The following is a 576,684-nucleotide window of genomic DNA, read 5'->3' as shown; positions in this document are numbered from 1 at the left end:
AGGTTTAACACAGCTTTCAAAAGAGGAGAATGGTTTAGAAAGAAATGAATGTGCTGTAGAAAATCCTGATAATACCTTAATGAAGTAAAAACATTTTTCCTTGCGGTGGAAGTAAACAATGAAACACTTCTTCAGATTTCTTCTCACTTTTGTGCACCAACGATGTTCTTTTCTGGCTGTAGAAGATCCAAATCAGACCCTTTAACTTCAGCATTTCTCCATTTTGTCGCTCCCATGGGAGCAGCCCTTTATAAAAAGGGACAGCTGCAGAACCCCAGGAATATGAGGGAGTGTTCCCTTGCTGAATTCCCTTGGAGCTGGAGCTTGCAGGGTGAATATTCTGCCTCAGGAGCAGAGCTAAGCAGTCTTAAGGAGAAAAAACTTTAAATCCAGCTCCTCCCACCCTCCCTAAATCACTGCAGAACTTGTGCAGGTTCATTTTCTCCTCTCCAGCTCCCCAGTCCTTTTGTTGGTGTTTCACCAGGACAAATTGAGCCTGAGCTGCCCAAAGCACTGAAAGTCCAGCTCTTTTTATGTGAAAGTGTTATTAAAGCAGCTGATGCTGAAATGGAAAGAGCTCACATGGCTGGCAGCTTTCATTAAAAAGAAAAGAGAAAGGGTCAAAAAGAATTTTTGATTCTTTTTGAATCAAAAGTTCAGAAGTTTGTCACTTAGAGTTGCAGGAAAAACTGGGAATAGGAACAGCACACATCCCCTAAAACCAGAAGTTGAAAAGAAAACAACAGGAAAACTCTGCAGTGCTCCTGATTTTTAACAGCCAAGAACCTGAATTAAAAACCCCATTTCAAGGTGCCCAGTAAAGAGAATTTTGGGCCCAGACTTAGCAGATTTCAGAGAAAATCACAGACCAGTCAAAGTTTTCAGACAGCTGGAAAAATAATACCTATTTTCTTTTGATAACCTAAGCAAAGTACCAAAACATGAAAGAGACTCACAGTCAGGGATTTTCATTTCGAATTTAACACATCAACAAAATATTTCTCCATGAAAAAAGCAATTTTGAGCCTCTCCAAATGTTTCCATTCTCTCGGAGCACAATGTTTCTTTGTGATTTACGAGCATTTAAACTTTATTTAACACCTTCTCCCTTCTTTATAGGGCGATTTTTGAATAGGAATGCCAAGAAACGAAATAAAATAGCCCATGTGTGTTATTGCACCAGCCCCTAAATCAGCATTATCCCAGAGTGCAGAAACTCCCTGTTTTCTGTGGGTCGTTGGAATGCAGCCCTTGACACCGAGCTCTAAATCACATCCATGAACAAAAGTGTTGTAAATGTGCAAAAAGGGTTTTATTAATATCAGCCTGTGCCTCAGTGGTGGAGACCTTCCTGCAGGGATTTGCAGGGCCCGTGTGGACGAGGGGATTCATCTGCTCACAGGGGCTTGGGGACTCTCTGGGGTGCTCTGGGGGTGCCAGGGGATCCCTCTGTGCTCCCCTCCATGGATTTTTGTCTACTCAGGGAGCACAAAAGATGTGAGAACTTGAATAAACCAATGGTTTTGGTTTCCCTGCCTGAAAGATGTCAGAGCTTGAGTAAACCAATGTGCTTTATTGTGAGGGTAGAGGTGGAAAACTACTCTTATCACAGCCTTGCATTCTTCTGTCCAGCTCTGCAAGCCTTTGTGGGCACAGCAAGTTACAGTTTGTGGTGTTGTGAGGTCCCGAGGTGAGAGATGAGAATTTGACTCCATGTTCTCAGAAGGCTGATTTATATTATATATTATATATTATATCATATCATATCACATTACATTATATTATTATACTAAAACTATACTAAAGAAATGGAAAGGATACCTCAGAAGGCTGAAAAAGAAATGAATAATAAAAACCTGTGACTGACCAGAGTCCCGACACAGCTGGACTGGGGTTGGTCTTTAAGTCAACACAATTCACATGGAACCAATCAAAGATGCACCTGGTGGTCAGCAGCCTCCAGTCCACATTCCAAAAAATGAGATAATTATTGTTTACATTTCCTTTCTGAGGCTTCTCAGCTTCCCAGGAGAAAAGTGCTGGGCAAAGAAGATTTTTCAGAAAATACCCTGGTGACAAGAGTTAAACAAGTTAAAACAGCACAGTTAATCTAAATCTAGAATTAATTTCCACTCTAAGTTGATTTCTCTCCTCCCATGTCTGATTTATTCCCCTCCAGCACTGATATTTCCAAGACACCATCCCCACAATTGCCCTGGATGTGCCCAAGGGTTGCTGCATCTCAGCGCTCCCAAAATGAGGTTTCAAGTGCCTCTCTTGGTGCAGCCACAATGTCATGGAAGCACAGAATCCCAGAATGGGCTGGGAGGGGACCTCAAATCCCACCCAGTGCCACCCCTGCCATGGCAGGGACACCTCCCACTGTCCCAGGGTGTCCCAAGCCCTGTCCAGCCTGGCCTTGGGCACTGCCAGGGGTGTGCTGGCTTTGGGAAGGGGTGGATTGAGGTCTGGGGGCAGTGACAGAGTCATTCCCACAGGGATGCTGAGCTCTCCCAGGTACACTACAGCACGACTTCCCCACCCCATCATTCCTGCCAAGGAGTGGCCCAGCCTCCCTCCACTGAGCTGAGTTATTTTCCGTAGGCTCCCTCCGCTCCTGACTGAATTTATGGAGGGGACAACACCTCCAGGATTGCCCCGAACTGAAAATATAAAATAATGGCTAATGATGCATTCAGAAATATCCACCTAAAAATTTAAATAAGGTTCCACAGACTTCAGACAGAATGCCCCTGGCCAAATCCAGAGTCTAGGCAAGGATGTGACATTTCTCTCACTCGGACCATTATCTAATCTAAAAACTGAGGGAGAGGGTGGGCAATCAGCACTATTAAAATAGCCTGTATGAAATCTTCCCTGGAAAAATTTACCATCAGGAAAAGGTCAGTTGGACATTTTGACAGCAGAGTACAATGAGAGCCTCTAAATAGCTTCAATCATTCAGGCTTTTTTATTAAGAACTTCTTTTGTCAGTTCCTAGCACTAAATACTTGAAAATAGGCCTGACGTAGCAATTAAAATGTCATATTAATCATACTGGTGTGCATTGTTTCTTTGCTTAACGTATTTTATAGGCACCAATATATTTCAGTACTGAAAAGCAGCTACAAATGTTTGTCATCTTTATGGAATGAACTGGAATAATTCTGAAATGCTAAGGGATCCCAGAAGAGCAGAAGTTTTTGTAAGGGGCTGTACTGGGTTGGCTATATGATGCTTGTATCCCAAATTATTTTATATATATATATGTATAAGATTGGAATCTTAATATTCCAATAAGATAAATGGAATTGTTGCATTTGAGTCATCATCTCCTAACAATTGTTTCCTTCCAGATTGCCTTCAGTGAAATGTCCAGCACAAACTTTCCTCATTCATGTACTTGTTTTTCCTTGTTTTGGTTTTCCAGCCACACTCCCCGCCACATCCCTCTGCTCCAACCACTTTGCTGCATCTCCTCAGGTAAAATCCAATTTTTCCCTTAGAAACCATCCATGGGCTCTGCCAGTAGCCTTGCATTGGGTCACTGTTATGGTGAGAAGTAGAATACGAACTGAGGTGCTTGAATGCAGGGTTTCATAAAGAGTGGAGGCGTCTGGAGAGGCCGAACAGCTCTTGGGGCTGCCAAATACCCAGGTGGAGGATCCCCTTCCCTTCTCTGTGCATCACTCGCTGTTCTTAGAATCTCAGAAGAAGGAAACATGGAAATCATGGAATGGTTGGGTGGAAAGGGACCTTAAATCCCATCCAGTGCCACCCCTGCCATGGCAGGGACACCTCCCACTGTCCCAGGGGCTCCAGCCCCAATGTCCAGCCTGGCCTTGGGCACTGCCAGGGATGCAGGGGCAGCCCCAGCTGCTCTGGGCACCTGTGCCAGGGCCTGCCCACCCTATTCCCCCTGAAATCCCCCTTTCCTGGCAAATTTGAGTGCAGGGTTCTTTTTCTGGAGCTCTCACTGCAGTGGGAGCACTGCTACCATGATATAATTACATTATTCTGCAGCCCTGCTGTCCCAGAGATTTTAAAGAGAAACAGCACAAATCTTCCCTGGGTCCCAGTGCCCTCGGCAGATTCAAAGCCTGTGCAGTTTGAGTGGGTTTGGAATTTATTTGAAAGCCTTCTTACACCGGTACAATTTATCCACAGAGATCAGCAGTTTACATCCTATTGATTAATGCAGTTATTGATTTATTCTGCAATTGTACTGGCCAGGTTTATACAGCACTGGAAAGTGCTATTTTCCAGGAGTGATTGACTTCTTTCTTTATTGACTAAAATGAGCTGATAAAAATCATCCACTGGCTGAGCCAGAAGTACTTTTTTTTGTATTCCTGCTTCCAGCAGAGAAAAGTAGGAGACAAACACTGCTGCAGAGCAGAGGGAAGAAGTTCCAAGCTTAACCCCTCTGTTATTACCCTGCCTGGGCTAAGCCCAGCACCAGCCTTAACCAGGTGAGAAGCTGGAAGGCTGGCATGGGAAAAAGGCAGGCAGGAATTTGGATTTGGGGGAGGAGGATTAACCTGCTCCTCCTCATCCTCACTTAATGCCTGAACGTGGCTTTTGGAGCTTCCTGCTGATCCTAAATGTCTCTGTCCTCTTGCCCAGGTGTGGGAACCTCAGGTGGGCTCCTGGGAAGGGCTCAAGGATGGAATGGGGCTCATCCTCCTGGTTTAGGGAAGGTGCTGTCTGCAGCTGGGGTGTTTTGTATCACCTCATGGCTTTTTTGTCTAATTACATAATGTAATAATTTATCTATTAATATAATATTAAATATATAATATATTATCTATTTCTATATATTATATTATCTAATTCTAATATTACATAATATATTAGATAATAGATATATAGTATACAATATTATATATTATATATTATATTGTATATTATAGAATATATTATATTACATATACATATAGAATACATTATATTACATGTATAAGTAATATATAATAGATATTGTGTATTATATATTAATTATACATTATGTATTATATATTGTATGTTATATGATATATGTTATATGTTATATGTTATATGTAATATATTATATATATCATATATTATACATTATAGATTATATAATATATAATATATATTATATATTATATGTTGTATATTATATATTATATAGAGTATATTGTATATTATATAATATTAAATATATAATAATTTATCTATTAATAATTGATCTAATTCAGCTCTGGCACCACATTCCTAAGCAGCAGCTCCCAGTCATTCCTCTGCATTAGGAGATGTGTGTTCCTTCCTCCAGCCACTGCAAGGTTTCCTCCATAAACACATCCTGCTGTAAATACAGCCCTGGCTCCCTCACTTGCTGGTTGTTGGAGGAAATAAAATAAGAACACACCTTGCACTTTAAAACCTTGTTTATAAAACATCTTCATAAACCGACTCAAAGAAACATCTGAAATAAAATCATGGCTGTTACTCCCCATCATGCCAGCCCTACAAATTGATTATTTTCTTTAAATTAAAGCCATCAACTACAACAGGGCTGCTTTGTGGCACTTGACAACTTTCACTAAAATAAGCCTGCCAGCATTTATTGATTCATGGGCACTCTGGGCTGTGCTGGTGCCTTCCTGGGCCTTTCAGAAAATGCAAGAGCCCAGCCCAAATGATGCTTTTGGGTTTTAATCCCTGTGGTATCCACTGGCTGCCAAGGCTTTCAGCACCACTCAAGGTGGCAGGATGCTGACTGTGTATCCATTGATAGTCTTTGGTTGGATACTAAAACATTAAGGGTTTTTTTCTCCAACAAAACCACATTTTCTTCTGGTTTTCCCCTGTAATACATCTGTTTTTGCAGACAACAGGGGCTGCCAGATCCTTCTAACCAGATTTCCCCAGAGCTGTGTTTTGCAGAGTTGTGTAAGCCAAAAGAGGCACCCAAATGCTCTTGGTTGTGCTTTGTCCCTCAGGAATTTTGGGCTCTGGAATTGTCCCCTCAGGAATTTTGGGCTCTGGACTTTTCCCCTCAGGATGGGAAGGATCCAGCCTTCTCCAAAACACCCCCTGTTCTGGGAGCCAAAACTTGGCTGATTGCCCTGAGCTGTTGTTTCCTCCTTCTACACGACAACTGTTTAGTGGAAAAAAATTTGAAATTAGAGAATGAAATGAGTTCACAAAATACCCACAAATATCTGCTACATAATTTTTTAATTCTTTAAAGATTAATGGATGAGAAGAAGTGATTAATTCAAGCTTTGCTTTGCAGATGATCTCTCAGGCCTCACAGCGTACGTGCACAGTCAATATTTTGCAAATGTTTTGATTAATAAATCTTTATATAGCCCACTGCAACTTTGTAGATTTAAATTGATGCTTGCACTCTGCATACTGATTTTCCCCACATGGTTTCCTGACTCAGGCTCGTTAGTCCAAAGGAAAGAAAACAAAATAAACGCTGCTGAGCCCAAAATATTTCACTTTCACCATATAAGGTACAGAACCCTTTGGAAGCCACTGTGTGTGACCGTGTTCACAGGGCTCTGAGGATGAGGGAAGAGATGAGGATCTGACTCCATGTTTCAGAAGGTTGATTTATTATTTAATGACATATATTATATTAAAACTATACTAAACGAATAGAAGAAAGGATTTCATCATAAGGCTGGCTAAGAATAGAAAAAGAAGGAATGAATAACAAAGGCTTGTGGCTCGGACTCTCTGACCGAGCCAGCTGACTGTGATTGGCCATTAATTAGAAACAACCACATGAGACCAATCCCAGATGCACCTGTTGCATTCCACAGCAGCAGATAACCATTGGTTACATTTTGTTCCTGAGGCCTCTCAGCTTCTCAGAAGGAAAAATCCTAAGGAAAGGATTTTTCTGAAAATGTGTCTGTAACAACTGTGTTCTAGGCAGAAGGTGCCACCACTGCACCAGGCTGTCCCCACCTTCAACCCAGTCTCCCCAGCACCATCCCTGGATTTTTTCTGGGATATCAGTTGCTCCCACAGCAAGAAAAAATGAAAGAAGATGGGAATCAAGAAACAGAACAAGAGGAAATGGCCCCAGGCTGCACCAGGAGAGGCTGAGGTTGGACACCAGGAGGAATTTCCCCATGGAAAGGGTGGTCAGGGAGGATTGGAGTGCCCATGCCTGGAGGTGTCCCAGGAATGACTCAAGGATTGGGCACAGGTTGGACTCGGTGATGCTGGAGGGCTTTTCCAGCCTCACTGATGCTGGGATTCTCTGCACTCTCAGGTTCAAGCAGCTCAACCTCAATGCTGCAGCAGAGCTTTGTTCCTGCTCTGCTCTCTGCTTTGAGTTTTGTTTAATGCCACAAGCACTGAGTTATTCACAGCCTGCCTGGAACAGCTTCCAAACAACCCTGGAGCACAAAGAGCCTGGAGAGGGGCTGAGCCCACCCTGGGGGGATGTGGGCTCCTGATCCCACCCCCTCCACCAGCTCTGCACAGGTCCAACCTTGAGGTCCAACCCTGTCACAATAGGACACAAAATAAAACAACACGGAACAGAAGAAGAAAAAGACGAAGAAGAAGAAGACAAAGAAGAAGAAGACAAAGAAGACAAAGAAGAAGAAGAAGACGAAGAAGAAGAAGAAGACAAAGAAGAAGACGAAGAGGACAAAGAAGAAGAAGACGAAGAAGAAGAAGACAAAGAAGAAGACGAAGAGGACAAAGAAGAAGAAGACGAAGAAGAAGAAGACGAAGAAGAAGAAGAAGAAAGAAGAAGATTATTTCTTGACTCCAATATTTACAGACTTTCAAAAGTCACAGTGGATTGGAGGATGAAATTGCCACCTCTACAATGACACTGGACAAACCAACAGTCCATCAAATTTCTCCTCCTCCAGAGAGGAATGTAAAAACAATAATTATTTACATAAAAGTGTATGAGAAACTCCATTACAAGAATGTAAACATCTGAAGAACTTAGAAGAAAAGGGTGACACAACCCTCCCAACCCCACCTGGACACTGTCAGAGCTACACTGAGATAAACCTCATGGCTGCAGTAAAACTCATTAATAAACATTATTTGAGTCAAGGGAAGTCTTGTCCCAGGTGCTCCTGCTGGGAGAGAAACCAAACACTGAATCTCTTTGGCAATGCCCTATCACTCATAAGAAATATAAAAGACAAAATGAATAAAATAAAACAGGAAATAAAAAGGTTTTTATTTGGTTTCTGATGCACAACAGGATCACAACAGGAAGCCACTTTTTCTTCCCATGTACTTCCCACAGCCTCTGATTCTCTTCACTTCCTTTCCTGATCACATCTTCATCCCCTCATGGCACTTCTGCAAACATTCCTGCAGCTCCATAATTAACCCTCAGTCCATAATTAAACCCTCAGTCCATAATCCAAGGAACTGGTGGGACAGGGAAGTGGGTGCTGTCACTGAGCTGCATGGGGGTTGGTTTCTCTGTGGATCCCTGTTCCTTCCAATTTTGCTGAGTAAAAGAAGTGTTTAGCAACTCCTTTCCACTCCAGACTGAACTTTGGAGCCACATCCAGTGACTTTTCTGAAGTTTTATCTTGTCCTGACATTGGATTATGGAAATGCAACAGGCACCTTAATTCTACATTTAAAACATCCCCAAAAAAGATTAAAGCACGCTCAGGCTATGCTCATCCTGCAAAAGGAACCATTTCTTATAAAGAAACCCCCATAAAAGCACTCAAGTGCCAGAGAGGATGCTCAATATCATTTTTTTAATAGTAATGGAGAAGATTAATGAGAAAAAATTTGGACCCCAGCATTATAACTCTTGCAGCAGATATTATCATTACATGCATTTCACATTATCACTAATTTTGTATTCAGCATGCCACGACCATTAATTCAGACCCAGTCTGCAGCTGAATGAGGCAGATTGCTTAAGAAAATAAACGTCTCTATTACTTTTTATAGTGTTGAAATTAATTTACAGTTCCAGTTTGCAAGAACTAAAATTGAGAATTAAAACTATATTTGGTACCTGAGATTTCTCAGAGATTAGCATTCACGAGGCAGTAAAAATATTAACTACTTTAAATAATGCTTGCAATATTTCCAGGGTTATGAAGCATCTTCTCTTAGCTCATTTTAATTTATTTAGCATCCATCTCTCTAAGCGTATTCACACCACTGGAAGATTAGAACGAGATCATTGCATTAAGAGAAATACTATTTACAATGATGTGTAGTATCTATTTCCAGGGGCTTTGGAAGGCATGAAAATAAAGATTTTGATGATGTCTTTAAGGGCCCTCCTGCTGCCTTTGTGCTGCAGGAAAAGTCAAAGCTGAGGAGAATTTCTGAGGCAAAGTGGCATCGGGTCGGGAGTGGAGTAAATAAAACCTTTATGGGAAAAGAGGAACTGATAAAACCCACAAAGAGATGTTAGTTCTGGGCTTGTCTCTGAAAACCCAAAGGGTAGAAGGGAGAAATGGGGGAACCAGAGTCTTCAAGCTAAGCCATGGCCACTGTAAAATTTTGGGATTGTGGCATTGTTTGGGTTGGAAGGGACCTTAAATCCCGTCCAATGCCACCCCTGCCATGGCAGGGACACCTCCCACTGTCCCAGGTGCTCCAGCCCCAGTGTCCAGCCTGGCCTTGGGCACTGCCAGGGATCCAGGGGCAGCCACAGCTGCTCTGGGCACCTGGGCCAGGGCCTCAGGGGAGGATTCTTTCCCAAAATCTCATCTAAGCCCACTCCCTCTCAGTTTGAAGCCGTTCCCCCTTGTCCCATCACTCCAATTGTCAATTGTCTGTCAATTGTCTCTCTCCATGTTTCTTGTGGCTCCTTCAGGCCCTGCAGGGCCACTCTGAGCTCAGCCCAAAGCTTCTCCTGTGCAGGTGAACAATCCCAGCCTTTCCTCCCAGCAGAGCTGCTCCATCATGGTTTCTGGTTGTTGTTTCAGTCTCCTCCAATCTCCTCCTCCATCTGTGCTGCTCCTCCTCAGCCCCATCCAGCACTGCACTGTCACTGAACACACCCCTTTATTTCTGGGTGAAAGCATTAAAAAATCACAATTATTACCCAAAACAAGCAATAATTTTGATGTTTGGACGTGTGGGGCTTTTTAAACCTTCAGTGTGAACCCCAGCCCTCAATGCTGCCTGTCAGAAATCTCCTTGAAATGGATGAAAGGCTGAGCTCCTTAAACAAGTGGTTGATACAAGCAGCTGAAGCTTAAAGAAAACCATCAAATTTCATAAGAAAATTGGATGAGTTGGCCACAGTGTCATTGTGGGATTAGGATCTCAGTCAATAGCATCTGTTCTAATACGTCCCTTGCAGAAGGAAGAAAATAGGATTTAAATTTAAATCCATAGATTGAACAAGAGGCAGAGTGGCAGATGCAGAGCTATCAAGGTGCAATACTTGCTGTGAGGCTTTGGTAAATTCTGGTTTGATTTGGATATTTAATGATAAAATGGAATCTCAGCTTGACTGTATCTGTCTGCAGAAAGCTCTGAGCAGCTGATCCAACCTTTTCCTGAATCCTCAAACTTTGAGTTTGATCTGAGAGGCACAGCTGGAATAACTGGAAGGATATTTTGGGGAGGGAGCTGCTACAAAAATCTCCAAGCACTGTTAGGACCACCTGTGATGGGAAATTGTCTTGCAGATCTCCTGCAGTCCTGCAATTTAAAAAAAATAAAATCATTGCTTGACCATTCTTCCATATAAAGACCATTTCCTTTGGGTACCATTGCAGAAGAGATGATGTTCCCAAAGACTTTTTCTGTTGCTTACAGAACATTACATTGATAGTAATTTTTATTATTTCAAATTGGAGAGGTTTTTTCAATTGGAGGGATTTTAGGATGAAAGCACCTCAAGCTGTGAGATTTTAACAGCTCAGTTCAGACTCTGAAGCACAGAAATGGCACTGCCTCAAGTTTGCATTAAAAAAAAAGAAAAAAGAAAAGAAAATATACTATTCTTAATTCTGAATGCTAACCCCCAAATGCCTGAGTATCATTTTATGAAAATCTTCCTTACATGAGCAGTGAGTCTCCAGTGTTCCATGGCAGTGCCTTTGCAATAATGGTTTCAAATGGAAACATTTATTTTTCCCTGGTTTTTAGTAGCTACGGGAGAAGCAGGGGGCTAATTACCAATGCTGAGCTGCAAGGGTCAGATGGAGAGGAAAAAATAAAACTAAATGTTTCTGAAAATAGGTGAAGGATCCTGCTGTGGCAAATTTGAATGATGCAGCCTGGTGCTGGGGGGTTTTTACCCTGTAGTCTGTAAGTTAGAGCAGACTTGGTGTTTTCTTGAGTTGGATCTGGCAACTGCTTGTAAAGAGACACAATCAGAGCTGGGAAAAACAAGTTATTAAAACACTGAAGGGTGATTTTCCCAATAAAGACAATGCATATTTAAGTTTAAATATACATAATATCAGCAGCTGAGAGTGCAGAGGTCTCTTCACCACAGAAATCAGCACTTCAGCAGCAATGAGACACCTCCAATGCTCTCCTTGCAGGTGGAGCATCCAAAATAGGTCATGGAGAGAAGAAAAGACCGAGTTTAAAACTATTTTCTTACTCAGTTCTGCTTCCATGTCATCCTAAGATGCTGGCAGGGGAAGCTTTGTGGGACTCCTCCCTGTCTTTTGAAGGTGGCCTTGTTGTCACATCACTGCCATGCAAAAAGGGCAAAATGAAAAGAGAAAAGCCATAATTTATGGGTGAGTCAGAGTGAGCCCTTGGCCCTGCAAACCAGAGGCAGAACATTGTTGGGAAGGGATGTGGGGTGCTGGGGATGATTTACAAACCCTGGTTTGCCTCCCCGAGAGCAGTGGCAGTGCTGCAGAGGGAGATCTGACAGAAAACCCCAAACCTGCCTGGTCAGCTGGGGTCTGGGAGAGCCCAGAGCAGCAGCAGGAGCCCAGCACAGTCCCTGCAGGACATCCCAAAGCCAGGTGATCCCTCCCTGATCCCTTCAGGAGAGCAGGAGCAGGAGCCTTGGGCTGCAGCCCATCCTGGGAGCCCTTCCCGTGCCAGGGAGAGCTGCCAACCCTGGCACTCAAACCTGCCAGCCATTTGTGCATATTTCACTTTATCATCTTGCAGAAAGCTTTAGGAGCCTTCCAGACTCCCAAATGAAAGAGTTTAGCCCCTGCAGGAGCACCCTGTGTGCTCCCAAGCAGAGATCTGCTCTTTTCCATGGGTGTCACAGCAAGATCCATCTCCTGAGACGCCAGAAAGCCACAGGCAATTACTGAGCAGAGCACTGGTGGCACAAATGAGATTAAACACCCACCACATGTACCAGGCTAAAGCAAATGGAAGAGTGGAGGAAATCAGCCCTCAGGGCACTCTGGAATACAGATTATTTTTTGTTCTTCCTTTCAGGAAAGCACTGAGTAAAAGGTCTCCTTCGTTCTGATCAGTTCAGATGGAGCATCTCGCTGCAGCCACAGAAAGGCAGGCACTAAGAAGTTCTCAGAAGAAATAAAGAAGTTGAGAAAATCATTTTATTGCCTGACAGAAGGAGAGGCTGCCTTAATTTTGTTGTCACTGGGAGTCTAAATGTATAAGGACAGCTGCTGTGCTCAAGCAACAATGCAATCAGTTAATGCTTTCAGCAGGGAGACATTAGCTGCTTCTGCCTCCTGCCAGGCAGGGAGAAACAAAGTTTACCAAAAAAAAGGAAAAAAGGAAACTTTTAGACATTTTTTCCTATTTTTTCCCCTGCTTTTTGGGAAAAGGGAAAGCAAGGCCCACAGCAGAGCAGGGAGTGCTTTGCAGGAGGTTCCCCTTGCCCCATTTTGGGGGTTGGAGTTCTGAATGTGCCTTGTCCATCAGATTTTCTGCAGCAAAGCCACATAATTACAAATATTAAACAGCACATGATGAGGAATAGAGAGAGGATCACCACAGCTACTCTTGTTACTGACCAGAAAAAGATCAAACAGCAGAATGTTGGCTGAGATTTCAAATGAAGCCACAAACCCAGGAAGAATTTGCCCTACATAGAACAGAAATTGGCATGAACAAAATGAAGACATTTGCTGTTTTTACATCCCCAAATGGAAGTGAAGGTAAAGGAGGAACTAAAACTCTCTGTAAACTCAACGCTGTGTTTCTGCCCCGGGGCTGGAATGAGGAAGGATCCTGCTGGAGCAACAATCCACACAACTCACCTGTAAAACCTTCTGAGGTGATAAAAAGGAGAATCAAAGGAGCTTTATCTTGGAATAATGGTGTGCTCAGGCAGTTCATGAGAAAGAGGAAAAAGGGAGGGAAGGGAAGGGGAGGGAAGGGAAGGGAAGGGAAGGGAAGGGAAGGGAAGGGAAGGGAAGGGAAGGGAAGGGAAGGGAAGGGAAGGGAAGGGAAGGGAAGGGAAGGGAAGGGAAGGGAAGGGAAGGGAAGGGAAGGGAAGGGAAGGGAAGGGAAGGGAAGGGAAGGGAAGGGAAGGGAAGGGAAGGGAAGGGAAGGGATGCACTGGAATTTTGGGGACCTCAGTTCCATTTTCTGGGGCAGAATTTTCTCAGTTCCATTTTCTGGGACAGAATTTTCTGTGCCCTTTCACAATCCAGTTAGAACCTGACTCAGAAACCCAAAGACCTCAGGTCAACCCTAAACTCAGAAAACTCAGAAAAAATAAATAAATTAAAGAATCAGGTTTTATAGGCAAATCAAGCAGAGGGAGATCTGACAGATCTGGAATTTGGCTTTTTCAGTCAGCAAGTCTGAGACATAATGAACATAATGAAACAACACTGAAATAAGAGAGGCAGAGAGAATATTGCCTTAAAGGAAACAGGAGAATGTGGATTTTGTGACTTGAATGCTCTCAGGCCATCACTAGCTGAAATTAAAGAATTTACCTTAGGTAGCTCTAAGATCCAATCTTGATCCTATTCATAATTATTATATGTTGAAAGTTTAAATATTTCATATGGAAGAGATTAAAAGATTGCAAGAGAAACTGAATAATCTCCAAAGAGTTCAGAAAGCATAAAGGCCAAACCTAACCTGAAAGGAAAAGAACAATAAAACTCCATTGTTAATTAAATCCCTTATTTATCACATTTGTCTTAATTTCAAATATTTATTGATAAAGGCTTTAAATAAGAAATGACAGATTAATCCTTTCTTTGGGACCAGTGATTATTTGAAGGTGTACTGAAAGCAGCAGAGAGAATGCCAGGCAGGCTGGACAGAAAGCACAGCTCAGTTTAGATATTAATCTGCAAAAGTGGATTAGCAAAGTCAGGGTTAGACATTTTCACCAGGGTTTTATTCAGTCTGGGGAACAGCATGGACAAAGGATCCACTGATGTTGAATAGCTGGGAAATCACCAGGGAAGGAGATGGAAAACAAACCTCAAATCATTTGAAAATATTAAACACTGCCATAAAGTAATTTAATTAGTTGTACTTTTTGTTGTTTTGGGGACATCTTCAAAGCTGTTTTGTCCTTCTCTTGCTTTGCTCCCTGGCCCCCATGGAAAGGGCTCAGAGATGTGGCTGTGGGAGCCCCAGGAAAGGCACCACCACATCAAATAAAGCCACATACAGACTCATCTCTAAACTCTCTTGTTAATTAAAAGACAAACATCAGAGCCTGGCCATGTTTCCAGTCAGGAAAAAAAAAAAAGAGAAAGTTTTGCTGTGGTTTCAATGACAACCAGATCAGGTTTCTCATAATATTGATCAAATCTCAAGTGCAAGAGGCTGAGATGGCCCAGGAAAGCAATGGGTGAGGGCTGAGGGCTCTAAGCAAAAACACTCATTGGGTATTGGTCTGCTGATAAAATTCAGTAAAATAACCTTTGAAAAATGGAATTCTTAGATAGCATTTATGATCATCATCATAAATTACACAAATTTTTTGTCAAAGGTGCTTCATGCCCTCAGTGTCTTTAATCCAAAGAGGGTCTGGCTTGATCCAGGCTGCTGGACAAGAGGAACTGAAGTGCAGGCTGGAGAAGATTGGCTTAGAGAGGTCTGAAATGAGCTGTCAAAGCCTTGCCTTGACTGTTCTGGAGAGGATTCTGAAGTCACTGAGCCCTAAATATGCTGGGGAAAAACGTGGAGCTAAATGAAGACAGAAATAAATGAAATTGAGAGACTTTGTTTTATAGGTAATAGAATAACAAAGATAATTCTATGGCAATCAAGAAAACACGGCCAAGACTGAAAACATTTAACTATGATCAAGCAGAAAATACAAATATGCTTACTGTGAGCAGCAGATATTAGATCTGACGGAAAAGTCATCTCTAGAATTCTTCTGTCTCAGGAATGAAGCTGACACACCATTGGGGCTGATTATGGTGCCTCTCCCACTGTGTTCTCAGTGAGATACCAGAATCACCTGCCCCTCTTTGAAATGGTTGTGTCCTGTTGTGAGCAGCTCAGGAGGTGCCACAGATGAGGGAACCGTAAACACACCCGTGGTAAATGAAAGGCAATCAATTAATTTTAATTAACTTAAGCTTTTTCTTATTTTTTGCGAGTATAATGTGATATACCAATTTAAGATGATGTTCTAAGCAGAGGTTATCAGCAAGGCTGTTTATAAAGTCTCTTGCTGTCGCTGCAGGTGAATTAAACAAACATTTTCCAGGAACTTTTGTGCAGTGTTTGTTTCTAAACAGAGTCCTGAAGAGAAGCAACCTCTCAGACAGGGTCTGCTCCAAAGGTCAAGTGATTCCTGGGGAAAGGGACTGCAGGATTGCAGGATGCTCTTTCCCACTTCTTCTGTTCCAGAAGTGTTATCTGTAGGTTAGAAAAGCAAATTACCAGCAGAAATTATCCTCCAGTTCTAGAAAATCTCCCTGATGTTATCAGGCATTCCCATCACCTTCAAAAAAAAAAAAGGGAAGGGGTGGGGAGAGGAAATAAGAAAAGTGTTTTGAACATAGATGAGGGTGTACAGTAAAAACTGCTGAGAAAATTAAAAATATATCAAATATATCACTTTCCCACTGTTTTCCATAAACATTTCAGCATTGTTTGATGCTTCCCCAGGAGATTTTATTCCAATGCCTCTCCTTGAATTGCATCTTTAATGCAGATTATGAGGCTGCAGAGGTTCAGCCATTGCATCCTTCCTTTAACCTCTGCTTACAATTCCATTTGGGTGGGATCTACATCCATGTGATAGGAAAAAAACAAAACAAAAAACTTCTTTTCTTCAGAGCTGATTTATTTTGTTGGCAATTTCAGTTCTTCTGTCTCTACAAAACAAGGAGACTTTTCCTTCCTTCAAATCAGAGCTAAGGAATACACAAATGAGAAGATGTGCCAGCTTCAGCTTCTCTCCTCTGAGCTCCTTTGAAATCATTTCCCTTGAACTTCCATCTTTAAAAACAGCAGATGACTTTAAACAACCCTCAGAACTCTCCTGAGGCATCTGTAAAATGTTTTCCCCCAGGAAATCAAAGGCAGGAGACCTTTGTTTCTCAAATCCTATGATAAATAAGGAACTCTGACTTAAAATATATATATATATAAACATAGGAATCATGTTAAAACCTTGTCATGCTGTAGAAAGTCGTACCTGACTTGCAGTTTGGAGAGGATTTCAGGGTGTACTTCAAAGCCTGTTCATTTTCCCAGACTTGCCAGAAAAAAGGCTCTGAGGGGAAGTTTTGTGTTGGGGAGAGCAGCATCTCCCAGGGTGGTTTGAGTGGGGATGTTGAGGTGTTGGTCTGACCCCCTGTCCCTGGTAACTGCTCTGGGTTAATCATCCCCAGCAAGGAAATGGATCTTCCGCTGGGAGTTAAGTGCCAGCGCTAAAGCAAAGCTAAATCTGGGTCTTGGGTTGAAAATATTTGGGGAATTCTCACCCTCAGTCAGAGCTCGCTGGTGGTGCTGAAGAGCTGACCTAAAAAAAAATTAAAATTAAAATGAAAATGAAAATTAAAATTAAAATTAAAATTAAAATTGGGTTTTTGCAAAGAATTTGGGGGGGGGGGGTGAATACCAGCACATTTGAGAAAAATGATAAAGAAAGAACAAGAAACTCAGGATTCCCAAAAGAGCATCAGCCAGACCATAAAGGGAACACTCAGCACTCTGCTCCACCTTCACAGATAAATTCAAATTACCCACAAAGTTTGTGCTGATTTGTTTCTGCCTCACCCTTGGTAAGAATCCTTGTCCTGCATGAAAAACTAAATGAATGCTGCTTAAAGTTTTGCCTTCTTGATTTGCATTTTCTATGAGACAGTAAATTAAATTTATGCTAATCTGATACATATATTCTTCCCTGAACCATTAAAGGGGAGGTGGGGCTACACAGTGCAATAGTTTAAATAATTATGGCTGTCACTCACAATTATTCAATCTGTTGTATATTAAAAACCAAGTTGCAACTAGAAATTATCCTCCAGTTCCAGAAAATCTCACAGATGTTGTTGTGCTGATCAAAGTTCTGAAAATGGTGGATATAAGATGCAAGTTCCCAAGGAATGGAATATTAGAAGAAGCTAAAAGTGGAATCTTTAAGTTTTAAATGGTTGGCTTTGTTTTCACACTTTCCCAATAAGTGCAGCATGGAACTGGAAATGACAGAATATTGTTTGGAATTATTTAATGCTCCTATAAATAAGGTCTCATAGAATCCTACGTTAACATCCAGGAAAACTTTGGGAACTAATGACACCCAGGTGACAAAGCTGCTCTGCCACTTCCAGGCTTGGCTGTACACCTTTTATAGAGATTTTTTATATATATTTTTATATATTAAATCAAGTGACCTCCAACTGACATATTCTGCAGCATATCACTGGACTGGAGAGCATCTTGTTCACCTCTATTTTCACTCCAATTCAGTTTAAAAAATCGATAACTTTTGGTGTGAATAGAATCCTGTCTCTGGTATAGGTGGCATTATCACTGAAAACATGTGGCTCTTTGAGTGCTGTGACAGATCCTTTGAAATGCAAAGGTAAGACCAAGTTATTACAGCTCATTTTTTTCTCCTCAAGTATATTTAGGCGGCGCTTGCCTTTGATTTCCAGCACTGAGGTAACAAAATGGGCATCACAATAGAGGTCATGGGCAAGAGCAGACAAAAATCAGGTCTGAAAGTGAACCCAGGGAGATCCTCTGGCTCCCAATCCATCAGTCCCAAACAGTGACCTCTGGAGAGTGCCAGGGAGATCCTCTGGTTCCCAAACAATCAATCCCAAACAGGACTGAGGTTCCCATCAATCCCAAATAGTGACCTCTGAGAGTGCCAGGCAGAGATCTCTGGTTCCCAATCCATCAATCCCAAAGCTCTGGAGGGTTCCAGGCAGAGATCTCTGGTTCCCAATCCACCAATCCCAAACCCAGAGCTCTGGAGAGTGCCAGGTAGAGATCTCTGCAGATCTTCTGGTTCCTAATCAATCAGTCCCAAACTGTGACCTCTGGAGAGTGCCAGGAAAACCCTCTGGTTCCCAATCCATCAATCCCAAACAGGACTGAGGTTCTCATCAATCCCAAATAGTGACCTCTGGAGAATGCCAGGGAGATCCTCTGGTTCCCAAACAATCAATCCCAAAGCTCTGGAGAGTGCCAGGCAGAGATCTCTGGTTCCCAATCCATCAATCCCAGTGACCTCTGAGAGTGCCAGGCAGAGATCTCTGCAGATCCTCTGGTTCTCAATCCATCAATCCCAAACCCAAAGCTCTGGAGAGTGCCAGGCAGAGATCTCTGGTTCTCAGTCCATCAAACCCCAAACTCTGGAGGGTTCCAGGCAGAGATCTCTGCACATCCTCTGGTTCCCAATCCATCAATCCCAGTGACCTCTGAAAGTGCCAAGAAGATCCTCTGATTCTCAATCCCTGCATCCCATTCTCTGCGGGGAGGATGGCTCGCTCTGGTGACAATTGTTTGTATAAATGAGGCTCAGCTCAGCTCTCAGCCTCACATTCTGGTGTGCTGAAGGCAAGTCAGAGGATGGAGTTTTGCAGTGCTTTGCAGCATTACGGTGATGCATGAATTTTAAAAAATAGCAGGGGATGGGGAATGGAGATGGGGCTGATGCCAGCACAGAATTCCCAGGTCTGAGGCACTTCCAGCCTCTGCTCAAGCTGCTCTAATGCTGGTCTGGGTAGCCAAAAGCAGCTTGGAGCCAAACTTTTATTCTGAATCCACTGGGAGGAATGGGCTAATGGGAAAGGAGACAATATCCTGAAATGGATGAGAGTGGATGCACTTCCAGCTGCTGGGGAAGGCTGAACGAGAGCTGCACAACTCCACTGAGCCCTGCCCTGGGTGATGCTGAGCTGCAAAGAGATCTCAGCCCTTCAAAGATGGATTGAGGCTTTGGAGGGGAATGAGGAAGCAATGAGGTATCTGGGTATAATATTGCAGATTTTAGGATTTAAACAAGCCCCTGCACTCCACAGTGGGCACGTTTTGCATGTCAGCTCTCAAAATTTGCTGCTAAATCTCTGTTCTGTGACATTTAGCATCACTCTGCTTCAGCAAAGGTTGTTGCTTTTTTTCCAGTGCCTTCCTGACCTGTCTTGAAAGTCAGCACTGCCATCAGTCTGGGCTGACACGCAGAAAATAGTGACATATCGACTTTTACAAGGGGTGCCACAACATGAATAGATGGGAACTCGGAGCTTGGATTTTCCATATGAAAGGAAGTGTCAACAAAACAGAGGAAAGTCCCCACACTTCACCCAGTTAATGAATCCCTCTTGTCCATGTGCATGCATAATTCAGTGCTCCGTGGAATACATCTCCTGAGAGAAGAGAGGTGAACTAAATTAAAACTTTTAACCCAACATTTCTTTTTTAATTTTTTTTTTTAACATGAAGGCTCATTTCTTAAAATTCTGAAAGAACGAAGTTAATTGGTTTGAGCTGTGTGCTGCTCTGGAAGGGGAGACTTGAGATGAATCACAACAATTTGCATTTTCTTGAAGAGTCAACACAACGTTTCTTCTCAGAGCTGCTTGGAGTTTTAAAAATCATGAATTGTCCTTCTTTTGCCACTTTATTGGGAGCACAGAATAAGTGAGGCTAGGTGAAGCTTCAGGAGGTCTCAAACCCAACCTTGAGCTCAAAAAAGCTCAACCAAGGCCTCTGACAAGTTTATCCTGCACTTGTCTGCACAGCATTTTTTTCTTACAAAAAGGAGGAATTTCTTGCCCTTATCACACATTATCCACAATTTTGGAGTCCCTTCATGATCCCCACTGAACACAAACAATCCCAGGTGCAGCTGCTGGCCACACAAAAATCCTGTTGAGGCAAAGGGGTGGCACTGGGGTGACCCCACCCTCACCTGCTGGGCAATCCCTCATCCAGGGGGCTCCTCTGAGGGAAAATCTCCAGCTGATCATTCCTAGGACAAACAATTTATTTAGAATTAGCCAATTTATTTAGAGTTCTAATTCTGGTCCTGTTGGCCAGAAGCTTTAGAATTCTGAACAAAATGGCTCATTGGGACTGGTTCAAACTTAAAACTTTTTAAAAAGTTCACAAACTTCAGCCAAAATTTGCACAGAAGTGTCCTGAGTTTGTCGTGCAGAACCAAGGAATTTCTAGAAAAATCTCCTTCCCCTTTCTCAGCTGTTTTTCAGTCCCACAGAGCCACTCAGGGCTGTCATACCCTGAACAAATCCAGAGTGAGAGCACTAATTGACTTTGGCTGATTAACAACTGACAAGTGCTCAGTGGTGCACTGAGCAGAGCTCAGAATTGCAAATGCTCCAATCCACCGGAGCTGTCACCAACTGGAATTTTTCTCTGGCAGTCCCAATGCAGAGGTCAATAAAGGGGAGCAGCACAGCAGCGTGAGGAGCAGCTCAGCTCTGCTGCACAGTTGATTGCACATTTCCTGCAGTGCCGCATTTTCCTACCAGCACATCCCATAGCTGATCCCAGCCACACCATGGGCAGGTTTGTTTCCTTTCAAGAGTTATCATGCATGGAATTATTTATTACTGTATGGAAGTGTTCTAATGGAATAATGGTTGTCTCAATGCCCTAAAGCTGTGGGGTCATTTAAATGCAACTGTCAGATGAAAAGAAAAGCCACAGGCTGCTTGTAAAACTGCAGGACTTGTTGGATTAACATTTCAGCCCTCTAAAGTAAGTAGATTTGAGAAATGAATCCAATATAGAAAATTGGATGTTGAGAACAGCATAGTGCAGTATTTATGAATGTCACTTCCCCCTCAGAAATACAGAAAAGTGGAGCTGAATATTTGCTTTCTTCTCCCATTTCTGAGGATGGGTTTGACACCAAGAGGAGCAGAACTGCTGCAGCTCAGTGGGAAAATAAATCTGGGGGGCATTCTGTGCTGTACCAGCACTGCAGCAACAAAACCTGTTGCAGTGTGATGCCATTTCCTGTTTCACTATCCCAACCCCCAGGTGTGCCAACCTCTGCTTTCCCCTCCCCTGTCCCTGGGCTTAAAAGGAGACGGGACCACACGGGCTGGATTCTGTTGGGAGCTGTTACAAGATTCAGAGTCTGTCATCCTGGAATAAACTCTGGATTAAAACTCTATAGCAGAATCCTCTCCTTTTCTCTTCACTGTCCCCTGAACCTTTTCCACCAGAGGTAAACTGAGTTCCTGCTATGCCTGGATTTGCTCTGAGTGCCCAGCTGCAGCACCCAGCCGGCCAAAGGTGTCTCTGAGGTGAAACACCACAGCTGCAGCCTTTGGCCCAGCACCAAGAGGCAGACAGGGCCGGGCACCTCACACCCGGAAACATCGGGATTAATATTTTATAACCTATCCCAACCTCCAGGTGTGCCAACCTCTCCTTTCCCCTCCCCTGTCCCTGGGCTTAAAAGGAGATGGGACCACGTGGTCTGCATTCTGTTGGGAGCTGTTACCACATTCAGAGGTCTGTCATCCTGGAATAAACTCTGGATTATACTCTACGATAGAATCCTCTCCTTTCTCTCTTCACTGTCCCCTGAACCTTTTCCACCAGAGGTAAACTGAGTTCCTGCTATGCCTGGATTTGCTCTGAGTGCCCAGCTGCAGCACCCAGCCGGCCAAAGGTGTCTCTGAGGTGAAACATCACAGCTGCAGCCTTTGGCCCAGCACCAAGAGGCAGACAGGGCCGGGCACCTCACACCCGGAAACATCGGGATTAATATTTTATAACCTATCCCAACCTCCAGGTGTGCCAACCTCTCCTTTCCCCTCCCCTGTCCCTGGGCTTAAAAGGAGACGGGACCATGCGGGCTGGGTTCTGTTGGGAGCTGTTACCACATTCAGAGGTCTGTCATCCTGGAATAAACTCTGGATTATACTCTACGATAGAATCCTCTCCTTTCTCTCTTCACTGTCCCCTGAACCTTTTCCACCAGAGGTAAACTGAGTTCCTGCTATGCCTGGATTTGCTCTGAGTGCCCAGCTGCAGCACCCAGCCAGCCAAAGGTGTCTCTGAGGTGAAACACCACAGCTGCAGCCTTTGGCCCAGCACCAAGAGGCAGACAGGGCCGGGCACCTCACACCCGGAAACATCGGGATTAATATTTTATAACCTATCCCAACCTCCAGGTGTGCCAACCTCTCCTTTCCCCTCCCCTGTCCCTGGGCTTAAAAGGAGATGGGACCACGTGGTCTGCATTCTGTTGGGAGCTGTTACCACATTCAGAGGTCTGTCATCCTAGAATAAACTCTGGATTATACTCTACGATAGAATCCTCTCCTTTCTCTCTTCACCGTCCCCTGAACCTTTTCCACCAGAGGTAAACTGAGTTCCTGCTATGCCTGGATTGCTCTGAGTGCCCAGCTGCAGCACCCAGCCAGCCAAAGGTGTCTCTGAGGTGAAACACCACAGCTGCCGCCTTTGGCCCAGCAGCAAGGGCCAGACAAGGCCAGGCACGTCCCACCCAGAAATATTGGGATCAATATTCCATAAAAATCACAGGATCATCAGGGTTGGATAAGAGCCCAAGATCATGACATCCAAGATTTGGCCAATACCCCAATGCCCACTCAGCCGTATTGTGAAGTGCCATGATTTTTGAACACCCCCAGGGATGGTGACCCTGGCATGACCTGAGGCCATTCATTCCCATCCCATCCTGGTTCCCTGGGAGCAGAGCCTGATCCTGCTGTCAGGAGTTGTGTAGAGCCAGAAGAGCCCCCCTGAGCCTCCTTCTCTCCCCTTTCCAGCTCCCTCAGCCACTCCTGGTGCTCCAGCCCCTTCCCCAGCTCCATTGCTCTTCTCTGGACATCCATTGGGATGGAGATCCACCAGTTTTAATTCAGGAAGAAAAAAAAAAATTGTTCCTAGGTGTAAGAAGTTGGAAAAATGCTGATAGAGGTCGAAAAAGGAGTGTCTAACAAGCAGCTCCTAAGTCAGGAGCAGTGCTGCAGGTGGCTAAAGGTGGAGGCACTAAACATAGTCCAAAACCTTGGAAATATTGCCATGTCCACAGTTTTCTTTTCTCTGCTAACCCCAAGCAGTGACTGCTAGGAACAAGCCATTAAAAAATTTAAAAAATATATAATATATATATATATATATAATATATTTTTTCCTTGTGGATTTCTCTTTTTTGTGTTTTTTTTTCTTTGTTGTTTTTTTTGTTGGGTTCTTTGGTGTTTTTTGTTTGTTGTTTTTTTTTTTTTTTTTTTTTGGATAGAGGGGTTTGTTTCTATTCCATGAGCACAAATCCACCTGACAATTCCTGGTGATCCCTCAGCATCCCAGTTCCAGGGGAACCTGGCTACTTGCAAGCTTCATTTCCATACAAAAGCAAACTGGGAGCAGCAGTCAGTGGTTTCCTGTTAATAAACAAACACATAAGACAAGATCAATTAGTCAAAATGATGTGACTCATTTGTCATTTACAGACGAGCTCAGCCACACGAGGATTGTGCTTGTCATCCAAGGATTTGGCCTTGTTCTGCTCACAGCCCTTGAAAAAAGACGTTTAAAATCAAAAACTCAATGATCTGTGCACCCACAGAGCCCTGATAGAAAGAATCAAGGGTTTGGCTGCTGGCTGTCTATGGGATGTATTTTCCTTCATCAGAAATAGCTGCATTACTCATCCCCACATTGTCCACATCCCTGAGAGAAATTCCAAATCATCCCTCAGGAATTCTCCTCTCTCTGATCTCTCTGGCACTCTAGAAAAGGAAAAGCAATAAAATGCAAACCTTGAAGTGGTGGGTGAAGCACCAAAGTGCATCCCCACCTTCAGGATCCATCACAGGTTGGTCTGATTAAACCTTGGCAATCAGCAAAATCTCCCTTTGGGTTGTTTTCCTGATACCTGCAAATCTGGGATTCCAGGTGCTTTAGCCAGTGGCAGCCAAGCAGGTTTTAGCAAAAAATGAGGTTTAAATGAGCAGGATCAGAAGCCTGGTCAGGTGAGTGAACAAACTGAAATGAAATAAATTCATTTGCTGGGATGTGGGGCAGCACAGGCACAGATTTGACCTTGGAATGCTGTCCTTGATGTCATCCTCACCCATGGAATAGAAACTACAGGGTCACACCCATAGCATTTATGTTGGTTTTAATATTATTAGCAGTATTATTATTATTCCTGAGAAATTAACCTTTTTTTTTCCAATCCTGCCAAGACATAGACCCCAAACACACCCTTCTCACTTTCTCCCCAGAAAAACAGAACAGCACAGAAATTTCATTTCCCAAAAGCCAGAATTTTACATGCTGAAAAACCTGACACATTTTCTCAGGAAATCTTGGTGAATGCTAAATCCTAAACCTTTAGAAAACATGAAATGCACAGAATCCTCCTGTCGGGGCTTTCTGCTGCCCGGGGCTGTGGCTGTGGGATGCCATTAAACCAGGGAATCCCAGGACAGCTTGCTCAGGAGCCTCAGAGTCTGGCACAGAATTCCCTCCAAGCTGAAAGCTCCCTGCTAATGGAGAGAGTGGAATTGCAAATGCAGAGAGGGTCAAGGGAGGGCTGGGAGCCTCCTTGGATTCCTCCTCGGGTTCCTCCAAAGTTCTCAGAGCAGCCAGAAGACAAATGCACAAATTGCAAGGTCAAGCTTTTTGCATCTTGTGTGTTCCTCAATAAATTGCAGCCAAGAAGGGGCTGGACAGGGCCGTAGGAAGGTGTTTGGAGAGGTGGCACCACCTGTGTTCCCCGTTCCTGAACCACCTGTAGGCATGGTCTGATATTCCTAAGGAATTCCAAGAGCCATGGACAGTCCCATCCTGAGCAGGAGTGTTTCATCTGCCCAGCTGATCCCCCTTGGAAATCAAATTAAAGTCCTGTTAATGTGGAGGAGTTTAGAGAAAATCTCCTGTTGGTGTTTACAGACTAAAGAGCAGAACTTAATTATAGACGACAGCCTGACTAAGGACATTATATAATGAGGGAAAGACATTTATAGAGCCCATCTCAGAACTCCAACAGTAAGAACTTGGTGATAGAGAAAATTTAAAAGGCCAGAAAATGCTTTAGGAAGATGGGAAAAACAAGTGAAAAATCAATACACTGAGATGTCCTCTGCTCCACTTCCTTCGTGCTCCCAAACAACAGGAACAAAGTTCTCTCACTGTCAGGGTGACAGCAAACAAGGCAGAAACTTCACTTCATGACCCACCTTGAACTATGCAACTATTAAAAAATATCATTTTATCTCCTTAGCAACGCTTGCCAACCACATTGAGCCATTAATGGCATAATTGTTCAACCACCACAACACACTTTGTTGGCTTTGAGATATCAAAGGAAGAACAGGAACCCCTGCTAACAGCAACGCCTAGCACCGGATTAATTAAACAGAAATGCACAGAGAAAAACCCAGCTGAAACCACAGAGAAAGCAGCTGGGATATGGTATTTATTGTGATTATTCCCATTCCCCTTTTTTTGGGGATTCCAGGTACAAGTACCTGTCAGAGAAATCCCTGACCTTATCCAACCACGTTTTCACCCCTTCCCTGATAACTCAGAGCTCTTTCCTATGGCCAAATTGTGAATTAAAGGAAAGTGATCAAACAGCAATTAGGGCAGGATTATTCATTCTGGCAGTGGGTGACATGAAAATGTAAAAGAAAACCCCACGCCAGCGGTGGTATGATGAAGACAATTAGGATATTATCCATGGTATTCATATCTTTGCATCCCATTAATACAATGAAATGGTTGGATTTAGGTTTGGGAGAGCTCTGCTGGGTGCAGGAAGTGTTGGCTTTGTGATTAAGTCAACAGATGTAGAAAGAAGTTCAATCCTTGGTCTTGTTCAAGGGTTCATTTGTGAGCCTGGGCTGATCTCTGCAGGGCAGGCCCTGGCAGCAGCTCCTGCCTCCCTGCTGCCTCCAGGAGAATTACCCAAAAGAGCCTAATTTATAACTATCTTTTGGGATAAGCCAGTGTGGAGATAAACCCCTTGAATTTGCCCAAAAGTCTGGGAGCTCCTGCTGTCATTGGGGTTTTCCTGCAGGAGCTGGACTCTGTTCTTTCTTGTGATGCTTTATTCCACTTCAGCTTCTCACCTCTCTTGGATATTTGGTCTTTCAGGGAGGTGAGTTTTTCCAGGCCAGGCTGTGTTTCCATCTCTCTGTTTCCACCTCTCCTCACTGGAGCTCCAGCCTCTTTATCCCATGATCCCAGCCCCTCCATGGATGTAGTAACAGTGCTGGGAATGCAAGGACCATCTGTCCAAGTGTAACTCATTCCCTGCCCACTCAGCTCCACAGTCTGTCAAAAACACCCAGCTTGGGAAAAAAAAATACCCCAGAAACCTCCACTATTAAAAGTGCTCAAATTAGCTGGATCTCCTTGACAGAATTGGGTTGAGGAATGACTGCGCTGGGAAGGTCTGGAGGGGCAGAAATTTCTGCTGTGGCAGCAGGGATGGACACTTGGGATGGTCTGGGGACAGGGAAGGCTCTTCCCTGCTGTTGGAGCCCCATCCCAGCATTCCTGGGATCTGGGATGAGAACATTCCCTTGGGGGAGAACTGGGATGGTGAAAACTCTCTTTGCCCAATCCTTCCATTTTCACGTTTCTCCATAGCATAAAAAAAAGAGAACATTTGGGCTTCTGGATGCAGATGGAAAATTGTCCAAGCATTCTTACTTTGAGGCTTCAAGTCAAAAAAGATAAAACATTAAAAAGTTCCCTCCCCACAATATTTGAAGGGATAATAACTGTTAAGAGGAAAACAAAGCAAAGAAACAGGCAGATCCATCAACAGGGAGCCCAGATCAGAACTTTGAGCCAGCTCATTTTTCTATTTTTGAGAACAAATATTCAGGACTTTCAATACTTTCTGTTATAATGGGTATTCTCTTCATGTTTTTTGGTTTTTTTGCCTTGCTAGGGACATACAGCTTTCTTTCAGCTTTCATTTCCAATTTTATTACAAAATAATTTATTTTTCCATTTTCTGTTCAACAATGTCAATCAGGTTTTGCAGTTCTGCTCCCTTGCTCTCATAATACACCCAGCAGCAGGAATTCCAGAAGTGCCCAAGCCCCACTGGCAGCTCCCAGTGGTAATGTTTGATCTGTTTCAGGTGAACTGAAAATTCATTTATAATCAAAAAACCAAGAGACACCTGGAATGGAAACTTATTCATTCGGAGCTCTTTGAAACAATCCTCCGGTGGGTTTGAATAGACTGGGAGCAGAGGATTCTGAGACATCCAAAGCTGTTTTCCATTTCCTGAGAGCCACATGACAGGATTACCCTGGAAAGTCCTTTTTTCCTAGGACAAATTCTGGTGCTCAGTGCCCGCAGCTCCTTCGCTGCTGCAGCGGTGGCAAAGCTTCCCCACCTCGCTCATCCCTTGCTCCCCCAAATTCCCAATGGCTCCTGCTTCCACAGAGGTGGAATTTTGACCCCAAAAATCATTGCCTGTGGCTGTGCTGGAAGGTTCGGCTGCAAACAAAAAGCTCACGTTGCATTTAGGAATTGCAGAAAGGTTTGGCTTGGAAAGGAACTTAAAATTCATTTATTTCCAACCCCTTACCATGGACAATCTCCACTATCCCAGATTGCTCAGATCTTGAAGAGACAGACTCAGTCTGGACATGGAGAAGTTTTGCTCTTTGATTTTATCTAAACCCACCCACAGGGAAAAAACCTCACACACCCTTAATATCTGTGTCCCACTGACTGAGTTTCAGATGAGGCTTGGGTGGAATCTCACTGGGCACACACACAGCTGTGGGTAGCAGGGCATTTTCTCGGGCTGAAGCATCAGAATTAATCCCTGCTCCTTCCTCCTCCCCCCTCTCTCGGTTCCTCACTCCCGCTGTGACTCCCGGGCTGCGCCGTAAATTGGATCAGAGAATGATCCCAGTTTAAAAAAACACAACCTGAAGGTTTGTTGTGCTCTGAGTTCCTTAATCGGGATAATTCCATCTCAGCAAAGCCCCAGACACGGGGATCTGCCCCTGGGGGCTGCAGCAGGAGGGGAGGCAGGCAGGAGCCCAGGGGAAGGCCTAGGGCAGCTCTGCTGATGGCAGAAATGTTTGTGCAGCCTCCCCCTGCATCTAGAAGAGTCATTAAAGCCCCCTGATCAATGCAATCCTTAATTATTTGCACTTCAGTGCTTTATGCAGATAAACTCATCGGCACTTGAGACACTCCTCTCATCTGCTCACTTGGAAATTGGGGATTTGTGACACTGGAGCTGCTTCTCACGCTGAACCCAGTGACTTGTGAACAAGGTTGAGTCTCCTCCTGAGGAAATCTTGCTGCTGATTGCTCTGGGTGCTCCTGCAAGTTGGTTTCTGGCTGCTTACAGGTGTCAGTTTGGGTACCCATGGGGAGCTTTGCTTTATTTCCATCCCTGGCAGTGCCCAAAGCCAGGCTGGATGGAGTCTGGAGCAGCCTGGGACAGTGGAAGGTGTCCCTGGCATGGCAGGGGTGGAACCAGGTGATCTTTAAGGTCCTTTTCAACCCAAGCCATCCTGAGATTCTCTGAATGCATACAGGAATGAAAAATAATATTCCTTAGCAGTCCATGCTGTTTCATCAGTAAAATAAACTCTGATTAAGGCTTCTGGAAAAGGCAAAAAGTCTCCCATGATGCTGCAGCCCTGTTTTCATCCACACATAAGGATATCAACAGAAGTCATCCTTCCCCACAGAAGTCTATCACACAAAACCAGAGGTAATGAAATTATTCCTGTCATCCTGCTCTACACTGTGGTATCTCAGGTCACAGATGGCCTTGCCCCTTTTTCCTCTTTAAATCAGCCCAAAATCATCTCTGAGCCTTTGGCCACTGCTGGGAATTCCCACGTGGCAGTGGAGGGATGGACCTGCTGAGGAAGCAGCTCGCAGGGTAAAAATAGCTCGAAACCACATGAAAATGGATTTTTAGGGCTCATGCTGATAGGAGGGCCTGAAATCTTGCAGGAATTCTGCCTCCCCTGGAGGTTAAATCTGAGACCATCAAGATCACTTTTTATGCCAATCCAGCCAAATAAAAGCTCTCCTATTATCACACAGGAAGAGCCTGTTCAGGAATCATCACTGGAATTTTCTTTTCTACCCAACTGTGTTTATCTTCAGGGTGATCCTCCACTATTGACCTGTTGTAAGAAACCCTTGCTTTGTGTCAGGACAATTATTTGCAATTACAAATGAAAGAAAAATATTTTAAAAAATAAAAAGGCAAGACCCATCCTGTACTGTGCTTGCCTCTCTCATTTAACTTGTAATTGCTTTTATTGACAATTTCTTCTGCCTTCCCTGGAGCAGTGAGGTCATTAAGCAAATCTGCCTTTTTTCTGTACAAAATGATAATTTAACTGATTAAACCACTTGCACTGTCAATACACTTCCATGAGAGATTCCCATCCCACACACCACCCTGGGATTTTGCTTTCATCTGAAGACATTTCAGAGTGTTTAATGACAAATAGGACACTATTGGCTTTCTCCCTGGCTCAGGTTTTGTATCCATCTCTTTAGGAAATTACACTTCTTGTCATTAAAAATGCAACACAGCTCTGTCAGTCACTTTTCTGAGGTTCAGGTTTTTATCTGTTTTTATCTGGTTTTTTCTGAGGTTCAGGTTTTTATCAGTTTTACACTGCCACTTGCACATTGCACAAACACTGGCATGTACCAGTGACAGGACTGGAGGCAGTTGTGCCAGGGAAGGTTTACATTGGATATTAGTGGAATTTCTCCATGGAAAAGCACTGAAACATTTCATTTCATTGTCTTAGAAATGTTTTCTGCCCTGAAATGGGACAGAGACAGCTGGGGGTGTTTGGGGCAGGTCCAAACCTCAGTTTCCTTCCCGTTTTCTGCTTTCCAGCAGGCAGTAAAGGAGCAGCAAGCCTCTGATGGTGTTTTAGCACGGGCTGGAAAAAGAGAGAGTTTCCAAGCAGTCCTGTTGTCACCTTGCCACAGGGAGCCCAGAACATGCTGGGGATGCCTAAAGAGGAGCTGCCTCACACAGTTTTATCCTGCAGCCACCTTTCACTCATCCTGTGCTGTGCTCACAACTGAGGAATGAGCCGAGATTGAAGGAATTTGGGGTGAATTGGGGAAAATCCCATGATATTCCATGATATCCCAGAGCAGCAGCCACCACAGAGCCACCCTTCACTCTGTCCCAGCACACCCTTTATTACCGTTTATTACCCTTTATTTTTATGTCCCATTCAATTTAACCTTCAGCACCTGGGGCCTGGAAGAGACATTTTGGAAATGTCTGCTCAGAAACCTCTTTTGTTCCTGCAGCTGGGAAGTTCTCCTCAACTCTGCTACTTTTTCTTAACCCCAAATCTTTATTTCTGTAGTTCCTAAAGAATAGGTTGTACGACTCAAGTTTCCTTTTTATTTTTTTTTTCACTTCTATTTATATTCTTTCTTTAAAAAAAAGAAATTACTCTTCCATTTTCACACCAAGTATTTAATGGAAGAGTGAAGTGAGCTCCTGTTCAGCGACTCCAGGAGTTCTGGCAAAGCTCTCAAACAAGAGGGAGGCTTATTAGATGCTAAATGGGTTTCATTTCAAATTGAAAACATTTTCTGTCTTGTTGTTTTAATTCAAGTCATTAGCTGTACCTGAGTCTGAATTAGCTACATTTTCATGAAGTTCTGAAGTATTTTTAAACTCTCTTTCAAATTCCTTGATCCGAGTGTATCTCGTGTCCCATTTGTAATGGTCTGCTCTATTCATTAGATACTGGGAACCATCTGCTAGAAATTTGCCCAGAATAAATCCAGTTTGTGCAAGATAAGGAGGCATAACTCTGACTTTCTCTGAGCTAATAGCTCAGATTTTGGTGAAAGGCTTGGAATCAGCTGCACTTGAGATTTTCACCCTGTTTTGAGAAGACAGCAATGGTGGTTAATTAAAATAAGAAGACATTTCTTTAGTCTCCAAAGAATATTTGTAAATCACAGATGAAATTGGAAGTAATTTATCACTGATGCTCTATGAAATTCAGCTGTAGATCCATCTGGCCATGGTGCTTTAGGAGGCAATATTGCTTGCAGGGCACTTTTTATTGCTTATCTCTCTTGGGGGTTATCTAAGTATTGCCTTGATAATGCTGGCAGCTCTATTTCAGCCACAAAATAATAAATGGATCCTATTTCTACTGCATGTAGTTCAGAATAAGGGAAAAAAAAAAACTTTATTAATTTGTCTCCTTTAACTTTTTGCATATAACCTCTTTCAAGCTGGGTTTGTTATCCTTTAGGAGGCCGTGGGGGATGTGGGCTCTGGGACATTCACCTGCCTTTTGTGCAGAGCCCAAATTAAATAACAGCAGAGTGGAGCTCATTTAAGGAATGAACCAGACAAATTTTTGCTCTGATACAACCTTGAGCTGCATTTCTTAAGTTTGTAGTTGAATGGAAGGATTGATTGTGGATATATTGATTTTAGCAGATTGAAATACATTCAAGAATAGGGGTCATGCTTAGTGCTGTCGATGAACAAAAGTAAATGACCCAGAAACATTAAGGTTTGTGTTTTTTGAACAGAGAGAAGCCTAATCAGCTGAGTTTGAAGTCCAATTAGGGGTTGCACAGAGGTGGTAGCTTGGAAAAATACAAGTTTTCAAATTAGACATTGCTTAGGTGCCAAACAAGTCTGGATCACAGAATCCCAGAATGGTTTGGGTTGGAAGGGACCTTAAATCCCCTCCAGTGCCACCCCTGCCATGGCAGGGACACCTCCCACTGTCCCAGGGGCTCCAGCCCCAGTGTCCAGCCTGGCCTTGGGCACTGCCAGGGATGCAGGGGCAGCCCCAGCTGCTCTGGACACCTGTGCCAGGGCCTCACTGCCCTCCCAAGGAACAATTCCATCCCAATATCCCATCTAAAGTGACATTTTTCCAGTTCAAAACCATTCCCCGCTGTCCTAATTCCCTTGCTGGATCCCTCTCCAGCTCTCCTGTGCCCAAACCAGTGAAGACCTGACCAGGAGGGCTCTGCCAGGAGCTGCCAGCGCCCAAATCTACCCAACATCCTCTCCCTGCCCTTTCCTCCTGTTCTGCCCTGACAAGCACTGCAGGAAATGTAAAAAAGGGAGCATTTCATAGTAAAAGGAGCATTTTGAGAGTGTTGATAGCAGAGGAACACTGCTGAGGCGAGTGCTCAGGTAGATTGAAGCTGAGCTTATCTCACAGCCCAGTGAGAGCCTCAGTGACCCCGTGCTGGCCCCTGGCTCCAGGTGCCCTCTGCTCTGGGCTCAGCTATTCCAGGATGTGGTCCTGGCGTTCACCTGGACCTGGTTTCCATAGAAAACCTGCTCTGCAAGGCAGCTCAGGTGAAGATTTCCCCCCTGCCTGCAGTCCAGGGGCAGGAATTGTTCCCAGAGGTCCTGAGTGCTGTTTACTGTTTTTCCTGCTTTTCCATTAGCTGGATCTGACAACTCCTGTTGCCAGGGTTTCATCCCACTCGGAGCCAGACACCAGGGTTACTCACTGGGGTATAAAACACATTTTCCAGGGCCAGCCTCTGACCCACTGCTGTCAATGAGATCTTCCAATAAAACCCTCAGAAAAATCCAAGCCCTCAATTTCAAGGGGAGTTATTTGATTTTTAATTTCTAGCCCTTTTCAGATATTACTAAAACAATCACTCATCTGCTTCCCTGGCCCTCCCCAACAAACCCCAGCCAAATCTGGTTTTTTCCAAGTATTAATGCAGTGTAACTGTGTTGAAATCCCAGAGCAAGCCCAGGAGGGAATATCAGGAGACCTGAGGTCAGATTTGCTCCTTCCCAGGCTGTTCACTTCAGATGAAAAATAGAGGTGTGCTTTGTGTGCTCAACTCCAAATAAATACAGGGATGAGCTGGAAAATGAAACCCCAGAGGCCAGGGCAGAGGCAGTGACAGGGATCCAGAGCAGAGCAGCTCAGGAGTGAGGTTTGGGGGCACTGGGGAAGCTCTGGGGGTGCTGGTGGGAGTTCCCCTGCCATCCTGCTGTGCTGCCTGCTGATAAAGTGCCATTCCTTAGGAAAAGTCACGGAACAGCAAATCAGAGAATGAGAGGAACTCACTTGGGACTCAGTCTCTCCTCTGGATGCACATGAGCTCACATATGCAGTAACTAATTTTACAAGGGGTGTTACACACTGGAGAAGCCTCAAGTAGCTCTTGGGTTGCTGCAAAGCAATTCTGAATATGCTCCCTTGAATTCCAGAGACCAATTTGGGTTTGGTTCTATTCCAGTCCTTTAATCTTTCAATATTCATTATTATTTTCATGAATAATTTTTTGTACATCACTGAGATATGGGTGCTCTTCCTTCATCTGTCTCGACTCCCGTGCAAGCAAAGATATTTCCTATTTTTTAGTTATTTTCTATATTGCCTGTCACGAAACAAAATCAACCCATGTCACTCAGATGACCAATTCCTCATTGCAAATATAAAATATTCAATATTTTCAGGAGACCGCCACAAACAGCTGTGTGCAGGAGAGGTCCTGCCTGGCAATTAACATCTTATTAACAACTATTAATAATAAATACACCTGCAGCAATCCTGAGCAGATCACAGAAATCAGAAGCAAAGAAAAATCACTCAGTTGCTTCAATAATTTATTTCCAAAGATTCAAGCCATGAGTTCAGCTCGCTGTTTATTATTTAGATAAGAGGAGGGGGGAAAAAGATATTTGGAGTTCAAATGGATCTTGCAAATGGGTTGAAACACCATTTTATTAAAAGATTTCTGTGAATGTGAAAATACTTTAATGCTACCATAGCTTTAATGATTTCAAGTGATTTTGCCTTTGCAGTTGGAACCACTGATTTTTAACATTAAGTCTCAGTTTTGAACTAAAGAAAAGCAACTGTTTTCCTATCCCCTCGATATAGAAAAGAAAAATTGCTGTGTAAAGCAGGAGAAATCGAATCTGGAAAAGCAGAAAGCAAATCAAAATAATCACAAATGTATTCTTTCTCAAAAATGAGATTTATTAGCCAATCTCTAGGTGTTATTAAGCCAGATGGAGAGCAGCAGCATTATTTTTTTTTTTTTGCACTACTGTTCAGGAGAGCTGGAAATCTACAGCTATGCAGAAATGGAAAAGCACAGGGGGGAATCAGCACCTGAAATAATTCAGTGGGGTGGGGAAGGGCTGGAGTGCACGGGGGTTTCATGTTAGCAGCAGCTGTGGGAAGAGCTGGTGCTCCTGCAGAGGGAGCAGGGAAAGGCTTGGGCTGGGTGTTTGTTGAGGTTTCCAGATGTCCCTGATTCCAGATGTCTGTCCAGATGTCTGTCCTGGGTGGTTTGGGTGGAAGCAGAGACACCAAAGTGTCCCTGGGCTCCAGGGTGAGGTGATGGATTCTCCTCCTCTGGTGGCACCTGTGGAATTCCACCTGTGGCAGCAGCAGTGTCAGATAAAAGGGCTGTAATGAAGATTCAACAAGAAATATTGGAGGGGGAAAGTTTCTCCTCCAAACAGTGGGCATGGAGAATGCTGAGATGTGTTATTGGGGCTCCTGAAAATCCCATTACGTTTATTAATGCAGCCTTGCTATGATGGGATAAAATAAAAAAAATCAACTTCTATTAAGTTCTTCTCTAAAAAATTACAATCCAGCTAGATAGGACTTGGCGTAGTTAGTACAGGCTTTTAAAAGGGAACAGGCACCAGGACAAGAGGAAACGGCCTCAAGCTGCACCAAGGGAAGATGAGGTTCGACATCAGGAAAAATTTCGTCACCAAAAGTGTTGGAAAAGGTTTTCCAAGGAAGCGCTGGAGCCACCAGCCCTGCGGGTGTTTAAATGATTAAAGGACTTAATGATCTTAAAGGTCTTTTCCAAGCTGAAGGATTCCTGCTAATGTCAGTGCTAATGACCCTGCCCCTCTCTAACTCCTGGGGCTTTTGTACTTCCCCCAAAACAATCTCGGCCTCCCCAGAGGCTTGGTTTGAATGGTTTAGGGACGGATTTCCCTGCCTGTAACGACGGTGAAGGTAAAATTGTCTGTCTCAGAGAGAGAGGTGGCAGATCTCCAGGAGACAGGTCCCATCCCATTGTCCACATGACAATCGATGCCATATCAATATGTTTGATCACCTGGAGGGGAGTTTGGCAGCTGGAAGGGGCCATCAAACCCAACTGCACTAGGGAGACCCCTGGGAGTGGCCAAAAAGCCACTGACTGGGATTTGTCGGGTGATGTGTAGGACTCCAAGACCTTGGGGCAGATTTCTGAGCGTGGAAACGTGGGATTGCTCCAACACAACCCCCAGAGGAATCAGCAGGGCTCTGGGCAGAAGCACAGATGGATTAAAACTGGAACATTTCCATGATTAAAGAACTCCAAAAGGCACCCAGGAGAGGAGTGCTGCCCAGCTGAACACGGGGGATGTGAAGGTGCCGATGGATGGATGGTGGGAGGTGTTGGCCAGAGGAGCAGAGCTGCTTTCCCTCAGCTCAGCCCTCGTTCCCCAGGGTGCAGCACAAAATGGATGGATGGAGGGGTTTCTTGACACAAACTCATCCAGAAATACCAGCTAGTGGAGCCTGGAATTAAAAAAAAAAAAAAATGAGGACAATAATTGTGCTTGGGGCTCCTCTCCAGGGCAGAGAACGGTGAGAATGTTCCAGCTCTCTGGAGAAGGGTGGGAATGGGGAGACAGAATCCATCTCCAATTCCAATTTTCTCCATGGACTAAATCATTCAGCCCTTGGAGCGAGGTAGAAATCCCAGAGGAGCTCCAAGCAGGATTTGGGGAAGCAGTTTTCTTCCAGCCCTTGCCACGTGTGGCCCTTTCCTGCCTTCAAGGCCCCAGAGGTGTGAGCAGTGTGATTTGCACACCTCTCACAGACATCCCTCATCTCATCCCAATGAGATGCAAAACCAGAGCCCTAAACTGCAAATGGGAGATTTAATTAAAACGTTCCCCTTTCTAAGATCAATAAATGAGGCAAAATAGTTTCACTTCCCATTGATATATCTGCTTTTTCCCTCATTTGAAACAAACTGTGAATTACACTTTCTAACATATTGCTTGCAAAAATGCTCCAAAAGCAAATTAAACCTTCTGGAAGGCTTTGATTCATTTTATATATTACATAGAATAACTCAACAGACATATTAGAATACAGCACAAAATAACATAATCAGGCAGAGTTTCATGCCTAGAGTTTGAAGTGTGGAAGAAACTTTTTAAGCATTTAACTCATTTAGTAAAACTCAAGTGCTACAGAGCAAATGGTGAGTATTTTGATCTATATACAGTTTGATTCCAAACTCTCAGCTCTCAGCAGAGCTCACTGTATAAAGTGACTTCTAATTTATATTCTGTGTTAATGTCAAGAAACTAAATCTGAAATCTAGAAGCAATTATGCATAAGGTGGAAACAATGGAATAAAGTCTGTCAGGTAATTTCAATCAAAATCCATAACACTGGTGCTATCTGAGCACTCTTCTCTCTGCACAGAGAACTTACAGCAGTCTTGATTTTATTTATTTAAATTTTAGTAATACCAGATCTCATGAGAGTTTTTTAAATCTCAGAATTAGTACAAGACCTTTAATTTAATTTTGTGGTTGTGAGTCTTAACTGGGAATGTTTTAATTTCTGTGGGATTGTGCAAGTCCAGAGGTGGACTGGAACCCCTCTGGCACTTCATTCCCGTAAATAAGATCCCGGCTTTAGGAAAGTTCATAATGAAAATTGGTCAATTTACCTATACACAAAGATTCAATCTACAAGAATTCTACTGAGAATTTTTCAATATTTGGGGCATTTAATTATGAAAAATAAGTATTGCATGCTTAATGCATGAGAGTATTTCTCATTCTGAGAGCAGAGAAAAGAGCTGGGAATAATGTTCTACCTTACAGGACTGTCTCAGTGTTCCCACAGTGATTCCTCTCTGTATTTGCCTTTGGGAAGTGTGAAGGGAGGGTTTGGGCATCTCCAGGGTCGGAGAAAGTGTTTATTCTCCTCTGAATTGTGAATGCACCACAATCAAGGAGTGTTTGGGCTTCACCCTGCTTGAATTGAGCCTGGGGTGACAGGACACAGGGAATGGCTGCCCACTGCCAGATCCTGGATCCCTGGCAGTGCCCAAGGCCGGGTTGGACACTGGGGCTGGGAGCACCTGGGACACTGGGAGGTGGCCCTGCCATGGGGATGGATGATTTTTAGGTTTCCTTCCAACCCAAACCTTTTTGAGTTCTATGATTCCATTCATTCGAACCTGCAGCTCAGTTTTGCCCTCTGCCACACCATTTCAGTTTAGTTTACACCTTGGGGCTCATCATTTTTCCTCTGCTTTGCAGACCTGTGCTCTTCTCCTGAGTCCTGCACCAACTAAATCACATTTTTCCAAAAGGCAGGAGCCATCCTGAGGTGCTGAAGGGATCCAAAAGTCTTTACAAAAATCTGTAATCACGTTTCCCTTCACTACAGAGTGGATGCAGTTTGCCTCATTTCTCTAAAACCCTGAAGCGTGGGGAAAAAAAAAAGCAAAAAAAAAAAAAGCAAAGCAAGGTGAAGAGCACAACAATCAACCATGGCAAGTCTCCACGTTGTTACTTCAATGATGCACAATCTGTTTGCTATCTGAGCACTGTAAACAGACTAATATTTCCCGAAGTATGGGATAAATCAGCCATTTAGAAGCAGCAAAGAGAAAATGATGAAGCTCCAAGTGAGTTGTGAAGCAGTGAATAAGGATGTATTACACCATGGGAAACCATCAATATTTGTTTACTGTGTCAGTGTGAGGAATAAATCTGTGGGCTAATTTGTATTCTCTTCAGTTAATTCCACTGTTCCTGATGCCTTTTTGGGCTACCTAAAACCAGAGGCCAGACAGAATTAAAGGAATAAAAAGCTGTTCTATTTATTGAAGGGCCTTCAGGTACATTTAGGGCAGACAAAGAACCCCCAGGGGCAGACACCCAAAAATGGATGATGGGTCAGGGTTTGCACACTTTTATAAGTTTGGTCCATTTGCACATTGGGGGTGAATCTGCCAATTCCAGCTTCAGGTAATGAAGTCATTGAGCCCAAGTTTGCTCCCCCAACTCCCTTTTGTTCCCATCTCTGGGCCCTGAGGCAGTGAGGTGTCCTTGATTGCCAGGCCTGCAGAGGAATTGTTGTGTCTGCCCCAAATGGGGAAGCAGCAGCAGCTCCCACTGAGTGTGGAGTTTGGAGTTACACACTAAAGAACGGCAGGGTTGCAAACAGATGGAAAATAGAAAAGCTGAAATCCTGAGGCATCAACTCCAACCCAGGCACCACCAAAGGGCCCTTCTGGAGGTGTCACTGGGCACCTCTTTGTCTCCCTGTGCAGGGATTTATCTGATAACACTGAGATTGTGGGCGTTATCACCCCCAGAACAGTCTGGGTTGGTCTAGGTTGGGTTGGGTTGGAAGGGACCTTGAGGATTATCTCCTTCCAACCCCTGCCATGGACCAGCTTCCTCCCAAAATTAGCGAAGTTACATTACCAAATTGGCTCACCAAGTGTCTAATTGCCCTCACTGAGCTGCTCCTTTCCCTGAGCTGCAGTTTTGACTCCTGATGGAAGTTTTTAAAGCTTGATCAGGTGATGAGCTGCTCTCCAGAAGGACCAAATCCCACCATCCTCCAAGGAGATCTTGGAGGTTCAGCACCACTAAAACCGAGCTTTGCAGGGCAATCACTCTGCCACTGAGTTCTTGTCGCTCTTTGGTCCTTTTATTTTTCCCTCTGTATTATTTTTTCCCCCCTTGGTGAGATTTCTCAGTTCCATTTTTGAGCAGCAGAGTTGATCTGAATAAATCTGTTGGCTCACGTTCCAATGGCTATTGGAAGTCAAAATTTGGATGGCTGAGGGCTTGTAAAGAGAAGAGGTTGAATGTTGGAATTGAGAAGATTTGCAGCTCTAATGGGCTGGAAAGGAAAAGATCTTACAGGTTTTCACGTAACCAACATGAGAACAGAATTAATTTTTCTTTGGTTATTTGAGTGAATTGACCATTTTGTGAAAACTGGGTGAGGAATCAGAGATAGCCCATTCAGCTTTCTGCTTCTCTCAAATTCTTCTGCCAACAGATATTATCTGAATTGTTTGTTCATGAAAGGTTTTTATCAAGGTCTTTTTAAAAAACTCATTTCAAAATCCCGTTGTAAAGGGCTGCAAAGGTTAGGGGGGTTTGCTTTGAATCCCACTATTATTTCTTCATTAGTCATCCAATTTTTGGCATTTAATAAATGTCTGTTTGAAGGAAAAAAAATAAAAAGTTGGACTGGTTCTAATCAAATTGGACTAAAGGTACTTCAGGAAAGCAAAGAAATCAAACACTGGTGTGGCCTGAAATAAACATGGAAGCAAAATTGTTCTATATCAAATATGTTATAGGAATCTTTGGAATAAATGGGGGGAAAAAGAAATAAAATGTTTTCACTCTATTAGTCATTTATTAAATTGCAAATTTCTTGGTTAGTGACATTCAGCTGTGGCTAAAGGCTTTCAATTCATATCCAAAATCCTTTGAGCTCCAAACTGCAACATATTCCTCTTTCAATGCACGTGCAGGTAATTAACTAGAGTGTGGAAAAGTGGAGAACGAGAACTATGAGTAAATTTAATTAATTAATGGATAGGTGGTTTTACACTTCAAGGAGATAATTCAGAATAAAGCCACTGCCTTCAAACAAATATTGATGGACACTGAACTTTGGTTTTTAACCATAAATGATGCTCATTTCTGAGAAGGCAGCAAACAAGAAATGCTTCAAGATGGAGCTGCCTCCAAGGAAACCTTTGAATATGAAAAGCTAACCCAAAAAGAACAATTAGCAATAAATAATGTGTTATTTAGTACTTCTTTTCTTTATGACCCACGTGTCAAAGAAGTGGGTTTTTCAATTGTTTCATTAATTGCAACCATTTAATTAATGGATCTTACAAAAAAATAACACCCACATGGTCTGTGCATTGTAAATGATTCAGTACAGATAATTTTTTACCTCACAATTTTTCACAATTCACTACTTGAACTTACTGATAATACTGTCTTAATTTCACAGTTTTTGTCTCCCTTGAAGAAGGATGTTTTAAAGCAATGAAATTTTGGTTCTCTTTGAAAAGGGCTGAGACATTTGTTTTTCATTACTACTCGCACATTGTAAAATCAAACCCATTAGGAGCTCAATACTGTAAAGTCTAAATTCACCTTCTAAAGAACTCCTGGTGTCATTGAAACATCTTCCAACAAGGTCTGCGTTCTACAATGATTTTGTTTTGGTGGCAAATGCCAAATTTAGCCCTTCACAGCTCCCACTGTTCCAGATGCTCCCAGCCCCAGTGTCCAACCAGGCACTGCCAGGGATGCAGGGGCAGCCCCAGCTGCTCTGGGCACCTGTGCCAGGGCCTGCCCACCCTCACAGGGAGGAATTTTTTCTCTAAATATCTCCTATTTCAGTTTAAAACACTTCCCCCTTCTCCTATCACCATCTGCCTGACTAATAAGTTGCTTTTCCTCTTTTTGAGGACCTGAAGTCAATTTTCAGAGCCTGTTTCGTTGAGTGTTTTCCAAAACCACAAACAATATTCCCAGCTTTTGCTTCCCTTGTTGCTGTTGCACAGAGGTTTGAAACAACCGAAAAATTCATTTCTGGAAATCCTTCATTTGAGAAAAGTTGAGTAAAATGCACTGCCTGGGAGCATCCATCTTTTTCCAGTGACCCCTGCACTGCCCAGCAAGGTGTGGAGCATCCACGCTTGGCACAGGAGCTGCCAACAGCTCCTCCCATCCTCTGCCAAGGATGCTTCCCTCAAAATTGCCTGGAGACCCCGAGGAGCAGAGCAAGAAGCGGCCCCAGGGTTCCTTGGGCAGCAGTTTTGGATTTCCAGCTCAGCAGGGAGGAGCAGCGCTGTCACAAGGATTGCTCACCCTTCACGGAGGTTTGGATGCGCTGAACTGAGCTCCTTCACACCCGGCATGGACAAAGAACAGGAGCAGGCTCCTGCACTCCTCTCATTTCCATATTGCACCGAGGCAATGCAGCACTTAAAATGACAAAGCCCTCTTTGTTTTAATTGAATTTCTTCATGAAAGTAAAAAAAAAAAAAAAACCAAAAAAAACCCTCCCACATTCAGCCCTTCTCAGAATATCCTTGACCTCCAGATACCTTTCCAAATAAAGTAATTTCAAATTTCCTTGCTTGTTTTCAGATAATCAGGTGCATTATGTGTTCATTGGTTCATTCAAACCCCTGCACATTGCACGGACTCATTTTAATGCCAGTTGATTTAGCAGCAGTTAAATGTCACATAAAGGGAGGGAGGCAAGGACAGCTCTGTTTGCTCTACCTGCACAATAAATGTACAGAACCTATGGAGGAGTTTAACAATAACTCAGAATTACATCTAAACAGACAAAAGAAAATTCTCAAGGTCTTATCCTCTACTTGAGGAAATCTCTAAAGGACTTGCTAAGAAATATAAACCAGAAGATAACAAGGAGTAAACAATGAAACACAAGGCAAATAATGAAGTGGGAAGAGGGAGCTGCCACCATAGCACAGCCTGGGAAGAGGGATTAGAGCATGGACAAGACAGTGGGAGATTTTTATCAAATATCTTTCAGTGCTAGACAGGTCTGTTGGGTACAAAACCTTGTGCACAGCACGAGACAATAAATCACTCCCAAATTCAACTGGTTTGAATAAAAAACATTCAATGCTGTCTCATCATGTATTAATCAGGTGCCACTGTTAACAAGGGGTGAGGAAAAGTGGCTACAAATACTCTTTACCCTCTCTTTCCTTTGGGACATATTAATGTAATCCTTTTAGGGTGGATGGAATACAAAGAACTAAAAAGTGCTCCCTCTTCCCCAGGTGCAGGGAAGTCCATGGTAATGGATCTGAGAGTTATTCTTTATGGACAGCAGATGGACCAGGATATTCTCAACTGAACTTGAAATGGAATTTAACAGAGATCTGCAGACCCCTCAAGTCCCTCAGAGAAGCATTTGGTACCAGAGGCATTGATTGGAGGCCTGTCTGTAAACCTCTATTTGGGAAAATGAAAACTCCATTAAAAGTAATCAGTTATCTTGGGCTTTTCTCAACACACAGCTTCAGGAAAACTTCCCCAGCAGTGTTTTGAAGGAAAATAAACATTGTTTGCAAAAGAAGCTCGTATGAAACTTTGGTGAAGCAGTATTTCCCCTTTATCTGATTGATGTCATCAAGACACAGACTCCATATTTTGAGACTTTTTGGGAAAATCAATGTGATTAGGTACCCACTGAAATCAAATACAGATTCTTTCATATTTGTGATGGACAAACAGTCCTGAGGAGTCTCATCCAGGCACTTATTCATGGGAATACAGGTCCAGGTTCACACCCAAGTTGGAAAGGGAGGTCATTGGGTTTGCAGCCTCTGGAGCAGAGCCCTGCAGAGCCAAAGCTGCTCTGGACCTGAGGAGCTGCTCCATGGATTCACTCCCTGAGCCTGATCTGACTCCTGCCTGCGAGTAAACCTTGAGTAAAGAGAGATCTGGGAGGAAGGGGAGCAAATATCAAAGAACTGTTTGCAGCAGTTCCAGAATCCTTCAACATTGGCCTTTGAGGGATACATGAGGCACAGGAGAAGGCTCCGAGGTAAAATTGACTCTTGAAAAGACCCTATTGATGAGGTAATTAGGCCATTCTCTTCTGCTAGAGAGGGTGTGTGCCTGCAGTCTTCCTCACCAGGCAGATAATGTTTCTATCCTCAGTCCACTTTAATTAACACCAGCAAATCCTTCCTTCCTTCTCTGAGTGGGCATGGAAGCTCATCCTGAGTGAGATAATCAAACAAACAGTGAGCAAAGCACTGGAGTCTGATGAGCAGAGAGGAGAGAGTTTACAAACATTAAGAGCAATATATTTCTAAGGGAATCAGCAGTGAGAGAACTGGGTTCATGGTTTCTCTTTAAGCAGGGACAATATTTATTAAAAAATTATTTGAAACCCAAACACTCTTTTTCACACACTGCAACACCATGTGTATCCAAAGCTTTATTGGTAGTGAGCAGCTTTTGTCTGATCCCACATGAAAATGACCCTTGAGGAGCAGTGAGCCACAGTATTTCATCAAGAATCCCTGCACCTAAAAATCTGCACAGCTCTTGTGTGCTCCTATCTATTTGTATGTATTTTATTAAATATGTCTGAGTGCTGCTCAGTAACCACTGGGCCCTCACATTGAGATGCCTTTTTAGCAGCAACAGCAGAGAAAAACTAATGTGGGCACGTCATATTTGCCTGAATAAATATAATTATGTTTCCTTGCAGTTGCTTGATGTGGTGACTTACAATTTACCACTTAGCTGGAGAGCTTGCTTTAAAACCCAAGAATAAAGGCTTGTCTGCCTCAAACTGATGCTCAGTTCTGTCTGAATGCATCCATTCTCTTCCCGTCTTTGTGCAACCGATGCTTTCCTCCTCTCCATAATAACAGCTACAATTATGTGGATTTTAGTCCCATGGTAAACTTGTGCAGAGGTGATAACAGCTGCACTGAGGGAGTGGAGCAGCTTTTTCTGGCACTGGAAGTGTTTTCTCCTGGGGAGGTTTCTCTCCTAGGGGTTGGTAGTTGGAGTTTGGTGGCAGCAGATCCCTTGGTGTTCACTTTCACACAATGAAGTATTTCTTGTTTATGCACAGTTAACCATTTTTCTAAACGTTAACTGCATCTCCAATCTCTCTGAAGGTCAAATTTTGATGCCATTGTGTTGGGGAAATTGAATTTTGTTTTGTTTTTTTTTTATACAATTCAGCCAGACGGGAAGATGAGAAAATGGACAGAATAATCTTTGGGGCTCCAACTGCAAACTCTTTCTTATTGATGTTTATATTGAAAGCAACTGAAAAATACATTTTGTTTTTAATCAATTTTCATCCATCTTATTTCAACCTCACTGAGTCCTGAAGCTCTCTCACTTTCTTTTACTTTCTGTCCTTTGTTCACAGCAGAAACATTGTGAAATCTCACTCGGGTAGGTCATGTTGCACAGAGACAAATATCTTGTCTTCCCTGTAGTGAAGCTGAGAATATCTTAAGCTTTTTATTTTTTATGAAGCAGAAGTTCAGAAGTTCATCTTGCATAGGCTTCAGCCCTGGTGAGGAAGAAAGGGAAAAGTCCTCAAGAGATAAGTGGTGTAACAATAAGAAACTCAAAGTCAGCCTTGTCTAGGGGATGGTTCCTTTTAATTGAGCCACAATTGGAGCTTTGCTTCTCTCTCTCTTTGGAGGTGTGGTTGTGCCAGCTTTTAGAGTAATCTTAAAAAAATGACAGTGGAGAGGACCTAACAACAGCCAATGACTAACTTCTATTTTTTTCCTCAAGAACATCAGAATTATCAGAATTCCTTTTTTCCCTGAAACCCCACAATTTTCACACAAGCAGATCAGTAATCAGAAGGGATTGTGAATCCAGTCTCAGTGCTGGGCCGCACAATTCCAGTTTTGGAGTCTTCTGTAATTATAGTAATTAGCTTCCCTCATTTTCCATTCAGCAGATATCATTGCTTGGCATTTCTTGTCCTTCATGTATCTCCTGTTGTTCATTACTTTTGTCCAAAGCAAGTTGTGCCAAATTTCATCCTCGGTCACATCCTTCTGGTTTTGTTCCATCATGGCTTAAATTGAGTGGTGCTTCTACAGAGGAAAAGAATCCAGTCCCAAATTATGGGTCTTTTCCTGGCCAAATATGACAGCATGTAAATATCTGAGGGCAATGGAGCAAGTGAGGAGAAAGAAAATTATAAAAACTAGTGGATTTAGGAGGGAAATGGAAATCTGTGCAGGAAATAGGGGGAGGAAAGAAAGATCTGTTTTGTAGGGAAAGAGGATTTGTTTTTCTTCTCTTGACCTAACTTAAAGGAATCTTTTGTAGACACTGTTTGTGCTGTAGATCTTTCTTATCTCCCTCTACTCAGTTTTGTTTGTCTAATATCTGCTCAGCAAGTGCCTGACTTTATTTGTCTTCATTCCCCTCTACAGTCTCTGCAATAATCCTCTGATATTATATATCTTTGTTTGACTTACATTTCCTTAGGAGTTTTCCTCTGACATTGTTCATCTTCATTCCCTGAATATCCCCTAAGCAGCAGCTGCCTGACATTGCTCAGCCTGGATCTCCTCTCTCAGAATCAGCAGCAGTTCCCTGCACTTGTCCTTCTTCATTTACCACCTCCAAAAGCCACCTGCACTTATGTCCATTAGAAACCATCACCCAACAGAGCTCAATTCCTTTTCACTTCCCAGGGCACCCAGCACCATTGGCTCCAGGTTTCAGGATTGTTTTTGTCCTGGACCATTCCACAGATGTTCATGCATGGCTGTCCCACCACGCTGGGGAAATTCCTGCTTGGGATGTGCCACCTTGGGTTTCATCATCACAGAACCCCTGAATGGTTTGGGTAGGAAGGGACCTTAAAGATTGTCTGATTCCACCCCTGCCATGGCAGGGACACCTCCCACTGTCCCAGGCTGCTCCAGCCTCAGTGTCCAGCCTGGCCTTGGGCACTGCCAGGGATCCAGGGGCAGCCCCAGCTGCTCTGGGCACCTGTGCCAGGGCCTGCCCACCCTCCCAGGGAAGGATTTCTTCCCAAAATCCCACCTAACCCTACCCTTATCCTGTCCCTCCATCCCTTGTCAATTGTCTCTCTCCATTTTTCCTGTCCTCTCCTTCAGGCACTGCAAGGCCACGGTGAGGTCACCCCAAAGCTTCTCCTCTCCAGGCTGGACAATCCCAGCTGTCCTGAATTTTCTGTTGTGAAACCTGCAGGCTTAAATCTGTGAGAGAGGTGTGTTGTTCCTGTTAAAAAACCCTACATGTGGAATAAGGAATCAGACTGCTACAAAATGAAATTAATTCAACTGGTAACCATCATTCTCCAACAGTTCTGTGGAATATCTGAGAAAAGTCTTGAGGAGACTTTGCATCTTTCTTGTGTTTCTCACATAGAACACAAGGGAAAGGAAAATCAGAGAAAACCTTCCCAAACTCAAAAGAGCAGTTGCAAATTCTTCTGTAATATTTTATGATGGGTTTTATGTCCACAGTTTTATTAAATAATATAGGAAAAGTAGCCTTTAAACCAGGTAGCTCATAATTATAAGCAGGAAAATGTTATACTTTCTTTCCCACATACCGTGAGAAATCTGAAATATTTAATGTGCAGAAAGGATTTTTTAAGATAAGAAACCAGACTGAAAATATTTCTGAATTCTCAGATTTAAACCCCAAGAATGAACAGTTATTTTCAAGTCAAACTTTTCATTTTACCAAAGTGTTTTGGAGAGGTATTATAAATAGATGTGTGGTTAACAAGATCCAGCATCATCAGTTTTAAATATTCAGTCTGTTGTTTTTTACAAATTTTCATTGTTCTCTTGAACTCAGACTAAGAAAACACATTAGATTAAAAATCTGAATTGCTCTTGAAGTGTAACTGAGCTCTGTAATTTTAGCAGTCATATGTTCATTAGGATAAAGAAACAGCATTTTGGAATCCATGGCACTAAAATTGAAATAATATTTTAATGGGGAAAAAGAGCCCTTCTGAAAAACAGCTGTTATCTTTTTGTTTTATCCAGCCAGGAGCAGTATCTCCTGTCCGAGTCTCTGGTGGCTCTGTTTGGATGAACATGACTAAAATGCATCTTTTTGAAAATTTTAAATGTTATATCCTATTGTAGCCAAGAGCCCAATTTCACACATTGAACTTGTCTAAGTCAAAACCTGCTTTCCTTTTTACTTCTTCTTCTGCTTTCAGCCCAACACATTGTTTCTAAATTAAACACAAGCTGGGGGAAAAGAGCTTTATTGAGAGCTCACAAAAGGTGACCCTGAGCTGGAGAATGTCTGAGAAATGTCTGAGAAATGTCTCAGAAATTCCTGATATTGTGGAGGTGACAAACTGCCCAGGGGTCACCCCGGGAGGAGGAGAGGAGCAGAGTTCATGGATCTGTGCCCAGGTTATTCCCAGCTCCAGGACATTCAGCTCCCCACGTTCAGTTCTGCATGGATCAGGGACAGGAAAGGAGAAATTCTCTTTATTAAATCATTGGAAATGTGCTGCAGTGAAAGGCTGCAAATGTCCACGTTCATGGCAGGAGGGATCAGGAGAAATTGGCTTTTTTTCCCTTTTAATACATTTTTTATTCTTCTCTTTTATTCATTTTTTTAATGAGAACTGTGATAACAATCAACACAATCTAAGCTACACTCACTCTTAAAGGCTGTTAAATCAGTGAGATGACAACCAGGCTTGAAATTATTTTGATATTTGGAGATGGAAATACCATAAACAAACAAACACACAAACAAATATTAACAGCTCCACCTAAAAATGGATCCTGAACTGAAAATTTCTAAGAAAATTGGGGTTTGGGGAGGAAGCTCAAATCAAACTTTGGATCCAGGGTTCATAAATATTCTGCTTTTCATATGGTAAAAGTGTATTGGGTTCTCTATGTTTAGCACCTACCAGACTGCATTTCCCCCACTTCCAAGGTCCTGAATTGTAGATAATTTTAGAATTAGGCATCACTGGGATTGCTCCTGAAGCAATGCCACTTCCATGGATGTTTTATTCTCCATTTTATTTTCTGTTACATTCTCTATTCTCATGGTCTTTATTTCCATTTGAAAAAATAACCTCATATGTGTTTATCATTATTTATCCTTAATAAGGGTCAGCCTTTAGCTGGCAGAAACCACAAGAAATATATTCGAGTTTTTTTCCCAATTAAGTTTATAAATAGGTAAATAAATAATAAATAAGTAAATAAACAATAATTTTGTGTGTGTTTGCAACATTTTTGTCACTGAAAGTCTGCTTAAATGAATGCACTCCCGCCAGCACAAATAAATCTTTCACTGGGTTACAATGGCAAAATAAAACTCAGCATTTCAACACTGGTTTGATAAATGCAGGATCTCTGTCCCACTGTGCTCTTATCAATTTGTGCTTGATATTTGTAAATATCAAAGTAGAAATACATATGTACATATTGGCTGAACTCTTTGCTTTAGGGTGCTCCAGCACAGTAGGGCTGCATTTATGGCAGCCAAAAATAAAAGAGACTTTTCTGCAGGAATCTCCCCTGGAGAAGATTTGGGGTTTTATTGTCTTCCACTACCCCAAAACCACCTGTATTTAAATATATTTTATAAAACTAGTGAGAATTCCTGTAAGTTTTATGTTCTGCATAAATCCAGCATGAGCAGCATCTCCAGTCCATCGCCTGTTTTTGTGTGAGTAGGAAAACAAGCAGGGAAGCTGTGGAAAGTGTCACATTCAGATTTTCTGAAAAATCCCTTTGCCCAGGATTCTTCTCCTGGGAAGCTGAGAGGCCTCAGAGAAAAATGAAAACAATAATTGTCTGGTTTGCTTCTCCTGTGTTTTGCTGCTTTGGAATGTGGTTTGGACATTGTTACCAGCTGGTCATTGTTTCATTGGTTTCTGCTGTGAATTGTTTTGACTTAATGACCAACTGGGGCCAAGCTGTGTTGGACTCTGAGGAGAGAGCCACGAGTTTTTCATTAGTATCTTTTAGCCTTCTGCCTGTATCCTTTCTCTATTCTTTAGTATAGTTTAGTTTAGTATTCTTTAATATATTCTAGTATCATAAAATAATGAATCAGCCTTCTGAGAACATGGAGTCAGATCCATCATCCCTCCCAATGACGGGGGTCCCAGAAAATCCAACAGGCAAGAACCAGGAGACTTCCAGCCCTGCCAAGGAGCTGAGGAGCTAAAAGTAGCAGGTGGCAGATGGAGAATGAGGGCGAGTCCGTGCCCTGCTCCATCTGCTTCCAGTCATCCCCGGGACAACGCGGCGCAGCCGCCGTCTGCTGGCGGCACGGGAGAGGAGGGGATGGGGAAAGGAACCTCGTGGAGCTGCTCTAGAGAGCAAAACTCAGGGTCTGCAGGAAGGATGGAGGCAGAACTGTGTGGCATTCATTGGGTTTGGCTGTGTCCAGCTGGGAATGAAGTCCCAGGTGGAGCCATACCTTGGTGGCGTCCTAGAAATGCCTGTGCCATCAAGAGACGGCAAACAGCTGCTCACAGCTGTCCTACCAAGGTCACAGCCCGCAGGGATGGGGTTGGAATCCTCCTGGGCAAGGAAGAATCCACAGGGGTCAGGGTTGTGTAGCTCACTGAGCCCCCCCAGCCCAGCCAGAGGAGATGTTTGGCTTCACTCCCAGCAGATTTTCAGCTTTCAGCCACAAAGGAAAGAGCTCCAAGGACCAGGGCCAGAACAAGAGGAAAACAAAAGGATCTGGATGGAGCCCTAAAGGCCTGGATGTGAAGAGATGCATTTCATGGGCCAATGTCTCCATGAAATCCTGCCCTGGCTGTGCTCTGGGATGAACCTGACAGTCTGGGATAAACTCACCATGAAATCCTGCCCTGGCTGTGCTCTGGGATGAGCTTGGATAAGTCTGGGATACACTCACCATGAAATCCTGCCCTGGCTGTGCTCTGGGATGAGCTTGGATCAGTCTGGGATACACTCACCATGAAATCCTGCCCTGGCTGTGCTCTGGGATGAGCTTGGGCAGTCTGGGATACACTGACCATGAAATCCTGCCCTGGCTGTGCTCTGGGATGAGCTTGGGCAGTCTGGGATACACTCACCATGAAATCCTGCCCTGGCTGTGCTCTGGGATGAGTTTGGAGCAGTCTGGGACACACTGACCATGAAATCCTGCCCTGGCTGTGCTCTGGGGTGAGCCTGGGATAAGCTGCCAGAGCTGTTTGGCCATGCAGGTTGTTCAGTAGCTCAGACCAAGGGCTGTGGGCTCATTCCTTCCCATTCCTGAGGTTGCCTCCCATGCTGGCCACGTGTCCATGCCATGGATGAAGCCCAGGAGCACACAGCATCCAGCAGAAAAATCTGCCTCTGTCCATCCAGTGATTCCCAGTTTCCCTGGAAGCACATGGGGCATGATCACTCATTCACATTCAAGGGCTTCAATTTAACTCCCAAAATAAATTCCCCTTTATTTTCTGGTGTTTGTGTATCCATCAAAGAGGGAAAGGAGTCTGGGCTGGGCAGAGCAGTCACAAATGAGCTCAGGTCAAGAAGGAGGCAGCAATCTTCTTGGAATGCTCCATTTCATTTATCCACATGCATTTCCTACCAGTTCCTGCTTCCCAAGGACTTTTCTGGTAAGTTTTATTTTGCAAGCTTGGCTTTATTTTATTTTTCTTAAGAAAAAGCCAGGCTAAGAGGTCACCCACTAGGATCTTTTGAACTGCTGCTTCCCCAACTGCGAGTGCCTTGAAAATGATTCTCCAAATATTTTCTGCAGTTCTTTATACCAAGAAAAAATATTAATGCTGGAGATATTTGAAACATAAATAAGAAATTTTTTTTAGATACAGACAAATTTCTGCTTTTTTCAGGGGTCTGCTGTATTATGATAAATATTCTTTAGTCCTTGTTCAAGGAGTACATCATCATCTGAAGTTTTCTCTGTTCCCATCTGTGAATTCCAGCATTTTAAGGCACTTTTTAGCATGCAGAAGGCACACTGCTAGTCCTTGCATTCTGTTGACCTCCTCTGGGTGGTGATTTAATGGCTGGAATTCCATTTCCCTCTGGATATCCTTCCCTTTCCCACCTGCCCTGTGGCCCAGCTGAGCCACATCCATGCTGGTCCATAAAATCCTTGAATCCCAGAAAGGTTTGGAAGGTTTAAGACCCATCTCACCCCCCGTTTTTGCCATGGGTGGGGATATCTTCCACCAAACCAAGCTGCTTCAATCCCTGGTCTTTAGGAGTCCTTATCCCACTGCTCTCCAGCAGTGCCATGGGAAATGATGGAAATCATTTTCTGAATTCCCCATTTCCACCCTGGGGCCCAGCATTCACCTCCCTGCTTCGTGCTGTGTTTATTCCTGAGAAAATCTCCTCCTCCCCACCAAATATTTCCCCCATATGTCTGGAAATCTCTGCTGAAGGCTGGGATCTAATAAAGGATCCCTGACTGCCAGCTACAGTGTGAGGCTTTCGGGAATTTTGGTATGGAACAGATTGAGAACTCGCCAACACCGTTTGTTGTTTTTTTTAAATAGAATTGCCAATTCATCAAAAAAAAATCTCTGTAGGACACAGAAAAACAACCATAGAAAATCTCTCTGATCCAGAAAAAAATGGGTTTGAATTTGTTACTTCATCCCACTTCACACTCTGAGTAAAATGTTTCATTTTTTAAAATTGAATTTGAATTTTAAATTGTCTTTTCTGTTGAAATTTGAGAAGACCAGATGAGTAAAGAAAATTTCAAATTAAAGACTGTCACATGCTTGACATGATCCAATTTTATTCCAGGTCATTATTTAATTAAAATCTGGTTTTGCCACAACACATTAAAACATAATTAAATCACTGTTTTTCAGTGCAGCTCTGAGGACGTGCAGGACAAATCCTGATCACTGTGCACATTCCATCAGAATCCAATACATCTGGAATTTGGTATCCAAAAAATTCCAATAAACTTGGAATTCGGTATTCCAAATTTATGGCAAATCCTACAGCCTGTCAAATGCAATTAAAGAGGAAATTCACTGATCTTTTTAGAAGCTTGTGGCTATATTTTGGTTTTTAGAGGATTCATCTCCCCCTCTCTACACCCCTGGTCCAAAGGCAGCCACTGCCTGTCCCCAGCTGAGCGGAGAGCTCTGGAAAATGGCAGCTGCCTCAAATGTTCCTGACTTTGCTTTCACACTTGCACAAGCTCCCAGGATAAGCCCTTCCTAATGTCTTTATGAAAACCTGAACATTTGGTCCTTGCAACCCCCAGGGCAATTCATGCTTTTGAAGAATTTGCAAAACCTACTGAAGCCTGACCTTTCTTTTCTGAAATCTTGTTGACTGTATTTAATTCTGTAGACTTTCCTTGCCTTTTTTTTTTTTTTTTCCCTTCCCTGTGTGATCTTCAAATAACTTTTGGTGACTTTCTCTCTAAAATGATGCAAAGTTTTTTGATCTTTTTTTAGCACACACCTAAGATGGATTTTTTTTTTTTTTTAATAATGGGGTCAGGCAGCTCCTTTCCAGTCTGCAGGGAGTTATTTATTTTGTGAATTTATACATTTGTCAACCTAAATTTTGTTATTATTTAGTGCTTTTTTTAGTGTTCCCTTTTAGGCTATTTGTTTTTACAGAGGTTTTTGGCCAGAACCTCAGCTTTGAGCATTTCCCCATCCCTGGAGGTGCCCAGGGAAGGGCTGAACATGGCACTCATTGCTCTGGGCTGTGTGACAAGGTGAGGATTGGCACAGCTTGGAATTGACGACCTTGGAAGGCTTTCCCAGCCTCAATAATTTTGGGATTCTGTGATTCCGTGGCTTTAGACACCCCTATGAGAAGTATCTTATTGTTCTCTGCTTGTGGTTTTGCATCATTTCATTAAAACAAAACAAAACAAAAGAAAACAAAAAAAAAAAGGGCTCCAAAAAAATCCCAACCAAACTAAAAAGCCAAACCACAACAGGAAACAATTTTTTTTTTAATTCTGATAAATGACTGCTAATAATGTGACTCTTCCAGGAATGGGGGGGAAAAGGTGCTTTAAGAGATATTCCATTAAATTCCATTTCAAATCACAGAAATCTCCCCATCCACCTGTTCTTTTGCTCCTCAACACTTCATGGCTGCTACAAGAATAATCCAGCCCTTCATTGAGATAGATGGTCTGGGAACTGAGCCTTGGTTCCTTTCAGCATTTTAAAACCCACCTGTTTCTGTCTTTTTAGACATTTTGAGCACTGAATTTTTTTCCCAGGAACAAACACCTTTTCTGAAATCATTCCATTATATTTTATAAGTGTCAAAATCATTGAAATCCTCCCCAGCATTTCAGATTTTTTTCCAATGCTGCATCTGCTTCCTCAGCTTGTCCCAAAGGTCTGTCAGAGCTCCCACTCCAAAACCAGGAGTTTGCACTGATTTGTTTCCCACCATTCCTTCTTTCCCCACCATATCCTGAATATAAAATTGCTTTGCTTCCTTTTAACTCTGTCTAGACTATTTTACTGGACTGGGGGACATTGATATGATGGGCTCTTCATTGCTTCTGAGAAGATATTTTTATTAAGTTCTCATCTCTTCTGCCTCTTGCACATCCTTCTAAATTTGCATTTTGTGTTTGACAAGAGCAGGAATACATCAGAAATTGTGCTGCTGGGCACAGGCATGCCAATAGCATATATTTTACTTTTTATTATTTTTCTGCCTCTATACTTCTACCTTTCCACAGAGTTTCTGGAATGGAGGAAACGAATGCTCAAAGGTGCTGATTAACTTCTGCCTAGGGAGGAAAGAGAAAGAGGAGGGAAATTGGAAAGAATAATTGAAAAATGAATGAAAAATCACAGTGTCTGGCTTCCACTCACTGAGTTTTCCCCCTGTCCTTCCTTTTGACTCTCCCTGTTTACACCTGAACCTGCCCAGGCAGGACCTGCTGCTGATTTAGGGTGGAGAAAACTGGATGAAAACTGGAGAAAACTGATTTAGATGAGACTCCACAGCACCTATGAAATCCAAGTTAACTCTAATAATGATGTATTTAATGTGATCAGACAACTTCCACCTGTCCAGAGGTGCTTGTCAGCCTCCCTCAAACATATTCACACCACAATTGGCCTCACCTGAAATGAGATCAAACATGGTAAGAGAGGATGGGCTGCTGAGGAAGAAGGTGACATTTGCACACCTGTATTTCATGGCTTTCCCTGCCAGGCTGCTCTGAGAGTGGCACATTCCCAGCTCCCCCAGGCACAGGAACAATAATGGAGGAGAGGAGCAGGACAGGAACAAATAATGGAGGAGAGGAGCAGGACAGAGGGCTCAGAGGATGCTCCATGGAAGGAGAGGAGCAGGACAGAGTGCTCAGAGGATGCTCCATGGAAGGAGAGGAGCAGGACAGAGAGCTCAGAGGATGCTCCATGGAGGGAGAGGAGCAGGACAGAGGGCTCAGAAGATGCTCCATGGAAGGAGAGGAGCAGGACAGAGGGCCCAGAGGATGCTCCATGGAAGGAGAGGAGCAGGACAGAGTGCTCAGAGGATGCTCCATGGAGGGAGAGGAGCAGGACAGAGGGCTCAGAGGATGCTCACTGGAAGGAGCAGGACAGAGGGCTCAGAGGATGCTCACTGGGAGGAGAGGAGCAGGACAGAGGGCTCAGAGGATGCTCCATGGAAGGAGCAGGACAGAGGGCTCAGAGGATGCTCACTGGAAGGAGAGGAGCAGGACAGAGTGCTCAGAGGATGCTCCATGGAAGGAGCAGGACAGAGGGCTCAGAGGATGCTCCATGGAAGGAGCAGGACAGAGGGCTCAGAGGATGCTCCATGGAAGGAGAGGAGCAGGACAGAGGGCTCAGAGGATGCTCCATGGAAGGAGAGGAGCAGGACAGAGAGCTCAGAGGATGCTCCATGGAAGGAGAGGAGCAGGAGTGTGTCCGTGGGAGGCTGACACAGCAGCAGAGCTGCAGGTGGGGAGGAGATGAGCCAGCCCAGCCCTGTAGGATGAGGCTGTCCCAGCAGCCTCAGCAGTGTGGGAGCACTGGGTGTTCAGGAATAAACTGGGATTCCAGCAGAGGAGGATGCTGTGATGCTGCAGCTCCCACGGCAGGATCAGCCCCACCCCACTGAGCAACTCCTCGTTAAGGGAGTGTGGGAAAGCCCTGGAAATGTTCTGCATTTGTGATTTGAATATTTTTTTTCCCTGAATCAGGGTATTTTTAGTTTGCTCCTTAAAGCACTGTGTATTGTCACGAGCAAAGCAGAGCTGGCACAGGGTATTGCTGGACAAAACAGGAGGGCAAGAGAGCTCTGCCAGTGGGGACTGTGCCCCTGGACACGTTCAATTCACCTGCCCCTGGAGCTTCAGCCCTCCCTCTTCCACAGGACTGGAATAATGGCACAGAACTGTGCTGTGAAACCAGATATTTTCATTTTACAGACATTTATATCCAGCCTTTCACAAGCAAAACCCACCTTAAAACTCAGAACAGCCCCACAATGTGCTGACCACACCAGACAGCTCCATCCCTCCCCATATGGATTTGGCAAACATGAAGATCATGCATCATTCTTTCAGAGGTATAAATAATTTTGCTGCCATGGGTGATGAGCATTTTCCTTTTTCCCTTTCCCACCTGCCTGCTGTTGGGTGGTGCTCTGGGGAGCTCTCCACCTGGACATGGTGGCCCTTCCTGGAATGGCAACTGGAATTTCAGAGGCACCCATGGCAGCCTTGGCCATCAGAGGTGGTGGACACGGTGGCCACCATGCAGGGGGTGGGAGCAGCCGCAGCTGCCACCCCAGGCTCTGGGGAACAGCTCCTGCTCTGCAGCTGCTCCACAGGAGGGAGCAGTTCCCATGAATTTCTCCACAATTCCCATGAATTTCAAAAGCGTTGAATCCTTTCAGCCCGGAGCAGCAGCTGTCTGGGTTTGAATGCAGGAGAGTCAGGAATTCAAAAGCGTTTCATGGAGATTGAATTTGGGGCTGATTTTTTTTGTCTGTGCTCACTAATATATTTGGGTAATTGATGAGAAGCCTAAAAGGTTCATAAACAGAAAAGATACAAACACTCCTTTTCTCAGTGCTCCAAAAACTTCTCTGTTTTTTCTGATCCCAGAGTTAAAGAAGGATGTCTTCCTCAGAAAATCAGAACCCACCAGTTTCCTTTTCTGCTTAACCTTCCCTTTCTTTCTGAGCATCCCTCCAGGCTCCCTGAATTTAAGGCAGGACAGTAATCACTGGTATCTTTGCGTAGCTATGGTGAAATTCAGCTCTCAGACCCCTGCAGAGGGCTCAGACAAAAGCAGCAATATCCACAATTCCCTTCCACTTTTGTTCTCCCCAAACTGAGTCTGTTCCCCACAAAACTTGAGTTATTCCCAGGCAGACACGTGGGTGCTGTCCCCAGCTGGACCCCAAAGCCAGCATGAGGTTGGACATGTAAATATTCATGTCATTGTAAGCCAGACTTCAAAAATCAATCTGGAATTCCTGTGCGATGCATGGCCTGATTTCCCAAATTGTCCTGTCATGCTGGAGCTCAAGTAGGATTTATTGGCTTGGTGAAAAAATTGCTGGTACAGTTCTGCAACTTGTGCTTCTCACAAAGCCCAACCAGATAAGCAAACCAGCCCAAAATCCATCGGAGGGGAATCCTGCAGAGTTTGAGATGTCCTGATCCCGAACTTCTCCAGATCATTTGTATTCCTCGCCCTCCTCCTTTTTGCTGGAAGGATGAACATTTCAACGCCAGCAGAGAAGCCAGAACATCCCTGGATTTCACCAGGGAGAGCTGTGGTTTATGTGGCACCCTCAGCAGTTCTGGCAGGTCCTGTGTCACCTGCAGGGTGTGGTCACAGCCCACACCTGACAAAACCAGGGCTCCTGCCTCAATTCTTATCATCACTGCACGTTTTCCTCGTTGATCATCATCTCCCACTCCGTGTGCCTTTTCCATCTGCTTGGGTGCCAGGTGTGGGACCCAGCAGCTCCAGAACCTTCTTTTCCAACTGGTGGCTGCCCGTGGCTGGTAGGGTCCTTGGTGAGTCTTTATTAGCTGTGTTAATTGTTTGACAGCTCGTTATTGACTGTCATCCCATGGCCAATAAAAGGCAAACTGTGGCTCACTGTCTTTTTTGTGGCATCTTGATGGCTCTTAGATTTTAAAGGGGGAAAAAAAAAGCATTTTCATTGTATTTGTGATCGGTCAGGAGCAAATGAGACAAATGATTGAATTCTAGTTTTGGTTTTAATTGAGTTTTCTAGTAGAAGGTAGCACTGCCCACGGCAGGGCGTTGGAACTAAATGATCTTTGAAGTCCCTTCCAATCCAAATCATTCTATGATTCTATGAATTATGCAGGAAGATGGGAGCTGTGGCTATAGGTCTGAATCCTTCAGACATCTGTAGATCTTTTTTCCAGTGAAAAAATTATCAACGGATATAAAAAAAAAAAGCAATGAAGACCAATCCATACTCTGAGGAATGTATCACAAATGTTCTTTGGTTTTGTTTTTTTGGTTTTTTTTTTGGCTGAACTGAACCTTTTTTTAATGTGAAATGTGGTTTCTGTGAGAATTTGATTTTCCATGGAGATGTTTGGGATGCCAGCACTCATCCTGCAGCTGCTGAAACCAAACCAGAACATTGCTTTGTGTGATCCCAAGCCAAGCCACCCCTGTCCCCAGGTGAGGTGGGTGAAGCTCTTCTCCTTCCTTTGGGAAGACCCACGATGAGACTGACCTTAAACCAACAGAGATTTTCCATTCCTGCCTCACCTGCACTCCAGAGGTGCCACCAGGGCTGGTTTTGTTCAATTTGCTGAAGCACCTGGAGAGCCACTTCACACCCCCACCTTCCCCCCCCCGGTTTTTGTCATGGTTTTGCTTCTCAGCAGTGAGATTATGACTAAGCCTGATAAATGTGTGGAAACTTCGTAATTCTCCACCCACTTCCTCCAACTCTCCTGCTCTGAGTCATTCTCTGCTGAGCTTTTGACATTTATTTTGAGTTTCTTCATTGTCGTGTGGCTCCCATAACACCACACAGTGCTGAGGCACCAGAATCACCCAGGTACCACACGGGGCGTGGAACTGGATGAGTTTTAAGGTTTCTTCCAACCCAAACCATTTTATCAAGTGGAGAAAGGGCATCCCTTGGGAGAGGGGAGGCAGGTTAAGATTTCAGCCTGAAAAATAACAATTTCTGTTCATTGCTGTGCCTGTACATTCCTCTTTAGGAGCAAATGGGCCTGAGAGGTGGTTTTGCTATGGGAACTTTGAAATCTTGTGGGAGTGAGATTGTCACTTAAAGAATGTCCACAGACGTGACCAGGAGCTGGCCAAAAACACAGATTTATTCTCCCAACTTACCTGGAAACATAATGGACAGAATGAATAAAATGAGGACCATGGAATCATGGAATATCCTGAGCTGGAAGGGATCCCCGAGGACGATCAAGTCCAAATCGTGGCCCTATGCAGACATCCCAACAGTCCCACCCTGTGCCACCTCAGTAGGATTTGCTGTGTGTGAACCAGGAGAAAACCCCTGCCATGACTCTGGTCAGGGAGATGAGGCCTTAGGTGTCCCCAAAATGGGACATTTCTCTCTGCCCTCTTGCTGAGCACAGTGCCAAAAAAAGGATTTGTGGCTGTGAGGATCCATCACTGGGTAAGCAGTGGGAAATAGGTACATCCCCAATGTAGCTTGGCTTCAAGAGATTATGGAATATTTTGGGAAGAGACCTGTGCACATGGAGACCAAGGGCAGCAGCCACTTGATCCATGAAATGGCTCCCAGGCATTACCAAGCAGCCAAGATAACCCGTGCTGCAGGGATATCATCACCTGGAGAGGATGGAATGGAGAGAATGCCAAAGCATTCCCAAAAATGGCTCCTCAGCAGGCTCGGGACAATGGCTGAAAGCAGAGATGCTGCTGCTCCGTGGCTCTGCTCGCTGTCCATCAGGCTCAGGACACCCCTGAGGTTGTGTTTGCTCCTCTCAGCACACAGCAGCTCCTGAGTTCCGTGCTCTGTGTCAGTGGCACCTTCCATTCTGGGTGTTCCTGTGGCAATTGCCTTAGCTGTGGCCTGCATTTTCCTTCATTCAGTGCATTTCCCATCATGAATCCAGTTATTTGACAGTGTTTTGCCATGGACCTGGTGCCCCGTATCACAGGATTATGTGCTCTGACTCAGGTCTTTTGCTATTGCTATTTTGATTTCTTTTCACCTTCAAAAATGCAAGTACTTAACTCTGCTGTACAAAGACCACTGAAGAGTGAGGGCAATTGTTGAGAATGCAAAAGAAGACAATTTAAAATAGCAGCAGTACTGTGGGGAACTTACCCACCTTTTCTTTTTTTCCCCCCCTGAGATTTAAAATTCAAAGAAAGATGACGGTATTAACATATACTGAACTACTGAGGAGGGAGGCTGCTGTAAGGAGGCTGCTGTAGCACAAATGCATCACATGGAACACTTTTATTCCTACATTTTACGGTGATTTTCATGACTGGCAAGGTATTGTTTAAAATGCAGTTTGATTAAATTCAGTCAGAGGAGAAGCACTATATTAAATCTTTCAGAAAGCACTTTGTATCACACTGAGTTGCATCAGTAACATTTCCCTATGACTGCAACAAAAGCCAAGACTAAAATTGTTTAATTTTAGATGGTATATGTTTACAGTCTATAATAAGATATCAAATGTTCTCTCTCCAAACAGTTGTCTTTATCACAAAAAAAAAAAAAAAATCCTTTCAGACAGTACATGAATCTCTGTGCTTTTCCTTTTCCACCTCAGATCTTGAAAACACAAGGAGTGCACTTAGTCATTAATCAGTGACAGGGACGATTCGACCAATGCAATTAACTGCACTTGTTCTATTAATAATCAAGCACACCACAAATGCTGCTGCACTCAGGTGTTAATCAGGACAGCGTGTAGCTGTGTGTTACCTCCCTCCAAGTGCGAGAGGAAATGCAGATTAATGGAAAATCAATGTGAGATATGGAAGTGTGACACGCACTTGTCAGTAAAATTCTGCTTTCTGGAAAAGACATGAAGATAATGCAGCTGTACAAAAGGCAACTCAATTTATCAGACACTGTTACAGACCTGACTGGTTAATGAACCCAGAAATCCTTTAATATCAGGAACTGGAGAAATAATCGTGGCTGCTGCCTTGTGTTTCACAGTTATGTGCAGAAATGCATCTGGGTGATGAAGTAGCATCCAACTCCCCCAACATCTCACTTCTAATTCTCTCGATGTTCAGTGCTGGCAAGGCTCAGAGGCAGGTTCAGGGTGTGCTGTGGTGTCCCTGGTGTCCAGGGCTGTCCCACCATCCATCCTCTTCCTCCCATGCCATGCCCAGCTGGGGAAGGATGGGAGCAGGGCACAGGGGGCTCTGCAGCAAATTAAGATCCCATGCACTAACGAGCCTGTGCCTGCTCCACTGAACAGGTTCTCCTGATTTGCCATCATGAAAGTGGCAGCATTTTAATATCTGCTGAGGAGCCAGGCCTTTGGATTCTCTCATGGCAGACTCATTGGAAGTGAATTTCCCCGTTGCACACCAACTTTTTTTTCTGTTTTCAGCAAAACAACCCATCCAAACTCTCCCAGAGCTCTGCTGAAGTGGCAGATGTGTAACAGCAGTGAGGAATCTGAGCCCTGGAGCTCTGTGCTCCTGCACAATTGACAGGGTCATTCCCACCATGGAGGGGACAGAAGGGGACAAGGACTTGGCCTGGTGTCTGCCAGCTTGATTTTGGCTTCTCTCAAAAGGAGGAGGGACCCTCAATCATTCAGGATCAGGCATGATTTACTGAGTCATTTCAGGGTTTCATGGAAGCAAGTGTCTAGCAAAGTATATACCTCAATGCTGCCAATCCATTAATTGGAACCCTCCTCTACACCCTCCCCAAATTAACCCACTCATTTCAGTGTTAATTAAACTATCAGTCAAAGCAGATAACAACTGTCTTCCACAGAGACAGTTCAACATCTACCTCCCTATTTATTTATTTATCTTGCAGCAGGAAACGTGCTGGGACACCTCTGGCAATTCTGGCTGCATCCCCCCGGGGTCATGGGGAGCCCCAGGGATCTGAGTCCTTATCAGGATCAAGGAGTTTAATTTCTGGAGGTGCTCATCCCCCTGTTCCTGTGTGCTGTCATATTGATGAGAATGATTCATGTTTGTAGGCTCATGACACACAAAAGTGTTTGCTCAGGTGGCAGAGGGCAGGGTTAGATTAAATACTGGGCAGGAATTGTTCCCTGTGAGGGTGGGCAGGCCCTGGCACAGGGTGCCCAGAGCAGCTGGGGCTGCCCCTGGATCCCTGGCAGTGCCCAAGGCCAGGTTGGACATTGGGGCTGGAGCAGCCTGGGACAGGGGAAGGTGACCCTGCCATGGCAGGGGTGGCACTGGGTGGGCTTTGAGGTCCCTTCCACCCCAAGCCACTCTGCCATTCTGGGATCCTATAAAAAACCCCAATTCCAAGGCATTGTTTGAATTCAATCACTCCCAGGACACAGGAAGCTCCTCTCCAGGCAGCTTCAGGACTGTGGCCCAGCAGCAGAGAGGAGCCACAGCACAGTGTGACATGGGAAAAGCTGCATTAAATTTAAAGCTGCAGAAGGGTCTTGGCCACTGCTGAATGACACAGATTTGGCAGTGGTGGCTCACCCAGCCCATGGCCCTGGAGGGCTTCTTCACACAACTGAACAGCTGAGCAAGAAGGTCACAAGGTAGGACCTGACCTTTACAAAACCACCTCATTCCACGTTGCACTTGTCCTGAGCTGAGATCATTAAGTGCCAATTTGTACCACAGCATCATTCATCCATTCCTGCCCCTGATGGACTTTGTTCCATTTACTACATTTTCTCCATTTTCCTCTCATACTTTTACTATCTTGGAACTATTTATCCAGAGAGAAAAAGATTAATTCGGCCTTTTAGATCAAATTTAACTAACTTTTATTTTGGTAATCTATTTTAGATGTTTGCATTAAAAAAAAAAAAAAGACAAGCCAAAAAAAACAAAGCACATTTCCTCCTTTATAGCCCATTATAGTCTAATGATTTCAGGGAAATATCAAATTAAAAAGCTGACAAAAACATATATAGAACCTGGCAATCCCCTCTGGAGTTTTAAAGCTTATGATCACATGGAGCTTGCCAGAGAAGTTTTTATCTCCCCCAAATCACTGAGCCATTACAAAGCATCCTGTGATTATGTAATTAGGTGATACATCATCTGTATTAAAGATGCTTCTGAAAATTTGTGTTACCTGTGAGCTGCATATGAGCAGGGGCCTGTTTTCAGCTGTGACATTGAGGCTGCTTTAGTGAGCGATGTAATTTCTTTTACTCATGTATACATATTTATTTCTCTCTTCATTCTCTCACTTTTGCTGTCCATGGTCGTAAACACAGAGGGAAAAAAATATGATCCATGTAATAAAATGTAAATTTGCTCTGAGGCCAAACAATGGAGAAATGTTTCACAGTCCTTGAGTCTTGAATCAAATAAAATAAAAGGATAGAAGGAAATTGATATTGGGTTTCTCGGTTTCCAGCACATTTCATTCCCCCTGGGAAATCTGTAGGGAAGCAAACCATGACCATGAACTTTGGCAGCTGGGTGGCCCAGACCGGCAACCAGGAAGCCTAAAACCAGTTCACAACATCCAGTTACCCCAAAACTGGGGGCAGGGGGGCTAAAGGAGAAAGGGGTGGCAGAGAGGGGGATTGAGGGATGTGGGGACCCTTTTACCCCTGATAACCATCCACCCTGTCAGTCCTGTTGGGTGTGATGGAAGAGTTCCACGCGTGGGACAGTGGGGTCTCCTCTCTGGCCACTCCTGCTCCACCTTCTCCCCCTGATCCAACAAACCACTTCCTACCTGCTGTTTGAGCCAAATCGGCTCAGATTGGCCAAAATTCATTTTGGAGAGCACATGGAAGTATTTTGTCCAGGACATGAAGAAACAAAGCCCTCCGGCCAAAATACTCCCATGCATGCTGGAGCTCAGCCTCCATCCTGGAGGAGTTTTGCCAAACAAGCAGCAATTTCAGGCAAAAAAGAAGCAAGACAGACGTAGCTATAAATGCTGTTTTGTTTCCTTGGAGGCAACCTTTGGACTGCATTGATTTTCCTCTCATTTAATACTCAGGCAGCTTCCTACTTTTCTGCACAGCAGTATTCCCTGGTTATTCCAGTGCCCCTTCCCCACAGAGGCACAGAACTGGAGATGTGGCACACACACACCTGCACTTCAGGCCTAACAGCAAGCCCACTAATTCTGCACATTTTGCTTCCTTCCATTTTTCACTTGCTCCATAGGAAAGTGGCAAGATTGCTGGATTTACAATATACTGTCATCCAGAATCAGAGAAAAAAAATCATGTAAAGAAAAAAAACACTCTGCTGGGCAATCTTGCCCTGAAATAAGAGTGGGGAGAAGGGAAGGAGACAATTAAAAGCAAGTGTCCTCCTTTTATCTGATCCCTGCTGTTCTTTTTAGAGCCAAGCAGCCAGCAAAGCTACCTCTGATGCTTTTAAAGAAGCCAGGAAAAGTAATGTTGGCTCTTAAGGAAATCCAGTTTTTCCTTTGAGTCCTCTTTGTTCCCTCCTCAAAACAAGGCAGGGAAGGGGGCAGAAGTTCCTGGTGGGGTCAGGGGAAGGTGATCCCACAGCAAGGTGTGTTGGTCCTTCAATTCTGTGGCATCAGGGTTTGTATCCTAAACACCAGGGATTTTTTGTCCTGTAGGATACCCTCGTGGAGGGGTAGCCATAGAAAATGGGGTGGTTTTTGCCCCAAAATAGCTTTGGGTTCACACTCAGAGTAGCATATTCTGAAGTGTACCAGCCCGAGAGCTGCTGCTGACCCCTCAGAGCCACAGCTCAAACTGGGGATGTTTGTCATGCCTGGCCTCAAGGAAAGAGTGGTCTGTGGCTTCTTGAAGCCTCCGTTTGACCCTGGTGTCAAATCAACCCCTTGCACTATTGAATGTGAATAATAAATGCTCAAAGGAATCCTCACAGTGGAGAGGAAAAAACAATACCCAAGCTGAAGCTGGCTTGAATGAAATATTCATTGAAGAACAACGAGTAGCAAGCAGATCATTAAAGCAAGACAAAAAGAATTTTAAAAATGTTTTATTTTTGTACACTTTTCAGGCAATTAAAAGGGAAAAATTTTATAAAGGAAAGTGGTTTTCTCAGGCTCTCCAGCCAAAGCAGGCAGGTACTGCAGTAATATTTTTATATTCCTTTTCAAGAAACTCTTCAACACTTGTGTGCTCCTACTGCTGCAGCTCACCAGCTACTCTCAAGGAGCAAAGAGTGAGATCTTCTCACTGCTATTGAGCAACGATTCCTCACAGCTGGTGGAAAACAGCTCCTGGCTGTGTATGGTGTAGCTTACACCCTTCTGCCATTAAAATCTACTTAGTGCGATAACTTTAATTAACAGGAAAACATCCAGGTTGGATAACTCAGCTTCACCTTTTTACCCCTGTGAGCAGGAGTTGGTAAAACAAAATCACAGCCTTTCTCTTCAGAGTTGCAGATGATTTTTTTGTTGGTTGGCACCTTCACAAATGAGTCAAAGAAAGTTTGTGGCTCACTTTGCATCTGGCAATTTCCTGCCTGGCACATGTGGGAGGTAAAACCATGTGAGCATCACATCACAGGGAAAGAGAAGGTGAATCTGGCTTTATAAAGGTGCTATTCCACACCTCCACATTCATCTGTCGTGCATTTTATTTAATTTTCTGTTATTTTTGCCTGCCCACCCAGATCCAAGACCCCAAACTTGTGGAAGTGTATTGATGGGAAACACAAGACCTCTATTTCACATCCAAAGCGAGTTTCCCGTGGGAAATAAAGATCTTGTCTGCTTTTCTTTCAGCTACATCAGCTGATCTAATAAAAAGTAGTGTCTTTGCTGAACTTGCTGTGCTTCTGTCCTCAGAGCATTCCAGCTGCTGATAGCACAGCGATTGCCCCAATAAAACATGACACTGATGATGAAGCAGCCAAGCTAACCCAGGCTGCAGCTGCACACTGTACAGGCCCTCCTCATCAGTGGGGTCAGGGCTGTGAGACCCAGGCACATGCCCTGACCATTCCTGACCACAGGATCACAGAATTACTGAGCTTGGAAAAGACCTGCAGGGTCAAGTCCAAGGTGGGCCCAGTGCCCACCTTGTCCCCAGCCCAGAGCTCTGAGTGCCACCTCCAGGAATTCCTTGGACAATCCAGGGATGGGCACTCCAGAGCTCCTGGGGCAGTTCCAAGGCCTGAGCACCCTTTCCATGGGGAAATTCCTGCTGGTGTGCACCCTGAGCCTGCCCAGCCCAGCCTGAGGCCGTTCCCTCTGCTCCTGTCCCTGTTCCTGGCTGTCCCCTCCTGTCAGGAGCTGTGCAGAGCCACAGCGTCCCCCCTGAGCCTCCTTTTCTCCAGGCTCAGACCCTTTCCAGTCTCTTCATTGCTCATCCCCAGCTGCAGGCATGGCTGTCCATGAGGAATGACCCCTCTGGGCAGTGCTGGACGGGACAATGCCACCAGGAGCTGGTGACAGCCACTCCGGCCACACAGGAGCTTTCAGCCCATGGGGCCAACCAGAGAAGGAACAACCCCAAACCTCCAAGGCTTGTGCAGGGCAGACATCAGGCTCTCCCCTTCACATTTCACCCTGCAGTGCCGCTGCAGGCTGGTGAGAGCTCTGGGGTTCCAGTCCAAACCAGTCCAGCAGCAGTGGCCTACGGTTTGTGCACTTAGAGCAAGGGCAAGGCCCACAGCCGCATTCATTAACTGACTTCATATCTCACTGTGACACCAAGTCAGGGCTGCAGCTGCTCCCTCATCACTTCCCTCCTTGTCTGGAGTGCCTCTGGAGAGCTCTCCAGGCCCAGGTGATCTCCAGTGCCACACCAGCAGCACCAGGCCATGGCGGGCTCCCATCCAGCGCAGGCGTTCCTGGGTCGCAGAGAAGTGGAGGCAAAGAAAAAGCACTCCCTGAGAAGGATGATGAGTGTCCTGTCCTTGAGGAGAATTGCTTTACTCGAGACTTTATGTTTCAGCAGGGCTCTTTTTGTTCTGATTTTAAAGTTATAGATTAATCTCTCTGATTTAGGCAGAAAATAAGCCATTAGTTTAGCCAGCTTTAACAAACGTCTCTAATGGAAGCATTTTCAAATATACTCTCATTTCCCACATTTTTCCACTTATCAGGGCTATAAAAGTTAGTTTCTGTATGGCATTGCTGAAGCACATTTAGACAAAAAACATAAAGACGGATTTTATTTTCAGCATAAAGGATTTAGCTATGGTTCAGTTGTCAAAATTGCTCGGCTGAAACAAATTTAAAAAGGGAAGCTGTATTTTTGATTAATCAGAGATTTCCACGAAGAACATCTGCTTTCTGTAGGAAATGTTGACATGGCAAAGAAAAAAATTCCAGGAGCACAGTCCAGCCCAAACATAAACATATTTTAAGCTCCTGAATTTCAGAATCTTTCAGTTTTGCATCTTTTAGTTGGAATGAATTTCTCAAAACAATTCTGCCTCTGTTCAAGTTCATTAAAGGGAATTAGGAATTACCTGAGCAGTGCTGAGTGTCCTGAAAGAAACTTGTGGAGTTCCTCTTGCAGGATCCTGTTGGTCCCTCCCCAGCTCCCAGCAGTGGGCAGAGAAGGAGAAAAGGAGAAGGAGAAGGGAAAGGAGAAGGAGAAGGAGAAGGAGAAGGAGAAGGAGAAGGAGAAGGAGAAGGAGAAGGAGAAGGAGAAGGAGAAGAGAAGGAGAAGGAGAAGGAGAAGGAGAAGGAGAAGGAGAAGGAGAAGGAGAAGGAGAAGGAGAAGGAGAAGGAGAAGGAGAAGGAGAAGGAGAAGGAGAAGGAGAAGGAGAAGGAGAAGGAGAAGGAGAAGGAGAAGGAGAAGGAGAAGGAGAAGGAGAAGGAGAAGGAGAAGGAGAAGGAGAAGGAGAAGAGAAGGAGAAGGAGGCTGCTCCAATCTGCAGTTTTCCAGACACTCATAAAAGAATGTGGAGATCCTTGTAGGAGCTGGATCAATAATCTGATTTATTTTTCCCTGCATCTGAGGAGTCCCCACAGAAGTAGTGAAATGTAAACCTCACCCTGGGGAAAAAAATCAGGTGTTCTTCTGCTTTTGTGTCTGAGACTCTGTTTGCAGTTAAAAAAAGAAAATATCACTAATAAGGGGTTTTTTGCCCACTTTTTCTGATACAAACTGTCCATAAAAGATGGTAGGAGTAACACCACATTCTTTTGTAAGCCACGTGTTAGAGATTCACCATCTGAGCACTCCTTCTGCTTCTATTCTCATTTATTTTGTTCCAAGCTTCCAGTGAACCATGTGGGCTGAGACATTATGGCTTTTCAATAGCTCACAAAATATATTTAGAATGCTTAATTGAAGCTTAACCTTTACTTTGTTCAATAAATGTATTCTCCATTTAACAGCTCCAAACAAGAAAATAACTTTGTTGAGGTTTCACATTTTGTCAGCATTGTTTCCCTCTAAAGATAGAGAAAATGAAGCCTCTGCAATAAATTGATGGAACAGGGAGCCAACAGAAGAAAAAATAATTTCGATGATTTCTTCTTTGCACTGCAATTATATCCAGTACACTTGACAATGAAATAAACAAATAGTACAAATGAAGCCATTAATTTCCTTTCTATCCACACAATTTTAATTAGAATCATTTAATTAGTCTTGGCTACAGTTTCTCAAGAAGATTGCACAACACACATTTAAGCTACTCTCCTGCACAAAGATGTATTTATCATTGTTTATTAAGTACAACAAACAGATACAACAGTTCTAGGTAGGCCATGATAAATGCTGTTGTCAAAAACAATTCTTTATCACCAAATTTATTTGAAAGCAAAGTTCTCTCAATGTTCATTAGTTATTAAGCTTTTGCTATTTTAATTGTTATAATAAATATAATGACATACTTAATATATTAACTAACTTTTTATGACGTGTCATTTTTTGTAGCTGGCAATAAATGTCCCTGAGCCTTGAAATAATTTTTCCTTTGGTTTGCCAAGGCTTTTGTTCTAAGAAAAACAACCTAAATATGAAATCACAGAAAATTGTCTGAAGGGACTTTGGGTTCATCTTCAGGGGTCCCCTGATTCATCCCTTCTCCTTTCTCCCTACTGCTGGTGGTGTTTGGTGTAGAATTGGTTCTAAGATCCTCCAGCTCCCAAGTCTTCAATGGGTTCCTCTATTGGTTCACTCATTTCACACTGAGAAAAACTTCCCTTGTCTTACCCAAATATTCCTTCTGGATGAAGTTATTGATTCCATGTGGCAGATCTGGAGGAGGCATCCATCCTTCCCTAACACCGACCCCGTTTCCGTGTCTCCTTTTGGTCCTCTCCAAACTCCGCTGAGTGTTTCATTTTTCAGCTCTTCCTCTCAAGGTGAGATGTGTCAGGTTTTGCAACTCCTTCAAAATGCAATAATTCTCAAGTGGAAATATCATTAGCACAGGAAATCATAACTCTGGCAGGAATAATAAACCACAAAATTATTTCAACATATCAGCAGTGTTGGGTTAATTCTTGATCATCTCAGAGCGCTTTTCCAACCTTAATGATTCTGTGATTCTATAACTGAGCCATTGTCACAACTTAGAAAATGTGGAAGGAATCAATTTTTTTTTCCCTGTTGTCAGTTAAAAGGAGAACTGGAAGAACAGTCACAACAAGGAGTTTGTCAGCTGAAATCTTGTCTTTCATTCTCCTCATGAACTGCCCAAAAACGTGACAGTTTTCACGGCTGGGTTTTCTACTTAATGTTATTGACTGAAAACTTTTAGTTAATATCTCCTGGCTTCTACCTCACTTCCAGGCACAGTTCCCAAGTCCTCATTAGTCAGGTTTCTAACACCCTCACTGGATATGTGAGCCAAAGGAAGCCAGATCCTACAAATAAGCTGGAGAAGGTGTGAGCATCACCGTAACCCACGGAGAGCCACACAGCCCTGAGAAGATGAGAGCAGAGCTGCACTCAGGGCTTGGAAGTTTACAAGAATACTTAACTGATTAATTACATTCAAAAATTTTGGTTCTTTAAGCAATACTTTACTGCAATCATCAAGTGGCTTGGGTTGGAAGGGACCTTCAAGATCATTCCTGCCATGGCAGGGACACCTCCCACTGTCCCAGGCTGCTCCAGCCCCAGTGTCCAGCCTGGCCTTGGACACTGCCAGGGATCCAGGGGCAGCCCCAGCTGCTCTGGGCACCCTGGGCCAGGGCCTCGTAGGGAGGAATTTCTTCCCAATATCTAAAGAAATAAAGAATTCTTATTTTTGAACACATTCTTCAATATTTTCTTTTTCTGCCCTATAGGTTTAATGCCATTATTGTCGGATAATCCTGATGGTGTGCAGTGCACAATGATCACATCAGATGGTCCAAATGGTTTTTTGAGTGAATCAACACTTGATGATCACAGGTCCCAGAGAGACACAAAAATTTGCACAGGGATGTGGGAAGAGAAAAATTTCAGATTGCCTAGTGAAAAATTGAAGTGAGAAGTAGCATTTTTGAAGAAGTTGCTAAGCTGATTTGTTAACCAGGGGCAAAACGTGCCTTCTGCGGAAGGTATGAAATGAAATCAGAGACTAAATGTGAAAAAAACCCAGTATATAAACATGAATAAGTGGAAGGACTTTAGAAGTACAGTAAGCTGAAAAGAAAGCTTAATTCTCAGGAAAAGTCCACTCATAACTGTTGAGAAAAAGCAGACACAATTATAAGGGGTTTTTGTACAAAAGCAATCCCAGCAGAGTTCTGGGTTTATCACTTCACAATGGTGGTGATAAGGTTGTTAATAACAATGCAGGGAAATGAGATCTGCTCCTTAAATATTCACATCTCCTACTTTCCAGAGAAATACAAGGATGGAGTATTTAGGAGTCAGCTATTAACTACTGAGGATGTTAAAAAATGCATATAAATACAAACATTTTAAAACTGACAGCCCTGATATCATCTACAGAGGGTGATCCTTGCAGCCAGGTGAGGTTATCCTAGGAGAATGTTGGTTCTTATTCCATGACTGATCCTAGAGAAATTCCAACAGAATTTCTTTGTTGGAGCATTAATGCTGTGGCAGTGCTCCAGATGCACAGCCAGAACAACCTTGGCACCTCTACATGACTTCCCCTGACCTCAGTCCTGGGCAAATAATGGGATTAAAGCTGATACAAGATTCAAGAGGAGGAAGTGAAGATGGGAACGTGATTGTCATTCCACATGATCCCACGAAAGGGTCCTGTCAAACAAACAACCCCAATTTTATTTCACTGATAACATCACCAGCATAGCTTCTGTGCCACTGTGACTTTTGTAGGGTATCTGACTCAGCCTTGGGAATATTCTGATTAGAAATGAGAATTACTCAATAGCAATAAAACAGAGGTTAAATCTATTAAAAATGGGCAAGGTAATGGATCTGAAACGGAGTCATCAGAGGGGAATCATAATTAAGTGCAGAGCTGGGATTCTGCTGGTATCTGCTTACTGCTATTAATCATTTTCAGTAATGATTGGCTGGTAAAAGTTTCAGATGACACAAAGATTGATGTGCAGGTAAATAATCACGAGAGCAGAGAAATAATAAAGAGCATTCTGGATCCCTCATTCACCTCTTCCTCAGAAGGAGAATGTTTAATATGCTCAGGTTCAAAGATGCATTTAGAAGCCAAAATGAGGCCATATCTGCTAAATTTAGGTTGGTACCTGGCAAGTTATCCCAAGGAAAATGATTTAGCTTTCCACAGAGCAAAGGAACAGTGCTGAGAGGATCCACGTTCCTGACAGCAGAGGGGATGTAAATCCATGCTGGTTTATCTGGAGATATTCCAGTGCTGGTGGAAAGAATCTGGAGGGAAAAAGCCCACAGATTACTCCAGGGAGGAGAATGATTCTCAGTGAGAAATCAAGGGTTTGGTTTGGTCCCTATTAAAAGAAGGCTCCATTAAAAGGGCATGGAACCCACCAGGAGCTGCTCCCTGTTTTCAGGGCAGGCTCCTGCACCAGGCCACCTCACAAGTGAGAATTCTGCTGGATACTGGGAAGATCCTGAATGCAAAAGGCATCAAAGTGGAAGCTGAACCAAGATATATTCAAACAAGAGACAGGACAAATTATTTTAAGAATTGAAGTTCTTTCCTTTTTAAGAAAAGCTGGGAGGGCTGTCCTTCACCATCTGCTGAGGTTTTCAGAGGTCTTTTGGAAATTATTCTTTGACCAGCCACAAGGACTATTTTAGGACAACTTTGGGTGTAATATTAATATTTAGAAAGATGCCAAAAACTTTCTGAGGTAAATCTTTATGAATCCACATTAATTACTCCAGTTAAACACAGCCAACAATTCCAATGATATTTAAAGGCTCATTGTGTTGACCCACGTGCAAACAGGTATGAAAAACTGGGACAATGATCCAAAAGCAATGGAATTTGTGTTTAAAAGTCTCAAAAGATGCAGCTCTACCAGTTGCTGTTCCACTCTGAGGAAGTTTTCTCATGGCTTTTTTCTAATTTTCTGTTTCTTATTATTCAATTTATGACTCTCAAATGATGTCTCCTTTCTGTTGCCCAGTCTGTAACTATCCACATGTTTGTCTGTATTTCTCTATCTGCAATTCCACTTTTTTTCCTGAATCAGTGCATTTTAATAAGTCTATATTATATATACATATATACATGTAAAAATATATAATATTTACATATATATTCTAAATGAAACCATGCCAGAAAGAAATTCTTCCTATCACTTCTGTGATGTTTGTCTATTTTCAGCCTTAAATTCTACAGCCATTTTTTACTACGAAAGCACATTTCTGCATTGCCATGTAATTGATTCTGGAGTTTTTTTAGGTTGAAAATATCAGGTAATAAAATCAGATTCAATGAGTTGCTGGTGAAACTCATAAAACTCTTTGCAACTTAATAATTTTTTTTCATCATGGCATGTAATCAATCACCTTTTAGTCCATGGTAGAGGAGATAATATTTCTATCCAAAACAAGTGGAGTGAATGCCCAAAATACGATTTTGCATGGAAAAAATCAAGTGTTTTTCTAATACCAAAATGTGTCTTTCACACACTTATCTTTTATCTGACGTGCAAGTAAATGTGAATACTAATAAAAAAATTCAAGCTCATCTGACAAGCATCTGTATTCATCTGTCTCCTTCTCATTGTTCAGGTATTGATAATTAATTAGTTACAGCCTCATCTCATGTTCATGCAGACTTTTAAGAGCACTTGACATGAACTTACAACAGCAGAGCAGCCTTGAATTCATTGGTGGCTTTAAGAACAATGATAACAGAGCACGAGATCCCCGTCTCCACTCTCATTAATATGAGGAGTAGCTTTTCCTCACCAAATCCAGCTGAAAAGCTTTGCTGGAACTCCTCACACGAGTGAAAATACACTCGAACAAGAGCCTGCAGCAGCTGCTTGAACTCCTTAAATAAAAACAGCTTTTGTGGAGAGCAGGAGCGATTCAGTGTGAATTATGAATGACAGTGGACTTCAGAATCTGTTCTCTGCCTGAAAATACAAATATCACTTGTAGGACACACATTTTTTTTTCCCCCTTAGCTACTGTAGCATCAAATAAGTGCTGCTATATGTCTTGATTTACCAACTAAAGTTAAGTGTCAGATTTTAGGCAAATAAAAATGATTAAAATATGACAGCTGGCAAATTATGCTAACACCTGGTAACAAATCATTCCTGACAGTTCAATACTGAACTTCTTAAAGCACAGCTATTAATATTATAAACAGTGCAATGCAAAAAATTGTAGGACTTGACTAACGTGCTCAGTTTATCTTAATGTGGAAAAATGTCACGCCTTGTTCCTTGGGATTGAAGAAAATTGGAGCTGAATAATTGCAAACATGCAAATTCTTCTAAGTAACATCAGTGTAGTTGTTCACAACCAGCTGAATACAAAATTTTCAGTGTAGGATGATGTTCAGACAATTCCTGGTGCCATTAATTCAATTAATATTCCATTTATTGGGGGGAGATTTCCAAGTGTGTAAATATTTACGTGGCCTTTGATATTGATGTCATCAAATTCTTTGTGATCTGGTATAAATCAGAATCATTTAGGTTGGGAAGAACTCTGAGATCATGGAGTCCAACCTGTAAATGATCATCACCTTGCCAGCACCAAGTCTGGACAACTTGGATTTTTTGGAATAAGAGTGACCCATCCCACCACACCAGGTTTTGGAAGATCACACTCCTCACTCACATCCCAAGGGAGTCTTTCCAGATGGGTCCGTAATTTTTAATATAATTAGTCATTTTAAACCCATTAATTGTCTCATTTGTTTGTCTGATAATGGCACAGCACTGGACTGTTTAAATGGACCTTCAAAGGATTTCATACCATGCGTTTAATGATTTTTGGATAATTACTTAATGAGGCAATCTAAAGACAATGAAATGTGTCTGCAGACATCCAGGTCCATCCTGCAGCTCACAAAGGACTGGAGGAGAGAGAGAAACCAACTCTGCTTTCTGCTCCTCCACCTTTCTCTCTAACCCATTTCCTGGACTCTTAAACTGAACTTCAGTTCAGCATAAAATTCAGCAGAATCAACTCTGTCCCCAGTGTTATGAAGGATAGATGAGGCACCATCCATGCATCCATCCCGTCCCTTGACATATGAGGAGAATCTTCAGCTGAGTATTAAAATGTGAAAATATGTGAGCTAGAACACATAATCTCTCTGCATGACGGAGGAGACTGATTAATGTAACATCAATGTGCTTTCAAAGACGTCATCGGGCACAAATCTCACAATTTCACAAATGAATTTTGTATTATTTTTTACTTTTCATGGTGCCTTTCTGGTTTTATTTCACCAAGTTGCAGTGGCATAATTATTGCTGTATTATACATGTGGCTGTGCACAGTTTGAGGAACTAAAAATAAACGATGGCTTTACTGATACATTCTTTGACTGATACATTTTTTGACTTTGTCATAGATAATTTATGGAATAATTTTACACTTCTGCAACACCCAGCTCACAATTCACATTCCAATCCATGAGGTGTCATTTGCAATTTGCGATGGATTCTTAATGAAATTCTTTGGATCTTACCTTCTAAATGTTTCATTTTATGCTTGGGCAGAAGAGAGAAAGTGTGTTCATATACATTTATACATTGTAAATGGAAATAAAGCTATGATCTGGCTCATCTTTCTAATCTATTTATCCTCCCAACTCCCCCAGTGCTACGAGGAATATGATCCCGTGCCTCGCACGGGGAGGGAAGGGAGAAACAAGGAACTGAGGGGACTCGTTCAAGGTCACAACTTGGGAAGCAGGGAGATGAATCCTCATGGAATCGTGGAATATCTTGAACTGGAAAAGGCCCACAAGGATCATCCCAACCCCTGGCCCTGCACAGACACCCCAACAATCCCACCCTGGGCATCCCTGAAGGGTTTTCCAAACACTCCTGGAGCTCTGGCAGCCTCCCATTCCCTGGGGAGCCTGGGCAGTGCCCAGCACCCTCTGGGGGAAGAACCTCTCCCGAAAATCCAGCCTAAACTCCCCTGCAGACAGTTAATTCCCATAACTCTGGAGGCTGCAAGGACAGATACAGCCCCATCATCCCCGTCACCCCATCCCTGCTCCAGGAATTTCCCAGGTTTGAGCCTCACACCCTCTCGGCTGTGCCGGTGCTTCATTTGCTCATCCTCCCTCTTCACTCGTTCATCCTCCTTTTCCCTCCAGTTTAAATGAACTCATTTGCTCACAGGACTTAAATTAATGCTGAAGCTCAGTTAAATTCAGTATAAGTCACCTGGAGGAGCAGTCACCCAAAAAAAAAATAAAAATCTGTTGTGATAAGAGCAGATAAGGGCTGAACACGTGGTCCCTCGGAGACACCACAGGCAGAGCAGATTCTGGGTTCCTCAGATAAAGCAAAAGGAGGAATTTTAATTACTGACAGGCTATTCTGCTATTTCAGTGCTCTGTCCCTCTGTGTTGGCTACTGCCCAAGGAAGATGCTGATAAATTGGAATGGGATCAGATATGTACCAGTGAACGATGAAAGGATTGGAAACATGCCCTCGAGGGCAGAGACAGGGAGCTAATTGAGCTGTTGTGTTTTTTTCTTGGTAAAGCAAAGATCAAGGGCTAAACTTAGTCTGGAGAAGGGAAATTCTAAATAACACACTGCCAGCCTAGCCCAGAGTGCAACCAGGCAAAATAGCTGGAAGTTCAAGCTAAATATTCAGGATTTACAATTAATTTTTATGACAATTTTAAAGGGACTGTAGTAGGTTCTCCATCCCTAGAAGTTCAGATATGTCAGATCTCAGTAATAACCTCTGACAAAGAGTTTTTCCCTCCAAAAGTCTTACTTCATTTTGGAATGTATTGTGTACAGAAGGAAACAAAGAAAATAAATTACAAAATTCCCCGTGTGTCAAAATTATGAATGCAAATTAATGGATTGGAATTTGTTCGATGTGATTACAGAACAATTTAATTCTTTTTTTTAACCCCACCTGGGGATGCAAAAACAACAATTAATATGGAAGTGAACATATTTTGCAGGTTTCCTGCCATCTGCATTACAGGTGTCTCCTCCAGTACACATCCAGCTCAAACAGCTGCTCCAGCAAATCCAGTGGGATGTTTTCCAGGTTTCTCTAGGGATTTACCTGTGCTCAGAGCACAGGGAGCTGTGGGGAGGGTTGGCAGGGAAGGGAACATTTTCACTTGTTATTGATTTGCAGCTCTCATTTCAGTCACGCAGACCCTCCCTCCTTCCAGAGTTCGGTTGGTTTGGAATGATTTGATGGCTTTAAACTCAAATAAAACAGGGTTAGGTGGGGTGTTGGGAAGGAATTCCCCTGTGAGGGTGGGCAGGCCCTGGCACAGGTGCCCAGAGCAGCTGGGGCTGCCCCTGGATCCCTGGCAGTGCCCAGGGCCAGGCTGGACACTGGGGCTGGAGCACCTGGGACAGTGGGAGGTGTCCCTGCCATGGCAGGGGTGGCACTGGGCGGGCTTTAATGTCAGATTTTGATGATTCTGTGATGATTCTGTGATGATTCTGTGATGATTCGGTTTGGGTTTGGGTGATTTAGGTCCCTCTCTCCCCACGTGCAATGCCTTTCTCCAGCACACAGAGCTGAGCAGCACATTATTGAATAAAGCAGCTTTTACCATGAAATCTGTCTCCATGTTGGGCTGATTAAACTTACATTTGTTGACCTGAGTGTTGACCTTGGTTCAAAGCTCAAGCAGATTCTAGCTCCCAGTTAGAGAGTCCTTCATTGTAAAGAGCTATTGAAACTCCAAGACTCCTCTGGGGGCTGATTTCTGTCAATTAGTTACCTGAAATATGATGATTTATGAATGCCTCATATTCTGTTGCTGGATGGGGATGTTTAGCAAACTGCAAGTGAAAACAGTGCAGCTTCAATGGGAGCAAATGGATGGAGAAAATAATGCTCCTCTCAAAACGATCAAAATGGCAGAGAAAATGATCCCTGCTTCTAGATCTGTGTTGTGCATCTACAGAAATATTTATCTATATCTCACAGTGCACATCCTGCCTCCCCAAAAGCCAGGGAGAAGATTAAATATGGATTTTTAATGGGTGCATATTTACAGTCAAAGCTATTTCTCCCCATCAAAAGCATCAATGTGCAAATATAATCAAAGCAAGTTGTAGAACTCTATATTTGAGAAGACTTCCATAATATTTTGCAGTCCTCAACTTCATGTGTTTTTACTGTAATTAATTTTCTCCCTCAGTTCTGAACATTCAAGCATTCTGCAGTGCTTTGGTTTTTAAGTTTATAGTGACAACTTCCAGTAAATTGTCTGAAGAAGACAATAAAATTGGGCCCTTTGGATTGCTGTGTGAGTGGATCAATGTTCTATTTTCCAGCATTATGATAATGAGTTAATTTTAAAGATGTATTGAGTGGTTTGGCGTTAATTCTGCCATTAAAATTTACCTCATGCCTGGACAACAATGCACTTTGCTACAGTGCTTGAGATAAAAAGTACAGGATTGTAAATGGGATTTCTGGAGTGGCGTTTAGCATAAAAACTGGGAATTCCGAGCTGCTGACTCAGCTCTAATCAGCAGAAAGCAGCTGGTGCTGCTGATGTCCCCTGAGACAGGGGGGACACAGGGACAGGGAGGGGGCTCACGGGGAGCATCACTCCAAAACCACCTCTGCTCTGTTCACCAGCTCCCCTGCTCGAGATCTGTGGAAGGAAAGAGAAATTACACCTCTAGATGATGTCAGGAAAGGAAATATGGGATGGGACAATGAGAAAATGCTGCTGGAGGACACCGAGGGGCAGCTGCACCTCCCTCGTGCTGTCCCAGCCAGGGTGGACAGGGTGGCACTGATCTCACCTGGGCTGTGGGTGCCAGCCCTGCTTCTCCTCGGGTTTGCACCCCACAGAGGCTCCTCAGGAAAGAGAAATCAAAGCATCTCACTTCAGAGCCCTTCCTGTGTGCATTTAAACAGGGCCTGTCTCCTCAAGCAAGAGCAAGGACGATTAAAGGCAATTGCAGGAATACAGAAGGTGAATTTCCCGGCGGTGGTTTCTGTATTTCAGATAATTTTTTCCAGGCACAGGAATTGAGGAAGGCACAGTGATTTTCAGCAGGTAGAAGGTGAGTGAGCTCTAATTGTTGGCACTGCTGTCACACCACAGTCAGGGAGAGGAACTGGGGGAACAGTTTGTCATGAGATTTCTCACCCCAGCTCCTGCTAATTCCTTTCACACCATTCTGATGTCCTTAAATTGTCTCTTTTCACAGCATTTCAAAGTGCCTTTTCCTTTTCCTTTTCCTCTCCTCTTTGCAAGAACACTTAGCAATACACCTCCATCCAGAGCTGCTGCAGACAAAGCAATTACCTGTGTTTTATATTCAGGGGTGGTACGTGAATATAGATACCAGGATATTGGGAAGGGCCATGGATACACATCCTGTGTAAACACTGGTGATGGCAAGGAGTCAAAAGGAGGCATCAGCCAGATTCATCCTACTTCTCCCAAATAAAAAAAAAATCGCTGCTCTTACACAGAAGAGGCCAACAGGAAAAAAAAAAATAAAAATTGAAAGTCATCCCTAAAAAGCTTTGAGTTGTGCACAGTCCCTTCCTACCACTGCACAGGCAACCCCAAAGATTTGGAGCTATAGGGTGGGAGGGGGTGACAGCAGGGTCTTGCCACCATTGTCATGGTGTTTTCCCCTCCCTGCCCTCCATACAAAGAGCTGCATGGAATTCCCAATCAATTCTGGGCACCTGTGGCACTGAGAAAACATTTAGGTGTGAGGGTATTTTAAAGCAAGCAGCCCAAGAGCTCGTCCAAGCACTGCCAGCTCCTTTCCCTGCATATGCTGGCATGAGAGGTCACACAATAAAAAGCTTTATGTTTCCAAACAAGCACAGCCAAAGCAGGAAATCAGGTAAACGACATCCTGACATATCTACCTGACCCCTCCACCACTCATTTTTCCCTTATTGCCCACGTTGAAAGCAAATGAAAGCAGGGATTGCAGTTTGCATGGAGTGTCTGTCCTGCCTCGAATGCCAGGCACAGATAATTCCCTCCTCCAGGAGAGGCAGGAGGACCAGGGATGGCAGAGACTGGTATGGAGAGCACAGACACTGATAAGCAGATGAGACAATGCACTCTAAACATTCCCAGAGCTCCTGTCCATGAACCAGAGCCCAGCACAGAGCCTGCACTGGTTCATTGCCCTGTAGGGTTCCCCATGGCCTGGGCTCCCAGTGCCTAAGGCAATATCTGCAGGAATATTTCCTTTCTTCCTCTCTTTCTCTATTTTTCCCCCTGTTTTTCTGAGATCCTTTTAGAATAGAGGATTATATTTGACAGTGTATTTAAATCCCCTTCCTCAGTAAGGGTCAACAGAGGCAACAATTATACCTGAGGATCTATCCTAAGTTTTGGACAAGCTGTTTTAATGATTATATTGCCACATTAATACCCAGCTCTCTCAAGGTGTGGAGAAAATGATCATTAGATTCTGTGAAATAGCAGACATCAGGAAAAGAGTGGTTTGATATAATTGGGTAATATTAATGTGGTTTATGATTTATGCTGACTTTTCCATGCCACTGTGGCACACTCTGGTGTGGGGATTATGGACACTGGAGAGATTTTAGTGCTCTGAGATTGGGCAGGATAATTTTACCTCCATTTCCATTGGAACTATTTAAAAGCCAAGATACTGGAATGCCTAATTGGATGCTGTGATTAGCTCAGGATGGAGTTTGATTTCCTGTTGATATAAATCTGAGGAAGCCCCCCTGATGCCCTCAGGAATAAACTTCAGAAGAACAAAGAAAGAGCAGAATGAGACCCTTTTTATCCTTATCTGGTGAAACCCAAGAAAACCAGGAGCACATTGGTTTTGCCCTGGCTCCAAGGGCACGCAGGATTCCAGCAGGAAAGGTATTTCAGGGAAAGGTATCTCTGTGATTCATTCCCTGCTCTTCTGCCCAAACTCCACATGGCAGCTCCGTGCCCCTGGCTCCTGCCAGCTTCTCCCACCTGAGTCACTCCTTGGGGATGGTTCCAGCTCACACAGGAGGATTTTGTCCTCAAATTTAGTTCTGCAACTGGTCTCCAATATTAATTGCAAAATGTATCCATTATTAACTAGGTATTAATTTTAAATAACTCTGTTGAACATCCCAGTGCATAAAACCTGTATTTTTTTTTTCCATTCCTGCAACCAGCTTGGCTGTTTATATCAATTTATTCAGCATTTTTGTGTGCTTTTCACCCACAAGAGAAGAGGATAAGATCACATCCCACTTTACATATTTAGATGTATATGCATGGATAATTAAAAAGTAAAAACCCACTTGGTGTATTACTTATTGAATTATTTATTATGATTATTGTGATAATATTTTACCGTAACTATTAAACACCAAAATGTTCTCTTTAGAAAACCATAGGGTCTGGACTTGCTGGAGTAGAAGGAAAACTTTTAATTCCATGTATAATTCAGACTTATCTCTGCCCTTCCTATCAGCATTGCTCTAGAGAGTATATGGGAATTTGGTGCCAGTTTTAGGGATTTGTTGCGGTTTAACCCCAGCAATTCCCCAGCTCCTCACTCACTCATTCCCCACCAATGGGATCAGGGAGAGAAAGGGAAGGGTAAAAGCTGGAAAACTCATGGATTGAGGTAAAGAGAGTTTAACAGGAAAAGCAAAAGCCGTGCACACGAGCAAAGGAATTCATTCCCTGCTTCCCGTGGGCAGGTGTTCAGCACCTCCAGGAGAGCAGGGCCTCATCCCATGGAATGGAGGCTTGGGAAGGCAAAAACCACCCCTCCAAATGTCCTCCTTCCTTCCTCCCACCAGTCTGCATCCTGAGCATGATGTCACAGGTATAAATATCCCTTGGGTCACCTGGGGTCACTGTCCTGGCCGTGTCTCCTCCCCAAACCCCAGGCATCCCCAGCTTCCTCCCCAGCACGAGGAGCAGGAAAAGCCCTGGCTCTGTGCAAGCCCAGCACTGACAGAACATCTCTGTGTTAGCCAGCCTGTGCCCAGCACAAATCCAAACACCCAGCACAAATCCCAGCACAAATCCAAGCACCCTTCCCAGTCCCTGGCAGGAGAATTCACTCCCCCCCAGTTAAACCCAGCCCGGAGCCCAACATTAGGGACCAAAGGTGTGTCCTGGCAGTTTGCAGACAGCTGCCAGCTCGTCCTGGGTGTGCCTGGAGCCTGCCCAAATCCACATTTTGGGGATGGGGAGCCCCTGTGGGCACAGCTCCACGGGCAGGTGGCTCTGGTGAGGCCCAGCACGGGCACAGCCAGCAGCCCTGGCAGGCTCCCTGTCCCCAGCAGCCCTTCCAGGGAGGTGGCACTGCTCAAGGGCCCTGCTCTGCTGGGTGACACCCCCTGCCAGCAGGGAGGGACAAATCTGGGCTGGAAACGAGGATGGGCAGTGCAGAAATGCCAGTTCTGCTCAGAGGTGGCACTGCCAGCAGTGCTGGAGCCCATGGAATCTGTGAGCTGAGCAAAACATTGCCTGGGATGGCTGTGGAAATGGGAATGCTTCCAGGCTTCAAGTATGACACCACACTGAGGCTTATTTTTTCTTTTTTAAATTATTATTATTATTATTATTATTATTATTATTATTATTATTATTATTATTATTATTATTATTATTATTATTATTATTATTATTATTTTATCATTATTATTATTTTATCATTATTATTTTAGTATTAGTATTATTATATTTATATTTACTACTATTGTTATATTTATATTTATATTTATATTTCTTTATTATTATTATATTTTTGTTGCTTTTGATTTTGTTTCGGTTTTTGTTTGTTGTGGGTTTTTTGTTTGTTTTTTCTTTTTTTTACTTTTCTCCCTCACCAAATAAGCGGGAAGCATTTAAACATATCTCAGTGTCTTTTGTGGAGAAGCTGTTTGCTAAAGGTCTCTGTGGGAAGTCCTTATTCAGATCACAGAATCCCAGAACGTCCTGAGTTGGAAGAGATCCACAAGGATCATCCAGCCCAGCTCTTGTCCCTGCACAGAGACCCCAAATCCCACCCTGGGCATCCCTGGGAGGGTTTTCCAAAGGCTCCTGGAGCTCTGGGGCTGTGCCCATTCCCTGGGGAGCCTGGGCAGTGCCAGCACCCTCTGGGGGAAGAACCTTTCCCAAAAATCCAGCCTAAACCCCTGGAACAGATGGACAAGCTGATGGAGTAAATTCCATGACCTTAAGCAGCAGCACAGCAAAACAGCCACAGGTGGAGGGCAGAAGCTGGAGCATCATTTTGATCAATGAGATTAAATGAGATTATGTAAAAAGATGGAAATGATCATCAGAGGAGCAGCAGAGCAGGAACAAGCAGCAGCCACTGTGCCCATCTTTACCCACAGACAGCCAGGCACCTCCAGCAGGAGTCTGCTGGCAGCTTTGCCTCTGGCCATGGCAAAAATGACAAAAATAGGATTATTATTGTGTTCTGAGCCCCAGCAGTGGATCCAAAGGGGAATCAGAGATCCCTGCAGGGAATCAGAGCTGCTCTCGTGCAGGGCAGATCTCTCCAGCCACAACTCAGTGCAGGATTTAAGAGTCAAGAGCTCCACGAGATGCAGTCCATGAGGAAATCTGGGTAAGCCATGATTAACATCCCTCAAAGTGCTGAAATGGCTTCTTTGGGTGTTTTTTATAACACTTTTTGGCAGAACTCACAGCAATTAATAATAGTAAAAGCCCACAGTCCACCTCACTCCCTCCCAGGCAGCAGATGCAGTGTGGCCAATCAGCTAATTAAGCAAATAACAGCAAAAAAAAAAAAAAAAAAAAAAAAAGGAAACCTCAACAAAACCCCAACATTCCTTAATAGCTTCAGATCCAGTATTAATCACTGTGTTGTCTTAAAATGAGAGGTCATGGAGAATTCCAGGGACTCATCCTCCATGGGCAGGTTTTTAAAGGCTGCACATGGAATTGTGGAACCATTTAGGCTGGAAAAACCCTCTGAGATCATCAAATCCAATAATTAACCCAGGTCCAACACTAATCCATGGCCCCAAATAATTTAGGCTGGAAAACCCTCTCAGATCATCAAGTCCAAGCATTAACCCAGCTCCAACATTAACCCATGGCCCCAAGCACCACATCTTAATTTTGAGTATTTCCAGGAATGGTGATTCCATCACTTCCCAAGAAGCCTGTTCCAATTCCTTCATGCTTTCAGTGAAGAAATTGGTCCTAATCTTCAACCAAAACTTCCCCTGCTGCAATTTGGGGCTGTTTGCTCTTGTCCCATTCCTTATTACCAGGGAGAAGGCTCCAACCTCACCTGGTCCCAAGCTCCTATCAGGGAGTTGAAGAAAAGTCTGGTGTTTCTCAGATATCCATCTGGCAATAAAGCCATTTTAAATGTAGCTTTTACAAAAGGTTTGGAGTGCAGCTTAATTTGGAATTGACATTTACTGAGTGCTTTCTTTTTATTTATCAGCAAAATGGGAATGAACTTCTGTGAGCCCAGAGTCCAGCTGAGTTCAGGTCCTATCTGCAGAGCTGCAGAAAGCAGAGCCTGGGCACAGACACTGAGCAATCACAAATGAGATCATTTCAAATAGATTTTCATATGGAGGCATTCTGCTTTGTTTTGCACTGTCAAAAGTCCTAAAGGTTTGTGATTGCAGGTGGTGTTTGCTATTAGAAACTTTCTGCTGCAGAGCCGCCCCACTTTGCTCTGTGTTAATTTAATTTTTGCAGTGGAATGGATGGAGCTGTAGAGCATGGAATCATCACAGAATCACACAATGGTTTGGCTGGGAAGACTAAAAATCATCCCATTCCACCCCTGCCACGGCAGGGACACCTTCCACTGTCCCAGGCTGCTCCCAGCCCTGTCCAGCCTGGCCTTGGGCACTGCCAGGGATCCAGGGGCAGCCCCAGCTGCTCTGGGAATCCCATCCCAGCCCCTTCCCACCCTGCCAGGGAGGAATTTCTCCCCAGGCTCCCCTCAAACCCTGCCCTCTGCCAGCTCAAAGCCATTCCCTGCTGTCCCATCTCCACAGTCCCTTGTCAAATGTCCCTCTCCAACACTGGGGAGCTTTGAAACCACAAAGTTCATTTTGCCCACGGATGTCCCTGCTCCAGGTGGGTCCCAGCAGTGCCAGGTTCCTGTGCTGGCTCCCACAAACCCAGGCAAAGCCCAGGGGATGGAAATAATGGAGCAAGGAGTGCTGCAGGACTGGATCAGGGCGCCTGGATTTCGCAGGGGTACCTGGTACCAGTCTCCTCCAGTAAAATGCCATTTATTTCTCAGTTTTGATCACCCTGCCTCACTCACCAGCAGCATTTCCTTTAGTGCCAGTCGTTCCTACATGTGTAGTACCTAATTAGTGCACGTAAATACCTGGAATTATTACCTCATCTCAGGATCTTTTTGTTTGATCTTTAATGTTTTATTTCTTTTCTCCCTGTGCACACTCTGACAAGTTCTTCTCGTTAGCCCAGGAGAGTTTCCCCAGCACGCTCATGCTTTTTTATGCTTTCATCTTTTCTGTTAATCTGGTTTATCTGTATTCCTCTTCCTTTAGCCTTGTTATTTATGTTTCACAGGCTGGATATTTACTTCAGGGATAAGTCATCCCTGTTTTGTTTTTTTTCCAGAAAACATACTTCTCTTTTATTAAAAAACCCATCCTGTCAAAGGTTGCAATACCATAACTCAGAGAAACCAAATTCCTTCCATTTCCTATAAAGCCTACATTTTAATTAGATGATGTTTTCTTTTTATATTGTCAGAGAATAAAGTTTAAGACAATATTCTTCAATACTTTATGCTTTCAATAAATAATTTATACCGAGGTATATCCTAAGCTACACTGGCTGCTTACTTTTCAAGGGCAAGGACTCTGCAAAAGGAGAACAGTATCCATAAATATTCTAAAAAAGAGATATTTAAAGGAAACAAATGCAAAGGAAGCTGCTACAAGCAGAACTTTGGAAACCAGATTGCAAAAACCGTATGATAATTTTGATCACTATCAGACTTGAAGTGGATATCTGGGTCATGTTTACAACAGCATTTTCTCTCTGTAGACTTGAGAGTTTTAGGAAAGAAATATGTTTAAAAAATGGATTAAAATACCAAAAAAAAAGCTGAGGAGTATAAATTTCCTTTGCAAGTTTTCCTTGGAGCTGCAAAGTGCATGGGGTGGCCTTGGTTGAAGAAATAGAGAACCCCAAACTCACCTGCACTGCTTTGAATATTCTAATTTCCAAGTGCTTTGAAAAGGCTTTTCCAAACATAATCAGATATCCTGAACTTCCTAACCTGAACTGAAAGAGCAAAACTCTTTAAACCCAAAGTTTAGGCATAGGACCAGTGGAAACAATGATAAAACAATTAGGAAACAATAATCAGCTGCAATGGAGTGATCTTCTGTGTCCATGGATTAACAATTCCCCTTCCTATTTAGAGATGCAATGTATTTAAACAAACATTTTGACCCAGTTTTTGCACTCTGCTTATGCAACCTCTGCTGTTGAATTAAAATCCTCTTGTTTGATGTTTATTGAATGAGGTAGCACATCCTCTCCTTTACTAAGTGCATTTAATTGGAGGAAAATTCCCTTTATTTTCCATTCTACTGTAAAAATCCAATAAGTAATTACATAGCAGAGCCATTCTTAATGCCACCTTGTATTTGCATTAATAAGTGATGTATTTTTATACATTAATGCCTGGTTCCAGTATCTATAACCCACAACCTTCCTAGAACACCTTCACCCTGCACTGGGCAACTCTTTGTGCATCCTTCTTCTATTTTTTTCTTTTTGTCTCTTTTTTTTTTGTCTTTTTTCTTTCTTTCTTTTTTAAAGACATTTCTTCAAAGATTGTGCAGATTTCCTGACTTTCCATGTGGGGTTTGGAGCATGCTGGTTCCTGGTTTCAATTTCAGATGCAGCAGTTTGTCATTACCAGCTGCAATTAGAATAAATCCTTCAGCCAGGGGAAGGTGACAGAGTCAAGGAGCTGATTGCAGAGGATGGGTGACATTTGCCTCTGGTTTGTACTACAAATTAAAGGGTGACGTTAATAATCAGTCATTCAAGAAACAGCATTAAAATGAGAGTTTATCCCAGTCTTTTGCCATCCTGCATCATTAGGAATCTGCATAGTAAAATGATTCGTTCAAGTTGCTCACTGATTTTCATCCAGTCAGGAATTCACAGATAAATATAACTCTGTGTAATTTTTTGCAAGGGAACGTCCCTTTTTATGGTAAAACATTGCTTTTATTGATGCATATTCGCTCCCTGACTTCTTTAGGCACAGGTTTGAGGCATCACCTTCTAATAATGACAAAAATTAGGTGCCTTGGGATACTGTATTAGCTTTGATTCCTCAAGTCAACTGGTGAGTGTGAACCTCACACCTCCAGGAAGGACCCAGAGGAAATTTGTCCTCCCAGGGAGCAGAATCATTCTGTCTGCACTTAGATATCACTTCCCTAGGCATGCATGAGGTGATGAATGGGAATTTTCTTAGCTAAAACCAAATCTTCTCCGGTGAGGGGATGGTTTGAATACTGAAACTGTGATATATACACACTTAGGCATCCCGTGAGTCTGCAATCCCATCTCCAGTTAAAATCACTCCCATCTAAAGCTCTGCAAGACCAATTCCAGCCTGAGCAAAATTTACACTACCCTGATTTTTTGACTCATTAAAAAGTAAGCCCAACACAACTTTACATACAGAAGAGTTAGCAGAAATAAATCACTGAACTTTTGCCCACTGCTAAAAACCATGGCTCCATTTTACCAGCTCAATCACACGTTGAAATAGGATTTCACTGCAGTTTGTAGCATGATGTACAAAGTGATGAAGGCCCATAAAGCAGATGCTTGAGACTCAGGACACAACTATTAGAGAGAAGATGTTCCATTTTTATTGAAGTGCAGCTATGTACGGCTAGCAGGGGGAAGGTACTGAGTGCAATGTAATGAATGATATGGCAAATGCACTGCAGTGCAAATAAACCATTAGGAGTTAAACTTCATTTTCATCAGGCACTCAGCTCATATTCCCCTGCACTTTGGAGAGACCCAACAAATAAAAGCATGGCAGAGTGCTTTGCATGCAGTTCAGGCAGTGCTCAGCACACAGCTCAGCCCCCGTGGATTTTTATGGGAAGTGAATAAGCAGCCTGAAAACCACAGGATATTTATATTGATTGTCACTTGGAAGGGAGAATTTTAAAGTTGTTGCTCACTAGGAAGAGCTGTGGCAATGGGGGTGATGGCTGAAGCAGGGACCTCCCACACTGGTGGGAGTCAGATATTTCAAAGTGTTTTTGGGGGATCAGGGATCATTTGTGCATCCTTGTGCAGCCCAGCCAAGGATCAGCGGATGGAGAAATAGCAGCTCCCCAATTTGCAGGGCAGAAACCTCCCAGCACCAATGATTTGGGACACCATTAGGACATGGAAAGTTTCCACAAGAAAGAGAAAAAACCCTCCAATAACTCATTGACATTGCAGACTGAAGCATTACAAGGCCCCATGGATCCCATGGGGATCTGTACCCTCACATACCAGGGGTTGTTGGGGGGATATCAGAGTAAATCACTTGAGACTTCATTTTCTTCGTGGTGAAAAGGCCCATTCTTTATTCTTTATTCACATAACTCCTTTTTATACAGTGTTACAGACCTCATGTGGGACCCCAATTGATAGCAGCTTTCTTGACAATTACTTCATTGGTTAGTAAAAGGTATTTTACTTGTCCATCAAATCTCTCTACTCTTCTATTGTTTACATATTTTCTTCACTGGTTCTTCTGAGATAGATTTAACATTTATACAGGTGCAAGCTGTTTTTCACCCAGGAATAGATTGTTATGTTAATGAACTCTTCATGCCAGGATTGTTTTCACAGGGGAACTTGCAAAGTTCCAGCTTTGACAAGGCCAGCCACTGATTTAGGAGAGCAGGCTCGATTTTATGAGGCCTTTTTTTATAATTTTTCTACCTTTCTGCCCTTTTGGATGCTGTCCTACTCCACAGCCCTCGAGGCCTTTCCTGTCCTTCCTGCTCCAAAGGGCTCTGTCACTGCAGACTCCTCTGAAAAGTGAATTTGTGCTGCTCTTCCAGACACCTTCTCCTTGGAAATGTCCCTGTCCATGGCAGGAGGCTGGAACTGGACAATCTTAATTTAATCCAGCCCAAACCATCCCATCACTCTGTGATTTTTGGTGGCACCACCACATCTCACACCCACTGAGATGGCTTTAAAAGCTTCATGTGCAGTCAAAACCAGCTTTTTGGGGGGACAAAAGAAAAATCCTTGGGGGCAATTACACAGGAGTTAAACAAAAGTTTTGTTTTGGGTACAAAACTTTATTTTGCACAAGAAAGCTCTGCTTTAAGCAACTGTGTCCCAGTAATTCCCCCCAGTCACAGCAGTCTGGGGCTGGGAGTACATCCTGAAGGAATCTCAGGCAGCAGCACTACAGATTCCATTTGTGGCTGTGGGACTCCTTCCACACACTTTATTAACTGTACCTTCAGCAGCCACAGCTTTTGGGCTGATCTGGGCTGGAATCAGAGACTGAGAGAGCAGGAAACGCAAAATAGGCCCCATGCACCATTAGCAGACAATGCATTCCCGGCCAGGGTCATGCAGCTGATCATAAATATATCATAAATAATATGATATTTACATTTAACACTCAGGGATCTTAAATATCTATTGTAAACACGTTGCTTGGGAGCCAAGAACCACGAGGAGCCTCAGAGTCAGTGCTGAGCCTAATGCTGGCCCTTGGTGCATGGGTGGGAGGTGTTTGTAAACCATGAGTTGGTCAAGAGATCACAGGGAACAACTGCTCGTTTTGCCTCCTTTGGAAGGCTGGGCTGTTGGAAAGAGAGCAGATAAATACATTTTCCTGTCATTGTTACATATCTGTGTGTACTGCAAACATATAATGCAATACACACCCACTGTGTGGATATATAGATAAATATATAGATAATTATATCTACATCTATTTATTTCCATCCCTTCAGGCAACGGCTGCCCCTGCCCCTCACTGTGGCTGGGATTATCTCAATTAGCACATGATGCCCTTTGCTCTGGTGGGGATCCAGAGTGAGCACAGGTGAATTGGAGCCCCCTCAATGCTGGCACACCTCACTGAACCTGTGGGCTGGAACCTCATGGATTTATTTAAGGCAAGGGCAGGGGCTTTGTTGGCCACCTAAGGAGGAGCAGCACTGGGCTGTGTCTGACCTGGGGAGCACTTGGATGCAAGGTAGGCACGAGTTTTATGATTTTTTTTTTGTGTGCTATCATAATTAGAGACTGGGAAGTGGAATCTGTCAGATCCAGCCTTGTTGGAGAGTGAAGATTTGGGAATATTGTTTAAAATCTGAATATGATGTGGATGAGGCAGGCAGTAGTGGAGGTGATGTTGTGTTTTTTGCTGGTTTTCTGCTGTGACTGTGGAAGGCTGAGGGAAGAGGCTGGACCAGAGAGCTCCACACATTTCCTCTCTTCTTTCTAAAGTCAAACCTACCAAGGGATAAACTCTGATTAATCAAGTATTTCACCTTTCACTGTGGCCCACAGTTTCAAGCTTAAGTTACATGAACAGGGAAGATGTGCAGGAATTAGATGTCCGAGGAGAAGTCAAGAATGATTTCTTCTCCCAGGGCAGTGAAAAGAACTAATCAGTTGATCAAAGCTAAGGGCCTCCAGCAAATCAAAGACCCAAGAACTGGAACCAGTGAATTTCAATCAACTCTCAATGGAAAAACAAAGCTGCTCCCTCCTTGGTCAATCAGGTGTCCAGAGTCAAACTACTTAACTCTCTTGATCTAAAATGCTTTCTGTCTTACTTCATTGTCCCCTTAAAGTCTTCTGCTTCCTCTCCTTGTGATCCCACCAGTTTTCCATCATTTACTTACAAAAAGTCTGATTTTTGCCACCCTGGGGGTCAGTAGCACCCTCCAGCAGTGAGGAAGTGCTGCTGTTTTAATCAGTGTTGATGGTTGCCTGCCAATATTGCTGCAGGGGTGGGAGTGGCTTCAGAGTCTTTAGCCTGTTAATAAAACTTGATAAGAAGTAAATCAGAGAAACAAATTTGGTCTTGTAACAGCTTTATGGACATTTGTGTTTTGTGCTGTTTAACGCTTGCAAAAAGCCCCTTTTGTAATTTAGTCCACGCTGTTGTTTTCAGCTGATAAAACCACAACACAGCCCTTTTATCACAGTAGGGGACTTCCCTTTCCCCTCAGATTTGGAGCAATAACAATTCTGGGGGTAATAATTATTCCAGATGCGCTGTACCATGTAAATGAATCCGTAGCTTTGCTGGTGCTGATGGAGTATGCTCAGAATGAGCAAATTAATTAGGCAAACTGCGAAATCAAATAAATCTCACAGCAGTGACCTCTGTGCCACCGAACAAAGGAAGACATTAGGTTGACATGTAGCTGCTTTTGTGGAACTAAAACCAGAACTTAGGAGCTAAATGTTCTCATTACTCTGCCTTCAAAGAGGCATCGAGGCTGGCAGGGAGGGAGGGGTATTTGGTGTCCATTTAACTTTTTGGCTGGGTTTGTGGAAACAGCAAATTTCCCATCCCAGGATGTTTCCCTGGGAAGCTGCACCAGGTATAAAAATCAAACCTTGCAGGTATCATCAGCCCTGGGCAATATCTGTGCCCTACACGAGCTCACAGCATCTCCTTTGGCTTTGGGAGCGCTTGGAATCTCAGCTGCTGACCCTGGGAATACCCTTCAGGCTTTATCTCACCCTCTGCAGGGTGTGAGGGTTTCCAGGAGCTCTGAGGAGCATTTGAACAGCAGCAGTACCCTCTTCTCCTCCCTCTTTCTATAACCTGAAAAACAAAAGCTGATATTTGCAGCTCCTTTCAGGGCACAGAAAGGAAATTGGAGTGGAGTATCAGGCTGGTACAGCAGCACAGGCTCTGCAGGGTTGCAGATGTTATCAGCCTCGGTGTTATCAATATATGCTGATGGGACAGGAATTTAGTGATGTTTTGCAAGGAAGTGATTGCAGATAACTCAATCCTGTGAGGGTTTATGCTGTCATCTCTCACGGAGGTACTGCAAGGTGAAGAAGTGTTTTTCACCCAAGGGAAAAGAGAATGCAGTTTTTACTGTGTTTATGTGGAAAAGGTCAGAGTGATGTGGAGGAAAGTTCACGAGGGTATTCAGGATGTGATGTTTAGCAGTCAGCAGGTGTGTGTGATTTACTGCTGGGGTGTATGGAAGGGGTTAAGGGGCTTCTGAGTGGGGCACTGGGAGGAGAGGAGCCACTCAGTGGGAAATTTGTCTTGGGGAAGGAGCTTTTATGGGATTCAGTGCCACTGATCACCCAGCCAGCAATGCCCATCGGAGCCTATTGCCTTGTCATGCTTCAGTCTGCAATGTCAATGAGTTCTTGGAGGTTTTTTCCCTTTCTTGTGGAAACTTTCCATGTCCTAATGGTGTCCCAAATCATTGGTGCTGGGAGGTTTCTGCCCTGCAAATTGGGGAGCTGCTATTTCTCCATCCACTGCTCCTTGGCTGGGCTGCAGCAATGATCCCTGATCCCCAAAACCACTTTAACATGTCTGACTCCCACCAGCCTCAATGGAGAATAGGATCACTGGTAGGAAATCATCCCCTAAAACTTGGGACGATCAAAGCTGTCTCAGGAACGTTTCATTCAGCTCTGGAGGCGCTGGTTCTGGGGGGTGACACCATCAGGAGTCACTGCAGGGTCACCAAGGCACAATACCCGTGTGTGGGTGATGCTGACAGGTACAGGATAGACCTGCCCTGGGTGGGAACTGCAGGAGCCCTGTCCAGAGCACTCAGGGATAATTCCTTTGATCAGGAATTATCACAAGCTCAGTTCCCCCTGGGCTGGTATCTGCAGTATTGACGGTGAATGGAGCTGTCAGTTAATTCTGTCTGCAAAATACACGGATTTTTCTGAGGTGAGAAGTGAAATCTCTACATCTGTGTATCCCTAAGCCAGCAGGAAAGTATTTCCTAAAGGTAGTCAGTAATATTAATATATTTTTCATATATTCATATGTTTTCATATAGGAATTCTTTTTTTTTTTGTCATTAGGAGGGAAAGTTTTTTTTGGATATTTTTTCATTTTACAGCAGGTGATTAACATTAGAAATGCCCAAGGCCAGGCTGGACACTGGGGCTGGAGCAGCCTGGGACAGTGGGAGGTGTCCCTGCCATGGCAGGGGTGGCACTGGAGGGGCTTTAAGGTCCCTCCAGCCCAAACCATTCTGGGATTAGGAGTAGGATTTTAAATGTTATGAAATTTTGGGGTCTTTCCACAGTGAAGCCCCAGGACCAGGCCTGTTGTGTCCCAAACTGGTGCCAGGGTGATCCAGGGCAGAATTTGGATGAATAGAGACCAAAAGTGAAGCCAGCAGGAGGTCAGTGCCTCATTCCATGTCCCATTAGGCTTGGAAGATGGAAACTTTCAGCTCTGTCTGTTCTGCCATTAAAGGAACAATATTCCTTTCTAAGGACACTGGTGGTGATGATTTTCCATCAGAGACTTCATTTGCACCATAGAAAACAACAAACCAAAGTTATTGTGGGGCTTTATTTAATCCTCCTGCAGAGGAACCTTTGCTGTGGCTGCAGGGTGGGTCAGTTATGCTGAGAATGGGACAAATATCCAATATTTGTTTGATAAAGCCAATTCACAGTTGTTTCCTACAGCCCTTCACTTTCATCCTTTAATTCCTGTTTCAAACCACTTCCCCAATTTTTGGTTTCAAATCTACCCACAAGACTCTTCATGAGAAAACAGCCTTGGGATTTTTCCTTCAGATAAATCTTGTGAGAGGACTTTATTGCAGCTAATAAATTATATTTCAGGGAGGTACATTTGATGCAACTCTTTTAATCATGCTGATGTAACTTCATGGAACAATTTCTGACGTATCAGCATCGCTGAAATGAAAGCCAGGCTGGAAGGGTTCATCTGAAATGTATCTGATGGGAGCAGAGTAGAATAAAGTGGTTGGAAACTTGCACAGAAAATTGATGCGGAAAATATGTGGGGAAATCCCTCAAAAAGAATTGAGCCAATTATTTTTATTTCAGTTATACTGAAACTGGAATTATTTTGAGTGTTATTTTGATGAATCTTAGTCTTTCTGGGTTTGATTTATGTAATATTTTACATACTAATACATTATCCAAATAAATATTTTAATAGAAATTAATTACAATAAATCACAACAAAAAAACTTATGCTAAGGATATATTTTGACAATGCTAAACCACATTAGAACATTGTGCAATTCTTGCTTGAAAACCTTCCTTAAAACAGCCACTGCTGCTGAGTTTCAACTAAAATTCCTCCAAAACCTGTGAACCAATTGCAATTTTACTATTTCCTATTCAGAATGAAAATATTTGAGTACCACTCTCAGATTAGATAAATATACTATTGTTTACAGTTATGATAACCTTAAGATCCTGAAAACGCCTTTATAAAAGCTAATTACATGCTTTTATTTGCTGCTAGTAAAAACAGGAGAATAACAGCCCAGCTCATTTAATCCCTACTGTGATTTCCTCTGGGCTAATTAAAGTGTACTCAACTGGTGTCTCAGTGCACAGCTCCAGGCAAGCAAGATGCTTAAAGGGACCAGGGCTGCCCTGCTCCACAGGGCTGGGGGTGAAATTATGGACTTGGAGGTGACAAATGTCCCAAGGAATTGTCCTGGAGAGGCTGTGCTGGCCCATCCTGTCCGTGCTCACATTGGAGATTCTCACTTTAGGATGGGATGGGCTGGGACACAGGAGCTGTGGCTGCCCCTGGATCCCTGGAAGTGTCCAGGGACAGGTTGGACACTGGGGCTTAGAGCAGCCTGGGACAGTGAAAGGTGTCCCTGCCATGGCAGGGGTGGCACTGGATCGATGCCTCAGGTTTGAGCTTTTATATTTTCACATTCTGTGCTGCTTTAGTGTGAGAGTCTGGGCTTCACATCAGGGCATGGTGAGCTCTGTGCACAGAGCAGGGACACAAAACAATTCCTGCTCCAGCTGGGCACCAAGGACAAATGATCCAAATCTCAGCCCAAGAGCACAAACCCCGTGGGCTGGAGAGAGAAAAACAAGCAGGGTGGGACTGCAGGGGCTACAGCTGGAATGGGACAATGAACTGCAAGGTGCAAATGGAGCAGAACTGATCCCAGGGACAGAGCCCGTGCCCGGCCGTGCATTTTGGGGCCATTTGGGTCCATCTTGGGTTCATTTTGGGGCCATTTTGGTTCATCTTGGGTTCATTTTGGGGCCATTTTGGTTCATCTTGGGTGGAGTCCTGGCTGGGCTCTTGTGCTGCCCAAGGTGGATCCATGGAGGAGATGCTTTGAATGAATCCCTGCTTTATTCTGGAGCTCTGCCCAGCCTCTGCTCTAGGGCAGCCTGCACAGGGCACCAGATGAGCTTTAAGGTCTCTTCCACCCCAAACCATTCTCTGACTCCTGGCTGCACAGCTTTCCCTGACAGAACAGTGCCGTCCCTAAAAGAGCCTTGAAAACACCTGTATTCCAAGGTCAAAGTAAGTTTTACACAAATACCTTTTGGAGGAAACGGAGATGAGGTCAAAAATCGCTCTTTTATTCAAAACTTCCCGGTGCGTGCCTGGGTGCAGGCAGATTTTCATGGCCAGATGAAGGCTGTGGAACGCGTGGCTGATGCTGTGTGCGCTGATGAAAGGATGAGCTCTTAAGAAAAGCTTTTTCTCTCCCAGCAGCTGCCTTGACTTTTCCGGCGCTGACATTTGCATTCCTAAGTGGCTCGAACGTCCCATTCTTCACCTTTAAATGCCCACTCCTGGCTGCTCCCGCTCGCTGATGAGTCTTTGATGCCACCATTCCGCCTGTATTAATTTTTACAGCTGTTAGAGAGATGCTAGAAAGGGAAATACCGAGCGTTCAGCCCTTCCCTATCAGATTAAACCATGGAGCTCCGAGGCAATAAATAACAGCGATTCATCCAGACGATCTGAACCTCTCCATTAAAACACTCAGTAGGGTAAGGGGACCATCACTGCTCTCCCGTGGTTTTTGTTTTCTTGAAATGTTAATATTTAGCTCAGCCTGTTTTCCATCCACCCCAAGCAGCTGTGTTCTCTCCTGAGGTGGAAATGGGGATGTCTCACTTTTTTTCGGGCATTCAGCCCGCAGGGGATGCCTGGAGCCATTAGCAGGAATGGGTTTGTTTGCTTTTATGGCAGGAATGCTAATTGTGGCCTCACTTCTGCTGTGGCTTTTTCTTTTTCTTTAGAATTGAGTCTTTCTCCTTCAGTGTGCATTTGTTTCTGCTATTTTTCCTCAAGATTTTCGTCCCTTCCACTAATGTTGTAATATAGAATAGAAAGCTTTTTTTGTTTTTAATCTCTTCCAGTTCCATGTAATCCTATGGATTAGCTATTTTTCCTTCTATATCTTTAAAATACATTCCATTATTCTTGTTAGGCCAAACAAGAATTGCAAAGACTTCTTAAAACTCTCCTTGTTTTGTTTCAGGCTATGACCTGAAACCGCTGGGGAAAGCGAATTGTCCCATTTTCTGAGTGAAGCTTTCTGTACTAATGAGATTTAAATAGTGTATACACAAGATGTGATCCAACGTTTAAGTGCTTAACCTGAAACAGTTCCATTTCATCATCACCCAAAGTGTGTACAACAGTTTTATTCATGCATTAAGTGAAAATAATTCCTCCTGTCTTCAGCAGAAACCCCACTCAGTGCTCAGAATGTCAGTCAAGTTCTGGCTGTGGTGTGACCAAGAGCAGGGTGAGGAGTCCCAGGGCTGTGGGGTGAAGCGAAATCCCTCCTGGAAGGGCACATTTCCCTTTAAAACCCTAATTGTGGGGGATTGTAGCTGTCATTTCTTACACTGAATATAAAAATCCATATCCTCTGAAGCTGACAGAACTTGATTAAACATCAGGGGTTGTATCAGAATTGGCCTCAGAGCTGACCTGGTTTGTGTTTTACGCGTTTGTACTTGAACAGCTCAGAATTTCTGCAGTTGTTTGCCCGGTCCCTGAACTCTCCATGTCCTTGAACTCTCCACGTTTAGGCAGAGAGGGAAAAATGCTGCTAAAAGGGGAAATTATCATCCCCAGGTCCCTTTCTGAGTGGTGACAGGAGTGTCCAAGGTAACCTGGCACTCCCAAGGGAATGCAGCAGGTGTTCAACAAGGAGAAAAACCATGAGATCCATAACAAAAGATGGCTGGGAGGGGAAAAAAACCTGAAAAACCTGTCCTTGGCACAGTGCTGTGTGTGCTGTGCTCTCTCCAGTTAGCTGAGTGCTGAGCTGGAGGGATGCCTTTTCAAGGACAAGTGCAATATTCTTAGAATAGCAGGCACAGGGCTGACCCAGAAAGAGAATTGAGGATTTAAAATCCTAGAACGTAAAATTTGCCGGGAGACTGGGCAAAATAAGTTGTGACAACGCTGATAAGGGATTATACAGGATGAAAAAATGATCATGTTTTGGCAGAGCAGAGGAATTTTGATAGAATGTCAGGGCAGCCAAGGTACAAGTGACTTTTGTTTTCTGGTGTTTCACTTTGGATAAAAATGTTTCACCCGAAATACTCCAGAAAACCTACAGAAACACCTTTATGATCAATCTCTATGATTAAATACATTTGGGCAAAGTAACTTTTTAAGGTTAACCAGGCATTCAGAGAGACACAAGGTGAAATCCTTGCCCTCCTTACTCTGGTGAAGGTTTCCTTGACACAGAATGGACAAATCTTCTCAGCATCCTCCTGAACCTGAGCTGAAATTGTGCTCAACATATTTATGAGCAATTCAGCTCCTCATTTATAAAACTAAAAGCATATTCATGCCTGCAACACTCAGTTTTCATGGCACAAGTTGTATTTTCAAAGCTGATGTTAAAACTCTGTTCATATTCTCCAGGCCGAGTGAAAACACAGAAATAAAAAAATAGGAGAACCATTCCCTTAGGTCCATATTGGCCAACTTGGTAAGAATATTTTAGCTATAAACAAGTCACAATAACAAAAATCTCTGCAGAAATGTTGTGGGGGAGTTTGTTTTATCCCAGAATTGTCATTTTTTAATCGCTGTGCAAGTGTTGGATGGGTCAATGGATGGGTGTGAGTTGAACTCCTGGGCTCTTTGAGAAGGCAAACAAAGAATGATGAAGCTGTCAGCAAACCCATGTTAAATTCTGGGAGTTAATGGAGCTGCACTGGTTTTTACTGGGCTGTAGAAGAGGTCACAAACCCCTGCAGCTCCTGGAGTGATCAAGGGCTGGGTTTGCATTTCAGCACCTGCTGCAAACCCAAGGCTGCAAGCACAGATTTCCATGTTTTAGTGACTCAGCCTCGCTGATAAAACACTGCTGGAGGAGGAAACCCAACCTGAGCCACCTCAGAGCCCAGGCCAGCAGCATCTCTTGGCTATTGGCATCAGTTTTTGTGTAGATGCTCTGAAAAATCACTGCAGCTCCCAGCAAACCCTGAAGGGTTGGGAATGTCCCGCTGAAGTTTGACAGAAATGGACTAAGGATTAGGAAATAAGTATAAATGTAGATTATTTACATTCTAACACAGGTTCTGAGTTGTTTAAGGCAGTAAAATACACAGCCCTTTATAAAACAGCAACTGCTGAAGTTTTTTTGTTGTCCCATAACTCTACTGGAGGGGAAAAAGCCCACGTTAATTTGTGTAGCCATCATCAGATCTTCTCTTTGGGCCTTTTTTCCCTGATAAAGAGCAAAACCAATGTTCCAGGAGCGTGGACCCAGCACCAAGCCCTGGCATGGCTCTGCCCTTGCTGGTGACGCCTCCAGGAGTTTCCCTCCTGTGGAATGGAATCGTTCCCACTTCCATTTTGCATTTTGGGTTTTAAGCAGATCCATCTTCTCTGAGAACGTGATAAACTAAGCCACTCTTAGAAGGTATTTGAAGGCATCAGGAATTATGCCTTTATTGAAACTAAATATGAGTGATTTGTCCCTGCTGAATCCAGGATACAACCTGCTACAGCATTTCTAGATGCTTATAATTATTATTATTTCCATTCCATATGGATCTTAATTGTAAATCTGCCAATGAATTTACTTTAGCACTGCACTCGCCTGCCTGGATGAGTTTGGAATTTATGATTTCAATTTTATTCCCTCCACTTTTTTTTTTTTTTTTGGTAGGAAATATTTGGTGTTCTTTAGTGAAAGAGCTCATGGTGAATTTACAGCCCTTCCTTCATCAGTAAATTCAGAAAAATCAAATTATTGTTAGGCATAAAACCCCCAAATACTATATTATTAAAGTACATTTTGAGACAAGGCATCGTCTTGGTTTATGAGGAGTTGTTCAATGCTAGACTGGTGCTAGAGCTTGTCTGAGACACTTGAAGTGATTATTTTTATTTAAAAGATCGAGAAGGGACAAGAGTAAATACTGGTGAATATTTTTACCAGAATAACTTGATGCTGGTGGTGTTATTTTCATGTTTAAATGTGGAGTTACTCTTAAATGACCAAAATTGAGGCGTTTTACGTAAAATCTTATAATCTCTGTATGATAAAATGAACAGCAGGGTGGGAATCCAGGGTAGGCTCAACAATCATCCTTTGCTTTGCTTTGGAACTTGTGGTCTGCCAGATCCATCCTAAAGCTCCCCAAGATAAACCTGTGGCTTAAAATGCAGCTGAATTTTAGGCACAGACCAAAATTAATGTAACGGAAAAGGTTTTCCAGAAAAAATAAATTTATTCATTTAATCATGATGAGGACCGCGTGGTGTGGAATCCGATTCCTAAACGACTCCACAAAAGCTCAGTGGACTCAGAATTGTCAATAATCAAGAAGAAAACCAAATCTGAGGTTAAAAAAAATAAAAAAAAAAAAATTTGGAAAACAAAGGAATGATTTGTTAATTTGAGCCCTTCTGAATTTCCATCTATACAGGAAATTCTGCAAAAGACTCGAGTCCAATATCAATCCTAAGGAGATTAAATACTTAAGCATTATACTGTCCTCTAAATTAAGGAAGTTGTATAAGCTTAATTTCCAGAGGATTCTAAATGTGATTAAACAGGATATGCCATGATTAAATATCTTGCTGCTATCCATTTCTGGGTGGATTAACTCTGTTAAAATGAACTCTTCCACAATATTTGTTTCAGAAAATTCCCTGGGTGATTTGTGTGTGTGTGTTTTAGAAGCTTGCCTATGTTTTGGGAAGAATATTTTTGATTTTGCATAGAAAATAAAGAGTCTAAAAGAACAGATATTGCAGGAATTTCCTGGAAGCTCAGGAGTTCTCCTCAGATTTGTGTTCCAGCCCTCTGGAAGCTGCATTGGGTTAAGGGGGAAGCTGAAGTTCCACCTTTTGATGTTCCTAGCACTGGATTTTGCAAGACTCACCCAATACCTGTTCAGAAAAAAACCTTCCAAAAATCTCCACCCATTGCTCCCAACTCTCACAGAACTGATTTCATTTCTCTGTGTCTGGCTCTGATAGCTCTCAATGGGCAAAACAGTATTTTTGTGAGAATTAAATGGTAATTTCACCTTGCACCCAGGGCCAAAAGATTTCTTGGTGATTTCTTTGTGTATTTCCCTACACTCAACAAAGGTATTGAACCTTAATTTACTCTGGGAACTGATAACTACTGGAAATGTTAATTTAATGTAATTTATTGTCAGGAAGTCGTGAGGGATTAACTGAGGTCTCCTGTTTCTGATATTCCTTAAATAAGTGCATTTCATGGAAGTTTTCACTGACCACAATGAGGACTTGAGGAGCACTGCATCCTTTCAGAACTGCAAGAGATGGCAGAGTGGAAAAATCCCCTTTAAATAAGACTTCACATATTACTTTTAGTTTTTAACTGTTACCCCAAAGAGGCACGAGGAGTGCAGGCCTTGTGGGATTGGTTCCTACTGGTTTTGGAACTTCCCACTCCAGTCTTGCAGGCTGATCTGAGCATTAAATTTCACATCTGTGGACTTTCTTCAGCTGCAGGTTTTTCCCCCCGGCAAACCTCCCTTTTTGTTCTTCTCACATCAGATCTGGGATTTTCTGGATGTAAAAGAGGGGTGAAAGTTCCTTCACCTGCAGCTGGCAGCAGCTAGGAGGAGCATTTGCAGGAGGATGGAGGCAAAACCTGGGATAAACCACACACAGACTTGAAAAGCCCCCCTCAAATCTGCATTTTGAGAGGGAGCAGCATCCTCCCCAAGGATGGAGGATCCAACTCACGTCTCATTTACCACAAAAATTCAGGAAGTCTCCTGCTGAGCATCAATAAGGGATGGTGCTGGCTTTTTTCCTACCTATCCTGTCCCACTGCTCTGAGTCTGAGACTTGCAGGAACCAAGGAACCATTTACCAGTTTCTTTAACCTGCAAATATATTAATGCCTGCCATTTTTATACCCTCATTATCCATTTATTGCGAGGTGAACCGCTCCGAGTTCATTAGGATAAGCTGTCTAAACTATTTCTGAGCTTCTGCTGATGCTTTAATGGCTTTTGTTGAGTTCATCCATTATCCTTTGTGCTTTATAAACATCAGTTCCCTCTGTGAAACTCTCTCCTGCTCTCTCTCCCCCTGCCCTGATGTCTCTGTGTGTGTATTTGGCTGATTTGCCAGCTCTGCTTTCAGCTGGCCTAATGGCTAAATCAGACACAGAACCAAGGGGTGGAAGCCACAGTTTTGTTCTTCCATTTAAAGCCAGTTCAAGTCAAATAAACATCAAATCTACCTGACTGCATCTGCTTGTCAACTAGGTGAATGTCTAAAATCTAGAATGAACTGCTGAGATTCAAAATCAGCAATTTGGGCAACAGCCTTTAAAAAACCCCCTTGACACGAGGTCTGTACAACAGAGCTGCGGAAAACACGGGGGGAAAAAAAACATTAACAGTTGCAGAGAATGAGATGCTCTCACTCTTTGTGATGTCCTTCAGTCCCCCAGTGCTCAGGCAGCAGCAGCAGATTGCTCACAGAAATGCCATCTCATCAGAGTGAAAGTAAAGCATGCTCTCCTCTCGGAGTTTCGTGCCCCAAATGCCAGGGATAGGTCGGCAGCAGCAGCCAAGCGCCCCCAGCACCTGCTGCCAGTGAGTGAAAGTTCTGTCAAGGGCTGAGTTAGCACCACTGCTGATCTGCTCTGGGGGGAGGCACCAGCCCTAGCCCCGAGCTGCAGGACCCAGTTTAATGTCACCACTCCAGCTCAGTCCAGTGCTGCAAGTTTCTCAGTGCAGTACAGAACAGGCCCTGCAGAAAGGCAGTGGCAGCAGCAATCTGTCAGCTATTTACTGAGCCTTTCCCTAATTCCCTCCCTCGCTGCTGTCCCTGGCATCTGTCTGTGGAATATGGATTTGGGCTCTGCCATACCCACTTACAGGGCTTCCCTCCTTTTCTGTCCTATAGAAAGAGATTTTTCTCAGCTCCCTGGCTTCCTTTGCATGCTGAGCACCCCCTGATCTCCAAAAGAAATATTGAGATCAAACTGGGAGGGGAAAAAAAATCACTAAACTGTGTTTATTTCTGTTTCTGTGTACAAAAAAGCTGCTTTTCTGAGCTGGCTTTGCAGACTTGGATGTGCAATCTGGCTCACCTGAGCACCTCGTTGCTTACATCTTCTGTGGCAGAATCAGGAAGCACGTCCTCAAAATGGACATTTCATGGTGATTCAATTGAAGTTAGGAGCTGAAAGTGTTGTTTTTATGTGGAATATGCAGAGTCCTAAATAACCAAAAGGGAGATGGGGCTGATCTGAGTAAACATGATTTTTCAGCCCTTACCTAAGACAGCTGTCAAATGGCAAAAGGATCTATTGGCAATATGGCCACTGTTGAGTTAGCTACAATATTCCTCTCTCCCTATAATTTTCCTTTTCACCTGCCAAACCTACCCATTTATATGCTTATATCCTGTTATTATAGAAAATCCAGATGACAAATTGTGTGTCTGCAGCCCTCTTTGTTCCCATTCTCCAGCCCAGTGAACATTCCTGGTGTACATCAGTTTTATGTGAATGCAGGATGTTTGGGGTTTGTGAAAAATGTTGCTCTGCATGATTCATTTTACTGCAGCTAATGCCAGGAAAAAAAAATAAATACAACACCTCTATTGAAAATAACGGCCTGCTTCTTGGACTTTGCACGTATATTTCTTTTGTCTGCTTGTTCTTTTGTTTAAGCCACTATCCAGGTGGAATAATCAGGTCTGTGCAAGCAGGAACCTATCAGCTCTGGCATTACAGATCATGGTTCCCAAACATCAGTCACTGGTGTCAGCCCAGGGGCTGCTTTATTTTCACATTTCCAAAGCTGTGCCCATCCAGGGGCTGCTTTGGAGTGCAGAAAGGGCAGAGGTGTTGGCAGCCTGCTTGATGAGAATTTGAGACTTTCTGTGCTGCCAGGCACTGACCCCCAAGGGAACACTGCATTGGCCTGAGGCCGTGGAGAAGCTTCCAGAATGGAATGATAGAACTGGGAATGTGGGTGTGGAGTTTGATCAGAAGTGTGTGATATCACAGGGTGGAAAAACTAGAGTTTAAGGGTTTAGAATACAGTAATATATATAAAGAAAGATGGAGGTTTTAGGGTGGAGGCTGGTCCTCCTTCACCTGCTTTTTCTCCTTCTTCTTCACCCACTTTTTCTCCTTCACCTTCTTCACTTTCTTCACCTTCTTCTCCTTCTTCACCTTCTTCTTCACCTCCTTCTCCATGGGTTTGGGTGGTTTTGTGTAATTGGATTTAAAAAAGTCCACATTGCAGGACACAGGTCGTTGTTATTGGGTTAAAAGTGAAAATAATTTAGGTGTCATTTCCTAATTGGACAGTTTATCCTTAAAAGACCTTGTGGTGGGTGAGATGGGGACCCATTTTTAGTTTGTTAGAGTGAAGTGCCGTAGAACTCACACTTTGTGAGACCGTAACAGAGATGAGAACTAATAAACATCTGAGTCCCAACAAAAGATTCCATCTCACACATTTAATCCCCGCCTTGGAAGAAAAAAGAAGCCAAGGATCAGCACACACAGGGAGGGCTCTGAGGAGACAGAGCGGGGTCCTTGCAGTTCACCCCCTCTCAGCGCCAGGGAGGTGCTGGTGCCCTCAGCCTGAGCTCAGGCACAGCAGAAGCTGTAAAAAAGCAGAGATGGAACCTTGGCTCCCCTCACATCAGGCGTAAAACTCTCATCGGCTCCAGCGCGGGGCCGGGATTTTATTCCTGATATGAATTTTCTCTGTCAGACAATTTAAAGATGCTTTTATGAGGAAAGGAATCTCGCCATCTAAAATAGCATGTTTGCAATTCTGGAAATGTCTGACATATGTTTTAGGAGTGTGTCATATTTCCTACCAGGAGACTTTACGATCCCATCGCGTTGTTGGGAGATACCTGCGCAGGGGCTGTGATAAAGCAGCTGAGATATTCTGTGATGCTGCTGGAGGTCATTTTAAAGTTACAGCTGTTTTTTTTTTTTTTTCTTAACCAACTTGCTAAACCTCACTGTGGTGGTAAAGTACCAAAAAAATAAAATTGGTGGTGTTTTTACTTTGGGCCTCTTTCCGTCAGATTTGGTGTTGAGAGAAGGCTTTTTCATTTTCGTAGAATTCCAGAATTGTTTGGGTTGGAAATGGAATGAAAGATCTTGTTTTAACCCTTTGCCATGGACAAGGCCACCGTGTCATGGCATGTCACCATGCCATGTTCCAGGCTGCTCCCAGCCTGGCCTTGGACACTTCCAGGGATCCAGAGGCAGCCACAGCTGCCAGAACCTCACCACCTTCCCAGGGAACAATTCCCTCCCAATATCCCATCTAAACCTACTTTAATTCAGTTTGAAGCCATTTTCTCTTGTCCTCTCACTACAATGCCTGCTGGTTTTTTGTGAACTTCTTTATTTTACTTTATGACTTCAATAACACACCAAAGACCTGATCCAAAATCCTTTCAAAGCAGTAGATAGATTTCCCTTTGCTTTCAGGGGAGCCTGAATCATTAACACGAAGAAAAAATGCCTTTTTTTAAATTTTTGTTTGCAAGTACCACAAATATCTACGTGCTCCTACATCTTTGTCTATAATTGAAAAGAACCCACTTTACATCAGGCTTTGTTTCTTTGCTGAAGTCACCCTGTCGTGCTCCAAGTGTGCAGTTATCAGCAGAATCCCATGCAGGATTTGGTGGGAACACAGTGCCTATCTCGTGTCACTGCTCTCAGTGAGTTTAGCACAAAATATAACCCCATTAAAATTACAATGCGTTTATCACCTCGCTCAGTTCAAAGAACTCACGAGCTGCAAAGAATTTAATTAAAACATGATGATTTAATAGGCAGGCTCCATCTATTGTTTACTCAGGAGGGTGAGATTCTGTTTAAAATTAGGTCCCAAATTTAATTTAGGCTTCCACCAACCTTGTCATAGAAATGAGACTCCTGGAGAAGTTGCAGACAGTTGAGAGGGTTTCACGGAATGGTTTGGAAACTTGAAGATGATGGGGTCTGTATTTCTTTCCTATGAGGATCATGAGGAAAAAAGAAGGCTCTGAGGAGCAAAGTGCTTTTTTTATAAGATCGTGGAATGGTTTGTGCAGGAAGGGAACTTAAATCTCCTTTCATTCCCCCCCGGCCACTTTCCACTATCCCAGGTTGCTCCAAGCCCCATCCACCCCATCCCTCTTGCACCCCAGGATCCACAAAGGTATTTTCTCACCTGCTCATCATCACCAGGTTGGTATAACCCTGTCCACAGTCCCATTTCCCTAATTTCTTTTCTCAGTCATGCAAAGCAGCCGGGCCTGGAGGATGGCACAGGATTTGGGGGCAGCACGTTTCCCACTCTCCTCTTCCCAAGGCAAATCTGTCTTGATCCAGATGGATCTTGGTGTGACTCAAGCAAGATCTTGTACAAGATTTCTATAAAGAGAGGAAAAAAAAGTGCAAATCCTGCCACAAAATGCATGATTTAATGTATATATAAGAAAAGGCATGGTGCCAGATTCTCAGTTTCTGTCACAGTTTTAATGAAAAGTGATTTCAGCATTTGAAAAACCTCAAAAGCTGTCCCAGCCAAATGCCATGTTTCTATATATTCTGAGCTATACATCTGAAATTGAGTAGGATAGTCCTTACATCAATTGATAAAAGCAGCATTTAATAACTCCTCACTACGAAATTAATTCTTATTTATTACAGCCACAGCTACGCAACAAAACATTTTAGGGAAATTTCCTCTCTGTAGCAAAATGATCCATGGGAAAAAGATCTTAATTCAGTTTCTCTGCACAAACCTATCGTGCACTCCCTGCTAATGCACTGCAGTCTTAATTCAGTGGATCCAGCAATCTGCTTGGGTAGTCAGGACATGTGTTTTCTCATCAGAGAGCCTGGCTTTACCAGCCATACCTTGACTCTGAGCAGAAAATTGCAGCTGCAATGCCTGCTGTGTTTTGCATATCAGTAACCCAGATTATTCAAATCCCCAGCTCTGCAGCCACCCGTGCCCATCTGGCTTTGGAAATTTGAGGGTTCTGGTCTGGCACACCCAGGCTGGGGGTGCTGCTGGGGGCTGTGCAGAGCCCCTGGATGCTGCTGTGGAGGTGCCCACATTTGGGGCTATCTTTGGGGTAAAATACTCTGGTTTTTTCCATGTTCAAAAAGCACCACTCCCATTTTTTTATCCATGAGCTTAGCTGGTGACCCCAGAGCCACCAAGCAGCTGCTCCTGAGCACCACCAGGTACTTTCCAGACCCCCAGATCTCAAATTTCCTGTCACCAGCGGGTTTTACCACAGGCTGTAGGGTTGAATTGTGATTTTAGCAGAGCTTGGCCAGGTCCTGCTGCCTCAGCCTTGCTGGGCCCTGCTCTGCTGAGAACTGCAGCCTGTTCCTGCTGAGCAGAGCTATAAATTATTGACATTGCCTTCATATAGCAACTTATTGACTACAGCATTGTAAAGTACCCTATTAATGTTTTAAGCATTTCACTTTATTTTAATACAAGTAAATTATTTAGGAAATGTTAAAATGCTTTATGCTTTGACTAATGAGAGTGAAAAGTGTACACAGCATCTTATTTTAATTGGATGTTTACCCTATCCTGTAGAAATCAGGCATTTATTATTTCATCCTTAATTAACTGTGCGTGCAATCCCTGATGGATACACGTTCAGTTTCTTCCACATGATCGAGTAATTAGGAGGCATAAATGTGCAGATTATTTTTATTGGGAAATATGAAATAATTCTGCTTTTCAGCTTCCTTGGTTGCCCTGTAAAGAAGCAGTTACTCCACACAGGGATGTGTTGGTTGCCTAAATTAATGCAAGCGCAGTACATGAAATTTGGGATAATGTAAATTGATTTGAGAGGTGCAGAACCCAGCCAGCCTGAGATGAGGGATGTCTTTGAGCCTCTCTTTTATCTTTGTTAGCACAGCAATAGTCTGCAAGATCATTTCTGTTGTGTCATAGTGCATTAGAGTCATTTTTAGGAACATGGCAGAGGTGTGTGTGGAAGGAACGTTCGTGGTGTTTCTAAATTCTCCTGATTGCCTTTTGGATGAGGATGTGGAACAGCCACTTTTGTTCTAAGCTATGTCCTTGCGTGACAAACAGGGCATTCAGAGGTGGGATACAGGGCCTAGCAGTACACTCAATTTTGTTTCATCCCCCACAGTCCCCCTGATTTTTTTAAGTTTTTCTAAGCCTTCTGATGTTTGCATTCTTGTAAGGAACTTTCTCCCACCCTTTACATAAATCACTTATTATCTTGCATTTTTTTATGAAGAAGAAATATTTAATCAACTGATGGTTTGTCCAGTGAGGTGGCACTGTCACCCTCCAATCCACTGTCACTTTTAGGAATCTATAAATGTTAAAGTCAGAAATTAAAAGTGCTCTTTTTTACCTTGGAAGAGCTGCGTGTGCCCATTGTGTTATTTCGTGTCGTATAGCGATACCCCACCTCACCTCTGGAGGTTTTCTTTAGAGAAATCAGACTTAAATCTGTGGAAAAACAGCAGAATCAGTAAAAAATCACTAAAACTACCCCCTGCCCTACTCTGAGGATGAGGCAGCCCGTGGCTTGAGGCAAAACTCGCTTTTAGCTCGATTTTGTTATCTCTCTTCCCCCCATTTCTACTTTGTGTCGTGGCTCTGAGAAGTCCTGATGAACAGAGATTTAAAGTGATGCCTGATCCTGAGCCAATTTGGAGTGCTGGGAGTGTTTGAGGCCAGGCCTTTGACAGACAAGCCCTGTAATGTGCTGTAATGTTGTACCACAGCAAAGGAGCCTTGGCTGATGACTCCAGGAAAAACAGAGCTAGAAAAGAGCAGGCAGCAGATCCCTCCTTATGTATATTTGATCAGCCAGCTGTTGTGGCTGAGCTTCCTTACAATGGCCATGGTTTCTTCCAAAATAAAACACTTCAGCTGCAGCAGAGGCAGATCAGCAAGAGTAGGTGGAAAGGAAAGGGAAAAGGAGAGGGTCAATGGGGCAGAACTGCTGAGGAAGCATCCATGGATTGTGAGGATGAGGATGGCAGAAAACTTCCACAGAAAACCAGTGATGGTCCACGCAATGAGGATGGGAATGCTGTGGATTTGGATTTGAATGGAATTGTAATAGATTTCCAGGCTGGTTTGGGCTGAAAGGGACCTTAAAGCTCATCCCACCCTTGCCAGGGCAGGGGCACCTTCCACTGTCCCAGGCTGCTCCAGCCCAGCCTTGGACACTTCCAGGCAGCCCCAGCTGCTCTGGGCACCCCGTTCCAGGGCTCCCCACCCTCACAGGGAACAATTCCTGCCCAATATCCCATCTAAACCTGTTCTTTCCCAGTGGGAGCCATTCCCTGGCTCCTGTCCCTCCATCCCTTGTCCCCAGTCCCTCTCCAGCTCTCCTGGAGCCCCTTCAGGCCCTGCCAGGGGCTCTGAGCTCTCCCTGGAGCTGCTCCTCTCCAGATGAGCACCCCCAGCTCTCCCAGCCTGGCCCCAGAGCAGAGGGGCTCCTGTCTGAATATCAAATCCAGCAGGGATAAAGCAAAGTGATTTTCTCTGGTTTTCCAGCCATCCCCATCAGATCAGTCCATGCCAGGCCCTGCTCAGATTAAGTGGAGGTCAAGGCAGTGCCAGGAATTCCACAATGTTGGGTGACAGAAATTAAAACAAATGAATTTTCCCTGGCCTGCAATACCACAGACATCCTGTTCACACCATCCTTTTAAGAAGTTATCACAAAGGCTCCATGAAACACTTACGAGAGTGCAAACAAACCCCATCACTGATGAGCCAATTCCCCTCCAAGCTCCTGATCTTTTGGGTTCCCTTTGTGGTGCAAAATTGAGGCTTGGGAGTGATTACTGATGCACCTTTTACTTGTGTGCAAACTGTGAATTCACCACTTGTCTGTCTGTAACCAATTCTGTCCCCATGGCAGCTGAGTTTTAGAAGTTTCCCAGATATTTCCAAATATTCTACTTTTTCTTTCCTGTGGAAAAACACATTTCTCCTTATGAGCAGTTATGAAATATGCTATTAGCCCAGATAGCATTGCTGGCAATAAGGCCTCCTGCTGAGCTTTCAGCACGAGTTTGATAGGAAGAAATGCATGCCTGTGATAAAGACTAAAATAAAAAGCTACACGGAGTGTTTAGCTCAGAAAGAGAGGACAGATATTTCAGTGCTAGCAACCTGTTTATTCCAGAGGTAAAGCCGGAAAAATCCTGCACTAAACGCTGCTGCTGTGGGATAAACCTGGCTGCTCATTTTGTGCCTTTCAGCAGGAGAAAAAGGGGGATTTTGAGATGCCTGTCTTAGGAGAGGTTGATGTAAGAATGTTTCCAATTAAATATTAGGCTGAAAGTGTCACTGTCCAGGGTCTCTGTACAAATCCCAAACAGGACAGGGCTGCTGGGAGCGTGCCTTGAGCTGTTTGATTTTCCAGCATCAGCCTCATTCCATGGTGATGACAATGGGAAGATGCCACCAGCTCACACCCCAGGCAGCAGACACAGAACTCAATGTCACAACTCACTTTATGAGTTTTGTGACCAATCACACAAAGCAAAAGCACATTGACAGCAGTTCCATCCAACCACTATAAGCACAGGTACCTTTGGTTAAACAATGCTTGATTATTTCAAATACAATACCTGCTTGTGAGCCTTCAAACACAATGCACAGAGCTCCATTATTAAGCTTCAAACTTCCTAATATCTTGCTAGATAAACTTTTCTGTAGCTTAGAGAGTTATTCTAGACAAGCGTTCGTGCACAGACCATTGTTCTATTTATCCTTGCTTTTCTACAGTTTAAATAATTTTTCTGCTGACCAATCTCATGGCTACTGCTTGGCTCTAATCACAGTTCTGCTCTCTCTGGGGCCTGCCTCTTGCAGCTTCCCCAAAACCCTCTGATTGTGTGGATTCCCACAGAAAGAGGGGAGATTCAGGTTGGATGTTAGGAAGGAATTGTTCCCTGGGAGGATGGAACTCCCAGAGCAGCTTTCCCTGGATCCCTGGCAGTGCCCAAGGGTGGACATTCGGGCTTGGAGCACCTGGGACAATGGGAAGTGTCCCTGCCATGGCAGGGGATGATCTTTAGGACCCACCCCACACCAGTCTGAGATTCTACAGCATTTCTGCTTATTTCGTTGGAATTTCAGGACTTTTGATCCCTCTTGTGCCCTTGATTCATGGCTTCCCTGCCCGTGCACATTCCCTGGGTAAATCAGCCTGAAAATGCATTAATTGTGCATGAACCCTTCCTGTGGCCTCTCCCATCCCCCTATTCTCCTGTTGTGCACGAGGCAGGGAGACATCCAGCTTTCAGTGGCATTCCTAACTCATTTTTACACCCTTGTAAAGCTGCTGCAGGATGAAGAATCTCAGCTCTGTTCTGCTGTATTGGCCCTTTGCAGGCAGCTCCTCCTGCAGCATTCCATGCTATAGATGCCATGGAAAAGGTGCCAAGAGAGGAAAACTGTTCCTCTTTACAGATGGAAATAAAAGCCATGCTCAGCTGGGATGAGCTCATCTCTCCTGTTCTCTTTTGTTGGGGTTTTTCCCCCCAAAATACAGGATCCAGACCTGAGCTCCTTTCCTCCCAATCCACAAAATAACATCCCAGGAGTTCTGTGTGGCCAAAACTTTTTCTGATCTCACCCAGGCAACTTCTCAAAGAGCTTTCCTGTTTGTTTCCAGAAACACTGAAAAATGGAGACATAAAGAAAATAACATATTAGCTATTTTTATCACTTGAGCCATTTCAGTCCAAACTGACTTTTTGGAGATGAAAACCCAACTATTGAGATACAGATGGATAAGAAAAAAAACCCTATCCCCCAGCAATTCTTTATGTACTGAGATGTCAACAGGTTTATCATCCCTGCTGGGGATGGAGTGCCCTGAAATAAGAAGGGAAAAGGGTTCCCCCAACGAGTCCCAGAATTATGGCTGAGATGCTTCATCAAGATCACTGCAACTGCAGGAAATGCAGGCAGAGGGGTCTCAAAAAGCCATTTATTAAAAAGCCATCTATTTCATATCCCAGAGACAGAATTAACCACATCATCCCTGCCCTTAGAAATTTCCACTGGTAGAGAGACCACAGTTTGAGAATTGAAATATTATATCGCTTAATGGGTTTCCCTGTTAAAATATCTTTTTTTTTCTTTTCCTTTTGTTCATCCTTCATCTTTCTCCCAGATATTTCTGTGGCAGAGTGATGAAGAATTTGTCTTTTAAGTCTGCCAGTGCCTTAAGTCTGTTCTGCCTTATTTTCACCCTAACAAGACCAGGTTTTTAGTTAGAAATGCCATTTTAGATTGATAAAATTGGTAAAATCCTCCATTGTGGATTGTGTTTTTTCCTGTTTTCTCATAGGTGCTTTTATATATAAACCAAAAAAAAAAAAAATGAAGGGGACATACACATATATTTATAGCAACATATATACACAAAGGTTTAATTATTTATAATGGCGAAGACACCCAATTCTGTTCATTATAATGTCATTTTCAGGAGCTATTTTTTACATCAGCCATATGGAGCTGTGAGGGATGGCTGAGCTGGCTGCCTTGTTCACAGTTTACCATGGAAGTGCTGCAGATTCTGGATTTTACAGGAAAAAAAAGATCCCTCAGGGTGGAGGCAGGGCAGAGCTGCTGGCTGGTGCCCTTCTGGATGCCCCTTTGGGCAGGACACAAGAGGGGAGGAGGGAATTGGATGGAGGAGACAGAGGGAAAACCCCTGGGAAGGGCTCAGGGTGAGCTGGCAGGAGGGAGGAGGTTGGTGCAGATGTGACACAGAAGCAGGATGGGGTTTGCAGGGCCTGGGATGGGTTCTGGGGCTGGCTGGAGCCAGAAGCTGTGAAACTGCTGGGTGGCAAGGCAGGGATGCAGGGAACCAGCAGGACTTCATTCAGCACTCTGGGTTTGCCTTGACGCCTCAGGTTTCAGCTTTTCTTTTTTTCAGGTTCTGTGCTGATGTCTCAGGTTTTAACTTTTCTATTTTTCACATTCTGTGCTGCTTTAGTGTGTGGGTCTGAGCTTCACATCAGGGCATGCTGAGCTCTGTGCACAGAGCAGGGACACAAAACAATTCCTGCTCCAGCTGGGCACCAAGGACAAATGATCCAAATCTCAGCCCAAGAGCACAAACCCCGTGGGCTGGAGAGAGAAAAACAAGCAGGGTGGGACTGCAGGGGCTAAAGCTGGAATGGGACAATGAACTGCAAGGTGCAAATGGAGCAGAACTGATCCCAGGGACAGAGCCCGTGCCCGGCCGTGCATCTTGGGGCCATTTTGGTTCATCTTGGGTTCATTTTGGGGCCATTTTGGGTCCATCTTGGGTTCATTTTGGGGCCATTTTGGTTCATCTTGGGTGCAGTCCTGGCTGGGCTCTTGTGCTGCCCCAGGTGGATCCATGGAGGAGATGCTTTGAATAAATCCCTGCTTTATTCTGGAGCTCTGCCCAGCCTTTTTTCCAGGTCAGCCTGCACAGGGAATCATCCTCAGCTCTAGAACTCCTCGCTGCTCTCTGGAAAATAACCCATTCAGAACTTCTGTGCCCCTCAGCCCCCTGAGCATTTATCAGGAGTCTCTCCGGAGCTGTTCCCCCCGAACACCTGATAAATGCCACCATTATCACCTCATGTCCCCTCCATGTGCCCCCCACAAGTCACGGTGACATGAGCCAGCCCTGGCCCTGCTCACCCCAGGGCTCAGCTGCTCAGGATGAGGGATTGGGCTGATCACATGCAAAGAAAACCCTAATCCAGCATCTCCCAAATTACTGGGGGGTGATGGATGGGAGCTGGGAGGGAAATGCTGCCTGGTGTGTCCTTGAGCTGTTTGCTCCTGTCTGAGATGGCCAGTAACAGGAGGAACATGAAAGGGACAATCCTTTGGCTTTGAAAAATGGAGCAGCAAGGATGGCTTTCAGGGATCATTTGGGGTGTGGGGTTGTGCAGCATCTCCTTTCCCTCTCAGCTGCCCCACCCAAATCAAGCACCCTCTGCAGATGAACCTTTCCCTAAAATCCAACCAAACCTGTCCTGGCACAGCTCCAGCTGTTCCCTCTGTCCTGTCCCTGGTCACTAGAGAGCAGAAATTGGTGTCTGTGCCTCCCCTTGCCCTCAGGAGAAGCTGGAACTGCAGTGAATCTCCCCTCCAGTCTCCTTTTCTCCAGCTGGACACACCAAGTGCCCTCAGACACACCACAGGCAGGGTTTTCCACTTCCCAAGCTTTTCCCAGGAAGAAACACCACTCCACAACCTGCTCACTTGGCCCAACACTTTGTGTTTTAGTGTGCAACAGGTGGTTCTGGCTGCCCAGGTGGGATGAGACCAACCCCAGCAGGATCCTCACAAACCACAGACCTTGGATCCAGGGTGAGGGTCCCTCCTTCCCTTCCTCCTTGCCCTTGGCTCCAGGGCTGGAGCTGATGCCCAGGGTGGGACACACCAGGGCCAGGCCCTGCCTGGGGCTGCCACCCCACACCTTCCCCCAGAGCAGCCTTTGGGGACCCTGAACTGGTTTCAGCACTGTCTGTGCATCCTCTTTGAAGGGGAAAACGCCTCAGAGCATGTTTTACACAGCGAGCAGAGCCGGGCACAGACACAGCTGCAGACGAAGGAAATGAGAGCTTTGTTTATGACAGATTTCTGTTTTTATTCCCAAGGTTCAGGAGTAAATTACTACAAAAATGCAGACAGAACCTGCAATGTTTGGCTCGGCATTATTCATCCAGCAATCTGGGAGCTGCAGATCAGTGTGTGAGAGACAGCAGCTAAAATATGGGGCTGCTCCAGCCTCTTCTGCACTGGTGTAAATCAAGAGTAACTCTCAGCAAAACCAATGGAGCATAAAATTGGTGTAAGTGAGAATCAGTACTATCTCCTGTACCTATACGTCAGGGAATCTATTTGTTTAAAGTGTTTATAGACCCTGCTAGCATAAATAGCTTATTTTCTTACACATTAAAAAGATCAAAGGTAGCCAGAGTAATTTTCTAGCACGAGTAAAACAAACATGTATATTTATTGCCACATAACTTGCAGGAGTCGCACTTCGCGTTGAGTCTGAAGCCAAAAATAGTGATTGATTTTTATTTTTTTTTTCCCTGGGTTTAATAAAAGGCATGGTGGTGCTCTATGAAAACATGCATTCATTTCATTTGATTGGCACCTTCAATTTTGGATGTATATCCTGACTAATGGGATGAATATTGCAGTGCACGAATCAATTGTATTTGTTCAGTTGTCAGGTTTGTAAAGTGAGAAGTGTTTAAATTATATATCATCCAGCTGTCTATACATTAGCTTGTCTTTACAGACAATACTATCATCAATACATTTGCTTTAATGAGGAGCTTATCAGCATCCCCAGCTCATCTCTCAGCCACTGCTATTTAGGGAAGCAATGGAGTTTTAGCCTCAAAATAAAACATTTCTCACTTCAACACCAGCAGAATACAGCTGATGAAGAAAGATTTGCTGCTGTAATTAACATCACTTATCATTACTGAAATCACTGGTTTACAGCCCTTACTATTTATAATATTTTCACGGAGTATTTTGCTGTGGATTTTAAGCAATAGTGTCAAAATACTCAAGTCTTAATGCTGGGAAATCTGTAAAATTATTTTAGTATGAACTTAAAGCACCCAAGCAATCATTATGGAACTGTAATTCAGCAAAGGAATGGCCCTTTGAGGAATCAGGACAAGGAATGATATTGCAGACTTTTATTTGCTACAATTTTCCCCTTTCCTCACCCTTCCTCTAATTTAGTAATTTGATATTTATTAAGTTTTTAGAAAGAATTATCTGGTCAAGCAAGAATTGGCTGCAAAACTCATTAGACAAACAAAGAATCCATGTGTCCTTATAAAAAGAGAAAGGATGCATCAAGTGGGATTTTGTAGGAGTAGTATTCAATATTTTTATTAATTATCTAAATGGTTGAATACAAAACTTCCAAATTTGTGAATTTGGAAGAACTGGGATTACTTTGAAGGATAAAAGTTGAATTTCAGATTACCTTGATTTCATACTCTCCAGTGCAGCCTTAATTTTCTGAAATTGTATTATGGCCTGCATGTACTTAATAAATTTCCATATTTCTTTTTGCAGATTACATTAATCATTTATGCTATGGAAATAATGAAAATGGCAAAAACATTACCAATCAGCCCAAGGAATGTTTTCAAGAAGCTGGGTAAGTTCTCGGTTCTGTAATTAGAGTTGCTTCAGATTCGCAGAGGATTTAAAGAACTGAATTTGGTGGAAAAAGGGTGAGTTTTTGTTTGGAAAGAGTTTGAAAAGTCTGCTGGAAGTTGTAATTCGATGGCCTTGAAGGTCCCTTCCACTTTTATCATGCAGCACTTATAATTTACAGATCACAGAGCACTGATTGCTCCTAAAAGATCAGGAAACAAGAAAGGAAATGAACCTTCTCTTAGTGCTCAGGCTGGAGCTATGTCCACTTTTTCAGAGGGATCTCTGTCACTAAACCCACCCTGAACATTCAGTCAAGGTTCTGACAGTGGGGCTGAAATGGGACAATTCCTGGAGTATAAACTTTCCTGCTTCTAATCCCAGCAGAAATGAGGGATGTTCCCTTGGGAGCGTGTTCTCCTGTCAGCTGGAGGCCCTGGCAGTGCATTTTGCCAGGTTTTGGTCAGGGCTCTGCCACAAAGAGGACAGGGTGTTGCCCTGTTCTTCTAAGCCTTCTGACGTTTACATTTCTGTGATGGAGTTTCTTATGCACTTTTCATGTAAATAATGATTGTTTTTCATTCCTCTCTGGAGGAAGAGAAACTTGATCAACTGTTGGTTTGACCAGTGTAGGTAAAAAAAGTAGAAATTTCATCCTCCAATCCATGGTCACTTCTGAAAGTCTATAAATATTAGAGTCAGAAAGAAACGATGCTCCTTTTTACCTTTCATTTCATGCCCTATTGCAACAAGGGGCAGATTGGCCACTTGGCAGATCCTGCGCTCTGATCCAGACCCAGAGCCCTTTCTCCAGCTGCACTGGGGTGCCAGGATCCCTGGCAGCACCCAGGTGTGGGAAAGGGGTTTGCAGAGAACTCTCAAAGCCTGGCAGAAGGCTCACACAGTGAGGATCTGCATGCAAACCTTGAGACAAGAAACGCTGGCTTAGAAATGCCATGGGATAGGATGGATGTTATTGAGAAAGAAATAGAACTGGGAATAAGTTTCAAAGGACGGCCTTACAAATAACTCTAGATACTTTGGGGAAATAGAACTATGAAAGATGCATTGTAGTGGGACCCATGAGGGGTGATTTTGGGTGATTGGCTTTAAGGCATCTACAGCATGGTGTGGCTAAAGCTGATAGGCCAAGAAACACTTACAGGGTATTGAAATTAGGGAATAGTTGGCTTCTGATTGTGATGGCATGAATTATAACACCTGTATTGCCTCACCCTTCCCATGAGACTGAAAATGGAATAAGAGTTTTTAAAATACCTCTCAGTTACCCCATCTCTGGGTCAGAAAAGAGCTTAACCCAACACCCAAAGGGGACACATGGGGACCCAGCCTTGCCTGCCTGGCCCTGGATTCATGCAGCGCCCTAAACACAGCATCAGATGGGACCTGTGCTCCCTGCTCCCCTTGGACCAGCTGTTTCCAGGGAGCTCAGGGCAGCGTGTCCGTGGTGCTGTGCCGCCAGGAGCTCGCTTTAACTCTGCTGGAAGTCTGAGGAAATGTTCTTTTCTGAGGCAGGGGCTGGTGCCTGAGCTCAGCCTGCTCCGTGGCTGGGAATGTTAATTCACACGTGAGGGACTTCTGTGACTGATTCAAAGCCTTTCCTAAACCTGCAGGTGCCCAAGAGAACTGAAGTGATGTTTGTGGAGGAGAAAACATGCAGGAATTATGCTGGAAATGCCTCTTTTTCTAACACTGACACTTTTTCACTTTGGGAGCTCACAAAAGGAAGAGGAATGTTCATCTGTCTTGAGGTTGAGGGGTTTTTTTCACTTGTGTGATGGTCCTGACAGTATTCTCAGGGTACTAATTTGTTATTTTTAATGATAATTCTCTGTCCACATGAGAACAGGCATAGATCACACCCAGCCACGCACATGCACTGCACTCGCCTGCATCAAATATTTATGCATCATTATTGGCATTAGAAATATCTGAAACCCAAATTTGTAGGAGGCAATTTTGTAGAAAATGAAATTATAGAATATTTATTCACCCAGTAAGCTGCCCTGAGCCTGTGTCTCCTGCAGAATTAGGGAGTTATTTATTTATGAGCTGCTCTCCTGCTCTCTCCCTCAAAGAGAGCCCAGGTTGAGCAGGATGTTTGTTTACAAATTGGCCAGAGAGAGAGCATTGTTCTCAGCCTGATTGGTAATGACTAATGAGCAGCATTATTTTTAATCACCGCTTTTCCAGCCTGCCACGCTGACAGGCACGTCCTGCCTGTGCTCCACTCTGTGCCACAGCACAGGCAGGCTGGGGATGCCAGCAAGGGAACAAAAAACACTGGGAGAAAGGTTATAGGAACGTGCCCTTGTTGATGGAGTGACAAAACTCTCCTTTGTCCCTTCAAAAAGGAAAGAAACCCAGAAGTTTCTCTCCTCAATTGGGTAAAAAGACACCTCATAGGACCTTGGGGGCTTCACCTCAAACTTAAGGATAGGCAACTGGACAGGAGCCAAAAAGTCCCACCTAAGCAATTCACAGAAAAAGAAATTAACAAAGAAACCAATGGCTTTTTGTGAGGTGTTTTACCAGGAGCAAGGACCTCCTGCACCTGGCTGGGTTTTTCTCTGTTTGTTATTTTGCCTTTTATGAAACCTTTTTGTTTCCAACACTGCAACAGAAGCCATCCTGCTGATTTTTGTGCCTCCAGAAGATCAGTGTGCCAGGAGAGAAAAAGACTTTTCCAGCGAGCATTTTTCATTGCAGGGTTTTCAAGGATGTGTTTTTAGCCTGTGTGTGTGCAGCAAATGCGGGTCCTCAGGTCGGGCTGTGGAAGGAAATCAGTTTGTCTGTGCTAATGAATCAAAGCCTGGCAGTCACCAGGGGTAAATAGAGCATGAGATCTGGGCATGGGGAGTTCTGCAGGACGGCTCTGGAGACGCCCCTGCCTCTCCAACAGGCAAGGCTGGAAGCAAATTGACGTTGACAAAGCTTTTAAGATTCCTCTCCCCCAGGGCTGGTAGCTCTACACCACAGATGCTCATTGGTTCTGCCACCTTCTGCACAGAGAGCCGGGCTGTGACCCCTTCCTCTGCATCCCAGGGGATCCCAGGGAGAGGCTCCTGGAACAGAGAATGGGCAGAGTTAAAGAATAAAGTAGGGATTTATTAAAAGGCCTTCAAAGGATTCACCTTGGGCAGTGCAAGAGCCCGGCCATGGCTACACCCAAGGTGAAGCTCAAGATGAGCCCCAAGTCACAAGTTCTCACACTTTGATAAGTTTTGGTCCATTTCCATTTTGGTTAATTGTCCAGTTCCAGCTCCAGGTGATGCAGTCCCACCCTCCCAGTTTGCTCCCCTCCATTCCCTGTTGTTGGCACTTTTTGGGGCTGAAGCTGCAGCGGTGTCCTTGGTTCTGGGCTGGAAAAGGATTGTTCTGTGGGACTGAGCTGTGAGAGAGCTGCTGGCACTGTGTGTGGAGTTCAGAGTCACACACCAGTGCAGTGCAGAGCCTGGGAAGTGTGAAAGCTGAAGCTGAAGGCATCACCAGGAACTCCCCTGCCCGAGGATGGCACTGATTGTCACAGCATTCCCAAGCCAGCTTTGCAACCTCCTGTTTCCCTCCCTGGAATTTGGAAAGAGCAAAAAGTCCAAAAACGGATTTTTGAAGGTGAAAAATGGGATAGGGATAGGGCAGAACAAGGGTGTCAAAACACATGCTCAGCAGGTCCAAGTGCCACGCTGGGCTTGTCCCCTGCCTGTGAGGGTGTCCCCGTGTCCCCTCCCTGGCTGTGCAGGCTCAGGGGTCCCCTCGTGTGACCCTCAAAGCATTATGATTCCCCTAATAACAATATCCAGATATAGACACACCATTACTCCTTGATAAACCCTGTCTGAGTGATCATTAAGGTGGTTTCTCTAACACCCAGATAACAAAGCCCTTCCAAATGAGCTGTTTTGGCTTGAAAGTGCTTTTTTATCCACTTTTTCCTGCTAACAAAGAGCCTCTTTTAAGTGGAGATGACTCTGATAGCACCGGAGATATTAGCACATGTTGTTGCCTCAACCCCTTTAACACTTCCAGGAATTTAATTTTAATTAATTACTTTGTAGTGAGAAGGGAGAAAGTGAGAAACAGATCACCTGCTTTTCTGGGGAAGAAAAGCAAAGTTCGAGGCTTCTCGAAAGACTTAGTAAAAGGGAAAACAAGACTGCTACATTTTCTGCTTCTGATTTAAGGCTGGAAGATCCTTTGCATCACATAATCAGCTCATTTTTGCATTTTAATCTCCCTAAATCCCAGCGGCATGTGCCAAGTGCTGCGAGGAACGTGCTCCTCTGCTGCCACTTCCCTGACCATGGATTACAGGAAAGACTCCCTGCCATGGCTGCGAACCAGGAATATGGAATAATGACACAGGATTTAGCCAGGAGCCCTCAGAAGGCAAAATTAAAGGTGTGCCAGCTAAAAACGTGGAGTTTAAAGGGGCTGGGTGTCCTCATTTTGGGCAGATTTAATGGAGGAGGAGTGTGATGGTTTTTGACACGTGTTAATGGTGTGTGTCACCTTCTTTATGTGCTCATGAGGACATGGCTAATTTCTGATGGCATGTGTCACATTGCATATGTTGGGGAAATATAGGTCACAAGCTAAAAATATGCGCAATATTAACAAAATCTATATGATAACAACTGCGTGGATGTCCCTTATCACAGCAGCCACAGCTGATCAGGAATCTGACTCTGGGGAAATGCTTTTTCAGCTCTGTCTTAGAAGATGTAGCTGGAAAGTGAGGCTTTGGTGGGGCTGCTGCTGAGGAGAAGGAGGAATTCTGCCTGTCTGGAGGCATTCCTGGAGATGGTGGAGGGAAGCTGAGAAATGCTGACCTGTGCATGTGGCAGCGGCTGATGGATGCGGGCTGGCAAAGGCCGGGAGGGAGCAGCTCCTGGGGGAAGAGAGGTGGCAGAGCCCCGTTTGCGGCTGTCCCTGGGGAAAGGACATTGTCCTGCCCTGCTGCCACCCCGAGGGCTCGCTGACACCTTGCTCTTCTCCAGGGAGGAGCAGCAGTGTAAGGAAGGACCCACCCTGCAGGTCCCACCGTGCTGTGACACAGCCAGAGCTGCTGCAAGGCTGCAGGTCACCGCCCCTGGGCTCGTTATCCCCTTAATTCATTCATTTTTGTGATTAATTAATTTTTGCTTTCCTGACCAATTAATTTTTGCTTTCCTGACAGTGGCCAAGTACTTTCAAGTGAGTCTTGCAGTCCAGATTCTTCCAACATTCCAGTTTCATGCATTGCCTCAACAGCCCAATCTGACAGCACGTCTTGATCTTGAGGCGTTTTCCTTTGAAAAGAAAAATTGACAGAAGCAATAAATGAATCTTAAATAGTCACCAGACAGAAGGAAATTAAATTATGGGCGGGATGATGGCCACATGTCTTTTAATAAGACATTATCTGATATTCTCATTAGAGAAAGCTCATGTTTGCTTTTCTTTGGCCAGCTCCAAAACAAGGTTGTGCTGCTTTTCCAGCATTGGAATGCTGCTCTGGTCTTCCACAACTGCTTTTATTGTAATCAAATCAAACTTCTCCAGGTCAGGCTGTGGGGCTGGTGTGAGCTGAGTGATGCTGTCAGTGTGTGTGGGATGGAAATGGGAGCACAGCTTGCTTTTCCTGGCTAAGGAGAATTAGATACCCTAATGGACTCAGGAGTGTTACCGAGAAATGAATATGAAAAATAGATAAAGTCAGCTCTAAAAGCCAGGTGATGGAGATCTAGAGACAGAATATGTGCATGGCCAGTGCAGCCAAGCTTTGAGTGAAGGAAATATGAGAAGGGATTGGAAGGAAAACCATTTCATCCCAGTCAGAGCCCATCTAATCCCACTTTAATTTGATGGTCAACAATTGGAAATGAAATGGAGTCCTTGCAAACAGCTGAGCTTTCCAAGGGCCTCTACAATTTCACCTTGATTCCATCAGAAATGAGGCATCGAGGAAGAAAAGAAAGTTCATCTCAGCCAAGACACTCCCTGAACTTGGTTATTTTACTCCAAAAGAATTTTTAAGTTATAAATCCCTCAAATTACAGCCCTTGTGTCTGAGGTGCTTCTGCCTGCGCCTGCACCACCTCAGCTCTGGCCAACACCTCCTGCTTTGCTCCTGCTGATAATTTTTCTGGGTATTATATTTATATTGCAAATTATAATATTATTATATGTATTATAAATTATTATTAATTTATATTATTAATTTATAAAATAATAATTTCTAATTTATAAGATTAATTTATAAAATAATTAAAAATAAATTATTTTATTATTATATTATTATTTGTATTTTAAATAGTAGTTATAATTATGATGAAATATCATTATAAAAATTATTATCGAATAATTTAATATAATTATTATATAATAAAAGTATTATATTATAATATACATTATTATAATATAAATTCTTATAATGTAATATTTTATACTATTATAAGTATTATTTATAAGTAATTATTATAAGTATTATTAAAAATATAATAATATAAATTATTATATTTTCCCAGAGGTTAAGCTTTGCTCTCCCACCCACCAGCTCCACCAGAGATGCTCCAGCCTTCCCTCCCTGCTCCCTCCCCCTTTGCCAGCTGTGGAAAAAGCCCATTTTTCATTTTTCCAGGAGTGTTTGCCAGCCTTTGAGAGGGGAATTGCTGGCTGAGGGCTGCTGCACCAAAGGCAATTAGAATCTGCAGCATTTGCATGAAGCAGACTCCATAATCCTCCCTAAAATGAAGATGTCACTAAGAACAGCCCGTGAGGATGCTGAGCCACAGGAAGCATGACAATAGATAATTCCAAATCCAGCCAAGCTTGAAGGAGGGCTGCTCTCCACCTCCCCTGAAGTTCAGGAAAAAAAGAGCTGCAAAATCTCCTCACCTGAGCAAACAACCCTCCCTTCACTCTGTGCTAGCCTCGGTTTTCTACACCATTTATGAGAGAACATTTTGCTCAGCCTGGGAGACAGCAATTATTAACCAGCTAATAATGAAGAGAGAGAAGATACCTGCTCTATGGCCGAACAAAAAGTGTCCTCTTCACTCCTATTTCCACAGGAATAATGTCCCAGTGCCACCACAGGAAGAAAAGCAATCAATCACTGCTGAGAAATCACAGTCACATCTGCCAAATTATTTCATTGATACCATGGAATTCTGTTTCAGCTGAAGGTACTGACAGATTTTCCCCTTAAAGGCCAGGTGATTTCAAGAGGAAAATGCTGAAGATGCTGGGTTTAAATATTTTCCTGGCTTTTGTAAAGTTTGGATGAGTGACATGAAGGATGTTTTGTTCCTGCTACATAAAGTTATCCATGATCAAGACAAAGAATTCAGGAGTTTGTTTCCTATTCCTCTGCAATATTTTGGACATGATTGATGCACATTTTGCATCAATCCCACAAATCATATTTTGTCTGTAAGGCAGAAAGAGGGAAAGGAGATTCCTGTGTGGATGTTTGTGGATATTTGTGGGGGTTTGTTTGTGCAAGGAGAAGCTGCTAAAACCTGGATGGGGTGGTTGGGAGGATAAAAGAGGAGCACAGACCACGGCAGGGAGGTGTCAAACCCAGGCAGGAAAAGCAGGGGCTGGGCTGTCCCTGCCTGGTGTCCCTTTGTGACACACCTGGGACGTCACTGCTGCTCCTGCCTTGCTCCTTCTTCAGCTGTGGATGAGGCTGAAGGACACCCCAGGACAGCCCTCCTCATGTTCTGGAACTCCTGTGCAGGTTTTAAGTCAGATAAACTCTGTCTTATGGCAATGATGTTGAAATAGAGAGCATTGCCTTCAGGGGGAAAAAAAAATCCAACCCCACAAGAGAAAATAAGAAAATAAATATGATGCAGACTCTAAAAAGCCTGGAAAACCTGAGGTTTTATTTTACTAGGGAGCCATCAACACAAACAAAAGAAACAAATTATGTCTAAAAGTTCAGGTGTTGAACTCAGGAAGAAAATCAAAACTGCTTTCCCTGCTGATCTCTTCAGTATTCACTTCATGTTTGATTTGGAAGTTAGAGTCATCTCCAGGGTGAGATGTGCCCCTCTTTTATCTGAAGTATTGCAGTTTCCAAAAGAACAAAGATGGTTTCTATCAGCATCTTCCTCCTGCACTTCCTGATGCATTTGGTTTCCAGCCATTAACCTGGAGCTCTGGACTCACAATCACTTTGTGGTTTGCCCTACAGGTTTAGGGGAGTGTGTGGATATTCTTATAAAGATTATGGCTTTGTTCTGTGCTCAGCAAATGAGCTTTGTTTGCCAATATCCCCTTGGCTCGTGGCTGGAGCCCACCAGGAGATCAGTGAGTCAAACCCCAGCATTTCCTGTTCTGCTTGCAGCTCTGGTTGTGCTCAGTGAACCCCTCAAAATTCAGAGTTTTGGTCATTCTAAGGCACAAATATCACTGTGTTGACCTCACATCAACAGAGATAGTCACAAGGAGTTGTTAGAACATTCTGGTGAATATAAAATCATTAAAGTTGGAAAAGAAATGTAGGAGTGCTGAGTCCAAGCCTTAACGCCTGTAATTGCAAATAGTTGCCAAGATTCTCTCAAATCCTTCTAGAAATGGATTTAGAACTAAAAGCTCTCTATGAAGATTCTGCTGTCATGTCTGGAAACTGCTGGAGTTAGGGGTGCCACGGTGAGGGTGTGGGTGGGAGTGGGGTCAGAGCCCAACCAAACACCTCAGGAAGGCAAATTGGGTTGTAGGGAGAGCTGGATTTGGGGACCATAAACCCTGGGGCCAGCACTGGGATTCCTCTGCTCTCCATAACATCCCCTGCAGTTAAGCCTAGAATATTTCAAGCAAAAGTTAATAAAGGCTGCTTTTCTGTCACAAGCTAATTCACATCTTGTTTCAAGCCACTTGCACCGTTTATGATGAACTTTCAGATCACATTGCAGTGCTTTCTTTGAACTGGTAAATCACCAGTTTAATGGAATGGTGGTCCTTTTCTTTTTTTCAACTCCTCAACTCAAATACCCGTGGACTAAAGAAAGTTTGTGTTATAAAAGTTCATTTATCTCTTAGCACACTCACAGACCAAACACATTTGTGCTTTGAGGGAGCCTCAATTCCTTGGTACATGGGTTTAGATTAAATTTCTGATTGTTTCCCCCAAAAATATCTTTACAATCCTTTAACAAACCTTGTAATCTTGGCAAATCATTCAGTAAACTTCAGAATACGAAAATTGGGCAGCAAGTACCCCCAGCCTCACTTGGGAGTGCATCCTTTGGAACTGGCACAATTCCAATCAGCTTATTAGTTTTATAGGTTTGAATTCTCCAGGTACAATATCAGAAATACCATAAAGTTTCACACCTAGCAGCATTTCTGCCTAGATATAGTCAATCAAATCATCATTTGCATTTAAAACTGGTATAAAATTCCATATTTTCTTCTTCCAAATCCCTGCCTCTGTGCATTAGTGCCTTTTATGCATAACTTGTGTGAACTCTCTGTGCACAATCATGGGAAGATTATGTTTAAATCAATGAGGAAAATACGTGAAACATCTGGAAGCATTCACATTCCCACAAAAATCCTTTATCTGCACAGCCCATTATGTTGAAACCACGGGAAAAGTAATTTACCTCTCCAGCCATAAAGTCTGTGCAGTTCTAAAATCTTATCAAAAGAAAAAGTCCATTTTCTTATCTACAGAAATTCTGGAAGCAGCCCATAATTATTTACCATAATTTGCTGTTATTTCCGTTCGCAATAGAAAAATAAAGAATATTCTGGGTTAATTATGTTATGTCTAATTTTCTGTTGCTAAATACAGGCTGGCCTGCAATGAATGCTGGGCTGTGGGAAGCTGAGATGAAGAAAGGAGAATTCTTTCAGCACATCTGATTTCTGCTGCTCTTGGCACCACGTGGAGGACCCTGGGTGCCTGCACACACCTTGTCCTTAAGTTTGTAGCCAGAAGTGGAAAAAGAAATCTTCCCTCTGCCCATCATTCCCCTGACACCTTCTGGGTTTCTCTGTGCTGGACTGTGGCTGTGGGATTTGGGGTTTTGCGACTATTGGGGAAAATTTCCTCATGGAAAAGAGGGTCAGGCACTGGCACAGGGGATTCCCATCCCTGGAAGTGTCCAAAGGGATTGGATTTGGCACTGGGATGTGGGTTAGGGATGAACATTAAAGGCTGGGCTCAATCTCAGAGTTTTTTCCCACCCTTGATAGTTCCAGGGCTCTGTAACCCTTCAGGAACAGCTCAGCAGGTCCAGCTCTGAAAAATCCTCTCACAGGCTTTCTCCCCCTTCTGCACTCACAGACTTGGGGAAAACCCCCTGTTTAATAATTTAATAATTAATTCCCTGATGGGAATTAATGGCCCATTAACCCCCCCACGTGGTTCAGTCCTTTACCAATTAATGCTTTTCTTTCCCAGGGGCAGTGGCAGATGAAGAATTTCCCATGCTGGGAGATGAGCAAGAAGCACCCAGCTACAGGAAAATGCATCTTTAACCAAAAATCTCCTTTCTAGACCCAGCCAACAGGCAGATCCTGACTGGAAGCACAGGATGAGGTACAGGTGAGTTGAGCAGCAGCACAGCACAGGGGATGCCTGGTCTGGAGCCTGTTTCCTCTGTTTTTCTGGAGTGCAGCCCACAACCCAACCTGGAGATCCTCAGCAGCACTAAATGAAGCACCCCAACACACAGCAAAGCACTCACTTCATCCTGCCCTGCCCAGGGGGTTCTGAGAGAGCGTTTTTCCCTCTGTTTAGTGCCTTTCTCTGATATTTTTATTCTATATGTTTGTTTTCCCAGGTGTGGGGTTCCTCACAGCAATTCCATTCACACACAGAATCCCTTTCCTGACAGCGTGGGAGCATCAGCAGGGGCGAACTGGGAACTCAAGTTTGTGCTCAACTCCTGTGAGGAGAAACCCTTGAAGCGAGGCCAAAATTTGTTCCCCTACATTTTCAGGTGGGAAGAAATCTTCTTTCACCTGTTGGAACAGAAAAATCCCCCCAAATCCTCCCGGCTGGCTCCTGTGCCTGGTAGGGAACGACTTCAGCAGCTGCACTGCTGAAAAGGCTCTCCCTGTGCTGCTGCAAGATTAGTGGCCACTTCACCCAGCCTGTGAACTCCAGATAAATCCCAGAGCAGCAGCAGGAAGAAAGCAACAGAAGCTGCAGCAGAAGGTCTCCGTTTATTGGCAATCCACGCTCTGCGCCCGCTCCAGCGGCTCCAGGGTGACAAACTGCTCCACCTGCCCCTGCAAACCTGCAGCATCCCCAAAGCAGCTGCTGCCCTCACCTCTCTGCCCTGCATTTGTGCTGCTCTGCTGCTCTGGAGTTAGTTGTGCCCCAATTATAGTGCTGCATTTGTTATTCCTCCTTCATCCCGCTGCTCGTGTGTGGTTTTGGATGGGTTGTGGCTGGACGTGGGGGTCCTGTCAGCTTTCAGTGTTCACATATTCCCATCAGAGGAAGCTGGGATTTATGGTTTGAGCAGCTCCACAGGTCCTATCACCCAGCTGGGACCTGCTGCTGGTGGCACTGGTGTCCACATCCAGCCCAAGGGCAACCCAGCCCTTCCCCACACCACCTGCGGAATTTTTGGCACAACCTGGGCATGGGGAATTTTGGTCTTCCGCACTGCAGTGGCTGCATTTGGGATTTTGGGGATAGATATGACTCCAACCTTGCTCTCTTTATGGCTCTGAACACAGGAAATTAAAATATCCTCTCTGAGACTTCCCTCTTTTGGGAATTCAATCCATTCCCACGTAAGTCAAAGAGCTGCTTTGCCTTTCTCCTTCTCCTTCTCCTTCTCCTTCTCCTTCTCCTTCTCCTTCTCCTTCTCCTTCTCCTTCTCCTTCTCCTTCTCCTTCTCCTTCTCCTTCTCCTTCTCCTTCCTCTCCTTCTTCCTTCTTCCTTCTTCCTTCTTCCTTTTTCTTTCTTCCTTCTTCTTTCTTCTTCTTTCTTCTTCTTTCTTCTTCACTATTAATTATTATTAATTTTATTCTTAATTTTTCAGCCAGGCTAGGAGGGAATGGAAGGACCAGGGAGTTGTGGGTTCAGGGAGCAGCCAGTTTTGATTTTCACAGTCAGGAGGGAATGCCCCCTCCTCCACAGCCTGGCCTGATCACTGTGGGGACATTTCTGGGCTGCAGAATTCAGCTGAATTTCCAGGAAATTTGGGCTGCAAAGGAGTGTTTAATCCATGCTTTATCACTTCCTTCTGATCCTGATACAGATACAGCCCTGTAAAGAGATAATGCCTTAACACTGCCCAATACCTGGAAAAAATTTCCACAAAATCTTTAGAGATCAGAACCTGAGCTCTGTCCCTGGGCAGATTTGATTTGATTTTAAGCCTTTTCCTGACACACAGCTCACCAAAGGCACCCACTCAGGACACACCTAAATTACTTCAGTTCAAAGCTGTATTTTCAGGAGACCTTTACAAGGTCCCTGATGTCCTGGCCAAAAATTCCCCACCCCTGCCCTGCTGTTCTGCATGAATGGCCATGAGGAGTGTGCTCTGCCCATCTGCTAAAGCTTGAAATTCATGGGCTCCTAAATGCTAAAATTGCCTGATTTAACACAACCCACTTCCACTATCAAGAAAACACATGTTCTTTACACAGAGAGAGGTTTTTTAAATATTAAGGTGCACCTCTGGAATTTTCTTCATTAGAAACACTAGATATTTTGAATATTTTTGTTTTTCTTATTTTATTCATATTTTGATTTTTTTTTTATTTTTCCTTGTGGCAATTCTACTCTGATTGTAAAGATTGTTTCTTAGGAAGATGAATGATATCTGTGAAAACAGATATCCTCAATTCATTAGGATTTCTTATTGTAAAGTCATCTTGAAAGCAAAATGCTTTAAGCAACCAGTGGCAGAAAACTGGATGTTTTTTACTGGGTTAGAGTAACTTCCTGTACTAAAAATTGCTGTTAAAAAGGGCTTCACTCTTTGTATAAATGATACAGCTGCTGACATGAGAGACCTGTGCACAGTCTCAAATGAAATGCTGTAAGATTGAAGTAATCAAAATAAGACATCAATCACATTAAGATGTTAATTAGCAGACCTTGATATTTTCAACCTTACATTTAGATGGCTTACAGAGGGTAAAAGGATCAGCTAACACATATTAAATAATGCAGTGCCTGAAATGTGGATTCCAGGTGATTTATAATTTTGTCACATTTAAGAAACTTCAGGAATGATCCATCCATTACAAGCACTGCGAGTGTGACTCAATTTAAAGGGAACAAGCGCAGAGAAACCTGAAAGTGGCTCCTTGTTCTCAGAAATCCTTGTTTGGGAAGGATTTGTAGCAATCCTTTCCAAAACCACACGTTAATGTGGCTCTGTCCTATTTGTCTGTGCTATCAGGGCATTTCTTTTTCCCTTTGGCTTATCAGCTTCCACAGGGTTGTTTTAGATTTCTGATTTTACAAGACAACTGATGTAAGAGATAAACATCTCCTGTGTCTTTACCTAACATATAATTAGACCAGCAAGGGTCTGAGTCTTACAACAAAGCCTTAAAAATGATAACTTGCTTCCCAGTATGTGACTGAGAGATTTAAATCTTCTCTTGAGGGAGAGTGGAAAGTACCAGTCCAGATATTTGAAGATGAACAGCATGAAAATACGTCAAATTCACTCAGGTGAGGTACAGGGATTGTGCTGTTATTAATTTTCAAACCTGCAATGGGACTTCTACAACGATAAATTCAGGACAAAGGAGGCCAGCTATCAAACTTCCACAGGTTAGCAAAGCTCTCTTTGGGAGGCAGTGGGAGGATTAGAAATGTGTCTGGAAAAAAAAATAAAAAGAGCTGAAGGCTCCAAAGGCTTGGAAACATCATTTTATTTTTATTATTTCCCCCTTGCTATTCTTTTTCCTGTTGCTTTTCCTTATTTATTGATAAGCTCAGATTCTTGTGCAAAAAAATTGAGGTGGTTTTTTTTTTTTCCTTTAGTCCTTCTAAAACTTTCTTGTCCAGATAGGAGGAAAGAGGGAAGGTAAATCCTACAGGGAATGTAGGAATTCACAATGAGAGCAGGGACAAAAGTGGGATGGATCCCGAGCTCACATTGCCTGAATCCGCTCCTGGGATTGCACTGGGAGGGAATTTATTTGTGCCATTGAAAAGCTGGATCCCACATCTGTGAACACATCTGGGATCAAATTCTGCAGCTGGGATCCTGCCCTGGCACTCCATGGCTGGCTCTGGCCCCGTTTCTTTGTGGGGTTACAAATCCCACTGGGACTGAGCCAGGAACTGCAGTCATTTCCAAACACCCCAGTAAATATCCCTGCTGCTAGCCCAGAACCAGGGAATTCTCTGAGTGCAGTAAACATGATTCCATAAATTGGCTGACGATGGATTTGCTGCTGTTGGACCAGGCCACTCCCCAGGAGCTGCAGGGTCAGTGATTTCCACACCATTTCTGTTCCAGCTGGGGTTTAGGTGCTGCTGCACGAGCTTGGTGATTCTGGGTCTCAATTAAAGAACAGGTCCAGCCCCATGCACCTTTCAGAGAGAGCTCAGAACCCAGAGCTGACCAGCAGCTGAGGCAGAGTCAGAAATCACAGGTGAAACGTCTGCTCTGCACTTTCCTCTTTGCTGGCACAGAGAGTTCATTAATTAATTGTGTGTCGTGCCAGGCTTCCCATCCTGCCCAGGACAGGGCGACTGTCTCCACCTGACTCAGTGTGTTTGTCCCAGTCAATTCATTATTCAGCCCCAAAAACCTGCACAAGGCACAGGTGTGCTTCAGGAGGAATTAATTTCATTGTGACAAAGTGCCTTTTCTGCATTACTGGGAAATGTCCCAAAGTAAATAATATAAATATAAATATAAATATAAATATAAATATAAATATAAATATAAATATAAATATAAATATAAATATAAATATATTGTTAGTATAAATAGAATTATAAAATGTAAATGTAAATATATTTGTGTGTCTGTGAAAATATAAATGTATAAATTATAAAATATAAAGATATATTAAGATTACAAGTATAAATAGAAATATGTACAAATATATGAATCTATAAGTATAGATGTAAATATAAATAGAATTTAAAATCTAAATGTAAACATATAGATATACATGTATATATGTATATATACATCTATATTTGCAATCTCTGAGCTTTAGCAATGCTTTCATCTTGCCAAAAACACACAAAACAATCAAAGCTTCTGTTGGTTATGATGGCACAAAGGAGGACATTCCCTCCCTTCATCTTCCCATGTAGGAATTCAGATAGACAATAAACAGCAGCAACATAAATTTTCCTTGGTATTTTAAATATTTCTATGTGTATATATATCAAAAAATCAACTTTTCCAGTTATCATCTTACTTTAAACACACTGAAAACAGGAGCTGGAGGCTGAGCTTTTATCTATTCTTCTGAGATCTCTGGCTCGACTCTTGAACTCCTGCTCCCTTCTGTTCAGAGAAGGGCCAAGATTGCTGCTGCCTGCCATGGGAACAGGACTGGGCAGTGGATGTGTGTTTGACACAGCAAAGCACACTAATTGAAGTCAAAATGGTTGGAGAGGTCTGCTTGGGTTGATTTTAATGAGGATTTTTAAAGCTGTCATCCTTCTCATGTGGGTTTTGGGTTTTTTGTTGGTTTTTTTTTTTTTTTTTCAGTCTGGGAGTTTTTTCCTTAGCAGCAATCTGAGTTATAAAGTGTTTAACCAGCCTTTTGTGTTTCCCCAATACCACAGAATCTGTGCAGCTCACCAATTCTAAAAATAAATACGAATGAAAGCCAAACCCTTTCTCTTTCCCTTCTTTTAATCACATCCCTCCATGAGCAGGGAGTGCACTTCCCTCCAAACCCCATGAAAAGCAAACAGTGGTGGAGATGCATCTCCATGGCACACAGAACTCACTTTGAAATTCAAGTGACTGCACACAGGATTTTTTTTTTTTTTCAGATCTCCTTTGCAGCAGCGAGGCAGCTTTTAAATGGCACCAGTGGCAACTGCTCAATAACTGAAATTACAACGGCCAAATTCCATTCTGATAATTGCAAAATTAACTTGTGTCACTGTTTCAAGAGGGTGTTTCCCCCTGGGAGGAGGGCTGAGCCAGGTATGGGCATCCAGACCACCTTTCATTTAGCAGAATATATCAGTTTGATTAAAGTTAATAAAGCAAGAAGAGATTTAGCAAATGGAACTAATGTTCAGAGATAATTTCAGTTGGAATAAATGAACAAGAGATGGGGAGAAGTAATTACAGGAATTTGCTGAAGACCTCTGGGGTGAAATGCACATGGCCACAGCACACTGTGTGAAGGAACAGAACAAAAACTAAACACAGAAATGGCATCCTTCAGTTGTCCAGCAGGAAATTGGGAATAGCCCATGGTGGTGCTGCCTCTGGGCTTGGAACAACACAGAGCATTTCAGAGAACCTGGGGTGAGATTTGGGGGAAAATCCAGGAGCTGAATTATTGCCATGGTCGCTCTGCTCCTCTCACACAGCTGGAGCAGCTAATGTGGTTTCCTGAGGGAGAGATCACCCAACACCAGCACTGACCCAGCCACAGAATGGATCCCAGAGTCCTTAAGGTGGGAAAAGTCCCCCAAAACCATCGAGTCCAACCTTTGGCCATCACCCCCTCCTCAGCCAGAGCAGAGCACTAGAACCATGTGCAGCTGTCGCTGTCGAGGCGGTCACAACATAAAGCAGAGACCACAAGCAGTCTCAGTTGGCAACACTTTATTATTGAACATGGCTGATTTTTATACACTTTTCAATTGTTTATGCTTCTTCTATCTTTACTATTGGCTACAATAAATCAGCATAATACTATTGGTGAGAAGTTATAGTGACTTAACTAACTTTCTAAAAATGTTTCATTTAGCTGCAAAGTTCTTCTATCTTTCTTTTCTCGGTCTCTTTGGTTACAGCCTTGGAGAGAGCTCCTTATCAGTTTCTTCTTACTTCTCAGCTTCTTCTCGCTCTTTTAGCAAACAGGCCCGCTGTTAGCCCCTTCTACATGCAGTCATGGAGAGCTCACTGCTCCTCTTATGGTCTCATTCCATTTCCTAGAATACCGAATTAATTGGCTTCTAGAGTCCTTTTTAGAAGGAAAAAAATAATGATGAATAGAAGAGGTTTACACCGTAAAGCAATTTTTAAACTTTTCCTCCTCTTTGGCTGCTGTGGGTTACAGCACAGTGGCACTTGTTTACTCTGATGAACTCTGACTTTGAAAGACTCTGACAGGACTTAGCTGCACTCTTTTAATCTAAGAGCATAACCTGTAATCAATAAGCAAGGCTTTTAAAACCATCAATAATTTATTCCAAATTATTCCGTTTTCCAGCCTTCCAGGAACACCGCTCGCGCCTCAACGTCATTTCAGCATAAATAACACGTTAATGTCACCCTTCCCCAACGCCAGCGTGGCTGCAGCAATATGAATTAATCCTGAAAAGCCACAATTCATTGTGCTGGATGAAATATTCAGAGCCTGCTGGATGCTGAGTGGTGCTCGGGGCACTTTGGGAGCTTCTGGGGCAGCTCTGGCCCAGCAGCTCTCAGCACATCCCCTGCAGGAAGGGGCTCCCTGCAGATTTTGCAGCTCCTGAGCTCTGGGAAATGCTGCTCTCGCCTGGAAAGGGGCTGTGGGAAGTCGTGGGCACTGAGGTTTGTGTGAGCCTGGACAGATGTGCTCAATTTGTAATTCAAGGTTGTTCCCTCCACAGCCACACTCAGCAAGTTCAGCCTCAAATCAGCGCTTCAGGCTCATTCCTTCCATCCTCATTTCAGTCCTGCATTTCATTGCTAAATTAACACACACTCAGATGTATTTTTATACCTTAAAACAATCTCTGTGTTTCCAACAAGGCTTTCTCTGTTTAATTTGCAAAGCAGGATCCAGCTGCAAGGAATCACTGCAAATTTCCTGTGTGCAGGGAATTTCTGTAGATCCAGCATTATTTTAGCAAGGTTCATTTGTCTGGCTGACATTTAAAAATAGATGTATAAGCAGATATCATGGGCTACCCTTGTAACAAGCATAAAAAAATCTATTTTGTACTTAGTAGGAACTTGATAAAAAATAGAAGGGAATAGAACCAGGTGACTGGAGAATTGCTGTGTGAACACACATGGAAGGTGATGTCCTCAACGGAGCTGGTGAGCACTAAAAGCACAAAATTCCTTAATTTTTCTGCTGTGGATGTTGGTGTGATAAACCTTGGGCACAGGAGCAGTACCTGAGTGAGAGGCACACGTGGCTGCCTCTATTTCCAGCCCTAGGACTGGCCTGGTTTGACACCATTTGACCTTGAGGTTGCGTTTTCACCCCATTCTTCAGCTAAGACAAAAACACACGGCTGGGTCAGAGCATTTTGGGGCAAACCCAAGCTCAGTGCTCTGCAGGATGTCACCCCTGCCTTGGTGACACCAAAGCTCAGCCACCCAACAGGTTCAGCAGGGACTGAAATCCATTTCCTCTGCTGGCAGCTGGGGCTGCTCTGCACACCCTGCTGGATATTAGGTTGGGAAGGATGAAAGTTTGACCAGAAAGTCTCACAGATATGTGTGTGCTTGGCAGAAAGATTTTTGAATGTAGAGTCTGATGAAGAATAGAGATGGAAGCAAGTTTTGATACAGAAGAGAAGAATTGCTGAGCCAGTCTCACTGGCTAACCAAGGAGGCAAAGGGGTTTTTGTGACTTAGAGCAAAGGATAAACCCACCCCAAACAAGAAGATGTTTTTACCAAGCAGGAAGAGAGCACAGGCAAACAAGGCAGCAAATGTGGCAAGTATGAAAAAAGGTCTCAGAATTTTCCACTGCAAGAAAACTGAAAAACAACTTCTAGATTAAACTGTAATGTAGTGACTTTGAGTCATTGGAGAACAGTGACATGAATATGGTAATTACAGGAGTTATGATAGGTTATAGATAAAAGTTAAGGTATAGATTGGTTCTGCTGTATGGAGATGCTCAGCAAAGAAAAGTCTATAATGCAATGGAACCAAAAGAAAAGTCTATAATGCATTGTAACTAAAAGAAAAGCATAGAATGCAATGGAACCAAAAGAAAAGGGTCTCCAGGCCTGGCTGCAGCTGGAGCTGACAGCTGTGGGCACAGCTCTGTCACCCATGACCCTGGACTGCTGGAACATCTTGGATGTAATAAACTGCATTTAGTATACAATAAACTGCATTTTGGATACAAAAAAATGCATTTTGGATACAAAAAACTGCATTTTGGAGAGCTGCCTGGAGCGCCACATCCCTCATTTAGGCTCTTACAATTATGGATTGAGTTTTGGGGCTGCTCTTGCTGTGCTGTCGATGGGGATTGACCCCTGTGAACCCCCTGATGCTGCTGCCAGGGCTGGAGCTCCCTGAGCACCTCAAACCCAGCTGGGAAAGCAGCTTAGCCAGGGATCCTCCCTGCACGGCCACATCTGCTCCTGTGCCACCAAATCCTGTCAAGGACAGGGGGCAGGAGCCTTTAGTCCCAAAATGACGGACAAAAGGGAGCTCACAGAAACAATCTCAGCAAGTTTTCCTTCCCCAGGGGCTGCAGTGGGAACAAGGATCCGTGTAAAAGGGAATTTTGGGGGGGGTTTAGCTCACTATTGTCTTCTTGTTTTGCTTTAACCTGCAAACCTTCTCTCCATTCTCCTTTCTCTTGTGTGGATTACACAATTAAGTGACAAAGGCATGTTTTTGACATCTGTCTGATTTCCATGACAACAGATTATGAAACCAGGTATAGTGAGCGTGTGAGACGAAACCTGAGGAAAATGATGAAGCTAAATGAAGATTTAATCAATGTGAACAACAGCAACATCGGGGAGGGGGGGAAGGAAAGACACAACAAAGGTATTTCTTTTATGGAAGACATGTAGTTTTCTATCTCCTTTACAAAATAAATGTATTTTTCTATCTCCTTTCTGCTATCCAAACATTATAAGATAAAGGAATATCCTGTACTCATTAGGGAAAGGCACCTGGAGCAGATTTTGGAAGGAAAGGATGAATTTGTGGCCTTTACTGAGCAGGTCTGGGTCCTTCCTGCAGGAAGGGGAGGATGGTGTCCATGTGCCAACCACCAAAAATTGTTCTTCCTCCTCTTCCTCTTCTGAAAAACAGGACAGATGGAAAGAACCAGGAGCTGTTTTGTCAGGAATGAGTTTCAAAATGCTAAAAGGTCATTTTTGGGAAGAGGTTAGGCTGCTTTCCTTGCCTGCTGTGGGCTGGACAAAGCAGCCATGAATCCAATTGCAATGAGAGACATTTATGTTTTTAAGGAAAAAAATATATCTCTATTTTGGAAAGGTGATTGTTGGGAAAAATAAAGGTGCAAAGGGAATCTGTGGGCTCTCCATAAGAGCAGAGAAGAACAGGTCAGAGAAGCATTTCAGACCCTGTCCAGCCTGGTCCAGGGAGAGCTGCTCCTCCCTGGGGATGGGGGGGATTCCATGGATTTCCCAAATTTTTCCAGGCCTGGTTTTCTGCTGTATTCAGCCCATGAGCTCTGAAACCCCTCAGTTGCTCAGCCCCTGATCTCAGCTCCAGCAGCTTGCTTGTAGCACTGGCTTAAGTTCATAAACCATGTCACAACAGGCTAAGCTGGACATCTTGAAGGACTGCCAAAAAAAGGGGCAAGCAAAGAAAATAACTGTAATCCACAGCCTTTTGAAAAGAAGAGGCATAAATAAGTTTTAAAGCCATGAGCACACAGAGGAAGAAATCATGGGAAGAGGCCTGAGTGCCTGAGCAAAGAATTGGTATTTAGGCTCTGTGTTGGTATTCCAGAGGCAGACAGTGAATAATAAAGGAGACACTGATGTTGCCTGATTTTCAAGGATAGCTCACATCCATTTCAGTGAACACACCTGGATTTCCTGCTGAAATTCTCTTTCTGCAGTGAGGGGGTGGCTTGGCAGGGCTGGAAGCAGCTCTGGAATGTGTAATTCACTGGCTTGACTTGCAGTGGGGATTGGGAGAGCGGTCAGGGAGAAATCCATGTGAATTTTGGAGCATTTGTCAACAGTGTTAGGAGTTCAATTTGGCACAGGCAGGGGCATAATAACACTGGAGTTACTTTGGGGCCCTCGCAGGTTGCAGCATAAATCTTCCAGGAGCTCGATTTGTGTTCATTTTATGTGTGAAACATTAATAGATTTTTAATATAGTGGCACAAGATAAAATGAACTTCAGCGACATCAGAAAGAAAAATCGACTTTGCACAATGCACAGGGAAATCCACTGGTGTGTTTTACACTGTGCTGGGAAGTTGTGTGAGGGTCAGGGTGAGTGAAACACAGCTTACACGGCCAAGAAGATTTGTTAGCTGTGGTAAAGGGCTGTTTAGAGGAGCAGACACCAAGAAGTGCAGGTTTATGTGCAGCTGAAACACTGCAGGGCTTCCAAAGCACCTTAAAACCTTAAAACATTCATTCTGTCTCCAGCATTTAATCCAAATTAATTCTAAATCTCCCATTTTCTAGGCTGGGGTATTGTTGTAGCTGACTGGGAAGTTAAAACCACCAGCTGAGTCACTCAGCTTGATTTTGAAGGGTCTGAAATCCCTCTCAATACTGGAGATGGGGAATGACCTCCAGGAACCTGATGTAAGCATTGTCCATCGATGGGGAATTGACAGAGGGGAAGATTTCCTCCATAGGGAGAGGTTTGCTTATGGGCTGTGAAAATCTACAGGACCTGTGGACAAAATTAAAGGTAAAAATTGGATATTGGAGCACTGGATTTGGGCATTTCCATCGGCTGGAAAGTCAGCTGAGTTCCAGATTTGTCTGGATAAATAAAAGAGGGATTTCTCCAGGTTCTTCCCCTGTCACTGCCACCACTTGGCTTATAAATATTTCCCTTTTTTTGTCTGCAAGCTCCACTCTCTTGGTTTCTGCGTTGCCCAACCAAGTCTCCATCCCAAGGGCTGGTGCTGAAAGAGGAAAATGCTGAAGTTCTCTGCTCTGCCCAGTGCCCAGGAGCTGCTCCCACCTCTGCCAGAGCAGGAGCAGCAGGGCCATGGCGCGGGGTTAACTCCCAGCCTCAGCATTATTGTGGTGCTTTGCATGCAAAAGGCATCACAAATGTTATATGGAGTTATAAAGTTAATATAAAAAGCAGATGGAGAGAAATTAAAAGAGATAGTCAGGGGAGAAGAGATGAGATATAAAAATAGATGGAACTGGTGAAGCATGGAAGTTGCAGAAAAGCTGTTCCAGATGCCAGGAGCTGCTCCAGAGAGGTCTCATCCCAGACACAGGGAGTGGCAGGGAAGTGCACTGGAAAAGGGAAGAATATGCAAAAGTCCTTTCACTTTTGCCTCAAAACACTGCCAAATACCGCTTTGAATTCTCATGTCTTGCAAATTATCTCAGGAACTTGAAAGAAGCAACAATGCTCGCCCTCAGTATCAGCAGTTAGACTAAATTTCATACCTTATTTATTAATATTTTATCTGGAAAATATAGAAAGATAATTGTCATTTAAAGCCAGCAAGCAAAAAGTGTACATACTTTATTCTGCAGCCACAGAAACTCTTTAAATTTGTTTAATTTGTTAAAGGTCTTAGCACACACCTGAATTTATCTCAGAATCCATTTATTTGGGCAACTCTGGGATTAAATAGTGTGATTCCTGTATTGCACCTGCTGAACTTCTGGATGGTAAAATAAGGCTCTGTGCCTTGATACAAATATTAATTACATTCTAGTTTTTATCCCAGTTTCCAGTCCTCTCTAACCAAAGTGGTTAATGAGGGTGGGAGAGCAGAATGTGTCATTCTGCTCTGAGCTGGCTGGTGACAGTGATGAGCACAGCTTTATTCGGGGAGCAGATGTTGTGGTGCACCCTGGAGCTGTCTCTGATAGGGAGTGCTGCCTTCCTGGATTTGCTGACAAATATTATCCAATATTCCAGCCTCAGCACCAGCCTGGAGCTCTGATCCCAGACCATGAGTCTTTGTGATCTCAGCTCTGTCCTTGGCACAGCAGAGCCACCTCAGCCTCACCAGCCCCACAAACCCTTCTGGGGTTTGTTCCTCCTTCAAGGCTTTGCAGCGCAAGGTGGAAACAGGGAATGGGTTGGGTTGGAGGGACCTTAAATCCCATCCCACCCCATCCATGGCAGGGCCACCTCCCACTGTCCCAGGGGCTCCAGCCCCAGTGTCCAGCCTGGCCTTGGGCACTGCCAGCGATGCAGGGGCAGCCACAGCTGCTCTGGGCACCCTGGGCCAGTTTATGTCTGTATTTATTTATATTGGCTCCCCCAAGGTTTTACACAGTGGCAGAGGTAGAGAAGGGATTCTTCCCAGGAATATTAATTTGGTTTTAATTCAACAATCTTCAGAATTTAATGGTAAAGTTAAAAAAGACAGGTTTGGTTGCTGGGTTTACCTGGGGGTTTCAGGTTGGGTATAAATGCCTGTGGGAAGAATCAGGGAATCACAGAATCAGAATGGTTTGGGTTGGAAGGGTCCCTAAAGATCATTTATTTCCAACCCCAGCCATGGCAGGGACACCTTTTGCTATCCCAGGTTGTTCCAGTTCTGTCCAGCCTGGCCTTGGGCACTGCCAGGGATGCAGGGGCAGCCACAGCTGCTCTGGGCACCCTCCACCTTCCCAGGGAACAATTTCTGCCCAATATCCCATCTAAATCTCCCCTTTTCCATCCTACAGCCATCTCCCCATGTTCTATCACTCCACACCCCTGTGCAAAGTCCCTCTCCATCCTCCCTGCAATCCCCTTTCCCAGCTGGAAGGCAGATCTCCTGCCTGCAATGCTCCATTTCCAGCCTCAATGTGGTGCATTCCTTGGGAGCCAAATGGCTTCCCAGAAGATTTTTTAGGCTGGAGAGGCTCTCTGAAGCAGTCTCCCCATCAATACCACGCTCAGACAAAGTCAGAATGTAGCAATTAGATGACATTTGTGGCCATTACCATCAAAGAACAGTATATTAATGATGTTCTACACAACCATTTCCCAGTATTTCCTTAGAAACTCTTGTTGGGTCTACCCATAAATGTCTCATAAAAGCTATAAATATTCAAGAAAGGAAGTCAGTTACATATAAAGACCTCTAATAGGCACTATGAATGAGTTTTGAACCGTATAATAGCCAGGCACCTGTGAAAAATGGCAAGAGGATGTGATCTATACATTATATATGAGGCACTTTGCTACAGCTGCGAAGATTTCGAGTTATTCAGCGGAGCTAGAAAATTAAAACTAGAGAATAGAACAAGAAAGGCATTTGAATTAAGTCTTGTGTGGTGCTGCTTCTTACTCAGCCATCATTATAATAATTTGTTTTGCACAAAATAGATTTATAAAAGCTCATAAATTCTGGTTAAATGCAAATCCACGTTGCTGGTATTTATTTAACTTTCTACAAGTTGCTCACAATGGGTTTGTGACCAGAGTGGATGAATCATTCCAATCAAATGCAACAGGCAGAGCTGGACACTGAGATGTCACCAAGCCATATTTTGGTTATGTCGTGTGCATTTTTAATGCACAACCAGTAAAATCACTGTAAAAAATGACTTTTAACATGATACTGAACTTTTAAAGTTTTTCTCTCTCTCCTCCTTTCATTCTTTTCCTTTTAATCAGCAGCAGCAGTCAGACTTGCTGCAGCTCCTGGGCTTCCATGGACACCAATAAAAATTTGTCATGAGCACTGAGGAGAGCAATTCCTGGCTGCAAAAGGCAGAGGAAAGGTCTGGGTTTGGGGGGAGCTGCCTGACATCACCTGCAGGTTTACAGGATATTGGGGCACAGGGCCTGAACCCCCAGAGCCTTTTGGGGCTGATGGACCCACAGAAAATGGCCCTGACTGAAAACAGAGCTCCTGAGCGAGAGCTTTGCTCAGGGGTGACACAAGAATGGCCCCTGAGGGACCTCCTGGAGCAGCTCCTGGCTGGAGCTCGTGGCTCAGGGCCTCCAGGAACGGTGCTGCACAAACAGGGCTGCTCTGGCCTGGCAGGATGCTCCAGTTTTGGGATGCTGTGGGGACACGCCAGGGACCAGCCACCCCTGAGCCAGCTGGGCCTGGACACGGAGCAGTCCCTGCTGGGCAGCTGGTGAAGCTCTGTGCTTCAGCCTGCAAAATGTTTAAAATGGGGACTGCATTTTCTTCTTTGCTCTCACAGATCTGCCTCGGGTAGGCTGAGGAAATTCCTGGTGGCTGGGAGAAAGTCTGTTCTCTGCTCCACAGCAGCATTCCGGGGCTGAGAGTGACATTTCACAATCGAACCAGAGAAGCAGCTGAAGATTCCACGTTTCTCTGATCATTTCTCTAAAGCCTGACCTGGCATCTCTCTAAGAGGCTCCAGTCCCTCTGTGACTGGGTGGGCTTGAAGCACTGAGGTGTCCCTGTGTTCAAACAGTGACCAGACAAGGGAGGCTCCTTGTCCTGCAGCAGTTCCCAGCCGTGTGGCACAAACCCCTCCTGCTCTCCTGGTGCCTCTCTTTCTGGGAGATCCCTGGGATTTCTGTCAGAGGAATCCTTGTGCAGCTCTTCCTACACTCAAACACTGATTGAGTGGGAGAAAAGCTCTGAGCACCCTCAGAATTCACTTCAGCATCAACGAGAATTCCAGCACTCGCTACAGAGCCTTCCACTTCCTCCGAAGAGCTGGGCTGGTTTCATTCACTGGTGCTTTCAGCCCTTCTCACCTGGCAGTGTGGGATTTCCCAGAGAGGAGTTGGATATCACATTGATATGCTCTGGAGGTACAAGGCAGCCGTGTAGCAGCGCTGGGAAACAAGTGCCACAAGCAGAGGTCACAGTCATCAGGGTGTGTTTGAATGCTGCCTAATGAGTGACTCTCCTTGCTAAATAAATAATTAATGCATGCATTTATTGAAGGCAAACGCTGTCATGATCTTCAGGCACCGAAGCTGAAAAAGCCACGCAAGGGATGAGAGCAGAGCATTGTTAGAAATGCTCTTTCAGATGTTTGCGCCACTGGAAGCAACAGCTGCATGCAAACACTCCTCGGCTTTTTGGTGGTTAAGAGACTTCTCAAAACTTCAGCTTCTTTTTCACCCTCTGGGAATGAAAGATTTTCTTTTATTAATGCAACAATCTGTGGGTCTGCATGGTCACAAGTTACCTACAGAAACTGCCTGTGACCAGGAAAAATGTTTTCACTTCCAGTGCACCTGAATAACTTCCACAGTTTGGCTTTTCTGGATGCCTCAGTGACTCAGAGTGGCCCCTTGGCTGTTCTTGTTCTCTTCTTTCTCAATAGATTATTCACCTGCCTTCCAATCTAAGCAGAAGCAGTCAAAGCTGCCCCACAGACCCTTCTCCACCCACAGACACACAGCATTCCCCAGGGACCATCCCCTCTGCAGAAAGGAGGAAAAACCTGTAGTGGGGTAGAATATAAGAAAATAAAGATAGTGTAGAAAACAATCTTACTCCTAAGGAGTTGCAGCTGGGTCAGTTATCAAAGATCAGGAACAGGCCTGACTTTACCAGGCCACAGCTGTAAGCAATGAGAAGAAGATGCTATAAAAGAGTGGGGTGGTGTTGAGAGGGGAACTGGAGTCAGTTGGGTGCTTTGTGAAGAAGAAAGAGTCAGTGCTCTGAGGAGATGCCCACCAGAAACACCAAGGTATGAAACCTTTGTAATAAGGAGACAACAGTGTGGAACCCCGGTAATAAGATGACAACAGAAACCCACCACAAAATATGAATGTTTATCATGTTTCCATCTCTCCTCCTAGTGCTGAAGTAAAAAGGGGCCAAAAATTCCCTTTTTGTGCCAGTGGGGAGAAAATGCCACCAGCACAGCACTTGTGGAAGTCCTGGGCTCACCCCAAGGAGCAGCACGGGGAGCTGCAGTGCTGGGGAAACCCTCTGTGGGTTTTTGGGGTGGCACCTGGGGTCACTCCTCACCTTGAGCTGAGTCCAAGGGCCAGGCTAAAGCCGTGGTTGGTGTAAATCAGCTCAAATACCCAGATTTGGGTCCCTGTGGCTCAGTGTGCCAGCCTGGCCTTGGGAAGGCTCCTCCAGGCTGTGGAGACGCTCTCTCCACGCTTTAGAGAGAAGTAATGAGCACTCAGGGAGGAATTGAAAGAGAGCTGAGTTCATTTTCAGATTTGTGGGAGTCCTTTATCATCCAAACTCCGATGGAAATGATCTCCTTGAAGAGTGTAACGCTCAGACAGAAGCCAGCCGTGGCCTGGCTCTTAATCGCTCTCCAAATTGATATAAAATACAGAGCAGGAGCTACAATATTAAAAATAAAAAGCTTCATAAGAAGCTCATTCTTAAGCATTTTCGGCTTTGATGTACGGAAGATATTTTATGTGTCAAAAAAGTCTCCAGTGCTGGCTCCTGGCAGCAGGCTCGAGGGAAGGGATTATTCCATGGCTGTGGTTGTACATCACCTGCTGAAGGGAAGACCAAAGCTATAATTAGGGCTCTCCCAGTGCCATCGTGTTGGGTATCTTTGGATAATTGTTGCAGCCCGCGTGCCTGTCCATGTGTTTTTCTGTAGAGGATGATTAATTCTCCTCTCCTTCAATACAACGTGTGGTTTATGCAGGGAATGTATCTTTACGAGCAGGAGAATTCCTGTGTAACAGGAAAATAAAGCTCCTAATCCTGCCATTCCCCCGGGGAAAATCCAGCCCGGCAAATGGGCATCGAGGTCTTAATTCTCAGGAGTTGTTCATAGGGAGCGAGAGGAGCACCCCAGATCAGGCAGGGCTGCTCAAAATCTGCCATCTGGCCAGGCAGCAGAGCCCGGGGCTTGGCAAGTTTTAAACCGGCATTGCTTTTAAAGCCTGGATTTTCCCTGGTGCATTAATACGTTCTGGAGAGGGAGAACGGGCCCTAAGTGCTGCGGGCACTGCTCAGAGCCTGGCAAAGAACTGGCACAGCTCTGCCAGCAGCACCTGAGAATTCGGGACTGGGGAGGCGGGGGAAGAATTCCTGGTTTTCCTAAAGCGGGTCAGCACAGGAGCAACCTCTGACTTCTTTTATTGAGCCCTCCAAAGCTGTGCTTGCTCCTGAGGGATGCACAAAACGCTTGTTTAAAACCTCAGCCTGCTCTTTCTGAGGTGGCAATTCTGTGCACTCCCTGACCAGCCCACACCTCCACCTGCCCCAGTGTTTCTCCAGCAGGGAAAACAGCTAAAAATTACAGTTATTAGTCACTATTCTCCCCTTCTTCTGAGTCATTAACATCAATTACTAACCACTGCATTGTCAATTAAGACTATCACTTGCTGCTATTCACTGCTAATGTGCTAATTGTCATCAATTTACTGCCTCAATTACGTGGTCATACGCTTGCCCCGAGGTATAGAGATGTGATATAAGGATCCGGAGGAGAAACAGGCTCTCCCTGGTTTTAATGCAGGGAAGGAAGCCTGGAGTGAGTCTGAACATGGATGGAGTTGCAGAATTCTCCCAGAGTAAAATTATTCTAACACGCAGATGATGGTAAGGGAAACAAAAACTACAATTAAAGCCGAGTGTTTTACAAGACCCTTTTTTATTCCTGACCCTTCCACTGAAAATGTGACGTTATTTCCCCTGCAATGGATTTGTGCATTGTGTTCACTCTGTAATCATGTATATATTTTTGCCTAATTATATCTGATTGCTTGCTGCATGTTGTACTTTCTAATGAGCATTGAATTATTAATCTGCTGCCGAGCCTTTCTCAGCATACAAAAGGGAAAGATGTCTGGTGTCATTGAACACAGCCTATTGTATTCCCTTCAAGCAGCAGCAAACTTCAGGATTCAGCAGTGTGCCAGATTCTCACTACAGACACAGCCAAGTTCTCTTTGACAGGTTTTAAATAATATGTTTTTGGTATGCTTTATCTGACACTAAGCTGCCCTGAAAATAGTAGAGGAAGTCTGCTAGAGAGAATAAAATCAGACAAACTCCTAAAAAAAAATAAAAATCCTTCCTGCCTCTATTTTTCAGTCCTTAGGCAAATAACCTTGTAGGCTGTATGGAAGAGTTTGATCTCTTTCATGCAGTTGCTCAGCAATCCAAGGAAATAAAGCAGAGATGCTTATCCAGAGCAAGGGTCCAGGGAAAAGGATGGATCTTTTTCCCAGCAAAGGAATTGGGATTTTCTGCCTAAAATTGTGATGGGAACTTGATTTTCACGTGCAATAGTTATCTGTAATGGGGTGAAATCCTATTTCAAGTCATCCTGGGCATTGGCACAGGTGCCCAGAGCAGCTGGGGCTGCCCTGGATCCCTGGCAGTGCCCAAGGCCAGGCTGGACACTGGGGCTGGGAGCACCTGGGGCAGTGGAAATGGGGGGGGAAGATGAACTTTAAGGTCCCTTCCCGCCCAACCCATTCCCTAATTCCAGGCTGAATCCATAATTTGGTCCCAATAAACCCTCTCTTTGCAGGTGCTGTGCTGTTGATGCCACAGAGGCCGCCCACCTGTGGGCAGGTAGGTGCCAAAGGAGGGGTCTTGGATGGAGGGGGGACGCATCCAGTGCAGACTTTGAGCTGAAACCCTTTAGCAATGGTTTTCCCTGGGGAGCAGAGTCCTCTGGCTGAGATTTGGGGGCTCTCCTGCTCCTCCCAGGGCACAGGGGGAGCACTGGCTGTTTGTCCTTAGCCAGGCTCTCCTGAGCTCTGTGAAACCTTTGAGCTTCTGTCCCTCATGGCATCAGCTCCTCTGGCACCTCCACAATCCCAGGTGGGTTTCTGCCCTGTGTGTGCACAAACCATGGAGCAGCTCCTTGGCTGTGTTGGGTGTGCAAGCCCAACCTCAGCTGGTGTTTCATTATGTGGGAGAGTGTGGGAATCCTGAAAATCAGAGGGTTTTGGGAAAGCTGCAAAGGGCAGGGCTCAGAGACAGCAGAACTGTGGTTAGAGCTAAGCAGCAGCCATGAGATTGGTCAGCAGAAATGTTACATGAGAATTAGAAAGTAAGGACAAACAGAGCAATGGTTTGTGTATTAATGCTTGGCTAGAATAACTCCCTAAGCTGCAGAAAAGTTTATCTAGGGAGATATTGGGAAGTTCTAAGCTTAATAATGGAGCTCTGTGCATTGTGTTTGAAGGCTCACAAGCAGGTATTGTATCTGAAATAATCAAGCATTGTTTAACCAGAGGTACCTGTGCTTATAGTGGTTGGATGGAACTGCTGTCAATGTGCTTTTGCTTTGTGTGATTGGTCAGAAAACTTTTAAACTGAGTTGTGACATTGAGTTCTGTGTCTGCTGCCTGGGGTGTGAGCTGGTGGCACCTTCCCCTTGTCAGAACCATGGAATGAGGCTGATGCTGGAAAATGAAATAATGAAATAATCTCAAGAGGTGTTGTTGTCCCCAGCAGTCCCGTCCCGTTTGTGACCTGAACACAGACCCCTGGCCAGCAATATGAGAGGAGGGGTTTGCTTTTCGAGGTTGAAGTCTCTTATGTGCTCCCTAAATCTCCAAGCCCCCTGCTTGTGCTGGACAATGGAAATGGCAGCTTTGGCAGCTGGCATTGCTGCTCTCTGTGATTGCTCCTATCTGATGCTAAAGTTGATTTTCATCTCTGAAGATGTTCCAGGCTCGGTGTGTTAACTTAGACTTTGACAAAAAGGAATGAAACCAATGTAAGAGATGAATATTTGTGTTGGTTTGTTAAGAAGCTTCTTGGATCACCTTCTTAGAGGAAAATTTGGGGAAGAGAGATGAGGTTCAAATGTTTTATCACTGTGGGGTGAAACATTTCTTTGGCTCCATCTGACTGAAATATCAGCTTCATTTGAACTTAGTAGCATGAATTTGGGGTATTTTTTTCCATATCTAGGTTTTTCTTTTGGATTTGCTTATTTGTTCTCTTATCTCTTCTCCCTGACAAAAATTTCTGGGGAAGAAACAACCCAACGGAGGCTGCAGCTTCCACACGTTTTAACTGCTGCTTGTTGAAATTAGTTTAATATAATAATTACTTCTTTTTCCAAATATGCCTTTTATGTGAAGTGATTCAGGAATGCAGCTGTCAAAGGGGAGGTGGGGAGGAGGAGGAGGAGGAGGGAATCACTGAATAATGAGGTGGGAATGAGTCAGTGTGTGAGGGCAGCACTCCCCAGTCCCCCCTGTGCCCCCCAGTGCTGCTCATCCCAGAGTGTCCCTGTCCCAGCTGGGGTGCTGGTGATGCAATGGGACTCCAGGGCAGGCTCTGACCTTGAAAATGCAGCTTGGAAACTCAAAGCTTGGCACAGCCCAAGGGAGCTTCCTGCTTCTTTAACAAGACTTTGTTGGTGTATAAACCTCTCCCAGGCTCCCTAAACTGACTGTGTAAAATCTCATTGCTGGGGTTTAAATTCTCAGTTTTTGGCACTGGGGAGAATCCCAGAATGGGTTGGGTTGGAAGAGACCTCAAAGCCTCCCCAGAGCCACCCCTACCATGGCAGGGACACCTCCCATTGTCCCAGGTGCTCCAGCCCCAGTGTCCAGCCTGGCCTTGGGCACTGCCAGGGATCCAGGGGCAGCCTCAGCTGCTCTGGGCACCTGTGCCAGGCCTGCCCACCCTGACAGGGAACAATTCCTGCCCAATACTTGCAAATCCTTCATGCCTGGATGCAGGGAATTGCATCCACCTGAGGTGGTTGGGTGTGTTTCAGTGTGACAAATCTCCAGACCATTGTTTTGCTCTCCCAGCTGTAAAGTCCTGCTCCAGGTGTAAGAGAGCTCCTCCTTTCCACCCCTCCCTGAATTCCAACGTTGGTTTATTTGAACTGTAGCAATAAAAGTGGTGGCCCTCCTTTATTAATGACAGGGAAGGGGAGAGATAAACAGCCCCCAGATTACATCAGCCTCAGATGCTCAGAGGGAACTTTGGGTAGATCTCCAAGGACAGAGACAGAGGGAAAAGCAGCTACTGTGGTTAGAAAGGAACTGGGAATTGTTGGTTAATTCAGACACATAAATAATGAAAAAGTTGCCAAAGTCCAAGTTAGTTTTTTGAGGGGTTTTTAGGAGAGAGAGAGCTTTTCTTCCTCAAACCACCTGCTGTAGACCTAGAAAAGCTTTCAAGAAGTTGAATACATCTTTTTTCTTCTTGAAAACTTGCATCCAGTTTTATTATTTGGGTAGGTAATACTACAAATACAGATGGCATTTACCCTTGCCTTGTCTCCTCCCAATCTGTTCTCTTTTCTGGGTTAATACCTTCTCCCACTCTGCTCTTCTATTTCAATGTAGTGTTTAAAAATAAAATGGCAGATTTCTCTTTGCTTTTCCTCTCTGTTTCTTCACATTTATATTTTGACTTTGTTACCTTTGGCTCACCTCATCTGCCTACAGAGAAAGCTTTTTTTGTTTGTTTGTCAGATTCTTCTACATAACTTTTCCTAGAACTCAGAGTAAGCCCTGCTTAAAGAACAACTTTCATGCCTTTCAACCCAATTCATTTTCTCTTAGTACATTTTATTCTTTATAATTTCAAGATTTGTGGCTTACAAACGGCACAGAAGCGAGGAGTTATGGGAGACAAAAACAGGAGGGTGGGGGAAAAATAAAATCCGTATTTTAGTTTGGGTTTCTGCCTAAAAGGATGACACTGGGTCCATTTTTCTCCAGTACAATGGAAGGTATTGAATTTGGAGATTCATGCATGAACTAAAAATTGGCAGGAAAAAAATCAGTTTAGTGAAATTCAAAGCAAGTTCCTACAATGAAACTGTGTGGGGAGTGGGGGTGTCAGATTGAACTTTAATAGAAATTTTTCCCTTAAGTTTTTTTTTTCTGACAGTATTTTATTAAAAACCCCACAAGCATTTGAAGAAGAAAATATTGCTCACAGTGTAAAAGTTTGAACGTAGCACTTTGAAAACAGGAGTGAAACTCTTCTGTCTCCTTCCACACATCATCCTTCATTTTGGAAGTGCTCCAAAAGAAATCATCTAAGCCTTTCAAACCAACTTGTTTCACTTTCTTGTTCTAAAGGCATTCTTTAAGCCAGACTCTATTTTGAACACCTTCACTCTCCCCAATAATCATCTCCTTGATGGTTTTACCACAACTAGAGGAAAAAATCCAATTCTCCAGCTGCAATTGTGATGCTTCTCTGTCCCAAGAACATAAAGGAAGGCTCCTGCCAGCCCGTGCTGTCATTTGCAAACTCTTTGTCACATTTTGTCACAGCAGGGATCAATATTTGCCACGGTGCCAAGGCAGCAGCTCCATATGCTGCCTCTTTTTGTGGAGGGCATGCCAAAAATAACACTGTGGTGCAGCTCCTGGGGGAGATGGGGCTGTGGCCATGGACAAATGGATCTGGGCTCCTCCTAAAGCATCCACGGTCACCCCTTGGTTGGTCCAAAAGGCAATCAGAGCTGTGCCGGGGGGGTTTGGACTGCGAGGACTCGCAGCGGCTCTCAGCGGGAGCTGGGTGGGTGTTTGGGTGTTTAACACCACTCCAGCGTTTCTGCAGGCTGATTAATCCACAGAAAGCCTGTAATTATCCCAGTGTTTCCCTCTGGACCCCTTAGCGTGTGTTGGTTGGTGTCTGGCTGTCTCTTTGTAGCATATGTTCTCCCTCTCCCGAGCCCATCCCGGAGCGCGTCCGCGGGGTCGGGGCCACGCGGCCACTGCGGCCCTGCAGGGTGACCCCTGCCCAGCCTGGTGCTCATTAAGGTTTGGGGTGACAGTGCCATGGCAACAGGAGGCTGTGCACGCACTGACCACCAAACAACATTTGCTAATTGGAGACAGCTCAAGGCTCAGCTCTGGCTGCGTTCACGGCGCGAAGGCGAGGGGCAGCGGTGGGGTTTGTCATGAGGTGTGGCAGGGAACTCTCTGTGCTCCTGCTGCCCCTTGCCACTGCTGTCAGAGCCACTCCCCGTGAACTCGCCCTTCTGAGAGCCCTAAATGAGGCCCAAGTGCTCCCCTTGACCTAAGGAACCTCATGCACCTCTATATCTCTAATGATGGCACCGTTATGACCAGAGAGGAATTTTATTCACTCACCAGTTGGCACAAGGTGTTTCCTGGTGGCTGTGGGTGCTGCTTTGATTTCTACCCATTAATTCAAATGAATATCGAATTTCCAGCTGCAGCTCTTTTCTGGTATTGAAAGAATCCGAGGTGTTTGTGTTCTGGTGAAGTTTTGGGTTCTTTTTTCCTGACAAGAGACAAAGGACAGACATTTGGTCGATTCTTCTTTTCTTTAGACCACTTTGATGACCTTGTGCTTTTCACTTTTGGAAATTACCCCAGGCACTGCAATATCTATAAAATGTCTTTTCTTCCTCTTCTTTCCACACCTTGTGATTCTCAGTAAGGTGTGGTCAGGCTTGGCTTCCCAGGCAACCACACAAATCCAGCCACAGCATCCTCCAGGGAAGGACTTTTCTCCTTGGCTCCCTCGTGGATCAGGGTTTTCCCAGGAGCAGAGGACATGATTCAGCAGGAATTCCACAGAAATGAGCTGAAAACTGTGGTTGGTAGGTTCTGAACACAACCCATCCCTTCTTACTGCTGCAGCACCTTTCCTCTGTCACTCACAACTTCCTTTTCCTCCTTAAAGAAGGTGCCAGACGTGCACAGACAGAGCCAAAAGCTGAATTCCTCAAAACTCCAGAACTCCTTTGTGGAGCAGGGTGTGCTGGGAGCTCTTCCTCCCCTAAGGAATGGGGTTTAGCTCTTCCCAGACAAAGCAAAGAGTTGATGGTGACTCTCAGACTGAGGGCAGATCTCACCAAGTCATCGTTTTTCCTCTGTATTTTTGTGGTTCCAATCTTTGCCTTTCTCAATCTTTTCCCTTATAGAGTGTTTTTCACCTTATATTGTTTTACACCCCAAATAGAGTTGGTTTTCACCATAATTGCTTACCAGCTTTCCACAAAGCAGTGCTCTGGAAATCCCTTCAGGGGGGATTATTCTGCAATAGGAAGCTGGGACCCAGAGCCAAACCTCTCTGTGCACACAGGGAACTGCATCATCTCTGATGTATTAATGTGATTTGATGCCATCATTTAAGCCACTGGAGATGCAGATGTGGAAGAATACGTGCAGACAGAAAATTAAATTGTATAGATCATGAGCATCTCAGGGTTGATTAAATGAAATGAGAGTGCATTTCCTCTTTCATACGGAAAGAGGCTTAACATTAAAAAAACCCCTAATCTTTTCTAAGATAAAGTTCATTAACACAATGATTATTCATTTGGCTTTTATAATGATACTGCTGCTTAATCACCAGAACATTGCTTCCTGTGCTCTAGGAGAACCAGCAGGAAGCATTTGAAGAGACAGAGCTGGTGCTAATGCAGCAGCAGCCAGGATGGAATCTCAGTGCCTTTCATTCTGAAAAGTGAATTCCTGCTCAGGTTCCTAAAACCCCACCCATCAAACAGCAGGAGCTTTAAACCCAACATTAAATTTATACAGCAATGAAGCCTCAGGTTTGCTGTTTCTACACAGTTAACATCTAAGTTTCCTCCTGGGTCCATTTCCATTATTTATTATATTATTTGCCTAGAGTAGCACCCCAGAGGAGCATTGTAATCAGGAACTGAGCTTGTGTTGGGAGAAATACAGTGCAGTCACTCCAGAGCTGGCCTGGCCTCTTGAGTTTATAATCCTAATAAACAAGGCAAACAGTAATAGAGATAGATAAACAAATGCTGGAGGAAGCTGGCTGCTTAATGACTTCCTCTCCTGCAGTTTCCATCCCCACCTCGTGCTCCTGCATGGCTCCAACCCCTTCTCCCACACGCAGTCTGAAAATCCAGGGTCCTTCCTCCCCTGCTGCAGGGCTTTATTTCCCCTTTCCCTGGAAGAGCCTAAATGAGAGATGTGGGCCTCCAGGCAGCTCTCCAAAATGCAGTTTATTGTATCCAAAATGCAGTTTATTACATCCAAGATGTTCCAGCAGTGCAGGGTCATGGGTGGCAGAGCTGTGCCCACAGCTGTCAGCTGCAGGCAGGCCTGGACACCCTTTGGTTTTGGTTACATTGCATTATAGACTTTTCTTTGCTGAGCATCTCCATACAGTAGAACCAATCCATACCATAACTATTATCTATAGCCTATCATAACTGCCATAATTACCATATTCATGTCACTGTTCTCCAGTCACTAACAGTCAGTACATTACAGTTTAAGCTGGAAGTTGTTTTTCAGTTTTCTTGCAGTGGAAAATTCTGAGACCTTTTTTCTACTTGCAACTTTGCTGCCTTGTTTGCCTGTGCTGTCTTTCTGCTTGGTACAAACATCTTCTTGTTTGGGGTGGGTTTATCCTTTGCTCTAAGCCATAAAAACCCCTTCTAACTCACACACCCTTTGCCTCCTTGGTTATCCAGTGAGGCTGGCTCAGCAATTCTTCTCTTCTATATCAAAACTTGCTTCCATCTCTATTCTTCATCAGACTCTACATTCAAAAATCTTTCTGCTCAGCACACACATATCTGTGAGACTTTCTTGTCAAACTTTCATCCTTCCCAACCTAATATCCTGCAGGGTGTGCAGAGCAGGCTGCCAGGCTCCCTTCTGCTTCTGCATCTTCTTTTTTTGGCCAGCAAGAGCTCTCCAAGCTCCCCACAGCCCTGGTTAGTGCTGAGTTTGCTCTGGGTTGTTCAGCCCTGCTCTGACAGAGGCTGGGACCCTGCTGCTGTCTGTTGGATGGGACATGCACCACAAGGGGGGTTAGGAAGGGTTTGTTTTGCCTAAAAATTTCTAAAGCAGCCCACATTCCGTTTCTGCCATCCACCCTTAACTCCCTGGGGATAATTTTGTTATCCCAGTAGGGGCAGTGAGTCCTGTTCTTTCTCCTGCCTGCTCAGTGCAGCAGAGGGAAAGCTGGATAAAAACAATCAGGGAAAAAATATAGCAACACTTCTGCTCTAGTAGGAGCTGTGATTTGTAATCCAAATTAGCTGATAAAAGCCTTCTTGAGAGTGGTTTGGGATTGAAGTCCACAAAAAAAAAATGGTTAAAAGGTTGCATCTGAAAACAGAACTTTTGAGAACAAATTGTTGCTGCAGAAATGCATCTGGGAAGATCAAGTTTAACACTCTGCCTTGTTCTTCCCATTTCCTTCTCAGATCCTTTAGTATCCATCCTTTAGGAGTGTCAGAGGAATGTGGCAGCATTTTTAAATTAAGCTCAGGTGTGCAAACAGCTCTGATCCTTCTGCCTCCACAGCCACATGCATAAGGAAATGAAAAAAAAATCATTTACTAAAGGTCATTGTTTCTGCATTTAATTTTGTATTTATTTGTTTGGTAAGACTCCCCAGTCAGATGCTCTGGGCACTCCTGGCTATTAATTGCACACTCAGCGTGCCATGCAATTAAGGGAAACAAAACAAGACTGAAAAGCTTCAGAAATAGATGGGAAAATGGGAAAATCACAACAGCAAATAAGGAAATCAGAGTGTTTGTCTACAAAAACTGCAGAAGTCACCAAATTCGTGTGTTGGCACAGGAGATGAGCTGTGAGGGCAGGATGGGGCAGGGAGGACACGCTTTGCTCAGGGCAGGAGTGCCCAGCCCTGCCAGGAGCACCAAAGCACAAATGTTCTTCCAATCCAAACAATCCCCTCTCAACTTCAATGAGAATTTTGCTCACAGGCAACATTTGCTCCCAAGACATCTCTTCCATAGTTCTTACAGCATAAATAGCCCCTCATTGTTCAGCTTTAAAGGAAATAAATGATGCTTTCAGCCCAGTCCTTTTCATTGCCTGTGAGTGATATCAGCAAAGCACTGGTGCTGGTTATGTCTATGGAGATACAGCCTTGCAGTGCAGATGTGTTATTTAAATTACAATGCTGGGAATACATTTGTGTCAGTAGCTTTCCATCTCCTGCTCCAAGCACTGAAGTTAGGAGGGGAAGAAAGCCCTGTTTTTTCCTGAGCACCACTGTATTTCCCTCTTTTCACGAGTCAGTTTGTTACATCTGAAGAGCTTACTCATGCATCCCCATCCAGTTCATTTTTATTACAGCTCTGTGTTTGTTACAGATAAGCTCCAAGGATGCAGCTGAAAGCTGGGCTCTTTCCAGTTCCCATGTATTTTTTTTTTTCTTTCCCAAGGTTTTAATGGTTATATAACATTGTGTTATGACACAGCCTCCCTCTCGCTGAGGGAAAATTGCTAAACTCGGTTTATCGAATGCTTCAAGGGTACAAAGTTCAGATAAGAAAAGTTGAGATAGCAATCAAAAATGTCAGTGAGAATTATAAGTTTCTGGAAGTATAAAAGGGTGCTTCTTATACTTCTTTCCTCTTTCCCCCCTTTTTCCTTACAGTATTCTGTTTTCCCAAACACCCAATATTTGGGCAAATCTCTTTTTTCATGGGCTGTTCCTCTTTTCCATCCCTTTGAAGGGAAAACCTGGCAGGTTCAGGCTCTGCAGAAGCAGCCAGCGGTGATTTTAGAGTGGCAATTTTTTGCACCTGCCCTTGGTGGCAGCTCCTGGGTGCCCCAATTTGAGTTTCTTGCAGAAGACAAGGGATGCTGGGCCCAGCAGCTGCTGCCTGGTGAGTGACACCAGAGGGCACAAGGGCAGGTTTCTTTCTTGGGGGCACAGACCCAAAGGGAAGCCAAAGAAGCCCCAGGGAAATGCTTGTTAAATATTGGGGGGAAAACAACCTTTGCAATGAGGGTGTTGTGCACCAGGACAGGCTGCCCTGAGGGGATGTGAACGTTCTGCAGCTGGAAATGATCAGAATTCAGCCCAAACTCAAGCTGGACCTTCTCTGGGGATGGGCCAGATGACCCCAAGGTCCCTGTCAACCAAAATTACCCCGTGGATTTAATACCTGGTGGGTTTCTCTCCAATTATTTAGCACCCACAGTACACAATATTAGTAATTTCAATCCCTTTTTTCCCCCCTTCTGCACCTTTTTTTTTCATCTACACAGTCATTCTCCCAGATCAATCATGTCTTGCTGTCACAGGAGACAATCATTGTAATCATTTACAGAAAGAATCAGCATAATTCTGAATGTTTCACACCCTAAAAAAGGGGAGGATGACAAAGTTGTTCTTCTGTCCTAGAATTGAACTGCCACTCTTGCCAAATCTCACCCACGGGCAATTAGGGATTCATCAAACATTAACACTCACATTCCTTTGGGGTTTGAAGGGAATTGGTGAAATGTGGATGTCATGGTGTCTGTCAAAGATGGGATGAGGGGTTGTGGTGAATGATGGCAATCAAGGACCAGTTCTTCATCATTTCCCTCCTGCTGATTAACTGGATTATCCCTGGTGCCACTTTTTGGGATTGAAATGGTCTCAGGAGTTGGAAGGAAAAGCTCAGGTGTTCAGAAGGGCTGAAGGGGAAGAGGGTTTGTGTGATATTGATCTCATCCACTGGGGGTTACAGGCAAAACACACACAAAAGGCCAGACAGCAAAAGTCCTGTGTGCTGGAAACCCTCATTTCTCTGCATGTGATGGGAGATTCCTGGCTGATTCTCCAGCATCAGATTCACTGATTGCATTTACTTGGCCTGCAGGGCTCAACCAGGTAACAGGAAAATAGGGATTAAAAAACCCTGCAGGTTGCTTTGGGCACCCTCAGGCCCCATCCCTTGCACTGATGCTGTGATTCCTTGGGCTGTTCTTTTTCTATCCCAAGTAGCCAAGGAATGGTTGCAATTATTCCTTGATTTCTGATTTTTTGCTGGCATCCCACTGTCCAAGCTCATCCAGCAGGGAGGAATGAATGGTGGTTAAAATTTGGTGACAGACTTTGAGGCAGAGCAGGAATTCTCTGAAATTCCCCCTGGATGTTTCAGCCCTCCCAGTCTGACTTCTGTAGTGTGACAGGGCTGAGTGAAAAGCCAAGAAACGGATACATCGATATTTTCTTATTGCCACATCATTTTAGCCAAGACAACTCTAAATTTTGCCTTTCTTCCTCTCATCCCAGCTTCTGTTGTGTTTCACTCCTTTTCCTCTTCTTTCTTTTCTTTATTGAGTCTAAGAGGAGGAATAAAAGATAGGTGAGAGGTAGGAAAAGGAGAATTATCCCAGAATATTCTGAGAGTCTGTGACTTTGATTCCTATTTACACCATTGGAATCTGCAATCCAGTGGTTGAAACCCAGCTGAAGAACAGAATTCAAGGAGAACCTGAGATTATTCCAGTTCTTCTTCTATTATTCATGAATTCTTCAGTGGTAAATTGACTGAAAAAATGGGTAAAACAAATTTGATAATTATAAGTTAATAAAACCTCCATGCTGCTTACCCAGAAGTCAGTAACCATAGATCTGCTCTGTTTCAGCAGTTTAAATACATAAAACTGTTAATTACTAACGCAAATTCATAGTGGAGGAATTGATGGTGCACTTACAATGGGAGAATAAATGTTACATTTTTCCTGCAAACAATTTTTAGTTCCCTAATTTTAAGAAAATCCAATATTGAGCTAAAGAAATCATTAACGGTGCCTTTTGTATGTAGAGTGGAAAACCAGTTATGTAAAGATTTTTTTGGACTGGCAAGGAGGATTAATTAGAGCCTTAATAAGGCACAGGGTGAGAATTTTGACAAATTACCAGAAAAATTGTATTGAGCCCTGGGGCAGAGGCTAAAGCAGGCTCAGACACATGTATTTTTTAAATATATATTTAAATTTTTCATATATACTTAGTATTTTCATATACAAATTATATATATATATATATATATTTATACATGATATATTTATATCTTTTATATATTTATATTTATATATATTATATAAATATAAAATTATATGAATAAATAAAAAAATACATATATATGTGGTTTTTCCAGGTGACTTGGGGATGGAGGCCTGGATTTGCAATATCTTGGTGGTTGAGCATCCCAGGCAAGCATTTACTCTGTCATAAAAAGTGGGGCTGGAATCTCTGCAGACAGGAGAACAAATTCCTGCAGCTCCTGAATTCTCCCCCAGGCTTGCTCAGACTTCAGGGTGATATCACAAATCTGCCTCACTGCATTTCACTGAGTTTACACACAGCCAAAATTAAAATGTTACAAGAGGATGCAAGAAACAAAGTGAACTTCAAGGCTTGAATATTTGATACCTCATATTCATTAAGAGGCAGTAATTATCTGATTGCATCTATTAATTCTGGCACATTACATTGCTTCAGTCTTTAAACTCTACATAAATTTTATGCCAATTAATTAAAAGAAAAGGAAATGGGTTTCATACACCTTCTTTATTCTTAATCCTTTTTTCCTCCTACCTGTGTCCCTTTCAGACAGGGGGCTGTGAATTATTGTGAATTATTGTGAATTATTGTGAATCAGGCACCTCCCAAGTGGGATGAACTCTTGGGAAATGAGACCAAAAAAAAAAAAACCCAGAAAAGGAAAATATTGCATATCTCACTTTCATCTTCAGAGTGTTGATATTAACAAGTGAGCTCCTAAAAAGAAACACCTGTATGCTGAAATTAAGGATTTGGGGCATCTCTGATAATCCAGTTCATCTGTGGAGGAAGTGGAAAGGAAAAAACATCTTGGAAATTATATTGGAGGGCCTTGAGGTCAAGGAGGGATTTCTTCAGTTCATGATTAGTTGTCTTTGAACCAGGAGAATCCAAAGAAAATCAAATAAAAAAGTCAGGGTTTCCCAGGGAAACCACTGCAAACTGGATCCAGCACTGTGCAAAACCAATGTGAAACGTTTAAACCAAAATATTTATAATAATTATATATATATGCACGTGGATGTCTATAAATCCCTGCACATAATGATCCATTCAGACTAATTAGTTCATATAGAAAGATCTGAGCTTTTTGGTCTGAGTTCCCACATGGATTAAACGGGGATAATAATTCTTTTGTGCTAATTGTAATGAGCATTGGAGGAGAGCCAAGGAATTGTGAGTTATTGTTTATTTTTTTCTGGCAATCTTGGCCATCCCTGAAGTGCAGCCACCAAAGGGGTGGAAATGTGGTGGAAAACCATTTTTTTTTGTCTTCATCCCTACCTGACACAACATTTCAGATAAGGGCAAGGCATCCAAAAATCACCCTCATTTTCCTGTTAAACCTCAGTGGAAAAATAGATAAGGAAATTGTCAGATCTGTGTTTATCAAGGGCTAAATGGGATCACTGTCCTTACATGTAATTTGTTCCTTTATGTCACAACCTGCTGGATAAATATATAATTTCAGTTCATATTATCATTGTCAGAAATAATAAATAGGGGTTGATAATTTAGCATTTTTGCAAGGTCTCTGTATATTTTATTTACATATGTATATTTATATTTTTATTTATATATTTCATTTATGTATTTTATTTATATATTACCAGATCAGAAATTACAGCAATGGCTCAGTGAAAAATCTCTGAAAGAGAGACATAATCTGTGCTCCAGTATTTATATTAAATCCAGGATTCAGCTTCCCTTTCAAAAAATACTTTGGATATCTTGTTGAGCACAGGTGAAGTGATAATCAGTGAATTTTCTATCCAAGATCTGTGAGCTTTAGTGAGCTGAATCCCAATCGTGTCCATGTGTACAGTCCCTGGGTTGGGCTCCAATTTGGATTTCTTGGCAGCAGCCCATTTTTAATTCATTTGCCCTTTGTTCTGACTGAGAATCCTCACCAATATTCCTATTTACAGTGGTATTTAGGGCTCTCAGTGAAGGAATAATACCAGCTCTGCTTGCCAGCCGATGGAACCCCGTGAAAGGAAATCCTGACACATCTGAGATTTTCTTTTTTTTATTTTTTTTTTTTGGCCTTGCTCTCTCAGCTCCAAACTGGCTGTGGAAAAGCAGGAAATAACCATTTTATGGAATGTTTTTAGGAGTTGCCCATCAAAAAGATGGAGCCAAGGGCACCTGGGTTATAGCAAACCTCCCCTGGCCCTTCAGTCCAAACAGAGCTGTGGTTAAGTCAGTCAATAACACTTGGGAAGAACGAGAGGGAACCTCCCTGGCAGCATCAACCCCCCTGAACTGACCCTCTTTTGCCATTTATTTTTCATTTTGGAGATTAAACATGAGAACACCCAAACAGGTGAAGTTGAGACAAAGATAACAGGGAGGAAAAGGGAGCAGGAAAGAGGAGCAGGGGTGTGAGGGGAGCATCACGTAGCTCATTCCCTCTTTGTTTGCGCTAGTCAATTCTTTCCCTTTCCAGCAGCACACAAAAGGAGTCTCAGGAGCCTTAAATTACATTCCCAGTCTTTACAGAGCACCTCTCCAAAAGCGAAATTAATGGGGTCTGCTGGGCAGCCAAAAGGAAAACCCATCTCAACGCGTTTTGTTCTGCTCAAGACAAAAAACCCCGATCCCAACTCAGCCCTGGGTGCTGCTCTGCTCTGGCCGGAGATTCAGAGCTGAGAGGGAGAGCTGGGCAGCCCCTGGGCAAGCCAGGCTGGGGTCTGGGAAGGAAGAGCTGTGTGGGCAATGGATTCTGGCCTCAGCTGCTGGGATCCTCACCCCAGTGCAGCCCAGGGTGTTCAGGTCGATGGATTTGCTCTCAGCTCGTGTTGGGCAGTCACAAAGGAAAAAACAATTGATCTAAACAGAGAGGAATGATGGGCTGGGTGAGCAACAGTGGAGTCCTGTAAGCTCTTCCTTTTTCTTTTTGGTTAGAAACCATCCTGTCTCAGCCTGGCAGCTCGGTTTAGAGCATTGCATAAACAGTCTGACTTGTATCAACGGTTTTCAGTCTTAAACTGAAAAAAAGAAATTAAAAACCAACAAAAAAACCCCACCCCAAAACCAAACAAAAATCCCCACTCCAAACAGCACATTTCTGAATGGATGGATCAGATTCCCAATAATTTTATAGGACTTTTTTCAACTTTCTTAAAAGGCCAACTAAACTCATCTGTAGCACCTGTGGGGTTCATGTATAGGAAACCATAACAAGAAGTCTAAATAATCACTGGTATAGCAACTCAGAAGTCACCCAAAACCAGGTTTCTGTGACCTCAAATACACCCACATCCAAAAAGTCCTCTGAGAGACAGTGACAAAGGTGCCACTTTAAAATTTAAAACCAGTCTATGATTTTCTGATTCTCAAATCAAAAGACAAGTGACCTCATTGCTGCTGACTTTTCCCCTAAGTGTGAAACCATCACTAAATGGTTTCTGGAGGTGTGGCTGGAAGCTCAGGGAGGGCAGCTGCCAGGTCAGGAAAGCACAATTTACCTTAGAAAATCAAAATATTGTTGAGTACTGCTGTGCAGTGAGAAGGACAAGTCCATACAACTGAAAGCAGTGCAGTGAGAGAGTGCAGGCAGAACTCAATGAAATAAAGATGAGCTGAGCTGCAGTTACTCATTTTTACTGGAGGCTTCAGAAATAGGACCTCATCTAGAGAACAAATCAACTTTCTGCACGAATTTTAGATTAAATTTTATCAATTAATGGCGTTTCTTTTTTTTTTTTCCTTATTTTTGCCAACGACCAACTGAGTGGAATTTTCCAGGAGTCCCCAAGCTACCTTTTTAATCCTGTAGAAATAGAGAAAACCAGGAGACACAGGCTTCTTTTAATTGTTAACTAACACTTTTAAAGGCACAGAAGTGGCTGCATGGGGGGTATTTCATCTCTCCAAAACCAGCGTGTAATTCCTTATCCTAAGGCTCAGCATCCTTGGACTGGTCAGCTCAGAGCAGCCAGGGGAGGCAGTGCAGTTCCAATAATTGCTTTTTGAGTGAAGCTGGTGGCTGGGAATCCTTCACTTGCCATTTAGAGCACAGATGAAACCATTCCTGCACAGCTCCCCCTCTCTAATCTGCTCCACTTTGGTGCTGGCTCCTGGTTTTAGAGGTGAGCCTTTGAACTGGGGTGTGAGGGGACAGAAAGCACCCCAAAACTGGGGTGTCAGAGGGACAGAAAGCACCCCAAAACTGGGGTGTCAGAGGGACAGAAAGCACCCCAAAACTGGGGTTTGAGAGGGACAGAAAGCACCCCACAAATGGATGTGAGAGGGACAGAAAGCAGCCCAAAACTGGGGTGTGAGAGGGACAGAAAGCAGCCCAAAACTGGGGTTTGAGAGGGACAGAAAGCACCCCAAAACTGGGCTGTGAGGAGACAGAAAGTGCTCTAGAACTGGGCTGTGAGGGGGACAGAAAGTGCTCCAGAACTGAGGTGTGAAAGGGATAGAAAGCACCCCAAAACTGGGGTGTGAGGGGGACAGAAAGTGCTCCAGAGCTGGGCTGTGAGGGGGACAGAAAGTGCTCCAGAGCTGGGGTGTGAGGGGACAGAAAGTGCTCCAGAGCTGGGCTGTGAGGGGACAGAAAGCACCCCACAAATGGGTGTGAGAGGGACAGAAAGTGCTCCAGAACTGGGCTGTGAGAGGGACAGAAAGTGCTCCAGAGCTGGGGTGTGAGGGGACAGAAAGTGCTCCAGAGCTGGGGTGTGAGGGGACAGAAAGTGCTCCAGAGCTGGGGTGTGAGGGGACAGAAAGTGCTCCAGAGCTGGGCTGTGAGGGGACAGAAAGTGCCCTGTGCCAGGCACAATGGCTGCTCAGGATGCAGGGATGCTCTGCTGGCAGCAAGGAGGGGCAGGGCTGGTCCTTTCCCCATCCTTTGGGTGTGAGGTGCCCCGTGCTGTCCTTGCTGCTCCTCCCTCTGTCTGTGGCTCCCATGGCAGGACATGATTCCCGTGGTATCCCTGGCTCCTCCTCTGCCCTGCCCGTCAAATGTGGAGCTTCCATGGGATGGGAGTGTGGTTTCCATGGAGGAAAGCGTTCCCTGGAGGGCAGGGAACAGCTGCTGGAGCTGAGCTGCAATCAGGGCAGGCTCAGGTTTGCTGGGGATGAGCTCCTGGAGCCTCTGTCCTGCTCTGGCACTGAAGGAGAGTTTGGGGACCCAAGGGTCTGATGTGATGACAAAGTGACCACTTCCCACATGGTTGTGATGCTTTCAGTTTTAGGTTTTGTGTTTCCCAGGCTCTGCACTGCACTGGTGTGTGACTCTGAACTCCACACACAGTGTCAGCAGCTCTCTCACAGCTCAGTCCCACAGAACAATCCTTTTCCAGCCCAGAACCAAGGACACCGCTGCAGCTTCAGCCCAAAAAGTGCCAACAACAGGGAATGGAGGGGAGCAAACTGGGAGGGTGGGACTGCATCACCTGGAGCTGGAATTGGACACTGAAGCCCAACATGGAAATGGACCAAAACTGATAAAATCATGAAGACTTGTGACCCAAGGTCCCTCTTGGGTAAAGCCATAGCCAGGCTCTTGCACTGCCCAAGGTGCATCCTGTGAAGGTCTTTTAATAAATCCCTACTTTATTCCTTTAACTCTGCCCAGCCTCTGTTCCAGGCAGCCTCTCAAGGCATCAGTTGTGACTGCCATTCCCACCTGCAAAACTTTCTATAAAGTTTCATGAGGGTTTTTCCTCCCTAAACATAACAATTCATGGTCTACTTGCCTAGCTCAGGTGTAACATTGCACCAAAATACCCCAGAATTTCAAGGGGAAAAAAAAAATCAGTAATATTTCAACCTGCTTTTCAAAGATCTCTCAATCTTCTTACTTCGCTTGGATTGGATAATTCTGATTTTCATACAGGACAAATTTGGCCCTCACCATGAGGATCAGGGAAAAGCTCTTCTACAGAGGGGTTTTAGTTTTGGAAGGAAAGGCAGGGAGTTGTGACAACTGTAAAAGGTCCATGCAGAGAGACAGATGCTTTCAATTCAGTTGCTCTGAATTTTTTATATTCTCCTTTCACTGCTTCAGGTGCCTGGATGGAAGGCACTTTTCCCACTGGAGTTTTGGTGCCAATGTGATAAGAACATTGGCACCAAAATGACTGATCATGTACACTTTCCTCATCATTTATTTATAACCACTTAATTAAGTTATTATGGACTCTTCTTTTCTCTTGCTGGCAGCGAGGTTGAAATTAATTTTCTTAGCCTTTCCTGTGTAGCCAGGATCTCTGACTTATCATTTCTCTGCTAAAACTGCTCTTTTTCAAAGGCCATTGTATTATCCACAAGAAATTCTGGGATGACCAATTCAAAACCCACCCCAGGTAAAGATGCACCAGTAACAAAGCTTCTTTTTTTTCATTTATATTCAATTCTTCTGGCAATATCCCTGCTGTATGTCCTTGCTGCTTCTCTTTTATGCATTGCAAGACAGGGAAGAAAAAACATTTTTTGTTTTTACTTTTTTTTCCTTGTGTGTCTCTTACCTGTGCTAGATCTCCCTTTAAGACTTTTTCTTCCAAAACCTTTTTTTCTTTAATTATTGCCACTTATGGATCAAAAGGTACAGGGTGAAGCCTCTGACAGAAGGTTGGCACCTCCTCTGCCAACAAAAACTGCCTTGGGAATGACAGAAACCCTTGGATTTGCTTCCTTGGACTCCCTACCCACATGGAAAACATCATCCAGCAGCTAAAGACGATAAAAAAGGAGAAACATCTGAGTTCTTAAGAAAACAAACAGGAGAGTTGCCATTCACTGCATACTTTAATGCCTCATTTATTCTGAATAAGACTCCTCAGTCGCTGCCAAGAAAGATTTCCAGGTTTTAGGGCTAATATTTACAGGTTCTCTCCTTCCTTTTCACGGTATTTATCTAAAAGCAAGGATTCCCTCTGGGTTTTCCAGGTTTCTCCATCCATTTTCTCTCTGTTTCATCATTTCCCCCACCCCAGTGTGGTTCTGCTTTCCTCCCTTGCCCCAGCTGGGCTCAGATTAAGCCATCCATCAGTTTATGTTCTGCTTGGCAAAACCACCACACTTCTTAAAATATTTGTTCAATACCACGGCGAGAGGAGGTTCATAATCCTCTAACCTGCCTTGTGAAATATTAATAAGAGAAATCACTTTGTAAGGGGTGAAAGCTTTTTTATTTTCCCCCTCAGTGAGGTCTCCCAAGAACAGCAGAAAACAGAAATTTCGTCTCTCCCAACCTGACAAAACCCAGCAACCAGCAGGGACCTTTTTTTCCTGCAAAACATTCAGTATTCATCCACCTACAGCAAATAAAGTAATAACAAGTGTCTTGCAAATAGAGTGTTTAAACCTTTCAAGTGCAGAGGGCACTAAGCCAATTCCCATTGCCTCATTTGGAAACTCTGCTTTGGTTGGAAAGCCAGGATAAAATACCCCAGATTATCAAATCCCTGGAGGGGTCAGGCTCCTTAACAGCCTTTAAAAAGCCATCATTTATCCCTGGGAAAGCCAGGCATTAATCCTAATTTTTTTTTTCTAGACAGAAGCTAATATATAGATAGATATATATATGTATATTTGTGTATATATTTATTTATATATGTCTAATATTTAAATATTTTTATAAATATATACAATATATACAAATATATAATTATATTAAAAACTATATAACTATAGTTAAAACTATAGTTATATCTAACTATATATAGTATATAGTTAGATATATAACTATATATTTCATATACCATGAAATATATTGTATTATATTGTATTATATTGTATTATATTGTATTGTATTGTATTATATTATGTATAATATATAGTATAATATATATAAAATAGATATACTATATCTATATAGTATATATAGATATATAACTATATATAGCATATAGTTAGATATATATCTATAGTATATATCTAGAGTATATATAGATATATAACTATATATTTCATATATTCTATTTATATTTATATTTATGTCACATTGGATAAGGTTTGAGAACATAAATATAGCAAAAAGCCCCAGTGAAGCTGAAACCCTCCAAATCTTTGCTCCCTTTCCCATCCCTCTGCAAGCCTGTCCTGGTTGTTCCTCTTGCCTTTTCCCCCAGCACACAAATGCTTTTAATTCCCTCCTGGATGAGGCCAAGATGCTTCCAGGGGAGCGACCTCTGCGCCTCCTCCTAGACACAGGCACACAGAACAAAGAGAAGGAAGAGCTCGATAATAATAAGTAATTATAATTATAATTAGCACATATTTAGTGCTTTTCATTTCCAAGGCACTGTGCAAATATTAGCTAATGAATATTTGGTAAGCAAACATGTTGAGCTTCTGGAAGGATTATTATAAACCATGAAGAAAATACTTTACAATATTTGGCTGACTTTTTCTCCCTGCTACATTTGCAAGGTTATTATTTGCTACACCTGTAACTTAATCATGGCAAGACATGTTGCATTTGGTTTTTATATAGCATTTAAACACTGCTGTCTTTTAGTAGACTTTCAGGATTTGGAGGGTGCAGAAATGAGCCCTTTTAGGCCTTTTTGCAAGAAATTAGTGTGAGCAATGTGGACAAATACTGATTTTGTGAGGGCAGATATTTTGCCCACACTTTTCCCATTTGTTTTAGTGGGAATATGACCAGCTTTGAGTCTGAACTGATCCTTCCATGTCGTGCTTGTGCTTCCCTGTGGAATAACCCAATATCACCAATATCCTGATGTTTTGCCTCAGGTTGACCCAGGGGTCTCCAATCAATCCCACATTTGGCAATTTTAGGGATGCTGAGCAGCCCTTTAGGACACCTGCTTTGGTTAGAGGGCCCATCCCATGGCTGGATTTCTGGGATTCCCACTGGGAGGCTGCAGAAGGTGGAATGGGCCCATTCAGAGCAGATATTTGTAGAGATATCCCAAATCTTGGGGATAAAATATCCAAAATTCTCTTTTCTCATCCATGATAAAATTCTCTTTTATCACGGACGGAATTGTTTGTGCTCCATGGTGATGAGGAAAAGGGGAGATGCACAGTGACTGCACCCAAACCTCTCAGAAGATCCCAGTAACTCTTTGAAGTTCAAACACCAACTGTTCTCTAAGCCAAAACCCTCAAATTTAAATATTCTGCTTCAAAATATTCAGTCAAGTTTTTCTCGATGGCTGTAATTGGTCCCATCCTTCCTTGTCCCTGTCCTTGACTTTGAAGTTTGGAGCCATCACCAAAATTCTCTTTTGCACCACAAAAGTTCCCACACCAGTGATTCCTGTTTGTACCCAGGTGCCTTTTTAAAGCTCCCACTCTCTTATCTCTCCATAATCAGTTTCCTTCTTCCCAAGGAGAATATGGGAATATTCCCAATATCCCCACTTTTGGCATTGCAAGCTTTCCTCACACGAAGTGATTTGAGTGCTCAGCTCTCTCTCTTTATTCCCTCGCCTTGTCTGCTCCACTTTGTGCTTTCAGCAGCAGCTGACCACTGGATGAATCTTGCTCCTTAAATTCTGCAGATTTTGTGTGATCTCTGTATTAGTTTCTCTTCCAATTGCTTCTGCCTTGCTCTCCTTGCACAATATGCACTCAGCAGCTGCTTCTGCCACTGCCTCTGAAGGCAGAAGTGATTTCTCCTGCCAATTTTCCACTTTACTCTCCTCCCAAGGCCTGATCTTGTTGTGTGCTTTAAAGTCAGTAATAATATAGTGTGTGTGACATGTTCCTGAGCTGGGCATGAAACAAGGAACACGGAGAGAGCAGCCAAAATGTTTAATAACAAACTGTAATATGCACTGGGCCTGGCAGCCCAGGGGAATCCACAGTGCTGGAAACAGCCCCCAGCTCTGCCAAAGGGCACTCAGGCCCCAGGATGTGGAATCAAGCACAGGGATCTGGTTTTGTGGCTTTTCCTAATTATTTCTGGGTGACCAAAAGTTTGGTTATTGGCAATTACCAATTTACCAATTACCAATTTACCAATTACCAAGCACAGGGATCTGGTTTTGTGGCTTTTCCTAATTATTTCTGGGTGACCAGAAGTTTGGTTATTGGCAATTACCAATTTACCAATTACTAATTTACCAATTTACCAATTACCAAGCACCGGGATCTGGTTCTGTGACTTTTCATAATCATTTCTGGTTGACCAGAAGTTTGGTTATTGGCAATTACCAATTTACCAATTACTAATTTACCAATTTACCAATTACCAAGCACAGGGATCTGGTTTTGTGACTTTTCATAATCATTTCTGGTTGACCAGAAGTTTGGTTATTGGCAATTTGCCACTGCACAGAAAAGTAATTTTCCACATATTTCTAATTAGAAACCTGTTATAAGTTGCAGGGATGTTTGATATTTTAGAAAATTCGATGGTTTGGATCTTTGTTTCCCATCTCACAGGGGTTTGGCACATTTGGAGGGTACAGTCTAAATATTTTCATCCCTGTTTCAAGTGGAAACTTCTCAGGCTGGGACAGCTTCTACTCCTCATGGGGAAAATCGAGAATACATTGGGATTTATGTCATTTGGTAGCAATATGTGGGTTTAGAGTAGATTTTAAAGAAATTCTTCCCTGTGAGGGTGCCCAGAGCAGCTGTGGCTGCCCCTGGATCCCTGGCAGTGCCCAAGGCCAGGCTGGAGCACCCTGGGACAGTGGCAGGGGTAGAATTGAATGAGTTTTAAGGTCCCTTCCAACCCAAACCATTCTGGAATTTTATATTGTGTAAAGACAAGGCACACATAGGATGGAAACTGATTTTCTCTCTGACTTGACTCTACATTTAAGGTTTACCTCATAGAAAAATTAGTTAATTCAGTGCCTGCCATAGCGAATCCCTAGTTTGAGGTAAAAGCTCTCAGGCTCTACATTGCTACAAACAATCTGTCTCAAACAACTGAACAATTTATTTGCTATAGGGATAGAACTGAATGCAAACAAAAAAATGTAGCTAACCAAAAAATCAAAGTGAAAAATCAAACCTATGTGGTGTGTGTGGCTTTTGTGGCTGTGTTAACACACAGATTAATATTTCTCAATATTGTCACTTCTCTGGATGTCACCATTGTCCAGATAATACAAAAAGGTCAACCAAAATTAAAGCAGGGATCATCCTTGCTGTATTTGCAGTTCATGGGGAATACGAAGCACTGTGAGTGTGAGAGCTCAATCAAAAGTGACTTTTCTGAGTGATTTTTGGAGGTCTTGACGAGCTTTGCAAGTTCCCAGCTCCTGAGAGCTCCGTGTGTGCATCTTCACTCCCCACCCACCAGCAGCAGCTCGGGGTGATGACAGTTTGCTGCAGGATCCTGAGACAAGGCAGCAAAGGGAATTGTGCTCCAAGGGTTGGGAATCCAGGGAGAGCCACACATGGCAAACAGATTTCATTCCTTCTGCCAGGAGCCGGGGTCAGGTTCAGCCTGGAGCCTTTCAGAACCTGACAAAAAAGGCAAACTTGATTCTTGAACCTGCTGAAAAAGTCCTAAACTGTTTAGATGGTGGGGATCATCAGGCTGCTGCTCAGCAGGGAGCTCTGATTCATCAGCATCAGGGTTTCCCCTCAGCTTTCTGCCTACATCTTCTACTTAGCTTGGCAGGGACATTGTCAGAGAATAAAAGGCTTCTTCCTCGTGTCAAAGGGCTGGCATTCATCAAAATGATAATACTTCTTACCTAGAGCACCTTTTAGATGAGGTTCATGAAGCCTGTAAAGATGATGATAAAGAGAAAAATGTTGCAGGATTTTTTATTATATTTTTGGCACTAAAACTGCTGCTACATGAAATGGGAGATTTTTCTTTTGTAAGTTTCCTTTGGCTTTAACTTTATAAATATTTCTTGGTTAAGTCAGTGGACTGCTTTTCACACAAAGCCTAATCCAAAGCTCGCTAAGGTCAACAGCAAGCTGCTTATTAATTTCAGCAGACTTTTGAATCAAGCTCCAAGTGCAAAACTTGCTCCCCGAATCAAACAAAAAGTTTTTGCAACACAAAAGAGAAATTCACGCCTTCTAGGATCAATCACTTCATTATGAGCATAGTTTAAATTCCAGTAAATCTTCTGGGAATTTTTCTGTTGATTTTGGAAAGGTGCTGCTGTGTCCAGTCTGAAATATTGAGGGTGTTCTCTGACCAGCGCTGGGCCCTTTCACCCTCAGGGAAAATGGGAAATGTGTGATACCCTAAAAATGGGAATTCCCACCCCTCCATGCTGGAGTGATTAATTGTAGGAAGAACAGAGAGTGAAGTTTAGGCACAGCTGAATTTGTTCCACTGCCTGGAAGCAGCCACCAGAGAGGGCAGAAGAAATTTTGGGTGGTGGTGGCGGTGGCAGCAAGACCCAGCAGTGCTTACACCACTGCCTGTTCTGGAGATGGTAATCCTCAATTCCCAGGCAGGGAGCAGGGAGGGGTTGGTGGAAAGTGCCAAGGGCAGGAGATGGAGGGTGGGAGGGGCTGGAGCTGCACCCCAGCTCAGGGATTTGGGGTCAGCTGTGTGAAAACAGGATGGGAGATTTTCCTGCAAAGTCCTGGCCAGGTACATTCCAGCTGATTTAGGAAAGGCTGGACAGCTTCTGGTTGGGCTCAGTTATTCCCATTTTTCATGGTAAGCATGTAAACATTGCTCCAGAAAAGCCCAGTCTAAATAGATATAAAAATATAAATCATAGATTTATAGGAAAGCTCTGACAAAGGGGGGAAAAAGCGACGTGCAGGAAAGATGAATTCTTCCACTGTTTTTCAGTGGTGTTAATACTTTTCCAAGGTGTTCATTTCTCAGGGAGAGAGCTCATGGAATATCTCTGCCCCTTGGTTAGCACCAGACTGGACAGGGCTGGTTGAGTGCTCTCCACTGGCCAAGAGCAGCAACAGAAAGAGAAACCAGGGGCTTTCAGTGATTCCTCCCCCACCTGTGCTCCCAGATCAGCCATTCCTGCTGCAATCCTACACATCCCCTCTTCCATCCACTCCTCCTCCTTGCATGGCCAAGATAATGAGAGTTTGGACTTTCTAAAGGAGCTGAGATTTCAGTGAGGGTTTAGAGGGCAGCAAAACCTTTCATGGGCAAATGTCTCATTTGCATTTTCTAAGCTCCCCTCAGAACCTTGGATATCTGCTCTCTGCAGGCCAAAGCCACACAGGAGAGCAGGGTGTCACTGGATGCCAAAAGGCACAGAATTGTCAATTATCCAGCTGTGACTCACAAGGTTGGTGTCCACACAAGCCCTTGAATCCCTCTCCCTGGGCCCACTGTAAATATAATTCCTCATGAAGCTGGTGGCTCCGTTTGGAAGCCCCAGGGAGGTTGGAATGAGATGGTTTTTAAGGTCCCTTCCAGCCCAAACCTTTCTCTGATTCCATGATCCCCACAGTCACAGGATTCAGTCCTGGCCCACTTTATTCTAAACAGCACAACCCTGCAGGGACAGCGTTGGGAAACCTGATTTAAGCACCCATCAGTTTGAACTTCCTTAAACACAGAGCTGTTTGCTTTTAATTAGCTCTCTGTGTGCCTGCCCACATTTGCAAAGACACAGAGGGCAGTGTCTGCTGAGGGTTTGAGAAATGGCATGAAAATAAAGAGTAAAAGACACAATTAGGCCCACTAAAGATGGACCTCTACCCCCAGCTCCTGCCTGAGAGCTCCCTGAGCTCTCCCAGGCTGTGTGGGGAAGGGATGTGCTCTGAAAGGGAGGATTTCCAGGGAATTTCCAGCAGAAGGAACAAGTTCATCCTTCCCAAAGACAGAGGAATTGCTTCTCAGCAGAAGGTGGAGGACACTAGAGGAACATTCATAAAGAACAGCAAAGGAGCCACAGCTGGAGCGTGCAGAGCTCTCTCCCTTGACAAACACCTGGGGAATCGAGGGGTGGGTGAGCATAAAGCTGGTCTGAAGCTTTTCCTGGAGTTTATCCCCCAAAACTTGTCCTCCAGAGGGGAAAACCTGAGATAGAATTACCTGGATGAGCTCCTTGATCTTTCTTGGCTTCCTTCAGCACAGCCTTGTGAACCTTGGCTAATGCTGCCAAGGGAACAGCATAAGAGAGGGCTCAGCTTCGCTAAGGGGATGGATATCTGCATTTCCCTCACTTCTAAACCACTCAGGAAAGCCAAATTATCCACTCTGTCACACATCTCCCAGTCTCCATGAGGAGATATTCACACAAAAGTATTTTAAAATAGAATTTTTCAGTCACCTTTCTTTAATACAGCTTAGAATGACAAATATTTATTGCTTCACTCCCTCCACTCCATGTCTGACATTTCTCCTGCAGTTTTGTTTTTGTGACTTTCCTGCTCCTCACAACCCAGCCTGTCACTGGGCAGCCAGTGAAAATCACGGGATAAAGTGAAATAAAATGAAATAAAGTGAGATGCAGTGCTGGTGCTCGGGGAAGGAAGCCTAAAAGCTTTCCAAACCCAGCAGCCCCGTGCCTCAGTGGATCAACACTGGCATTTGGCACTTTGTAATGGGTTAGGAGCCTCGAAATTTATTGTAAACTTAATGCTGCTTTACAGCCCATCTTCAAAACATTTACACAGACAGTAAAAGATGATGGATATTTTCAGAGCATCCCTCTTCCCCTGCAGTTCCTGTTGCTGTAAGCCTGCACGGGCAGCGGTGATCTGAAATTTGTTATTGATGTACCTTTGAAGATTTGCTATCTGATCCCTCGTGTTTATTGCTGTGATGCAGCTGGCTCCTAAGTGTCCTCTTCTGGAGGCAGGGGTGAGGAGATAGGATCAGGGTAATTGTTCTTTGTGTTCTTGGTGTTGTGGTGGGAGAGGCAGCAGCCCAGCAGGGCCCCATTGATTGAGATCCCAGACAAAGGCTGGGGATAACAGAGTAGCTGCTCTTTGCATTTCACTTTTTAAATGAAACAGGGAAACAAGAGCAGAAAGAAAGCGATACAGGAGATAAACAAGCAGCAGAGAATGAGGTTGGGGAGAGATAGATGTGTGTCTGCACCTGTACAGATAATGAGAGCCAGACTTTGCATTTAATGGCAGCCCCTCAATTGACTCCTGGGTGATGGAAGGTTGGAGAGAGAGGTGAATGCAGAGCCAAAATTGGACACCAGTGCAGAAACCCAGCTTGGGAAGGTGGGCAGAGTTACAGGAAGGTCGACTCTTTTATGACTATTGGATCCTGGATGTTTTGCTACTCAACACCTTCAATCTGGTTTCACCCAAAATGTGTTTTATGGATTACATGGCTCAGACATCTGCCTGCATGCTCTGGCCTTATTTATTCCTCTAAAGCCAAGGGCTGGATCAAAGCTCCAGTGCAAAGCACTGCCCACCCTGCCAGGGAAGAATTCCTTCCCAAAATCCCATCTGAACCCACTCTCTGTCAATCTGAACCCCTTCCCCCTTGTCCCATCACTCCAGGTTTGATGAACACTCTTCTCCAGTTCCCTTGTAGCTCCCTTTACAAATCTTGGACTGCTACCATTCCTTCCTTAATTATGTTTTGTCATTCCTTCTTTTATACATTCACGTCTTTAGAACCAATACCAAACATCTCCAACCTCTGGACATTTTTATTCTATTTATTCCCAAGAGATGACATTTGAATTTTGGTTTTAATTATGGCCCCTTCTCCTCTCAGAGCTGCCAGGGCTCATGGCTGAGCTGCACAGGCCACCATGCTCCTCCAACACCCCAGCGCTGTCAGGACACACTTGGATTTTGCAGAAAATCACTTTTCAGGCAGAGCAATCCCATCCTCAAGCTTTGGGATACTTGGAATTTAATTCAGGAAGGGCCACAACTACTTGCCTAATAAATATATTTCTGCTGGAGATTACTACCACAAGGTGATACATTAAAATAATCATCACACAAGAAATTAAAATTCAGTCTGGTTCTGTACATTTGCAGGGTGGAATCCATAAGCTTGTATGCAGATCTGTTTGTGCATAAATTCTGTCCCAAATTAGATCTGATTTTCAGCATGTCTTTACCATTCCTCTGCTATTTTTAGCTCTCTGGGTGTTGTAGTAATAGGGATGCATTTAAAATATGATGTTAAAAACTGCAATTATGCCTTAGCCGCCATCTAAGTTCATAATTTTTTTTCTAATTGCTTTGAATTTTAGAAAAATATTTAATGTTCAGTGGTGGAGCAGATGGAGCTGTGAACACTTTGCTTCACAATAATACACTTTGGTTCTGGCTGGTGCTGGTGCTTTGTTTCTTTGTTATCTCATTAAATAAACCTCAGGCTGCAAAAACAAGAACTTTACTATTTTCCAAGAATTTCAGGCTCTGAGGCAGACTAAGCACTATTCAGGGACAGGTGTAGAGGAATTATTGGCAATCTGGGATTATTCTGCAGTGCTGTTTTAAGGAGTAACACCTGACATGAGCAATGAGTTTGAAATTTAAAGTCACCTAAAAAAGTAGATTTTCCATTTGGTTGTTGGTGAGTATAGAGAATTGTGCTAATTTTCTATTAAATCTGGAAATTTTTATTAAGAAAAGACAGTTAAGTTCAATTAACTTGATTTTTATTTCAAATAACAATGGCTGTGGTTACCTTAATGTGATGACCTGGGCAACTTTTAGCCTCTTTTGCAAGTCTGGTAATTCCTATGGTACCTACTGGGTTTGAATATATGAAATTAAAATAAAAAATATTCATAGGATGCCATAAAATACACCAGAACATTGTTTCTCATAAGCCACTGATCTATGGCAGAGAGCTTTGTGTGTTTATTTCAAACTCCTCAACAGTTGGGAACTTCTGCCACAAATTCCTGCCAGGAGCTCTGTGGAGACACGAGTCAGAGCTTTTCATCCACCAACTGCAGTTTCTTCATCCCATTACAGGGATTACAGAAATAAGGGAAACATTTCCAAGTGTGAGGTTGGATTTTAGGGATAAAAGCATCGATTACCCACCAGATGGGCACTGGTTTGGTTTTACATTGGGAAGAAAACCTGAGGATAAATTTGCTTTTGTTTCTCCCAGTAGAAACTTTGGGCTGTTTAATTAAAGGCCTCATTGCCCCATCATTAAATTCAAAGAAGCAGATCTAATGCAAGCACTTAAATGTAATGTCACTTATTAGTCTTTAATGACAAGAAACATCCTTTTTCCAAAGAACAGCTGTAGGAATAGTGCCCATGTCACCCACAAAATTATAGATTATGGAGAGCATTAGTGTGCATTTAATGGCTGTGAAAATATTCCTGTCTGGAAAGGGCTGTGCTCTTCCTTGTTCAGCTTCACTCGTGAGGGAGGTTAATTAAAGCCAGAACATCACAAATTCTGTAGCACTGCAGGTCATTCATCTGTACCAAAGTGGAACAGAATTCTGCAAAATCTCCCTGACAGGGATGACATAAAACTGTCTGCTCCACTGCCTGGGAGAGATCCCTGGGCTGGGAACTCTGCTCAGGCTGGCAGGACCCAGCAGCCACCAAATCTCCCATTAAACACGGGATTTATCAAAGCTTTGTAAATGTATCTATATATGTAGATGGAGATATAAAAAGTGTTTCTGTGGTGCTGGGGGGGGGGGGGGAAAGAACTGTGAGATGGACGAGTAACCAGAATTTGGAGATTTTTTGGGGCCCCCCAGGTGGGTGGCAAAACTCCCCAAAGGTCAGAGAACCAAGGGGGAGAGCTGGGCTGGCCAAGGGATGGGGGAAACCAAGGGAAATGCAGCAACTTCCATTTCTGGGTTATTTTTTGGATCAAATATGGCCACAAATTCAAAGCAATTTGTCACTCACGGTGCCTTGTGAAGAGCTTTGAGGTTTATGAATGGAAAATATTAAATAAAGCTAAATAATACATATTTTAATATGGATATATACTTAGACAATATGGAAATGAGGTGGGAGAGTAGAAAATGTGACAGCTGAGTAGATAAACACAGAGTTGTGTTTTCATTTCCAAAGACCTCTGGTATATAAATGCTAATTTTTGCCTGCCTTATGAGGCTGTGAATTCCAAAGAGAGATTCCAGCAGTCTGATGGATTATCCAAGTGTCTGTTGCTGAACCCAGCCCTCAATGGGCTGTGTCAAGTGCTTCCACAGACAGCTGCACGTCCCAGAGCTGCCCAGCTCACCTGAGGCGCCAAGGGGCATCCATCAGGGCATTCTCTGCATGCCCTGGGCACACTCCCAGCACACCAGGACCTGACAAGCCAGGAGATTTTCATCACAGGTGAGCAAATCTGTTTCCTCCACGACATCTCCATCAAAATCCAGGATTGAAACCATTCTTATTTTATTTACCTCCATAAAAGCTTGCCTGAAGTGGACTTGCTGTAAAGGCTGGAGTGTTTCCTGAAGCAGCTGTACCCCACTAAAGAAGCACATCAAGGTGCTTCCAGCTCCCTGTAGCTCATTCCTTTCTTTTTTCTTACCTGCAGCTTTCCTTAAATCACTGCTGGGACAAAAGGTTTAGGGATGGAGGGAGGGATGGATGGATGGATGGATGGATGGATGGATGGATGGATGGATGGATGGATGGATGATGGATGGATGGATGGATGGAGGGATGTGGAGGGATGGATGGATGGAGGGATGTGGAGGGATGGATGGATGGATGGATGGATGGATGGATGGATGGATGGATGGATGGATGGATGGATGGATGGATGGATTGATGGAGGGATGTGGAGGGATGGATGGATGGAGGGATGTGGAGGGATGGATGGATGGATGGATGGATGGATGGATGGATGGATGGATGGATGGATGGATGGATGGATGGATGGATGGATGGATGATGGATGGATGGATTGATGGAGGGATGTGGAGGGATGGATGGATGGAGGGATGTGGAGGGATGGATGGATGGATGGATGGATGGATGGATGGATGGATGGATGGATGGATGGATGGATGGATGGATGGATGATGGATGGATGGATGGAGGGATGTGGAGGGATGGATGGATGGATGGATGGATGGATGGATGGATGGATGGATGGATGGATGATGGATGGTTGGATGGATGATGGATGGATGGATGGATGGCTGGATGGATGGATGATGGATGGATGATGGATCCATGGATGGATGGATGGATGATGGATCCATGGATGGATGAAGCAGGGGTGTAACATTTCCTCTCCCCCGGGCTGTGCTGGGATCCACTCTCCTCATCCTCCCCCTGCCCAGGCACAACCTCTCACACACAGGGACACAGTGCAGGACGCTCAGAGGGGACATTTATGCCTCACTCCAAATGTGACAGAAGCATTGTAGCTCTTTGTCAATGGAAAATCTTCTTTTCCCTTTTTTTCCTGTTACTAAATTTCTCCCTCTCTTTTATTTAAATTTTATTTACATCTTTGTGTGTCTTGTATCTTAAGTGAGGAATGAAAGCACAAAGTTGTCAGGCAGGGTCTGAGGTACTGAAATAAAGGGTTTCCTTAGGAAAAACCCCACAGAGCAAAGCCAGTGTCCCTGGGATTCCTCCTTCCTTAGGCAGCTGTGAGGGATGAAGAGGAATGGATGTCAGTCATTATTTGCCTTTTGAATATTTAAGTGGAGCAGGAAGAGCAGGGGTTTGCTCCTGAATGAAGGAAATCCCCACTTTTCTGGGTGTTTTCTCACAGTTTGTGCAGCTGCCCCAGCCCTGCAGGGCTGGTGCTTGGCTCTGCCCAAGGATCCCTGCCTGGAAATGCCAGGGGGTGATGGCATTGTGGATTGGAACAAATCCCGTTGTTCAAAGTGGATTTGGCTGCTCCCAAACCCCTCTCAGTGATGCTGATCAGACCCAAAACTCTCCCTCTGCCCTGCAGACTCAGCCCTCAGGCTCTGGGAGGAACCTCAGTGGCTGCAATAATGCCACTGATCACCTTTCCCTTTTCAGGGGTTTCAGTTCCGTGGGTTTCTTGTGATGTAAAATTAAAAGGAGCTTTTCAACATCTGCTCATAAAAAGCCCACTGGGTCTGTTCTGGCTTCTGAAGGAGTGTGACTGAAGGCTTATTTTCCCACTCTGTTATATCTCTCCCTCTCTAAAACCTCTTCCCCCCAATTTCTCATTTTTGTCTCATCCTTACTCTGCTTTACTCATCTTTAAAATTCATTTTGTATAAGCCTTCCTGCCAGTCCCCACTCTGGATTTTTGCCTTGTGCCTGATCCCTCAATAACTTCTTGGGTTATGAGAGTTTTCTTTGCTCATCTCTTGGCTTTTAATTGTGGATTCAGAGAGAGCAATAATGAGGTGCTGCCTCTGAACTACCCATGGTGAGTTCATCAGCTGCTTTCCTGATGTTCTGGAGGGTGTTTGCATTCAGCATTTTCCACGTTGTAAAACTCAGCCCTGGTTAATAGGAAAATTGTGTCTTGAGTTGTAGAGCTGCTAATGGAAATGGCATCGCTTGCCACGAGATATTCTAATTTATGACTCTCTTTAAAGAACATACTTGCCAATTAGTGTCTTTATTAGAATACTTACTTTTATCATTTGAAAATATGGCTCTTAATTGGGACCAGCTTTGCCTAAGGGAGAAACAATTGTTAATAAATAAATGAATAAACCAACCCTCTCCATCAGTACCCGTGGAGGGAACCAGCTCATCCCATACAGGCACACTTATAGATCACATTACTGATTATTCCTAAACCCCTTCAATTACTGAGAAAGACAATTCCATCTAACTTTATATTGTCTTCCTGGGAAAAATATAGGCAGGATATTGGAATCTGCTTGTTTATTAAAGCAAGTAGCTCATTACGCATAATTAAGACCGAAGAAACAAGAGCATTAAATTTTTATACCACACCATCAGCCCAATAGCTCTAGGAAAGGCAAAAGCACCAGAGCTGCTCCATGAGTAAATTGATCAGGTCAGTGTAATTAAGGTGCCAATTTTGTTAGAATCTGAACAGAAGATGAGGATTGTTAAGTTGGTTTTCACTTCAAAAATGTGATAAAGAAACTGTTTAAGAAATAGAGTTTAACAGGACTGAAAACCCCACTGTTGAGTGAAAGGACAGAGCTGAAACCTCAGAATGTGGCTGAGGATGGTAAAGTGGGGACATCAGCGTCCTGTGCTTGTCACATCTGTCACTGGGACTTCTTCTGCAGTGGATGGTGACAAGCCAGAGCAGGGGAGTTACAGCAAAATAAAGACAATAAAGGCAGCGGTTGTCCTGATCTGTGCTGGACTCACCTGGAGGCCTGGAGCAGCTCTGGGCACCCCAATAAAAGATCTAAAGCTGAGGGACAGTGTCCAGAGGAGGGACAGGGTGCTTAACCACAAACACTGCTTGCCTCACACCCAAAGCTTGGCTATTTTGAAATAAAGAAATAAATAAAAGCAGGCAAATTCAGTTAGCAGCCAGGGACCAAATCAGCAGTGCTGGTTTCCAGGGCATTGTGCCTCCCAAATGATCTCCCAGTCCCACCTGCTCTCAGATCTCTTCAGCCCCACCATCCTCTCTCCCTGATTGCTCCACAGAAAAGAAACAGCTGGGGCTGAGGAAAATCCAGAGGAATAAATGGGGTAGAAAGTGCCCTCAGCCTTTTTGAGCAGCATCAGGGCAGCGTTTCTCCTTTCAAGGATTTTCCTTTTCCCCCCATTTGAAAAATAAACCTGCAGGAACATGAGCTGTGAGCAGGTTTCATGCCCAGCTCCAGGAAAACACAAATGTTCTTCAGCTGCTTTTGGGCAGGGGCTCAGCTCCCTTCCATGGGCTTTGCTGCTGCCTTAATCTGCTAATTGCCTGATCAATATCGTTATTTGAAACTTATATGAAAATGTGGGGAACTTTCTCCACACTGGGAATGTCTGTGTCCCTTTGCTGTGCTGCAGGAGTCCAGCAGCAGTAATTTCAGTAATTAGGCTGCTTTTCAAATAAAGGCCAGTTCCATGGATACAGGACTAAGATAAATTATGCCCAGGATAAGCTTATATTTTGCTGCCTGCACTTGCCCTTTCTGTGCTCAGGGAAGGAAAGCCTGAATAAACATCTTTTCTCCTCCTCCTCCTCCCACCCCATGCCACATCTGTGTCCTCTCTAAAGCTCTTCCCTTTCCTTAGCACTCCCTCCCTTCCATCAGAGGTGACCTTACTTTTGTCCTTTGGAAATTATTCTTTTCTTGTCAATGCTTTTTTTCATTTGTGTATTACTTTACGAACTGAAATTAGGCAAAAAAGCAGAGGGAAAAAAATCATGATTTTTCCAGTGAATGTAATCCCCCAAAAAGCAAGATATGAATAAAAGCAAGCAATATCAAGAAAAAGAATGCCCTTGAATTTATCTTTTTTAGCCTTTTCAGTTATTTCAGACCATCTTATTAGAGCTTATTCTAATAATTTCTTGTCAATGTCAAGAAAGAGAATGCAGAAAAATGAAGGATTTATTTATGATATAATTACGTGGCTATCTCAAAAAAGCACCATCACTGTCAGAGACATGCAGCTCATCAGCAGCAATTTGAGCAGAGAAATTGAATATTTTGATATTTTTTGTGGACTTGGGTGCCAGCAGAGCCCACATCATTGACTTTAGGCTTGCCAGTACCATGGCTGAACTTGGGCCACAAAATCTGGGTCACCCCAAGCATGGAAAGTTGTCCCAGGGTGAGGATGTCAAGGAGGGGCAGGAAAGGAGCTGAGGTTTTGCCCCTCATCTGGCTGCTGCTGGGTCAGGGAGGAAATCCCAGAGATGCTGCGGAGGATGAGGCACAAAATCCTTGTGCTGGTGTTGGGAGAGCCCCTGAGAGCAAAGGGACAGGGCTGGGAGCAGCCGGGGAATTGTCTGGGACAGTGGGAGGTGGCACTGGGGGGGCCTGAGGGTCCTTCCCAAGCCAGCCCATCCTCTGAGTGTGTGGTTTTCACTGAGTGAGGTTTTTACAGGACCCTGGGGGTGGAAGCTGTGCTCACATGGAGAGGTTTGGCTCCATCTCCTCCCAGGCTGAGCCTGAAGCGACCTCAGCGTACAAAAACTCCCAAACTCCCCCTGCTCGTCCCCAAATTGTCATCGCAAACAGTCACCTGTGCTGGGCAAGTGGCGCTCAGAAATCAGAGGGATGCTCACCTGGAGGTTCAGCTGAATATTCAGCAGCAATCAGCGCTGCTGACAAAATCCCAGATGCAGATCTGCCCAGAGAGAAAGAAATAAATAAATCCCAATTTCCTGGGGATTGGGTGGGTCCCAGCCCTGTCTCTGTCCCTGCTGCTGCTTTGCATTTACTGTCACACATTCCACCCCTTCTGCTGACCCAAACATTCCAGAGCTAAGGCAGCTGAACTTTTCAGTGCCGTTTATTCCAACGTTCATGTGCTTTTTTTTTTCATAAATATAATTTAATACAAGCCACATATATACATATAATTTAATATATACAAACCACATTCACACATATAATTTAATACAAACCACATTCATAAATATAATTCAGCACAAACCACAAAAATCCTTGAGACACTCATGGACTTTGTTTTAAAATTCTGCTTCCTACACTTGCTCATATCCTTTATATTTTCCATAAAATATCAAATTTCAGTAAGAGAAAACAGTGGTTATGAGGGTGTCTGACCACTGTGTGTGACCAGAGATTCAGTACAGATGAATGCATAAGGGTCTCAGTCTTATGAGCCACAGTTCCCAAAATCCCATTAATTTCAAAATATGCTAAATATTTCCTTTTATTGGAGATCTTTATAGCTGAATTTTTTGTTGTTGTTGTTGTTTTCTATTTTAACCCCATGACTTTATGGAATGAGTTTGTTGGAAATAGACCCCAGGAAAATGAGTGAAAGCTAAAAGTGACAAATGATGTTGATCCCTTTCAACTTTCAAGCATTTGAATCAGAAGCTGCCACACAGCTCTGCTCAAGGTCCAGCTGTATTTTTGATAGGAAATGTGTTTTGATTTGGGAATTATTTGTAGGCTTCATTAAAATGTGAATTGCTCCATGAAGAAATCTGAAAGAGATTGAGTCCAAAGATATGTAAATATCCAAATGTAATTGGGGTTCAAGCCCTACATCTCTATTTCTGCCTGAACAGCTCAAACAGAGAAGAAGGTTTTCCATCCTTCTCCTTGGAATCCAGCAAATTTCTCACAGAATCCTTGAATGGTTTGGGTTGGAAGGGACCTTAAAGATCATCCAGTCCCAGCTGGGTTTGCCTCCAAAAGCAGTCCTGAGGCAGGAAATTCAATAAATAATCCTAAATTAGCAGCCTTGGAGGACTGGAAGAGGAGGGACAGGAGGAAGAGGTTCAGTGAAATCGAGCTGCAAACCAGGATGTGCTTTGGATGGCCCCATCCCCAGGGCTGCTGAGTTCGAGGGACATTTGTGAGGTTCCTTCTCTTTCTCTGTGCCCGTCCCACAGAGCAGGACTGGGCTGGCCCCAGCTCCCCCCCCGCCATCCCTGCAGCTCAGATCCCACCCCACAGCAGGGAATGGAGCCTCTGGGAGCCCCTCCTGCCTCCCTCCCTGCCCCATCTGCCAGCGGAATCCTTGCAAATCGTTTCAAATGCTCACATTCAATTCCCCATCTGCAGACTGGGCAGAAATACCCCTTGCAGGGAGGGATGAAAAGAAAAGTCTATTCATGATTGGGGTGTGTTTGGACACGTTCATGGCAGCAGAAATGGTCTGGTGGAAGAGGCATCCCCTTCTAAATTGCTTCTCTGATTCTGGATGTGAAACCCCAGCCCCAGCCTGCAGGAGCTCCCAGGGCCAGCCCAGCGTGGATGGACACAGAAAAACTCACTTTCATCCTTGGAAATCTGCTCCAGATTTCTGTAACAAAGTCTCACACCCTTTGTTTAGTAGCTTCTGAATTATTTTCAGCTGTTTCCAGTCCTGTGTATCAGTAATTTCCTGTAATTAATGTGTGATGAATCCAGTGCTGGAAGGTGAAATCCACACAATCCAAACATGAGCTTCAACCTGCACAGAGCTGTCACTTCTAGAATATAAAAATATCTGAGTAATTATAAAACATAAATTAGTATTTCTACTATTTAAAAATATTCAATACACAATATAAAAATATCTGTGTAATTATAAAACACAAATTAATATAATGACAGGTCTTGCTTACAGCCAGGGTACTGTTGAGGAACAGACTTTCAATAATCACTTTTTACGCAGTGCTTTCCCCAGAAATATTTTATGAGCTTAATCAGGGCAGGCAGTGAAAAGATCACCTTCAATCCATTGTAGAAATATGAAAGTTCAATAGAAGGGGCTGTTGTTTGAGCTCCCCCATCACCACCTGAGCCTTCCAGATGAGCAGCACTCCCTCCTGAGGTGCAGGAAATCAACACTTCAGGGGCAGCCTTGGAGAGAGCAGAGCTGTGCTGGGAGAACAGCCTGCCCTCTAAGAGCAGGGAGCTGCTGCTGAAATTAAAATAAAATAATATAAAATAAAATAAAATTTTAAAATAAATAAAAATAAAATAAAATAACATAAAATTTAAAAATAAAATAAAATAAAATAAAATATAAAATAAAAATAAACAAAAGAAGATAAAATAAAATAATAAAAAAATTTAAAATAAATAAAATTTTAAAAATTTTAAAAAATAAAATAAAATAAAACAAAATAGAAAATAAAATAAAAAATAAGATAAAATAATAAAAATTTTAAAAATAAATAAAATAAAAAAATAAAATAAAAATAAAAATAAACAAAATAAAACAAAATAAAATAAAAAATTAAAAATAAATAAAATAAAAAATAAAACAAAATATAACAAAATATAAAATAAAAATAAACAAAATAAGATAAAATAATAAAAAATTTTAAAATAAATAAAATAATAAAATGAAATAAAATAGAAAATAAAAATAAAATAAGATAAAATAAAATAATAAACAATTTTTAAAAATAAATAAAAAATAAAATAAAATAAAATAAAAATAAAGGCAGTGTTGGAGCACCTCTTGCAGTGCCTGGAGAGAGGGGGAATGAGTTGTCCAGGCTGCTGCCAGTGCCAGGCTGCTGCTCTGATGGAGCCCTTGCAGGCCTGTGTGATGCTCCAAACCCCCCCTGGGCAGCCAAGGTCACTCAGCCCTTTGGTTTTGTGCTGAGGAAGTGCTGGTCAAGCAAACAGAAGGAGTTTGGAGCAGGTTCACCAGATGCACCCCATTTATCTTGGAGCTCTGCCCCTTCCCTCCCTGAGCGCTGCATTTCTGGGGACACCTTGGGGCAGGAGGAATTCCCAGCGAGGCAGGTGCAAGGGAGGGATGCTTGGAGGGGGGAGGAAGGACCCTGGCAGAGGAAACTCAGAGAGAAAACTGTGCTTGGAGAACTAAAAAAACAGGCTGGACCCACAGCTGGGAGGGGTGGGGCTGCTTTCCCTAAAAACCCCAGAGCGAGGAGATTCCTGAGCCAGGGAATTCTCTGGGTCCGGATTTGTCAGCAAGGAAATCAGGCTGGAATTAGGAGGCACTCAAGCTTTGTAGGAATGAGGTTCTGGGGCAACCAGGGACGAGATCCAACTGGTTTCCAGGTGGGGGTGGGTGCCCTGAGGGAAACCATGGTGTGAGGTGGTTCCTGGGGCTGTCAGAGATGAGGAAGCCACAACAGGGGCAGCTTCCAAGGCTGGGGCAGCTTCCAAGGCTGGGGCAGCTTCCAAGGCTCCTTCCTGCCCCAGAGCTCAAGGGGAAGCCCAGAAAGGCAGAGCCACGTGGGGAGGTTAACCAGAAGCCAAGGCAGTGGCTTTCCCAAGTGTGAAATAGAATTTGAGGATTTGGTGGCCAAAGGGAACAGGATTTTGCTGGTCCTTCTGGGGAGGAAGGCAACGGCTGATGTGAAAATGGTAACAGGGAGATTCAATTGTCCACTTTCCTTCCTGGTAGCTGGAGCTGTTGCACAGGCTGCAAGGAGACCCTGTAGGGTGAAAAAAGGGCAAAATACCCTCTAAAAGTGGCTTCAGAGAGGCTTGGACCATCCAGGCCATTCTAAACTTGTCTGTCCATTTTTCAGAAAACTCTCCCTAATTCCATTACTAGGTATTCATAGGGGCATTAAAAATAGATATCACTCCCTGGGAAGGAGATTCTTCAGGTGAGGTCTGTCTGTCTCCAAAGCCCAGCCTACAGCAGGTTATTCTTTATCACCTCATTTTAAATTTAAAACATTTTAAATCATTTTAAAGCACCTGCACCACACCCAGCCTGCCCGGGACAGTGCAGGCAACAATTTCAGCCCTCGGGGCTGCCTGGGGAGAACACCCAAAGGAAAAAAGGGTAATGAGGTCTGAAACAAAGCGCTGGCAGTTCCCCGTGAATGGCAGCTAATTTTAGGGGCATTGTTTGGATGATGATCCCAGGCTGTAACTCTGCCGTGTTTAACTGATGTGTCAGCCCTCCAGAGCTGCATTATTTTATTAATCACCACCAATAAACCGAACTTGGGTGGGATTTAATTACTGGAGCCATTTGTTTTCTTTACTCGTGTTTGGGGGGCAAGGTTTTTGAGGAGGATGACTTATTTGTTACTCATAGCATATGTTTTTCTTTAAAATCTGAATTGGGCAAATTTCATTAGAGTATTGTCGCAGTATTCACGTCAATCAAGTTTCCACTCAGGCTGAATTAAATTGTCATTGTGTGGGTCTTTGGGTTTTATAAAGAAATCGGGTAAAATTCACTAATTTGATAGAATTTTTTAAGGAGACAGTGGGGAGAAGAGCAAGAAATTCTGCATAAAATGCAAGGGAGAATCAAAACAAAAGCTTGGCTATGTGTCTTTGATATGTTGACAATTCCCACAGCTCAAGGTAACCTTTCTCTGCAACACTCCAGGGTTTCCCTTTATTACTGTCTTTTTTAATACAAGACCAGTTTTATGCTTCAAGTGCCTTTTCTGGTGAGCAAAAACACAAAGAGCAAAAGAAATGAAGGAATGTAATGAGCTGGGGGAGGACAAGCAGCAAAAAGCAGATTCCCCCCACCACGATGGAGACCCAAGGAAGGTGACAGTGGCACTGGAGCCCTGCCTGGGTTACTCAGGCTGGCATTCTGGGGTGGGAGATGGACAGGGAGGGATCAGCTCTTTCATTGTATTCTCAAGGTTTCTGTGGGGACACTTGGGCTGCCATTTTGGTATTTTAGTCTCTGGATTCCCATTGCTTGGCCTGAAAGCCAAATCTGTATTTTACACCCAAAAATGTCCATGCTAATCCATTCTTGATGCACCAAACTAATCAATTGGAAGGCCTAGAGGATTTAATTTGATGGCTGCCCATTTCTCAAAACAAATACTGTTCAGCTTTAGTTAGGGAGTGTCCAAGGAGAAGTTGGCCAGGCTGGGAGCAGCCTGGGACAGTGGAAGGTGTCCCTGCCATAGCAGGGGTGGCACTGGATGGCTTTAAGGTCCTTCCCAACCCAAACCTTTCCATGATTTCTATAAAGAACAGCCAGAACCACCAAGAGGAGGTTGCAAGCCTTGGAACAATGCCGTGAGCCCTCTGTTTCCCAGCTTTCTGGACTCCTTGCACTCCACAGAGTGCTTGATTGTTCTGATTTTTAGTTGGTTTATTTTTACAGCCAGAGCCTCACACATATTTTTAGGAGGCATTTTGCAGGCAGACCAAGGAGCTTGTGCATGCTCTCGGCACAATGAACTGCTCCCAGGTACTCTGGACACAATCGGCTTCTGACAAAGACAGATTGGTTTCTTGGATTTTAGGAGGCAGGGGGATTTTTGTTCCAGTGCAGAGCAAAAGCAGGACTTGAAAGGTTTGCCAGGCAGAAGTGTTGCCAGCTGAACACCTGAAGAGGTTTTGTTTCAACTGCAGGGACTTTGCAAGGCTTGGCCAGACAAACACGGCTACAGGTGATGGGCAGGTGAGCATGGAAACAACGCCTGCCTGGCCTTTCAGTTTTGGTTTTGTGCTATCTCTGGCTTGTTGCCTTTTAATAAGGTAAAAAAAAAAACCAAAACCAATAGATGATACCAATAAAACCAGCAGAAGCTGAAAGGATAAATATCCTCGCCCAGGTTTTGAGCTCTGACTTTTCCACAATTCCCTTGTCCATGCCAATCCAGGGAAAGAATTTTGGAAGTGTTGTTCCCAGAGTGTTGTGGTTGTTTGGATTATCTGTGGTACAGATAATCCAAACCTCAACAGTCTCCCCTGCAGTAATGGCAGGGTTTGCTGTGCTCACTGACCCTCGCAATTTCTTGTTTCTGGCTGATGGTGTGACAGTGGGAAGTGGGTCCAGTGAGCTGAAGTGGAAGAGCTGTGAAGGTACTAATTCAAGACCCTAAAAGGTGTCCTAGAAAATGTAAAATCAACAGAAAATAATTCCCAAAGGAATGCAACCTTCCTGGTTCCCTTATATCTCTTCCCTTTACTGCTGTATGTTCTGCTCAAAGCAGAAAGAGGAGAAAACATATGTTGAGAGATGCTGCCTATTTATAAAGTAAACACTGACAACAAGCAGAAAACAAAAGATAAATGAAGAACATGTTTTGCACACTAATCAAGTTGTCTTGGTTGAGAAAGTGGTGAATATACAACAGCACAAAGTTTTTAAAGGTCCAGCTGAGGTGTAAGGAGGTGATTCTGTCCCTGTGCCCCTCCCAGGTGATTTCCCACCTGCAGAGCTGCCCCAGCCCTGGCCCAGCACAGGGAGGAGCTGGAGCTGCTCAGAGAGCCCAGAGGAGGCTCCAGGATGATGCCAGGGATGGAGCAGCTCTGCTGGGAGGAAAGGCTGGCACAGCTGGGATTGTTCACCTGCACAGGAGAAGCTTTGGGCCGAGCTCAGGGTGGCCCTGCAGGGCCTGAAGGAGCCCCAGGAAAGCTGGAGAGAGACAATTGACAGGGGATGGGACACAGGGAATGGGTTCAAATTGAAGAAGGTTTATGTGGGATATTAGGAAGGGATCTTGGCTGTGAGGGTGGGCAGCCCTGGCACAGGTGCCCAGAGCAGCTGGGGCTGCCCCTGGATCCCTGGCAGTGCCCAAGGCCAGGTTGGACACTGGGGCTGGAGCACCTGGGACAGTGGGAGGTGTCCCTGCCATGGCAGGGGTGGCACTGGGTGGGATTTGGGGTCCCTTCCAAACAATTCTGTGAGTCCATGATTCAATTGCTGCCCACATTTCAAATATCTCTGTATAATTGTTCCCCAAACACATCTTGGGAGGGGACCTGGCACGGTTTTCAGTGTTGGTGCCTGAACTGAAAAACAAGACATCACTGGAGAAAAGAAAAGGCATTAGCAGCTTTCCAGAAAATCTTGTTTAGACTTGAAATAAGTCTTTAATAAAACAAAGTGAGCAGTGTCCATGCATATTGCTGGGGACACTTTAAGCCAGCCTGGAGATTCAGAGCAGCTTGAGCAAAACTCTCATTGGTGGAGGTCACCCCAGGCTGAGCTGACGTGTCAGGAAGGTTAGAGATGAAAAGTTTCCTTCATCTGCTTTCTTCACTCCAATTACAAATATCAGCAGAGCTGGAGTTCACCTTTGGCTGCACACCTCCTGCTGCCTCACCAGTGTGGCAGGAGGGTTCACAGGCAGTGTCACCACCGTGCATGTGTGTCATCAGAAATGAAAGGCCCTGAAAGCAGCCCTGGCTGAGGTGCTTATTTCAGCAAGAGATCCTTCTTCAAATACGGCTCTCAATAAAAATATTACAGATAGTAGTTTAAATTCCACTGCTATTTGGAGTGTGTGCTGGGCAAAATGACAGGAGAGATCCAAGCTGTTCTGATCTGATTGTGAATATCAGGCTGTAAAAGTCGGGAGATATGAGAGAGTGACAGGGTTTTCTTATTTTATTTTGCCTTCACTGAGACAGCTTCACTTTCACTTGTGGGAGGTTATTGTTGAGGCACAACAGCACATTCCAAGTGGGGGAGATCAGACTTTCCTGAGGATTATTACTGCTTATGAATTCCTGGGGAACCCATGTGGGGAGGAAGAGGGGAGATGACCCAGAGCAGCTTTGTTGACCTCTCTCTGTGAGCAGTGAGCAGAGTTGGAGCTCTGCACACCCAGCTGTGAGCCCAGCCCAGCTGTGAGCCCAGCCCAGCCCAGCTGTGAGCCCAGCCCAGGCACCTCTGTGTGCTGCTGGTGCTGCTGGCAGAGCTGGAGCAGCAGCTGTGGGGACACAGTCTCCTCTCACACCCCTGTCCCCCTCATTCCCTGTCCCCCCTCATTCCCTGTCCCTTCTCACACCCCTGTCCCCTCTCACATCTCTGTGCCCCCTGATTCCCCATCCCCTCTCATTCCCTGTCCCCTTTCATCCCCTGTCCCCTCTCCTTCTCTGTCCCCTCTCCCATTTCTGTCCCCTCTCTTTCCCTGTCCCCCTCTCCCATCCCCGTCCCCCCTCATTCCCTGTCCCCACTGCTGGGACAGGCTGGTCCCTCCAGGCTGTGAGCAGTGTCCCTGCTGTCCCTGCTGTCCCTTCCAGGTGGCTCACAGCTCCCTCTGTGCCCATTTAACCCCTGCAGCTCTGTCCTGCCTGCAGGGCATGGGCTGTGCCATCCCACCTGGCCCAGCCTGGGACAGCCCTCCCTGCCCCACCCGGGCAGGAGAATCTCCCAGGGCAGGAAAGGATGATCTCCCAGGGCAGGAAAGGAGAATTTCCCAGCCCAGGAAAGGAGAATTTCCCAGCCCAGGAAAGGAGAATCTCCCAGCCCAGGAAAGGAAAATCCCCAGGGCAGGAAAGGAGAATCTCCAAGCCCAGGAAAGGAGAATCCCCAGGGCAGGAAAGGAGAATCTCCCAGCCCAGGAAAGGAGAATCTCCCAGGGCAGGAAAGGAGAATCTCCCAGCCCAGGAAAGGAGAATCTCCCAACCCAGGAAAGGATGATCTCCCAACCCAGGAAAGGAGAATCTCCCAGGGCAGGAAAGGAGAATCTCCCAGCCCAGGAAAGGATGATCTCCCAGCCCAGGAAAGGATGATCTCCCAGCCCAGGAAAGGATGATCTCCCAGCCCAGGAAAGGAGAATCTCCCAGGGCAGGAAAGGATGATCTCCCAACCCAGGAAAGGAGAATCTCCCAGGGCAGGAAAGGATGATCTCCCAGGGCAGGAAAGGAGAATCTCCCAGGGCAGGAAAGGAGAATCTCCCAGCCCAGGAAAGGATGATCTCCCAGCCCAGGAAAGGAGAATCTCCCAGGGCAGGAAAGGAGAATCTCCCAGGGCAGGAAAGGAGAATCTCCCAGCCCAGGAAAGGAGAATCTCCAAGCCCAGGAAAGGAGAATCCCCAGGGCAGGAAAGGAGAATCTCCAAGCCCAGGAAAGGAGAATCCCCAGGGCAGGAAAGGAGAATCTCCCAGCCCAGGAAAGGAGAATCTCCCAGGGCAGGAAAGGAGAATCTCCCAGGGCAGGAAAGGAGAATCTCCCAGCCCAGGAAAAATGATCTCCCAGGGCTGGGAAATCTCTGCAGCTCAGGATGAGGGGGTGGAAGTGAAGATGTACAATATGTTGTCAGGGAGTGGTGTTATTTTTTTCTCCCAGCCCCTCCTGTCCTGCTCTGGTTTATAAATCCACAGTGCTTAAAAATACCGGGATGGGTGTCTGTGTCTGCACACACAGAGCTGTCCTGGGTTAAGTGGAGCAGAGCTGAGCTGGGGCTGCACTGACTCACTTCAGTTCCATTTAAACATAGCTGGTTTGGGTTATTTTATTTCATTTAATATCATTTTTATCAACTGTTTACCACCCATAAGTGCTCAGTTGTTCATAAGTGTTGTATTTCTACAGAATCATAAATGACAAAATAGTTTGGGTTGGAAGAGACATTAAAGCTCACCCCTGCCATGGCAGGGACACCTCCCACTGTCCCAGGGGCTCCAGCCCCAGTGTCCAGCCTGGCCTTGGGCACTGCCAGGGATCCAGGGGCAGCCACAGCTGCTCTGGGCACCCTGGGCCAGTTTATATCTGTATTTATTTATATTGGCTCCCCCAAGGTTTTACACAGTGGCAGAGGTAGAGAAGCGATTCTTCCCAGGAATATTAATTTGGTTTTAATTTAACAATCTTCAGAATTTAATGGTAAAGTTAAAAAAGACAGATTTGGTCGCTGGGTTTATCTGGGAGTTTCAGGCTGGGTATAAATGGCTGTGGGAAGAATCAGGGAGTCACAGAATCAGAATGGTTTGGGTTGGAAGGGTCCCTAAAGATCATTTATTTCCAACCCCAGCCATGGCAGGGACACCTTTTGCTATCCCAGGTTGTTCCAGTTCTGTCCAGCCTGGCCTTGGGCACTGCCAGGGATGCAGGGGCAGCCCCAGCTGCTCTGGGCACCTGTGCCAGGGCCTGCCCACCCTCACAGGGAGGAATTCCTTCCCAAAATCCCACCTAAAGCTGCCCTCTAGCAATTTAAAGCCAGCTTGGAGACATTTCACTGATCCAGCTTCCCAGCCTAAAGCTCAAAGCAGGGCAAAAATAGGACGTGGTCCTTCCTTGGTTTTTTGACTGGGAATGAATGATTTCCATGGAATGCAGTGTGTGGTTTTTACTCATTTATGGTCTCTGCCTCTCTCCATGTGAAACAAAGCCTCTGTGATGTGCTTACAGCAAAGGTACATTATTAAAGCCCATGTAAGTGGTAGTTGGGGAAGAGTGTAAACAGGTTTTGACACTGATTTCCAACAGATTAACATGCAGGAATAAAAAGGGAAGGGAGAGAGGGAGGAAGGAGAGCCAGGCTGATGTGACAGCCGTAACTGAGCCATAATTGCCTGGAAAATCAGGAGGGAGTTGAGTTTCAAGACGAATGTCATGAATATTACCAAAGCATTAAAAATATATCCAGCTGCTGGCCTTGTCTGCAGCCTGGCCGTGCTCAGGTGCACCTGGGCCCCATGGGGTGGCTGGCTCTCAGGTGGATGTTCCATGGGAACATCCAGAACTTGGGAGACTTGAGGGAAGCTCAGGAGGATGGGATTGTTCAACATGAGAAAAAGGATCCCTGTGTCAAGGACTCTTATTCATGTATAATTCTTATCTCTGTTGTGACCGTGTTCACAGGGGTCTGAGGATGAGGGAAGAGACGAGGATCTGACTCCATGTTTCAGAAGGCTTGATTTGTTATTTTATGATATATATTATATTAAAACTATACTAAAAGAATAGAAAAGGTTTCATCAGAAGGCTGGCTAAGAATAGAAAGGAATGATAACAAAGGTTTGTGGCTCGGGCTCTGTGTCCATGCCAGCTGGGCTGTGATTGGCCATTAATTAAAAATAACCACATGAGACCAATCCCAGATGCACCTGTTGCATTCCACAGCAGCAGATAATAATTGTTTATATTTGTTCTTGAGACCTCTCAGCTTCTCAGGACGAAAAATCCTAAGGAAATTATTTTTCATGAAAGATCTCTATGGGATTATTTTACTTAGTGCCTGCCCCTGGACCCCTGGCAGTGCCCAAGGCCAGGCTGGACAGGGCTTGGAGCAGCCTGGCACAGTGGGAGGTGTCCCTGCCATGGCAGGGGTGGCACTGGGTGGGTTTTGCCCTTCCAACCCAAACCAGTCTGTGATTCTGTGGCAGCAAATGAATTATCTGAATTTATCCACATGGATACCACAAAGCAGCAAATAATAAAGAGACCCCTGACTGCAGGCAGCACAGTGCCTGTGTGTAAAAATAAAAATGAAGCCTGCTCAGGTTAGCCAAACAAAGGGTACCAGATCAGGGCTGGGTCTGTGGCACAAGCCAAGCCCTGCTGGAGCTCAGCCTCCAGCAAGACAGAAAGACAACCTGAGAATGCCTGGTAAAGAACAACCCCAGTTAGGCACAGCTAATTGCTGAGCATTCCTCAGATCTAAAAATAATGCAGAGAGGAAGATGCCAGAGAGACAAACCACACTGAGCTGCACAGAAGGCACAGCAAAGGAACCTGCAGCAGGCATCAAACATTCCTACAAGGCTGGATCAGCTGGGTGGCTCTGCAGGAGAGGAAAGGCTGGGATCCTTTGTTCTTGCAGCCTTCTTTCCCTCTTCTCTCTCTTTATCATCTGTAATTCTAAACCAAGACAAGGAGGAAAGGATTCTTCACCCTTTTTGCCTTCTGGCCACAGCACAGGGATCAGTTCTCTGTCACACTGAGGCACATGTCAGGACAGGGATGTTTCAGAAGGGAAAGCTCCTCTCTGATAAGGATGCCTTGGATCAGCTCTTTTGTGCCATCTTTTGTCTCCCTGCAGGGGCTCTGCTGAAGGTGCAGAGAACAGGAAACCCTGCTTTGTTCAGGCAGGATTTAACTGGTGTAAAACCCAGCCAGGACCTTTCTCCTGGCACTGTTTGAGCTCTGAGTCCCACAAGCACCGAATTTCAGAATCAGGAAGTTCCTGATCAGCCCCTTTGCAATGTCCTTTTTGTCCCCTGGGCTGAGCTGAGCTGGGGTGGCACAGCCTGAGCCCTGGCACATTCCCATCCCTCCCAGGGCATTTGGAATGTTTCCTGTGCCCTTCCCAAGGGATTGTGAGCAGGCAGAGCAGAACCCTTGTGACCGTGTCCACAGGGGTTTTCGGACTGGGGAAGAGACGAGGATCTGACTCCATGGTTCAGAAGGCTTGATTTATTATTTCATGATATATATTACATTAAAGCTATACTAAAAGAAGAGAAGAAAAGATTTCATCAGAAGGCTGGCTAAGAATAGAATAGCAAAGAATGATAACAAAGGTTTGTGGCTCAGCTCTCTGTCCGAGCCAGCTGAGTGTGATTGGCCATTAATTAGAAACAACCCCATGAGCCCAATCCCAGATGCACCTGTTGCATTCCACAGCAGCAGATAACCATTGTTTGCATTTTGGTCCTGAGGCCTCTCAGCTTCTCAGGAGGAAAAGTCCTAAGGAAAGGATTTTCCATAAAAGTTGGCTGTGACACACCCCGAGGAGAGTTTTGGCAGATAATGGCTCTGAGGGAGGAGCCCTGGGGGTGGCACTCAGTGACTCCTTTTCCTCGGGGAAGAACAAGTGCAAATCAACCCCAGCCCCCATTCCACAATTAAACAGCCAGCCTTGGAGGAGATGCTTCCCCAGAGAGCCCAGGACCATCACATCCCTGCACAGCTCCTCTCTGAGAGGATCAGTGGTGCCAGCCCCTGACAGGAAGGGATGGGAGAGGAGTTTCCTTCAGTGCCTCAACACAGAGGTTTGATGATCCTGCACTTCCCTCTCTTGGGATGTCTGAGCTTCCGCAATGCTGTTTGATCATCAGGTCCAAGCTTCTTCCCACACCTCAGCAGGAGTTGGTGTGTTGGGATGACAGATTTCCCAATTGCTTCAGCAAAACTGGGGTTGTGCACAGTAACCATCAATGGAACCATTCCCCTTTGGAGTTTCCACCCCTGTGTCCAATCCAGCAGGATGCTGCCATATCTCTGATATCAGAGTCATGGAATTATTGAATGGTTTGGGCCAGAAAGGGCCTCAAAGTTTGTCACCCTGGTTTTTTAAGTTTTTCTAAGCCTTCTGATGTTTACATTCTTGTAAGGAACTTTCTCACAGACTTTCTGCAAATAACTCATTGTTTGGCATTCCTTCCATGGAGGAAGAGAAATTTGATGGACTGCTGGTTGGTCCAGTGTCATTGGAGAGGTGGCACTGTCACCCTCCAATCCATTGTCACTCTTGGAAATCTATAAATGTTGGAGTCAGAAAATAAACTTCCCTTTTCTTCACCTTGAGAACAGCGGTGTTCTTTCGTGTCCTATAGTGACAAAAGTTCATCTTCCAACCCCATATCATCCACATTTCCACTGTCCCAGGCTGCTCCAAGCCCTTTCCCCTGGCCTTGGGCACTCACAGGGATCCAGGGCAGCCCCAGCTGCTCTGGGCAGTGTGTGTCAGCTGTTCTGTGCCCTGCAGATCAGATAAAATCCTCTTCTCCTCTGCCAGGAGCATCCTCAGAGCCCAGCCCCACCAGGTTCAAGGAGCAGGGCAGGAATTTACAGGGGCTCCTCATCCTCATCCTCTCAGGAAGCTTCCCTTGGCACTGACTCCCTGCCCTGGGCTACCACTGCAGTTCCTCTGCCTCCTGATGAGCAGCTGCTCTAAATCTGTTTCCAGATGCAGCACAAAAGGGCTTTACTAATGGTGCAACCCCTCTGTTTGTCCTGAGCAGCGCTGTCCATCCTCCCTCACCCCTGGCAATCATTCCCAGGGCTGGAGCTCCCACCTGGGGCCTTAGAGCCTCTCCCTTGGTGCTGCTGCCTCCTCCTCGTTGAGTTTGGTGCTCCATGTATCACATTTCTATGGCTGCACTGGGGCTCACTCTCCTGGTTCAGCACCGAGGTGCTTTTCTGTGTTCCACACTCATATTGGTGTGCTTGAATTATTCACTCCTGTTTCTCAGAAGCAGGCATTAAGAATGTAATCTTCTCTTCATAAATCCATTGGAAGACTCTTAATAATGTAAGCCTTAGAGGAACCTCCCAGCCCTGCAAAGGGAGGAGAGAGCTTTTCCTCAGGGCTTCCAATGGTTCCCTCACCTCCCCTGTGGCAGAGAAAAATCCCTTCCCTAGAGAGAAAACAACTCTGAGCTTTTGAAAGATTTCAAATATTTTCCTCTTCTTCCTTGTAATGAATGATCAGCCCCTCTGTCACTGCAGGAAGGTCCATGAAACTTGCAGAATACACAAAAACCAAATTCAGGACCACTTATGCTCATCAGTTAACACTAATGCATGGCCTGGTCCCCATGCAAAGAGGTTTTTCTTCACCAGAGACATTCAGGAACTCTTTGGACAGAACAGGGGTTAATTTTGAAGAGATAAGTGTTTACAAAACTACTTATTTTTGCAACAGCAACTACAAAAATTTTATAAACTACCAGAATTCCAGCAAATTAGAATAAATATTATAAAAATTAAAATAAATGGCAACATTTCAGGTGGTATCTCTCCACCATCAGGCAGCAGAAGACATTAATGCTGTGCTCTAATTTGGGCTGATACAGCAGCTCCACAACTCCACCTTTACATGCAGTCCCACAAGTGATGGTGATTTCCCACAAGTGAAGGAATTGCAGTGTCCTTTGCAAGTTTTGGGAGGTGTGGAGATGTAGATCAGTAAAATAAACCTTAGGAACCCTGGAATGTCTCATGGACCCTGTGGTCCAGCACTTTGAACCCTCTACAAGGTGTTTACACTGATCTGAATTCTTATGGCCTCATCAGATTTCTAAAAGCTCTCCTGTGTTTATATAAATATCATAAATACATTTGGGCCTGGGCTGTTTGGGTTTGTTTTCTCCCCCAGGACAGATCCAATTCAGGATATTATTCTCAGATAATGACTCAAACGGAAATATTCTTGTTCCTCCACTGTAACATGACTTCCATAATAACTTGATCCCTTTTAGAAATTATGTATGCACAATCTGTGCCTTGGTGACTGCTGTGTAAAGCTAAAGCTCCAGAAGTGACAGTTAATAACTTATCTGTCCAATGTACCCAACTGTCCTCAGGAAAAAAATAATTGTTTCAATTAAAAAAAAAAAAAGAAAAAAAAGAGTCAGCTTTGTTTTATTCTTCTAACAGCCATGAAAGTATTTGTCTTTATCTTTATTATTGGCAGGCTACTATTCTTCAAATACAAACGTACCCTATCATTACTGGAATAAACTTTATCTGTTATTCATAAGCTGCAGAGAGATGTTTTCCCTCACTCTGGTTTTTTTTTTTTTTTTTGCCACTCTCTGCTGTTTTTAATGGATTTCTATAGAAATCTTTCAAATAGAAATTTGTATGACTTTCTCCTTCGTTGGCACAAATATATTTTCTGTGCTGAAATTAATCCAGTTCTATTTTTGGCCTTCCTTATCTGTACATTAACAATAGGCTGTGTCTTGCTCAGAATTGTCTCCGTGGCTCCCATTCTGGTGGAACTCTTAAAGCCTCTCCTGTTCTCATTACTGGGAGGAGCAGTTCCTGTTTGGAAGGGGTTTTCATGAGCTCCCAGTGGCTTTCACACAGCCCCAGCCCCACGGGCGCTGTGTGCAGAGATCACACCAAGCCCACGCCAATGGGAGCCTCTGCTGTGGCAGGGGCAGCTCTGCGTGTGCTTGTGGCAGATGAGAGCACTAAAGTTCCTGAATTTGGCCACTGCAGTTCCTGAATTTGGGAGCATTAATTGAACAGACGTTGCACAAAGTTTCCTCTGGGCAGCTGTTCCCAAAAGTTCTCCCGTTCCTCGGTGCCATCGCGGTGCTGCTGGCAGCTGGGCTGACACCAAAGGATCAAAGCTCACACTCTTGGGTTTCCACCTTCCACGTGTCCCAGAGGAAGGAGACATTTCTCACTCCTTTCCCTGGAATAAGTCCTGACAACCATGATTTCAGGCAAGATGTTGGATAAGACAGGCCAGGGTTTGATTTGATAACTCTTGTCTCGTGACATTAACTCCTGAGTGCCTCAAGTTGATTTTCTCTGGATACTCAGAATTTTATCTGGCTTGGAGAGCCTGTCTCCCTCCACAGGCTCCCCTGGCAGGGAGAGCTGTCACTTTTTCCCAGATCACCTCTCATGGAGGATCATGCAGAGGTTCCTTGGAATCTGTGGGGGGCTGATTGAAGCTAGAGAGGCTTTATTATAAAATCACAGAATCCTGGGATGGTTTGGGTGGGAAGAGACCCTAAAGGTTGTCCCATTCCACCCCTGCCATGGCAAGGACACCTCCCACTATTGCAGGGTGCTCCAGCCTGGCCTTGGGCACTGCCAGGGGTCCAGGGGCAGCCCCAGCTGCTCTGAGCACCCTGCCAGGGACCAATTCCTGCCCAACATTCCATCCAAACCTACTCCCACTCTTGAAGCTTCAAGTGCAGATTCCTTCCCCCAAAACCAACGTTTTCAGCGGAATATTTACAACAGAGAACACCTGGGAGTGCTTGGGAATCCTGGGTACCTTTGGAAGAGGATTCAGCCCCACAGCTGATTTGAGCTGGTTGAGGAGCCTCCATCCAAAATCCATCATGGTCTTTAGGAAGATCCTGCCTGAACACAACCAAAATTATTGTTATAAAGTCCTACCTAAGGGATCTGAGGGAATGCTGGAGTTATCAGCACCAAGTGCCATCTTTTGAAGGACTCCAAAAGGGAACAGAGAGGGCATTTTATTCCATGTTTATCAGGTGATGGATGATTAATAGGTCTGAGCACACAATGAATGTGTATCTCCCTTCACATGCTAATCACATGGCATTTATAAATGTCACCACCTTATCGTGGAGACACACTCAGAATTCTGGGGGCTTTCAAACTATTTATTCTTACCATTTTTAATGTGGGCATTATTAAGGTTGTGTCATTGGAAACGTCCCTTTGGCCATGCTTGAGGAATATGGGGAGATTTTATTTGATTTCGGAGGTAATTGAATTATTACATTTTAAAGCTACTCTCAAAAAAAAAATTCACTGCAGATAATGAAGCTTATCTTGTGTTTCTTTAACTACTAAAATGTAGCAGTGCCTGTCACCTTGGAATTTTAATAACCAAAAAAATAATTTACAATTATTAGACTGAGAAGCTTCAGGGTTCTCCCATTCTGCTTTTTCTTTGCTTTGCAACCTAAGGCCTTAATTTAGAGTTATAAATTACTGTTTTACCATTGGAGAATTGCATGATTTTCATTTAAAAAATCCAAATTCCACAATTTGGTCATAAAAAATGTGCATTATTATCAACTTTTATTAGGAAGTTTGAGCCTTAAGGAAATTTTATAAAGGTTCAGGGAGAGTTTAGGTACAGAAAATCCAGCGAAAAACATGGAAAGATTCTGGACTCAGTCTCTACTTAAGCTGAGGTTTTTAAACTTTGAAAGACTCTCCCAGCTATGATGTTTAGGTCCTTTGCTGTGCTCCTTGATTCAGACAGAGCTGCTGCTGTCTTCCAGAGATTTATAGACCAGAAGAATTTGGAATTAAACCAAAGAAATTCAGACTCCATTAGGAATCTGTGCCTTGAAAGCTGTTTTTTTGTGCTTGGACAGTGAAGTTGTTGAAGCTACTCCTGAAGGCACAGAGTTTGTAGGTTTAGATCTTTGGTTCTCAACCATTTGTCAGTGCTAAATATCCATATTTTCAAAATATCCCGTTGAAATGGGCAATAGCTGGAATCTGTGGCCAAAGACTGAGGAGCAAACATGGAATGTGGGTCTCTGAAAGAGCCACTGAGTTATGCTGGCACAACACAGAGGGTTTGCTTCAGTTTCTTCCCTGCTCCCAACCAGGACATCAGCCTCCAGGGCCATTTATCCACCACCTTTCCACTCCAGCCGTGTGGAAAGGATTTATTTCCCTACAAATCCGCACCTGTGGTGTCACAGAGCTGTGGACTCAGGAATATTTACAGATCCCACCCACGAATAATTCTCAACCACTTGCTGATTACACTTTTCTTACTGCATCACATTAAAAATTATCAATTTGACGCATTGTTCTGTAATGAAACTCATACAATGCAAGCCTGGTGATGATAAAAAAGGGCAGATTTATCCAAAATTCCTTGTGAGCTGCATTGCTCCCTGAGATATCAGCGAGACACAAGCAGGACTTGGACAAAACCTCAGAGGACTTTACAAATAGCCATCACCATGTAAAGGGAGCCTTGGTATTTTAATTAAAGGTCAGACAAAACCCCAGGGTAAAGCTTGGGGATGTTTTGCAGCACTCATTTGAAGCAGAATCGCTTACCAGACTCTCACTGTATCAGTAAAACCGTGCCCAAACCTTTCCTGAGATTTACACAAACTGCAGCCTAAACACAGGAGCCTCTGCCAAGTTCAGGCTGCGAGTTCAGCACCCATAAATCACAGCCTGTGCCTGCTCCACCTCTACTCCTGGTTGTAGCAGTGCTGCAGGGCTGTGCAGGGCTGTGTTTACTCCTCTGTGCAGGCACACACAGGGGTCAGCCTTTTTGGGATTGCCTAAAAACAGAGGCCAGACAGAATTAAGGGAATAAGAAGCTGTTCTATTTATTGAAGGCCTTCAGGTTCATTTAGGGCACACAAAGCCTCCCCAAAAATGGATGATGGGTCAGGGTTTTCACACTTTTATACGTTTGGTCCATTTGCACATTGGGGGTGAATCTGGCAATTCCAGCTTCAGGTAATGAAGTCATTGAGCCCAAGTTTGCTCCCCCAACTCCCTTTTGTTCCCATCTCTGGGCCCTGAGGCAGTGAGGTGTCCTTGATTGCCAGGCCTGCAGAGGAATTGTTGTGTCTGCCCCAAATGGGGAAGCAGCAGCAGCTCCCACTGAGTGTGGAGTTTGGAGTTACACACTAAAGAACGGCAGGGTTACAGATGTATGGAAAATAGAAAAGCTGAAATCCTGAAGCCTCATGGGGACCCTCCTTGACGCTGTCCCAGGGCAGGACTTGGGGCCTGCTCTGCCTCCTGCGTGGCTCTGTGCGCGCACACACACACACAGCCTCCACGGCAATTCAGAGTGGTTTGTTTGTGGTTTGTTCGTGGTTTGTTCGTGGTTTGTTTGTAGCTCATTAACAGCGGCGTGCTCCCTGTCCTGGCGCTGCTCTGGCGGGGCTCTCCCGCTGTCAGTCACAGCGCAGGAGTTTCTCAAGGTCGTGCTGTAAGGCTTGATTCAAAGTGTCAGCTCTGCTGCTGCAACCCGGCTCAAAACCCCGCCAGGCGCTTTTCCTTGCCACGTTTATGAAGTATTTGAGACTATTTGTGCAAGAGAATATGTCTGAATTTTCAACGGGAGGCGTTGATTGCTGACTCTTCCACCTTTGGCCTTATTTGTGGATTTGTTGGGGATTAAAAAAAATCAAAAAGGCAGTGACCTGGTTTGCTTGTTCATTCAAGGGTGAGGTAAAGGTGTGCAGGGAAGGTGGCACAACCAAAAGGCTTTCCAGGGAAGCCATCTGTCTGCTCCCCCCACCTCCCTGCCTTCACCTTTCAGCTCTCATTTGCTGTGGTTGCCACCCAGGCGAGGGTGGGAGATGTTTCTCCGAGGATGCTGCACGCTCAGCTGGGTTATGATGATGATGATGATGATGATGATGCATTCAATGCATGTTCCCTCTGAAAAATTCAGCAGCGTTTCCAGCGCTGATTTCCCTCCAGAGTCATTACACCCCTCACAGATTGGCAGAGCCCTGCCACGGTGCCAGGATTTATGAGGTGACCTTGGAGACACAGGCGCTCCTAAATTGAAAACACTTGGTGCTCAACTTGATTTTGGATTGCTGAGCAGGCTCCCCTCCTGTATAAATCAGGATGAGATTACACAAATAATACACAACATTTATATAACTTTTCAAAACACAGGGGGATTCTTGCAAGCATGGCTGGAGTGCGGCACTCCTGCCTCCTCTAGACTCTGATTCACTCTTGGGCCCAGCCTTAAACTCTCTGTAGGACCCAGCAAAGGCAGCACCGGCCCCTGCTGCTCTCTCCAGGAGCACTGAGCTCTGTGTAGGGCCATCCTCTATCAGCAAGGTTGGACCTGATGATCTTGGAGGTCCTTTCCATCCATGATTCCATGATAAAGGAGCTGAGCATCCCCAGGACACCAGAGGTACTTAAGGACAGGTCAGCACTGGGCCAACCACAGCTGGTCCATCAGCCTGGAGATGCTCCAGGGTGCTGTCACCTCTCCATGAAGAGCTCACAACACCTTGGACCTGCAGAGCTAACCCCTGTGTGAGGTTCAGCCACGCTCCTGAGCTGCCCAAAGAGGCTCTGGTAGGTGGGGATGAAGCACCTGAGAGCAGGCACATGGAGGAGGAACCTGTGAGCAGCAGTAAACGCCAGCCCAGCCTGCACTACTGTTAATTGTCATTCCCTTTCTATCGACGTGCAGTTTATTAAACCATAAAGCAAGGCAGCAAGCACAGAGAGCAACTCCAGAGATAATTAAACATAATAAGGGTTTCACTTAATCCCTCAAAACCCAGGGGAGGCACAGTTAAGACTGAATACCCTCTTTGCACTGCAAGGCTTTTATTTTTTTTGCACAAGCATTGAAGAGCACTTCCCAGGACAGGATTTTGGGACAGGGGGAAAGGTAGGTCCCACATTCACTTCTGAATACTTTTTTCCCCCCTTTTCTTTGTGCCTTTACATTATGCTGCTTATTAAGCCTGAACTCCTGACTTTCAAAGCAGTTTGTGGCTCATCACTTGCATTGCAGCAGCAAGCAGAGAGCCTGATGAGGGATCCTGGGGAAGGTTTGGGAGCATCCCTGGGCACAGGGACGGCCAGCAGGGCTTGGGAGCAGCAGGGCTGGCACCAGGTGCGCTGTGCTCTCGGGCTCCTCATCTCCCTGCACGACACACGCAGTTCTTGGACGAGGAGGAACGGGAAGGGGATGAAAGGAGACAGTGGATGCAAAGGGCTGAGCGAGAGGCTGGCGGGTGACGAGAGGCTCGCTTCAAAGAGCGAGGTAATTACGACAAATCTGGCACTAAAACCGGAGGGCAACGCCGAGGGGGAAATAAAAAATAAAATAAAATAGATTTTAAAAAAGAAAAAAAAAAAAAAAGAAAAAAAGCCGCGAGCGGTAATTTGGGCTTCTGTGGTCTCCCCTAGTGGGACCGGGGCTGGTCGGGGATGGGGAAAAGCGGGGAGCGCGACGGGAACGGGCTCGGGGCTGGTCGGGGATGGGGAAAAGCGGGGAACGCGACGGGAACGGGCTCGGAGCCGCCCGGGGTGCGGGTGGAGCCGCGGGAAGAGCCGCACCTGGGCTGCAGCAGGGCAAGGGCAGGGCAGGGGGTGCTGCCCGCGGGGCCGGCACCGAGCGCTGCGGGGCGGGCAGCGGCGGGGCAGGAAGGGTTAACGCGGCCCGCCCGCCCCCCGCGCACGGCGGTTCGGGGGTGGGTGGGCTCAGCGCGGAGCCCGCCCGGCCCCGCCGCTGCCGCTCAATGCTGCGGCCGCGGGACCGCGCGGGAGCGCCCGCACCGCGGAGCCGCGCCGGGAATGAACCCCCCGCCCCGGGCAGGTAAGCGCGGATCGGCTCGGCTCGGCTCGGCACGGCTCGGCACGGCTCGGAGGGAGGGAGGCGGATTTAAAACGGGATTTAAGGAAAAAAAAGAAATAGGGGGTAAATAAGGAATTTTCAAGCAAGGCTGCGGCGCGGGGGAAGAGAGCGCGGGCGCGCTGCGGAGCCGGCGGAGCGGAGGCGCGGCCGGAGGGGCGAGGGGCCCGCAGGGACCCCCGGTGCCCCCGGAGCGCGGAGCTGCCGCGGGGTCATGCGGAGCCACCGGGCGGGGGTGGCCGCGGTCCCTGGACAGGAGCGGGAGCATCCCCGGGTGAGAGCAGGAGCATCCCCGGACAGGAGCGGGCGCATCCTTGAGTGGGAGCGGGGATGATCCCCGGGTGAGTGCAAGCGCATCCCCGGGTGAGAGCAGAAGCATCCCTGAATGAGAGAAGGAGCATCCCCGAGTGAGAGCAGGAGCATCCCGGGATGCGGACGCGGGGACGATCCCCGAGTGAGAGCAGGAGCATCCCGGGATGCGGACGCGGGGATGCTCCCCTCAGGCTGCTCCAGGCGCACGCAGAACTTTTTGCCGGCTCCAGCCGCGTTCCCGGCTGGAGTTGAAGCTCCTTTTGCTTTGCCCAGGCTGCTGCTGCTCCCGTGTCGTGAGCAACATACCGCAGCGTGTTGTTTTATTTATCCCAGACAGGAGCGGCTTGCTCTCGAAACTACAAATTAAAGGATGCTGCTTGCATAACAAGTGGCAATAGTTTGTATCTTACATACTAATTACCCGTCACCTTAATTTAGACTAAGGCAAAGAAGGTTTTTCCCCCCCGAGGAGGGCTCGGGAGGGTTCGATAGAGCAGTCTGATGTGTTGCAGCCACGTACTCCTCTCCCCTGGCTGGATTAATGTGGGCAGAGGATTAAGAGCCGGCACGTTGATGAGGCACCCGCAGGTGCGGGGAAGCGGGGCACCTTTGGCTGGAGGCAGAAATCAGTTTTTGTGGCTGTGCTCGCCCATCCTCCGGTTTCCATGGCTCGGTTCAGGACCCGCATCCCAGTGGATAAATCACCGAGGTGGGAGCAGGGACTGGTGGCGGCTCCTCTTGCGATGGTCGCGATAGTCCGGAGCTCCTTTCCCGCATGCAGCGCTCCCTGCCCCGCAGTGGGTGGCTGGGTGGCTGTGCCCCGTGCTGGCAGGGTGCCCGGGGGATGCCCTGACCCGTCCCCGTGGCTGTGGGAGCCCCGTCCCTGCTCCCTGTGCCTCCTGCAGCGGCTCCAGCCCAGGTGCGCAGGTGATGCTGCAGCCGGCCTCCACAGCCAGCGCCGAGCCTGGGAGCAGCGTGCTGGGGGCCTGCACTTCTCCCAGAAGCTTCTTCCTGCTGCTTTTCTGGCCGGGAAACTGAATTTTTCTTCTTTTCTGGACCTGAGGGAGCTGCATTTTTACCCCGCGTTTGTAAGTCCCTGAAAACTGCTTAAATGGCTCTTGAATAATCCTTCAAAGTCACCTCCCCTCTTTCATCTAATACCGAAAGGACTTACTTTACATGGCTAATCCCTCTTTTCCGTGCTGTACAGCCTCATTTAGAGGTGTGCACACTGCTAATTTCCCCTTGGCAGCCTGCTGGAGACAATGGCTTCCACTGGCGAGCAGCAACCTCTCCCTCCCGTGCTGAACTCTGGGCACAGCTGAACCCCTCTGATGAGAATTTGGGGCATTTCAGGAAATGTCCCTTTGCACCCCCAAACTCTGGCTGTGTTTCTGAACACCTTTTGGGAGGCTCTGAGGGTCTCCTGCCTCAAACCCCCGCAGCTGTTGGGTGGTGGGAGTGCAGGGAAGCAGGGTGTGCCTGCAGGTAGTTGGAGTTGAATGATCCTGGCTAAACTCTGCAGTTGGAAGGATTTTCCCATCCTTCTGCAGAGGAGCTGAGCTCTCTCCCAGCCTGTCTGGCGCTCCTGGAATTTTAAGCTGGTTCTGCTCTCCATAGTGACAAAACGTGTGTTGGGAATGTGAATGACAGCAGAGGAGCAGCTCACCTGTGCAGGCAGCCCCCCTGAGCACGGGCTGAGGTGCTGCAGCTCCAAAGCCCGGCTCTCCAAGGGTTAACAGGGGTGTGTGGGGCTGCCAGCCCCTCCCTGGGCTCACCAGGGATGCTGAGGAGGGCAGGGTGAGGTGTCCCCTGCCCTGGGCCACAAGGACACCTCTGCCCGTGGGGTGGGGGTCCCCGAGACCTCGGCCATCCTCCTCCAGAGGGTCCTGCCGTGATTCTCCAGGTAATCCCTCCAGTGCTGGATTCCTGAGTGCTGATTGCCAGCTGTGGCTGAGGAGCTTTTATTCCAGAGGGAAGGACAGTGACAGCTGCTGGGAGCCCACCTTGGTTCCCAAGCTTGGACATGCATGAACGTCTTTCTTGTTGCTAGCCAGGTCTTTATTTACTGGAATTAACATTTTCTTGCTTTCAAATTCACTCGTGTGTTACCCCATCAGGGACAGCTGGAAATCAGGGGTGAGCTCACATAAAATTTCTCCCAGAGATGCAAAACTTCGGAGTAATTTTGTAAATATTCTGGTGCCACGTGATTTATTTACCTTGCCTTCGGGAGTTTTCTTTGTCTGACAGTTCTGTGGAGTTGACTTGATTTAAAAAAAGAATATTTGAAATTCAGGGGTAAAGACAAGGCAGAGGGAAGGAAGGGTAATACCCACGAGACAGATAGATCACTGCCTTTTTATTTGCTCTTGTGGTCTTGTTTAATTCTGCTTGGTGAGCATTCTGGAGGGGCTGGTTCCCATCAGGGCAGGGTGGACAGAGCCCTGGCGCCGAGGGATGCAGACGGAGCAGAAGCTGCTGCTGCTGCTGCTGCTTAAAAATACTCTGCTGCCTTTGAAAGTTCATAAATCATCACAGGTCTATTTTTAGCCCTGTTAGAATAGAGCAGGTCTGGGGTTTCTCCCCACACCTGCCCTGTGTGGCCTGGGCTGCCCTGGTGCAGTGTCTGCAGGAGCAGCTCTCCCTCTCTGCTTGGATGGGGGCTGCCCCAGCCCCGCTGTCGCACGGGGGACCCAGCTCCCTTTGAAGAGCCTTTGGTGCAACAGTTGGGAATTCTCCTTCCCACAGGGAGCCTGTGCTGCTTGCTGGGTGAGTGATGTGCAGCCCCTGGCAGGGAGGTAATCACAAACACGGCCAAGTGTTTGTGATTTCCTCCCAAATCACCCCAAACCCACAGATGCCAGCTGGGGCTGAGCCCTGCTCAGCACCGTGGTTACTCCAGGGCAGACACGGGTATCATGACAGGAGTGATTCATTCTTTTTATTATTAGCAAAGCAAATCCATAATGATGACACCCTGCTGATTTACTGTTTCATGCCAGTGCACAGCTCTTCCCTGCCTCCCCCTCCTCCCAGCAGCCATCAAATCTGGGGGTACTCGGAGGAAATGTGTCAAATCTGTGTCAAATCTGTGTCAAATCTGTGTCAAATCTGCTTCTCATCCTCACACACATGAGCTTCTCACTCCTTATGAGCCAAGGGAGCAGTGTTTGGTGCACTAAACAGGGTTCTGAAGGTGGGGATGTTGGGAATAACTCCCTGCTTTGCTGTTCCCTGGGTGCAGTCATTTTATCTCAATCTGCAGGGTAAAAATCTATCCCAACCCGACACCGAGAAAAAGAACGAGTTCTTGGGGTGTTTTTAATCACTGGGTTAAATCAGTGAAGGTCAAGGCTCAGAACCATCAGGGTCAGAGCATTTTGAAAACAGTCTGGTGGCTGGCAGGTGCAGAGTTCAGCTTTAGGAAGGTGCAGCAGAAGGGGGAAGTTTTGCCTCTGCGACATAAATTGGGATTTTTGCTTAGGGTCACGATCACAGCACAGATGTATCAGCATGTGGCCTCCAGTGAGGTAAGTGATGCACTTATTGCACTTCAGAAGGACTCAAAAAAATCATCTGCAGTCATATTTTCAAAATGGCAGGGATTTATTTTAAAAATTGTGTTTAAGGTTTCAAAAGCGAGGTTCTGCCACATTTGTTTTTCCTGTTAGTTCTTCCTCAAGCTCCCAGTTATTCAGCTGCTGATGCTGTATTCCTTGAGGACTTGCTGGAGATGTCTCAGATCTGGCCAGACACCCTTATTCGTGTTCTGATCTAGCCAGTACCCAGTTCTGCTAAGTTATAATAAAAATAAAGAAAAGCACCAGGATGGTTCCTCCCCACCTTGTCTTCTCTTTGGATTTTGGATTCAGTGAGGCTCAACCTCCCATGTGGACTTTCCCCAATCCTTGTTGAGAGCAAGATGTTTTCGAAAGACCCACCAGTAAATCTTGGTTTCCTCCAGATTTCCAGGAGAGCTGAGCTGAGCAGCCCCTGGCTCCAGACTGATTTGCTTTGCCAGGAGTTCTGACAGTGCTGTATCTTTGCTGGCCTGGGGCGAAATCTGTGTTTATCATTTATTGATATAAATGTTTAGCCGAGGAAGAGATGTGGTGTTTAAGGCCAATTTGCATAAGGCTCAGCGGGTCATTGCATCTGATTAGAGCTGGAGAAGGGAACAAAGGACAGCCCGGGTGACTGTGGTGGACAAACCTCTCTTGTGAGGGTGATTTAATGCCAGTGGTGCTGCACAGCAGAGACCTACCTGTGTGATTTGAACCCCTCTGTGAGTGCTTTGTTTATTAACCCCCTTTTATTCAGATCACAGGGCGTTATTCGGGAACACTTCCACACAACAAAACACATTTGCATCTCTGTGCTCCCAGTGATGAGAGTGTGGAGACCCAAAAAAGCCATCGGGGAGAGCCCCAGGGCTGCTGGGGCTGCTCAGGGCACAGCTTTCCCTTTTAACAGCTCCTGTTAATGATCCCCATTTTTTGCTCTTTTTTGCTCATTTTTACACCTTTCTATGGCTGGAGCAGAGAGATCTTTGTCCGGTTTGATCCATGGCTGTGGTTTGGGTGATCTCTGCAGAGCACAAGGGGGTTCTTCACCTCACACAAACAGCACTGAGGAGCTTTCATCAAATAAGATGTTTTACCTTGCTCAGTGATCAAAACTCTCTCCTCTTGTCATGAATGAATGGATGAATCTTTTTGGGCTTTGTCTCCCAGTCTTTAAAAAAAAAAAAAAAAATAAAAAATCCCCCTCTGAACAGCACTCAACTCCCAGCTTTTTTTTTAAAAAGAGTTACTTAGCATAAGAGCAGAACATTTGCCTGAGAGGGTTTCAGTCCAAGAACGACTTTTCATATTTAATTGATCTGTATTGTTCAATTAGGGAGATGTATCATGCCCTCTGTTGTGCATGTATAGCTGGAAGCAGAAATGAATGAAATATGAAGCACAGCACAGGAGTGATTCCAGGCTGAATTTCTGTGCTGTTGGTGATGCACAGAGCAGGATTTCCACCCAGGCCTGGATCTGTGTGAGTAAACAGGGATTGTGTAAATTCATCAGTTACCTCTGCCTTACAAATGAGCCTGGATTGTAACATCTGTTCTTATTCTGCTCAGAACTCAGTAACCTCTTTGTTCTAAATCCTATTTATAAACATCCCCAGCTCCTGAATCAGCTGTCAGGATTATCCCAGAGTGCTGTGCTTGTCTGGGAACAGCTGGATTGCTCTTCTGAGCCCTGCCAGCATCCCAAACTCAGGTGTGTGCTGAGCATCCCGGCAGTGCCAGGCTCACACAGGAGCGACACGGGTCCCACAGGGTGGCAGCACTCAGCCCTCAGAGCTGGAACCAGGAGCATCCCGGGGCTCTGGGAGCTGCTCCACAGCCTGGGGTTAGGCAGGAGCCAGGGAATGCCCTGCTCCATGATCAGGGGTAAGGCAGTGCCCAGGGAATGCCCTGCTCCATGGGCTGGGGTTAGGCAGTGCCCAGGGAATGCCCTGCTCCATGATCAGGGGTAAGGCAGTGCCCAGGGAATGCCCTGCTCCATAAACTGGGGTAAGGCAGTGCCCAGGGAATGCCCTGCTCCATGATCAGGGATAAGGCAGTGCCCAGGGAATGCCCTGCTCCATCCCCTGGGATAAGGCAGTGCCCAGGGAATGCCCTGCTCCATGGGCTGGGGTAAGGCAGTGCCCAGGGAATGCCCTGCTCCATGATCAGGGATAAGGCAGTGCCCAGGGAATGCCCTGCTCCATGGGCTGGGGTAAGGCAGTGCCCAGGGAATGCCCTGCTCCATGGGCTGGGGTAAGGCAGTGCCCAGGGAATGCCCTGCTCCATGGGCTGGGGTAAGGCAGTGCCCAGGGAATGCCCTGCTCCATGGGCTGGGGTAAGGCAGTGCCCAGGGAATGCCCTGCTCCATGGGCTGGGGTAAGGCAGTGCCCAGGGAATGCCCTGCTCCATGATCAGGGATAAGGCAGTGCCCAGGGAATGCCCTGCTCCATGGGCTGGGGTAAGGCAGTGCCCAGGGAATGCCCAGCTCCATGGGCTGGGGTTAGGCAGGATAAGCCTTTATCTTTAGCTGGGATGGGGATTTAACTCCTCTAACCTCAATTACCACACTGTAATTTTCTCAGCATCCCTAAATCTGAGGAACTGGCACAGAAAGGGATGAAGTTTCTCCTTGGACTGTCCTGTCATGGCCAGGGCTCTGTGCTCAGTGTCCCCCTTGCTTTCCCCCTCTCCCTGCCCGGCAGCTCCTCCCAGGGTTTGGCTGCCAGGTACAGGGTTTGGCTGGCTCAGCACCACCCTCTGCCTGCTCCTCCCCAGCTCCTCTGGTTTCCTCACAAAATGATCAGGAGCACCAGAGGATTCCTGTGCTGCACCCAGCACATTCCAGGTCGCCGGCAGAAAGTGCTGAGGAATGACTTTAACCCTTGCAGGGCCGGGTGTCCATGAGCAGGCTGTGCACAGCCCATCCAGGGAAGCTGCCCTGGCAGTTCTTGGCACAAGGGATCACAGCTCTGTGCCACTCCCCTGCCTGGGGACATGCAAAGGCCTCCTAGAGATGTACATGTGTCTCACAAGGAGACCTTGGTGTTGGTCCAGTTCCTGAATCCACTGAGTTTTCATGGGATCAGGCAGGGGCTGTGGGCAGGGAGGATGGAAGGAGCTTCCCTGAGTGTCCTCTTCTCTCTGCCCTGGGGTCCCCAGCACAGAAAAGCCATGGAGCAAATCCAGAGGAGGTCATGGAGCTGCTCCAAGGGCTGGAGCCCCTCTGGAGCCAGGCTGGGAGAGCCGGGGGTGCTCACCTGGAGAGGAGAAACTCCAGGGAGAGCTCAGAGCCCCTGGCAGGGCCTGAAGGGGCTCCAGGAGAGCTGCAGAGGGACTGGGGACAAGGCCTGGAGGGACAGGAGCCAGGGAATGGCTCCCACTGCCAGAGGGCAGGGATGGATGGGAGATTGGGAAGAAATTCCTTCCTGTGAGGGTGGGAAGGGGTTGGAATTGCCAGAGAAGCAGTGGCTGCCCCTGGAAGTGTCCCAGGCCAGGTTTGGAGCAGCCTGGGAGGAGTGGAAGGTGTCCCTGCCCACGGCAGGGGTGGGATGGGATGAGTTTTAATGCCCCTTTCAACGCAAACACTTCCATGATTCCATGATGATCTCTGCTGCCACAACAACATTTCCATGTTGTTCCCAACCCTTCCCATGGAGTGTGAAATGATCAGATCCCACATTTATCCCCCATGGGAAAAGCAGCACCAGGAGTGAGGCTGGGAGAGCCCCAGGAAAGTGCTGGATGGGCCAGAGAATTCCTCGGGTGAATTCAGTGTTTAATGGGTCTCTTCTAATTGCAGATTTAGGAAAGAAACACTGGTCAAACACATCTGAGAAGGGAGAGTGCAGAGCATGGCTTGACTCAATATTTTCTCTAGTCAAGTGGAAAAAAGGAAGCCTCATATGAAAAAGCTGGAAAGGTCAGACTAATTTGTACTTGTGTGATAATGGGTAATACCTCTATTGTTTATGGAGCCTGCAGAATCCTTCCTGTGCTAAGCACTGTCATCTATCTGATGATGATTTGGAGAAATTAAAAATGAAGTAGCAATTGTTCCACCCTCTGCGTGCCTTAATCTGCTTTGGGCGAGGATTCCTTTGAACAGTTCTGTGCTCTTTATAAATGAGGTGAGGTGGAATTTGCTCCCTTCTCTTGACTGCTGTGGCTGGAGGAAGGAGATGGTTTTAAACAAAGGAAAAAAAAAAAAAAGAAAAAAAGATTAATACTGAGGTTGAGAAGAGCCAGACTGAAACCCAGCCTGTGTCTTGCTGCTTAAGCATTCTGCCTGTGTTCCCCTGGTTCTTTATTTTGCTGCAGTCTTTGCTGTTTATTTACTAGGGTAAGTGGGAATTTTATATGCATGTCCAGCTCCTGCTATTAAACCTGGGATTGGTGAGCTCCTAATGCCCCACAGTGCGGCCTCACTGATCCAGGTGGATTTGCAGCTCCTTTTAGCAGCCACTGGAAGTGGTGTGAGTTTTCCTGGGGTTCTGGTTCCTTTCCAGGGAGGATTTCCAAGGCATCATTTCCCAGGGAACAATGGGGAGCTGTGTGGGGAGTCCCTCCTGCCTCGTGCTCAGCACCAAGCGTGAGCTCCAGAGGAATTCATTTGCCAGGCTTATTGCTGAGACATTTAATATCTGGAATGATTTAGGAGATCAAATTCTGGAGTTCTGGGCTGGCTGTAGCTGCATCTGTCATTGTTGCAGAACCTTGACAGTGAACAAAAGGTGCTGCAGGGAACCATAACTCACCCAGCAAATTAATGGGTTCCAGCCTTGCTTGCTCAGCTGAATGGAGCCTGTGTGGTCTCACTGGCCAAGGGTTTTCCACAAAAATCGTGTGGGTTTGGAGTGGGCATTCCCAGAGGGATGGAGAGAGCCCAGCTGGCTGGGACTGCTGCTTTCCACTCCTGCTGGAAGTGGGGATAAAACCCCTGTGGGCTCTCCTGGGAACATCATGCAATTGTTCCAGGTTTTTTGATTTTTTTTTTTTTTTTTTGATTTTTTTTTTTTTTTTTTGTGGGGATCCACAAGAAAAGGAGTTGATTGAGAAAGTTTCATCAGATTTGCTGATGTCACACTGTGAGGGTGACACTCACAGGTCACCAGCCACCACTGGTCATTTTTGCCACTGGCAAGGAAGGTGCACTGTGAGGAGATGCTTGGTCACCTTCCAATTAGCAGGAAGTGCTGGAACATGCCTGGAGGGATTTAAAAGCTTTGGTGATGCGGCATCTGGGGACATGGCTGAGTGGTGGCACTGGCAGTGCTGGGAAATGGTTGGATTTTATGGTTTTAGAGGATTTTTCCAACTGGAATTCCATGTCAGGTCTTCTCCCTGGCCATGATTCTGCTCTCACCCTTTTTTCCTGATTCTTCCTCTCTTGCTGGAGAATGATCCCAGCTCCTGAGAAGGTCCCAGTCCTCTGTGGGTTTCCAAACTCCTTGGCCTGGTGGTGGGCAGGGTGTAGCTGAGGAATTTGGGATGGGGAGAGAGGATGCTCTGACCTCACACCTGGGCTGTGGCAGGGTGACCTTGTTTGCCAGCAGCTCCTGGAATTGGGATTTTGGGAATAGCCAAGCCCTTCATGGTGTAATTAGTACAGTTGGTAATTGGCTTCATCACCCTGCAGGGCTTGGAAGATGAAGGGATGGGGCTGGAGCTGTGGCAGTAGCACCAAAAGGGCCCAGAAGATGAGCAGAGCTGGGGAACTGCTCAGCACCATCCCTGCAGGGATTGACCACACCAGCAGCTCTGTGAGCCCTGAACTCTCACTTCTGGGGGTTCAAATGGCTCTGCAGCACTTGGCAGATCCAGGCCAGAGGAGTCAGGAAGTTGAGAGGTTTCTGCTGTAAATCTGAAGGTTTGTGGCCCAGGCAGTGCTCCCAGTCACTCCCAGTTTGTCCCAGCCTGCTCCCACAGCCAGCCTGCCATCAGCACTCACTCTATCTCAGAGCAGCCATTTCATTATTAGGATTATTATTGTATTTTTGAACCATTACTAAGATATGGAACCATTGCCCCTGGAAAAGTGGATTATCCTTTCCTCGATAACTAATTTTATTTCACTCAGGAAAATTTGATTCAGATTTCTGAAACATTGCCACTAAGCAGCTTTCTAAGCAGAGTTGCAGTGCATGACCAAATTAAATCCGTGTAGGGAGAAGGGAAATGTTGTTGTTGCGAGTGTCCAAAGGGGTTGAAATGAAAATAATCTTATAGATCAAACTTAAATTGAGTTCAGATATTATGGAGGGAGCTCAGCTCTGTACCTGGAAAATCCCATCTGCCAAAAATGAACTTTGGGGTCACATTTTAAAATGGCATTTCTAGTCCTGCACCATCCAGCTGCTCTCCCTGTGTGTGGCACAGGGCTTGCAAAGGAGTCTAAGCTGTGTGAATCTGCTCCATAAAAACAAACAAAGTCATTGCAGAAGAAGGTGGGGGAATGCTCTTGGAGGATTTATAAAACCCCTCCCAAGCTGCAGCAGCCTGAGGCGGCAGATCCTGTCTCCGAGTGAATTTTGAGTAAGTTGGGCCTGAATTTTGTCCAAACCCAGCATCTCCAGGAGAAAATACCTTGGGAATTCTGCACTTTGAGGCAGCAGCAGCAGCTGGAGCCAAACTGGAGAATGGTTTGACCCTTCTTACTGAATGGGCTTTGAGTTCCAGGTGTTTGATGACCCTTGTGGAGCTCTCCTGAGCTGGTTCTGTGCTGTTCTACTGCAGATGAAGAACTGAGGTGCACAAGATGCTCAGAGATATTGAAGTACTGGAATTTCTAGAAAGTTCTACCCAAATTCTTTGAATTTCAAGGTACTGAGCAATTGTAAGAAATAAGTTTTTATGGCAGAGGAGGAATTTCAGCACTGACTTCTCTCCTTCTCCCCTGTGGATTGCATCATAACCCTGATGCTTAAAAGATTTAATTATTTTTGCACCTGTGGTTTTGCTTTAGATCAGTCTTTCCCAGCTCATGGGATTCAGGGTCTCACTGAATTCTTCCCTTCAAATAAAAAATATCTGGGACTGAAAGTGTTTTTTTAAAATGCAATCAAATATGATTTAGCTGACTAAAACATTGTGAATAGACCCGAGCATTCACACAGAAATACTTGACAATATCTATATGAAGGTAATGTCATCCATTAGCATTGTGTGAAATATAAAATATCACCCAATATTTAAATCCAACTGCAGCGAATCCTCTGTAACTTTACTGACAGAACCTAAATTTAGGAACTAATTAAATTCCATGGAACAGAAGAATGCATTTCTCCCCTTCTTGTAAGGACAAAGATTTGGAGTGTTAGCTATACTTCTATTTTTATATCATTGAGTAGTCTTTTATATAGATATAACTGGTATATACCTGGGGTTTTATTTGAAGTTTCTACATCTGAATTTCAGGATCTCTGCTGAGAAGGCCCCAAAGTCCAGCTCAGACCCCTCTGTGAGGGAGCCCTGAGGGAGGTGGTTGAGCTCAGGGAGTGGAAGGGAAAATTCCCTGCCCAGCTCTGGATCCACCCCCACCATCTGCTCAGAGCATCCAAAACAACTCATTTCACCCCAAAAGTCAATCCAGGCCTTTTCTCTCCCAACCACCTCCCTGTCCCAGCCTCTGGCTGTGGAAGATTCCAGCTTTAAGGCCGTGGTGAAATGAAGTGTGGAGCCAGGATCGGGGCCAAACACTTTAAATAATTGATGGACAGCTTGATTTCTTTAGCCTTGCTCAAGTAAACCGAGTTTCAGATGAACAGGAGCTGAGTAGGTGTTTAGTTGGGGGGAAAAAAGCCCTTTGAATTCCACTGATTTCCCACAGGATTTACTCAGCACTAGGAGAAATAACTTGAGAGGATCTCAGAATGGTTGGTGCTGAAATGGACCTTAAAGATCATCTGATTTCAGGGACAGGGCCACGGCAGGGACACCTCCCACTGTCCCAGGCTGCTCCCAATCAGCCCCAATGTCCAGCCTGGCCCTGGGCACTGCCAGGGATCCAGGGCAGCCCCAGCTGCTCTGGGAATTCCGTCCCAGCCCCTCCCCACCCTCACAGGGAAGGATTCCATCCCAATATCCCAATATCCCAATATCCCAATATCCCATCTCCTGCTGCCCTCTGGCAGTGGGAAACCATTCCCCTTTGTCCTGCCAATCCAAGCCCTTTTTATTCTGTTCAGGCTCTTTGGATTCTTTTGTAGGCAAAAAAAAGAAAAAAAAAGAAAAAAAAAAAAGGCATAATCCCTTTTAAATGAAATTCAGAATCTGAAAAGGAGAGAGCAGGGAAGTTGTTGTTGCCATTTGTGAGCTGAAGGTGGCCAAGTATCCCAAGGCTGTTTTGACTTTTGTGTAATTTTCATAAATTTTTATAAATAAATTACACAACTGGCATAGCTGCACATCCCATAACACCACAGTGCAAGAGAGCAAACAATTCCAAGTTCCCCACCCAAATATTGTGTAAATTGAGAAGAAAAGGCAAACAGGGACCAAAGAAGCAAACAGCAGCAGGAGCAGCAGCTAATGAGCATCCATGGTTTGATTGCTAATGGGGCTGTGGTCTGGAGGCTGGGCTGGAGGAAGGATGTCCTTGGGACAGGCAGGATGTGCAGGGAAGTGGAATTAGTGCTGCAGGAGGAGCAGGAAATCAGGAAATGTGTCTGAGCTGGAGGCTCCTCATGTTCCACTCCTGCAAATGGCTCCATCTATTAGCTGGAAATAGCAGGCAGGGCTGGGCTGGGATTAGCAGGGAGGAGCCTGAGGAGAGGCAGGGATGTGCTGGGGGTCAGAGGAACTTTCTGCTTTCGGGAAACTTCCTGTGGAGCTGTTCCTTTGGCTGGTGGCATATCAGTGAAACAGGACACTCCTGAGAACTCACTCACGGGACTGTTTGTTTTCACTAATGACACAAGATACCAAATTCTTCAAAATTCTCAGAGCTCCAGAAGTGGTCAGAGCAGCAAAGATGCTTTGATCCCATATGCCTTTTTTTCCCTTCTCTCTATTTTTTATAATCCTTTTGCTCTTTGGGTCATATTACGCATTTAAACACTTCCTTATCCTTTTCTGAATCTGAACTTGTTTAGAAATCATAGAAGTGCCTTTGAGGTGGCTCTGATGGCTTTGGAATCCAAAATCATCCATTACAAATTCCCAGCTTCTCTATGGGGGGAAAAGGGCTGAAAAGGGCAAACCTGAAGCAGCCTTTTCCAGGGTGATGCTGTGCTGGTGGAATGGCTGGGCTGGCTCCAGGGCAGCATTTCCAGCTCCCAAACCTGATGGCAAATCAGCACAGCCCCCTGGAATCCTGAACACCCCTCCACGTGTTCCCAAGGCTGCTAACACAAACTCAAAAGCACTGAGAGGGTTTTTTCAAGCCCATATTCCTGGCTGGAAATGAATTGCTGCTGTTGTCACCTCATCCATTACCCTCTCCATGAAGGAAGAGGTGATGGAGCTTCTGCTGCAAGGTCCCCTCTGTGTTCATCTCCTTAGCCACTGTCACTCATCCCTTCATTGCTGAACCTTATCATCCTGCATTCCAGCTGTTGGATTTGATCCATCCATCATCTGTCAGGAACTTGTCACAGACCCTGGACACTTCCAGATGCATTTTCTGTGCAGGTCCTGCCAGAGGAGAGGAATATTAAGCGGGGAGGGTTAGGCAAGTCACGTACTTGCTGTGTTTTTGCTGTACGTCATTTTCAGAGTAGCCTTTTCCAGCACTTTTCCCCCCAAAGAGAAGCTGGGAGTTTGTAGTGGATGATTTTGGATCTGTGAGGAGTTTGTGGGTTTGTTCCTATGGACTGACAACTCCTGTCTCACACACTTGAAAAAACACATCAGGGAGAGCTCTGCCCCCGTTACCCAAATAAAAGAGGGTAAAACTTTTCCCACTTCATTTCTTCAGTTAAACTTGGTGATCGAGCTCAGAGAGAGGTTTCCATGGTGCACAGTTTCCTTTTTCCAAGGAAAACTGTTTCCCTTCGTGTAATTGCTGCTATTGTGTTTAATGGTCACTGCTGTGCAGGTTTAACAGTCGCTCCCCACACCTTGCAGCTGGTGAATGAATTTGCATCTTTTAAATCAACATTAGCAGGGAAAAAAATCCAGTATTTGCCCAGGGCTGGTTTTGATTTTTTTTTTTTTTTCATTTTTTAATACTGAAATGCAGGTTATGCTGCAGGATCTGGTCTATTCTAGCAGTCAGCTGTGTTATTTGATAACTTGGGTATTGATTCCTTACCTCACCTGCTCCTTATTCACTGATTATATTTCATTTCTGTTCCTTCTTCTTTTGTAGAAGTACAAAATGAAAACCTGGTAGCAGCTTCTGGCTTTATTCATTTTCCTTTTCCCTGGTGGAACCTCATGCAGTACATTCCTTTCTGTTTACCAAGCACTTTTTCTCTGCCCTTCTTCTTGAACAGGAAGGTTCTGACTTGGAAACACTGAGCTTTTAGTAGTGGTTATTTAATAATTTAATAATATATGGGGCCATACTTGTAGCTGAGCTTGGTCCAGAGGATGCTCCATCCCTGGAAGTGCCCAATTCCTTCTTGCATTGTTTCATTTCAGCCCTGTGCTGAAATCCTCCTCTCTTCTTCCATTTGAAGTAATTAATTAGTCCAATTTCCATTTTTAAATTTAACTCCAGCTCGGAAAAAAAAAAAAAAAAAAAAAAAGCCAGCCCTGCCAAAGTGCTGACATGTGTTTTATCAGAGATTTGTTAGGGAAGTCTTTAAAAATAATTCCCAGATAAAAGTCAAGTGCAGCGAACAAAATGCTCGAAAAAATCTGAAGTGGCCCTGGATATTTTATTTGTGTGTCAATGAATAATGGAGAATGTGTTCTGGAGGGAAACAGGATGCAAGATTATTATTATTGTTATTATTATTATTATTACTATTACTATTAAATTTCCTTAAACCTCTTCTCTTGGGTTTGGCCTTGCTGCAGGAGATGCAGTGAGGTCTGGAGGTGAGATTTGGTGGAATTCCATTAAACACCTCAGCTCCTGGTGACCTCACACCTTCATTGAGCTGGCACCTCGGGGGATGTCACCCCTGGAGAGGGCACAGGTCACTCACCGTGGGTTTATCCAGCTCCAGCACCACTTGCTGTGGCTAAATAAGGAAGAAGTGTGAAAAATCAGGGGGGAAATGACATTCCCAACCTCTGTGTTTAATCTCCAGGTGGTTCCACCCCGAGCCCTTCCACGCTGCCCTCCTTAGAGCTGTCCCTTTAAATGATTGTCACCGTGCCCTGACAACACTCCCACCATTACCTCGTTAAATATTGCCTGCTTCAGACACATCTCGGGGTGATGTGACAAATGGCTTTCCTCAGTTTAATGTGGAAGAGCAGCTAAATGAGTTAGGAAATGTTAATGTGGCCATGTTCTTCCCAGATAACCAGTTGCCCTTGGGACAGTATCAATAAGTGGCATTTATATGATATTATGAATGTGTTAATTATGCGTAGGCAAAGTAACGAGTAAGCAAAGGTCAAGGGCAAACGCAGCTCCCCCAGAAACACCCATCAAAGAGCTTCTAATATTTAAGTCATTTCCATTATTGAATATTCAGTGTCATTTAAATTATGTGCATCTTTTTCACTGCTTATTTTTCAGGCCGCAAACTGAGCAACTTCAAGGGCTGTGCAAATGTTTGGTGCCAAAACTCAGCATAAACTTCAGCAGTAGCTGGGCTGGTTTTCTCCATACCCTGGTGAACTGCCAGGTGGAGTTTGGGATTGATTTCCTCTTGGAGATGGAACCTTGTGATACTTTTTGCTCGAAACTCAAAATGAAGGAAATGAAAACGTGGCTGTTCAACTGCTGAACCTTGAAACTCGATGCAAATCAAAACAAAATGCTCTGGAGACTGAGAATACCCAACTTTGCCCCAGTTCGCTGCTCTGCTCCTCATCAATGTGCCTTGAAAAAGAATGGGCTGCAGAGTTCAGCCTTTGCTTTTTGCTCCCAGCCATGGGGATAAAGCACTTTTTGGCAGGGAATCTTGTGAAATCCAGCGGGTTTTGTGACGTGAGGCAAGGCAGGGCTTAGCTGATCAATACAGCCATTAATTACAATTAAAGGCTCAGCCATGATTTTTACTTTTGCATATTGACATCGGGCAAAACAGTTAAAAAGTCAATAAGGGTCTAAAAGTTACTCTCGGGTTAGGAAGAGCAGTGAAGCCTCCTCCATCTCCCACAGGTGTCTGGAGAAATCTCCCTCCCAAACAAGCTGCTGTTCATGTATGAAATATTCATGTTATGACATCAAACCATGCTGCACATTATTTCAGTGCAGGAGGCCAAAATTAGATTCACATTTTATTTTGCTTATAAATGCCTGTCAGAGTTGCTAAATCAGTTTGTCTTTGCTGTCTTGAAACGGTGTCAGTTTGAATTTCCTTCACGCTGCATATTGTTTTGGGCAAAGGCACATTCCTCCTCCATCTAAGATGGAGAGCCTTGTTCTCTTGAAACAAAGCTGGAAAAGCCCAATAATTAAGATTATTTTTAAAAACCCTCTCTGGGGTTGCAGCTTGGCCTTTTTTAAGGTGATAGAGAAGCTACCAAATGCTGATGCATTGTGATATTTGATTTTCACCATGTGCAAGTAGCACTTTCTGGGTTACTTAATGGTTGTAGGGTATTTAACAGGGCATCCTGGATCCTTGTGCTGCTGGAAGTAGAGCAAAGCTTTGAGCAGCAGATTCTGAGTTCCTCAATGCAGCTGAGGAAGAATCAGATGATTCAGTGGCTGTAACTGCCCTGGTCCAGGGGGATCTGCATCCTTCAGGCTGGACCAGTGGGGCTGAGGAGGAATTAGGGCAGGAAGGAGGAATTAGGGGTTTGTCTGAGCTGTCCTAAGGCACAAACCCCAATGAGCAGCCCTCAGCTGGGACCTCATCCTCTAACTCAGCAGGCAGGGGAATTCATTCACTCTTAGCTTTTTTTTGGGGCTGTGATATCTCATTGATGCATAAACAATCTCATTTTAGTTATCCTGATGCTAAAAAAAAGCTGTAAAAAGCTGCAGTCCCCAGTCTGTCAGATATTTACATTAGAAATATCCCATCAGAGGAGCTGCAAACCTCCATTATTTCCCCCCTGTCCCCCGGGTTCCTGTCTCCAGCCTGTGCCTGTGGCTCCATCCCTGCAGGCATCGCTCCCAGCTGTGCCCCACGCTGCTCCAGCCCCAGGCTCTGCATGGAGACAACACTGATCTCCTCACCAGACACTGGGGTGGATATTTACACATTTTCTATTATTTAAAACCAGCTTTTGAAACTTTACCCTTCCTCCTTTTTCCGCTCTACCCCAAGTGAGCTGCTGAAGGTTTTCATGCAAAAGCAACGCTGCCTTGAGATTTTTTTGATTTCCCTGGATTTCCCTTTTAGCATAATTCTTTTGAGTTAATACCAGCAGATTTTGTGAAGCAGGAGTAAATAGTTTGTGTAAAGTAAAGGTGTATTGTTTGTGTAAAGTAGGAGTACGTGCTTTGCTGGTGTTGATGTTTTCATATCTTGAATATCATCACCATAATCCATAATATATCTTGAATATCCACTATAATCCATAATCATCAATATAATCCATAATCCATCACTATAATCCGTCTTGAATATCATCAATATAATCCATAATCCATCTATAACATAATATAACAGTATCATTAATTTCATGGGATATGATCCCAACAAATGTAGGGGTACAAATCCTTGGGGTGGCCCTCGGCAGAGGCTGGGGATGTCCTGCAGGTCCAGCAGGGAGCAGAGGCTGGCTGAGCCCAGCCCAGCCCTGCTCCACAGTGGGAACTGCTGAGGAGCTGCAAGCGCTGCAGCCCTGCTCAGCCCAGCCCAGCTCTCACCCTCTGCCTCCTGCTTTGGAGGTGCCTGCAGTGCCCCTGTGCCTCCTTGAGGTGCTCCCAGTTGTTTTCCAGGAGCTGCTTTTAAGCTAAAATCCCTCTGCAAAGCTCCCCCAGCCAAACCCCTGCAGCTCCTCCTGAAAAGCGAGGCCCTGGTGATGAGCTCCTGCATTTTCCATTAGGAGAAACCTTCCAAAAAGACTTTTTTCTTTTTTCTTTTTTTTTTTTCCAAATGATTTCTTGATGGCTGGCAATCTCCTGAATCATTTCTTACACAGAAATTGTTCTTGGAGGTGTTTTGCTCTGGTTGCAGCAGCCCTGGAGCAGGTTTGTCACCATTTCCAGCCTGAGGGCTGGTGTTGGGTTTCTTGCTCAGGTCACCTCATTTTTTGTGTGCCTCTGTATTTTCCTGCCTGCTTTTGTGGTTTTTTTTTTGGTCTATTCCTTTGGGGTCCGAGAGTATTTGAGCTTGAACAATGTGACTGATCTGAGCTGTGTTTAAATCCAATGATAAATAGTTAATTTTGGAGGTTTAAGTTGACAGCAAAGCCACCTTGGAGTGTCAGGCTGCGAGAGTTTGGTTTCTTTCTCTGATCAGATAAGGAGCAGATATTTCCTGTAAATCCTCCCCCAGTGTTCCAGTCCTCCCATCAGAGCATTAAGTCAGACACATGACACCCAATTTCACAGTCATTCCTGAGCAAAAAAAAGCACATTATATTTTTTTAATGGGCTTCCCAGGACTTACTTTGTTTCTTCCTGATGAATATGAATTCCAGTGAGTTCATCTGAATTCTGACCTTCAGATACCCAAAGGTCTGGGGGTTCTGAAGCAAGAATAGTCTTTAAAATTATGTGTTCCTCACATGAATGCTGTCTTCTGTTCCCATGAAATCCCCGTGGAGTGCAGGGATAAAACTGCTTTCAGTGCTCTCAAATTCATCCATGTGTTCATTACGAACCACTTGCACCTTGCAGAAATATTATTTGTGTCGACATGACCTGTGCCAGCCTTTTCCTCTCCAAATGCCTTTGTTTGGATTGTGTGCTGCCTGTAGGATCATCGCTTCCCTTCATCTCCTTTTCTTCTGATTGCCAGGCAGATCCCAGAAACTTCTCCTCATGTGCTGTTCCTGGCCTTCCCAAGCAGCCTGCCTGAATAAATATCCATTGAACAACTGGAGAATGCATTCAGATTCTTTTTATTTTGATTTATGTTCTATCTTCCTACCTGTGCATCTCCCAGAGTAATTGCCAGTTTTCACCTCCTACAGAGAGATATAATAGAGCTGAAGAATGAGGAAAATGTGCTCTGTTTCTCCCTCTCTCTCCCTTTTGTAAGGAAGCCTTTATATTCTCACGCTCATAATTTGCAAACTGAAGATCAGCGCCTGGTTCCCGGCTGGCCTTGCTGGAAGGAGCTGTTTGGATGCTCCCTGTGTCCCCTGTCCCTGTGCCAGCACAGGGACACCTGGGCATGCAGCTGACTCCCCTGTGTGACAAATGAACAGGGAGCTGGGAGCCAGTGTGCTCCCCATCCCAGAGCTCCTGTCCCCTGTCCCAGTGCTGTTCCAGAGCTGGTGTCCCTTGTCCCAGAGCTGTCCCAGTGCTCCTGCTCCTTGTCTCAGAGCTAGTGTCCCTTTGTCCTAGAGCTCCTGTCCCCTATCCCAGAGCTGGTATCCCTTGTCCTAGAGCTCCTGTCCCTTGTCCCAGAGCTGTCCCAAAGCTCCTACCCCTATCCCAAAGCTGCCCCAGAGGTGGTGTCCCCTATCCCAGCGCTCCTGTCCCCTGTCCCAGAGCTCCTGTCCCCTGTCTCAGAGCTCCTGTCCCCTATCCCAGAGCTGTCCCAGCGTTCTTGTCCCCTGTCCCAGAGCTCCTTTCCCCTGTCACAGGGCTGTCTCAGAGCTCCTGTCCCCTATCCCAGAGCTGTCCCAGCGTTCCTGTCCCCTGTCCCAGAGCTCCTGTCCCAGCTGGTGTTGCCATGCTGTGCCAGCCCTCAGCTCTCCCTGTCGCCGTGCTGTGTCCCCGGGATGGGTGGCAGGGTCCCCTCTGTCACTGGCAGGGGGTGCAGGGTGGTGGCTGCTGTGTGGAGCCCCTCAGGGTGCTGGGGAGGGGCTGTGGGAGATCTGAGAGGCTCCTGAAGCGCTGCTGTGGCTGCTCTGCAGGGACCTTTGCTTAATCCCAGCAATAATAATGTCAGTAATGTCACAGGGTGCAGCAGGAGCTCTCCATCAATTAGAGCAGTCATGCTTCTAACGAGGCACAGCTAATCACACGTGGTTAACCCCCAGGTGACACAGCCCAGCGAGCTGCGTGACCTGCAGGTCCCAGACACAATCCTGTTGTATTTTGTAAGCAAAAAAATGCAATATTAATAGAGACTTCCAGTTGAGTGGCCCTGTCTTCTGCACTCGGGTTCCTCCCTGGATTTAACAAACTGCACAAGGACAGCACATGGGTCTGCAATGTCTACGTTGGAGGGGACCTTAAAGCCACTCCAGTGCCACCCCTGCCATGGGCAGGGACACCTTCTGCTGCCCCAGGGTGCCCCAAGCCCTCATCTTCCAGGTGATCCCTCTGATGCCTCAGGTTTGAGCTTTTCTATTTTTCACATTCTGTGCTGCTTTAGTGTGCAGGTCTGAGCTTCACATCAGGCCATGGTGAGCTCTGTGCACAGAGCAGGGACACAAAACAATTCCTGCTCCAGCTGGGCACCAAGGACAAATGATCCAAATCTCAGCCCCAGAGCACAAACCCCGTGGGCTGGAGAGAGAAAAACAAGCAGGGTGGGACTGCAGGGGCTAAAGCTGGAATGGGACAATGAACTGCAAGATGCAAATGGAGCAGAACTGATCCCAGGGACAGAGCCCGTGCCCGGCCGTGCATTTTGGGGCCATTTGGCTCCATCTTGGGTTCATTTTGTGGCCATTTTGGGTCCATCTTGGGTTCATTTTGTGGCCATTTTGGTCCATCTTGGGTGCAGCCCTGGCTGGGCTCTTGTGCTGCCCAAGGTGGATCCATGGAGGAGATGCTTTGAATAAATCCCTGCTTTATTCTGGAGCTCTGCCCAGCCTCTCTCTAGGGCAGCCTGCACCTCAAGGAAATGAAACCTTTTCTTGTGATCCTTCCTTTCCCTCTTGGAGCAGATCTGAAGCCCCAGGTGAGCTCCTGTGCTGCTCACTGGGGGGGTTCCTCAGCTCCCTCCTTCCCTGTGGTGATGAACGTGGGCTGGGGACTCTCACTGCTGTGTCTGTGACCCCTCTCTCTCTGCTGGGTTAGGTCAAATTTTAGACTTTGAATTTAATTTCAGTTCAGTTCTCTGCAGCATCAAGACGCAGCCTGACCTGTGCACCTTTGATGACCCATCCAGCTCAGGATATTCTGTAAAGATCCCCCAGGCTTTGGCTGGGAGGAGTGTGGTGGTAAAGCACAGGGAATACCAGGGAAAAACACATAAATGGCACATAAATGACATAAATACACAGGGAAAAACATTCACATGCCAGAAAATATTTTTAAAGCTATTGGATCGTTTGGTTTGGATTTATAAATTACTGACAAAAAAAAAAAAAAAGAGTAATACGGTTATAAGTTTGAAATAACAACTTTTCTCCTGCCAAAATGGCATGTTATGTGAGCTCACGATAATCCTGCATCATTGTGGCTCCCAGCAGGAAAAAATACTCATAAAATTACCATTCTGCTTGAAATTCACTCTCTGAACACCCTGAAAATCCTCAGGATCTCATGTAGGGAAGCATCAGTGCTGCATGAGAGAGAGATTCCTCAAGGTTGCCCAGTCTTTGAGCACTTTCCATTGGATCTATTTGTGTGTCATTATGGGGTGTGAAAACCTCAGAAACAATTAAGACCTCAGTTCCTAATAACCCTTCTGGCACCATTTATACCTTTATCGAGGAAATAATAAAAAATTAGCCATTTAGGCTACCAAATTGGCCTCTTTTTTGCACGGTGCAGTTGTAGTTTTAATCAGCACACGTCTTTACAACCCTAGGAGGAATTCATTATTTCTGTAGGCACAGCATGGTGTCCTTTCTCCTTCCACTTACACTACATTTCTTGCCATTTGCAGGAAAAAGTTTGAAAACTTTAATTATAAAATGAAAAAAAAAAGGGGTCATAAAGCAGAAAGCAAAAAAAGAAAAAAAAAAACCTCAAGTCTTGCAGATTTATGTTATAAATTCTTGAGGTTGGCCATGATATTCTGAGGGATTATATGAAAGGACAGGTTGCTGCTCTCTTCCTGCATTGCAGTGTCCCATAACTGCCTAATTTGGCATTAATTAATCTGCAGGAGTTTGGCTTTTAGGTTCAGGTTAATTGAAGCTGAAAAAAGAGTGATTTATACATATATTAAACACACAAAAAAAAAGGAAGGGATTTTGTCAAATCCTATGCTTATTATATTTTCCATTCTTTTTCTCCAGTTTTCCCTGAAAATAATCAGTGGTGACAGCAGGGCTAAAACCAAGTGCTAAAACCAAGCCTTGGGTCAGGATCAGTGACCACAAAGCCGAGCCTAGGAACTGCTCCACATCATCATCCCAAACCAGACCAAGAGCCCCAGAATGAGTAACAAAAACCCATCCTCAGTTCAAGAAGGAATAAACATTATTACAAGGTCAGCGCTGCTAAATTGCTGTCCTTGCTGCATTATCAGAGAGTAATGAGAAACACCTTCAGCCTCCAAGAGGAGTCAATAGAAAATCAGCAAGCAGCCACTGCAGACATCCTTTGATTCCAGGGCAGCCAGGGATGAGCTCTGGGTTAACACAAACTCCCCTGGGCACGCACAACCTCCGAGGAAAGGACAAACACATCCCAGCAGTCAGCCAAGCCACCCACTGCTGGTATGGTATGGATGGATGGGAGATTTGCCTTCTGCATGTTGGCAAAATAATGAAAAAAATCCTGGGATTTGGGAGGTGTAAAATTGCCAACAATTTCTGTTTACAGCTGAGTTTGTACCCGGCACCAGTGCCCGTAAATGGGGCGGCAGACGCATTCCCTCTGAGGAGAGGGAATCAGGAGCACCAGAGGACAGGAGGATGAGGAAATTCCCCTCTCCAGAGCAAATCACAACTCTGGGTCCTATTGCCAGCAGCAGGGAGAGCTGCTGGGATGGGAATTAGGGGATAATTATGTTGGGATTCACAGCAAAGTGATGCTGACTCAGAACACTGTCACCTCCTGCCCGCCTCTGTCACCTGTTGTAAATTCAGGCAACGCCGACGAGGGGAGAGAATGATGCAGATGACTCCATGTTCTCAGAAGGCTAATTTGTTACTTTATTAAACTAATTATCTTAAAGAATACTATACTATACTATAGAACACAGAAAAGATACTGAATGCTAAAAAGATAATAATGAAAACTTGTGACTCCTTCCAGAGTCCCGACACAGCTTGGCCCTGATTTCAAACGAGAGGACACAGTCTCCAGCTGCATCAGGGAAGGTATAGGTTGGATGTTAGGAAAAAAAGTTTCACTGAAAGAATAATAAAGTATTTGAATGATCTTCCCAGGGAGGTGGTAGAATCACCATCTCTGGATGTGTTTATAGAAAGCCTGGCCATGGCACTGGGTGCTGTGGTTTTGTTGAGGTGTTAGAGCACAGGTTGGACTCGCTGATCTCAGAGGTCTCTTCCAACCTCATCATTCTGTGATTCTGTGGTTCTGTAATTGGCCAATGAGTGAAAACAACTCAACCAGAATCCAATGAAACAATCACCTATGGGTAAACAATCTCCAAACACATTCCACAGGAGCACAACACAATTCCCAGGAGAAGCAAATGAGATAAGAGTTGTTTTCCTTTTCTCTGAGGCCTCTCAGCTTCCCATAAGAGAAACCCTGGGTGAAGAAATCATGTTCAGGGAACGTGAATGCCACAGTCACCCAGAGCCACCTGTAACACATCCTTTTACCTATTGATGGGGGGAAAACTCAGGGATTAGCTCTCGGCCAACAGAGCAGTCCAAGTGTAATCGCTCTAATTTGCAATTGTAAAGCTCCCGTTATCAATTAATTTACGTTGTACAAAGAACTATCTGATTATCTTTGTGGGGCTGTATTTACACTGGGGTTTGATTGAGTAATTAGCACGTAATTGCAGAGGGTTATTTATAGCCAAGAAAGGGGTACATTTATGTGCAGTTAAAATAATTGCAGTCTTTTGAGAGCGGATCTTTTGACTTTTCCTCCTTTTGGATGCTTCTAACAAACACATTTTGTCTGGCCAGAATTGTTGTCTGGGCAAAGCTGGGGCTGCTTGGGCTGGGTTTGTTTAACTTTCCTTTTCCATTTTAAAACATTTCCTCTGCCTCCCAGCCATACCCTTCTTTAAAAAGGGGATTTGTCTCAGGGCTGTGTGTGTGGAGGATAAATCCTGGTGAGCCGGTGACCTCCGTGCCTGGCATGGATGGATGCTCCCCGTGTAGCACAAAATGTGACCCTGTTAGAGTAATTCCTGCTCAGGGTATGCTTTATGAATGCCATCAAGGGCAATGGGGGCTTTCATGTCCCGTGCTAGTGATGATGTTTTTATTCCCCTTGCTGCCATCCTCAGCCCTCCATCGCCCTCTTAGGCTCCACTTCTCAGCCACAGCTGCTGGTCCTGGTAAAGAAATTTGGTGTTTTCTGTGCTAGCATTGCAGAGGAGCTCTGGTTTCCAGCTGAGGGGTTCTGTCCTCACTGGGAAGGGCTGGGATGGAGATGATGCCTTAGGATTTCAGCTTTTCTACTTTCCATCTGTTTGTAACCCTGCCGTTCTTTAGTGTGTAACTCCAAACTCCACACTCAGTGGGAGCTGCTGCTGCTTCCCCATTTGGGGCAGACACAACAATTCCTCTGCAGGCCTGGCAATCAAGGACACCTCACTGCCTCAGGGCCCAGAGATGGGAACAAAAGGGAGTTGGGGGAGCAAACTTGGGCTCAATGACTTCATTACCTGAAGCTGGAATTGCCAGATTCACCCCCAAAATGCAAATGGACCAAACTTACAAAAATGTGCAAACCCTGACCCATCATCCATTTTTGGGTGTAGCCCCTGGGGTTCTTTGTGTGCCCTAAATGTACCTGAAGGCCCTTCAATAAATAGAACAGCTTTTTATTCCTTTAATTCTGTCTGGCCTCTGTTTTTAGGCAGCCCCAGAAAAGGCATCAGAGAAGGGAGATGCCCCATGCTGCTGCTTGCTCAAGGCCACTTCAGTGGCATTTGGGGCTCTCTGATGTGAAGATCTGGGAGGATATTTGGGATTTTGAGTAGCACCAAGGAGCTCTCCTGGGACAGTCCCTGTCTCCTGGGCTCTGGGTTAGGAAGGCCTTTGATTTGTTTCAGCTGAGACCCCCGAGTTTAAGAGGATTTCCTCTCTGCTCTAACAAGAGATTTTCCCTGCTCGTTGCTGCATTGTGTGCCCCCGGGCACGGCACTGCCAGGTTTGTGCAGATCTGTGATGCCATGGGCTCATCTCCTGAGGGAGCAGCTCTGGGAGCTCTCCTGTCCCACCAGGCCACCAGTGGGGATCAGAGCCACATTTCCACTCATTTTCCTCCTGGTGGAGCATTTCCCTGTGCCAGCCCCCCAGCCAGGTGCTGATGGTGCAGTGGGCAGGGCTGGGGGGCTGGCACCCACCTGGGCAGGGGAGGAGCTGCAGGAGCTCCTTAAAGCAGGTGCTGGTGGAAAACCCCAAACTCTGCTGGGCTGAGCCCTGGGGTGGAGCAGAAAGAATTCCCAGGATCTGTCCCAACCTTGGTGAGTCATGGGGAGCTCTCAGGAGGTGCTGGGGGGCTTTAGGGAGTTGAGGAAGGTGGTGGAGTGAGAGTTTTGCTCGAAGGGAGCATTTTTCTGAGGATTGGGGCTGGGTAATTGTTCAGAGGGTCAGGCTCTGTGTTTATTTCTGCCTCTGGTGAGCTCTTTATTTTCCTTATCCTGATTTTCCTTATCCTGATGCCGCCTGTGCTTTGCCTCCCTTGGTAAAACTGATGTTATTATTTAGGTAATACTTTGGTTTCTTGAAGGTGGGGCTGCTGTGGAACATCTTTGTGTGCTGCTGCCCCCAGAAAGGTGTCTCTGATATCTGCTGATTTACTTGTGGTTGGAAATAAAAAGGATTATTTTGTATTGAGAACCATCTTGGAGCTGGGTCTGGCTAAGTGGGAACTGCTTTAGGATTTATTTGCAAACCATGAGCAGCCCATGGTGGTCAGCTGAGCTTTAAGGCTGGTCAGAACCTTGGAGGACATTTTAGTGAACTCCTGATCAAACTGCAGAAGCACAATGAGGAGTTCTCCATGGCTGGGCTGTAGAAGCTGTGCTTAAAGAAGATTTACCCTATGCCATGCAGTTTTAGTGTTTTTCACTGGAGCTTGTGCTTTGTGTGTTGTTCCTGTATCTCCCTTCTGTGGCATTTACTGGTTAATTCCTTCCATTCTATTCTATATATTTATGTATTTATATTTTTATGTTTATGTACATTTTATTAAGCCTTTGAAAAGAACACTGAAAAGCAAAAGGAGCAGTTTATCTTTCTTAAATAGCAGCTTCTTTTAGGCACTGGGGCCATTTCCAGTGACTTGATCCATTGCTCAGAGCTCTGGGGATGATGAGCCAGGAGCTTTTCCCAAAGGAATTCCCTCACTCTCCTACTCGGAGATGGCCCAGCCTAAACCATGAGCTGCTCTGCCTTTGGGGATTGAGCAACATCCTTAACTTGGCGCAGAAGCGATCAAATTCGAGTTACCGGTGCTTTTACACAGATAGTCTGTGGGGGAAAACACGGGGTTTGCCCATCAGAACGGGCACAAAATGGTCACAAATTGGAGCTGGTGGCTCTGGCTCCCAGCAGAGCCTGAGTGTGGCTGAACCCCTGGGCAGCCTCAGCCCGGGCAGGGCTGGCTCAGGCTGAGCTTCCTGGCTGCTGGGGACTTTGACCTGGAGAAAAACCTCAAGTCAAGCAGCTGCCTGCTGAATAATTCAGCACATTGATAGAACGACGCCTTTGGAGACGGGGATGCTGCGTTTAACCCTTTCAGGAGGGGCAGGGATCTGCTGGGGCCTGGCAGGAGCCCTGCTGGTCCAGGCACCTCTGAGCAGGAGCTTCAAGTAGAACTAAAAGAGATAAAATTCCCATCAGTGTCAAATCTGTGCTAAATTTAATGTGTTTTTTAGTAGGACTGGCTAAAAGACCCCAAAACCCTAGGGGAAAAAAGGGGGTTTGCTTGCCAAATCCTCTTAACTTTCTAGTGTTGAAAAGGAAAAACAAAAACCAACTGTTCAGGAAAAGCAAAAACACTTGTAAAAATCAAAACTTTTATAAATCTTCACTATCTTGATGGCATTTGTAGAAATATATTGAGCTGCCCTGTTTTGTTTTTTTTTTTCCTCTTGAACACTTTTTAGCCAGCTTGGTTACAGTAATGGAGACTTCAGACCTAAAGCCAGCCTGATTTATTTAGATGTAACAAAACTGTTGGATGACTTTCTGCTTTACCTCTAAGTTTGAATTGACCCCAGGCTTTAGTTAAATGTGTTACTTAAAAGATAAAAGGCAGAAATGGGGGGAAAAGAACCCTTCAGTTTTTGAAAGCTTCCCGTGTCTGAGTGTTTGTCTTGATGGAGCTGGATGTCTCAGCTTGTTTCATGTGGAATATTATATATTTATATAATTATATATCTAATTATATTAGATATATATATATAATTATATATCTAATTATATATAATATTTTTATATTATTTTATTATTATATATAATATTATTTATATAATTATATATTTATCAAGATACACACAACACATTTATACTTGTGAAATGTAAAAAATGGATTTCTAATGTAAAAAATAGATTTCTACCATCTCACAGAGCCCTCATTGCTTTATGAAACAACTTATTTGCTTAAATGCATTCTTGGATAACGTTATACTTTCTGTAGAGCCCTTGAACAGCAAAATTCCTATTTTTATTTTTTTTTTGTAAGAAATAAATTGCAACTTTGTGCTAAAAGAGAAGTAGCTGTGAAGTTTGGCTGTTTTAATTTGGGATTGATTTTTTTTTTTTTTAACTGTTTTCCTTTATTTTGAGCTCCCTGGTGTTTTGCCAGTATTGCCAGCTCTGTAATGGGATTTCCCTGGGTATCAGTGGGGTCAGGATGGGGCTCTGGGACCCCTGATCCATGGCATGGGTTGGACTGAGCTGATCCCAGCCCGTTTTGTGTTCCTGTGCTCAGGTTTCTCCTGGAGGAGCTGCTGCCCACACAATTGCCTTGCCTGAGTCTTTGATCCTCATTTTTGGATCTCGGTTGCCGAGTTCCCATTCTGACCCTCATGAGCAGGATTTTGGCTGCTCTTGAGGGTGGTTTTTTTTTTTTTTTTTTTGTGATCCTCAAACACGTCTGTGTGTGATTCCCAGCCCTGCTCCTTGCCTGTGATCTCAGGGAAGCTGCAGGGAGCATCACCCCAGCCAAAGGAAGCTGCTGGGAGCCTTGGCAGAGTCTGGCACCCTTATTGTGCTCTTGCTGCTGCAGTTGTGGAGCTTCAGCACTGTTTCACCAAAGCAGCAAGGCAGGAGTGCCAGCACTGGGAGCAGAGCAGCAAAAAACCCAAAAACCCCGAGCCTCTAAAATGGCTTTAAATGGTGTTGGTATTAAAACTGTCTGAGAACGTGGAACTGGGTGATCCTGAGGAGGTGGAAGGGACCATGAGGATCATCCAGTCCAACTCCTGGACCTGCAGAACCCCAGGAATGTGCCAGGCTGATCCCTCTGCAGCAGCTTTAGCCCCAGGGGAGGTGCAAACACACCTGGGCCCCTTCAGAACCCAAATTATCTCTGTCCCCATGGCCAAACCCAGGGGGAAATGGTTGATCTGGTCTCTCTGCAGCTGTGGAACACAATTAAGGGAAAAAAGGTGTAATTTATACATATATTAGGAAAAAAAAAAGGATTTTGGCAAATCCAGTGGTTATTACATTTCCCTTTCTTTTTCTCTAATTTTCCCTGAAAATAATCCTGCTTATTCATGATGCTGCTGCAATAATTGAACTCCTGGAGGGGAGAGGAGGGGGAAAATGCTCCCCATCTAAATGACTGCTGGAGACCTGGTGTGTTTGGACAGATGTCAGGGCTGGGAGCTGCTCTGGGAAGGGCTCAGCATCACTGGGTGCAGGCTGGTGCCTTGCTGTGCCTCTCAGTGGGGACAGATTACATCCCAACCCTGATTTTCCTTACTTTTTTTTCCTTTCCCCACTCATAACCTACGGACTCTGAGGGAATAAATAGAGAAAACAGCCCCTGGTCCTTTTGCAGGAGTGGGAATTGAAGGGAGGGAACTTCCTGCAGGACAAAAAGTCCTCGTGGTATTTCAGTGTTTCTGTGATATTTCAGGAGGACAATATGAGAAATTAGGAGAAGTCTGAAGGGAGCAATTGAAGCTCCTCTGATTTTACACTTTATAATATTTAATGCTCTAAATATTAACTGTAAATTAATATTAACTGTATGTTGGTAGTGGGTGGTAAATACACGTGGCCTTCATTAAAATCTCTTGGCTTTAGTGAGTGTTTTGAAAGTATTTTAGACTCATTGTTCAGGATTTGTCTACTTTTTTGTAGGATTATGTAAATTGTGCATTAAATAGATGGTGCTAAATGAAATAAATTGATTTTTTTGTCTTGATGTGCTGCTTACACTTGTCCCACATGGGGGACAGTCCCATCTTCCACCTTTATGGTTTATTTCAGATGGGTTGGTGGAAAGAACAGAGAAAAAAAAAATCTTATTTTCTGGATCTGTTTCTCCTTGTAGGGCTTGAACTCACCTTTAGTTGCTGTCTGTTGCTCCTAAATAATGAGATTTTTGGATGTATCAATGACTTCATTTATAAACCATAATTCAGAAGGAACTTACCTTAGAAAAGGTTGTATTTTATTGCTATTTTTTTCAATATATTGGGGTGTTTTATGGATCCTCTGGAAGCATTATTTGTCTGAGACACAATTTCCTAGTATGGATTGCTGATTAGGGATGGAGTTGCTGCGCCCAGGAAATCCTGGATGCTTTTTGCAGGGAAGGGAGGTTTATTGTACCCCAGTCACTATTGACGTTCTCCTGCTTTGGGGAAGGTTTTTGGGAGGCTTTTGCTGATGCCATGTCAATTTTATTACTCTTGCTTTCCTTTGTGCTCACTGCTTCCAGCAGCTGAATAAGGGGAAAATATTGATATTTTTGGTAGTTCATGTATGATTTTCCTGCTCTCAAAATCCTGGATTTTATCACCTTTTCCAGCTGGCTCTTGATACCAAAGCAGCTTTTTTCCAGGTTTCTTTAGTGGCATCCAGGAATTGCTAAATCATTGTCTTAAAAATTAGTAATGCAGCAGTTCTGTTTGGTTGCAATTCAGAATATTTTAAAATAAGAATTTTTCTCAAGTTGGAGTAGAGTTTTTCTTGGCTCTCCACTGCCTTTCCAGTGGGACATTTCCTCTCCTGGCTGTGTCCAGGGCTCTTGGTGAGACCCCAAGAGCAGGAGCTCATGTGGCTCTGCTGGTTTTCAGAGCATTAATAAATAGGAATACATCAGTGAAACTTCAGTTCCACCCCTTTGTTCCCTGAGATGATGAGTTTAAAAAAAAAAAAGAAACTTAAATAAAGGAAAATGCTGCTTGTGTTGAGGCACTGTGGGGTGAGCAGGCCCACCTGGCCCCGTGCCCCCCAGGTTATGCTGAGAACCTGCAAATCTTTGGGACTTTCTCCCCAGCATTTCAAGCTTTGATTTTCATTTTTTGGTGTTTTCATTGTCCCACCTCTGTGTGGTGGGGTTCACAGGGGTCCCAGGATGAGGGAAGAGACGAAGATCTGACTCCATGTTTCAGAAGGCTGATTTATTATTTGATGATATATATTATATTAAAACTATACTAAAAGAGTAGAAGAAAGGATTTCATCAGAAGGCTTGAACAGAAAGGAAGGAATGGAATGATAACAAAAGCTCCTGACTCTCAGAGAGTCTGAGCTAGCTGGGCTGTGATTGGCCATTAATTAGAAACAACCCCATGAGCCCAATCCCAGATGCACCTGTTGCATCCCACAGCAGCAGATAACCATTGGTTACATTTTGTTCCTGAGGCCTCTCAGCTTCTCAGGAGAAAAGATCCTAAGGAAAGGATTTTCCATAAAAGTTGTCTGTGACACCTCTGCTCATCCAGCTTTGATCCATGCTGGTGGAACAGAGCAACATAAACTTAAATCTCTTACATCTCTTACTCACCCTGTTGCTCTTTCCACATAAAAGAATGGGGGTGAGCACCTGGAAATGTCATTTTTGTGGCTGATGTGGCCACATGAAACCCCAAACCCCTCTGTAGCCTCCCCTGTGCCTCTGCACTGCCTGACCTACTTGTGCAATTTCTCAGCAATTCTTCAAAGGCAGCAGCTTGGAAGGCAGGAGACCTTGTTTTTCTGGAGAACGTGGTGCTGAGGGAGGGTGTGGGCGATCTGAAATGTCTTGGGGTTTGCAAGGACAAGGAACAAATTAAGAAGGAGCAAAACAAACAATTTAATGGTGATGGAGCTGTATCTCCGGCGAGGAGAGGCTGTGGGCGTGCATCCATTTCTTCTCCCTGCACAAGATGATTCCTCACCACAGAAGGTCAGAAAAACCTCACTGCTGAGTGCTGGGAGATGGTTCTGCTCCAAGCTGGAAATGCTGGATTAGCAGGAAATATTTAAGGCCTTTGTTTGCAGCAATCAGGGGGCTGTAGGTGCACACCTTGGGGTAAGCAAGCACTGAGTTGTCACCTCAGATAAAAAACCAATGGCCAAACCTGGGCAATGAACTCTCAGGGCTGCTGATTATGATGTGTGGTGTAGACGTTCATTACTCAGTGCCTGATTTGGTTTTTTATCAGTGACCTTTGCTGTTTGGTGCTTTGTAATTGGTTGCAGGTGATTAGGGAGGTTTCTGATCACTCCCAGTTTTTGCTTCTGGCACTGCAATCCCAGCAAGGAAACATTTAATGCAATGGAGTGATGGGAACGAGGAATGAAGGGGAGCTGGTGGTGCCCTGGCAGGTGTAGCTGGTTGAGTTGTGCTGAGCTCTCCTGCTCTGTGCCATCGGCTGAGACAGGCTTTGGCCCTGTAGAAATGCAGAAATCCAGAAGTTTGACAAGATCCCATCAGTTCTTGTCGAGCTGTGGTGGGATTGGCTCAGAGCATGAGCCTGGGGAGCTCACAGAGCCTCAGCTCCTGAGGACAGGGAGTGAAGTTGGGTCTGGTACAGCTTTAGAGCTGCTCCACTGACACCCCATTAAAATTAGGATTGTGAACCCACAGTTTATGGTGATGGTGACTGAAATGTGGTTGTTTCCTTAAGAGGAGCTGGTAAAACCCATCCCCTTCTGCTGCTTGGAGAATGCAATGAAGATGTTTCATGTGGGTAGGGAAAAAGCCACGAGCCCAAACTGTGCCTGCGTCGGGATTGTCCCTTTGTGTCACCAAAGCCTGGTAGCTTCAGCTGCAGTAACCCCTGGGGAGTTGAGGATCTCTTAATCAGCACTTTGGAGAGACAGAGGCATCACTCAGACAAGGAAAAGCAATTTAATTTGTGTCATTACTTTGCATTTCAAGTAGGAAGGTGATGAACACATCATCCCCTCCGAGTGCAGCTCCTGGAGTTCTCCTGGGCTTTTTCCTGATCCGTGGGCTCTCCACACGAATCCCTGTGGGAAAACAGCTTTGGGAGAGCATCCTTCAAACAGGAGCTTCTGCTCTGTGCAGTCACTGAAAGTTTTTTTACAGTCAGTAGAAGTTTTTTTTTTTTTGATGGAGCAGAAAATCCCATTTTAAGTAGTAGAGCCAATTTTGAGGGTTATGCACCTTAAAAAGTTCAATTGAGGAATCAGCTGGTGAATCCCTTTGACCTGCATGGCTGCATACTGATAATAATCTCTCCAAACAATTGTAGTGCCTGTATTTATCAGAGCAATCTCAGTGTTCTGTTCATTTGTGAAGCAAATGACAGCCAACAAATGGAATTGTAAAGCCTGAAAACCCAATATAAATTTCTAACGCTCATCCCTGCTTGATGAGACCAAATAAGAGTTTGAAATATTTTTTTTTTGCACTTTTTTTTTTTAGTTAGAATAAATCACATGAGCTCTGTGTTCTGACAGCATTTTGCTTGGGAGTGAAAGCCCTCAGTCCCTGGGAGAGCTGTGCTGGGATTAGGCTGCTGGAGCTTTTCCTTCAGGAGGTGGGTGACACTTGCAGAATGATTTCGGCTGACTCACTAAACAGTGTTTAAATGCACGGGAAATGCTTCTGCACATGGGATTTATATTTCAGCCCCAGAAAACTCTGTCTGCTCCTTTGCGCTCCCGTAATCAATCCAGTGCTGAAATGGGTGAGCAGGAGGAAGGGCTGGGGGTGATGCTGATCCAGGTGGTGAAAATGCAGAGTTCACATCCTCTGGCTTTGTTTGGAGAAGCAGCGCAGGCAGGATTAGGGCAGAGCTGGCTGGGCATGGGTTTTATCCAAGGAATGTCCTCTTGGAGCAGGAATAGGGGTGCAACAGAGCAGCTTTCCTCCTGAGGGCTGCTGGAAATGAAGACAAGCAAGAGCAGCTTCAGGTGCACTGGATTATTCATTAGCATTTATTAATGAGCCCATAGTCCTCAGTCCTGTGATTCCCATGTTCCTTTAGCCTAACTGAGGAATATTGTGTGGAAGGCTGGAAGTTCATATTAGACAACAGGAGCAGGAAAAGATCTTTACAGTGTGCAGGGGGCTTGAGATAAAGACAAATCTGCAGTCTGAGGGCTCCTGGAGTGTCTAGTTGGAGACTGGAGTGAAGCAGAGATGCAAAATCTCATAGTTTTATTTAATCTTGGCTTAAAACAAGGTTTGGAAGATAGGACAAGTCTCTGGGTTGGCAGGTGATGCAAAACGGTGCCAGAGGAGGCTGATTCCATAAACCTAAACCACAACAGAGCCAGGGACAGGAAAAAGATAAAAATAATCAGCAAAGGGGTTGTTGTGTGCTTGCAGTGAGCAAGGGAGAACTTTGGGGTGAGGAATCCCAGCCTGGTGCTCAGTCATGTCCCAGTCCTGGGCCAGGCTTGGTTTCCTCCCCCAGGGCAGCCCCATCACCCTTTCCTTCCCTGCAGCCTGGGCTCCAGCTGCTCTGAGGATGGATTCATTAGGAATGGCAGGATCTGCAAATGATGCTAGAAATCTTCCAGGTGGAAGATGCCCCTCAGGTTTCTCTGGGAGTGCTGCTTTCAGCCCCCTCTGCACGAGTTTGTGTCAATATAAGCTCAGTGTAATGTATGGATTTCTGCTGGCAGCAGCAGGGAGATCAGCACTTCTCCAGGCTCTCATCAGTGCTCCCTCTTGCCAGCTCCCAAAGAACTGCCTCCACAAAAAAAAGTGGAATTTTTCCGTGCAAATACACAGTATTACTGTGAAATGAATCCTCTCTATTTTTATTTTCTCTCCTTAAGTCGTTTTTTTCCCCCCTCTTGAAGGATGTGCTGTTCCTTTACATGAAATGAGGCTTGCACAAAACTGAGTTTCTTCTTAGGTTTTTTTGGAAGTTACAGCTTCAAGAACGACTGCAGTGGTGACTGGGGAGCTGCACTAAAAGAGTGTTGTTGCCTTTTCCTTTGGAGACAACTTCCTCTCCGTGTTCTGAAGGTTTTTTTCAAAGCCTTCTGTTGACAAGGGATGCAGAAAATACTGAACCTGCTAAATTCAGATTTTAGTGTGCTGTCTTCCATAGCGTCACCCGAGGGAGGGAGCGCAGTCTGTGCCCCCCAGTTCCTGTTCCAGGTTGTTTTTCACCTGGGATGAAGGTGTGGGTTTGAATTCCTGGACAAACCCTCCAGGCTAGGGGAGGTTTCTTTATTATTTAGCAAAATTGCCTGGGCATTGGTGATGTTTGGGGGGAATACAATTGAAAAGCTGTAGGTTTTCCAGCCTGGAAGTTCAGGTTCAGTGCTGCTGGTGAGGATAATGTGCAATTAATTTAATCACCATCTCCAACACAGAATTTTAAAGGTGGGAAAAGCCCTCTGAGAGGAGCCCAAACATCAACCCAGCACTGCCAGGTCACCACCTGAGCACCAAATCTGCAGGTTTTGTCAGGAGTATCTGCAACTCCTGCAGGATGAAATCCTGTGCTGAAAACAGAATATTCTGAATGTGCCTCCTCCCTGGTTTGAGTCAACATCTCTCTGCCAAGGCAGGGTGTTTTAAGAAATTGTCCGTGGAAGTGTTCCTGTTGTTGGAACCTGCAGTTTCTGAAGGGTTTGAGTGGTTGTGTGCTGCTGGCTTGAGCTGCTAAGCAGACAGAATCAGAATGCAGAGGTTTTTCAACCAGTCCCCTGCTCCTTCTAGCCCAAAATGATGAAGTGTCCAAAGTGCTGGGTGGGCAGATGGGAGATGAGCTTTGTGCTCCACCCAAGGCGAGCAGCTCCAGCAGGAGAAAGCATCATGAGCTTTGTAGTAGCTGCACTGGCTGGGGGTGTGGGGGAAGAGAAGAACCAAGATTTCATCCAGAGTCTCCCACGTCAGCTCCAAAAAAAGCCACCCAAGCTCGGTTCTGCACACAGGCACGACAGGGCTGGAGAAACAAAAGCCCAAAGCGTGGTGAGGTGCCGCTCTGGGGGCTGGTGTGCAGGTGTTCTGTGAGACACCTCTTGTGCCTTGGCTCTGAGCCCTGCGTGCCCACGGGGTTCAGGGGTGTCTGGGAGCCTGGTGGGCTCCAAATCTCGCTGTACTGAGCACACCAGGCTTAGCTAAGGCAAAACTGCAGGGTTTTTTTGGTTTTTTTTTTTGCTTTGTTTTCAGCAGCCACGGCTTTGTAGCGTCTAAAAATACACAGCGACGTTGGTGGTGGAGTGTTGCTTAACTTGTGCAACTTGTTCTCCCAAAGTTTGCCTGAGTGAAGTGATAAGTTGAACAGTTAGAGTAAACAGAGTAATATTTTGATTGGTACAAAACCTTTCATTTCTTCTCCACGTCTAATTAGCAAAGCTCTGAATGTCAAATATTTCCCCGCTCTCCCCGGCGCTGTGCTCACTTCGGTGGGCTCCATCTGGCTCTGCCTGCCTCGAGCCTGTTCCTCATGGAAAAGCTTTCCCAGACCCAGGGCTGGAGCTGCACCCCACCTGTTCCCCTCCAGCTCTCCTGAGCTGGGAGGGAGCTCTTCCCTCCAGGAAATCCAGTCTTGGGGCTTTAGCTGCTCACAGTGACCCTGAGATGCATTGGAAAGTCTCTTTTTCCAGCCTGGAAGTCAAAGAAGGAGTCAGAGCTCCTCATTTCTGTCTCAAGGTTGTTTATTGTTCCTTATGTATAAAATTCTTTCTCCTGTCCAGCCAAGGTCTGCTCAGCAGGACAGTTCCAGGCACTCTGCCTGACCCTGGGGCGGTGTTATCTTTTTATACTAAAAACCACCTGTACAATATTTACAATAACTTCCCAATACCTATCACCTTTGTTAGACACTGAGCTTCTACTGTAAACCAATCCAAAAGTGCCACCATCACAGCAAGAGATGCAGGCCAAGAAGAAGAAGGAGAAAGGCTGGAAACGCCCAGATTCCTCCATCTTGCCCCCTGAACCCCCATTCTAAAAACACCAAAAATCTGTTTTTTCACCCCATGATAAACTGAATATTATTCTACTTATACTTTCGTGGCTTGGTAACTTTTTCCATGGGTCATAATCAAAGGCACAGGGATCTTGGGCTCTGTACCAGGGTCTCTGAGCGTCCTGGCAATCCAGGACAGCCACAGGGATGTCCTGAATTCCAACAATCCAGGTGGAAAATCGAGATACATCGATTGTATGACTGCTGTGCCAGCTGCTGGTCCATGAGAGGAGCTCTCAGGCTGGGAGATGTCAGGCCAGGTCCTTGCTGGAAGCTGCTGGTGGGTGGGAGTGGTGCATCCATGGTAAATGAAGGCAAAATATCCCTTTAGGCTGCCAGGGATGTAATTCCCCAGTAGTGAATGGGGTGTAGCAGCTTTTTGGATCCATAGAATCCCAGAAAGGTTTGGGTTGGAAGGGATTTTGAATCCCATCCAGTGCCACACCTGCCATGGCAGGGACACCATGGGCTTCAAGCCCCAATGTCCAGCCTGGCCTGGGACACTTCCAGGGATCCAGGGGCAGCCCCAGCTGCTCTGGGAATTCCATCCCAGCCCCTCCCCACCCTCACAGGGAGGGATTTCTTCTCAATATCTAATTCTCAGGGACTTCAGTAGCAACCCCATTACAGGAGCAGGGCTCTCCTCTGGCTGTGACTTCCTCATATCAAATTGGAATTTAAGCTACAACCCGGGAAATGGGTGCTTATCTTCAGGCAAAATGTCAGACTTCTTTTTCTGCCTCTCCTATCTGGGATGCGTTGATAGTGCAAAAGAAAATTCATATTTCCTTATATCATTTTTGCTGCATTTCTGGTGCCCACTGAATTCTAGTTTCATAAACATCATCTCCATTTGCCATATGTTCTCTGTGTGACCCGTACCTAGCTACCAAACATGTGAAGCTTTAGGTTTAAATCATGTGTTGGATAAGTTTCCTGTTTTTTCCTGATTTTCTTTCAAATTTTATTAGCATGTGGTTTGGATGATCTAATGGGAAATGCCTCTGCTTCAGCCTCTTTCTGTGGGATTCAGGTTGGTTTGTTGTCAGCTGAGTTATCAGCGGAAGAGTTGCAGCCTTTAGCGAAACCAGAGGTGGAAAAATTTAAGGTTTGAGTCATCCCAGGTGGGAAGGCTGAACCCCAGGGCAGGGGCTGGGGGTTTTGGAGAAGAGACCTCAGGGACTGGGGGGAGCTGAATCAAGCAGTGGGGAAGGATCTGAGCCGGTTCCTGCTGTTGTCTCGTGGCACTTTGAAAACAGCAAATAAAACTCGTCCAAGCCAGCCTCTCTGTCTGTAAAACAAATTGACAACAACAAGAATTAATTTGGTGTCTTAAAATATCAGCATAACCAACATTCCATTTGATTTTCTTCTTTCAGGTATTGGAAATTTGACTGAAGGCTGCATATCATGCACTGGAGAAGGTAAGAATTTAATCCTAATTCTGATGTATTGGTGTCAATTTCTCTTTATTCTTAATGTAATTGCATTGAATGTCAGCATCTCCTTTGTGTTGTTTGTGTTGTAAAGAATTTGTCCTGGAGTTTCTCTGTGCCCTGACAGGGGGTTTTGATTTCCCTTTTTACAAGAATATATAAATCTGCATTTAAGTGTATATGTTGCATTTATGCAATTCTACATTGGAAGGTTTATGGAAAATGTGGAACAATTTGCTTTCAGCTATTATTGTAAATGGGAAATTGTAAATTATATACATTTAACAGGATGTATGGAAGCTGTAGAGTGACTCTTTTTCAGAAGGATATTGATATCTTGTTATCAATAATGTTTCAGGGTTGTATTTTTTTTTCTGGTTAGGCTCCTATTGTTCTTGTCAAGAGATTTTCAAGATTGGTGTTTAATTAATCATTGAATGATTGACTCTGCAATTGAATTAGTCAAAAAAACCTGTGGTGTTTCTGAAACTCAAATTTTCTTAATGGCCTCTCAGTTTGAATGTCAAAAGGAATCAATCTTGTTAGTGGAGAGGTGAGTTTTGTTCTACAGACCCTGAAATTATCTGGAGGGGTTTTTTCCAACATGCTTTTAAGTCTGAATGATGTTGTTTCCAAAGGAGAACAAGATGTTTTCAGAGCTTACAAATATTTGAAAAATGAATGTTGTCTTCGTTTTGGATGTTATTACTGTATCTGTTCAGAGAGACTGCAGATGGTTTCTGACAAAAATATTTAATTTCTTAATTCTTGGGAGTTTCTCCTTAGTCCTGGGGGGTGTTCACCATGAAAACTGAAGATGGAGATCAAGTAAATACTCTCATTCAGCCTGGCTCTTTTGGAATGTGCTCTCTTGGTGTGAGGTTTTCAAAGACAGCATGATAAATCCTGTGATAGATCACTTTCTAGTCTTTCTAGTGGTCTGAAAGGAAAAGCTTATTTCTTAATATAAAAGATATCTTTGAATAATGGACTCCTCATCCCTTTGGACAGTACTCCTAAATTAGCCTCAGAGCTCCTTCTCAGGTGAAATCTCATTTTCAGGTTCTCCACAGTAAAAAAGAGATGCTGATCCCCATTTCATGTGGGAAGTGTTTTCAATCTGCTGATGAAAACTACTTCTGAAGAGTTAGGCAACCTTGATTAATTGAGCCTGAATAAGAAGTGCAGGATCAAATCTCAGGATATTATTTTTAGGCTGCAGCCTTGTGTTCTGCATTCCAAATCCTTAAATGCCAGTTTGATAGGAAGTGTGGAGGACTGGGGCAGACAGTTCTGGGCACGCTGGTAATGGTTTGCAAATGCTGACACCAGCCCAGCCAGGAGGATGGAAATTGCTTTCTGTTTACAGAGCCTCTAACTCCTGGGTAAACACTCCTCATTAGTGAGGATGTGACTGGAATTTGGGTTCAATGCCTCCATTCTGGGGATGCCTCAGGATTTCAGCTTTTCTATTTTCCATCTATCTGTAACCCTGCAGTTCTTCAGTGTGTAACTCCAAACTCCACACTCAGTGGGAGCTGCTGCTGCTTCCCCATTTGGGGCAGACACAACAATTCCTCTGCAGGCCTGGCAATCAAGGACACCTCACTGCCTCAGGGCCCAGAGATGGGAACAAAAGGGAGTTGGGGGAGCAAACTTGGGCTCAATGACTTCATTACCTGAAGCTGGAATTGCCAGATTCACCCCCAAAATGCAAATGGACCAAACTTATAAAAGTGTGCAAACCCTGACCCATCATCCATTTTTGGGTGTCTGCCCAAAACTGGGCCCTTCAATAAAAAGAACAGCTTCTTATTCCCTTAATTCTGCCTGGCCTCTGTTTTTAGGTAGCCCAAAAGGCATCAGTGGCATTGGGAGTGAAGGGGTATTTGAAATAAAAGCTGAAATGGGGAAGCCCTTGGTGAACGTGAGCCATTAGAAGGTCAGCAGTGCCCTGTGGGGTGTTTGGGTCTGGGAATGGCCCCACAAGGCAGAATTTGGCTCTTGTGTGGGCAGTGGGAACAGCAATGTCACCCAAGCTGCTGAGATACCCCAAAAAGTGAATTTTGTGTGCCCAAAGCCTGCCCCTGCCCCAGTGGCAGCAAGCCTTGGGCTCCAGGGCTGTGCCCTCAAGGAACAAGCACAGTGTGGTGTTTAGGGAAAAGTGGCCACACACTCTGCTGTACTTGACAAAATGACACATATGGGGACTGCAGATTCAGCTTTTATACATATTTCATCTCTGGGGGAGGGCAGGAGTTTCTCTCCCACGCTCCTCAGCAGCACATGAGCCTTGCTGAGTCAAAGCCAGGCCCTGAGGAAGCAAAGTTTGAGGTTTTGCTTCTGGTCTTGAGGCTCAAAACTGCCTGTGCTTGACCAAAGTGGCTCCAGGAGAAGGGATTTGAAAGGAAACATTTCTGCTTTGCAGTGGTATAATTACAAAATTCTACTTGATTACCTGTCAAGCTAATTAAAACAGTGACAGGCCAGCAGTCCTCTTAGAGTTTGTAGCATCTGTGCTTTGTATCCCACAACCAGGCTCAGAGTGTAAATTTAATTAGAATTATTACCAGCAGACAATGCACAGTTGTGCTGGAGAAATGTCCTAAAACTGAATGCTCTGAAAAAAGACATTTCTGGTGGGCAGGGTCTGGTTTTAGGGCATGGTTTGACAAGGCTGGGGCTGGTTTTGTCCACGGGCAGCTTCCCCTTTGCCTGGTGTGTGACTGTTTGTGTCTGACAGCTTTGGCTCAGCTGGAAGTGCTGGGGGTCAGTGGGGAGGAGGATTAGTTGGATGGACACTGAACTGCCTCCAACATGTGATTTTTAGATCCCTCCTTCAAAGACAAGGGTTGTTTGTGATCTCCAGGCATCCTTCTGCTTCCCAGGATCCTGAATTGTCCTCCTTCCCTGGCTCCTCGCTGTCAGATGTGTCTGCCACCACGTCCTCCTACTCTTCCTAACCCTCTGAAAATCTGCTGTGTCCTTTCTTTTCCTCTTTATTATATCCTGCTTCCTCTTTATTATTCCTGATTCCCTTCTCCTGCTTTTCACCCTCTGTGCCTCTCTGCCGTCCCTTCCCTTGGCCGCTTCCTTCTGCCCTCATCACTTGGGCTCCTCGTGCCACCCAAACCCCCCCAAAAATTAAAACAGAGTCAGTTGTTCTGAAGTGATTTGATGAAACTGAATCATCAAAACTTTAGGGTGATTTAAGTTGTGTTTTTAGAGGAAGGGCTGGGAGAGAGCATCCTGACTTTGCAGCAGCTTTTTGATACAACCCCGATTGTAATTCGTTATTGCAGAATCTGCATTTTGCTTGAGATTTGGAGTATTTGTTTTGTTTTTTTTTAACTTGAGTAATATTTAAGATGGAGTCCTCATGACTTGGCTTTTCACCCTAAGATCATGAGAAATGTTTGGACAATGGGATAAACTTGAGTTCAGTCACAGGTGCCTGGCCAGATCTTTCCCTTGCAAAGAGATTTTGGAAGCACAGGTAATTACCAGGTGATAGCTCAAGGGATGTGCCTCATTCCAGCATTTCAGAGTATTTCCTTTCAGAATATGTGTGAGGTGTGTTGTCTGTGCTCCCTGAGTGGGAATATGGGGCTGAAATGACACCAGGGAACGTCTGGGAAGGGAACAAGGCTGTTAAATCTGAAATCTGACACAAGGCATACTTTGGCACAAAGCAAGTCTGCCCTTCTGCACTTGTTGGATATTGTAAAAGAGATTATTGTGGCCTTACAAGAAGGTTAAGATGTGGTGAAGTTTAATATACTCTGGAAATAGTCCTGCTAGAGCCACTGCAGCTGGTGATTGATGAGGCAGGTTATGATGGGAGCTCTCAATCTTGTGTTTGTGTGTGCAAATTGCCATTTCCCAGCCTTTTCAAGGTTGCTAACTTTATCTTGTGGTGCAGCCCATATTTAAGGATTTCATGTTGAATTAGCCTTTGATTAAGGGCGAAGGAGCTTTGATGATAAAATGTCACTACCAGTGGTTCTGTGGACTGGCTTGGAATAACTTATCAATCACTCCATGACTGAGAACACGTTGTGGACATGAGGGTCACCCTTTGAGGATTAATTTTTCTCAGATAAACAGCTCATGGCTGTTGGGTGATTATGGTCAGAAGCAATTATGGTGGTTTTAAACTGCTCATTACTACAACAAAGAGTCACTGGGCTGAGTTTTGAGCCTCTGCCTAAATAGCTGGGTCAAGATGGGTCAGCCTGGATTCCAAGGTGTTATTGTATGATAGGAGTTGCTGGGAGTTCTGGCACAGCTGGGTCCTGCCAGTTTGTTTTCCCTATTTTTTTTCTTCTCCTATTAACTGAATTTCTGCACCTTTTAGGTGAGTCACTCGAACAGGCAGCTGGCAGCTCTGTGGAGTCCCCTGTAAACAGCAAACATGTATTTTCCAGGTCTTCTGAAGAATGTTTCACAGCTGGTTTAGGTCCCAGGTGTCACTGCTTGTTTGTGATCCTCTGGGCCCCAGATTTCCATTTTTCTGTCTCCTTTTTTAATTCCTGCAACGCTGTCACCAGCTCAGCTGAGAGACTGGATGAGCACAGTGTGAGGACTCATGATGCTCCTCATGGCTGGAAAAGTGGTGCAGCCTGAAAGCCAAAGCGTGTCTGAGATAAATTCCTATTTAATAGGAAAAAAATGACCCCCAAACACCAGTGATGTGGGCAAGTGCTGTCATGAGCACTGCTTGAAAGGGATGAGAAACTGTCTTATGGAGGGATTAGTGTAGTGAGGAATAAACTGCTGAATCACTGGGAGCAAGGAGGAAATAGAGAGTGGAGAGGCTGTGTGGAGAAAAAAAAAAAAAAAAGAAAAATAAAATGGCTGCTGGAATTCAATTGAAATCACAGTGGGATTTGCTGCTGGAGATGGAGCATCAGTCATCCCCGAGCTGGTGGTGGCTGTGCCTCCAGGGGTGCTCAAGTGAGTGTAGAGCTCCTGAAAAACGCTGGAGTGGCAGTGCTGCAGCAGGAGAGCCCCCATCTCCTCCCAGAGTGATGTGTTCTCCCCAGCACACCTCTCAGGCTGCATTGCTGCTCACTCCTCAGCCCCTGACACTTTTCCATCGATTATCCCAGGCCAGAGGTGGAGTTTGTCCTGCAGGCTGGGAGAGGAGCACCCTGTGGGAATGCTGCCCAGGCTGTGGGGCTGCAAATCAGCTTGGGAGGGGGGTTTATGGTGGTTTTTTTTCTTTTAATTTGGATTATTTCATTCAATCTTTGGATTATTTAATAATTTTGGTTATTTAAGGATGTGCTTGTGAAGGGCTGAGTGCTTGAACAGCTTCTACTTGTCATCAGTGATGTCCTCAGTGCAAATCCAAAAAAAAACCCCCAAAACACCCCTAAAAGCAGCTCTGTCCTCAAGTGAAGGACACAGAATCAGGCTGGAGGTGGTTGGATTTTAGTCAGATGAAATTCCCCTGTTTCACTGGGTTTTCAGTGAGTGTTTCTTGCTGCAGGTGGGACAGGAGGGATGGCTTTGGCTCTGCCCATTACTGAAATGGCTCCTTTGCCATCAAATCTTGTGTTAATCATTTGAAATGCCTTCAATGTGCCCTCAGCGATTTGAAATAGCATCAATTAACATTTAGGAAATTAATTTCCGACTCCTGGAATATTAAACATTTACTTTACAGATGGAAATGAGGTGTACTGAATGTGCATCTCTCGTGCCCCTTTTAACCCACAGCCTCATAAGGCAAAAAAATAAAAAAAGCTAAATTGGCAAACACAAAGGTTTGGTTTAGTGCTGGAATTGTGGCACATGAAATTATTGCTGCCAGGTTTGATACTCCACCAGTGTCTTTGAAGTCTTTTATTTTAAAGTCTTTTACTTTAAAGCCAGGTTTTAAACCTGGCTCAGGTTCCAGGCCAGGCTGGACAGGGCTTGGAGCAGTCTGGGATAGTGGAAGGTGCCAGGGGTGGAACTGGATGAGCTTTAAGGTCCCTCCCAACCCAAAGCAGTCTGGGATTCTGTGACACTGAGAAACATGGTTAAAAATTAGGAAACCTCAAACCAAAGCAAAGTCTGGGTGAAACACCTGATGATGCCAACCCCTCATGGCTCACTGTGACACACTTTGATTTTACTCCTCCTTTTTAAAAGATTTGATACCTCAAAATAAATGACTCAAACAGAAACAAAGGTTCTTCAGAAAATCTATAACTCAGATTAATCTTTGTGGATTAAAATATTCGGTCTAATCTTTGCTAGGACTGATTTTGTTACCCTTTTAGTTACGATAAAAATGTTATAGATGCGATTCTGCATAAAGGTGTTGGAGTGTGCGTTACTCAAGAAACATTTCCCTGGTTTCTCTGTCTTTATGTTGGTGAAAATTTGCATCCCTTGATCCCCTGGAAGTATTTGGCAAATGGATTCCTTGCTTCAAAGGATCCATCTGCCAACTGAAGGGAGGAGAAATATTCCTTAGGGTCAGTTTTGAACTTTTTCCTTTGATTTTGGATCTTAGTTTCTCAGGTTCACAGTTGTCCTTATTGAGAAGGAAAACAAGATGGTTTTGGTTTGTTTAATTCATTCAAATTGATCATTGTTCCTGTTTATACCATTTTAAGAACAGCATCTTTATCTCCTTACTTGCAGATACATATTTTGATTCCTCTTAATGCTCTTTTTAAATGATTGATCTGCCTGTACCATGTTGCAAATTCTGGTGGGTTTTGTTTGATTTGGAACAGATCTGAGGAGGTGATGTAGAGCAACTGCCCTGCTCAAAGTTTTCTAGTAAAAAGTTATTTTAGGTTTTATTGAGTGGCAGCTGTCCTCAATACACCATGTGGCACAAAGAAGGAACTGGAATCTGACTCACTTTTTGTCTCCAGTCTGTAATTCCTTCTGCTCTTTTCCCATCCCTTCAGCTCCCTCACCACTTGTGACTCTTTCAGGAGTTATCACTTCAGTCTCACAGCCACTATTTTCATTCCTCCTCGCACCAAAACCTCCTGGCCATCAGTTCTTCCCCGTGTGCCTGTTCCTGTGAGATCTGTGTTTCCCTTTGTGCTGCTGACTCACTGCCAGCCCAGAGCTGTGCTGCTGTCCCTGCCTGTAAGCTGTGTATTTCCAGGGTTTAACTGCCCACTATTGGAGTTTCCAGAACATGGAGCCATGCAGGCAGTAAACTGCATTTCATGCACTGCTGAAGTTAATGGGAATTTGGAGCAGCTTTTTGGCGCCCTGCTTCAAAGCAGTTCAAAGATCTCTTATTTCCTCATTTTCCTCTTAATCTTCGTTCCTCTCATTCCACAAGAATTATCACAACTCTACTGTATCACCTGCTTTGATACAGGAGATCTTATCCTCAGCACAGTCCTTGAAGTCTTTTTTCTTCCATAGGAAGCAGACGGGGGGGAAAAAAAATGTTTCATGCTGAACAGATGTGTCCTGATTCTCTTTGTTTTTATTTAGGTTTTGCCACAGTCTGTTATACCAGAATTAAAACACCTCATCAGAGGATGATGATTAGAGCTACCTCTGTTTTTTTTCCTCCCTTTAAAATGTCACTAGAGCATCTCTTTCACTTTTTCTTGGTGACTTCTTTGGCAGCCCTGAAGCTGCTGTGGGCTGTGCTGTGTTACAGCCTGGAACTCCAGCCCCCACTATTGACAATCTCATACTGGTAATTCCTTTTGGTACAGCTACAGGAATATTCTGTTCATAATTTCTTTTTATGCAGCAAGATCTTAAACTGTCCAAGCTCCAGCTTTCCAGCATTCCCAATGCCTTGGGTGTGCTTGGGGCTGCTCACTCTGATGTCAGTGGGTGGAAGATTGGTCAATTAGGGAGAAATTCTCTGTGAGGATGGTGAGGCCCTGGCACAAAGGAAATGGGGCTGCCCCTGGATCCCTGGCAAAGCCCAAGGGCAGCTTGGAGCAGCCTGGGACAGTGGGAGGTGTCTCTGCCCATGACAGGGCTGGCCCTGGATGGGATTTAGGGTCCCTTCCAACCCAGACCTTGGCCACAGGTGTTGTACAGATGCTGGTACCTGATTCCATTTCAATTAACAAATTAATAAACCTGCTGGTTTTCAATTAATTATTTTAGTCCGAGCTCCATTTCAAACCAAGCTGTAAGTGGTTTATTTCAGAGGCTCTCTGGCCGTATTTGTGCTCTGAGTTGTGAACCTGGGCTCTCTCTGAGCTCGCAGCAGCCCAGGGCCATGAGGCAGCATCACCACCAGCCTCGGGCAGGAGCTGAGCTCTGTCTCTCACAGAGAGCTCCCAGCTCTGGGCTTGGCTGTGGCTTTGAGCTGAGCTGTGGGGCTGAGCTCAGCCTGGCTCCCTGTGCTGTGCTCTGTGCAGTCCCAGCTCATTGTGGGGCTGGCTGGTTTTGGGCTCTGCTCAGGAATCTGCCCAGCAGCTCTCTCATCTCTCCTGCATTTCTGCCTCTGTCTTCAGAGCTTCCTGCAACTTGCTGCGAATCACAAATTGTCTCTGCTGGTTATGCTGCCTCTGGCCAGGGTCCTGCACTCTGAGTTGGCTTTTGAGACCTTCCTCCCTCCTCTCCTCGCACCCTCTGTTTGCCATCTGCATTTTAGAGATGGTAATACATTCCCAGTATTTTTATAACCCTTTATACCGTTTTTCCAACTTGGTTAATTGTGCTAAAGTTGGCTTTCTGCAATAACACAAAGTGCTTGCAGTCTTTTTTGTTCTGTAGCAGGAAAAATCACCACTTTCCAGATGACTTTCATTTTCCTTCCTAAGCCATTTTTGTGTAATTCTGCATTCCGACGCGCTCTCGGCACTAAAGCTCTTTATGCTGTGGTGTATTTTTAACTAATGATGTGTCACTGTACCAGCTTGGCTTTTCTTGTATCTATTCTGTAAACAACTAAAGTTCCTTTTGAGGGGGAGGAGGAGGAGAAGAAACGGTGCCAGAGAGTTGCAAGTCGTGCTCGTCTCCGTGCGAGCAGAAGAGATCAGACTGGCCTAGGACCAAATTAATTAAATGTTCCATTTAGTGGAAGATGTCAGTGAGGAATAGATAATTCTTCCCATCTGAAGTGCTTGGCTGGAGATAAGGAGCATCTCTGTGTGAGCAAGAGGCCTCTGAATGTTACACAAATGTCAAAGCAGGAGGGAAAGTTCTAAGGCTGAAGAGAATTTTATCTCCTGGCTGGGTTTTCAGCTCCCACTTTGCCATTACGAGGGGCAGCAGCAGGGTTGGGGATTGCAGGAGCCAAAAGGAGCAGAGCATCAAAGGATGCTCAGAGGAGTTACTCCTGTTAGAGGATTGCAGTGCCAGGTCCAGGAGGGATGGCAGGACGTGTGGATTTAAAGGATGAATGGACGGAGTTGCTGGTGCGTTTATGTTTCATGAGCTGCTAATTTGAGGAGAGAAGGGTAAACCCTCTGAGGTTAAAGGGACTTGGTCAAAGTAAAACAATGCATTGACAAGAAGGTTTTTTATTCTTAGCAAAGTGTAGGAGGAGGCTGCAGTGCTCTCCTGTCTGTAATTTTCTGTCGTAATTGAATATAGCTGTAGTTTCAGAAACTTTATATATCCATAAAATCAGTTACCTGGAATATGTCTGTTCAATGGCAGCGCTGTAATCTCCCATGCTGTGGAGCAGGTAACTTTAATAACCATTTCCTGATGTAATACTGCCCTCTGCTTAAAGAATGCCAAACTTCATTGCAGAGTTGTACACTTAAACCTAAACATACCTGAGCAAAAATATGCGTGGTTTTTATCCAGGGTTTTGGGTTATTTGGGGCTGGAAGGGATTTGTGGGATGCAAAATGTGAGCACTCACAGGAGCAACTCTATTACAGGTGGATTGTTTTACATCATTTCTGGTGGTATAAGATTCTCATTAGAGCTATAAAAACATGGTTTTTTTGTTATTCTGCTGTACAATTTTATATATGAATTTAACTTATTATTGGAGTCTTGAATAGAGGTTGTTTGATAAAAGAGTTAAACTAATTTAGGTACCCATGAAAATCAAAATGGCTCATTTTGATTAAGCTGCTTGAAATAAATGTCTGAAAGGTGAAAAATGGTTTGCTTGCCATGTGAAGTGACTTAGTGCCCTTCATCCTGGCACTGTACATCAGACATGGCTTTGCTCAGAGCCCCTGTAAGCATATTTCCTGTGGGACAGCAGTATCTTAAATTACTCTCCTCACAGAGAATGCAGGCGAGCAGTTCCCCATTCCACTTGATTTCTTTATCAGTTTATGGTCCACTTCACAGACTGCTTTACACTGATCTTGGCTATCTACACAGCACTGCTTTAAGTCAATATTTTGGTTGAGGTTTAACTGTGCAAACGTCAGCACAGTTAAACCTTCCCAGGATTTGACCACCTTGATGTGGTCCCTGGTGCTTTCTGTGACGCTCTTGGCACCTGGGGCAGCCAAAACTCGACCAAATAAATCCATGGGAGACGCCTCAAGTAGGTTACAAATGCAGAGGGAGGGCTTGAAGCAGAACCACCACAGCCCAGAAATGTCTGGCAGGGTTTCTGCTTCCCAACATGAGTGAGAAACATCCACAGCACAGACGTCATCAGCAGTTTTGGGCTGTTTTCTCTCAGTTCACCACGTCACTCTCAGCTCCCTTGGTGGAGCCTCAGCTTGCGAGCACTCAGGCATGGCTCAGCCTTAACCAAGCAATGAAACCAGCTGGGCTGGGAGAGAGCAAAATATTAACAGGAGAATAATCAAGATATTGAGTCCCTGACAGCTGTCTGATAGCAGGTTATCACCTCCTGCCCCCAGAGGGGAAGGGGCTGCTCTGGGCAGGAGGAGGGTGAGATCACAGAGCCTCATCGTGTGGGGAGATTTGAATTGGATATTGGGAAGGAATTCTTCCCTGTGAGGGTGGGCAGGCCCTGGCACAGGGTGCCCAGAGCAGCTGTGCCTGGATCCCTGGATCTCTGTCCAAAGCCAGGTTGGACAGAGCTTGGAGCAGCCTGGGATGGTGCAAGGTGTCCCTGCTTATTCAGAATTCCTTTCTCAAAGTCTGGAGTTGGTGACACAACAGTCAAAGCTTGGCCTTCTATATAAATATTAGATGTGATGTGTTCTGCTTTATGAAGGAAATCTGTTTGGCATTCTGGTACAGGGGAACTAATTGGGTCCATAGTGAGTGCATAAATTAAGGCTGCCTTATGCAGCGCCACTAATTTATGCACACAGAGGTTTGAAAATGTTCTAGACATCTTGAGAAGAGTTGTGTGGTTTTGGTAAGTTAAAAAAATGACAAAATAACTAAAGAATGTGCATTTATCAGAATCTTCTTCCCAGAGGATTCCATGCAATTGCACTGCAAGTAAAATACTGAGAAATGTATGAGGTATTTAAGGTCAAGAGTGCTTCAAGCTCTCATCTATCAGACCTGACCAGATAATTCACAATTTGTAATTATTGGGCTAATTTAGCATGATTTCCTTATAATGGAATGTGTGAGGATTAATATCTGGTATTTTCAAAAGAAATTGGTGAACATTTGTCTCCATAAAGATACAAAAGAAAGCAGTGAGTTGTGAAAAGGGGCAAGTGTGATGTCCTATCCTGTGGAATATGGAAAGGACAACATGGAATTTGAGTGTACCAAGTGTATGAGGATGACTGCTGATGGAGGCTGGGACCAAAAGGTTGTTCCTTTCTTTATTTCCATTTAAGTGGTACCAGCCAAGTAAGATGCCAAGACTGCCAGCTTTGCAGTCTGGGTGGGATTTATTTGGGGTGCCCCAACTGCTCGTGTTTGAAGCATTTTTTTCTGTCTGGAAGCAGAGTTGTAGATGGATTTGGAACTTCCACACTAAGTTTCAATGACTGCCTCCAAGGCATGCTGTTCTCTAGACTGATCTGAACTGGGGAATTAATGCTTCCATCATCCAAGAGCACTCTTTTTTCCCACAAAGATAGTTTAGGCTTACAGAGGTGTTCTCAATATATAATAATAGTGTGTCTAGAACACACCCTTTAATTAAAACAAAGCAGCTTGAGAAGAATGAAATAAATCCACCTCTAAAATGAGTAAGCGCTCACAAGGCTTCCATTTAATCAATAGTGGTGTCGGCCGTGATTGCGAAAACTCGAGCGCGGCGTTTTAATCAGGGATGTTTTTCCTGGCACGGGGGTGGAAAATACACTGATTAATTAATTTCTATTCCTGGAAGGAGCCAGCCTCCCAGCAGAGCTAACCTGAGCAGCTTGGTGATAGGGCAGGACGCACTGAACATGTAAAAATGTAAGAGGTGCCTGCGTTGACTCTGTCAGAGCCGAGGCAGAACCCGCGGCCGGAGCTGATTAATGAGTCCAAAAGAACAAATGGCAAAACTTGGGTGCTGGGAGACCCTGGTGCTGCTTTTGATGTGGAGGGTTTATTGAACTTTTTTTTTCTTTTTGCCTGACTGGGAGCTATTTTAAGACTTTTCCAAGGAGTGGTTTTGATGTTGGGGCTGTTTTAGACTGAGGAGTTTTTGCTGTTTGATTTGTGGCTCCGCAGCCTGTCCTTGCTCAGCACAGGATCCTGGTTTGCTGTGCCCACAGGAGATGGGAAAGGTAACCAGCTTCCTTCTAGGAGCTATTGATGCACTAGTTGCATATAATTAGGGATGTTAACAAGGGCATTATTGTGCTAATTATTATGCCTAATTACAGGGAAAAAACTAGAAAATTTCATGGCCACTTTCTGCTAGACAAAACTTAGAAGCTTTCCAGAGACTAAATGCATTAATTAATCTACTGTGCTTGTTTAAATAGAAGAATGTACTAAAATATTTTCTGTTTCTTGGGGGAAAAAAGGAGAAATAAGAGTAAGTGACCTTTCTGGAGAAGCAACCTATTTAAATAAGTAAAACTAAATAAATGTAATCAGAGAAATGTTGTTTTTAATGATCCACTTGATGAAACAGCCCAACAAAAGCTGCTGTAGGAGAAAAGGATATAAATTGGAATATAGGGAAGAAGAATGAAGAGGGGGAGAGGAGACAGAAGGATTTTGCATTGGCTTTGTGGCAAAAATGGCTGATTGTGGAACTCTGGGGTGTACAAGGGTGGGCTGAGAAGGATTCAGGAACCTCCCTGTGCCACTTGAAGTATCCCATGGAGAAGTTCCCCTGGTATTTTGTGTTGAGAGGTGGCCAATTCCAGAGTGCAGGGCTGAAGCCGCTCGGCAGGAATTGGGGTGAGGGGGTTGATGCCTACGGAGCATCCCCCGGGGTCTGTGTGGGGTTAAAAGGAACCTGTTGGGAACCTCTGGAGTCTGATCCAAATTTTTCACACTGGGAGTGGATGGACTGACACGAAGTTCCACTGAAGTGCATGTGTCTGAAAACCCCTAAAATCTCCTCAAACCAGTTCAGTGCTTTGTGGAACCAATAAAAACTCTCTGAGTTTGGTGCCGTCGCTTTACGTGCCGAGGATTTTGGGTGGTGCAGGAACGTAAACACTTTTGTTGGACAGCTGCAGTTTGTCCTTTGGTCATTAAAACCCAGGGGTGGATGTTGTGATCCACTGAGAGTGACAGGAGCTGTGAAGAGCTTCCATTGTGGGACCTGGTTATTGCAAACTGTAACTCAGCTTCCCGTTAGTGCCGCTCCGGATGTCGCCGGGCCCACGAATTTATCCTGCTGTGAATCAAGGCAGATTTAAGAGGACAAGAACTCCTTAATTTCTCTTTCTCAGAGTTTATTTGCACAAGAGGGTAAGAATTCCAGCCTGCCTGTATTATTTGAAGGAGTTAGAACAGTTGGATCATTTATTTGATGGGAACTTTGAGCGGTGTCATTGAAGTAAGAACAATTTGTACTTCAGAGAGCTACTCTGGGTAGAACTTCACCCATTTCCACCCTTTTCAGCCCTGCCACAACTGCTGTTTTCCAAGAGATCAGTGCTGTGTATTGCAGGGAAATCATCGAGTCAAGAAGATCTTGTGCTCCAACCACCTCCAAAGCTGAGCACTCCAATCAGTTCACTCAAATATTCATTAGGAGAGCAAACCCCTGCTGATTGTAATGAGAATTTTGTCTGCAGAAAGCTTTTGTGACTTGGTCTCGAGTGGTGCTTTAGACTTCTGAAGAGTCTTTCAGAATCTTGGCTTTAAGATAATCTTTCCTAAAAATAATGCAAATTGCTCTAAAAGCCTCCTTCCAAATTGGTGGTATTTTTCCAGCGGGTCAAATGGACTTTGGACCAAGACAGGAAACTTTATTTTCTAAGGGGGTTTTTTTTAGGATAAATACATTTTTTGTGTGCTTGCAGCTGTACTGCATAAATAGTCTTTGAATCATGCAGGATTAATTAGGACAGCCATGTCCTGACTAAATTAATTGGATAATCTAAAAATTTACCCCTTTTTCTTGAAAGCCATTCTGAAAAAGTAGAGTTTGCAGAATATGTAATTCAGTCTGGAGGCAAAACGTTGCACAGAGAGAGGGAGGCTGCAGCGAGCACTTTCTTGTTTGACTGCCTTAGAAAAGCTGTCACTTAAAAGGCCCAGAAGCTGCCAAGAAAAGTTTGTGGAACCTCCAGTCTCACTTTTTTGTCTCAAAAAGGGCTTTGAATAAACCTTAACTTTTTCTGACAGTGAAATTTTTGTGACTGTGACATTGCCTGGGAGTTCTTCTGGAGTGAACCTCCCCTTCCCTGCTGTGTCAGCCCCAAGGGATGGGTGAGCACCCGCGGACGAGACCAAAGGCTAATGATGCAAATCGTAATTAAAGCTAATTATTAGAAAGTTGGACTGCAGATGGAGGAAAGAAGGGAAGCTAAGATTTGGAGGTTGCGTGTAGCTCAAAATCCCAACAAATTTAAAGGTCTGGAAGGGGCAGGAGTGACCCCTGGGCCTCCCACCCCCACATCTCAGTGGCAGTGTGGTGAAATGTTTCTAAAAATAACAATAATTAAAATAATTGTGCTGGTTGTGATTAAAAAGAGTGGGAATGGTGATCATTGTCCATCCCAGCAATCTCCATTTTAGCTTGGAACAAAGACATTTGGCGCTGCCAGGATGTTTCTGTGTCTTGCAAGGTTTTGAAAGGAAGTGGAAGTGTTCAGTGCTGAACAGAAATAATGAAATTTCTGGAATAACAAAATTCTTACATGTGAGATGTGTTTTACCTACTGGGAATAATGTTGGGCTCCCCAGGGCTGGATATTTCCCCTGACTGATAATCTGGGGCTGTGTTTGTTCATGGACTGGAGCCTTGCTGAAAGAAGCAAAATTTCCAGCTGGCCTCACTGTAATATTTGTTTTGCAAGTTAAAATAGGACATTTTGAGTTTTATTTTGGCTTTGGAAAAGCTCAGCAACTGCTAAAACTCATGGCATTAAGGGCCTGAAATGTTTCTTTGCTAATGTCTTTTAAGACTAATGCCTGGAAATGTCTGTAATTCCCTGATAAGTTTTAAGGGAAATGAAGGTATTAAAAAAAAAAAAAAGGGGGTGGGGGGGAAGCAGTGTCCTTTACTTGTATAATGCAGAAGTGTCAATTAAAAAATGGCAGCTTCTGGAATGAGAACGACATTGCCAAGAATTTTTATAACTTACTGTATTAGTGAGGGCTCAGAAAGCATTTGTCTAAAAACGATGAGCTGTACATGAAAGCTTTCTGGGAAACGTGAGGCTTTTCCATTCTATTAAATACCTTTTAGAAGGGATGAGTGCCTCGAAATGTTTGTTCTCCCAGTGCTTAAAAGGCTCAGCACATCCCATAAGTTGCTGTGTTTTATGTTATTTGTGTGTGTGTGCATCCCTCTCTGCTTTTCCTGAAATTGTGTCTATTTGTGTCCATAAATCTCTGCTGCACTTGTGCTCTAATGAACAAAAAACTTCATGCAGTGCTCCGTGGGTTAGAAAATCCCCTTTTTAGTCAATTATCCTAGCAAGGGCTTGATGTGGGGTTTTTTTGTTTCTTTATTAGTTACAGAAATGCATTTGAAATGGCTTGAAAATAAAATATTAATCCATTTTCTTTTAAACATGTAGCCCTCTAGTCTGGTGCGGCCCAACGTTCATTAGAAATAATTTGGATATAAATGGGATTGTACCAGAATTCAGCTCAGAGCAGTAATTACAAATAAAAGCTTTGGTTACACTCAGTGTTGGAGCAGTTGTTAAAACCAGAGCGTTGCCAATCACCAGCATTAGCAGGAGATTATTAAAGCACATTAAAGTTTATTTCAAGGAAGTTCTGGCTTGGAGTGAGACCGAGATCTGGAAACAGATGAGGCTGAACTTGATGAAAAGGCTGAACTTGAACTATTCAGGATGAAGAGCAGGGAGAGAAAACCTAATATTTGACAGGACATTTTCAGGAGGGTTTGTTAAAAATGGGGCAAAAAGGACAAAATTTTCTTGGGATCAGTATGGGCTCGTAGTTATATATATATATATATATATTTATATATATAAAAATTATATATGTATAAAAATATATATGTGTGTGTATTTTATAATTTTAGAATTACTTTATTATAATTTTTGCTATTATTTTATTTAAAACGTTTAAATTTTTATAGTTTTAATTATTTTTCTTCATGTTTATATTTTAATATTTTTCTTATTCTATTATTTACTTTTATTTTATATTATTTTATATTTGTATTATTTTATACTTACAGTATTTTAATATTTTTTTCCTTCTCTATTCTTAGAATTTTGCTTGGATAGCAGAGCATGTTTGTAATCCAGCATGTGAGGAAGTGAGGAAAGGAAATAAACCAGTTTTTTGTGTATGTATGTGCACACAGACCAAACGCCGAACCATCCAAAGTAGTCTATTGACACAGCTGGAAAAAGCCAATAAATAGTTTAAATTTTGTGCCTATTTAGCAAAAAATCTGAGTCACTCTCTGGAAATACTTCATAAAAATGTGGAAATAGAGACTGTCACCCCCATCAGTGCTTCCAGGCTTGCTCCAGCATGCTTTAATGTGTATTTTTCTTATTTAAAATTATTTCCTTGAACTCAAAACAAAACCTCTCTTCCCTATTTATCACCATTCCAGCCCAGGCAAATCTTCATCCCAAATTTTGGTACTTGTGGTCATTGTTTTGGCGAGCAGCGGGGTCGTATTCCCAAAAGAATCTGCAAAGGATCTTTGGAGGAACCTTTTTTCTTCCATTTTGGTGCATAAAAGTTCACATAGGAGATAGCACTGAGCCTGAACTCTGAATTCAGGGCTGGATTTTCACAGGGAGGGAAAATGTGTGTAAATAAGCACTAATTACCCCCCTGACAGGCAGCAACCCCCAAATCTGTATCTATTTAGGCTTGCTGTAAGCTGGTTTTTCCAAATAGTCCATTTTATGCATTTATTAACCTATAAATACATTTTTATAAATCTCGATGACATTTGGGTATTTTATTAACCACAATAAATGCCAGGGAAAATTGAATTAAGAAAGCTTGTAATGTGCTTTAGTACCAGTTTTCAAATTTTGCTGAGCTGTAAATGGTCCTGCTTTATATCCAGGATAAATCTGTTTGAGGACTGCAGGAATAATTCTTTCTCTTTGTTGCCAGAGACCCTGACCTTTAGGTTGATGGGTGGTTTTTAACAGCTTCACCTCTGTCTTATTCTCTCTGATTCTGGAGTAATTTGATGATCTGCCTCGAGCAGTGTCCCAGCAGGTGTGAAACCCTTTAGGTGAGGGTACAGAACATCCCAGAGTGTTTGGGGGGTGTTGGACAGAGCTGGGACCACCGTGATCCCACGGACACCTTGCAAAACACAGGTTTTCCCTTGGATTCGTCCTGTTCTTTCAATCACCGTCTCAAAACAGGCACTAATTGTCCCCAAAATGTGGGGAGGAGACAATATCTGATCCCAAAAGTTGAATTTCCTCCAGGTGAGAACCTTCCCCTTCATTTGCAGAATAAAGCTGGTAATTTGAAAAATTTGCAGTGAATGCACAAAACCGAGTTTTTCTGGGTGAAGTTCTTCTGGTTTGCTCTGTGCTTGCTGAAGGTGCTGCTCTAGAAGTTTATTCTCTCCTGTTTTTCCTCCAGTTTTACATCTCCTGCTCAACTTTTACTCTTTGTTTGCATGACCCCCATGCTCTTGCCTGCTAGGGATGGTGTTCCCTTCCTTGAGTGCATTTTTTTCCCCCAAATATTTGCTTATCAGAAAGGCAAAGCTGGACTTACCACAGTGTGGCTTTTCTTGTGAACCCAATTAATTTTTTCTCACTTAATGAAGTACAATAGCCTCATTATTTCAGAAAGCCACTTCATTTTTACGGTAGCAAAACCAGTGCCTGAGTTATGATTAAAATTGGTGGAGCAGCATCTTTCTTTGTGAAGGCACTGATTTAACTAATTCTGGATTAACTTTTGGTTCCATGATCGCTCCTTGGGCTTAATTACACGGCTAAAACACCGTTTTCCTCTGGGTTAGGCTGGCGGAGATGAGGAGCAGTGTGAAGCTGAGAGCAGAATCATAATTTTGTGTTCTCAAGGTGTTCCCTGGTGCTTCAGGGGTGCTTTTCTGGTGTTCCTGCTGCTTCCAGGTGCAGCTGGAGGATGCTCAGGCTCTGGGTCCCACTCGGAGCCCAGATCAGCCCTAAGCATCAGCTCTACAGGGAGAGGAATAAAGAGGAATAAAGAGTGTTCAGGTGAATCCATCGTGTGGGGCCCAAAATGTAGAGTGGAAAGCACTTTGAGAGATTATTAGTGAAAACTTCAGGTGTTTTGTTTTCTTTTTTGCCCGGATCCCAGAGCACCCCAGGAGGCTCTGCAGGGACTGGGGCGCCACAAGCAGCAGCTCCAGTAAACCAGAACAGCCCCATTGATCTGCAAGTGTTCATAAATACAGACTGCAGGCAGGAGGATGGGAGAGGCAAGGGCTCAGAGTAAAAATATCTGTATTCATTTATTTATATATTTACCTTTGTCTCTGAAGTACAGAAAGGCCACGCCATTTGATTGTATTGACTTAAAGGTCTCATCTGAGGAGGCCCTGACCACCTCATTCATTTCTAAATCCTTCCTTATCTGTAATTTCCCATGGGTGGGGCAGAAATAATGCATTTAACAGCAAGATCAGGGAACATCCTGGGAGAGGGAGCTGTTCAAGGCTCCACTGGATGTTTTGTTGGTTAGGAATAGTGAAATTGAGTTTATTTGCATTAAATAATTCCCCTGCTATTTACTGAGCTGGAAGGTGGGCCAAGGGTTGGAAATAAGTTTTTGCTTTTTATTACATCAGAATTTAACCCTTGCAGGGATGGCCCTGGCAGTTGGGGAAATAGGAGCTGGTGAAGCCAGGCATGATTTGACCCATAAAATCATCTCGTGTGACATTTGGATGTGTCTGCAGAGAAATCTGCTGGAGAGGGGCTGGGTTTGGAGATCAGTTTGGAATAACGACCCTCCTTAGAATGCCCAGAGCTTTTAATATTGGTGCCTTTCTCCAGGGAATCTTCCTCACTTGTTTAGAGTATTTGCATGGAAAAGCAGAGAATTAAAAGCCATTTCACAATGGCAGCTCCAGGGTGGCTTTAGGGGTGTTTTGCTTGTGTGAAGGACCTGGGTTATCTCCTCAAAGATCTGAACAATGAGGGGTGACAGCAAACAGCCCGGCTGTGTTTGCTGTGTGTTTTATTTCTGGCTGAGGAGAAGGCTGGCTGCAGACAGACACATCTGTCATCTCGGTTCTGGTGAGCACACATGAACTTCTTAGCCTAAAACGTGGTTTATCTTGTCTTATTTTATGAGTCTTCTCAGAAGTGTTGTAGGGGTGAGGAGCTTATTTTGGTTTAAGCACTTCTGCTGCTCTGCAGAGCAGCTCAGCAAAGAAATCGCCCCCGTAGCTGGCAGGACGTGGCACGTCCATCATTCAGCATTGCTGTGAGTAATGTCTTCAATGATTTAAAATGCTTTTATGGGCACATTTATCTCCAGGAAAGAGCAGCCATTGACCACTTGCATACTGCATTGCCCCAGAAACCAAACAACAGCTGAATGTTCTTGTCAGACTCTGTTTTATTGGTTTATTTATTTTTTTTTTTTTTAGAGAAATGACTGGCAGGACCTCCCTAACATTTCCCATTCCTTCTTTCTCCTGCCTCTGGTGTTGGTAACGCTCAGCAGCCTTATTCTGCTGAGCAGCAGCATCTCTTCAGAGCATTTTCATGTTCCAGGATTTATTCAGAGGGAGAACAGAGCAGAGGCAGTGTGAGTGAAGTTTGCTTTATGGATGCACGTGCTAGTCTTGAAATGAGATTGCCATGGGGGTTTTCAAAGAGCCCTTTTGGCTTTCAACCAGACACCCCCTTGTGGGAGGAATCCCAGCACCTGCCTTGGATAGAGCCATGCAGGAGGGAAATCCTCTAAATGCTGCTGCAGGCCAGTCTTCAACACCATGGTATTTTCAACAGAAGATTTAAAGGGCTTAAGGAGAAAAAAAAAAAATCAGCTCCAATTGAAGGTCAGAACAACTGAAATGGAAGTACTTTGAGTGTGATAATCTCTGCTGGTATTTTATGAACTGTAGCTTTGTATCCCCGGGTCACTGTTTTCCAGCATTGATCATTGTAATCCAAAATCATTTCCCTTCTATTAAATGTGCTGCCTGTCTGGAGTGCTGATCCTGGCAGGGAGAGAGCAGAGGGAGGGACAGAGGAGCATCCCCAGCCCTCTCTGAGGGCAGAGATCCCTCCCTACCTGTGCCAGGTGTCCACCCTGCCCTGTCCCCCTGTGCTCGCCAGCTGAGCTCATCAAACGCTTCAGCTCCCATCAGACAACTTGTAAGACTTCAAAAGAAAAATGCTTCTGGGCTAATCCAACACACTTTGATTGGAAATAATTGCTTTCCTGGTAGTTTTTGTAACGTTCATCATGCTCTTATTCTATCTTCCTTACTCCCCCGGCCTATAATTATGTTTTGAAACAGAAAATTTGTACCAAGACGAGTACAAGTGTACAGCTGTTCCTTTAGTCCTTAAATCTGTGGAACACCATTTATTGAGCTGCACCCTCATTAGCAGAGCTGCTGGTGTGAGGGCTGGGCCCAGTGCAGGCTGGTTCAGCTCCATCTCTTTGGTTTCTTTGGAGCAGTGAAAGCAGCAGGAAATGGTGACAGATTCCAGCAGCCACTTAAGGTTTGCAGAAATTATCGACTGAAGCACGGGAGATCTGTGAATGCTTGCAGCTGACTTTGCTTGGTTTCATTTACGTGCAGTGCTTATGTCCCTCCTGGAAATCACTTTGGTGATTCTTCTTTGGAAATCACTTTGGTGGGTAAGGAGTTGCCCAGAGAAGCTGTGGTTGCTCTGGAAGTGTCCCAGGCCAGGTTGGAGCAATCTGGGATGGTGGAAGGTGTCCCTGCCCATGGCAAGGCATGGAATGAGATGAGCTTTAAGGTCCTTTCCAACCCAAACCATTCTGGGATTCTGAGATAACAAGCTAGAAATTAGGTGGTTGCAGGTTGAGCTGAAAATATTCACAGAAATGTTGTGTAATTGTTATCCCCGCCCAAAGGGCTCCATGAAACCCATCCAGACCATGGGAGATGCTGAATTGCCTCCCTGTGACCACTCCTGGCAGAGGGCTTGCACTGCAGTCATGTGGGGAGAGCTGGAAATGGAAGAATTCTCAGAGTGAAATCAAGAAGCAGCCTTGCTCCTAAAATTAAAGTCTGACTGGAATTCAGGAAAAAACAGGGATTTCTCCTGCCTTCCCCTCTGTTCCCTCTTGCAGCTTGAAGGAGCCACAAGCAGTGCTTGAAGCCAGAGATAACTCAGGGTTTTGTTAATTGTAAATTGTCTGTTTGATTTGAACCACTCTTGCCTTTCTCATCTAAAATCAGCTGCTTAACGTTACTTTGAGTATTCAGTTTGTGCAGACCAGGGTGTTCTATCTAATGTATAATTGAAGTATTTGAACATTCTACAAGTTGCTGAGCCTTTGTGAGGTGCAAGTTCACTTCCAAATGCTGCTCTGCTTCCTCACCCAGCCCTTATTTACAGTGCAGAAATTAATCTTTACAATTAAGAAATTGCGTTAGTTAGGAAAAAATCTGAAAAATCCAAGCAAAAGAGAGAACCTTGAGAGTGAGACTCAGTTGTTGGATTAATATTTGTGTTTCAGTTTGGAATCGGGCTCCTGTCACACTCAGTGGCTTGGGAGACTCTGTGGGGAGGGCTGAGCTCAAGAGGAGTCTCACTGCTGGCTTGGATGGTTTCTCCTCTTTTCTCCTCTTTCTGCTGCCTTGTAAAAGTCAACTAAATGGCAAATCCCTGAAGGGTTTGGAGCATCTCTTCCCCCCAGAGATGCTGTGGTTTGACTCTGGCATTTACTTTGCTAATGAAGGACCAGAGTCCACCCAGAAATCTGAGTCACCAGGACTTGGGCTGAGTTTGAAGCTGTAGAAATGCAGCTGGTTCATAAAAACACCCCATTTCACCTGTGCTTGGAAGAGCTGTGCTGCCCAGCCAGGCTCTGGAGCTCTCGTTCCACCCATCTCCAGAGGACATCAGAGCTTTCTCCGCCTGCCTCTGTCAGAGCACCCAAAAATCACTGCTTTATTCACTGCTTTTTTATAAAGGTCTGATGAAATCACACTTATTGGAAATTTCACAGGAATGGAGCCTACAAATGGATTATTACAATTTTTTATCCCAATGGCTAAATTATGAGCTGTTAAAAAAACCCCTTTTATGTTATCTTTAGTTTAATGCAGGCTGAAGTTGCAAATCTCAATGGAGAGAGCTGTTTACAAAGGCATGCAGAGACAGGACAAGTGGGGATGGCTTCCCATGGACAGAGAGCAGGCTTAGATGAAATACTGGGATGAAATTCTTCTCTAGGAGGGTGGGCAGGCCCCAAAAATTGCTTTTTTTGCCTTTTTTTTTCACGTGCCTTATAATGAAATGGACTCTTGTTGCATTTGGACTCTTGTTGCACAAAAGCTCTTCTTAACATGATACTCAGGAGCATCATCCCTGGAAGTGTCCAGGTTGGACACTGGGGCTTGGAGCAGCCTGGGACAGTGGAAGGTGTCCCTGCCATGGCAGGGGATGGCACTGGATGAGCTTTAAGGTCCTTTCCAACCCAAATCCTTCTGGAATTCTGAGGTATCCCATTCTGGGACTCTGGATTCTCAGTGTGGGGCATGACAAGCATTTAATTTTTCACAAACAAACCATAAAACCCCTTTGTCTCTCCATCCCCTGCCCACCCACCAGAGCACACGTGGCCTCTGAAGCAGCGCTGGGGCACGTTCTGCTGAGCCTGGGAGAATTCTGTGACGAGTTTAAAATGTTTGAGACATCAATTTGTCCTTTTAATGAAGGCAGAGCAAGATAAATAAGGCATGTATGCAGATGTCAGTGGCACTTAGGCATGTGCATGTCAGCGTTGATAAAGCACTGAACTTCCAGGGCTGGGGCTGGATTAGCGCCTGCCTCGTCAGCCCGGAGAGGGGCTCATTTAGCACAGCATCATCAATTTTTGTTAGGGCCACATATGGGTTTTTTTTTTCTTTTTCTCCTTTCTTGAAGCTGGTTGGGCTTGAGAATTCATCAAAATAGAAGTGCCCACAGCCCAGAGAAATTCAAGGCGTGTGTTTGTTCCGTGTGTGGCACTTGTACTTCGGGTGGGGAGGCAGGAGGATTGTGTGAGCTGCAGGAATGCTTTGGGCTGAGGGGAAAAATTGCTTTTTTTGCCTTTTTTTTTTTTTTTTGAAGTGCCTTATAATGAAATGGACTCTTGTTGCATTTGATCACAAAAGCTCTTCTTAACGTGATACTCAGGAACATCATTTTCTTCTCTTGGGCAGCCATAGTTCACAGTTGCTTTGGCAGCTACATTCTATTTAATCTGTCAATTTTTCTCACATGGTGTAGCTGCTGTGAGAGAAATTGGAGCTGTTATAGTCTGTGCTTTGATACAGTCTGGGAAACGCAAGGTGGGAGACAGCAAACCAAACACAGCACGCCAGTAATTCCCTGAAAATCGCTGCTGTTCCAGCACGGCCATTTCCCATCCTGGGGAGCTGTCACTGCTCCTCCTGCAGGAGATGCCATTGTTTGGATCCTTCTTTTTAATTTGTTTTGGTGCTGCCTATTAAATGTACTCTGCAGGGCTTGGAGCTTTCCCCCAGGTTTTTTTTTTTGGTTTTAATGATTCTCCGCTCTCTGTTTTTAATGATTCTTTGTGATCTCCACGTGCTGATTTTGAGCATCCTGGTGTGTGGAAGGTGTCCCTGTCCATGGTGGGGTGGAACTGGATGGGCTTTAAGGTCTCCTCCATCCCAAGCCACTCTGGTTTGGATGAAACCACAAATCAAAGTCCTCTGTATGTACAGCCTCAAATCCAGCTGCCTTCATTGATCTTGGAAATATTCCTGATGTCTGGATTGAGCCCTTAAAATACTCCTGAGTAACAGCAAATTCTCTGTGGCAAGGAGCTGCCTCATTCCATGATCCTGGAGGGATTTCATCCCACAGATGAGAATATCTCTTCACAGAATATTTATTTCCTGGCCTCTTTCTCCAAAAAACAACTCAGTGAACCAAAAATGAAGTATGAAGTGACTTCATTTGGGAAGTGTGATGGCCACTCGTGGCCATGGGATTTCAAGGAGAACTAGGATTTTCAGATGGTCTTTTGGGGGACTTGCTTATATTTTTAAGAAAATTCTGTGATGGAAAAATAGAGGAATAGGTGTATATAATAGAGATAGTGGTTTATATTTTAGGAAACACTCAGTTGTTTTTTAGAATAATTAACAAAACTGTTTTACCTTAAACACATTTTGTTTTTCTTGTGCTTCTAAATCCAAATAAAAGTGACTTTTGCAACAACTCAGTAAAAATGCAGTAAAACCAAGGCAGCAGCAAGCGGTAAATCCTGTGCATTTATTCAGTGTACATTCCACAGAACTGGTGCCAAATTCAGCATCTCTGGTGGAGCCTGATGCAATTTCCCTGAAGTTAATGGAATTACCCAGGTCAGGATCTCACTCCTGCTCTCTCTCTGTGACTCCTTGCTTGTCTTTTCTCCAAAACTTCCCCACTGCTGTTTTCAGGTGACTTCATGTGTCTAAAACTGGTGTGGGTACTGGGATTTTTGGGTCTTGCTGCTGACCTTCCCAGTGCACTTCTGTTGATGTCCCAAGTTTAGTGGTATGTTAATTTGATGCAAATTCTATTTTTAATTTGCAGCATTATTATCTGCTAGTATCCTACTCCTCCTGTAGCACCTACTGGCATAAATCACACTGAAGCAATTAGCAGTAGGAATTCAGCTCTGCTCACACCACAGTCTTCTCAAATTGTCAATGCAGAAATTGGCACTTAATTTGCCCTTTTTGCAGGATATTCTGGGTGTTGTTTATATTAAAAAGGCATTAAACATCCCCACTGACTAGAGAAGAACATGGTCTACTGACTTGTCCTGCATGAATGGGAGGTTTTCCCCCTGTTAAAGGATTACATGGACACAAAGACGGGTCAGAATAACTTGAAAAGCTTTACAAAACCAGATAGATGGGAGTTTTTGCCTGTTTGAGTTGCAGTATATTTGTGCCAGGTAAACCAGTCTGTAATTACATGTTTTCTATGGACTTGTCACTTTGGATATTCCTGCTGTGCAAGCTCTGCTTGTGTTCATCTTGCAAGGGTCACTGCAACTGAGTTTGGGGTTTGACACCTTGCATTGCTTCATTCTGCTGCTGCCACCTTCCAACATGTTTTATTTGTACCTGGTCTGGAGTGGGGAGAGCAGAGAGAGGAAGAAATGCCCTGAGCTCAGAGGGAAGGGTGAGGCTGAAGGCAGGAATCGGACCCCAGGGGATGCCAGCACAGCTCACCTCCCATCCCCTGTGAGGGTCAGGAGGGGCTGCTCCCGGGGCTGGGACGCTGTTCTGGGCAGGGCAGCCCCTCTGGAAGCTCCAGTGGCTGTCAGCAGGAGCAGCTGTGTGCAGGGAAATCAGACTTTCTGTTCTGATCTCACATCAAGCTGTGATTATTGCAGCTGAGGGTCTGGAGCTGGGGAAGCTCTGGTGAGAGCAGCCCCAGGAGCGTTGGCTGAGCCCCAGCTCCGGGAGGAAGGGGCAGAGTGAGCGCAGAAGCAAATGCAGAGTGTCTGAATGAGGCTGCTGTGATGCCTCCTTACCCTGAGGAGTTATTCGGCGTGACTGAGGAGAGGAGAAGGGTTCTGCTGCTGCCCACTGCTCCTTTCAGCACACCCCTCCAAATCCACGAGGGTTTTTCCGTGGGTGGGTGTGGGAGGGTGGCACGAGGCTGTGCCCAGGGACCACCTGAGCAGCTTCAGGTTTCCAGGGACCTCTGCTGCAAGCGGAGCTCTGGGCCCTGGCTTTGCACAGCGTGGATTAAAGGGATTAAAAGGAATGTTGGGATGCAAGCTGGAGCTGTTGAAAGGGAAGTTGAAAGGTCCCCATATGGAAATTTGGTGGTCCCAGTGTGACATGTAATCCTCCTGCTCTCACACGTATTAAATTGTCATCGGGCACGGATGGATCCCGGCTGCTGGGGGTTTAATCTTGGCATTTACATGGAATTCTTTATGCTGTTTATGCCATAATGTCCCCAGATCCTCACAGATTCCTCCATGGAATGCTGCTCATCATCTCCTGCCACCATGGGAGCTTTTGTGCCTTCTCATTTCTAACACAATATTAAGGTCTATATATTTGGGAAATATTGTCTGTTCTTCTTCTCCTAAGCCCTTTTTTTCCTAAAGGAGAGAAGTGATAGGACAGGGCTGCAGGATAAAGGAACTGGTCCTGATGAAATGAATTTTAATTTGTAGTTCCCTGATAATGATCTCAAGAAGAGCTACTGATACACTTCTGCTATAATATCTATAATAAAAGCTCCAAGAAAGAGCTCATTTGATGCATATCCAGGCAGCCCTGTTACAATGCTCCAAGTCCTAGGATGTTCGAAAGAAATAAATAAATAAACTCCAAGATGAATCTATTAAGTGAAATGAATTCAGCACAGAAGGAGTTGCTGCACACCCTGGGCCTGCTCACTCTGTTACAGCTGTGACATGGCTTCCCAGATGGCACAATTATCCTCCTAAAATATTGTGGAAAACTTCCATTTGTCATTTGGATTAGTGCAGTGAGCTTTCCCTAAACACAGGCAGAGAGCTCTGCCTCTCTGTGTTCTTCATGGCAGTAATTAGCAATAATTCACTTGGAATCAGAAAAACACTCTACAGGAGCAGGGAACAAGCCAACTTCCTCCATTTCCATTTCTGAAATCGCTGTCCTGCGTGGCTGTATCTCAAATCTTTGACATCAAACCAGACCTTTGCACAGTTTTCTTTTCCTGAGGAGTATTTTATGTTCTCCTAATTGGGCTGTTGAGGATTTCAGATGGTGGGCATGTTTTCAACGTGCGCTGGGCTGCGATATTTGCACTAATCTGGGATGATAAAAATAAGGCTGTTTATTCTTTTATCCATCAGGAAGCTGGAGTAGATGATGTACCTTCAGTACAGCCAGCATCAGGCCCCTTTGGGATGGTATTGATGACATTATAGAAATGTCTAGTCATGCCTGAAGTATAAATTATGTTCCAATCCTAAAACATTAAGCTGTTTACATGTTTTGAAGGGGGGAAAGAAGTGCTGAAAGTCAAAGTGTAGGGCTAGATAGATTCCTTTTAGGAAGAGATTAAAAAAATCTATTTTTTGTTTTACCAAATCTCCTTTTTTAAGCATATTTTAAGACTTACATTTTTAAGACTTAATCTTTGCAAGCCTAAATTTGAGGAAAGAAAAGAAATCTATAATCATGGAGCGTTGAATGGTAATCTGGCAAATGATCCTTAGGAGAAATTTGGGGTTTCCTTAAATTTGTTTGTTACCTGTTTGAAAAATCAAGGTCGTTTTTTGTTACATGATTATTGTTGCTTGATTATCATGTGCCAAGTTAAAACATGTTCATAATTGTGGGAAGTGATGCCTTAACCAGCAGTGATGTGACAAAAAAAATTGGGAGAAAATAGGATATGAATTTAAGGTCTCTTATTAAGAGAGATTCTGGTTTTGCTTTCCTTCTGTATTTTTAGGAAAAAAAAAAGTTTCCCTGCAGCTACAGAAGGGGAAGTCTGGATGGTGGATTTACTATTGGAGGAAGTAAACACAAACAAAATAAAGCACTTGGAACTAAAAGCAGAGCAAAGCCACTTGAGTGCCACCGGTTGAGTAAGACTGGATCTGTGGGAAGGGAATGATCCCCTCCAGGAGAGAGGAGAGGGGGCAGAGCTCTGCAGGGAATTCCTGCCTCTCCAGAGGCTCTCCAAGTGCTTTTGAGTGCTGAGCAGAGGAGATTATGAAGCAGAAGCCTCTTGTCCAGATAGACACACTTGACATTTTGCTGAGTGAAATAGAGCTGGTAGGGCAAAATAGCACCCACTGTGTCAGAGTTATCCAATCCTTAAATTTGATTTTGAGTCTGGCGAGGAACTGAGGGCACTGAATTAGGTCGTTTTCTGTCTGTGGTGAGCTTGGAATCAGGAGAGGGGAGAAAAACCTGACTGAATGTTGCATACAGGTTAAGAAATTATAAAAGAAAAGCCTTATAAAATACAGTTTAGGCCCTACTGCTCTAGTTAAACTAGCAGTTAGCTTGTGAGTTCCCATGTAAAAAAATTACAAGAATCAAAAACAGCACAACAAATTATTCTAGTAACAGAACTGTTCACACCTACAAAAACAAGAAAACTATTTCATGAGAATCAGTACAAAAATTATGTCAACAATCTAGAAATAGAGAGATTTAATAAATATGCAAAATGCCATTTACCAGCCAATGAACTAAGTGTCCATATATTAACCAATTAGATCTAACACAGTGCCTTCTAATAACCCTATAAAATATGAGCTATGTAAATAAAAAATTAGCTTTCCTGCCTCAAGAATCAAAAGTCCCATCTGTTTGTATTAAGACAACTGAACACCTCAAGTTGTGCTTGAATTTTTGGATGAATGTCTGGGATTGGGAGCTCTTTGAAAGTGTTTTTCATTTAGAAAAATAAATTAATCAATACGGAATTACTTCTTCCCCTCCCTCAACACACATTTTGGTTTTCATTGGGAAAGATATCTTTGAACGGCATTAAAGAATGGCTGGAGCTGGTGAAGCCCCCAGAAACCTTTCAGTGCTGCCCAGTCAGAGCTGGGGCAGCCAGAGCAGGGTCCCAGGGCTGTGTCCAGCTGGGATTTGAGCCTCTCCAAGGATGGAGAAGCACAATCTCTCTGGGCAGCCTGTTCCAGTGCTGTGCTAGCCCTGCTCAGGCTCTTTGCTGGCCTTGACCCACTGTTTCCACCCTCCATGCAGAGTTTTTTGGGTCAATCAAGAGCAAAAAGTGCATGAATGTGGTTTGGAGCACCTGAGGGAATGAATGGCCAGGAGCAGATGTCCTTCATTCACTGGCAGAAGTTTCCTGGATGAAGAGGTTGTCCCAAGGCAGGCTGGGTTTATTTCTGGAGCCTGGGGTGTGTTGGTAGGGGGTGGGTTCCTTTTGGAACCGAGGCATTGACAGGACAGGAAAACCATTCCACATCTAAACTTATTTATATCCTTATTGTAGGAGGGAAACGACACCCTTGCAATGACCTCTGAGTCAAATATGGTGATAGAATTTGTGAGGACTTTATTTTTCCTTATCCACAAGGCCATCCTTTATTCCTATCATTCTTTTTTAGTGGGATTTTTTTTTCCTTTTTCTTTTTGATGATCTGCTACAACTTCATTCTCCCTGCAAGTGGTTCCATCTCAATCAACCAGTGGAGCTCATGGGAGGAGGAGGTTAAATGCTGTTTTAGCATTAAATGCCAGGGCAGTTTTAGCTTAGAGGGGGTCACTTCAGTGTCCAGGTGGTCACCTCAAGAGCTCGTGTCATGAGCTGACCCCCTGCAGCTGCCACATGCAGCTCTCAGCTGCCAGTCCCACATTCAGGAACAATAAACACAGGTTTTCATCCCCATAATGAGGTTCCTGCAGCAGAGTGCAAACTCCAGGGTTTCTTGTTATCAGCAGATAATCATATTCTGGCAGTGGTTCTTATCTCGCACGATAGATAAATGTCCTGAGGATGTGATAATCTCCTGATACCTCTCCAGCCTGCTCAGCTTTGTTGTTTCCTCACAGTTTGCAGTCCCTGAGGTTGATTTTATCAGGGCACTGAAGGAATAAAAGTGACCATTTACTTGTTGGTATCAGGCATCTGCATTAAACCCCACACACCTCAAAGCAGGTATTGGAGAAAAGTGAGTGGATTTAAAAGCCTTCTCCTCCAGCTTGTATTTCAATGGCTCCCAGGGTGCAGGTGGAGTGAGGCAAAGCTGGCAGGAATTCTGGGAGCAAAAAGGCTTTTTTTGTATCCAAATAATCTTTCCTTCCCATTGAAACTTAGATTGGTTCTTTTAAACTTTTATGACACCACTGGATTTCCTGAAGGCGCCTGGAATTTAAGGTGACAGTAGAGTCTTAACAACATGAAAAGTTGTGTACTTGAGTAATTAATTGCATTTCCAGATTATGTTTGAGAAAATTTGGGTCTCACTGAGCTGGCTGTGGCTAATGACAGTGTGTTAATTACTCTATGATGCGCATATTTTTTTTTAAGATTCAAGGATTAAGCTCAGTTTAAGGGTGGATGCACAGTGCTTGGCAAAGCACAAAAAATACAGTGGTCAGCAGTATGGAAATTTGGGGATATGCTGGAGAAAGCCCAAGTTATTTTTTAGAGAGAAAGATAGGAAAAAAGTTGTGAAATTTGTGCAGCAATTGGTGGTGACAGTAAATGAAATTCAGTGGATATTCAAGCATATACATGTATATAGGAATAGAGTAGCACTGATGTGTTGATGCAATAAATTATGAATACTTTTGAATAGCCACAAATGTGCTAATGCTGCAGGGGAGTGTGTGGAGGGGGTTAATATGTTCATTTTTAGTAGGGTTAGAGAGGTTTCAGTGCAGGAAGTTTAGGTTTGGAGCACTCTTGTATCTGTTTTGTGCACTGTGTCAATATGAAGTGGGTAGAGGCAGTGAGAAGTTTAACCTACAGCATATATGAGATGTATTTTAATACAATACAAGCACTCAAGTGATGAAATTTCAATCACTTAAAGAACTTTCTTTGAAGGAGAAAAGTGCAGCAGTCATTTCATTTTCCTTATTACACTAAACAGAATTTTTATTCATTCTGTAATAAGCATTCTGTGCCTCTTTCCCTCAAAATATCAGTTTTTAATTGTTTATTTTATTGTTCTCAACATGAGGTTTGATGTCCAGATCTGGGGACATAAAGGCCTAGCCACACTTTTGGAAAACAGAGGTTAACTCTTCTCTCCAATGTGGTTTTTGGTTTTTTTTTTTTGGCTTCTCAGATGTTTTTGCTGAGGCAGCACATTCCCTGCTGAGTTGTTGAGATCTCTGATAAACACCTGGTCCTCGGGGCTTCCTTGAAGGTCAGCCCATGCGTGGAATTTGTTGTGCAAGGAACCTGCTTGGTTATGGGGTTGGAAAAGTCACCTGCTCCCTCTGGGCCGTTCCCCAAGGATGGGAATTGTTGCTTGGAGGACCCTGGATCCCAAATGATGGTACTGTGCTGCAGGAGGGGAAGCAGCTCTGTGGGATGTAGCAGGCAAACCCATCCATGTGCTGTTTGGAAAGGAGCTCCTGTGCTGATGTTGGGAGGGGTGGAAGTAAAGCACAGCCAGAAAAAGGAAATTTTAGCTTGAAGATACTCCCCACTGGAAGCCTTAATGATGAAAATAGCCAGTGGCCAGAAAGATCAAAGTCACAAGGCTTGGTCATCGCTGAAAGAATGAGTTAATGAAGCAGGGTGATCAGGGATGGATGATCTTTGGAGAGAACACCTCCCCAGGATCAGCTCAAACCCTTTTCCTTTTGACAAAAGACCCAGCTTTGAAAGTGAGATCAGATTCTGTGCACATACGAAACAGGGGGAGAGAGCTCCATTAAATCTACCCAGGTACTCGGTGTGTAAAAAAAAAAAAATAAAAAAAAAGAAATCAATAGTTGGAGATGTCTCTCCTTTGGCAGACAGGGGTTCTTATTACCAGAGATGCCGTGGATCAGACGTCAGCTGGGGCAGGGAGGGGGGTGAAGAAGATGCTCTGCTGTCAGAGGACACCTTGTGCTTTTAAGCTTCAATTCTATTATTGATTACAACATCTCTGTAATAAATCAGGTACAAGTTTGCATTTAATTTTCAAAGCCTGCAGATTCCGTTTGTTCTACAACTTCTGAGTGACAGAAATCTTTTAATGAATGTTAAAAGAATTGTTTCTTGGGTAGTAACCACTCATTCATAATTGTCCAAGGAATTCACTTGTGTTTAGAACATATCATGTGTTGGATTAATGGAAATTTCTCAGTTGTCAATGTTTTTTTTTTTTTGCATGGATTTCTTTTTTTTTTTTAACCAAGATGTAGAAAACTGATTCAAAGTTTTATTAAGTGCTTATTTGTCATAATGGACATCTTATCCTGGTGTTGTTTTATGGACTGCGGGGGATTTACCAAAACTGTCTGCTTGAGAAGACTTCTCTACTTGCATTTGATAGAAAACCAGGAATTTTTTCTTCTTTCTCATTGTGCATTTTGATGGATTGGAATTGCATCCATGGTGCATTTTGACTGTAGAAACCAAGTGATCAAAAGCAATGTGTCCCCCTGTCCTCTTCCCATAAAATTCTGGGGAGAAATAAAACTTCCTAGGTAGTAAATTCTTGCAGGACTCAGCCATGCCCTGCATCTGTGGGATGGGTGACCTGGTGTTCAGATCCAGGGCGTTCAGCTGTGTGTGTAGAGGGATCAGGGACTGTTCCAGTGGCAGAAGACACAGTTCCAGCTGTGTGGGTTGGGAGAGGAGCTCCCAGCCACCCTCACTCCTGCTCAGAGCTGTTGCGTGGTGAAGTGGGAACACGTTGGGAACAAAGCTCAGTGTTTAAAATAAGATGTGCCTAAACATCCCAGGGGATCTCTAATTGCTCTTCCAATTATTCCTTACTCTGAGAAGGACTTGTTACCTTTCATAACATAAAAAAAGAGATATTTTAATTTTTCACTGCTACTTTTCTTCTTCATCAGTTTTATCCTGTCTTTGCTGGAGCTGGAGGTATCACAAAGGTCTTTCAAAATATCTCATAGTGGATAAACAATGGAACTGGAGCTCTAGATTCCCTTTTCTTGTGGAGCTGCTTGGCTCATGAGAAGTTAAATGTCCATCCTCTTTAATTAATGCCATCTTTGCCCCACAGTGATTGCTCCAACTGCACCTTGTTTGTCACTGAGAGAGTCTCACGCTTGGGAAGTGCCTGATGATGTGATAGCAGAGCCTTTTTAATGAATGCCACTTAACGGGGTGAAGCAGTTTGGGCTAGGCATGATTAAGTTTGTGATCGAGAGCTTGACGAAGAATTTGATAGTTGATGTTGATTAAGAATATTGGATGGTAATTAATGCATAACTCCTGTCTTTTACGTGTCTGGAGAATCAAAGCAGCTGAGAGCAGTGTGGGGAATCGGCGGCACTGCCAGCTCTCATGGAGCTTTTAGCAATTTATCCCACTCCTAAATTGCCTGTGGACAGCAGCAGGAGAGGGCTCTGTTGGTTAAGTCCATCTCTGTTAATTATCACAGGGACCAAAAATCTCAGGAGGGTGAGGAGGCTCAAACATCTCCAGGATTCAATTTATTTCTTAAATAAATATTATAATGCAACACTTCAACAGCCTCTGCTCTCTGTAATTTCTAGTACTGGCAGAGCAAAAGTTTGGGATCGCCATGTGTCTCTTGTCACTTCCAGTTGGCACTTGAGGTCTGCAGTGTAATTAAACCTGAGTTCTTTCAGGATCTTCATTTAATTTTAGAGAGAGAACCTTGCTCCATATCCCTGGTATGGGTGAAAACAGCCCTTGGAGTTCAGAGGGTTTGGATAAGTCATTTTTAGGGTTTGTTTTTGTCTGATCTTTTTAATTTAAAACATATCCCACTCTTATTTCCACCACAGAAGAAAAGGAGTAACAGGATGAGATCTGCAGAAATACTGAACAGATTTCAGGTGACTGTTTGCCCAAAGAGTGTAGGTTTAAAATAGTGTAAATTAAGTATTATTTGAAAAGGAAGCAGACTTCCATTGTAAGAGAAATTTTGGCAGTCCAAATTCTTGTTTTTCAGCTAAATGAAACCAAATCTGAAATTACTCTTAACAGAGTTCTCCACATGGCTGTAGAACCTTCATATTTTTTCCTCCAGATAAATTAAAAATACAAAGCCTTATTATGTGTTGCGCTAAAGAGGAATGAAAACAATATTTTATGCAAATGTAAAGCTGACATAATTGAAGTGAAATAACTACAGACATTAATTTTACTCTGTTTTAATTTCACAGAAATCACACTTATCAAAACCATACATTTTGAAACAATGAACCTCTTCTATCAAATTAAAAATGAACAGCTTTTACATAGCACTAAGGCACTTGATTTGGCTCCAAGGCAAGAGTTCATAGCTGAAGAGAGGAGAAAACAATGTCTTCTTAAAATCAGAAGCTTGTAGGGATTTTTGTGGAGAGGGGAATGAGTCCATAGTTGGGTTTTTATGGAGAAGGGAATGAATCTATAGAAATGTGTTCAAGCACCCTGTGAGCACAGTGCCTGCTGGCTTAGTCCATGCCCAAGGAACAGTTTGGTGAGGTGAGCGGGGGGCGCAGATGATCCCAAACCTCCTCTAAAATAACACTGGAATGATGTAATTATTGAATCATGCAATGGTTTGGGTTGCAAGGGACCTGAAAGACCACCTTGTTCCATTCCCATGGGTGAGGACACCTTCCACTAGACCAGGTAATGGGATGATCCCTGGGGTTTGTTCCACAGCCAAGGAGGACGGTGCTGGTCTGCCAGGCGTGAGGGCAGCTCCATTCCCTGTGCCACGCCCTCTCATTTCCAGCTGGAAATCAGCAGGACTGGGAGATGGGTGCTCAGAGAAGCTCACCCTCTCTCTGGGGAGCCCAAATCCATCACCTCTGTCTCCAGCAGGGAAATGACAGAGAGGAGAGCGATGAGCAGTGAAAGGTGAAAACAAAGCTGTGGCCAGGCTGCTCCCATGGGGCAGGGACATGGAGTGCTTCCCAGTGCTTCCCAGTGCTTCCCAGTGCTTCCCAGTGCTTCCCAGTGCTTCCCAGTTCTTCCCAGTTGCTATTCTGCTCTGCCAAGGCACAGCCAGGCTCTCCTGGCACGCAGCCTCCCAGTGCCCTGCCCTGGGTCCGTGCTGCTGCCTTCTCCCTGCTGCTGTTTGGGGGATGTTATAGCAGCGTGAGAATTGATGTGGCATCTTGAATGCATAAAGAGCTCTTGAGACACATCCAAAGATAATTTTCCTGAGCCTGCTCTGGGGCTGGCTTTGGCTGTTGGCACAGAAGATGTCCCCAGCATGACTCGTGTCGTGCTGGGCTTAGCGTGACTCGTGTGGAAGGGCAGGGAGGAGGGATGTTTGACAAGGGCCTGGAGTGACAGGACACAGGGAATGGCTTCCCACTGACAGAGGGCAGGCACGGATGGGATTTTGGAAGGAATTGTTCCCTATGAGGGGTTGGAATTCCCAGAGAGGTTGTGGTTGCCCTTAGAAGTGTCCAAGGCCAGGTTGGACAGGGCTTGGAGCAGCCTGGGGTAGTGGAAGGTGTCCCTGCCCATGGCAAGGGATGAAATAGGATGGGCTTTGAGGTCCTCCCAACCCAAACCAGGAATTGTGAGGAATCTTTGTTAAGTTTCAGAGAAGGTAAAAGTCAAAGTACCCTGGAGTTTTCCACTGGTGAGGTTTTGTACCTCTGCACCTTTGGCATTGCAAAGAAAATTTCTCTTAAATCTTTGGAGTCTCTAATTCTGTATTTTTCCCCCCTCTGGATGATAACGACTGTAAAACCACCATGTAAAGCTCATAAAATATCAGAGCATTATTAGCACCCCTCAAGGGCAGCCTTGATGTTGATAGACCATATGATCCTTGCCCTGGTTTTCTTGTATTTGTCTACAACCAGTGTACATATGGAGCCTTGAAAGGGGATGAGGACCAAAAACATTGTGCAAGTTGATTGAGTAGAAGTTCAGCTTTCTGAGGCTTTCATATATTCCTGACTACTCTGAAACATCAAGTGTTGGAAGTACAAGATTGGAGCTTTTGTGGCCTAATCAACAGCTGTGTATTCCCCCTCCCCTTATTTTCCTCTCTCCCTTTAGACTTATGAATTAGTTTTCCCCTTCAGCAGATTGTTTTTTCTTTATCTTTCCTACTTAGATACTGTAAAAAGTAATTAAGATAATCTTATCAAAGGAACATGAAACAGAAATTTAACTGATTAAATTTCAGACCAATTAGTCATACAGACGCCTTTGTGTAGACCTTCTGTGGATTTTGCATCGCTTGTACTTTCCATTTCCTATTTTACAACTGCATGAAGTTAGGAAATTGCATTCCATGGAGATGGTAATTAACTTTGGTAATTAAAATACCACCTTCGTAGCAGATAACCAGTCAGCTCCAGGTCAATGACAATTTTTGATGTGACACATTTAATCTTACGGAAGATTGAAATATAAGAAATTACAGGAGCAATTTTTTTGGGGGAAGGAGAGGGGGTTTTTGTTTCTCTTCATGATTAAGTACCCTACAACTTCACCAAGATGGTGGAACAGGGGAAAGGAGGGGTTGGATTTCTGTCTAAGATTTAATATTAGATAGATCTAGAATATTGTATTTTAGTCTGCCAAAAGGGGGGTCAGGCTCTGCTCCCAGGGAACAGGGACAGGAGCAGAGGGAACGGCCTCAGGCTGGGCTGGGCAGGCTCAGGTTGGACACCAGCAGGAATTTCCCCATGGAAAGGGGGCTCAGGCCTTGGAACTGCCCCGGGAGCTCTGGAGTGCCCATCCCTGGATTGTCCAAGGAATTCCTGGAGGTGGCACTCAGAGCTCTGGGCTGGGGACAGGGTGGGGATCAAGCACAGCTTGGACTCGATGGTCTGGGAGATCTTTCCCAACCTAAGTTCCTGTTCCAACACCACAAATATTGCAGGGTGAAAGAAATACTTGTCCCAGTATGGGGAAGTGGTAAAAAAAAAAAAATCAGAGTGAAATAAAATGGCAAAAACTTCTGAAAAAAATCTTTCAACTCCACGATACAGAGACTTTTTTGTCAGCAAGCACAGAGAAATGGTGAGGAGGGGAGAAGGGTGTGCTGAACATTAAAATCATCATAGATCTGGAGTTATTTGGAAGTCAGATTAAAACTTTTCATATAAAAATTGCAATTAAATATTTTCACAGATGTCATTATTTTCTACAGATGTCTGCTCACTCTCTAACTTTAGAGCCTCCTTTGAAATAAAAGAGAGATTAGTAATGAGATGAAAGTTGACTTTAAAATAAAAGGAAGATTAGTAATGAGATGAAAGTTGGCTTTAACTAAAAAGAAATTAGGCCCTTAAAAGGAGATTATTAATTACAGCTGTCTTCAAATAAGACAGAAACAAGCCTTGAGGAAGCAGATTATCAGTGTTTGTAATAACTGAGCCCAAGGTATGTGCACAAAGCATTCAAAGCCCTGAAAACCAAGTGTTAGAAGAGCAGGTGGGGGGATGCAGCTGGGGAATAATCCTCTTAACCTCATCAATACTCACCCAGGGCTCAAATGAGGGCTGGGGGGACAAAAAGCAGTGTTGCCAATGGCAATGGAACAAAAGGAGATCAAAGCCACTGGAGCTGGAAGTTGGCTGTGCCCAGTGTGAGCAGCTCTGCTCCCAAAATTTACTGAGAGATTCACTGGAATCTCTTGATCGGGGCAGAATAAGAAATGAGCGGATTATTCAGTATTTTAAGGGACAAAATGTTTAGACTGTGGTTCAAAGCTTTTTTATCAGTGCTAAATCAGCAGGGACTGGAAGTTCAGAGTGTGATTTGTCATCCAGGAGTGGCTGAGTGGAATTCTCTCCCTGCTCAGTGCCTGGGATAGACACCCAGGAACAACATGGCTTGGAAAGAAACTGGATTTAGTCCGTGGTGGAGCAGTGTGTCCTCATCAGAAGAACCCTTTGGGGCAGTGTGGATGGTGCACAGCATCCTGGGGCTCTGGGCTCTCATCCCAGGCCGTGTCCTGGCTGGGTGCACCCCTGGATCTCTGCAGGCTGCACATCCTCATCCCGCTCTGGATCTGGCACTGCAGGGCCAGGCCAGTCAAACAAATCCATTTTTAAGCTGATGTCCCTAAATATAGAACACTGCTGGGCTTGTGCCAGTTTCTTCCCTCCAAGCCCAAATAATTTTTTTTTTTCCTAATCTTTGCTAACAAATTACTTCACCTCCAGAAAGAAATACCATTTTCTGACTCCACTGGAGGAGAGCTGTCAATGACACTTATTCCCATCTGCTTTTCATCTCCCTTCAAATGCTCACGATCCGTTTAAGTGGCACATATTAATCGGAGTAACTCCTCACTGGATTTTTTTGAACCTTGGGTTCCTGCTGTGAGGAGCCCTTTCTGGAAGGGGGGTTACCTGCCCCCAGGTGTTTGGGGAAAGAAGCTTCAGTTTGAAACCCTGCCTGCTCTGGCAAAAGGAGTCAGACTTCAAAGGCAGCTGCTGCTTGATTTATGTTCAGAGCTGAGCTTTCCCTTGTTGAAGACCCAGAGGAGTTCCTGGCAATCCCTAGAGGGAGGGTAAAATCCCAAATTGGGAAAACCTGGAATGACACACTCCTAGCTCACCTTTCCCACTTTTAAAGATTCTTTCTTGGAAAGAAAGGCATGGGATTGCACGGACAGTGCTTTCATACCACTTCTCTGCTGAGTTTCTGCTCTGCACAAAAGTTATCTGTTATGAAAAATAGGGAAAGAAATTGCAATTAGTGACAAGATGAATGAGGGATTTGACTCGTGCTTATTACCCAGACAGGGTTCGAGGTAAATGACGTAGCCCAAGACAAGGAGAAAAGTTAGGCTGAATACAAGTCATTGTGACAAAATCAAGAGGTTTTAGAAAATTATTAAACCTTTCTGCAAGTGGAAGTTCGGGGCTGTCACAGTGAATATTAATGTCTCCCATAAAAGAGGTTTTTGTTCGTCAAGTCCAAGATCATACAATCAGCAGAAATTCAAAATTAATCTTTATAGTTTGATAAAGGACCAAGGGAAGATAAAAGAAGGGATGTATCTGAAGGGAAAAGTCAGCCAGGGAAATAATGCTATCATATAGAAATATTCAAATATCTCTGGCCTCTCCTGAAATCTGCTCTCTGTGTAAAGCAATGTTCTACTTACCAGGACTGGGAGGGGGTTTATGATTTTTATTTGATGAATGGGAAATGCATGGAATCCTTAATGATGATTTCCCTTTTTTTCTTCGCACATGGCCTTGACCCACATTAGAGAGTTTGCAAACCTCAAAAGTTATGCAGTGATTTGGGGGTATCATACAGACAAATCAGGTAAAATAATGAAGTCATTGGGGATGACTTCAGAGTGAAACTGGAAGGTCCAGAGCCTAAATAAAACATTGAGTGGCATCAGGCACCTCACAATGACGTTCCCCTGGCTTGATGCTCTCTCTGCTGTCCCCAAGCCACCCTGGCAGTGTTCTGGGTGCTTTCATAGTCTTTGTGGGGGTCATTTCCCTTCCTTTCTAGGTCCAAACCCCCCAGCTGACTTCTGGTCTTTCTGGCTTTGTGCCTAGAAATGTCCATCCTGGTGCCATTATGTGCCATCACAGCCTCCTGGTCTGACGGTCCCTGTTTTCGTGAGGAAATTCCCATATCCCCAATGATTTTCAGCATCCTTAGCAGACAGCAGCAATGCCTTGATCTCAGAGTTTTATTTTTCCAAACCTAGCCAAGCTCCTCTGATGGGAAGATGCCCAGAACAATTGGCACCAATAAATATCAGCATAGCAGGGTGAGGTGGATCCTGATGGTCAGCATCTCCTGCAAACAGCAAATATATTTGTTCTTAATTCTGTGTTTGAGCTCTCAAGCTGGGTAACACCACAACGGATTAATTATTTGCAGTGCTGGGTGATCAATCCCTTCCAGCCTGGCCTGACAAGGAGAGGAGGGAGTTTGAGCAGTGGAGTAGAGCTCCCAGAAACAATCCGTTCTGTACCATTTAATTTGGTAATAACCAGTAATTTACAGCTGGGCTCTATTGCCTTAATAGGAATCCTAATGAAATGGAGGCTCTTCTGGCTGAATTTAGGAAGGTCACTGCTGAGAGTTTTGCTATCAAGTGCCTACTCTATGTTTTTGGCGGGGATAGGATGATGCTAATAAACTTAGGATGGACTTTTTATTAGTCTGGTCTGAAGTTCAAACTAATGTAGGTTCTACTTCATATATTGCTTACAAAACTTCTGGAAAAACCCTCCTGTATAGATAGAGAATGTTTTGAATCATGTTGTGATGAAATGAGCCTGGATGAATCCTGGCTGCAGATTTCATGGCAATGAAGAACTGAATCTGGCCTTGTGGGTTATTTTTTTTTTCCTACTAGTTTGCACTGGCTGAAAATTCATCCTGAATTAATGTTTTATGTAACTGAGGCAGAGATCCTTTCACACCCTAATGTTTTCATATTTGAACTTCAGCAATTTTTTTTTCCATACTTGGCAACCTGATCATTTTTTAAATGTAAACAGTTTTGCTTCCCCAGCTACTTGATCTTAGGGTCTTCCAAAATTTAGTGGGGTGTTTTGAGGTTTTCAGGAGCAAATGAGAGACCTTAGAAATACCTACTCACCCCATCACCTGTAGAGCTGAAAACATTAAAATACTCAAAGAACTTTTTATGTTTTGCCCACAAAAACTTCTTTACAAATCAAGAACAATACTATTGTTCTTGATTTGTAAAGAAGTCTTTGTGGGTAAAACATAAAAAATCAGAAAAAACTCCAATTCTGTGGCGTTGTAGTGTTTCCAACCAAAAGCAACCGGGTAACTTAGAATAAAATGACTTTGCCCTCCTCCATCTTACTGTAAAACACGAGTAAGTCTCTGAGGAGTCCCATCTGACAGTGAGAGCACTCTCCATGTGCTTCCAGAAAATCACTCGCGGGAGCCTTTGGTGGCCACGGGAGAAGGCCGGGAGTGAAGTGGCTGGATTGCTTCCAGAAGCATCCATTCCACAGCAGCTCCCAAGGGGAAGCCTTGGGGAGAGGCTGTTTGAGGAAGAGGAGAATGAGGAGAATGTCATTATCTTTGTCATTATCTTTGCCCAAGGGAGGTGGGAGAGCAGAGCTCAGAGCCGCGTGCAAGGCCTCAGGGCTGACAAGGCCGCGCTTTGTTCTCCTCAGACAATTCCTCGTATCCGGGTGTTTTGAAGTGAGCAATAGGTGCAGGAAGGATTATTTACTGGAGCAGTGATAATCCAGCAGGATGTGTGTTTAATGAAGGGCGTTTCCCCCTGTGGAGCTGGGCCCTCGTGGGTTATTCAGCTCATGTGGCAAAGGCCGCGTGTGGTACCGGAACCAGAATGAGCTGTGCGTCCCTCGGGACAGGGTGTTCAGCCAGCCTTTGCTTCTCCCTCGAAAAGTCTCTGGAGCAGACACATAATTGAGATGTGCACATCTCTAATGTAAGCAGTGAAACCACTTTTAGTGCAGCTGTCTTCGTGGAGATGAAAATCCCAGTCCCTGTACACATATTTCCGTGCATAGATGAGACCCAAGCCTGCTGGGAAGTGAGGATATCTGCATGACATTCCTTCTTTGGAGTTTTGTTCAGACCTCTTAAATCTAACATTATACCATCAACCTTTTTTGTTAAATACTTGGTGAAAACCTGAGGTGCTGGTGTGTTTAAGTGCCCGAGCTGATCTGGTAATGTGGCTGTTGGTCCTTCCTGAAACAATCCCCATGTGAAAATGAGCACAGAAGGGTCAATGAATCAATATGAGAATGATCACATGGGTTTCCTTGCCTTTCTTTTAAGACCTGGAGATCTCATGCTGCTTATACTCTGGCCAGACTTCCAGAAAAATTGTGTGTTGTGGGTGTAAGGAGGAAAAAAAAAAAGAGTTGGTAGTGAAAATGCCAGGAAAATCTGGGCTGTAAGAACTAAATACCCACCATGGCAGGACTGTCATGTAGGGCAGAGACAGGTGAAGTCCAGATGGTTTAGGATGTAACAAATCCAGCATCAATTTCATGCTGCTTTCCACAGCAAAAATAGCCCAGCTGTTTCTCTTTAGATTTTGCACAGATTTCAGCCATAAACTTGGTTGAAATTCTTCTGAAAAATTAAACATGGGTGTGCTGGGAGTGATTGGCTCATGTCATTGTTGTTTATTAATGTGAAACCAGTGCAGTAATGGTGCCAACAAGAGATCTACCTGAGTTAGCTGCAGGGAGGCATTGGATGAGTGACGTGGGAGAGACTTGTGCAGCATCTGGAGAGAAATGTGCAACTTTTTATTTAGATTTTTATGAATTCCTGAGAATCTTCCTCAGAGAAGATTGAGAGCTGAGGGCTGTTGTCACCTCTCAGGACCGAGTCCTGTGTACCCATGAGTGAGCTCTTTTCAAGCAGATTAGTGAAAGTCTTGCAGCCCTGAATATCACGGGTCAGGAGCACAGCAGATGCTGTGATGTTCAGATATGTTCCAATATAGTCACTTTTAATGACATTTGAAAGAGATAAGTGGTCTGAGGACACGATGGGGTGACATATGGCACAGCAGATATGGGTTTACCTCCCACAGCTTGTCTTCGTCTTTGACCTGAGCAGAGGAGAAGGGAACCTGCCTGGGAGGAATATTTGAGTCTGGCTTTTTGCATTTTTATTTCATCTGGGGATAGCGTTTTCTTAGAGTGCTGATCCCTGCTGAAAATTAATCTTTTTTTTTTAAATGTCATTGGAGCAACAGTGTGGGGAATAAACCTTGGGGTGTGAATAACTCGGTGTGTGAGAGGCTCAGCACCAGACCTTATCTGAAGGTTTGAATCCAAACTCTGCCCAAAACATGAGTGGGTTTGAAGGCAAGAAGCACTGCCAGTGTTTCTGTTGATATTTGTCCTTTATACAATAAAAAATTGAAGTTATGAGGAAATTTTATCTGGTATCTTTATTCATATATAGAATCACAGAATCCCAGAATGGTTTCAGTTGGACAAATCAGAGAATCCCAGAATGGTTTGGGTTGGAAGGGACTTCAATTCCCATCCTGTTCCAACCACTTTGCCGTGGGCAGGGACACCTTCCACTATGCCAGGCTGCTGCAATCCCTGTCCAACCTGGCCTTGAGCACTTCCAGGGATGGAACCTTTAAAGTTCAGCTAGCCCAACCTCCAGTATTAATATCATTATCTAATTATGAACTCTTTTTAATGAAGTAATGGAAATTGGAAACCGGAGGTGGTACCTTAGAGATCCTAATTACACCTGAGTCTCAGTTGAGCACTGTGTGCTGCTCTGTGTGAGGAAGGGGGATCATGAGGATTCTGGCTCCTGGCAAAAATATCACGGCTGAAGAATGGAATCCTGAAGAAGACATAAATTCTAGAGGCTTTTACTTTCTCAGTGATAACCTGTAAACACGTATGAAAACTGTGTCTGTGTATACATTTCCAAAATTGGCCTTTCCCCCCCCACATCTTTTTCCATTATAAAAAGCTGTAAAGAGCTGATGGAAAAGCCGGATGACAGCAAATAACCAATTCTCAATATCACTTTATGTTGCTGTAACACCCAGACGCCAAAGGAGCTGTATAAACACCTCAGAAAGCACAATCTGTCTTGAACAGCTTACAAGTAAAAGGGGATTTTTTTCAAAGACATAAAAGGTAAATTGGTGTTCTGCTCTTGCTGAAAATCACTGAGCGCCTCGATTGTCGAAAATCCCACCCAAAGCCCCTCTCGCTTCGTGTGAAACAACTGAAACGGGCAGTAAAAGATCTGACAGCTCCTTTTTCCCAGCTGTTTTCTTTATAAGTCACTAATCTGCCTTCTTAAAGATTATATGTGATACTGAAAACATATTAGTGGGTGGGTCACAGACCAGAGGACTCGTAAAAAAAGAAGGAAAAGGGGAAAAGGCTGCGGCCGGCTGGTTTCCATCTCCTCCCTGGCTGAATGAAGAAAGATGTTTTTCTCCCCACTGCTCCTCTATCTCCCTCCTTTCCATTTTCTGCATTATGTTTCCTCCTCCAGACTGTGGCAGTGGAGCTGAATGCTGATGAGACCATCGGCAGCCTGTCCCCAGACAGAACTTTTTAAGGTCATTTCTCCTGGTTCTCAGTTGCTTGACCCGCTCATTTCTCTTCCCCAACCATGGGAGGCTGCCCAATTACACACTGTTATTTTTATGATACTTGCTTGTCCTTCCCAGCCTTAATCTTCCTTTATTGCCAGGAACACTCACAGTCTCTGTAGTCCAGTTAGAGCTAAAGTTGGTAAGAGAACGGTTTTAAATTGACAGTTTCAAATGAACAGTCAGGAGCTGGAGGAGGTTTTCTGTGGTGAAAGCGAGTGAGGAGCTGCTCCCTGTGCAAGTGAGCACAGCTGGCACAGCTGGAGGATTCCTTGGGATGAGAGTGACCTTTGGAAGGGAAGGTTGCACGTACCTGCATGTAGCTGTCAGCCTGGGCAGGGTCGTGTTGGGTTTATAATGCTGCAGCTGTGTGTACAAGGAATATTTTTAAGGCTCAGCCTCTTGTTTTCTTGTTCTTCATGGCAGAAAAATTCTGGTGTTTGCTAGTGTGAGTTGTTCATTTTATTCCAAATTCTACAGCCCTTCTGGACACAGTCACTCGCTGAAGTTCATCAATTATTTATTGTCTGGCTGGTCACAGGGATTGTGCAGTGGTCACTTGGAAGAAAAGGTGGAGGCAGAGATGGCAGCTCTGTGCATTGAAACATGAGCTCTGTTATCCTCTGACGTGGGAGGTCCACACTCTGTGAAACAGCATCATAAACTGCTGAAATAAATTCCCTCAGATCAAATTCACTTCCTTGCTCCAGCAAGGACAAGCTCAACATCAATAAAAGGAAATTGCTCTGAGAGACAATCTGCAAGTTAGCTGTGCGGATGTGTTAGTGTTCTGCAGGGTGAGATTGGATGTTAGGATGAAATTCTTCCCTGTGAGGGAGGCAAGGGGCTGGGATGGATTTCCCAGAGCAGCTGGGGCTGCCCTGGATCCCTGGCAGTGTCCAAGGCCAGGCTGGACAGGTCTTGGAGCAGCCTGGGACAGTGGAGGGTCCCTGCCGTGGTAGGAGTGGCACTGGATGAGCTTTGAGGTCCCTTCCATCCCAAACTATTTTGTCACTCAGGGTGAATTTCCCCTCTGCTGGTGCAGCGATGCCGCTTCAGCCCCATTTCCCATTTGCTCATCTCCCAGTTAGCCCTCTCTGCAGCTCCTGCTGGATTTCACAGCCCTTCCAAAGTGCAGCCAAGCTCCAAATCCCCCCAGGGCTCCGTGGAGGCAGAAGGATGCAATTCCTCCAAGGCCTGGCTGGCCTGGTCCCAGCAGAGCTGCAGGACCGGTGGAATTGGCCCCAGCTCTGTGTTTCGAAGCTTTCAGCAAACAGGAATGTGAATGAATCAGACTTTAAGTATTTACAATTCTCAAATGCCTGAGAAGCTTTTTAAAGGTCAATCTAATTAAGACAAAGTTTGTTTGTACCAATATAAAGTAGATACTATTATTGGAAATTCATTCCAAGGCAATATATGGCATTTTACTTACAGTTTAATTTTTAGTTTTCCATTCTTAATTTGGAAAGAGCAGAAATGATCTTTTGGTTCCATAATGTCTTACTTAAAATGACATTTTAATCTATAATGATTTTTTTTGCTACAATTAAAAAGAGATTCTTTCTTCCTGATGCAAAATAATTAATCAAAGTTTTTGCATAAGTAGGATTCTTTTGTATTGGAAATAAAATTGCCCAGACTCATAGCAGCCACATTATTTAGTGGGTCTGGTTTTGATTGCCATCTTATGGGAACAAAAGCCTTTCTTCTATAATTTAAGGATGCATTTAAATTCAGTTTGAAAGACTGAATTTCATGATGTGTTGCCCTTAAAGGCTATAAAAACTGAGATCTATTTGTGTGTCTCCATAAGAATATCAAAGTGAGAAGTAAATCAGTTTTTCTTTGAGTTTCTTTTCATATTTGAGTAGTTCTGCCCTTGTGTCTCCTTCAGACAACCCTGCTGTCCCAAACTTTGTTCAAGTGAGAGAAACTTAGACCTTCCAGTTCCTTAGCAGGCTGAACTTCATAATTTTTAGAAGATGTGAAATGAGGGAAGGGGCCAGGGAGGAGATAATCAGTATTATTCCACGGACTACTTCCTTTGTAGTGGTTGTCTTGTAATTCAAAAGCTCAGAGCCAAATACTCAAAACATGAGTGGATTTTGTGCTCTGGTTTAGTGGGCAAGGGGCAAATTGGGGCAAATTTTTTACAGTTTAAAAAAAACCCCAAAACAACCCTCTGCAGCCGAGTGCTGTTGCCAGGATTGTCACATTTCCAGCGTGGGGAAATGCCTCACTCTGTCCTACACTGGAGGAGCTGCTGCCTCCTCATAAATCATAAAAAATCATGGAATGGCCCATGATTGGTTGGAAGGCACATCCAAGGTCCTTCAGTTCCAACCCCCACTGCCCATTTTTGTTATGTGCTCTACTCTAAGAATTTGATCTATGGACTCTCTAAGTTTGTTGCTATTTGCAAGCCCAAATTCAGTGATTCCATAGTTTTAAAATCAACAATAATAAAAATTTCTCCTTTAAAGTACCCTAAGACTGGGAGGAGATGTCAGATATTTTCCTGTCAGTGTTTCATCCCTGTGAGCTGCGGGCAGAGCTGCAGTGACTCAAATCGCCCAAGCAGCAGCAGAACTCTCAGATTCCAGATCTGCTCCATCCCACAGCGTTACAGAGCAGATAAAGATTACACGGAGCAGATAAAGATCCCCCTGATAGCTGCGTTATCTGATAGGCACCAAATGGGGCTGCTGCCCTTATCAGAGCATCGGGGACAGCAGCACGTTGAGAGGAACACAAAGGACACTAATGGGATGCTGAGTGTCTGTTCAAAGCCGTCCTGCTGTAGGTCCTGCTGTGTTTGCAGAGGTCTGAGGTGAGGGTTTTGCTCAAAAATTCCACTCCAGGACCAGCTGGGATCCCGTGCAGCTCGGAGGAGGGGGAATTAAACCCACAGCACCTTACTGAATGAACACCCAGCGTAAGGAGCTCCACGTAAATCTGGCTCCTGTGAATCATCAGAAGCATAAAATAGGTCATAAATAATCATAGGGGAGCTCAGCACTATCGCCTTTGTTAGTTTCTGTAGCTTCTGAAAGAACACAAGTGCTGGGTGGATTGTAGCACAAGAGTAAAGGGGCTGTTGAAAGGCTCCTTGTCGTTGGCAACTTGTTTGTTGTTAATTTACTTCGTTTCGACACAGCCAGACCTGAGGGAGGTTTCTGCAAGGAAATCCCATTTCTGTGTGCCTGCTGTCCTGGAGGGCTCTTGGGCAGGGGTGGGAGTTGGAGTAGCCCCAGTGCTGGCATTTGCAGCAGAAGGTTTTGTCCACCTGCTGCTACCAGGCTTCCTCTTGTTCAGAGAGACTGACCACGGTACACAACCCAAAATCTCTTCCTGACATCCCAAATTCTGTCTCCTGCAGTGGAGGGAAGTCTGGGAGCAGAACTGTGCTCCCTGCAATGGTTCTGGAGAGGAGGGAGAGGCTTGAGAAGGCTCTGGGAAGACCTTGAGAGTATTTTCCAGTGCCTAAAGGAGAGCTGGGGAGGGACTGGGGACAAGGGATGGAGGGACAGGACACAGGGGATGGCTTCCACTGCCAGAGGGCAGGGATGGATGGGATTTTGGAAATTGGGAATTCCCAGAGCAGCTGTGGCTGCCCCTGGAGCCCTGGCAGTGTCCAAGGCCAGGCTGGATGGAGCTTGAAGCAGCCTGGGACAGTGGAAGGTGGAATGAGATGAGCTTTAAGGTCCCTTCCAACATTCAGTGATTCTGGTTCAGATAAACCATCCCTGTCTGAAGCATTTCCACATAATGATGTTAATTACCCAAACAAGAATGTGAGTTGGAAACCCTTAATGTTCAAAAGAAGCGTCGGAAGATCTGTGCTAATTTCTGTCAGCATCCTGATTTTCTGATCAAGTGCACAGAAAGGAAGGAATTGTTTTCCCGTAGCAGGGCCCTGGTTTCCAAAACACTCTGCAGCAGGGACAATGACAGGAATTGCTTTTGAGTTGTTCTGGTAATAATGACTGGAGATCAAATTATAATAAGGTCAATCTCTCAACCATTTCACTTTAAAAAAATCAAAATGAAATCCACTTTTCTCTTTGGACATACGTTTCAGCTCTGTGGCATGGCATTTATGTGGAAAATGATACAAGGTAAGACATGGAGTGCTGTTTAGAGGAAACACTGGAGATTATAAATAGATTAAAGATTCATCTGACAGAGGAAATTTTCAGTGCACATTTCAAACTGGATGTGGCTCTTTGCCAGTCTGCCTAATGCTCTCTGAGCAATAGCAGGGTCAACTGACAGACAGCTCCACCTGGATTTTTAGAGTTTATACTCAAGATGTTACTGGAGGCTTCTTAGACTTCGAGCAAAGAAAGGAAGTTAGCAGTGACTTTGAACAATTGTTACATGTGCAAAAATATCTGGGTTTAGGAAGAAAAGTTACAACAGTGCAGCTGCACCTCTGCCAGAGCCTGTAGCTGGAAAAGATGGGCCCCTTGTCATGTTCTTACTCTAAAAGAGCTAAATTTTATTTCAGCTGGAGATTTGAGGGAGTTTTGAGTAACCTGGCCTCATAGAAGGTGTGTGTAGATGTTAATGGGCCTTATGGGTTTCCTCCTGTCTTCTTCATTTTTCTGCACAATTCTCTTTTCTTAGGGAAAAGACAAAAGCCGCATTTAAAAGGTTTGGGGGATGTCAGCCATGTTTTGAAATTTACATCTGTGTTTGTTTTTTGCATTCCCTCTTCTGACTTTGCTTTCACCTTCTTACTGAAAATGAATATTATTGCCCTGGTTTGCTGTGCTGATTTATTTAGCCAATACAAACAATTGTGTTAGACCAAGATTTTTATTAAGCTTAAATAATAATTCATTTGCAAGTGATCAGAAATTCGTCACAACAGTTGCAGAAAGTACAAAACTCTATTTCCAGAAGTTTCTGATGGTATTTTAAACTGCAGTTGTAATGGTGTGATCGATGGCAATACCTTTAAGCTACTGAGCTTGTTTTAGGGGACTGGTATTTACATGTGTTATATTTGTTATTTAGGATGTACTTTTTCATGCTGAGAGCCTTGCTTGTTTTTAGTGCTGGCTTTTAGGACTTTGGGATAAATTAAAATAACTGGATGACAGCAGAAATGTTCAGAGGTGCTTCAGCACAGCAGAGGGTGCTGTCAAGTGATTTTTGGGCTGTTGAGGTGCTTCTTGGGAGCTCACTGAAAGCCTAACAGCTTTGCAAAAAGTGATTTTGTTACTGAAACGTTTGTTTTGAACACCCAGACCGTGTGCCTGGCTCAGCTTGAGGAGAGGGCTCTTTTCTGTGACTGGTGGGTTAAGAAATATTGCAAAGTCCAAGGCGCAGGGTGTTTGCACAGGCTGATCACATTGAAGGCTTAGAGAGGCTCTTAAACCACACACCTGCATCTTTGCAGAGATCTTTTCTGCATCTTTCACCCCGGGGAGTGGGGCTAAGAGCAGTTGCAAAGCTCCTCATTAGGGCTGCGTGAGAAGCGAGAGCGCGGCCGCCCTCTCGTGCGTGGGGAGCGCTGGGTGCCGTGGAGGAACCTGCAGGAAAAACAGGGCATAAACAAAACTGTCAGTGAAACGAAACAGCCTTTGATGCAGTTCTGCACCGAAATTCACCTTGGATCAGAGTGTCTGAGGCTCAGGTGGCTGGAGCTCAGTGAAGGAGGGGTTTCTGTGATGTCTCAGCACCGAGGAGCGCGGCCGTTCCCCCGCTGCCGCTCCTCTCTATCAGAGCTCTCTCTCAATTAAACTGTGCTTTGAGCCTTTCCAGGAGACACCAACGAGGTCTCAGATTCTTCAGGAATAAATGCAAACAGGGCTGATTTGGGAGCTGCTTTGTGGCCAGTGAGCACTCAGCCAGCAGCTCTCTGGAGTGAGCAGAGCAGTCCCTCACTGGCCAAACACCATGTGGGGATTTCATTCATCAGCTTGATTTGAGCTCACTGAAGTGCCCCAGGGTGCTGGATATTTCCATGAGCTGAAAGTTATTGACTCAGTGGCAACAAACAATTTCCATTTGAAATGTACCTTTTAGTGACAAATCAAATGGTTGGCTATCAAAATAATAGCTCCAAGAGAGAACTCAAGTTCTTTGAATGAACTGCTCACAATAAGTCTCACTGGTTTGTTTTTAACACAGAACAGTGTCTGTGTATGCCCACTTCTTCTTCTGCTCATTCCCTCTTCCAGACTCTAACATTTGGAGTTTTCACGCCTGTTTTGCTGTTAAAATCATAAAATAATGTTGCTGGAGGGAATCTGGATGTCATCTGCTCCATTCTCCTGTTCCAAGGAGGGCAGGTTGCTCAGACACTTTTCCATTTTGAGTTTTGAGCATCTTCAAGGACTCCACAACCTATATGGACAACACACTGCAGGATTTTACCATCAAGGGGAAAGTAAAAAAAAACAAAAGTAAAAATAGTAACCAGTCTAGTGCAGTAGTCAACCTTGGAGAGGATTCAGAGACTGGGATTGTTCCGGCTGGAGAAGAGAAGCTTTGGAGTCAATCAATGCAGCTTTCCCAGGACTTTAAAAACATGGAGAGAGACTTCACAAGGGCCTGGAGTACCATGACAAGGGGGAATGGCAGAGTTAGATGGGATATTGGGAATAAATTCTTCCTGTGAGGATGGGGAGGGGCTGGGATGGAATTCCCAGAGCAGCTGGGGCTGCCCCTGGATCCCTGGCAGTGCCCAAGGCCAGGCTGGACACTGGGGCTGATTGGGAGCAACCTGGGACAGTGGGAGGTGTCCCTGCCATGGCAGGGATGGCACTGGGTGGGATTTAAAGACCCCAACTCGTTCCATGACACTCCCAATAATGTTCTCATGCTCTCATCTTCAGTGTGGAGTAAATCAATATCAGGGTTAACACACGGAGCAGTTGCCTCTGGTAGATTCTCGGAGTTGTTTTCCAAAAGATCATTTTGGGGTATTTTGGATCATTTTGGTTTGCAGCAGAACAATCTGCTGTGGTACCTTTTAGCTGCTGTTGGCACTGAAGGAAACTTGGGTGTAAATATTTCTGTGTAACGTGGCCAACCATGGGCAGCTCCAAAATCCTGTATTATCTGCTTAAATAACTTCCTATCACGAGATGTTGGAGCTCAAGTAAGATGTAATTAGATAGTGGTAATGAAAAACTGCTAGATTATCATTTGTGATATGGAATGAACAATTTTCAAAGTAACTTAGGCTTTTAGGAAGCTCAACTTCAATTTAAGACCTAATTATTCCCACAGTTATGAAAATTTTGCCCTTACACATTTTCCTGAAATCCAAAGCAAATAAGTTCCTTTCTTCTTGGCACTATTTAAAAAAAATGTTTTATTCTTTAAAAGATTAAACAGTCTAGCTGCATTAATTAAGGTTTTCTGAGGTTTTTATTTGGGTTATGCAATAGCCAGGAATTCCACAGCCCCTCTGAGTATGGGCATCTCCTCAGCTGCTGTCTCAGGATGAAATGTTCTAAATAAAAAGTTGATTAAAGGCCACAATGGACTAAAAAACTTCTGAAAGCCCCTGGGAATTCCTGTATCTGTAGATTACCCTCTGTTTGGGTTTTTTTGGGCTGTGTCCTAATCCTGTAGAACATTTTTAGGCCCTTTTGAAAGCGTCAGCTTAGGGTGTGCTTGGTAAATTGAGAAAGAAATCGTTTTCTGAATCATCTTTTGGGGATTTTTTTTTCCCCTGGAAGAAATAAAATAACAAAATTGGATTCCTTTACTGATCCTTGTCTTTAGGTGGATCTTGCTCTGTACATGGATCAATAAAAATGTCTTTAACAATGAGAGGATAAAGCTACAAGGGGCAGAAAAATGAGTCCATTCATCAAGGACAGCATGGAAGGAGGGCTGTTGTAAAGATGTTACAAATATTAATGTGTTGTGTTGCACTCCCAGGGCACTCAAGCCCCATTAGTGATAAATATTTCCAGTTTTAAATATCTCCAATTTTAGTAGCTGCGGAAGCTATTTTTATATCATAAAATGAATGTATGTTCAGAAATGTTCTCCATGTGCTTGTCTCCCAAGAAGCATTTTTATATCCTGCTCCATCCATCCTTTCTGAGTACAGAACAGTTTAATTTGCAACCTGAAGTGTTAATTTTTTCCCTTTGCTCAGTCTCCTACTTAGTCATACATAAATCAGAGGAATTTGAAAGAACTGGTAAAAATGGCTGGATCCTTCTCGAGCTGTAATTTGGCTCCATGAATTATTAATTACCAGACCAGGATAGCACCAGCTTTTTCAGAAGTCACTTTAAATGTACAAGGCTCACCTTATCAGCCAAGATCTAAGCAGTGGCAGTAATGCAATTCTTCCCATTTAGCACTTTGTGGTGCGTTGAGAAGGAATTGGATATTAGATCATTTAAACTCTCTGAAATACAACACAAAGCAAGGAAGTGGATTGGTTTTTTCTCCTTTTTTCTTTTTTTTTTTTCTTTTCCCCTGTGACAATTTCAAAGCAATGAATACACGTGGATTTCTCAGGGGCTTGGGCTGCTGGAGATGTTGAAGCTGCATCACTGCGAGGGCGACCAGCAGCTCAAAGAGCTTGAAAGGGAAGGGTTTTAACTGCTCAGGGTAGAAGAACAGGAGGAATCTGTGGTGGCTTGAAATTGAACTCAAATGGATGCAAGGTAGCCTTGGCCAAATACAAAGGAAACTGTGATTGTAAGTAAAATTTATTTCCTAAATAACAGAGCTCTCCAGGTAATGACTGCAGCACCATTTCAACCAGGTTTTCATTTATTTGACGACCCTTGTCTTGTTCCCTAATTTAGCTTCTCACTCCAAATAAAAACAGGTATTTTTGTCCCTTGTCTTAAATGATTTCATGTTTGATGTAGTCCTAAAGGTTCTTTTCACAACTTTGCCCTTCTCTGATTTAATCTGCCTTTGGCAATTGCAGAGTCGAGGGCGGCAGCTGATTTAATTGAATCCCATCTTGCAGAATTTAAGGGTGTGTAATGGAAAGTTGAAATATTTCAGGACTTTGCTAATTCTGAAATTTCACTGGAATGTTTTTAGTATTTTGGCAATGCTGTTCTCCATCTCTGAAGATAAGTTATTAAAATAAGGAGTCTCTCTCTTGTAATATATCATCTATTTTTAAAGGTATTTTTAGACTTCTAAACAAATGAGGAGAGGGTGTGAAGGAAGTGATTAGATCTCGTTTTGTATGGAAGTTTTTAGGACCCATTACACTGCAAAATTGATGTAAAGCAATATTTCAGGGAGAAATCCTAACGAGATTCTAATGTGAGCTGTACCTGAGATTGTTTCCCAGAACCGAGATAATCTCGCTGCTGTCACTGGGCTCTGATTTACAGAAGTCATTTTGCTCCCATCTGTTGATGTGCCAGACAAGGCAGGGTTAGGAACGAGCAGTTCAGTGACTCTGCTTGCAGGAAAGTAATTAGTCTGAAAAAAAGTCAGATTAAATGTGGCAATTTCCACCCTGGTTCTTTTTTTGGTGCCCAAGGCAAGGAATTTGGTTGGTGATGCTGCAAAACAAAGTTGGAAACCTTCCCTTAATTTTCTTATTTCTTTTTGCTGTCGTTTAACCTTAATTTTTGGCACAATATGAATGCCAATCACCAATTTCCAGAGGGAAGTTATTAATTATATTATCTTATCTCTGTGTGTTTGCATGAAGCCATAAATGCCCTTGTGTATCGACAGATTTAACAACTTGGTTTGGAGAAGTGCTTGTGAGGCCAGGGCTGGTGGTGGGGAGCTGTCCCAGCTCTCCTATCCCTATTCCCTATTATTTGGGATAGTTAGTGAATTTTTAGAGTGATTTTTTTAAAGAAGACTCATGGGAAGGTCTGGACTGGGGGCTGTGCTGGGAATTGTGCTGCTTGTGGTGTCACCTCAGTGCCAGGTGTAAAACATGAGGGAGCAGAGCAGGGGGAGAGGCTGCCCAGTTTGTTTCGTTTGGAATGGGAAATAGCATTTCCCATGCCGTGCAGTTGTTAACTGCACGATCGTGCTCTGGTGACCCTTAACATGTGAAAATAATCGTGGGACTTCCTTCATCTCTGCCCTGTGGAGAGAGGGAGTGCATGAATCCTCCAGCCCTTCCCAGGATCCACGCTTGCACACAGCACCTTACCCAAGCTAAAGTCCCAAAAAACACTAAAAATTCTATTGCTGATGAATTTCAACTCATTCCTTTACTCCTGTTTTGGCTGGGCTGTGCTAAATGGGATGAGAGCTGGGTTTGGAGTGGTGGGGTTGGGTAAGAGCTGGCCCTGGCAGCACCTGGGGCAGCCACCCTGGCCTGGGCATCACCAGGGCTGGAGCCTCCAAAACCTGGAAAAGCCCTTTTAAGGCAAGGAGGGTAGGGAGGAGATTAAAGATGCAGTTCTTTATTGGGAAGCTGTAAAAATATGGTGTGGCAAAACTGGCCCAAAATGTGCCAAAAGACAATGGAAATCTGCTCCTTGTGCCAACTCCGTGTGTCCCTGAGCCTTCTGCAGAGCAAGGCATGCCAATAAACACCACCAAAGTTTAGGAGCTCTTAAAAGGATGAAAGCAAATTTGGGTGGATTTTTCTCATCAGTTCCTTTAGGGGTGCAGTTATTTCTCCTTGAAAAGCTGTGAATTTAAGGGATGATGATACTCCTCACATCCCATGGGAGCTGCCTGGCTGTGGAGGAGAGGAGAGGGCACTGCTGAGGGCTGGGCTTGGAGGTGCTGCTCTTCCAAGGCTTTTCTGGGGTGGGCTGGACAGATTCAGCAACGGGAAACAGCTTCAAGTTGTGCCAGGGGAGGTTCAGGATGGATGTTGGGAAAAATTTCATCACAGAAAGAGTGGTCAGGCATTGGGATGGGCTGCCCAGGGAAGTGGTGGCCTCACCATCCGTGGAAAACGAGTGGATGTGGCACTGCCCAGTGTGGTTCAGTGGGCATGGAGGACTCAGGGGATGTGTTTCATGATCTTGGAGGTCCTTTCCAACCTTACTGAGTTGGATTCTGCACATGGAGCTCAGCAGCGATGGAGCAAAGGCTCCTTTGATCAGCATGGGTTGGGTAAAAGGCAGCAGCTTTTCATGAGCTTCATCACATCCAGTGTCTGGCTGAGTTTTGAAGCTTTCCTGTAAAATCTGGCATCTTGAGGGGGTTTATAACCAAGTCTGGGAGCTGGGGGTGGAGCAGGGCAGCGAGGAGGGAAGAATGGGTGGTTGGGGGGGTCACCAAGTGCACCTGCAAGCAAAAACATGACAAATAATTGTGCTTAGATGGATGTTAAACCCCACCAATCACACATTTCGGGCAAGTCTTGCTGTAGTCTCAGGTCTGCACAGTCTTAATTCTGCATTTGGAGTGAGAAGTTCATATTTCAAGCGGCACAAAACATGACAAAACACTTATTGCTGGGAGTGGAAGTACAACAGGAAATATATGGCCATTATCCAGCTGCAAGTTTCTCCATTTAAATGCAAACAAAACAGGAAAATGAAATGCAATTTTTAGTTTAATCAACTTTCATGAGTCTTCTGGGAAGCCCAGAAGGATCTGAAAGGAGCCTCTGGGACCTGTTGGCTTTAAATATGAATTTTGAAGGCTGCTCGGTAATAGGGGGATTATGCTGGGCTTGGCTTAAAAATTAAGCTTTGCCAGTGACAGCTGGGCCTAACTGGGGGCAAAGCCAGTCAAATTAACTTTCATTTCAGAGAGGGATTAAGCCATTATTTTGCTAAAAATGTGTCTGATGTAACAGCTCTGTTCTACAAATAATAACAAATTTATCCACTGTAATTGCAGTTGTTCTCTTTATTTTAGTACAGGAGAGATGATAAAAACTCACAGCTGGCTCCAATACTGGAGAGTTCCCCCACAAGAGACCTTGCAAAAAGTTAAACTCCGTGAAAATGCCTCTTGTTATTCTGCCCTTAAAAATCATTAAAGGTGGGAGGTATTAATAATTATTTAAGTATTTGACATCACCACATCAAATGCCTGAGAGAGCTGTTACAGCCATAAGAAAATAGAAAATGTGTGTGTTACAATAATTAAAAAAAAATAAATGTAAGAACTGAGGGGTGCAAGAAGCTGAGTGAACTGGATTTTTTATTTTTTCCAGTCACTGGGGCATTTCTGCATCGATGTCCTCAGTGTTAGGTTTCTCTGGAGACCAATTACAAAGGTTCACAAGGTTGTTTTTATTTTCCTTGCTCTTGATGTCTTTTTAATGAGGCCTCCTAGTAAACAGCAAGCATTATGCTTTCCTGTTGGATTCCTGTCTGCCGCCTCGAAACATTTATTACTAATACATGTGGGAAATGATGTATAAATTAAATATTAGGAAAATGTACTTTTAAAAAACAGAAGTGCTTGGGGGGGATAGCTTGTAATTGTCATTGGGGGAGTGGGAGAGGAAGTCGTGCCAATATTTTGCTAATGGAAGCAGAGTGAAAGGGACTGTTAAAGCATCCTTGTGGTTTTAGGTAATAAATAGAGCTGATAGATGCATGGAGCTCTCAGTGCTCGTCTCTGGGCTTGTGGGTTGGTGTGAGAGAATCTGAAGGATGGAAAAAAAATTGTAAAAGGCTGTTCTGCTCTGGTCCAGCCCTGCCACATCCTGGTGCCCACAGCATCCCCTCGGCTCGTTCCTGCCAGCACCAGCTCCTGCCCTGCACCTCCCTCTGCTGCTTCACCTCTTCAGCCACTGGATCTTCCAGATTCAAAATATTCTCTAATCACCAACACCAGCTCATCAAGCTTAATAACCAAATTATTGTGAGTGACAGAGCCCTGTGTGGAGTCTGCAGCACGCTGAACGCTCTGTGGGGACTCTGCCTGCTGCAGTATTGCTGCCTTAGAAACACCCAAGTCAAGTACAAATTCCATAATTACCTAAAGATGTTGTATCTCTGAATTTTAGCTGGCTGCTGGCTGCTTAGTTCCTGTATTGGCAAAGGCTGCTTGCTTTAAATCCCGACTTTAAATCCTTGCTGGGAGACAAGGCTGTTTCCACCAGGGTTTGGAGAACCTGTCCTGCTCTTCCATGCTCTGGTGCCATATTGGCAGCGAGGTTTGTGGTGAGCAGATGCAAATCTGGGTTTGGTTTGGGGTTTTTTGGTGTTTGGTTGGGTTTCTTGGAGGGGTGGGGTGTATTGGGTTTTTTTGGCAGAACTCCTTCTCTTCTCCAGGTGGGCAGCTGTGGGTGATGTCTGATGATAGCGAGGGGCTGCATCTCACCCGTCCTCCTTTCAAACCTCTGGTAGTTTTTGTTGGGGGGAAATAGATGAGTGCATTGGTAAAGCTCCTCTGTGTGTGTGTGGATTTGTGCATCAATCCAAAATTTGTTGTAGTAACTGATGCATTTCTGGCAGGCTTGTGTTTGGGGCAGGTCTCACCATTTCTCTTTGTTTGCCCCATTGGGGTGGAAATCTTGGAGAGGTCCTGGCCCTCTCCTTGCCCTGGTGGCTCAGAGCAGTGTTGAAAGGTGAGCATGGGGAGGCAGCTCTTCAAGGAGTCGTTTCAGTCCTGCTTTTGGATTCTGGCTCTGGAGGTTGGTTGTGGGTACTCCAAGGACAGGGGTGCAGAAGGTGCTTACTCAGCGTGTTCCTCGATGTCTCATCAACAGATTTTTTTTTTCTGCATTTCTTGAATTTGCATCTGTGATTGCAGCCACTTCTGTGTGCTGCAAATGCAGCTCCCTCCTCCTGTTCCACCCTTGGAGTGTCTGCTGAATCCTGTGTGGGTGTGAGCTGGCACTCCCTCCCTGAGCCCTGGCACATCCCTGGAGGCGCACAGGGAATTCAGCTGTGAATTTGCTGTCTCTCAGCTACATCATCCCTCCAAAAAGCCTTTCCAGGTTTTTTCCTCCATTGGAGGAGAGGCTCACTTGTCCTTTCCTGCTGCCCTGGAAGGTGTTTACTTCCCGGGGATGTCAGGCTGGTGGCACTTCTCTAAAAGAAACGTTCTGAGAATATGAAACAGAACTTTGATGGCTTTCATCTTTTATCTTTTAAGTAGCTGATTTCATTCTCACATGAAGGCGGTTGGCTCGGAGAGCTAATCAGGCTGCATAATGATGAAAAGGTCAAAATGAAATGGGGACCTACCATGATTCACAGCAAAGGATGGATTCAGCTCACAGAGCACAGCAGACCATTGTCAGAGCACAAACTCTTCTCTATTTTTCAAAAAGAACCTTGGTTCCTTCTTTTTCCTGTCCTTTTTTTGCTGTGTAGTCATGTTCTTACCCAGGGATGTGTCCAGAGAAAAATAAGAAGAGTGAGTAGCTGCTATCTCTTGTGAGGAAAAATTACCCTGAGAACAGAGCGGTCTCTAATTATACTGAAGTAAAGCTGCAAGGGGAATGTGCTCCAGAGCAGTTTTCCATTCTCCAGGCAAGGCTGGCAGCAGCCTGGCCAGAATTCAAACTGTCTTCAGATTTCATCCTGTGAGGAGGGCGTGGTGTCACATCCATCTGAGCTCACCACCTCAGGCAGTGAAAACAGAAAGGAACCAAATTAATCCTTGCCGGATGGTTTATTCTCTTCATAGTGACCCTCTTGAGCCACATTTGGAAGATATTCTGTTGTATCTCCTCTGATCTGTGATGAGGATGATGATGATGTACGTGGTGGCCCTGCTTGCTTGAAGCAGGAGGTTGGAACTTGGTGGTCTTTAAGGTCCCCCCAATCTAAATATTCTGTGATTTTCCCCTCCCCTGTCCAAGGTGCTGAACTGGTGTTTGGGGAAGTTAAAGCAGGGACTGGGCTGGCAAAGTGGATGCCTGTGTAAAAAGTGCAGTCTGGAACGAGGAACACCTTGGCTGAGCTGGGATCTGCCCAAACTCTTCAGAGATGTGGGGCTGGCATCAGTCAGCTGCTCACAGGGACTCGTGGGAGAGGTTATTCGATGAGGCATTTATCTTTTGCTTCTGCTGGTGGGATTTATTTTTAGTGTAACTAATCAAATGAGTGCAGAATGAACCTTTTCAGGAGCAGAAGTAGCTTGATTTATTAAGTGGAATTGTAATCCAACATGAAGCATTTGATTACTCCTCGCATGCACTAATCCTTTTTTTATGAGATCAATTTGCCCCAAATATCTGTACATGGTATTTTTTTGGCAGCCTTTTTCCTTAAGACCTCAAAATGGTATAAATGATGAGCTCCAGCTGTTTCTCATTGTGTGGTTTATTTTCTGACACACAAGGTACTGGATTTTAAGCTTCTCAGATTTTTCCCCAGTAAGTATTATTTAATAGCTATTGCTGCATGAACATTGATTTTAATTTTACCAGAATAAGTGCATTACAATGTTTACAAGTTGTTATTTATTACCAGCTGCTTCACGAACATTGGAGCTGGTGGTTTTATTTATTTCTGGCTACGGCATAATTAACTCCCTGTGCTTATCTGGAGACTTTCTTGTCAGTTATTCATAGCCTGACTACTTTGTCTGCAATCTTCAAACCATTTACTCTGTGATGTGAAATATTTCAGGGTGTTCTTACTTTAAGATTTAAAATAATGCCTGGTGGTATTTATAGCAGCTGCTGCACCACCTCTTCTCTTCAGCCTAGGGAAGATTGGCTTTATCCACCTTGGGGAATCAGTTTAACTCACACCCCTGCCATGGTGGTCTTGTAAATACAACAAAAAGTTTCATGGCATGAATTATGTATTTATTGTATTTATTGAAATGAATTAAGAATGAATTTGCCCCTATTTGTGGGTGTATCTGTGTGTGGGTGTCTCCTTGGTGTGAGTGAGAACATGCTCCCTCTCCTTGCTGAGGTTGGGTTATGACAATCCCTTCATATTCAGCTCAAAATTAAGCAAAAATTATTAAAAGTCAGCAAAAGACTTTTTCCAACTTGGTCTTTACATGTGCTTACAGTTTATAGTTGAGCATGTGGTAATTCCACAGTTTAATCCCTTTCTGCACAGATATCAACACTTGAGATATTTTGGAGTTTATCAAAATCATTGTGTATCTACCTTAAAGTATTTCCATCAAGGGGAAAAAAAGAAATACCACAGTTCACAGCTGATTATTTTTTCTTACTTCTTTATTGTTGCCAGTACTTGTCATATATCAATCAGATGAAGATATGAAATGAAACCTGAGGAAATCAGTTTCATTAGGACTGAAAATAATCCTGTTCAGGGTCCATCCTTTCCTCTCAAGCCAGGTTCCTCCCCAGGCTCATCCCAGCCCTATGCAGCACAGGGATGGACAGATGTTTTTCTGTCTCCTGCATTCCCACACATCCCCAAGGAGTTCAATTCCCAAGATTCAAGGCCAGCAGGGTTTGAGCAGCCTGACCTGAGCCCGAGCAGAGCCCTCAGGGTTTGTCCATCACCAGCCATCACCATCTGCAGCTGCTGATCAAGGTAATGAGCTGGAGACCACCCAGGGCATCCCAAGCTCAGCTGGGACAGAAGGCAAGGCCTTCAAGCCCTGCCTCAAAGGAAATTTGATTAACGAAATGGACAGTCAGACTTCAGAAAGGCTGAAAAGAACAAATCAAACCTTCTCCCTTCAGCTGTTGCAGGGAGGGGGAGATATTTCCCTCTGCTGTGTCCACAACACCCCCATGGCAAACCTCACCTGTTAAATTACAGTTGCTTTCCCTCTGCTTGAGGATTCCTCCCCAAATCTCAAACATTGGTCATTTTCTGTGTGTTTGTTTGGGTTTTTTTGCAATTAGAAGATGTTTTGGGATGTCACAGCAGTTTGAGTTGGTTTTTCATGTAGGAGTAGTGAGAGGAAACTTGTTGGTTCATGTTTTGATCTGCTTTGCTTCCTGCCTAAAATGAAACTTGGCAATGTGATATTTGGAGCTGGTGGGAAAGAAATTCCTTCTGGTTCTTCTAATCCATTGTACAAGCTGTGAGGGATTTCTTACCAGGGTTCCCTCATGCTTTTGATGTCATAACAGAGAGAAATGCTCCCTGAGAAAACTTTTCACCCCAAAATCTACCTCAGTGGTAAATATTATAAAAATACACGAAAACTTTCCGGTGTTTTTTTAGAGGAATTCAGGGGCAGGGAATCATCCAGGGAAGGAGGTTGTGGGATACCTGAAATTCCTTTGGAGAAGCCCTCCAGAAGGATTTGTCTCTCTGAGACCAATCCTAAAGCTTGCATAGATCCTTCTCTCATGGAGAAGGGCACCGCACCCACACTTCTGTAAGAACTCAGGAAATCATGTCCTAGAAAGTATATTCCATCCTGAGTGCTGGGATTTTCTGGGATCTGATGGGATTTTAGCAGGGGGTGAGCAGAACCTGGGTTCTCTCTCCTGTTCCAGAACTGGGGGCTGGATTCAGGTGGGCTCCCCATGGGATGCTGTCCCACCAAAGCAGTGCCTGTCTCTTCATCTACTTACTGAAGGAAAGACACAAATGGGATTTTACATCCTATTTCTGATGAATCTGTGTGGTTAAGCAGTGGTTCCAGCTCACACAAGCATTCCCACTTGGAGGAATTTCCTGCCTGGCATTTCTTTCATAACTCAGTTCCAAAGCCACTTTACTGAGAAGGTTATTCTGGTAATCTTTTATTTCTTTTTTTTTTCCCTTTTTTTTCTGCAAATAAACTATTTTTGAAAAACAGCTCCTTCCTAAGGGCAGCCAAGTGTCAAAGGCAGAGTTATGGATGGTGTCAGCTGCATGTGGAAACCCACGCTCCATTTACTCATTCCAGCTGTGGGAGCTTGGCTGAGCAAACTCTGAGTGCTGCTCGTGTACCTGTCACTGCAGAGCTTTTAATGAACATTGATCATGTTCAGCCAGACCTTGATTTGAATCAAGTGGATGGAAAGTCCTTTTTAAAAGCACACTGTGAAGTTTTTGTTTTGTAGTGGTGTAGAGTGTTTAGGATGAACCTGAGAAAAAACATCATCATCCCAGCTTGGAAAAGTTCTTGCCGGGTGAGGGAGGATCTGCACATTCAGTTTGGTCATCTCAGAAGGTTCTTTTATAATTTAAAGTAATTTTTCAGCACAGTGTGTATTTATATTTACTTTTACAGTGAGAATTATTAAGGTTGGAAAAGATGTCCAAGATCAAGACCAAGACTTTTAATTAGTTTAAAAAACCCCGTAGTTTAAAATTGCCTTTAAATATTCCCTTTGGGAAAACAGCTCTGGTTGTTAGTGCAGAACTGGGTTACATAATTTGGGGAAATAACCTTTATCTCTTTGCTTGGCTGAGCAGCCTGGCCCACCAGACTCCTTCTGCTGCTGTAGGTGATGGAAAATGTGAAATGCAGGAGTGCTGGGCTGCCAGATTCCTGCTGAGAGGGATGGATCTGGGGAGTTGTGCCCTGGAGCACTGGGAGCAGACAGATGGGACCCATTTAATGCCCAGCACGGTTCCACCCCCCAGGGGCTGCTCCCTCCTGTGTAGGGCACAGTTGGCTCCAGGTGTCCCTTGGGAAGGACAGAGTGACCCCAGGGTGTGACCACAGCAGAGCTTTCATTTGCTGGCTGACAAACAATTTTTGGGAATCCCAGGGAGAAGAAATTGTTGTGTGGTGTAAAACCGCCATGTTCATTTTGAGTCTCATTTCATTAAATGTCCATTTCTGCGTGGGCTGTTTGGGTGAAAGTACCTGAAATAGAAGCGGTTACAGTGGTTGCTTAAAAGCCTAATTTTATTGCAGCTCTAGAGAAAAAAAACCCCATAAATAAAATCTTTCTAACTGAATTCAGTGCAAGTTTCCTAATTGAAAGAAACAACTTATTGCAGGAGGAAAATATTGAGTATTTTTATTGTAATAAAAACTTCACAGCGTTTAGCTTAAAACAAAGACTCCAGTGAAGTATGCCAGCAAATAAATTGATCTGCAGGCTCTGCATTTGTGGTGAGCAGAGTAAAAAGAAAGAAATCCATAGGTCATTCCTGCAAGAATAAAGCTAATATTAGCCCAGGAGTCACTCTTAAATGTTGTTTACATAATGATCTTGGAAGGTGCTGAGCTTTACAATTTATTGTGTATTTGAAGGTAGAATCCTTAAAAATAGAGGGTTTCATTCCTTTAGGGACTAAGAATACAATGTAAGAGAGTCTGAGCTTGGGGTTTTTTTCCCCCTTACTTTCCTTTTCAAATTCTTTTAACCATAACCCTCTGACTCTGGAATGTGTGGAAGACAGAGAATATCAAAGAAGAGCAATCAGGTGCTAATCCTATTTAACCAACCTTTAACTTGCAGCATCTGCTGTATTTTTAGTCTGATAGGAGCAGAATTATCATTCCCAGTAATTTGATAAGTGTTGTCATTTTCCTTTGAAGAACTTATTTTAATATTTTTTTTTTATCAGCACACCTGCTCCCTCGAGAGTAAACCAGCGAGTAATTTATGCAGTGAAAATCCTTGCCAGTTTTTAAGTGAGAATAAATATTTCTGAGATGCTCGTGGTTATAAAACTTGATGGTTTGCCCACAGATCTTCTCCTCTTTTCACTGTTGTGCAGTGGTGTCAGTTTGAGATGTGATAGCCGGATCTTTGGGATTCTTCCAAAGAATCCTTAAAAAAAGTTCATCCAGTTGAAGTTCGGCTCTTCCTTAGTTTTGAAGTGTTGTTGTGTGGTTTTTTTGGGCTTCCATTGCTGATGGAAAGAGCAGGACAAAGCTGCCCTGGTGCTGGGCTTGCCAGAGATCACTGGAGTGGGGAATCTCCCCAGTGGGGCTGGAGATGCCTTCCCATGGAATCTTGTGGGGATGTGTGGAAATCGTGTCCTGCTCCAGAGCCTTTGGTTTCCACCTGGGCACTCAGCACAGCAGTTTCTTGTCCTGATTTCCCTTTGTTTCATCACAATTCCTGAATGCCTTCAGCACCACCCCACACAAAAGTGAGGGGCAGAAGTCCCCTGGAAGTCTCTTCCAGCAGTGATTGTCCACTTCTGATCCCTGAGGATGATCAACCAAATCTACAGCTTTCAATTCTGACAAACAAAAACCACTTCATTTTCGGGCTTATTTGCTTTGCTGCCATGAGAACGAGCTGCCCTTCCCTTTGGGGGGCAGATTTATGAAAAGATCTTGGTGACCAGGTAGGACCAATGTTGTAAAGGAGAATTTTATCCCTTTGGGGACAGATTTATGAAAAGATCTTGGTGACCAGGTAGGACCAATGTTGTAAAGGAGAATTTTATCCCTTTGGGGACAGATTTATGAAAAGATCTTTTTGGTGACCCAGGTAGGACCAATGTCGTAAAGGAGAATTTCATCCCTGGAATGTTTGGTGTTAGAAATCCATGTGGAGCTGTTTGTGTGGGGAGGGGCAGGATCTGAAATGACCTCTGAGAAGGGAATGGTTGCTCAGGGAGGCAGAGAACTGCAGGTTATCAGTCCGTGGGTTGGTCCCACAGTGGTACAGGGGAGGACTGAGAACATCAGGCTTGTCTGGGTTTTGTGTGGAGCAAAACCCCTGATGCAGGCAGAGGTGTTTGCTCAAAGCATCCCCCAGTGCAGGCAGAGAATGTGAGGCTTTGCTTTTTCCCTCTTTTATTTTCTATTCCTTATTCTCTTTACTCCTCTTCCCCCATCCATGAAATCTGTTAATGCCACGATGGATTTTTTGTGTCTTTGGAAACAAGAAGCTGTGCCCACAACTTCCCTGAAACTCCCTACAAATCATAACCACAGCAATCACTCCAGCCTCTCCCATCATGGCATTTCCAAGTTGAAATGCTCTTTCAGAACTGTTATTCAACATGGAATTTGGCACTGCTCAGGGCAGGATGTCCCCGATGGGCAGCCAGGACAGGAGGAGGCTGGATGGGCTCTGTCTCCTGCAGTGCTGGAGCTGATTAAGGGTTTGGTCATCCCCAAAGACCCCTGGGGCTCAGACTGACAGGGCCTAGGTTGTTCTGTGCTCTGCTCCTCTGCACTTGTGTGTTCCTCCCCTGCTTATATTCAGTGAGGGAGGAGAATATCAAACACCAATAAATGAACTGGGTCGTGTGTGTGGTGTTCAACATACCCAGATTTTGAGAGAAAGCTTTGTTGTTACATGAAATAAAAGTAAATATTCTGTCCAGCTCTCCAGATTTCCCCAGAAAGTTGGAAGGGAGGCAGAGATCAATCATTGATAAAGATGGCCTGTGGCAGTGGGTAGATGAGACTGTCAAAGCAACTGAAAAGCAATAAAACACACAAAACTGCTAAAATATTGTCATTCTTAGAGATTTCTGCTTAAAAATCTTTGATTTCTGCACCCTCAGGCTCCCAGTTCTTCTGTAGCCTGGAGAGGTCTCTGACCCTGAGTGCATTTTTTAATGCCTTGTAGTTTTTTGCAGAAAACAGGTTGGGAAAAGGGCCTGTGAAGAGGGAAAACCTTCCCTTTCTTCTTCCTTGACTTTCTGTGCCTGTTGCCAGAGGGGAAAGTGCTTTTAGGAACATCCTCTAGCAGCAGGTAAATGAAATTATCAATGAAGTGTACAGCAAAGCACACTCAAATATTTAATATTGGATTTGTAAGGATTGGAGTCACGTTTTCCTTCCAAAATTCTGTTCAGCTGTTGTGGCTGGGGTTTGCAGAATGCAGGTGTGCTCAGCTGGCCCGGGCCTTAAAAAATAGAAATTAATGTTTTCTTTGCCTTGCTGGGAATGTCAGGAGTCTCAGGGAGAGCTGGGAGCAAATTGCCCCAGTGATGTGTCTGTGTGTAAGATATTCCATGCTTCACTCCTTACCTGACCCACAGAGAGCTGAGAGAGCCCTGAAATGTAAATAAGATTTTGGGTGTCCTCCCAAGTCCCCAGATGTTCATGGCTGCATCCCTGCAGTTCACAACACAGGGTTTATTTTCTGTTTGATTTTCTTCCTAAATCCTAAAGGAATTAAAAGCTAACCCTCAGTTAAGCTGAATGGGGACTCACCAGTGCAGGCACCACGTGAAAGACAATTTTTATTTACATGTTTTCCTCCAATGAGCTGCTGAAGCAATTTATTTGCCTAAGTTATAAAGCAGTGGAAATAGAAATGACAAACTACTGGTAGAGCACAGAGCAAATGTTATTTTGGAGTCCTCTGCACTTCCTAGAGTTGATTTATGGGCTCCTTTCGGGCTGCTGGGGTGGCCCATCCTAAAGACAGGAGGAAATGGTGCAAGAAATGGTTGAATTTGTAACAGGAGCCTGAGGTTTCTGTGATCCCCTGCTCCCAACCATCCATCCTCCTCTCCCCTCCACTGAGTTTTTCAAGTAGGGAAGGAATTTGCAGAGACAAAACTCAGAGCCAAATGATGATTTTACAGACTCCCTGTGCTTAAGTGGTGCTTCCTGTACTTAAAAATGGAATGGTGCAGCAAGGAGTTGGCTTCAAGAGAAACAATAAATCAAAGTAAATAAAAAAAGAAAAAAAAATTAAACTTCCTTATGCCTGGCTGTCAAAAGTTTTGAGTGAATAAACCAGTTTTAACATTGTTAAATGCAGTTCATGGCATCTTTCCTGTGAAGTGCTGCTTAAAACAAACAGTTTTTCACTGACGGCATAAAAATTGTTTCCCTAACATGCCCAGAGGTGAAATGACTGCCTGGAGGAAATAAAGCTGGCAGATTTTTTCTCTCCAAGTGCAGAAAGTCTTGAGGCTGTAAAAGCTGTTGTGTGGTTTAACTAATTTCCTTTAAACTGACAGGAACAGCAGAGCAGAGGATGTATTTTCCCTGGTGAGCTGATATTTGGGGTTGTTTATGAGCTCCTGCAAATTGTCACTTCAGGAAAGCAAAACAGGAGGAGGATATGCAGGGGAGCAGAGCTGGGCTGGGTGTGGAAACTGCATTTTGTACAGGGCCTAAAAATACTCGTAAGGCAGTGTGGGAAGTGGCATTTTGCTAAGGCTGAATGAAATAGCCCAGAACAAAAATGCCATCCTTGAATCCTCCTCTCTCCTGCTCTTTGCTCCAAAGAGCTTTTTCCCTCCTCTCTGCAGCAGCAACAGGTGAGGTCCTTATGGTGAGCAAGTGAGGGAAGGATTTGGATTTCCCCAGGTGCCTGCAGGGATTAGAATTGGAAATCGGGGAACAATAAGAGACCAGACTCTCACAAAGTTTATCCTGGGTAAAACCATTCTCCATCCTCTCACCCAGTAAAAACCCAAATATCCCAAGATATTTGGGATAGATTTTTGGGATATCTATCCTAAGAAGTTGCCCTGTTCATCCTTGCTCTGTTTGAATGGAGAGTGGCTGATGTTGGACTTGCATCCAGGAGTGTGATCCTGTTTAAAAAATAAATGGGAATTATTAATTCTTGGCTGCAGCATCTGCTTGGGTAACATCCTGCTCCCTGAGCTGGATCAGGGGAGGAAGAGCAGAGTATTCCCATCCCTCTCATTGCCTAACCCCTCTCTGAAGTGTCTCTCATCACTTCAGGCATAAGATCTGGGTATTTGGAGGTCATTAAGAGAGGTGGCACCACCTCAGAAGCCACCTTGATCTTTTTCTTGAGCTGCTGGTGTATGGTCTTAGACAAGAGAAAAAGGAATTTAAGGTCTGGTGGTCTTTATAGGGATTTAACACGAGGATTGTGTATTCCCAGGGAATATTGTGGAGGTGAAGGCTGGAGCTCCCTGAACCGAACAGAATTTGGGAGGTTGGGGAGTTGTGGCAGCACTGAAATAATCAGTGAGGAGAACTGGCAGTGTTCTGCTGAGAGAATGTTCTGGGAGAATGTTTAATCTCAGGAATGACCACTGAATCATTTATTCACCTTGTTTACAAATAATTTTATGGAAAACATTTGAGATTTTAATCAGGAACTCCATAAACAATTTTTGTATCTCAGTGCTGAGAGGTTTAATGGGAATCTGTGTGTTTGGGAATATATTATTCACATTTAGGAGCTATTTCCACTCTTTGGGCACCTGCACAGCTGTTGGGAGAGTAAAGTGGGGACACCCCTGCCTGATCCCTTTTTCTTCATGTAGAGTTTGGATTGGATATTTAAAATTTTATTTAAATCACTGCTGAGATGCTGTGTATTTGTATATGGCACAATCTTAACAGGGTTTTTGAGATTATTTTGATTCTTCAAATGCATTTCTAAATTTTAAAGGATTTTTAAAGCTTTTCCAGAAGGTTTTAGAAGCAATGCAGATGATCCTGCCTGAGATTGTCCACTTGCTGCTTTTGCAACAGTTTTCAGTCTTCCCAAAGAAACCAAAGTTTCAGTAAAGTAAATCCCCAGTTTCCAAGGAACTGCTCCAAAATTCTCTTTATCATTTATTCTGCCACTCCCAACACACCTTGGTGGGTGTTATATAAATGCACAGTAATCCCTGCCAACACAGGAAAACAAAATCGTTTTGTTGGAATTTGTGGAGTAAAAATAATTGGATAGAAATAAAACACTATCCTCAGATAATTTTTTCTGATTTTTTTTTTTCTTTTCCCTTCCATAGCATCCATTTTTTAATTTTTTTTTCCTGCTCTTCCACGCAAGAGAATAATTGGGATTTGAGATGAGTTGTGCCTGTGTTGTTCCATTCTGGATTTTCATTTAGGTGTCTCATAAAATCCCTGTAGGTTGTTGCAGTTTCTTGCCCTTTTCTATGCTAATAATAGGAGAAGAGAAAATAAACAATTAAGACAAATGAATTAATTCCTGTCTCAATACTGTGTATTAGGAAAACAGTTCAGGGGAACAAATGGACATAGAATTGAAATTTTGAATAAATATTAATAATAGTTACAGCAACAACAAAGAAAAAACTGAGAGTAAGGGAATTAAAGTGACCTTGAATGCAGGTACATTATTACTGTATAGACACTGTTTGACTTTAATTTTTATTAATGTAGATAATGGCTTACATGGGCCTTACGGCTGCATTACCAGTGCTCTAAAATTTAATTAGATTTTTAGAGCAGCTGTTAATGTCTTCTCTAGGATTATATCATTCAGGAGTAGTGTCAGAAAACTTCAGCCATTTCATTAGACTCAGAAGAAACTGAAATGAGGTATTTTGTCCACAAAACTACCCTGGATTCCTGAGTCTTTCTCGTAACAAGCCATTGAAATTGCATTTATTTTATCCTTGCACTGCAGGGGATGGATAACACACTAAACCCCAGGGAGAAAAAGGCTGGCTGGGGAATATTGTACAAAGGTTTTAGGATTTGGAGGTTTGTTTCTTGCTTTGCCAGACCCAAGATTCAGTCAGTGATAATAATGGAAGAAGTCCATTTTTAGGGGAACACAAGGCAGGAGTAAATGTCCTCACCACGGGTGGAATGTAAATGAAAGTGGTTTATTTTAATGACAAAAGAAAAGAGAAGTTGTGGTTTTTTATTGTCCTGTGCACCAAAAATATAATTAAGACAGAAATGCAGCAGGATCTGTATTTTTGTAGCGAACTCCAAAAGAATTTTGTGCAGAAGAAGAAGCAGCCGTGGTGGTCCTGGAGAAAAGGTTTTAGAGTTGGTCCAATTCCAGGCAATGAAACAAACCTCAGCTGAAAAGCTGAGAGCTGCTATTTCAGCCTGGTATAATTCAGGTGAAGCAGAGGGAAAACCCAAGAGTGGTACCAGGGGTGCTTGGTGTGCATGAGAGGGTGACCAGGAGGAGCTGTGAATGGAAATTTGCCATTTCCAAGACATCTGTGTAAAAGCTGTGGATTTTTAAATGGCTGATGTGTGGTTTGAGGTGGGCATGATGCCTCAGGTTTCAGCTTTTCTATTTTTCATATTCTGTGCTGCTTTAGTGTGTGGGTCTGAGCTTCACATCAGGACATGGGGAGCTCTGTGCACAGAGCAGGGACACAAAACAATTCCTGCTCCAGCTGGGCACCAAGGACAAATGATCCAAATCTCAGCCCAGGAGCACAAACCCCGTGGGCTGGAGAGAGAAAAACAAGCAGGGTGGGACTGCAGGGGCTAAAGCTGGAATGGGACAATGAACTGCAAGGTGCAAATGGAGCAGAACTGACCCCAGGGACAGAGCCCGTGCCCGGCCGTGCATTTTGGGGCCATTTTGGTTCATCTTGGGTTCATTTTGGGGCCATTTTGGTTCATCTTGGGTGCAGCCCTGGCTGGGCTCTTGTGCTGCCCCAGGTGGATCCATGGAGGAGATGCTTTGAATGAATCCCTGCTTTATTCTGGAGCTCTGCTCCAGGGCAGCCTGCACAGGGACCATGCCAGGGACCGGGGCTCAGCCTGGGGTGGGTTTGTGTCCCTGGCTGTACCCACTGGCCCTGGGGCTGGATCATCCTTCTCCCAACCCTTGGAGATACCAGGATGTTAATCCATGCATGGAAAAGGCACAGGAAATAACTTTAAGGTGTTTTATTGTATGTTTGGCCCCCGCCTGCAGCTTCCCCAGTAATGCTTTGCTGTCACCCAGGGAAGAACTGGAAACCTTTGCTGCCTCCCCAGTTCCATCAGGCTTGGAATTATCCATCAGTGAACTTCTCAAGTCTTCCCCAAGACTGGATTTAGGGCTGTAAATTGTCCTTGTTTATGTGAGAAACTTCAGAGGGTTGGGCTCCTGGCTCAACCCAGGATCTCTTTCCCTTTCACTCTCCTTTGGTTACTTGGGAGCAGCTTTCAGAGCAGTTTTTGTGGAAGTGTTGGAGGGTTCTAAGGCAAGACATGATGCAGAATATCTTAAAAACATGTTTAGGGGAAAATGCAGAGGATAATAAACTGGGATTATGTGATGAGTAGGAAAGAGGTGCCTCATCCAGGGTGAGGTTCTGTTGCCAAGCAAACCTCTCTCTGTAAAAGGAGAATTTTTGGAAGGTTTGCTGCTCTTGTCTATTAGCATGTATTTAATTTACATTCCACCTGTTGATGAGGAGGATGAAGAAAATGAATTTTTCTGGCTTGGTAAAGGTTGAGTTTCAGTATTTAGCTTAGCAGGGTGGTGATGAGAGTGAGTGCTAAAGGTGCAGGGTGGAAATGTGAATGGATCAAAGGATGAGATGTGTTTGGTAAAAAAATTATAATGATGAATGACAGTGACCTAATTTATGAAACAATCCTCTGGTATCAAGCAATTCACTAATTTGTAATTATATGATGAACTGGCCAGGAACAAAACCAATCCTGTCAGAATCCTCAAAAGCCATCAGGGATTCCTGTCAGAAATCAAAAGGCACCAGGCATTGCTGCAGGTTTGAGCAGCCCTGGTGCTGTGCAGCTCCACACAGGAATGCAGAGCTGGAAATGAGGATCCAAACCCAGTTCCACTCCTTAAAGGCAGAGTTAACCAGAAGAGTTTCTGGCATGTCAGGAATTCTCTCCAGACCCTGAAGGAGAAAGCTCCCAGGCGTGTTTGCTGAAGGGCTTTGGTGTGGAAAGGTGCCTGTGGAGCAGGGATGAGGTTTGGAGGGGACCAGACACCTGAGAGCCCCTGGGGCAGGCACTGGTGCTGCTCCTTGGTCTGCTCTCTGTGCCACAGACTCGTAGAAATGGAAATAAATAAGGAAAAATGGTCATTTTCATGATTAGAGACTTTATTCTTGGTGAAATTCAGCTCTTAGGGAACTCACAAAGCCTGCAGTGAGTAATTCTGGGCAAATGTGGTGTTGCTGGAGCCCTGTGAAGCAGCTGGAGATGGAAGGCAGATGGGTTTTGGGTGGGGTTTTGGGGGGGTTTTGGATGGTTTTTGGGTGGGTTTTGGGTGGTTTTTGGATGGGTTTTGGGTGGTTTTTTGTGGGTTTTTGGGTGGTTTTTGGATGGGTTTTGGATGGTTTTCGGTGGTTGCTGGATGGTTGCTGGATGGTTGCTGGATGGTTGCTGGATGGTTTTTTGGTGGGTTTTTCGTGGGTTTTTCGGTGGTTTTTCGTGGGTTTTTGGGTGGTTTTCGGACGGCTTTTGTGGCTCCTGAGGAGCAGTGGGAGCATCAGAGGCCGCCCTGAGGGATGGGCTGGGAGCGGGGATCTGCAGCTGAACCTGCCCTGGGTGCTGCAATCCCCCCAGAGCAGCAGCAGCAGCAGCAGCAGCAGCCTGGCTTTCACCCTGCTCAGTGCCAGGGTGGGGTGGTGGCTCAGGAAATGGCAGGGGAATGTTCATCAGCCAGGAAAAATCAGCACCCAGCCCAGCCTTTATTCATCCAGCATTATTGATTTAAATGAAGGCCAGGCCACTTCGTCCCCACGTTATTCCACGTGAAGGGTGGCTCTGCCCAGGAATTTTTCTTTTACAAAAGTTGAATCAACGCCTGAGATGGCCGAGGCATTGGGAGAGGTGGGAACAGAAATGTTGTGTTTATTATTTCCAGGTGAGTGCAGCAATGTGAGCTGCTCCTCCTTACTCAGGGTTGACAGATTCATTGAAATAATTCTTAAAAGCTAATCTCCAGTGCTTGGAAAATGGGGAATTTCTTGGCTACCTCTGTCTTTAGGCACTCACTTTTTTAGGATTTTGTTTTCTATGACCACCCCCCAGCTGAGCCTGAGGAGGTTTGGTGTAATTGGATTAAGGGATTTCTGTAGCTGCAGGGTGAGCCCCGTCCATAAATGGGTCCAACACCTCTGGAAAGGATCCCTCGCCCCAGAGGGCCTTTCCTGCATTTCAACTGTAAATAAAAATCATTTTAAAATCAAAGAAATCTTCTCTGTAGTTAGCAGAATTTCCAAAAACATGGTTAATCCTAAAAGCTTTTCTATTTGATGTTTAATAGAGCCGAGTTAATAATTCATAATTTAATGTATCTGATTAATTTTGCCTCTTTTTCTCAGAATGTCTTCAAAGCACATAACAATTATCTCAAATGTACTTATTCAGAATGACTTGGTGACCTCTCTTTCTAGATCACTTATTCCTGATTCAATTTCTCATAGCACTGCACAATTTCTATTGGCTATCATTCGTTATTTCCCTGCTAATTGAGTAATCACAAATCCAGTTAAAAAAATAAATAAAGAAAAACCCTCTGGCAAGAAGAAATGCTAAAAATGGATTAAAAATTCCTTTTGTCCAAAGCCTTGCTGCCTTGGAAAACCTTCCTCCAGCTGAGGAAGACCCAGTGCTCATTTAAGAAAAACAACTGATGAAATCCAGTTGTCCTGGGAATTTGCAGTGCTTTTTTTATCATCCAAGTGATGATCTAACTCTATAAATTGTATAAAGATAATTAACCTGTGCCAGCAGATGCAAAGCTCTTAATATCGAGAAGTAGATTTGCATAATACATTGCTAAGTGCATGTGTTTATTTCAGTGAAGTTCAGGAATTACACTGGAATTACACCAGGGCTGAGCTGCCCAGCAGTGCCTGTGGCTCATCAGGGGCAGATTTTCCCCTTTTATTTCAATGTGCTCTTTATTTTTAAAATATAAAAAAGCCCCTTAGTAGTCAAAGAGAGGCCTTAATGTGCTGGATTCATTAAAATTAAGGATTTTATTTGGCTGTTATCGTTCTTCCCCTCTCCCTGTCAGTCTGTGGTGTCATTGGAGGTGGCCATGCCAGCCCAGCAAAGCAGTTTGTTAATGAATTCCCCACAAATTAATTTTCTCCATTACCACAGCCTCGATAAACACGAGCAATTATTTTATGTGGACCAGAAATAAAAGAGATAATAACAACAACTTACTGGACTTTAGCTTGTGGAATTAAAAGTACTTGTCTTTTGGCCTTTTTTCATTAGGGGCTCTTCTAAATGATTGCAAATAAAGGAATGGTGAAAAGCAGGAATTGCTGCATACAGCAATTTTAGGAAATAAAGGAATGGGGGAAACCAGGAATTGCTGCATACAGCAATTTTAGGCTTGGGCTGTTAATTTAGCCAAATTTTGTTCACATAACACTGAATTTTGTTGTCTTAGACCTGTTGATACCTTTAAGTGGCCTTTTCTTTTTTTTTTCTGGTTATTTGTAGTCACATTTTAATTTTTTTTTTCCTAAAAGAAGCTTTTTGTCTCCAAGTGAAGCAACACAAAGGCATCAGCACCAGATCTGATAAATGGACACCCCATGGGTAAGGAAATTATATTGGCTCAATACCTCAGGCAAGTGAGATGCAATCTCAGCAAAAGAATCCACAAGGAGGAGGAAGAAAAAAGGGATTAACAAATTATATGAGGAAAAAAGGGATTAACGAATTATATGAGGAAAAAAGGGATTAACGAATTATATGAGGAAAAAAGGGATTAACGAATTATATGAGGAAAAAAGGGATTAACGAATTATATGAGGAAAAAAGGGATTAACAAATTATATGAGGAAAAAAGGGATTAACGAATTATATGAGGAAAAAAGGGATTAACAAATTATATGAGGAAAAAAGGGATTAACAAATTATATGAGGAAAAAAGGGACTAACAAATTATATGAGGAAAAAAGGGATTAACACCTTCCCTGTAGCTCTGGGGGGAGGGAATCATCTTCAGTGCCTTTATGGAGGTTCAAAACCCCGTGTGAGGTGATTTGTTGTGTGCATCTCAGGAATATTTTTATAGAAATTAATATATTGATAGAATATTTTAATAGAAATTAATGGAGCCAAGTTTTATTAGTTCATGCAACTTTAAGGGGAAATTTGGATCATGGAATCACAGAATGCTTTGGGTGGGAAGGGAATTTAAAGATCATGGACACCTCCCACTGTCCCAGGGGCTCCCAGCCCCAGTGTCCAGCCTGGCCTTGGGCACTGCCAGGGATGCAGGGGCAGCCCCAGCTGCTCTGGGCACCCTGGGCCAGTTTATATCTGTATTTATTTATATTAGCTCCCCCAAGGTTTTACACAGTGGCAGAGGTAGAGAAGGGATTCTTCCCAGGAATATTAATTTGGTTTTAATTTAACAATCTTCAGAATTTAATGGTGAAGTTAAAAAAGACAGATTTGGTCGCTGGGTTTATCTGGGGATTTCAGGGTGGGTATAAATGGCTGTGGGAAGAATCAGGGAGTCACAGAATCAGAATGGTTTGGGTTGGAAGGGTCCCTAAAGATCATTTATTTCCAACCCCATCCATGGCAGGGACACCTTTTGCTATCCCAGGTTGTTCCAGTTCTGTCCAGCCTGGCCTTGGGCACTGCCAGGGATGCAGGGGCAGCCCCAGCTGCTCTGGGCACCTGTGCCAGGGCTGCCCACCCTGCCAGGGAACAATTCCTGATTGCCAAGATCCCACCCAGCCCTGCCCTGGAAGTGCTGCAACGTTGGGCAGGACAGCCCAGGCTGCCTGTGCCTGCCTTGCTCAGGTGGTTTGGATTTGGTGTCACAAACCCAGAGCGTCCCTCGTGCTCTGCTGGGATTTGTGGCAGCACGAGGAGGGACCTGTGGGCCCTGGGCAGGATTTTGGGATGTCTTTGCCCAGAGGAGAGAGCAGAACCCTCTGCTGAGCCCCAGCCCTGCTCTCCTGCCTCTGCTGAACAAAGAAGGCAGGGTTGGGGCACAGAATTTGGAATATTGACCCCAAAATCAGGACACGTAGATATGGAAATAATCCCCCTCCTTCCTCTGTGTGATTTTGAGGAAGAAATTCCATTAGGGATCATAAAGCTATTTTTATATAAAACCTGACTGAAATAACTGCAGGTGTAATTGGATCCTCTGCTGAAGGACTTCTTGGTGTTGTTTTTATTTATTTTAGGCTGCCTTCTTTAGGAAATGCTGTTCACAAAAGGCAGTGTCACGTAATGTTAAACAGAAAATAAATTTTCTGCGTTCACCTTGAGGGATTTTGGAAGCTCCAAATTATAAAAGCTGTAATAACTTCCATTTAGAAGGCTTTTGACAGGAGGGAAATGAAAAACGAGGAGAGAATGTTTCCACAGAAAGTTATTCCAGCTCATTTTTATAAACAAAACGCACCAACTGTGTAAACCAGAAATAGCAACGTTTTCTTTGACTGCTTTTTCTGAATGCCTGGCTTCAAACCCTCAGTCCTGAAGCTACTGAAGGACTTGTGGGGATGATATGCTCAAAGAAATTCCAGCAGCCCACACAGCTCCCATCTGCTTGGAACAGAAGCACAGCCTGCCTCAGACATTAATAACAATCTTTAGCTGGGGGAGAGAAGGGAGGATATTTTGGGTCACTTTAGGCTGAAACTGTGGCTTAATTTGGCACTGAGTGTGAATTTGGGTATTTGGAAAAGCTAAAAATTCTGGCTGGTGAAAAGTGAATTTTGCTTTGTGTGGGATTTTTTGGGGGCTCGGTTTGTTTTGGTTCGATTTTGGGGTTTTTTGGTTGTTGCTGCTGTTTTGTTTCGGGGCTTTTTGTTGCTTTCTGTTTGTTTGGGGGCTTGCTTTGGGGCAGAGGAGAAGTTGGGATTTTTTTTGGGTGCATTTAAAGAAACTATTTGTGATACTTTCCCTCGTTTCCAGCAGAGCCGGAGTGAGTGGGATAGAAGGATTTAAAGCAAACAGTACAGGTTTAAGAGGCTAATTACAATAATCCTACTGTAAACTTCCTAATGCTCTTTGGAGGGAGGAGTTCTCTGGCTTTTTGCTGCAAACTTTTCCCATTTCAGAGAGTGCCTCAGTCCATCAGCCCCGAGATGGTTCTGGGCAAGGTCAGGAGCATCACGTGTGCAGGTAGTTTGGAGCTGGCTGGCTGCAGCAAACAGCAGGGAATTCAATCTATTCCCTGCACTTGGCTGAGCTAAACCCACACTCCACAGAGCCACTGGAGCATGGAAAGGCTGCTAATCTCCCTGCAGTAATTATTGCAGGTGTGCCCTGCTCCTGTCAGAGGGGACACTCGGCGCTTGATGAACTTCAGTGCTCCTAATGGCTTTTTTCCCTATTAATAAACCACATTTTGACATTCACAGACTTGGCTTTACACTAGGGGAAGGGTAGCTTGGAAAAATCTCAAAAAAAAAAGTTGTTCTGATAATCAGTGATGTTCTTGGGAGCTGGGGATGATTCCAGCAAAGCTGCCTGAAATGTGTCAGGTTTTGTCCAGGGGAGTTGTGCTCTCACCATCTCAGTGGGAGAGGGGAATAAAGGCATGGACAGCTGCAAATCCAGAGTTTGAAGGGGCTTGGAATTCCTGTGATTTGAGAGGAAGAGTCACTTTCACTCTGGTAATAGAAAATGATTGCTCCTGAGAAACTCAAATGCCAGAGAATTCAGATTTTGGTGCACAAGGGAGAGGGAAGCCAAGGCTCAGCATTGTCTTTTCTCTTTATGATTAATTTTTAACCTGTTACCCATTATTTCCTGGGTGAAATCTCTTCCCTCAAACCATGGTTTCTATTTTTCAGAGTGGAGAGGTGGGAGAGGGAAATAAAGGCAGGGACAGCTGCAAATCCAGAGTTTGAAAGTTCTTGGTATTCATGTGGTTTGAGAGGAGGAGTCGCTTTCACTCTGGTAATAGAAAATTATTGCTCCTCAGGAACTTAAATGCCAGAGAATTCAGATTTTGGTGCACAAGGAAGAGAGGGAAGCCAAGGCACACCGCTGTCCCTTCTCTCTGAGATTCATTTTTAACCTGTTACCCATTATTTCCTGGGTGAAATCTCTTCCCTCAAAGCCTTGATTTTATTTCTCAGAGTACTTTGCATTTGATACTCTGGTAATGCCCCTCTTTCCTTCCTACAGATGACACTATCAATTCCATCAAGTTATATGGAATCATTGCAAATTCTCTCCATGCCAGGCATAAATTAATGGCTGTATTTTCCTCATGTAATGGATCATGAAGAGGAAATCAGCTGTAATCCATTTATGTGATGTAACCTGCTCAGTCTTAGTTTTTTATTCTTATTTTCAGATAAACCAGTGGTAGTTGAGGAACTGGAATTGCTCCTGAAAAATACTCCTGAAAAATACTCATTACCTGTGACTTTGCATCTTTGAGTTCTTCCTTAGGTGCAAAATGTCAAATTAAGAGACTTTTACACACTTCAGCAAATAGGGACAGGGAGAAGTTCTGTGCTTTGTGTGAGCTCAGGGCTGTGTTTGGGTGGGATTTGTGTTGGTCCCTCAGTATATCCAGGTTGAAATGTGGATTCCAGATGTTCCAAGGGCTGGCAGCTCCCTGGATTTGTGCTCCCTGTCCAGGGCCAGGCAGGTGACAGGGGTGACACAATTTGTCTGGCAAACAGAGAAACAAAAAAAATGATCCCGGAGAAATATTTATAAATTGAAATTGTGAGCTGATATGCTGATATGTTGTTTTGGTTTTTTTTTAATGCTAAAATTTTTCATGAGATCCTTCAGGGCCCAGTTTGTGCTCTGGGTGATTAAAGGTGATTTTGCAGCAAGTTCAGTGATGTATTTCATCAGCAGAATTTTATTTATTTATTTATTTTCCTTTCCCTTTGAGAGGAAGGCTCAGAAAGAAGAAGAATGTGCAAACCAGTCTGAGGGATTTCTGCACAGCTCCCTCTCTGTGGCTAAAAGGAGAATTCATGTTTCACATCTGCCAATCTGACTTATTTCAGGAGCTTTAAATATCTCTAATAACTTCTGGGGATGGGAGATTTGTGGATTTTTCTGAGTGCTAGGAGAGAGTTGTCTGAATCAATGGCAAAGGCAGCTCCAGCTGCTGCCTGGACTTGCCTCAGGAGCCAAACTCTGTCATTTTTATTCAAAACTTGTTACCATGTAGGGACATTTGCAGGTGTAGGATGCTCTGCAGGTTGTTGCTTTTCCACATTGCCCTGGCTCCAAGCCACAGTCCTGGGAATTTCCTTGCCAGAGGAAGCCAGGCAGGGCCAGAGGAGTGACCAAGGCCCGGTGACCATGTCCCTGCAGGATTCAGCCCTGCAGAGCACACAGGAGGCCTTTCCCAGGGACTTCTCCCCTGCAAAGAGGAGCTGTGGAGTTAGGGACCGGTGAGCTCTTTGGAAAATGATGTCACCTCCTTTTGTCCTGCTTTGATCCCTAAGGAACAACCCCAGAACACAGAGGAGCAACTCCTGACATGGAATTTTAGAGGATTCAGTTCCCTCCTGCCCCTCCTCAGCCCTGGGCTATGGCAATTCAAAGAGCTGGAGCAATTCAAGTGTCTGTAATTATCCACTGTAGCACACTGAGCAATCACACACCCCTAAACTCTGCCATCAGCAATTGCCTCCCTGCAGAGGCTGAACAATTCACGTCCCAAGGTCTTGCTGGCTTGGAAAAGTGAGCTTGGAAAAGAGATTCCAGAGGATGTCCCATGGATGGGCCAGTCCCCATTCCCTGCCCAGCCCTGCTGGGGGAGGCAGCAGCAATGCTGGCTGTGCCCCAGGGCTCGAGCTGCAGCTGCTCTGGAAGGGGCTCAGGGAGGGTGGAAGCGCCCGAGTGCCTCAGCATTGTAGGAATGGAGAGTGGGCACCATCTCTGGGGATCGGCAGTCTGGGATTCCTGGAGAAAAAGGCACAATGGATGACAGAAAAGGTGTGATAAATGAGAAGCTTGGCTAGGCCAATATTCCAGCAGCAATCAATTTATTAATTAATATGGTAAAGCGTGAGCAATACAGCGCTGGGTACAGTGGGGGAAGTTTTCCCTCCAGCTGCACACCCACAGTTGAGGCTCACAGGTATTTATAGGGGCACTCATCAGCTGTCTCAGCAGTTTCTATTGCCAATTTTCATGTCACAATTCTATACACTACTGTGATTTAGTCTTCTCAGGATGTATCCCACAAAGAAGTCTCTCAGTTGGTGGGGTCCAGCTTCCAGATGTGGATCCACCTTTTGATTGCAAGGACTATAAATCTCCTAACAGTGATGTCCAGCTTCCCTTGGTCGAAACCATAAATCCTTGAGTTGATGTTCATCTTCCTTTCTCAAGCTGCTTTTCACTGGTTTGTTAAGGCCTGAGATAAGCATGTTTCATTTTTATATTTTCTAAAGCTATAGTTGCAAAGATCCTTATTACAAGCAATATTCTAAAATTATACTTCCAAAGGTTATTACTGCAAAACTCTTTAAGGCTTAGCCACAAGCAGAAAGTTCCTGTCAAAAAGCAACATCTTAAAACTTTAATTCAAACGCTCCTAAATCAACTTAAGACTTATAAAAGTTAATTGCAAACAAAGGATAGGTTCAAAGGCCTTCCTCCATGCTTTACTTTGCTCAGCTATTGTTAGAATTAGTCTTTACAACTGTCCCATGGTCGGTCTCCACACCTATCACAATCACAAATGCACACATTGTCTGTGTGTGCCTGACACCAAACACAGCCTTGCATTTCACAGAGGGACAAATCATTCAAATCTTCACATTTTGAGCTTTGCTGGTGTGCAGGAGCTGCTCCTGTGTGCAGCCTTGGCTCTGCACAGGTTATTTATCCTCTGTTCTGAGATATTTGCAGGCTGACAAACTGCACTGTTTGTTTTGCTGGAGTGATGAACCAGTTCTCTCAGCAGTTCAATATTTTGTGTTCATCTCAGGAATGTTTTTTGTTGGGGTTTTAATGGCAGAGAAATACAGGCAGCATTAAGAGGATGAGCTGCACTGAGCATCCCTGCTCTGCCTTTGATGACTCTGATCCATTTGGGAAGTCAACAAAGATGGAAGAGAGAATAAATTTGCCCTTCCATGGCCATCTTTACACAGGCTAAAATAACACATAGGGTAATTTTCCTTCTTTTTCTGAAGCTAAGTGCTTTTTCGTGGATCTCCAGCCTGAGTTTTTCACTCCTGCAGTACATACTTGGAGCTGATAGCTCTCATCTTTTATGGCAGAAATTGCTGAAGCTGAGTAATTAAAGTTATTCTTGACTTCTCTTATTTACTGGAAACGACTGAGCTGAATCATAAAAGACTGAGGATTGTACTTTGAATGGTTTCCTGGATACTCTGCTGCTAGCAAGTAATTCCTTAATGGCATATCCACAACAACAACAGCAACAACAAATGTTCTAGAATGGAATCTGACACTTGTGCTCTTTGTTCCCTGGAGTGATCCCTGGTGGATGCACACCAAGGAAAAGTGCTGCTTTGCCAGGGTGCTGTCCAAACCTTTTCCACGTATTTGGCTTTCTAAATATTATTTAAAAGTTAAAATATATTTTTAAAAATATATTTTTAAATTTTCTAATATTATTTAAATATTATTTAAAACCTGCCACTAAAAAAAAAATAGTTTTGGCTTCTGCAACCACCTCATCCCCTTTTTTTTTGTGCACTCCACAGCTTCACCTTCCATCTTTTGCAGGCTGGAGCAGGTGCAGTGTGAGAGCATCACCTGATAGGCAGCACACTCATTCCCTGGGGTGGCATGGATGAAATGAAATTAAATGAAATTCACAAACATGGGTGACTAAATTAAAAAAAAATATTATCCTGCAGTAGGTTCCCTCCAAACTGTCCCTCACATTTTAGTTGAGGTGTCTTAGCTTGTGTCCAAGAAATAAAGGAGCTTGCTATTGTAAAAAAATAAATAATTATTTTCTCTCCAACCAATGAACTTTTGTGTAAAAACCAGTTTTCTGTGAGCTCAGCCTGGAGGATGTTAAGCCATTTAAAAAAGCACAACCACAGATTGTGATGCTCTGTATAGTTTATTAATCACAGAGGTGGTTTTCTCTTCCTCACCTTATTCCTCACTTATTTTTCAAACTCTCAGAAGGGTTTGGGTTGGAAGGGACCTTAAAGATCATTGAGCTCCAACTGGATATACACCAAGTCCCAAATTGGTGTCATTTATTAATCACAGGATCAGCTTTTCCTCACCTGGATTCCTTAATTATTTTTGTTTTAATTTCCTCCCTCCCAGACTCTCCAGCAGTACAGGCTCCTTCAGGCAAGGACAGAAATGTCACTGCAAAGCTGATTTGCTCCCAACAGGAAAATCTACCCTTGATCACAGAGACAGAAACTGAAAAACAAGAATTTGGGAAAACACAGCAGTTTTAGCAAAGTTTGCTGAGCGTAAAGTTGCTTTTAGGGGAAGGTTTTACTTTTAGGAAAGGAATTGTTTTGCTTTATGCATGAGGGGTGTGGGAGGGAGCACACGCAGGGTGATGCTGCCCAGAGAAGGAAGCAGCTCCTGGAGAGCTGTCCCCAGTTTCGTGGTGTTTGTGTTAATATAAATAATTCCTGTCTCCCTCTCAGCCTCCCCAGGCATTGCCACGCTGCTCCAATATTGGGAACATCCATTGCTTTCCCCAGCCTTACAAAATAAGGCCTTCCAAACGTTGTTAGATGAGATTGCTCTGGTTTGTTCAGTGGCTTCAACACTTCCTTATGCATCCCTTAATGCAGTTTTTTTTCCTGTTTTCTCCCTCCTCTCACTGTGTTCTCTATCACAGGATCCATCAGTTCCCACTTTGCTGATGGCTCTTGTACATATGGGATGATTCAATGATAAATCTCTGCTCCCTTTGCAGTAACACCTCCCTTATTGCACTCCATTCCACCATAAAGGAATCATTGAGACATCACACCATTTAAAGTTACAAGTTTTTCCTGCCTTTGATGGGCTGTTTCCAGGGGATCCATCCCACCAGGGACAGGCAGAGCTGGAAGGAATCCTGTTTGCTAATTACTGCCAGCATTTAGGAACAAATCACAGGGCACCTCAGTGAGTCCAGCCCAAGGAACAATAACATCTGAGTCTGTGCAATTGCTGAGGAAATGAAGACTGAGTAGAACTAGAAGGCAATTAAAGCCTTTATTTCCATTTTATTATGGAATAAATACTCCAGGATATTTTGATTTGCTTCACTTTTTGTTTGCTCTGGGGTCTGCTTGTTAATGTGACTGGGATGTATGAGAACTCCTTAATTAACCTGTTTTTGTGGGCATCTCATGGTTTCTATGAAATGTGTGTGCTGACAGCTCTGGAACAATAGTCCAAATAGAAATGACAGATTTGTAAGCATTGGCCAACTAAGAACTGTTCAAGAAATGCAGTTTTTGAATTATTGGACCAGGCTTCTCTGCAAATTGGAATTCAATTCAGTTAATTGAATTCACTGGATCCGTGGCAATTTGCATAAAGTTATAATAAGAGCGTGGTTATCTTTGTAAAAGCTGCAGTTTTGGAATCTTGCATTAAAAATGGAATAATATAATCTTTATTTTGTAATAGCCAAATGCAGAAATACCTAAATGGCATGGGAATGAAATTGAACCACATATTTTGCTCTCAATGGCAAAGAAGTTCACGTGCAGCACTCCCATGTGGAGGCTGCGTGGGTTGGATGCAGGTGGGTGTTGGTCTGTTTGTCCATCTCAGCCACTCCTTTCCTGGAGCTTTGCTTTATTCCAGTTTATATTGCATAAACTAAACGGAGCTTTTGCTGAAGGCCTGGAAGCAATCCCTTCAAACAGGAAATTCCTATTTCCTCTAAGCTGACTGTGGGATCTGTGTCCTTGGGCATCCTCTGCAGGTGTCCTGCAGGTATTTCCTGCAGCAGATCCCCTTCCAGACCTTTCCTTCCCCATTTCTCCTGTCTGATGTTTAGGCACATCCATGGCAGTAAATTCAGTCCCTGTGTCACTCCTGGGGCTGTGCAAGGGTTCCACAAGGACCCTGGGGAAAGAATCTGTTTGCTTAAAGATAAAAGTGGCAATTAAATATTTGTTATGTTGACCTTAGGAACTGTGAATGTGGTGCTTAAAACAAAATATCTGGAAAGCAATAAACCTGCAGGATGAGGGGAGGAGGAAACACCTGTGCAGCTGCCCTCACTGCAAGAAAATCCTGAGAAAATGTTTTCTGTTGGGGTCTTTGGAGACTTCAAGAGGAGTCTGCTCCACAGAGTTTAAACAGAGAAGCAAAGGTTGAGGCAGAGGGAAGCAAGGTGGTGCTTCAGCTCCGTCCCTGCTTCCAGCACAGGCAGCATCCTGATTAAACACAGGGGTTCACTGTGACCGTGTTCACAGGGGTCTGAGGATGAGGGAAGGGATGAGGATCTGACTCCATGTTTCAGAAGGCTGATTTATTATTCCATGATATATATTATATTAAAACTATACTAAAAGAATAGAAGAAAGGATTTCATCAGAAGGCTGGCTAAGAATAGAATAAGAAAGAATTACAACAAAGGCTTGTGGCTCGGACAGAGAGTCTGAGACACCCGGACTGTGATTGGCCATTAATTAGAAACAACCCCATGAGCCCAATCCCAGATGCACCTATTGCATTCCACAGCAGCAGATAACCATTGGTTACATTTTGTTCCTGAAGCCTCTCAGGAGAAAAAATCCCAAGGAAAAGATTTTTCAGAAAATATCGTGGCCACAGTTCTCCACTGACCCCCTGTGCAGACAGGATGGAGGCTGTGAGCAGGGCTCACTCTGCATTTTGCCTGTGAGGATGCTCCCCTTGGCACCAGGGGCTGCTCCCTCCCTCCCTCCCTCCCTCCTGCACGGCTCAGCTGCTGCTGCTGCTCCCCAGGGATGCAGGGCAGGGAGAAGCCTCCTGCACACCCCAGCTGAGGGCAGAGCAGCAGGGATGAGGCAGGGATGAGGCAGGGAGGTGCAGGCAGCAGCTCCTGCATCCCCGGCGCAGCCCAGCAGGTTCTGCTGCCTCACAGAGCATCCCTGCACACCCCAGCTCTCCTCCCCTGGCTGCTCCTGGGCTCCTCTTCTCTCTTTGCTGCTGAGACAGAATCCTCTGCTCAGAGCTCAGCAGTTCTGGGCTCTTTTCGAGGCACGGCATTGATCCTTTAAGGAAATTGCCCCTCCTCAGGACCAAAGAGCTTGTGCAGGAGTCAGAGATGTCCCCGAGCAGGACGGCACTGCGTCACCCCAGAGCCCAGCAGCACTAAAGCTCTTCAGGAGGAGCAGCAGCAGCTCAGCCAGGTACAGCAGGCACAAAAAGAGGAAAAACTATCTGGCAAAAGTAGAATTTTTCTGGCTGTTGCATTCTCTGGTTGAGTATAGAAAGTATTTGTGGGGAGAGCAGCTTTCATTGGGGACGCAGGGGTGGGACAGTGCAATGGCTGATGCCTTTCACCTGTGCTTTCAAACTTCTGACCTGTGTGGCTTTAATATTAATTTCTTTCATTTAAATGCTGACAAGTGACCTCAGAGAAGGATGTGCCTTGCCCAGGAAGACTTTTCACATTGTTTCCTTGGGGTGTTATGGAAGCAGAAATCAGAGTTGTGGGATAAATGGTTGAAACCTTTAAGTATTTGCTTTTATTCTTAAAAATGCTTCAGAAACCGATGGCTGAGGGCTGCAGCACTCCCTTGTCCCTTGATCCATGTCCTGCAGCCTCCTGGATCCCTCTGGCCAAGAGCAGCAGCCAATAGCTCTAAAACCAGCCTCACATTTTGGGTCTTGCCCCATTTTGGGTTTTTGCAAGGCCTTGCAGCTCACGGTGACATTGGGCATTGATAATGGAGTGTCTTTGGGGGATGGATTTTTGGGACATTGCGTGGCCTTAGGAAATGCCACTCTGCAGTTCCATGTGCCTGTCACAGCCTGGGTTTAATGCTCTGTCCCTGGGTTTTGGGCTCTCCTGGCTAAACCTCAAAACCTCAGAGCTGGAGTTGCTTTGATTTGAGGAGCAGGGGAGCTGCAGGAAGTCCTGCAGGGGATTTTTCTGCCGACAGTTTTTGTCCTGGACAGGCACCAGGTGAAAGCAGAGAAAAGCACAGCGTGGAAATGTCCCAGGGTGTTCTCAAGGAACCCATTAAGCAGTTCCCTTACACAGCAAAGGGCTGCACCATTACCAGCCTGGATTTGAGCATGGAAAAATGGTGATTTAAACTCAGAGAGACGCATCAGGAGGAGACCAAAGGAATAAAGTGACTCATGGCAAGATATCAAATGCAGCAGTGCAGATTTTTAAGGAGAGGGCAGGGTGAGTTGGTAAATGGACTAAAGAAGGCAAATCTAGGGTTTGTCAGGGGATGGAACTCAAGTGCTCTGCAAAGGAAATGTCAACAAGGCAATGTGGGTGCACAGGAACAGCCTCGTGCTGAGGGTGTGAATGTGCCCTGTGTGGGGAGATTCTGAGTGTGAGGCCACTGGGAGGAATCTGGGAACAGCTGCCACATGCACTGGTGAGTGACTGTGCAAAGGATTATGAAACCTCAGGGGTTTACAGTGAGAAGAGGTGTTTAAGAGGAAATTAATTGCCTTTAGCTGCTTTTTGGTGTTTAAATGTGTTTAAAAATATCTGTATAAGCTAAGAACTAGATTAAAAAGCAGGTCCTGGTGGTGAGTGGTACCCTTCCAGAGATGTGGAAAAGGCAGGATCTTGGCTGTTTTCTGGGCAAGCTTTGGTGGATATCAGTGAGAAAAAATGATGTGCATGAAGTACACAGTGGATGTTATGGGGATTTTGGAAGGAATTTGGAATGAGTTTAGAGATGGGACTTCTGAGTTTTTAAGATGATGTGATTTATTGTTCTTATCTTCTACATGGACAGGAAGGGTGAATTCAGCTCATATCTTTACGACATGGTTCAGAAGGTCACAGAACTTCTAGTTACAAGACCTTTTAAGGACTTTTTGACCAATAAAACACTGCCAACAAGGATATTTATGGTTTTGACCCAATCCTTAAATATTTTGTCTTATGGACCCATGTTACAATCATGTTATAGCACACAAACCTCCAGTACTGCATTCTAAACTTCGTGTTCACCTTTGTAACTACTTTTATTTTTTCTGTATCTTAAACTCTAAAACTCTAAACTTTCCTCCACTTAACGTGTCTCTGCTTTAAACTACAAATCCACATTCTCACTTCTAGCACCTGAGTTTGGAAGCCTTTTCTAAGGTCTCAGATCAAATCTTGTGTTTCATTCTAAACTTTGGCTTACGAGCCCAAAGTTCTGAGAACTCCCTGAATATCAGATTCCAATAAATGCCAGGGATGTGTAGTGTTCTTTTAGGGCACAGGAGTTTGGTGATTTGGGTGATGCTCTCACAGATTTTACCCTCCCAGATCGGGGTAAATGTCTTTTGTGATGAGACCCTGTGCTTCAGCAGAGCCCAAACCATGTCTGTGTGAGCTGCAGGCAGTGCAATGTGTGTAAGGGCAGGTTCCTCCTGCCCCAGGTGCCTGCTCAGCTGCCCTGGCAGCTCTGCTGGAGTGGCTTTGGTGCCAGCTCTGGGTTGTTGCTGGCACAGGAGCTGGGATGCTCAGGGGATGCTGGGCAGGCACCTGCTGGGCCCTCAGGGAAACACAGCCTGTTGTTGTTTGGAGCTTTTTCCAAAGAAAACACCTGCTGTGCCAGCTCAGGGAGCAGCAAACCCCTCAAAATAAACACATATTGCAGGTGAAGTCGTGCTAGTGAGGGGAAAAGCAAAGTGGTATTAAAGTAATGAAAACCCACACGAGCTACATCTCAACAAACAGCTCTGAGAGCACGTGTCATGTTGCATTTGTGTTAAGAGATGTTATAAAGCCACTCTGGCTCTCTGCAGCTTTCATCTTTATGGATTGCTCTGTGAGACCTGTGACAAAACTCAAGTCCCAGCTGAGATTTTCCTCAGGACCTTGAGTACAGATATTGCTGTCCTGGAACTTGTGACAGAGCAGGGCTGGTGTCCTGCTGGGTAAAATCCCTAAATTCTCTGCCTGGCCAAACCAAGCAGCTGCAGTTCACAGAAAGCTCTGGCTTGTGCCACAGCTGGGTGGCATTTTGTGCCACTTTGAGCTTTGGTGGCATTGCAGGGAGCAGGAGAGGACAGCAGCAGCTGAGCCGGGCAGGGGCAGCAGCACCTCCTGCACTGCAGCTGCACGTCCTGCAGGGCTCCCTGAAAAGAAACCCTAAGCCACAAACCAGGCTGGATTAGGCTGCACTGATAAATCCTTCATGTGTTAAAAAGGCTGAGTTGAAATTACTGTGAACTGTGGGATTTGGGCAGCGTGGGAATTAAAACTATGTTGTATTTATTTAAACACGATTTCATTTCTCTTCCTAACGTGACAGGTGCACTGATTTGGGCAGGAAGGTTCTATTTTTAGCTAAAAAGTCAGGGGATGTGATGTGGCTTAGGGAATTGTTGTGCTGTTTGTTATTTGTTACATGCTAATTGTTATGATGCTTTTGGATGCTGAGTTTATTTGCTATAGCCCTTCAACTGTGAAGTTAATTTGTCCAGTCTTCCTGAGGGTTTCTAAAAGGATTATTTGACATTTTTAAAAGCTGAGCTTTGAAAAAATTAATCTATTAAAGAGCAAAGGGCTGCACACAGTGCTGGGGTTTGGCACAGGTTGGTTCAGGTTCAGTTCCTGGGCACCAGTTTAAAATACAACTTGTTTAGAATTTACTTCCCCTCTCAGGGATTTCATAAATAATTCTGGAAGGATCTCTGAAGTTTTGCAAGTGGGGCATGAGAAGCTAATGAGGTTAGGTGGCTGATGAACTTCCCTGGCTATAAATGATGGATTTGAGGAGATTTGATGAAGTTGTGTGTCTGTCTGTGTGTGTGCTCACCATCTGCTCCCAGGAGAGGGAGGCTGCAGGGGCATTAAACCATAATGGGCTTTAGTGGGGTGGAAGCAGCAGAGACAGCTTGGTGACCACATCCCAGATGGAAGGAACAGGAAACAATTCAAACCCTCTGCAGGGCTGGCAGGGCTGAACACCACAGCAAGCAGCTCCTCATGCAGGGATGGGCTGCAGCCTCAGAGGGAAGCAGCTGAGGGCCCACAGGAATGAGGAATATTGGGGTGACACTGTAAAAGTTATTTCTCATTTGGCTCCTTCCAGCTTCCTCTGGATGAACAAGAGAGGCAGGAAGGCCAGGGAGAAATCCCCAGCTGGTTTATGAGAGTGGGGATTGCAGCCTGTGCTGTCTAACATGAAAATGCACTGTGTGGTTGGTTCTTAGCAGGTTAAAACCTCCTGACTGTACTGAATATCTCCTTCCCAGTATCAAATGGAGGCAGCATTTTCAAGCTAAAGACCGATACAAGGGGGGTTAACAAGGTTTTTGCATTTTCCAGCCATGCTAACACTGCCGCAGCCTTAAATGTCAATTGATTTAGAATATCTTTTAACCTTATGTCAATACTGGGGTTTAGTGTAATTTTCCCACAAGAAATCTCCAGAGGGATCTCTGTGCTTGCTGTTAGAGTTTCCTTTGAGCCTGTCACTGCCCTGAATGCTGGTTTTTGCCAGGCACTGCTGGGTGTTACACGTGTGAAGCTGTGTAAGCACCGTCGCTGTGGGTTTTCATCAGGAGCTGCTGTGCAGCATCGCCCTCAGAGCAGCTGCCAGCACGTCAGGAAACATCTTCAAAGCCTTTTTCCTCTGGCACCACAACCAAAAACTTGTGTTCCCTACCCTATTACACCAAATTACTTGGATCTGTCCCCAGGCTGAGTGTTGTGACAGCTTTGGTGGGCTGCTCTGGGCCATCTTCTGGAAATGAACATTTTTGGGAAATGTCTTGAGACAGACTCTCAGGATGGTTGTGTTCAGTTCCTTTCTGCACTACAACCAAAACCTTGTCTTTCCTACCCTTTTATACCAAATTACTTGGATCTGTCCCCAGGCTGGGGTTGGTGATTATAGCTGAGTGTTGTGACAGCTTTGCTGGGCTGCTCTGGGCCGTCCTCTGGAAATGAACATTTTTGGGAAATGTCTCAAGGCAGACTCTCAGGATGGCTGTGTTCAGTTCCTTTCTGTTTCAAAGATGTGTTTGGGGTCAGCTCTGAGCTGAGCATTGGAGGCACCTCCAGCTCTGAGGCCCCAAAATATCAAAGCCATGGAGCTGCTGAAGGAGTCCAGGGGAGACCATGGAGATGCTCCAAGAGCTGGAGCCAGGCTGGGAGAGCTGGGGGTGCTCACCTGGAGAGGAGAAGCTCCAGGGAGAGCTCAGAGCCCCTGGCAGGGCCTGAAGGGGCTCCAGGAGAGCTGCAGAGGGACTGGGGACAAGGCCTGGAGGGACAGGGAATGGCTTCCACTGCCAGAGGGCAGGGCTGGATGGGATATTGGGAATTAGGAATGAGGGTGGGGATGGACTGGAATGGAATTCCCAGAGCAGCTGTGGCTGCTGTGGATCCCTGGCAGTGCCCAAGGCCAGGCTGGAGCACCCTGGCATGGTGGAAGGTGTCCTTGCCCATGGCTGGGGTGGCCCTGGGTGGGCTTTGAGGTCTTTTCCAACTCCCTCATCCCGAGGTGATTTCCCAGAAGCAGAAATCACCTGTGCCAGCTCCCCCAGCCTGTCATGGGCAGAGACCACCACAGCAGCCCCCCGTGCTCCTGAGCCACAGGGCCACCTCAGGGCCACCTCAGGGCCACCTCAGGGCCACCAAGGGCCACCTCAGCCCAGAGCTCCACGCTGCTCCTGGGCAGGAGGGGATCCTCCTGATGGAGCTCCTCCAATCCATTCCAAATGCAGGTCAGGGTTCCTGGAAGTTGCCTGAATTTTTAGCTGCGTTCAAATCAACGCCCGTGTGGGTTTTTTAATGGTTTCTCTGAACTTCCTGGTCGGCTGGAGGAACATTTCTCTGAAGGAAAATGTGGAACCAGCCAATGGCCACATCTTCATCAGAATCGTTTCAAATCTGGGTTTAAAGGCAGTCTGGGCTTTCTGAAAGTAATTGATCTTTGTGTAAAGTTTAATATCTTTACAGCCTCCGAGTCTGAGGGCTGCTGGGCTTGAGAACTTGTGCAGAAGGCAGCAGGCAGATAAAGTGAGGGACATTTAAAAACCAGCAACTTTGTAGGCTGAAATTAAACATTTTTATATTTCCTTACTCAAAACAATTCGGTTTTCAGTGCCTGCTGTGCCTTTACTGGGATGTTCTCTCTTGTGCAGTGATTTAAAAAGAAAATTAAGAGGAAGAAATAATTCTCTCAGTAGAAATACTTATTTTTCCCTTTTTATCTATAACTTCTTGCTTACTTTGGGTATTTTATGGAGCTCCCCTTGATAAAGTGGCAGTCATAAAATACAGGGGAATGTAATGATTGTGCTTTAATTAAAATAAAATTTAAAAAGGGCTTCTGGTTAAATGTTGGTGAAGGTTTATAATGTGTGTAGCTCTTTTTCAATGGGTATCCTATACTTAGAATTGATTTAACTGATAAATTAGATGATGCAGATATTGATAATTTATTTTTTTCTTCCATCTGGTGATATTTCCATTATTTCCAGTATGGTCTTATCCAAACCCCCTTGAAACTAATAGGGGCCATAAACTGGGTGATTTCTGCTCCCTGGTTTAGCTCCCAGTCATTGCTTTAACTGAGTGAACAGCAGATAAATTAACACTCTGCTGCTGTAACTTCAGTTGTACAATTGGAGCTTTACTGCACGCAGTAAATCCTTATCTAGCCACCAAAAATTCCCTTTAATTTGGTGGCAGGGGATGACTGTGACAGGGTGTGGGGCTGTTCCCCTTGTTCCCAGCTGGAATCTCAGTCTCTGGTGCCTTTGGGCTCTCCTGGCAGCTCTAGGGTGGCTTTGCTCCAGTGCCTGCTCACGCTCCTCCCTCCCACCCCAAACTTAATTTGGGCATTTTTTGCTCATCCTTTTCTCAGCCTTAGTGTTCTAATTCCATACTCTGTTTCCTGGTTTGGAAGTTTTATTTCATCTTCAATTCAAGATGTTGCAATTTTTATTTTTTTTTAAAGAAACTGTCCCACAAATCACCCAGACATCATGAAGAGATTTTGCCAAATACTGGATGTATTAAATTTGAGCTGACAGCTCCATCTATGTAGAAGGAAAAATGGAAAATACCAACTATGGCTGGAAATAAGTTGGCACCTAGAGTTAAGAGGCAGACAGAGGTTGAAATGTTGAAATGCCATTAGCATTTTAAGGGCTATTAAAATGGGGTTGAACGGGCTGGTTTGACACAGCACTGGGATGTGTGGCTTTTACAGGATCCAGCTGGTAGCTGAGCCTCTCTGCAGCCTGGATGGGGATGAGTTCCCAAAATCACAGAATGGTTTGGGCTGGAAAGGACCTTAAAGCTCAGCTCCTTCCAGCTTGATCTGGTTGCTCCAAGCCCAACTCCAGGGATGCAGCATCCAAATCTTCTCTGGGCCCCCTGTGCCTCTGCCCCCCTGGAGTAAAGAATTCCTGCTCAGCCTTGGGGAAAAGGCTGAATTTGGTGTGAACTCCCCTCTTTATTCATCCAGGCTCAATCCGTGCAAGGTGGGAGCAGGATCTGCTGCTCAGGGCAGGGCTTGAAGCAGGGAAAGGCTGTAAAATCCACAGGTGGCTTTGGTGCTGCTATGCATCCAGACCCTCAGGGCCCTCCTGGCTCCTTTCCTCTCCTCCTGAGCCTTTTGAGGAGCTCTTGGAGCTCCTGCAGGGCCCCGGGCAGGCAGAGCCCCTTCCCAGAGGAGCAGGAGCAGGTTCTGCTCATCCCAGCCCAGGCCAGGCTCTGCACAGTGGAAGGACAGGGCTAACAGCAGCAAACATTGCTGCTCACACCTTTGGAGGCCCTCACACACAAATCAATGCCTGCAAACCTTGTTTCCTTTCATCTGCTGCCTATGACAAGCAAACCAAGGGCTTAATGTGATCTCCCAATAAATCCTGGTGCAGCCGTTCCTGAGATGCCTGATGGAGCTGGGCTCGTTATCAGCTGTGGAGATGATCCTTGTTTTGTCTGGCCAGGGGCTTGATTTTTCAATAATTGATATTCCAGACTGAAAACAAAGCTGTGTGCAGCACTCCTTCCCTGGCTACCTCTGCCAGCTGCTCAGCACAGTCCAGCCTGAGAGCCCCTGACAAGGAGGGAGCTCACAGGAGCCTTAATTTATTTATTATTTATTTTTTCTACACTTAGTGCAGGGATGTCTTTAAAAACCACCACACTCGTTCTATAAAAGATGGCAGAGGCAGGAAGAGGCAGTAATTTCATGTAATCTGCATAGTCAGAGTGGGGAAATGGCAGAGTGTTTGCAGCCCTCTAATAGGGATTGTAAACAGGCAGTTTATGGTGCTCTGCTGGAGAACAGCTCCCATCTATTACACCCAGAGCAATTTCTTTGTTTTCATTCTGAAATTTTATTTCCTTTTATGTTTAGTAATTAAATCAGAGTGGGAGGATGGTGCTGTGGGTGCCAAGCAGCAGCAGGGATTACAGGGAGGTGGCACCAGAGTCTCTTTGTTGTGCTGTCGGGTCACCTCCCCGGGGACAGCCAGCAGCTCCTGCCCTGCTCCCACCTCTGGAGCTTCAGCCACAGCTTTAAATTATTTCTCACAGGGATTTCCTGGGCCAGCACCTCCAAGGAGCTCCCAGGTGCAATGTCCCCATGGGCAGGTGGCTCTGGGTGGCCAAAATCTGTGCCCACAGCAGGCAGGCTCTGCTGTGCCCGTGGCAGTTCCCAGCTGCACTTCTGGGGGTTTGGAGCTGCTAACAAAGGTGCTGTGTGCTGGGACACCACTCTGTTCTCTGCTGGAGCCTATTTGTGCCCTGAATTCCAAGCCAGAATAACCCAAACCACATCACTGCCTGAGCAGCAGAGCTGCTTCTCTTTCCACATCAAACCCCCCAAAATCTGCTGCTCCATCTGAGCTGCACTCCAGGGAGCAGATGCCTCCCCTGGCATCTGTTGGCGGCTTGGCTTCATTTTGGAGGATTTGCTCTCCCAGTGGGAGGGAAAACTTTGTGTTCAGGCCACGCTGAAGCCTTGAGCAGTTCAGTGAACTGATGTCAGGGCTGAATTAATCTGTTCTGGAGGGCCATGGTCAGGGCTGGACCTCCACAGCATTGATTCCCTATCAGTTTTTGTGGGGAGAAGCTCAATTTTTAATCAAAATAACACATTCAAGTGCAAACCCAGACGATTCCATAGCAAAATATCACCAACTGGATCTTGACTCAGCTGTGTCTTTAGTTTAGATTTGCTGGGACACAGCGAGCTCACCATTTCTGCAGTCAGAAAAACCCCAGAGGATGCTCGAGAGTGGTGCTCGATATCCCAGAGTGATCCTGGCCCTGCTGCTGGAAATAATCCTCAGCTCATGGGAGGAGAAGCAGGCTGGGAGCCTGTGCACTGCGTGTTTGGCTGTGCTGGGTTCTGCAGTTCCAGCTGAGCTGTGGGGCCCGGCTGCCCCAGCTCGGGGTGGAAGCGCTGAGGGACGAGCGCCCAGAGCAGGCTGTGGGCAGGGGAACTGCTGGGAGCAGCAGGGCTGGAGGCAGGCACCTGCCAACACACGCACAACAAAAGGGATTTCATTGCGAGGAGGACGGCAGGCGAGTGGGAGCAGCGGCTGTGAGGGAGCCTGTGTGCTCTGGGCTTTATCTGGGCGGCCTTTCTGCCACCTCCACCCAGCTTTTGTCAGGGCTCCTCAGCGCTCAGAGCTCCCTGCGATGGTTCGTGTCTCACAAATCCCAGCGGAGGCAGCTCGGGTGTGGCTCCAGACCTCTCACAGAAATCTCTGGGACATCCTCTGGGCAGGGCTTGGGCTGGCACCATCTCCTGCCCAGCCTGGGAGGGTGGAGCAGAGCAGCCCCGGATCCATCTTGGCCCCTCTGGGAAACACATTCCTGCTCCAGGACAGCCTGGGGGCTCCTAATTCCATTTAAAATTAAAGTTAATGGAATTAATAAAAATTAATTCCATATAAAACGAGCAAAGTGTGGAGATGTTCTTCCTTTCTTCTGCTCTCAGATCTCCCCTGCTCCTCTCCTCACTCAGCATCCCCAACTCCCTCAGTTCCAAGCAATCTTTAAAATAAACTTTGAAGGGGAAACAAAACACTAAATAATCACATAACAGGGATATCAAAATGATTGGTGAGGCTTGGTTTTTTTTTGCTTTCCCTAAATGATTTTTGGATTTAACAAAACAGTTAATAAACATTTAAGGTCCAAGCATCTCAATTATCTGGGTTGGAAGCCTTCTGCCTTCCTCTGTTCCCAGGAATACACAGAGAACTGCATTCTCACCAGCTTCTCCAAGTTAATAAACTTGCTTCTTGTTTTTCTTCCCCAAGTTCCATTTTATGCTCCTAAGAAAGCTCCAGTTTGTATCTCTGAGTGAAGGCCAAGCATTCTTCAGCAGGACTGTGTGTGTGTGTCCACTGGACTGGAGCCTCCCTGAGGAGAAAGCTCTCCTTTTGTCTTTGAAATCAAAGGGATTATTCTGTAAGTGAAAAGTAAAATGTCATTGAGATGCTGATTTTGGAGATGATACAGAAATATCTTCAATATTTTCACATCTTTTTTTTTTTTTTTGTCTCCTGGACAAGATGTCACTGTCTGATAATGTGAATTTTGGGAACAGACCTATCCAAAACGGAATGATAACTTTGAATGTTGCTTATCTCAATTTGTTTGGAGAGTGAAACTTGATTCCTTATCTCAAAGCAGTGATTTAGGGCCAGCAGGAACTCCCTTGGCAGCCTGGTTCCCGTGGTGCAGCATTCTCCCAAGCTGAGGCAGCACTCAATTAACCCTTCTTTCCGTAGGAAATTTTATTTCTGTAGGAAATTTCTGCTCCAAAGTCAGCTGCAGTTGGATATTCCAGTCTGACAGCTTATTTTTGCATTAAGGGGTTTGCTCAGAGGCTGCTTGGAGACCAGGAGAGGCTGGGGTGGCCGAGCTCTAATCCAGGGCTCTCACTGAGAGCTTTGCTGTCAGAAAAAAGCAAAATTGGACATGCAATGGTCCTTGCAGACCACTTCTGTTGATGATGGACTGGTGATGCAGTTAGGAGAGAAGAACTGGACTTGGGGAATACCAACTCAAATATTTTTTGCTGTTTTGAGTTATTTTACTCTCCCTAAAGCTGGCATCTTTTGAGGTTTATCATTTTATTGCTTGGCTACATGGGATAGGCCCTTGCTCTAATCTCCCAGAACACTGCACTGAAAATGTCACTTGGTGAAGGTGGAAATTGGCTTTAAATTGGTGATTTTTTAAGGTAACTGATCCAGACAATCTTTAGTAAAAGTCTCTCTAAAAGAAGATAAATCCTAATTTGTAGAAAATGCCAGGCTAGGAAGTTTCACTGCTTGTAGCTTTTCATTATGATAATGTTGCTCCTTGTTGGAATTAAGCTCCTCAGAATTTGTGGCTGTTTGTGTGTGGATGTTCTCTGAGAGCTGCTGCCTCAGGTGAGCATTTCCCAACCCATCCTTGATGGGAAAGGTAGAACAATAAACAGTGAGCCCTAATTAACACCCCCAGCCTTAATTCAGATTTGTCTCCAGCCTCCCCCTCTCCTTCCCTGGGGATGATTTATCCTTGCATTATCCAGGTTTTCCAGGGCAATTCTGAGTTTCCTGAGGGTTGATGCACAGAGTGAGGGGTGTGATGGTGCATTTAGTGGCTGGTGATTAAAAACATTTAATTACTTTTTTTTTTTTTTTCCCCTGTGGAAAGCTGTGCTGTGATTCAAGGAACTTGTGGCTCAGCTGGGAATACCCATGTTTAGGGTGGATTGTTGCTTCCAAGGAGCTTTCAGTGGTTCCCCAGGTGTGCAGGGTCACCTGTGAATGTTACAGGTATAATCCAGTCCCTCTAAATCAGGTTTTGAGCTCTGGCTTTATGTTCTGCATACAGGTAAACTGGGAATGTTGCTTCCAGACCCAGTCAGAAAGGGATGGAGCTGCTGAGAGGGATTTCCATCTGTAATTCCAGCAGCACAGAAGCCTCTCCCTGTCTGTCCCGCTGCTGGGTTGTTGGGAATATGTGGGATGAGCATGAATCAGGGAGCACTTACACCAAAAAACCTCCATGGAATAAACAGCATTTAAGCTGCAGAGGTTGCAGTTTGTGGCAGTGGGCTCTTCCTGAGTGACTCCAGCAGGAATCTCTGCTGGTGCTGCTGGAATTGTGTTTGTTGGATGGGATGGATGCAGCTGTGACAGCCAGGACGTGGCTGGGGCACAGCTCACCCAAGGCCTGACAAGTACAAATGGCTGGGCTGGGCAATTCTGCCTGTGCAGCTGCTGTGACTTCCCTGGCCCAGGGAAATGAGATCTCTATCCAGGGAAGGGGAGTGAGAGCCCAGAGGGGAGCACAGTGTGAAATCTGACATTGTTTTCTCAGACAAGTCATTTTTGGGACAGCCCAGACTGGATTTTGCCTGGAATTCAGCATGGGGGGAAAGCCCAGAGTGGGTTTTGCCATTTGGGAAACGCTCTCAGGGGCAGGGTGTGACTGTGGGGGCCTTGGTGATCCTTGTGGGTCCCCTCCAGCTGGGGTATTCTGTGACTCCCATTTCACAGGCACAGCGTGCTCTGTGTGTGTCACTGCTTTGTCAGGCACAGTGTGGGGACTGTGAGTCAGTCCAGCTCCAGGAGGGATCACTGCAGGTCTGAGCTAGACCAGGGTGTGCCAGACGTGCTGAGAGAGTGAGGAGAGCTCAGTGGGAGCTGCCACAGGCGTGTGCCCACTGCCCTTCATCTCCCCCACCCTTCTTTTCAAAACCCCCTTTGTTCTGGTTTTTTTCCTTACACAAAAGGAAAAGTTATGGTTTATCTAAGAACTTACAACTACCAAAAAAAAAAAAAACAACTCCCACAGCAAAAATAACAAAAAACAAGCCAAAAAAAAAAAGAAAAGAAAACAAAAAAAACCCAACTTTTTCTTTGAGTGCTGAAAAAAATCAATGTGTATATGTCAAAGAAGTACTGCTGTGAAATTTGCACTTTTGGGGACACTTCTTTCAGGCACCTTCTATTTTTGGCTGCTGAGCTTTGCAGGTCACTGATTGCAGCTGCTGGAGAGAGCCTGGGCTCTCCTGACACACAGGCCTGGCTTAGCACAGGGCCCTGAGCTGGACCTGGGTTACAAGGCTGAGTTTTGCTGCATCTGGGCCATGGCTGCTGTTCAGGAGGTGGGAGCTGCCTGTGCCCAGGTGCTGCTCCTCTGGAGCAGCTCTGCTCAGTTCCTTTCACAGATAAAGCAATTTTCTGTCATTTTGGGAAGAGCCTCCTTGTTTGCCTGCTCCATGCAAAGGAACCTCACTGGTTCTGCTCCCTGGCCAAAGCTGAGCAGCTCCTTTGTGAGAAATTGCTCCTCACTTGTCATAGTTCAGGAAGGTTTATTAAACCTTATCAAAAATACAACAGAAGACTGAATAAAGGAAAAAGGTTACAGCACTGGGAGCAAAAGATTTCTCCCTGCCATGTGCTCAGCCCCCTCACAATGGAGGTTTTTCCCTTTTTAACCCTTTAACCCCTCCCAAAGTTCTGTCTATCAACCCCTTCTTTGCTGTCCAGTGGTGGAGATCTCTGCCTCAAATCCTGACTGGAGCTCAGGTGTTCCACAGTGACAAGCCAGCCCTCCCTCACTATAAATCCATAAACTTTTCTTAACCTATTTCCATGATATTTGTCTGTTAATTGTGAGAGTCAATCCTGCATTACTCATCTATCACACCCTTAACCAGCATTTATAGAAGTTGGTTCTGTGCCCCAAATCAGCCTGAGTGACTTCAAGGCTGTCATTATCCCAGTTTCCAGCTGAGAAATGGGGAACGAGCTCTCCTTTAACAGCAGCACTAGGACTGGGGGAATCCCAGGGTTTGGAGTTCTCTCCATCACCTTCTGAACATTGGTGCTTGTGGAACCAAACACTGTTTGTGCCCTCAAAATCTGGGCTGAGATTTAGCCTGCAAATCACCAAGGAACATCAGGAATGGGTGTTTGGAGAGGGCAAATGGAGAACAGTGTTTGGGGGAGCTTTGCAGGCTGGTTTTGGGAGCTTTACTGGGGATCAGCCTCTTCTCTCAAGGCAGCAAGTGACAGGGCAATGGGAAATGGCCTGGAGGTTCACCTGGGGAGGCTCAGGATGGATATCAAGGAAAAATCATTCACTGGAAGAGTGGTGAGACAAGGGAACAGGCTGCCAGGGAGGTGGTGGAGTCGCCATCTCTGCGGGTGCTCAGGTAGATGTGGCACTTGGTGATATTTTTGGTGGGCACAGTGATGTTTGGTCAGGGATTGGATTTGATGATCTCACGTGTCTTTCCTTAATTATTGTCTCTCCATGTCTTTCCTTATGTCCATTTCCTTTCTCCATGTCTCTCCATGTCTTTCCTTAATTATTCCATAGTTCTGCTAAGACTCCTGAAGCGCCAACCCATCTGTGATGAGTAGAGACCTTATAGGTGTTCATTAGAAAAGCTGTTCATTTTTTTTTTTTTTTTAAGTGGTGGGGATTTTTGGAACCTCAGAAAACTTTGTGTGGCTTACTTTCAACTTTGTTTTATTTTTTCTTTTTTTTTTTTTGTTTTGGTTTGTTTTTGTGGGCTTTTGTGTTTTGTTGTTTTGTTTTGGTTTGGTTTTTTTTTGGTGCAGAAGAGTGGAATTTGAGCTTCTCTTGCACCTTGTTTTGCTAACTGTGCTGTTTCTAGGTTTGCCCTGCAATATCCTCCCAGCCTGGATGCTGTTTGGCTGCATTTTCCATCTGCTCTTTCCCTTGAGCAGCTCAAGGAGGGGCTGGACGTGGCACTCAGAGCTGTGCCCTGGGAGACAAGATGGGGATTGCTCCCAGGTTGGGCTCCGTCATCTCAGAGGTCTTTCCCAGCCCAAACAATTCTGTGACTTTGTGCCCTGCCCCACTCCAGGTGTAACCAGAGGGCAGTGGGGTCACCCTGAGCTCTGCTCTCCTTCCCTCAGCCAAGGCTCGAGATGAGTTTTAAGATTCTCCACTCCTGTTTCAAAAGCCGGGTGCCACCGAGGAGGTTTTGGCAGCACGAATTAAAGTCAGCGTGTGGAGGGAAGCAGTGAATTCCCTGCTGCCAGCCCTGTGGCAGCCCCAGGGCTGCATCACCTCCAGTCTAACGAGTGCCCCATTAGTGCTGGGGGCTTTGTGCTCCCCCCAGCCCCTCCTGAGCCGAGGTGGTTAAAGGATGCCTGTTGCTGTCTGTCTGTGCAGCACGCTTCATTAGCAGTGATTTATCTGGGAGCTGAGCAGAGCTGGCACTCCACAGCACACCAGTGGGCACAGCGAAATGGGGGCTGAGTGCTCAGGAATGCTCCAGCTGCTGCTGCTGCTGCTCTTCGGGGTCTTGATGCCTTTTTTGGATCACCTAAAACAGAGGCCAGACAGAATTAAGGGAATAAAAAGCTGTTGTATTTATTGAACATGCCTTCAGGTACGTTTAGGACAGCTACATCCAAAAATGGATGATGGGTCAGGGTTTTCACACTTTTATACGTTTGGTCCATTTGCACATTGGGGGTGAATCTGGCAATTCCAGCTTCAGGTAATGAAGTCATTGAGCCCAAGTTTGCTCCCCCAACTCCCTTTTGTTCCCATCTCTGGGCCCTGAGGCAGTGAGGTGTCCTTGATTGCCAGGCCTGCAGAGGAATTGTTGTGTCTGCCCCAAATGGGGAAGCAGCAGCAGCTCCCACTGAGTGTGGAGTTTGGAGTTACACACTAAAGAACTGCAGGGTTACAGATAGATGGAAAATAGAAAAGCTAAACCATAAAGCATCAACCTTAAGTGTGTCCTGCAGGTTTTCCTTCAGAATATTCACAAAACTGAGAGGTCACGTAGTGCAAATTTATCTTACAAAGTATTTTTTTCACGTTCCAAATGCATCCATAGATATATCAGCCTCAGGATTTTAATTTCTATTTTGCTTTTACAGAAGTGCTAATCATGAAACATCCAAGCAAAATTACTCACTCACACAGCCATGCTCACAAATGCAGAAAAACTCATATACACAAACATTTCTACTCCACATTTTTTCCCCTCCTACCTGCCTGCAGTCAGAGCTCCTAGAGTCAAGTTTCTTTGGCAGAATCCAATTAGAAGCAAAGGTGCCTTTCAAAAGAATTTGCAATGGCTGCATTGCCAGAAGTGAAGTTAAAAAGACATCTGCACACGTGTGGTGGCACTGGGGTTTCTAATGGGCTGCACTTCCAGACTGAAGCTCAGCAATCTCATTTTCATCTCGCAAAAATAACTTGTGTACTGCTGAAACTGCCTCTGCTTGCTTCTGGAAATGAAATATTAAACTTTGTGAGTTTTCAGGCCTTCAGCAGCAGCACAAACTCCCCTGGGATTTGGTAGTCAGGAAACATTTAGGAATGGGAAGGATCTTTTCAATTATCCACCTTTTGCTTGTGCACAAATGTTGCTTTTCCTAAAGCTGCTGCCATAAAAAGTCAATATGTTTGAACAGTTCTTGCAGAGCTCTGAACAAAGGCCCTGCTGATGTGAACAGCAGAAATATTTACAGGGAAACATTCTGAGAATTGGACTCATTCACATGTGAAATAGGGAACTAGCACGAGAAATGGAATTGCAGCCCTGCCTTGAGAACCACCATCATTTAACCCTAGGAAAATATTTGGAGTGGTAATCATCTCGTTTACTTTTCAGTGCTGTTTATGCCCAGACAGGCATCGTTTCTCTTTGGGGGAACTTTCTGCCCTGCATTGCCCTGTGCAGACATCAGGGAGTGCGAACTTTGCTTTGGAGCACGGGCACGACCCCCTGCTCGTTCTCTGGAGCAGCTGCTGAATTGCTGAAAAGAATAATGGAAAACTTTCAGCTTTTTCAATGGACTTCAAACATATTTACTGCCCAGAGCAGCTGGGGCTGCCCCTGGATCCCTGGCAGTGCCCAAGGCCAGGCTGGACACTGGGGGGGACATTCCACAGCCTGGGACAGTGGGAGGTGTCCCTGCCATGGCAGGGGTGGCACTGGGTGGGATTTAAGGTCCTCCCAACCCAAACCACTCCACAATTCTGTATTTTTAGCATAACTGTTCTTTTGGGCTGAAATTGAGATCCAGTGATTGTGTCAGAACTCGATGGGAGGAAGGACAGAGCCTGATACTTTTAATATCTTTTCAAGCTAGAAACTAATTTACGTTAGTAACTTTGAAATGCTTGGTCTCAGTGTTTAAAGTGCTGAGAGAAGCATTATTTCCTGAGTAGAAAAAGAAATAAAATTAGTGGATTTGCAGAGGGCCCCGACGAAGGCAGAAATGATGTATTTGATTCTATGTTTTTAGAAGGTTAATTTATTACTTTATTATACTATATTATATTAAGGGCTACAGAAAAGATATTTACTGAATGCTAAAACGATAATAATGAAAATTTGTGATTTTTTTTTAGAATCTTGATACAGCTTGGCCTTAATTGGCCAATGAGTTAAAATAACTTCCACTGCAGACTAATTAAACAATTATTTTGGGTAAACAATTTATAAACACATTTTACATGAGCAAAACACAGGAGAAGCAAATGAGATAAGAATTGGTTTTGTTGTTGTTTTTTGGGTTTTTTCCTGAGGCCTCTCAGCTTCCCAGAAGAAAAATCCTGTGCAGAGGAATTTTTTCAGAGAATATGAATGCCCCATCAAATGAGTTTGCAAACCCTCCCCGTAGCCAGAACTTTCCCTAAAAGGATGCTGAGTCAGGGCAGCTGTGGCAAGAGCTGAGGAGGGTAAGAAATTCAAGACTATCCAGGAATTTTTTTGACTTTTTGGAAAAGTAGGGAATTTTTTTGTGAGTCCTCCCAGTCTGTGGGTGCTTGCCACGGGCTCCTGGCAGGAGGTTAAATTGATAAAAGCTTATCAAGCCCTTGTGTTTTCAATGAGGTATCAGATGCTGTGAGTGATTGCTCTGCTCATTGCAGGGAGAGGGGACAATAATTGTAAAGCATCTCCAGGCAGGGTAAGGAAGAGAAACTTTGTAGGGGTTTGTTGATGGGAATGATTAGTGGAGAAAAGAGAACAAGGAAGAATTTCAGCAGCTGCTGAAATCCAGGATTGATCTCAAATTTCACTTAAATTGGTGTAAAATTGGTAGAAATCCCTTGTGTAGCTGCTGTTATAATCAAGAGAATTTGGTACTTGGAGGAAAATTAATATTTTTCCACAGGTCAAGACTTTAGGGTAAAAAAAAAAAAATATTTCTGGAGTTCACTATAAACAGTGTAACTGCTTCACCATGTCAATCAATATAGACATTTTCCTTCCAAAATTAATAATTAATACTCTAATCATTGTCCTAAATAGTTCTTAGTATTCATTGATTGGCCATTCCTGCTGCCCCCAGCACGCCCCATCAGTCTGTGTGAGAACAGATGAATTTCTGCAATTAATCTCTCCCTGCATCTTCAGATCAGAGGCTAAAGATTCTCAGCCTTCCCAGTGCATTGAACCTGACTTTATTAAAAGAATTCTCCCAATTTTAGCTCACAAAAGCAGGCAGAGACCTCTCTTGTTATTACTCATGCAGTTTGTCCTGTAAGCACGAAGGCCCCTGAACTTCCAGTCTTCACTGAGATGAATAAATTATAAGAATGTGTGTCTGGCCTGATTTATTTATTTTTAATATTTAAATGCCTGCTCTGAAGTAGTTCCTTTCATAAATGAAGGTGTTTTCTTCCCCCTTGGGTTGCTCAGAGGGGGATGGTGGAAGTTTGCAGTGATCAGCTGAGAAAGTCTCAAACTGCTCTCAAATTCTAATTATTTACAGCTTGTAATTGGGGGTGAGGGGAAGACTAATTTTTACCTGGAGATTTTAAGGTGGATTTTTAAATAGAGTTTTAGAGCAGTGAGGATGGAGGTGGAATGGGAAAATATCCCTTTGCTTGAGCAGTTGTGGGAAGCTTTCCTGCAAAGTGCTGCCTTGCAGGGATGGTGTCATTTGTGTGCTGGATGATGTTTGCACAGAAAAGTTACAGAGTAGAAAATTACTCCAGTTTTCATTTTAATCTCCAGAGTTCACTAATTACACCCCAGAGAGGCAGGGAGTGAATCTCCTGAGGGTAAGAGACAGCAGAAACTTCACAGCTCCAGGTTACAACTCCCAATCCTCACCTGCCACCCAGACACCTGAAATGGTCACAAACCACTGCTGGGAATGATGTGAAAGTCAACATTTACCTGTAAGATTCGTGTCTTAATGCCACACAACATTTGCCAAAGCTTCTTTGTTGATCCCCAGATCCACCTCTCCTGGAAAGGAAGAGCAAGCTGTCAGCAGCAGCACCCCTGAATGTCCTTGCAATGTGTTTTGTTTTACAGATTGAAGCTGGCCTGAGGTTCCCAAGGATCCCTGCTCTGCTCTGAGGTTCCTGGGCTGTCCCTGCCCCTGGAGCTGAAGATGAGGTTGCTATGGGAGCTGCTGGTGCTGCACTCAGTCATGGTGTGCCTGGCAGGTGAGGTGGCCCCGTCACACCCTGGAGCTCAGACACCTCTGCATTTCCCTCCAATGCCAGAGTGCCCCGTGGCTCATGTGCCAGGGCTGAAGTGCCCAAATTAATCCCTGTTTGTGGCCCTTGTTAATGAGCTCATCAAGGTGAAATTCATTTTCCCCTTGGGCTGTGTCTCCCAGCCCCAGCACAATTTCTCAGAGGTCAGCTCTGCCCCTTTCTTCTTCAAAGCTGCTGTTGGTGGAAGTTGTTTTCCCTCACTCTGTGTTAAGCTTTCCCTGCTCAATTAAACCTTGGTGGAGTGGAGCTTTAAATCCCATTAAAGTGGTGTTGTGTTACAGCTGAGCCCTCGCTCCATTTAACAAATAATTAGAATAACATATTCCAGCCCTACAACCATCTCCTGCAAGTGCCCTTGTTTAACCTTTTCAGCCCAAGCTGCAACGTTCAGAGCGTTCCTGGAGAAATTCCCAGAGATTTTTGAGGGATGTGCCTTTTTCCTGGAGCTGAAACAGCTCTTGAGAAGGTTGTGGGTTTGCAGAGGCTCAGCAAAGCTGGTTCCAAAGCCCTGCCTGCTCACTGATTGTAGGATCCCCTGTCCTGGAGCGCTCCAGGACTGTCCTGAGTCTTCCTCTCTCTGCCATTTCCTTGATTAATTCCTCCTTACAGTGCCATGATTCTTCTCTCACATGTGTTTTGTTCTGAGGGAGGGTGTCAGGCTTTAATTAATGTTTGTGTCACCCTGGTGTTAGCCTGGATTGCTCTAATTTACCTGCTGCTCTCTCAGACTGTTTTACTGCTTTATTTATTAGCTTGATTTCTCCCCTTTTCTTTGTGCTCACTGTCAGGTTACTTTTCCAGCATTTCAGATAATAACAAAGTACTTTGAGCAGTGTTCATTTTTTTCTGCTTGGCTCTACTGAACACAAAGGCACTTTTCTTCCGGTACTTAGGGGTACCTATTTTTGAAATTTCGTTCCAAGTCTTTCTAAATGTGCTTTGACAGTTTCTGAGCTGGCAGAAAATTGGATGCAGAGAGGTTCTGCAATGCAGAGCCCCCACATGTTTTGGGAATTGCAACCCCAGGGAAGCTGGGCTGGGGGAACACAGCGAGGATGAGCCTTTATTTCAAGCAAATAAATGAAAGAGTGGGAAAAACAAAAGCATGGAAAATATTTTTACTGTAATTTCTCCACTTGAAATACCTATTGCAAACTGCTTAGTGGCAGCAAAATAAAGTTTCAGTGGGATGTGTTTGGGGGGAGTTGCCTTTATCAAAAGATCAGTGTTTAATGAAAATACATCTCTCCAGCACTGGCTTTCCCCCCATTGTTCTGCAGCAGCATTTCCCCTCCTCTTTGCATTGCACTGAGTTTCCCCAGCCTCAGATTCCCCGTCCTGCTGAGGGAGATTTAACAGATGTGTGGGGAGAGGAGTGCCAGAAGTTTTGTGTGAGTTTTAGAAGAGGTTCTGAGCGAGGAAATGGTTTCATTTTGCTGCAGGACGTGCTCTGGGCTGGCTTCTTTGGGCCGGTTTTAAATCTGGAATTTTCTGTGGCTGCCTGCAGCATTGTCTGAGCTGGCTGGAGGCAGGGAAGTGCTGTGGGAATTCTGGTGCTGCCATGAGCAGGGCTCCCTCATTTGGGCTCTTTTTAAGGGATGCTCTTGGATTGCTTCCCAGAGCCGTGGGAGTGTTTTGTGTCGTGCTCTGGTGTTATGAACACAGGCACAGGTGGCTGTTAAATATTCTGAAGTTAAGGGGGAGATTTGTGTTTTCATGTTGAGCAAACCATTTTCCACCCTTGTGAAAAAAAAAATTAATAACTGAGTTATAAAATAGTAGAAGAAAATACTCTGCAGAAAGTTTTCTACCAACCCTCCACAGTGCTTTGGGGACCCTTAAATGACTGGGAAAGTTAAGCTCAGTTCTTAAACCTGGAAATGGAATACTTGGGTTTAGTTCCTGTAATCAGAGTCAGGCCCAGCCCAGGTGTCATCCTGGTCATTGGTCTCAGCTGCAGAGAGCAGCAGGGCTGGTGAAGGGTGAGGTTTTCGGGCTGTGGAAAGCACATTCACCCTCCTGTGAAAATGTCAAAGGTTTAATAAAGGACAATAGGACCACAGAGCAAAGGTTATTGGGTCAGCCAAGAGCACCCTGTTGTCTTCAGGGACACCCTTTAAATACCTGTTAATTACATCAGCCTGTTGCATATTCATAGACCCTTATGCATAGGAAACTTTCCCCCAAACCAGTTTCCATATTCCAAGAACTGTTCAGCATGGCTCCTCCTTGGATCTTCCTTTTTAGAACACACAGATTCCTTGGTTTTTAGTGGTTTTAGTCCTTTTTTATCATCACCTTCAGTTTTGGGCCTTGGTCCATATTGTGTTCAGTCAGTGAGTGCTGATGGTTGGCAGATCTGTCCAGGTGTGCTCATCCTGTGTGCTTTGGGTGCTATCCCATCCCAGCAGGCATTTTAACACAAGCACACTGATACCAGCTATTGCACTGAGCTTAATGAACAGCAGAAATAAAAACTGTATAACAAAGTGACTTTAACACCCCACATATAACATCCATTTTAATATTTGCAAAAAGCCAATATTATAATATGTATCTATAACTTGGTCTTGCCCCAACAAAGCCCTCTGGAGCTGAGTGGTGCCACCATCCCCAAGAGCAGCATCCCCAGAGCTTCCCTGGGGCTCCAGCACTGCCACCAGGGCCTTGGGAGATCTGTGAGAAACAAAGCTTGCTCTTTAAAATGTTGAAAAGTTTATTAAGGGGTAAAATCCAGTGCTGGGGTGCTTGGCTATCTGCCAGAAGCACACAGTTAACAATTTCCTTTTGGGGGTTCCAATTCCAGCTCCAGGTGATGCAGTCCCACCCTCCCAGATGGGTGTCCTTGGTTCTGGGCTGGAAAAGGACTGAGCTGTGGGACTGAGCTGTGAGAGAGCTGCTGGCACTGTGTGTGGAGTTCAGAGTCACACACCAGTGCAGTGCAGAGCCTGGGAAGTGTGAAAACTGAACCTTGAGGCATCAGTGGAAACAGAAGGCACTGCTTGGGTGGGCCACAGGGAAATGTGACTTTGTGTGCCTGCAATGCTCCGCACGAGTCCGAAAGGGAATTTTCTGTGTTTCTGTGACTTCTGTGCCATCCTCTGCCTCATTAACCTCCTGCAGCAGAGAGTTGCTGTGCTGAAGTCATATTTGCATGTTAATGAGCTGCAGTGGCACAGACACATTAATGTCTGAGTGTGCAGATGCATATTTTATAGTGGGATTTAACCATTCCCCTTCTGACTGTGCTGTGGGTTAAACCCAGCTTAGCCCCTCCCAGCCTCCCCTCACCTCCCTCCACCCCAGTGCAATGGGCGGGGAATCAAAATTAAAACTTATAGGTTGAGATAGGAGCCATTTAATAATAATAATAATAATAATAATAATAATAATAATAATAATAATAATAATAATAATAATAAAGTAAATAATACTATTATTTACTTTATAATAATACTAGTAAATAATAATAAAAAGTAAAAAAACAAGTGATGCACAATAAAATATTTCAACACCCACTGACCCATGGCAGATCCTGCCCTGAATCCTGATCAGGCCCTTCCAGCTGCAAGCACCAGGTAAATACAGGAGTTTGAAGAAATTACTTTGTCCTGGAGCTCTTGGTTTGGTTTTGCTGTTTTGTTTTGGTTTTGTTTGGGTTTTTTGTTTTGTTTCACTTTGGGGGCTTTTTTTGGTTGGTTATTTGGGTTTTTCTTTTTGTTGTGTTTGGTTTTTTAGGTTTTTTTGTTGTAGTTGTTGTTGGTTTTTTGGGGTTTTTTTTTTAGTGGTGGTTTGGGGTTTTTCCCCAAAACATTTTTTAACAGGAAAATATTCTCAGAAATGCCTGTCCAGGCATCCTCTCTCCTTTGATCTCGTGCTGATCCTGCACAGCAATAGCCCAGCAGTAGTTCAGAGCAGAGTGTTTAGAGCACAGCTCTGGGACTCAGGAGAGGAAAAAATGCAATACAGAGTCAAATGTTTTCCACTGTGAGGCAAAACCCCCATCATTTCTATCAATACGTTCCCATGGAATTGGGCACCCAGCTCTGTTAAAAATCAAACCTCAAAATTCACAGAGAGGTGAGGATTTGAATTCATGCTGCTCTCCAAGCAGCTGCAGGTTTCATACCGGAGAAATTCAGCGAATTTTGTGTCCGAATATAAATAATTAAAGCTGGGAGCCCTGTTGTACATATTAAATTATGGTCTCCTCTAAACGAGGCCGCAGTTCAATTTGTTCACTGTGGGTTTGTTTTTTTTTTTCCTCTGCACTTTGATGTGAGCAGGAAGCTGGGAAATGATTCATCTGCTGCGGCCCCATAATTAATTAATTAATTGATATTTTGGTCAGTTCTGCAGCACTTTGCATTTCTGGAGCCAGCTGCTTCATTAATGTTTGCACAGCAGAGGAGGCAGGGAGTGACTCCTGGTACTCCTCAAACGCCACCCAGCCCTGGGCACCACTGGAGAAGGGTTTGCAAATCAGATCTGCCTTGCCTTAATACTATGAGTGGGGGGTTTTATTATTATTTAGTGGCTTTTCATGTTCATTTCCAATGTTCATTTCCAACTCCTGTGTTTGGAAATCCCTCAGAAGAGGTGTGGCCCCCCAGCAGCATCATCTTCCAGGCAGGTTTTGGGTGAGCAGGTCCCTGGATCCACCTCTCCTGACTGGAATGAGAATGGTTAAACCTCAGCTTAACCATTCAAAAATTCCTTCAAACTGAAGCTGATGCCTCAGGTTTGAGCTTTTATATTTTTCAGGTTCTGTGCTGCTTTAGTGTGTGGGGCTGGGCTTCACATCAGGGCATGGTGAGCTCTGTGCACAGAGCAGGGACACAAAACAATTCCTGCTCCAGCTGGGCACCAAGGACAAATGATCCAAATCTCAGCCCCAGAGCACAAACCCCGTGGGCTGGAGAGAGAAAAACAAGCAGAGTGGGACTGCAGGGGCTAAAGCTGGAATGGGACAATGAACTGCAAGATGCAAATGGAGCAGAACTGATCCCAGGGACAGAGCCCGTGCCCGGCCATGCATTTTGGGGCCATTTTGGTTCATCTTGGGTTCATTTTGGGGCCATTTTGGGTCCATCTTGGGTTCATTTTGTGGCCAGTTTGGTTCATCTTGGGTTCATTTTGGGGCCATTTTGGTCCATCTTGGGTTCATTTTGGGGCCATTTTGGTTCATCTTGGGTTCATTTTGGGGCCATTTTGGATCCATCTTGGGTTCATTTTGTGGCCAGTTTGGTTCATCTTGGGTGCAGCCCTGGCTGGGCTCTTGTGCTGCCCCAGGTGGATCCATGGAGGAGATGCTTTGAATGAATCCCTGCTTTATTCTGGAACTCCATCCAGCCCCTGCTCTAGGGCAGCCTGCACAAGGCAGCAAAGCCAGGAGACTTTCAGCTGCCCAGGTGGGGCTCTACAGCATCACTCAGCCGTACAGAGGTGGAAAGGAGAGCTGAGAAAATGTAATTTGTGCTTATTTAGGGATTATGTGGCAAGTTTGTCTGTGATTGCAGAGGATTTGAGTCAGCCTCACGAGAAGTCTGTACCCATTTCCCTCCCTGATCTGCCAGCAGCAAAGCCCTTGCTGGATGTGACCTGATTGATTTAGGCCATCGTTTCCCAAATGAGGAAACCAGAGGCCACATCAATGCCATCTCCTCATTTTTACATACAGATGATTAGGTATATGATGTTGTTCTCTGTTTAACTCTCAAGTCCATCTGGGCAAATTTAATTGCCTCTTTCTCAAAAGTTAAGAAGGTGAGATGGTGCACTTCAAATAAACCAGGGAGTAGACAGGCATTTTTCTAAGCAGATGTTCCAACTCTCTGGCTCTGTATTGATCCCCTGTGTGTTTTATGTGATGCCCCTTTTCAATTTAGCTCCTTTGCATTTGAATTAGTGTGTAGGTATTGAAATTAAATCTCATTTAGGGACTTACAGAAATACCTACTTTACCACGCATCCATCAAATTAGGGAGGATATGGACCCAAACTGATTATTTATTGCCAGTAAAAGTGGGTTTTATGGCAAAATTGGAGGTGATTAGTGGGGTGTTTTATAGGTGAAATACTGTGTGATTCTTAGAAAATCTAAATATTATTGGAAAGGGGTTTAATTTTGTAAAGCTTGAGTGGTAATGGAGAAAGAACAGGAGGTGAGGGATGTGGGGCAGGGGGAATCCTGCTGGGAGCTCTGTTGGGTGCTGGGCAAAGCCTGGCTTAGCTAGTCCAAAACCTGTCTGGGTGGGAATTTCCTCCCTGTCTGGGAGAGGAGTAAGCCTCCTCACCACCCTATAGGGTAGGGTAGGGTAAAATATAATTATAGGGAAAAATAATTCTAATTATAGGTATTTTTAAGGGTAAAATATTATTATTATTATTATTATTATTATTATTATTATTATTATTATTATTATTATTATTATTATTATTATTATTATTATTATTATTATTATATTGTATTCTTTATAATTATACTAGTAAATATTAATATGAAGTAAAAAACCAAGTGATGCACAATAAAATTGTTCAACACCCCCTGACCCATGGCAGATCCTGCCCTGAATCCTGACCAGCCCCTTCCAGCTGCAAGCACCAGGTAAATACAGGAGTTTTAAGAGATTTATTTGTCCTGGAGCTCTTGGTTTGGTAAACACCATATAAACATGATATTGTTTATTATAGTATTATTATATATAAACATAATTTTTATATAAATATTATATATAGATATTATATTATATATCAACAATATCCTATTTATTATAATATTATTTTTATTTGCAATAATTTATTATAATAATATTGTAATAAATAATAACATAAAGTAAATAATACTATTATTCACTTTATAATAATACTAGTAAATAATGATATAAAGTAAAAAACTAAGTGATGCACAGTAAAATTGTTCAACACCCCCTGACCCATGGGAGATCCTGCCCTGAATCCTGACCTGCCCTGATCCTTTTTACTATAAAGTAAAAATCTCTTGGTAAGTTCCTGTCATGAACAGAGCTCAGGATGCTGCAGTTCAGCTGGGCATTGTTTGATGCTGCTTTATTGAAGCATTTGTCAAATGCTCTGCTCTGAAATTAAGAATATGCTGCAGCCAGGCTGCACTGACACATTATTGCAAATTTTAGGAAAGATTTCCTGTGTATTGCAATGAAAAATCAAAATTTTCCTGTTGTCCCTTCAGTGCTTCAGCCTGGTTTTCCTGATGTATTTGGATTTTTTATTTTGCAGTAAAATACACATATTCAGCTTCATAAATCAAGCTAAGACACCATTGTTAAATAGTCTGTATCATATTAATTACTCTGTGAAGCAAGGCAAGCATTACAACCATTTATAATCAACTACTGGAGAAGTTGCTAATGAATGAGACAGGTAACTAATTAGCCAGCCAGCAGCCAGCATCTCCAGCTGAAGCTGGTGACTTTAAACTTCATTAAACTTTCCAGTGTCAAGGAAAGTATGAAAAATACAGCTATCTTAATAGGTTGATGTGTCTTAATTCCAGTTTTCTGAGTTGAAATGGCTGAAGATTGCATCTGTTTTGAGGGATATTGTCATTTATAAAGATTCCCGTGGCTGTCTGGCACAGCTGAAAAGAAAATTAGCAGTTTGTGTGGGAAAGTTTTGAGTTTGTCCAGTGCACGTTGGGAGCAGCAGGAACTCAGGTGTGGCTGAAATTCCTCCTATCCCAATAATTTGTACCTTCTTAATTTGTACCTTTTCAGTTTGTACCTTCTGCCTTGCCCTTAATATTTTGGGTGGGGTTTTTTTTGTGATTATTTAGGGGGTGTTTTTTATGTTCATCTCCATTTCCCGTATTTGGAATCTGCAAAACAGATCCCTGACAGAATTCTGAATATGGCCATTGTTCTTATTTGTGAAATAGGGATAATGCAATGGATGATCGGTGAGACTTGGAAGAAAATCAATGATTTGTGCCCTTCCAACTCAGATGATGCCATGGAAAAATTGCTTTCAAATTCTCTGTGGTGAATAACTTAAATAGGGTCATGGATTCCCAGCAAATGCAACGTACATCTGCCTTTGCTTCCCTACAACACTGAAATAACGTGGCTTGTGCTCTAAAGCTTGTGTCCTCTTTTTCCTCAGTGAGAAGCAGAGCTTCCCTGAGTGTTTTCCCACTTGATATAAAATAACACTCTCCAGACAACTCATTGCTAAACAATCTGCATAGAATTTCCCAGGATTTATTCATACTGACTTGGTTTGATTAAGTGTCACAGTTACATTTATTGACCTCTGCTGCATTCCTGAGCAAACTCGAATGCTCTCTTTTCTTTTTTGGGGAATTTGTTGGTGTATTAGGATGGAATATGGAATTTATCCCCTAATGAAAGGCGAGGGAGAGATGCCATCAGTCAGTGGGAGGAGAGAGAACCCAGTGCTTTCCCATGTAAATTATGTGAGTTCTGGAAGGGAGCCAGGCATTCATTTTGTTAAAATGGGGTTTGATAATTGAAACTAATTTAACATCGACCCCATTAAGTTGCATTTTATTGCTCATTTAATCCGCCTGTCTCACGAGCTCCCAGGACTGGGAAGTGGCTTTGGGATGGTTTTGGTTCATCAAAGCTGCAGCCACTCCTGCAGTGGGTGCTGAGATTGTCCTGTGGGGTGGGGTCAGCTTTGGGGTGGGGGGTTCAGCTTTGGGCAGGTTTGCTGTGGGACGATGCTTTGTCTGGAAAGCAGCTCATGGATGGTCCCTCATCACCCCTGTGGCCTGGCAGAGCCTTTCCCTGCAGGATCCCGCATCCCCTAGGCTGCCTGGGATAGCTTTATCACATGAGAAATCATCCCAGTCCTCCACCAGTGCAGCTCAAAAATCACTGAATGGGTCGGGTTGGAAGGGACTTTAAAAATCACCCAGTGCCAGCCCTGCCATGGCAGGGACACCTCCACTGCCCCAGGTGCTCCCAGCCCCAATGTCCCACCTGGCCCTGGGCACTGCCAGGGATCCAGGGGCAGCATTTTAGAGCATATTTATTGTTTTAGAGCATATTTATTGCTCTAAAACAATATTTAGAGCATATTTATCGTTTTAGAGCATATTTCTTGATTTCTGTCAAAAAATCTCCATTTAAATCAGCCAAGGAGCTGGATCCATGAGTTTTTCATTACTGGGATTCCCACCTTCCCCTGCCTGCTTCTGCTTTCCTGTGTCTTACTGCTGTCTCTCAGTTTCACCACTGCTGCTCATGACTCATTAAATAATCTCATAATTGGTTCTCAGCCTCCGGGTGCTAATTGCAGCGAGGCCCTGGGTGATGGCTGCACACACAGAGCTGCATTCATCCCAAACCAGGGAGCAGGAGGAGGTGCAGGGACGAGGAGGAGCAGCCCTGGGGGATGTTTGTCTGCAAACACCTCCCCCTGGGGCTGCTGCTGCTGCTGTGGGATGGGGAATTGCTGGGGCTCTCCCCTTGGGAAGGGGCAGCAGGAGAGGAGCTGTAAGAGCGGGCCAGGCTTGCATCAGGAGCCCTGGGGACAGGGAGCTGCTCCTGGGAATGCTGCAATCCCGGCCAGAGTGAAAAGTGCAGCTTAAACCACTCCAGGAATTTGTCCTTGGTGCCCAGCTGGAGCAGGAATTGTTTTGTCTCCCTGCTCTGTGCACAGAGCTCACCATCCTATAATATGAATCCCAGACTCACACTCTGAAGCAGCACAGAACCCGAAAAATGTAAAAACTAAAACATGAGGCATCATTCTCACCACAATTCCCATCTCCCTGGCCAGAGCCACGTTCCACATGGGCAGAGGTTGTTCAGCACTTTGGGAAGGTCAGGAACTACCCAACAAACCTGAATAAAAGCACAGGAGATGGCAATCTGACCTGGGACTTGAGCAGGAGAAATCCCCACCTTAACCTTGGGAATAGTGGGAGTTATTCCTGGAATAATAAGAATGTTTCTGGAGCAGCCATGTCACTGCAATAATGGTCTGATTGCTGTGTTCCTCATTCCCTCCCCTTTTTTTTTTTTTTTTTTTGCGGTTTTTTTGGGCTTTTGGGGTTTTTTTGTTGTTGTTTTTTTGGTCGGGGGCGGAGGGGGGTTGTTGTGTGGTTTTTTTTGCTGGTTTGGTTTTTGTGGGGTTTCTTTTTTTTGAGCAACATCGACTCAAACTCCTCAAAATCCTTACCCAACTTCAGCTTGTTCCTACACAAAAACTCAGCGTTTGAAGCTCAGGTGTGGCTGTGCTGGTTTGCAAAGTGCTGCCTGGGTGGAAAATGTGCTTATGGCGTGGGTTTTTTGGGGTTTTTTTTTTGGGCTGTGCAGCGAAATGTGGCTGTCAGAGGCGAGCAGGATTGATGTGTGCGAGCTGCTACCCTGTGAGCTCCGACACCTCGGAGTCAGCGCTGCCACTCACGCCTCCTGCAAGGTGTTGTGTTCTTCCAGAACCCTTCAAACGCCTCTTTTGTTGTGACTTTCCCTAATGTGCCATCCAATTACCGATAAAACTTCACCGCCCCTTCTTGTTTTGAAGTGGAGGCAATCTCGGGCGTTTTGCTGCTGAGTATTGAGGGGATGCATGAAGCTGCAGCAGTTAGCAAGGGGTTTGGCATTTAGGAGAGGTCATAACAGCTTCTGGTGGTTTTTTTAAAGTTCATTTTTAAGGCGTGTCAGCTGATAAAACACGTCAGTCGCAATCAGTGAGGTGAGGGTTGACAGAAGGATAAATTCCAGCTCGAAAAACCCTTCCCATGCTCTGGTTTGTACCTTCTGGTTTCCTTCCTGGCAGAGGAAAGGAGGCAAAATTTTGAGAAATTCAGAGGAAACAACACCAAATTTTCCACCAGTTGCTCAGTGGTGCAGGAGGACAGAAAAAACCCCACCCCTTACTGATGTATTTGTCCATTCCAATCATTGTTTTTTGAGCGAGCAGGAGTTTAAAACTCTTTAAGTTGTTCCTGAAGACCTCAGGTCTCATGTAAATTCAGGAGTCACTGTGCAGCTGCCCACAGAGCATTTAAAATAAAAAGAAAAACGGATCAGTGTGAGTGCACAAATGTATTGGCAGCCTTAAAGGAAAAGCAAAACCTTGTAAATGTGTCACCAGTGACTCTGGAGATGTGGAATTCTCATCTTGAGCTATCCTCCATTATTAATGCAATCTAAAATATACAATAAAGGCTGCAAACAAATCCCATATACAGACTTTAAGTGACGAAAACCCCTCCTCTCTGTGCAGCAAATTTCTGCATTTCTTTTCAGAATCTATTTCAATGTATAAAGTGCAAGGGCAATGCACCCCTTTCTTTATTAATATAATTTAAAATAGGCAGTAAAGGCTGAAAAAGCCCTCTATATACAGAGTTTAAGAGACAAAAATCCTCCTCTGTGTTTACCAAATATCTGCCTCCAGTGCAATTTTAATTTTTTAACAACTCTTCAATGTTTTGCGGGTTTTTTTCATGTAAGTTGAATTTAATTTTCTATAATAACAACATCTTGCTTTCCATAAGGTGACCTTAATACTTGCTTGCTGTACAGGTATAAACATTACATTCCTTTTCTTTGGAACATTGTTTTTCGTGCTTTTTGCTCTGCATTGTTTTAGATTCTCAATATGAACCCAGGAACCAGATTTAGATGACAAAATTCAATGTACAGTCAGAGAAAATGAGTGATTGGGACCCTTTATCAGAGATGGCACATGGACACTAATTATGGTCTCAGCTATTCTGTATCTTAATCAATTCCAGTGATCTTGTTTGTAATTTTTACTCCTCCTGACAGGGAGCTGCTCAAAGAAATAAATTGGCCATCAGTGTAATTTGCTTCTTGGACACAAAAGGCTCCCAGATTAACAGGAACATTTTTCCCTCTGGAGAGATCTCCCTCAGCCACTTTTGGCTTGTGTTAATTATTCCTTTTTGTTTTCTGAGGGGCTCAGGATGCGCAGGCAGCAGCTCCCAGCGTGCCCCAGCACATCCCCTGCTTCTCTGGGCTCAGGCAGGAAAATAAGCCTGGACCAGCTCAGAAAAGTCAGGATTTGTGACCAGAATCACCTCATATCCCCAAGATCCAGCCTGTTTTGTTTCTTCCTGGCATAAAAACAAAGGTAGTGTTTGAAAACTACTAATGAAATTTGGGAAATCAGGGAACAGAGCCGGGTGCCCGTGGCAAAGGGATCTTGATGAGATCTTCAAAACACCTCGTTTGAAACCAGCACCTCCCAGATCCAGCCCTGCCCCTTTGTTGTGCTACAGGTGGTTTTGAAAACAATTTACAAAGAGGCTTTTTTGTCTTTTTCATGCTGTTAAAGCAAATTGGTATGTAATTAGATTTATATAGTGAATAATCTTATTTGCATATCCAATTAATTCTTCCTGTTTTAATTTGCTAGGGTTGGATTCACATTGGTAGTAAAAAAATAACACTTAAATTATCAAGCATTCAAATTTTCTTCTGCTGTTATTTGTTCTAGGTCTTCCATTAAAATTTGGTTCTGGGCATCATCTTCCTTTTAAAAGCTGTTAAATAACATGGAAAAAGGCCATAAAAAACCCAACCCACATGACTTGTGCTGTAAAAACATAAAAGGTCTCTTTAAGCTGGTCAGGGGGAATGCAGTGTGAATTTAGTTTTCAAGCATCTTTTAATTATGGAATAGTTTGGGTGAGAATGATGCCTCAGGTTTGAGCTTTTATATTTTCACATTCTGTGCTGCTTTAGTGTGAGAGTCTGGGATTCACATCAGGCCATGGTGAGCTCTGTGCACAGAGCAGGGACACAAAACAATTCCTGCTCCAGCTGGGCACCAAGGACAAATGATCCAAATCTCAGCCCAGGAGCACAAACCCCGTGGGCTGGAGAGAGAAAAACAAGCAGGGTGGGACTGCAGGGGCTAAAGCTGGAATGGGACAATGAACTGCAAGATGCAAATGGAGCAGAACTGATCCCAGGGACAGAGCCCGTGCCCGGCCGTGCATTTTGGGGCCATTTTGGTTCATCTTGGGTTCATTTTGGGGCCAGTTTGGTTCATCTTGGGTGCAGCCCTGGCTGGGCTCTTGTGCTGCCCAAGGTGGATCCATGGAGGAGATGCTTTGAATGAATCCCTGCTTTATTCTGGAGCTCTGCCCAGCCTCTGCTCCAGGGCAGCCTGCTCAGGGCATCAGGAAGGGACCTTAAGATGCTCCAGCCCCATGGCAGGGACACCTCCCACTGTCCCAGGTGCTCCCAGCCCCAGTGTCCAGACTGGCCTTGGACACTTCCAGGGATCCAGGGGCTGCCACAGCTGCTCTGGGAATTCCATCCCAGCCCCTCCCCAGTCTCCCAGCCAGGAATTCCTTCCCAATCTCCCATCCATCCCTGATTCTGAGAGTGGATTTTACAGGGGCTGAATGGTTCATTCAGGAGGCTTTAGCAAAAACGGTGTCAGGCAAAGGGAGATGGACTGAAAATGGATGTTCTCATGTAGGTCCATGGAGCTGCTTCAAAGTGAGCCGAGGACACTGCAGAGTGAGGGGTTAAGAACTGAAAATTAAAACAGCAGTGTCTTTAAGAGATTTAATAAACGAGGAAAATGCGTTGCATAATTGTGTTGCAATGATTTGAAATAGGTCCTAAGGAAAATTGCTTTGAATCCTAATTAGCAACTAATGGTTATTAGCTAAATCCGGTGCCAGGATAGAAGTAAATAGGTGAAATAAATAGGAAGCTATTGCTTCTACCTGCAACCACTGCAGCTGTTGTCCCAATTTTGGGCTATTTTTACCTAAGAGCTGAAGTGACTGCAGCAGATCCCGTGCAGGTCCCAGAGAACACCTGGGCTGTGTTGCTGCCAGCCAGGATGAAACACAAATGAGGTGACAATTGGCGGCAAAACAATTTCTGTGGATGGTTTTTATCTCCTGAGGAACAATCGAGTTCTTCTGTTGAGTCAGAAGAATAAACTGTGCTGTGTCCTGTGCCCCGAGGAGCTCTCTGTGGTTTGAGGTGGGAATAGGTGTTCAGATAATGCATTCTCAATCTTTTTCTCTCGGATTCATCCTCTGCCTGCTTTGTAAACTGCTCTGCACCGAGCTCCAAACTGCTTTTAGCTTCCCAGGGCAGGAAAAGACACTGCACGTCCCAGCGTGTCAGAAAACTCAGGGAAAATGACCTCCAGCTCTCAGGCACTTATTGCAAACCTATTTTAAATTGAATACACAAGCCCAGATAATACAGGCTGTTTGATAAGAAACATTAGAGAAATCCATAACATGAGGCTTTTTATTATGGGTTTATTACATCAATCTCTCCAGTGGGTAATGGAACTTGTAAATATACTCTTATGTAGGAGTCTCCTTGCGGGCTTTTTATTCATGCTGAAGTAAGCACAGCAAACTTATTTGCTGTCAGGGTACATTGAATTTAAGATTAGTATTTATTTTGGTTCTAAAGAGGTTCTGCTTTTGTGAATTGGAGGCTGGAGCAGCTGTAGGAGGGGAGGTGGGAGCTGCAGGAGGGCTTTGGGGGGAAAATGAGTTTTTCCAGGCAAACTGCTGGTCCCTGTATGGGATACAGGGAATGTGCCCATTAAGGGCTGTGGGTCGTGTGCTCAGAGCTCCTTCAGGAGGGAAAGCTCACTTTGTTTAAGCAGGAGCTTGCTGTGTGTTCATTGACTAAACCCAGCAAGATGAAAAATCATCCATGGGATTAGAGAAATATTTAAGGGATGTATTGCCAGCGTTGCAGCGCAGTGCAAACACGGGCACGGCGCTCTCTGCTCTGTAAACATTTGTTCTTTACTGGGAAAATGCTTTTAATTCTCTTCTAGAGGTAAACAAAGTAATGCTGCTGCAGCAGGGTTTTGCTTACTTGGGAGAAGCCGAGGGGACGTTTGTGCTGAGTAAAGAGTGGAGGGAAAGTTCACAGAGAAGTTCAAAAAGGAGTTCAAATCATAGCAAAAACCGAGAACAGCTCACAAGTTTTTAAGCAGATTTGTTGGAGGATGTAGTGGTTAATTGGTGGTTGTCGTAATACAGGGAAAACAGTCCTTAATTAGAGGATGTTAATTGGGCAGACAGACAGAAGCCTGCTGAGGTGACAGCAAAGTTGGCTTTAACTCAGGATTTTAACAGGTTTTTTAGGACTCCCCACCCCTGGCAGTGCCCAAGGCCAGGTTGGACATTGGGGCTGGAGCAGCCTGGGACAGGGGAAGGTGTCCCTGCCATGGCAGGGGTGGCACTGGCTGGGTTTAAGGTCCATTCTGGCTGGGTTTAAGTTCCATTCTGGGTGTGTTTAAGGTCCATTCTGGCTGGGTTTAAGGTCCCTTCTGGCTGGGTTTAAGGTCCCTTCTGGGTGGGTTTAAGGTCCATTCTGGCTGGGTTTAAGGTCCCTTCTGGCTGGGTTTAAGGTCCCTTCTGGGTGGGTTTAAGGTCCATTCTGGCTGGGTTTAAGGTCCCTTCTGGCTGGGTTTAAGGTCCATTCTGGCTGGGTTTAAGGTCCCTTCTGGGTGGGTTTAAGGTCCATTCTGGGTGTGTTTAAGGTCCCTTCTGGGTGGGTTTAAGGTCCATTCTGGCTGGGTTTAAGGTCCCTTCTGGCTGGGTTTAAGGTCCCTTCTGGCTGGGTTTAAGGTCCATTCTGGCTGGGTTTAAGTTCCATTCTGCTGGGTTTAAGGTCCATTCTGGCTGGGTTTAAGGTCCATTCTGGCTGGGTTTAAGTTCCATTCTGCTGGGTTTAAGGTCCATTCTGGCTGGGTTTAAGGTCCCTTCTGGCTGGGTTTAAGGTCCATTCCCACCCAAAACCCACAGCAAAGCAGGAAGGATGTACCTTACACAGCTGCAGAATGAACCAGGTTCAAGTTACGTCTGCATTTCCAAAAATGACAAAAATGTTTTTTTTTTTTTTGCTGTGTGAGACAGATTATGAGTGAAGAATGAAGGGTGTGTGTGTTCACTTAAGGTCTGAGGGTAACGAATGTGCTTGAGCCACGAAACCACATCTGTGTCAAACCCACCTGAAAGAAACCACCCTCACCTGGCTGGGCACTTCCCTCTGGGCCAGGACAGCTCCTAAAATGCACCAGCACAAAGATCAGCACTAATTTTGATGTCTCTTCTCCCGTGTGTTAATTACATATGATCACCTCCATCTCTTGCATTTTAAAAAGACAGTTTTTAAGAATGTTTGTTCGCATGTCTTTATGTTTGTTTTCATGACTTTATGTTTGTTTTCTTTATGTATATTTGTCTTCATGTATTTATGGTTATTTTCATGTCTTCATGTTTGTTTCCATGTCTTGATGTGTTTGTTTTCATGTCTGTACCTTTGTTTTCATGTCTTCATGTATGTTTATTTTCATACCTTTATGTTTTTCATGTCTTTATGTGTTTGTTTGTATGACTTTGTTTCATGTCTTTATGTTCATTTTCATGTCTTTCTGTATGTTTTGTCTTTGTTTCTTTTCATAATTTTATGTTTGTTTCCATGTCTTTATGTATGCTTTCATGTCTTTATGTGTTTCTTTTCATGTCTTTGTTCATTTTCATGTCTTTATGTGTTTCTTTTCATGTCTTTGTTTATTTCCACGTCTTTCTGTATGTTTCTTTTCATGTCTTTGTTTATTTCCATGTCTTTATATTTTCCCTATCTTTCTGTATGTTTGTTTTCATGTCTTTACACCTGTTTTCATGTGTTTCTGTTTGTTTTTATGTCTTTCTGTATGATTGTGTTCATCTCTCTCTATGTTTGTTTTCATCTCCTCTGTGTTTGTTTTCATGTCTTCATGTTTTCATATCTTTGTTTCCATCTTTCTGTATTATTGTTCTCATCTCTTTCTCTAAGTTTGTTTTCATGTCTTTCTGCATGTTTGTTTTCATGTCTTCATGTTTGTTTTCATGTCTTCATGTTTGTTTTCATGTCTTCATGTTTCTGTTTATGTCTTTGTGTTTATGTTTATGCCTTTATGTTTGTTTTCATGCCTTTACATTTATTTTAATGCCTTTATATTTGTTTCCATGTCTTAGAGCTGCTTTTGGCCACTTCCTCAGCGCTCTTCCCAACCTCCCTGCAGCCGCAGTGCTGAGGGTGCTGAAACTCTCAGAAGTGAAGCCTTGAGCAGCAAATGGCTCAGGAGGGGCTCTGTGGCTTTGAATTCTTGCTGCTCACAGAACAAGGCCCTGCCCAGGCAGCAGTGATCCAGAAAGAGTTATTCCCTGGTTAATTACTGTGCCTGCACTTTTCTCCTTATGGAGTGTGCTGCTGTGCTTACTGGAGAGGAGTTAAAGCCCAAGCTCTCTGTCCCAGATAAAAGCCTGCTTACAGAAATTCTTATTTGTCTTTGAGGCTTCTGGGAAGAAAAAAAAAAAAGGTTTTTCATAGTGTGTTCTCAATCCAGTATAATCCTTAATTTTCAAAACACAGAAAGCTTTTTTTTTTGAAATTGTAATGAAAAAATTGCTGAAGCAGTGCACATTATTTCGATTACCCATTAAGCCTTCTCTGCTCTAGAATGAAATTACATGATTTTAGTTAATTTTCTTGCTTTTAACTTCTGACTTGTAATTTACCAAAAGAGAAAAACAAACCACTACAACTTTTCTGGCCTCCCATTACTCCCAAAACAAGTAATGCAAGTCAGCTCCTATTTTGGCATCTTTCTGATATTTTGGGCTTTTCATACTAAAACACAGACAAGAGCAACATTTAGTTTGACCATAGTTCTGATCTGTGACTTCCATAAGGCTTCAGCATTACATAGGTTTGGCATAAATGGACTTTGCATAGTGAGTGATTTATTTCACTTCATTTCGTGTTGATCCTAGCAGCACAGTAAACCATAATTTCTTGGTGAACAATGAAATAAAATTGGATTTTAATAATAAAGTAATAGGCCTTGATCAGATGAAGGAAATCCATGTGATCCCCCTCAATCTAGCTCTTGCCTCCTCATCAATATTGAATTTGCATTTTGCATAATGTTGCATCTCAGTGCTCTCTAGGTGAGGAACCAAAGTCTTCATAAGTAAAGAAAAATTAAATTTTACCCTTGGGAAAGGCTCTGTTGGGAAACTGAGGCTCTTGGATGTCACAGAATCATGGAATTGTAGAGATTGGAAAAGCCCTCTGAGAGCATTGAGTCCCCAGCAGTGCCAAACTCACCCCCTGCCCTGTCCCCAAATGTCACATTCACCCTCCTGAGCACTCCAGGGACGGTGCCTCCCCTGCAGAGCCTGTTCCAATGCCTGACCACCCTTTCAGTGAAGATGTTTTCCCAAATATCCCATCCAAACCTGCCTTAAACTGAAGGCCATTTCCTTGTATTGCATTCAGGACTCTGTTTCCAGAGGCAGCTTTCTCCTGCTATTGAAACACCACAAAAAGGAGCTTCCCTTCCCAAAGCTGAGCTGGGCAGGGCAGTTTGGAATGGACCAAACTATTCCCTGGAGGTGAATTCTGTCTCTGGGGCATCCCCATGGTGCTGCTCTTTAGAGGTGAGCCAGGGGTGTGTGAGAGCTTCACCTGCTCGTGCGACACCAGGAGGAAGAAAGGCTCTGCTGACAAATGCCATCCCTCTGAGCAGGCTTGGAGAGTGCTAAATTGCAGTGTCAGAAGTCAGAAGTCAGGGTTTTGACAGCTGTTACTGATACCTTTTCCCTGCTGTGTCGCTTGAAAGTTCATAACATTTAAAGAAATTAAAGGAATGCGTGTTATCTGTGGGCAGACTGTTCAACCTGCACTCCTGGCTGCTCCTTTGATGCTTTGCTGATTGAACTCTGAGAACTTGATTTAAACCTGCCTCAGTTTGGCATTTTGATGTTAATTTTAAGGCTGGGTTCGTGTGTTTGTGTGTCTGTGTTTGCATGGAGGCGCTGGTCGCTCTGCAAGGATGACCCAGCAGAAAAATGGGGATAAATGGTGATTTTAGGGCTGGGGAGTGCCCATGGTGGGGTGGCCAGTGCTGGTGTGTGCCAGCTTCCAGAGGCACAGCAGGAACCCTCTGTTCTCTAATTTCCCACTGGGCACTGGGATTGGCTTTTGTTCCTGCTCTGCTGAGGGTTGCAGGAACGTTTTCAAAAACAACAATGAAAAAAATTGAAGGGCAACTCCTCAAATGTGCCCTGAATTGGAGCAATTCCAGCCACTCCAACAAAGTTACAGGAGTGAGAGCAGCTGAGCTGCCAGCCCAGTGCCCAACAGCAGCCTTGAAATGCCTGAAATCCATTTATGGAACAGAACCACCTGGAGATTACAGCCTTGGATGCTGTTTACAGGATTGTTAAACATTTTCTTGCTTTAGCAGCAGTGAGAAGTGAGGGAGGTTTTGCTGTCCAGGGTCAGGAGCCTGCCCAGCTTTGGGGTGTGCAGTGCCTGCCAAGGAAGGGCTTGGATTCTCAATTCCTCCTCCATCTAGGAAACCCAGGATATACCACACCTGAGGCCCTGGTAATTCCATCTGCTTATTCACAAATATTTGAGAGGTGAATCCGTGGCCTGAACTGCTCTGTAAATGGCTGGATGAAAAGCTGGCAGGGATCAGCTCTCCTCTGACAGAGGCTGATGTACTTAAAGCTGGAGGGAGAAAAGAGGCTTCACCTTGAAGCCAAGCACAGAGAGCTCCTTTCACCTTGAAGCTTTCTGCAGGGTTTGGCTCCTCAATCAAGGCAGAGCCCGGACACATTGCCACAGTTGTCATTGTTTTCGCAGCAATAGATGAGACAGAGATTATAGGTTATTGCCCCGGGGACTTGTCTTTTCTAAGGCTTGGGGATTTTATGGGAAAGAGGTTTTTTCCCTGTGTAACTCTGCCTGTCTGCTGCTGGCTGGGGAGGATGGCGTTTGTTAACCTGGCTTTTACACACCGTCCTGATTACAGCAGAGATTCAAACCAATCCCAGCCCAGGGAGGTATTGTGGAAAGGAAATATGTGGCTTTAAAATATGTACATGTAACCAACGACTTCTGCTTTTTTAATCTATCCACTTTACAGTCCCTGTCATACTCAAGACAGCTGAAAGTTTTACAATAATGATGTGTGTTCTTGGCAGACTGCAATTATATCAGCACCTTACATTTTACTAACAAATCAATAGATAATTAGCACAGGCCTTGGAAACATTTCTATTCCCAAGTAGCTCTATCCAAGAGTGTCCAGCCCTGGTGGTAGCACCATTGGCACTGCATTCACCTGATTTCTGCTATTGTTTTATACTTATTCAGAGCTCTGTCGTGGGCTGATATCGTCCTCAACAGGGCACTGTGAGTTCCTCTGTTTATTTTCCTGCTCTGGGCTGTGGTGACTCAGGGAAGAGGCTGTGTGCTGAAGAAATTTGTGATTTTCTGCAGTACTGAGCAATGTGCTTTTGTGGGACACTGGAGGGGATATGTGTGGTTATAATCAGGTTGTTTACTTGCTAAGAGAACTGAAATTGCATCCTGGTAAATGAGGGTTTTGTTGGAGGATAGGTCACCCTTGTCCTGTGGTGAGAATGGCCTCTCCCAGCAGTCTGGAGCCAGGAGAGGAGGCACAGGGAATATCCACATTTGTGTGTAGGATATCCACATGTGAATATCCACATACAAATATCCACATTTGTGTGTAGGATATCCATATACAAATATCCACATACAAATATCCACATTTGTGAGTAGGATATCCACATGTGAATATCCACATTTGTGAGTAGGATATCCACATGTGAATATCCACATTTGTGTGTATGGTATCCACATTTGTGTGTAGGATATCCACATTTGTGTCTGTGATATCCCCATGTGAATATCCACATTTGTGTGTATGGTATCCACATTTGTGTGTAGGATATCCACATTTATGTCTGTGATATCCCCATGTGAATATCCACATTTGTGTGTAGGATATCCACCTTTGTGTCTATCCCCATGTGAATATCCACATTTGTGTGTATGACCAGAGCTCAGGGCACACTCTGAGTTTAACCCTGCCTCTCACCCAGGCTGCTCCAGGTCCCCAGGTCGCTCCTCAATGGAGCTGTCAGTGCTGAATCCCCCTCCAGTGCTGGAGCTCTTCCAGGCCTGCCTTTACCAGAGGGAAGATTTATTCCCTCCTGGGCTCCTGTGGTCTCTGGGGAATACCTGACCCTGCTTTGGAGCTTGGGTGTCAGACCCTGGTGTGGCAGGGCTGAGCCCTGGGCTGGGGACAGCAGAGGGGACAGCGGAAGGCTCAGAGCACCTGTTGGACACCTGCAGGTGCCACAAAAGAAGCCCAGTCTTGTATCAAGGGGCTGTCCCCAAAGATGCAGAGCTACAAGTGGAAAACACCACTTCATACACTTTTAAAATATCTGGGTTTTAGCCTTTTTTTTTTTTTTTTCTTTGAACAGGAAGCACTTTTAGTGGGTCTTGTTCATTGAGCAGTCTCCAGAATCAGTCACAGCAGGACTGTGTGGTGTGAAATATTCTCAGTTTGAATTTCAAAGCCAAGTGCAGTTGCTGTTAACAGGAATGATAGGCAGGAAGGAAGGAGAGAGCCATGCAGTGGAGCCCTTTGCTGCTCAGGAGGATGGAGTGCAGCTGCTCACCTTGAAGAGCAGGCTGCTGTGGCAATCAGCCGTGCCCTTGAGCTGTCCCATCCATTCCACTCCCCACTTTTCTGAAGAGCTGCTCTTCCCAAGGTGCAGTTTTGTCTCAAAGAAATACCAGCTTGTAGCAGTGTGTGAAAACAGCCCAGCACACAGAGCAGGGAGCAATTCCCTCAGCAGCAAACAAGGAAAGCATTTCTCTCATTTACCCTGGATATACTCCAAGAATTCTCTGTTCAGTTTAGTTATTATCTTTCCCCACGGTGTGGAATATTCAATTAAACTTCCTCTCAAATTGGCCATAACTTTCAATGGAAATTAAAGCAGTTCTATTTAGGTACCAGTATCTGTCACCAGGCTTAATGTTCAGAGAGAATAGCAATGGTTCCACCTGTTTGGTGGGAATTAACCTCGGCTGACATTCCTCACGTTTCAATTCCTCAAAAGCAGGGGAAGCTGACAGCGTTCAGCATCCAACTGCATGTGCTGGCTCTCAGCTTTGGGGTACTGCAGGGACACAGCAAATACACTCTTCATTTGGAATCTATTCCAATTAATCTGGCTTTTTTTTTTTTAAATAGATTTTGTAATTCACCAGGGGGAAAAATATATATTGAGCAGAATGTTCTTTGAAATGATCTCTCACTTTCCATCCAACACCATATGGACACACACCTCCTTCTGTGCTTAAAATGCTTCTTTTATTGTCAAATCCACTGAAATTTCCTAGATCCTGCCTCTGAGTGAAAGAAACACACTTCTGTCAGAGGAGGCAGACCCAGAGCAGGAGTACATTTGTTTTATCTGACAAGGAGGGGGAAAAATGCTTTTTTGGAAGCCAATCTCGTTTGCAGGTTGTCTTAAGCTGAGGGCGGCTCGTGTTCATTCTGGGTTAACTCATTTAAGAAATGTAACTCAGAAAAATAAAATCTGCCCCTGGGAGTGTCTCACCAGTTAGTTTGGCTGGGAAAGTTATTTATTTTATTGTCCTGGGGCGGTGGGAAATGTGTGAGGAATGGCAGCAGCTGTTGAATGGTGTAAAAGGGAAGTGGACCGAAATACCTGAGCACTTTCAGGTGTGTGTGCACAGATATGCACTGCTTCCTGTTCTTTTTTGATGAAATGCCCAAAAAAGAGTCTATTGGACACAATCTGATGAGAAGGGTGAGGGGAAAAGCCTCTAAGCACAGCCAAGAGCCTCCTGCTGGCCTCGGTGGTTTCTGTGGATTGAGCTGCTCGCAGTGCTCACCAGTGATAAGCCAAAAATGTGTTATCAGTGGTGGAGTGCAAGTCCCTGGACATTGCTGCGACAGAAAGAAAGTTACCACTTTGAACTTATTTAAAAAAGTGTAGGATTTGCATTTCAGAGTTATCCAAACAGCAAAACTTTGCTCCCACAAAAGCAGACACTTCAGTGGAGCAAAAGCCTTTGGCTGTGCTGACAATGAACATCTGAGCAACACAACTTGGTCAAAAATTGGCTTTTTCTGGTGCAGGCACTTGTAGTTTCCTGTCTGCAAGAATCTAGATGGCAGCTTGTTTTATTTATTAGTGACTCTTTAGTGCTCTGTGAAGCAAATCCTCCTCCTGTGGCAGTTTCTGTGGCTCAGCCCTTATCACCCACTGGTGGGATCTGGGCTGCAGTGATTTCAATCACACATTAAGGCTGCAGCAAAGCAGCTCCACAGGCTGAAGATTAAATAGTTTGGACTTGCTTATCTTGGTTATACACAGGCAGCAATAAGAGGAAGAAGAAAGGCACTCAAAACAATTTTATCTGGGCAGTGTTGTGAGGTTTTTCCTGCTCCCCTGCTCCCCTGGCAGGCTGCAGCTGCTCTCAGAGCTTCTCCCTCTGCTTGAAAATCACACCAGGGTTTTTCCTCTTGCTGCCCAACAGGGAGGGCAGGCATTTTCTTTTTGCCATATAAAAGCTGAATGTTGAACGGTGTCAGCAGCAGGTGGAATATTTGGAAATATTTTAATTTGATCTTTCATGAGCTTCCACCTGAGCTTGGGTGAATTGAGTTACTCAGTGGACAAATCAGCCTTTTCACCTATTTGGCACTATTTCTACCTTCAGTTCTCTGTCTTGAGTCTGTGTTTTTTAAGCTGTTAATTGCTCAGTAATTAATGGCACGGACAGGATGGGGTGGCTCTTTCATGTTCATTAACCCTTGCAGAGCAGGATGCTGCAGGTTCACCCCTGCTCCTGCAGCCAGGTGATGTCCTGGAGGTGTGGGGACACTTTTGGACCCTCAGGCTTGCTCCTGTTTCCCACCTCAAGTAGCTGAACTGCTCACTTTTAATGCAGGCTGTGTTTTCCTGGGATGGCAGGAGGACCAAAGTCAGACCTTTGGTGTGATGTGATATAAATTGACACTCTCTAATTGAAATAACAGCAGGTGACAGCCCAGAGAGGGGTGTGAGGCAGGTGACAGAGGCAATCACACACACCCCTGAGTCAGCAGGCCCTGACTGGATTACCTGGGGTGCTCCTGCCACCATCAGACTCTGTGCTCCTGGGATTTCAGGCATCTCTTACACAGGGCCTGGGCACTTGTGCATTTTTCAGTGAGAGAAATGGATACACTCAAATATATTTTAAATCTCTTGCTTTCAAAGCCACTCCTACAGTTCTCAGAGCTATAATCCTTATGGGCCAGGCTATAATATTCTTTCTTAGGGTGAATGGGGCTGCTCAGGGAGTGCAGGGTCTCAGGAACAAGCTTGGATGCCATAATCCAGTCCCTTATGCTTTATGGCTGTTATTATCTTTTCCCACCAGCAGCATGAGTTGCACACAGGTGTAATTTAAAGCTAGAGATGATGTGAAATGTGTTTTGAATAATAGATGAGTTTCAGCCAGGTATCGTTAGCATATAATTAAAAATAAAGATAAATACCAGGCCTGTGACTGTGCTTGTGGTGGGGCCTGAGGGAGGGGACAGGGGGGATTCCTTTCTCATCTTCCTGGCAGAGTCTCTGTGAAACACTTCTGTGGACATGGATTTGCTCTCCCTGAGTGAAGGGCTGTTGTTCTGTCCTTGGTGAATCCAGCTGATTTCCCAGGGTCAGGCAATATCAGGGTTATTCTCATTCATTCTCACCTTCCTTCCATCTGGAAGATCCATCATCTCCTGTTGACTCTTTTTTTTCCCCCTATATTTTTGTACATCCCATCATCTCTAAATTTTATTTATTCATTTTCCCCTGACCCTCCTATACCCACAAATTTCCTGTATCTACACCTGGGTGGGCTTCCAGCAGCCTGACTGAGGTGAATTCTGTGTTCACATCCCTGCAAGTCCCTGCACACTGAAAGAACAGAGTCTGCAGGGCAGCAAACGATTGGAAAATAATTTAAAAATGTTAAATCAAGGTTCCTTCCAGTCACTTTGGGACTGTGAGCACTTCCAGCATGTCCTCACTCGCTCTGAACTTGGAGGAGCAGCCAGGCATTGACACTGATGAGAGGAAAAGTGGTGAAATCAGGATAGCTGATCTTTTCAGGCAGGAAAAGTTGGTTTCTTTTGTGTTCTGAACAGCCACTGTGGAGATAAAACTGAGACAAACAGGATGGAGAGCAGGGAGTTTAGTCAGAGCTTTCTGTGGGTGTTTGGAGCAGTGTCAGTGAATTTCCTGAAATTCTGCAGAGCACTGGGCAGGGAAGAGCTGCACCTCAGGGATGGGCCTGTGAGCAGCTCCCAGCTCTGAGAGAGGATAAATTGATAAGGTGAAGTGGTTGAGCAGAGAGGAAGGGAGAAAGGGAGGACTTAACAGCTAAAAAAATCAGGGTGTATTTTTAAAACAAAGGAGGAAAGTCTGCTGAAGGCAGGCTCCCGTCAGTAATCACCAACCTCAGAGTGCTGGACTGCTGGGAAATGACTCCTGAGCTCCTTGAAGGTCGTGTCAGCTTGTTTTGCCAAAATATTTTCCCTCTCCTACCTGTATCTAGTGTGAGTCTTTAATGCTCTGAAGGGCAGGGGTGTGGAATGTCCTTGTCAGGCTGGGAGCCCATTCCTGGGAGGTGTGGGGCAATGCCAGGGGCACTGGGATTTGAATCGAGCTCTGCTATGACAGCAGTGCCTGTTCCCATTGTTTGAACTTTGGGTGAGGTTCCATTCTGTGCTCTGTTCAGTGTAGGACATTTTCATTACTCCACGTGAGCTTCAATGGCTTTTGGGAAAAAAAAAATAAAATAAATCTGCTGTTATCAACTGAAGTGACCCCAGATCTTTTCCAAGGTGAATGGCACACGGCCTCTTGCTGCTGAGACCCTGTTTTACATTTCAAGCCTGGAACGTGGGGATTCCTTGTGTGACGTGTCCCCTGTCCCTGTTCTGCAGATGACAACACCCTGCACGGGCCAGTGTTCCTCCAGGAGCCCGACAGTGTCATCTTCCCCCTGGACTCCGAGGAGAGGAAAGTGAAGCTGAGCTGTGAAGTGAAAGGAAATCCCAGACCAACCATTGGGTTTGTTCAGTGTTTGACTGTTCTCAGAGCCTTTCTGCTGTCAGTGATGTCCCTGGAGGCCACCACAGTGCTGATCCCAGAAGAGTCCCCAGGGGCAGCTCTGATCTCTGCTCTGTGGCCAGGGACGGGGCCCAGGCCGGGGCTGGAGCTGGGCCAGGGGGGTTTGGGGTTGGGTTTTAGGGAAAGGTTCTTCCCCCAGAGGGTGCTGGCACTGCCCAGGGAATGGGCACAGCCCCAAGGCTGCCAGAGCTCCAGGAGGGTTTGGAAAACCCTCCCAGGGTGGGACTTGGGGTGTCCTGGCCAGGATGGTCCTTGTGGGTCCCTTCCAGCTCAGGATGTTCTGTGATCCTGGGGCATTAGGAACAGAGGGAATGGACACCAGGATATCTCCAGGTATTGCAACTCAATGGCAAACCTTGGACAGGAGTTCTAAAATGCTACAAAAGGATTATAAACAGTCCTGGCTCTCAGATTACCCATCCTTTCCCATAAACATGGACAAAGCTCCTCATTCTTTTCAGCTTTAGCAGCTGCTTTGGGATCCTTGGAGGAAGGTGCTGTCCTCCTGCAGTGCTGCTGCTGTAAGTCATTGGTGCTGCCCTTCTCTCCCCTCTGATGCCTCTCACTGTGCTCACCAGTAAACGCCACCCTGAAACCAGTGAGAGGCACCAGGCCTCTGCCTCTGTGCTGTCTCCTGACACAGCCAGCTGTTTAATGCCATGAACCCATGGATCCATGCTGCAAACACGGCTCCAGAGCTGCCCTGGGCACTCAGGAGCTGCAGGGGCTGGAATTCCTCAGTGCCCCACTTTGTGCCAACATCTGCCAGGAGGGAATTTTCTTAAATTTATAAACAGACAAACAGCAAGTTAGGAGAGGGGGAAAATATCCTCAGTGGACTTGAATGGGTTAGAGATCCTGTCTCAGGGACTTCCCCTTGCCAAGTGATCAATTCCAAAGAGCAGCAGCACCAGCAACTACAGAAGCATTAATCCTTTCAGAGACTGAAATATATGTCAAGGATATTGCTCTTGCAGTTAAATACTGGAATATTTCAATACCGCTCAGGATATTTGCATTTTTGTGCTGTCTTTTTTATTGTTTTATTTTTAATAAGTAGTCAGAGCCATTCTAAATCTTCCTTTACTTACTTCAGGCTGTGTTTCCAAACAGCCAGGAGCACCAGCAGAGTTTAACTTTGGCATTGTGTGCTGCAGGTGGAAGTTAAATGGAAGCAGCATTGACGTGGGCATGGATTTCCACTACAGCCTGCTGGGAGGAGCCCTGCTGATCAACAACCCCAACAGAAGCCAGGATGCTGGCACCTACCAGTGTGTGGCAACAAACCCCTTTGGAACCATTGTCAGCAGAGAGGCCAAGCTGCAGTTTGCCTGTAAGTCAGCCTCTGTTCCTGTGCTGGAAAAACTGGGAGCTGGGGGTCTTTTTCCAGTTTTTCCTGGTGGGTTGTGGGGTGTTCTCTGTGGGAAATGGGTGTGTGGAGAGTTCTCAAGGCTCACCCAGTGTGCATCCCTGTGCAAACTTTGAGATGAGAAATGCTGACTTAGAAATGCCATGGAATAGGATGGACATTATTGAGAAAGAAATAGAACTAGAACAAGTTTCAAAAGGTGGCCTTGCAAATAAGACTGGATACTCTAGAGAAATAGGACTATGAAAGGTGCATTGTAGTGGACCCACAAGGGGTAATTTTAGATGATTGGCTTTAAGGCATCCACAGCATGGTGTGGCTAAAGCTGATAGGCCAAGGAACACCTATAGTGTCTTCTCTAACCAAAGGGATGGCGACCAGAATCAGCTGAATTAGGAAACACAGAGTGATTTAAGTTTACTACAAAGGCTCTGCCTCAGAGAAACAATAAAACTGGGCATGTGAAGCTTCACCCTTCATCTGAGCAGCCCCTTATTTTCCATCCTCATCTTGTGTTGTGTGGGTTTTGTTTTATCTCACTTTTATTTCTGAGGAAATGGCTGTTGGGTCTTATTTTGAGAATGATGGGTGAGATTTGAGGGTTTTCCCCCCTCCTTTTAAGAGTTAAATTGTGAATCTTGGGGCATCAGTAATGTGTGTTGTTCTTCAAGGGCTGTGATATTCTTCTGTAGCCTTTTCAGGGAAGATTAAGCTGTGATTGAGCCATTCAGCCTCCTGTGGAGGGCAGACAGGGTCAGCAATTTCATCCTTGAAATATGTATTTAGGTTACAAACTCATTATGATAAAAGTGCTAATATTTCCCCTGAATACTTGCTTTTTGATATGGCATTTTCATTTCAGGTTTGTCCTTTTTGATTTTTTCTTCCTCTCTCTTTTTCCATTTCTCTTCTCACTTTTATTTCTTTTTTTTTCTCCACGCTAGTTGTCTCTGAAATTGAACATATTTTCACCGAGTGAGGAATCTGCTGTGCCACAGTAACAGAATATGGATTAATGATACCCCAAGCCCTGTGCTTATAGCAACACAGGCTTTCAGAAAATAAAAAAGCTTTAAACTCTTGAGTATGGATCTAATAATGGCTTTTCCACAAAGATCCATGGAAACACAGCTGAACTAGATTAAATGATGTGCTTTTTATTTCAGGGGCTGGGGCTTAGCTTGATGATTTCATTGACTGTGCTATGGTTTCTGTTGGGAATAACCCTGGAATCAAGCAGGAGTTGTGCCCGGGAGGCAGCTCTGAGGCAGCATTTTGGGGCTGAGCCCACCCCTCCAGACCTGTGGCCAAAGTTGGTTTTGTGGCCCAGATCCTGCTTCCACTGAGGATGGAGATAAAGCTCCCATTGATTTCTGGTGGCACCAGAGCTGGCCCACAGCCCTCCCAAAGTGATGAATTTGCAGCTTGTTCAGCCTGCTCAGCTCCTGTCCCTTTGGCAGGGCAGGGAGGGTGAGCTCCCAGTGTGTCCTTGCCCGTTACTGGATCACAGAATCACAGACAAATCACCAGGCTGGGAGAGACCTCCAAGAGCATCGAGTCCAACCCAGCCCCAAACCCTCAACTCAACCCTGGCACCCAGTGCCACATCCAGGCTTTGTTAAACACACCCAGGCATGGGGACTCCACCACCTCCCTGGGCAGCCATTCCAGAGCTTTATCACCCTTTCTGCAAAAAGCTTTTTCCTGATATCCAACCTGAATTTCCCTTGGTGCAGCTCGAGGCTGTGTGCTCTGGGTGTGTCAGTGCTGCTGGAGACAGAGCCCAGCCCCAGCTGAGCACAGGCACCTTTCAGGAGCTGTGCAGTGATGGGGGCAGCCCTGAGTCTCCTTTTCTCCAGGCTGAGCACCCCCAGCTCCTTCAAATGTTCCTCTCAGGGTTTGTGTTCCCAGCCCCTCTCCAGCCTCATTGCCCCTCTGGACACACTCAAGCTGACCATGGAATCATGCATGGGATGGAAGATCTCACAGGGACTGGAAGTTGTTCTGTCACTCTCTAAGTTAGGGATCTCTTATTAGAGCCATATTGATGACTTTAAAGCTTTTTTATTTTCTGAAAGCCTGTGTTGCTATAAGCACAGGGCTTGGGGTGTCATTAATCCATATTCTGTTACTGTGGCACAGCAGATTCCTCACTCGGTGAAAATATGTTCAATTTCAGAGACAACTAGCATGGAAAGAAAAGGGAAAAAGGGGGGAAGAGAAAGGGAAAAAGACAGAGGAAGAAAAATTCCCTGGAAGGAGGTGGTGGCAAGGTGAGGGTTGGTCTCCTCTCTGAGGGAACAAGGGACAGGACAAGAAGAAATGGCCTCAAGTTGTGCCAGGGGAGGACATCTGGAAAAGTTTCCTTACTAAAGTGTGGCTGAGCACTGGAAAGGCTGCCCAGGGCAGTGGTGGAGCCCCCGTGCCTGGAATTGCTCGGACAGTGGCAGATGTGGCACTTTGTGGTGGGGTTCAGTGGCCCTGGTGTCTGCTCAAAGGTTGGGCTTGACCTTAATGCCTGATTTATACCCACACCTCTGTAGTCATCAGATCACCATGGGAAGTTCTCAAAATCACCCCTGGAGAAGCTCCTGTTCCTTGCAGACCCTTCTCAGGGCTGTGCATTTGGAGATCTGTGTGCTCAGATTTTTTAGTTCCATTTGGTGGCCTGTGCTGATCCTGCAGCCTGTCCCAGCTGGGCAGCACTGCTGGAAGGGCTTCAGAGGGGCTGGGACAGCTCAGGGCTTCCCTTCTGCTTTAATCCTTGCTAAGGCATGTCCAGGTTATCCCTGATCCCAGTGGGATGAGCCAGGCAGGACAATTCCTGCTGATTTATGAGCTCCTATAGGGCAGCATCTCTAATTAGAGACAACTTTGAATTTATTTTGCCTTGCTGAGGCTGCAGTTTGTGTTTTACTGCCCAAGCTTTGGAACCAGGACAGTTTTGCACATCTCCAGACCCCAGGGGTCTCCAGGCTGTGTCTGCTCCACCTCCAAGCACAGGACCAAGCCTCTGCCAAGAGGTGACCCCTCTCTTCTGCCATGGAGCCATCCCCAGTGCTCACAGATGAAAAATTCCCTCCCTGCTGTGATAACTTGACTCAATTTGGCCCTAAACACCTCAGCAGGGTTTGCAGTTTAACCTGAAAATTCACAAAGCAGTTGCAGGATGCTGGTTTGGAAATGAAACCCTCTGGGAGCTGCGCAGGAGCTGCTGCCTTTCTCATCTCGCTGGTGGCTGTCACATGCTGTTGATTTGGAAATGGGTATCCAAAGAGGGAAATCAAGTTTGAATCAGAGCTAGTTTTCAGCCATATCATTGTTTTGCCCCCTGTTGTTACAAAAGCTGCCTGAGAGTGATGTCTGTGAAACAGGAGCTGTTAGAGAAATGGGATCTGTTTGCAGGGGGGTTTTATCTGTGGGAAGGATGAGGGGAGGATGGCTGATGTCCTTCCCCTGCTCTGTGCCCAGAGGCCTCTCTGAAATCCCCTTCCCAGCCCATGGCCATTTTCCAGGAAGGAGTTTCCCTGGAATCTGTAACTTGGCAGATCCATGCTCATGCTGTGGATGTTCTCTGCAGTCGGCCAAAGTGATGTTGAGATGTCCAGGGGCTGAGGGACCAATCTGAGGCCAAATGAGCCCCAGGGGAGCGAGGGGTGATGAGTCTGAAGGGAGGAGAGCTCTGAGGATGCTGCAGCAGGGCTGGAGCATCATGTGCTGCCCCAGGAGGCTGAAAGGAAGGGGAGGGGTCTCCTTGTTCTCTTCCTCCTCCTCCTCCTCCTCATCCCGCAGATGTCTGATTTCCTGTGTGGAACTGAGCTGAGCTGTTTCACTGTGTCCCCAGTGCCTGGAGGACACGGTGTTGGCTGCTTTCCCCCTCTGGGCAGGGCAGCAGCTTCCACCCTGCCTCTGGTGCCTTCTCCATTGGATTATTCATGAGGGGTGATCCCTGGGGGTCCCTTCCTGCTCAGGATATTCTGATTCCATCCCAGGAACTCTTTTCTCTCTTCCTTGTTACCAAGATCCTCCTCTGAAGTGAAGGGAGTCATGCTGTTGTTTCTAAAAACTCTTCCCCACACACACTTGATTAAAAGAATTCATTTTACAGAAAGGTTTATTTTTCTTCAAAAATAATTGTCCAACATGAATTAGCAGCCAGGACCCAGCACTGCACAGGGCAAAGAGTGGCAGAAAATCCTGTAATAACATGGTTGCAATGTGAATACTTTGGGGCTTTGACCTACCATCCCAAAATAATTTCACTGTGGTGGTAGAAAGAGAAAATAACTCCCAACATCCTCCTGAAAAGGGCTTTTCTCAATATTCCCATTGCCAGAATGTTTGCTGTTATATCTTTTACACGAGTAAATCCCATCATTTTCACTGTTAGTTGCTAAGGAACACATTGTAATGGCTGCTCAAAGTCTTTACTGGTGAACCCTCATTGCCCTCCAGTGCATTCATTTTATCTTTCGGAGACTAAATTGTCAAGGAAATCACTCTTTCAAGAACAATTAATAATGAAAATATTTTTTGTGGAGGGGTCTACTGAATTCCAAACAACCAAACCCACAATCCCATGGATTGGTCTGTGTGTTCAGCAAGCAAATGGGAGAATTTCCACAGGGATCACTGAAATCTGGGGGTTGATAAGAGATGATGTGTTGTGGTGTTGTGAGAGTCCCCAGGATGAGGTGAGAGATGAGAATCTGACTCCAAGTTTTCAGAAGGCTGATATATTATATTATATTATATTATATTATATTATATTATATTATATTATATTATATTATATTATATTATATTATATTATATTATATTATATTATATTATATTATATTATATTATATTATATTATATTATATTATATTATATTATATCATATCATATCATATCATATCTTAATTATTAATAATATACTAAAACTATACTAAAGAAAGAGAAAGGAGACATCAGAAGGCTAAACAAGAATGAATAATAAAAACCTGTGGCTGACCAGAGTCTGACACAGCTGGACTGGGATTGGTCATTAAGTTAAAACAATTTGCATGCTGGGTAAACAATTCTCCAAATCACATTCCAGAGCGGCAAGACAGGGAGAAGCTGAGGTTTCCCAGGAGAAAAAATCCTGCCAAAGGGATTTTTTATAAAATATCATGGTGACAATGATGTGTTTTAAACCTTCTGGAAGTGCAGGATTCAGAGGGTTTGGGCTGGAAATGCAGAAAATACAAGAGGATTTGGGCTGGAAATGCAGGAAATGCAAGAGGGTTTGGGCTTGAAATGCAAGAAATGCTAGAGGGTTTGGGCTGGAAATGCAGGATCCAGAGGGTTTGGGCAGGAAATGCAGGATCCAGAGGGTTTGGGCAGGAAATGCAGGAGGGTTTGGGCTGGGAATGCAGGATCCAGAGGGTTTGGGCAGGAAATGCAGGAGGCAGAGGGTTTGGGCTGGAAATGCAGGAGGGTTTGGGCTGGGAATGCAGGATCCAGAGGGTTTGGGCTGGAAATGCAGGATCCAGAGGGTTTGGGCTGGTTTTTGGGAGGCAGCTGGGATGCTTGCTGTGCCTGGCTCTGCTCACCCTCCTCGGGACATTTATTTCTCCAAGGTTTCGCTTGTGAGGAGCAGCAGCCCAGCCCTGCACATTTCCCTGGCTCCTTGCTTGCTCTGCAGTTTGCCTGTGCAGGGAAGGATCCCTGTGGAGTTCAGGGGGTTTGGATTCTCAGTGTTTGGGTGGGATGTGCTCACCCAGTGCCCTGCCTGCCCTCATTCACTGCATCCCTGTGCTCCAGCACTGCTTTGCACCCCAATACTGAAATATCCCACTCAGCTGTTCCTCACCCAGATGGCCCTTCTGTTTATTCAGAACCTGGACTTCAAATCCCCAGTTTTTCCCACAGTTTCTTTCCCTTTTCCCCTTTCTTTCCCTTTTTCCTGGCATTTTCATCAGTGCATTGCCTCCCACACAGGGCCACAATTCAGAGATAAAACTCCCAGCCAGCCACTGCAGCTTGCTGACACCAAGGGCCCACAAATCTGCTTAAAATCGTTACATTTCCTTAGTTTTTCCTTACATCTTCAGAAATTGATTTTCTTACCATGACCCAATTTCCCCTGCATCCCCCGTCTCACCCCTTTTTCTCACCGGAGCCTCTGTGCGTTTGAAGGGTTTTGTTGTGACCTGGAACTGTGTGAATAATCATCATTTGGGAGCTGGAATGTCCAGTCCTGGCCTCTGCAGAGACCCCAGGTTTCCCCAGCCCCACTGGGATGTGCCATCCCTGTTTGCCATCAGCCTGTGGGAGCAGCCTGCCTGGGGAGTCCCCAGCTCTTAAACTGGGGAGTTCAGGATGAGGTCAGGAATTCTGTTATTCCCATTATTCTTTTATTCCCATCATTTCTGCTATTCCCTTTATTTCTGTGTGATTTCCTGCCAAGTGCCAAAGCCCTGATTCTCCTCCATTGCCTTTTCAAGGAAAAATGCCATTTATGTCAACCACAGCCCAGCTGCCTTACCCAAAACCAGCCCCTCACCTGCCTGTCCCCCCCCCCACACTTTATTAAAAGAATTCATTTTATAGAAAGGTTTTTCTCCTTCAAAAAAACACCTTTTTTTTTGAAGGAAAACCCTTTTTTTGAAGGGAAACCCCCAGCCCCCAGGACTGGTGCTGCTGTCACCTTTACTCAGGAAGGAGCACATTTATTTGCATTTTTCCATGTGTCTCCACGTGCCAGGGTTTTTCTCTGTGCTGAAATCCTGGCTGAGCTGTGCACAGGGAAGGATCAGTGTTAGAGATGAGCTCCCAACCTCTGCTCCTTCCCCACAGTCCCTGCTGGGTGGAAAACTAGGCTAAGCCTCACGTAAGCTCCTCTTTTTTCCCTTTCTTTTTCCTATTTTTTATTTTTGATTTTTGATGAATAGGACCAACAGGGAGTTTGCAGCAGAGGATGGATCTATAACCTACTTTACTTCCATCTGGGATAGAAGGACCCTTAAGTCAGAGCAGAAATGGAGGATTTTTTACCTGCTTTGTTCCCCCCCCTAGGTTTATAAATAAGCTGAATTCATTATTACTTCAAGCAGTGGCACTTGGAAATCGTCAGTGCACATTGTCCTAAAGCTGGGAATCTCCTCATCCCGCAGTGGTTTTTGGGAAGATATTTTGGTTTCTGGCTGGAGGGAGCTCTGGAGAGGGCAGGGGGTTGCAAGGGAGGTGTTGGAGCCAGCTGAGCATCACAGGCCACTCACAACACCCCAGTTCCTCTTCTGCTTTAGGAATTCAGGGAAAAGCAAGGCACAGGCTTGATGGTTTTCCTCGTCTCTCTTCATATTTATTCATTTTGCCTTTAATATGAAAAAATATTCGAAATGCAGGTATTTATTTTTTCTATATCAGGGGCTTTATTCTTAAAAAAGTATATGATGATGTAGGTGTTTGGATTTTTTATGAACGCCCAAACTTCTTGTAAAAACTGATTTTAGAGTAGTAAACGCCTGCAGAGCTGTTGGGTTATGTTTTCATGGCATATTCTGGTCAGTTTTCATGGTGTGTGTGGCTGGGGAACAGGACAAGAAATCAGGAGAGTGGGTTATTTCCTCTGTCATTGGAAATAATGACAGAGGAATACAATAATAATGTTCTTGTGACACCTCCCCTTTTGCCTCTAAACCTCCTGGTCTGGAATGAAATAATGTTCTTGACCTAGCTGAAGAAATAATTATGCTCCTTAGATGGTCCTTAGGGGGTTCTGGATCAATGCAAATCAGTATTTTCTCTAAATGTGTGGAAATAGCAGTTCCAGGACCCCAGCATGGACTTGGCAAAGGCCAGAGCTGGATTCTGCAGGACAATTTCTGTTTCTGCAGGAAAATTTCTGTTTCTATTGATGGGATGCAAGGGCAGTGCAGAACAACTTTATCCCAGTGGCTGCTTCGTCTTTATTTTGGTTTTGGTTTTTTTTTCCCCCTGGTTTCCCTCTGGAAAGTAAAGCCAGGAGCCAGCACTGGCACGTGGAGGGTGGGGCAGCTTTAAATGTGTTTGTGGAAGCTGTGGCACCTTGGCTTCCCTGTCTGCAGCACACATGGTTGGCATGCCATTATTCACTCGGGCTGGGAGGGGAACAGAATGGGAAAATATCAGCGCTGTGAGATGCTGCTGAGCACCAAAATGGGAATTTCCACAGGGAGGCTGAAGCAGCGGGCAGCTCTGAGGATCAGCATCTCTGTGGGCTGGGGTTTGGGGGGGGTTTTAGCCAGTAAAGGGAAATTTCCCTTTGAAATGTCCTGCTGAGCTGAGTGAGCTTGAGTCACGATATCCAGAAAATCTGGGGCTGTCCTGGGTCCCAGGCTGGACAGGACTGGGGTCAGCCTGGGACAGTGGGAGGTGTCCCCGCCGTGGCACTGGATGGGCTTTGATGAATTCTGTGGCTCAGTGTTTGTATTTTGCATTATTTTGGGCCTGAATTTGCATTCCTGCCACTGCCCAGAGTGGGAAGGGGCAGAAGGGGAGCACGGGAGGCGCCTGAATTGCACCCCCTGTGCCCCTGCAAGTTCTGCTCTCTGCCCACTGCAGATCATCTCTGCTGCAAGAAAGTGCAAACAGAGCTTTTTTTTTTTTTTGCCTTTTTTTTTTTTTCATCTAGGAAAAGATAAAAAACTTCTGAGAGTGAAATAACCCCATTCCAGTCAACCCAAGGGGAAATGTCTGCCCAGATTTTCTAGATTAAAGTAATAAAATTTTCAGAGTCCTCAGCATTTTGTCTCAAGCAGAGGAGCTGCTTCAAAATAAATGTTTGAAATATTTCCCGTCGAAAGAAGGCAAACAGGCAGTTTTTATGAAGTGGAACATGAAGACAAGGAGGATTTTATTTTTTTTTTTCCATAATATCATAGAGAAGAGTGGTTTGATTTTTGGAAAAGAAAAACGGGGGCCTTGCAGGAATTTCTCAGAAAATTTCTCAGGAATTTCTGTTTCCCTGTAAGAGCAGTGGGGTGAAGGAAGGAAAGAGCCCTGGGGGTGCCTTGCAGCCTGCTGGGAGCTGCAGACCCCAGGGAGGTGGAATTGCAGCCACGTGGGTGCAGAAATCAGCCTGGCTTTAACAGGAGGGGTCAGAAACGCTTGGGAAAATCCCAACAGCCTCAACAGAGGACCCAGACAGAGATGAGAGACCAGAGATGGGAGTGGAAAACTCAGGGCCTTGTTAATGGCCACGGTAATAAAGTGCAAGGGAAAATCTTTTCCAGCAGGGATAGGGTGGGGGGAATGCTGAGATATTTACCTCTAAAAATTCTTTTCCCTTTCTTTTCTCTTTGGCAAAGTAGAAATCCCAGTGAAATTTCTGCTCTAAAGGTCAAATTAGAAAGCTTTCATCCCCAGACTTGTAAACTATTTCTCAAATCAGTGACTCTCAAAATTATTCATTAGAACAGCAGCTCTTAAACTAAAATTCTATTAAGCTGTGTATCAAAGGGGTTTTATTCCAACCCACACAGCTCTCTGGGTAGTCCTGACACACCAGCAAGGACACAGCCTGAAAAACTTCATCTCTGTGAGTTGGTGAGAGGGCTGGCAGAAAACCCAGCTCTTCCTTTCCTTTCCTTTCCTTTCCTTTCCTTTCCTTTCCTTTCCTTTCCTTTCCTTTCCTTTCCTTTCCTTTCCTTTCCTTTCCTTTCCTTTCCTTTCCTTTCCTTTCCTTTCCTTTCCTTTCCTTTCCTTTCCTTTCCTTTCCTTTCCTTTCCTTTCCTTTCCTTTCCTTTCCTTTCCTTTCCTTTCCTTTCCTTTCCTTCCCTTCTTCCTTTCCTTTTTCCTTTCCTTTCCTTTTTCCTTTCCTTTCCTTTTTCCTTCCCTTCTTCCTTCCCTTCTTCCTTCCCTTTTCCCTTTCCTTTTAAATTTTTTCCTAAATATTTTAAATTCCCACCGTTTGGAGCCAGTGGAGTGGGATTATGTTGCCAATGCCTCCCCTGCCCACCTGGCTGGGAGTTTTGTCCAGGACATGAACCTGGGATCTGTTGTCAGTGGAGAGTTGTGCAAACATGATGAGAATAATTTGGGAAAGGGCATCCAAACGTCCCCAAGGATATTTGGATGGAGGTTCTTTGCTCAGTCTGAACCCAGGGGGATTTGACCAATCCTCCCATCAGTTTTTTTTGTTGGAGATGCCATTGCCAGCCTAATCAGATTCCCTTAGGATGAATCGTGTGCTCTTTGATAAAAGAAATAATCTTCAATTATTTCTGGATATGACCTTAAACACCACCCTAAATTTTAGATTCATGGGATTATTTTAAAATTATAGAAGGGGTTTGAGAAGGCAAAGCCCATCATGATCTGCAAATCTCTTTAAGTCATGCTTAAAAATTGGCTCTGGGTGTTTTGGCTGTGGCAGGGTACCCAAGGGGATTGGGCATTTCACATGTAAGAAAGGTAATTACTCCTTACCTATATCATTATTTCCTATTCTGTGGGTGCTTTAAAGTTCATTTCATATTAGTAAAGGTGTTGTTTTGTCCACTCCATAATACTCAAAGTTGCCAGTGAATGTGTGTTAGCTTTCTGATTTCAGTTCCTAAATTATCAATCATTTTTAACCATTTTATTTTCCTGTGCTCAAAGTATAACCAAGTCTCAAGGGTGAAATTCCAACCCCCCATAAAATACAGACAGGCTAAAAGAACTCCTGAAGTGCTGATCCAAGGATTTGTTGCTCATCTAAGTGAAGTAGGAGTTCCTTAACCCAAGACTTATTTTTAGTACAGCAGGAATGGCACTAAGGCGGTGCTAATTCCCAGTAATTCCCAGCTGGATGCAGAGATGTGTGGGTATCACCCACCCTCCTCCCTCCCTGTGCTGCTGCTGGGCACAACCTCTGTGTTCTCCTTGTCCAGGTGCATTGGGTACCTCATTCTGTAGGAATAATGATCCCCAGGGCTGCAGCTCCTGTGCCCTGGGGACTCCTCGCTGTTCACAGCAACTGAGTGATATCAACGGTGTGTGATCAAATTTGCTTTATAAAACTCTCTAGACCAAGACTTTCAAGTAAAACCCACTAACATTTTTACTTTTCTAAGCCTATTAGCCGTGCTTTTCTTTGGCAATTAAAACCCACTGATGTATAAAGCAGTGATTGATGTGTGTACACTTCTGTCGGAGCAGAGCAAAAGCAGAAATCATTTCATAGCAGTTAAACAGGAATAATAGGTGAAAACAGCACTGACACTGCTTTTCTAATCATTAGGAAAAAAAAGCCTGAACTGCAATGACAAAGGGCTCACTAATGGTGAGTTTTTGACAGCGTGTCATTCAAGGCTCTGCACAGCAGAGCTGCCTCCCACATGATACACTCACAGAAATTGGCTTTCCAAAGGACATGCAGACACCTGCCACCACCAATTTGCATCATTGACTCCTCATCTCATTCTCTGTAATATTTTTTGGGTGGTTTTTAATAGCTCTTGCACAGAGGGGTCCCTCCTAATTGCAGCACTGGTGTAATTACAAAGTATTTTGTGCTCTAAAAATAGGCACGTGTGGAAAAAAGCAAAGCAAAGCATGGAAAGGCTCCTGGGGCAAACAAAGGCAGCAAAACAGAGCTCAGCTTTCACAAAAAATAGGGATTTCTGTCACATCCCAGTGCCCTGAGACTGGCAGGTCCTGAGGGAAGTCGTGGTGCTCCAGTCGGGGTCCCGGGGCATGCTGAGTTCAGGAATTCTGTTATTCCCATTATTCTGTTATTCCCATCATTCCTGCTATTCCCATTATTCCTGTTATTCCCATCATTCCTGCTATTCCCATTATTCCTGTTATTCCCATTATTCCTGTTATTCTTGTTATTCCCATCATTCCTGCTATTCCCATTATTCCTGTTATTCCCATCATTCCTGTTACTCCCATTATTCTTTTATTCCCATCATTTCTGTTATTCCCATCATTTCTGTTATTCCCTTTATTTCTGTTATTCATTCCCATCATTCCTGTTATTCCCATCATTTCTGTTATTCCCATTATTTCTCTCATTCCCATTATTTCTGCCATTCCCATCATTTCTGTTATTCTTATTATTCCTGTTATTCCTATTATTCCTGTTATTCCTATCATTTCTGTTATTCCCATTATTCCTGTTATTCCCATTATTTCTGTTACTCCAATTATTCCTGTTATTCCCATCATTCCTGTTATTCCCATTATTCCTGTTATTCCCATTATTTCTGTTACTCCAATTATTCCTGTTATTCCCATCATTCCTGTTATTCCCATTATTCCTGTTATTCCCATTATTTCTGTTACTCCAATTATTCCTGTTATTCCTGTCATTCCTGTTATTCCCATTATTCCTGTTATTCCCATCATTTCTGATGTTATTCCCATCATTCCTGTTATTCCCATCATTTCTGATGTTATTCCCATAATTGCTGATGTTATTCCCATTATTCCTGTTATTCCCATCATTTCTGAAGTTGTTGCAGCCAGCCATGGGAAGCAAGGGGGGCTCTGGAGCTGCTCTGCTGGGGTGGAAGTCTCACCACTGGGACAATCAGTGGAGCTGGAAATGATCAGGGGTGGAAATTCAGAAATCTGAGGCCAAGTTTTACACTGACCCCACCAGCAGGAGCTGATGTGTTTTTTGCCCATCCTTCGATGCCATCTGGGCAATATTTCTTCAAATATATTTCTTTAAAACTTTGCTTGCCTAGGAGTCATTTAGAAAAAGGATGACCACATTTTATAAAGCTCAAACCCAAGTAAGTCCTAAGAAGGGAGAAAAGGCTGCAGTTCTTTCTGTTTTGCTTATAATTGAATCTTCTTTGCTATAAAGACTGATTTTTGTAGGCAAAATTTGGGGAAATCTTTCATTACTCTGGACAACTTGGGTAATTGTTACTGTGCAAAGCCATATGGGTTTGATTAAAGTTTCCAAATGCCATTTACTGAGACAAACTACCCAGCCTTGAGGGGCTGTGGATCATTTCAGGTTGCTTAAGCTTTTATTAAACCCCACAACAGCTCATTCCACACAATGATACCCTGCCCAAAGGGAGGAGCTGGTGGGGCTGGCAGCTGCTGCTGGCTCCTGCTGGGCTTTTGGAGCATTTTTGGGGGATCTGTGGCATCACTTCCCAGTGCCTGCCCAAGCTGTGGCGCCGAGCACCAAGGCAGAGTTTCACAGAAAAACCTCATTATGGCAGCAAAGCCGTTCCAGGCCCCATCGAGGCTGGGTGTTGGTGTGTGCATTGCACTCCAGTGCATTCCAGAGGCAGATGTCCAGGCTCTGTGCAAATATTGGCTAATTAAAGCTCTTCTGAGAGACACAGCTCAAGGACTTGTCCTCAGAGATGTGCAAACTTTGTCACCGAGAGCTGAAGTGACTTTCCCAAAGTCATGCAGCTGCTTTTAAACACATCCAGCTGAAATTAAATAATACAGGCAGCTTTCTGCTTCTGTGGGCCTGTTCAGCCTGATTTAGAATTGATACTGTCCAGAAAGTGTTTAAAAGCACCTCAAGTCATTCATTAAATGAGGTGTGAGTAGCTGTTACTCACAGTAACCTGTCTGCATTCCTCTTACACCCCCTGATGTATTCTCCTCTTGAAATCATTGCTAATTGCTAATTACTAATCCTTCTCTAATGCTGGGGTGACTGGAGCTCACACAATATTTTTCTGTGCTCACTGGAGGCCTTGGTTGGTATTGGGAGAATTGTTGGCAGCACATTGATCTCCTGAATTGCAAGTCTTAATATTTCAGTTTTTCCTTTTTATCCGGTGTGTTTCTCTGTTGGGTTTGGGATTTTTATGGGCAAATAAGAACAGAAATCCTCCTCTGCTACCCAGGGTTTTTAGGTTTGGGGACAAAGTGAGGTGGAACTTGATGATGTTGCCACCATGAGGCTGAGCCCTCCTCTCTGCGACTCAAAGATCGCAAGGTGGTTCCTAAATGAAGCTCCTCACTAATAAAATCTTCATTGTATCATTGTTCATTCCAATTTAGGTGTTGTAAAAACAAATCCATGGCCTTCAGAAAGCACAATCAGCCTGATGGCCTTGATCAGGCATTAGCCTTTCTTATAATTATCTTAATCCTGTTATTTTACTCAGAGGCAGATTTGAAGTGCTTGCATGAGGCTTTGCAGGGCTGGCTCCCAAAGCCTGATGGTCTGCAGCGCAAGCAAGAGTGATGAATGCTCTGCTTTATTTGCTGATTTTGACCATCCTTGCAGCATTTCCTACATGTTCACCCAAGCAGAGTCTGCTTTTCCTGGTAGCAATCCTTTCCCTGTCAATACTGATGTAAAAAATAGCACATTTATTCCTGCAGGCATTCTTTGGGCTTTAGGCTGTTACTCCTCCTGCAGCTGTCCTCAGAGAGGATGGGATCCAGCCTTGTGCCTGTGTGCAGTCAAAATACATAAAAATCTGTGCATTGGCAGGTGGCCAGAGAAATGTTACAGTGCTTCCTGTAAAATTAAAAAAAAAGAAAAATTAAAAACCCAAAAAAACTTGCAAATTTTATAGACTTTAGGAATGAAAATTATATCTCTCTAACTGATAATTTATTTTCCTGTTCTTATTTTGTCCTAAGCCAGAAAAGAAACAGAGAAAGGCCCATAATGGTTTCTTTCCTAAAAAGGGAAATGAAGCAGTGACAACTTTGGATTTTATTTATTTAAATGTTTTTAAGTATGTGTGCAGAAAACATTTTTAAGAGAGGATAAAAATCAAGGCTCAGTTTTCCATCCTTGTAACCTCATAATGATGTTCCTACCAGCGCCTGCTGATAAATATTTATCACCTCTGTGTTTCCTCTGGTTCCCAACTGCACTGACAACAGGTTTGTAATTGCCAAACCAAGGCTCAGCTACACTGGAAACAAGGGGGAAAAAAATGAAAATTGAAATGCAGGAAATTGTAAAGGATCAGAGGCTGCCAAAGTGATTCCATGTCTTGGTGCTCCCACGAAGCAGCTGCTGGTGACAATCCTGGTGGCACTCTGAGCTCAGAGTCACCTCCTCTCTTCACTCCTGAATCCAGTGTGCAAGGAGAGCAGGGGGAGTTGTATTTTTGCAGTGCATAGGCCCTGAGGAGAGGAAAAAGAGAGAGGTGGAAGGAAGAATTTAATTTAATTTAATTTAATTAAAGCACTTCTGTGGCTTCACACGCAGCTGGTGTGAGAGGGAAGGGTCTCCACACCTGGGATGGGAGGGCAGCAGCAGCGAGGGAAGCAGCCTGCCTTGGGATGGAATTGCTGATTTAATGCAGTGATTCTTCCTAAATTCATACAACAAACCTCCCCCAGCCTTGCAGGTGCTGGGGTTCTCTCCAGCTGTGTCTGTTTCTGTGGGTGAATCAGCACCTTCTCCCTTTCCAGCCTGGGGAAGGCATTTCCCGATCCCCCTGTTGATGCTCCTCAGCCTCCTGCTTTCCTCACATTCCCCTCAGGTCCCCCCAGCCCACCCTCCACGCTGATATTTGCTTTATTTCATCATTTCCCCTTCATGATCAGCCTCTAACCGAGTTCTTTCTCTCCTGGCAGACCTTGAGAACTTCAAGACCAGGACGAGGAGCACGGTGTCCGTCCGCCAGGGCCAGGGCATGGTGCTGCTCTGCGGGCCCCCGCCCCACTCTGGAGGTACAGAGCTTTCCTTCTCTTGATTGCAGTGAACTCTGGGGTTTCCCTTCTCGGGGAAGGGAATTCTCAGGGTTTTCAGGAAGTTTGGAGCAGTCGCCTGCGAGGACAGGGTGGTGGTGGCAGGGCCACCTGGCTGAGGGGTCCTGGTGCCTGGGAAAGCTCCAGTGGGGGACACGTGCAGAGCAAGAGCACTTCATGGATCTGAGGATAAACTTCAGAGATAAACTTCTGAGTGTAACCTTCAGAGATGAACTGGTAGAAACCAAAGCAATGTCTTCATATGCTGAAGGTGTGACCAAGACCTCCTAGCTCAGCCTTTCTGTTTGTGACCTGGGTGTGTCTCCTGCTAAAAAGTTGAACTTGCTGGCAGAGCCACTTTTGTGCATCATCTTTTCATTATTTTCTCCTTTTCAAACACTACTGGCGCTATTTTTTGTGTCCTGTCTACTCGGGATGTGTCCAGATCTCACAGGGTGCTGTTTGCTTCAAAGAGGGTGGTATGAATGTTTAGAAAATACCAAACAATTTCAGTTCTGCACAAACTTATTTTAATCGAGCCAGTCTGTGGCTTCCTGAGCGTGTGTGTTGCACTGCTCTGTTTGAAATGTGTTGGAGAGGGAGTGGTAGTGTGAGAATTCCTGCTGGAATTCTTGGTGTGCCTGACAAGCTCCATGTGTGTCCCTCCCCACCAGGACCCACACCAGCCACTGCAGCTGGCTCCTTCATCAGGGGCTGCTCACTCTGTCAAAACCACACAACATCTCCCACAGATCTGTGGCCCTTTTAAAGGAATTTGCAATCCTGCTTTGAGGTCTGTCTGGCCTCATCAGCTGGATGGAAATTGCCCCCCGGACCATGTGCTGTTAGGCTGATGGTAACGCTGCCAGTGTTTGATGCTGTGGTGCAACAGGAAAAACCTCCTCAGCTCCAAAGTGAAAAATAACCCAGCTCATTGGAAGCACGAGTGGTAATAAGGGGAGAAAATGCGATTACTTATTTTAGAATCTGATTAGGGCAGCGAACCCAGGTTCATCATCCTTGCAAAAAGTGCCTGATAGCATTAGTGACCACTGCTGAAACATAGGATTAATTGTGGGAAAAAATACACTTTCTTTTTTTTGTTTTTTACTTTAGTTTCATATGTACATTGAAAATGAAATCTGAAAAAAAAATATAAAAATCAAAACTGTTCAGTCTGAGAATTGCCATTGCTTTGCTGATGAGGGCATTCACTGGAATAGTAGAAGCCTGAAAAAAACATCCTGGCCAGGTGCTGAGATTTGGGAAAAGAAAAACAGTAAATGGGAAGGGAATTATTTTCTGTCAGCCATTGTGTCACTGGTTGTCTTGGGCTTAAAAATTGTGACTTTATTAAAAAGACACTGATCAGCATCCAGACCATTAACCTTTCATCTGTGGGTCTAATACTTTGCCACTTGGAAATATCCATTTCTGAGGAGCTGTCAGCTAAAAGTGAAGTTATGTTGGCCTACATACATTAGCTGTTGAGGCTTTCTTTCTATTTTTTCTTGTTAATGATGCCCAATAAAGAGCTTCCTACTGTTCCAGCCTTACAGGAAATTCATCCCGAAAATGAGTCCAAATGATGAACAAGTCCTTTCAGCACCAACAAATGGGCTGTGTGTGTGTGTACAGCTCGCACAGAACAATCTGGGCATTGCCGTGCACTGTCCCAGTTTTTGGTTGGAAATGAGCTGGAAATTCAAGCCCATGGATGTGAGCTCGGCCCCGGCCCCCGAATGGAGACGGAGCGCGCGCTCCGTGCGGCGGGGAGCCGCTGTTTGCCAGGTCACTGCCTCGTGCTGGTACATTCTGTTAAGCAGCATAATGATGTGATGGCCTCCTCTGATGAAGTGCATGCTGAGTGCTGGAGGTTTGGAAAATAAATGTTCATCTGCAGCTCGGGAAGCGGCTGGGCTGGAGGGCGGAATGAATGCAAATCAAACATTTGCTTCTGCTGCGCTTTCCGCGCTTGCAGCAGTGGATTCCCACCCCCGAGGCCACTCCTGCTGGACTGATGACCCCTTTGTCTGCCTGAAGTTCCAGTTCTTTTCCTCTCCTGTTTTTCCTTTGCCTTCTCCATTTGTCCCTAATGGACTGGTAGAAGCCTGCCTTCGTTGTCAGGATTTTTCTGAGATAATTACCCTGCGTGTGAAGGGTGTTCCCTCGTTATTTCTGCAGCTTGTTTAATCAAAAGCCCAACAATGATCTTGTGTCAAGCATTCTGCCCTGAAACTCCACAGAAGAAATCACTGAAGAGTAAATGTTGCTCTGGGGACGTGGCACTGGGGCCTGGCTAACAGCGCGATGAGCTGCTGGTGGTGTTTGAGTGGACAAGAGGAAACAGTCAAAAATCCTAAAAGTCTGTGTGGAGCTCAAATTTGGCTTTGGTTTTGTGCAGAACACCAGGGCCTCATTGTGGCCACAGCATGAGCTGGGCAGTCCCAGTGATGGAGTCACAGAAATGGGTTTGGGCACTGGAAGGGCATCAGAGAGTTCCTGTGACTTTGTTGAGTCTCATTAGGTACCTCAGCCTGTCTTAGGGGCACTTCTGGAATTTGGATACCAGAAGACAAAGCTCTCCTGCTTTGTATTTTCAGAGCCCTGTGAGATCAAGCATTGGCTCACAGAATGGTTTGGGTGAGAATGGCCCATCCAGTGCCATGGCAGGGACACCTCCCACTGCCCCAGGCTGCTCCCAGGAAACAATTCCTCCCTCCCAGGGAACAATTCCATCCCAGTATCCCACCTAACCCTGCCCTTGAGCTGTCACAAGAGCGGAGCAGAGGGGAAGAGTCTCCTTCCTTGACCATCTGGAGAATTTTGAGCCAAAACAGGGAAAATATCACCAAAAATGGCTTTGTTTCTTCTTGTCTGTTTCTTCTGTTGTATTTTTAAGGCATTTAGAAGCCATAAACCTTTTCAAAGTGTGCAATAGTGTTCAAGCTAAGCTCTTTGTGGAAATGTTTTCCTTCTGAGGAGCTCTGCAGGGGGGAACACCTTTCCTTGTTTGCGTTTTTCGGTGCTGTTAATCAAATTTGGCAAGATTCGTTTCTTGTTGAGATAAACTTAATTGAAACAAACAAACAAAAACCTCCAAAATCCAAAGCAAACACTCTCTTGTGTTTCTCAGGCTCTGAATCTAACTTGTATTCCAAAGGGGATATGCCTGGGAAGTATTTGGAGGTCACCGTCCTTTTAACTTTATCCCCAAATTTTAAGATAAAATATTCTTCTGTGCCAAATAGTTCTTTCCATTTAACTTCGTGGGAGCTGAGTCATTTAGCTGCCACTTTTATTAGATTTATTTGATAGTCAGGGCAGGGTTAGTTAATATTTTAACAACCACAGTTTTCAAATTCCTTCTAGCATCCCTGGCATTTCTTTGTGAGTCCAGAGGCTAAAAAAATACAGTCTTGGAAAGGATTTTCTACTTGACAGGCTGGTAGCACACCCTTCCTCATGCAATACAAACAGGTCTGGAAACCCTTCCCCTCCCTTCTCTGGGAAGATAAATGAACTTGTCTTTGGGATTCCTCTCCCCCCTTGCTGCGAGTTCCTCGTGGTTCATCTTTAGAGAGATCTATAACCATGTTCTCATGACATTTGCCTTGCAGCCCTCGTGGGAAAAGCCTGTGGAGATGGAGCTCTCCAAGTGCAGTGAGAAATGCTGAGTGCACACAGAGGGCTGCTGGAAATGATCTCTCAATTACTGGGTTATTTGGATTCTGTGTCCTCGCTGCAGTCCCTGGTGTGTGCCCTGCTCTGGGCTCTGCTCATCCCCCCACTCACCACAGCTGGAGCACATCTGTTCTCACTCCCAATCCAGCTCACTAATCTGGGCAGGAAATCAGCCAGCTGATGGCGTTTTTAGATACCAAAGTGCTCAGCTGGGAGCTCACTGGTGTTCTGTAGGATGTGTCTTCTCCTGCAGACACATCCCCAAAAGTTCCTGCTGACCCTGGAACTGAATCCCCCAATAATTCCTCTCTCTGAGCCTCAGTTCCTCAGGCACTTTGTCCCTCTGCTCCTTTCTGACCTTCCTGGGGAGCTGTGTCCCCTTGAGTGAACAAAGGCAGGACTTCAAGGAAAATCAGATTTCTGTCTCTGCAGTGCCCATGTTCTCAATGCACTTGGAAAATTCCATTTTCCTGAAGAGGAGGAGATCCATTAAAGCTCAGTTGTTCCCATAATTCTTTCCTATCTGATGCCATCACTCCTGATGGAAACTCAGCCATGGATGGGAACACATCTGTGTCTGTGAGCTGAGCTGTTGACAGAGAATTATTCCCACACCTTTTCACAGATTGGATGCATTCAGGTTTTCTCATTCTCTTCTGCCTTTCTTTCCCTGCCAGCATCCAGGAAAACTTTTAGTTCTGTTGCACAGCTTAATCAAGTAGAACTAACTAAATTTTAGCATTTGACAGAGGAGATGGCAATTCTGATCCCATCTCAATCCCAGCCTTTCATGCAGCACGGGCAGGAGTGAAGTGTGGACACCAAAGGCGTTTGCAGAAAGCATTTCACAGATTCCAGTGCTGCTAAAACCACTCCTGGGCACAGGAATCGTTAGTGGGTGCTCATTGTCCTCTTGCTTTTTCTCTCCTTTTATTATCATGTTTTAAAGGGGTGATGGACACTTCATGGGCTGGGAACAGTGAGGATCTTTGGGCTGTTGGGGTGGCTGGTGGCCTCCAGGGGGATGAATGGTTTTGGGGGGTTTGTCCTGTAAATTATCCATCCCACAAATCATGTCTCATGTTTGTGCAGCCCCCACCATGCAGTGCAAGGAGGAAAGGCAGCAAACCTGGGAAAAATCAGAGGAGTGCAGGAGAAAAAGGCAATTATCAGGCATTTTTATACCATGATCAGCAAATGGAGCATGGCAGCATTTCATGTCCTCACTCCACTAGAGCAACCTTAACATTCAGCCTTTATTTTCCTGTTTCTTTCAGTGTGGGATGCCCAGAGCTTTTGAGAAATGTGAATTTTACAGAATCTCTACTCCCAGTTCCCCCTTGCCAGGCAGGATGTCAAAGGGCTGAGCTACCCCTGTTACTCCTTATTAAAGGATTGATAGTTTCTCCTCTTTCTCTGCTGTCTTAATGTCTTTGGAAGCCTTTGCTGCTTGGTCAGATTTGGTTCCAATTAGTGGGAAGCTAATTTAGAGAGGAGCCTCGCACACATGGGTGGGCACCGTGGCTGTAAAAGTTCCATTTCTCCAGGAAACCAAGCAAAAAATCTGCTAAGCTGGTTGGAAGTTGGCTCAGCTATTTGTCAGGAGGCTGCAGGGCTGCTGAGCAGCCTGTCATGGATCACTCCCAAGGCTGGAGGGAAAATCTGAGCAGGTAAACTCTCCCTTGGGGCTGGGAAAAACAAAGAAAAAAGGAGGCAGGGAAATATTTTCCCATTAGGGATGGTCAGTGATGGATCTGATGGATTTGACTGTGGTGTTGGGTTGGTGTTGGAGCATCAGGAGGGGCCGCAAGCCTGCCTGGGTTGTGGGGCAGGTGTTAAACCTTGTTTTCCGTGGGTAATTCTGCTTGGAGGATGCAGGGAGGGACAGAGGGGAGGCTCAGTTCCCAGACAAACAGGAAAATGCCCCAGCAGGGTGGTGTTCCCATGAGCTGGGGCTCCACAGCTCACAGCTGACTTCCCTGGAATGGGAACAGTGAAATTCCAGCAGGAATTCCCAGGAGGGGGATGCAGGATGAGTGCTGGAGATGTGTGGGAGCTGGAGGAGACCACGAGGAGGGCAGAGGATGCAGAAAAATGCCTGAACCTGTCACCAGATCTTCCCTTTGATAGTGACTGCCACTCCCATGTCCCCCAAAGCAGGAAAATTCCCATGTCTGAAGCGTCAGCACCCTAAAAGTGTTTTCCAGAGCAGGAACAGCTGAGCTCAAAAAGCCTCTGAGTGATTGATTGATCTCAGGCCAAGATCCAGAAAACAACTTCCCAAAGCTTCCAGTTCCTGCAGTTTGTCTCCTGCTCCTGAAAGCTGCATCTGAGCAGCCTGGCAGCATTTCTGCCAAAAACTCCCCTCAAAATTCAGCCCAAATTTCCCTCCAGGTGTCTCCTTCCATCACAGGGAGTAGGTGGGTCACACCCTGGGTCTCTGTAATTCATCTGTGTCTGGCTCCATGTGATGGAGATTATTACAGTTCAGTTCAGCAAAAATGGGGTTCATTAAACTTAAAATCAGGCATATGAAACTCTCATTTAAATAAAAAGTGATTGAGAATGGTAACTTCCATTTAAAGTGCATCTCCCATCATTTATTTTTTATGCTCTGCCACAGTCACCATTTAAATTATTAAAAGCAAGAAGTAAAAAGCCTTCTCAGGAGATAGAAATGGATTAGATTAAAATTAATCTGACATAATCCTTTCTGTAAAACTGCTGATTCAGTTTGTGCACAAGTTTATCAACATATTTGAGGATGAAGGATAAGGATAAATTCTCCTCTAATTTGGGAGTGCTTTGGCTTGATATTTCTGACAGCACAGGGAACACACAGAGCTCTCTTAATTGAGAGATTTATGAAATTACAAATATTTCTCACAGCACAAATGCCAAGCTCATCACAGATTTACAATCATTTAAGCACCTGAGGCGGTGAGTGGGCTCTGCCTCATTTCAGCTGGGATGAATTTTGAGGTGCACAAAAGAGAGGCTGGGTCAAGAAGAGAGGCAGATCTTCAGCTGGCACGTGTCACTTGTCACCCCCAGAATTCCCATTTTTGTGCCCCAGGTGGGTGGCAAAGACACAGGAGAGGACTGGGGTCTGTAACTGGAAGGGGAGAGGCTCAGCCCTCCACCAAAGACCTTGGAAACAGGGAAATAATGAGGAACACGGCGTTAATGGATTTTTTATTTATCAGTGACAGCTCGTGACATCTTTAAAAAGAAATCATCTGCGAGCCAGTGGTGTGGTTTATTCCCTGTTTGGCTGCAGTCAGCACTAAATGAAGATTGAAATGGCATTGAGAGGGGGTAGGGCTGGCAGGGTTTGGCTGAAGATGAGTGAAATGTGTCTGACAGAACCCAGTCAATAGCATTTATTGGGAGCTGTAACATCTTGTGATGTCTTTATGAACTAAATTAGAGATCAGAGTGCTGCTCCCAGGCTCTGCCAACTCTTTCCCTCCACATCCAGCTCTGCAAAGCCCTCAGAGGCAGCCAGGGCTGCAGGATGTGCCCAGCGGCACAAACACAGCACTGGTGTGTCAGATTTGGGGTTCCACACCCTCGGGTGCACATTTTGCTTTGTTCAAGTCAACATTCCTGTGGGGCTGATGTTTTGTTGTTGAAGAAGCAGTGGGGGTATTGCTTTGGGCATTTTCTGTCACCTCATGCACATGGTTGCACCTAAAAACACAACCATGACGTGTTTAAATATAACAAATGTGCAACCAGGATGATGCTTTCAGCTGGTAGATATCAAAGATATCACTTTATTATGACACTAAACACTGATTATCTATCAAATAAAGGAAGAGAATGGTTTTTTCCTGAGTGCTACAGGCAAGTGCCCTACAGGCCATGCCCCCTCAGGCTGTTTGGGCAGATATTTCAGCCTTAGAGTGGGTCATAATTTTAATTCATTGCAGTAAGAAAATTCCTCTGCAACCAACTAGTTGTTTTTTTTTTTTTAGAGGTTTGATCTAATCTCTTACAACTACAGATCAAAGGTAGTGAAAGCTGGTATTAAAGGATTAGCTAGATCACATTGAAATATGTTTTAAAACAAGCCCAGGGACCTTTAGCTTTTCTGGAGCTAGTGCACACACAAAAAAGGATTTTTAGGCTAACTCTCTGTGACTTTAACCAGAAAACCAACTGATGGATTAAATCTGTGAGTCATTCCTTCAGGTGATGTGGGGAGCAGCTTATGCAACACAAGCCTGCAGAATATCAGCAGTGCCTGAATCTCTCACAGCACAAACCCAGAGCAGAAGCTCAGTTCAGTGTAGGTACCCCTTGTGCACGTGCCCAGCTTCCCGTGCTTTTATTCTCCTTTGGTGGCTGTTTATAAGAAATTAGCAGCTTCAGCCCAGGCTCCTTTTCATCCTTTTCTCTGGCTGATCTCCCCTGTTTCCATGTGGCACAGGGGTGCTTTATCTCTGGCTGTCAGGTGAAATGAGTGTTTCTTTGCAAAGATGTTGATGCCACTCTCTGGACCTTATCAAGCCATTATTCCTTTCTTTATGACCAGAATTTCCCATTGAAATGAACTTACAGAGACAGAGAATCACTCAGCTGATCCCTGCTGGGGTGAGCCTGACTCCAGAAACTTCAGTTTAAATGAGAAGGGCTTGGGAGTGGCATCAAATCCTGGTTCCCCATTCCCAGTGAGCACCAGAGCTGCCCCAGCAGGAATCAGGGTGACAAACACAGCTTGGCTTGGTGGGTGGCTTTTCCTCCCAGGCAAGCCTGGCTGGAAATGTCTGTAGGACAAGTTTGAAAAGCTTTTCAGACAAATGGGGTTTCAGACAAAACCCATCAGGTTTCTCCCCAGAGCAGCCAGGCTGCCTCGATGGGAGGGTGGCTGTGCCCCCAGATGCTGTTGGAATAATTCTGGTATTTCACTGGAGCAGATTCCCCAGTGCTGGACCTCATCTTGTGATGTTTTCTATTCAGCACAGATAAAGATTTGTGCTGATTTTCCTCCCTTTGGGTTCAGGCTGGCTCAGTGCAGTCGTGGTTGGTGCTCACAGCCATCCCCAGCTGCCTGGGAGAGATAAGCCAGGCCAGCTGTGTGCACCCAAATATTTCACTGCCTTTGACATCACAGGCTGGAGATGCACCAGATACAGGGATATTGATTAGGCTTCAGGTAATGAACACCTCTTGCCCTTTTAATTACCCAGAGCTGGGCAGTCGAAGGGCTGGGAGGCAAACACAGCACTGAAAATTGCTGTGGGAATGGATCTAACACAGAAATTGGGTAATTTTGTGCATTTTTCTTGTTCTTATAAACTTCTGACAGCACGTTTCTCTGTTGCCTGGCTGCTGAGTAATTGTGTCCTCAGATTTGGCATAGCTGAGGGTTCATCCACACGTGTTTTATTAACTTGAGATTAATCTTGTTCATTATTTATCATTCTTTTTATTAAAACCTGCACTGGAGGCCCAGAGCTGTGGTGTAGCTGGGCAGCAGAGCTCAGACCCAAAGGGAGAATTACCAGGTGATACTTTTGTCCAGGCTGATTTCCTTAAATTGTTCTGCAATTATTTAAGACTGGAAGATAAAAAATTGATCCAGTGGTGCAGGCAGGGCAATGGAACTGTCTGTAACCTCGCCAAAAAAAAAAAAAATTAAAAAAAAAGGCAGTGCATAATTTATGTAGCTTTAACATTAAAATAAAACTGTGAAAGAGAAAAATGGTTAAAACTCCAGGAATTGCAGAGAGTTGTGCCAGGGGTTTGCCTTTCCTGGATAATTCCCTTTTTCCTTTCCCCAGGGTGCTGTGCCAGGGGCTGCAGGCACTTGGAGCCTTCTCTCCTGCTCACATTTTGTGATTCACAGGGCTATGGGTGCTGATTGCTCAATCAAATCCCAGCGAAATTTGCAATTATGAACTTTGCAATTATGAAATTCGCAGTTATGGAGTTTGAATTATGAGTGTCCCCTACAAGCAGTTGGCAGATTTTAATAAGCAAATTGAGAATACAGCTCAGGTTCACAGGACACTCATCAGATAATCAGTTCAGCTTCAGCTTTGCCCAAATTTGCTGTAACCTTCACTTATGAGCAGTTTGAACACCAAGGAATGGAAGCAATCAGAGCAAAAAAAAACCCAGCAGTCTGCAAATTACCCACCAAAAATCAGTTTTCTATGAAGTTTATACAACAGCAGAGGGTATGGCTGGGGGCTGTACAACAAAGTGATATTAAAGCATTTGGATATGCTAAAAACAAGAGCAGGTGGGGATGTTTGGCACAGGAACACACCCAGAGCCAAGGAATTTGTCAGTTCCTAAATCACCTAAAAGCAAAGTGCAGGATCCTCCTGACCATCACCTGCAGTGCAATGGTTGAGGGAACAGCTCCCTCCAGGAAAAAATTCACTGTTGGCCCTGTCTGGGAATGGCAGGGAGTAAAACAGACTGGAAAACTTCAGCACTTCCCATCCTGCACAAAATAAATGAATTAAAAAAAAAAATTAAAAACAGCCATAAATTTACAGAAGTGCATTCTGAAAAAAAAAAAGTTGAATTTTGAAAAAAAAATTAAAAACCAGCCTCAATTTTACAGAAGTGAATGATCAAGGGAAGTGTCAACCAAACACTCCGAGCTGTGTTCTCTCCATCTGGATTTAAATTGTTTATGGCAGGGGATGAGCCTCACCTCTCCTTTCAAGATGTCTCAAAATTAATTAATGTTTCAGTCATAGTTTGGGTAGTTTGGGCTAGTTGAAAGGGAGGATTTCATAATCTCCTTAATTTCATGTTTTTCTTCTGCCATGTGTAACAAAACATCATTTTTGTGCATCATGACTGACAGAAAACTTTCTGTTTTCCACTGAAAATCAGTTCCCACCTGTCCAGCTTGAGAGTGACAGAGTGGGTGATAAGGTAGGAATTACAGCAATCACTGAAGATTGGATTAATCTCTGTCACTTTCAGCAAAGCCTATAAAAAATAATAGTGTATTGTACCCACACTGTTCTTATTAAAAATGATAAATGACCCCCATTTTTTGGCTAATGCTGCTCCCAAAATTTCATCCTTCTCCTCAGCTTTATGGCTGCCATAATCTTGGTATTTTAATAGCTTTTCCCATAATAGCCACAGAGACCTTTTTAAGTGGCAGCCCTGACTTTATGGAAGAGACTTTTAAAAAAAATTTAAAAATCAAGAAGAGTTTCTTCTCCTTAAAGGCAGAAGCAAAATATGTGCACGTCCCAGGAGGGGCAAGCAGAGAAATGTTATTTTGGCAAAGCACAGGCCTAAGTTAATAATTACTCAGAATTTCTGTGCAGCTTTCATTATAGAGCAGATAATGGAAATGAAGAAAAATAAGGTTACAACATGAACTGGGTGTGTGCAGGGGATGGCAGCTGCTCTGGGATTGCAGCTCATGGAGTTTCTCCTTTAAAAACAGCAAATACAGGTCAGAAATTGGGTAATGTTTGAGAGATCTTTACTAAAACCAGAAATACACTCTAGCTATAAACTGCTCGAGTGTAAATGGACAGCTGAAGTTGAACCAAAACTCCAAAACTAAATTTAAGTAAAGCAAGGTTGAAAGAATTCAGAAACAGGTACCCCCAGCAAAAAGAATCTGGGGGAGGAAAGTAGAGAACATAACCCAGAAGCAGAGACGTAAGCATTACAGAAAATACTTTGCATGAAAACAAAATGTGAAGTGTGGGGAAAGATTTGAGAGGTTGGTGAGAGGGTTAGGAAAGGCAAATGGCAGGTCCCAGCAGTCAAAACTCTCTCTTATGGCTGTAATGTATCCTGACACTCTAGACAGGAGAAGTGAGTTGAAGGTAACAAATTCCAGCACTGTGGAAATTACACACAATTTGTAAACTGTAGGTTATGGAGATTAATGACAGATCTGCTTTAAGGGGGAAATGAAAAACATGGGAAAATAGGCAAAAATCACATGAAAAGGGCCCCAGGAGAAGTTTGTCATGAATTCCTCAAGGAATCAGAGGCTCATGTGTGAGTAGAGAACCATGGATTGCCTCTTGCTGCTGGTTCCTTGTGCTCCAAGGCTCCGTGCTGGTGACTTTGGGAAACCTTCCCATCAGCAGGAGCCAGCCCAGGCTGTGTCTGAAGTGGTGTCTGTTTGCTCAGGAGGCACAAATTGCCTGTGGGATGTGAGCTGCCTGTCACTTCCAGAGCAATTAGAGAGGCAGAACTTATCAAAAGGAGGAGCCATAAATATTGCACCAGGATCTCTCAGGAAATCAAAGGCACTGGGAGGGAGTGTTTATTTACATGCTGCTGCACAAGCAGGAGCACTGAGAGATGCTCCAGTCTGTGCTGCTCCCTGGGCTCCATGTTCCATCAGCCCCATGGGGTTTGAGACAGGGAGAGAGAAAGAAAAAGCCAATTTTAAATGTTGCATTGCAATAATGGACAGCTCCTAATGTCCAGCTCTGTGTCGTTTGGGCAGCTGGATCTCTCTGGCATGGATAGGAAGGCAGAGCTCCACCTTCAGATCTTTACTGTGTTCCAAATTAACAGAGTTTGAAGGTGATTTGGGGGGGATTTCAATGTTTTGCCCACTAGAAATGGGTCTCCTTTAGTCCCTTCTGCACTGGGTTTCTCCTTTTGGAGGGATCCCAGCTCATCATTTCCTCCTGTCAGGATCAGATCTCCTCCTCTTGCCCAGCCTCCTGTGCCCTGCTTAACCAGGGCCTCCAACCCTTAAATATTGTATTGCAATCTATTTTAAAGATCTTTAAATTTATATAGCAATAACAGACTGCTCCTAACATGCGATTCTGTCTCATTTGGGCAGCTGGATCTTTCTGGCATTGATAGGAAGTCAGAGCTGCACCTTCAGACCTTTACTGTGCTCCTCACTTTTATGCAGCCAAATTAACAGAGTTTGAAGGTGGCTTTGGGGGAATTTCAATGTTTTGCCCTCTAGAAATGGGGCTCATTCCGTTCCTCCCACCATTCTGGAGGGATCCCAGCTCACCCATTTGTTTCTCTCTTTGCTCAGACCTGCTCCTCTTGCCCAGCCTCCTGTTCCCTGCTTGCCCAGGGCTCCCAGCCTGGCCCTCAGCTCCAGTGACAGAATTATCCCAGACTTTTTAACTGAGGCAGAGCCCAGGGAAAGCTCCTGCAATGATTATAGGGCTGGAAAGCCTTGAAAATGCCAGCACAAGGGCTCTCAGTGGCTCTCACCAGCAAAGAGATGAGAACTCCTTAAGCCAAAGGCTTCATTAGCCCACAAGCACAGAGCCATAGACTACAATGAAAATATTTAACCTGGAAATTAGAAAGTTTTTAGCAATTAAGTGATACTGGCTCGCAGAGAAAAGCAGGAGCCCTTTCTGGGGTGTAATTATACCTGTGAGACCTCCTGAGGAAGGATGGGAGGGACAGGGATTGATCCGGAAATTCCCTCCCCGCTGTTTTCCTGTGTTCAGGTCACCATCTCCACTTTCTGTGAATTGCAGAGCTCAGGGGGCTCTGGTGGAAACCTTGGTGTGAAGAGTCACTCCACTTCCAACACCTCTGTGCATCCCAGGGCAGGAATGTTTATTTGCATGGTGCTGGCTGCTTCTGAAGGAGCAAGATAATTGTTCACCAAGAGTAAATTAAAAAAAAAAAAAAAAGAAAAACAACAAACTTAACTACTTGCAGAAAATAATAAGCTGGCTGGGAAATGGTGCCTTGTTTGCTCTGAGTATCCTCTTGACATCAGCATGAGGTTCCTTCTAATGAGATGCACATGTGTAAATATGATGATTAGATATTCCCTCATAAACAGAATTATCATACCTTCTAACAGTCTAAGCAGGCATTTTCGAGTCCTGTTGTTACAAATAAATAAATAAAGGCCAAAAGGCTGCATTCAGCCTCTTCTGGCTGGGAACAGTGGGACGTGAGGGCAGAATGTATTTTCCAAAGTACCTAATGGTAGCTGAGGTCAATTACAGCCACGACTCATTAGAGTATTAAAACAAGAATGTGATTTTTAGTATAATTAGTGTTCCCTTAGAAAACTGCAGCAGTCTTGTATCCACTTCAGGCTCTTTGAGTGTGTTTGGGCATTTGGCTCAGGCAGATATAACAGGGTTAGACTGCATTAACCTCACTCACAGCCTCTGCAACGTCTCTCACTTCTTCTTTATGGCTCAAATAACTTCCAAAGATGCCTTATAAAACACAGAGCCCTGTCTAATTAGTCACAGAGAAGATTACAGCTGCTTAATTTAGTGTTCAGTTTTCTGCTGATTCAGAAATTCCCGAGGAATAAAGCATCCAGTGGGTGATAACACAACTGGGCAGATCCTCCTCACAACTGGCTTTAAGGGGGAAAAAATTAATTAGGGAGGATGAAAGCAAAGCTGTGGACAGGCTGGAGTGTTCACAACAAAAAGGTGAGATTCCTGTGAAATGCATTTTATTCTGGATGAAGTGGAAGGAGTAGCAGGAATATCAGATCCGTGTGTGGGATTGGAAGCTTCACAGCTGGAAATTTGCATTTGGAGTGATGCCTTTTTCTCTGGTCCTAAAAATATGAGCCAGACACAGTTAGGGTGATAAAAGGGGCACCTTGATCCTTAAGTGCACAAATTCTGCAGGTGGAAAAGGCTGAGGATGCACCCTGCTCATGATTTCTGTACAATTTTTATAAATTCTGCAAATTAGCATATCTGACAAGAACGCCCCAATTAGGCACCTGCCCAGTGAATTAATCCCCCCAGTTCTGGTACCTTCTAAATTCTCCCCCCTCAGATGAGATCCAGGCTCTGTTCACAAAAATTTGTCTCAAAAAGCCATTTTCAGCCTTGGTTTCTAAGGATGGCCTGGACAGCACAGGGATCCTGGAATTTTTTTTGTCTTTCTGCTTAGGAAAATGTTGAAGCTAAACTATGATAAAAAGCTACAAATATATGTGTAGAGAATACAGAGAATATGTGAAAGAAAAAAAAGGTAAAAACCAAAATGGCATCAGAGAATAAAGAGGAGGTAAAAAGGCAAAAACCAAAACAGCATTAGAGAATATAGAGAAGATAAAAAGATAAAATAGAGAATATATGAGAATATATGAAGGAAAAAAAAGGTAAAAACCAAAACAGCATCAGAGAATAAAGAGAAGATAAAAAGGTAAAAACCAAAATGCCATCAGGGAATATAGAAAAGATATAAAGGTAAAAACCAAAACAGCATATAAAAAACCAAACCAAAAACCAAATGTATAAAGGAAAAAAGGTAAAAACCAAAACAGCATCCGAGAATATATGAAAGAAAAAAAGGTAAAAACCAAAATCCCATCAGGGAATATAGAGAAGATAAAAAGGTAAAAACCAAAAGGGCATTAGAGAATATATGAAGGAAAAAAGGTAAAAAACCAAAACAGAGCATATTAAAAGCCCAAACATATATATCAGAGAATATATAAAAGAAAAATGGTAAAAACCAAAACAGCATCAGAAAATATTGAGAAGATAAAAAGGTAAAAACCACCAGGCCATCAGCAGCCATGGGGCTCGTTCCTTGGGCTGTGCTGTCTCATTTTTCCCTGCCCCCAGCGTGTCCCTTGTGCTTGCAGAGCTGACCTACGCCTGGATCTTCAACGAGTACCCCACCTTTGTGCACCAGGACAACCGGCGCTTCGTGTCACAGGAGACCGGGAACCTCTACATCGCCAAGGTGGAGACCTCGGATGTGGGCAACTACACCTGCGTGGTGACCAACACCGTGACCAACAGCAAGGTCCTGGGGCCGCCCACGCCCCTCGTGCTCAGGAACGATGGTAGGACCCTCCCCAGCTGCCCTGGGGGGCTTTGCTGGATTTTCGTGGCTGGGTGTCTGACCCAGAAAGTAAAAATTGGCTGAAATGTTTCTGTTGGAGTGTCTTGGTTTTTTGGAGACCGGTGTCTGCTAAGGAAGGCAGGAGCCTCCCCTGAAATGGAAAATGTAAACCCCCTCCCTCTCAATTGCTATAAATTTTAAATTAAGGGGCTCCCAGGCAAAAATATGGGAGCACAAATAACAGCTCTTTAATAGGGAAGAAAATAAAAAGATAAAATAAACAATGCAGTGAACCAAACCAACAGTGCCAGAGTCAGAACCCAGCCTGACACCCTGTGGGTCAGGGTGTGGGCAGCAGTCCCATTGGAATTGTGGCTCAGCCCTCCTGCAGTGCCAGGGCTGGTTCTGCTGGAGCAGGGATCCTGGAGAAAGGTGCAGTCTCTGCCTCTGAAGATCCAGGGCAAGAGGTAGCTGCTGCTCCTCTGGGAAATCCAGTGCAGAAGCTGTGCTGGTGTTCCAGAATCTCCAGATTCTATCCGGGTAGGAATGTTTGAAATCTCAGATTATATCCAGGTAGGAATGTTTGAAATCCCCAGATTATATCCAGGTAGGAATGTTTGAAATATCAGACTATATCCAGGTAGGAATGTTTGAAATCTCAGACTATATCCAGGTAGGAATGTTTGAAATACCCAGATTATATCCAGGTAGGAATGTTTGAAATCTCAGATTATATCCAGGTAGGAATGTTTGAAATCCTCAGATTATATCCAGGTAGGAATGCTTGAAATCCCCAGATTATATCCAGGTAGGAATGTTTGAAATCCCCAGATTATATCCAGGTAGGAATGTTTGGAATCTCCAGATTATACCCATGTAGGAATGCTTGGCTCCTCCCCCTGGGCTCACATCTCCCCATGGGATGCTGTAGTTCTTATCAGCCATGCAGGAACATTCCATAGCTGTTATCAGCAGGTGTCTACCCTGAGAGGAGGAGTGGGTGTGGAAGAGATAAGGAAAGCTGCCCACTGAACAGAAGCCAGCTGCCACACAGATGGCAAACAGATACAATCTGCTTGGCAATCCAGGACATGGAGTGAAGGGTTTTTCCCCCTCTCATGGTTTTTCAGTGAGGTAGAGTCTGCTAGACACACTGCTAGAGTGACTCTCAGAGTCAGGCAGTAATTACAAAAGAAAAACCCAGTGGGAGTTGGCCAAAGACAGGAAACAAAATAGATTTTAGAGTCTGGACATAGCAGTTTTTCTCATTTTATGCAGCCCCAAAGTGAACAAAGGCACTTTGTTTTTTCGGTAACTGTTAGCTCAGCCTGTGTTTCCCAGCAGAATTAGTGCTATTATTAGTGGTCTGTGGAATAATACAAAAAGGGGGAGAAGAAAGCAAAAGAGGATTTCTAAATTTATACAGACAATTGATCTGTATCGTCATCATTTTGGAGCAGATAAGAAAAATACATTTGCATGTTAATTTCCAATTAAAATTAATTAAAATGTCTCTGTTTAAAGGCTAACAGTTGGGACATTTGTTCCAGGAATAGAAATGCAATGTTAGCAACTTCTCCTGGAAGAAGATCCACTGTCACCTTGTGGGATTTCACAAAAATTCCTTGCTTGGAAAACGCAGGCTCCTTGCTGCAGCCTCCTGCCTGTCAGGTTGACAGAATCCCTGTGGATGGAGTGGGAAATGCTGCTGGTGATGAGGAATTGTCCCAGCTGGATTGGGAGGGGTGGAGGTGCTGCTTCTCCAGCTCTGCTCCATATCTGCCCTCCCTTTCAGGGAATTCTGTGTTCCCATAAACACAGCACAGCAAATCTGTCCCTCTGGGTCCACAGTGAGCATGGCATGGATGGCACAGTGCAATGGTTAAATTTGCCTCAAGCTGACAATTGCAGTGCTGATATAATCTTTTTTTAATATTCCAATAATAGGATTTTTTTTTTGCAAATCCTATTGGAAGATGTGGAGAAGGACTTGGTACAAGGGAGTGCAGTGGTAGAACAAGGGGAAATGGCTTTAAACTGATGGGGAAGGAATTGTTGCTGGGACCATCCAGGTGTTGAGAGCTGCTGCTTCCCTATTTCTCTTTAAAATGTGGGATTTGCCATGCCAGGATTGAAACAGTAACAGTGGGAAAGGACCAAAATAGTCCTGGAATAAAATTGCCATCAGCAGCAGCTGTATGGGCCAATTAAACTGCAACATTTCACAGGTGTTGTCAGGAAATGCATATCAAATCCTCAGACAAATCAGCCTCCTCCTGAATTCCTGGGACTTTCAGCCCAAAAAAAAAAATGTTTTTAAGCTTTAAATTGGAAGAAAGACACAAAAGCCTCTGAAATGCCATCACATGGAGCATCTGATGTGCCCTGACACTGGGACTGCTCTCCAAGCCACAAACCCAGGCTCTGCCTTAGTCCTTTATTTTCTCCTCCATGCCCGCCACCTGCACAGCTAAGTCAGATGTTCAATCACCCAGCAACAGCAGGAAAAATGAGGATTTTCTGCATTGAAATGGTCTTGGATTCAGGATGGAGATGTCTCAACTGCTCTGATGTTGCTGCTATAAAGAGCAGACAGCAGGACTCACTTCATACCCTGTGTAAATGTATGGAGATAGGCAGGGTGTCATTGCAGCAGGAGCCTTGTGGTTTTTCCAGGTACAAATCTTGATTTTTCCAGGTGCAAATCTTGATTTTTCAGTGGTTGGAATTCTCTGTGAGGCTGGGAGAGGCTGCAGGGCACAGGTGGCTGTAGTTGGTGTCCCACAGCCCCAGGGAAACACTCCCACCCCACTGGGGTTTTATCCTCCTGGAATTTCAGCTCTCCAGGCCCAGCCCAAGGCAAAGAAATGGGAATAAATAAAAAGCGAGTGAAGAGAAGGGGGAAAAGATCTCCAAAAGTTCTATCAGCTGCTGCTTTGGAGACCACAGCACAGTTCTTGGCTTGATTGAAGCTCACCCAGCAAATATTCAGCAGAGATTTTGGAGAAATTTAGGCAAGATTGCAAAGATTTGGCAGGTCTCAGTTGGGAAAACAGGATTTTGAGCTTTTGGAGGCCGCAGTGTTAACATGCAGAGGGCTAATGAGTGACGTGCCACATAATTCTTGTTTGTATGGTTTGTAAATGCTGGAATGTCACCAGGGAATCCCAGATTTCCTGTTTCATGTGCTGGGCAGGGCAGGAATGGTGGGAGAATATCCATATTTTTAATAAATGCATTCAATTTTGACAACTGAGGCTGTGCAGCAGCTACTTTGTTGAACATTTATTTGCAGTTGGAAATATTTATTTGCATTTGTGTTGGAAGATGGCATAATCTGCTCTTGCATGAGAGCAGGTCAGCAAGCAGAGGTGGACGTGGCGTCAGCCTCACACTCAGCATTTCCAGCTCCATCACTGGAAAACTAAAGGAAAAAAACAGGATTTTCTTGCATCCAGTGTGAAAGGCAAGAGCAGTCAGCAATCACAGGCCAACCTCAGCAGCTCTGGCGTGCCCCAGTGTCACTGCAGGCTCATTTCTGTATTTTTGGGATTCTCCGGGGCTGACCCAGCTCCTCTCCTGCCTTGGCCACCGTCCAGAAAGTGCTGCACTGTTGAGATTGGAACTGCAATCATCAATTAGCTGATAATCACTATTGGTGGAATTATATGTGCTGGGTTTAAGACAGTGCAGTGGCTGGAAATGGAGCCATTTGTCAGGGGTATAATGGCCTTTTTATGTGCACAAATTTTTAAACACAATTTCATAAAGAGGCTGCCACGCTCCATGATTTACTAGGGCAGTAAAAAATAAAAAAATTACCCGAGGAGTAGAAGATCTCTGTGCATTGAAGTCCTGGAAGTTAATAGAAATATCTCTGTTAACTCCAGGGGTTTTAAAACTTTTTTCCTAATGGCTGTTTGTACCACGTTCCATTTCTAGAAGATGCTGAACCTCCCTGATTATTGCTCCCCTTATTTCACAAGTTACCTGCAAAAATCCTGCATATTCAAAAGCAAAAAGTAACAGAGCCACGAAGAGATTTTAATCTTTGGCAGATGGTGTGGAGAGTTGGTTCAGCTTCTCCTCTGGCAGTAAATGGGAAAAGAGCCCACACTCCACGGCTGTTAGGAACAAGCCATGTTTAAAATGAATGGATTAATTGGGCAAGTAATGATGTATAGAACAGTTCTGCGCTAGCACGGGAACACTTGTGAATTTACTGCTGAAATTCAACCAAGCCTTAGCATCTCCTTTATGTTCCCAGGGGTGATGGGAGAGTATGAGCCCAAAATAGAAGTGCAGTTCCCAGAAACTGTTCCATCTGCGAAGGGAACCACGGTGAAACTGGAGTGCTTTGCCTTGGGCAAGTAAGTTTGGATCCGTTATTATTATTAATTATTATTCCTGCAGCTTCTCACATTGGTGGGTTTGTGGGGTTTGCAGCAGTTCCTAATGACCCACTTCCCTCAGCAGGAGTTACTTGTGGCCAGTTTTCAAAACAGCCACAGGGCTTGGGGACTCTTGTTCCTGGAGTAAACACTGGCAACATTTCCAAAATGTGTGGACTGGCAGGAAAATCATCACAAAATGGATGGTTTGGGTTGGAAGGGACCTTGAATCCCATCCAGTGCCACCCCTGCTGTGGGCAGGGACACCTTCCATCAGCCCAGGCTGCTCCAAGCCCTGTCTATTTGACACTTTTAGAGCAGCCACAGCTCCTCTGGGCAACCCCTGCCAGGGCCTCCCCACCTTAAAATGGATGTGTCTTTACAGCAGAACCCCAAATTCAGCTGGGTCAAAACAGCATTTTAATAATAAAACATCTCCTGCTTATACCATGATAAACACATTTACATTTGTGTTCCACATAACCCACCCATAATAAAACCTGTTTATAAAATCTGTTAATATACAGCAGATTGAATAATTGTGAGTGACAGCCATAATCATTTAAACTATTGCACTGTGTAGCCCCACCTACCCTTTAATGGTTCAGGGAAGAGTATATGTATCAGATTAGCATAAAATCAATTATCAATTCACATTTACACTTATATTCCATATAACCCACCCATAACAAAACCCCTGTGGACCCTGTGCCAGGCCTCTCACTGGGGTGTGGAGGATCAGGAATGGGACATCATGCCATGATCAATATGAAGCCAAATTTATTATCCCAAAAAGACTATATTTATAATAAGTTTTTACTGTCCACATGTCTCTAGCTAATACATGACTGGTTAATCCTAGCTGTTCATGATTGGCTAATCCTAGCTGTTCGAAATAGAATGCTGATTGGATCTCCTGATTTTTCACCCACCTTGCTGTGGTCATCTGGCCCACCCATTGCTTCTCTTTTTTCTCGCTTTCTCAAACTCGCTGACAAACTTGCTGAGTCTTGATAACTCTTCTTCTTGTATCTTTCTCAAGGATACACCGACCCCATTTCTGAATATGCCCATTATCCATTGTTTGTGAACGTGTCCATTGTCCCTTGTTATTGTGCATCGGCTGAGCGCGGCCATTGCCTCGCAAAAACTGCTCAACCTGCAAAAAATCCCCAACACCCCACTGTGAGCATGGCACTTCCTCTGGCAGTGTTACTGTCCTTTCTTTCCCTCCCTCAGCCCAGTGCCCACCATCAGCTGGAGGAGGGCGGATGGGAAGCAGCTGCCGCGGAAGGCGCGCAGGCACCGCTCCAGCGGGCTCCTGGAGATCCCCAACTTCCAGCAGGAGGACGCCGGGCTCTACGAGTGCGTGGCCGAAAATGTCAGGGGCAAGAACGTGGCCCGAGGACAGCTGACGTTTTATGGTGAGCAGGCTGCCCGCTTCCGGGGCTGCTTCCCTGCAGTCGGCGCAATCCGCAGCAAATATTTTGTGAGGGCGTCGTTTTGCGGGGATATTTTTTGAAGCGACTTTCTTTTCCAATGGCACGTCTCGAGAAGGGTGTGATTCGAAATGAAACCTGGCTGAATGGTGCATGTTAATCGAGAATCAGAGCAGCTGGAACAAAAACACGTCCCCGGGAGGACATTGGCACGGAAACGTGCTTGGAACAGTCTCTTTTTCCTTCTCGTGGCTGGGGAGGGGGCAAGGCAGGAAATCTGGGGGAGCATCCTCGTGTTACAGCTTGGGATTTGTGATGTATGGGTCGCCCCAGCTTTTGTGGACAAATGTTAATTGCTGATAACCAATTAAGAACAGCTTTCAAGAGGATCAGTGATTGAAGAACAGGGGGAGTTGGGATTTAACAGTGCCAGGGCAGAGCCCTCTCCCCTCAAAGGCTTTCTGCTCCTGCTCTTCCCTCACTGCAATTCCAGCCCTTGAGCCAGGCACTGGGAAATGCCAAATTTCAGCCTCCTAGGCCTGCTCTGTTAAATAGAAGATGCATTCATCCCTCTGATCCTGGTGCTCATCCCCAAGTTTCTGCTGGGAACAGCCCACAAAGCAAACAAAGTGTGGCTTTACCTGTGTAGAGGTGAGTGGCAGCTGCAGGGAGGGGATTTAGGGACACAGGGGGCTGGGTTTGGTACCAAGGTTCTGTTGGAGATGTTTTGGAGAGGAGAAGCTGCAGGTTCCACACCCAACAGATGTGCAGAGACCTCCACAGCATCCAAAATATCCTGGTTTTGTTGCTCCCCTGGTCCCATCCTGTGTTATTCAGAGGAAATATGGACAAAAACTCAGAGTTTTCTCCCCCAAATGTTCCTGAGCTCCTGTCAGCAGGGAAGATTGGGTTGAGCTCCAGAGATGAGGAGAATGGGTTTTGATTTATAATAATTTTGTCACAGAAAAAGAGTTTGGGAACCAACCCTTATGGCAAAACTGAATTGAATGTGGTGGGTAATGTAAGTTTCTTTTAAAAAGTAGGGAAGTTTTCAAATTGGAAATATTTCTGAAAGACATTTCATTTAAAGCCACAACTTTGGGGGCTTCCATTTCAAATGAACATTTCTCCTTTTAAAACTGAGGGAAATACAAAATGAGAAAACATTAAAAAGAAGTGAAAGAGCAAGAACAAAGTGAAATCTTTCATGTTAAGGAAAGAGTCCGGAGTTGATTTGAACAGGTTTTAATTTTTTTAATTAGATGATTTAAAGATTCCTTTTTCTGTGGTGTGTTTTTCTCCTGATTTTCCCCATGTGGAGAGTAAATTAAAAGACTCATCAGTTGTAGAGTTTTGCTGTACCCACAGCCAAAGCTGCCTTTCTTGGAAAGCAGTAAATGGAGCCTCTGGAACACTCCCACCATAGCATATATCGAGTTCTAATCTCATTATTGTAATGAATTTACTGCTCTGGATCCTACACAAAAGCTGCCACTGTGGCTCCTGCTGCTTTTCACCCCCATTGTGGCATTTCTGCAGAGAATCTCCAGGTTTTTTTGGGAAGAGGAGTGTCCTGCCATCAGTCTGTCGTGCTGGGAAGTCTTTCCATCCATGTCCTCCCTGGGACAGGAGGAATTCCCCAGGAGAGGTGGCAGACAGGCACCTCCCCTGCTGCAGGTTTTAAAGAGAATTCGCTAAAATATCATCCTTGTCTTGAGGATGGTGATTTTCCAGGGAACTAGTTGGGTTTTTTAGGGTAACTTGTGTTTTGCAGCCAGTACTAAAAATAGATCTCTTAAAAAAAAAACAACATGCATTCTGTGCTCTGGGCTCTGGAGTTTTGCATGGCAGCAAGATTTTTTAGGGGAAAGTAACTTACTGTAAACTTTTATACAAATAGTTGGAAAAAATAACATAATTTTCTTTAATAATTAGGGGTTTTTTTAAAGCTGAGAAATGTTATTTCATTATTGAAATACAACTGCAATGCTGGCAGAGCTTTCAAGCTGCTTTTGGAAGGTCAGGGCTGGTGCCTGGAGAGGGAAACGCCCTGGAGGTGCAGAAAGGTGCAGGTTTGAATGGATTTGAGGAAGAAATTTTTTATCATCAGGGTGGGCAGGCCCTGGCACAGGTGCCCAGAGCAGCTGGGGCTGCCCCTGGATCCCTGGCAGTGCCCAAGGCCAGGCTGGACACTGGGGCTGGAGCCCCTGGGACAGTGGGAGGTGTCCCTGCCATGGCAGGGGTGGCACTGGGTGGGATTTAAGGTCCTTGCAGCCCACAGCATTGGGGGCTCAGTGTGCTCTGGGTTATCTGAGGTGCTGCCCTCCTGCCCTGATGTGCTCTGCAGGTCACACCGGGGCTCCAACAGCTCCACTCCTTTCAACCCAGTCAGCAGCCTCTGTGCATGGCACAAAATAAGCCAAGAGAAGAAAAAGAAATTCAAATTTGCCTGCTCACTGTAGATAACCCAGCGTTGTCAGCTTCCCTGTGTGCTGCTGGGAGTTCTCAGGGAGGGTTGACTTCTGCTGTGTTTCACTCTTGTATCAGAGTTTATTTTCTCCTCCCTTAGCATATCAGTGCCACTGAAGTTGTTTGGCAGGCTTGTTGCAGCAGAAAAGGTTAATTAAACGTGCAATATCCATTCTTGCTGCATTTCCTGTGCTCTGAGCCCCTGCACCAGGCTGTGTTTCACTGCTCTCCTCAAACACTTCTGCCAGGGCTGAGTCCCCCTTGACGGATCAACCTTCCCATGGAAACATGGTCCTGTTAATGCAATTACACAGCTCCCTTCTGTTTCCCTGACTGATGGAGCTCTCAGTGGCACATTTCCCTGCTGGCTCTCTTGTTCCCCCTGTGTCCCAGCCTCAGGTTAATTCCTGCCAAAGGCTCCCGCTGGGATTCTTGGGGCTGTCCCGTGCAGGGCCAACTTGATCCTTGTGGGTTTCTTCCAACTCCGAATATTCCCTGATCCTGAACTATCAAATTAGACTGCACAGCCTCTTCTTTTCCACCTTTTAGCAGCCCTAAGTGCTGGTGTTGCCTTCCTGACCTGGCAGCTTGTTCCCTGTGCCAGCTGCATCCTGTGGCTGAGGCAGGAGAGGTCCCCAGTGGACACAGGGTTCTCTTCTCCCAGTTTCTCCAGTTTCTCCCAATTTCTCTCAGTTTCTTTAGATTCTCCAGTTTCTCCCAGGGCCCTCCCCACCCTCAGCTGGGTGTTTTGGGATGCACTCCCATTGACCTGATTGTATTTTTAATCTGGCTGCTCATAAATTTTACATTTGCTAACCCTCCGCAGGGCTAAGATTTATATCCTGAGCAAACAGCAATGCCAACGATTATTTTTTTTTCCTGGCAGAAGTACAGTAAACAGATTACCTTAGCCAGCTAATTTAAAAAGAAATTACCTTTTTTGTTCATAAAGCCAGCATCAAGGAGATGCTTATTTATTATTGATGTTTAATTCATGGTGAGTTTAGATGCTGTTTCAGCCCGATCTTCTTTTGTTGATATTTGTGACCCCAAGGCTGCTCATCCCTGGGTTTGAGCTCCCTGGGCTCTGCTTCCCTGTGTTGACTCAATGCAACATCTTGAGATCCCCCTGCCCAACAAAATATTGCACCTGAATAACAGAAAATACCAAAAATAGCTTCTGGTTGAGGTGATGTGAACGTGAGGCTGGGAGTGACAGCCCAGGGGAGGGCTGAGGAGCTGCAACCCCACTGAGAACATTTGTTTGCTGGGATTTGGACACAAAATATGGGATTTTGGCCTGGCTTTCCAGTCAGATCCACACTGGGAAATATCCAAGCTCCAAAACAGCTCAGCTGGAGCCAGCACAGAGGGAGGTGCTGCCTCAGCATCACCTGTGTTGCTCCAGCTTCTCCCGTCCTCTCCTGCTCTGGCAAGGCAAGGAAAGGAGGAAAAAATTGCAGCTCAAACGCTTTCCAAAAGTGTCAGCACAGCAGCATCTGCATTAGCAGACAGACAGACTTGTCTGTCACTAATTACAGTTCTGTGCAGCATTTTCTGAGATATTCAGCAAAACCCATTCAATTGGCTGGGCCCCTTTTCAGATTAAATCCTTCCCACTAGGAATTTGTGAGGCTCCTTTATTTTGCAGAGAAAAGAGCCCTCCTTTCATCAGTGGGCCTGGGTTTTATTTGGGCAAAAGCCACTTTGTGCCACCCTGTAAAATAGCCTCAGATGTAAATCAGATTATGCTCTTCATTATGGTCAGAGTCTAAAAAGGAAATTTGCACAAGTGAACATCAGGCAGTTTTATGTCTGCTCAGTTTAGGTCCCAGATCACAAATAATTTGCTGAAAATTTGAATAAAGTGAGTTTCTGGACTGATAAAAATACAAGAAAATTCCTGTACATAGGGCAAGTGCACTCTTATTGTACTATTACTATATTATTATGAACTATCTTTCACATCAGTCACTGGAAAACCCTGTTGCCACCTTTTACACAGGTAAGAGTTAGTACAGGGAGAAGTAACTCTGACTTTTGAATTCTTTGCTGCCCAAGGGAGGTCTTGCATCCAGAACACAGAACACATTCCTGCACAGAATTGTTTCTCATCAGCTTTTCCAAGGGATTGCTGGAACCCTGCTTCCAGAAAAATCCAATTCTTGGAGATTCAGAAAAAGTCTCATGTTATTATCGTTGTTGCTTGGAGAAACATCTCTGCAGCAAGAGAAGCAAAAATGCAAATAGGGTGAAACACAAAGAGAAATGAAATGTGAAGGCTCCTCATGGAACACCCCACAGCTCCCTTGTACCCCTGAGCAGCTGCAGTTTAGTGTCAGGGTGGGAAATGACCAAACCCATGAGCAGGGTCCCTGTGGTGTGCCTGTAACACCCAGAGCCCACAAAAACCGGGGAGAAAATCCTCTAATGGTGCAGAGCAGGGGTAAATGAGAGGAAGGGATGACTGAAGGGGTTTTATCAGCTGGGTTAACCCCTTCAGATTTTTCTCTGTTTCTTTTCCTCTGGTGTTTAATATTGTAGTGACAAGCAGAACTCCAGGCTGGGTCGGTAGGGTCAGTCTTGTAGAGCTTCCAAAGACTCACCCAAATGGAGATTTTGGTTTTTTCTAGGCACAGCATTCCAGCAGATTGGTTTGGTGCAGGATTTGCTCACCTTGGAGTTGTGAGCAAGATTTCAAACAGTGCTTGAGGTCAGGAGGGAGGAAAGGAAGAGAGAGGAGCAGTGGTAACTTGGGCTCTGCTTTCTGTGATCTTTGGGAAGGAAACAAATCAGGACTGAGGGGTTTGTGCACAGGAGCTGTGTCCCCATTAGGGACAGGACCTTACACACTGGCTGCACTCTTTATTTCCAATTACTCATCTGCTTTTGCCATCTGGTTGTTTTGGGTTTTTTTATTTACTTCTTACACTTGGCTTTCTCCTCTTTAGACTGCTCTGATCCTGGGCTCAGTCTCAATCTCCTTAGAATAGAGATGGTAATGGACAAGTCATTCAGCCTTTCATCTGCCATTAATGATGAATTACACAGCCTGCACCAGGTCATCAGCTGCTAGGAATTGGCTTAGGAACACTGAAATCAATACGCACCAGCTGAGAATTGGATTCTGGATATGTATTAGCACCTCATTTGCTTGAGTCTTTTTGGTTGTTTTGAACTCACAGATGATTGCAGAGTCCTACAGGTTTTTTTTTTCTGGTTTATTTCTTGTATTTCTCCTTTACTTCTGGGGGTTTGTTACTCATTTCTGAGGTGATGCATCATCACCTGCTACATCATTTCACTTTCAAATATCTTTTAGGACATGATTTCCAGTTCCTACTTTTGCCTTTTAATTCATTACAGTGAAGGACAGACTGCCCCTGGACTATTTGTCTTAGAGAAGTAAGAATATATTTGGCCATATTTTCCTATTCACCTGGTTTTAACTGTCCCACTTTGTGTTGGTGAAGACTGAAAGGTGTTCAAAGGTAAACAGGGTTTTTTCTCACTATTTCCATCACTTTTTTTCAGGTCCCCTGAGTACAAACTCCAGAAATCTCCTGAGGGGGAGATTTTTCTTTAAAGCAGTCCTTATGTAAGAGTCGTGCTTATATCTCTAAGCTTTTTCTTTCACTTTATAGATTTAGCATATGAATTTTGCTTGCAACTCAGATGAATTCTTAATCAGCTTCCAGATTTTTCCTCCAGGATGTTTCCAAGGCCAGTACTATCTTAAGTACACCAAGCAGGACCAAAATATCTCCTGGAAAATAATTTCTCTTTGGTCAGCACTGCTGAAACGATCCAAAGGACTCTTTTCTAGACCAGTCACAAATTCAACCTTGTCATTATCTCGTTGCTATACCAGAAAATGTTGTGGAGAGGAGCTGGTTTCATCCCCTTATCTGAATTATTTTAATTATCATGCCTGAAATCTCGTGTCGTGTTACCTTGCTCTGATCCCCAGTGGGCTCCTGTCAAATTCCATTAGGTTGTGGCCACTCTCCTTTGGTGGCTCACACAAATTTGCAGCCTGAGCCAAGCCCTGAGTATTCCCCAAGATGAAGCCAGGAGCTTCTCTCTGCACTGAACTGTTGAGAGGAGAGCTTGACCTAATTAGGAAAACTCCCAAAGAGCAGCAGAGAACGAGCTCCTGCTGAACAAACCGCGCAGAGCTTCTCGCTGAGATCATTTTCTGACCTGCGCTGCTCATTCTGGAGTTGCCTGCACCAAAAATGGCTTTGGAATTGGGAATTTTAACCAGTTCAAAGCACTGAAAGGGGTTGGGGTGGAGTGGGATGGAGGCTGGGGCTCGTGGGTGCTGCACCAAAGGGTGATGTGAATTTGGGGAATTTGGGGTGGCAGCTTCCAGCACTGCACGCTTCAGTCTCAGCACTCAGGGCAGGAGTTGGGATGAGCAAACCACAAACCACCCCAAAAAATGCCTTTTGGAGAGAATTTCCCTCATTTGGGAAAATTATTATTTTCCCTTATTTGGGGAGTCTGTATGAAATGAGGATGAATTCTGAATTTTCTCAGAGCTTTTCACTGAGATGATTTTTTGACCTGTGCTGCTCGTTTTGGAGTTGTTGCACCACAAATGGCTTTGGAATTGGGAATTTTAACCAGTTCAAAGCACTGAAAGGGGTTGGGGTGGAGTGGGATGGAGGCTGGGGCTCGTGGGTGCTGAACCAAAGGGTGATGTGAATTTGGGGAATTTGGGGTGGCAGCTTCCAGCACTGCACGCTTCAGTCTCAGCACTCAGGGCAGGAGTTGGGATGAACAACCTACAAACCACCCCAAAAAATGCCTTTTGGAGAGAATTTCCCTTATGTGGGGAAAATTATTATTTCCCTTATTTGGAGAAAATTGTTATTTCCCTTATTTGTTGAGTCTGTATGAAATGAGGATGAATTCTGAATTTTCTGTCCTCCTCTCCACAGGGGTTATCTTTATTTTTCCATAGCACACACTCAGGTTATAGAGCACAGCTTACCATTCATGGCTTTTCTTGATTTGCAGATTAATTCCAGTTGTTTTGTCTGGGTGGTTTTTGGTTTTTTTTTTTACTTTTGTTTTCATGTGGGAAATCTGTAAAACAGCACAGCAAAAATAAAAAAGGCAAATGGATGTGTGTGGGTTTTATAGAGCTCCTTTCATGGGATCATAAAATTCCCTTCAAAATGATGAGTTAGATGCTGTTAGAATAGTAAATATGTAAATTCATGAGTAATTTGCAAATGTCCTTGAGCCACTGAACCCGTTGCAATTGCTCAGCTCGATGGAATTGTTCAAGTTCTTACTCCAGATGACAGAACTGACTTTCATCCTCCTGCATTTAAAGGCTTTCCCTTTGCTCCCTCTTTAGATACAGACAATAAACAAGCTTAAAATATTACAGGGGCAGGAGGGGCAGCCAGAGAAATAAACACCACTCACTTCTCCTCTCCCTGCTGCATTGCCAGGATGCTCAGTTCACTTTTTTGTTTTTTGGAATTCCCTTGGAGGTCAGGGGCTGTGGGAAATTCTCCACCTCATCTCTGCTCTGTAGGCACATTCAGGGTGCCAGGGGTGGGGTTAAACACAACCTGAGTTCCCTAAATTTGGATTTCCAGCATCCCAGCATCACAGGCATATCCCAATTTTGGGTATAATCACACCCATTTGCCATTTTGATGTGATATTTTTAAATTTATCCTTTCAAGCCCGTCTCTGGGCCCCTGTTCCTATCCAAAGGAGATGTGTAAAGTTGTTACCTGGCTTTGAGAAATCTTGATTTTTTTTTTCTTTTATCTGATTACACAGGGAAAAGTATTAATCAGGTTCTTGGAGACCTCTGCTGGTAATACCATCCTGCTAAGTCTGATGCTCTTATGTCAAAATAGGGCAAATGCCCATTAAAAAATAAGAACTCTATTGGGACTTTCTGAAAAGTATTATAGATATAATATTTTAATATAATATTACTGATAAGATCTTAAATAGATTGTATTGTGTATTGTAGATATATATGGACAAGAGGTAACTCTTAAGAAAGTCTGAGGTTTTGGGTGGTCTTCAAAACCATGTGGCAATTTTAGTGGAATTTAGTGGAATCTGGCTAAACTCAAACTCTATTAAAAAAAAAAAAGCCAACAAACTGATAAAATTATATGAAACAGTTAAAAATACAATCTCACAAAACTGCCAGTGCTAGTTTTCACCAAATTCTACCAAAATGTGTCTGCAATATCTGCTCATGGCCTTTCTAGGTTTATTCAGAGTCATTAATGCAACAATTGGGTGCAAAGATTTTTCCTTCCTGTGGCAATGGATGGAGATCTGGCCATAATCAAGACAGGACTGAGAGCCTGGACCTGAAGTAGTGCCTGTAACCATGCAGAGTTACTGGAATAACCTCAATTTCAATGCAGAGCTAGTTCTAAATTACATGTTTTGAAGTCTGAATTTTAGGGCTTTGAAGCCCAAGTTATAGAGACCCTGAGGAGGGAAATGTCTCTGTCTGAAAGACCAGGTGTGCAGCTGCTGCTTTGTTTTTGCAGGATGAGCAGGGTTTCTGAAGCCACTCTTTTTCTTTAAGGGTTTTTACTACAAATAAAATAAAAGTAGCTTCTGATCTTGGCCTGTGCCACCTTCAGAAAGCAGCACTGGACTCAAGGAAGAGCAGTAATCTTTAGCAGTTCTTACCATGCTTTTTTGGGGCTACTTAAAAAGCAGAGGCCAGACAGAATTAAGGGAATAAAAAGCTGTTCTATTTATTGAAGGGCTTCAGGTACCTTTTGGGCAGACAAAGACCCCCCAGGGGCTGCACCCAAAAATGGATGATGGGTCAGGGTTTGCACACTTTTATAAGTTTGGTCCATTTGCATTTTGGGGGTGAATCTGCCAATTCCAGCTTCAGGTAATGAAGTCATTGAGCCCAAGTTTGCTCCCCCAACTCCCTTTTGTTCCCATCTCTGGGCCCTGAGGCAGTGAGGTGTCCTTGATTGCCAGGCCTGCAGAGGAATTGTTGTGTCTGCCCCAAATGGGGAAGCAGCAGCTCACAGTGAGTGTGGAGTTTGGAGTTCTACACAAATATATGAAAATTAAAGCTGAAATCCCAACATTATCAAGTCCAACGCTCTGATGAGGGAAGAAGGGTTTGTTTGGCAGCACAACAGAGGTGCTGCTCCCAGCCTCCCTTCCCTGCTTGCCTTGCAGCCCAGCCCAGCTGGACGCAGCAGATCCGCGACGTGCGCGCGGCCATCGAGGAGCGCGTGTCCTGGGAGTGCCGCGCCAGCGGCCGCCCCAAGCCCTCCTACCGCTGGCTCAAGGACGGGGAGCCCCTGCTGCCACAGGTAGGCACAGCTGGAACCCCCTGGGCATGGGGCTGGGGGTGCTGGGGTGCTCTGCCAGCTCGCTGAGCTCTGGGTGCTTGAGTTGGGGTGGGGAGGACGGGGATGCTCCGTAATCGCGGAATGGTTTGGGTTGGAAGGGACCTTCAAGATCAACTCGTTCCACCCCCTGCTCCAAGCCTTGTCCAGCCTGGCCTTGGACACTGCCAGGGGTCCAGGGGCAGCCACAGCTTCACCCTCAGCACCCAGGGCCTGCCCACCCTCACAGAAAATCCCCCGTTCCTTCCCATGCCTGGTGGCACCTCCCTACTGCCACCAGGGACAAGCAGGACACACCACAGCTCTACATTCAGAGCTCCTCCCCAAAATAAAAGATCCATGATGCAGCCTAAGGCTGGACAGAAGGAGGAATGGCTGAATGGGTTTGGAATGCGTCACCAGAGAATGATCACCCTAAAGTAATTATTTTTATTTATGATGTTTAGGTGAACTCCAAGTGATAATGAAACCTTGGAGTTCTTGTTGGTGTTTGATGGTGTTCCCACCCCTCCTGCTGGGCTGTGTCCCCGTGCAGGAGGAGTGGAATTGCATCCCTCCCACCAGCATGTCTGCCCAGCCTCTCCTGCAGGGCCATCACCCAGTCCATGATCCCACCTTGCCACCACAAACTCAGCCAGGTCACCACAGCTTTGGTTTCACAGCAGCCAGCACTTTTTCCCCTTCACTTACTGTGAAAGAACATGGCAGCCCCAATTTGATCAAACCCTGATAAAAATTGCACAAACATTAAATTTCTGCCCTAAGGCCGAGTAGAAAACCAATAGCTCTTTATTTTAGAATTTTTTTTTTTGTAAATGTCAAACTCCTAGGGAGGGAGGGAACACTTTGCTGTACTTATTAGAATTGATAACTCGAGCTCCATATCCTCAGGCTGACAAATGACAGCCTGGTCTTTCACTCCACACACTAATTCTGGTTGCTTCACGCTGGTCACTGGCAGATGGGCTTGTTCCTAAATCACGTTAGTGGCTGATATGAAGTAAAGGATCATTAAATTATTAGCATTTACATTGTTTTCAGTAAACTGCAGAAGATTTTAAATGTTTCTGTCTGTGCTGGCTGAGATGGCAGCCAGTCTTAGCAGCCTGCATTGCCATATACACTCAAAATGGCCTCAAGCTGTGCCAGGGGAGGGTCAGGTTGGAAATCAGGAGGAATTTCTCCATGGAAAGGGTGAATTTCTCCACTGGAACTGCCCAGGGAGGTGTGGAGTCCCCATCCCTGGAGGTGTCCAGGAAACACCTGTATGTGCTACATTTCAGTTGCTATGGTGGGTTTTGCTCAAAGGTTGGACACAGTAATCCTGGAGGTCTTTTCCAACCTCAATGGCTCTGTGATTCCATGGAAATACCATTGTTTGAAATGTTTCTGAGGATGGGCTTGGCTGTGATGTGCCACTGTGGAACAGAAGTGCATTTCTTGCCTCAAGCTTATCTCCTTGAAAGGGATATTAATCTAAATGCTTTGGGTATTAAATCAATGAGGGGTCAAGGGAAGGTCCTCCAATTGTAATTGCATTTACCAGCTCCTGTATTGGTTTCACCATTTAGTCTCTAGCCTGACATAAATTTGGCTGGCAGACAAATAAATCGCTGCATGCAGATTCCTCCCGTTACCGCTGCTTCCTTTGGTCCACCTTGCTACAAAACACAGCAGGACAGCCTCTGGGTGCACGTTCAGAGGAAGGCTTGCTCATGTTCTCGTTGATTTTGGAGTTTGTTTTGCTGTCCCCAGGGCAGGGTGCAGCTGGAGCAGGGCTCTCTGACCATTGCCAACGTGAGTCTGTCGGATGCAGGGATGTACCAGTGCGTGGCGGAGAACAGGCACGGCGTCATCTTTGCCAGTGCAGAGCTCAGTGTCATAGGTGAGTGCACATCCCTGAGTGCTGCCAGCCTCCCAAAGCCTCTGCCAGCCCTGCACAGGGGCTTCTGACAGGCTGCAGCAGAAGGGGGGTTTTGATGATTGGTTTCTGAAGCAGAAGGGCGTCTTTGGCGATTTGTTCCTAAGGAAGGTGTGAAATGCAAACTCGAGGCAGTGCAGAGCAGAGAACAGATGTTTTTACTTCATCCCACATTGCTCCAGGAGCTGGCAGGTGTATTCCCTCTCCTGCTGGTTCAAGCTGTTTCTGGAGACACCTGAGCATTGCCATTCAGAACATCCAGGTGCGCAGTCCTGGCTGCAGAGGTGACTCTGCTCAGGGCACGGTGGCAAACCTCCTGTCTGAAGAGACCTTTCAGCAAACAAAGTTCCCTCATCCCAGAGAAAAGCATCTTCCACCCCACAGCTCTGTGCACATCTGCTCTGCTCCTCCCAGATAAAAACAGGAGAAGCTCATGTGAATCTGAGTGGGGAAATAGCTGAGGGGAGGGAGCAGAGGTTACAGAGCCAGGATCTTCTCAGAGGTGCCCGTGCCAGGACAGGAGGCAATGGCCACAAAAACCTGGAAATGCCACTTAAAATAAGAAAAACGTTATGTTGAGGTTGGTTGGACACTAGAACAACTTGTCCAGCGATGTTGTGGCATCCCTGTCCTTGGAGATGCTCAACATCCAACTGGCCACAGCCCTGGGCAACCTCCTGTGGTTGCTGCTGGGTGAGCAGGGGTGGGGTGGGACCATCCCAGGGGCCCCTGCCAGGCTGCAGCTCAATCCCAAACCATGCTCTTGGACGAGAGGCAGCCCTGCTCAGCACAGGGATGGATTTTCAAAGGGTCAAACACAATTCCTGATTACAAAATAACAGTTTCATTGCTCTCCAACCAAAAGTTCAGTAGCAGCATTCTCTGATTTATCCCAAAGAACAAAGCATGAGGTTTTTTCCAGCTGTGGGATTTTCAATTGTTGGTCATTTTTTATCATCAGTCATAGATTCAAAAAAAATTCATCTGAAGGATTGTGTGTGTTGCTGTTGGAGAAAGGTACAATAATGCTCAATAAATTAGACTTCACAATGCTGAGATTTATTGGACATGAAAGAAATCGAAATAAACCCACTGATGTGCTTTTCTTGTCTATTTAAAACCTGGTAAAAATGGACCTTTGGGAAGGAGGAAGATGTTTTCAGAGGAGAGAGGTTTAATCCTTTTTGCTGGCGACTCCCAGGGTGTCCCTGTGCCCAGCAGCTCCTCGTGTCCACACAAAAAAACAAATTTTGGAGGGTCTGGTCTGAGAAACCTGGCAAGGAATATTTATTTGGACAACTTCTCACTTGGGTTCTGCAGCTCTGCTTCTGTCTGTCACAGGAAAAGCACCCAAATGGTGTCCTGCAGATAAATTCCTGTGCATCTGTGATTTAACTTGGCACATTTTGAAAGGAAAGCAGCAGGTTTGCCTTTTCACTGGAGTTTCAAAGCAGGGCAACATTCTGAGCCCTCCCTGGGAAATTTTAGCTTTTAACTAGATCTGAGTGTTAAAATGGTTGTTTTAAAAGGTCCTGAAGTTAAGCACTTGCTACTGGTGGTGTTTAATCACCTGAAGAGAGACTTACACCAAAGTTAAGTGAAAGAGAGAAATGGAAAATTACAGACCCAGCTTTTCTCAGAGTGATTCTTCTCAATTATTGTTGCCAATTATCCTGCCTGGAGTCTTTAAATAAAAGCAGAATCCCGTGGTGCTGGACAATGTAAAAGACTGAGATGCAGTTGTCTTACAGAATTCTCAGGCTAAATGTTTAAAAAACAAATTGGAAAAATGAAATGTGGGCCTAGAGTGGGGAAGAAAGGTCATTAAAAACCCTGCTTGACAAACAAAAGGTGTGAATAAATTAAATTCATTACTCCTGAAGTGGCACAGGGAAGTTGTGGCAGTGCTGAGAAATGAGCCCAGAGTTTCTAAATGTCAAATGACGACGTTTTGAACATCACAGAATAAAACCACAGTGAGCAACTCCTGTGTCCCACACAGGAGCAAGAAAATGCAGCAAATGACTCACAGAAAACCAGCCTAAACTGTTTATTACAGAGATGGGAGTAACAGGATTGTTCATTAAAAATCGCTTTTGCTTATAAATTTGGGACAATCATCTGAGAAATTAGTGTCAGAAGTGATGATATATTAATAATGATATAAATAATAATGCATTTGGTTCTGAGTGCATTGGTGGGAAGTGTCCTTAGGATGTCTCCTTCAATTCTGGAGTGTTTTCCAAAGCCAGTGCTGGTTTCAGGGCTCTTTTATAGCATTTAATATCATACCTGTGTTTCTGAGTGCCAGAATTAAGTCCCTGCCTGTGATTAGAGGTGGAAAACAAAAGCTCTGATGCAGGAACTTGGAGCACTGTTGGATCATAAAGCCCATCCCATTTTCAGTGTGGGATTGTGCTTTATTCACAATCAATTGATGGGAATAAAGCACAATTTGGCAGCAGGAGCAATAGCCAAAAGAATTGAGGCAGATGAGGGTGCCCTGAGAAAAGGAAATTTGTGGGGTTTTGTCTCCCAGCTGCTGCAGGTGAGCTTTGGATCCTGTCTTGGGGCATTGAGGTGATGCAGAGCAGGGAGATCTCAGCTCTGATCTCCCAGGGGCAGCAAAAAGGGAGCCAAGGACAGGGCAGAGAGCTGGGGGACCCAGGGATGGAGCAGGAGGGATCCAAGGAGCCAGCAGGGAGGATGGAGAGAGCAGACATTGCTCCAACTGAAAGCTGAGCTCCCATCAGCAAGAATTGTTCCTAAAGCCCTTCAGCTGCCTCACCTTCTGCTCTGAGCTCTCTACATGAAAAAATGAATGGTCCTGTTGGATACCAATGAAACCCTTGGTTGTCTTGGGGGATTTCAGTGCCAGAGCTGCCTCAGAGCCCAGCAAAGGGATCATTAAAAAGCCTTTGGGGCAGGAATCAGAAGCCAAGGCATCTCCTTGTTCCCCAGGCTGCAGGGCTTTGGGGGTCAGCTCAGTGGATATCTGAGTGTTTGCCACAAAACACAGGAGTGTGCCCTTGGGGCAGGAAAGGATGATTCCTTGTGCCCTTGGGGCAGGAAGAGATGATTCCTTGTGCCCTTGGGGCAGGAAAGGATGATTCCTTGTGCCCTTGGGGCAGGAAGAGATGATTCCTCGTGCCCTGGAGCCAACAACTCTTGCCTTGTCTTGCTTGGCTCAGGACCTGGCTGTGTCACTGTCTCCCACCTTTATAGAATTTAAATAAATAACCCAGTTCATGCAATAATTATGAATAGGAAGCATAAGTGTCAGCCTTTCTGGAAATATTAACATTTCTGATGAATTAGATGGGTTCTGTGTTTGTGAGAACTTCCCTGCCTGAGAAAAGGATGATCCTGACACAGAAAAAGGGAATAATTTATCCTCGTCATGCACAAGGTTCCTGGGGGTGCTGTCCCAGTGAGATGTGCATGGTGGGGCTACTGGTTTCTCAGGTTTTTAGCTGAACACACATTTTTAAACAAATAAGTATTTTTTGCAGTTAAAGAAGCCCTCAGGTGTCTTTTTACCCCATCCAGACTTCACTAGTTCATAAAGTCCAACCATTTAGGAATTGCAAAGTGAGGAACAACCCCAGAATGTTGTGAAGTTCAAATGAGTCTGGTTTTGGTTTTTCCCGAGGGAATTCTGATCTGGTTTGTGTTGGTTTTGCTTTCAGCCTTCGGGCCAGACTTCTCCAAAACACTGCTGAAGAAGTTAACTCTTGTTAAAGTGGGTGGTGAAGTCATCATTGAGTGCAAGCCCAAAGCCTCCCCCAGACCTACTTATTCTTGGAAGAAAGGAAAAGACATCCTAAGAGAAAATGAGAGGTAATGTCTTAAAGTAACCATTTCTTTCATTAACTAACCCAGGGACTTTCAGCAATCAAAGCTAAATTTGTCATTAATAGCTTTGCAAAATTGACTTGCAAATACATGAGGAAACAGCCTGTGTTCAATCCCAAGGAGCTGGGGGTGAGATACCTATTCCCATGGTGCCCATCCCATCTCTGTCTGCTATTAAATCATCCCTGCCAAGAAGCTGATAAAAATGCACTCAAAAAAAAACCCCAAATATTTTGCCTCTGCAGTGCTCTAAATATCCATTGTTTAAAAAAAAAACTAGATTCCCAGATGCTCTGCTCTGACACTCATTGGGCTGTGTCTCCTGGCTGCTGAATCCTCACCACTGCCTTTATTCACCTGCAGCCTGGACCTGGAGACTGAAATGCACAATTAGGGAATGGCATTGTCATTGTTGGCATTGTTGTCTGCCTTCATGAGCAGGAGGGGGCCAAGGGCCTGAGCTCTGCCTAATCCTGCTGTATTCCTGTTTTCTGAATCCTGCTGTATTCCTGCTTTCTGAACCCTGCTGTATTCCTGTTTTCTGAATCCTGCTGTATTCCTGCTTTCTGAACCCTGCTGTATTCCTGCTTTCTGAATCCTGCTGTATTCCTGCTTTCTGAATCCTGCTGTATTCCTGCTTTCTGAATCCTGCTGTATTCCTGCTTTCTGAACCCTGCTGTATTCCTGTTTTCTGAACCCTGTTGTATTCCTGCTTTCTGAATCCTGCTGTATTCCTGTTTTCTGAACCCTGCTGTATTCCTGCTTTCTGAACCCTGCTGTATTCCTGTTTTCTGAATCCTGTTGTATTCCTGCTTTCTGTGCTTGCTGAAATGTCATCTCCTCCCCACTGTCCCTGGGGACAGCAGCAGTGCCTGGAGTCCAGCCCCACTATCTCCCTACACCCCCAGTTGTGTGTGGATTTCAGACAAGAACTTTCTTGGCTGTTGGGAAAGAATCTGTTGGAATCCAGGAAGCAAGATGCCAGGAAAAGCTGCTGCTGCGATCTCTTCTTCTAGGACAGGGCACAGAACCTTTAGACAGGCGTGGGAGAAGAAACTCCAATGAAATCTCTGCTTAAAGTGGCATTAAAGGGTCCCGTGAGTGCCAGAGAGGCACCTGAACATCTGGATCCTTCCCCAGCTGCAGGCTGATCATGTGGAGGTTCATCAATATAGAGGATCCTTCCAATTCCAGGTGGAGTTAAAGGCAGCACGGTGCCAGTGCTTGCTCTGAATGCTGATGCTCAGCCTGGTGGCTGCCTTGGCCATCCCTTCACAGTTTCTCCTGGGGCTTCTGTGGCTTTCCAGCTGGTGTGTGGTGTTCAGTTCCTTGCTGGAGACATTCTCTGTGGGTTTTGCTGCTGGGACTCCAGCTCTGGAGGCTCCTGCTGTCCAGGAGGCAAAACAGAGAGTGTTCTTCAATGTTTGCCCCAGAGCAGAGACTACCAGGGTGGGAAAAAAAAGAAAGAAAAAAAGAGCTTTATGGGTTTAGGTTTCACTTTCCTCTCTGGAGGCTGAGGTAGTGTGTGCTGCACCTCTAATGAATGCCATGGCCTCAGGGCATCTCTCACTGGTGCTTGAGAGCTGTGCAATTGTGTTATTAGGAATTCTGCCCTGGGGTACAATTATATTATTGCAGTCATTAAAGGCACTTCATCTCCATAATAATGGAAATCCTGCCTCGGAGGCCCCACTGAGTCAAAATGATGTTGGGGGCCTGACTCCAGAAGGTAAATTTTATATATTTACCTGCTCTAGCACAGGTGTAGATGCATAGGGTCTGCTTCCCCTGCCGGTCTTCCCTCTTCTTTCAGGTCTTGTTTTGGACCTAGGCAAAGGGGTTTTTATTTTTCATGCCGTAGTGGCAACAATTCTATTTATTATTCCTCCCAGAGTGAGATAGGAACGTTTCCCACAGGTGAAGCTGCAGCATTGTGTGGCTCAAGAGCAGATTCACATTTCTGTGTTCCCACACAGCTTCCCACTTCTCCCTTTTCCTTGGCTCCCCAACAGCAAAAAGAGTGCAGGAAAAGCAAGAAAACTTTTATTTAAAATATGTACACAACAGTCTTAATTCCTAATGTTCTCCTAGAGCTATTGGAAGTCATATTTACCCTGCCACCAGACACGTGCTCAGGCTGGGAGAGAAAAATAATTGTACTTTTAAGCCCCAAAACAAATTCTCCTCTCATTCTTCTTCATGTAAAGCCCCTACATCATTAGAGCTGTTTCTTTTCCAGAAATGTACAGTGCCTGCATTGTTTATACAGTTTAATTGCAAGGAAAGAAATGCATAAAAAAACAAATTATGTTCTGTGCTGGTAGCAAAGAATATGAAAGTGTCCAATTAAACAACCATTCCCTGTGAGTTGTGTAGTAGCAACATCTGTTATTTTAATTAAACAAGTTTCTGTACAGAGGGACCCTCTTGGTGCACTTTGTTGGAGCAGGATCTGACCCAGGTACCCCAGGCACGCTCAGGATCCTCATGGAAATCCTCCCAGCTGCTCCCATTGTCTGGCAGTGCTGACAGGCTCTGGGATGCGTGAGCTTGCACAGCCACGGTGCTTACAGCAGGAACATTGTTCTTTCTTGGAGCTGAAAGCCAACAAAAGCACAGGAAAGCAGCACATGGTGCCATTTTCCCAGTGAGCTCAGCCATGGAAGTGTTTGGAGTGTAGGGAGTGCCTGGATAACTCACAGTGGGGACAGAGAACTGTCACAGACATTGTATGAAAAATCCTTTCCTTAGGATCTTTTCTCCTGAGAAGCTGAGAGGCCTCAGAAATGAAATGTAACCAATGGTTATCTGCTGCTGTGGAATGCAACAGGTGCATCTGGGATTGGGCTCATGTGGTTGTTTCTAATTAATGGCAAATCACAGCCCAGCTGGCTCGGACTCTGGTCAGTCACAAGATTTTATTATCATTCCTTTCTGTTCCTTGCTAGCCTTCTGATGAAATCCTTTCTTCTGTTCTTTTAGTATAGTTTTAATATATCATTTTCTTTTAATATAATATATATCATAAAATAATAAATCAGCCTTCTGAAACACGGAGTCAAGATTCTCATCTCTTCCCTCATCCTGGGACCCCTGTGAACACCACCACAGAGAACTGCACCCCCAGACAGCTGCTGTGATTTGTCACCCAAACTGGCTGCTCTGCTCCAAGATTTCAGTAATTTGGGTCCAGATTTTCCCAGGTATTTCACTGTTCTCTCCACCACAGCCTGGAGTCAGGACAGTCCAGGAGAATAATTCAGTTTGCAAAGCTGTGAATCCCAGAAAGGTTTGGTTTGGAAGAGACCTTAAAACTCACCCTGGTGTGGATGCCATGGGTGCTCCAAGCCCCATCCAACCTGGCCTTGGACATTTCCAGGGATGTGGCAGCCACAGCTGGTGTCCTGCACAGGAGGTGAGGGCTGGAGACTGGGAGGGAGCAGCAGGAATGGGACAGGGAGCAGCAGCAATGTTCACCCTGCCCTCAGTGAACACCCAACCAGAGCTCCCCACAATGGAAGGAAGGAAGGAAGGAAGGAAGGAAGGAAGGAAGGAAGGAAGGAAGGAAGGAAGGAAGGAAGGAAGGAAGGAAGGAAGGAAGGAAGGAAGGAAGGAAGGAAGGAAGGAAGGAAGGAGCTGGAAAGCCTCTTGGATCTGTTAATCCACACCTGTGCCTCCAGGCTCATTAATTTGGCAGGGGACGTTAATTTGTTTGTAAAGAAGAAGATCATCCAATGCAGCTGCTTTGGAGAGGAGCTGAGGGGACACCGAGCTGCCCCCTCCTTGGTCCCCTGGAGCCATTGGGAGCCACCAGGCAAAGCTGAAGCAGTGAATCCCTTCTCCAGGAGCTGGAGTGATTCTGGCCAAGGAAAAGCAGAAAACTCTCACCTGATTTTTTTTTTTTTTGCTGTCCTCTGCACTTCAAAGCTGTCCAGCAAGTCTTGTCTCCCTGAAAGAGTTCAGCCATGGTTTTCTCCAGAGTTCACATCCTCAGGGCCTCCTCACAAAGCTTGTCCAGTTATGGACCCCCTCCTATAGATGTTATTTTATAACAGGAATTTTAATGTATCCATGTTGATGCTGCATCATTCTGAGGAGGAAAAATGGTAAAATGAACAAGAAAAGCTTCTCTCCCATTCTTCCAGCATGTCTTGAGTACAAAAAGTTGTATGAATTCCAGTTTTATATTTGTTGCCTCAAACTTCCTAATTAGTGCTTAATTACTTTAAACAGCCAGAAAGAAAATGGCAAGAGGACAGACAGCACATCTTTCCCAGGCTGGTGCCAGGGTACAAACCATGGTGATATTTTTATCCTGATTACTTGAGAGATGAATTGTCAGCAGCGTCTTTTGGACATACAGCCTAGTGACACTTCAGCAGAAAAGAAAACCTCAAAGGATGCTTCCCATCATTGCTTCACATTAATTGTGTTGACTCTTTGGTTTTTTTTGTTTTTTTTTTTTTACATAAAGCACCTGTGCAATTTCTTGAAGGCAGACAGGTAACCAAAGCATCAATAACTTGTCGCGTTTTCATTACATCCTGCCCAGGCAAGATGAAAAATGACACCCTGCAAATGGCTTTCTGAAGTTTGTCCATCATTCATCTCACTTTGCAAAGACTGTGGCAGAGATGGCTCTACTTCATTGCAACATCTGAAATAACTGACTTGCCCACTTATTTTAACCAATTTGCTGTAGAAAGAGAATGAAATGAACCAGGAAGCCACTGGATTTGGTGGTCAGGAGTCTTGGAAAGCCATTGTCCCTGCTGGCCTCCTGTTCATAAGCTGTTTGCCAGCAGGAGCTGGTTTTAGCTCTGTGCTGATCTGGAAGTGCCCAAGGCCAGGCTGGATTGGGATTTGGAGCAGCCTGGTCTATGGAAGGTGTCCCTGCCCATGGCAGGGATGAGCTTTAGGGTCCCTCCCAACCCAACCCATCCTGATTCTATGATCACACCATGTTTTAGCACTGAAAGTGGTGGAGTCCCCATCCCTGGAGGATTAAAAGGATGTGGCACTTGGGGACAGGGGTCAGTGGTGGCCTTGGCAGTGCCAGGTTAACAGTTGGACTCAGTGTTCTTAGAGGGCATTACCTAAAAATGATTTCATTTTTTATAACTGTTTCCAGCTAAAGCTTACTAGAGAAGGATAAGAGACTTGTGTAGAACCCAGGTTTGGTGCTGGTTTATTTTGTGTGCATCAGTAACTAGGCTGATCCCCAAAATCTCCATTTCTCCCATCTGCTCCTGTAGAAGCAGGAGCTGATTTCAGTTTGCAGCCGCAAACTGAGGAGCGCAGTCCCAGCCTCTGCCAAGCTCCAGCTGGAATGGGCCTGTCCCTCACGCCGTGCCGCAGCCTCCTGCAGCATCAGCAGTCTGTTCCTGTTTCCCCAGCAGATCATTTGCAGCGTGGTGTTGCTGTAGGGCTCCGTGAGACACGTGTAGGACACCACTGCTGCCTGTGCTGCTGCTGCAGCCGGCTCAGAACCGGGCTGGGGCCAAGCCCCCGGGGCTGCTGCGCTCCAAGGGCTCAGGGCAAGTCAAAGGGCTTTCACCTGATGCTTGTGGGTTAATTTTAAAAGCTCTTTAAAATTTTAAGAGCTCTGCAGAGGTGGAGCGGGTGAAGGATCCAGAGCTCTGTCCCAGAGGCATCTGACCTCCAGAGCACGGCGAGATGTGTCCTGTTCAAAGAGAATGAAGATATCCTTAGGAGAAACGTGTCACAGGGGGCCAAGAGAAATCAGCAGGCTTTCACCTGGTGCTTGTGCATTCATTTTAAAAGCAGAGCTCTGCCTGCAGAGGTGGAGAGGGTGAAGGATCCAGAGCTCTGTCCCAGAGGCATCTGACCTGTGGAGTGCAGCCAGACGTGTCCTGTGTTGACATCCTTAAACACAGGAGGAAGATATCCTTAAGAGAAACCTGTCACAAGGGGTCAAGAGAACTCATCAGGTTTTCACCTTGCTGCTTGTGGATTAATTTTAAAAGCAGCATTCTGCTTGCAGTGGTGGAGGGGGGAGAAGGATCCAGAGCTCTGTCCCTGTGGGATCCAACCTCTGGATTGCAGCCAGATGCGTCCCGTGATGACATCCTTAAAAGAAATGTGTCACTTGCTGCTGTTCCTGCTTGAGGTCTCTCAAGGTTGTATGATTATTAAATTCATCTCTGGGTGCTGAACACACAGGTACAGGTTGTTCCTCCCTCAGTGTAAAGCTGCTCCAGGAAGGAGCCGGTCCCTCCCCACAGGAGGAGGGAGCAGGACGGGGTTTGCTCCGTGGTGAGTACACCCCACAGCCACTGCTTCCCCAAGAAATGCCTGTCATCAGCCTCCTGAATGCAGTTTGGAGCTGATGTGCAGCTTCCTGCTTGTCCTCCAGCTGATAATGATTTTAGTATGTCTGTAGCATTTTGAAGGAAAAAATTATTATCAGATGTTTCTTCTCTTGGGTGTTTTTATGGTGAAGAGCAAGCAAGCAATGATTTTACAGTTAGGGCCATACTTTGAGATGCACTTTTAGAATCCAAGGAAATCATTACATGTCTAAAGGGGAAGAAGGATTCCTAATGAACATTTCAGACTTGGTGATGTTTTTGATGGCTATTCAAGCATCATTTTGAAATCATGTAAATGTGTCCCGGGATCTCACAAACCTGTTAATGTCCATTACAAGCTGAGTGCGTAATTTCTCTTTGTACTTTGGGCATTTTTTGTTGGAACCAGAGGGAAAGATGTGTTATCTTTGAAAGGCTGTGCCTTTGGGCTTGAATTTGGGTGGTATCAGCTGGAACAAATAAGCTGAGAATGCATTTGCTGCCTCTGCTGAGATCTCACGAACGCTCCCAGAAACCCTTTGTGTCAGCAGCTGAGGCACTGAAAATCTTGCATGGATGTTTTTTTTCCTCATAAGAGAATAATTTTTATGAGCTCCAGTGGAGTTCCCTTTGATTGTCATGCTCCACAAACCTCCACAGTGGTTGCTGTAGGTAGAGGGTGGTGGCTTGTCCTTTTCAGGAATGCATTGTTGGCGTGGGTGGCTGGATGTGCACTCCAAACACAATTCCTTGGATTTCCACTGTCCCTCTCTGTGGACTAGAAGTCATTTAATTCCCATGCCTTGGGCTATAGCCAGTGCCCTGGAAGAATGAGCACAGCAAATATTTCACTGAACATTAGATGGAGTGAAAGCAGGAGTGGCTTTGCTGCTGCCCAGACAGGATTTTCCTCGCTTGCAAGCGCAGGAGGACGCATGTGGAGAGCTGTGTCTCTGCTGGCTAATTGTGGAGAAAGGGAGGGCTCAGCTTTTCATGAAGTGCTTTTCAGTGTATTTTGTTCCTCCACTGCCACCAGAAGAGCTGGTCCAGGTCCTGAGCCTTTTGTTTGGAGAGTGGAGCAGGCCTGTCCCTCGCGGTGCCATCGCAGCACCGCAGTTCATGGTTTATCAGTCAGCTTTGTCTGTAAAATGAACTGCCAGCTGGAGGGGCTGTGTCAAAAGGGCCATTTCCCTGGGGATGGTCTTCATTTCCCACCAAAATCAATGGAAAATGGGCTCTTTGCACCAGACCCTTCTGGACTTGCAGAATCTTCCCGTATCAAATTGTCACTGCCTTGCATCTCAGGAATGAAAGCTGTTGTAAAAACAAAGCTTTGCTTTACTCAAATCTGCTTGCTCAAATATTTATTTGGATGGCATGAGCTTTCTGACTGTATTTATTTTAATTTTGTGTGTAGTAAAAAAAAGAGTGCTTGGAGAGAGAAGGCAAAAAGGTTTCTATGATTTGAAATTCTCCACAGCCCCCTCGCTCCCTTCAGGGTCCCTCACAGTTCTTGTGTTTGGTTTTCATTTGTTTCCTCCTGTTATCAGCATCCCTAAAGAAAGATATTTTCCAGAGAACTGTTCTTCTTAGATAACCTGGGGATATTTTTGTATTTGAATTATTACTCCAGGCATCTCTGAACAATCTACATGAAGTCTCTAATAGCTGTAAATGCTCCCTTCTTTTCCTCCTGCCTCCCTGCTCCATCAGGATGAGGTTCTGTCACTTCAGACTTGTCTTAAAAATGTACAGACCAAAGGGAAGATGATGACAAACCACAGCTTTTGTGTTTATAGATATTAATAATGGCTGGATGCAGCATTATTGCTTTGGACTGCTCTGTCACTGCAGATACACAATTGGTGGAAAAAGAAAATAGTGGGCAAATGTAGGATGCCAGATCTGTGGTTTAAGCTGATGCTGAATTCAGTGGCAGTGTGCTGTTGGATGTTTCCAAAGGGGCCACTGCTATAATGCCAAAACTAGTTATCTGAGTAAAAGATGTTCTTTTTTCTTTCTATTTAGAATATTATTGACAGATTTTTATGATAAGTCAGTACTAAAAGAGGGAGAGTGACTTTTTCCACGGACAGACAGTGCCAGGACAAGGGGGAATGGCTTCCCACATTGGGAAGTGGGAGATGTTCTACTGAACTCAATGCAACATGATTTTCCCTCAGTTTATTTGGAGCAAATATAGCTCTTACCTGAAAATTAATTACAGGGGGTTGCTGTTAAGAGGCCTGTCAGCTGTCATGGATAAGGCAGGAGTTATCTACTGCTGCCTTCACTGAGAGAGAGACGTGCACTAAATTAAATGGGCTTGGACAGAGGCTCTAAATTATCTCAGGCTCTTCTGTGAACCATGAAAAGACAGGTCCTCACAGACAGATAAACACTGCAGCAGCTCTGAGTGAGGCACAGCTAGCAGGGCAAGAAGGTGCAGGTGTGTGGGAGGCTGTGTGCACAGCAGGAGAGTCCACTCCATTGGGAGTTTGGATGGAAATGGAAAACTCAAATGGAAAACTCGTGGTGCTCCAGCACAGGGATCATCCTGCCTTCCCCTTGGATTGACCTGACAGCTGTGGAGCAGACCCAGCTTGTCCCCTCCTTGCTCAGGTTGGTGTTTTGAGCCCTCAGGATGTGGGGGTGTCCCACCCTGGTGCTGGTGGTGTCCCTTTGTCCCCCCTGTTCAGAAACATCTGGAGTGACAGGATGAGGATGAAGCCCTGCCTGCTGAGGGGGTGCTGAGGGTTTGGGCTGGTGTTGGTGAAGGGTGAGAGAGCAGATTGTGCTGCAGGATGTGGCTCTGAGGAGGCAAAAATGTTGCAAAAAAAGAGGTGACTTTAGTGTGGGAGAAAGGTTTATCTGGAGTCTCCTTAGGTGATGCCTCCACAGGGCACAAGTCATTCACCTTCCAGTGGGGTTGACTGGGCAAAATCAGGTTTTCTGTGTTCACTTGACTTAGAGCAGAAAAAATAAAACCCATAACAGGAAGCAAAGCTCATTGAGAGAACAGGGGGGGCCTGAAGTGCTCCTGTGGCATGGCAGGGGCTGGGTGGGGTTTAGGGTCAGGGCTCTCCCCCTGTGCACAATCAGAGCTGGGAGCCCCAGGAGCCTGGCTTTGACCTCGGGGGGTTTTATTGGAGCTGAAGGGAACAGAAAGCTCTGACCTGGCTGTGAGTTATTTATGCAACACAAAGGTTGGAGTCACACCTGGGGACAACATCCCAGGGCCACAGGAGTTATTTATTATTACCCTGAGCCAGCCCATTCTCCAAGTGATGAGCAGGTACTACTTGTGAGCTGTGTCCCTGATTCTGGGTGAGCTGTGCTCTGAGCAGTAAAACCCGTGAGGATTTATAAACTTCACCGCTTACCCAAAATAGCCTAATGGCCAGTACCACATCCCTGAGATCATTTTAATAACCCCCACTGCGTGGCAAGCATTATTTAATAAATGGTGATAAACAGCTACAAAGATGTCTGATAGAAATAGAAATAATTTGATAAATAATGCAATTGCCCGGAGTTGTGGCATGAGGCAAAGTTGCTGTCAGGCTAAAAATTGCTCCAGATATTCCTGCCAAGGAACTCTGGGAAAAGAGGGAACAAATACACTGCTGAGACTGCAGTCAGGGCTGCCTGGTGCTTCTGCTTTCTTCTCTGCCTCCAGCCCCCCAGCCCAGGCACAGCAAACAATAGGCCATTCATCATGTCAGCTGAAATACACTGTTTTTCACAGGTTCATTTAACCTAAATCCTCTCTCAGAAGACGGATTATCTCTTAGAAGAACTCTGGCACCAGTGTCTCTTTTCAATAGCCACGTCACCACTGCCACAAAGGCTGTACATGAAGGGATCAATGGTAGTTTTATCTCAAATTGCACTCAGTGTGTGTTTCTTCCAGCTGACATTCATTTAAATGCTTGCTCTAAGACATCTTTTCTCCCTGTAATAGAAAAAGGATCGGACATCCTAAGCCTTGTTTCGTGGGGGAAAAAAATATTTAAAATATTCACTTGGCTAAGCATGAAATATTTCAGCTGCGTGTGTTTAATCAGGAGTGAAAGCAAGGGTAGTTATGCTTGTATTTCATAAATTAAAATGCTAAAATGATTAGATAAGAAAACAAAATACCTTACTCCATTGCAGAAGTGCTAATGAAACCATTTGAGAGGGGGGAAACAAAAAAAGAAAGAAAAAAGTCACTTTGTAATTCTGAGCACTTTTGCTGTGGAGGAGCACAGAGCTGTGATCTGCAGTGCTGGGGCTGTGCTGGGTCCCTCGGGAAGGGGAGGCACACCCGGGCTGCCACATGCTCTGCATTTGTACTCCATTCATATTCCATTCATATTCCATTCATATTCCATTCATAGCCACATGTTTCCACCTGCTGAACAGAAAAATAGAGGGCAAGCTGTGAGGAATTCATTGAGGGATCCCTGCCGAGCCACCTGGCTGAGCAGTGCTGTGGGACTGGGAATCATTCCTGCTGGGAAATCAGGTGGGATTGGGAATCCTTCCTGCTGGGAAATCAGGTGGGATTGGGAATCCTTCCTGGGGACTGGGAATCATTCCTGCTGGGAAGGTCAGGAGGGATTGGGAATCCTTCCTGGGGACTGGGAATCATTCCTGCTGGGAAGGTCAGGAGGGATTGGGAATCATTCCTGCTGGGAAGGTGGGGTGGGATTGGGAATCATTCCTGCTGGGAAATCAGGTGGGATTGGGAATCATTCCTACTGGGAAATCAGGAGGGATTGGGAATCATTCCTGCTGGGAAGGTCACGAGGGATTGGGAATCATTCCTGCTGGGAAATCAGGTGGGATTGGGAATCCTTCCTGCTGGGAAGGCCAAGTGGGATTGGGAATCATTCCTGCTGGGAAGGTCAGGAGGGATTGGGAATCATTCCTGCTGGGAAATCAGGTGGGATTGGGAATCATTCCTACTGGGAAATCAGGAGGGATTGGGAATCATTCCTGCTGGGAAGGTCACGAGGGATTGGGAATCATTCCTGCTGGGAAATCAGGTGGGATGGGGAATCCTTCCTGGGGACTGGGAATCATTCCTGCTGGGAAGGTCAGGTGGGACTGGGAATCATTCCTGCTGGGAAATCAGGAGGGATTGGGAATCATTCCTGCTGGGAAATCAGGTGGGATAGGGAATCATTCCTGCTGGGAAATCAGGAGGGATTGGGAATCATTCCTGCTGGGAAGGCCAAGTGGGATTGGGAATCATTCCTGCTGGGAAGGTCACGAGGGATTGGGAATCATTCCTGCTGGGAAATCAGGTGGGATAGGGAATCATTCCTGCTGGGAAATCAGGAGGGATTGGGAATCATTCCTGCTGGGAAGGTCAGGGCCTGGCCCTGCTCCTCACGCTGCCAGGGCTTACCCCTGCAAGGTCAGGTGAGCTCCAGCCACCCTGGCTCTGCAAGGTGGAAACATGTGGATATGAATGGAATTCATGTCCTCCAGGACCTGTTTGCTCCTGGAGCCACTTGGGTTTTCTCAATCAAACTCCAGAGCGACCTGTTCTGGTGGATGCTCTAAGCCTGGGGTTTTAAGGGACTATTCTGTCAAAGCAGGAGGCCAAGCTGAGCAGCAGGCACCTTTTGGGAGAGGCAGGTGATGCAGCCAAGCCCCCAGAGGTGAGATTTCCATGGAGGTGCTTACTGACACTCAGGTTTGTGATGAGCTCTGGGACTTGGGCAGATTTCCTGATTTCCTCTTTCCCTTCTATTCCAAGTAAGGGCTTGATCTCATTTTCACAAAGTTGGTGATAGAACTCTTCCTGAGCTCAACAGGACACTTTCTATCTCCAAATGCACGTGTTACTGCCTGAGGAATATTTATCTGCTCCTGGGAGTGCTGCAGTGGGCTCCATGAACCCACCTGCCCTGCTCCATCCTGCAGGTAACACACCTGCTGCTGGGGATTTCCACACCTGCCAGGGGATCATGAGCTGGGAGCAGCACCAACAGCTCAGAGCCCGGGGATTCTGCCCTGCTCTTCCCCCTGACGCTGCTCCAGCTCTGCCTCATTGTCAGCACCACATCCATGAGATCATTTCAGTAACCCCCGCTGCATGGCAAGCATTATTTAAAGGGTGATAAAGAGCTGCGAGGATGCCATGAGCTCTCCCATCCATCTCCAGCTGCTCCTGGACACTCGGGGCTGTGCTGAGCCAGCTGTGATCCCTCTGGGATGGGTGTCCCAGCCAGCCCTGCCCTCTGGCACTGGTAGGGAATCTGCTGAAATGCAAAATACAAAGCCATAGTTAAACTAAATCACACTTTGAGGAACATTGAGTATTTGAGTACATCTGACTCATCCAGGTATGCACTAAATGTTTTAAGCTTTCCTACTGGCAGATGTCTACTTTTTCTAAGCGTTTTTTCTAAATTTAAAATTTATTTTTGTTGCCTGTTTGTCTGTACAGTGTTTCCATTGTTGCAGCATAGTGGTTTGATGACTGTGACATAATAGTTCATCAAAGAACACAGTGTAGATATTTGTAAATAAAAAGAAAACAAACAAAACAAACAAAAAATTATTTTACAGACTAAATGCAGTTGATTCTGCAATGAGAAGCAGACTGTGGGATTAATAAAAGTGACATGGTAAAATATGATAGAATTATCATTTTTCAGAAATATTTGAATTGTCCCTTGTGCCTGTCCTTGTCACAGGAGCTGCTCTGGGAGCCCTGGCCCTGCCAGCTCCTTTGGGGTGCTGTGAAGTGTTCAGGGATTTCTTCCATTTGCTGCTGCAGTGGCTGGCCAAGGCTGGGGAGGGATTTTGTTTGCAGCATTTCCAAAGGTGCTTTGTCCCCAGAAGAGTTTGGATCCAAACACTGACACAGGCAGCTCTTGGTGCAGTAGAACCCAATGCTTCAGTTTAGGAAACAAGCAATGCTTTTATCTCCTAATTCCAGACGTGTCTTTGCTCTCTACGGACCTGAAATCTCCAGCTGACAGCACAGACCCCCAGATTCTCTCTTACAAATGCTGTGTCTAAAATAGATTACTTTTCTTCCTGCAAGGATGCTAAACTATCTTAAATTGTCTTTTTTTCTTTTTCTTCCTAACGGATATTTTTTCTCTTCTTTGATTTTGCTCTGATTAGCAGTGATGTTAGCAGCAGAACAGTTCATTAACCTGTGCCAGGAGAGATTTATATATTTATTTATTTATTGATACCACTGCTGTTAGTAGAGAACCCAGAACATTTAATAGCAAGTCAGTAGCTCCTTTGTTGAGTTTGCAGTGGTTTAAAGAGGTGCACACTCAGCAGCCAGCACTTTGTTTGATGTGTGTGTTTTGGGGAAGTGTGGTTTGTTTTTATGCCTTCCCAGGCATCTGGTTAGAAAACATTTTGAGGGTGCATTTCAGAGGAGAGAGCCCACTGAGCAGTGCTTCAGTCACTTTGAACTTTGTGTCTTGGAAGAACTTTTTCACCCAAACTGCTGGAAGTTGTGGCTGAAGGGTTTGTTTGCTTTCCAGCCAATTAGCAGTTTGAGAACTCAGTGGCCTGAAATGAGCCTCTCATCTCGTTTAATGCAGATAGGTCTGCAAAGAAAATTTGGGAATTAGCAATATCAGTGAGAGGCCTTCCTCCCCTCTCAACTAACTGTAACAAATTTCCAAGTGTTCAAATAATTATTTGTTAACTTTTAGCACATTGGATTCAGATTAGAGGACAAAACATTCGCTGTAGAAAAGCAGCTTCAGCAAAAAGAGCCACATAACCATAAGGCCTCCTAATCAATGAGTCACAGAGAGGTTTTAATGGTCTGATTTATTTGGAAAAAAATCAGTTAACTTGTATAGTTATCAGTCACTTTTAATGCTGCTCGTTTTCAGGAGTTTGGAGGGAGGTGCTGAGAGACCAGAGGAGAATTAAACATCCCTGGGGCTCTCTGGGGCAGGGATTTGGAGAGCCCAGGGCAGGTCCCTCCTGAGCTCTTTGCAAACCTGCCTGGGGTTAAAGGATGTCCGTGGGCTCAGGGTAAAGCCTGGGAGCGCAGTCTCGGCTTAGGAAGGGAAGGAAATAAAGGCAGCACACCCTGAGATGTGCCAAGGCTGGATTGTCTGGCCTGATCCAAAGGGGTCCCCAGGGCTTTCCAGTCCTCATCACCTGAAAACCAGCCTGACACTGGCAATAAAGACAAGGGAGAAGGAAAGCAATAGCAGGAGAAAGACAGAGACAGAAAAGGCATTAGAATTTGAAATTAAATCCGGCCTCATCAACAGACACAATTAAAATGATCCATGGAAGAGATAAGCCAGTAAATAGCTTGCAGCCATATGGCTGAAAATAAAGTGTAAATAACTAAAAATAAAACCTCAACTGTACAGAAATAATCTAAAACTCCACTTTTTCTGGCTTTCCTGGGGTGGCAGAAGTGTGGAGGGAGGGAAGGAGGGCAGAGCCTGGTGGGGCAGTGCTGGAGCACAATGCTGAGCTTGGCCTGGTTTGCACTGATTGGAATTTTAATGCTTGCCAAGGGCACCTTGAGCTTTCAGGAAGGTCCCGTTGTTCCTGAAGACCTGGAATTGATGAGAGCAGGAAACCATTCCCGGGGAGCTGCTGAGGTCCTTTCCTCCTGATTTCTCAGTCCACTTGTGCAGAGCTCTGCTGGCATTGAGGATGCAGGAAGGCTTCTTTGTTTTAGTGAAATTGGGAAATAATAGAGCAGGACAAGGCAGGAATTAATACAAGATTTTCCATGCAGCTCTGCAAGTGGGTGAAGCTGAGAAAGCAGATTGTGCTGCAGGATGCGGTTCTGAGGAGGCAAAAATGGTGTGAAAAGAAGTGATTTTAGTGTGGGAGAAAGGTTTTTCTGGAGTCTCCTTAGGTGATGCCTCCACAGGGCACAAGTCATTCACGTTCCAATGGGATTTGCTGGGCAAAATCAGGTTTTCTGTGTTCACTGACTTAGAGCAGAAAAAATAAAAAACCATAACAGGAAGCAAAGCTCATTGAGAGAACAGGGGGAGCCTGGAGTGCTCCTGTGAAATAGAACAAGGAGGATGGGGAATAGGGGGTGGGGAATCACCCAGGAATTAACATTCCATGCCCACCTGCCTGCTGCCCTCCAGAGACTGCAGAACCCCCCCTGCTCAGGGGGGGACGTGCAGGTGAGCAGAGCATGGGGGTGAAACAGGACATCGGAACCTGCTGCAGACAAAGCCCTGAGTGACACACACACAGGCACAGAGGTGGGGAGGGAGGTGGTGAAAAGCCATTATCCTGCTGGGAAACCTCAGAAATGGGGACACTGCTCCAACACATCTCCCTGCACCGCGAGGCAGCGAGCGCCGAGGCTCCCACGGAGCCAGGGCTGGGCTGGGGCTGCCATGGAGGGAGAGAGAGAGGGCTGAGCATCACAGCACAGACTGTGGAAAAAACCTCCTCCCGCTGCTGATGTGGGAGAGAAAGCTGCCCTGGAGTGAGGACACGGAGAACTCATGTAAAGGATGCAGTCAGGATTTATGGAGCGCGTCCGTGGAGTCGTGCATCATCTCCCAGGGCAGGGCTGGCTGCTGCTGCACCACCATCATTAGTGCACACTCAGAAGGAACAAACTGTTATTGGTGGACTTCATTTTTAATATTAATTTTTATTTTTTATTTTTAATTTTTACTTTAAAATTTTTATTTTTAATTTTTATTTTTTATATTTTTATTTTTTATTTTTTAATTTTTATTTTTAATTTTTTATTTTCTATTTTTAATTTTTATTTTTATTTTTAACTTTCAATTTTTATTTTTAGATTTAATTTTTAAATTTTTATTTTTACTTTTTATTTTTAATTTTTTTAATTTTTTTAATTTTTATTTTTGATTTTTAATTTTTTAATTTTAAATTTTAAATTTTAATTTTTATTTGCAAAGGACATTTGCTTATTTTGGTTTTTTTTTTTTCTCACTGCTACTATTATACTATTATTCTCCCCGTATGATACTATTATTGCCCTACAACCTGATTATAAAGGGAATTCCAGTGAGGCAATTAATAAATAAAACAAAAATCAGCAGTTTGGAAAGAAATACTCAGGGACTGTCCTTGCTGCAGAACCTGGAGCCTGAGTGGTGCCTTTTGTTTGAGACCCACTGAGATACAAAGATCCTCACTTGCATTTTGTACCTTTTAAACCAACCTTAGCCAAAAGAAGCTTTGGTTTTGTGGAGGCTTTAAAAAAAAAAAAAAAAAAAAGGGAACTAAAGCTGCTGTGCTGCTGTCCTTGCAGAATCACTGTCCTGGACGATGGGAGCCTGCGCATCGTCAACGTCACCAAGGCGGACGCGGGGAGCTACACCTGCATAGCCACCAACCACTTTGGGACAGCCAGCAGCACGGGCAGCCTGGTGGTGAAAGGTGACTAAAACCCTTCCTGTTGGGGCTGGCTGGGGCACAGGCTCCTGTTTGTTTTCATTATTCCTCCTCCAGGGCTGAATTTCAGCGTTTCAGGAATGCCGGGTTTTTATTCGTGTTCTGTCAAATGTTGCTTGCAAAAGTAGGAGCTGTGATTTGACCAAGATATTTAAGGAATAATCTGACAAAGTTATTTAAAGGAATAATTTGATAAGCAATGAGAGGAGCTGACAAATGTGTTGAATTAATTTTTGCCATGCCTGATGAGTAGTCCAGTGTCTGATTAATTATTATAGGCCATGGACATAAAGATTATTACCCTTACCCTCTATCTCCTTCTTCTTTGGGGAAAAATCTGTATTGGAGAGCAAATCAAGAAACATTGATTACAAAGTGATAAATCAATCAAAAAGCTCTAATGCTGTCAGTTTTAATTCTCCCACACATTTGCAGTGATGGATCATAGTCAGAGGCCGTCCTTGTCAGCTGTGTCTGTGGTACACAGATAATACTTTAAATGTTTCAATGTGGGTTTTAATCCATGGGTTTTTATATCTGGAACATATCAACATATCCAGAGGTCCCTTCTAACCCCAACCAGTCTGAGATTTTCTGAACCTGCAAAGGGAAGCATTTGGACCCCAACAGTTCTTCAAGTTTGGGGTTGTTTTGAGTCCTTTGTGAGGCATTTGCCCACGTTGGTCCCTGAAAACAAGAACAGAGAGGGCCAGAGTTAGGTTTCTCTAGGAGCTGATTCTCTTTTTTCCTAATCTGGGTTGTCCTAAGAGGCACCTGCAGCAAACAGCCAGGAAAGGGCTGCTCAGGGAACAACAACATAAAAGACTTTATCCATCATCAAAATTATGGAAGGGACCTTAAAACCCATCCTGTCCCACCCCCTGCCATGGCAGGGACACCTTCCACTGCCCCAGGGTGCTCCAAGCCCCAGTGTCCAACCTGTCCTTGAACACCTCCAGGGACCCAGGGCCATTCCCTGGGCATCCTGTGATCAGCCTCTGTCAGTCCCAGAGCAAAACTGGGGAGCAAAATGGTAAATCCAGCCCCAGTCCCCCTCCCCAGGGACAGCAGCAGGGTGGGGTTCCAGCCCCAGTCCCTTCCCCAGGGTGGGGTTCCAGCCCCAAATCCCCTCCCCAGTTCCCTAGGGACAGCAGCAAGGTGGGGTTCCAGCCCCAGTCCCTTCCCCAGGGTGGGATTCCAGCCCCAAATCCCCACCCCAGTTCCCTAGGGACAGCAGCAAGGTGGGGTTCCAGCTGCCCAGCTCCAGCTTGCCCACAGCTGGGGCTGTCCTGGTTTCCCACCTGCTGCAAGACCCCAGGGGGAAAATCAGGAGCTGCAGTTCAGGGATTGCTTCTCCCACCATAAAAAAGCCAATTGCTGGAGGCAGCAGTGACCAGGTTCTGTTATTCCATGGTTTTGTAGCTTCTCCTCCCTCCCTCCCTCCCAGTGCTCAAGGAATATCCTGCAGCTCCCAGGACAACCTCAGCATTGCTGTACCTGATCTCTGCCTTTCTGGGCTCCACAAATCACTTTTCTTCCCACAGAGGTGATAAAGGATTAGTGAGGGCTTTTTCCCCCTCGGTGCTCTGTTTTGACTCCATTCCATTTGCATTAATGGCAGTGACACATGTGCACGAAGCACAGAATAAACTCTCCAGCCTGAGATGTGGGTATTAACAGCAAACTGAGAAATGCAATTTCGAAATCTGGCCCATAAAAAGTATAAAAGAGCAGAAACTATTCTGAACTCCAAATGAACTGTGTAAAATATTGTATTATAGAGTGAAATGCTTGAGTCTCTCTGCCCTAAGTAAAACACGTGTGAGTTTGGACAGAAATATGAGTGAATTCCTTATTTTAACTCAGTTTTGTGGTGTACAAAAAGACTAATTTAACAGCTGGTGTGGTTCTTGACCTTAAGGTATGCTTGCATTCTTTTCTAACTCCTCTTATGTCATTGAGTAAAAAATTGTGAAGGCCAAGACATTTTTTCTAACCTTCCTGTGTTCCTCCATTAATATTGCAGGCTATCCTTTTTTTTTTTTTTAATTTCCTTTCTCAGGGAGAGATGCTTACAGTGTCAGAGACAGTGTAGGCAAGGATGGGAGTGGGAGAGGAATATGTTACACCAGAAGCAAGGAGCTTAAAATAACTCCCTGGCAAACAACCAGAGAGGGATGAATAAATATTCATTTTATGCATGAGTAGACAGTTTAAAAAATATCAAATCCTGACAGGTGCCCATAGGGCTGGGCATTAACATTCTGTTGTCAGGCTGGGTGAACCCCAGTGGTTTTCTAGACCAGTGTTCTTGTGCTTTGGGTTTGTTCTGTTGGCTGGTGCTAAATGAGAACCTCTTGGCCTCCAAGACCTGAAATCTTAGAAAGTTGCTTGTACAGTTTGACCTTTAAATTAAACAGCAGGATTGAGTTTGTAAGGCTGGAGAAGCAGCTCCTTCCCAGGCAGTGTTCAGAGCGCTGTAAAACATGGTGTGTGTTTCCATGTATTATAGAAATATTAATTTTCCATCTTGTTCCCTCAATTTTTTCCTGTACTTGAGGCTAAATGTTCCATTCTTGCAACACACAGAAAGATGAGAGGCTGCCTGAGTACCAGGGGGATTAAATGACAAGCAGAGCAAACAGGCAGAGGCTGTACAATAGGAGTTCATTTGTGTTTAATGCAGGGAGATCAGCAGGCTGGGAGAGGAGCAGGGAGCTGCTGCAATAAAGGCTGGGGATGTGGGGAGCAGCAGGAGAGGCTGCAGCAGGGCTGGGTGGGAGCCCCATCCCAACCCAGCTGGGTTCATAAAAATCAGGGGAGCAGCTGAGCCCCGTGTGCTCCTCTCATGGGATGAGAAGGTCCCTGGCATGCAGGATGTGCTCCCAGCAGACTCAATAAATGGCTTTTACTTCAGCAAAAATAAAAAGAACTTCTTGCTTTGGGGACTGGAGGTGAGTAGCTCCTGGTCCCAGTGCTGGCACCCCTTCCCAAACATCTGCTTTTTGTGGGCTCAGCTGGAAATCCATCTAAAGACATAGATTTTTATATATATCAATATAAATAAATATAAATATATAAATACATCGTTTTATATGTAAATATAAATAAATATATAAATATAAATATGTAAATACATAGTTTTATAGATAAATAGAAATATATATGTAAATATAAATATATATCTAAATACATAGATCTATATAAATAAATATTATATATGTAAATATAAATATCTATCTAAAGACATAGCTATATATAAATATATATATATAAAGACATAGATTTAAATACATTTCAATTGAAACTGATCTCTGACTGCTTGGTGGGGTTGGTGCCTGCCTGCTCCCCTTGGGGAGTGCAGCAATTCCAGTCCCGTTGGTGCATCCCTGACAGGGGCAGTTTCCAGTGGCTTTATTTGCCTCTTTAATTATGATGCACCTTTAACATTTTCCTGCTGCTGTGAGCTCCTCTCATTTGGGCTGTCACGGGAGGGCTCAAGGCAGTAAAAGCAGAGAACTTTTGCTGGCTGGAATCTGTAGCACTTCAGCAGGAAAAGAACACAAATATAATGTCAGGAGGTTATTTTTTCCTCACGCTTGAATAGACTGATGGTCTTGATTTTGTCCAGCACAGTGATTCAAATTATTTCATATAAAATAGCACATTTTTCATTCCCAGCCTCTTCCTCTGTGTGAGTGTTCAAGTGCTGCATTGCAGTTAAAATTGATTAAATACTGTAAATTCTGGGCCCATTATCGAGTAACTTTTCAGAGACTTCAGATGTTGCTGCCTTTAAACCTGGAGTTCTTGCTGTGTTTGTTGCAGTCCTTTAGGACACAGCATTTGCCTTCTGCAGAAAGTGGCAGAGGGATGTGATGGTCCCCTCTGGCCACCCGTGGCTGTCTCTGTTCCATCATCATTTGATCAGAATTGAAAATCCATTGTTTGGAATTGGTGTCGTGCTTGCCTCGTGTCTGTGGGGTTTAGGTTTAGGTTTTGGGGGTTTTTAATCAGTGAATTCCAGTAACTGTGAATTTTACCAGCTGTTCTCAGCCCTGTTGAGTTTGAAGTGACTTTGGAGTAACTGGGATGGCAATTCCTTGGAGTGAGGCTTTAACTTTTTCCCCAGGAGGAAGAATGAAGCACACATTAAGATGCTGGGGGGCTTTTGTAACATGAACCAAGGGAAAATTACAGCAGCCACTGAAATCTATTGACCTGTTTCAGCACTCCACATTCCCAGGAGCCCTCTCCAGAGCTCCCTGATTTTTCCCCTTTGCTCCCATGGAAGAGCTGTCCCAGGAAGCTGCTGCAGGCTTTTTTTTATTTTCCATCCCACCCATCCATGTTTTAGTGCTTTGCTCATTTTGCAGCACGAGCGGCCCCTCTGTCACTGAGCTCTGCCTTCTTCCTGCAGTGTTTAAGGTCATGCAAATTCTTTATTTTTCTCTCCTTATTGCTCAACATAATCCTAAATTCATGTTGGTTATGCCTCAGGCCATAAAAAAGGGACCGGGTTAAGTGATACCTGCTGTTGAAAGCTCAAAATATAATTTAAAAAAGAGAGGAAGAGTTTGAAGGAATAATCCCAGACAATTGTCCATATTTTCTGGGCTTTCTATAATTTTTCTGGATAGCACATGAGGTTTGTGTTCAGCTGGTGTCAAAACCAAGATAAAGACTCAACTCTGAAACCATCAAAAGAAGTTTTCTTATTCTTAAATTTTGTTTTAGCATTTGCTGAACACAATTTTTATACATAGTTCAGCCATGAATGAATATTTCTTATCAGGTCTAAGACATTTTTTTTTTAAATTTCATGGAGGAAAAGTCAATTTAGAGCATGAACTTTTACTCCAGAATCTCTAAATCAGGGATTTGCAGGCAAAAAAAGCTCAGGCAGTGCCATGGAGTTATGCAGGCTCTGATTTATTCATGAGAACATGTTATGTATTCTCATGTTTAAGAAATAAAACTTATTCCTAAGTTAGGAGGAACCTTTCTTGACTTCTGAGTCACAACCAGCAGCGAAGGTTTGATTTCCACAGCTGACAAGGAAAGCCACAATCTTTGGCTGTGAAATTGCAAAGGAAAATACTCCTCTCTAATTGGGCTATTTCCACTGACACCAATTATTTCCAGGACACAATTAAGGCTCTTTTGCTGGGTTTAAGTAAAATGATGACCCAGAGCACTGCGTGGAAGGCAGGATTATAAATGAGAGAGCTGTGCCTGCCCCTCCCTCCCTCAACCCTGGCAGCCCCAGTGCTTGAGCTGCACTTTGCTGCATCTCCTTCACTTCTTCTTGAATTCTTCTTCCCTGGCTGGGAAATCCTGCAGCAGAGGCTGGGGCTGGAATCTGAGCTGCTGGAATCCTGCAGCCACCTCGGGGTGCTGGCAGCCTGCAAGGAGCTCTGCTCCATCTGGCACTTGGAACTCAAGGTTTGAGCAAGGATTTCAGACTTTCAGGCAACTTCCCTGCTCATCCCAGCTGCCAGGCAGCCCAGGTTGCTGTGTGTGGTGCTGACCCACATCACCTGTGCAGGTGTGAGGGGCTCAGGTTGAGTGTCAGCACTGGCAGGTGAAGTCTGATTTCCCAAGCTTGTTACACCTAGGACAGGAAAAGTCTGATTTCCCAGGCTTGTTACACCTAGGACAGGTGAAGTCTGATTTCCCAAGCTTGTTACACCTAGGACAGGTAAAGTCTGATTTCCCAGGCTTGTTACACCTAGGACAGGTAAAGTCTGATTTCCCAGGCTTGTTACACCTAGGACAGGTAAAGTCTGATTTCCCAAGCTTGTTACACCTAGGACAGGAAAAGTCTGATTTCCCAAGCCTATTACACCTAGGACAGGTGAAGTCTGATCTCCCTCCCAGCCCCGTTCAGGTGAGCACCTGAGGTCATCAGAGCGATCAGGGCAGCCCCAGAGCACCCCAAGAAAGATGAAATTGTTGTGAATCCTGTCAGCATCCCTGTTTTTCTGACAGCTAACTGGAGAAAAAAGGCTTTGATTATCCTGAAGTGACAGAAGTGGCACAATGAGAAGCAGATGCCTCCTGTGCCCTTGAGCTTTCCCCAGAGCCTCCCCTCCCTGGGCTGCTCAGAGGCAAGTTTGGCTTCTGATTTCCTGAATGTGAACTTGTCAAACACAACTGATCCTGCTCTGGGACAGGGACAGGACCCAGGAGTGGCTGGAGCTGGGCCAGGGGGGTTTAGGTTGGATTTTAGGGAAAGGTTCATCCCCAGAGGGTGCTGGGCACTGCCCAGGCTCCCCAGGGAATGGGCACAGCCCCAGAGCTCCAGGAAGGTTTGGAAAACCCCCCCAGGGATGCCCAGGGTGGGATTTGGGGATAACCCTCCCAGGATGCCCAGGGTGGGATTTGGGGATCACCCTCCCAGGGATGCCCAGGGTGGGATTTGGGGATCACCCTCCCAGGATGCCCAGGGTGGGATTTGGGGGTGTCTGTGCAGGTCAGGGGCTGCCCTGGGTGATCCCTCTGGGTCCCTTCAGCTCAGGGTGTCCCAGGGTTCTGTGATTCCACACCTGCCATGATCTGTGAGCAGGGAAGGGTCAGTGACACCCTGAGGATGATGATGATGATGATGCTGCTGAGGGTCAGAGTGAGCAGCCATGGCCCCTTTGGGGACATTTCCTATCACAGGTTTGTGGCCAAACATTGAACTGTGAATGAACAGCACAGTGAGAGCTCTCAGGTTCTTCCTGGGGAAAGAAAAAATCCCAGTCAGCTGCTAAGGACAAAACCAGTGAATGGCAGAGAGAGAGATGGAAATGAAATCCAATCCAGTAATAAAATCAAACACCAGTGGGCTGCTCTTAGGGCTGCTGAATGAAGTCAGTTCAGAGTTTCTTTTCCTCTTGTAAGCACTTACTGCTCATAACAAATAAAACTTGTAAACATAGCACAAGTGTTAAGCTTCATTAAATTTGCAGCAGACAATTAATTTTTTTTCCAGGCAATTCAGAGGTTCTTCTGTAGTACTGATTTAGTTTAATTGAACATATTACCACGAGCAGACAATAAGAAATATATTGAAGATATCCATCTGGCTCCCAGTGCAAACCTCGTGCTCGTTTGCTGGGGCTGTCACAGCCCTTACTAATTGCCTCATTTTGGCTCCTTCACAATCAGTGTGATTTAGCCATTAACATGATAAAAGTCATCTTGGTGAAGAGCTTGATATTAAAAAGCATAGATCTCCTGCCTTGCTCTGGTGCCACTTTTGGACTAATCTCCAGCCTTATGGGAGTGATGTTTTTCAAAGCAGAAATTCACATGGATCAATTCCCACAGAGCAGCTGCTGCAGGTACCGCGTGCCTGGGATGGAGGGGGTGCAGCTCTTGGAAATGTTGCACCTCTGGGTCTGGGGAATGCCACAGATTCTCCCCTCTCACCACCTCCTCCTTTCTCCCCCCAAGCCCCAGCCGACCTTCAGGCACATCAAGGCTCTTAAAACTGATAATTGCTCAGGTAAATAATGGAATCAACACTACAGCAAGTGCTGATGCTTATAGACACACCTGATTCAGCACATAAAGTGGGAAAAAATATATCTTTAGAAAAGTTCAACAATTATGTCTGAATAACTTGTAGAGGGAAAAAAAACAGCATTTTTGTTCTGTATTTTTACCTTAAACCCACCATGTACTGCAGGGTCAGCATTATTGCAACATCTCCCACTACAGCAAAAGAAAAAGGTAAGAACAATGCCTTTAAAAGCTCAGCACTTTTGTTTCAGGAATTTTTCTGAGCTCTCCCAAAAAAGCAGGAGGTTCAGGAGTTCTCCATGGTCAGTACAAGACTGGGTTGTTTGGCTCATCACTGAAGAGCAGATCCACACATCAGCTGGCAGAGGAGATGACCTGTGGGTTAAACACAGACTCTTAATGAGACAAAAGCAGGCTAATTAACAGTTTTCATCAACTCACTACAATTTATTTTAACACGCTGCATTTCAGAAAGGTTAAAATATTTGTCAGTTTTTGAATACAAATGAAAGCCCAGAGTGGCTAAAACAAAGCCACAGATCACATCTAAATCTGAGTAAATGCAGTGTGTGTGAGTGAGTTTATGGGTGTGATTGGACATAAATCATAATTAACAAATTATTCTGCAGTGAGGCCCTGGCACAGGGTGCCCAGAGAAGCTGTGGATGCTCCATCCCTGGAACTCGATTGATTTTGCCAGAATTTACATTTTACTTTTTCTTTTTTTGCCAGAATTTACAGTATTTAATCAATTTTAACTGCAATGCAGCACCTCAACATCCACACAGAGGAATAGGCTGGGAATGAAAAATGTGCTATATTATCTGAAATAATGTGAATCCCTGTGCTGGACAAAATCAAGACCAAGCCCAGGTTGTTCAGGGCTGGGAGTGAAGTGGGATAGTGGAAGGAGATTCCTTCCAACTCTGGATATTCTCTTTATGCCCAGCCCTGGTATTTGAGAGATCAGGGCCCACAGCTCAGTTCCTGCAGCTTTGTGTGCCTCTGCAGGGGACCCACCAGGAATTTCAGGTCTGTCTCATTGAGCTTTTACCTCTGTGGAGCTCCTCTGGCGGGCAGAAAATGGAACATGACAGTTGCACTGAACATTTTAAGCTGTGCTTAGTGCTCTCCTCCTTGCTGAAGGGGATCCTGCCTCCTGAGCCTGTGCTAAGGGATGGATTTGGTTTTTGTGCCAGAGGAGGGCACAGAGAGCTTCTCCTTCTCTCCAGGCATGCAGTGGGATGAATTTCCAGGCAGGAGTTCCATGGGAATTCCACAAAGCCTGGGTGAATCAGGGTGACACTCAAAGGGGAAGCAGTGAAACAGAAAGCTGAGGTTGTTGTAGCAGTGAAACAGAAAACTGAGGTTGTTTTAGCTGCAGTGGCAGTGGGGAGGGTGTCCCCAGAGCCACTTCTCCCCAGCTGTCAGGAATTCACTGTGATGGGATGGGGGAGATGATCATCTAAACGTGACTGGAGAGCTCTGCTTCAGGTGGGGATGAAGGAAGCAGCATGGGAGAATAAAGCAAATGAACTTTATATCCCCGAAATCACTGACTCACAGCAGACTGGCCCGAGGGTGATGTTTTTAACATCAAAGAGACAGAGGAAGTGTTTGGAGAGCACATTTGCTGTGGGAGGAGGAGGAGGAGGAGGTGAGAGAGTGTTGCAGGCAGGAATCTGGGGCAGTGTTTGGGGAAATCCCAGCCCTGCTGGGCATTTTCTCAGGAGCGCTTTTGGGAGCAGCTCAGCAGAGCCAAACACGCGAGGATTTGAGCTGATGGGAGTTGCTCTCGCTGAGCCTGGATTGCCAACAGCTTACCCAGAGTTATTGTCAGCAGAAAAGCTGATAGAGCCAGGTGGCACCCAGACAGATCAGGGGGTGTCTGCAGCGCTGCTGAATGACAGGGAGGAGGTGCTTCAATATCAGCGATTCCTGCCACCTGATTTTCCTTTTTTCTTTTAGTGCAAGATAATGAGCAATCCCATCAGAGATCGCATGGAGACAGGAGTCTCTTGTCCTAATCCCAAAATACCAATGTTTCTGACTCAGAAGCAGGTGGACTCTGAAATTCGTGGAATTTCATCACTGAACTGACCCGCCATGGCTTGGGTTGGTTGTCTCTGTCAGTCACACACACACTTGGAATATGAATTTTGCTTTCATTTGAAGTTTTTAAGTGGGCCACGAAGAACCAATCCAATTTGTAGGGTTTAGCACTGTGTTTTCTTCCAGGTTCATTGTGAATAGATATGTGTGAATACAGAGTTTATTTAGGAAATCAGCAGCATCTTAGCAGTGAAAATTTCAGTTCCCATCCTAGGGGCACAGCAAAAAGTCTCTGTAAAAATCCATTAGTCTGTGAGCTAAACTGAGCAGTTGACAATGAAATCATCCCCTGCAGGAGAGAGCTGTGGTGGTGTTTGCAGGGGTCCCAGGATGGGGGAAGAGATGAGAATCCTGACTCCCTGTTTCAGAAGGCTGATTTGTTATTTTATGATATATATTATATTAAAAGAAAATGCTATATTAAAACTGTACTAAAAAAATAGAAGAAAGGATTTCATCAGAAGGCTTGAAAGGAATAGGAAAGGAAAAGAATGATGATAAAATCTTGTGACTGACCAGAGAGTTTGAGCCAGCTGGGCTGTGATTGGCCATTAATTAGAAACAACCACATGAGCCCAATCCCAGATGCACCTGTTGCATCCCACAGCAGCAGATAACCATTGGTTACATTTCGTTTCTGAGGCCTCTCAGCTTCTCAGGAGCAAAGATCCTAACCCTAAAGGATTTTCCATAGAATGTGTCTGTGACAGAGAGCCACGAGTGGAAGAGTCTGGGAGAAAACCCCAGACCGTGGCTGAGCCCAGCACTGGAACCAGGCTGAGAGCAGAGGTGGAGCTGCTGCTCCTCCACTTCCCCGTGTGTGTCTTTGCAGGCTGGCTCCTGGTCCCGGCCTTGGAATTATTTACATAAGAAAAACTCCTGGCTAATTTGAGGCAAAATGCCACAGAGCAGCAGAAATGTCAGGGACACTTTTTAATGATGCTCTGTGGGGGAGATTTATTCAGCAGAGGAGGTGCTGAGGATTTGGAGCCACTTCTAATGAGGAATGGTCTTGGGGGTTGTTATTTTCATCTCACCTGTGATCCTGCCTCCCCCTGCCCCTGCCATCAGCAGCAGGCAGCAAAGCAGGAGCACAGCCCCCACAAAGGGAGGGTTGTCTTCTCTCTGTGCCACTAATTAGAATGATTCACTTCCTTAGGAGGGAGCACAGGGCATCCTGAGCCAATCTCATCTTCACCAGGAAACAAACGAGACCTGCTTGGCCCAGGGAATTCTGTCTCAGTGTTTGTTTGGTTGGTTCTGCTCTCCCTGCCATGGGGTTTGTTCTCTAATAGGTGTTTGGGTGTCAGGCTCGCTCAGGCTGCTGTGAGCAAGGAAAAGTTCATCTTAAATAAAAATATCTGCTGTGCACTGTGTACAGGGAGACAAAACAGTTCCTAATGAAGGCCTGATCCATTTTATAGGCTGGGCAAATAAGGCAGCAGAGACTTTTAATGACTTGCTCAAGGTCAGACAGAAAGTGAGGAGGAAAACTCATTTTATTCCCAATTACTCCAAGTCTGTGCCCACACTGGAGCAACCTTCCTCTTCATTTGGCACTCTTCCTCCTCTTTTGCTTATCTAATCCTCTTTTTGATGGAATTGTTGAGCTCAATTGCTCCCATCTGGCTGTGGCTCCAGGTCCCAGTGTTCAGGCTGGTGTTTGAACTGTGCTGTGCCCCCCATGGGAGCAGGGGCACATTCCCTGTGGGATCACAGCTAAAATCACCCCCTGCTTCTGCTTTCTGTGCCTGGCCCAGCTCCTTGGAACATCCTGAGCTTTGCAGCTGTGGTGCTGTGTTTGACTGTAACTCGTAGGTACTTTCTGATAATGTGTATTTGCCAGGAGTTAAAAGGGAATAGTAAAAAGAAAAAGAGTAGAAAAATAGCAAAACTTGCCCTGTTTTCAGGTGCTCCCCTCCAGCTCCCTTTCCACAATGGCAGGTGGGAAGATGAATGTCCTGGACACCAAGCCTGGCTTATCCCAAGGCAGGGATGACATAGCCAAGCCTTGATCTGGGTGACATTAAGGATGGTTAAGCTGGAGATCATTCACTGGGGAGCTGGAAAGTCCAGCCAGGGATTTTCTGGCTGCTCCCTAAGTTTGACATCTCAAGAGGCATCTGCTCCTAATGACTCTCAATTTGGGATTTATTCTGGCACAGCAGCTAATTCCAAACATCTTGGTGCTGGGGAGGAGGGTGGGTAAGAGGCACGGAATTCATGTGGAATGGAATGCAAGGACTGTGGCAGCCACTCTGTGATTCTGCACTTTGAGTGCCTGCAGGTTGTATTTTTGCTGCTCTGCTGCCTCCTGAAATTTTTGATTTATGATCATCACTATTAAAACCCCGTAAAAACACCATAAAAGAGCCAACTCCAGAGGGTGAGATGTTCCAAGGGGCAAAATGTTGTTGGGCACCGTGTCCATGGGCTCCAGGGAATTCCACCTGCACAATTCCCCTGGTTTGTGGTACAAGGAGAGCAGTGACTGATCCCCGAGTGACTTGCAATTTATCTCAGATTAGCTGTGATTTCTGCTGTATCTGATTAACCTTCTCTGTGAGCTGCTCATCATTTCTGCAATGACAGTAGATTATTCCACACTTGAAAAGACAGATATCAGCTCGTCCCAATCAATGGCCCACAAAAGGTGACACCTTGAATTCCCCAGGTTATCCACAAGGATTGTCACCAGCACCTGGGTCATTTGTCACACACAGAGCTCTCACTGGAGGCAGCTCTGGAGTGGAGTGGGTTTTATTTTAGTCTGCAGAGCTGCAGGAGGATGTTTGAGGTTCCTGGTGTAATCAGGCTCTGTTGCATCCTGCTGCAAAGAGCAAGAACAAATTTGCCTGAGTGACAGATTTGATTGTCATCTCCAGAGCCCATTACATGTGATTTGCTTTGTGACAATTGTATGGAGAGAGCTTGATTTGATCAGATTGCATTGCACTGGGTAGAATGGAGGTTAAAGTGGAGTGCTGGGGCCTCTCCTCGCTCCCTGCACTCTCACTGGAGTGGATGTATTTTCAGATGTTTTGTCTTTGAATTTGCTCTAATGGCACGTTCCTCCCCAGCATCTCCCCCTTTGCAGTTCTGTTCTCAATGTGTTTTCAGATTTAAACAACCTTCATTTATTATCCAGCCACCCAGAAATGCAGGTGGGGTGTGCAGAATGCAATCCCCTGACTGGCTGCCCATCCCTTCTGGGCACTGGGGGCACCCAATCCTGCCAGGGAGCCTCTGCCATCAGCCTTGGAGAGTTTTCCACCTGTGGGAAGCTCTTCAGTGGAGCTGAGGAGGAAACTGCTGCTCTTGGAAGGGACAGATCACAGGCAGCCACAGCCAACGTCTCCTCTTACGACAACTTTCCCTCCTCACAGGAAATTCCTGACCAAGGGGCTCAGGCTCCCAGCTAAAATCTAAAATAATCCCATGTCCCCACACTGCTGGGGGGAGATTTCAGCCAAACAAGGTAAGGATCCTCCTCCAGCAGAGCAATCTGAGCATGTCCTCAAGGCCCAGCTCAGCCCAGCGTGCTGCTGAACTGAGTGTGTGCTCTCCCAGGAAAGGTCAGATGTTCCATCCCTGCCTTCCCTAATCCCTGCTGAACACAGGGCCATGGCTCACTGCAGACATCAGCGCTGCCTGATGCCATGGAAAGCTCTAATCACTAATCACAAATGTTTCTAAAATCGGAGCTAAGTGACTTTAGTCCCAGGCCTAAAGTCCCTTTTCAAAACTGATAGTGTCTGCTTTTAATAGGATTATATTTTATAGGCTGAACTGCCATAGTACACACCAGAGGGTGGAAATGCTGCAGAATCTTCTGTTAAGAATGTGTGTAATAGCTGATTGCAGGGAAAAAAGGGATAAATTGGCATAAAAGCCAAGTGCCTGTTCCTGAAAGCATCTGTGTGACTCATCACAGCTCACAGGTGGGATATTTTAAAGGCCAGATACTGTAAATACTTAACCTTTTCCCCATTTCTTTTTCATCTCAATTTTGGCCATGCCCCATGAAGTACTCAGTCAATTCAGCTGTAATTTGCTCTGCTAATTCCTCTCTGTGTTCAGTCATTCACTGGGTTTTAATCTCTTTAATTCAGAGGTGTATTTCCCTCTCTCCTGCACGCTTTTCCTCTTTCCTCTCTCTGATGACAGAGCACTCAAAGCTCCAAGAAGTTTCACCAGTCAGGTCTCAGAGACCTTTGGCTTTATGGTCCTGGATAAGTATTTCAATCACAAACAGAAAGAAAAAAAAAATAGAGCAAATTTGAGTATTTTCATGTATTGGACTTTGATTCTTTGGTTGCTCATAGAAACCACATCCCCCAGGATTGATTTTTATTATCTCCAGACACGATTTGCCTTGGAATCAATACAATAATGTAAAATGTCATTGCAAATAGAGGACATTGATCTGAGATGCATTTATTAACTCCTGCTGATAAAAGCCAAAATGGAATTGGTGAACGTGCTGGTATTCAAAAAAAAAAAAAAAAAGGAAAATGAGTCCCAAATGCTTGAGTTAGAGTTCATCTACAAGAAAAACACATCTTAAAATCTTGTACAGGAAATGCAGGAAATGGTTTGTGCAGATAAGGAGAAATATATCTGGATCTTTAACACTGTAACACTAATCTGAGAGAATTAGGTAATTAGCTGGTTAATCAAACTGGAAACTGCTGCTTACCTGCCCAGGTCCTCACAAGGAATATCAGCAGTCAGGAGTATTTCCAACAGACCTTCCCTGCTCAGGCAAAAGAGGAAATGGGAGAGGGGCAGGTGCTGCAGACCTCAGAGCAGGCTGAAGTTTGGAATATGATCAGTTTAATGAGCTTGGAGCCTTTTACAACCTTAATTATGCCATGATTCTGTAGGATCTTGTACAACATTCCCATTCACTTCCCAGCAGCATGGAATGAAGGCAGGGCTGGAAGAAGAAAGGAAGGAGTAAGTCTTTGGAAAATTTCCTTTAGAAGTAGGACAATCTGAGAGAACTGCTGATTTGGGGGCTGTGGAAGGGAGTTTTGACTTCTTCAGGGTTTTTATTCTGGATAAATTTGTCAATACCCAAGTATTCCCTTCTGTTCCTTCTCCTTCGACCTCCTCCTGTGTGCTGGGATAGATGTCTCAATAAGCATTTAGGTATTAGCTGCAGCCAGCCTTGGAAATGCTGACATTATCCCTTCTCTGTTTAATCTGCCTCTGAATGCTCAATTGCACCAATTTAACAACAGGAGCTGCATCTCCTGAGCATGTTCCAGTTCAGCCTTTTATTGGAGTCTGACACTCTGTGCTCCTCCAGCAGCCAGGCTGGCACTGCAGGTCCCACTGTCTGCTCAGCACTCGTTGGGAATCCTTACCTGAAACTGGATATCCTTACCTGAAACTGGATATCCTTACTTGAAACTGGATATCCTCACCTGCACTTGGATATCCTCACCTGAAACTGGATATCCTCACCTGCACTTGGATATCCTTACCTGAAACTGGATATCCTCACCTGCATCTGGATATCCTCACCTGCACCTGGATATCCTCACCTGCATCTGGATATCCTCACCTGCACTTGGATATCCTTACCTGCACTTGGATATCCTCACCTGTAATTGGATATCCTTACCTGAAACTGGATATCCTTACCTGTTATTGGATATCCTCACCTGCACTTGGATATCCTCACCTGCAACTATTTCTAATGAAGGTCTGATCTATTTTATTTTATAAGCTGGGCAAATAAGGCAGCAGAGACTTTTAATGACTTGCTCAAGGTCAGACAGAAAGTGAGGAGGAAAACTCATTTTATTCCCAATTACTCCAAGTCTGTGCCCACACTGGAGCAACCTTCCTCTTCATTTGGCACTCTTCCTCCTCTTTTGCTTATCTAATCCTCACTTGCAACTGGATATCCTCACCTGCCATTGGATATCCTGACCTGTAATTGGATATACTCATCTGCAACTGGATATCCTCACCTGCACTCAGGTATCCTCACCAGTTATTGGATATCCTCACCAGTTATTGGATATCCTCACCTGCCACTGGATATCCTCACCTGCAGGGCTGGGCTGGATCCATCCCCTGGAGTGGCTCACCCAGCCCTGGGGCTGAGCCAAACTGGGAATGGGATTCTGAGTCCACCTGGTCTGGGAAAACCCCTCTGGTCAGTGGGAATTCTGCTGTGACAGTTCTGGCACACAGTCGGTGACACCGTGCCTGGCCTCATTCCAAAGCTGCTCTGACCTATTTTTTTAAGGGAAAAAAAGCATTATCTGTGAGTGTCAGCCCCTGCTGAGGTTTGTGTCACTCGTGTGCTGCCACTGCAGCCCGTGTCACATCCTGCAGATCTGCAGATGGATGTGACACAAGCAGAGCTGCTTTCCCTAAACAAATCCTCCCTCCCCATGGACACCCCATCCATTGGGGTGGTTCCCTCACAGATTGGCTCACTGTGACCCCCAGGCCTTACCCTTGGTCCTGCAGCCTATGGGGATGCAGCTGGAAATGCATCCCAAAATGCATCCCAGCATCCCAAAAGCATCAGGAGATGCACTCGTGGCTGATGATGGGCAGCTGATAAAGGAGAGAAGGGAAGCAACCACAGCCTTCCCACAGATGGGAAGTGATGCTCAGGTCCCTTTTTTCTAAAGAAGAAATTAAACTTGGTTAAAGTCTCTTGTAGGATAAACCAAATCCATGAATGATGGATTCAGACCCCGAGTTCTGGCACTGCGCGGGGGGAGCGGAGGGAGGTGAGGCAGGAAAATCGGGATTTCAGGTGGGACTGAAGGAGGTGACAGGAGCTGGGGTGACCTTGGTGCCCCCCAGCAGGGAGGGCTGGGCACCCAGAGCCGCTGCTGTGGCCAGCAGGGTTTGCTCCAGCCCCCAGGAGCTGCTCCGAGCCGCTGGAAGAACCATGGAAAACTGGGAAGTGCCGCCTCCGTCCCACAGAGAGCATCCTCGAGAGTGCTGGTGTGGAAGGCAGGCAGGGAAGGAGCTCTGCTGTTGCCGAGCCTTCAGTGACACCTACAGCCTGTCCCTGCCAGTGTCACATCCAGCTGCACTCCTGCCAGCCCAGGGATGCTCCAGGCCGGGCTCAGGATGGATGGCAGCAGGAATTGCCCATGGAAAGGTTCCTCCAGCTGCCCGGAGGGATTTAACTGATGTGTGCATGTGGCACCTGGGGACAGGGGAGAGTAGTGAGGAATGGCTGGACTTGGTGACCTTAAAAGATCTTTTGTAACCTGAATGATTCCAGGATTCCCTGAAACCTGCAGGCGTTTTTGGAAGCACCAGGCAGCCACAGTTCCTACAGGAGCTGTGCTGAGCTGCCTTGGCCTCCAGCAAACACCCATTTCTGGATATAATTTATATAACTCTTAGAATTCTATTATATTTTAATATTTCTGTTTCTATTCTATACTCTCTATTACTGGTTTATATAAACCTATATAATATTCTAACTATATGAACTTATAATATTCTAACTATATTCTAGAATATAAATATTCCATAAAGAACATTTAATTATATTTAATTAATATTTATATCTAATATATTCTACAAATGTAAGTGTATAGAATTCTGGAATACAAATTACCAGAATTCTATATTCTAGTATCTATTCTATATTCTAAAATTCATTACAATTATATCTTCTATATATTATATATTATATATAGATATAGAAATTATATAGAAATTATATATCTATATATTTCTAGCCTTGATATTCTTCATTCCTTTCATGTTTATAAACACCTGAGTTTAATGTATTAATTCACTGATTAATTAAGTGCCATAACAGTTGTTCTAAGAGCTCCTCTGCTTGGTCAGAAGTGAACACAAAATACAGACAAATTAAACTTGGCCAAGATAACACAGCCAAGTCCCTGAGGACTTGATCTGAAATATCTCTAGACAGCAACAAAATCTTTCTCACCACCTCCTGCAGACTTTTGATAAGGCTGAAAATCCAGGAACAGCTTTGCATCCCCTGGATTTCCGTGAGCAGTTCTGCCCAGTCCATATCTGTGCTGCTGTATCTTTATTATTTTAGCAGAGAATTAAGCAGTTGGGCAATAGGCTCAGGAAGAAGTTGTTGAGATTTTGGTGTCATGTACCAGAGATTGAATAATGCTGGTATTATTTTAGCATGGCAGCTGTGCAGAGTAGATTTTTGGAATAAGCAAAAGTATCTATCTCTGTATGATTTTCAGACTTTTGGTCTCATTGTTAAGCAATATGTTTTTCTCCTTTTCATTTCCTCTGAGGCCCTGTAGAAAAAATTGCTGCATTTTATGTCAACAGAAATGGAAGAGAAATGTTAACTTTAGGAGCAGAGGGAATTCACGGGCACAGATGAGGAGCAGGAGTCTGCATAATGTGTCATGGCTCATCTCTCTGTGCCACCACCCCTCACACTGGGGTGAAAAATGGACAATTAAAGCAGTGCTGGAGGAGCTGTGGAGCTGCAGCTGTGAGAAGGGGATTAGTCCTGAACCAGGGTGGAGCTGCTGCCTGTGTTTGACACAGACCCTGCCAGCTCTGGGGCTCCCCGTTGGAAATGTCCTGGTTTGGACCCCCCCTTCTGCTGCAGACCCTGAAATGCCCCTGTCTGACACCACATCAGAGTGTGGGTTCCATGCTGTGGGAGGCTCTGGTGGTGTCAGATTTACCTTTATTCTTTGTGGGGGCCCAAGGAAAGGCTGTGAGATGTGGAGCCACCCCTCAGAGCGTGGCCAGTTGTCAGGAAATGTAATAACAATAATCTCAGCCTGATCTTTGCCTTCCCAGGTATGGCCAGATTAACAGCTCCAGGTTTTAATACAACCTTTTGATTCCAGTTTTGATGATTTTACATTTAATTTAGGAATGACAGAACAGCTTTTTGACAACCATGGTGAGCAATGTAAGTGTGAAACAACTCTTTGAAGTGAGAAGATTCAAGTAAGAGAATCTCTGATAAAAAGTTTTAATCGAGCCTTTCAGATCTGCTGCACTCTTTTCCAGCCTTTTCTCTCCTCCTTCTTCATCAGGATGGTGGCTGGAAGGGGACTCTGGAGGATTTATTAAGTGTTTTAATCCAACAACTAGAGAAAGGATAAACCCAAAGATGGAATAATTCACTTGTTGATTTAAGGACCTTCCTCAGGGATCACTGCTTAGGATCTCTCTCAGCCCTACAATGTCTCTGCTCCTCAGGAGAACAAGAATAATCCTTTTTTCCCTCCCCTTTCTTTGTTGTTTGTAGATCCAACCCGGGTCATGGTGTCCCCTTTCAGTATGGATGTCACAGTTGGAGAAAGCATTGTCCTGCCCTGCCAGGTGTCCCACGACCACTCCCTGGACATTGTGTTCACCTGGTCGTTCAATGGGCACCTGATAGACTTTGAGAAAGATGGGGACCACTTTGAAAGGGTTGGAGGGGTAAGTATCAAATCTGACAAGGTGGGTCATGCAGAAAAGGTTGCTAACAGAAGGAATTGGATGAAGGCAGCAAGAAAAAGGAGGGAAGAAATGGAAAATTTTCAGCAGAGGTAGAAAACTGGGAAGGGTTTTGCATGTTGCTCTGAGGGAGGTTTCGGAGAGCAACAGGTCTCAGGCATGGTGACAGCTCGTGTTTGCATTTGTCAGGAGTGAAATGTAATGCTGAAAGGAAATGGAGATACAATTTCCAAGCCTTGCTCTTATCCCTTAAAAAGAAAAATCATTAAAAGATGAACTCACAGACTGATGCACAGGGCTCACAGCAGCAGCCATGGCTTTTTGGGGTGACTGCTCCTGTTGTGGCCCACAGAGCTGAAATTATAAACTTTATTAATATTCCTCAGTCCAAAGGCCACAACCACGAGGCTTCCCTGAGATTTCCAATGTATCAAATGTTTTGTGTCTGGAGAGAAACTGAGAGAGGTTCTCAGCATCCACTACATCCAGAAACCTAATTAGTTGTATTCAACAGTTAATCAGACGTGCACTCGGCGTTTGGAAAACAAATTACTGCTGGTGTGTGCTGCAAGATTTCCTCAGAGAGTGCTGCTCTTGTGATTTTTAGCACAAAAGTCCTGGGCAATCAAAATGCTGGCTGGGACACAAAGCCATAAAACTACTGCTGCTATCTCCAAATGTGGAAATTTGGGCTGGGCTTCCCTTGCAGGAGAGGTGGAGACACAACCTGGGCCTCTGGATGGCACAGAGGGTAAAAATTGGATATCCAGAGAGAAGAAGGAGCAATCAGAGTGAACCTGTCCTCCACTGTCTTGTTGTTTTAATGGGGAAAGTGCTTAAGAGCCCCCAGCCCTGCTCCTTGGAGGAGCCAGAATTTTAGGGATGCTCCCTCTCCTACCCTCCAGGCAGACTCCCATCCTTTCAACAGACCATGGCTCGTACTGCTGATGTTTTCATCAGCCAGCATCAAGCAAACCCATTAGTCACAGTGTCCTTCATGTGATAGTGATGTTTAGGGCTCGTTAAAAAGTAATTGTAACCACTTTTCCCTACTTTATCAGCAGGATTCAGCTGGTGATTTGATGATCAGGAGCATCCAGCTGAAGCACGCGGGGAAATACGTCTGCACGGTGCAAACAAGTGTGGACAAGCTCTCAGCTGCTGCAGACCTGATTGTAAGAGGTATTTGAATTTTGCTACTGTTGTTGGTGGTGTTGTAGGATTTAAGTAGAATAATAGTTAGTTTGTCACAGGATGAAAAATAGATTTTTGAGACTTTTAGAATGGGGGCTCAGCGTCCCAAGATGGAGGAATTTGGGTGTGGCCTGTCCTTCTTCTTTCTTCCTAGCCTCCATGTTCTGGGTGATGGTGGCACTTTTAGATTGGTTTAGAGTAGAAGCTCCCTGTCTAACATAGGTGATGATAGGTATTGGGAAGTTATGGTAAATAATGTACATGTAGTTTTTAGTATAAAAGATAACACCAGTGTGCCTCAACCCGACCTGCCAGACAGACCTTGGCAGGTCAGAGAAAGAACGTTATAAATAAGAAATAATAAACAACCTTGAGAACAAGAACAGAAAAATCCTGACTCCTTCTTTGATGGCCAGGCTGGGAAAAAAGAAGTTTGTACAATCTCAGAGTCACTCTGACCAGCTGAGATTCTGAGACAGGAGGGGACAGCGAACCCAGCTCTTCCTGCTCCAGTCACTCAATTCTCCTGCACCCCCAGGTCCCCCAGGCCCCCCTGAGGCCGTGACCATTGAGGAGGTGACAGACAGCACGGCCCAGCTGTCCTGGAGGCCGGGGGCAGACAACCACAGCCCCATCACCATGTACGTGGTGCAGGCGCGCACGCCCTTCTCGGTGGGCTGGCAGGCAGTGAGCACAGGTAAGGCAGCCTGGGGGGACACACCTGGGGCAAACCCACCCCAGGGGGTGCAGGGGAACCCACCCGGGGGAGAACCCACCCCAGGGGCTGCAGGGGAACCCACCCGGGGGGAAGCACCCGGGGGGGAACCCACCCTAGAGGCTGCAGGGGAACCTACCCCAGGGGGGAACCCACCCCAGGGGCTGCAGGGGAACCCACCCCAGGGGCTGCAGGGGAACCCACCCAGGGGAGAACCCACCCCAGGGGCTACAGGGGAACCCACCCCAGGGGCTGCAGGGAGGGACAGCACGCTGCTGCCTGGGGGAGGAGGATTGTCACCATGACGTTTCCTGAAAAATCCCTTCGCCAGGAATTTTCTCCTGAGAAGCCTCAGAAAAGAAATGTAAACAACAGTTATTAATAATATCAATAATTAGAAGCAATTATTATAACAATATTAATATAAGCAATCATTATAACAATAATTATAAAGAATACAATAATTATCTGATTGCTTGGAATGTGGTCTGGAGGTTGCTGACCAACAGGTGCAGCTTTGATTGGTTCCATGTGAATTGTTTTTAATCAATGGCCAATCCCAGTCCAGCTGTGCCAGACTCTCTGAGTCAGTCACAGGTTTTATTATTCATTCTTGTCTGGCCTTCTGATGTATCCTATTTCTCTAGTATAGTTTTAGTATAGCATTTCTTTTAATATAATATAACATAATATCATAATATAATAGATCAGCCTTCTGACTTGAAGTCAGATCCTCATTTCTCACCTCGTCCTGGGGACCCTCCCAACAACACAACAGAGGATAGCTGGATTTTTATTTATTTAGTTCATATTAGGTGGTGTGTTTGAATCTGATTGGCTAATGATCTCTTGAAACTCAGTTTATTGGTTGGTAATGGTTAGGGTACGTGTTTATCAGACTTTTGTCTTTTTAGATGGTTTATCTTTTTTTTTTGTTTCTCACAGGATAGACTTTTAATTTTTATAGGTGTAAATTTCACAAGAATACATTATTTCTATTTCTATTTTTTTTGTTTCTATTCTTTCATAAGAATAGATTGTTATGTAAACTGATTTCCATTTTCATAATTTCTTTCATAAGGGAATAAGTAAATTTTCAGTGTTACAGGATTCTATTCTTATGAAAACTGCCAGGTTTCTCACAGGAACTTATCAGGCTAGCTATTAGCTCAGCTGAAGTAGTAAGGCCTGATTTTACAAGGCCTTTCTTTTATAAGATTTTTACCTCTATGTAACACCTCAGCACCCAGCCAGGGCTGCTTTGGCCAGCTCTGGCCCCTGGTGTGAAAAGCAATTTCCCTGACTTCAGAGCACTGCTCTTATTAAGTAGTTTCAGGTTTGGCAACCCAAAGATTTAAGGTGCAGTCAGTGCCATTACTCACTCATTTTTCTCATGAATGTTTAAGGGAAAACAGAATGAATTCCTATCTCTTGTTGCCATGCTGAAGATATACAACAGTAATTGTGGTCTATAAAGACATCCCTCAGGGACAAACAGTGTCATCCAGCTTGTCTTTAAGGAGAATTATTTTCCTGATAGAGGGAAAAATCCCATGATGTGATTGCTCATTCCGTCAGAGGTTAATTTTGTTCCAGTAACCATTAAACAGAGACAACAGTGTGTTTCAAAAAGAGAAAAATAAAGACTCTCCAAACCTGTTGTCATGACACTTTGTTTCCAAACTGTGGCAATTTTGGAGAAACTCTTTAATTGCAGGAATTTCTGAGCTAAAAAAAGCACAGGAGTTTAATGCTGCCTCTTTCACTTCTTTACAGTTGGCAAAATGTTAGAAAGATGAGAGAAAATTTACCAATCCTTCTTTGTACTTACGCTAAGCCCTCGCCTCTAAGGAAATGAGATTCCCCTGTGCTTTTTCCCAGCAGTGTTTTAATATTGATGTTTAATGTCCTTGCAGCCCAGTTCCAGAGATCATTGCTGGCAGGACATTCACAGCCACGGTGGTGGGGCTGAACCCCTGGGTGGAGGACGAGTTCACTTCTTTGCAGTCGGCAAAATGTTAGAGAGACGAGAGAAAATTCATCAATTGTTTTTTGCTACTTACGTTAAGCCCTCACCTCTAAGGAAATGAGATTTCCCTGTGCCTTTTTGCCAGCAGTATTTTAATATTTAATTTCCTTTCACCCCAGTTCCAGAGGTCATCGACGGCAGGACGTTCACGGCCACGGTGGTGGGGCTGAACCCCTGGGTGGAGTACGAGTTCAGGGTGGTGGCTGCCAACCTCATCGGCATCGGGGAGCCCAGCAGCCCCTCTGAGAAGAGAAGGACTGAGGAGGCTCGTGAGTGGGGCTGGGCACAGGGGCTGGGGGTGAAATCTTTGTGCAGTAAATTCCCAGAGATCCCCTGGCTGTGGGTGTAGGAGTGTGGGACGGTGGGGACGAACAGAGACGGGAGAGCTCTGCAGCCAGGACGTGGAACTTGGGGTTTATTGCAAAGGGCCTGGGTGCAGGGCCATGCTGGGAGCTGCCAGCCACAGCTCAGAGCAGTAAAGAGGATGAGAGAGAGAGTAAAAGAGGATATGAGGGTAAGAGGTCGAGGTTCTCTTTACAATACAATAAATCTTCTGTGTTGAATATTCTGATTCTCACTAACCAATCTAGTACAATATACAAATCCTATAGCATTTACATACAGCCTATAAGGTTCATTACATTGCCATACTGTGTTACATTTTAAACCCTAAAAACTTCTCTTTGGGCCCCTTCTGCCAAGCTGGCAGGCTCTGCTCTGACCCTTGGGCCTGTCTGCAAGCAGAGGGTGTTGTTTGATCAAAAGGGGATCACCTCCAGCTGGCCACACCATTGTTTCCCAGTGGTTCAGTAGCTGAGGTATCTCAAAGCTTGCTTTCATTTCAATCTCACTTATAGTTTCTATATTTTCAAAATCTTTTGCCAGGCAATCATATTTGTATGGCTTTTCCTGTTTCATCTTCCCCAACAGTGGGGAAGCCCTGGCAGGTGGCTCCTCTTTTCCACAGAAGAGCTGAATATGAAACAGGAAAATAAATAAAAGACCTTTTTTACTGGAGGACAAATGTTTAAACTGAACAATTAGTGACAGAATACACAAGTTAATTGACATACTTTTAATACACTATTGTTGACATACTTTTAATGTGCTGTTTGCCACGGCAAATTAGTCATTTGAACAGTTCCTGGCCCCAGCAGGGGAAGGCCAGCAGTGTCCTGCTGCTGCACAGCTCTGCTCCATCTCCATGTGGGTTTTGGGTTCCAAAGCTGTCACATCCATCTTCTGCATTTATCTTTTTGCAGTCCCTGAGGTGACCCCAGCTAATGTCAGTGGAGGTGGAGGCAGCAAGTCTGAGCTGGTCATTACCTGGGAGGTGAGTCTCACTCCAGCCCCCCTGAGCCTTCTGTGGGTTTCAAAGGGTTGGCAGTAAAAAAGCCCAGACTGTGTGATAAAAGCAGCCCAGCTGGTCAGAGGGAGCTAAAGGATGGGCTGACCCCACCCCAGGGAAGTGGGGAGCAGGGACCATGGGGAGCAGAATTTGCCACCAGCTCAGCTCCCCTGACTCCCAGCACATCCACAAGGCAAAATGCAGATGGCCAGGAGCCACCTGAGGGATAAAACGGGCTTGGAACATCCTGACCTGGTGGGGAATTTGGGGAATTGCTGTGCTGGCTCCCAGCTTCCTCCCTCCTCCTCCTCCCTGGGATATAAGGCAGCAAACAGCTCAGAGCCAGCACAAGGCATGCTGGCTTTCATTGCTGCTGATGGCAGCCAGTGAGAGGAGATGCAGAGAAGAGAAATGTTTAATATTCCTTAAGGCAGACAGGGTTAGAACTTTAGTCATTTGTCTGCTCATATTTTCGTGTTGTGATGTGATGCAGCTGGCATATTTCTCCTAATAATGAACTCCACTAGACATGCTAACGCTTCCATTTAGCACTATTTCTGACCAAGCTGGCAGGATGAATCGCCAGAGATATTTCTGAGGTTATTAAAAACCTATAAATGGGTTTTTGTCCTCACCACACAGCTCAATGTGCTAAATTTCCCCCTCTGTTGGACTAATTAGTTACGCCGTGTCTCCTAAAGATACTGCAATATGTTTCAAAAACACACATGGCCAGAACATCAGCCATTGGTTCGAGATGCAATTTGCACAAAATATCATTTGTGTTTTGATAGAAGAGTGGTTTTACTCTTTTAAATGCCCAGAGGCCTTTTCTTTATGAGCTTTCCAACACAGAGTAGGATGCAGTCACCAGCAGTAACCCCTGCTGAAGCTCCATGGACATCTCAGGGAGGGTGGCCCATAATTAGGGATTATTTTAATACTGGACCTTTTGGGTTTAGTGTAGCTTTTTAGGGGGCTGCAAGCCTCAGAGTAGGAAGTGTCAGAGTGTCCAGGGTGTGTTCTTTGGGGTTTCATGTGTGACCCCAAAGGTGTGAGAGCAGCTGCACGTGTGTTGGGAGAGCTGGAACTGTGTCCTTGCTTCACCCCAGCAAACCTCAGGCTCTTCACAAAGCCTAAAATTACATCAGTAATGGAGCCCCCATCTAGGCAGGAGGGAAGGGAAATTATCTTTAGGAGGGTCTTCTGGAGGTGCTGCTTCCTGTTCCACGGAGCAGAAAGGCTCCAGTGCAGGCAGGATGGGCTGAATTCAGGTTGGATGTGACATAGGACCTCCTGCACCTCCATCTCCCATGCTGTGTACAGAATGCCAGAATCACAGAATCACTGAATCACAGAATCACAGAATCACAGAATCTCAGAATTACAGAATCACAGAATCTCAGAATCCCAGAATCACAGAATCCCAGAATCTCAGAATTACTGAATCCCAGAATCGCAGAATTACCGAATCGCAGAATTACCGAATCTCAGAATCCCAGAATCTCAGAATCCCAGAATCGCGGAATTACAGAATCCCAGAATCTCAGAATTACGGAATCACAGAATTACAGAATCACAGAATTACCAAATCCCAGAATCACAGAATCGCGGAATTACAGAATCCCAGAATCACACAATCCCAGAATCCTAGATTCACACAATCCCAGAATCCCAGAATCCCAGAATCCTAGAATTAACTAGTTTGGAAAAGACCTCTGAGATCCCCAAGTCCAAGCTAGGAACAAAGAGGACCCAGAGGAATCCATGGGTGCTGCCGGGGGGGGGTCAGCGTGTCCTGAAGCCGCCGTTTGTCCCTCAGACGGTGCCCGAGGAGCTGCAGAACGGGGGTGGCTTTGGCTACGTGGTGGCGTTCCGGCCCCTGGGCACGGTCAGCTGGATGCAGACGGTGGTGGCCTCGCCCGACGCCGCGCGCTACGTGTTCCGCAACGAGAGCCTGCCGCCCTTCTCGCCCTACGAGGTCAAGGTGGGCGTCTACAACAACAAGGGGGAAGGCTCCTTCAGCCCCGTCACCGTCGTCTACTCGGCAGAGGAAGGTAGAGATGAGCCCTCCCCGCCTCCTCTCCCTCCCCTCATGTGTTGGTTTTCATAGTTTTTGCAGAGATGGGGAATTGAGAGGTGTTTTGAAATATTTTATTTTATTGTCAGTCTTGATGGAGGGTGAGACGTAAGAGATGTAAAACTTAACGCTGTTCTGTTAGAAGCTAACCTATTTCTTGGGTACAATACTTTATAAATGCTTTTCAGCCTGTTGGCTTTTGCCACACTGTCACGGGCACATTTTATGAAAAAATCCTTTCATTAGGACTTTTTTCTCCTGTGAAGCTGAGACGCCTCAGAGGAAAAGAAAATCAGTAATTATCTGCTGCTGTGGAATGCAACAGGTGCATCTGGGATTGGGCTCATGTGGTTGTTTCTAATTAATGGCCAATCACAGCCCAGCTGTCTTGGACTCTATGGTCAGTCACAAGATTTTATTATCATTCCTTTCCATTCCCTTCCTTTCAAGCCTTCTGATGAAATCCTTTCTTCTATTCTTTTAGTATAGTTTTAATATATCATTTTCTTTTAATATAATATATATCATAAAATAATAAATCAGCCTTCTGAAACAGGGAGTCAGGATTCTCATCTCTTCCCCCATCCTGGGACCCCTGTGAACACCACCCCACCACACAATGCTGCTGTTACTTCTAACACTACTCACCTATATTTTATCCACATGGTTTTGCTATAATGCATCTTTCACAGTTCCAATTCTCTAAAATATTTGGTCTTTTTGCAAGGCCATATTTTGAAATTTGTTGAAACTTGTTTTTAGTTTAATCTCTCTCTCAACAATGTTATCTCTATTCTATGGTCTTCCTAAGTCAGCACACCTCACCTCAGCTTTTGCATACAAATGTACAAGACTGTGTAAGCTTTCTATCAAGTTTTAAAAATTCTTTACAAATCCATTTCTCAAACCCATGCTCCAGGGTCTTGTTTGAGTAAAGCAGACAAGACTCAGTTTCTTCATGCAGGAAAGCCAAATCTTTATTGCACAGTTCATATTTTTATGAGATTATCAGAGGCACCGTGTTAGACCTAACAATTGGCTGACAATACACTGACACTCAGGTCATTGGTTAGTAAATGGTATTTTTCATGTTTATCAAACTTCTTTATTTTTGGTTAGTTTACATATTTTTTCCACTGATTCTCATGGGACAGGTTTATTGTTTATGCAGGTGCAAATGGTTCTCTTACTAAAATAGGTTCATATGTTAACTGCTTCTCATTCCTTTAATTCTTTCTTATGGGAACTAACATTTCTTATGGTAACTGCACCTAGCTGAAGTAGCAGGCCTAAACCATGATTTTATAAGGCCTTTCTTTAATAATATCTTTACTTGTATGTAACAGGGTCTGAAAGGGTTTGATTTCCACCTTGACACATCCTTTGATACCTCAGTCTTGCTCTGATTTATAATAAATGGCGAACCATGATTAATTCTTTTCAATAGTCATTAAAATAACATTAATCATAATGAAATCTTTTGATATTAATGGAAAATTAATATGTAATCTGGGAAGAATTCTGTGGAGATTTAGTATGAATTAATGTCCACTGATTAGAAAATGTTCCCACTTGTCCTAATTACAGTACATGGTATCCTGGGTTGAGTTTGGTAATGACATCTTATTATTTCTGAGGGAGCACAGCCTGACAGGCCATCGGTTTGAAACGTGGACATTTGTTTGCTTTCTTCCTTGTGCAATGAGGAAAATAAATCCCCTGACGTTTGAGACTAATTGAACATGGAATTGAAAAGTCTTACTTCTATTTTTAACTGCCCAGAGCCAACGAGAGCCCCAACCACTGTTTTGGCCAGAAGCATTTCTGCCTCAGACGTCGAAGTTTCCTGGGCTCCCCCGTGGGAGAACCAGCACAAAGGAAGAATTCAGGGATATGAGGTATGGGAAACAATGCAGGATCCTTTCAGCAGCCAGCCTTGAGGGGACACAGAGATGTCCTCGTGCTGCTCCTCCCGCCATGGGTGTGTTCCTAAAGTGGATTTGCTTCTCTTTGCCTCTGGTGCACAGAGATTTCTCTCACATGGTTAAAAGTTCCACCTTTCTCTCACAAGGTTAAAAACTCCACCGTTCTCTGACATGGTTAAAAATTCCACCATTCTTTCACATGGTTAAAAACTCCACCATTCTTTCACATGGTTAAAAACTCCACCATTCTCTCTCAAGGTTCAAAATTCCACCATTCTTTCACATGGTTAAAAATTCCACCATTCTTTCACATGGTTAAAAACTCCACCATTCTCTCTCAAGGTTCAAAATTCCACCATTCTTTCACATGGTTAAAAATTCCACCATTCTTTCACATGGTTAAAAACTCCACCTTTCTCTCACAAGGTTAAAAGTTCCACCATTCTTTCACAAGGTTAAAAGTTCCACCATTCTTTCACATGGTTAAAAACTCCACCTTTCTCTCACAAGGTTAAAAGTTCCACCATTCTTTCACAAGGTTAAAAGTTCCACCATTCTTTCACATGGTTAAAAACTCCACCTTTCTCTCACAAGGTTAAAAGTTCCACCTTTCTGAGCGGGATCTGGCTGGAAGTGCAGCCCTCCCTGAAGGTGCTGCCATGGGCAGGCGCGGGGAGGGAGCGCTGCAGCCAGGCTGGTCCCCAGCGGGGCCAAGGATGGTGGCAGGGAGCAGGAGCTGTCCCTGGGAGCACATCTGGGGTGGTGACAGGGACAGGGGGGTGCTGCCAGCCCCTCTGGGGCAGGGCTCTGCCACCGCCCTGCTCTGCCACCGCCCTGCTCTGCCCCCAGGTGCGCTGCTGGCGGCACGACGAGAAGGAGGAAAACGCCAAAAGGATCCGCACGGTGGGGAACCAAACGTCCACGAAAGTCAGCAACCTGAGGGGCAATGCCCTCTACCACCTGGCAGTCAGGGCCTACAACACGGCTGGCACCGGCCCCTCCAGCGCCGCTGTCAACGTCACCACCAAAAAGCCACGTGAGTGTTGGCAGGGATGCCCTGGTGGGGTCCAGCCACTGCTCCCCTCTCTCATTTCCCAGCTCTCTTGAGTCTGAAGGAACTGTCAGACTTCTCCTTGCCAGGCTTTTGTGCAGATTTACCAGGCTCAGCCTTTTTATTTCATTTTTTTCGTGAGGTTCTTCCCGATGTTAAGTAAGCAGAGCATGCAAAACCGAAATCACAGCTGTGCAGGCAAATTAAATATTTATCTCAGTGTTCAAGAGGGCTTTTTTCCTCTGGTCTCAGGCATGTTGAGCAACTGACTGAATCCCTTTTTCATTTAAAGCCCCGTGTTGTGTCACACCTCCCGTGACCTTGAGGACACAGATCAGTGGAGCAGCTCGTTAGCTTTCCACAGGGACAGGGCTCTGGGCAGGCTCAGCTGTGCTGCTGAAGCCCCACTGGCACTGGAAGGGATCCAGCTGGGAATTGATTCTCCTCAGTAACGTGGTGCTGTCTGGTTTTTGGTGCAGCACCGAGTCAGCCCCCCGGGAACATCGTGTGGAATTCATCCGACTCCAAGATCATCCTGAACTGGGACCAGGTGAAAGCCTTGGACAACGAGTCAGAAGTGAGAGGCTACAAAGTGAGTATTCCCATGGTACATTCATGATTTCCCAGGTCAGGTCTGGGGCATTCCTCCAAAACCAGAGCCATGCCTGTGTATGTGAGCATATTTTTCCTGCAGCTCCCACCTGCAGAACTTCACTCCTGCCTTCCATGGAAACTTCCCCATGGCTGTAGTTGGCTCCTTAATTGCAAATAAATAAAATGCTTTTTTAATAGCTCCCATTTCCTTCAGAAAGCCAAGCCAAGAGGAAAAGAAAGAATCCCCATTAGAAGCAGGTTTAATAGGGCATAGTTTAACTAGAGAGAAACCTTGAGAAGAATTCAGCTCCACCACCTTCCACAAGGGTTTCATTTAGCCCGAAAAGACGCTGCCCTGGGCTTGGAGTTGTGCAAACATTTCCCACCAGAGCCTGAGCCAGTGAAGGACCTGGCCATGCTCCATGTTTTATTCCCAGTCTGGAATGCCAGCAGCTTGGCAAGCCTGTACCAGCTCCCCTCAATTCCTGCACCAACTTTTAACTGTCTTTGGTGCTCTGTATGGGCTCATCAAAAATAAGTAATTCCTCAGGGTTTTTAGTCCAAACCTCAGATGAACCTCAGCAATCTGGACCAGCTTTTCACTACATATTTTAGGTTTGAAATGCAAATTGAGTTGGTTGAAAGAGGAAGAGAGAGGCTCATCACCCTGGAAAAGCATCTAGAGAGTTTCTAAAACATTCTCCTTTAACTTACTGTAAGGGTAGCACAACCACATGGATTTATTTCCTGAATCATAGCAAAACATTGCCTATTTTTCTTATTTTTGCCTAGAAATCTTGTATTTTATGACACAATTTATGATATAAATTAGTACAACACCCACAGCTCAGAAGGTCGTTCACAAAAGTCATTTATTCTGGGAAACCATTGGTGGCACTGTATCAAATATCCCAACTCAGTTTCCAGAAGCAGCATAATAAGGAGTTTCTGACCTCTATAAAGAAGTTTTTACTTCTATAGGGGTTTATTTTAGCTTGATCAAAGCAAGGGTTTCTCTGAGGGGCTCCACCAGGTATCGGTGCTGTGTTGAGTGCTGCTGATCAGCATCAGCCTCCTGCCCAGGCACTGCCACCTCTGTGCTGGTGTCCCCAGCAAAGCCCACATGTCCCCTGTGTCACCAGACCACTCCTGAGCACGAGGAGCAGGAAAAGAGCAGCAGCACCTCTGGACACCCTGAGGTGGGCAGCTCTGAGCACAACGGGCAGCTCTGCCCTTCCTGCCTCCTGTTGTCTCTCCCTTGGCCGCAGGTTTTGTACAGGTGGAACAGGGAGAGCAGCACGTCCGTCATAGAAACAAATAAAACCTCAGTGGAGCTGTCCCTGCCCTTTGATGAGGATTACATCATCGAGATCAAACCCTTCAGCGACGGCGGCGACGGCAGCAGCAGCGAGCAAATCCGAATCCCAAAGATATCCAGTAAGGATGGGGGAATGGGCTCTGGGCCACAGGGTCCCACCAGCACATAGTCCAGTCCCTCATTCTGATTTCATCCCAAAAACAAGATTCAGCCATAAGAAACACCATCCTAAGTAGTTCTATTTGTATTTCAGGTTTCCAGATGCTTTCCCCTCTCAGTCCTGTGTGTTAAATGTATTGTTTCACTGCAATTCACTGCAACCAAATACAGCATGCAGGGGCTTCTAAATCTATGAGGCTGCTGTACAGCCATATCCCATTGTGTGCTGGATGCATAAATATTTATTTAGGGAAATGAGGTGGTGTAGAATAACAAACACAAGGAGTATTTTATTACACAACATGGCTTTTGCAAAATCTCCATGTCCCATCTTCCATTAATAATGCCCCGCTTTATAAGCTGCATTAAATCAGGAGCCTCTGCAATGCAGGAATATGGCATTAAAATCACAGCAATGTAAAAAACCCTGGGTGAGAGCAGAGTTCTCCCCAGCGTGGCTGTGTAAACCATGCAGAGGAATTCAATCAGCAGCACAGGAGAGGGAAGGGGAGCTGGAACACGCCAGCTCCCATTTGGCTCCAGACCAGGGGTCACAGAGCAGGTACATGGCTCCTCCAGGACGGGAGGCACAAGGAACAGCTGGAATATGGTGCAATTGTGAAAAAATACCAAACAATGATAAGCAGGCAGCGTGTGAAATAATAGAACTGTGAGAGGAGCCTCAGCACACCAGGGGCAGGAATTGAAAAGAAACCAAAAATTCAGTTGGAGAGGTGACCATGAAGAGGAGGAGGGGGCTGTGCTTTATCCCAGGAAAGGGAATTTAAACCTTGGGGGAGGTGGCTTAAGGAAGAGTTCAGGGATTGTTCTCTGCTCACCTCTGGCTCCTTTTTCCCCTCTCCCCTCTCAGATGCCTACGCCAGAGGCTCGGGCTCATCGACCTCCAGCGCCTGCACCCTGTCAGCCCTCAGCACAATCATGATCTCCCTCACAGCACGCTCCAGTTTATGACAACAATGACACCGAGGACTTCTTCTTTATAATATAAGCAACATTTAGCTAGTTGTTTTGGAGACACCCAGTACTAAGTAATATTGTGGTTTGAGTACATCTTACTACTGGAAAAAAAAAATGTTTATGCTTCTTTAGGAATGGCATTATACAGTACTTCCTCAAAGCAAATATAGCTTTGTCTGAAGTTTCCTTGGAAACTCTGCAATGCACTGAAAACATCTGTAATACGATGTTACCAAAGCAGTTTACATATGTCCTTATATGCATATTTTTTATTATATATTTAGTGTTTTATAGAATTTTTTAAAGTTAACATATGATGTAGATATTAATTTTTTTCCTCTGCTATAAAATGCTACGGACGACATTATCACGAAAATATTGTTTGGGATTTTTTCCTTTTACGACGGAGAGTTCCAAGTTGTTCTTGGCAAATTGGCTGGAGCTGACTGTACAGTTTTACAGGGCAGAACTGCTCCAGACCCGGATTGTAACAGGCTGAGTTTCACTGGCAGTTCACTGGCGACTCCTGTGTTGAACCCAGGGCTTCTAGCACACGTTTCATCCAGAGCTCTGAGCAGGGTAAACTCGAAACACTCAGAAGAGCAGAATTTTGGAAAACCACGTGGTTTTTGGTTGGTTGTGGACTACAGGACACGTAGCCAATATTCCGGCATCGTGCAGCGAGGAGGGGCTGTGAAATTGCTTTGCCTTGATCATAATTAGCATCAAATTGGGTTGGGAAAAGATCCTGCAGAGCTGTGACATCTGTGGTGACACAGCGGGACAGCCACCGGCCTCGTCCTGGCTGCATGAGCAGCTCAACCCTTTGGAGATGTAATTCCAAGGAAATTCCTCACGTTTGGGGGTTAATTCCAAGGAAAGCAGAAAGCTGCTCTGGGCTCGTTCTTTTGGGACACAACTGCTCATCCTTGGTAACTCCACTCTCCAGACGACGCTTGGGAACCTAGCCTGGAGCGGAAGCGGTGCTGCCCCGGCTCCAGGTTATCCATGGAAAAGTGGGAATCTCCCAGAGATCCCCGCTGGAATTTTGCCTTTCCTTAGAAACTCTTCCCAGACGCCTGGAGGCAGAACAGAGTCACACCAGAAAACGACGATATCCACACTGGAATAATTCTTCTCAAGAGAAGGACTGTTTGTTACTACGGGGAATTTTGTAAGTTCAGACGGGATAACGCTGGAAAAGGCAATGGAATTTTCTATACAATTTTCAACTTTCAATGCGCTGCAGTGGTATTTTTTTTTTTTTTCTCTCCTGATAGCTTGAATTTGCCTGTAACTTGTCTCTTTTGCTTACAAAATAATACAGTTAACTTTTAGACCTTCTAAATATATTTATTCAGTAACTCATAATCAGGATTCCACTTGTGTAAAAGTCAGGGTTGTTGACCAGAGAAATATTGTCAGTATTTCAAGCTGTGTTCCTTTCTTAGTTTGATATGTTTACTTCTATGTAAAAAAAAAATAAAATAAGAAAAACCTTAAAAAAATCCACAAAACCAAGAAAAATGAAATAATAAAAAAAAAGCTTCTGTAGTTTTCTCCCCAGTGTAAATGATATTTATCAGTGATCTAGCAGATGTAATCTTTTTTTAAAGGTATTGGTAATAAATATTCTGTCATTTGTAAAGATACCTGTCTTCCAGGAGCCTTTTTCCTCCACTTTTTGTTCAGCCCAGTAGAAATTTCCCCTCAGAGTTTGCTGAGACTGTTACTGATGTGAAGATTCAAAAGTTGGTTTTAATCAAAACTTTGTGAAGGCAAAAAAAAATATTTCTACACCTCTGGTCTAATTCTGCTCCCAAAACTCACCAAAAAATGTGAGAAGGTGAATTTTGGGTTTGTTTTGTAGAGCTGTGAGCTGTCCAAGCTCATGGGGATGGAGCATTTCTGAGCCTGTGGCTGGAGCAAAGCCCTTCCAGGCCCTGCCTCTGCTTATCCTGGGGTTTATTGAGGATTTTGGGAGCACGGCTTGAAACCACTCAATCCACCAAGCCACATTTCCAGTCCTTTCAGGGCAGGAGCTGAGCGGGGCTCTGCATTCCAGAGGAGCAAGGCCGCACCTGTGCGCCTGCTCAGGCACTTCAACCTCCGCCACGGACCCTGTGGCGTGCTGTCAATCAACCCCAGAGCCACGCCTCCTGCCGGCCCATTGGCTGTCCAACTCCATTAACCATATATGGGCACAGTTCTAGCAATTTCTCTGTTCTTTGTACCCTCATTGGTCCGTTTACCCTTCTGTTTCCCTATTGGTCACTGTAATCCTTTTCCCGCCCACACCTTCAGGTGATTGGCTGTTGCTGTTGGCTCCGCCCCTTTCTGGCAGTATATACTCCTGGGCCCTCCACCTTTCCTTGTCTTTGTCCGTGGGCCCTTTCAGTGTGCAGGCGGCACAAACTCCTCCTGAAAATCCGCACAAAGCTACATTTAAATAACCAGCAGTGCCCGAGAGCAGCTGCTGCTGGCTCTGGCGTTTGCTGTGACCACGCTGGGGCTCTGTCCTCGTGGGGGGATGTGTCAGGAGGGCTGCAGCTCCCTGCCACCTGCCCACGCTGCAGCACACCTCACAATGGAGCAGTAAAATAAACCAGCCCTGCAGCACAGTTCTGTTTTTAAAAAGAAAAGTGAAATTGTCATTTCCAGAGGAAGGCGAGGAGCAGCTCCGGGGGGTGCTGTCCTGGAGGCAGCAGGGCAGGAGCAATGAGGGGGTTGGGAGCTGGGTTTGAAGGGAAAAAAATGAGAAATTAATAATTCTGTGCTGTGGGAGTTAGGGATGGAGATCTGATGTGGTGGTGCCAAAACCTGACACAGCCCTGGCTGTGGCCTGGGATCCTGGACAAATTCCTTTCTCCCCTCTGCTGCTTGGAGTGAAGATTTTCCTCCAGAGATCATGACTATGAGGAGGAGCTTGGCCAGGAATTGTCCTCATCCTGCACCCTTGGTTCTCCAGCACTGAGATCTCTAAAGGTGAGTGGGCTGGACCTGCAGCCTGGCTGGGGAAATGCTGCTGCTCCTGCTTTACACCAGGTTGCATTTATTTACCAGGGTGAGTAGAAGTGTGGCTGCTGGTTCTCTGAGCCATCCAGCCCTCATGTCCCCGTGAGGACTCATCCTTGAAATACCAAGGACCTGACATGCAAAATATATTTAAATATATTGCATTCACCTCTGCAATAGCTTGGCATTAATGGGAATGGAATTATGTGCAGAAACCTTATTTATTGGACCACTTGAATGCATGACATAAAATACATTCCAATAAGTGAATTCTCTTTAGTCTCATTTTTAGGATTTTACTAATGAAATTCTGATTTTAGAGTGTTAAAGTTGGGTCCCTCAAATCCATTAAAAGCACATGCAAGAGAGACATTGGAGGCACCAACATTATATTAATGAGCTACATTAACTTTGATGGAGCAATGCTACTTCACCCAGATGAGAACTGGCTCATTTATTATAATTATTTTTAGCCTATAGTACCTAGAAACTCCATTTCTTTAGGCACCTTCCAAAGAACTTATTGGCTGGATCAAATCTTTATTTTTATTCTTTGTTAACGTGTTTGACCCAGCTCCATGGGCCGGAGGTTTCTTCAAATTAGAAGGAATTCTGCAAGACCAGGAGAACTTCATGGGTCAGAGCCCAGGGTGGAAATTCAGGTGGAAATTCACAGTTTCATTACAGAGCGTAGCAGCAAAGGCCAGGTGAGTGTCCCTGCTCTCATGGTGGCCTTGCTGTGCAGCACTGGGTGCTTCACACGTTTTTTCTTCTTTTCCCAGTGTTTGACCCCTCTTGGTCACTGCCAGGACCACCTTGCTGCATCCATAGGCCTGTGCCAAACCCAGTTTGCATCTCCAGTTGTCAGGGCAAGGTAAAACAAACATCCAAAAGATTAAGGTGCCAACCAGGAAAAATTAATCCATTGGCTCTTTTCCAAGCTTTTTTATCCCCCCTTCACAGCCCTGGCGCCATGAGCTTCCATTGAACTGGAACGTTCTGTTTGGTAACAAGGCACCTGGTGCAGGCAGATTCTCCTCCCCACTGGGAACAGGGACACAGAGGTGACACAGAGCCCTCTCCAGCAATGGTGGGTGTGACCTCGTGGAGCCTCTCAGAACACGGAGTCGTCGAGGACACTGCAGGAGAGCCCTTCAGCCAGGCTGTCCACCTCGGTCTCCGTGGAGCTGGGGCACGTCCGTGCTCTCTGCAAAGCAAACACCCCATGGAGCTGGGAGCTGGGAGGGTGGCTTGGGCTGGGGGAGAGCTAAGAGTTCAAATTTGTGCATTTTCAGAGGGATTAACCCAAAATGGTTGATGGTTGAGGAGCTCAGAAGCATTGGGTTCAACGGGAGGATTTTCACCCTCTGGCTGAAGCTCTCACTGAGCTGCTCACCCTCTGTCCCTCCAGCCCTGCACCCCCAAACTCCCCATTTGCCAAATTCTCCCACAGTGGCCACGCCTCTGTAGCCAAGAACAAGGAGCCCAGGAGGAGCTGGAGAGCACAGAATCATGAAATCATTAAGGCTGGCAAAGATCTCCCAAGATCATCGAGTCCAATCTTCAGTCAGATCCCACCACACCCACTAAATCCTATCCCAAAGGGCCACATCCAAAAACCAAGCGGTTTTTGAGCTCTTCAGGGCTGGTGCCTCCACCACTGCCCTGAGGAGCCTTCTCCAGGGCCTGGCACTGTGGCAGTGAGGGATCATGGTTTGAGGCACAGGAATTTTTCTGAATACAGGGCAGCAAAGCCATTTATGGGATCTCATCCTGGCAGAGCCCATTTATGGGATCACATCCTTCCAGAGCCCATTTATGGGATCACATCCTGGCAGAGCCCATTTATGGGATCACGTCCTTCCAGAGCCCATTTATGGGATCACATCCTTCCAGAGCCCATTTATGGGATCTCATCCTGGCAGAGCCCATTTATGGGATCACATCCTTCCAGAGCCCATTTATGGAATCACATCCTGGCAGAGCTGCACAAACAGGGCTGCAGAAGGGAGCAGCAGCAGTGGCTGAGCTGCTGGGAAGCCCTGGAGGGTGGCAGGTGACACTGCAGGGCCCAGCCGGTTCCCACTGCAGGGCCCAGCCGGTGACACTGCAGGGACCAGCAGGTGACACTGCAGGGTGGCAGGTGACACTGCAGGGTGACAGGTGACACTGCAGGGCCCAGCAGGTGACACTGCAGGGTGACAGGTGACACTGCAGGCACCACCAGGTGACACTGCAGGCACCAGCAGGTGACACTGCAGGGTGGCAGGTGACACTGCAGGCACCAGCAGGTGACACTGCAGGGCCCAGCAGGTGACACTGCAGGGCCCACCAGGTGACACTGCAGGGCCCAGCAGGTGACACTGCAGGGCCCAGCAGGTGACACTGCAGGGACCAGCAGGTGACACTGCAGGGTGACAGGTGACACTGCAGGCACCACCAGGTGACACTGCAGGCACCAGCAGGTGACACTGCAGGGTGGCAGGTGACACTGCAGGGCCCAGCAGGTGACACTGCAGGGTGGCAGGTGACACTGCAGGGCCCAGCAGGTGACACTGCAGGGTGACAGGTGACACTGCAGGGCCCAGCAGGTGACACTGCAGGGACCAGCAGGTGACACTGCAGGGCCCAGCCGGTTCCCACGGCCACCTCCTGCAGGGCTTTCATCACCTCAGCCCTGTTTACACCGAATTTAGGAACTGAGTGTCCCCAACAAACAACTTCCCTCTCCCTGGTGGCCTCAGCAGGGACCTGGGTCGTGTCCTCAGCCCTCCCTGGCAGTGCCACCAGCCTTGTGGCCGTGGTGCCAGCAGGGAGCCTCTGGCTGCTGTCACCCACCAGGGCCAGCTCACCTGGAGTGAGGAGTGAAAACAAGGCAGAGCTGCTGCTGAGAGCCTGAACCTGCCTTTGCAAGCTCACTTTTCCAGCTGCAGCATTAATATTTGCTATTTCTCGTGTTCTTTGGTGTGATGGCCCAAGTTGTGGTGGTTTGCACCATTTAATTAAAAACAAACATGATAGGATAATCTTCTAAGCCTGTTTCCTCAACCAGACCATGGAGGAAGAACAACATGCAAAAAATCAAACCCCTGTTCCAAGGGGACAAATGGAAATCAAGGTCCTGAGCGGACAATGAGGGGTTTATCTCATCTGTAAGATAAATGTATTTATCAGAAATAACAGCAAACCCAGAAAGGCTTAAGCCCAGCTTAACAGCAGGACCAAAACATTTTGAATTGTGAGGCTGAACAAGAGCAGCTCTCCAGGAGCCACCCTGCAGCCTCTGTCTGGCTGGGGAGAAACTGCAACTCCTACAGAGGGCAGAGCCACGGGTGAGCCCCAAATTCAGAAATTCAGAAATTCAAAATTCAGAAATTCAGAAATTCAGTGCAGGGAACAAAGAACCGGCCTGGAGTCAGGAATGGAGCCGGCAAAAGGAAAACTGGGAGAGGATTTATGCTGGAATATGGAATGGAGCCAGCAAGGGGAAAACCCGGACAATATCACTTAACCCTTCTGTGCATTTTTAACCCTTCCCAAACCACAACACCTGCAAGCAAAACCAGGTGCAGAGCTGCAGCAGACTGGGACCTGGCAAAGGAAGGAGCCACACAGCGAGGTGAGAATCTCCCACAGCAGGGAGGATGGCAAAAACAGCCTCAGGAATTGCTAAATTCAATGGGGTTTGTGCTCATGGGCTTGGACTTAAAGGTTTTGGAGATCTTTTAGAGATTTAATGATTCTAGAACCCTCTTTGCTCTCAGCCTTACAGGGAAAAAGCAGTACACAAACAAAAGCATTCATTTTAGTTTAAAAAAAAAGGAAAAAAAATTATTTACCTCATAGTCAACTGGGAAAGGGTCTCGGAATTTGTTGCTGGGCATTGGGATTGGTGGGAACAGTTTACTCCAAACGTGGTTTCTGTAAGAAACATCAGTGGAGGGATGAGAGAGAGTTGCTGCTCCTGGGGTTGAGGGGCCCAAGCAGCAGCAGGTGCTGAGCCCCAGGAGCAACCAGCTCTGCCTGCAGCACCTCCTGACAGGGAGAATTGTTGGAACCTTAACTGCTGAGTTTAAGTTTTTAATATTTGATATTATACACTTTTATTTAAATTATATGCTTACAACTTTAGTTTTATTACTTAATTTTGGAAGTTTTTTTCTATGGTTTTAGGTTAAATGTAGTGGTTTTCTGGGGGCTAGTGTTTGTTAGCACAGAAGGTTTAAAATTCTTAGCAGTTAGGGTTCCAACAGGTAATGGTCCCCGCTGGGGCTGGGCAGCTGTGCCACTCCTCACAGGTCACCTCTGGGCCTGGGGACAGGCAGGGGGCAGGAGGAGGTGGGTGAGGCTGTCCCCATCCCATGCCAGGGCTTCTGGGGCTGTCTGGGGAAAACTGAACTGCTCTGATGTGTCTGTTCACACTGCTCCTGCCAAGGGCTCTGCTGTCAGGTGCCTCATCAGGACAAGCTGGACAAGCTGCCTCGTGCTCAGGCTTTGGTGTCTGGCCATAAACTGCCAGTGCCGTGTGGCAGGAGAGCAGCCACAAATAATTGTGTGCCAAGGGAGCTGGGAGCAGGCAGGGGAAGGCACCAGGGACAGCTGACAGCAAATGGATCAGCTCAGTGCTGGGATAGCTGATCCTGCTCACAGCCCTGAGACCCCCCCTCCTTGCCTGCACTGCCTGGGCTCACAGCACAGGGCTTTGGGACAGCAGGGGGGACTGTTCCTTGTCTCTGCTGCATGCCAGGGCTCAGATCTCACATTCCTGCTGCTGAAACGCCCTCGCTGTCTCCAGCCCTGCATTGCACCGTGTCCCAAAGGGGGCAGGTTTCAGTGGGAGCTTGGCCTGAGTGAGGAGTGCTCAGCCCAGAGTTCCTGCCCAGGGTCTGTTCTGGAGGAAGCAGAGATGTGTTCAGGCACCACGGGCAGATCTGCTCCTCTGCCCCCTTTATTTCATGACAGTCCCCCTGGCTGATGTCTGCTTAGTTCAGTGCTTATGTTCTTAGGACTGTTCTTCCAGAAGCTTTCTGAGTTCTGTCAAGTTTACCTTTATCCTATTACTATTCTCCTGGTGAGGAGGAATAATATTTTCTGTCTGTCAGCTTGGAGCTAAACCTTGCTGGCTGAGCTGCTGCTGCCTTGAAGGTGCCATTGATGCTTCACCAATTACCAGGTGAAGGGAAGGGCCACACACCCCACAGACACGAGCTGTGGGATGTCTCCCCTCTGCTGCACAGGATGAGGCTTTGGGAGGGAATTGTACAGCCACAAATGGGAATATGGGCAGGAAAAACAGGGTGTGAGGTGTTTTGGGAGAAACATTTGCTTTTTTTTTGTTGAAATGCTGGACACAACAGAGCCACTGCTGGGTGTCATGGAGCAGCCAGGCTGTGTGCTGCCCACCCCTGGGGTGGGACAGGAAAGTGGCTGCTGCTAGAGCTCAGGAGTGGGACAGGATGAGTGCCAATATTGTTTTTGCAGCACCTGGTATCAGCTCCACTCCTCCCAGCTCTCCTCCTAAGGGTCAGGCCTTTGTGCCCTTCCTCAGGGCAGCTTTGCCCTTCACGGCTCCTACACCTCACCAGCTCTCACAAACTGCTCAAAAGGCCACAGCATTCCCCTGCAGCTCATTTCAGCTCTGATTTATGCCACTGCTGGGCAAAGTACCCAACAAGAGTTGGTTCTACTTGGAATTGGTGTGTTCCTCGTCGTGCCGTTTGCCAAGAAAAGATTTTGATGGAACCATATCAAAATTATTTATTGAGGCAGCAAAAAGCATAAATTACATGTCACTTCTGGAAGGGGAGCACTTAGGGAAGGTGCACAAATGCCCACGAGAAATGAGGCAGAAGTGTGTCCATGGGGGCTGCTTTGCCCCTCAGGTCTTGGCAGGGAGGAGTTGCTGGGGTGGTGCCCTCAGAATGGTTCTGTTCTTTTTTTGGAGGTTACTGAAAAGTCAGAGTTTTGTGGTTAAAGATCTCATCACAAAAAGCATCTCAGGTATCTCTGTCTACACAGGTTAAGGCACAGCCCTTGTCCATTGTCACTGCTTGGACCTTCAGGCCTTGGACACACCCCACGGGACCCTGGTGCCTTAAGTCAGCGTTTCTGATCAGGGTCTGGGGTTTGTGCTGTGTCTGCCTTTCTGAAATTTCCACTCTTCCCACAGGCTGTGACATGGAAAGGCTGCAGAGAAACATGAGAAACAAGCAGGAGAACAAGCTCTCCTTGCTCTGTGATGAGATTGAAGTATTTGGTTCAACTCCATGTCAGAGTGCCTCCCCTGAGATTCCCCGTGGAGTTTTTCCAAAGCTGGCTGGTCACTCTGCTCGTGGCCTGCTGAGGGGTGCAGAACAGGGGGTACCTGGATGACCACACAGATTTTGGGGTGTGGAGGGCACTGAGTGCCCTCATGCCAGAGCAAGTTACTGATTCCATCCTCCTGGGGGCTCATCTCCAGGAGAAGATGCTGTTTCTAGGGAAGCACAGTGCTCACTCCTAAAGGCAGAGAGCAAACCATTCAATTGTGGTTTTTATCAAGACTCTAACCCCATCAGCCCCTGTAAGTGAGTGAAGGGAAGAGCCTGCCCAGACAGCCCCAGAGGGCCCCTTTGCCTTGCAGCACTCCTCCCAAATGGTGGGCTTTAACCCTGATGCCTGCAAGTGCACAGAAAAATTTATGGAGCTCTTTGCTGTAATGAAATTCCTTATAATGGCTGAAATCACACAAAACTTGAAACGATTCTGTGGCTTGAATCACAGAGTGCACTTCATGAATTTTCAAGAGCAGTAAAAACAGAGAGTACTAATGAAACTGTGATCTAGGAAACCTGCTCGATTTTTCTTTTTTTAATATCTGCAGGTACAACCCTGTGTTTCATCTTCTTACACTTGCCCATCCTCCCAGGGCAGGCTGGGGATCAGAGAAGGAGAAGGAGCAGCAGGGAAGGGTGGAATGAGGTGAGCAGCTCCATGAAATTCAGAGTAGCAGGGAGGTAAAATTTTCATCATGTTGACAAAGAGAGAAAGTAATGAGCCTTTGGGTGTTGGGGAATTTTATACTGGAGAGAAACTCCTGGGAGCAACCAAGGCAGCAGCAAGCAGCTGAACCTGGAAAAGCTCCCTGAAATTTGGATTAAAACCATACAATGCATTAGTACAGCATCTCCAAGTTGAGTAGAATTGTACCCTGGATTTATTTCTCCCCCTGTGTGTGTTCCAGGATCTCCAGAGGGGGTAAATGTAATATTCAAATTCTGTCAGAACTCCACAGGAAAACATGGAGCAAACTGCTGCTAGCTGGTGTTGGTTCTGCTGTCCCAAAGAGAGAGGAGAGAGCTGGAGAATGTGCTGGAGCGGGGAGGAGCTCCAGCTCAGTCCATAAAAGAGTCATGTAAGTAAGAGAAATTTGGGGATTTTCAGCAAGACATCGAGGCTGCACGGCTGAGGACAAGTGTGTGACACGGGGATTGTCACTGACATATTTTATGAAAAATCCTTTGCCAGAATCTTTTCTCCTGAGTAGCTGGGAAGCTTCAGCTTCTCCCTGTTTTGCTACTTTGAATGTGATTTGGAGAATTGTTTACCCAGCATGTGAAATTGTTTTTAATTAATGACCAATCACAAGTCCAGCTGTGTCGAGGCTGTGAGCAGTCACAAGATTTTATTATTCATTCTTGTCCAGCCTTCTGATGTCTCCCTTCTCTTTCTTTAGTGTAGTTTTAGTATATCATTTTCTCTTAATATAATAGCATATATTATATGCTATTAAAAAATAAATAAATTAAAATAAATAATTATATGCTATTATAAATAATAAATCAGCCTTCTGAAACATGGAGTCAAGATTCTCATCTCGTCCCTTGTCAGGGTTGCCTACAGATTCCACAGGGATGAACTCCCTGTGCTGCTCCTGCCAGAACCCTCCTGAGCAGAGCCCTGAGAACGGTCCCACAGGCAGAGTTCATCTCAGTCACCCTCTTGGAGCATCCTGTCCACAGCACCTTTATTGGATACAGGAAACGCAGCCAAGGATGCAACAAATAAAAAGGCACTAAAGAAATTAATAAGGAATTAGCACTTCCATTAAGGGAAGATGTGTTTATTGTGGACTGGTAATTGCTGCGTGTTTCAGGGAGAAATTGCTAATTACATGGAGCCTTCAGTTCATCACTTATGATTTGGCTATCACAGACACAAATCCAAAGTGTAGCTGGGCTTCCTCACTGTGCATTTGGGGAGTTTTGGCCTTTGCTATACAGCATCCAGAGCCAGAGTACAATTAAAAATAAAGTCAATATTTCAAATACTCAAAGCAAACACCAGAGGTGTAGGTATTTTGGCCATGAGGGATGCTCTGAGCAGCTTTCACCAGGGATAAATGAAAATTGCTAGGGAAATCACTCACCCAATCAGGTGCATTTAATGAAGAAATGAGATAAGGACAAACAGGTTCTAACAAATTTTAACAAATTCACCTCGCTCAATAGATGGGTTTGTTGTGTGAGATTAAATTGAATAACTCTCTTACCCCACCAATTTTGCCGAATGTTATTACTGATAATTAATGAGGCTGATTATTTTTGCTTTGTATGTTTAGGCAAGCTCAGCTTTTGCTCAGAGTTAAGCAGAGCTTGTGACATCCCCCCACACTTGCTGAATACCTGGTTCTTGGTTATATTGTAATAAAAAAAAAATGCTAATACTTACACTTGGCATATTATAGCAACAAGCAGCAATGTGCAGGACATGGACACACAGAGCAGAGTGAGAATCCAGGCCATGGAACTCTCCAGTTTATTTTGCCCTGAATTTCAAGGAAAAAAAAAAGAAATTTAATGTATTATTTTAGTACAGTTTATTTGAAATGTGTTTAGAATTTAAATATTGTAAATATTGCATTAGATGTTTAATGTGGTTGTATTCAGATCAAAAATTAACACGCAGATTTTGAAGACCTGATACCTAGAATAAAAAATTAAATGTAGAGCTTCCATGGCACTGAATTTCTGATTTCTACAATAATTTTCTTTTATTTTGAAGTAAAGGAGAGAACAAGTGGCTGAGATAGTGGCAGGAACCTGCATTGTGCCAATGAACTGCAACAAGCCCCTAAAAACTCCTTTCCATGAGCAAAAACTGGGTTAAGTGGTCCTGTCCTTGGTTATTGTTGAGATTTAAATAAATTTTTAGGGAAGAACAATTTTGTTTTGCCATCAGAATCCATTTTCCACGTTTGCTGCGTGAGCCAGGTGGGGAGGTCAAGGGGATGTGTTGGGAGAAAGGAGGCAAAACACTGAAAATGTGAATTCGTGGTACAAGAGGGGAAATGTAGTAAACAGGAGTGTAACAGAGTATATTTTTTAAGTGAAAACAAGGAAGTTGAGAAACTCCACAGATAAGAGCAAAGGAGGATGTCTAAGAACAAACAGTTGATAACGTGCAGTGATAAAGGAACTGTTATTTCCACAACAACTTGGTCAGCAAGCAGGAAATACAAAACAGCATGGGGCCAATGATCAGGCTCCAAAGATGCTACAATCATGTTCTTTTTTTTTTCTCCCAGCATTTAAGGGAGATAATTTCAGTAAATTAAATTCAAAGCCCTGTTTTCCTGTTTCCTATTAGAATTTTGTGATGTTGGGCACGCTCCTGATTAGGCAGCATTTGCTCCCCACCAATGGGGAAGCTAAAAGATGCTAAAAGAATCCAAAGATGCTAAAAGAATGTTCTTTTTTCCCTCAGCATTGAAGGGGTGAGATAATTTCAGTGAATCAGTGGCTGACATTGTCTCTCATATTTATTTCCAGCATGAACATCACAATGAGAGCAGGGAAAAACCTGAAAAAAACTGCAGTGATGCAAGAAAAGGCCTTGAGTTTAAAGCAATCTCTGGAAATATTCACAAAGCATTGCTTAAAACCAATCCTCTTGCAAGTAGTTTATTTTTAATGGAACAGATTTAAATCCCCTTGGCATGAACAAGTCAGGTTTTTCCTTCAAATCTCTGTTTTCCTGTTTCCTGTGAGAGTTCTGGGCAGGCTCCTGATTAGGCAGCATTGGCTCCCCAGTTAGCAGTGGAATTTTGGGAATTCTCACCAACATAAACGATGTCACTCCAGTCACTCCAGACCCCTGGGGCACGGCAGATGTGGTTGAGGTTGGCCCTGATCCTGATGGAATATCTGCTGCTGGCATCCACCCGCAGCTGGAAACTGCTGGAGAAGAGTCTCAGCATCTGTCAGGAGCACAATTTGTGCTGTCAGAGATGAATTGAGACTCAAAACATTCAGAAAACAAATTCAATCTCTGTTTTTTTTTTTGTTTTTTTGTTTTTTTTTTTTATTAACTGCGAGCTGCTGGCCTTGCTTTAGAGGTAACAGCCCCATTTTTGTAGGTGTAACTTCTCCTAACACGCCAATATTCCAGAGAAAATTCCTGGAAAATGCCTCATTTCTCCATTCTTCCTGCAGATCCTCAATGCAGCATTTTCTAGATGGTGAAAACTGTTCTGAACCCAGATGCATAAGCTGAATAAATCCAATTTTGTCCTGCTTTCCCAAGTTCCTTGGGGATGGTTTGTTGCAGATTGAAAAGGCATTGAGGAAAAGAGGAAGGCAAATCCCAGCTGGAGGGGACAGGAATGTTGGATAATCTTGGATGCTGGAGGAGCAATTACCTGCTTGTTACCTGACTTCAGGTTGATGAGATAAAATTCATATTCAAAACATTCCTCGTGGAAAGGAGAAATTGGCTTCTCCCACATGGCCAGGAGATCATTTTGCTCCAGGGATATGCTGATATTTCTGGGAATATTCACTTTCTCTGCAAAAAGAAAACCATACAGGTGAGTTATTTATAGAGACAAGTTTGAATACTAAAAACCTGGAGCATTTTATAACCTGATAGTGTTTCCAAGTAGGACCTATAATTATTGAATTTATTTCCCTTTTTGGACTGAAAAGATAAGGATTCAGGAGGAATAACTACATTGCTGGTAATAGTCAAAGGAAAACAGTTTGGAAAACCCAATTCAAAGTTTTGGAAATTTAGATTACTGGGGGAAGAGGAATTTATTAAATTAATTTCCACAGAAGCATTAAATTAAGGATAGAATAGTTAGAAAAATTTCATTTCCAGGAAAACGAAAATGCAGATGTAGCCAGGAAAGTTACTGAAGAATGGAAAAAATTCAAAGGAATTCAGCTGCTGTTATGGGGATGATTTCTAAGAAGAAAATTTCTGATTTTTCCTCTTAGTGAAGTCACGAAAAAGAGAATTGTTATCTGTTTAAAAAAAGAAAAAGGTATGGAACTAATGCAGGAAAGTAAATTATTTGTGTGGATGAAAGAGGATAGACAGTCATGGCTGATATTCCCTTTTATTCCAGACTCTAATGCCTTCCTTTACAGGACAGGGTTAACTTGAATACCACGTGTCTCAATCCTTTTAAAGGAAGGCTGCAAAATTAAGGGTAATAAAAACAGTGTTTTAAAGTCTATTGACTAAATCAACTGAAAATTAATATTGGAAATAATGCTTTAGCTAACAAACAGAAAACCAACTGCCTTTACTAGCTTTTAGCTTTGCAATTCTATAATTTAAAATAGATGGTTAAAATCAAATTTAGCTCAAACAATCCAGTTATTTCTTCCAGTTCCCTTAAGATGACTATACAAAATCAACACATCCTTTCACCTGCATCAAGAACCACTCAATCCAACAGAGCTTCCTCACATTTTGACAATCCTGCCAGACATTTTTGATATTTTTTTAATGTATTCCTACTCACCAATGGCATTTTGGTTAAATAACTGCTGGAAAGGCTTGATTGCAGCACATTTGCTGGAGCCATTAATGTGAATGACAATGAGGTTGTCAATCTCACCAGGTTTAATGTGAGTACTTGAAAATCTGCACTCAATATTCCTGCTCCACTTGTCCTTGCTGTAAGTGGGACATTCCTCTGTGTGTGTCTCATACCTAAATTAAAATGCTGGTGAGACAGGGTGTTTGTAAAGAAATTCACTGCTTGCTGGAGAAGCAGCAAACACCAACCTGTAAAACAGGAAATATTTGGTGTCTTCTGGAGCCCTTTGGCCAGGGAGCCAACTGCAATGGAGAGAGACATTGCCAGGGATGGTGACATGGGTGACACAGGACAGGTTGGTGACAGAGGTCTCTGCAGCACCTGGAGAGGCAAGGAATTACAGAGCAGAAAGAAAACCTCACTGCAAAAATCATAACAAGTTCCTGTTGCTAAAGCACTTTGATTCCAGTTTGGGCCATGGTAGCTGTGTCTGTTACATCCGATTTTCTTCCTTTTTGATTCCAGTTTGAGCCATTGTAGCTGTGTCTGTTTCATCCAATTCTCCTCCTTTTTGATTCCAGTTTGAGCCATTGTAGCTGTGTTTGTTACATCCAGTTCCCCTCCCCATGACACAGCTCTGTGGCTTGGGAAGGATGCAATTCCCAAGCAGTGAGTAAAGCTGTGCCACACAGCCCTGTGTATTTCATGTGGAACAAGGCAGCAGCGTCCTAGGTGCACCACGCTAGGTTAACTCAGCCTTAGCAAGGCATTGTTAGAAAATTTTATAGGTGTTGTTGACATTTTGCACCTCCAGATTGTACTCCAGGCTCCACTGCAGCAGGGAAAGCTCTGGACTAAATCCTTTCCTAGCAGGTAGAGCGGAAAACGCCGTATTTTTATTTTAAAGAGCTAAACGTGTCACCTTTTAATGTTCAGTCCACAGACTGGGGCAGAACACAAAGCCCCAGGCCTTGCTTGGGTTTTCTTACCTGGCAGAGGTGGGAGGGTTCCCTCCACCCAGTCACTGCCCACCTGCAGGCCCTCCTGGAGGAGCAAGGTGCGCACGCGGGCGGAGAAGCCGTTGTGCAGCGCCGCCGTCCGCACGCTGCGAGTCCTCCCGGTGTCGTACTGGAAACGGAAAATAGCAGAAAACCACAGGGGATGGGGAGGCAAAATAAGGGACCTGCAAAGACTGAGCCACACACTGGGGTGAGCTCAGTGAGCTGAATGGGGGGCCAGTGCTTAAAGCCAGGATCCATGCTCCCCTCGAGATGAAAGCTGCAATTCCCAAGGCGCGTCCCGGCAGAGCTGTGTCCACAAGGATGGCTGAGAGGGAATCTCTGCAGTTCCCAAAGCATGGGTTTAGATAAAAGAGAACAGCAAGGATTTAGCCTTCTTAGGATCCTTGATTTATTTTTTTCTCTTACCTCTTCTGGCTCAGGGCTCAGGATTTTCACGTCGTATCTAATGGTGGAGTTGTTTTGTTCCTGAGCAGGGTTTGGCTCCCAGTGTAACAGCACTTGTGCCAATGCAGAGACTGTGAGGGTGAAGTTAACAGGTGGCAAAACCTGGACTGGAAGGGAGAAAACAGAAATATCCATCAGTGTCCAATCCAGTGAATTGTTTAGAGCAATACCTGTTTGCAAGCAGTGAGCAATACAAGCAAATAATTTCATTTTAATATTATGTTCTCTCAACAGCTCCTTATAAAATATTTCTAATATTTGACAAAAAAAAAAAAAAAAACTTTAAATAACCAAAACCCCATCAAATAAGAGTTTATTAAAACTTAGCTTGAAAAATGAAATTCTTACAACAGTTTCAACTTGAAAATTGCTGTGATATATTACATTTGGCTTGTTAATTAGGTTCAGAGTTTTCATCCTGGTCCTCATTGTCACACAGGGCTGATGGAGTGATCAGCTGCATGAACAATTCTCACCCACATCAGCTTGCAGGAGAGGGCAGCGTGGGGGGCTTTCAAAGAGAAGGTTGACAGCCACAAGAAGTCGCATGTGAGAGCAGAACCAAAATGATGAACAGAGGAATTAAGCACAAATGGAAGAAAACACAGAAGGATGGGAAGGATAATTTAAAATGACAGGGCAAGAAGGATTCCTGGAGCTCCCTTGGAAATGAGGAGAAGCTCATGCTGGGGGAAACGTTAGCATATAAATAGCAGGGCAGTGAAATAATCAATCTGCTCCCCTCCAGTTCTTCAGAGCCTGCTCTCCCTTATTTGCCAGCCCCCAGGGAGCTGAGGGCCATCAGCAGCCCTGGGAGTGCCCAAGGCCAGGTTGGATGTGACTCTGACCACCCTGGTCTGGTGGAAAGTGTCCCTGCCCATGACAGGGAGTGGAACTGGATGGGCTTTAAGGTCCCTTCCAACCCAAACCAGTCTGGGATTCCATGATCAGCCCCCCCTTCTCTTCTCCTGTGATTCCAACCTTTGATGCCCAGGAGTTCACATTGCCCCATAAAGGCTCAGGAAACCTCAAGACAAGTTGTTTCCCCATGGCTGGAGATTCTTTTCTCCCAAAGCAAGCCAGGCACCAACTGGGAACAGTCTGGACAGGGCACTGCCCTGGCAGCCGGGAACTCCTCACCTCCTGCACCTTGAGGGGTGTTTGTTGTCCAGAGGAGGAGCAGGAAAACCGGCATCCCACTGGCCATCATCTTTGGGTGGTGGATGGGCACAGCCAGGCCTCAGCCCACCAGCCTTGGCACCATTTCACAGGAGCTAAAAATGAGCACAAGCCAAGGGTTAAACACCCAAGCCGTGGATCATGGTCCGTCCCCATGACCAAAGGAGTGAAGCTGCTGCCTTGCAGAGATAGAATCTTCTTTTCTTGCAGGAAAATGTTTCTTGTGGAAGCTAAATTTAATATAGGTACACTGAGCACATTTCCTGTTGCTCCCTTTGCCAGCCCTCCCTGAAAAGCTGCTGCTTTCAAACCTTCATGTGGGGATGTTCAGGGCATCCATGGAATGAGAGCATTTCTCCATGGAAGGTGAGTCAGGTTTGTGTAGACTGGCTTTGGGGAGAGTCCCATCTCCTCCAAGAACAGAAATAACCATACTTTAGCTCCCACTTTATATAAAATAGCTGTTTACTGGGATTTACTGTCTAGTTACTCCTCCAATAAAGCTCTCTAAAGACACACTCACTGCTCACCTCAAGGCTAATTCTCCACCATTAATTATTGGTGTAAGAGAAACTGCTTTGTTTCTAATTTCAATGAACAACAATTTTTAATGCTTAAACCCAGCATTTCCTTATGGATAGTTTCATGAATTACTGGGAGAAAAAAAAGATCTCAGTGTAATCATTCATGTATAACCTAATATAAAAATGGGCATTCAGAACAGCAGCTCTCCAAAATGTTCTTACTGAAGAGAAATGCACCCCCCCAGCCCAATCTCACCACCTCCCTGGGGCACTACAGCAATTGCTCACATGGAAAACATAATATTTTCCAATGGTAATGAGCAGGAATAACCCAGGGACTGGAAGCACTCCCACTGATCACAGTTGGAATAATTCTGCTGTACAGTAACTATTTTTCAAAATGCAGTCTGAGTGTTGAGTTCATTAAAATGACACATCATCTACAGTAGAGTGTGTTTTTAATGTCCAAGTTCCCTCATTATCTATATTCACATTTTGTGCCTCTCTGCTTTCCTGACAGCCCAAATGTGCACAAGGCCAGCTGAAACTCGGGAGTTTGCTAATGGATTGTTCCTGGGGAGCCAGAGTTTGATTTTATTTTACTTTGGGTTATAGAATGACATCTTGGCCAGGCATTTTGGTTCTCCCAAAATGTAGCAAGTCACAGACAATGGGACAAATATTCTTTACAGCACACATTTATGCCTGCACAAATTACTGGCATCAGGCTTTCTTTGCTGCTTCAGGAAACATCCTTTCATTTACCTGATGAGACTAGTAAATACTCTAATAATTTTTCTCTCTGTTTAGAAGTAAAAATTCATTATCCTCATATCCTCATCCTTGAAAATAAAAAACAACTTCATTAGTTTCACTGCTGAGAGCATTCACTCTTTTTTCCTTAAAAAAAGCAATGACTTCGGAGCATTATTAAAAAAAAAAATCTTTTAAAAGCCTCATGTTTTGCAAGTGCTTAGCACTCACATCTACTTGAATAATGTCAGTGTGTTGGTTTCAGGCATTATTATAACTACAACAACTGACTCCCACTTGGGTTTATTTAAAGTGGGTTTGGCTACCTGTGGATTTTTTTTTTTAATTTGTCCACAAAAAGTTAAGGGTTCTGAGTTTTCTTTTCCCTATGCTTTCAAAAAGATCCTAAAGATTTTTTTTTCTGCCTAAAAGCTTGCATGTATTAGATCTTATATTTTCTGTGCAGCATGTTACTGAACTGAAACTGGATATGAAAATGTTACTGTAATTCAGATGAGTCCTAAATTACTATCCTGTTCTTTTCAGTTTATTTTTTCTTGCTTTGTTTTCCAAAATGCTGTTTGTCTTTTTCTTGCTGCCAGACTAAGACTGACAGCACAGCTTTTGGAAGCTGAATTTCTGCAGCTGTGTTAGACCACAGCCCCTGAGAACAAACTGCAGTCTGTGATACCCTGTTTCATGGGAGAAATTGCTGAAAAGAGAACCAAAAGAAGCGTATCCAAGTAAAGATGGTTACTAGAAGGCTACAAGAGGATTGTGCTCCTCACAAAAATGGATATGGTAAGTTTTCAGGACAAAGTTTTGATAATGTTTCAGTTATATAAGTAATAAGCAGAGGGTAAAGGGGAATATTCCTTTGTGCAAGGAATATATTCCTTTTAGAAGAATAGTAGAAATCCAAAGCACAAAACCCAGCCTCCCAAAAGTAATGATTTTCTCCCTTACAGCTGATGTGTCCCAATACCTCACAAGCAACAAAGAAGCAGCAGGTTCCAGGTGCTTTTCCCAGTGCAAACTGACTTTGCAAAGCAGGACCTTGGCAGTCGGCAAAGCAAGCACAGGGCAGACCCAAAGCACACCAGACACCAGGGAGGTTACCTGGGCATCTCAAGGTCCTGTCAAGAGCTGGGTCTCTTTGTTCCCCGTCCCCTGGGCGCTCTCCCTCTGGGTTTCTTTTATAACTGCTGCCTTCCAAGCTCCAACAGGGCTGGTACCTCAGAAGGGATGGCAGAGGACAAGTGAGATAAGCACGCCTTGAAAAGGGGAACTGTGGATTTAACCACAGAGTGGAAGGCTGCACACAGGCACGGTCTAGCCCAGAAATGGGGATATTTTATTTATATACAATGGTCTGAGAGTTCTCTGGTGACTTTTTAAGAGCAGGAATGTGATGACTGACTGCAAAGAATAGCCTACAGCCACACTGCTGATATCCCAATGTGTTCTTCCCCTAGAAAATCAAACCCAGACACTGCTGGAAAACTGTGCCTGTTTTGTCCAGGTTTTTTTTTTTTTTAATGTCATCTTGTCCAAAGCTCTGGCCACACAGCCTTGCAGCATTTTGGGAAGTTACCAGTACCAGAGCAAAACCAGCTTCCTAATATTGTGCTGAGAGCTTTGAGCTGACATCCATAGGGTTGGATAACTTCTGCATGGCCCAGAGGAGCTGTGGATGCCCCATCCCTGGAAGTGTTCAGGGTTGGATGGGGCTCGTGGAAGGTGTCCCTGCCCATGGCACGTGGCTGGAACAAGGTGAGCTTTAAGGTTCCTTCCAGCCCAACCCATTCCATGACTCTGTGATGGTATTGCAGGCTCACAAACGGGAGAGGGAACAGAATCCAACCCTGCAGAAAGTGGGGCCATATGTGATGGAGTTATAGGAAGGATGAGAAGAAGGCTAATGACTCACCCTCATTAACAACCCTGGCATCCAAGTTATTAATGTGCAGGTGACACAAGCTTGGAGGGGAGAGTGCTTTGGGGCCCAGGACACAATTAAAGCTTCTGCCAAATTGGTGAAAATGGATGTAATTCAATGTGGGCAAGATCTCAACTGCATTTGGACATTATCAAGTGCACATTAATAGCTGTAAATAATCAATTATCACTCATATCACTGATACCTGCTCCACAGAACAGGATGGGGTTCTGGGTCAGGAGGAATCCCCATCTCTGGGGCGATTTAAAGCTCTGTGGATGTGGCACTTGGGGACAGGGTTTGGTGGCAAGCCTGGCAGTGCTGAGGACCAGCTGGACCTGATGGTCTCAGAAGGCTTTTCCAAAACGATGCCTTTGTGATTTCAATGATTCAAACATTTAAATGCTACCAAATTCCTTCTCATCAGGGGGAGAAGAAACTCATCAATTCCATCCCAGTTATTTTGCCATTACCAAACTATGTATTTTTCCCCCTGCTATAACTAGTTTTCCTGTTCTTTTCTCTAAACCGAAACAAAGCCATGGGAAATATTTTATGTCTTCTATTGAGTGTTGTGTCTCAGTTTGGGAAGGACGTTGAGATGCTTGAGCGCATCCAGAGGGGCAACGAGGCTGGAGAGGGGCTGGGAACACAAACCCTGAGAGGAACATTTGAAGGAGCTGGGGGTGCTCAGCCTGGAGCAAAGGAGACTCAGGGCTGCCCCCATCACTGCACAGCTCCTGAAAGGTGCCTGTGCTCAGCTGGGGCTGGGCTCTGTCTCCAGCAGCACTGACACACCCAGAGCACACAGCCTTGAGCTGCGCCAAGGGAAATATAGGGTGGATAGCAGGAAAAAGTTTTTTACAGAAAGGGTGATAAAGTTCTGGAATGGCTGCCCAGGGAGGTGGTGGAGTCCCCATGCCTGGGTGTGTTTAACAAAGCCTGGATGTGGCACTGGGGGCCAGGGTTTAGTTGAGCTGTTGGGGCTGGGCTGGACTCGATGCTCTTGAAGGTCTCTCCCAACTCAGTGATTCCGTGAGGTTTTCTATGAATCTATCCCGGCTGAGCACCGTCGGGGCGGTCCCGCTGAGGGAGCGGGGCCCGGCCCCGGCTTCAGGGCGGTGTCGATGCCCGAGCCCGGCCCCGACTCCAGGGCGGTGCCGATGCCCGAGCCCGGCCCTGCTCCGGGGCGGTGCCGATGCCCGAGCCCGGCCCCGGGGCGGTGCCGATGCCCGGCCCGGCGCCGCTCTGAGCTCATCGGCCGGCGCCGCCGATGCGGGAGCTGGGCCCCGGTGAGTGAGGGGGGCGGCGGCCGGGGCGGCCGTGCCGCGGATGTGGGCTGAGCTCTGGGTTGTGCCCCGCAGGGCCGGGCTGCGGCTGCTGCGGCGGCGGCACGGCGGGAGCGGCACCGGCACCATGAGGCTGCAGGCGCCGCAGTTCCAGGCGCTCTTCACGCCCGGGCTGCGCAGCGTGGCCGGTGAGTGCGGGGGGAGCCCCGAAAATGTCCCTGAGCGCAGCCCCGGGGGTGGTTCGGGTTGGGAGGGACCTTAAAGCCCCTCCAGTGCCATCCCTGCCATGGCAGGGACACCTCCCACTGTCCCAGGCTGCTCCCAATCAGCCCCAGTGTCCAGCCTGGCCTTGGGCACTGCCAGGGATCCAGGGGCAGCCCCAGCTGCTCTGGGAATTCCAGCCCAGCCCCTCCCCAGCCTGACAAGGAAACCTCGCTCCTGAACCCACCCTCCCTCACCTTATTGCAGTTCCCCCTTGCCCTGACTGAAAGTGTCCCCGAGCATTTTTCTGCTCCCAGAGCCTTCTCCAGGCCGAACAGCCTCAGCCAGTCTCCAGGGACATGTCAGAGCTCGTTTTTCCCTTTGTAGGCCGATTCCATGATGCCCTGTTGTTCCTGGAGAAATTTGGGCTCATGGCACACTGTTTTCTCTGCTGTAAATAATCTGAATTACTTTCCCTTGTCAGCCCCTGACTGTTCAAAATGATCCCCATCCCAGCGTGCCCAGGACCAATTCGAGACCTGCCAATAGTTAAGTTTTAAAAAAAGCTTCAGAAAAATAAATCAGAATGACAGGGAAAATACCTGTGGGTGCTTAGCTGTGCCATGAATTAGTGCATTTTGCATGAAGCTGTGAGTTACTTGCTGCTTCCTGCACATTTGAGTGTTTATTCCTACATCTATGATCTTAATTTTGTGAGAAGGCAGGCTATGGCTGATTGTGCCGTGGCTTTATTGCTGTTTGGTTTTCCTTCCCTTCCCAGAACTGTTTGAGAAAAAGAACTATGAGCTGAGAATAGCAGGAGGGGCTGTGAGGGATTTACTGAGTGGAGTGACACCACAGGACATCGATTTTGCCACCACAGCCACACCAGCAGAGATGAAGGAAATGTTCACAGCAGCTGGGGTTCGTCTGATCAATAACAAAGGAGAAAAACACGGAACCATCACTGCCAGGGTTGGTTTGGATCTTTTCTACCTGTCTGTGGATGTGCAGTAGAAAATTTGCTGCTTATTTGTTAAAGTATCACAGCAAGAGTTTAAATGAGACCCTGCTTTAAACCCTGTAGTGATTTTTTTGATTATTCATTGTACAGTTCAAGTAATTACTGTGTTTTAATGCATGTAACCCATTCATGCTGCTGTGTCATCACCAGAAAAAAAATGTTGGCTGCCCACACATGATCCTAATGTTTCCTGCTCCTGATTTCCTCTACCTTGCTCTTAGTCCCTCTCCTGCAGGAAGATTTCTGCAGGCTCTGTAGAAAGTAATGTCAAGCTTATTTTCAGAAGTTCCTATTTCTCAACTCTGTATGAAAACCCTGCACACGTTGCTGTGCGTGTGTCCACCTACTGTACAGAAACACAGGGCTGAAAAATCAGCAGCTTTTGCATTTAATTTCAGTTAATTTCGTGTCATGTCTCGTCATGGTTGTGCTGAAGTAACGGTGTCTGTGGGATTTGCAGCTCCATGAACAGAATTTTGAAATCACCACTCTCCGCATAGACGTCGTCACCGACGGGCGGCACGCCGAGGTGGAGTTCACCACGGACTGGCACAAGGATGCTGAGAGGAGGGACCTCACTGTCAACTCCATGTTTTTAGGTAAATCTGAAAACCACTTACGTAGATGAAGCAGTGGATTTGAGTTTTGCCAGTGAATTCTGTGTGTGTCAAAGGTGTATAAATACGTGAGATGATCTGACAGAGCAGCTGGAATCACACCACTTCTCATTTCCAAAGGAGAGTGGTTCACTGTGGCAGCCACATTTGTAAATTGATATTCTGGTTTTTCTTTTTTTTTCTAGGTTTGGATGGGACACTCTATGATTTCTTTAATGGCTATGAAGACTTGAAAAACAAGAAAATCAGATTTGTGGGCAAGGCAGCTGAGAGAATACAAGAAGACTATTTAAGAATCCTGAGATATTTCAGGTAAGAAGTTTTGCCTTTCCTTGATAAATAAACTGTATAAAGTTTCAAAAACGTGCGAAAAGATACCAGTGGTGTAAAAAGAGTAGTAGTTCCTTTCCAACCTAAATGATTTTTTGATTGTAAGTGGAATAAGTTGTATAATTGTAAGAATTATTTTTAACTGTTTTTTATTTGTTCTTAATTATTCTTAAAATTGTAAGAATAATTGTAAGTCTTCTAATCTAACATCCAGGGGTTTTATTTGGCAGATTTTATGGAAGAATTGCAGAGGAACCTGGAGATCATGAACCTATTACACTGGAAGCAATTAAAGAAAATGCCAAAGGCTTGGCTGGAATATCAGGAGAAAGGATTTGGGTGGAACTGAAAAAAATTCTTCTTGGAAACCATGTCAATCATTTGGTTCAGCTTATGTATGAGCTGGATATTGCCCAGTACATAGGTAAAGTGAAATGAAGTTTGACTTCCTACTCCTATATCTTATACAGAAAGAATTTTGTGGCAAATTGAGATGAAACTTGGGTTTATGCAGAAATCAGATTTTATTTTTATCCTGTGCTAACACCCATTTTTCTTACTAACACTTCTTTGCACTTTTTGTGTGTTTTTAGGGCTACCACTTGGTGGGAATTTAGCAGAATTTGCCAGAGTCAGTAAAAACATCCAAAATCTGTCTCCAAAACCCATGACTGTCCTGACATCCTTGTTCAAGGGGAAGGATGATGTCACAAACCTGGACCTGAGGCTGAAAATCTCCAAGGAAGAAAAAAACCTTGGCCTTTTCTTGGTGAAGCACAGGCAGGAATTAACCAAAGGCTCAGGGCCAGAACCACTCAGACCATACCAGGACTTCCTGATGGATGTGAGTGAAATCCCATTGCTCCACTGGGGCTTCTTCACAGGGAGCTGAATTCATTGCAAGACATTCCTAAAAACCAGTCCTGCTGTGTTGTAGCACTTCTGAGCACCCTGTGCTCTGGAGCAGATTTTGGGCTGATTTAAAAGTCAGTCAGGCTGGAAAATGTCACATTCAGTTCCTTGTGACCTTCCCTGGGACTGTGCTCTCCTGCTGAAATATCAAACAGGAGCTGCACCTCAAGGACAATTTGGCTTTTTTCTATGAAATTCAGCTCTGAATGGTGAATGGAAAATCAGTGCAATTCATAGGGTTCTTCTAAAGGCAATTTTTAGGTGGTTTTGAGGCGAATTTTTATGTGATTTGGGGGGTTTTTTAGTGATTCTTTTGTGTGATTTTTGGGGCAATTTTATGGGTGATTTTTGTGATTTTTATGGTGATTTTTTGGAGTGATTTTGGGGATTTTTACAGCGATTTTCAGGTGATTTTGAGGCCAATTTTTAGGTGATTTTTGAGCAATTTTTTGTGTGATTTTTGGGGTGGTTTTGGGGCAATTTTAAAGTGATTTTTGGAGGGATTTTTAAGGTGATTTTTGGAGGGATTTTGGGGATTTTTACAGCAATTTTCAGGTGATTTTTAGGGTATTTTTGGGCAATTTTTGGGGTGATTTTGGAGCAATTTTCAAGTGATTTTTGGGGTGATTTTTGGGATTTTAATGGTGATTTTTGGGAGGGATTTTGGGGATTTTTACAGCAATTTTCAGGTGATTTTTAGGGTATTTTTGGGCAATTTTTTTGGGGTGATTTTGGAGCAATTTTCAAGTGATTTTTGGGGTGATTTTTGGGATTTTAATGGTGATTTTTGGGAGGGATTTTGGGGATTTTTACAGCAATTTTCAGGTGATTTTTAGGGTATTTTTGGGCAATTTTTTTGGGGTGAATTTGGGGCGATTTTGCATATTTTGGGGGCAGTTTTGGGGTGATTTTTATGGTGATTTTTTGGGGGTGATTTTGGGTGATGTTCCTTAGGCAGCCTGGGATGTTCTTCCACAGCACAGTGAGGTCATTCCCAGCTGAGTTCTGCTGATCCTGAGGGCAAGGAGCAGTCCCCAGGGCCAGGCCTGTCTCCCTCAGGAAAGGTGATGGATAGGGATCACAGCTCTTGCCTGGCATCCAGGCAGTCTCCAGGGATCTCCCAGAGCCTGCAAGGCTCAGTTTGAACACCTGTGAGGCAGGAGAGAGCCTTGCTCCCACAGCCCCAGCTTGGCCAAGATCCTGCCTACCAAGGAGAAATGGGAACAGCACAACGTGAGCACACTTAGAGCTGCTTCTGCTGTTTCACACAACATTCTTTATTCCTTTTTTCTCCCAGTCTAGGGAAGCCAACACCAACTCCAAGATCTTTGAGCTCCTGAAGTACCAAGGAGAGGAGCAGCTTCTGAAGGAGATGCAGGAATGGACTGTGCCCTCCTTCCCTGTCAGTGGCCACGACCTCAGGAAGATGGGGGTGTCCTCTGGGAAGGAGATTGGGACAGCACTGCAGCAGCTGAGGGATGAGTGGAAAAAGAGTGGGTACCACATGGATAAAGAGGAACTGCTGAGCTGCCTGAAGAAGCTGTGAAGTGAATAATGAACAGAACTGTTTGTGCCCTGAGCTGAGTGGAACTGAGCTCCCAGGAAACTGAGCCTCTCACAGCCAGCTGAGCATTTGTCACATTTAACATTTTCATCACTGATCCCTAACTTCTGCAAGGAGAGGTTGCATTTTGTAATAATGTAAAACATTGTTTGCCAAATCCCACCTTCTCAACCTCTCTCTGCTATTCTTAGTGATAAATATTTACTATTTTATCATGACTTAGGGCATGAGAGGTGATGGCAAGATTGTTCTCCTTCTGACTTTCTATATACAAAAAAAAAAACAACCTAAAATCCCCCCAAAAAGGTTGTTTGCATCCTCTGGATCAAATCATGGAGGAGTTTATATGTGCCTAGGAGAAAGTGAGGAAATAATGGGCTCTACCTTAACTCTTTTTGTACTTAAAGCTGGATAACAGATGGAAATAATCCAGCAGTGCCCAACAGCCTTGCCATGGACAACCAGGCTGTTTTCTAGGACTCTTTTTGTTTTCCAGAATCAGTTTTAGGTTAAAAGAATTACTTGGCTGAGTGATTATCATGAATTTTCAGTAGTTTTTCAGTGACTTATCACTGAGTAAACTAAATCCACAGCAAGCTGGTGAAGGTTCTACTTTGTATTTTCCACTTCAGGTGTGAGACAAACTATTAATGTTAATTAACATGAGATCCAGCTCCTTGGCTTGGGGATTTGGGGATTTGGAGCAGAGCTGTTCCTGGTCTCTGTGAATGTAGTCCTGTCCCTGGGGTTTTTGGTGTGCTGTTAAAAAGTCTCTGGGAGCAGCTCTTGTGTGTACAAATCTTGTTGCAGGTTGAAGTTTTCCTACAGAACCATGGTAACAAATAAAATCCTTTGGATTTCATTTTCCTTGGATCTCATTTTGCAACACTAGATGGCAACACTGGAGCAATGCTGGGGAAAAAAAAAAAAAAAACCCTCAGCATTTTGTGCTTTCACACAACTGATTTTCCTGGGATGTCTGGTCCTTTAAAAGAATTATCCTGAAGATGCCTGGGAATTAGTGGGAGTCAGCAAGGGAAAAGGGAAAGGCTGTTTGTTAGTAAGGCAAATCTCACAAGAACAGGATGGTGCTCAGTTTAATGAGGTGATTAAATTGAAGCCTCCTTTGTGTAATTTCTGGAACTACTGAAACCTTGGGGGGAGGTGACACTCAGGGCTGTAGAGTCCTTTCAGGATTTCACCAAAGTGCAGCTTTGGGGCAATGGCTGTGGAGGTGGAAAATATCAACACTTTTACCCAACATTACTGTCAGGGTCCAACTCACCTTGGAGAGAGAAGTTTAAAGGAGAAAAGCTTGAAACTTATGATCTTGGCATGGACCAAATGGATATTTTGGACAAAGTTTAGCAGGGAGAGCTTCCCATGAGTTCCGAGCTTCAATTTGCAGCTGTTTGCCAGCCCTGAGAGGGGCTGAGTGTGCCTGAGTCCCATCCTGCTCCCAGATTTCATCTCTCCTTTATGTCTGAAGGATTGTTCAACTCTCAGGGAACCCCTGCACAACTTTGTACCCCAGGATTAAGGATGACAACCCCAATCATGCATATGAACAGCAAGGAATGATTTGTTTAAATTGATGCTGGTAATGATTACCCTGAAAAGACTTGATCAGAATTATTTACTACACAGTATAGATACTCTGTAGTAATTTCAAAGCCAGTTTAATTATTAGTAAATAGAAACTGATGGGTTTAATTGGAGATTACCTGGCCAAGCTGGTCACTAAAAACAGGGGGAGCACCATTTCCTCCATCCCTCACTAATAACACAGAGGATCCTGGTACAAAACAGCAACAGCAGATTATTCCACAAGCACCTTCATGGACAGCCCTGCTTGGAATCCAGTGCAGGGAGCACCTGTGTTCCAACACCTCTTTAAACATCAGCCCCTGCTTGAGGTTCCCCATGGGCCTATTGAACATTTCTGTTTATCTTCCACTAAAATGAACCCCTAGGAAAATGAAAGGCATGAAATAAAAAATATGCACATATCTTAGGCAAGCAGTGGCAGCTTAGGATCTGGAAAAATGCTGGGTTTGAATAAACTCTCCTTTTTGGAGTATGGGTTATTTAAGTTGCAAATGGGGAGAGAAGGTATGAGGTTTGATACACACAAGGTCAAGTGAAGTTCTCCAACAGATTATTACACTAATTAAATGATATTCACAATGGGTTTTAATTACCTGACAACCTCCCCTCTCTCCCATACTATTCCTTACCTTCTCTGCCCTGGGCCAGTTGAGCCAGCACAGACCTGGAAGTGAAACTTTTACTTTTTGCAGCCAAAACCTCATCATAAACCCAAATGTTTCCTTTTCCCACCCCGACAATCAGCAAAACCAGGTGAGTTTTGAAACAAATTGAATTTTATTCTTTGCAAATATTTGCAAGCCACAAGATTTGTCAGAAAAGTTGTCCCAAAAGGCAGAGGAGGGAGAGTTAAAGCAGAGACTGGGCTACCCCTGGAGCAGTTCAGAGCAATTAAAGGTGACAAAGAGAGGAACAAATGAACTGCAGCACATCCAAAAAGAGCATTAATAAAAAACAAATGAGTATGTGAAATTAATAAAGAAACAAATGAGTATCTGAAATATTTCAGACCCAGTGTACAAGTGGTTCTATCTATTTGTCAAAATGAGCCTAAAATAAATGAAAAGTTGCAAAGTTACAGGCTCTGGTTGGGGGTGTTGGTGATGCTGCAGTGATGGCTTGAAAATGAGTCTGTGCTGTAAATCCTGTGCTCCCTCAGTCGTGCCCATTGGATTAATTAATTCATTCCTGCAGGAAGTTACTCAGCCAATCAAGGGGGTAAATGCAGTAAATATTCACCAAATCTGGTTTCCTTTGATTAGCTCAATGAGCAGTTGCTGTATTTTTCCATAATGATGCCCCAAATTTTCCCCTAATTCCCACCAACAGTTTTCTCTTCAAAAGAGAGAAAAGGATGGAAAATATGAACCAGTGTAAGGAACCATCCCCAACTCACAGCTGGATGCTCTGGCAGCTCCCAGTAAGGACTGGATTCACCACCACAGGACTCAACCTGGGAAGTGTCATGGACTCAATATAGCAAAACTGCACAGGTTTAGCACATGGAACAGCATCATCAGCAATGAAATTTAATTAGCATTAATTTACTCCTGACTTACCTCGATTACGTTAGTTTACATTTGACTATATGCACAAAACACCAAAAAATGCTAATTCTGGATTCAAACATTGCCATTTTTAATTGAGAATCCAAAAGACTTGGCCAAAAGAACTGAACCTTGAGAAGTTCAGTGACAGCTGAGAAAATGCTTTTGAAATTCCCCTTGCCAGCCCCCAGTGACTGCTCACACCAAGGCAGCAGAAGGTGCTGGCAGCACCCTCCCAATTCCTGCCAGCACCAAGGCCCACTGAGGGCCACAGGAGCAACAGACAGGAGGGACTCTGGGGGGAAAAGGAACAAAATATCCCAAATATCCCAAAAATACAGCCCAGATGTGCTGGGTGAGGGAAAGCCAGGCCTGGTTCCAGTGCATTCACAAACACAGAGCATCCAGTCTCCCTCTCACACCAGTGCCTGGCTTTCCAAGCTTCTCATGAAGCATTATCAATATCAATCATTATGTTTTCTGGATGAAAATGAGCCATCATCACCCTCTGTTTGCTCACAGCCACATCCCAAATTCTGCTTTTCACAGTTCACTGCCAGGTCAGGGCACTGCACATGGAACTGAGCACAGAATTAAAGGTGTCTAAGAAGAACAGAAGCAGCACAGAGGTAGAAAGTTTCAAAGAACTAAACCTGAGTTACACGATTAATCTCTACATACCTGGCATGACAAATAGCCAGCAGCAAGTCCATGGTTTGGGGTGTTTTTCCAGCTGCAGGTACCACACTGCCAAGGGAATCAGCTCCAGGTGTGCCAGGCTTGGCCTTGGCCCTCAGCTGAAGTGATCTGTCCTTGCTACACCTGCCTGCAGCCTGACAGAGAACAAGAAACCAGTGGCTCATGTCTCAGACTTGACTAGTTTAACATCACTGTGAAGAAATGAAGAGTGAATGATAAAAGCTTCACAAGAAAAACAAGTGTTTATGTGCACAAGCACTAAAAAAATCTCCATTGCCATCACCAAAGTGCATTCTGAGAGGACAAAAAAAAATATAAATCAGTGGCAAAAGCTGCCCCAGATTGGCACCCAATTTGTGGAGCACAGACAAAACAAAAACCAAACCAAAAACCAAGAAACCTCCCCACAAAAGCACCGCCTTTATTCCTATTTTATTTGGAAACTTTTGCTCTTTATAAGTTGATAATGTGAAATTTTATTTTATGATCTTAAAGTTACAATGAAATAATTAAAAGAGATTTTTCCTTCCCTTTCTCACAACAAGTACTACTTAAAAATCACCTCAGTGGGGTGTTTTAGAGTCCTTCCCAATTTATCCTGGTGGTAAATTAACCAGGAATAATTTGGGGAAGTGATTGAAGCACACTGAACAGAACATGACAATGCTGTTTACCCTCTGGGACTGACCTGTGCACTTCTTATCAACAGTTTAAAATTTAAGACTTCTAAAGCCAAATGGACTAAACAGATGAGACAACCTGTAAGGAACAGACACTTCCCCACGGGGCCCATCCTGGGAGGCAATTCCAGCTGCAATTCCAGCTTCTGCACATTGCAGCACTCAGAAACGCTCAGGCTGCTTCTCTCTTCCACGGTTATTCAGCAAAAAAGCTGAGAAACAGCACAAGCAGCAAACCTGAAGGACTTCAGAGAGTTAGAACAGGGATTCTCAGCAAACCACGTGTAAGTGTGTTATGGCCAACACCCCACAGCAGGTAAGTGCCATCTGCCATCCCGGGAATATTGCAGCAATCAGACTCTGCTTCTTGGGATTTTAGTTTGGTTTTAGTTTCCATCCCCCTTCCTTCACTGCAGGTGGGCATTCCACAAGTCCAGTCTCAGGGTGCGTCCACGCGGCTCAGAGATTTCCCGGCGTCCCACGTGTGGGCCCTCCCTGCAGGTGTCTGCTGAGGCCCCTGTGCAGGAGCAGCACGGGGAGCTGGCTGGGCCTGGCTCCTGGGGATGGCTCCTGGGCCGAGGAGGCAGCAGCAGCCCCGAGCAGGGCCCCGTCACAGGCACAGCAGCGGCGAGCGGCCGCGCTCCGAGTCCTCGGCGTCCTCGGGCATGCGGGGCAGCAGCGCCGAGCGCGTCAGCCCCCAGAACCTGGGGGGACACAGCTCCTTCCTGGTGGCCGTGAACTTCCAGCCCATGTGGCTGCCGCAGATGCGGCACTGGGCGATGGTCCAGGCGTACCTGCCAGGGACAGAGCCAGCGTCAGCGAAACGGGCCCTGCAGCAGCTGCAGGGCAACAGCCCCAGCTGGGCTGGGGGACAGCCCCAGGGTGGGCTTGGGTGACAACCCCAGCTGGGCTGGGGGACAGCCCCAGGGTGGGCCTGGGTGACAGCCCCAGCTGGGCTGGGGGACAGCCCCAGGGTGGGCTGGGGGACAGCCCCAGGGTGGGCTTGGGTGACAACCCCAGGGTGGGCTTGGGTGACAATCCCAAAGGGGCTTGGGTGACAGCCCCAGCTGGGCTGGGGGACAGCCCCAGGGTGGGCTTGGGTGACAGCCCCAGCTGGGCTGGGTGACAGCCCCAGGGTGGCCTGGGTGACAGCCCCCAGAGTGGGTTTGGGTGACAGCCCCCAGAGTAGGTTTGGGTGACAATCCCCAGAGTGGGTTTGGGTAACAATCCCCAGAGTGGGTTTGGGTGACAACCCCCAGAGTGGGTTTGGGTGAAAATCCCCAGCTGGGCTTGGGTGACAGCCCCCAGAGTAGGTTTGGGTGACAGCCCCCAGAGTGGGTTTCGGTGACAATCCCCAGAGTGGGTTTGGGTGACAATCCCCAGCTGAATTTGGGTAACAACCCCAAATTGCATTTGGATACCAATCCCCAGCTTCATTTGGGTACCAATCCCCAAACTGAATTTGGGTGACAATCCCCAGCTGGATTTGGTAACAACCCCAAACTGCATTTGGATACCAAACCCCAGCTCCATTTGGGTACCCATCCACAGCTGGATTTGGATAACAATCCCCAAACTGGGTTTGGATATCAATCCCCAGCTGAATTTTTGTAACAATCCCAAACTGCATTTGGAAACCAATCCCCAGCTAGATTTGGGTACCAATCCCCAAAGTGGATTTGGGTAACAACCCCAAACTGCATTTGGATACCAACCCCCAGCTAAATTTTCGTTACAACCCCAAACTGCATTTGGAAACCAATCCCCAGCTGCATTTCCAATCCTCAGGAATCCAGTGCCCAGTTCCAATCTAAAACCCTGCAAAGCTCCAAAAAATAAAAGAAAAAAATCCCACCCCAAAAACCTTCTATTGCCTCTTCAAAGAAAGAAGCAACCAAAGCTTTTACTGTCCCAGAAATGCTGAGAGCCCTGAAGAGGGGTCACAAACTTCTCAGAGTAAATTATTTAATGGCAATGGAAGTGATTTTTGCCCTGCTTTTCAAATAACAGTGACTGCTGCACCTCCCACAGCAGCAGAGCTTTTTTCTAACAGTTTTGAGGTATTCATGAGGTAGAACATGAATATTTCAAAGCCATCATAGAAGAGCTGAGAAAACACAAAAGGATGAGCAATATTAACTCCAGATATTAAAAGTCTCAGATTTTCTTTAGGGACTGTTAAAACATGTGACAGAAATGCCAGACATCCTCCAAGTCACTGCTCAGCTCTCTGTGATATTCCAGGGAAAAAATCCTAAATGCAAGGCCTGTTATTTATTGGGCAAACTTTTACATCTTAACACTTAATTCTGTTACTGTCTCAGAGAGGCAGACTCATTATTAATTATTTATTATTAAAATAAAATCAAATATAATCAGATCAATACAAATGTAATTAATGTAACATTTATCAGGTTTTAGATAGAAATTGTATTTCAGTGGACTAAATACATTTATATATTCTAATTTTCCTTTGCACTAAAGCTGTGTGAAAACAATTCTGAAAACAGTTGGACTTTAAACAAAACTACACACAAAGAAATTTCCAGACAACTTGGTTTAAACAGTTTAGATTCTAGACTGTGTTTTAAAATCTTAGTATTTCTCCATTTAAAAAATATTAAATTCTGCAATATTTTATCCTGTATCTTGAATAAGTCTAAATTTACTTCCTTATTTTTCACACGAGCAAAATGATGACATTGTGCCAAAACCCCTCAATATTTACTATTCCACCCTCCCAGAAATGGCCAATTTGGGTAATTTTCTGTTCAAATGTGGCTGCTCTTACCCAGGGAACCAGCTGTGCTCTGTGGAGGGGCGTCCACTGAGGCTCAGGTTGGAGGCTTTATAAACAGTGAGGGTTTCATGGATGTATCCATGGGGATTCACATAGGCTGCCATGGGCCCACACAGGGATAAGCTACAACACACAAGGAATTTTGTCAGAATGCAAGGAAAAATAATAAAAAAATTAAACAAAACATAAAAACCAACACACACACACACACCAAAAAAAATAAAAAACAAGAGATGGCAAATGTAACCAGAGGAAAAACTGCCAGCTAAGCTTAAATTATTTCAACAGAGCAAAAAAATCCCCACTTTTTTTAGGGGAAAAAAAAGTGTTTTGAATTCTAGCATAAAAACTGAAAGAAAATAGAGGCTGATTTAAAATATCATTGCTCAAATTTGCTTAGAATTGCAGGAAAGTCCACAATAGACTCATCCTGTGTGTTACTTTAAACAAGAAAGAAAAGCAAGGCAAATGTAACTTTAAAAGTAATAAATGTTCATTTCTTGCACCAACTTCTCAGCACCTTCTGTAAAAAGTTCATCATATCGACACAGCAGGAATTGTGGTGTCTGCAATCCATTATTTGATTAAAAGATAAGAAATGGCTTTTAATTACCCCATCAGCTCCTTATCACACTGATAAAGAAAAACTGTGGGGAGTCTTTGTTAACCCAAAGCATCTTTTAACCTTGCCATTATCAGAGGGGATGGGCTCCTGGGAGTTCATCAAGATTAAAAGCAGTGACAAGGCTTGACAGAAGCAGCAATTATTGGGGAAATGTAATCGTTGTTAAACATGGGAGATATTGGATAGGGCAAAGAAAGAATGGGGCCAGTTAGCAGGAATAACCTTCAATTCTTCAAAGAAAAAAGGGATCACAACATTTATCGGCTTCAATAGAAACCTTCCCTGCGTGCCAGCATCCTGGGAGCCTGTTTATATCCCCTAATTAGTGCATTTTAATTGGCACTCGTGCCTGTTGACACATAAACGGAGTGCTGCAAAATAAAATCCGGGGTATCAAAAACTTTATTCAGAAATACCACAGGCTGAAATAGTCTTTATGTGGCACATTTATATTTCAAATTGTTCAGTGTGAGGTGCTGGGGGTGTGGCACAACACCAATTCCTCTTCCACTGTGCCTGGAAATGCTGAGATTCCCTAACTTTTTATTGAAAAAGCTCAAATATAAACTCTCTATAAATATTTACTAAAATTTTATAGGAGCTGTGGCAAACCCAGCAGTTTTAAGACTTATCCCAGCCTAATCTGCTTTGCTGGGCCCGTGTTTCTGACCTAGGAGCTGCCCAAGATGAAGAGTAATAAACTCACCTGAATATTTCATTCTTGGTAGTTATTTCTGTGTCTTGGCATTGCTTACAACACAGAGATGTGCACTGGGGAAGAGAAACAAAGAGTGTAATTTCATTAATTTCCAGATGCTTGTCAGCAGTGGGAAATAATAAAAAATGTCTCTCCTTTTCCATCACAACAGACTTTGGACCAATTGCTTTGTTCAGCAGTCACTGATGTGGGATATTTTTTCTATGCATTTTACTGATTTAAACATTAATTATTATCTAAAAGACATAATAATTTTCATATCATCCCCTCACAAAAAGATTCACACACAGAGAATTGGATCTGACTCCACAAATATAATAAATGAGCCAACCTTTTAAGGTCTCTAAAGGCTAATTTAGAAGAAACAACCTTTGCTCTTCTGCAATACAGTACAGAAAAGTCAGATCAGACAAATGCAATCATTAAGTCTTTCCTAAATTTGAGGGTCCTGTAGATCAATGGGTTTAATTTCCTCACAAAAATAGGTAAAACATATTGATCTCTCTCCTGGAGATTATCACAGGTTAATCCATCTTCTACATTTTCTACAAAGCAGAACTAAACAATTCATCACTGACACTGCCCAGAAAAGCAGCATTTAAATCAGCTCAGCAGAACACTCCCATTCATTTTCAGGACATGCATTACCTGTACTTCTTTTTAAGGGTAATGCCTGTGAAATTCCCCCAAAATGAGCCACAGGATTTTGGAATCAAATGCTGCACTCAGGGACAGGCACAGTGCTCTAAACCCTGGAGTTTGTGCTCCTGAGCCCCTGAGCTGTGACAGCACGCCCTCCAACCACTCCCTGCCCTCTCCTCTGCTCCCTTCAGAGGTTTTTGCTGGATTTCAGCTGCTCCAGCTCCTCTCCTGGAGGTGCCCCTGCTCACTGGAGATGAGGCAGGACAAGAGCTCGACTGCTCAAATCCTCTTCAGCCCCCCTTGAAGCTGCCCTGGCCTCTCTCTCCTGCCAGGGACCTTCCCCACCTCACTCCAGGGCTCCCAGAGCACTCAGAGTCCAATTCAGCCACTCTTCCACTCCATGGCTCCACTTCCAAACCTCTCTAATGAATGACTGCAATTAGCACTGCCAAGTGGAACTCGCAGTGCTACACCTGGGAGTCAGGCACACTCCTTAAAATGAACTTTGGTAACTGGGTTAACAACAGGGCAAGCGACAGAAGTACAATATAATTCACTGGTATCAAAGGAAAATGGATCAGCTCTCAGGATCAGTTTTATTATTGGAAATGACATTCTGAACAAGCCAGGGCATCCTAAAGAACTCTGGATAAAAGTGCTGCTAAATAAACTGTAAAAAGTCATAATGCCCTCCCCATTCTGACACTTGACAGAACAGTTAAACACATTTACAGACCAAAATGTCACAGGGTGATGAAGAAAACACCGTTTGGATACAGGCAAAAAGCAACTTTAACTTGAATTTGTGAGGCTAATTTAAGTTTTCCTGCCTCTTTGGAATTTATGGAAACCACATAATTACTGAACATGAACAGTTCTCAGCAGAACTTGAGTATCAGGGTGTTTTCAGAGTTTCAACTCAGAAAAGACAAGTGAAATTTAGTCTGACTACAGCCTCAGGCAAACACCTGCCCATTTTGTCTCAGAATATGGAAGAGATGTTTTCTGTCTCCTTTCTTTAAATTTCTGCTGCATGAATTTGGGAAGAGGATCACTATTAAAATGACTCTCAGGTTCACTTTTCCCCAGAAACAGGCAAGAATTTAATGACACTACTTTTTAGGCAAACAGGCAAAACTCCCACTGCTATGTATCCATCAAACAAACAGTACTGTCATTTAAAAAATACAAATTATTACAAAGAACTGTATTACACAAAAATAGAAAATTTAGAACACTACAAGGCCATGGCAATGGAAAGAAGGGAAGGGAAACAAGTTTTTGAACATCTTAACAAGGAGCTGCCTAAGAAATAAATATTTCTTTTGTAAAAAAAAAACTGTTTAGTCCAATCTTTAGATTTATGCTCAGTACTACAAAGATTTTGCTACAAAATCCACAAGTTTCCATGGCAAAATGATGCCTGTGGTGTCAGTGTGGGGCTGTGATGGTTCTTAACGGCACTGGACTTCTAGCACCATCTCTTGGCTAAAAAAGTGCTGTGCCACACTGAAATACTTCTAACAAAAGCAAATATAATTATGTGTTAATTATATGATATGATATATAATTGATATAATAAAATATAAATTTTCTATATTATATTATATGTTATATAATATATAATATGTTGCAGTGCATTACATATTATAGACTACATATTATATATTATACATTATATATTATGTTATATATTATGTTATATATTATATATTACATATTATATACTACATATTATATATATTATATATACTACACACTACATATTATATATTATATATTATATATTATATATTATATATTATATATTATATATTATATATTATATACTATATATTATATATTATATATTATATATCATATATCATATATCATATATCATATCCTATGTTTTTTCTTGCTGCCAAACATAACCCAGCACTGAGACATCGTTTTCCTTCCGAGCAAACTTTTGAAGAAATACAGAACACCCAAACTCATCCCCAGGAAGGATCAGCTGGAAATTCCATCGTTTCTGGAAGGGATTGTAGCAGTCACTCCTGTTTTTTGGCTATTTGATGGCAAATAAAGCAGAATGACTCACTTTGTTCATGATATCCAGCTCACAGCGCAGCCTCTGCACAGCACTGCCTATTTTGAGCAACTGGATACGTAAAGCATCATCAATGGGCAGGCAGGCAGCAACTCTGTAAGAAAAATCTAGAAATGAGAAAGCAGCAGGTCTGTTAGAATTAACAGAGAAATAAATCCAAGGGTTTCTATTTATTCTACCACAGGTAAGTATCTAAGCTGTGGTCTCTTAAGAAATTAAAACAAAATTAAAACGGTGGGTTCAGGAAAGCTCGTACCTACTGGGTTTGATGGAAGAGATTCATCTTTGAGGTTTTCATCCCACTCGTGGAGCTGCCTCTTGACTCTCTCCATCAAGGTTTCCTTTTGTTAGAAGAAAAGCCTAATTTAAATACACAGCTATTGCTGCTTTCTTCTTAGGAAAAAAAACAAAAGGGAAGCAAAACGTAGAGGAAGCTCTTTTCCCTAAGTGGACAGTAGTTTTTAATTAAAGAATAATTAAAGAAGCACTTTGTACCTGCATGTTTTAACTGGTTTTGCTGTGAGACAACACAGAAGGAACCAGAATCTCTGTATCCCTCCCAGACATTTGCTTGAGGAAGGAGGGAACAACCACAGTGAGGGAAGCCCTTCATGATCTTTTCACGCTACACTGAATATAAAAGGCTTTAAAATGGAAATTATGAGCCAATAAAATAAAAGCTTTTCTATTATCCCATATTTAGATATTACAACTATAAAGCTCTCTGCAGGTTATTTAAGGGTGAACTTACAGCATCATAGAGGGAGTAGAGCCAGGGGGGCCAAGATGTCAAACTTGCACAGTGGAACTTCCTCTGAAACCAAACCCACAAATATTGATTCTTTAACAAAAGCAGATTTTAAGGACAGCTTTTCTTGAAACAAATAAAACAGGGAAGGCAGATCTAATTATTTAAAGATATAAGAAATTATCTCCATCAGGACCAGCACTTCACTGTAAAGCTTCCAAACCCATTTTCAGATGCACTGAGGGCTAAGCCTTCTGAGCAGGACAATACATGGATTTTATCACAAAACCTGTCTCTGCATTAGAGGTATTTCTGATGTTTAGTAATAAAAAATTATGTGTTTCAAAAGTGTGTCTGTCTGAAATGGAGACAGTTGAAAATTTAAGTGCTGTTAACAGTGCATCTGTTCCTAAGTCTCCACCAGCTGTCCCTGGAACCACCAAATTTCCATCAGTGTAATGTCATTTGTTTAATTAACCAATTTTTTCCTGTGATTTCTGAACACAGAAATTGAGAGCTTTAGTTAGGAAAAGTCTAAAAAGCAGCACACAGCTATGTTGCTTTTCAAAAGAGGAGCACATATTGCACTGCAAATATGTACAAATTCAGTTTTCATCTCCCCCTTGAGGGCAACTCTCCTCATTTACAGATGACACCAGTAGAGATGGAGGTAACAGGACAAATACCCTGCTCTGCATCTGCACCCCAGGTTTTCCTACACTGGGCTCCCTTCATTTCAGCTCCACCTGACAGAATCAGCCTTGGCAAGGGATTTTCACCCCACAGCCCAGAGTTTCTGGGCTCATTCACTCACATGAACTTGGTCAGGAACTCTGAGAATCAAGAGCTCTTTGTTATCAATGGAGTTTTTAATTTGATTTTGAGGGTACAAGAGTTCAAAACCATTGAAGAAAAAAGCAAATCTAAACAGGAGTTGAGTTATTGGGACTCTGTATTAATTTCTGGAAGTAGTTGCAAAGATCTCTACAGATCACAAGAGACACAAGATTTCAAGGTAACTTCTCTGTGTCAATGACCAAAACAATGGAATAAATAACAAATACAGATATAAACTGGCACAGGGTGCCCAGAGAGGCTGTGGACTCCCCATCCCTGGAGGTGTCCAAGGCCAGAATGGAGGGGGTTGGAGCAACCTGGGATAGTGGAAGGTGTCCCTGCCCATGGGATGGATGGGCTTTAAGGACCTTTCCAACCCAAACCACTGTGGGATTCCATGAAAAGCAGGAGGTTGGAATCTGCCTTCCCTGCTGTGCCTCCTCCTCCTCTACAGAGGGAGCTGGATACTGATTCTCAAGATGCCATCAGAAATTCAGACAAAAAATACAAAGCCAGAATAACCACAGCTGTGGAATAACTTCTCACCTTCTGGTACTTCTGCCACCACTGCCTGATGGCCCTGTCCTGCCAGGAAGTGGGTTTGGAAGAGGGGAGCACGTGGCACCTGCTGAGAGACTGCAGCTGCACTGCTGCCATGGTGGGAGGCAGCACTCGCTCCGGCAGGATTTGTACTTTAGCCTGCTGGATTCTGGGGAAGGAAGCAAAAAGATGAGGTGTACACATATTTTTTTAAATGTTTTTTTCTAATACCTGCATTTCCAAAAAAGTGGATTTTACTGCTTATGGGAACACAGGTTGGTGCAATGGATTAATCACTCCACGGTACTAGAGAATTTAACCTACAACCCATTCCATCAGAACTTCTTTTATTTTAGAGCACTACAGATCTGTTGGGATTGTGGTGGACAGAAATACAGACAGATTGGCAGTGGCAACACAGCTGAATGTTCCACAGTCTCAGCACTATAGATGTAGATTTTTGTCTCTTCAAGTTACTTTTGGTATAATCAGCTCTTCCATCTCAATGGCTCAGTTCAGCTGAAATGCACTTTGGTATCTTCAAACCACAAAAGCTTCTGTGCTCACTCGAGGTCAGAATCAGCAGAAATAGGATACAGACTGATCAGATTTTAATATCCCAGCAGCAAAGGTCACCTCTTCCACAAAGACCTCAGCATATGGCTGAGGCTACTAAAAATGCTGTCCAGCAGGAAAGACTTCATGTCTTATCAGGATTAATCAGCAGAAATCCTGAAATACTGAGGGGTGTGTCATTACAAATTTCTAATTTTCTCACAGGGAAAGCACTGAACTGGTAACTTACAATAAATTATAAGATTATGTTGTGCCAAAAGCACTCAGGAATCAGAAACACCAACAATTATGGAAATGTTCTTCTTGCTACAGAGCTCTGGACAGTGAATTCCCAGTAACAAAGCTGCTGTTGCTGCAGTTGTCCAAGCACTGCCACCCTGTGTCCAAGCAGGGCTTCTCCTAAGCTCTAACATTCAGAGTCTGTTATTTGGAACCAAGTGTTAGAGAGCAAACAGCACAAGTATTCTTCATTTCCTCAGCTGCAGGTCACAAATCACAGAAATGCTGCTCCCAGACCTCTTTCTAAAGCAATGACTCTATGCTGAATTGCAGGATACAGGTGAGCAGCTCCAGATTTACAGATTTGGAGTAATACTCCACAAGCCTTGCAGAAAATCTGACAGAAGCTCTAGCAGCTGTGCTAAGAATTGTCACATGCTCCCAGACCAATGCTGGAGCCTGGACCTCTGGCCATGGTGCAGGGCATGAGGCCAAGGAGCTGAAAATGAGGGAAGACTCAGCATATTCTTACTGCATGTTCAGGATCTTGATCACTTTTAGAAATGGAAAAAGGCATTAATTACATGATACATTAAAACTAGTCAGAAGAGCCTCTAAATATCACAGCTATCAAATGGGACTATAGAAAAGAAGAGAAAACTCCTATGAAAGTTAACTTGAGTATAGAATTAACTGCATCATTTTCTTACCCATCTGACTGAGTTCGTATTTCAAGCACCTTGAACCTCTGTCTTCCTATTGCTTTCACCTTGACTGTTTCAACTCCATACTCCTGCTCTTCTCTGTAGGCATAGATTTCTGCTGTCGTTCCAAAATGTGCTTCCCTCTCATGTGCATTACTAAGAGGAACAGAATTAAAGATGAATTAAATTAATTAACCTCCTCCAAACAGCACTGCTCATTCAGACTCCACTCTGCCTGCACTGACTGTATGTGATTGGTCTGATCAAAAAAGCAATTTTTGGTGAAATACCTTTAATTAATCACAATAATAATTTTTACATTATAAAGCAATTTCTATTGTTTTGGTTGGTTTGGGTTTTTTTTGCCAGGTAATTTAATTTTATTTTAGGGTCTAGATGTGACATTCTGGGAGCAGAGGGATCACCAGTGTGTCAGCATTTCAAATGCAGACACTGAAAGCAAACATTCTTTGGAGTGACTTTATAACAGGAACTGTTCCCACCTCCCACACAATTAATCCATAGTAAATTGCAGGGGGAAGAGGGAGGAACATTCCCAACTTCTTCTGGCATTAATCAGCTTTTCTCTTCCCCACTTTTCTATCATCTCCTGTCTCTCAACTCCACTGTGAAGCATTTGCCAGTGCTTGTTAGTTCACACACTAAACAAGAAACAATACAGCTCTCAAAACAAGAATGTGACTTCCACATTTCAGGTCAAGGCTTATTCTTTAACAAGATGGAACAAACAGTTACTGAAAAGAGGAGGATGCTCGACCAAGGACACAGATCAGCACTTGCTGTTTCTCCACACAAACACGAGATGCTGTCAAGCACCTCCACTGCCATTACACACTGGAAGACAAATTCTCTCAAACAATTTCAGCTTGTTATCGAGCACAGAACTGATGCAACCATCTGCTTTTGCTTTAGTATCCACAGAAAACTGTGCTAAAAACATGCTGCACACACCAGCGACCCGCCCGTGGCTTTTACCTGTATGCAAGGACAGCAAAGGTTCTGTCTTTCTGAATTAAATTCCGCACCATGCTAACCTCTTGGGGGCGGAAGAGCTGCAGCGGCAGCGTCTGGCCGGGGATCAGCATCACCATCACCCGGGGCAGCACGGGGATCACCTGGCAGCTGTCGTCATCGTGCACCGTCCTGCCGTGGAACTCCTCCATGTCCGAGCCCAGGTACTGCCACGAGGCAAGGGGGAGGTCAGGGAGGGCCTGGGCACCACGGGGAGCAGGGCATGGAGTGCTCTGGGGTTACTCAGCCTGCAGAAGGCTCCAGAGGGGTCTAATGTGGAATTGCAGTGTCTGAAGGAGCTACAGGGGAGATGGACAGAGATTCTTCCCAAGGCATGGAGGGCCAGGGCACAGGGAACGGGTTCCCACTGCCAGAGGGCAGGGATGGATGGGATACTGGGAAGGAATTGCTCCCTGTCAGGGTGCCAGGCCCTGGCACAGGGTGACTCTGGATCCCTGGAAGTGCCCAAGGCCAGGCTGGACAGGGCTTGGAACAACCTGGGACAGTGGCAGCTGTCCCTGCCCAGGGGGTGCAACTGGGTGCCCTCAAAGGTTTTTCCAACCCAAACCATCTTATGATTCTGTGAAAATAAAACTAAGCTTGTGGCATAAGAACATTACAATAAAACTATACAAACCCCATTCAAATACTTTCAGTATATATTTAATGGACAATATATAAAAACATACCATATGTGATGTGGGCAAACTGGTATCAAAATTAATGATGTTTGGCTTCTCAGCTTCTTTACTATCTTGGTCTTCCACTTCCATTTCATTGTCATCCTCTTCCTCGCTCTCTACTAAGAAGCACATACAGAATATTATATAGGAATCAACCAGCAAAGGCTGAGATACTGAGAAAAACCTGAGAATCAGGGAAATGCATTCAATATTCCCAGGCTACAGCTTTGCATAGGGAAGTAAACCAGAAGGAAATATTTTCTTGTTGTTACAGCAAAATCATCATTCTGTAGAAAGGGTCAAAACCTGGTAATTTATTTCTGAAGGCCTAAAGAACAAGTTTCTTTGGAAGAAAACAATAAACAAAGGCTGTCAGTTCAGCTTTTCACTACAGTGGTGTTTCCTCATCTCAGCTCTACAGGTTTTCTGTCTGCACACCAGGATACCAGAGCACTTCACTGCTTGTAGGATGCTGAGCAAAGTGGCTGAAGCTGCACAAACCTCAACAATCAGCTGCGAGTGAGTAAGAAGCAATGGGAAGCTCTGTGCTCATGCAGAGACTCTTGCTGGTATTGTGGACAATTTAATTGCTGGCAGCCTCTGCTGTGTGTACACCAAACACCAACCCAGCAAAGGCAACTCCTGAGGAAGCCAATCACAAGACTCCAAGGGATTTCAGATACTGAACAGCATTTAAAAAGTACTGCTTCCTTCCCATTCTTCAGCCAAGCCTAAAGTCATTGTCAGGCAAGAGGGCAATTTAATTATCAGTCACTGCATTAATTGAGCCTATTTCTTTGAACACAAACATTATTTATACAGCATGTTATGCCTAAACCTCATGTTAGCATAAACCAGTCTCCAGGATTCTTTACACCAAGAGCTGCTGGGTAATGGATAATCCCAGTGGTGCTGAAAAACATCATTTAGACCTTGAAAGCTATTACAAGATGAAAAAAAAAAATTACAATAGTCAGTCTAGTTGCCTGCCTTTGCAATTAATGTCTTCTTAAAAAATAGTCCCAAGTTGAAAATATAAAAAGTGGAGGGGTTCTCTCTTCATCCTGAAGGATTCTGCAGGGAAATCTCAAAACACAAAAAGATGCTGCAGAAGCAAAGAATTTTCCTTCAGAAATGGGAGCACCACCAATTTCACTATTTCTGAGAGTGGGAGTACAACAGAACAGTGAAGGAGACATTAAAAGCTGATTTTAGAGAACCTTTCTTCCCCTCTTTGCCCTCCAGACACATTTGTTAAATGCTCCCACAAAATCTTTAGTCACTGGTCTTATTTCTGCTTCACCTCACTTATGTTTTTTTGAAACAGTTCACAGTTTACAGAACCTGCTCTTACAGATCCATCCTATATTGCATTTATCTCAGCAAGAAATGATCCAGCACGACAGGAAAGGAGGTTACAGACTCTCTTTGGTATTGTACCTAATTACAGCCCTTTCAGCAATGAGACACCATCTGCCTAATGACTGTTAAAAATACTCCACATCTACATGAAATTTCTTATATTCAATTAGCAACCTTAACCATGAACAATTACAAAATGTTTAAGATGTACAAAACAGCCATTCTTTTGCTTAGTGTGATGAAGGGGAAGAGCAGGAAGTTTTTGTTTGGTTCTGGGGCATCACTGCAGGATGGAGGAGGGGAAAAAACTAAAATACTCTGATTTTTCCATGTGCTCCCATCCGGCTGCATCCATCATTAGCAGTTTTAACAGGGAGAGGCTGTCCCACTTGTTTTTCCTGAACGCAGAAGGAATTAGCAGCAGTTGATTGGAAAGAATTGTGCCCTGCAAACTTTTGCTGGCTGCTGCCAAAAGCGCACAGTGGCTGCTGTGTGGTGCTGGCTGAGGGACCGTGATGACTCATTCCACTGCAGCAGCACCAGCCAGCCCAAAACACAGCAAACCCCGGCGCCTTCCCTCTCCTCCTCCCTCTCAGCTGGCAAAACAAGCTGAAGCTTTCACACCCCCAAATACTGGGGGTTTTTTATCCTTAAATTCCAGGATTAGCAGCACCTCCAGCACACAGGAAGGAGGGAAAAGCGAGCGCTGAAAGCTCCCCTGAATAATAAAAATCACAATTTCCTCATGTTGGTTCACCAGCACAACCCAATCCACTCTCAATGCCTTTGTGCAGAAATGAGGAAATATGAACCTCATTTAAGGAAAAAGAACAAGGTTATATATAGGTCGTATTAAGGTTATATTAAAGCTGTATTTCCTAAACTATTCAGGAAATACCTTATATTAAAGCTGTATTTCCTAAACTATTCAGGAAATAGCTTCTATTAAAGCCAAATTTCCTAAAATAGTCAGGAAATAACTTATGAAGGTGATATTAAAGCTGTATTTCCTCAGATATTCAGGAGAATTGCTTACATTACGGTGATATTCAGGCTGTATTTCCTAAAATATTCAGGAAATTTTTTTTTTTTAAAATTATTTAAAACACAGAGATCTGAAGAGCTCACAGAATTTCCTGCCATGGGAAATGCCACTGGCTCCTGGCAGGAATTCCTGCTCCCTTCTGCCCTGCACGCTTATTCTGAAATAATGCTTCTTTTCAGTCAAGCACAAGCTGCTTCCCAACCCATTCAATCTCCTGTCAGTGTGGAGGCACCACAGGCAGAAAAACGCATTATTATGCAATAATTATGCAATAATTCCCTGGGTGAGGAATTGCTCTGCTGTGTGTGACAGATAAGCCGGGCAGCACATGGGATCCAGCACTACTCTCCATCCATCACCTCTGCTTCCCTGCTTATTTTCACTGGAAAACAGAGCAGAGATTCCCTAAAAGAACAGAGATTCTGCTGCTCGGGCTCTGGGTTTCACAGCGGTCTGGATGCACAGAGCAGTGCCTGCTTTGCCCGCTCTGCTGGGAACCCCACGGGCCTTCCACCCCACCGGGAGCACCCGTGTCCCTTCCTTCACCGCAAACCCACGGCCTCCGAGGAACATTTCTTTTCAGCCTCGAAAGAACATCTACGGCCTCGATGGAACGTTTGCGGCCTCGACGGAGCAGTCACGGCCTCGAAGGATTTGTAGGAGCCCGGCAGCAGAGGCCGCAAGGGCCCCCGGGCCAAGGCTCACCCTCCGCCGCCTCGCACCGGCCGGCAGCGCCCGCAGCCCCGCGGCACCGCCGGCCCTCAGCGCTCCGCGCACCGCCCGGGGCTCTGCCCGCCTCCCCCTCGCTTTGCTTCGCTTTCCTTTCTCCTTCCTCTTCTCTCCGCCTCCGCTTCCTTCCCTTCCGTTCCGTTCCTTCCCTTCTCTTTTTCCCTTTCCCCTCCCCACCCGCCCTTCGAGCCCCAGCCCGGTGCCTCCCCCGCGGGTGCCCCCGGCCCGGCCCGGCCCGGCCCTCACCGGGCACCAGCTGGAGGTGGTTCCCCATGTTATCTCGGGGCTCTCCGCCTCGGTCCTCGGCGGCCATCGCTGTTTACCCGGAGAGCAGGCTGGGAAGGCGGCGGGGCGGGGGCAGGAGGCGGGCGGAGGAGGAGCCCGAGCCGGCCGGAGCGGGGCCGGGAGCCGCGGCCTGTGCGGGCCCCAGGGCTCCGTGCTCACCGCCGGGGCCACAGTGACCGTGTTCCCGGCAGGGACAGCCCTTCCCGCCTGCAGGGCTCGGGGTGCCGGGGGACAGCGATTCCTCTCTGCGCACAGGGCACGGCCGTGGGTGACCAGGGCAGAGCCGCCCCCGCTGGCACCCGCGGCGAGTCCCCAAAGCGCTGCATGGCCGGGCTGTGGGCGTGGGAGAGGGGCTGGGTGTGAATAAAACCCGCCGTGGGTTAAACCTCATGGGTAAATGGCTTGACAAGAAATTAAACACAATATAAGATAAAAATTGGTCCGCACAAGGCATGGAGAGGGTGCAGTGAAAAGCCAGGGTGGTGCCGAGGGCACTGGAGCATCTCTGCTGTGAGAAAGGCTGAGCTGGAGTTCTTCAACCCCGAGAGGAGATGGCTGGAATGGGATTTTACCCGTGCACACACACTTTAGTAATTTAGTTATTAAATTTATTACAGTGCCAAGAGGATGGAGCTAGGCTCCTCTTGATGGTGCCCAGCAATGGCACAAGAGGAGCGGGCAGAAACTGATGCCCAGAAGTTCCACCTGGACAGGAGGAAAAGCTTCCTCCCTGTGCAGTGGATCAGATGCTCAGAGCTGATGTGAAATCTCCCCTGGGGATATTCAGACCTGTCTGGACACAATCCTGTGCCCTGTGCTCTTGAAACTTGTCAGCAGGGTCCTGTCCTGTGTGAGGTTGGTGGCATCACCAGAAATGGTTCACAGGATGCAAACCCGGCTGATACACCCCAAAAAGTTCACTGCAGCTGCCTCTGCACTGCCCAACTCTCACACAAACCCTCTGTCTCATCATTCATTATCATTTCCTTCCCCTTTAAAAACCCTCAAAAAAAGCCCTATCATGGCCCTGGGATTTTTCTCTAATAAAATGTTATATTTTTATTGCTGAAATTTTTACTGCATTCTTTGTTACAAATCATTAAACCCTTACGGTGCTCTTGAGCAGTTCACAATTCCTCTGTCTCATCTCAGCCCTGTTTGTTGCTTTCTTCCTAAAAAGGCTTTTTTTTTGTTATTATTCAGGGAAAAATTCTGCACTTTCTGCTTTTTTCTTCAGTATCTCCCATCTCACTTCAGCAATAATATTCTCCCTGCATCAGTGACAGAGCAAACCAATGATTAGCCAGCAAGCAAAACACTAATTTTTATATTTTTTTTTAATCAGAATTAAAATGGTTTCAAGAACTACATTTAAAGGACAAATAAGCCCTGTAATTTCCTTACCATTGTGGGTGGAAAATTCCCAAACAATCATTATCTGTACTGACCTGAATGAATTTAGAGCAACAATCAATACCACATTTGCCAAAGGAGCACGAACATGCCCATGATGATACATTAAACATTTATAAAATACAATAATCACTTAAATGATTAAATTATGATTCCATAACTTTTTCTGCATTGTCTCAGTGTAATACTCATAATTGCAGAGTATTGTATCTGATAATTTGCCATAATAAAAAAAGATATTTTTCTTGTCAAGCTGTCCAACTGAAGAATAAAAATATTATGAGCCCCTTCTCCAAACCCTGGGATTTCATTAAGAAATATTATGCGAAATATTTTTTAATTCTTTTGATATGCTAAAATATTTTTATTTCTCTTGGTTTTTTACTAAATTGCTGGCGATATATTTGAGTCACACTTTTGAGCTTGTTTCTGCACTCTTGAGTGATTGATCTTATTTTTTAGTGGCTCCTGGGATTCTCCAAAAAGCCACATGATCCAAGGAGCTGGGGTTTCTTTTAGGAAACCCTACATTCAATAATAATCATAATAAAATGATAAGTAGGACTCTGGGAGTATTTTGGATGCTGTTGCAGCTCTTTGTCACCCTAACCCTGCCAGCAGTTCTGTCTATGAGCACTGTAACTCCAGCAAGTGCTTTAAATCTGAATCCAACCCCCAGATTTGGCATTAACTCTAATTTAGACTCTCACTATAATTTGTAGATATCACTATTTACCAGCTTTTTCTGCAGGGCTCTACTGAAGACACTGAGGATTTTGGGTGAAGATTTTTTTGAGATAAGTAACTTTTGTTAAGTTCCACATCACCATCAGGACGTTTACTAAATGCTGTAAGGTATAATTAATTTTGAGGGTTTTAAGTTCACCCTGCTAGAAAACTCGTTTAATATATAAATATTGATATTTCTTATCATAAATAGCTTAGTTTGAAGAGTCATTAATCTCACTCCCAGCACAAGGTGTGTTCCCAAACTCAGACTGGGAGAACTGGAAGTTGTTTCCTAGAGGGGCTTCATTCCCAAATTCATCTCCAGTGGCTGGTTTGGAATAATTGAAAGTTGTTCTTGGTTAACCATTGAGTAGTCAGGAGTCAGAGGATATTAAACCACCTTGCCAGAAGAAAAAGGAACAAAGGGACGGGAATGTAAAGCATATGAAAATGTAGCTCTATTTAGAATTTAATTTAGTGTTAATTTAGTCTTCATCCTGGGTCCCACTCGATGAGGAAAGCAGAGGATGCAGTGCTTGTTGTCTCATTGCAGGTGCAGTTCTCAACACAAGGAGTTTGCAAAGCACCCCCGGCCTCCTCCTGCTCAGTCACTCGCTGACAGATCATTGCTCCACCAAAAATACAGCTCTACCTCCCCAAAATATGCCATTTGTCCGGTTTCTTTAACTTTTCTTCCCATTCTCCTGCTCCTGCATCCACCCCCAGGAGGAAAGCTCTGTGACTGGGGAGAAGATGAAAGAAGAGGAACTAAGAGCACCTTTGCTGGCAAAACCTTCCCGTGCGAGACTCCAAAGCTCCTTTCCATCGCTCAGCTCCCTTCTCTCTCCACACTGCTTGACAAAAGAAGTTGTCAATGTCTAAGCAGCCAGTGCTTAGCTCCCTCGTCCCCACCTCCATCCTTCAGTGAAGTGGAAAATTCAGAAATTCCCGATATTGCCGGAGCAGAGGCACTAGATGGTGCTGTAACATCCCCTTCTGCAGCTCTGCTCTGGCAGAATTATTCAACCGGGCTGCTCTGCGAGCTTTGGCGCTTCCGTTTTCAGGGGATTCACTGCGATCAATGGAAAAGTTTGATCTACAACATTATCTATTGATCTACAACATAACTATTTTTAAAATAGGAGGTTTGTGGTTCTGACACGTGCTGGTTTGACCAGGCTGTTTTAAAAGGAGTCTGGATAGTCTAATTTTAAACTGGTAAAAGTTCTGTGCCCTTGTGCCATTGATTTCTGCCCTGCCGATAAATTGGCTCATTATCCACCCAAACCTGCTATTCCAGGCAGAACCAAGCAACCTCTTCTAGTGTTCCAAAATAAAAAGTGACTCCCTCACCTTTAGACAATTTATTAAACACTGACAGTAGAAAGCAGCTATAGGACAAACAGAAAATCTGTACTTCAGACATGAAAAAAAAAACAGTTACAAAAAATACATGAAGCCACTTTCTTACCAATGGCCAGGCAGCCCCAGCACTGAAGACACTTCTCATGTCCCCATGGCCTTGGAAATTCATGGCTTTTCAAATGACCAGCTGGACTCGCTGCTCCCTTTGTCACCACTTTGTTGCACAAATTAGGGAGATGTGTTACCTGCCAGTCCCCAGCAAACAGGGAAAAAATCCTCCTTTACAAGAAATAATCCTTCTTTAGCTGAGCTGCCAGCTCTGCACACACCAATTATCAGCTGTGCCACCCCAAACCCACAAGAGCTGCCCGTGTCAATACCAAATGTACCCTGAGAGGACACAAACCACGGAGGAAGGTGACTCCAAAAGCATAAAAATCAGTGATGGGCAGAGCTGTTCTAGAATAGGAGAGCCTGGGCCAGTGCAGGGCAGTTTCAGAGCAGCAGAGGACCAGTTTATCCCAGGAAGCTGATTGGCATCCCAGTGAGAACGGGGCATATTTACAACTCCTGTTCACATTTGCTGCCTGGGTCAGGCTGGTGACAAAGGAGCAGCTCTGAATATGCAGGAGGCCCCAGACAAAGGGCCCATTAGCCAGACATGGCCATTACTATGCAGAGAGGCAAATTCTCCTGCCAGAGAACCCTCGCCAAGCAAGGAAACTATTTGGCAAGTGTGCAAAACCCATATTCCACACAAGTGACAGACAGCATGGCAGGGAAAGCAAATGGGGCTATAAACACAAATTTCGTTCAATAAAGGGAGTGAAAAGTGAGGGGAAAACTCTGTAACACTTTCTGGAAGGGGACACCAAGGCAAAGGGACCCTTGAGGAATATTTCTGTAAATCCACGGCTGCCAGACCCTGCTCCCAGATTACCTGAGATGTGTCTGTGGCTTTGAGGTGCAGGTCAGCACAGACCTCCTGTATCCATTGCAAAGAAGATTTGTCAGAAATAATGCTTTGGTATTTCTTTTAATTTTTCTATCACAAAATTTTTGGTCATTTTCGTGTTAATGGGGTCCCAAAATTTTAACCAGCATAAACAAGAGTGATTCCAGTGAGTCTTACAAGCTCTAACACTGCTTTTTCGTCTCCATTGTTCCTGCTGGATCTGTCAGCAAGTTCAATGTATTTATAGCTCAATGTATATATAATTCTGGGCATTGTTTCCCAGGAAGATCCAAGTAGCCCTGTCTGAACAGGAGTTTATGCAGCGTTCACTGCAGTGATCCCTACTCAGTGCAAACAGTGCTGGTTTTATCCCTGTGCATATTACCCAGCAAACTGTTCCCATATATTATGTAAAATCATGTAAATTGGTGTATATACATTTAGGTAGAGGGAGCTTGCTCATAAATCTCACTTCAGTTTAAAATACAGAGCACTAAGTATGAGTTAGAAACACTATTTTTCTTACACTGTGGATTTGGAGCAGGCTCCTTCCATTATCCATGCAGGAAAACCACTCTGAACTCGGAGAGCTTGAGAAAAATTAATACAGCCACATTTACAGTAATATTTGCCTTTATCTTGGGAATTTATCCTGGGAGTTTGCCTGCAGTTTGTCATGGGGAGGAAGTCCAGTAACCTCTGCAGATGATGGCAGTGAAAACCTATCACTAAGCCAGGGAGGGAAAGAACACAGAAAAGCTTGGAAATCAAGACCTTTTTGGGTTTTTTCACATCATAACTTACTAAAATTTACTAGAGACTGAGCACACCGTGTTTGCAGGCTGCTTAGTTGGGGTTTCTCCATTTCTTGGGCTGAAAGATAACAATTGCTAACATCATTCCCCAACTCTTTACAACAGTGGCACCGAGTGTTGCATCACTCCAATCCAAAGGTGGGTGCACTGCAAAGATGGGGGGAAAAATACATGCTAAAATGTAATGGAGATAAACTGCATATAATGGTCATAAACAGCACAGCCTGCTGGATTTCTGCCTCAGGCAGAGAGGAATGCACTCTCTACGTGTGCTCTTAAGCTATTGCAGTTCTCATTTCCAGAGAAGCACAAAATGGTTTGGTTGGAAGGAACTTTAAAAATCCTCTCATTCCACCTCCTGCCATGGGCAGGGCCACTTTCCACCAGGCCAGGTTTCTCCAAGCCCTGTCCAGCCTGGCCTGAGGTCTCACACACATTGCAGCCCTGCAGATCCATGACCTTCCCCGTGCTCTCTGTGGCCTTTCCCAGGAGCAGACCCTGAATCTCCATGTCTTGCCTTCTGGGGGAACCCCTTTGCAGGTTTTCTCCCAAATTTGCCCTAAACCAGGACACTCCATGCCCTTGGAACAGCCCAATCCCTCTGGGAGCTGAAGAAAGCCTTGGAAGGGTTCAGATTCCTCAGCTCCCCACATTTCAGATCCTTCCAGCTGCCGGTTTTGTGTCTGCTGGAAGGAAGAAGGGATCTTGCTGTGAGGGAACCTCTGTCAGATCGCCTCTCTCAGGTACAAAACTACTGACAGAGGTGTATTTTCTCTTTACCACCATAACCAGCACATCAAGAGGATTCCCCTACCTGAGAGAACATCCCAGTGAAACTCTGAACTCACTAACAGCTTGAAGGGCTTTGGAAAAAGCAACAGTGAGAACCTCCGCCGGGAATGGCAGGGAAATGCACGTTCAGAAACATGGAAATTCTCACTCTGCACAAGATGTCTCAGCTATTTGATTTCCAGTGCCTTCAGAGGACTACCTGAATATTTAACTGGCATCAAATCAGCTCTCAACGGAGAGTTTGCTTGTGCCTGTGCATTCTGAGAGGTGAAAAATAACTCAGTAATCAGATTTTAAGCTGTTATCTAATTGCAGAGAAGGCAGCACTGCAGAAGAACCTCAGCAATTCAGTCCTTAAGAGTTCTCACACCAAATTTTCACTTTGTTTAAGGGCAGATGTGCACAGATTCCCGAAGGAAACAGATGTTTTCACCCCATCTGAGCTCCTTCAGGGGGGTAATTGCCTGTAAATAGTGAGGTTATTAAGCTATTACTTGAATATCACTACCCACCAAGCATGACAAATTCATCAAAGCAGAAGTTCTACTACACAAGTCCCACTTAAAGTTCATTTCCTCCAATGGTTGAGTGTTTAAGGAGATTTTCAGCAATAGATCACATTTTGTGGGCCATTCACCCAACAGGTGATTTCCTACAATGCTCTGAATCACTGGAAGCTCTCCATTTTACAACACTTAATACTGCCTGAAAATTTGTCATTGATTTCACACCTCACAAGTTTTAAGATGCTGAAGAAGCCAACAAACTATTCCACGAGGAGGTGACCTTCATTTAATGACCTGCCACGATCAGTGGAAATAAGAACAGTAACAACCAAACTGAGATTGATTCTCCCCCTTTTTCATTCATTCTATCTCATATCATCCTAATATTGTAGGTTCTTACAGGGTTTAAATGTATAGATTGTCTAAATATATATTATACAGCTAGGCATGTTTTCTCCAGAGTGTTTCTTAAATAATGTATATTGTACATGTAATTTTTTTGGCATTTAGTCACACTAGAATGGAGGCCAATTCATTTGGCCTTTGCCTAAATTTCTGAAAATTCAATCAGGCGATTAATCCTTTCTTACTAATATGGACATACTAACAATTTACTAATGGCTCTAGGAGATCGTGGCTGGCTGGAAAATTGGATGTATTCTCTCGTTTTAGATCTCCTATTGTTTTGTTACAGAATCTCACCACCCATTCCCTGTTAGGGAAGGCAAATCTGAGGCACAAAAGGCGTGAGACTGCTGGGGATTCATTTCCAACGCCAGGTAAAATGTCATTCCATTGTTCTTTTGTAAATCATCCCCCCAGCACCTGTAGCATGAGGAAATGAAAAATGGGACAGACTATTAAGCTAAATGGCCTTTTGGAAAGCTGGAGTGAAAGCTTTACAAATGATGTATTGTGGGAGGGCAGCTCAGTGTTTTCTGTGGTTTCTTTATGGGTTGTTCTTCCCCCAGATAAGCTGGGATTGAAATGAGAAGAGGCCTGACCAGACATGTTTGCACTGCCTCCATCATTAGGGCCTGACACTCCACTGGAAGAGGCCCAACCATTTTCTCAAATGCAAAACTCGGCAATTCCCTTTTAATGCCCTATTGACTGGGAGCTGGAGAAGGAGCCTGGTGTCCCCTGAGTGCCTCTCCCTGTGCAGGCACAGGGACCAGGATCAACTCCCAAGCCTGCCCCATCCCAGAGACCTTCCCAGCTCCCAGGGAAAAGGCACTGCCTGCAGCAGGGACAGGTGACACAGTGGGGTTTTACCCCTGACATCAGGAATGCTGCTCCAGAGAGCTGGGCACAACTCACAGGCTGGAAATCCCTGAGTGTGCTGTGGCTGGCTGACTCCAAACCCGGGGCTCTGTGCCCAAAGAGCCACTGGGGCAGCTGGTCTGAGCATGAAGATGCCCTGGGCAAAATTTTATCCTTGGACCAACTGAGTCACCTGAATAAAAAGGATTCAGCCTAAGGACTGCCTGGATCTCCTGAAGCAGAATCAAAAGCAAAGAATCTATTCCATTGACAAAATAATTAAACCATTAATAACTGCATGCATATAACTTTGGGGACTGAATGATATCAATTAAATTCAATTAACATCTGCACAATGCTTCGAGGACATAAAATGTCATGTAACTCCAAAGAAATTTTAGAATTAATCCTATTAATCCTATTTTTAGGATTTATTAATCCTAAAATAGTTTCTGCTGCATTAGCACACTGCTAAATGTGGAATTCACTGGAAGCAAAGGCAGGGGTGCTCCAGAGATTTAGGGAGGTTGGTAATCCTTTTGTATGAAAAAGTGAGGGTTTTTCACCTGAAATCAAGTTCCAGCTGAAACTGGCAGTTCCAGGTGAATCAATATTGATGCCATTTAAAAATAACCATATTCCTTGTGTAGCTATTGATTCTAGCAGGTGTGACTAAAGGAAGGATATACATAAATACACCAAAAAAAGGAGAAAGTTGGCTATTAATGTCATCTTTTATCATCAGAGGCACTAACACGGCTGGAAAGTATTGATTACCTTAAAAGCCCCTCATAACTAAAGAACTATTGACTTAATATTTTCTCTAATCCTCCAAGAAATTTTACAGTAAGTCCTGATGTATATTTTCTGTTAAGAGTTTTAGGGCTCAGCTATATCATGTACTTATCTGGAGTGTCAGCCCTGGGGCTTACAGCAGCTGATGAGAGCTCTGCTAAAGGTGAGCAATAACTCCCAAGATTTAAGTCTGCTCTCAGGGATTTTGGAAATAGATACATCTGCTAATGTCTATTATTCTATAGCTTTTGTCTTTTAAATAATCTTTATCATTAGGGAATAATCTAATATACATTATTTTCAGTGGAAACAAGGGTTCTGCTCATAATTACTCAACTACAGCTGTTCTGAAAATTCCCTCAGCACTGGATAAGTGTCTCAACAGCCTTTTTTATTGCTTCCTATTTTCCTGGCACACTGACAGCCTGGCTTCCCAAAGCTCCAATGGGTGACACTTATCCAAGTTAAATAAGGGACCAGTGAATGGAAACTTCCCAAACACCTGAATTCTTCAATTCTCAAAGTCTCAAAGTGAGAATTGAAGAATTCCCACCCCTGCCATGGCAGGGACACCTCCCACTGCCCCAGGTGCTCCCAGCCCTGGCCTTGGGCACTGCCAGGGATCCAGGGGCAGCCCCAGCTGCTCTGGGCACCTGTGCCAGGGCCTGCCCACCCTCCAGGGAAGGATTTCCTCCATATATCCAATGAACTCCTCAGCTCAGAGCCATTCTCCTGCTCCTGTCTGGCTCCTGGCCCCTCAGATCCTGCATTGCCATGGGGCAAACAGAGGTTTTCACTCTGATTCATGTTTGGATTGAGTTCAAACCCAACAGCTGACAGGTTTCCAGCCCCATGGATGCTCCTGAAGCCCTTGTGCATTGTGGTTCTGCTGCCCTGGCTCCAATATCCCATCCCTGCCCATCCCAAACTGTGCAGACCCCCACCCTACAAACCTCACCTCTCCAAACTGCCAATGCACAGAAAAGCTTTGGCTCAGCAATTCTCCTCAGCCAAATTCTATCCATTTCAAGCCTGTTTACAGAAATGCCTCCCAGGTCTTGCTACCAAACACCAGAACAGCAAGAATATCTCTGCTTTTCCCCAAAAGATTAAAGACTTTTAGATAAGAACTGGTTACAGAAACAATATTAAAAGAGAAGTGCAGTTCTAGAGCTCCCTGTGCCTGACATCCTTCCTCTCCCCTGAGCAGCAGCACTGGCTTAACTCCTCTTTTCCAAGATCTCTTTATGGAGTGAAATGGGATCCATCAAAGAACAGACTTTTCCCCTTGCCTCCAGTAAAACCAAGGACTTCTCTCGATCCCATGAGTCAGATCTAATCCTTGTGATTGGTTTTGGCTCAGTGCTGTAATCACTTATTTATGGCACTCAGTCTATCACAGGAGCAGCCTCATTGGAACAAATGGGGCAGTTTTTCATGTGCTCCTTCAGGGCCAGGGCCCCTCAAAGCCATTTGAGCCCCCAAGTCCTCCTTTAACCTGGGCCTTCCCCTGGCTCCCCCAGGCAGGTTTTTCAGGCTGAGGAGGGAGCTCAGCCCTCACTCCCACCCAGGGCAGCTCTGTCCTCAGAGGAGGCAGAGCACAGCACTAATTATTTTAATGACTGGAAATGAACTGTGAATTTCTTAAGAGCCATTGAAGCAAAACACTTTGAGTCAATCTCCCCACATTAATAGCAGAGTGCTGGAGATTGCTCATATCTTTGAGATGATGAAGCACATCTGCTAGATTTCCCCAGCTAATAGCAGGCCAAGTGTTAAAACATCAAACTTTGCCTCCCATCCTTCTGATGAAATAAAGGAAAAAGACAAAGAAAGAAACCCCACACAGCACCTTCCACTTGAGCCCTGCTGAGCTGGAGCTGGTGTCCATCAGGGCATCCCCAGGGACACCTGGCAGGGAATGGGCAGGGCCACCCTGCTCCTCTGGCAACACCTGCCTGGCACTGGGATCCCTCAGTGGGCTCAGAATGCTCTGAGGGATGCAGGAGTGCAGTGAGGGATGCTCTGAGGGATGCAGGATGCTCTGAGGGATGCTCTGAGGGATATAGGGATGCTCTGAGGGATGCAGGATGCTCTGAGGGATGCTCTGAGGGATGCGGGATGCTCTGAGGGATGCAGGATGCTCTGAGGGATAGAGGGATGCTCTGAGGGATGCTCTGAGGGATGCTCTGAGGGATGCAGAGATGCTCTGAGGGATGCAGGATGCTCTGAGGGATGCAGGATGCTCTGAGGGATGCAGGGATGCTCTGAAGGATGCAGGGATGCTCTGAGGGATGCAGGGATGCTCTGAGGGATGCAGGCTGCTCTGAAGGATGCAGGATGCTCTGAGGGATGCTCTGAGGGAAGCAGGGATGCTCTGAGGGATGCTCTGAGGGATGCAGGGATGCTCTGAGGGATGCAGGCTGCTCTGAAGGATGCAGGGATGCTCTGAGGGATGCTCTGAGGGATGCAGGGATGCTCTGAGGGATGCAGGATGCTCTGCTGCACAGGCCCTGCATGCATGGCTGGCTCTGCAGTGTGGCATCTCCAGATCAGCAGTTATTCCTCCATCCCTGTTTGCTTATTCCTGCTCTAACTGTGCTGCTCATTGCTGATTTGCTTTTTCTTTGTATATCCAAGGAAATGCAAATATGGGATTTAATCAGGAGGATGAGCCACGGCAGCCAGTGTTTGCCAAACAGTTTAGTGAGCGTGAGCACCTCCATTAGAGACAGAAGTTGCAGCAGCTCTAACAGACAATATTCAGGCAGCTCTGAGCACCCAAGCAGAAAGAAATCACCTAAAATTCATTTTTTAAAACGCTGCCTGAGCTTGAGTCGCTTAAAAATAAAAACGTCATTACTAATTCAGGGAAGTTTTCATTCAGGCCCAAATGCTGGCGTGCCAGATTGGCACACACAGCCAGGGACCAGCCCTCAGCCCTGGGCCTGGGTCAGAGCTGTCCCCAGAGAGCCCTGGAAGAGCAGCCTGGACAGGAGAGCTCATCCAGCGCCATTAGCAGCTCCTGCTCTGTGTGGAGGCAGCATAATGTGCATCAGATTGCAAATGGAGCTGAGATTAAACACAGCTCTTAATGGCTCTGCAAACACATCTGGGAAAAAACAGCAGAGCATTCAGCACTAAATTAACTCCTCATTTTTGCCAGTATGGCCCTGTTTGCATTCCTCTGCAGCCTGGCCTCTGCACATGCCTTCCCTCGGCTCAGGCAGGGCTGCGTTCCTTACTTCAGGAATAAATGCTCATTTCTGCTGGCAGGCATAAAACGGAGCAGAAGGATCTCCACAGTGCTCAGCCCAAGGCTCCTGATGGTGGGTGATGCCAACCAGAACCTTCCACCCCAGAGCCTGGGGCACACAGCACAGCACAGCCCAGCCCCAGGCCAGCAATGAGCAAAGAGCACAAGGAATCCAGTGTTTTGTCTTCCCTGCTCCAGGAATCCTTTGAGGAGATTGTCCTCTTCAAAGACTCTCATCATTGGAATGGATTTAGCCCATTGCATTTCACAGGCTGGGCTGGGAAAGGCCACAGAAGCTGAAATTCCAGACTCAGGTGCCATCAGTTCAGTAACTGGTTTGGAACAGGCTCCCAGAGCAGCTGGGGCTGCCCCTGGAAGTGGCCAAGGCCAGGCTGGATGGGACTGGGAGCACCTGGGAGAGGGGAGGTGTCCCTTGCACTGGGATGGGATGAGTTTTAGTGTCCCTCCCAACTCAAAGCACTCTCTGATTCTGTGCTAAGTGACACCACAGTCCTTCTCCTCCCTGACCACACAGCTGCTGTAGCTCTCCTGGAGACAAAATCCAAAAGGAACAACCAGGCACAATGCCATTTCCTTGCTGTTAACATTCCCTTTCCAGGCCACCCAGCAGCACTCAGCCCTGTCCCACAGGGGCCATGCAGGGCCCTGTGAGCACACAGAGCCCTCTGCAGTGACAGCAGCACAATAATTCCCTTTTTACAAGGTGCTGCCAGCCTTGTGCCCAGGGCCAGCTGTACAAACCTGCCCCTTTAGCAGAGCCCTCAGTGGGGTCACTGTCCTGCTGCTGCCCCGTGCTGGACACCAGCAGCACATCTCTGCCCCTTTGGCCATGTTCTCAGCCTTTAAACACTGAATAATTTAGCAGCAGTGTTCTGTGACTGCAGTGTTGCTCAGCTCACCTCACTCTGATGGCTCCCATTCCTTGAATTGAGCTGGGCCCTCTGCACATGGCCATGGCTGATCCCAGAACACCGAGTCCTCCAGCCTGTCTCCAGCCTGCCCCAGCATCCCAGCCTCGTCCCTGTGATGGAAATAATTATATTTCATAGCCACTGCTACATCCCTGCCTCCTCTGGGCTGCTGAGCCTCCAGCTGACCCCTGTGGTGCCTTTGCTCAGGCAGCCAAAAACCCCAGGGTTTGGAACAGGAGTGCCATACTTTCTCCATGGAAATACTGTGGGAGAGCAGCTCACTGCCTGGCCCTGCCCATGGCTCCCAGGGTGAGCTGAGAAACCCAGCCCAAGATGATTTTTCTCCAGTAATTTTCCTCTTGCCCATTACCTCGTGCTCAGTGCACCAGAAGTGCACATTCCTGCGTGGCTCAGAGATAAAGAACTGTTTAGATGTTTATTAAACAACAGAGCTGAATGAAATCAGTCTCATTATGTTGTCTGGAGGATGGGAGTTAATTGGAAGACAGAATGATTTTCTCCAGTTTGAAATACCAAGTGGGGTTTGGAGTAAGTTAATGACAATGAGGATCAGAATGAGGGTGTGGAAAATGGAAATTTTGTTTTAATTCCTACTGAAGTACTTTTGTAAATGGGTGTGCTCTCGCCTCACTGTGAGAGGTTCCTCCCAGCTTGCTTTGCTGTTCCCCATTTAAATGTTATCCCAGGATTAAACACTATCACTGGACACTTGATTTTAAGTACAGCAATTTAATTTTCTAAATAAAACACCAGAGAGGAGCCAGAGTGGCAACTGGGGGGAATCTCCTGGACACAGAAAATCCAGACAAACAAGTGCTGGGAGGCTGAGGAGCAGGGACACCCCAGCCCTCTCTGTGCTGCCTGAAGCACTCCCACAATGGTTTGGATCCTGTCAATCCCAAATGTCACCACTGTCGTTTGGGAAAAGCCAGCGTGGCATTTCCAGAGTGTTTCCACCTCTGCCTGTTGTGCCTGCGCTCATTTCTGCTGCTGAGGGGGATTTTTTGGGTGGAAGAGCCACATCTGCAGCAAACGCTGAGCGTTTATTCCCCAGAATAAAGACAAATAATAGGAAGGGCTCCAAATGCTCCCAGCAGCCGTGGAATGACTGCACAACAGCCCACAGAGCCCAGAGAAGCTCTCACAGAGCTGAAGTGGGATTTATACCGCACAGAGATGGGAATGGGGCCATTAACAGGAGAGCTGCAGCCAGGGAGGGAGGGGAAATGGGGGAAAAGCCCCGTTTGGGGGGCATTGCCAAGAGCCTGGGCTGCCAAGGCCAGGCAGCAGCAGATGTGTGGGGGCACCTCCAGGGCCTGGGCTCCTGCAAGGGAAGAGGATCCCAGAAATTGGGAGTGCTGGTGGGAAATGGCAGGAAAAGAGATGCTGTTTATTGTCAGTGCCCCAGGAGCATTTCCTGCCGTGGAGATGGAGAGCAATGACAAGAGAAGGAAAGCAGGTCCAGGGAGCTGCTCCTGTGCTGTCCCTGCCTCACCTCACCAGGGTGGATGCAGGGATGCTCCACTCACCTTGTCCTGCCTCCAAGGACCCTAAAGGCCACACCTGAGCTACTCCCATTCCTCCCTGAGGGCACAGAACGCCCTCAGCTCTCCTGACTTACTCTGAACCAAGATTAAACAGAATTTTGTGCAAAGATATCTTTGTTGCTATCGAGGGATGGTCAAATTCCCCCATCACATCATGCCAGGAAACCCAATGGTTTCCTCAGCAACTTTGCATCCTCCTCCTCTCCCATGGGAGAATCAAACTCCTCCCTCCCTCCTCTTCTGCCTCCTCCTCCTCCTCTTCCATGAAAGACAAGGCACCAGCTGGCATTAAGAAAAAAACCCACATTTTCTTCTCTCCTCCTCCCCACCAAAACATTCATGAGTTTCAGCTTTACTTGTGTTTTCCACCACCAGTTTGGAGCAGCTTCTGGCTCACCCTGAGGGTGTCACCTGCCCCAGGAGCTGGGGACAGTCCCAAGAGCCACTGATCCCCGATGGCACAGAAATCAATCCCACTGGCAAGGCTGACCACATCCCCTCAGCATTTCATTACAACCCTTTTTCCCTCCCCATTCATTCACTTTTACATCTCTCAATCCCTGCCTTCAGCAGTTGTTTATTGTTTATCTAAACATCTCCTGCCATTGCCTGATATTCCCTCCCAGCCCTGCTCAAACATTCAGCTTTTCCTGCCCTTCCTTAGCTTCAACCAGCCCAGGACCAAATCCCCCTGCAGTCCTTTCAGTTTAACACCTGCTTTGGTTACTCCAGTTGCTCTTCCATGAAGTATTCCCAAACAAGCTTGTAGCTCCAATATTTTACTGCACTAACAAACCTGGAGCTCCCACAGAGCTCTTCTGGAGGCGTCTGAGTTCACCACAGGTTTAAAGATCACCTTTGCAGAAGCACCAGCTCTTACATCACTGGAAATTAAAACTATTAACATGGTTTGGATTATTTTGTCTGCAGGCAAAAGCAGATTGCTGTTGCAAGGGAATTATTCCTGAGATATTGCTCTCTGCTTGTTCCTTCACAAGGACAGAGTTATAAAAAATTATGCAACGCCATAAGCTTAAAATATGTGGAAAAGGGAAAAATAACAAGTCTGCAACATTTGCAAGTGAAAAAACGCCATGCAATTCAAATTCCTCTGGAATTTACAAAACAGAGGAGTTGTCAAGTGTCAGTCCAAGTTTCTCCTTACAGTGCATGTTTGTCACCCTCCCCAAACCTGCCCTGAATGAATTCCCAGCTCTCACAGCAGTGGGAGCTCAGTGAGAATCCCTCTCCAGCAGAGCCAGCTCCCTCCTGGAGCATCCAAACTGGGCAGGTCCCCTCCAGCTAAAGCTCATCCAGTCCCACCCCTGACACCCTCCACCATCCCAGGCTGGTCCAGGTCTCATCCAGCCTGGCCCTGGACCCTCCCGGGATGGGGCAGCCACAGCTTCTGTGGGCACCCAACTTTATAGTTCCTTTTGCACATCAAATATCTCCTTTTTCCTGATTTTCCTAGCTGCCCAACACCAACCAGCAAACCCAGCCGACATTAAAACACTTTGGCCTTTACTTTTGGAAGGCTCTGCCCCTCTGCAGACACCATCTTCTGCTTCAGCACAGAGGAGCAGGGGGTGTTGAGGCTGAGCTGGGTGGCAGTGGCAGGGGACAGAGAGCTGGACACACCTGAGGAGCTGGGGGAGATGCAGGGCACAGAGAGCTGGGTGGAGATGCTGGGCAATGCCTGGTGGAATCCTGGGGCTCGGGGGGAAACTGCTGGAAGAGGGTTCCTTGTTCCCTCCACCAATGGATTGACCTAGACTCCTGTCAATTCCTGGATTCATGCTCAGGAAGAGATACTGTCCTGCCTTTTCAGCACACACACTGGAGAAAAGGTGCTTTACATGTCAAGCAGGCCCCTTTCCAATTAGAGCCCTTTGAATCCAGTTTAGCAGCAGAGATATGAAATAAACAGCGAGGCAGCCACAAAGCTCATCCATCCACTCCTGATTAGTTCCACAATGCCTCCCATCCCTGCACCACTTCAGGTGGAACGTTCTGCCTTTCCCTGCCTCCTGAATTCCGTTTATTTGAAGAAATATCGAGTGAGGCAGCAGGATGCAGCAGGGTATTTGTCAGCGCATCGATTGGGATTTGCATGGCAGGGTGTTTGTGTGCAGCCTGTTCCTCCCCAGCGTTAACCACGGCGTGAATTCCTGGGGAATTTATGGCCCTGCTCCTTCCAAAGTGCCCTGTCAAGTCCCTCAGCTCCTGACAGGTCTCAGTTGCAAACACTGGGTTGTTCAGCACGAAACAAAAGGGCAGCGCTGCCCTGATCAATACGGACTCATGGGAAGCTGCCAAGGGATATTCATCTCCCAGCCTGGGAATTACAGCACAGGTTCTGCCTCTGGAGAGGCTGTGGAGCCAGGGATGCCTGGGGGCAACAGGGCACCCATACCTGCACCCATTGAAACCCATGTGAGGGACTGAATCCATGAAATCTCCCTCAGAATTCCAATCCCAGCACCTGTTCCATCAAAGGAGACAGATCCGTGATCCACGTCCACTTGAGCCACCCAAAAGAGAGAGGGATATGCAGATATCTTCTTCACATGCTGCACTTTACTGTCACTTTTTCTCTCATTATTCCCCTCATTTTACCTGTCATTAAGAGGAAAAAAAAAAATTACATTTTTGTTTTCCCAATCCCTGATTTTCAGACAATGAGAATGAGATTCCAAAGATGGGAGCAGAGCAACTGCCAAGAGCCCCTTGACCAGTTCCTATCATCCTGCTCAGCCATTTATATGGGAATTCCAGCTGCAGATATGGGAATGGAAGCAGAATCCCAGCCACAGATATGGGAATGGAAGCAGAATTCCAGCTGCAGATATGGGAATAGAAGTGGAATTCCAGCTGCAGATATGGGAATAGAAGCATTCCATTTATATGGGAATTCCAGCTGTAGGTAAGGGAATGGAAGCAGAATTCCAGCCATAGATATGGGAATGGAAGCAGAATTCCAGCCACAGATATGGGAATGGAAGCAGAATTCCAGCCATAGCTATGGGAATGGAAGCAGAATCCCAGCCACAGATATGGGAATGGAAGCAGAATTCCAGCTGTAGATATGGGAATGGAAGCAGAATTCCAGCCACAGATACGGGAATGGAAGCAGAATTCCAGCCATGGATGTGGGAATTTCAGCACAGCACAGTCTGGGTCTTGGATTACCAGGAATCTTGGGTTTGATACAGGCAGCACTTGAAGCCCCCAAAGCTTCCAGCTGCTGAGGGGCACTGGGAGAAGCAGGTCCCAAAATCCATGCCATAAGCGCCAGGACCACGTCATTAAAAGGAACAATCATTAATTACAGAGGACTTTTCTTACCTGGAGGTAACAGAGCCCTGGTTTGTGTGAATCCTCATCTGTGATGCCATAAAAATCTCCTGGTTTTGCCACAGCCAGTGGGGCTGTCCTTGGGATGAGGCAAAACCATCTGAGGAGCAGATGGAGCAGGGCAGCTCCTGACAAAAAATAGACATTCCTTTAAAAATGGATGAAAGCAACATTTAATTTAGTTGAAAGGTGGAAATGAACCATTAAGAAATCCAGGCTGGTCTAAATACCTGCTTGTCATGTATATTTAATTGTTTTCATTTCCATTTGGATTGTGCTCTGCACTTACACAATGGCCACAGCTTGTCCTCAAGTGTCTGAGCATGGAGAGGGAGTTGAGAGGATTCTGCAAGGGAGAAGGATGAGGAGATTTCTGGGCAAAAATAGATACCAAAACCATCCAAAATGCTGTTATGAAGAATTATTAGTCAGTCCTTGATAAAGAGATGCAAAAGCAGGGGTAAGCAGCAGGGCAAACCCACATTACAAATACATCAGCCATAAAAAAACTGCTGCTTGAAGAGTCTGGTAAAACAAATCATAATTTTCCTTCTTTTTCTTCAAACCAGGACAAACCAGTGGAAAGTATTGCTCCAAAGCATTTCACTAATATCAGATCAGCTGCAAAAGATATTTCAGAAGCAGTTAATTACCAAAGCTCTGATCAATGTGCAGTGGGATGAAGGTTGTACCTCCTGCAGGTTCCAGACCTCAGCTCCAAAGATGTTCTTCAGAGTCCTTGAAAAATTCATTTTCTTCACAACTCTCCTCATTATTTATTAATGACTGTTATTCTGAATTCTGGATCACCATCATTTCCTCAAGCAGGAGCATAATTTTTCCTTCTCTTATCAAAACAGTGTCAGGAACTCCAGTACCTGCCCTCAGGGTTTGAGTGTTCCCCCTTTTCCCCAAGCCAGGAGCCCTCATATCCAGAACTTACACGGATCCAGCAGGAGTTTATATGAGACCCTCAGAGCCTTCAATGTTTTCTCTTTAGAAATTCCTGCCGAGGGGGTTTTGGTTTCAGCTGAGATAATGAAATTCAGAGATCACGGCCTGGCAGGGGCTGGCCATGCAGAGAAGGTGTTTGGTCAGTACCAGAGGCACTTTAACCACCACTTTTTTCTGCATATCCACAATTCCACAGGGATTCTGTTCCCGTGGTCCCAGGGCTGCTCAAGGACCTGACTGAACTCCCTGATCTTCCCAGCAGCTGTGGCCAGAGCTCCTCTGGCAGCTTTGCCATCAGAGCTGTGTCAATGAGGGGCATGGAAATTCATCCCAGTGGGTGCCTTCCTTATGGAAATGAGTTACTGCACGGAGGTTCAGCTAATGTGAGCATAAAAAAATGATCTCTTTCCTCAGAGAGAGGACAGATGGCTCTCCCTCCTTGTGAAGGGTTGGTTTTTCAACACAAGCTGCCTCTCCAGTGGAGAGGAGGGGGAGAATCATCTCTTAATTACTGCTCCACTGGCTGAAAGCACATTCTTGGAGCAGAAGGTATTAGATGGAGTTTTCTTACACCAAAGTCAGACATAAAAAAGAAATCACAGAACTGTTTTGGTTAACAGGAGGAAAATTTATATTAAAAAATCCCCACTAGAACTGGGTGATTCTTCCCCACTTCTCAAGAACAACTTGAATCAAGGCCAGAGTCTGTTTTCACAGGAGGTGAAACACAAACATCCAAAGAATTAAGTGACAATTCCTTCATGTTCCTGAGTTATGGATTAGAAAAATCATCTCAGCAGCGCTGATCAATGGGAACTTCAAAGAGAAACACAGCCCATCCATTACAGTTCCTCCCAATTACATCCTTCTGCTGAGAACTGCATTTTATGTTCCTTCCAGGCTTCCAAAAAAGAGGGAGCAGGATTTTGAAAAACAGCTTCTAAGCGAGTTTTACCTTTTTATTGAATTTAAACACCACAGGACTGGTTAAATTGGGAGTAAATTCCACACTTCTGAAATGGAAGCACCATTTTCAAACCAAAACCAGGAACATCTCAAAGCTGTTGGTTTTTCTGATCATTTTCTTTGCTTTTTGATGAGACTTCTTCAACAAATTTCATCTAAATCCATAAATCATTTTGAGTAAGCTGAAAATCATTTACCTGGTATGGTTGGGTGAGCTGTGGGTTTACATCAAGTTCTGAGCTCTCTGAGTTTTGGAGAGGAGTTTGGGATTGCTCCCTTCTTTTCTCCTGGAAACCACAGAGAAACGTGACTCTATCCTTCTCCCTCCATCAGCCAAAGGCTTCATTAAAGTGGAGAATCCCACCCGAGGCCAGGAAATCCCTGGAAAACAGGAAAAACAGCAGCAGCATCTCCCGAGTGTTGGTACTTTTCTATTGTGGGGTTTTTTTTTTACCTCCAGCCCATTGAGTGCCCAGCAGCTCCCACCATTCCCAGATGTCCTGCTGGAAATGAGCCTGTCCTGGATGGGGATTCCCACCTGCCACACATTCCCTGTTCAGGCAGGAGTCTCCAAGCCCTTCAGAGGGTTGAGGAGCAGTCCTGCACACAAAACAGTGAATTACCCCATGCTCCCCCTCAGCAGTGGCTGATCCTGGCACACCAAGGTGGGACCAGCAGCATTTCCTTTCTGCCAGCCTCTGGAATTCAGCAGGGCTGCTGCACACAGCCCCCGTGGTGACCAGCCTGCCTTAACCACCAGCAGCTCCCAATTAACTGATGGGGTCTCTAAAGGTCATTACCCAGTCCCCACCGTGACTGCAGTGTAACTATGGAATCACCCCCTGGTTACCCAGAATTAGCCAGGGCTGCGTTGGCTTTGCAGGGCACAGATAACAATGGATTCTGTTTGGGAAATCATGCACCAATTATCTCTGAAATTAGGCTGCACACAGGGGACTGCTGAGCAGCCGTGGAAAAATTACAATTTTCTTCCCCACTCCTGCCTCTTCCCAGCCCACCTCAGGCCTCCCATCTCATCATTTATTTCTGCTGTAGTTTGTTCTTACACAGCCCCAGCCCCCAGAGAAGGCAATTCTGGAGCTCTGCTCCCAGGGTCAGGTGTCTGCTCTGGCGTTTGTCCATCCCCACCACACCAGGTACCAAATCCAGAGCTGCTGCCCCACCTGGGGGCTGTGGGGGAGGCAGAGCCCTGCAGCAGCCTCAGGGCTTCAGCTGCAGGCACACAGCCACAGAATCCCTCAGGCTGGAAAAACCCTCCCAGATCATCAAGTCCAACCTTCACCCAAATACCCCCTGCCCACTAAAAACATCAAAATATCCCCTGCCCACTAAACACCCCAAAAAAAACCTGGGGGTTTTTTGTGAGCACAAAACCCCCAGGTGGACTCAGTTTGTCCTGGATGCATGCAGTACCCTCCACTTCACACCCAATTCCTCAGCCTGTCACAAATTTCTAGGCACAAACCTTTGAGCAAACAGGGACTTCAGTAAAAACTCTTTATAGAGGTAAAAGAGGAGATTCCTTGTGGCAGCAGCAGAAAGAGCAGCTGGATGTTCTTCAGCAGTGGCTGATTAATCCTTTTCATTCAAAAATCATTGGATTTAAAGGAATAAAACTGTTCTTGGAACTCCTGCAAGGCAGAATGTTTTGCCCAGTTGAAAAGCTGCATCTCATCAATGGTGGCTCCATTTGGCCAGTAATAGTCACCTCCTTTCCTTTTAATTACAATTATTTCCATGAGAAAAGTCAGAGCAGTAACTCTGAGCATTCCACATAGTCAAATGACTATTATAATTATTAATTTTAAAAAGACAGCTGTATTTTAACAGGACAAACCAGGTGCCAGCAACAGAGCTGCCTCCTAATGATCAAGATTTGATTTTGATGAGAACAGTAGTGAAGGTTTGCCCTTGCAGCCCCTGACAGGAGCCAAAGCCCATCCACCCTGGCCCAAAGACTCACAGAAGACAGCTGGGGTGCTCTGGGCCCATGGAGGTGACAAGAGTCTTGTTCTCCACAGCTTCCCAAAGCTGCCAGTGCCACGCCCCATCCCGTTAATTCAGGTTTCCCTTGGAAATCACACCTGGGTTGGGTGGCTGCCCCCGTGGAAAAAGCTGCTGTGCATCCAGGGGTTAATGGCTGCTTTGTGGAAATCAGGAAAAATGCAGGTTCCTGTTCCATCCTGCAGGGAGAGAGGTTTTTTGGGGGGTTTTTAAGAGGAAGAGCTGCAGTGAGCCCTCCCTGGAGGGGATGCAGCATCAGCAGCTCCCAGGGGCTGAGCTGGGCCAGGCCTGACCAGCACTGCACAAAACAACCTCCTTTCCTCCCAGGAAAACTCCCAGGTGCTGCTTTCCCCGATTCAGCCATCCCTCAGCCCTGAGCAAAGCAGCAGTTTTCTCCAAAAGGCCATTATTTGGATAAATCAAGCGTGGCACTGCATCAGGGCAGAGCAGGAGGGCCAGGCAGCAGAGGAAGGACAGGACAGAGCCACTGAAAACACAAAACACCCACCAGCATCTGTGTTCTGCATCTCTGCAAAGGAGAGAAAGCTGATTCGGGCATTTCCTTATTTCCATCCTACCAGCCCAAGTCCTTTTTGGGGATTTTTAATTGCACAAAGCATTTTTCTGCTCCTTCCAAAATGCAGAGAGGAGTTTGTGTTCCAGCAGGTCTGGAGCACTCACTTCACACAACAGGTCCCACCCTGGGGCGTTTTTCTAACAGCAAAAAAGGGTTGCCAAAGAAATAAATGTTTATACAGCACATTGGATTTATCACTGGAGTAAATCAGGTGATGGTGGGGAAAAACAGGAGTGGAAGTTATCCACAGGCATGGCAATTTGAGAGAGCCTTCTTCCCAAAATACCTGAGCCAGGGAATCTCCCTGGAAGCTCAGCCCAGAGCCCAGATGGTTCCATACCAGTGCCTTTGGTCTTTAATCACTCCAGAGACACAGCTCCCACTGATATCAGCACAGCTTTTGCATTCTTGCAAAATCAGCATCTCTTTGGGTTTTTTGGGTTTTTTTTTACAGCAAAATCACACACTCAGCTTCAGGGGGAACTGGGTGGCAAAACCCCAGTGAAAATCCCAGGCAAGTCTCCTTTCTGACCTGACTCAAAATTAAAAATGTAACAAATAGCACTCAGCAGAGAGCTGAGGAAATGCTGCAAGAGCAGTGAGAGGGATGCTTGCTTTGGGCACAATGTGTAGGAAAATAGGTGCATATAAATACACTTTTAAAACATCAAGATTCATGCAGGAACTGAAAACAAAGACTTCCTACATACCCACAGAGCAATCCCACACACAGACACGAGGCTCTGAATTTGGGTTAGAAGCATTGAAGAGGAAATGTTTACATTCCTGCTTCTTCTATGAAACTTGTTTTAAAATGAAACAAGAAGGGTGGAGAGGATCCTTTTACAAGGGATGGAGTGACAGGACAAGGGGAATGGATTTAAACTGCCGGAGGGCAGCAGGAGATGGGATATTGGGAATTAGGAATTGTTCCCTGGCAGGGTGTGAGGCCCTGGCACAGGTGCCCAGAGCAGCTGGGGCTGCCCCTGGATCCCTGGCAGTGCCCAAGGCCAGGCTGGACACTGGGGCTGGAGCAGCCTGGGACAGTGGGAGGTGTCCCTGCCATGGCAGGGCTGGCACTGGGTGGCATTTAAGGTCCCTTCCAACCCAAACCATTCCATGATTCTGTGATTTCAATGTCTATTTAAGCCCTGACATGGAAGTGAAAGCAGCTCATGGCACAGTGGGGCAGGGTCTGTGTGCCCCTGGACGAACCCAGGTTATCTGAGGCAGCAGCTCCTCCCTGCCCTCCCCAGCTCTGCACACACAGCACAAGGAGCTCGTTAATTAAGGTTCCCAAGTCCCCTTGCATGGCTTTCAGAGCAGAGGAGAGGAGGCTCTCCCAGCTCAGCTGATTTATGGCATCCTCAGGGCATTTTGCTCATGTGTCCAGAGCCCAACTTCTCCTTTTTTTAAGCAATCCCAAAGCCTGACCTGTGATGGCCTCAGCGTTGTCCTGGCACTGCCCTGGTGTGCAGCTCCTGTCAGCCAGAGCCAGAAGAGGATGCTCTGCTGCATTCCTGCACCCAAACCTATAGCTCATAAAATTATCAAATTTTACGGCTTTATCAAACCCCATCTGTAATTCCTTCAGCAAAATCGTTCTGGTTTTATTTTAAGCATAGGTTGTTCAAATTTTCAGTACCTTTTGTATTAATAATATTGAAATAAGTTAAAACATTTCTAGATAATAACCTGCAATAAGTTGAGTGTTCGTAACATCAAGCAAAGTTAAGTTTCACTATGTTTAGGTCTAAGCACTCTTAAGGTACATTTTATCACTTTGATATTCTGTCAAAATTGAGTTTATTATTCCTTTGATATTCCAAAATTGAGTTCATTCATTTCAAGTTTAAGTGCTGCTTAAGATAAATTACCCTAAGTTTTGTTAAAAATCGTTTGTCTAAACTATATCTAGTTTATATTCTATTGGCTAGAGTAGAATACCTGGATATTGCCATCCCCTTCCAGTGCCATCCTTGGGCAGCTGTGGTTCCTCTGGAATGCCAGGCCACAGAGCTGGCAGCTCCCCAGGAGAAGAGCAGGGAATAGTTTTATTTAGATATATATATATATATATATATAATGATATTTATTATGTATATATTATATATATCCTATTATTATATATAATATAATATATTATATATATTATATATTACAATTATATTATATTATATTATATTATATTATATTATATTATATTATATTATATTATATTATATTATATTATATTATATTATATTATATTATATTATATTATATTATAGTAAGTATTTATTATATATATTATATATAAATAAACATTTATTTTATATATATATATATATTTTAATTTATTTACTAAGACATTACCTTATTCTGGGAAAAAAAATACTAGTCTGGGAAAAAAAATACCCAGTTATTCCTCTGGGTAGGAAAAAAATACTTTTTTTTTCCTAAAAATAAACCAGCCTGACAGAAATTAATGAGTTTATCAAATTTTTAAGGGAGTGACAAACTCTTAAGCTTAACTTAGCATCCAGTTTTCCCGTGGCAGTTTCTCAGCCCTGTTAGAAGCTGTAGATATTGGAGTGTGGAACAGAGATATTCCCAGATTTATGGTGAGCCTGACAATGATTATGTAGCCCATTGAGATGGAGTGGTGTGATTTAGTGGTTTGGGAGGCATTTGTCAGGCTTGATGAATGCATCTGGTGATTCAGGCAATGAAAATGTGAGATTTCCAGCCAGTGGCAGATAAAGGATGCTGCCTGACACATGGGGTCATGGCAGGGGCTATGGAAGGGGATAAAATTTTTATTTGTTTCTCATTTAGAGTTTTAGAGGGAGATGGGAAGGGAGATAAACTTCCTTCAGTTGAAGAGGCTGTGGAGAGGGTGTATCCTAATGAATATTTGGCTATTTTTGTGTCCTGGTTTCTCACCTGCCCCTGCTCACCTGCACAGGGCATCCAGGTGGGTGCACTCAGGGCTCTCCAGGCTCCCCCAGCATTCCCAGCTCTGCAGAAAAACATGGACATAGTGATTTTCTCATTTGCCTGCTGTAGAGCACACTAAGGTTTGATACAAGGCCAGCTGGAAATGAGAAATTGCCTTTAGATGGGTCCAAAATGTGGGCATTTTCTTAGGCAAAATGAGTTAAAACGAGCTTTTGAAATTCCAGCCATATCCAGACAATTTACAGCTCTTTTTGGTTTCAAGTTCCCAGACAGAAACAGCTTCTTAGGAAAACAAGGTATTTTGAGATGTGCTCTCTACTGAATTTGTACACAAATCCCAGAACCCCAGAATTGTTTTGGATTGGAAGAGACTTTAAAACTCATCCCATCCCACCCCTGCCATGGCAGGGACACTTCCCACTATCCCAGATTGCTCCAGCCTGGCCTTGGGCGCTGCCAGGGATCCAGGGGCAGCTCCAGCTGCTCTGGGCACTTGTGCCAGGGCCTCAAGGAAAATATTTCCCATAATTGAATCAGGTATGAAACACCAGGCAAAGAGAACCCAGGCCAGAGGCTGTTCAAGGCAAAAAGGAAGGAAATTGAGGACCCTGTTGCTTCAAGAGCAGTGGAGAACAAGCCTTACTGCACTAATGGACATTTCTCAGTCAATTACATGCCAGTGCTGGTCCATTTTCCTGGAATGTTTTATTCTGAAGCTTTCAGATAGAAATGCTCAATTTTAACTAAGATATATCATTATATGTATTTTTACCTTGTATTATTTAAGGTTTCCAAGGAAAATACATTCCATTCATACTCAGCAGAAGCAAAGCCATGCTCTGCTTAGAATCCCAAGCTAAGCTCTCACTTAACAAAACCAGCCTGAGCTGTGCTAGAGCATCAATCCATAGAGAAGTACTTAGGAGGAATAAATTGATTTTCTCATTGCTCTATGTTGGCTAAAAATTATTCGATTATGTATTTAGCTGCTAATGGAAACTCATTAGTAGATTTTCATTTCATGCTTGTTTGCACCTGCAATCCATTTTTCCCTGTCCAAAGCACTGTTTCATTTCAGTTCCGTGCTATAAATTTCCTTGCATATAAACTGATAAGCGTCAGCCAAAATTCAGTGTACGTGGTCTGAAATAGCTCAGGGCCATCTCTTTCACAACAGCATCGTTAAAGCAGCACATCCTGGTGTAACAGGGGGGCTGTTAACTCTGCATTTGATGGCCTAACTTGCCTCATTGTTTGCTCATTAACTTTGTTATCCTCGTTAGTGTCAGCTCCTTGACATTGTCCTGTTGGCTCCGGGCTGCCCCAAGCCCCACAAGGCTCCCTGGGCATCTTTTTAACCCAAAGGTGGAACAGTCCCACCTTCAGGGCCTCCTCGTTCCCACTCCCTGCTTTTCTGTGGGATGGAAGCTCAGTGATGTTCAGTCAAACCAAGCTCAGTGGCCTCTGGCTCTGTTTGGAGGGAGATGCTGTTACCTGTAGGAATAGCACCCAATTCCAGCCAAATCCAACAAAACCAGTTTGAATTCCCCCTCCTTATCCTTCTCCAGCTTCCTGATGGGTTCATGCCTTGGCATCTGCAGGAAGGGCAGCACAAGGAATCAGGCCCTGTGGCATTCACATTCTCTGAGCAGAGAGAGAATTCTCTCTCAGGATTTTTTCCTGGAGAAGCACAGAGAGAAGAAGAGAAAACCATTCTTACCTCTGTTCTCTGCTCCTGTTGTTTCTGCACATGAGGAATGTGTTATGGAGATTGTTTACCTGAAGGGATTTGTCAGTTGGATTCTGCTGAGGTTGTTTTGTTCCCTTGGCCAGTTGGCTCAGAGCTGAGTCCTGGCTGTCTCAAACAGTCGTGGGTTTTTCTTTAGTATTCTTAGTATTCTTAGTATTCTTTAGTGTCATTTGAATAGTATAGTTCAGTTCTCTTTAGTATAGTTATACTGTAGTATTAATGTCATATAGTATAGTTTTAATAAAGGCCTTCTGAATCATGGAGTCAGATGCCAATTGTGAGAAATTGCTCCTCATGTCATAGTTCAGGAAGGTTTATTAAACCTTATAAAAAATACAACAGAAGACTGAATGAAGAAAAAAGGTTCTGGCACCAGGAGCAAGAGATTTTCCCTGCCATGTGCTCAGCCCCCTCACAATGGAGGTTTTTCCCTTTTTAACCCTTTAACCCATCCCAAAGTTCTGTCTATCAACCCCTTCTTTGCTGTCCAGTGGTGGAGATCTCTGCCTCAAATCCTGACTGGAGCTCAGGTGTTCCACAGTGACAAGCCAGCCCTCCCAGAAACATCACTATAAGTCTATAAAACTTTTCTCAACCTATATCCATGATATTTGTCCATTAATTGTGAGAGTCAATCCTGCATTACTCATCTATCACACAATCATTCCCAGATGCTGGGGTTACGCTGAACTCAATAAAGCCCTGCAATTCCCAATTCCTGCTTCCACCTCCCACCCAGAAACCCTGCCCAGCTTGGGCTCAGCTCTGCCTTCCCTCTGCCCTTTCATCTCCCAGCTCAGTCCCAGCAGACCCCACACGAGGGGAAAGCAGAGCAGTCACCCTGATTTACCCATCCAATATCCCTTCAAGCATTCCCAGCTCGGTGCCAGAGCACCCTGGGCTGCAGCAGCACTGGATGGGCTGGGAAGGCTCCTGCTGGGAATAAGGAGGGCAGGGATCAGAGGTGCAGGAATGGCAGATGACCAGAGCCTGCTCACTATGAGCTGCTGGGCATTTTCTTTTGGAGTAACCCATGTCCAGGTTAGTGAAGCAGAACCTGATCATAATAATTATGTCACTCTTTGTTTTCATTGGAAGAAATTAATAAGTTGTTCAACTTCAGCAGAACTACTCTGAATTGATCCAAATATGAGAAGTGACTCTCAGTGTTGTGTACCAGCACAGCCCCCACAGAGAAAAATGCATTTGCTGTAAAAATATCTATTTTATCAGGTAGCTCAAGCCTCTGGGGTCTGCCCGCATTCCCCACCCGAGTAACTGAGAGCAGGAACAGCTCTGAATGTGCTTGTTAAGTGGGCCTGATCAATACAAATCTATTTCTCAATTAAGTAGAAGATCCTGGTGTATGTGTATTGCCTGCAGGCCAAAAGAGTTCAGAGCAAAACTGGATTCCAGAATACAAAGTTGTGTTGTTTTTGCTCTGTCTTTTAAATGAGCTTTACCAGCATGCAACTGCAATCCTTGTGAACTCTGCAGATTAAATTTCCTTGCAGTAATGACCACTAGGAATTAGTGAAATGTTAATCTTCCCACCTGCTGTGTATGATTATACACGAGTCTAATCAACCTGATTACAAAAGAAAGTAATTTCTGCTTTTACAGGGTTTTTGTTGTTGTTGTCTGCTTTAGTTCTTCCTGAGGAGCTGTGAAATTCCTTACCCTGTATTTTAAAGCAAAAATAATGATGAAATTAAAATGTGTAAAGGGGAGCAATGGGGGCTGATAGTAATTGCTTTACAAGAGATACAGTAATTGATGCTCTGAGGATTTATTTGAAAGCATGGAAGTGAATTAGGAACCTGCTTTATCTGGATTTGCCCGCTCTGATGAAGTCACTGCGGTCTTTGTGTCTTGGTTTTCAGCTAAACTCTTCTTAATGAGAATGCTAATAATTACCGTGGCACTAAATTGTTTTAGGGACACAGGAGGATGGGAGCCACATTTTAATGTCATTTAAAGCCACACCCACCTTTCTGCTGCCAGCCCTGAAGGAGGAAATCCATCAGAGATTGGATCCATCCAACTCCTTGAAAATTCCAGCCATATCCAGACACGTGGGTGAATGTGAAGACAAGCTAAAAATCTACATCTGATTGTATTTCTTGGCTTAAAGCTTTGTTAAGGCTGGGCCCACCCACCTTGGGAGCAGGTACTGCAGCACAGAGAGGCTTTCCAAGTGACAAATCCAGGAAAATGAGTGTACAGACACCTGAAAATGCAAGAAATGCAGGGTAAGCCACATAGGGTAATAACGTTTGCCAGAGCCAATGTTATCCTGCTTTGTGCAGCAGTCAAAGCCAGTTTCCTGAGCAGCCACACACCCCAGAACACCTGAACTCCACCCCCAGCACATGGAAACACCTGGGATAATCCCATAATATCCATCCACCTAATCCACATATGGCTGCCACTCACCCGAATTCCAGGCCTGGTGGGCACCACTGCACAGGCACGTTTATCATTCCCAGAGCAACGAGATGCCCAACGTGCCCCCAGTGTTGCCAGCAGTGCTGGGGTCTCCATGGTGACAGCGTGTGTCACATCCCTGAGTTACCTGAGTGATCATTGCCATCCTTTCATCTGATCCTCACTTTTCATCTCTGCCTCCGAGTGCAGCGGGCTCCTAATGGAGAGGAACTGACAAACATCCTCATATTCCTCAGAGGAAAAGCAATTCTTTTCTCATCTACACTCCTGCAACTGAATTCAAGCAACAGCTTTTGCAGGAAGAGCTGCTCGTGGAAGTCAGGAATTTGCCTTTGACACACACACAGAGCCAGCTGTACACTGGGCTGGAGGATGGCAAAAAGGCACCTTGCTAAAACATCCCCAAAAGCCTCTAAAGAAGCCTCTTTCTCCAAACCTGGGGCAGTCCCAGCTCTCCCTCACCCCCAGTTCTTCCCAGCCCCACTTCTCCCAGTGCAGAAATCCCAGAGATCACCTCTGCTCTTCCTCATTTCTGGCTATGGCACAGAAAATGAACCCAGGGGTGGCTGAACCCAGGCCTTCCAGGAGCTGCAGTCTGGAGAAAAATGCTCCTGGGATGTCCAAGCAATGTGTCACCTTGTGCAGGAGCTGTGGATGGGGATTTTGGAGGGTGCCACAGCCACAGCTCGGCCCAGCCAGAATCCCCTGGGCTGTGCCGTGGTTCCTCCCTCTCCCTCCTCCTCGTGCTCTCTAACTTTGCTTTTAGGAAAGCTGAGCATTTCCCAGCCTGGCTCGTTCAAATCCTCAACGCCTCAAACAATCTGGGTTCTGTCACGCTTTGGGTTGTACAGGAGTGTCCTTGGGAGAGGAACCCCCAGGCTGGGGAGGGAATTTTGGAGATGGGAGACCCATAACCCAAGCAGGGCACCCAGGAAGCTCAGCAGTGTGAGACTCTGGTGTGACAGAAATAAAGACCATTCCAATGGGGTTATCAGCTGTAAAACTGCTCCTGAGAACTCTGCAGGCCTGTGCTGAGGGCAGAGGGAGGCCAGCCTTGGTGAGTGTGACATGAGGGGAGCAGGACTGATTGCTGTGCACCCACCCCCCAGTGCTGCATTTTGGGGTTTAATCTGTTTCTTATTGCAGAAATAAGTCCAAGAGATCACTGAAGTGCTGTCCCCATCCCTCTGCAGTCCCCTGCTCCCCTCCCAGCACAGTCCCCGTTATCTAACACCTGGGAGGGGATTTAAAAGGAACTCTTCATCTCATTTCATACATTAGTGCTAAGTTTAGCTTCTGTAGGTAACAGTTTCTGTTTGAACTAATAAAGAGGTATGTTTAGAATCTCAGGGGCACACTCTCTGCTCGTTTGAAACAAATGAGGATTATATAAGGAGGAACAGGAGCTACAAATAGGATTCATAAAATAAATTGACTGTGAGCTTGCAGTGGTGTGGAGCCATTAAAGGTGACGAGTGGCCACAGCGTGTCCTTCCCCTGGGACAGCCCTGGGGACAGCAGGGCCAGGCCTGGCCAGGCTGGAGCACTCAGGGCCCGGCTCCTGCAGAGCCCTGGCACCACTGCCAGCTCCCCAGGGCCCCCCAAGCTCCACCTTGTGCCGTTTGTGCTGCCCCAGAGCAGCTCTGCCGCCCAAAAGGGGCAAGGATGCTGCAGCAGAGCCTGGAGCTTCTGCACCCTGCAGGGAACCCCCCGTGGCTCCTGATGGACCCCAAAAGCACAGCTCTGCCTCAGCTGGCCCGTGAAGTGCCAGTCACACTGTCCCAGGCCACCAGTGCCAGCCCAGAGCCAGAATGCTGTGACAAACCCGGGGCTGGCTGTGCCTGCTCCCCCTGCTCCTTCCAGCCCAGCAAACAGCGCTCCATGTACTGATCCCAAAATGCTGCAGAATCCATCTCAGGAGGTGGCTGGGATTCCTTGCAGGAGCCTGTCTGCTCCAGGGATGCTCTGGGACAGGGACAGGGCAGGGATTGCTCCACTGACTCCACCTGCAGCCCCTTGCTGCAGGATCACTTCCAGCTGCCACCCTGGAATGCCCAGTGCAGAACTGGAGCTGAATCCCTGTAGCTGCACCTAAAGCACCCCGTATTTCTGTGCATGTCAATCTTCTGAAATAGCTTCCACATGTTCTCCCATCCCAGAGTCATCTTCAGCCAGAAAGCACTTAGCTAAAAGAATTAAATTCAGTCCCCACCACAAAACCCAAGCTGAACTAGGCTCCGAGTGTCCTTTCAATTGCAAAGCATTGTAAAAACTCACCTGAGCAGTGCCATGTGAACAGAAAATATATAAACATTAATATATATCTATATAAATATATAACTATATGTAAATCTATACAATTCATATTAAAATATATAAATGTAAAAATATAAAAAATATAGGTTTATATAAAATATATAAAACATATTTATATATAGATATTTGAAATATATTTATATCTCTAAATATATAAATATATAAATATACAAATATATAAAATGTATAAATATATTAAGTATATAAATATATAAATATATAAATATATAAATATCTCTAGGAAGCTGCTGCAGGAGCTCTGCAGAGGAGCAGGACCTCCTGCACAGCCCTGAACAGGCAGCCCTGGATGGGCTCTCCTGGATGTGTCCAGAACACCCCAGCTGAGACCTGTGGAGCTGACACACACACACAGAGACTCCAGAATCAGCCAGCAATTCAAATAAATGGAAGTAAAACTTCTCCTGCACCTAATTAATGCCAGTACTTTTGGAAGCTGCTGGTGTTTCTGAGGGCTGCCCTGCATTCCCACACACTGCGTGGTGCTTGAGGAGCCACCCACCCTGCCTGGGCTCTGTGGGGCTGTTCACACCCAGATTTAGGAGCAGGAGCCATCACTAAATACATTTTCCAAAGGAACTGGGCCGTGCATGTGTTTTTTAGGTTATCCCACAGCACGAGCTGAGATTAAAATCTCCCTCTGGATTTCAGTGTCTGGGAGTCTCACAGCTCTCCAGACATTTCTTCTATTCAAAGAGAGCCCTGTCCCTGTGGATGCTCTTCTGTTCTCAGGTGTCACCTGCTCCTCAGAGCCACCCCTGTCACCGTGATATTTTCTGAAAAATCCTCTTTGCCCAGGATTTTCTCCAAGAGCCCAGAGCCCTGACTGCCCCACGCCAGGGCCTGAATTCCCATCCCAGCTGTGGAACCACATCCAAACTGACACAAAGCAGCACCTAAAATTCACCTGAACACCTGTGCACTCCCTCCCCCAAAGCAGGTGACCCATTTTCCACACGTTTTGTTGGAGCATTTCATTTTCCAGCCCTTCCTCCTGGAGGGCACAGCGACTTTTCCTACAGAAATGGGCTTGGTCTGCAGCCACCTGAGCAGAGCCATGGAACCTCTCCTCCTGCTCCCACTTCAGCTCCTGGCACCATCCCTGAGTGTTTGGAGAGCCCAGGATCTGCTCCAGAGCAAAGGCAGCAGAGCCTCTCCACACACAGAGCCCTGCTCAAACACATTTATGGGCTCTGAACGTGTGTTTGCAGCTGGGACCTCAGAGCCAAGTGCAGGGGGTTTATCTGGGGCTAACAAAAGCCTCGTGGCATTTCCTGGATAGAATGGAGGCCGAGTTTAGCAATTATTCATATCCTCACACACATTCTTGCAGGCAGTGGAGCTGACTTGGCAGACTGGAGCTAATTGGGTTTACAGTAGAGTGAAGCTTTGATTGAAGTGCCTCGCTTAAAAAAAAAAAAAAATTCCACATCCCCCCACACCCCTGCTAACATTACTCTGGAGCATGTAAAACAACCACCCCACATCTTAGCAAAGGAGAAACGCAGGGATTTTTATTGCTTTACCAAGCAAAGACCCACAAGTGAATAATCCTGAATGTTTGATGTGCTGTATTCTGATCCATAATTCAGCGGCGGCACAACGGCTGCATGTGCCTGACATTTCTGCTTTTGAAGTTCATGAAACCCCTGCAGTCACCAAGGGGAGGGATCCTGCCTGGGGAGCCAAGGTGGGCACTGAACAAAAGGTGGGAAGAAAAAGATTCCAAAGCTAATGCACAAAAACCTTGGAGAATGTAAATGAATGTAGCCTCGAGTTTACCGAGTAAATAATTCAAATTCTACCGGGGTGATTTATGAAAATAAAAAGACATATTTAATGAGCCCAGCAGGCAGCAGGTGCTTCTACTTTAACATGTGAAAGGCAAAAATCAAAAGGCAGAAGCTTTTTCCTGTTTCATGGTCGCAGTTTAAAATAAAAGCCCTTCCCTGCACTTCAGGGATGTGCTGAGCTCAGCAGTTTTGCTGCTCCTAGGAGGGTCCTTTGAGTGCTCCCATCATCACCAATTCCACACAGCCACATGGAGAACCCTTCCAGACCTTCTGGGCAGACCATGGGCAGGGACACCTTCCACCATCCCAGGTGTCCCCTAGGCCCAATGTCCAACCTGGCCTGGGACACTTGAGGGACCCAGGGGCAGCCCCAGCTGCTCTGTGCCACTGAGGGGTTTGTGTCTGGTTTATGTAGGGCTGAACTGAGCCGTGACCTTGCAAAGAGTGAAATCCTCTCCTGAGGTTATTTAGTGCAAGGACAAGAGAGGGAGGAGTGGCATGGCCAAGGTGGTTTCTCCCTGGAGAGCCTTCCCAGGTGTCTGAGAGCTGAATCCCCAGGAATGCTCCACAGGCCCCAGGCAAAGGCAGAGAGCTGCTTCCAGGGAATTCCCACTCCCACACCAACCCACAGCACAGGAGATCAGCCCTGAGCCCCTCACAGCTGTGCCACATCCTGCAGAGGGGGTGGCAGCAGGCAGGAGCTCCCTGAGCAGGGGACAGGGACATCCATCACCAGGTGCCACCCCTGACTCTGGGGATGCACGGCCACCACCCTGTGTCACCCACAGCTGCTGCCATGGCAACTGGAAATCATTAAAAATAAATAAACCCATTTTTATGACACAACTCATAGAGTGCCTGGCTTCTGCCAGGAGTTTAAATTTGGCCTGTTTGGCTAATTTGATGGGATGCCACGAGTGAGGGCCTGATTTGAAACCACAAGTCATTTTTCTCCTTGGAAGAGTGGATAACTGAGTCTATTAATCCAACAATACATTTAAAGCTGAGTTATTGTGACAAGGGACTTCCATTATCCATTTCATCGAGTTGCAAACTGTCAGAATAAATCTCAGGGGGCTCAGGAAAAAAAGCTGCCTGCCTTTGTTGGCTGTTTTTATATGCCACAACAGTTTAATTTGGTTCACTTTAACTCATGATACTGTACAACTGTACAGGGGGAAGCTGACGGGGAACCTACTACAGAAAATGGCAACTTTATGGTCCTCAAAGTTGTTTTTTTTTAAAAAGCAGCCAGGACAGTAAAGTTTGACCACCTTGACATTGACTTCAATGACCCTTTTCCTTACACATTTCAGGTTTTAACTATAAATGGTTCTCCCTTTGGAATGAACATTTGCAAATTAAAAAATGCTTTCTTAAAGCTCTGGTTTTATGTTGCAAAACAAATTGACTTAACCAATTAAAACTCATATAACCAGAAATGAATCAACATAAAGCATTAAAAGGAAGCAGGAGTATCCAGCTTAAGATGTCAAATTGGAATTCAGAAGGTGGGATTCAACTTTAGGGCTCTACCAGTGACTTAACTGCAAGGCAACTCCTTCTCCCACCAGTTCTGCAGATGATGGTAATTCCTAATTATCCTTTATTTGCTTGGTTTTGTAATTAAAGCTGTTCTAGAAGAAAATTATTAATTGATGTAACTGGGAACTGGCCATGAATTTGGGAGTGCAGAAAGGTTGAAGCTGCAATGGAGGAGAAGGAAGGAGAAGGAAGGGGAAGGAAGGGGAAGGAAGGGGAAGGAAGGAGAAGGAAGGAGAAGGAAGGAGAAGGAAGGAGAAGGAAGGGGAAGGAAGGGGAAGGAAGGGGAAGGAAGGAGAAGGAAGGGGAAGGAAGGGGAAGGAAGGGGAAGGAAGGGGAAGGAAGGGGAAGGAAGGGGAAGGAAGGAGAAGGAAGGAGAAGGAAGGGGAAGGAAGGGGAAGGAAGGAAAAGGAAGGGGAAGGAAGGGGAAAGAAGGGGAAGGAAGGAGAAGGAAGGAGAAGAAAGGAGAAGGAAAGGGAAGGAAGGGGAAGGAAGGGGAAGGAAGGGGAAGGAAGGGGAAGGAAGGAGAAGGAAGGAGAAGGAAGGAGAAGGAAAGGGAAGGAAGGGGAAGGAAGGGGAAGGAAGGGGAAGGAAGGGGAAGGAAGGAGTGTCACTCAGGGCCTGAAAAGCAGCGATGGAAAATTCCCAGTGAATTCCAAGCCCCGTGTGCTCACACCCAGCAGTGAGGGAGGAGGTGACACCATGCCAAGAGCTACCTGCAGAGTTTGTTTTCCATCTGTCCCCACAGCTGCAGCCCTGGCCAGTCCCCCACGGGATGGGACCTTTGAGGTTTCTCCTGCAGCACTGACATTTTAACCCCAGGCCAGCACTTGGTTGTCAATTATTCCCCTCAAGTTTCATTTCAAAGCTGCTGTGAGCTACAGGAAGCCCAGAGAGAGGCAGAGGAACGTGCACAGCAACACCCCCACCCTCTAATTGCAGCCTTTACAGAGAAATATTAGTTTTGAGAAGTGAATTTTAAAGGTTTTTAAGCAGTGCTCAACGCTGGCTGCGCTCCCATGCAGAACATGCAGAAGTTCAACACCCAAGTGCACTGGAGGGGAAAAACAAGGAAATCAAACTCAAAGGGAATCAAACTCAAGGAAATCAAACTCAAGAGGGAATCAAACTCAAGGAAATCAAACTCGAGAGTTTCTGGAGGGCAGATAAACCCTGGCTGGGAGGCAGCAGAGTCCCAGCTCTGGGTCTGGAGTGAGGTGGCATTGATGGCACTGGGGAGGCTCTGCCAGGGCTTTCCTGGGGATTTCCTCTGGCTCTCAGCAGCTGCAGCTCCCTGAGCCAGGGAGCCCAGCCTGGAGGGACACACAGACCTGTGGCTTGCAGCCTTGGAAAGGAGAAGGGGCTGTGCTCTGGGTTGAAATCAGTATTTTGGCCAGTCACAGTGCATAAAATATCTCACTTCATGCAGCCAGGGGCAAGGACAAAATGAAAAAATCTGTCTTATGGTCCTTTACATCTTGGATTGATTCTTTAAAGAGGATTGGCTAAGAAATAAACATTGTGACTTCAACTGCTTTTAATTCCACCCTCTCAGCACTATTGCTGTGAAACAATGCAAACTCTAATTCCTGCTCTTCCCCAAAGTCATCATTTGGTCTCAGGAGGTGGTCGGCAGCTCAGTACAAAATGTCAGTGTCACAACTTCACAGCTCCAGCCCGCTTTTGATCAGATCTGGGGAGTGAGGAGAGAGGCAATATGCTCCTTCCTTTACTGTCACCACAGAGTATTCATTAGCTTTAATTATTTTTTAGGTTCTAGGGGGAGCCATTAAAAAAATTAATCACAAATGGAAGGAGCAGCAGCCGTATGTGGCCATAAAAAGACAATAAAGCATTTTAGGATCCACATTTGTTATGATTTACACTCTAAACAGGACCAGAGGTAGCATATGGTGATTGCCATAAAGTACATTTATTATAAAAACACAGAGATTTATCTCCCAGCTTGGTTGGATGCAAGAAGTTACATTTACTTTCACTGATACTCAGATTGTTGTAATACCAGAACTGGGCTGGGGGGGAGGTTGTACCAAGCCAAACCTCAGCTTGTTTTTCCTACAGATCCATCCTTGAGCTGACTGCTTTCCACTGGTTCCAGCTGAGCTGCTCAGGCCTGGATGCAGGAGGGGTTTGGACACAGGTCAGCTCCTGCTCTGGGGCACCAGGTGTGTCACCAGCTCTGGGCCATCTGTGGCTGACAGAAGGGGCCACCTCTGACTCCAGCACGGGGCTCCACGAGCCCAAAAGGACCCTCCCATCAGCTCAAGGTTTGCTTTAATTTCAGCATCTCAAGCCCAGGAAATATCTAAATAATAATGATAAACAGGGTGTAGTTTTTACTGTAAATAAGAGAAATAATATGTAAAATTATCCTCTCCATTTGTTCTTGCTGGCTGAACGCAGGGAGGAACATCAGAAAAAGCAGGAATTTACAGCAGAGGCAGACCTCCACGAAGGGGGCACAATATTATGGGGTGTTCCTGTTAAAATCTGGAAATCGTGACATTTTAACACCTTGAGGAGAGGACAGGACACACCCATCGTCCCCCATTGGGGACATGGTGACACAGGGCTGGCTGGACCTGCCTGAATGCCAACATCAGTCCCTGGTGCAGCACAGAACCCTGCTGGATTTCAATCCTGACACCCACCAGGGGAGAGGCTCAGGGCACAGCCAAGTTCTGCTTCCAGGGGCTCTGAAGTGAATTTTGAACTCAGCACTAATGGACTCAATATGGAACTGCCTCAATAAATAACCAGGAATAAAGGAGTGCTGGATGGCAGTGACCTCTCCGCCTTTATTTACTGTCCAATTCAATATTTTTAATTCTCCCAATGCAATCCAGAGCAACCCACACCAATATCCCTAAATGTCAGCAGAAGCACAATCCCTGCAGGCAGGAGGAGGCTGCTGCTGGGGCTGGGCTGCTCTTAGGGAGGCAAAGCCAAGGCTGAGAGCAGGGACAGGGACTGTCTCACCCCTCCTGTGCTTCAGGATTAAACCATCACATCTTCTGAGGGTTTTTTTTTTCTGAAATAAAAGTTCCAGTGCTGAGGGTTCCCCTGACAGCCCCTGTGCTGCTCCTCCTGGCTCTGCAGCCTCCTCCTTTCCCTCTCCAGTCTGGTCGTGTTTGAAGTCTGGGAGACAAAAAGGTCAAAGTTGTAAAATAGCTGCGGTCTCCTCCTCCTTCCCTTCCCTGCAGCTCAAGGGAAATGCAAGGATTGAGCTCCCAGTTCCTCTAAAGGAAAGGTAATTGTTCTGCTCACCCTTTCCAGGGAGGCAGGAACCACATTCCCACCCAACAGCCAGCCTCTCCTTGTCCTGCACTGAACTTCTTCATGCTCGGCTCTGCTGACACTCAGCTGCAGACAGAATAATGGATAGAGATAAAAAAAATCACTTTTAGCCTCTCCTCAAAAAAAAACCCCTTCACACACAGACAAACCAACAAAAAACCTTCCTTAAAAATGGTCAAAATCACCACCAGGAAGAGCTGAGGATGGCCAGCACTTCCTTCAGCCCACACCTGCTGCTCCTGTGAGTGCTGTGAAGCTCCTGCCTGGTGCCAGCACAGACCCAGCACTGGAACACACAGGGCAGAGCCCAGGCTGACAGGGATCCCTGTCTCCAGTGGAATTCCAGTGCCTGTGGAGAGCAGGGAGTGACAGGATTGGGGTATTTATTTCAATTAAGTAGGTATAAAGCATCGGATCTAAACAGAGCTGAAGGCAAGGGATTTGGTTATTTAGACTTATCCTGCCTCAGAATTACACTGGCTCTATAGTTCTGTATTGTACTCAGACATTATATGGAATTAGTCACAACAGGGAGAAAGAATCAATCAGTCCTGGCTAAGGAATTGAGATAATAATGACTCATTTGACGAGATTGCTCTGGAAAATTAATAATGACGGCGGTAATTACTGACCTGGGATGGCTGCAGTGCTCATTATTCTCCTTTTGCTCCCTTGAATGTTAAGTATTATGAAGACATTTGTTGGGGAGTTTTGTCTGAAGCTTTTTATCACAGCAAGGGCTTAGAGGTCTGAGGTGTTACCCTCCCTGGGAGGGCACCCCAAACCCACTGCAATGTTTGATCTATGGAATATAAAACGTTGGTTATTAAGGGTTAATAACCTGTGCCACCTCTGCAGCCTTTGCTCACCTGCATCCAGGAGCTGCCCTGCTCCTTTGGGAGGTGCCTCACAAAGATCTCCCTGTTTCATGAACTGCTCTATCACCCCAGTGCCAGAGATCCGTGCTGAAAACAGCTGAAATCGGCTCCTTTTCCAGCCCAGAGCAGCAGCTCCTCCCCAGGACCGGTGATGCTGAGGCCAGGACGCACCTCCAGCTCATCCAGGGCACCTCGGGGATGGGAAATGTGCTTTGACACTCCCACGGGGAGAGATTGGCTCTGAAGAGCCAGGAGTGAGTAACGAGGAGGCAGCTGAGCTCTCAAACAGCTGCTGCACACCCCAGAGTGCCTGCAGGACTCGTTTGTGTTTGAAGAGGCTCTGCAGAGGGTTCCCCTTCTGCTCAGCAGCAAGGCAAGGTCCTGGAACAGGCAGGAGAAGGAAAAAGAAGTTTTTATTAATGTTGAAGGGAAATAAATTTCTAGATTTCTAAACACGGCTGAGGTTTCTCACCCCCTGGACTGAGGAGTTTTAAACCCTTCTTCAGCTTTTCCAATTATTCTCATTTCTCTGCCAAATTCTTTGTCCCCAAATGGCTTTTGGCCTGGCCCATTGCTGCACCTGGATGACAAAAATCCAGCCCCACAAACTGAGCAATACAATTCTACTTGAAATCCCAGTTTTGATTTTGAACCTCTTTTCCCCCATTGCCAGAACAGGTTCTGGAAGGAGGAAACTGGAATCCATCAGGAGGATACTGGAATCCATCCCCCAGAGGAAGTGGGATTCGGGCTGTGGCTCCCCAGGGTTGGTGCCTCACAATCCAGTGGTTTTATTAATTTATTTAATTAATGCAGGTGCCTCATGATCCAGTGGTTTTATTAATTTATTTAATTAATGAAGGACTGAAGCCACACACACACACACGCAGGCTACATTTGCTGTATTGGCTCTGTCCACTGCCTGAATATCTAAAAAATAACCACAACTGGAGCTCACTTTTAGCATTTCTCAGCAGATTTCACAGTATTTAAGAGATAAAGTCAATGAAATTAAATGAGATGCATCAACTCAACAGGAACTCAAGAATTACAAAGATTTTACAGCCTGTAACCCCACAGCACAAGGTGAACAGAGACCTGTTCCCAGAGGAGCAGGTCCATCCCTGCCCTGATTCCAGCCCCACAGGAAACCACTGCATTTCCTGAAGGATTCACAGCTTTCCCCAGGAATTTGGAACACCATCCTGCTGCATAGTGAGCTCTTCTGAGCACCGGGATGGATGCTCAAACATTCCTCCCCATCAGTGCTCCCAACAGGAGGGGATTTATTGTGCTGAATGCTGAGAAGAACTGGCCGAGGAGGTGGGAAATCCATCAGTGTGAGGCCAGGGGTGCAGAGGCTGCTCTGCAGCACAGGTGCAACGCATTAAATCTCAGCTGTGCTCAGCCAGGACTGGAACAGTCACTGACAGAGTCCCCTCCACCTGAGGATGTCACCTGTGAGCACATTTCAAGAGCAAGCCCAAATTTAGTGCCCTTGCCATCCTGCGTGGCTCCAGCACTCCAAATGATCCATGTCTACTCCTGCACTGCCTTCTCCAGAGTGAACAGAGGCACCAAATTTCTGTTCACAAGTGCAGGCAAGCTCAGAGAGTTAATTATTGTAATTACCCATTGAACAGGCTCCGAATGCTAATCTATTATAAAGTGGCCTGTTAATTGATGTTAAACTGCCATTAACCTGCCATTTCCCGTGTTTCCAGGCTGACCTGGAGCACAGCACCGTGGAAAACCCAATCCATTTCTCATTCCTGGCAATCACCGAGTGCCAATTTGAAGCAGAATTAGAAAAAAAGAAAATTTAAAAAAATCTACATACCTGGAATTGGAATTATTGTAACAAAGGGAAACATTATCCTGCTGCTTTGGATTCCAGTCTTGGACAGTGCAGGACCCCAGTTGTCCATGGTTTTCCATGGAATGCTTTGTGCCATGTTCCCTCTGCAGTGTCTGTGGTCTCTGCAGGAATTGGGCTCTGCCAGGCTGGACTGGCACTGCCAGTGATGCCCTGTGCAGGCTGACCTGGAACAGAGGCTGGGCAGAGCTCCAGAATAAAGCAGGGATTTATTCAAAGCATCTCCTCCATGGATCCACCTTGGGCAGCACAAGAGCCCAGCCAGGGCTGCACCCAAGATGAACCAAAATGGCCACAAAATGAACCCAAGATGGACCCAAAATGGCCACAAAATGAGCCAAGATGGACCCAAAATGGCCACAAAATGAACCCAAGATGGACCCAAAATGGCCCCAAAATGAGCCCAAGATGAACCAAAATGGCCCCAAAATGCACAGCCGGGCACGGGCTCTGTCCCTGGGATCAGTTCTGCTCCATTTGCACCTTGCAGTTCATTGTCCCATTCCAGCTTTAGCCCCTGCAGTCCCACCCTGCTTGTTTTTCTCTCTCCAGCCCACGGGGTTTGTGCTCCTGGGCTGAGATTTGGATCATTTGTCCTTGGTGCCCAGCTGGAGCAGGAATTGTTTTGTGTCCCTGCTCTGTGCACAGAGCTCACCATGCCCTGATGTGAAGCTCAGACCCACACACTAAAGCAGCACAGAATGTGAAAAATAGAAAAGCTGAACCTGAGGCATCACCATCAGGGCACTGACTGCTCCTGTGCAGGTGGAGCAGATTCCCTCTGGAGCCAAGGCCTCCTCCACCACGGGAGTGTCCCTGTTCCAGCCCACCAAGCTCAGCTGTGGTGCCAGGGGGCTCCAGACCGGCTCCTGCAGAGTCTCAACATCCAAACCCAGCAGGAACAGCAAACACCCCCCCCCAATGAACCCCTGAACCACGTCAGAGTCATCCAGAGCTGCCCCTGAGAATGGAAAAAGATATTTGCTTTTACAAATAAACCTTAGGTTTGCTGATAAATGAAATTAGACATTGAAAGATTAAAGAAACTATGAAAAAGAAAAGCCCCTAAATTCCATAAGAATTAAAAATGAAAAGGGAGGGTTATACATTAGAGGGGAATCTTTGGGATCAGGTGTTCTGGGAAGTGTGAACCTCTCAAGTACCTCAGCCAATGGGGAAAGAGAGAAGGGAAATGTGGCTGGAAATTGGGATAAAAAGGAGGCTGCATCCTCCAAATATTTGAGAGATCCCAGGGGAATGTCCCATGGCCTCTCCCTTTATTCAAATAAAGTAAAAGGACTCCTCTGTCTTCTTTTTGGACATAAACCTCTGGTGTTTGTGGATTAATTTTCCTAACACCCCTAAGGAGATCCTGGCAAAACAGGGGCAGGTGTCAGTCTGTCTTTTCCACTCCTGCCTTCAGCTCGCCTGTCCCTGTCCCTGTCTGGGCTTTAATTTATAGCAGTGGAGACAAAAGGTTGGCTCAGGTCCTTCTCAAAGGTCAGTTATAAAATCCAGGTGCCCACCAGGGCAGTGAACTTCCACTTAAATCTGCTGCAAGAGGGAGAGCTGGAATTTCCATTTCAGACACCCATCAGGGGAGGCAGCTCTGCTGACTGGTCTCTTCCCAAAAACTGTCACTGAAGTGCCTTGACCTGCCAGAGCCTTTCTGAGGTTATCTCACCCGACTGACAGTTATCTAGACTAAGAGTTCTCTCTTTTCATTTTATATAACCAACTATAAAAGTTCAGGGGAACTTCAAGTGACCTTTAGAAAGTCCCAAAATTATTCATTTCCTGAGAAATTCACCATTACTCAGCAGCACACTGCCTCCCTCTCCATGTGAGATCCCACTGCACCCACTGCAGCAGCCCTCACCAGAGGATACAGGACAGAATTTCCCAATTTAAAAAATGTGCAAGAGCTTACAAAGAGTTTGAAGAGAGTGAAGAGTTTGAAGAGGGCAGCAGTGAATTTTTTATGGGCTAATCCAAACCTCTTGGTGTTCAGTTACCTTTAAAATTGGATCTAGGCTATCAGAGAAGGGAAAAACGGTCAATTAACCAGAAATCCTATGGAAACAGAGATTTATCCTGTCCTGAGACTCTTTCCACGATGTTTGAGTGGCAACTAGGAAAACAAAGCCTTTGTCATTTAGGATTACCTCCAGTTGTACTCCTTGCCAGAGCAGGGCTGTTGTTGCAGCTCATTCATGTCATTTTTCACTTTCCTTCCAGAATCCTTCCATCACCTGCCTTGGCATGTTGAATTCCTAACCAGATTGTACTGAAAAGTACAAAAAGCAAAGAAATAAAACCTGCAGTGCCATCAATAATAAATACAGGAAGCTTCTAGAGGTGAGAATCCATCTCATTCAACGCCTTCTGCTGTTGATGGTTATTATTCCTCCATTCAGGCTTTTCCAGGACATCAATTTATCACTTTCTCTCCTGGCACTGGCTGCTTGCCCAAGTCCACCTGCGTGAGCCTCCTGTCTCCTCTTCCTCAAAAAAATGTGCAGATCTTCTCTTTGATACCATTTACTGCCACTCAGATGCTCACCCACAGGAAATTCTCATTTATTTGGCTCCACAGAGGCCCTGCTACATTGATAAACTGATCCCTGTGGCAGCCAGCCCTTCCTTTTCCTTGGGAGCAGATGTGTTGAGGCCAACATCACCTCAGGGCAGAAAACACAAGCCCAAACTGCCCAGCAGCAGTGTCAGCACCTCCACCTGAGCTGGGAGTGAAGTCAATTCTCAGTCCTGACCCCAGTCCCAGCTCCACGTGTCACCTCCATCCTGGGAATGATGTTCCTGGAGCAGCTGCTGCACAAAGCCCCGTGTACCTGTGTGTGCTTCACACCTTGCAGCTGACACTGTGCAGGGGAACTGGTGACCAGGGATTTTGGCAGGAGATTAGAGAGCTGTCAGTCCCCAGCTCTCTCATCCAGCCCTATCACACACAGAATTTATTGTTGCTGGGATACTTTCAGCCCTGGACATTCTGCTTTGCTTATCTTTTACTCCTCAGTGTTACATATTCCCAGTCTTTTCTCGATCTCCCTCATTACAATTCCATCCACTCCTCACACCTGCACAGTCCCTCCAGTTTCCCTCATGTGCTCTCACTGCCTTATTCTGTGCCAGTGACTTCAAATTCTACTTGAGTGCACGTTCCCCTAAGAGCAAGAGAGGAAAGGAAACCTATCCAGATAGGAAACTGCCTCTTCTGCTCAGGAGAATGAACTCTGCAAGCTTTGCACTGCAGGAATTACCTGGTTGGGCTCAGGGAGGATGGACAAGCATGATCATGAAAATCCCAGAATGGTTTGGGCTAGAAAAGAAAAAGCTCATTTTGTTAAAGCTCATTTTGTTAAAGCTCATTTTGTTCCACCCCCTGCCAAGGGACACCTTCCATTATCCCAGGGTGCTCCAAGTCCTGTCCAACCTGGCCTTGGACACTTCCAGCCTGGCACCCTGTGCAGGGCCTGGCCACCCTCCCAGGGAGCAATTCCTTCCCAACATCCCATCAAACCCTGCCCTCTGGCGGTTTAAAGCCATTCCCCTTGTCCACTGTGATGTCAAGGACAGCTGTCAAAGTCCAAAATGCCCATTGGGGCTTCCTCTATACTTAACCCCACTGCTTTTATTTCACCAACATGGTCCAAAATGGATGTAGAGACTGAGCACAGGAGTTACTCATCCCACTTGTTCAAGAGAGTGGCTCCTCAGAGCACCCTTCTTCTAGAGAAGTAAAGAAAAACTCATTGCTCCATCTGGAATATTTCCTTAATTACTTTAGGGTTGAAATCCAAATGCAAAGATTTCCATAATATCCCTAAGAAATTGGTTTAGTCCAATGAAAGGAATTAAAAACTGTTCTTCATATCTTGGGACTCAATGCCTCATTGCTAATGACTTTTCCTAAGCTGACAGTGATATTTCTAGGAACAAGGGAGACTGGAGAATGCCATGGAATGGCATTTCAGAGCCGTTTGTGTGCTGTGAACCCCCCCAGGATGCACAGCCCCAGCAGGAGGAGTGCAGGAAGCAGAGGGGTCTCTCCTTTCCAGGCTGGGTATGCAGGGCTTGGTCTCCTGCTCAGGATGAACGTCCTTCCCTGCTTGCTGCCAGCCCCTCAGGCACTCCCAAACTCCCACTCTGCCTGATCTGCTGCTCCTGATTGCTCTGCCAAAGAGCTGGGTGCTAATTTAAAGCCCACCTTGGCTTTTCTGGGGCTGTGTGGGCCGGGAGCCATGTGCAGGCAGAGGCACCCGAGGCTGCAGCAACACTTTTCTCCTTTTCAAATAAACCCCCAAGGCCCACTGGCCATTTCCATCCATGTAAATACTGCAGAGAGGACCCCAAACAATGATTGTGCCTCTGTCTTGCTGAGGGTGATGGCAAAACTCCTGAAGCCACATTGGTTTGTGACTTATGTACCAAGCCACATCTCAAGGCAGCATCATTGCCTCAGCCACCCCAGGTCTCTGAACAGCCCCATCAGCCAGCTGTGGCACTTATCATTCATTATTATACATTATAATTGATTCTTTCTGGCTGCAGTTATTTATTTCATGCCCTGCTTTGCCTCATTACAGGCGTGCCATGACTTTTCTGTCACATATGAAATGTGATGATTGAAATGATGCATTTTGTGTGTCCTCAGGATCTGCAAGAGCCATGGCAGGGGGCTGGAATGAGATGATCTGTAAGGTCCCTTCCACCCCAAACCATTCCATGATTTCAATCCATTCCTCTCTAGCCTGGCTGCTCCTGCTGTGATGCTGGTTCAACACCCACCCCAGTATCAGACTGCTCAGGTGAGTTCCTTCAGAGGGTCTGACCTGGAAGGGACCCACAAGGATCAGGGTCCAGATCCTGCACAGACACCCCAAATCCCACGCTGGGCATCCCTGGCAGTGCTGTCCAAACACCCCTGGAGCTCTGGCAGCCTTGGGAATGTTCCCATTCCCTGGGGAGCCTCCTTTTCCCTGACCTTTTCCTGATGCCAGCCTGACCCTCCCCTGCCACAGCTCCGTGCCAGGGGTTAACTCATCAGTGCCCTTTGTTTGTGTGGATGGAGAGCAAACCAAAGCCTGCATTCACACAGTGCTGCTCCTCAGCAGAAATTCCCTTCATGGATGCTCCCAGGACACCCCATGGACAGCAAGGTCCTTCCCTCAGGTTCATGCCCTGCTCCTTTCAACAGGAATCTTTTCCCCTGCCACCTGCAAAGACAACAAAAGCAGACAACCTGGCCCTTGGGGGCTGCAGGAAATCACTTTCTGAAGGCCCTCCTTCAGTTTTGTGCTCTCCACAGGGAGCTGCCCCTCATTAAAGGCTTGGTGAGGCTCTGCAGCTGCTCCTGAGGAGCAGAGGTGGTGGCAGGACCTCCCAGGCTGAGCCCTGTGCCCGGGGCTGCAGGGACAAGGGCAGCCCCAAGGCAGGGGGCCAGGAGCTGGGCAGGGCCAGGAGTCAATCAGCAGCTCCGCTAATTGCCAAATTCACTCATTTTCCCACAGCACAAGGAGGAAGGAACCCGAGCAAATTGCTGGGGCGGGTTGTGTGTAACCCTTGGATCAGAGCAGGTCGTGAATCTGCAGGCTGGCTGTCCACAACTCTCTGACCTCTCGATTTATATTTTTTCCAAGCAGTAATTTCCTAATTAACAATTTCTCCCCTTTGAAGCCTTGCACTGCGTTTTCTCCTTTTCTGACAGCAGCAAAATTGTTTATCCCTTTTTGTCACATGTATTTTCATTTTCTGTCCCCCTGAACAATGGCAAGAACAGAACAATACAGGGAAATACTCAGAGTTACCCCCTGCCCAGATCAGAGAGGAATTTCTTATCTTTGACACCTGCTGGCAATTAATCCTCTGCATGCTTGAATTTACAATTAGGAGCCCTCCTGGAACAGGATTCCAGCCTGGATCCCAGCTGCCCTCTGCCTCCCCAGGAGCTGCAAGGGGCCAAATCCTGCTCTTATTTTAGGGTATTTAAGGAGGACTTTCTCTCTTCTCTCTGGAGCATCCCAGCAGGAATTGCTCTCCCTCCAATACCCATGAAGGGGACACTTGGGCACTCTCCAGGCTGGAACTTCTGATTTTACACCCCTTGGCTTTGACATGAAGATGCTTCTTGTCCATGGAAAGACATTAATTTCCCACAAGAAGCGTTTGGATTTGGGGCTGTGTCAGTCCCTCTGTGCCTCTGCAGCAGCCCCACATCAGACATCCCTCAGAACAGCAACATCCTTTCCAGCTGTTGGATTTTGAGTTTGTCCTGCAGGCTGGAAGGCCGAGGAACCTTCTGCACCCTCAGATTAACTCCTGCCCTCCCCAGCACTCAGGGCAGGTTTTCAGCCCAGGCTTTTGTGGGGATATAACAATGCCTTGACTTTGCCCATTTGAAAATATTTCTGTGCCCTAAAAGCGAGTCAGCTTTGCAGAGTGCAGAAAACTGAATAGAAATATTGCAAAGAACACTGTTCTTTGAAGTGCCAGTGGCATTAGGAGGCCATTTAATGCTTTAAAGAACACCATTTTATTAAGTATTTCAAAGCAACTTCGGAGCTATTATTTCTTATTTTGCTGTTTAAACCTGTAAGTTTGAAAATTAATCATTATAGGACCTTTGATGCAAAAATCTATGAATAAAATAAATTCTGAGGGCTACTTTCACACTAAGTTATATTAAAACACTCCTTCAGCTCCCTTATTAATTTAATGCACATCTCAGAAAGTATCTTAAATATCAGCAGTAACATTCTACTAAATAAGCCAAACTCCCTATGGCTTCTTGATTTTTCTACTTTTCCCATCTAAGATATTTCTCATGGCTTTCCAGTGACCTTTAAATAAACTCGTGGGGTTACTAATTAGCATGAAAAACAATAGATTCCCATTTCATGGGCAATTTCATGGTCAAGCAGCCCACCAGAGCCAGGCTGTGCTCTCTGCAATGTCCTGAGTGTTTCTAGCAGAGACTCCTCCCCTGAGCAGCACCTCTGGGAACACAGGTCAGGACAGATTTCATTAATCCCTGAGGGCTCAGCTGAATTCTGGCATTGCCATGGGTGAGATCTGGAGGAGGGGTCTCACCCAGAAGGGGAAAGAGGCATTTGAAAGGTTCACAAGAGCAGCCACAACTGCCCCAGTGCCCGTAGGGACATTTGGGATGGCACAGGAACAGTGGCAGCACCATCCCAGGGAATTCCTCATCTCCCTGTTCCCAGGGCAAGCTCCTCTAGTCTCTTCTCAATGACACTTCCTGGGGTTTAGCACAGAATTTAATTTGAAACAGATGAGTCTAAGCAATTTTTTATCATTTGTTTAAGTTTCAAGCAAGAGAAGATGAAATGATCCCCAGGATTGTATTTAAAAGTCATCCCTGTTGGGTTGGCATGGGAGATCCCCACAGGGGAGGTCAGGCACTGGAATGGGCTGTCCAGGGAAGCTGGGCTGCCCCTGGATCCCTGGCAGTGCTGGGCACTGGGGCTGGAGCAGCCTGGCACAGGGGAAGGTGTCCCTGCCATGGCTGAGGTGGCACTGGGCGGGATTTGAGGTCCCTCCAACCCAAACCAGTGTGGGATTTGGAGAGCGAGGTTGTGTCCCCACAGGTCCCCAGGATGGGAGGAGAAGGGGATGAAAAAGCAGCAGGAAGAGGAGGGGAGGGGGGCTCAGGGCAATAAACACTTGCTGTTAGTCCAGGAGAGCATTTCTAGGCTCAGTTTTGCCCCGATCTCAGGGGAGGACTTAACTTAGGGACCACAGAAAGTATTTCAACAGCAACAACACAAAGAAACAGGGAAATCATGAAAGAAGGGTCCATTTGGCAAAAAAAACCCAACAACCTAACTAGGTAAAGCTGGGGGCTCAGGGCAGGTGCCCCCACCCCTGGCTTTACCAGCCAGTTGCCATAGAAACCCATCACTGCAGAGCTCTGGGGCCCAAACACTGCAGCATCCAGTGGTGCCAAGCAAAGGCAGCCCTCAGGAAGGGCTGCCCTTCCCTTCCAGCTCAGGAGCAGAGCAGGGATAGCTCAGAGTGCAGCTGCCTGGATGGTGCTGCCATTCCTGATTTTCAGTGATTTACAGCCCAGCTTTCATTTGATATCCATATGCTCCCATTTGAGATAGCATTATGTGCATCATTTTCTGGGAATATACTTACAGCACAGTGCACTGCATAAAGCAAATAGGGTATTGATGGGAAAGAAATAACAGAATATTAAAGCAAAATCAATAAATGCCTTCAAATCTCATCTTTCAGCCTTGCTTAACTTTGTTTAGGGAGGCAGGGAAGTTCCCAGGAGCTGTGGAGCTGGCTATGCTCCCAGCTGGAATGAGGAGCAGGAAACCTTGGAGAGACAGCAGCACCTTCCTGGTGCATGGCAAAAAGATCCTAAAGAGAGAAACTGGGGTTTTTAACCCAGGGCTACATTAATCAACAATTAGCATTCAGCTGAGCACCTCCACACCAAACAGCTGCTCCCAGCTGTGCCACAGCTCAGGCTGGAGGGCAGGCAAAGAAACCACCAACCCTGTCCTAATTGTTCAGATAAAAATCTCAGCTTGTTTCACTCTTTATCAAGAGGATTATTCAGTGTCATCTCCGTTTTCCAGGTGGGAAGTGCTAGGGGAGTGCAGGGCTGGGGGCTCCTGCCGTGGATCCCCTCATATGAGGTGCAGGAGAAGGTGCTGATGTGAAATATTTTTATATAGGCCAATCCTCTGCCAAAAGTGGGTCCAGAATTAGGTTAGTAAGTCGGTATTTCCATGCAAGATGATGTGCCCTGCTTTTCCAAAGTGCTGAGTACCCAGCCCAGAAGTTCCCTTGTGGGGCTTGAAACTTTATTTTTGGCACCTGGTTTTGTAGAGAGACCATCTGTGACAGCCACGTAATTAATGCCAAGTTACATAAGCCATTCACGAATAAGCATTATTTTCCATATATTAAGCTTGCAGAGACAAGCTTCAGAACTGAACTGGTATTTAGCAAGGTAGGCTTCTGAAATTGTCAATTAATGCTCCTTGACATTTTCTAAGTATGTTAATTTATATTAAACCACTGCAGCCAACTCTGCATAAGATAACTCCGAGCCTCAGCCATAAACTAAGAAGAAATATGCAGTTGAGGAGCATTATGGCTGCTCTTTGTCATCTCCCTGACATAATGCACGTTGTGTATGCAATGCAGGGAAGATAAACACATATATAAAGCAGGCAATTACCTCAGCTCACACAGACATCATATTTATGACCATTTGCAGGGTTGGATGTAATTCATTGACTTTAGGTGCTGGAGTAAATACATCACTCCAACCCCACGGGCCAGGCTATGAAATGCAGGTATCAGGATTTGCTGCCATCTGCTAAGGCACAGAAATCTCCACCCTCCTTCCCAAGGGCTGGTCAGGGAGAGGAGTGGTGGGAAGAGCTGGGATCAGAGCTGCTCGCTGCCAAGGAATGCAGGCGGGACACAGCAAGGAGAGGGTTAAATCTGATGAATCCACGGATTAAAAGACTTGTTCCTTTGAAAGGCAGGCTCCCCTGTTGAGTGGCACTTGGAGAGGATCATGGCAGGGTCACTGGGATCACCCCTGGGTGGCAGCACAGTGGGAACAGTGCTGGTTTGTGAGGGGATTCGATGATCTTAAAGATCTTTTCCAACCTCAAGCATTCCCTGATTCCGTGGTTTTGCAAGGAGATGGCCTGGGCTGAGTGCTCTGCTCAGGATCAGGTGCCCACCAGGGGCCCGAGGGGACAGAGAGCCAGACTCCACAGGGGTGTGAACAGAGAGCACAAGAAGAACAAGATGGTTCAGCTTGGAGAAGAGAAGGATCCAGGGAGACCTCAGAGCTCCTTCCAGGGCCTGGGGACAAGGCATGGAAGGACAGGACACAGGGAATGGCTCCCACTGCCAGAGGGCATGGATGGATGGGAGATTGGGAATTAGGGTGGGCAGCCCTGGCACAGGTGCCCAGAGCAGCTGGGGCTGTCCCTGGATCCCTGGCAGTGCCCAAGGCCAGGCTGGACACTGGGGCTGGAGCACCTGGGACAGTGGGAGGTGTCCCTGCCATGGCAGGGCTGGCACTGGGTGGGCTCTGAGGTCCCTTACAACTCAGACAATTCTTTGGGATTCTCTGGTCATGCTCACCCACCCTCCCTGAGCCCAGCCAAGGGGCAGAGCTTGCAGGGCCTCCGACCTGGCAGGAACTGGGCACTTTGGTGCCTCAGTCAGAGCCACTTCCAGCCCCACAGCCAGCCTGGGGTAAGGACAGGGGCTGCATTTCTCAGCCCCCTTGCCTTCTGCAATTGCCAGTTATATTGTACACAGCAAATGACTAATGAGGGGCAATTAAAGGCCAATTCCTCTTCCCCAGCTCGCTGCAGGCACTCAGCACACAAATGTGCCACTTGCATTTGCTGCCATTTCACAGCCGGTTTCATCTGATGTGAAATGGGGAAGGCAGTAAAGAATCAAATCAGAAAAACCATTTAACCTCCCAGATTATGAGAGGATATATCACTCAGAATGCAGCACTTCCCAGATCCTCAGTTAAACCAGAATCAGCCTGGCTGACTTGAATCCCAAAGACATGCAGGCTGTAGGGACACGGAGCTGTGACCTGACAGCACAGGGAGCTGGAGATGGATGTTCAGTAAATGTAGTTTTCAATAGATATTCCCAGAAATTGGAAACATTTTGCAGTTATATCTCCAACAATCACAGTCTATTCTATTCCATAACCAATATGAGCGATTACTTGAGGAGATATAACAAATGCAAAATGCTCTAAAAAAAGATTTTGAGAGTGATAAAAGATGAATTACACAAACACAGCAAGAAAACCAAAAAGAGAAGGGCTGCTCTACAGGAAGCACAGCTGATCCCTTCCCGTTTTATTGCTTTGGGAAAGGAAAAAAGGGGGGATAAATTAAGCACTTCATTCTGTAAGTAAGTTTTAAGGTAATCTGATCATAACAGCTCCCACTAGCACCATTCCAGAGCAGCAAAGGATAAAATCAATAATGAACATCAACATTTCCATTTTGTTTAGTTGCTCTGTAATTGAGCCACGAGAATCTGCCTTTCACTCAGGGCTTGGCCAAGGGAGGGCCAGGACTACCCCAACTGGGATTTCTCCAGGAATTGCTCATTTATTGCTGAACAAAGAACAACACGGCTCCAAAGGTGATACTCAGGTGTAATTTTGGGGGAAAAGTATAAAGCTTTTAGGATTTAGGGCTTGATTTGATGCTGCTGGAGATTTTGATAGCATTTGGTATTTAATGGTCATCTAACATCAGGCTGCCTTTGTCTTAATCTATCCTTGGGTATTAAAATCTCAAACCAAACACTAATCCTTGTTTCCAGTTTAAACAGAAAAACAGGAAGTGGAACTCAAACCCATCCATGTCCAGCCGTCCAGGAATGAGGATTTCCATGGGATCCTGCCCTGTCCATGTCCAGCCTTCCAAACATGGCATCCTGCCCTGTTTGTGTCCAACCCTCCAGGAATGAGGATTTCCATGGGATCCTCTCCCATTTGTGTCCAGCCCTCCGAGAATGAGGATTTCCATGGGATCCTGTCCTGTCCATATCCAGCCCTCCAGGACTGAGGATTTCCATGGGATTCTGTCTTGTTCCTGTCCAGCCCTCCAGGAATGAGGATTTCCATGGGATTCTGTCCTGTCCATATCCAGCCCTCCAGGAATGAGGATTTCCATGGGATCCTGTCCTGTCCATATCCAGCCCTCCAGGAATGAGGATTTCCATGGGATCCTGTCCTGTCCATATCCAGCCCTCCAGGACTGAGGATTTCCATGGGATTCTGTCTTGTTCCTGTCCAGCCCTCCAGGAATGAGGATTTCCATGGGATTCTGTCCTGTCCATATCCAGCCCTCCAGGAATGAGGATTTCCATGGGATCCTGCCCGTGGGAGGGGAGGGGAGGGGAGGGGCTGTGTGACAGCAGAGCCATCAGGAGGGACACAGCACAACAGGCAGCAGTCTGGAGGCTGTAAAAATGAACGGGTTGTGTTTCACTGGGTTTGATGTGGTCGTATCATCTGTAAATTATCTACCCAGCCATTTTTCCAGTTAGCCATTATTCTGTCATGCCAAGCGCTGCCAATTCCAGCCCTCCCAACCATATGCACGGCTGTAAACCTTGAAAGCAGCTGTCTCCAAAGCAAGCCAGTTCGGGAAGAATAGGAAAACAAATTACATAAAAGCAGATTAACTTCTCTTTAACTTCCTTTAAAATATTTCTTCCCCACGGCCTCAGTAATCCCATTTTTTAAGGGAATTTGGTCTCTTTATTTGTTATTCTTATCAGTGTGACTTGAATTTAAAGCTTTATGCTTCATGTTTCTGCCCAGGGACCTGTTGTGATGGTAATCCTCAGGCTTTTCCACGGTGGGAATGGCTCTTTGAGCAGTTTTCAGCCCCTTGCACTGATATTTCCCATGAGACAAAGACAGCCAGGGAATGCTTGGTGCCTTCAGCTGAAGCTCCTCAGTGGACAACAGCAATTTTTGGATGTTCTTGGGGTTTTAATTGTTTTCTCTCTTAAATTTGGACGGCTTGGATATGTGGCACTCACCTGTGCAGAGGAGCTGTGGCTGCCCCATCCCTGGCAGCGCCCAAGGCCAGGTTGGACAGGGATTGGAACACCCTGGGACAGTGGAAGGTGTCCCTGCCCATGGCCAGAGTGGCACTGGATGAGGTTTAAGGTCCTTCCAGCTAAAATCCTTGTGTGATCCTGTGACTCCCAGTCCATAGATGAGCAGCTGAGGCACCAAACGGGCACCAAGGGACTGGCAGAGCAGGATCAGCCCTGTGTGGTGCCCAAGACCAGTGTGAGCACCTCAGTGGGCAGCTGTGGCTGCCGTCCCACTGCCAATTCCCCCCGGGAAGGGCTCTGCACTGCACAGGAGCCCCGAGCTGCGAGCCAGGAACCAGCCCAGGAAAATCGCGTGCGGCGTGGGAGGAGAGGCAGATTGCTCCCCTGGGGACAGCGAGAGATCAGAGAATTAAAACTGAATGAGCTCCCTGTGCCCTCTGCAATTAAAGGGAACTTGAAAGAGTTTCAATTTGGTGATATCATTAATTTCCCCTTCTCTTCCTCGCTCCCACTGCAGTTCAGAAGAGTCCTCCACTGTTTATTGACTGAGTGATGAAAGACTGAGCTGAAGAGACCCAAGAAAAGGAAAGTTTGAAAAGTTTTCAGCCCTTTCATCAGCTCTTTAAACAATGTTCAGAAAGACATGAGAGACAGACTGTGCTTGAGAGAAATATTGTCATGAAAGCTGCATGCAGTGGGCTTTGCTGTCCAAATGTGACTCAAATACTCGCAGCCCGATGTCGTGTGAAGATTTACTTGGCAATTTTGTCACAAACAAGGCTGTTAAGAAACACATTTATACTTACCCAGATCTTTCCCTTATTTGCTAAGGAAAAAAACTGCTTTGGTGCACCAGCCAGGTAGGAAATGCTGCATGTAAGGGTTTAAAAATAAATGTGTATGCACATATGCCTGGCAGGAGTGCAGGGATCTCAGGGAGCATGGATTGTATGTGTCAAGAACCTCCTAAATAAAACCTGCTGCAGAGCACCCCACACTCAAATATTTCCACAGATTTCTGCCCTGTGTTTCCTCTCCTGTAATTCCTTGCACTCTTGTCCTGTAGCTGGAAAGAAACTGAGTCTTGATCACCCCCAGGATGGTCCTGTAGGTGATGGGAGCAGCAGAGGGATGGGGTTCCACACCAACAGCCCAACTGGTGCAAAATGTCCTCACCTGGAATTGCTGCCAAGTCTCATTTTCCACAAAATCCCAGAATGATTTGGGTTGGGAGGGACCTTAAAGATCATCCAGTCCCAACCTCCTGCCAGGAACTAAAAGGATGATTGGGATCCATGGTACAGTAAGGGTTAACATGAGAATCCAATTAGAAAGAAATCCTAATTATTTCAGCAATCAAAAGCAGTGACTCACCTTATGAGGGACCCAACAGATGCCATCAGCACAGACATTTTCCTTGTTTATTTTCTTGTCTTCTCAGACTGGGAGGAGAACGTGGGGGATCCCATTCCTGGCCATCTGGCATTAGTGTGAAAAATACAGTGTGAGATACTCCACAGTTGTCTCAGCAACTCCCTTCTGCATGACAAATTCCCATGTTCTCCTGACAGCTTTGGTTTTTTCCAGGCTCTGCCCACCCATGACAAACCCCCAGGAGATCTGTCCATTTACAACCCCAGCCTCAATCAGCCCAAACTGAGGTGCCTTGTGGAAAATGAATAATTTTTGGTCAGAACTGAGAATTTTAAACACTGGGGTCACAGGTGGTGAGGCTGGTGCTGATCATGTGCTCCCTGAGGGCTGCCCTGGTGGGACTCAAGTGCTGGTAGGTGATGCTGTGCATGGACTGACCATCAGGGACAGGCTCAGACTTGGCTGGCAGTGCTGTGGTTTCGCCCCTTCCCAAGAGTACAAACTTGGCCCAAATGTGGTGTAACCACATCCATTGTGACCGTACTCTGCAGAGAGCAGGCCATGAAAGCTGTGACCAAGTCCAGCCAGAGGTGGCACTTCAGTCACCAGGCTCTCCTTGGCACCTGCAGCTGATTCCACGTCTGCATTCCATGGCTCCCACTCTCCCTTTTTACTGTTATTTCCCCCATTGAGAAAAACTGAGGGAGAAAAACAGCACAAAGATGTTCTGCAATTGTCTCAGAAAGACTGAAAATGAAAAGCAGCTCCCATCCCCATTTCCTCCTCCCTGTCTCCCTCAGAGCTGCCCCATGCATCGCCATGGACGCCGCGGCACCGAGGAGGCCGCTCTGGGAGCCTGACGAGCCCTGTGTGCCCAAGAAGTGTCTCCTAGCAATAGGGAAGTGTAAAAACCTCAAAATAACTCCTCCTTCCATTTCTTGCCAGTAACTCATGCTGTACAACGTGGGGTTTGGGGTGTGGTTAGGATTCTTGTCCTCACTTTCTTACAGCAAACCCTGCACATGTGGGGTGAAACGAGGCCCGGCAAATCTGAGAGCCCAGGAACATCCCAGGTGTTCACACAGCCTGGGTGCAGCTCACAGCCTGCTGACACATGAGAGGAAGCTGTGGCAGCTGTGATGATTTGCAGTTACAAGGTATTTTGCACAACCTGAGCAGGGAAACCACCAATTCTGCTCGCTGTGTCCCAGCAACACTCAGTGGATGCTTTGCAAAACGGAGAGGAAATGGCTTTGGATGTGTTTAGTGTTTGGAAATTGGGAATAACCACATTCAGGGTGGTGGAGTGATACAACCTGAAATGATGGGAGGTGGTGTCTGGCCTGACAGGGGTTTTAGCAGCAGTGCTGAGTAAAAAAGGAGCAGGTTTCCTGTTGTGCTGTTGGATTTACACCATCCCACCACCAAGCTGTCATGAAGGTCTGTGGAATTGTCCAGGACAGAAACAATTATTCAAAAAACCAAACACACACAGCTAAATGGCCAGATCTCAGTCCCAGAAGTACCTAGCCATCGTTCTAAGCTCCCCCATTATTTTCTTATCTTTTCCTTTTCCCGAGTAATCCTCACCCTCTACTTCTGATTGAAAAATACCTAAAAATAGTTGTGGAGAAGAACTCTAATGAATTATGCAATGGACATATGCTCTCACATAAAATCTTGATGTTTACTTTATCTGATGCCATGCAGAAGACTGAAGAAGGCTGGGACTGTGCTGGGAATGATCCCAGCTCTGCAGTGGGATTCTAGGTCACATCCCTCCATCTCTGCTCAGGCGTGGGAGCACCTGGGAGAGCAGATGGCTGGACAATGTAGCTGTGGCTGGTGGTTTAATTTTCCTGGATTAAGGAGCAAGTACTGTGCAAGGAGTTTGATTTACTAAAGATGCAGCAGCAACCCTGGCACAAGAAAACCTTCCCCGGCTCCGAGGCTGAGCCGCCTTCTCACAGAGCTCCTGGTAGCACTGCAAATCTCCAGGCAACTCATCCACCAGTCACTTCCCAGTTAGTGCCATTTTTATTGCTTATCTCTAAGAAATATCCAGCCAAAAAAGAGACAGTTTAAAATCTACCTTCCAGCCACGCAAAGCATGAAGAGCCTTGTCCCGAAGTGACTGTAAAAAAGGGGAGAACAAAGATCTTTCTCTCATTTTATAATTCCTTCTGACTGCCTCTCCTGGCCACTGTGAATCAGCAGATTTCGGAGCTGCTGGCTCCAAACCAAGGCTGCTTCCAGAACATCTTCATCCAGCCTGGCCTGGTCCAGGGACTGCTCCCTGCTGCTGCTCTGGCCCAGGTGAACTGGCTGCCAGCCACCTCAGCAGCTCCTGCCTCCCACGCCCTGCTCACAAATACAGCTGCAGCTCCTCAGGAAGGCACAGCTGGCAGCAACAAGCCCTAAGAACCCTTAATCACGACAACCATCTCCCACCGGGAGTTCTTGAGGCTGAACTTGGGCAAATCTTGGCCTGAGCAGTAAATAAAAATGAAGTATGGTCATGGAAAAAGAATTGCTAACCTTAACAGCTTCATTCTGACAGGAATTAATTAGCCAACAACAAAAAAAAAACCAAAACAAAAAACAACACTATTTCAGAGGTGGATACATGGGGGTAAATTGATTCCAAGTATAACTCCATTGCCTTCCACTGAAATCCATTAGGATGGATTTAGCCCAGCATGGGTGCACAGCATATCCCTACAAACTCATCCCTAAACCACTGGACAGATGTGAAGATTACCACGAGGGGTCTGAGATTTAGAATTCATAAATGAATTTCTTGATTCTCTATAGAGGGGCATGGCAGGATTATGTGGAGAAAATTACACATTCTTGTATTGAATTTTTTAGTTAGGAGCAGCTTCGAGATAAAATTAACCAGAGTAGTGAATGGATTATAATAAAACAACACTGATACTAAAATAAAAAGGGGATTACTCTCTTACTTTCACACCTATCAAATTTAGAGGAAGAAAAAAACCTACAGTAGTACTGTGTGTATTATCAGGACAGTCAATGAGACATGAAACAAGGACGAACTCCATTTGCCTGGGCAAAAAGCCCAGTTTGGAAGTAATTGCTGTAGTGGTGTAGCAGCTGCAGATATAGCCAGATCAAATCCAAAGATCAAATGCTTATTTCATTTTGATAAAAGTCATTAAACCACAAATCAACTTACTCTGGAGTACTGTCAGGAAATAGCTCTGTATATACCATCTGCACATAACTCTCCCTAATAAATTAAAGCAGAGACAGCAGATTTCTTTTGTGAAATCCTCAAACTTATATTTCATTAAGTATCAACATTTCTCATTTGGATTTTGTTTAGCAGATAAGCCCCTGCACCATGTTTCCAAGCAGAGCAGAGGATTTCTGGGCTGTGCTGGGTCCTGGCAGCTCAGGGCCAGGCTCAGAGCACAACTCAGCCCTTTGCCTCTGGGCTTTGAGGAAGGCACAAATTGAAATATTCTTCTGAAAACTAATAGAAGAGAACAACTGTTGGATATTTCTAATAAAACCCCATCAATTTGAATGCCTAGATATTAATGAAATCCCTGTCTGCG

General features: G+C 45.0%; 4 protein-coding genes and 2 long non-coding RNA genes across 11 annotated transcripts; 2 read left to right on the top strand and 4 right to left on the bottom strand.

Moving 5' to 3' along the window:
* The first annotated feature begins 199,776 nt into the window (after positions 1–199,776).
* LOC136561499 (contactin-4) lies at positions 199,777–472,800 on the top strand. 2 transcript variants are annotated; one of them, XM_066557827.1, is made up of 24 exons: positions 199,777–199,868; positions 237,713–237,757; positions 341,794–341,927; positions 367,860–367,986; positions 369,204–369,379; positions 384,941–385,036; positions 400,314–400,517; positions 404,784–404,886; positions 406,147–406,331; positions 416,019–416,155; positions 417,947–418,076; positions 421,802–421,952; positions 438,537–438,664; positions 457,566–457,741; positions 458,821–458,941; positions 459,492–459,650; positions 461,817–461,966; positions 462,960–463,030; positions 464,868–465,102; positions 466,908–467,023; positions 467,900–468,086; positions 468,581–468,693; positions 469,964–470,132; positions 471,044–472,800. In XM_066557827.1, the coding sequence occupies exons 3-24, from the start codon at positions 341,873–341,875 to the stop codon at positions 471,142–471,144; spliced, it is 3,090 nt and encodes a 1,029-aa protein (XP_066413924.1). In that variant the 5' UTR covers positions 199,777–199,868; positions 237,713–237,757; positions 341,794–341,872; the 3' UTR covers positions 471,145–472,800. The 2 variants fall into 2 exon arrangements, with proteins under 2 accessions (XP_066413924.1, XP_066413925.1); XM_066557828.1 differs by lacking the exon at positions 199,777–199,868 and adding an exon at positions 207,664–207,703.
* Positions 472,801–475,279: 2,479 nt separating this feature from the next.
* On the bottom strand, positions 475,280–488,671 carry IL5RA (interleukin 5 receptor subunit alpha). Its single transcript, XM_066558316.1, has 10 exons — positions 488,581–488,671; positions 487,402–487,547; positions 486,964–487,102; positions 486,223–486,355; positions 485,957–486,147; positions 484,844–484,989; positions 484,264–484,402; positions 482,875–482,971; positions 478,005–478,086; positions 475,280–475,372 (listed from the first exon to the last, which is right to left on the bottom strand). The coding sequence occupies exons 1-10, from the start codon at positions 488,648–488,650 to the stop codon at positions 475,280–475,282; spliced, it is 1,236 nt and encodes a 411-aa protein (XP_066414413.1). The 5' UTR covers positions 488,651–488,671.
* A 4,434-nt stretch (positions 488,672–493,105) lies between these two features.
* On the top strand, positions 493,106–498,634 carry TRNT1 (tRNA nucleotidyl transferase 1). The gene is made up of 7 exons (XM_066558326.1): positions 493,106–493,312; positions 494,107–494,300; positions 494,810–494,948; positions 495,152–495,278; positions 495,527–495,720; positions 495,890–496,140; positions 497,506–498,634. The coding sequence occupies exons 1-7, from the start codon at positions 493,168–493,170 to the stop codon at positions 497,752–497,754; spliced, it is 1,299 nt and encodes a 432-aa protein (XP_066414423.1). The 5' UTR covers positions 493,106–493,167; the 3' UTR covers positions 497,755–498,634.
* A 1,500-nt stretch (positions 498,635–500,134) lies between these two features.
* On the bottom strand, positions 500,135–524,012 carry CRBN (cereblon). Of its 4 annotated transcripts, XR_010784367.1 has the most exons (12): positions 517,905–517,996; positions 514,529–514,641; positions 513,804–514,006; positions 512,814–512,963; positions 511,315–511,477; positions 509,935–509,997; positions 509,440–509,524; positions 509,175–509,290; positions 506,438–506,502; positions 505,098–505,229; positions 502,386–503,100; positions 500,135–501,760 (listed from the first exon to the last, which is right to left on the bottom strand). XR_010784367.1 is itself a non-coding variant. In XM_066557941.1 (11 exons), the coding sequence occupies exons 2-11, from the start codon at positions 514,610–514,612 to the stop codon at positions 502,917–502,919; spliced, it is 1,245 nt and encodes a 414-aa protein (XP_066414038.1). In that variant the 5' UTR covers positions 514,613–514,641; positions 521,557–524,012; the 3' UTR covers positions 500,135–502,916. The 4 variants fall into 4 exon arrangements, 3 of the variants coding, with proteins under 3 accessions (XP_066414038.1, XP_066414036.1, XP_066414037.1); XM_066557941.1 differs by lacking the exon at positions 517,905–517,996 and adding an exon at positions 521,557–524,012 and having other exon boundaries at positions 500,135–503,100; XM_066557939.1 differs by having other exon boundaries at positions 500,135–503,100.
* A 10,832-nt stretch (positions 524,013–534,844) lies between these two features.
* Positions 534,845–538,555, bottom strand: LOC136561573 (uncharacterized). 2 transcript variants are annotated; one of them, XR_010784368.1, is made up of 4 exons: positions 537,807–538,555; positions 535,920–536,035; positions 535,681–535,837; positions 534,845–534,951 (listed from the first exon to the last, which is right to left on the bottom strand). It is a non-coding gene; the product is annotated as an uncharacterized lncRNA (long non-coding RNA). The 2 variants fall into 2 exon arrangements; XR_010784369.1 differs by having other exon boundaries at positions 535,681–535,817.
* A 1,168-nt stretch (positions 538,556–539,723) lies between these two features.
* LOC136561904 (uncharacterized) lies at positions 539,724–544,825 on the bottom strand. Its single transcript, XR_010784427.1, has 3 exons — positions 544,646–544,825; positions 543,151–543,212; positions 539,724–539,813 (listed from the first exon to the last, which is right to left on the bottom strand). It is a non-coding gene; the product is annotated as an uncharacterized lncRNA (long non-coding RNA).
* Positions 544,826–576,684: the final 31,859 nt, after the last annotated feature.

Source organism: Molothrus aeneus, chromosome 12, assembly GCF_037042795.1.
Source record: "Molothrus aeneus isolate 106 chromosome 12, BPBGC_Maene_1.0, whole genome shotgun sequence".
NCBI classification, from domain to species: Eukaryota; Metazoa; Chordata; class Aves; order Passeriformes; family Icteridae; genus Molothrus; species Molothrus aeneus.
This window is presented reverse-complemented; position numbering and strand designations above follow the sequence as displayed.

Excerpts from the sequence above, each read along its gene's own strand:
- IL5RA (XM_066558316.1), bottom strand. The coding sequence starts at position 488,650 with ATGATGGCCAGTGGGATGCCGGTTTTCCTGCTCCTCCTCTGGACAACA. Across the intron at positions 487,103-487,401 it reads TGAGCCCTGAGCCAGAAGAG|TACGACACCGGGAGGACTCG; the intron begins GTAAGAGAAAAA and ends TTCCGTTTCCAG. Across the intron at positions 475,373-478,004 it reads CTTTCCCAGTTGACTATGAG|AGAGCACGGACGTGCCCCAG; the intron begins GTAAATAATTTT and ends TTTGCTTTGCAG.
- TRNT1 (XM_066558326.1), top strand. The coding sequence starts at position 493,168 with ATGTGGGCTGAGCTCTGGGTTGTGCCCCGCAGGGCCGGGCTGCGGCTG. Across the intron at positions 494,949-495,151 it reads TGTCAACTCCATGTTTTTAG|GTTTGGATGGGACACTCTAT; the intron begins GTAAATCTGAAA and ends TTTTTTTTCTAG. Across the intron at positions 496,141-497,505 it reads ACCAGGACTTCCTGATGGAT|TCTAGGGAAGCCAACACCAA; the intron begins GTGAGTGAAATC and ends TTTTTCTCCCAG.
- CRBN (XM_066557939.1), bottom strand. The coding sequence starts at position 517,971 with ATGGCCGCCGAGGACCGAGGCGGAGAGCCCCGAGATAACATGGGGAAC. Across the intron at positions 512,964-513,803 it reads TTTGCTGTCCTTGCATACAG|TAATGCACATGAGAGGGAAG; the intron begins GTAAAAGCCACG and ends TGTTCCTCTTAG. Across the intron at positions 509,525-509,934 it reads TCTACTCCCTCTATGATGCT|GAAACCTTGATGGAGAGAGT; the intron begins GTAAGTTCACCC and ends TTCTAACAAAAG.
- LOC136561499 (XM_066557827.1), top strand. The coding sequence starts at position 341,873 with ATGAGGTTGCTATGGGAGCTGCTGGTGCTGCACTCAGTCATGGTGTGC. Across the intron at positions 367,987-369,203 it reads AATCCCAGACCAACCATTGG|GTGGAAGTTAAATGGAAGCA; the intron begins GTTTGTTCAGTG and ends TGTGTGCTGCAG. Across the intron at positions 418,077-421,801 it reads TGCAGAGCTCAGTGTCATAG|CCTTCGGGCCAGACTTCTCC; the intron begins GTGAGTGCACAT and ends TTTTGCTTTCAG.